The following is a 547521-nucleotide window of genomic DNA, read 5'->3' as shown; positions in this document are numbered from 1 at the left end:
GTCTGCATTAAAAGTTGGCAAAGAGAGGCAGAATCTCCCACCTGTTTAGGCTGGAACTTGGCACTTATTATACCTATGCCATCACACTTAACTGCTTATTTTATTCTACTTACCTGCTCATGGAGATCTGGTATATTAACTCCATGAAGCGACTATTTGCTACTATATTTAGTATAATATTTCCTCATAATCAGCATTTAAAAGATGGCTTTTGGGTCTCTGTAGTAGTATGCAAGATTAAGTAAGTTGAAATCCTGGATAGCTTATAATTTGCATATAGTTCTTAGTTTAAGGGCTTCTTGAACTTTAATCTTAGGAAGAATTTCTTCATATATCAGATTTCATTATATTCCTGAGCATAGTGTTTGGCCAATGAAAGTACACTAATTTCTGTTAACATCCATTTGTTATCTCCTCAATGAAGAATTTGGTTATTATATACAAGAAATTTGCCTTATTAGATATATGTTGTATGCTCCCTGAAGGCAGTGCCAAAGTTACTCTGTTAAGTACTCTGAATGTTTTTTCAATGAATAACATTTGACAGTGTTCTTTACATACAAATCTCCAAAAAATCGTCATACCTATGATCTTTGATTCTACAACTTAGTTTCTTTAGGATATTAACCCAGCCTCTGCAAATTTACTCAGTTGGAAATTAAAATGAATAGTTTTTTTAATGGCATTAATAATATCACTACTTGTCACGTTTGAGTGATACCCTTTCTTTTAAATTTCAGCTTCTCCCGTGGTACAAGTTGATGAGAAGGGTGAGAAAGTGAGACCAAGTCATAAGCGTTGTATTGTAATTCTTAGAGAGATTCCTGAAACAACACCAATAGAGGTAAATTATTAATAATTGTTAACACTAAATGTTCTCTGTTCAAATTAAAAGAGGTTTCTTCTGCCTTTCGTGGCAAAGAAGAAAAATTGGAAGAGGTACACAGGCAAAGCATAAGTCAGTGCCTTCATCAGTTACTGTGAAAAGGTTAAATACTAATTTGTTTCATTAATTCTGAAGTACTAGGATGGTATAGAGAAAGGAAAAGATATAGTTCTATTTTCTTAGAAGGGTAGACAAAGTATTGCAGTGAAACATTCTGAATTTACTAGATTGATTCAATGGCAACTAATATATAAATAGGCTATTTTGGGAACTTGAGAATTCATCTGTAAGAATGAATGAAAAACTAGATTTTGATTAAGGATTAAGGAGGCAGGGCCGGGCGCGGTGGCTCATGCCTGTAATCCCAGCACTTTGGGAGGCTGAGGCAGGCGGATCGTGAGGTCAGGAGATGGAGACCATCCTGGCTAATATGGTGAAACCCCATCTCTACTAAAAATCAAAAAATTAGCCAGGCATGGTGGCGGGCGCCTGTAGTCCCAGCTACTTGAGAGGCTGAGGCTGGAAAGTGGTGTGAACCTGGGAGCTTGCAGTGAGCTGAGATCGAGCCACTGCACTCTAGCCTGGGTTACAGAGCGAGACTCTTTGTCTCAAAAAAAAAAAAAAGGGATTAAGGAGGCAGGACTAACCCTATTGTTCAGCGAAATATTATATAAAGCAAAGTTGCAGTCATAAAGATGGTATGGTACACGTACCGGAATAAAATAATATTTGAATGATACATTATAATCAATTTGACAATTAGATTCTCCCAGTTATTGCTTTGCAATTATTTAAAGCCAAAGGTTTTATTGCCTAAACGTTTTACTGATGAAATAACTGACAGTTAGGATGGTTACGTAGCTTGCTCAAGGATACAAGGGCTCTTAAATGACAGGAGTTTGGGTTTGAACATGATCTCTCTGATTCTAAAGCCCATGTTTCATAATCACTGTGCCACAGAGCTTCATGTTAAGTTGCCATGATAAGGTGATATACTTTAAAGAAGATGAGGATAATTAGTAACTGACATTGTAATTGATTAGCTATTTAGAATAGAGTGTTATTTTGTTCTATTTTTTGAGACAGGGTTTCAGTCTGTCACCCAGGGTGGAGTGCAGTGGCACAGTCACGGCTTACTGTAGCCTTCACGTCATGGGCTCAAGCGATCCTCCCTTCTCAGCCTCCTGAGTAGTTGGGACTACTGGCACATGCCACCATGCCTGGCTAATTTTTGTACTTTTTTGTAGAGATGGAGTTTTGCCATGTTGCCTAGGCTGTTCTCAAGCCTCTGGGCTCAAGCAATCTGTGCACCTTGGCCTCCCAAAGTGCTGGGATTACAGGCGTGAGCCACTGTGCCCCATTTCATTATCATTTTTGCAGTTATTACAATTCATAGTCTGAATACATAAAGAGTTCATACACATGAAAAACAATAAATAAAACAAGGGTACCAAATGTTTTGTTGGGTTTTTGAGGAGTTTTTTGTTTTTTGCTTTTAAAATTTTTTTTCATGTTAAGAAATTTTTCCTCAATCAATGGTTTTCTGAGACAGGTCTTGCCGTGTCACTGAGGGTGTAGTACAGTGGTACGATCATAGTTCATTGCAGCCTCAAACTCCTTGGCTCAAGCAGTCCTCCTACCTCAGCCATCCAAGTAGCTGTGACTACAGGAGCCAGCCACCATGCCCAGCCAATTTTCACTTTTTTTGGTAAAGATGGTGTCTAGCTATGCTGTCCAGGCTCGTCCTGAGCTCAAGCAATTCTCCTACTTCAATCTCCCAAAGTGCTGAGATTACAGAAGTGAGCCACTGAGCTCTCAGGCTGCATTTGACCTTTGCTGTTTCAGTAGATATTTTCTTTCCTTCTGTTACTTCTTAAGGATACTTAATGTTCACTTATTTTTTTTTTTTTAATAAGCTTCTTTCGATCCATTAACAGTTTTACCATTTTGAGTTTTGGTAGTCACCGTTTTTCTGAATCCATATAGCTGTTGGAGTTTCTGTTTACATTTATACTAATTACGGAAAAGAGAAGATATGTTTGCACATTAACTAATGTATGTATTGTAAGCAAAGCAACTGGATTAAATGAGAATGCGTGAAAGTTTGTATTGCCTAGAAAATGTTAATGAAAGATATCACTTGTCCTGTGGGAGGCCAGGCAGGAAAAGGACAGGGGAGATTTCACTAAGCATTTAGCTTGCCACTGGAAGTGAAATACTTATGCTTTGCTGATTGTAAAATAAATCATCCCAAAATCATGTACAAAATACATCTCCTGGCCAAGTGGAGTGGCTCGTGCCTGTAATCTCAGCACTTTGGAGTGCTCAGGCGGAAGGATCGCTTGCATCCGGGAGTTTGAGACCAGACTCAACTATATCTCCTATTAACTCTGTATTTGTTTTGAAACACAGCCCATCCTCAGTAGAAAAATGGGCAAAAGTTAAGTGAAGTGATAGGACCAAAGACATGAAGATAGGCTTAACATTACTAGTAAACAAACCAACAAAAAATGCCAATTATTGATGTATTTTTTAGAGTTAACTAATTTTCTTTTTCTTTTTAGGAAGTGAAAGCTTTGTTCAAAAGTGAAAACTGCCCCAAAGTGATAAGCTGTGAGTTTGCACACAATAGCAACTGGTATATCACTTTCCAGTCAGACACAGATGCACAACAGGTAAGAAGAAAACATTTTTCTGATACAAGTCCATCCTAGTGGCAAAATAAGTAGTGGTATATTTTAATTGAGAAAATGTGTGTTTACACTGATGTTTATCAAGACTAGTGAGTACCTTGGTCACCCTTTTGCTTTTGCTCAATTGGTTTCCTTTTTGATCATCTTCCTAAAGTTTTTCAGTTTTGATTTAGGAAGTTTTCTGTCGATAAGAATATTAACATAACAGTTTTAAAATTAACATAGGGATCGAGAACCATGTACCTAGTGGTATTTTTAGTACATAATAGGTCTGCAATAAACAAAATTCTTGGAATTTTGACTTGATGGTTTTCTTCTTTTTTTTTTTTTGAGACGGAGTCTCACTCTGTCGCCCGGGCTGGAGTGCAGTGGCGCAATCTCGGCTCACTGCAACCTCCACCTCCTGGGTTCAAGTGATTCTCCTGCCTCAGCCTCCCAAGTAGCTGGGATTGTAGTGGCACCCGCCACTACACCCAGCTAATTTTTTGTATTTTTAGTAGAGATGGGGTTTCACCATATTGGCCAGGCCGGTCTCAAACTCCTGACCTCGTGATTCGCCTGCCTCAGCCTCCCGAAGGGCTGGGATTACAGGCATGAGCCACTGCACCCGGTGATGGTTTTATTCTTAATTGTTAACATGTCTTAAAGAGAAATAATCCTTTGACACACAAATATATCTATGATAAGAGTGTTTAAAAATCACTCACGGATTTTTATTTTTTAAAACAATTTATTAGAAAGTTGATCATTTTAAAATTGGTTTCTAGGGATATTTTGGGTCTGTTTTCAATCCTAATGCATTTTGTCTGCAGTAATCCCTGGTGGCTTTTCTACAATAAATATGAACTGTGATTGAGAAGGCGTTACATTTTTACTTTTTCATTCCTTGTCCACCTGCACGGTGGAATCACCTACATAATTTTGTTTTTATAGTTTAATACTAAACTCTCAACGTAATAAAGATAACTTTACTGAAATGTTTGAATGCTAATGAAAGTTTTTTTTGTGCTTTGTTAACAGGCTTTTAAATATTTAAGAGAAGAAGTTAAAACATTTCAGGGCAAGCCAATTATGGTAAGAAATAGAGGGGATCAGTGTGAAACCAGAACAGGTTTTGGTTCTCTGTGTGAGAATTAAAAAAATACAGACAGATAATATTTTATAAAAACCCATAGTGACTTTCAAAAGGTTTCTGGCTTGGTCCAGGCGTGGTGGCTCACACCTGTAATCCCAGCACTTTGGGAGTCCAAGGCAGGTGGGTCGCGTGACGCCAGGAGTTCGAGACCAGCCTTGCCAATATGATGAAACCCTGTCTCTACTAAAAATAGAAAAAATTAGCCGGGTGTTGTGGCACACGCCTGTAATTCCAGCTACTTGAGAGGCTGAGGCAGGAGAACTGCTTTAACCCGGGAGGCGTAGGTTGCAGTGAGCAGAGATTGCACCACTGCACTCCAGCCTGGGCGACAGAGCAAGACCTTGTCTCAAAAACAACAACAACAACAAATTTCTGGCTTGTATTATGTGCTACTTCAGAAAATCCTTTGATAAGCCATAAAAATACTTTGTGTACAGCAATTCTTTACAAAGGGGTAACTTCAAATAGCATGAGGTTTAATTAGATGCTGATTTACAACATATGAGATAATTCCAGATCTCAGAATGAGCAATAGAAATAATTTTTAGTAACAGATGAAAAATATTCACAGTACTTTCAACCTCATCTCAATTAACTGCATCACTACGTACCATCAATACAACCATTTGGAAACCTAGGCATTGTCACTGATGACACATTAGATCACTGTCTTTACATGTCTAATCTGTTCTCAGGTCCTGTGAAAATGCTTTCCAAAAATCTCCCATTGTTTAGGCTTGAACACTTGGAGTAGCCTCTTAACTGCTGTGTTACCAGTTTCCCCCCCCCCTTAACAATCTGTTCTTCACATTGCTACCAGAGCTAGTGTTCTAAACCATAATCCAGTAACATACACTTAGTTTGACTTGATCCTCATTCCCTGTGTGCTATAGTTATTCTTATTTGTAAATGTAATACATTATTCTTACTAATCCCTCTGTGTTGAACTCTGTGTGTCACTTTCTGTTTTAAGCACTTTACGTGTATTGACTCATTTAATCCTTACAAGAACCTAATGAGATAGTGCTTTTGTTTTCTTCAGTTTCCTAGTGAGGATAATAAGACACGAGGGTAACCTACCTAGTTTCACATAACTAGTAAGTGGAAGAACTAGGATAACAGTGACTTACATTTATTAAGAGGTTCTAAGAACTTACCATATTTAAATCTCATAATTGCTGTGAAGTAGGTGGGATTATTAGTTTCCATATTACAGATGAGGCTGTTTTCTAGCTGTCATTCTACTTCCTCTGTCTATGATGTTCTTCTCCCTTTTATCTTTCCCTGCTTTGAGGCTTTTATAAAGATATTCTCCTGAGTCTTCTTAATAGCTTTAAAGTTTTAAAGTATTTCAGAAGTGGGTCTTTGGTATGTCTGGAATTAATTTTATATATAGTATAAGATAGGAATCTAGTTCTATTTTTCCCCATATATGGAAAGACATTTATTTCAACACTTAATTTTTTGTCATTTCTATTCTTCTGCACCTTCTGCAGCTATGAGATTTGTTTCAGATTCTCTGTTTTCTTTGAGTTCTGTTTCTCTGAACCAATATGGCTGTTTTGTTTTGTTTTGTTTTTGAGACTGGGGTTTCTTTCTCTCTGTCACCTAGGCTCGAGTGCAGGGGCATGATCACGGCTCACTGCTGCCTCGACCTCTCAGGCTCAAGTGATCTTCCCACCTCAGCCTCCCAAGTAGCTGGGACCACAGGTGCACACCATCATGCCTGGCTAATTTTTAAATTTTTGGTAGAGTTGGGGTCTATGTTGCCCAGGCTGGTCTCAAACTCTTGAACTCAAACAACCCTTCCATCTCAGCCTCCCAAAGTGCTGAGATTACAGATGTGAGCCACCACACCATGATTGCATTCCTGGATATCACTGTTTAATTTAATTTAATTTTATTGTCTTAATTTATTTATTTTTGAAATGGTGTTTCACTCTTACCACCCAGGCTGGAGTGCAGTGGCACAATCTCAGCTCACTGCAACCTCCACCTCCTGGGTTCAAGCGATTCTCCTGCCTCAGCCTCCGGCGCAGCTGGGATTACAGGTGCCTGACAACCACGCCCAGCTAATTTTTGTATTTTTAGTAGAGACGGGGTTTTGCCATGTTTGCCAAGCTGCTCTCGAACTCCTGACCTCAGGTGATCCACCCACCTCGGCCTCCCAAAGTGCTGGGATTACAGGTGTGAGCCACCTTGCCTGGCCAGATATCACTGTTTTAATTATCATCATTTTACAATATCCTTATTTACTTCTGCTAGTTGTTTGTCCTTGACCTTATTTTTCAGGATTGTGTTGGCTCTTCTTAGATCATTACATTTTCAAACAATTTTAGAACATTTGTCTGGTTCCAACAAAGAGCCAAACAAAATCTATAATGGAATTAATGGAATTCTGTTCAATTTATTGGTTAAATTGGGGACAGCTGGTTGTTTTAGCCTACATTATTCATTATTATGGTAACTATTATGTATTTCATTGTTAATTCATTTTTACTACTTTAAAATCATTTTGGTTGCTTTTTCTTCTTGGTATCTTACTGATTTTTTTTAATGTTTTAATGTCTACAGATAATCACTATTTTGATTATTCCTTATACCTCCCATTTCTTATTTCTGTTGCTTTTGCTGGGGGTCTCAGGTATAGTAGTAAAAACACAAATATTTTATTATAAGTAATGTTTTTCTCTGCCATTTTAGTTTTTCTTTATGCTTCTTTTGATGAGCCATCACATAGCAACATAAGTTGCAAGAAAATTCACATTAACTTTTATACCATTTATTAAAATCGAATGACCTAACACCTGGAAAGACAGGTGCAGAAGCAAGGAATGCTATACTCCAATCCTGGTGGTGCTTTCTGCCACCAGCTGTTGTATCTTGAGTATGTCAGGCCAACCTGTAAGGTTCTGGTTTGTTTCTTTGTAGTGTCCATGCTCTTCATTTCTAAAGTTCTGTGATTTAGAAGTGATTACGTTGGAGGAAAGGGACATTAAGTGGATAATGTTTATCCACTCATTTCCTAATTTATTGATGATTTCATTAAGAGGCAGTGCTTCATTCTGTTTCAATTGTGATTTCTATGCCTGAAAATAACTGGTATCAGTTCCTTTCAGCCTAAGGAACTTCCATTGGTGTTTGTTACAGTACCAACCAGCAACGAATTCTCTTAGTTTTTCCTTAACTAAAAATGTCTGGTATTTCACACTCTTTTTTGAGACAGGGTCTTGCCCTATCACCCAGGCTGGAGTGCAGTGGTACAATCTCAATTCACTGCAGCCTCCTCTCGCCTTGCGCCCACCCCCCGCCACAATTAGCTGCAACTACAGGTGCATGCCACCATGCTCAGCTAATTTTTCTACTTTTTTTGTGGTAGAGACGGAGTTTTGCTTTGTCATCCAGGTTGGTCTCTTAACTCCTGAGGGCAAGCGATCCCCCCACTAAGGCCTCCCAAAGTGTTGGGACTATAGACGTGAGCCACTGCGCCCAGCATTTGTGATGAGTATTTTCCATGGATACAGAATGCAGGGATGACAGCTAAAATTATTTTCCATTCTTTTAAGATACCATTCTGGACTCTTGTTTCTGATGAGATGTTCACCATCATTCACATGGTTCTTCCCCTGTATATGATGTGTCCTTTTTCTTTGCCTGCTGTCAAGATGTTTTATTTTTGGTTTCCAGTAGGTTGGCTATGGTGTGTCTAGTATGCTTTTACTTATTATACTTGGGAAATACTAAACTTCTTGGCTCTGTATGTTGATATTCTTTACTGCATTTGGGGAATTTCCAAATACTTGCCAAAAATTTTTTCTGCCCTGTCTTCTCCTTTCTTTTTTTGGTACTCCAATTTCATATGTTGGACTGATTCATGTCACTGAGATTCTGTTCATTTTTCTTCAACCTATTTTTGTTGTTGTTGTTGTTCTCCAGATTGGATCATTTCTGTGGATTTGGGTTCATCTTCAAGTTCACTGAACTTTTCTTTTGCTGTCCCCAATGTGATAGGACTGTCCAGTGAATATTTTAGATGCTGCATTCTAGAGTTTCCATTTTTCAAAATATTTCTTCTCTCTGCTGTGATTTCCCCTTAATTTCAATGTATTAGAAACATAAATGTTATCCATGAATATATGTACTTGTAAGAGCTGTATTAAAATCTTTGTCTGCAGTCTGACATCTGGGTCATCTTGGAGTCCTTATTTTCCCTCCCTTTTTTTGATTCTTTTTCACCTGCAATTCCATGCCCTGAAATATTTCTTTCATTGCTGTTTTCCTTTTTTCTTTTTCTTTTTTTTTTTTTTTGAGACGGAGTCTGGCTCTGTCGCCCAGGCTGGAGTGCAGTGGCACAAACTCGGCTCACTGCAAGCTCCGCCTGCCGGGTTCACACCATTCTCCTGCCTCAGTCTCCTGAGTAGCTGGGACTACAGGCGCCTGCCATCACGCTTGGCTGATTTATTTTTGTATTTTTTAGTAGAGACGGGGTTTCATCGTGTTAGCCAGGATGGTCTCAATTTCCTGACCTCATGATCTGCCCACCTCAGCCTCCCAAAGTGCTGGGATTACAGGCGTGAGCCACCGCGCCTGACCAATTGCTATTTTCTTGACTAGTGGTCTCTCTCTCTCTCTCTATATATATATTTTTTTTTTTTTTTTTTTTTATAGACGGAGTCTCGCTCTGTTATCCAGGCTGGAGTGCAGTGGCATGATCTTGGCTCACCAAAACCTCTGCCTCCCGGGTTTCAAGCGATTCTCCTGCTTCAGCCTCCCGAGTAGCTGGTACTACAGACGCATGCCACCATGCTTGGCTAATTTTTGTAGTTTTAGTAGAGATGGGGTTTCACTATGTTGGCCAGGCTGGTCTCGAATTCCTGACCTTGTGATCCGCCCGCCTCGGCCCCCCAAAGTACTGGGATTGGAGGCGTGAGCCACCACACCCGGCCTAGTGGACTGTATTTTTAAAATAATGCTGTTTACTTGATTTTAGTTCCTTAGGGGACATTTTAACATTAAAGTGTACTATAATGTATGACATTACTTAGGTAAAAGCAATAGCCATAGTTATTTTTTAGGTCTTGTTAAAATCAGTTTGTCAAGGTTGGCCATAATTGATTTCTTATTGTTTGACTGATTGCAATTTTAGGAGTGGAGGAGGGTTCCTGGCCTATGGCTGTAAGGATCATAAAATGTATCTTTCATACATTCACTGCAGTGGTAATTTTATGCTTTCACATGTGTTATTTCATTTGATATTCCCAGCAACTTGGTGTGCCTTTGGTTTCTAATCTAACCTTCTTATATCTTCATATTATATAGCTTGAGCATCCCAAATCCTAAATTTGAATTGCTCCAAAATCGAAAAGTTTTTGAGTACTAACATGCTGCTCAGTGGAAATGCTCATTAGAGCCTTTTGGATTTTCGGATTTGGGATACTCAACTGGAAAATACAATGCAAATATTCCTAAATACAAAAAAAGCTGGTACCAAGCATTTTGGGTAAGGCATACTCAGCCTGTGGTTTTATTAAAAGGGTCAGCAAACATTTTCTTTAAAGAGCCAAACAGTAAATATTATAGATGTTGATGGCCATGTAATTCCTGTTGCAGCAACTTGCAGGGCAAAAGCAGCCACAAGCAATGCATAAAATGGTCTGCTTTATAAATTTACTAAGTGTTAGAGCATTTTTTTTCCTTTTTAAACTTAATATAGGAATTTGAAGCATATAAATTGATAAAATGGTATAGTTACTGTTTACCCATTATCCAATTTTTTCCCCCAGTTTTATTTATTTTATTTTATTTTTTAAAGAGACAGGGTCTCACTTTGTTGCGCAGGCTGGAGTACAGTGTGCGTGATCATAGCACACTGCCACCTTGAAGTCCTGGGCTCAAGGGATCCTTCTGCCTTCAGAGTAGCTAATTATTTTGTTTGTTTGTTTGTTTTTGTGGAGACAGGGTCTTGCTGTCTTCCCAGGCTGGTCTCAAACTCCTGACTCAAGTGATCTTCCCACGTTGGCCTCCCAACGTGTTGTGATTACAGGTGTCAGGGACTGGGCCCAGCTCCGCACCACTCCCCCCACATCTTTTTTTTTTTTTTGAGACAGAGTCTTGCCGTGTCGCCCAGGCTGGAGTGCAGTGGCGCAATCTCAGCACATGGCAACCTCTGCCTCCCAGGTTCAAGGAGTTCTCTGCCTCAGCCTCCCGAGTAGCTGGGATTACAGGCACCTGCCACCATGCCCGGCTAATTTTTGTATTTTTAGTAGAGATGGGGTTTCACCATCTTGGACAGGTTGGTCTTGAATTCCTGACCTTGTGATCCACCCGCCTCAGCCTTCCAAAGTGCTGGGATTACAGGAGTGAGCCACCAGGCCTGGCCCCAGCCCCCAGTTTTAAAATTTTGGCAAAATGGACATACAATATACCATCTTAATTGTTCTTATTTTTGTTTGTTTTATCTTTTCCCCCCCGTCTTAACTGTTTTTAAGTGTACAGTTTAGTGCTATTAAATACATTCACAATGATTTGCGGCCATCACTGCCATCTATCTCCAGAACTCTTTTTATAAGACTGAAACTCTATAAATGTTACCCAATTTTAACAGTTAGTAGAAAATGGCCATTCTTGTTTCCTCTATATTCCCACTCATTTCTCTCCACAACCCCAGTCATCTTGAAGCAAATTTCAACCTTAATTTCAGATTTCATCCATAAATAAATTAGGATTTGTATCTCTAACAAGAGGGATTCTTTCCCTTTTTTTGAGACTGCATCTTGCTCTTATGCCCAGGCTGGAGTGAAGTGGTGTGGTCTCGGCTCACTGCAACCTCTGCCCCACTGGGTTCAAGCAATTTTCCTGCTTCAGCCTCCTGAGTAGCTGGGATTACAGGCACCCACCACCACGCCTGGCTAATTTTTGTATTTTTAGTAGAGACAGGGTTTCACCATGTTGGCCAGGCTGGTCTCAAACTCCTGACCTCAGTTGATCTGCCTGCCTTGGCCTCACAAAGTTCTGGGATTGCAGGCGTGAGCCACTGCACCCAGCCGGGATTCTTTCTTAATACATGACGACAATACCATCATTAGACTTTTAAAAATGAACAATGTCTTGAACATTATCAAGTACCTAGTCACTTTTCATATTTTCCTGATTCCCCTTCTTTCTTGTTTTTCCTCTTTAAAAATCTGGTCTGGACACTGTGGCTCATTCCTATAATTCCAGCACTTTGGCAGGCAGATCACATGAGGCCAGGAGTTCCAGACCAGCATGGCCAACATGGTGAAACCCTGTCTCTACTAAAAATACAAAAATATTTAGCCAGGCTTTGTGGCTTATGCCTGTAGTCCCAGCTACTCGGGAGGCTGAGGCCCGAGAATCATTTGATCCTTGGAGGAGGAGGTTGCAGTGAGCCAAGATCACACCACTGCACCCCCAACATTGGCGGCAGAGCAAGACTGTGTCCAAAAAGAAAGTAAAATAAAAAATAAAAATCTGTAGTTTTTTCCTATAACTTTGTATTTTTTTCTTTTGGAAGTTTATGGGTAAGATAATCGTTATGTCTTGCAGCGTTTCTTGGAATATAGATTTTGCTACCTTTATTCTTGAGTGCAGTTTAACATGATTCTCTGTCCCTTCTCTCCTGTTTTTCATGCAAATTGGTAGCTAGATCTTTTTTTCTTTTTCTGTTTTTTAAAGACATGGCTATCATGGAAAGTAGCTAGATACTGATCTGTCTCCCATATTTCATGCATTTTGGTAGCAAGAGGCATGATGCCTTGCTACCTTGGTAGCAAGGGTTTGATTTTTGGGGCAATAGGGAGGATACAAAAGCTAGCTGCTATGCTCATTGGTCTGTTAATTCATTAGAGATTGCTAAAATTGTGGTATTTCTCTCTCTATTTTTCATTTATTAGAAACTCTTACTCATCTTCATTACCCTGAGTTACAGGTTCTATGTGAAATCCATGTTACATGCTTGACTCTGGCTTTTATTACCAGTTTTTAAAAGTGTTGATTTTTTAGCCAATTTTTATCTGTTTTTGGTTTTGAATATTTAAACATATTTGGAGTATTTACTGTTCGTGTTGATTTTGGCCTCTTTGAATTGACTCCTGAGACCTTTTGTTATACAGCCATAGCAATTTTTTTTTTTTTTTTTTTGAGATGGAGTTTTGCTCTGTTGCCAGACTGGAGTGCAGTGGCATGATCTCAGCTCACTGCAACTTCCGCCTCCTGGGTTCAAGCGATTCCGCTGCCTCAGCCTCCCAAGTAGCTGGGACTACAGGTGTGCACCACCACGCCCAGCTAATTTTTTGTGTTTTTAGTAGAGACATGGTTTCACCATGTTGGCCAGGATGGTCTTGATCTGACCTCGTGATCTGCCCGCCTCAGCCTCCCAAAGTGCTGGGATTACAGGCGTGAGCCACCCCGCCTGGCCAGCCGTAGCAATCTTTACTGGTTACCTTGCTGTGCAGTTTGTCAAGATGTTCCAGGCTCTTACACATTTCATGCCAAAGGACTGGAGTCAACCAGTTCTTTTAAATCCTTAGGCTACTTTATGGGGAAATGGTATTTTGTGGACCACTGCCTAGACACAAGTAGTATTTGTGTCTACTGGTTTTGTCATTGTTTCTAAGCTTTTTTAGACAGAGCTGTTTAGTTTTTATGTTTTAAGACAAAAATATAGGTTTGTACTGATGCTTACAATTTAAATTTAGGCTGTATGGTTTTCCTTTCTTCTGCCTCATGTCTGTTTCTCCTTTTTCCCATATGAAAATCTCGGAAAAAAATCCGCCTCCTGGGTTCAAGCAATTCTCCTGCTTCAACCTCCCGAGTAGCTGGGATTACAGGTGTGCACCACCATGCCTGGCTAATTTTTTGTATTTTTTTAGTAGAGATGGGATTTCACTGTGTTGGCCAGGTTGGTCTTGACTCCTGACCTCAGGTGATCCACCCATCTTGGCCTCCCAAAGTGCTAGGATTACAGGCGTGAGCCATTGTGCCTGGCTGCCTTGTCTCCTGTTAATTTTTTTTTTTTTTTTGACTTAATAGTGTATTCTGGAAGTCACTTCATAATGGTGTTTAGAGCATTTTTTCATTTCTTTTTTACGTTTATGATACTCAGTTGTTTGGATGTACACGTTGTATTCAACTGGTGATGGACTGTTGGGTTGCTTCTGGGGCCCATAGGTTTCCTCACCTTTTACAATTAGTATTAGTGAATAGTCACGTGGGTATATTTTTTTCCCACAGCTTTATTAAGTTATTCCATAATTGGCAAATAAAATTGTATACATGCTTTTTTGGTATTGCAAACATTTAAAGTCAGCAATTTTGAATTACATAATACATTATTATTAACTATCATCACCCTGCTCTTCAGAACTTATTTCTTCTAACACAAACTTTATACCCTATGAAACATTTCCCCAGTCCCTGCGTCCTCCTATCCCTAGCTTATGGTAACCACCATTATACTGTCTCTATGAGTTCCACCTTGTTAGATTTCAAATACAAGTGAGATCATGCAGTGTTTGTCTTTATGTGCCTGCCCTATTTCACTTAGCATAATGTCTTCCAGGTTCATTCAGGTTGTCACAAATGACAGGATTTCCTTCTTTAAGACTGAATGGGTCTGGGCATGGTGGCTCATGCCTGTAATCTCAGCACTTTGGGAGGCCAAGGGAGGCCAAGGCAGGCGGATCACCTGAGGTCAGGAGTTCAAGACCAGCCTGGCCAACATGGTGAAACCCCATCTCTAGTAAAAATACGAAAATCAAGGCCAGGCGCGGTGGCTCACGCCTGTAATCCTAGCACTTTGGGAGGCCTAGGCGGGTGGATTGCCTGAGCTCAGGAGTTCCAGACCAGCCTGGGCAACAGGGTGAAACCCCGTCTCTACTAACAATACAAAAAAATTTGCTGAGTATGGCTGTATGCACCTGTAATCCCAGCTACTCTGGAGGCTGAGGCAGGATAATTGCTAGAACCTAGGAGGTGGAGGTTGTAGTGAGCCGAGATCGTGTCATTGCACTTCAGTCTGGGCCACAGAGTGAGACTCTGTCTCTTAAAAAAAATACAAAAATCAGCCGGGTGTGGTGGTGGGTGCCTGTAATCCCAGCTACTCAGGAGGCTGAGGCAGGAAAATCATTTGAACTAGGTGGCGGAGGTTGCAGTGAGCCAAGATTGCACCACTGCACTCCAGCCTGGGCGACAGAGCAAAACTCTGTCTCAAAAAAAATAAATAAATAAATAACTGAATGGTATTCCAGTGTGTGTGTACACCACGTTTTCTCCATCGATTCATTTGCTGTGGACACTGGGTTGTTTCCATATGTTAGCCACTATAAGTAATGCTGCAACACAGACAGTAGTGCAGATACCCTTCAGCATACTAATTTCATTTCCTTTGGATATACATAGGGTTGTTGGATCATACGGTACTTCTATTTTTAACTTTTTTTTGACCCAGAGTCTTGCTCTTGCCCAGGCTGGAGTGCAGTGGCACAATTTCAGCTCACTGCAATCTCAGCCTTCCAAGTAGCTGGGATTACAGGTGTGTGCCACCATGCCCAGCTGATTTTTGTGTTTTTGGTAGAGACGGGGTTTCACCATTTTGGCCAGGCTGGTCTGGAATTCACGACCTCAAGTGCTTTGCCCGCCTCGACCTCTCAAAGTGCTGGGATTACAGGCATGAGCCACTGAGCCTGGCCTATTTTTAACTTTTTGAGGAATCTCCATACTAGTTTCCGTAATGGCTATACTAATTTACCTTCCCAGCAACAGTGTACAAAAGTTCCCTTTTCTCCATATCTTCTCTAACACTTCCTGTTGTTTTTTTTTTGTTACACCCATTTTAATAGATGTGAGATGCTATCTTGTGATTTCAACTTACATTTCTTTGATGATTAGTGATTTTGAGCATTTTTACATATGCCTGCATTTCTTTTATGAGTGGGTTTAGCATCTGTTTCATATGTTTAAGAGACGTTTGCCTTTTTTTGTTCTGTGAACGCTGTTCATAGCATTGTTGGGCCTTTTCATGTCTGTTTTTACAATTCGTGTGTTAGAGATACTAGTACCCTTGCCTGTGATGAGCTACAATTTACTATTTTGACCTAGTTTTTTGGGAGGTTTTTACTCTGCTTGTTGTTGTTTAGAGACAGGGTCTCGCTCTGTTGCCCAGGCTGGAGTGTGGTGGTGCGATCATAGCTCATAGCAGCCTCCAGCTCCTTGGCTCAAGCAGTCCTCCCCACTCTGCCTCCCAAGCAGCTAGGACTACAGGTTGCACGCCACCATGCCCAGCTTTTTTTTTTTTTTTTTTTTTTTTTCCTTGTAAGGGATGGGTCTCACTGTGGTACCCAGGGTGGCCTCGAACTCCTGGGCTCATGCGGTCCTACCCCCTTGACCTCTGAAAGTGCTCAGGTTACAGGTGTGAGCCAGCACACCTGGTTATTTGGACGTGTGTTTGTGTGTGGCGGGGTGGGTTTTACCTTGTTTACTATGGTTTTTATACCATGAAAACGTTTTTATTATTAATTAATTAAAGCTGTCATTTTCTTTTCTTTTGCTCTGCTGATTCTACTGTAGGCAGAAATAGTATAGTCATGTAAAATATATGTTAAAATGTAAATTAAATGTATTTTTAAAAATATACACTTAATTCTTTGTTGCTATAATGTGTTCCTCTTCTAGGCAAGGATAAAAGCCATCAATACATTTTTTGCTAAGAATGGTTATCGATTAATGGATTCTAGTATCTATAGTCACCCCATTCAAACTCAAGCACAGTATGCCTCCCCAGTCTTTATGCAGCCTGTATATAATCCTCACCAACAGTACTCGGTCTATAGTATTGTGCCTCAGTCTTGGTCTCCAAATCCTACACCTTACTTTGAAACACCACTGGTAAGTGAGATCCTTACAATAAAATATAATAATATTTTTAATTTGAGCTGAAATTTGAAGAAATCAGTTGGAGTGGGAGCTCATTTATGTTGACATTGATGACTTTTTGGCTTTTATTTTATTTTATTGTATTTTTTGTAGAGATGGAATTTTGCCATGTTGCCCAGGCTGGTCTCGAACTCCTGTGCTCAGGCAGTCCACCCGCCTCAGCCTCCCAAAATGCTAGGATTACAAGCCACTATGCCCGGCCACTTTTTGGCTTTTAAACAGTGATGTGGATATCTAATTCTCCATACCAAATAAATGCATATGACTAAGAGGTGAGCTATTAGAGCGCATAATTTTATTCCATAAAATTTGCTGAGTGAATTGAAAGAAGAGACTGGATAAGTTTTGCGTGATTTTAAATGCATTTTAGTGTTGCGAAATGTCAGACCAGACATTCTTTACTAAGTTATGAATTATTGTTCATAAATCCAGTGGTACTTGAAGTGAATATTGCAGAAATGAATCAGTAAAATATTTTAAGATATTTTTGGCTTGTAAAAGATAAATTCATAAGCTCATTAAGGTTCTTGTGACCCTCACACCAGATTTTACCTTTGCCATTAATATTGTTTAAACATACATTTTTTTCTAGGCTCCCTTTCCCAATGGTAGTTTTGTGAATGGCTTTAATTCGCCAGGATCTTATAAAACAAATGCTGCTGCTATGAATATGGGTCGACCATTCCAAAAAAATCGGTAAGATAAAAACCATAGCTGTAATGTATTTTAAACAATTCCTAATGGATCTTAAGGCATTAATAGCAATGTTTGTTGTCAGGCTCAGTAATAAGGTTTGGTGGATTTTTTGTTTGTTTTGTTTTTACCAAATGTGTATGAACAGTTTAATCTAGAATTCGTAAAAACACTTTGACCTTTGAGTTGGTAATGCATGTAACAGACTTGGGATTCAGATTTTTTTAAATAATAAAAGAGAATAGAAAAAATATTTCATGACAGCAGTCTCTGACAAATCTGGTGACTAATTTCCATTTAGTATGTTAAATGGGTAGCATTTTAGAGAATGAATTCTTTGAAGATATAAATGTCGTTAACTGAATTGTGTAATAAATGTTGGGATGTATGTTATTTAGGTTTTTAAAGGATTTTTGAAATGACACCCAAGAACTACAGTGCACAACAGACAGTAGCTAACATTTATTGCACATTTAATATCACAAACTCTGTTCCTAAGGGCTTTACATATTTTATCAGTTACTTTTTTCAGAACCCTTTATAGGTGCACTTATGTCTACTTTACAGATAAGGAAATTGAGATATAAAATATCATGTCTGAGAACACACAGCTAGTAATTGGTAGAGCTAAGATTTGAACCTAGGCAGTTCAACTCCAAAGCCCGCACTTAAAGCACTATGTTCAGGATAAATTATTAAGAATCACAGAAACTATATGCTATCATAACAAAGATTGAGATGTATGTCTGAGGTATTTTTCTTTATGTAGACATCAACAGATAATCTCAATATTTGGTGTATGTTATGGCTTGTTGTTGTTGTTGTTGTGGGGGTAGAGACGGGGTCTGCTTATGTTGCCTGGGACTGGTCTTGAACTCCTGGGCTCAAAGCAGTCCTCCCACCTTGGCCTCCCAAATTGCTAGGATTACAGGCGTGATACTATGGCTTTTAACACAGTATGAGTAACCAAAGAATAAAGGACTGACATATAGTCATTTCGATTTATTTAATAGTTTCACATTTATTATTTCTCGTTTGCTGTTTTGTGAGACTCTTGGTTTTTGAGGGTTTTTCCTAATGGTTTATTTTCAGTGACAGTCTTTTGCCAGATTCGATTCTTCTAATTATTTCTTTTGGAAAGGAGACCATCTGGAGTATGTTTTTCCAAGATGACTTCTAGGAACTTAGTCCTTTTTTGATGGGTTTTTCTGAAACTTGTTTTACTGGAGAAATGAGCCCCAACAGAATGAAAAAATATTCTTCTCACTGGAAACATTGTGTACTACTCTTTAATAGTCAGAGTTTTTGGACTATTCTTGACAGACACAATTGGTTAAAGCAATTGAAGATCATTTTCAAGTGTTAGAAAAATTTTACTACTAAGCATAAACACAGGCCGAGGTGGGTGGATCATCTGAGCTCAGGAGTTCAAGAGCAGCCTGGGCAATATGACGAAACACCATCTCTACCAAAAATACAAAAATTAGCTGGGCGTGGTGGTGTAGTGCATGCCTGAAGTCCCAACTACTCAGGAGGCTGAGGAACGAGAATTGCTTGAGCCTGAGAAGCACAGGTTGCAGTGAGCCGGGATCATACCACTGCACTCCAGCCTGGGTGACGGTGAGACTCTGTTATCCCGTGCAGCCACGCCCTCTCACCCCTCCCCGCTCCCCCCTCCAAAAAATAAAGGTACTGATATTTGCAGTTGCTTGACTCTGAAATACTTTACTTGGCTCCATGGTTATTTCTTTATTGTTACCTTTTATCTGTTGCATCTTTTTGGTGACAGCCAGGAATGACAGTCAAGTTATCTTTACTTATAAGGAAGTATACCTGTGGTTTTGAAAATACATGGTGTGTTTAGTACATTTTTGCGTGTTACTTAAAACCACTTGTGTACAGTTCTTTTCCATATATTTGACCAATACAGGTTGGTAATTTTTAATTACAGAAATAATAAGTGAATACTTTTTCTAAAAATGCAAATAAAGACCTTCTGGACCAGCAACCCAAATCCTTGTTTCCTTCTTGCTTCTAGAAAGTGACTACTGCCAGGCATTTATTATTATTATTAATGTTAACAGCTAAGGACAAAGTCTTTTTTAGAGAGCCTTTTGCAATTTTTATATTAACCTGTGACAGCCCAGTGATGATCACTATTCCTACTTAGAGAGAATAGGACTAACTTTCAGAAATCCAGGCATTTTTCTACCCTTCATACTATCTTTCTTTCACTTTACTTCTCTTTTCTTTTATCACTTCTTTCTTTCTTCATTCTTTCTCTCTTCATTCTTTCTCTCTTTTGCCTGGATCGAGATTGTTAAGTCCCTCTCAGTGAAGGGTAAGATTATGAGATCTGAGGGCTGTATAAATGTAGTAAGTTGTCCCTTAAGCATATTGAAATGTAGTGTGAAAGTTGGATGAAGGACATTTTCTAAACATATGCAAATACCGTATCTATCATATCAGTTCATTTTCAAGATGTAACAGGTAATATAAATTTTTTTTTTTTGAGACGGAGTCTCGCTCTGTCACCGGGCTGTAGTGTAGTGGTGCAGTCTCTGCTTACTGCAACCTCTGCTTCCCGAGTTCAAGCAATTCTCTGGCCTCAGCCTTCTGAGTAGCTGGGACTACAGGCATGTGCTAGCTAATTGTTGTATTTTTAGTAGAGACGGGGTTTCATCATGTTGGCCAGGATGGTCTCAATCTCTTGACCTCGTGGTCCACCCAGCTTGGCCTCCCAAAGTCCTGGGATTACAGGCATGAGCCACCATACCCGGCCTTTTTTTTTTTTTTTTTTTTTTTTTTAAGACGGAGTTTTGCTCTTGTCCAGGCTGGAGTGCAATGGCGGGATCTCGGCTCACTGCAACCTCCGTCTCCCGGGTTCAAGCGATACTCCTGCCTTAGCCTTCCAATTAGCTGAGATTACAGACGCATGCCACCACGCCCAGCTAATTTTTTGTATTTTAGTAGAAACTGGGTTTCACCATGTTGGCCAGGCTGGTCTCGAACTCCTGACCTCAGGTGATCTACCCTCCTTGGCCTCCCAGAGTGCTGGCATTATAGGTGTGAGCCACCGCATCTGGCCTAAGTATTTTTAAAATTACTTTTTATAGCCAGTGGGGTGGCTCATGCCTATATTCCCCACACATTGAGAAGCCAAGGCAGGCAGATCACTTGATCTCATGAGTTGGAGACCAACCTAGGCAACAGAGTGAAACCCCATCTCTACTGACAATATAAAAATTAGCCAGGCATACTGGTGTGCACCTGTAGTCCCTGCTACTTGGGAGACTGAGGTAGGAGGATAGCTTGAGCCCAGGAGGCAGAGGTTGTAATGAGCTGAGATCGCACCACCTCGCTCCAGCCTGGATGACACAGCCAGACCTTTCTCAAAAAAAAAAAAAAAAATTACGTTTTGTTAAGTGACATACTATTTTCATTGCTATTTAAGAAATCTAGTTTGTAATATAAAGTAATTCTATGGCAAAGTGTCACTTTATGTGAAACTCGACCCAACTTTTTTTTTTTTTTTAAGACAGTGTTTTGCCCTGTCACCCAGGCTGTAGTGCAGTAACATGATCATGGCTCACTGTAGTTTTGACCTCCCAGGCCCAATCAATTCTCCACCTCAGCCTTCCTAGTAGCTGGGACTACAGGCGCATACCACCATGCCTAGCTAAGTTTTTGTATTTTTTTTTTGTAGAGACAGGGTTTTGCCATGTTGTGCGGGCTGGTCTCAAACTCCTGGGCTCCAATGATCCTCCCACCTCAGCCTCTTAAAGTGCCGGGGTTACAGATACGAGCCACTGAGCCCACTGCGCCCAGCCTGATAATTTTATCTTTGTTTTTGTTTGTTTGTTTTTGTTTTTTGTTTGTTTTTGTATTTTTAGTTAAGAGACAGAGGGTTTCACCACGTTGGCCAGGGTGGTCTCGATCTCTTGACCTCGTGATCCACCCGCCTTGGCCTCCCAAAGTGCTGGGATTACAGGTGTGAGCCACCACACCCAGCTACTTTAAGTTTTAATAATGGTAATTTTTTATGGTCCGCAAAGAATAAAACAGGACAACTAGAGATGCTGTGGGAATTTACGTTTAATTGGTGGGGTTATAATTATTCAAGAGGTTTTAAATCCCTATTCCTAGAGTCAGGAATTGGCAACATGTGATTTATATTGTTGGTTTATAACTATGAAAATAGATTACAAGAACTGAGATATATAAACTGCAAATAATGGGCCAAACATAAATCTCACTCTTCTTAATCTGTAGATCCAAGATCCTCAGTTGCTTGAGATTTTAGGTGTTTTTGCTACTGATTAAACTACATTCTTTTTATATTAGTCGACCTTAGCTTCATCTGTTGTAAGCTTTTAGGAAGTTGGGTGCTTATACCCATCATCCAAGATAAAAACTCCCTTTGTTAAAAGCAGATTGGTTGGTTTAACCACATTGCATACCTTAATTCATACAGTCATGCCGTGCTATTGGGTGCATTGGTATTTTCCTAGTTTGCTGTCCTACATATGGATCTTTTAATAAATCTCATTTGGTGATGGATGTTTAGTAAGATGCTAGGTTTTGTTTGTTTGTTTTGTTTTTTGAGACGGAGTTTTGCTTTTGTTGCCCAGGCTGGAGTGCAATGGTGTGATCTTGGCTCCCTGCAAACTCCACCTCCTGGGTTCAAGAGATTCTCCTGCCTCAGCCTCCTGAATAGCTGGGATTACAGGTGTGTGCCACCATGCCAGGCTAATTTTTGTATTTTTAGTAGAGATGGGGATTCACCATGTTAGCCAGGCTGGTCTAGAACTCCTGACCTCAGGGATCTGCCCGTCTCCACTTCCCAAAGTTCTGGGATTACAGGTGTGAGCCACCATGCCCGGCTGAGGCTAGGATTTTAATTATATTCCAGTATTTCTTACTCTCTTCATTATTACTCCCCTAAACAGCCTTTTTAGGCATTTTCCTCCTAGTTTCCGCCTGCGAAAATTTAATACTACAGATTATTGTATGTCTGTATGTATGTAATGTATGTATCTGTGCTTTATACATAAAATGATTACTTTTTGCCCTTCCTTCGCCCCCATTTTTACTCCCATTAGCGTGGTTTTGCTTCCATTAAGAATGCATAGCTGGGCCTGGTGGCTCACACCTGTAATCCCAGCACTCTTGGAGGCCGAGGTGAGCAGATCACCAGGTCAGGAGATCGAGACCATTGTGGCCAACATGGGGAAACCCCATCTCTACTAAAAATTCAAAAATTATCTAGGTGTGGTGGCACGTGCCTATAGTCCCAGCTACTTGGGAGGCTGAGGCAGGAGAATCTCTTGAATCCGGGAGGCGGAGGTTGCAGTGACCTGAGATCGCGCCATTGCACTCCAGCCTGGCGACAGAGCAAGACTCCGTCTCGAAAAAAAAAAAAAAAAAGGGTGTTATAGGCCGGGTGTGATGGCTCATGCCTGTAATCCCGACACTTTGGGAGGCCAAGGTGGGCGGTTCACGAGGTCAAGAGTTCAAGACCAGCCTGGCCAACATGGCAAAACCCTGTCTCTACTGAAAATACAAAATTAGCCGGGTGTGGTGGCATATGCCTGTAGTCTTAGAGATAGGGTTTTCTCTGATGCCTGTGCATGAATTCAGTTGTGCAATCATAGCTCGTTGCAGCCTCAAACTCCTGGGCCCAAGCAGTCTTCTGCCTCAGCCTTCCAAGTAGTTGGGCATATTATAGGTGCATACCACTGCACATTTTAATTTTTTTTGCAGTGATGGGGTCTTGCTGTGTTGCCCCAACTGGTGTCGAACCCCAGATCTCAAACAGTCCTCCTGCCTCAGCCTCCCAAAGTGCTGAGATTACAGGCGTGAGCCACTGTGTCCAGCCCACAACATTTTTTAATGTAAAATTTACTTCACTTTGGCCTGGCACGGTGGCTCACACCTGTAATCCCAGCACTTTGGGAGGCCGAGGCAGGCATATCACAAGGTCAGGAGATCGAGACCATCCCGGCTAACACGGTGAAACCCCGTCTCTACTAAACAAAATACAAAAAATTATCTGGACGTGGTGGCTGGCGCCTGTAGTCCCAGCTACTTGGGAGGCTGAGGCAGGAGAATGGCGTGAACCCGGAAGGCAGAGCTTGCAGTGAGCCGAGATGTGCCACTGCGCTCCAGCCTGGGCAACAGAGCAAGACTCCATCTCAAAAAAAAAAAAAAAAAAGTTTACGTCACTTTTTAAAATAACGTCTGGAATGTAAAAGGGGCAACATGTTTACAACATTATTCTTTTGTGTTTAAGTTAATTTTTTGAAAACCACAGTACAACAGGAGCCAATTTTTTACCTAAGGAAAGATGTTTTTCTGTCTCGATTTACTGCTTTGTGTATATCGTTTTGTATTTCCTATAGTGTGAAGCCTCAGTTTAGGTCATCTGGTGGTTCAGAACACTCAACAGAGGGCTCTGCATCCTTGGGGGATGGACAGTTGAACAGATCTAGTTCAAGAAACTTTCCAACTGAACGGCATAACCCCACAGTAACTGGGCATCAGGAGCAAACTTACCTTCAAAAGGAGACTTCCACTTTGCAGATGGAACAGAATGGGGACTATGGTAGGGGCAGGTAAGAAAATAAAGTACCTGAAAACCTTTGATAATAATGTGATCATCCTGAATAATTGAAGAACGTGATCTTCATAATAATTAAATGAGCATTTAATTATTGGTATATGGTTATATTAAATAAATACGTTATTTTCAGAACATGAGTTGGTTGCTTTTTATAATTATTAAGAAATAGAGTGCCCATACAGAATATAGCTCTGAATCAGAGGTTTATAAAGTTATTCTGAAGTTCCTTATAGCTCATATAAGAAAGAATAGCTTAGAAAACTAACATATCCATTTGCCTTATGGTTTTAATTTCTTCCAGCTTTTAAACTATAGAAGTGGCTGGGTGCGGTGGCTCACACCTGTAATCCCAACACTTTGGGAGGCCGTGGTGGGAGGATCATCTCAGGTCAGGAGTTCAAGACCAGCCTGGCCAACATGGTGAAACCCTGTCTCTATGAAAAAATACAAAAATTAGCTGGGCATGGTGGCAGGCGCCCGTAATCCCAGCTACTTGGGAGCCTGAGGTAGGAGAATCACTTGAACCCAGGAGGCAGAGGTTGCAGTGAGCCAAGGTTGCACCACTGCATTCCAGCCTGGGTGACAGAGCGCGACTCTGTCTCAAAATATAAATAAACTATAGGGATGAGGTTATATATTGCCAACTTGCCTAATTAAACAATAGTATGGTTCTGGTTTGAAGGGATGGCTACTAACAAATGGGCTCATCTTACTTTATAGTGTGGTAGTAGGTAAAGTTTTTAGTAAATTGGCTCAAGATCCCTCAGAATAATATATTATCTTTTAGTAATAGAGAAAACTAGCCCCAAATGTAGAAAGATGTTTAAATTGAAATGTATACAGCTGGCCGGGCATGGTGGCTCAAGCCTGTAATCCCAGCACTTTGGGAGGTGGGGCAGGCAGATCATGAGGTCAGGAGATCGAGACCATCCTGGCCAACATGGTGAAACCCTGTCTGTACTACAAATAACCAAAATTAGCTGGGTGTGGCAACACGCGCCTGTAATTCCAGCTACTCAGCAGGCTGAGGCAGGAGAATTGCTTGAACCCGGGAGGCAGTTCGTAGTGAGCCGAGATCGCGCCACTGCACTCCAGCCTGGCGACAGAGCGAGACTCCATCTCAAAAAAAAAAAAAATGTGTACGGCTTTGATAGAATGTATATATCTGAAGAAACTTATGACTTGTCCCTCCACCCCCCCCCACCCCCATCTTTTTCTTATTAAAAGGAGAACTCTCTTCAGAGGTCGAAGACGACGAGAAGATGACAGGATCTCAGTAAGTTTTTTAAAACTTTTATTCAGACTTTTTTCTCTTCTGTGATTTACTATGGCATTGACTTTTGGTCTTTCCTTTCTGAGTTTTTGTTTTATTGATTGTAGTCTTCAGCAAAGGTAAATAGAGCCTAAATTTAACCCTGAAATTGTTACCACCACCACCCATATACCCACCCTCTAGCACACATGTAGTAAGGAGCTTCACTTGTGTTGCTTGCTTAAAAAAACTATTTGAAGATCTAATGTATTCACATGGTTTCTAAATAAAAACACGAAGTCTTTCTAACTTTCCTTACCTTTTCTTTCTTCTTTCTTTTCCAAGACACGGGATATTACTGTTTCCCAGGGCACTGGAATTACAGGCCTGAGCCACTGTGCTTGGAACAAGATTAAGGACTTCTAGGGAGAGGCAGAGGAGGAACGGGTCTTGCTATGTCACCCAGGCTGAAGTGCAGTGGTACAATCATGGCTCATTGCAGCCTTGACATCCCAGACTTAAGTGATCCTCCTCTCGAGTCGGGGTCTTGCGGGCCAGGCACTGTGGCTCGTGCCTGTCATCTCAGCTCTTTGGGAGGCTTAGTCAGTGGATAACTTGAGGCTACAGGCGCCGTGCAAGTGCAAAACCAAGCAGAACGGTCAGGACATCTTCAAAGCTCCAAAATACTCACCTTTGGCCAGGCATGGCGACTCAAGTCTGTAATGTCAGCTCTTTGTGAGGCTGAGATGTACGGATCACTTGAGCTCAGGAGTTGGATACCAGCCCGGGCAACGTGATGAAACCCCATCTCTACAAAAAAAAAAAAAAAAAAAAAAATTAGCCAGGCACCATGGTGCACGCCTGTTGTCCCAGCTACTTGGGAGGCTGAGGCAGGCTGATCCCTTGAACCCAGAAGGTGGAGTGCAGATTGTGCCACTGCACTCCAGCCTGAGCAACAGAGTGAGACTCTGTCTCAAAAATAATAAACAAAATAATCTCCTTTGACTCCATGTCCCACACCTAGGGTACACTGATACAAGGGTTGGGCTCCCAAGGCCTTAGGCAGCTCCACCCCTTTGGCTTTGCAGGGATCAACGCTGGAGGCTGCTCTCATGGGCCCATGTTGAATGCCTGTGGCTTTTCTATGCCTGTTCTGGAGTCTGGAGGACAGTGGCCCTCTTGTGCCACTATGCAGTGCCCTAGTGGAGGCTTGATGTGAGGGCTCCAGCCCCGTATTTCCCCTCTGCACTGCCCTAGTAGAAGTTTTCCATGAGATCTGCGCCCCTGGAGCAGGTTTCTGTCTGGACTTATACCAGGCTGGTATAAGTTTCTTCCAGAGGATGCCATACATCCTCTGAAATTGAGTCAGAGGCTCCAAAGCCAGTCTAGGAAGTTCGTCATCTCTATCTTCTTTTGAGCCTTCCAGACTCTTCACCCTCAACCTGTTACCCAGTTCCAGTGTTGCTTCCACATTTTCAGTTATCTTTATAGCAGTGCTCCACTCCTCAGTACCAATTTTCGTTAAGCCGTTCTCACATTGCTGTAAAGAAATACTTGAGACTGGATAATTCATAAAGAAAAGAGGTTTAATTCGCTAACAGTTCTGCAGGCTGTACAGGAAGCATGATGCAGGCATCTGCCCAGCTTCTGGGGAGGCCTTGGGAAACTTACAATCATGGCTGAAGGCAAATGGGGACCACACAGTTTATACATGGCAGAAGTAGGAGAGAAGAAACCCATTTTCAAAGAAGAAAATGTGTTCCATTATAACTTAGAATTGTTTTTAGGGTATACTAAACCTTTTAAATCAGTGTTGTAACTTTATTATACACAACCATGAAACTTCAGGCACCTTTTTTTTTTTTTTTTTTTGGGAGACAAAGTTTCGCTTTTGTTACCCAGGCTGGAATGCAAATGGCACAATCTCAGCTCGCTGCAACCTCTGACTCCCGGGTTCAAGCAGTTCTCCTGCCTCAGCCTCCCGAGTAGCTGGGTCTACAGTCACCTGCCACCACGTCTGGCTAATTTTTTGTATTTTTAGTAGAGACAGAGTTTCACCATGTTGGCCAGGCTGGTCTCGAACTCCTGACCTCAGGTGAGCCACCTGCCTTGGCCTCCCAAAGTGCTGGGATTACAGGCGTGAGCCATAGTGCCTGACCCAACAATTCTTTTTTTGAGACAGAGTTTCGCTCTTGTTGTCCACGTTGGAGTGCAGTGGCGTGATCTCGGCTCACTGCAACCTCTGCCTCCTGGGTTCAAGTGATTCTCCTGCCTCAGTCTCCCAAGTAGCTGGAATTACAGGCGCTCGCCACCATGCCTGGCTAATTTTTGTATTATAGTAGAGACAGGGTTTCATCATGTTGGCCAGGCTGGTCTTGAACTCTTGACCTTAGGTGATCCACCTGCCTCGGCCTCCCAAAGTGCTGGGATTATAGGCATGAGCCACTGCACTCAGCCCAACAATTCTTTCTTAGCATTCCATTGTAGCAGTCCACATGACTTCTCAAGTGGCCCTCAACAATTTGGAATAAGAGATTAGGCCCTGCATGGTGGCTCAGGCCAGGCGTGGTGTCTCACGCCTGTAATCCCAGCACTTTGGGAGGCCCTGGTGGGTGCATTGCCTGAGGGTAGGATTTCAAGACCATCCTGGCCAACATGGTGAAACCCCATCTCTACTAAATATACAAAAATTAGCCGGGTATGGTGGTGGGTGCCTGTAGTCCCAGCTACTCAGGAGGCTGAGGCAGGAGAATCACTTGAACCCAGGAGGCAGAGGTTGCAATGAGCTGAGATCATGCCACTGCACTCCAGCCTGGGCAACAGAGCCAGACTCTGTCTCAAAAAAAATTAAAAAAAAAAAGAGTGAGAGAGAGAGAGAGATTAGATTTGGGGTTTATTCAATATGTTGTGAATGTCATGATGGAGGACTAAACATTGGGGTAAAAGAAACAGGCATGACTTCCAATAGGTAGGTCATGGTAGAGGAGCTCTTTTGCAGGAGGGAGATCTTAGCTGGGAAGAAAATTTTGGATTTGTAAGCCTTCACATAGTAATTGGAGTGATAAGCTCATGCAGAGTACTCTCCATAGAGTGGCGAAAGTGGTCTAATATGGAACCTTGGGGAATAAAGCATCAGTGTTGGGTTGAAAAATGAGATTATTCAGCATGCTGTTTGAAGTATTCAAGCAAAATCTGAATGGACATGGGTAATGGACAAATGTTATCTCCGTTGTAGGCAAAGGCCTAGGCTGAAAATATTTAAAACCTACAATTCAATGATATTTTTGTAAATTTACAGAGATATACAGCCATCACCACCAAAAAGCAAAACAGGTTGTTTTAACAGTTGCTTGCATATAGGTAGTAGTTGAAGCCATGGATAGTGGACATCACTCAAGGAGAATATGAGAAGTAAAGAGTAATAACCAAATGGAAACCATCAAAATTTTAGAAATGGTCAGGGGAAAAAGAGCACATGTCTGTCAAATCTAAAAAACAAAAAAGGTATCACAGAAGCTAAGAGAAAAATGTGTTCCCAAGGAAAGGATGGTTAACACACCAAATGCTATAGGTCAGGAAATGAGAGGTCAGGAAAAAGGGTCTGTCAGGTTTTGCATTGTTGAAGGCATTGGTGACACCTAAAATAATTTTAGTGGAGTAATGACAAAGTGGAGGAGATACAAGTAAGAGGTAAGAGGCTTGTCAGAGGATATATAGGGTGTTAGACAGGAGGGAAGCGTGAGATTTTTCATATATGTTATATAGAGGAGGGATATTGTTTTCTCTTGAGATAAATAGATGGAGAAAGATGGTGATGGTCGGGCACACTTGCTTAAGCCTGTAGTCCCAGCACTTTGGGAGGCCAAGGAGAGAGGATCACTTAAGCTCAAGAGTTTGAGACCAGCCTGGGCAACGTAGTGAAACCTTGTCACTACTAAAAAACAAAAAATAAAAATTTAGCCAGGTGTGGTGGCGCGCACGGCTACTCTGGAGGCAAAAAAGGCAGGAGGATTACTTGAGTCCAGGAAGTCAAGGTTGTAGTGAGCTATGATTGTGTCACTGCATTTCAGCCTTGGTGACAAACCAAGACCCTGTCTCAAAAAAAAAAAGAGTTGATAGCAAATTTAGGTAAAGTGGGTGTTTTTGTTAAGAAGGCATAGCAAATTATGAAATGAATAGTGAAGACTGGTTAGAAGTCTTAAGGAGTATGGCAAAGTTTACAAAAGAAACAGGTGAGAGAAGTGACTAAAGAAAAGTAGAATTGATAAAGACTGATGAGAGCTCAAGTGAGATGTCAAACCAAGAATTTATGTAGGGATACAGTTCTGTGCATTATAGAGGTTTTGTTTGGTTCTTTTTCTTTTCTTGCACCTTTCAGCTTCTGTGACACCGGATTAGGGAATGAGATAGCCATGTGACCTATTTTATTATTTGTTCATTTTAGAGACCTCATCCTTCAACAGCTGAATCAAAGGCTCCAACACCAAAGTTTGACTTATTAGCCTCAAATTTTCCACCTTTACCTGGAAGTTCATCAAGAATGCCAGGTGAACTCGTTTTGGAGAATAGGATGTCTGATGTTGTTAAAGGTGTCTACAAAGAAAAGGTAAACACCCAGCATCTGAGTCTTACCTTATGAGACCATATTTAGGCTTTATTTGCAGTGTTGTTATTTAAAATTTTACTTGCACTTAGTGTACATTTCTATCATAGTTTTTATTTATGGAGTTTTCAGCATACTTAGAGTGTTTTTTTAAAGATTCATGATGAAGCTGCACAAAGGCAATAAAATGTTTCTTGGCTTTTGCATGTCTTTTTTTTTTTTTTTTTTTTTTTTTTTAAGACATGATCTTAGCTCACTGCAACCTCTACCTCCTTGGTTCAAGTGATTCTCCTGCCTCAGCCTCCCAAGTAGCTGGGAGTACAGGCATGCACAACCATGCCCAGCTAACTTTTGTATTTTTTTTAGTAGAGACAGAGTTTCGCCACATTGGCCAGGCTGGTCTCCAACTCCTGACCTCAAGCCATCTGCCCACCTTGGCCTCCCAAAGTGCTGGGATTATAGGCATGAGCCACCATGCCCAGCCTTGCATGTCTTCCTGTTAGTCAATTCAGCCTGTTAGAACTGATAACTGACTAATGCAAGCTAAATGGAAGGTATCATTTCCATTTATGTGCCTATAATTCACTAGTGATGAAATGAATTCTTTCAGACAATGGAAAGTAGATGTCTAGAGGCTGAGATACCTCATCTTATGATTATTTGGTGTGTAGACCTCTCCATATCAGAAATCCTCATGTCTCACAAGTTTTTCTCATTTTCTACCTTTATTCTAATTCAGTTTTTTTTTTTAATTATAACAGTACATGTCTATAGTATATCTAGGCTTTTAATGAAAAACCTGTAACTACTTTCAGCTCCTTAGTTTTTCTCCCAACTTTTATTCCTGTATTTCTTTATTTTTTTATTTTATTTTTTCTTTTGAGATGGAGTCTTGCTCTGTAACCTAGACTGGAATGCAGTGGTAGATCTCTGCTCACTGCAACCTCCACCTCCCGGGTTCAAGCAGTTCTCCTGCCTCAGCCTCATGAGTAGCTGGGACTATAGGCATGAGCCACCACACCCAGCTAATTTTTGTATTTTTAGTAGAGACAGGGTTTCTCCATGTTGGCCAGGCTGGTCTCAAACTCCTGACCTTGCGATCCGCCCACCTCGGCCTCCCAAAGTGCTGGAATTGCAAGCGTGAGCCACTGCACCCGGCCCTGTATTTCTAATTAACTTTTTTTTTCTTTTTTTTGAGACGGAGTCTCGCTCGTAGCCCAGGCTGGAGTACATTGGTGCGATCTCTGCTCACTGCAAGCTCTGCCTCCTGGGTTCACGCCATTCTCTTGCCTCAGCCTCCCGAGTAGCTGGGACTACAGGCGCCTGCCACTACGCCCGGCTAATTTTTTTTTTTGTATTTTTAGTAGAGACAGGATTTCACCGTGTTAGCCAGGATGGACTCGATCTCCTGACATCATGATCTGCCCGTCTCAGCCTCCCAAAGTGCTGGGATTACAGGCATGAGCCACCGCACCCTGCCTAATTAACATCTTTTTATTGTAACCTCTTGGCTTTTCCATTTTCAGCAGTGTCTGTTAACTTCACTTTCTGAAGCTAAAGATTTAGCTTTCTTAAGCCAACATACTCACACTTTTCCTATCCTCCTGATATATTGTACTTCATTATATATAAGATATCATCAATTATAAGGCATCCATTATTTTCATATCTCTAAGAAAGTAAAAGATGTTGCTAGTTATGCTAGGACACACCATCCTTTGTAAGCCACATTTCAGTATTACATATATTTTTCAGGGCTGAGACTCAAACATAATATACTATGATTGTTTCTCCTTTTGTGTGCACTCTCGGTGTCCTACTGCATAGCTATGTTCCTGGGCCTTCTCTTTACCATCACCCTGGCAATTTTCCTTACTCTTCTTTATCAATCCCCCTTTTTTTCTCACTCTTGTTTCACTCTTCCATGTTAGGGTGGTTCATATCTTCCATGGTCATGAAGTATAAATTTCTTGCATTCTGAAAATGTTTTTCTGCTCTCAAATTGATCAGTAGTTTATTTCTGTATTGGATTCTCTATCAGAAATCATTTTCCCTTGGAATTTTGAAGGTATTATTCCACTGTCTTGTTTCTTTAAAAAAATATTGTGACACGTAGTAGTTATTTCATAAGTTCTAAGATACACTTTTTTCCTCCCATGTTTTATCACCTTCAAAAATCAGACTAAAAATTCTTTTTTAAAAAATGTAGGCCAGGTGCGGTGGCTCACGCCTGTAATCCCAGCACTTTGGGAGGCCGAGGCAGGCAGATCACGAAGTCAGGAGATCGGGACCATCCTGGCTAACATGGTGAAACTCCGTCTCTACTAAAAATACAAAAAATTAGCCAGGCATGGTGGCGGGTGCCTGTAGTTCCAGCTTCTCCGGAGGCTGAGGCAGCAGAATGGCGTGAACCTGGGAGGCGGAGCTTGCAGTGACCTGAGATTGCGCCACTGCACTCCAGCCTGGGTGACAGAGCGAGACTCTATCAAAAAAAAAAAAAAAAAAAAAAAAAAGTAAAGGCGGGACACAGTGGCTCACGCCTGTAATCCCCGCACTTTGGGAGGCTGAGCAGAGTGGATCATGAGGTCAGGAGTTTGAAACCAACCTGGCCAACATGGTGAAACCCCGTATCTACTGAAAATAGAAAAATTAGCTGGGCATGGTGGCACGCACCTGTAGTCCCAGCTACTCGGGAGGCTGAGGCAGAAGAATCGCTTGAACCCAGGAGATGGAAGTTGCAGTGAGCTGAGATCGTGCCATTGCACTCCAGCCTGGGCGACAAGAGCAAGACTGTGTCTCAAAAAACAGAAAAAGAAAAAAAATAAATAGCCAGGCACATTGGCTCATACCTGTAATCCCAGCACTGTGGGGGTCCAAGGTGAATGGATTGCTTGAGCCCAGGAGTTCGAGACCAATGTGGGCAACATAGAGAGGTCCTGTCTGTACATAAAGTAAAAAAAAAAAAATAAGCTGGGCATGGTGACGCATGCCTGTAGTCCTTGCTACTTGGGAAGCTGAGACAAGAGGATTGCTTCAGCCCAGGAGATCAGAGCTATGATGAGCTGTGATCACACCACTGTACTCCAGCCTGGGTCACAGAGCAACCTGTCTCAAAAAAGACTATCTTTAATCAGAAGCTATTTTAGTTTAAGTGCAGTATTTTTATTTTCTTCTCATCTTAAGGTCTGCCTCTATCCAGTGGTTTTATTTTTATTTTTCCTTATTGGTACATAAAATAATGGTGTAGTTCAACAAATAATGGCATCTCACATTTCAGAAGATGATACACCAACACACATATATACTTTCTTTCTTTCTTTCTTTCTTTCTTTTTTTGAGATGGAGTTTTGCTCTTGTTGCCCAGGCTGGAGTGCAGTGGCGCGATCTCGGCTCACTGCAACCTCCATCTCCCAGGTTCAAGTGATTCTCCTGCCTCAGCCTCCCAGGTAGCTGGGATTACAGGCACTTGCCACCATGCCCAGCTAATTTTTGTGTTTTTAGTAGAGATGGGGTTTCACCATGTTAGCCAGGGTGGTCTCGAACTCCTGACCTCAGGTGAGCCACCGTGCCCGGCCATGTATGCATTTTTAAAGAATAATCATGAAGTGTACGTCTCCTTATAACCCCAACACATAATTGTGGCCCATAAACATCCCTAGTATCTTAGCAGTGACGTGTATCTCCCCACTATTTACAGTCATTCTGCCCCACTCTTCCCCTTTAGATATAAACATTATTCTGACTTTGTGATAGCAATTTTCTTGCCTCATTCTGCATTGACAGAATTCTTCTGTGAAGGGCCAGATACTAATAGTAAATATTTTAGGCTTTGTGGGCCATGTATTGTCACATATTCTTTGTTTTACAACTCTTTAATAACTTAAAAACCAAACCAGGCATGGTGGGTCATGCCTGTAATCCCAGCACTTCGGGAGGATCACTTGAGGCCAAGAGTTTGAGACCAGCCTAGTCAACATAGCAAGACCCCCATCTCTAAAAAAATAATAATTTAAAAATAATAATTATAATTTACAAACCATTCTTAGCTTGTAAGCCATACCAAAACAAGTTGAAGGCTGGATTTGGCCTTGCGGGTCTTAGTTTACCAACCCTTGCGCTAGGTGATAAAACGGGGTGCCTGTTTTTGGAAAGGTTATAAATGGAATTGTACAGTATGTATTCTTTTACTTCTTTCATTCTGTATGGTTTGAGATTGATCACTGTTAATACAGATGATTGTTGTTCATTTTGAACTATTATGTGATATTCTATTGTAGGAAGTAAAATATTTATTCATTGTACTGTTAATGGACATTTTGCCATTATAAATCTTCATGTGAGCAAGAACTTTTCTAGGATTTATACATCAGCTTGTGTTCTTTTAAAGTTTTAAAGTCTTTCGAGTGTTTTTTGAGATGGAGTGTCGCTTTGTCACCCAGGCTGGAGTGCAGCGGCATGGTTTTGGCTTATTGCAACCTCCACTGCCAGTGTTCAAGCGATTCTTGTGCCTCAGCCTCCTGAATGGTGAATACAGGCGCACGCCACCATGCCCGGCTAATTTTTGTATTTTCAATAGAGACAGGGTTTCGCCTTGTTGGCCAGGCTGGTCTCTCAAACTCCTGACCTCAGATGATCCACCCACCTCGGCCTCCCAAAGTGCTAGGTTGACAGGTGTGAGCCACTGTGCCTGGTCAGTGTTTCAAGTTTTGAAGAAACAGACTCATATATTTTTTTTACACACTCTGTGCACTAATCCTTTGTCAGTTACACGTAGTAGAAATAATCTTTCACTTCTGTGGTTTCTTTTCCGTCTTTAGTGCCTATAGGTTGAAACAAGTTCTTAATTTTAATCTGGTCCTATTAGTGTTTTCTTTATAGTTTGCTGTTTTTATTTCATGCTTAGGAAATGATCTAGCTTCCAGATCATGTTCTTATTTATATTTTCTACCAAGTTTTTCTGAATGTTACTTTCTAAACCTGTTGAAAATTTTATTTCATCCATCGGTTTTAATTTCTAGGGCTCTTTTCTAAATTCTATGCCAGCAGTATAAATACACATAACAGCGTTTACCATCTTAACCATTTTAAGTGTGTACAGTTTTGTAGTATTAAGTACCTTTACATGGTTGTGCACCTAAGCTCCAGAACTTACGATCTTTCAAGACTAAAACTCTATACCTATTAAACCATTCCCTGTTCCTCCCTTCTCTTATCCTTCAGCAGCCACTATTCTACTTTCTGTCTCTGAATTGACTACTCTTAGTAATTCATATAAGTAGAATCATACAGTATTTGTCTTTCTATGACTGGTTTATTTTACTTAACATCCTCAGCTTTCATTCATGTTGAGCGTGAGTCAAGATTTCATTAATTTTTTTTTAATGTAGCCTACAAACTTTTTTTTTTTTTGAGACACGGTCTTGCTCTGTTCCCAGGAGGGAGTGCCGTGGTACTATCATGGTTCACTGCAGCAGCTTCAACCTCCCAGACTCACGTGATCCTCTCAAGTAGCAGGGACAACAGATGGACACCCCCCACCCTAGCTAAATATTTTATTTTGTAGAGACTGGATCTTGCTATGTTGTCCAAGGCTGGTCTTGAACTCCTGGGCTCAAGCAGTCCTCCCGCCTCAGCCTCCCAAAGTGCTGGAATTACAGTCATGAGCCCCTACATCCATCCCTATGTTTAACTTTTTTTGTTTGTTTGTTTTTGTTTTTGTTTTTGGGACGGAGTCTCGCACTGTAGCCCAGGCTGGAGTGCAGTGGTGCAATCTCGGCTCACTGCAACCTCCGCCTCCCAGGTCCTGGTTCAAGCAATTCTGCCTCAGCCTCCCAAGTAGCTGAGATTACAGGCATGCACCACTGTGCCCAGCTAATTTTTGTATTTTTAGTAGAGGTGGGATTTCACCATGTTGGCCAGGCTGGTCTTGAACTCTGACCTTGTGATCCACCCGCCTCAGCCTCCGAAAGTGCTGGGATTACAGGTGTGAGCCACTGCGCCCAGCCTATTTAACTTTTTAAGGAACTGCTACATTGCTTTCTAAAGCAGTGCATCATTTTACATTGCCACCCTCTATGTATGAGTTTTAATGTCTCCATATCATCACCAACATTTGTTAATGTTTGTCTTTTTTTTAATTATAACCATCCTTGTGGGTATGAAGTGATTTTTCACCGTGGTTTAGCTTTGCATTTTATGATGACTAATGATGTTGACCATCTTCTCTTGTGCTTATTAGACGTGTATATCTTCTTTGGAAAAAGGTCTAAGTGTAATTTTGAAAAATCTTTTTACTTTAAGGATAATGAAGAGTTGACAGTTAGTTGCCCAGTGCCTGCAGATGAGCAGACAGAATGCACTTCTGCCCAGCAACTCAATATGAGTACCAGTTCTCCATGTGCTGCTGAGCTTACTGCATTAAGGTACAAGTTATAGTACAGAAGATCTTCAACATTAAATTACTTTTTCTGGCCGGGTGTGGTGGCTCTCACCTGTAATTCCAGCACTTTGGGAGGCCAAGGCAGGTGAATCACCTGAGGTCGGGAGTTCAAGACCAGTCTGGCCAACATGGTGAAACCCCGTCTCTACTAAAAATACAAAAATTAGCTGGGCGTGTTGGCAGGTGCCTGTAATCCCAGCTAATCGGGAGGCTAAGGCAGGAAAATTGCTTGAACCGGGGAACCGGGGGGGTGGGGGTGGTGGGGGGGGCGGGGCGGGCGGAGGTTGCAGTGAGCCAAGAGCATGCCACTACACTCCAGCCTGGGTGACAGAGTGAGACTCCGTCCCAAAAAAAAAAATTACGTTTTCTTCTGATTAGTTGCTCAACTGTTCCTATATGCTATTCTGAGTCTAATTGCAAGCTCTTTTTTCCTTAGCACAACTCAGCAAGAAAAGGATCTAACAGAAGATTCCTCTGTTCAGAAGGATGGTCTCAATCAGACAACTATACCAGTTTCTCCTCCAAGTACTACAAAGCCATCGAGGGCAAGTACTGCTTCACCATGTAATAATAACATAAATGCAGCTACAGCTGTGGCTCTACAGGTAACTTGAAGATTTTAGTTTATGTTAAAAAAAAATACAATAGATTAGATTTTTTTTTTTTTTCCACGTAACACTTTGTTAGAACAGAGTCATTTGGAAGTAGCCCAAGTTGGGGCTGACTATCAGAAAGAAGCTTAAGGAGTGTTAAGGTCACTGCAAAGAGATGGAAAGTTTTAGGCTTTTTTTTGTTTTGTTTTGGAGACTGAGTCTTCACTCTGTCGCCCAGGCTGGAGTGCAGTGGCACGATCTCGCGTCACTGCAAGCTCCGCCTCCCGGGTTCATGCCATTCTCCTGCCTCAGCCTCCCGAGTAGCTGGGACTACAGGTGCCCACCACTATGCCTGGCTAATTTTTTGTATTTTTAGTAGAGACGGGGTTTCACCGTGTTAGCCAGGATGGTCTCAATCTCCTGACCTCGTGATCCACCCGCCTCGGCCTCCCAAAGTGCTGGGATTATATGCGTGAGCCACCGCGCCTGGCCCATTCTGTTTCTTTTGATTGCTTTTTTTCTGTTCATATGGTTAAGTGAAGCTTCTTCCTTACCCACGTTAGGATGAATTTATCATTTTGGGGCTAACATAAAGAGTCCTTGTGCCTCTTGATATTCTTTTGGTTGTATATGTGATACTTAACAAGTCTATAAGTGGCCATTGAGAGGCCACTCCCACTTATCAAGTTCCAGAATTGTTTTATAGTTATATAATTGGGAAAATACAGAAAAGCAGAACAAAACACAAAATTTACCTATAATCCCTAGCATTTTAGTACAGCACTTTTAAAAATAGATTTAGAAGACTATCTTCTCATTCAATGATAGTAATAATACTAAAATAATAGCTACCATTTGAATGCTTACTATGTATTATTAGGACTAGTGCTGAAGACTTTACATGTTTTATTCTGTTCTCACAATACCTCTATTCCACCTTTTTCAGTTGAGGTAATTAAGACTTTTAATGAGTCTTTTTATACCATTGGTTTCTAACTGCTCTGCTGGGATTCTTTTGTCATCTTTCTTGGGGTTCTTTGTAGCAAGGAAACAGGAGCAGAAAGAACCATTTTATTTCATCATATGGCTATACCATTATTCATCTAATCTGTCCTTTGTTAGGCATTTAGGTCGCTCCCATCGTTATAAACAATGCTGACATGAACATCCTTCAGTTAAATTCCTTACGTGAAATTATTGTATAATAAATAAAGATTGTACCAGTGTACTCTAAGCAGTATATATGAGAGTGCTTGTTGCCCTTTTCTGGAAGATAATCTGTGGTTTTCTTATGGTTAACACAATCATTTTTGTACTTTATAATTTAAAGAATGTGTACCGTAAATTTTTTTTTTATCATCACTTCAAAGGAACCCCGAAAGTTAAGTTATGCTGAAGTGTGCCAGAAGCCCCCTAAAGAGCCATCTTCAGTTATTGTGCAGCCACTACGGGAACTTCGCTCCAATGTGGTGTCTCCCACCAAAAATGAAGACAGTGGAGCTCCTGAGAACTCCGTTGAGAAACCACATGAGAAGCCAGAAGCAAGGGCTAGTAAGGATTATTCTGGCTTCCGAGGCAATACAATCCCTAGGGGAGCAGCAGGAAAAATCAGGGAACAGAGACGCCAGTTTAGCCATAGGGCTATACCTCAGGGAGTGACTCGACGTAATGGCAAAGAGCAATATGTGCCACCCAGATCACCAAAGTAAAAAACAACAAAACTATTCAAAAACTTCACTCTCTTCCCATTAAACTTGAACTGTGGCTATATTGAACTGTTTTGGAGGGGAGGGGGTAGCCAGGAAGGAAACAAGAGAAAGTACGCCCATTTCATTATGGATTTTGGAGTTGTGAGTGATAGGATCCCAAAATTCATCTCTAATGTGGTTTTTAAATGCTGGAGGATTCCAATCAATATAAATATATATATATATACACACACATATATAAAAAGTATAATTTTTCTATTTTTGTTTTTGGTTATAATTTGCAGAGATTTGCTGCCAGGAATCAATTTTGAGGGTTCAGATTTAGCTTGGAAGAAAAAAAAGAAACATACATCCTTCAGTATAGGAGATGAGGGAATGAGAGAAAATATTTTTTGAAGAAGCATTTCTGTAAAATTAGAAATTACTTTTTTTAATCTATTTAAAGTTTGGCTTGAAGAATGCCACCTCTGACTATATGGCCTTGTATTGCAAAGCAGATCAGTGGCTGGGATGCCTGTTGTGGGTGTGAGTGTGTACAAGAGCGATTGAAGCCAAATCTGTTGTCATGTTAGTAAATGATTTGAAAACTGAATGTAATACTTGAGTAGATTTTTTTTTCTAGTTTGAAATTTAGTCTGTCTTTTTGACCTTACTAATATTTCATTTAACAAGTTGTAAAACTCTGATTGTACTTAGAGATGTGACTACCAATCAGTTTGATACTCAAGGAAAGGGGGTTATTCAAGAAATTGAAAATTTCATCTTGGACCTCAGTGCATAGGTCAAATGGATTTCAGAGGTTTAAACTTCCCTGTGATTCCCCCCGAATACCCCCAAAATGAGAAACAAAATTTTTTTCTTACTCCATTTGTTACTCTCTGTTCTTTGACTGCCCACCCACAAAAAAGCAAAATAACCAACTACCTACTCAATTGTGTGTTTGTAATTGCTTTGACCAGTCTAGTCAAATCATATAGATTGTTCTAAATTTCAGAATTGAACATTGAAGTATTAACTCTTCTGTTCACACATTTAGAATTTTAGCTCCCAAGATGGTAGGGCAGACTGACCGTACAGTAATTTATTTGTCGTTAGTGTTAAAGATAAGCATAGTAACTGACTCTTAAGTGTTAAATAATGTAGAAGTAAAAAAATTTTTTTTAAAGGTTTAATTTGGGAGGGGGGACTTATTTCTGTTTCCAGTGTATTACCTTCCTTCCCTCCTCTTCTCCCCCCACACCCAAAAAAATACAGTTTGGAATTCACTGAAACAGTACCGGCAAGTCATGAGATTTTTTAGTAAAGATGAGAAAGATGGTTGAAGAAAATTAGTGCATAATTTCTCAGTGAATAAAGTTGTAGCTCTCATATACTAAATAGACAAGTTTACATGCTGTTATTTAGAAAATGGCTAAAATATTAAAAACCGTGTTGTGTTAATCTGTTTTAAGTCATACCATGTTCAGAGTTCTATGTAAGGTGGGTTTTATTTTTCTTTTAAGGGATAGTTTGTAATAGTAAGAACTGTCCCATATGTTAGTAAATTACATATGTACAAATTGAAACTGTAAATTGTGAACACTGGAAAGCACCATTGTGACATAGAGTAAACATCTTAGTAATAAAGTGAATGTAAATGGTGGTTAAAATTACATTACTGTGAAATTCATCTTCCAACTCTAAGTTAAGCTTTGGAGATACATGTTAGTGGTTAACTGTTAAGAGCTTTGAAAACACTGCACATATCTGTACAAGCCAGAATTACTATTTCTTTGACTTATTATTAGCTTGGCAGTTGCTTTTGATTTGATTGTTTTATGACATGGTATACTATATTTACTCAGTTTGAAACTATTCATTTCTACACACTATTTTTAAAAATTGCCTACTAGGTGAAACATAACAATAAAACTACCTGTGCTGAAATTTGGGGGAAGTTTAGGTCCTTTAAAAAAATATATTAATCATTGACTACATCTATGATAAAAGTGCTTATTTTGGTTTACTAAGATAATGCAGTTGGTGGAAATGATAAACGTTTTAAGTGTTAACATCCTTTGAATGCGTTGGATTTCAGAGAATAAACATTTTGTAAAAATCACTTGGTAAGGATTATAAACTTAATTACTGCACTTAAAATGAAACATTACTTTTTTTAAACTGTGTGTCACAAATGTAGGTCTGTATTACTTGTATGCTTGTGTGACTTACTGTTAGTCCAGCGTCTAAAAATTTAAAGGTTGTAATTGAAATACAAGAAAAGAGCCTTTTAGAAGAAAGCAAGTATATTTTTGCTTTTACTTCAAATGTTATTGAAAGTAGAAATTTAATTTGTAGATATAACCTTTAAAAATTTTCTTATTAAGACAATGTTTTTAATTTAATTTGCCTCATTACATCTAATAGTTCCCATTTGATGGCATGTATAGGGAAGATTGAGAGAGAGTGTGTGTGTGTGTATGTGTGTGTAATATTTATATATATTCACAGTATGTATTTAGCATTTATTTTATTACAGCAGATTTAAAGTTTGTATCTAAATAATGCCTATGAGTTGTGTGAAGCTCTTGGCTTTTTTCCAACGTTACTTTGTAACTAATGAGGGTGGATGTTCATTGTAGTTTATTTATTTGGTTCTTTAGATGGAGGAATTTAAAAAATCAAATTTTTCTCTTCACCTTTATGACTTGACGTTTCCTTGATCTGTTGGAGGCTAAAAGTAGGTATAAATGATATTGAATGTTGGGTATAGTGATACTCTGCCATAGTTCTTACTGCATGAAGAGAACAAGAGTCACACAAGTTCACCACTTTGCACTTCATAGAGAAGGTACATAGAGACATTGCAAAACCTGTCTTCATTTGCTATCCTGATAATTAAGGTTTTCATAATACCTAGGGCCTGTCTCTGAGTAATTTTAATTTTGCCAAATACACTGACATTTAAAATAGTGATCCATCTAAATTTTTTTCAGCTGGGTTTTGAGGAAGATAAGAGCTTTCAATGATAAAGGTTTGTTGTGGTAGTTGTCTTATGTGCTGAATTTGCAGATGATCAGATGCTGTGCAGAATTCTGATTTATTTTTGTTTCCTAAAATTAAGATAGCTTGAATATTATTTCACATTCCTTTTTCTTTTTTAAATAAACAGGTTTGCTTTGGAAAGGCTTAATGATGGAATGTTAGCATCTTCACTAGGGTAAAGAAGAACAAAAAGAATGTTGCTGGAACATAAAATGGTATTTAAAAGTTAATGAACACTTCTCTAGTTTTCTTAGTTATGGCCTTAATAATTAGTCTCTTGGCTTAAATGTCCACTGGTTTTACTTTGACACAGTTGAACAACACTGGGGTTAAGTCTCTGGTATTTAGGCTGGCAATATATATATTAACCATATTTTAAAAGTACCAATTTTGTTTTTACAGAAAAGATAAAACTCAAAAGAGAACAGTGTATTCCTTTTGAGGGGCTTTTATAAATTATTAACTATAATATATGATGGATTTTTTCCTAATTTTTTATATTTCCTTACAATTTTGGTGGCCATTAATTTAACTTTAGGCTTTTGGGCACATGCTAGTCTGAGCTTCCGAAAAGATACATATATGTTTCACTTTTCATTAGCTGAATGAGGATATTTTAAGAAGTTGAAAGAGAATTTATTTTCAAGTTGTGAGTAAATCCTCCTTTGAAATTCACCTGATTATTAGATAACTTAAAGTTTATTTTTAAAAGCTGACAACTTTTTATGAATCTTCGAGTTGACAGTTCCTAAAAGCGTAACTCAGATATTAATGGGCTGTGTATTAAATGGTTTTATTTTCAGTTTTGCAGCACAGAACACTGTTGAAATATCCGTATCAACTTGATTTTTTTAACCTAATTCAGGTGTCCTTTGACATCTCTTAAATGTTGGGGGTGGGGGTCAGAGCCAGTTATCCGGCTTCTGTTTTGTCGATTGCTTAGATTTGTTCCTGTTGTCAAAACTGTTACCCCCAAAATTGGTGTGACACATGCTTATGCATAAAATGTTAAAATGAGTACATCCTTGTATTTGTATTTGTTTTCAACATCGCCAAGGTGCTATGGGAAATTAACAAAATTAGAAAAAAAATAAAATTATTAAAAAGCAGGACTGGTTTCCTTTTCTCTAGGTGGTGTATGTCTAATGACTACTTCTGTCTACCTTTCAGTATTATATGTTGCCCTCGCTAATTCTATTATTATTATTGTCTAAGCTGTTTTTTGGATGATGAGGGCAGTGGGAAGTAATGGTGTTTCACGTAAAACAAGGGCAGAGAGACAAGATACAGCTTTATGATCCTGGGGTTTTCTTTTAATTATTTTAGTATCAGAAGCAGTTATTAAAGGGTGAAAAATGGCTGGGCGCGGTAGCTCACGCCTGTAATCCCAACACTTTGGGAGGCCAAGGTGGGCGGATCACCTGGGGCCAGGAGTTCAAGCCCACCCTGGCCAACATGGTGAAACCCCATCTCTACTAAAAATACAAAAATTAGCCAGGCATGGTGGTGGGCACCTGTAATCCCAGCTACTTAGGAAGCTGAGGCAGGAGAATTGCTTGAACCTGGAAGGTGGACATGGCAGTGAGCCAGGATCGCGCCATTGCACTCTGTCCTGGGTGACTGACTAATGAAACTCCGTCTCAAAATAAATAAAGGGGAGAAAAGACTGCAGTGGCCCTGTAATCCCAGGGTGCACTTCAGGGGGCCGAGGTGCAAGGATCACTAGAGACTATGAGTTCAAGCCCAGCCTGGGCAATGTAACAACCTAGAGGGTGAGGCAGGAGGATTGCCCGAGCCCAGGAGTTCAAGGCTGCTGTGAGTTATGATTGTGTCAGTGCACTGAAGCCTAGGCAAAAGAGCAAGACCCCATGAAAAAAAAAAAATAGTGGTTGGGGGACAAGAATCATGGTAATGTGTAGCTTAAAGAGTACCTTCATGGAACGATTGTGGCTTGATTTGAGTATGTGCATATCAAGCCCAGCTAGAGTATTTGGGGCTTTTCAGAGGGAAAATTGACTAGGGAATTTAAATGAGGGGTTTTTTTGGTGGTTTGTTTTGTGTTTTTTGTTTGTTTGAGACCGAGTTGCTCTTGTTGCCCAGGCTGGAGTGCTATGGCGCGATCTCGGCTCAGTGCAACCTCAGCCTCCCTGCCCAAGTTTTGATTTTTTTAAAATGCTTCATTTCAAAGCAAAAATGGAAAAGCTGAGTCAATCTCTGGCTTTTTAACAGGTATCTGTAAATTACTGTGACACCTTAAAAATAATGGAGTGGCCGGGCGCAGTGGCTCACGCCTCTAATCCCAGCACTTTGGGAAGCTGAGACAGGCAGGACAACTGAGGTCAGGAGTTTGAGACCAGCCTGACCAACATGGTGAAATCCCATCTCTACTAAAAATACAAAAATTAGCCCGGCGTGGTGGCTCATGTCTGTAATCCCAGCTACTCTGGAGTCTCAGGCATGGGAATCGCCAGGAGGCGGAGGTTGTAGTGAGCAGAGATCGTGCCACTGCACTCCAGCCTGGGCGACAGTGACTGTCTCAAAAACAAAAAATGGAGTGGTGTTTCATGGCTATTATGCCACAGTTTATTCTTGAATTGTCTTAAGTGAATTTTTTTTAATGGTGGAAATTTTTTGTGGGTTTTTTTGAGATAGAGTCACTCTCTCCCAGTCTGGAGTGCATAGGTGGGATCTCAGCTTGCTGCAACCTCCGCCTCCCAGGTTCAAGCGATTCTCTTGCCTCAGCCTCCCAAGTACCTGGGATTACAGGCACATGCAACCACACCCAGCTAATTTTTGTCTTTTTAGTAGAGATGGGGTTTCACCATGTCCAGGCTGGTCTCGAACTCCTCCCCTCAAGTGATTCGCCCACCTCGGCCTCCCAGAGTGCTGGGATTACAGGCGTGAGCCACTACGCCTGGCCAGTGGTAGAACTCTTAAGTCAATAAATGTGGCCTAATTTCAAATTATATTCTCAGAAATATTTACTATTCTGCCAAGTTATGTAATTTGGATATGTATGTAGATACACCTTAAGGTAACAGATTTAATTATGAGCATTCACTTTAATAATTAGCTCTTTAGCTAAGCCTTTAATTTGCAAATGAACAATTATTTATCTTAACGAAGATGGCTAATGTCAGTGAGCAAAGTGGTGCTGGTAATGACAGGTTTATGAGGGTTAAGTTCTAACAAAGCCTTAGGGGGCTTATATCAGTGTTTTAGTATGTTTATTTGGCCAAGATATGAGGGGTGCATAACTTAAATTTTATATAAAGAGCACAGTATTCTTTATAGTGGACCCAAAACCAAATTGGTAAACTCAGGTAGGCTCTCGTGTTGTATTTAAAATGAGTGATTTTGCAAAGAGTTTCATTACAGATACCTTATATTTAACTACACTTCTTGTTAGAAAATATTAATCTAAATATTATGCCTTCAAGTTTTAATTATATACCTGAAAGTTTTTTATTTTCTTTTTTTGTTGTTGTTCATTCACCATCATACTCTGATATACCTGGAAGTTTTTAAATGAAAAGTTCTTAACAGTTACTAGTAAAGAATTATGAATTTTCTTAAAACCATAGTGTCTTTAGTTTGTATGAGAATTTTAAGGAATTGGAATGTTTTCACTTTTTTAATATTGTTTCCAAATAAGCACCCCAGTTTCTTAACTTTTTGTTTAAGAGAAGGTCTCACTCTGTCACCCAGGCTGGATTGCAGTGGCACAGTCATGGCTCACTATTCCCTCAAACTCCTGGGTTCGAGCAATCCTCCCACTCCAGCCTCCCCGGTAACTGGAGCACATGCTACCATGCCCGGCTAGTTTTAAATTTTTTTGATTTAGTTTTTTACTTACTTTGAGACGGTCTTGCTCTGTTGCACAGGCTGGAGTACAGTGACACAGTCATGACTCATTGCAGCCTCGACCTCCTGGATTCAAGTAATTCTCCCACCTCAGCCTCTCAAGTAGCTGGGACTACAGGTGTGCATCACCACACCAGCTGACATTGATTTATTTATTTATTCACTTATTTGTTGTTGTTGTTTGTTTGTAGAAATTGTCTCACTGTGTTGCCCAGGCTGGTCTCAAACTCCTGGGCTCAAGCGATCCTACTGCCTTGGCTTCCGAGGTGCTGGTATTACAGGTTGAGCCACTGCACCTGGCCCTAGTTTATCTTTTAAAATGCATTTTTAAGGCAGCTGTTCTGCAGGTCTTTGATTAAGTTCTAATTCTGCTATTTTGCATTCTAAATTATGCCTAAAATAACTATCATCTTTTCAAAACTGAGGTTATTGACAGCATTGGAGCTAATCATGATGGAGTGTTCATTTAATTAATATTTATTGTATGCTATGTTCCAGACGGTGCTAGGCAGCAAAAATAGATAGGATTCCTGCCCTTATGGTGCTTAGCATGAAAAAGTCATAAATAATTGCCAAGTTTAGAACAATAGTAAATATGACAGATGCAGTCTGACAGTCTATGAGATTGGAGTAGAGGATGGTGCAAGAACGAATGCTTGGAGAAACTGAGGACATAAATCTGAAAGAGTAGGAGTCAATTATATGAGCAGGTAGAGGGTGCCCTTAGATGTGAGGGAACAATCTATATTACTTTATGGAAGAATTATAAGCCCCACAGCTACAGCATGGGGAATATTGTTCCATCTTCTAAGATAAGGCTGCAGAAGTAGGTAAGAGCCAAACTACTGGGATCTGAAGTGTGCATTGTGGTATTAATACAGGGTGTCATTCTGTCACCCAGGCTGGAATGCAGTGGCGCCACCACAGCTCACTGCAGCCTCTACCTCCTGGACTCAGGCAATCCTCCTGTCTTAGCCTCCTGAGTAGCTGGGATCACAAGTGCACACTGCCACCAGGCCTATTTTTTTATTTTTATGTAGAGACACACTCTGTTTTGTTGCCCAAGCTAGTCTTGAACTCTTGGGCTCAAGCAATCCTCCCACCTCAGCCTCCCAAAGTGTTGGGATTGCAGGCATGAGCCACTGTGCCCCGCCTATGAGTACAGTTTTTAGATGATAATGATCATATTATAGCTCTTGGAAGATTTTTTATAGTCCTAACCATGGCAAAATGGGGGGACTCGGCCAGGTGGGGTGGCTGATGCCTGTAATCCCAGCACTTTGGGAGGCTGGGTGGGGCAGATCGCCTGAGACCAGGAGTTCGAGACTAGCCTGGCCGACATAACAAAACCCCATCTCTACTAAAAATACAACAATTAGCCGGGCGTGTTGGTACACCCCTGTAATCCCAGCTACATGTAAGGCTGAGGCCGGAGAATTGATTGAAACCGGGAGGCATCTTGCAGTGAGCCGAGGTTGCGCCACTGCACTCCAGCCTGGGCAACCAAATGAGACTCCGTCTCAAAAAAAGTCTCCTTTCCAAAATGGGGGGACAAAAAAAATACTGAACCAAACCCAATACATTTTTTTTTTGGTTGAGACAGGGTCTCACTCATCACCCAGGGTGGGCTCAGGTGATCCTCCCACCTCAGCCTCCTGAGTAGCTGGGATCACAAGTGCACACTGTCACCAGCCCTGGGTTTTTTTTTTTCATTTGTTTGTTTTGTGGAGACACGCTCTTGTTTTGTTGCCCAGGCTGGTCTTGAACTCTAGGGCTCAAGCAATCCACCCGCCTCAGCCTCCCAAAGTGCTGGAATTAGAGGCATGCACTACCCTGCCCATCCTTCAAAACCAATCCTTTTAAATCCAGTAGTTAATCTGTAGTATAGGGTGGTTTTAATTAAATTAAACTTACAGCCAATTTTGAACGTGACTGTTACGGACAGGGCTAAACATTATATCCGCCCCTTTCTTTCTACCTTGATTGTTGTGTCCTTAACCCTATTCATCATTCTCTTTCCCACCTGGAGAGTCTCCAAGTCACCACTATTGTGCTAAGCATATGATATCATTCAAGACTTAATGTTTCCAGTCCTCACCAATAAGGTCTCCCACGTACTGTAGACGAATAAAAGCATTGTTTGTCATGACTTTATTACCTCCTAAAATTTTTTTTCTTCATTATCAATTTGTCATTTTTCTGTGGATCCAAAAAAGACTGATAATTCATGTCTGCTTAAGCAAACCGGTTGTGTCCAGAAGTAATAAACCCATAAATATGTCTTGAAGGTTGTGGAATTTGCATGTCTATCAAGGCTTTTCCCATGCCCTGACAGTCAAGGTGGCTCATGCCTGTAATCCCAACACTTTGGGAATCCAAGATGGGTGGATCACTTGAGATCAGGAGTTCAAGACCAGCCTGGCCAACACGGTGAAACCCTGTCTCTAAAAAATTAGCCAGGCATGGTGGCATGTGTCTCAATCCCAGCTACTCTTGATACACTGAGGCATGAGAATTGCTTGAACCCGGGAGACAGAGGTTGCAGTGAGCCGAGATCATGCCACGGCACTCTAGCCTGGGTGACAGAGTAAGACTCTGTCTCAAAAAAAGGCCTTTTCGCCCACCTTGAAGGAAATTATAGGTGTACCATAGCCAGCTCTGCAACTGGTCCTGGTGTATTCAGGCAGGTAATTTTTGTTTGTTTGTTTTTGTTTTGTTGTTGTTGAGATGGAGTTTCAATCTTGTTACCCAGGCTGGAGTGCAATGGCACGGTCTTGGCTCACTGCAACCTCTACCTCCTGGGTTCAAGTGATTCTCCTGCCTCAGTCTCCCGAGTAGTTGGATTACAGGCACGTGCCACCACGCCCGGCTAATTTTTGTCTTTTTAGTAGAGACAGGGTTTTGCCGTGTTGCTCAGTCTGGTCTTGAACTCCTGACCTCAGGTGATCCGCCTGCCTTAGCTTCCCAAAGTGCTGGGATTACAGGCGTGAGCCACCACACCCAGCCACTAGTTTTTAAATCTAGATGATGAGATGTGTACGCAGGTTTAATTATCTGTTTGGAAATAGTTTCAAATAAAAATAATTTTTAAAAGCTTAAAGGGGACATTGGTTTCCAGTCTGGCATGTGAGAATCTTGGAGGTTGGCACTTCATCCTAACAAGTCAAAAACTGAATAAACTGGCCAGGCACAGTGGCTCATGTCTGTAATCCCAGCACTTTGGAAGTCCGAGGCGGGTGGATCACGAGCTCAGGAGATCGAGACCATCCTGGCCAACATGGTGAAACCCCGTCTCTACTAAAAATACAAAAAAATTAGCTGGGCATAGTGGTGCGCACCTGTAATCCCAGCTACTGGGGAGGCTGAGGCAGGAGAACTGCTTGAACCCATGATGCAGAGGTTGCAGTGAGCCAGGATCGCACTGCTGCACTCCAGCCTGGTGACAGAGCGAGACTCCTTATCAAAAAATAATAATTAATAATACAAAAGTTAGCTGGATGTGGCGGTGTGCACTTGTAATCCCAACTACTCTGGAGTCCCAACTACTCTGGAGGCTGGGAGGATCACTTGAGCCTGGAAGATGGAGATTGCAGTGAGCCAAGATCCCACCACTGCACTCCAGCCTGGGGGATACAGAAAGACTGTCTCAAAACAACAACAACAACTCTGCTCTGCAGAAGAGACTGTTGAGAGAATAAAATACAAGCCACAGACTAGGGGGGAAATTGCAAAAGATATATCTGATAAGCAACTGTTAGCTAATATATACAAAGAACTTAAAAAAAATTTTTTTTTAATTAGCTGGGTGTGGTAATATGTACCTGGAGTCCCAGCTACTTAGGAGAGTGAGGTGGGAGGATCACTTGAGCCTGGGAGTTTGAGGCTGTGGTCCACTACAGCCTGGGTGACAGGGCCAGACCCTGTCTCAAAAAAAATTAAAAAGTGAACCAAAGACTTTAACAAACATCTTGCCAAAAAAGACATATCGTATGGAATATAAGGATCTGAAAAAGGTGCTCCATATTATATGTCATGAAGAAAATGCAAATTAAAACAAGATACCTCTACACCTAATGAAAATAGCTATAATTCAGAACACTGACACCACCAAATGCTAGCAGAATGTGGAGCAACATGACTTCTCATTTATTGCTGGTGGGAATGCAAAATGGTACAGCCATTTGACAGTTCTCCACAAAACTAAACATGTCACCATGGGATCTAACAATCATATTCCTTAGTATTTACCCAAAGGAGTTGAAAATATGTTCACACAAAAACCTGTACATGGATGTTTATAGCAGCTTTATTCAAAATTATCAAAACTGAGAAGCAACATTCAGTAGGTGAATGGATCAATAAACTGTGGTACATCCAGTTAGTGTTATTCAGCACTAACAAGAAATGAGCTATCAAGCCATGAAGACATGGAAAAATTTTAAATGCATATTATGAAGTGAATGAGGCCAATCTAAAAAGGCTACATGCTGTATGATTCCAAGTTATGACATTCTGGAACAGATAAAACTACAGAGACAGCAAAAAGAGCAGGGATTGCCAAAGGTGAAGAGCAAGGGATGGATGAATGGGTGGAACATAGAGGATTTTCAGGGCAGTGAAACTATATATGACACTATAATGGTGGATACATGTTGGACCATTAGACATTGGTCCAAACCCATAGAATGGCCAGCACCAAAAGTGAAGGCTAATGTAAACTATGTTATTTGAATGATAATGATGTGTCAGTGTAGGTTCATCAGGCCAGGCAAGGTGGCTCATGCCTGCAATCACGCCTGACCAGCCTGGGCAACATGGTGAAACCCTGTATCTACAAAAAATATAAAAAAATTAGCCAGGGCCTGGTGCGGTGGCTCACATCTGTAATCCCAGCACTTTGGGAGGCCGAGGTGAGGGAATCACTTGAGGCCAGGAGTTTGAGACCAGCCTGGCCAATATGGCAAAACCCTGTCTCTGCTAAAAATACAAAAATTGGCCCTGTGCAGTGGCTCACACCTGTAATCCCAGTACTTAGGAGGCCAAGACAGGTGGATCACTCAAGGTCAGGAGTTCGAGACCAGCCTGGCCAACGTGGTGAAACCCTGTCTCTACTAAAAATACAAAAATTAGCTGGGCGTGGTGGTGGGCACCTGTAATTCCAGCTGCTCAGGAGGCTGAGGCAGGAGAATCACCTGAGCCTGGTGAAGTGGAGGTTGCAGTGAGCTGAGATCGAGCCACTGCACTCCAGCCTGGGCGACAGGGAGAAACTCGATCTCAAAAAAAATAAAAATAAAAAAATTAGCTGGGCATGGTGGCTTGTGCCCGTAGTCTCAGCTGCTTGGGAGGCTGAGGCAGGAGGATTGCTTGAGGCAGGGAGGTCGAGGCTTTACTGAACCCTGATCACGCCACTGCACTCCAGCCTGGGGTACGGAGAGACCTTGTCTTAAAAAAAAAATGTAAGTCCATCATTTGTAATAAATGTACCACTCTGCTGGAGGATGTTCATGATAAATGTCACATAGGTGAGATGTCTGAAAAGTCCATTGGATTTCACAATTAGGTGGTTACTGGTAACCATTACCAAACTGATTCACTAGAGTGTGAGTGGAAGCATGATTATGTAGGGTTGAAAAGAGGTTAGAAAATAAGCAGAGGGAAGCCAGAGGCCTACTTTAAATGTTCAGTGATAGAGCTGGATTCAAGTGTGTAATCAATTTTCTTTTTTTTTTTTTTGAAGTCTTAGATATTTCAGTGCTCCACATGCTCAGAGAAACTTCTCTAGTAACAAACTATGGAAATGATCCCTGAAAGTATAGTCTTTTTATGCTTTTCTTTTTTTCTTTCTTTCTTTCTTTTTTTTTTTTTTTTTTTTTTGAGATAGGGTCTCACTCTGTCGCCCAGACTGCAGTGCGGTGGCGCTATCACAACTCACTGGAGCCTTAACCTCCTCGCTTGGGCTCAGGTGATCCTCCCGCCTCAACTTGCATTTTTTTAGAGTCGGGATTTAGCCACGTTGACCAGACTGGTCTGAAACTCCTGGGCTCAAGTGATCCACCAGCCTCAGCCTCCCAAAGTGCTGGGATTACAGACATAAGCCACCGCACCAGACTGAAAGTATAGTCTTTATAATCCATCTTCTTACCCTAACCCTGTCTCTTCATCTCTCCTCTTCTCTCCAATTTATCCCTCTTATGCCCAGTCTGTTAGCTGTGTGTTGGCTTGTTTCTTAAGTGGGATCTCTCCATGTGACAGGAAAGACTGGCGAGTAACAGTTATATGTTTACACAGTCCTTGCAGACACTTCCAGATAAGGAAATAATTCTCTTCCCCAGTTTCCATATAGCAAATCTCTTCACAGGACAGATTACCTTCAGCAGTTTCAGGCTTTTATGATGATCATAGCTGTGCGCTCCAGAGATTAAGAGACGTGATACTCTTAGCATCTATATATCAAAATTTAGGGATCCAGTATCTGTTATTGGTAAAATCATATTTCCTTGATTTCTGATGAAGTTTTTTTTTTTTATTTATTTTTTATTTTTTATTTTTGAGACAGAGTCTCGCTCTGTTTCCCAGGCTGGAGTGCAATGGCAGGATCTCGGCTCACTGCAACCTCTACCTCCCAGGTTCACGCCATTCTCCTGCCTCAGCCTCCCGAGTAGCTGGGACTACAGGTGCCCACCACCACGCCTGGCTAATTTTTTGTATTTTTTTAAGTACAGACGGGGTTTCACCATGTTAGCCAGGATGGTCTCAATCTCCTGACATCGTGATCCACCCGCCTCGGCCTCCCAAAGTGCTGGGATTACAGGCGTGAGCCACCGTGCCCGGCCTGTGTTTTGTTTTTTTATTTTATTTATTTATTTATTTATTTATTTTGAGACAGTCTTGCTCTGTTGCCCAGGCTGGAGTGCATTGGCACAATCTTGGCTCACTACAACCTTCACCTCCCGGGTTCAAGCGATTCTCCTGCCTCAGCCTCCTAAGTAGCTGGGACTACAGGCTCCTGCCACCACACCTGGCTAATTTTTTTTTGTAATTTTTAGTAGAGATGAGGTTTCACTATGTTGGCCAGGCTGGTCTCAAACTCCTGACCTTGTGATCCACCTGCCTCGGCCTCCCACAGTGCTGGGATTACAGGCATGAGCCACTGTGCCAGGCCTCTGATGAGTTTTTAAATCTTTTTATATATGTTTGTTAGCCATGTATTATTTCTTACTTATTTTTCCATGAGGTTGTCAGTTTTTGTTTACTGGCAAGCCTCTATATATTCTGAATATTTTGCTATCTGTTAAATACACTTAAAAAAAATTCTTGCCTGTAATTTCTTTAACTTGTATGTAGGGTCTGGTATTTTCTTCTAATACTATAATAATTTTGGTTTTTGAATTTTAGCTTTTTTTTTTTTTCGAGATGGTGTCTTACTCTGTCACTCAGGCTGGAGTGCAGTGGTGTGATCTCAGCTTACTACAACCTCTGTCTCCTGGGTTCAAGTGGTTCTCCTGCCTCAGCCTCCTGAACAGCTGGGATTATAGGTGCCTGCCACTGTGCCCAGCTAATTTTTGTACTTTTAGTAGAGATGAGGTTTTGCCATGCTGGTCAGGCTGGTCTCGAACTCCTGACCTCAAGTGATCAGCCCGCCTCCGCCTCCCAAAGTACTGAGATTATAGGCTTGATTCACCATGCCTAGCCTGAATTTTAGCTTTTAAATATATTCAGAGTTAATTTTGGTGCATTATTTTTTTCTGAATAGTCATTTGTTCCAAAACCATTATTGAAAACTGTATCCTTTCTCTCTGATTTGAGGTGCCACGTTTATCACAAAGGAAACTCTCAGTTATTCCTGCATTATTGTTATTATTGTTTCTTCACTATTTATCCAATGCCTTTTATCAATTCTATGCCTATCCTAATAGCTTTCTGCCTTAAATTCTACATCTTTTTTGTGTGTGTATTTTGATGTTTGAATGAGGAAGTTGCTCCTATGACTATTCTTGTTTAGCATGCCTGGCCACTCCTGTGAATTATTTTCTTCAATGTGGATTTTAGAATCACCTATTGAATTTTGTTAAGAAGTATTCTGTTAGGATTTTTATGAATATTGCATTGAACTTTTTTTTTTTTTTTGAGATGGAGTCTCACTCTGTTGCCCAGGCTGGAGTACAGTGGTGTGATCTCAGCTCACTGCAACCTCTGCCTCTCAGGTTCAAGCTATTCTCCTGCCTCAGCCTCCCGAGTAGCTGAGATCACAGGTGTGCACCACTATGCCTGGCTAATTTTTGTATTTTTAGTAGAGGTGGGGTTTCGCCATGTTGGCCAGGCTGATCTTGAAGTCCTGACCTCAGGTGATCCACCTACCTCAGCCTCCCAAAGTGCTGGGATTACAGGTGTGAGCCACTGCGCCCAACCTGCATTGCACTTATATGAAGTTTTTTTGTTTTTTGTTTTTCCTTTTGAGACAAAGTTTCATGCTTGTTGCCCCAGGCTGGAGTGCAATGGCATGATCTCAGCTCACTGCAACCTCTGCCTCCCGGGTTCAAGTGATTCTTCTGCCTCAGCCTCCTGAGTAGCTGGAATTATAGGCATGTGCCACCACGCCTGGCTAATTTTGTATTTTTAGTAGAGACAGGGTTTCTCCATGTTGGTCAGGCTGGTCTGGAACTCCCGAACTCAGGTGATCCGCCTGCCTCAGCTTCCCACTGTGCCCAGCCATGGAAATTTTAGGACAACTGATTTGATAAAATATTGAGCCTTGCCACTAAAAAACATGCATTTTTATATTACCATTCATCATTCAGACTTAATTTTTATTTACATTAACCAGCCTTCCCTTCTGATTTCTTGGTTTTTAGACTTGTAGCTTTTTAGTATGTCTTGATATCAGGTCAGGCAAAGCCCCCTTTTCTATCTTTTTTTTTTTTTTTTTACTTTCTTTGAACATTAAGTCTTCTGTTTGAACTTTAGAATCAGCTTGTCAAGTTATGATTTTTAAAAATTACAATGAGGCCGGGTGTGGTGGCTCATGCCTATAATCCCAGCACTTTGGGAGGCCGAGGCAGGTGGATCACCTGAGGTCAGGAGTTCAAGACCAGCCTGGCCAACATAGTGAAATCCCATCTCTACTAAAAATACAAAAATTAGCCAGGTGTGGTGGTGTGCCGAAACCAGCTCGGTCAGGGAGACCCTAACCCAGCGGTGCTAGAGGAATTAAAGCCACACACACAGAAATATAGAGGTGTGAAGTGGGAAATCAGGGGTCTCACAGCCTTCAGAGCTGAGAGTCCCAAACAGAGATTTACCCACATATTTATTAACAGCAAGCCAGTCATTAGCATTTTTCTATAGATATTAAATTAACTAGAAGTATCCCTTATGGGAAATGAAGGGATGGGCCAAATTAAAGGAATAGGTTGGGCTAGTTAACTGCAGCAGGAGCATGTCCTTAAGGCACAGATCGCTCATGCTATTGTTTGTGGCTTAAGAATGCCTTTAAGCGGTTTTCTGCCCTGGGTGGGCCAGGTGTTCCTCCCGTGAACCCACAACCTTCCAGTGAGGCACTAGGGCCATTATGAACATGTTACAGTGCTGCAGATATTTTGTTTATGGCCAGTTTTGGGGCCAGTTTTTGGCCAGATTTTGGGGGGCTTGCTCCCAACACGTCTCCCTTCTTTGATTTGCAAATTGATAAAAGCAAAGGCAGCTTTGTCACAGTGAGCTACTTCTCACAGGAGTCAGGATCCACAACTGCAGACTATACAAAGACAAACAATACAGATTAAAAGCACAATCATCATTGAAATTACAGAGCTTCCAAGTGTTTTTATCCATTTCCAGCTCCTTTAAGCACTCCAGTTCCTGGTATTAAGGTCAGATATGCCTGGGATTCTTTAAATATTTGTTCTTTTAATTTTGCAATATCCAAAGACAAGTTTGTAGAGTGTCCTTCTGGATGCTTTTTTATTCTTTCCCAAATTTTGATCTTATTAAGAGCATTTAATAGTTTCCACAAATCCTTACGTTTAGCTCCTACAGCGAGCCATATCATTTGAGGTTGAGATGCCACTATACTGCCATGATTCCAGATAATAGGAACTCTTGCTGTACTTCTTATCATTTCTACCATCTGACCATTTTGTTCAGACCAGCTGAACATAGTGTGGCCATGGCACACAGACTGAGAGGTGCAATTCAAGCTAAACATCCCCTTAGGGGACCAATTAATAATGATTCCATAGGAATCATTGTGCAGCACCTCTACCTGTTCTGCAATGCAATCTTCCTAAACAAGTACGTTCATTTTTTCTGGCCAGGTTCAATTTTGTTTACAAATAGGTTTTTGAGGGCAGTATGACTCAATTATAAGAACAGATTTATTATGGTCAATACTGAGATCAGAAAGCATGTGTAACTGTGTCATAGAGTGATTAAATCTAGGCATTATTGCCAGCCAAGATTGATAAATATGCCCAGTAAGTATAACTGTTCTCTGTGTCAGCCCTTATTGAAGGAATACTCACGGCAGTGGTGATAACCGCTATCATAGCTACCATTAAATTATTCATTGTGACTGGTGGTCCCACTCTCCTCAGGTTTTCTTCCGCCATCTGTGACAGCTTCTTGATCTGTCCCCAGGTGGGTGGCTGTGTTCAAAAGGTGTTGCTCGTGACAGTTGGGGTCCTCCTCAGCATCGGTCTCGACATGGCTGCAACCAGGGGGTCCTCAGGATCCTTCTGGAATCTCTTCCTCGGCATCTGGCTCATGATAAGGTTTCAGGTGTCTCGATGGCATCCAAATCGGCTGTTGATTTTGGCCTGGAGAAACACAAACATAACCTCTACCCCAAGTTATTATTTTACCTATTTCCCAACTTTTTGTTATCGGATCTCTCCACGAAACCAATGGTTTTGCTTCTGTCTTTGCAGCTGGTTTCTGTAGATGCTGTTCAGCTGCTGATAATATTTGTCCTTTGGGCAGGCTCAAAAAATTTAAAGTTAATAATTCTAGGTTCAGTTGCATCTGTGGGGTTCCATATTCCCTGTCTCCCCATTTCTGCTTTTGCAACTGCTGTTTTAGGGAGAGATTCATTCTTTCCACTATGGCTTGTCCTTGAGAATTGTATGGGATACCAGTAATGTGTTTAGTATTCCACATAGAGAAAAATGTAGCTAGAGCTTGGCTAGTATAGACTGGGGCATTATCTGTTTTAATAGAAGCTGGAATGCCCATCACTGCAAAACACTGCAAAAGGTGACGTTTAAAACAGGCAGAAGACTCTCCTGATTGGCATGTAGCCCAAAGTGAGAAAAGGTGTCCACACGTACATGTACATAAGCTAGTCTCCCAAACGAGGGAACATGTTTGACATCCATTTGCCAAAGAGAGTTAGGTGCCAGTCCTCAAGGATTAACTCCTCCTGTAAAAGATGAGGAATGTACCATTTGGCAAGTTGGACATTGCTGGATAATAGCTTTAGCTTCGTTCCAGGTAATGCTGTATCTGCATTTGAGACCAGAGGCATTAACATGGGTTGAATTGTGAGTGTCTAGCATTAGATATTGCATTAGCAACTAGGTGATCAGCCATTTGATTCCCTTCGGTCAAAGGTCCTGGAAGATGTGTATGAGCCCTAATGTGAGTGATGTAAAAAGGGTGCATTCTACTTCTAACTGCTGTTTGCAATTGAGTAAATAAAGTCATCAGTTGTTCATTTGTATGAAATCATAACTGAGCATTTTCAATTAACTGTGTGGAATGAACCACGTATGAAGAATCAGAAATCACATTAATAGGCATATCAAAAGCAGTCAATACCTCAATTACAGCTACAAGCTCCGCTTTTTGAGCTGAAGTATAGGACGTCTGGAAAACTACTTTCTGAGCCAAAATAAGAAGCTTTACCATTACTAGACCCATCTGTAAAAACATTCTCAGCACCTTCAATTTGTTTAAATTTAGTTATTTTAGGGAGAATCCAATTAGTTAATTTCAAAAACTGAAACAGCTTCATTTTAGGAAAATGATTATCGAGAATACCCAAAAAGTCAGCTAAATGGGTTTGCCAAGAAAGACTATTTATAAAAGCTTGCTGTATTTGTGCTTTCGTGAGAGGGACAATAATTTTTCCAGGATCATATCCATGTAATTTAACAATCCGAGTTCTCCCAATCCCTATCATTGTAACAATTTGATCTAAACAAGGAGTTAGAGTCCGTGAATTAGTATGTGGAAGAAAAAGCCACTCTACTAAGTCCTGTTCTTGGACAGTAACACCAGTAGGTGAATGCTGAGTGGAAAAAATTAGCAAATCTAGAGTCTTCTCTGGATCTATTTATTTGAGCTTTATGGACTTGCTTCTCAGTTGTAACTCTGCCTCAGCCTCCTTTGTTAATTGCTGAGGGCTAGTGAGACTAGGATTTGCTCTAAGGATAGAAAACAGATTACTCATGGCATAGGTAGGAATGCCTAGAGCATGTCATATCCAATTAATGTCCCCTAGTAATTTTTGAAAGTCATATAATGTTTTCAGTTGATCCCTATGTATGGTTACTTTCTGTTGAACAATGGTAGTGTCATTTACTAAGGTCCCCAAGTAGGAGTAAGGAGTAGTAGTCTGAGTTTTGTCAGGAGCTATAATTAAGCCAGCGTGAGAAATTGAATTTTGCAAGTGATCATAACATTGGAGTAATATTTCTTGAGTGGGGGCAGCACAAAGTATATCATCCATATAGTGAATAATGTAACACTGTGAAAATTTTTTACGAGTAGGTTCAATTGCTTGCCCCACATAAGTCTGGCAAATTGTGGGACTTTTCAATATGCCCTGTGGCAACACTTTCGAATGATAACGCTTAGCAGGGTGCAGGTTGTTTACTACAGGAATTGTAAATGCAAACCATTCAGTCTTGCTCAGCTAAAGGGATAGTAAGGAAACAGTCTTTTAAATCTATGACTATTAAAGGCCAATTTTTTGGAATTATAGCAGGAGAAGGCAATCCTGGCTGTAATGCCCCCCATAGGTTGTATAACTGAATTGATGGCTCTTAAGTCAGTTAATATTCTCCATTTACCTGATTTTTTCTTAATTACAAAAACTGGAGAATTCCAAGGAGAAAATGTTGGAGCTATGTGCCCATTTTCTAATTGTTCAGTAACTTAATTTATCTAAAGCCTCCAGTTTCTCTTTACTTAGTGGCCATTGTTCTATCCAAATTGGCTTATCTGTTAACTGTTTTAAAGGTATAGGTTCTGGAGGCTTAACAATGGCTGCCATCAAAAACTATTTCCTGATCTTTGGCGGGAACTTCGTTTTTCTGCTTGAAGTGGTTCTTTCAAAACTTGCAAATTTTTTTCTACTCCCATACCAGGGACATACCCCATTTCATGCATCATATGTTGACTTTGTAATTGTTCTAGAATTAGAACTTGTGCTCCCCATTGTTGTAATAAATCTCTTCCCCATAAATTTATAGGTACAGAAGTTATAATTGGTTGAATAGTCCCAGGTTGTCCATTGGGCCCTTCACAATGCAAAATATAACTACTTTGATATACTTCAGCAGCTTTACCAACTCCAACTATGTTAAATTGAGCAGGTTGAATTGGCCACGCAGACAGCCAGTGCTGTAGAGAAATGATTGAAATGTCCATTCCTGTATCTACCAAACCTTTAAATTTATTTCCCTGAATAGCTATTTCACAGATAGGATGTTTACAATTTGATTCACCCAATAAGCTGCTTTGCCTTGTTTATTTGTGCTTCCAAATCCTCCTGTTAGTTTAATTTCACTTTTTCCCATTCCCACATATGGCACAATCAGGAGCTGTGCTATGCACTCTCCTGGCTCTGTTTTCCAGGCAACAGAAGTAGATATAATAATTTGAATTTCCCCATTATAATCTGAATCAATGACTCCTGTATGTATTTGTATGCCTTTTAAACTTAAACTAGACCTTCGTAAAAGTAATCCTATTGTCCCTGCTGGCAAGGGTCCACAGACTCCTGTTGGGACCTTTTGCAGGGGTTCCCCAGGCAGAAGGCTCACAGTTTTTGTGCAGCATAAGCCTACTGCGGCACTACCAGCTGTGGTGGGGGACAGACATTGTACGGGGTGAGGGAATGGCCTGAGCTGGAAATGCCCTGGTTTAGAACAGGGCCCAGGACGGGCCCCTGATGGCATTTCCCAAAATCGGGTTCCCATCTTTATCAAGCTTAGAGTGACACTGAGGAGCTCAATGTTTTCCTTTTTTACACTTTGGACATATTTCAGGCTCAGCAATTTTCTTTTTTCCCCTATCTGGCAGCCTGACTTGCTGATTTTTTTCTACGTTCTTTTTCAGTATGACCATGCTTCCCACAGTTAAAATAAGCTCCAGGAAATGGAGTATTTCTTTTATCCACTCTCAGTTCTGCCATTGCCTGTGCCAACAAAGTAGCTTTATGCAGATTACCTCCGATACCATCACAGGCCTTGATATAATCAACTAAATGTGCTTTCCCTCTAATAGGTCGCAGAGCAGCCTGCCAATCAGGATTAGCATTGTCGAAAGCTAATAACTGCAACACTATATCCTGAGCAGCCGAATCTGCAATCATCTTTTTAAGAGACTCCTGTAACTGAGCTATACAATCAACATGTGGTTCTCTTGGTTCCTGTTTTATAGCACTAAAGGAAGGGTATTTTTCTCCATCTGAAGTGATTTTTTCCCAAGCTCTAATGCACACTCTGCTAAGCTGTTCTATGGCATCATCCTGCATGACCACTTGTGCATCTAAACCAGCCCAGCTGCCAACCCCCGAAAGTTGAGGTTGGGCCTGGACATTGCAAGCAGCCTGAATGGAAGCTTCATCTACCCACCAAGTTTTAAATTGTAAGAACTGAGCAGGAGTTAGACAAGCTCGAGTAAGAGTGTCCCAGTCAGTAGGTATCATCCAACTGGAAACAGCAACATTCTTTAACAGTCCATTACAAAAGGAGAACCTGGTCCATACTGATTTATAGCTTGTTTAAATTCTTTGAGTAATTTAAAAGGAAAAGGCTCAAATGTAGCTGTAATATTTCCCTGTTGATCTGGGGGGTGTGTTCTAACAGGAAACTGCCAAGCCTCTAAATCACCGTCTCGTCTAGCTTGCTGAATTCCTGCCTGAATAGAACTAAGAGTGGTCACTCGAGGTGCTGCTCGAACAGTCACTGGGGCAACTACTTTTCACCCAATGTCCTCCGGAAAAGAAAGATCCGGAGGGTCTTTTTCTTCAAAATAATAATGAGGGGGTGCAGAAGGGTAGGGATGAACCTCTCCCTCCTTTGCCACTTTAGCTTTAGCTAGAAAATAAACATGCTCTGTAACCACTTCTGTTACTTCTCTATACTCTCCTTCCTCCTCCTCATCAGTGTGAAAAAGTTCCAAGGTGGAATGAACCAGACCCCAAACTTGTCCCATTGTTACCCTGATGCTTCCAAGCTCCCCTTCTTAGTCACCATGGGGATTGCTTTAAGAGTACTCAGGTGTCCTCCAGCTAGTTTTCCATTCCAACTGTCGCTCCAGCGACCCTTCAACTTGGATACGAGGCCCCACGTTGGGCGCCACTTGCCGAGACCAGCTCGGTCAGGGAGACCCTAACCTAGTGGCACTAGAAGAATTAAAGACACACACCCAGAAATATAGAGGTGTGAAGTGGGAAATCAGGGGTCTCACAGCCTTCAGAGCTGAAAGTCCCAAACAGAGATTTACCCACATATTTATTAACAGCAAGCCAGTCATTAGCATTGTTTTGTTTCTATAGATATTAAACTAACTAAAATTATCCCTTATGGGAAATGAAGGGATGGGCCAAATTAAAGGAATAGGTTGGGCTAGTTAACTGCAGCAGGAGCATGTCCTTAAGGCACAGATCGCTCATGCTATTGTTTATGGCTTAAGAATGCCTTTAAGCGGTTTTCTGCCCTGCATGGGCCAGATGTTCCTTGCCCTCATTCCCATGGGTGTTCCACCTTCCGGCGTGGGCGTTAGGGCCATTATGAACATGTTACAGTGCTGCAGATATTTTGTTTATGGCCAGTTTTGGGGCCAGTTTTTGGCCAGATTTGGGGGGAGGCTTGCTCTCAACAGTGGTGCGCATCTGTCGTCCCAGCTACTCAGGAGGCTGAGGCAGGAGAATCGTTTGAACCTGGGAGGCAGAGGTTGCAGTGAGCCGAGATTGCACCACTGCACTCCAGCCTGGGCGACAGAGCGAAACTCAATCTCAAAAAAAAAAAAAAAAAAATTAGCTGGGTGTAGTGGTGGTGCCTGCAGTTCCAGCTACTAGGGAGGCTGAGGCTGGAGAATTGCTTGAACCTAACCTGGGAGAAAGAGGTTGCAGTGAGCCGAGATCATGCCACTGCACTCCAGCCTGATTGAGGCCTTGTCTCAAAAAAAGAAAAAAAAATTATGAGATTTGATAATTTTTTTTTTTTTTTTTTAGACGGAATCTTGCTCTGTCGCCCAGGCTGGAGTGCAGTGGTGCGATCTCGGCTCACTGCAAGCTCTGCCTCCTGGGTTCATGCCATTCTCCTGCCTCAGCTTCCTGAGTAGCTGGGACTACAGGCGCCCACCAGCAAACTCGGCTAATTTTTTTGTATTTTTTAGTAGAGACGGGGTTTCACTGTGTTAGCCAGGATGGTCTTGATCTCCTGACCTCGTGATCCACCCGCCTCGGCCTCCCAAAGTGCTGGGATTACAGGTGTGAGCCATTGTGCCTGGCCGAGATTTGATAAATATTGCATTGATTTTTACTGATTAAGTTTTAAAGTACTGATACCTTCATGATATTGAGTCTTCTAGAAATGGGTAATTATTCATTTAGGTATTCTTTTTCTGTTTGTTTTTCAGCTAGGTCTTCTTTCAGATCAGTTACTGTTAGAGGTTTTTTTTTCATATAGGTCTGTACATTTCTTGCTAGGGATATTCCTATTTATGTTATGTTTTGTTATAACTATGAATGGATTTTGCCTTTCTTTCTTTCTTTTTTTTTTTTTTTGAGACGGAATCTCACTCTGTCACCCAGGCTGGAGTGCAGTGGCATGATCTCAGCTCACTGGAAGCTCCACCTCCCAGGTTCACACCATTCTCCTGCCTCAGCCTCTCGAGTAGCTGGGACTACAGGTGCCAGCCGCCACGCCTGGCTAATTTTTTTTGGCATTTTTTAGTACAGATGGGGTTTCACCGTGTTAGCCAGGATGGTCTCGATCTCCTGACCTCATGATCTGCCCGCCTCGGCCTCCCAAAGTGCTGGGATTACAGGCGTGAGCCACCATACCCGGCCAATTTCACCTTTCAATGGCAATTACTATAAGACAAGAAAGTTATTTATTTGTATATATTTACCTAATTTTAAGTTACCTTATACAACTCTCATTAATATTCTGTTAGAACTAGAATTTAAACTCTATGTGAATATGGACCTTATTTAAACAATGTATCCCTAGCACCTAGACAATGCCTAACCTGTCACATTAACTTAATATATATTTTATTTCTATTTTTTGTTTATTTATTTTTGTTGAGACAGACTCTTGCTCTGTCACCCAGGCTGGAGTGTAGTGGTGTGATCCTGGCTCACTGCAATCTCTGCCTCCCAGGTTCAAGCAGTTCTCTGTCTCAGCTTCCCAAGTAGTTGGGATTACAGACATCCGCCACCACGCCCAGCTAATTTTTGTATTTTTAGTAGAGACGGGGTTTTTACCATGTTGGCCAGGCTGGTCTTGAACTCCTGACCTTCTGATCTGCCTGCCTTGGCCTCCCAAAGTGCTGGGATTACAGGTTTGAGCCACTGAGCCCAGCCATTAATATTTATTTTAATGAATGAATAATGTTATTTTAGTTGATTCTGTTGCATTTTCTGGGTAGACAATTTTTCCAAATTTTCAACTATTGTAATCATGAGACTTGGTAGATTGCTCTAAAATTCATGTTCTGAAGTACCCTTTCTCCTATGTATACATCAATATTAGATAAAATAGAAAAAGGTAAAGTTACAAAGCTATGACATGCAGAAACAAGAACTATTTCTTTGTACTTAAAACAGTGTTTAGAGGCTGGGCAGAGTGGTTCATATTTGTAATCCTAGCACTTTGAGAGGCCAAGGTGGGAGGATTGCTTAAGCCCAAGAGTTTGAGAACAGCTTGGGCAACATAGGGAGACCCCTGTCCCTACAAAAAGTAAAAAAAATTAGTCAGGCTTGAGTCCGGGAGGTTGAGGCTGCAGTGAGCTATGATCGTGTCACTGCACTGAAGACTGGCTGACAGTGAGACTCTGTCTCTAAAGGAAAAAAAATGCTTATTTGAAGAAATAATCCCTGAAAACTTCTCAAATTTGATAAAGAATATTAATGTGCACATTCAAGGTCAGTTAACTCCAAGAAGAATAAACTCAAAGAGATCCACACCTAGGCACATTATGGTCAAACTGCCAAAAGACAAAAACAAAGAGAGAATATTGAATACAGCAAAAAAAAAAAAAAAGGCAACTCATCATGTATAAGGGATCCTCAGCAAAATTAATAACTGACTTCTCATCAGAAACCATGGAGCCCAGCTAGGCATGGTGGCTCACGCCTATAATCCCAGCACTTTGGGAGGCCGAGGTTGGTGTATCATCTGAGGTCGGGAGTTTGAGACCAGCCAAGAAAACCCATCTCTACTAAAAATACAATATTAGCCAGGCATGGTGGGGCATGCCTGTAATCCCAGCTACTCGGGAGGCTGAGGCAGGAGAATTACTTGAACCTGGGAGGCAGAGGTTGCAGTGAGCCGAGATCTCGCCATTGCACTCTAGCCTGGGCAACAGGAGCGAAACTCCATCTCAAAAAAAATAATAATAAAAAAGAAACCATGGAGCCCAGAAGGCAGTGGAAAGACATTCAAAATGCTAAAAAAATTGTCAACCAATAATTCCATATCCACAAAACTATACCTCAAAAATGAAGGAGAGGCCAGGTGTGGTGGCTCATGCCTGTAATCTCAGCACTTTGAGAGGCCGAGGAGAGGATCACTTGAGCCCGAGTTTGAGACCAGCCTGGGCAACACAGTGAGACCTCATGTCTACAAAAAAGTAAAAAATCAGCCGAGTGTAGAGGCATGAATATATAATCCCAGATACTTGGGAGGCTGAGGTGGGAGGATTACTTAAGCCCAGGAGATTGAAGTTGCAGCAAGCCAACATGGTGCCACTGCACCCCAGCCTGAGTGACAGGGCAAGACCCCGTCTCAAAAAAAAAAAAAAAAAAAAGAAAAAGAAAAAAAGAAAAATGATGGAGAATGCAGACATTCCTAGATAAACAATAACTGAATTTGTCACTTGCCCCGCAATGTGAGCCATTCAGGCTGAAATGAAAGATTATTAGACAATAGCCTGAGTTCACACGAAGAAACAAACAGCACTGGTAAAGGTGCTGGTGGGGTGGCTCACGCCTGTAATCCCAGAAGTTTGGGAGGCTGAGGCCAGTGGATCACTTGAGGTCAGGAGTTCGAGACCAGCCTGGCCAACATGGTGAAACCACATTTCTACTAAAAATACTAAAAATACAAAAATTAGCCGGGCATGGTGGCTGGTGCCTGTAATCACAGCTACTTGGGAGGCTGAGGCAGGAAAACCGCTTGAACCCGGGAGGCAGAGGTTGTAGTAAGCTGAAATTGCGCCACTGCACTCTAGCCTGGGTGACAGAGTGAGACTCTGTCTAAAAAAAAAAAAAAACGGTGACACAGTATAAACATAGTATATTTTTGTTTGTTAATTTTTAAAAGTTTTTCTCCAAAAGCATGAGCCACCACACCTGGCCTCGGAGAAAAATTTAATGTTAAACTTTTAAAATAGTCACAGAAAGAATAGCAGTATAATCTGTACCTTCCAAACCAGAAGAACAAAGAAGTACTATCTAACACTTTACTAATTCAACAATAGGAGAAAAAGGGGGGGAAGAAAGCAAAGACAGAGATTGATAAACAGAAAACATTTAACAAGAATGAAGAAATAAGTCCTAATATATCAGTAATTATATTAAATGAACGTAAATGGATTTAATTAATTTGTTACACCCAGAGTCACAGACAAAAGTTGAAAATGAAAGACTAAAAAAAGTCAGCAAGTAGTAATTAAAAAGGCTGGTACGACAATAATATCTAGACAAAAAGATTAAGGTAAACAATAAACAATTAGAAATAAAGAGAATATAAGGAATAATCTAGCAAAAAGGTAGAATAATTTGGTGGAAGAATGCAGTAAAGGCTGGATGAGGTGGCTTATGCCTGTAATCCCAGCACTTTGGGAGGCTGAGGTAGGAGGATCTCTCAAGTTTGTTCTAAGCTTCTATAATTTTAAATAAACGTTTTACTTTAGAATGGTTTTAAATTTACTGAAAAGTTGCAAAGATAGTACAGATAATTCCTGTGTATGCTTCATCGAGTTTTTCCTTTTTTTTTTTTTTTTTTTTTGAGACGGAGTTTCGCTCTTGTTGCCCAGGCTGGAATGCAGTGGTGCAATCTGGGCTTACCGCAACCTCCACCTCCTGGGTTCAAGCGATTCTCCTGTCTCAGCCTCCCGAGTAGCTGGGATTACAGGCACATGCCACCATGCCCAGCTAATTTTTGTATTTTTAGTAGACGCGGGGTTTCACCATACTGGTCAGGCTGATCTCCAACTCCTGACCTCAGGTGATCTGCCTGCCTCGGCCTCCCAAAGTGCTGGGATTACAGATGTGAGCGACCATGCCCGGCCTTGACTTTTCTTTTTTTTTTTGAAACAGTTTCACTGCGTTGCCCAGGCTGGAGCGAAGCTGCCATGATCTCAGCTCACTGTAACCTTCGCCTCCCGGGTTCAAGCGACGTTCCTACCTCAGCTCCCCCAGGTAGCTGGGATTACAGGCATGTGCCACTACTCCCGGCTAATTTTTGTGTTTTTAGTAGAGACGGGGTTTCGCCATGTTGGCCAGGCTGGTCTCGAACTCTTGACTTCAGGTGATCCGCCCACCTTGGCCTCCCAAAGTGCTGGGATCATAGGTGTGAGCCACTGCACCTAGCCTTGGACCCTCTTCATATTAAATTAAAATTAATGTTTTTGGAACACCTATTAGGCCACAGAGTGAGGAGGATGAGTTAAAGTAAGTTCCCTCCTTGTAAGTAGTTAGAAGTATAAAAAGAAAGAAAGGGACCTGCTCTCTATTGTCTTTTTCTTTTTCTTTTTCTTTTCTTTAGACGGAGTGTTTGCTCTCTTGCCCGGGCTGGAGTGCAATGACGCGATCTCAGCTTACTGTAACCTCCGCCTCCTGGGTTCAAGTGATTCTCCTGCCTCAGCCTCTTGAGTAGCTAGGAGTACAGGCATCCGCCACCAAGCCCGGCTAATTTTTGTATTTTTATTGGAGACGGGGTTTCACCATGTTGGCCAGGCTGGCCTAGTACTTTTTTTTTTTTTTTTTTTTTTTTTTTCTGAGTCGGAGTCTCGCGCTCACGCTCAGGCTGGAGTGCAGTGGCGCGATCTTGGCTCACTGCAAGCTCCGCCTCCCGGGTTCACGCCATTCTCCTGCCTCAGCCTCCCGAGTAGCTGGGACTACAGGCGCCCGCCACCATGCCCGGCTAATTTTTTGTACTTTTAGTAGAGACGGGATTTCACCGTGTCAGCCAGGATGGTCTCGATCTCCTGACTTCGTGATCCACCCGTCTCGGCCTCCCAAAGTGCTGGGATTACAGGCGTGAGCCACCGCGCCCGGTCGGCTAGCCTAGTACTCTTAACCTCAGGTGATCCACCAGCCTCAGCCTCCCAAAGTGCTAGGATTACAGGCGTGAGCCACCGCCCCTGTCTTTTTAAAAGCTAAAACTGAAACGGAAACAGAGCTCCTGGCAGATAGGACCAGGAGCCACAGCGAAGGAGGTGGCCTGTGATTAGGTTTTTATAAATGGGCAGGTATTAATCAGGGGAAATGGAGTAAAGGACACGATAGACATACATTGCTAAGTCTAGTATTGGAAAAAGTAAGGCCTGGGACCCCTAAAAACTTGCTCGAGAGTGAAAGGTAAATGCTATGTGTCCACACTACTGTGGTAAAGCCGACAGTCCATACCATGAGCCCATTTCGCGCAGGGAAATTCGAGTGGTGGGCTTGGGCCCGTCGTTCTGGTAGCTTCCCAGTAGAGGGCGCCGTAAGCATATGCGTCTTCAGCCTGACTGGGCAGGGGAGGCGGTGCGTCCTCCTGGCCGGGGGGCGGGGCCGTCGCGCTCACGTGACCTTTGCTCATGGCGGCGGCGGCGGCGGCGGCGGCGGCGGTGCTGGTGGCGCTCGGCGGCCGGAGCCGGATCCTGTAGCCGGGTGTGGGCCCGTGTCTGTCCGTCCCTCCTTCGGCCCCCTCTCTTGTCTTCCGGAGTGTGGCTGGCGGAGCTGGGATGGCGGAACGAGGCCTGGAGCCGTCGCCGGCCGCGGTGGCGGCGCTGCCGCCTGAAGTGCGGGCGCAGCTGGCGGAGCTGGAGCTGGAGCTCTCGGAGGGTAGGAGCCGGGCCGGGGAGAGGGCGCCCGGGGCCCTGCGGATCGCGGCGACTTGGGAGACAGGTCCCCGCCGCGCGCCCTGGCGGCCGTGCGGCGAGGGGGACGAGGGTGCAGAGAACCTGGCCTGGCACTCCACGACCGTTTTCCCTCCTCTCCCACCCCATTAAGTGGTTTCCTGTGGCTTTCATTGTTTTCCCATAGAGGGGACTAAGTAAGGGCTTGTGGAAAGGTCCTCCCGGGCCCACACTGCTTCTGCGCTTCCTGCCCCCCAAAACCCGAGACAAAGCTGCGCCCTCCCGCTTCTGCCCAGGCGTCTGGGCCAGGTGGGGTGAGGGGTAGGGCTGCGAGGAGGGTGGCTGACAGCTTTCTCCTTTCCTCTCCCCTTTTCGTGGAGGGCTCCACGCCTTGTTCCAGCCCCCCCTTCCCCCTTTCAAAAAGAGACACATGGGAAATCCGCAGCATCATTTCTTCTCTTTCCTTTAACAATGCGCGATGCCTCCCCAGTGACAGGAGTGAGACAGAAGCGGGTGAGCCATTTAGGGTCCTAGGAAGATAAGAAGCAATGGCATTAACCCAGAGAGACACACGGTGCTGCTTTTAGACCACCTTTGTCATAAGAAGTTTTTTTTTTCCTGGTGCCTGTTATTCGGGCCGAATTTTCCGCATCTGGTCACCTTTTGGAGTCTTTGATGAAGGAAGGAGAGGAGGCTACCGTTTACTTGCAAATCCTGGCTGGCATTCTTTCTTTTGACAATGGATTGGGACAGGGAGGGTTCGATTTATTTTCAGAATTTAAAAAAAAAATGGAATAAATCAAGCCACTGTTATTAGAGAACTCCTTGTACAACAATGAGAGAAACACAGTGCTCCGTTGTGGGCATGTGATCAGGCTTGTGGGGCAGTTGTGATCAGTTCTGTGTAAAGTTCCTGTTTTTATCACTGGCTGCCCCTGAGACAAAAGCAGCATTTTCTCCAAGCTTGATACCAGTACTTTGATTGTGTCTCCAGAGTTGCATATTCTTATTGAGTTCCTTGTGGAAGGCCCTCTTCACTAGCATTTTTCAAGTGGATCAAAAACTCTTGATTGGAAAAGAAGAATGTGACCAACTCCCAGGAGCTTATTAAACATTACTTATTGTTTACTTATTAAGGCATTATGGTTCCCTCCCCTCTGAGAATCCTTTACAATGAAAAACCAAAAATAGAGTTGAATGTTATAAATCCTGTTGGGCACTGAAGGAAATAATTATTTTTAATAACCCTTTTAATAACCCAATGTGTAGGAAAGTGCTGTTTTTACCTGCACTTAACTATCAACGTGTTATTTTTCAATTAATCCAATTTTCAAGTTATTCTTCGGCCAGTCCCGGGAATCACTGGTATTAGATTAGTTTGTTTCTGTGAAGTGTTTAAGAAGATAGGAATCCTTTGGGTTTGTCTGCCCAGTTATACCTTAAGTTCCCCCCGCTTCGAAAATCGAGGGGCTTTTTGCATTACCATCAATTCTGTCTCTCAAGATAACTCATTCTTCTCCTAGACTAAAGCATTGACATTAAATCTGTGTTGACTTGCATTAAAATCTGACTTTTAAAACTGCTATTTGAAAGTAACAAATCATCTAGCTTTGATTAGAGAGAGGTTTGCCTGGATGCTTGCGTCAGAGGGAGATTAAAAATAGGAGTTGATTGCTTTCACATGGAGAGGGAAATCCTGGAAGCTCCTTATTCTGGGTATATCTGCTTCCAGCTGATTGTTGTTTACATCTCTGGGTGTTTCTAGACATCTCTAGAATGTCTAGAAACATTCTGAGGAACTATTTCTAGGACCCACACTGATTAGCTCACCTCTCTCTCCTTCAAAAAGGTGTGAAACTTCTACAAATTGTGAATGCCAAGGCTTAAACATTTTAAGGACAAGTGCGTGGTTTGCTTTCCAATGAAGGATTATTTTGGTTGGCATCTGACTTGGTTTGAATTTGTTTCTTATAGATATACTACACTTCTTGTATTTCATCTGTTTTAGCAATGGATGACTCTGGAAAAAATACAATTGAAAATCTTGGGCCTGCAGTGTCAGCATATTGGTCATCTTTCTTGCTTAAAGTACAGGGGATGGTTGGCTGGAGAAGTAGATAGACATTAGGAATTCAAGTGAAGTTAAAATAATCCAAAAGTCCCCATATCTGTGTAGTATGGTGTTATTTGTGATGCCTGTAGCATATTTGGAGCTAAGTTTTGTTCGTTTTGCATTTTCTCTACAGTTACTCTGCTCTAACATAAGTACTTTGCCTTTTCTTGTTTTAGATGCTTTTCTTTCGTTTGTTTATTTTTTTTGAGATGGAGTCTCACACTGTTGCCCGATCTCAGCTTACCGCAACCTCCGCCTCCCAGGGTCAAGCAGTTCTCCTGCCTCAGCCTCCCCAGTAGCTGGGATTACAGGCAAGCGCCACTACTGCCGGGCTAATTTTTTTTGTATTTATAGTAGAGACCAGGTTTCACCATGTTGGCCAGGCTGATCTTAAACTCCTGACCTCAAATGATCCACCAACCTCAGCCTCCCGAAGTGTTAGGATTACAGGCGTGAGCCACCGCTAAAGATGCTTTTAACTGTGTGTTTATCATGCCTTGCTGACATTGGTGCACTCATTTCTCTATTTTCATTTTTTCTTTCTTTCTTTCTTTTTTTTTTTTTTTTAAGGTTCAGCCTGTCATTGGTCCTAATCATAGCAATAATCTGAGCTGTATGCTGTTAAAGAATTTTCTTTGTGCTTGCCTGTATTTTCAGCTGCAGGCTTTTGTAATAGATCAGCCAACTCTGTGCTGAAATGCAGGTTTGTGCCTGCTTTGGGCTCTTTGCCGCAGAGCGTGTTGCAGAGCCCTGTGATGTGTCTGGTGCTTCAGGCAGGTCACCAGGCAGCTTCCTGGTTAAAACCTGCTTCTGTCACAAAAAGAACAGGCTGAAACTGCCTGGAAATCATTTAAAAATTGAATTTCCACATAAGGATGAGCTTTTCTATAGACGAGTTGAATAGGTAGAAGGTTTCTGCAAGTATTTCTGTGACTGAAATTTTTAATGATCCACATATTTTATTATTATATGCTTGACAGCTCTGTTGTTTGGACTTATGTATATGGTCTAGTCAAGTGTATGTACATAAAGTAGCACTAATGGGGAGAATTAATTTGCTTAAATCTGTCCAATAATACATTATATTTGTGTAATGATCTTTTTGTACATTGTCATTTGAGCTTTACTAAACTTCACTAGATAGAATAGGTATTGTTACCACCCACCGCCCCTTTCTTTTTTGTGGCTTAACAGAAGGGAAAACTTGTACTCAGAAAGATTGTTTTGTCTAAAGCTGCATACCTAATAAGTGTCGTTATCCTAAGCTGTCATGTGACAATGACATTGGAATGATTTAAATATCTGTGCTGTCATTGCACAAGCTGTTAACTAATTTTTTCTCTAAGGAAATGCTACCTTTTTTTTTTTTTGTGATGGAGTTTCGCTTGTTGCCCAGGCTGGAGTGAAATGGTGCGATCTCAGCTCACTGCAACCTCTGCCTCCCGGGTTCAGGTGATTCTCCTGCCTCAGCTTTTCTGAGTAGCTGGGATTACAGGCATGCGCCACCACGCCCGGCTAATTTTGTAGTAGATACGGGTTTTCTCCATGTTGGTCAGGTGGGTCTCGATCTCCCGACCTCAGATGATCTGCCTGCCTTGGCCTCCTGAAGTGCTGGGATTACAGGTGTGAGCCACTGCACCTGGCCCTAAACAGTTCTATACCACAGTGTTGATTCTCTCTCTGAAATCTCTTTCAAATCCATCACTTATGCATTCAGTTCAGCAGATGTGTATTTTGTGCCTACTGTGTGCAAATGAGCAGGATACCCTGGTAGCTTTTAAGAAGCTCTGAGTCTGCCAGGGAAATCATTGAAAACTGCCAACAAAACAGTGCATGACCATGGTGGAGTACGTACAGAGGCTGCCTTCTAAGAAAAGAGGAAGCTATCTGCTTTATCGTTGTGAGAGACAGAAGAGAATTATAAATACGAGATTGGATTGTGTGGCTAGTAGAGCGGGCTATAATTTAGCCTGTGCAGTTCAGCCATAAGTGCAACGCGAAGAATGTTCCTATACTTCTGTGGCATGCAGGAAGGAGCTCAAGTCTTTCAGTGTCTGAGAACAGTCCAAAGATGACAACTGGAAAGGTATTTAAGATAAAATAACACTCACAGGAAGGGATCCTCCCTTTTCTTGTTTGAACACTTCTCTGAGTACAAACAGTAAACATAGTCCCATCCTCCCTTTCTCCTGTCTGTTTCATCACGTAGCTTTGTGGTCCTTAAAGCATGGCACAGGGTCTACCACGAAGGCAAAGGGATAAGAGAAGACTGCTTCCTAGGAATTGCAGTGACTTTTAATGGGGAAGAGGTGGGAGAGTTGAAGAGGAAAAAGAAGAGATGTTGGATAAAGATTTTACAGTCTCAGAAGGGGGCAGGTAGACTTAAGCCACCATAAAACTGGTAAATCCCTCCTGCTTTACCTATCATGGGAAACGGGGCCACTTATCCCAAAATCCGTAGCTTAGTCATAGATTTGTAGGATACACCTTTTTCAAAGTTCTGCCTAAGCAGTTGTAACACCTGATGCTAGGAGTATTAAGGAAAGCAGGAATGTAGATTTTTAAATAACCAAGAATGGGCATTATCTAAGCAATCTACCTCCAGAACTTGCGTGTGTGTTTTTGGTGGGCAGGAGCTCATCTTCAGAATTACTGTCAGAGCCTGTGACACATTCCTTTGAAAATTCTCATGGTGGCAGATTTCAATTCTTTGAGGGTAGAGTTTCATTTATAGGTCACTTGGAATCGAGTAGAGAAAAGCTGGTTAATATTCTTTTAGAATCCAAACTAGTTGTGACTGAAAAAATTAGAGTGATTATAAACTGATTTTAGTTGTGATTGTCAAAAAAAATCAGAATGACTGTAAACTGGTTTTGAGGGCCGTTCTAGAAGAGAATTTACAGACAAATTCACTGGAAGAATGATTCACCTTATTGAAAAGAGTAGCTTGTATGGATACCCTTGTTCTGGTGTGTATTTTGAAAAATTAATCTTGTTTGACAGCCCCATGGCATTGAGCTGGATTTTTGAATAAGATAAATCATTAACATGTCACGCTTAGCTCAGCCCTTGGTTGCAACTTTCTGTCCTAGCCTGTTTAAGACTTAGCACTTCAGGGTTGAAAGTTCATATGACTGGCTAAAAAGGGCCTTCATACTATATTTGTATTCTAATTACTAGAGTTCTCCATGGTTCTCTCTCATGTGACTAATTCAGGGATACTCTTTGAATTGCTTCTTCTTGCTTATATGCACAGTTTCTCGTAAATCTTTAAGGGTTCAGCTAAAGTACCACCTTTTTTTTTTTTTTGAGACGGAGTTTCACTCTTGTTGCCCAGGCTGGAGTGTAATGGCACGATCTCAGCTCACCGCAACCTCCACCTCCTGGGTTCAAGTGATTCTTCTGCCTCAGCCTCCTGAGTAGCTGGGATTACAGGCATGTGCCACCACGCCTGGCTAATTTTGTATTTTTAGTAGAGACAGGGTTTCCCTATGTTGGTCAGGCTGGTCTTGAACTCCCGACCTCAGGTGATCCGCCCACCTCGGCCTCCCAAAGTGCTGGGATTACAGGCATGAGCCACTGCGCCTGGCTTTCTTTTCTTTTTTTTTTTTTTGAGACGGATTCTCTCCCTGTCACCCATGCTGGAGTGCAATGGCATGATCTCGGCTCACTGCAGCCTCCGCCTCCTGGGTTCAAGCGATTCTCCAGCCTCAGCCTCCCAAGTAGCTGGGATTATAGGCGCCCTCCACCACGCCCAGCTAATTTTTTGTGTCTTTAGTAGAGATAGGGTTTCACCAGTTGACCAGGCTGGTCTCGAACTCTTGACCTTGTGATCCGCCTGCTTTGTCCTCCCAAAGTGCTGGGATTACAGGTGTGAGCCACCGTGCCAGGCTCAAGTACCACCTTTTTTGTAAACCTATCCCTGACCAGTGTGATTTCTATTTTTTTTTTTTTTGAGACAGGGTCTCACTCTGTTGCTCAGACTGTGCAGTGGCACGACCTTGGCTCACCACAACCCCCGCCTTCCGGGCTCAAGCGATTCTCCTGCCTCAGCCTCCCCAATAGCTGGGACTACAGGCAAATGTCACTACCGTCTGGCTAATTTTTATATTTTTAGTAGAGACAGGGTTTCACTATGTTGGCCAGGCTAGTCTTGAACTCCTGACCTCACATGATCCACCTGCCTTGGTCTCCCAAAGTGCTGGGATTACAGGCATGAGCCACCAGGCCAGGCCAATCATGTATTTTCTAAGTATTTAAATTGCTTTTCATTTTATCTCTTAAAAAATTTTTTTTGAAAGTAGAGATGAGGCCGGGCGCAGTGGCTCACGCCTGTAATCCTAGCACTTTGGGAGGCCGAGGAGGGCGGATCACGAGGTCAAGAGATCAAGACCATCCTGGCCAACGTGGTGAAATCTTGTCTCTACTAAAAATACAAAAATTAGCTCGGCGTGGTGGCACCTGTAGTCCCAGCCACTCGGGAAGCTGAGGCAGGAGAATTGCTTGAACTCGGGGGGCAGATGTTGCAGTGAGCCGAGATCGCGTCACTGCACTCCAGCAACAGAGCAAGACTCCGTCTCAAAAAAAAAAAAAAAAAAGTAGAGACGAGGTCTTACTATGTTCAGCCCAGGCTGGTCTCAAAAGTCCTGAGCTCCTTTTACCTTGGCTCCTCCAAAGTGCTGAGATTATAGGTGTGAGCCAGCCACCAAGTCTCGCCTTGGCTCAATGTAAGCTCTTTTTTTTTTTTTTTTTTTTTAGATAGAGTCTTGCTCTGTCCCCCAGGCCAGGCTGTAGTACAGTGGCATGATCTCTGCTCACTGCAACCTCCACCTCCTGGGTTCAAGTGATTTTCCTGCCTCAGCCTCCTGAGTAGCTGGGATTACAGGCTTGTGCCACCACGCCTGGCTAATTTTTGTATTTTTAGTAGAGACGGGGTTTCACTATCTTGGCCAGGCTGCTCTCAAACTCCTGACCTCCGGTGATCCGCCCGCATCGGCCTCCCAAAGTCCCGGGATTACAGGCTTGAGCCACTGCACCCAGCCTCAATGTATGCTCTTGTAGAGAGGTCCTTTGTATCTGAAATTTATTTTAAATAACTCACAACTATTTATTTCTTATATTGTTTTAGGAATACGATAAATTTTTGGTCACTTCAATTTGAATTGAAAAATAAAGTCTCAGTTTTGGGGACTTGATTTTGACATAAGGTAGTGTTGTATAATCATTTGAGAAGCACATATTTTGACATCTGGTGGGCCTGGGTTGAAGTTCTGTCTGTACCATTTATTAGCTCTGTGACTTTGGACAAACTGTCTAACCTCCCAGATATGAGTTTCATCAACACTTAAAAAGGAATGACGGTGGTGTGCAGTGGCTCCTGCCTGTAATCCCAGCACTTTGGGAGGCAGAGCCGGGTGGATTGCCTGAGCTCAGGAGTTTGAGACCAGCCTGGGCAACATGGTGAAACCCCGTCTCTACTAAAATACAAAAAAATTAGCCGGGCGTGGCGGCATGCACCTGTAGTCCCAGCTACTCGGGAGGCTGAGGTAGGAGAATTGCTTGAACCCGGGAGGCGGAGGTTGCAGTGAGCTGGGACCGCACCACTGCACTCCAGCCTGGGCGACAGAGCGAGACACCATCTCAACAACAACAACAAAAAGGAATGACACCCTCCTTGGAGTTGTAAGGAGGTTTAAAGTAAGATAATAGAAAAGCTGAGTATAGTATGGCGTGTGGTGAGCACTCAGCACATGTAATCTTTATTGCTGCTGATAGTGAATGGATGCGTGGAGACTTGGCAGTTTTTAATATCTTGTGTTACTTAGTAGAATAAGGTTATATATGAAGTGATGAATGGAATCAATTTGTGATAAATTTTTTGAAAGTAAGCCTTCACTCTATCATCAGTTGTTCCTGTTGGCACCTATACCCTATACCCTTAGTCCAGTACATGTTGGGTCACTGCAACCAGTTGACTAGAACAGAAGACTTGCTGGTCTGTTTCATACAGACATCTCGCATATGTACATTTCTGAGCCTACAGATTCAGGCAAATGCCTGTGACATATAAGCTTGGTTTCTGAGACTTAACATCTACAAGCTATGAAAAGGGACATATGGATGTTTAGAACCTTCAGAAAGTATGGTTTTTACTCTTCCGTTTCTTATCCCTCACTTGTCCTCAGTGAACGTATCCTTTTAGTTCCTCTTTCAAAAGTTTTCTGGCTGGGCGTGGTGGCTCACGCCTGCAATCCCAATACTTTGGGAGGCTGAGGTGGGCAGATCACCTGAGGACAGGAGTTTGAGACCAGCCTGGCTAACATGGTGAAACCCCTTCTCTACTAAAAATACAAAAACTAGCCGGGCATGGTGGCAGGCGCCTGTAATCCCAACTACTCGGGAGGCTGTGGCAGGAGAATTGCTTGAACCTGGGAGGCGGAGGTTGCAGTGAGCTGAGATCATGCCACTGCACTCCAGCCTGGGAGATAGAGTGAGACTCCGTCTCAAAAAAAAAAAAGTGTTCTTGATCTTCTTTTCCTTAGAGTTTATTTACCATCAGCCTCCGTGAGTCCTCTCAGACTTAATTGGTCTGATACTGCTTTTATTTAAAACCATTGGTAAATCTAAAGCTCTGTCACTTAGTTGTCTTTTTTTTTTTTTTTTTTTTTTTTTTTTTGAGACGGAGTTTCGCTCTTGTTGCTCAGGCTGGAGTGCAATGGCATGATCTCAGCTCACCATAACCTCCGCCTCCCGGGTTCAAGCGATTCTCCTGCCTCAGCCTTCTGAGTAGCTGGGATTACAGGCATGCACCATTGGGCCCAGCTAATTTTGTAGTTTTAGTAGAGACGGGGTTTCTCTATGTTGGTCAGGCTGGTCGCGAACTCCCAACCTCAGGTGATCCGCCCACCTCTGCTTCCCAAAGTGCTGGGATTACAGGTGTGAGCCACCGTGTCTGGCCTTTTTTTTCTTTTTCTTAAAGATCGTCTTGCTCTGTCGTCCAGGCTAGAGTCCAGTGGTGCGATTGTAGCTCACTGCAGCCTTTAATTCCTGGGCTCAAGTGATCCTCCTGACTCTGACTACAGGTGTGCGCCACGATGCCTGGCTAATTTCTTCTTTCTTTCTTTTTTTTTTTTTTTTTTTTGAGACAGAGTTGCCCGGGCTGGAGTGCAGTGATGCCATCTTGGCTGAAAACATCCTTCTCCCAGGTTGAAGTGATTCTCGTGCCTCAGCCTCCCAAGTAGCTGGGATTACAAGCATGCACCACCACGCCCTGCTAATTTTTGTATTTTTCATAGATACAGGGTTTTGCCATATTGGCCAGTGCCTGGCTAATATTTTATTTGATTTTTTTGGTAGAGATAGGGGTCTCACTATGTTGCCCAGGCTGGTCTTGATCTTCTGGTCTCAAGCAATCCTCCTGCCTCAGTCTCCTAAAGCACTGGGATTACAGACATGAGCAATTTTGCTGGGCCTCAATTATCTTTGAATTCGAAGTTTCTTAAAAGTGGAGATGGTTTCCTATATTCTTTACCCTTAGGGTCTAAGTTAGTACTTTTGTACATGTCAAATGGTCCATCTCTTTTTGTTGATTGTTTATATCATAGAGGATTGAGAGTTTTTCATATCTTTGTGTTTATAGTGCATAAGGTACTTTCTGGTACGGATGCTCTTTTATGAGTAAGAAAGGTTCTGAAAGGCCATTTCTTTGGAAATTCCATAGTGTCACAGCCATCTGAATCTTTGGATACATGGGTTGGATTCGTTGGACCTGAAAACTCTAAAATTATATGCAGGAATTTTTTTTTTTTTTTTTTTTTTGGTTGAGTCAGGGTCTTGCTCTGTCACCCAGGCTGGAGCACAGTGGTGTGAATGTGGCTCACTGCAGCCTTGACCTCCTGGGATCAAGTGATCCTTCCACCTCAGCCTCCCAAGTAGCTGGGGCCACAGGTGTGCGCCACCATGCATAGCTAATTTTTTTATTTTTTGTAGAGATGGGCTCTTGCCATGTTGCCCAGGCTGGTCTTAAACTCCTGGGCTCAAGCAGTCCTCCCACCTCGGCCTCCCAAAGTGGTGGGATTACAGGCATGAGCCACCACACCTGGCTGTATGCAGGATTTTGAGTGTGAGTGCTTATGTGTCTTTTTTGGGATCTGGGTCTACAGCTTTCATCAGTTTCTTAAAGAGAGCTATGAAGCAAAGTTAACCAAGCCTATGCATTATCACCTTTCTTTCTTTTCTTTTTTTTTTTGAGACGGAGTCTTGCACTGTGGCCCAGGCTGGAGTGCAGTGGCGCAATCTCGGCTCACTGTAAACTCTGCCTCCCGGGCTCACGCCATTCTCCTGCCTCAGTCTCCTGAGTAGCTGGGACTACAGGTGCCCACCACCACGCCTGGCTAATTTTTGTATTTTTAGTAGAAACGGGGTTTCACTGTGTTAACGAGGATGGTCTCGATCTCCTGACCTTGTGATCCGCCTGCCTTAGCCTCCCAAAGTGCTGGGATTACAGGTGTGAGCCACTGCACCCGGTTGCATTATCACCTTTCATTCTCACTAGTTTATAAGGAAGACCAGACTCCCTCAGCTTCCCTCCCTAATACTTGGCAGACTCATCTGTATCACTTCCACCCGTATCTCCTTTCTTTTCTCAGAGGAGGAACTGTCCTCTTCCTGTTCGAAGGTCTGTCCCTCCATGTTCTTACTCTCATCTCTTCTCTTTTGAGATCTTGGGATCTCACTTTATTGATTGATCTGTTCATTTACAGTCTCTCTTTGTTTCTTTCATCTTCAACCTCTCACTTAACACTTGGCCCTTGACTCTTTGCCTTCAGCCTATACATTATGTTTTTGAAACAGAGTCTCACTCTGTTGCCCAGGCTGCAGTGTAGTGGGGTACTCACTGCAGCCTTGACTTCCTGGGCTCAAGTGATCCTCCCACCTCAGCCTCTCAAGTAGCTGGGACTACAGGTATATTCCACCATGCCCGGCTAATTTTTAAATTTTTTGTAGCAACAAGGTGTTGCTTTGTTGCCCAGGCTGATCTTGAACTCCTGGGCTCAAATAATCTTCCCACCTCAGCCTCCCAGAACATTAGGATTACACGCGTGAGCCACCATGCCCAGCCTCCCAGCTTTAAAAAAAACACACACAAAACTTTGCCACAGTCTTGCATGAGAATATGCTTGCTTTCATGTGCTGGCCCTCTCTCCCTCTCTCGAGCCTGAAAGGTGTGGCCTACATTTCCTTCCTCTTATTTCTTACCTTTGCTTAGTGCTCAGTCCATTTCCCCTGCCTCATGAAGCCTCTGAAACAACTGTTTCCAAGGCTACCACTGACTCCTAATTTCAGACTGCAGAGAACCTGCTGGATATGGCATCTCTCTCTGCAGCATTGTACACTGTGGACCTTTTTTTTTTTTTTTTTTTATGGAATCTCACCCTGTTTCCCAGGCTGGAGTGCAATGGCACAATCTCAGCTCACTGCAACCCCCTCTCCTGGGTTAAAACAATTCTGCCTCAGCCTCCCAAGTAGCTGGGATTAACAGGCGCCTGCCACCACGCCCAGCTAATTTTTGTATTTTAGTAGAGATGGGGTTTCACCATGTTGGTCAGGCTAGTCTCAAACTCCTGACCTCGTGATCCGCCCGCCTTGGCCTCCAAAATGCTGGAATTACAGGTGTGAGCCACCATGCCCAGCCCTACACTGTGGACCGGTATCTTTATGAAACTCTCCCCTTCCTAACCTTTGTGGCATAGTTTCCTTCTGGCTTCCTAACCTTCCTCGTGCTCTCTCTGGGGTTTCTTCTGCTCTTTCTTTCTCCTGATGAGGGTATTCCTCAGATTTGTGTCTGTTCTTCACCTCACTTTACATACACAGATAAGTAATCTTATCTGTGCCCAGGGCTTCAGCTGTCATGGCTGTGCACGTGGTTCCCTAGTCTGTATCTGTAGCCCTGACTTTCCTCTGCTCTAGACATTCCATTGGTTCCCCCATGCTAACTTGGTAAGTCTAAAACAACTCTGTTTCAACTTCCTCCTCCACCCCTGCCCCCACCTCCCTGCTTCACAGATAACTGTATTTCAGAATGTCCACTTACTATCTCCATCCATTTCTGCTGCTATGACAAAATACCTTAGACTTGGTAAATTATAAATGATAGAAATTTATTGCTCACAGTTTGGAAGCTAGGAAGTCGTAGATCAAGAAGTCAGAAGATTTATTGTCTGATGAGAGCCTGCTGTCTACTTCAAAGATGGCACCTTCTTGTTGCATCTTCACATGGTGGGAGGGACAAACAGGCTCCCTCAAGCTTGTTTTATAAGGGCACTAAGCCTGTTCATGAGCACTCCTCTTTCATGACCTAATCACCTCCTAGAGGCACCATCTCTCTTTCTCTCTCTCTCTCTCTCTCTCTATCTCTATCTCTATCTCTATCTCTATCTCTACATGGAGAGAGTCTTGCTCGTCACCAAGGCTGGAGTGCAGTGGCGAGATCATAGCTCACAGTAGCCTTGGATTCCTGGGCTTAAGCGATCCTCCCACCTCAGCCTCCCAAGTAGCTGGGATTACAGGCGTGTGCCACCACACCTGGCTGATTTTTTATTTTTTGTAGAGATGGGGTCTCATTATGTTTCCCAGACTGGTCTCAAACCCCTGGCCATGAATGATACTCCCACCTTGGCCTCCCAAATTGCAGAGATTATGACTGTGAGCCACTGTGCCTGGACCTCATCTCTTAATACTATCACATTGGGAATTAAGTTCCAACATAGGAATTTTTGGGGGACACTGACATTCAGACCATAGTAACTTACCAAAGTCAAAAAAATTGAGAGTCATCCTTATATTCTAAAAAAATTTTGTTTTGGCCGGACACGGTGGCTCATGCTTATAATCCCAGCACTTTGGGAGGCCGAGGTGGGCGGATCACCTGAGGTCAGGAGTTCGAGACCAACCTGGCCAACATGGCGAAACCCCATCAGTACTAAAAATGCAAAAATTAGCTGGGTGTGGTGGCGGGTGCCTGTAATCCCAGCTACTCAGGAGGCTAGGCTGAGTTAGGAGAATTGCTTGAGCCCAGGAGACGGAGGTTGCAGTGAGCAGGGATCACAGTGAGCCGAGATCGTGCCACTGCACTCCAGCCTGGGCGACAGAGCAAGACTCCGTCTCAAAATCCGCCTCCCAGGTTCACGCCATTCTCCTGCCTTAGCCTCCTGAGTAGCTGGGACTACAGGTGCCCGCCACCATGCCCGGCTAATTTTTTTGTATTTTTTTAGTAGAGATGGGGTTTCACCATGTTAGCCGGGATGGTCTCGATCTTCTGACCTCGTGATCCGCCCGCCTTGGCCTCCCAAAGTGCTGGGATTACAGGTGTGAGCCACCGCGCCCGACCAAAAAATTTGTTTTAATTAATTTTTTTTTTTTTTTTAAATAGAGATGGGGTTTTGCAGTGTTTCCCAGGCTGATCTCACTCCTGGGCTAAGGTGATCCACCCGTCTTGACCTCCCAAAGTGCTGAGATTACAGGTGTGAGCCACCTTGCCCAGTGATCCATATTCTAATGGATCACTGAGTCTTGTTGTTTCTACTTCCTGTTCTCCATACCATTCCAGTGTTAGTTCAGGCACTTATTTCTTGCTTAGACTAATGAGGTAGTCTCCTAACTCATCAGCCTGTCTCAGTCTCTTCTCCCTTCAGTAGGTCTTTCTCTACCCTGTCATTGATTGATCATTCTGAAACACAAACCTAATTGTGTTCTCTTCCCTGTTTAAAAGTTTTCCTTGGCTTCTCTCAGTCACAGGATAAACTCTAAGCATCTTTCTTTGTATACCAAGACCTGCCTGCCTTTTTACCCTCATTTCCTGCTCTGTCTATATTTGTTGTCTGCTCTCTAGCCATGCCAGATGACTTGCACTTCCATGAATGCACTGTGCTTTTTTTCACTTGTATGCTTTTGTATACATTGCCGTTCTCTAAAATGTCCACTGTGGCATGTTCTTCCCCTTTTTTTGCCCGGTTAACTTCTGTTTCAGTTTCCTGTGAGTTTCCAGTTAACTTCTGTTTCGTTCCAGTTTCCTTTTCTAAGCTCTTTTAAGAAGTTAAATCTCTGTATAAGTAGTCATCAGTTATTGAGAGCTTATGATGTAATAGGTCCTGTGCTTAGCACTTCATATACCTTGCCTGGCTAGTAAGTAGGTGCTGAATAGATAGCTCCTATTAGCATAATGATGATGAGGGAACTGAGGTAGCAAAAAGCACCTGAACATTGCATACAATGTATCTTCCCACCTGTGGTTACACATTTCCCATAAGGTAGCATTCTGGACGCATGGCACTGGGAAGGAGCACTGAATTTAGGAGTCATGCTGAATTGCGTTCACATATGGTCTTGGGCAACTTTTTTTTTTTTTTTTTTTTTTTTGAGACAGAATCTCTCTCTTATTGCCCAGGCTGGAGTGCAATAGTGCGACCTCAGCTCGCTGCAAGCTCCGCCCCCTGGGTTCAAGTGATTCTGCTTCTTCAGCCTCCCGAGTAGCTGGGATTACAGGCACCCGCTACCTGCCCGGCTAATTTTTGTATTTTAGTAGAGATGGACTTTCACCATGTTGGCCAGGCTGACCTCAAGTGATCGCCCACCCCGGCCTCCCAAAGTACTGGGATTACAGGCGTGAGCCACAACGCCCGGCCCTTGGGCAAGTCTTTGAAATGTGTTTCTAATCTTAACAACTCTTAGAGATAGGTGTGCAGTTTCTGTACAGTGTGCTGGGATTGGAAACCAAGTCTGTTTGGTTCTAAGCCCTGTGGTGTTTCCACACAGCCATTTTGACCTCCATCTCCCTGAATCTTGTTTCAAGTAGTTTCAGCAGAATTCTCCTGCATCTTAACTGGTATGTATCATTTTCCTTAGGATACAATTTCTGTCTTTTTTTGTTTTTGTTTGTTTTTTTGAGACAAGGTCTTGGTCTGTCCCCTAAGCTAGAGTGCAGTGGCATGATCTTAGCTCACTGCAACCTCAAACTTCTGTACACAAGCAATCCTCCAAGTAGCTGGGATTACAGGTCCATGTCACCATGCCTGGCTAGTTTTTTATTTTTTGTAGAGACAGGGGTCTTACTTTGTTGCTGCCCAGGCCGGTCTTGAACTCCCGGGCTCAAGCAGTCCTCCTGCCTTGGCTGCCCAAAGTTCTGGGATTACAGGCATGAACCACTGCATCTGGCCACAGCTTCTGTGTTTATTTTTTTGGGGGTAGGGCTCCCTGGAGGGAGAAGAATGGGAATGTTCTATCTTATTCTCAGAGAAAAAGGTATAGGGGTGTAATTTGTTATTTCTTACCGTGCTTTGCAGGAACTAGAGGGGTTAACACTCTGTAGATTATATTTGGAGGGTTTCCTTCATACCAGTATAACTACTGGCAAGATGTGACTTTTATTTCTTTTCTTATTTCTTAAAATTTTTGTAGAGATGGGGTCTCACTGTATTGCCCAGGTTCGCCTTAAACTCCTGGGCTCAAGCGATCCTCCCACCTTGGCCTCCCAAAGTGTTGGGATTACAGGCATGAGCCACTATGCTGAGCCTCTTTTATTTTTTTTAAAAGAATGAAAAATATGAAGGTCATCTATAAAGTGAAAGGTAATTTTATGTACTTGTCTTTTGTTGTGAAGTTACTTTTTCTTCCTTGAATTGAGATGGAGATGATGAGAAGCTGAAAGGGGAAACCCAGGATGATAATATTTTGGATGCTACATGGGACAGCCCTAAATGAAAATTCACAGGTCTAGCCTAGCATCTTTGAAAGGTCTGTGTTGTGAACAGGCCTCGAGCTTCTGGGTTATTGATACAGGGTTGTGCTTACATGGTGATGCAGAAAGAGTTTTTAGTCTTTTTTCCCCCAGGATATTTAATGTTTAATGTAAAAATTAATGTATAAATGAGTATAGATGCTTCTGTGAATGACATGTACTTTAATTGGTTTTTCTTGGAGGTTTTTTTTTTGTGGTGAAGAAATAGTGCTCTAATACCCTTTATTTTTGGAGGACTGTTGCTTTTAGGCATACATTAAAGCATCTGCAAGATTTTTTTTCTTTTTCTTTCTAAGGATTTAAGATCATATTGTTGTAAGTTAATCATGGGCCAGAACTTGTGGCTTTTAATTCAGTTCAGGCATGAATAAATTTTATAGTGCTGACCAGTCTTGTCATTGAATCTCCTTTTTTTTTTTTTTTTGAGACAAAGTCTTACTTGTCACCCAGGCTGGAGTGCCAGTGACATGATCTCGGCTCACTGCAACCTCCGCCTCCTGGGTTCAAGCCATTGTCCTGCCTCAGCCTCCCCAGTAGCTGAGACTACAGGTGTGCACCACCATGCTCAGCTAATTTTTGTATTTTTAGTGGAGACAGGGTTTCACCATGTTGGCCAGGCTGGTCTCAAACTCGTGACCTCGTGATCTGCCCACCTCGGCCTCCCAAAGTGCTGGGACTACAGGCGTGAGCCACCACACCTGGCCTGAATCTCCTTTTAAAAAAAATCGACCCAGCAAGGAATTGTTAGGTAGAAGCTTCTGATAGTTCTTGTTTAGTAAATCTGTGACAAAGGCAAAGACACTGTCTTAAAATTTTAAAAAGTCATTCATGATTTATTTGACTTCCTCTCTGGTTTGGAGAAACTTTCATTTTTAAGTTGAACATGTAGAACAAGCAGTGGTATGAGTTTTCCTTCCATAGTTCTTTGCTTGTTTTTCTTCAAGAAGACCAAGAGAAGTACTAGAAAATGAACATCCTGTTAAAAAAAACAACTTCTCCATTTGTCGGTTCTCTGAGCTCTGATTTCTAATGTTACCCCTATATCATAGCTATTTTTAAAATTATCTTAAAGTTAGGAAATTATTATTTGCATAAATATTCTCATCTCCCCTAAGTAAGCTGCATGAGGACAGCATGCAGTGTCCTTTAGTGAAAACGCTTTTCGGTTCAGCTAGTGAATGAATCTAGATTCTGCCATCAGCCTCCCTATCTACCTTTTTTCTTACTAGTATCTGACACTCTTCTATTACAATCATATGGGTTTCCTCACTCTTTCTTGGCAAGCTCATTCCTGTCTCTGCATTTGTAGCGAGCATTTTCCCTGTCAGGACTGCTTTTTTCTCCTATTAAAATCCAACCCTTGTTTCAAAGCCTGGCTGACGTTCCTCTCATCATGAAACCTGCTGACTGCTTTAGTCCATATTAATCTCTTCTATTTTTAGACTATTGTTATATTCAGCAACAGTTTTTTTTTTTTTTTTTTTTTTAATTTGAGATGGAGTCTCCGTATGTCGCCCAGGCTGGAGTACAGTGGCGTGATGTCAGGTCACTGCAACCTCTGCCTCCTGGGTTCAATTGATTCTTCTGCCTCAGCCTCCTGAGTAGCTGAGATTACAGGTGCACACCCCCACACCCTGCTAATTTTTGTATTTTTAGTAGAGATGGGGTTTCACCATGTTGGTCAAGCTGGTCTTGAACTCTTGACCTCATGATCCACCCGCCTCAGCCTCCCAAAGTGCTGGGATTATAGGCATGAGCCACTGTGCCCAGCTCAGCAACAGTTTTAACACTTAATTTGCCACTATTTGTTTCATTTATGTTATTTTTACCTTCTCAGTTAGACTTCAGGTTTCTTTCTTTTTTTTTTTTTTTTTTTTTTTTTTGAGATGGAATCTCACAGTCTGTTGCCAGGCTGGAGTGCAGTGGCCCCATCTCAGCTCACTGCAACCTCCATCTCCCAGGTTCAAGTGATTCTTGTGCCTCAGCCTCCTGAGTAGCTAGAATTACAGGCACCTGTCACCATCACGCCCAGCTAATTTTTGTATTTTAAGTAGAGATGGGGTTTCTCTGTGTTAGCCAGGCTGGTCTTGAACTCCTGACCTCAAGTGATCCACCGCCCCCCCCCCCCCCCCCCCCCGGCCTCCCAAAGTGTTGGGATTACAGGTGTGAGTCACTGTGCCTAGCTTAATTTTTGTATTTTTTGTAGAGATAGGGTTTTGCTATGTTTCCCAGGCTTCTTGAACTCCTGGGCTCAAGGATTCACCTGCCTTGGCCTCCCAGAGTGTTGAGATTACAGGCGTGAGCCACCACGCCCAGCCCCCAAACATTTTTTATTTAATTTATTTTATTTTTTATTTTTTATTTTATTTTATTATTATATATTTTATTATTATTTTTTTAAGATGGAGTCTTGCTCTGTCACCCAGACTGGAGTGCAGTGGCACAATCTTGGCTCACTGCAACCTCCGTGTCCGGGGTTCAAGTGATTCCCCTGCCTCAGCCCCCTGAGTAGCTGGGATTACAGGTATGTGCCACCACACCCAGCTAATTTTTATATTTTTGGTAGAGACGGGGTTTTACCATATTGATCAGGCTAGTCTCGAGCTCCTGACCTCAAGTGATCCACACGCCTTGGCCTCCCAAAGTGCTGGAATTACAGGTGTGAGCCACCACACCCGGCCACATTTTTTAAAAATGGAAAGAAAGATTAATAAAAACAACAGGATAATTATTTATCTGGTTATTCCAGTTCAGGGTCTGGGAAGGCAGGAACCTATCCCAGCAGCTCAGGGTACAAGACGGGAACCAGCCCTGGAAAGGACTTTCCATTGCAGGGCGCACACATACATACACACACTCACTTAGACTGGGACAATTAAATGTGCCAGTTCACCTAATGGATGCATCTTTGGGGTATGGGGGAAACTAGAGTACCTGGAGAAAACCTACACAGACATGGGGAGAACGTGCAAACGCCACACAGATAGTGGCCCTGGCTGGGAATTGATTTTTTTGTTTTTCTTTTCAGCCTCTTTATAACATAACATTGAGTAAAATAAGGTTACTTCAGGTCCTGCTTGTATATACATAGTATATATTGAGAATGACAAGGAATGTGTGATATAAATGCTAAGTAAGAATCCAGAAGAAACATATTGCAAGAGAAAACCTAATCGTCTGAAAGAAACATTCCCAGTGATTTCAGCAGAACTCAGATGTTGGACAGGGTAATGTGGTGGATAGGTGGTAAGTAAAAGCATTATTTGATGTCACTGGGATATTGGCAGGGGAAGAATGGGAATTAACTGCATTGGTGAGGAGAAAAATATTTTATTTATAAAAGTGTTAAAAATTATAAAATATTTCCTGGAATATATTTGGGAAAAAGAGAAAAATTATACAATACTTAAATATTGTAAGAAAGACATAAGATCTGTATGAAGAAAATTGTAAAACTTTAAAGATATAAAAGCAGAATCTGAAAAACTGGAAATATATACAGTTGTTCCTTTCTTCGTAGGGGATTTGTTCCGGGACTCCCCTCGGTTACCAAAATCCAAGGGTGCTCAAGTCTGCTAAAAAAATGGCATGGTATTTGCATGTAACGTAAGCACATCCTCTTGTTTAAATCATCTCTAGATTACTTATATACTTGTATAGTACCTAATACAGTGAAAATACTATGTCAATAGTTGTTATTCTGTATAATTCAGAGAGTGATGACAGGAAAAAAAAATCTGTATATGTTCAGTACAGATGGCTTTTTTTCCTCCAACTATTTTCAGTTAGAGGTTGGTTTAATCCATGGATGTGGAACCCAAAGATATGGAAGGGCCAACTGTACTGTGTTCCTGAATGAGAAGACTGATATATATAAATTTAATGGGAGTCCAATTAGAGCTCCAATGGAAGATTCTTCAGGGAATGGAGAATTAGATAAAATGATCTTAGTGTTCACATGGAAGAATAAATAGAATAGCCAAGAAAATTTAGAAACGGAATAGTGGGGTGATACTTGGCCTTACCACATATTAAAACAGATTCTAAAGTTACTGTATTCAAAGCAGTATGGTATTAGCTTTAAAACAGGATGAATGAACAGAATACTATGCCCAAATTCTTATATATATAGGAAAACAATTACGTGTGAAAATATACAAGTTGTATTAGCTTAGTTCAGTTGTCTTCCCAATTTCCTCAAATTATAAAAGATTTTAAAATAAATTTACTAGGACTCCATAGGACATCAGAATAGAGAACTTGTTGATATTCTGTTTATCCTGTCAAGAGGAGTACACTGGAGCTAGAAAGAAAAGCCTCTTCCTGCAATGTCTTTCCAGTGCCCTCTACGGACAGGCAAAGTTTAACATCATGGCAGCTGTCAAAGGAAAAATATTTAAAGGGCCCATCTCAGTTTTCACAGAGCAGCGAGGGTATATTTGGAGCTGAAAGACCATAAATTGATAACACATCCTTGATTCCTCTCTTTCCTTCAGGCTACCTCTCTGTATCAAGTCCATCAGTGAGCCTTTTTGGTACTACCTTGAGAATATATTCTAAATCTACTTCTTTCCATTGCCGAGTCACTGTTAATCATGCCCATGTCATCACGTCTCTTGCTTCTTTAGCTCCTTACCTGGTGGTGTCCCAGCTTTCTTCTCTCTAACCCATTTTCCACATAGCAGGTAGAGAGCTTTTTAAACTGCAAATTAGGTCATATTACTTCCCTGCTTTATAGCTCTTCCATGAATTCAGTTTGTCTTTAAAATATAATTCAGATATGTTTCCATGGCCTGCAAGACCTACACCGCCCTGACCCCTCATCTTTTCCCCTCACCCATTGTGCTGCAGCCACATTGGCTGACTCTTCTTTCTCTTTTCTTTCCTCCCTTCTCTCCTTCCCTATTCTTCCCTCTCCTCTCCACCTGTCTCCCTGCCTCCCTCCATCCTCCCGCTTCCCTCTTCCTTTTTTTAATTTATCTGGTGTTTATTGAGTGCCTACTATGTGCCACATAGGTGCAGGTGATACAGCAGTGATTAACATGACAAACACCCCTCCCCTTAGGGGGCTTACATCTGTAGCTGTAGACAGAGAATAACAAGTAGTATGTATTGCTTGTTAGATGGTAAAAATTTATTGTTATTTTTTTTGAGACAGGTTGGAGTGTAGTGGTGTGATCATGGCTCAACTGCAGCTTCCTCTTCCTGGGCTCAAGAGATCCTCCCGCTCAGCCTGCTGAGTAGCTAGGATTCCAGGCCTGTGCCACCATGCCCGCCTAATTTTTATTCTTTGTAGATACAGGGTCTTGCCATGTTTCCCAGGCTAGTCTCAAATTCTTGGGCTCGAGCAATCCTCTTGCCTTGGTGCCCTGCAGAGTGTTGGGATTACAGGTGTGAACCTCTGTGCCTGGCCATTTGGTAAAAATTTTGATGGAGAAAAAGCATCAAGAGGGGCAGAGAAGGCTGGGCACGGTGGCTCACACCTGTAATCTCAGCACTTTGGGAGGCCGAGGCGGGCAGATCACGAGGTCAGGAGATTGAGACCATCCTGGCTAACATGGTGAAACCCCATCTCTACTAAAAATACAAAAAAATTAGCTGGGTGTGGTGTTGGGCGCCTGTAGTCCCAGCTACTTGGAAGGCTGAGGCAGGAGAATGGCGTGAACCCGGGAGGTGGAGCTTGCAGTGAGCCGAAAGCGGGCCACTGCACTCCAGCCTGGGCGACAGAGCGAGACTCCATCTCAAAAAAAATAAAATAAAAAAATAAATAAATACAGAGAATACCGGTAGAGGGTTATTGGGCACAATTTAAAAGAGGGTGGTCATCATGAGATGATACTTTGAACAAAATAGGCATTTCTTTTCTTCCTTGAACTCAACCATGCATGTTGCTGCCTCTAGGTCCCTTTTTTTTTTTTTTGAGACAGAGTCTCACTCTCTCATCCAGGCTGGAGTGCAGTGGTGTACATGGAGCTCACTGCAGCCTTGACCTCCCAGGCTCAAGAGATCCTCCCACCTCAGCCTCCCTAGTAGCTGAGACTATAGGTTTGCACTATTACACCTTGCTAATTTTTTTATATTTTGTAGCTACAGGATCTCACTCTGTTGCTCAGACTTTTCTTGAACTCCTGGGCTCAAGTCATCCTCCCACCTTGGCCTCCCAAAGTGCCGGGGTTGCAGGTGTGAACCACCATGCCTGGCCACCTCTATGTCTTGTTCCTTGCTTTTCTTCGTCCTAGAATGTTCTGCTCCAACTTAGTCTCAGTTCAAAATTAACCTCCTTAGAGAATCTCCAAGGTTAAATTAGCAACCCTTCCCATCATTCTTCATCTCACCACTCTCTTTTACTTTCTTTTTTTCCTGTTTAAAATTTTCTAATTAATACCAACATTTGAAATGATCTTGTTCATATATTAATATGATTGGATTCTTCCTCAGTAAAATGTTTGTTTTTTGAGTGCAGAGACTTTACTATCTTGTTCCCTGCTGTCTCTCTAGTGCCTAGAATAGAAGACTCAATAGACACTTGTTCAGTGAACAAATGGACTTTGCAGGGAGAAGATTCCAATGGAATTCTTTAGATGGTGGCAGCTTTAAAGAGTAAAGAAGTGTAGGCTCTGTCCCCAGGGTCTCTGCCAGGAAGGACGGGGACCCCTGTGGAAGCTGGTGAGAGCTGCCCCTCAGGGGCCTATATGTTTCCTGGCATTTGGTTTTTAATGTTTGCTTGTTTGTTTTTCCCTTATTTTCCTCACTATATACCCTCTGATTTTTACACTTGACTTTTACAGTGGGGTGATATGTGACAACTTTCCGTTTCTTCAGTCTGCCTGACTACTTTGCTTATCCAATTCATTTGGTATTTATTATGCAAATACTTTCAGAATACACAGCTCCAATCCTGGGACAGTGCTTGGGTGAGAGCTGGAGCCACGCCACTGAGTGCCTGTGCTCCCTGAACAGGAGGCAGACACTTCTCATTTTTTTGTGTACTTTGCACATGCATTGATTCTCTTTTTCCTCTGCCTTTTTTTTTTTTTTTTTGAGACGGAGTTTCACTCTTGTTGCCCAGGCTGGAGTGCAATGGCGCGATCTCGGCTCACTGCAACCTCTGCCTCCCAGGTTCAAGCGATTCTCCTGCCTCAGCCTCACCAGTAGCTGAGATTACAGGTGTGTGCCACCACACTTGGCTACTTTTTGTATTTTTAGTAGAGACAGGGTTTCACCATGTTGGCCAGGTTGGTCCCAAACTCCTGGCCTCAGGTAATCCGACTGCCCCGGTCCCCCAAAGTGCTGGGATTACAGGCGTGAGCCACCGTACCCGGCCTTTTTTCCTCTGTCTTAACCAAATGTAATATCCGTAGGATCTGATCTAAAGCATAAGTTGATTAGGTGGGTTTTTCTGTAGACCAGACATTGTAAGAAACCAAAATCAGTTTTGTTTTGGTTTAATGGGTCCTGGTTGGAAAAAAACTGAGTATTTCGCATGCCTGGCTTTTCAACGTCTTTTCTTGGCTACATTCCATCTTTGGCAAAATGTTGGAAAACCATGGAAGTGAAATAATTAGCCATATGGCAAATATTGGTTTTGTTGAACCAAGTCAGACCTTTGGTCAGTTTATTCTAGTTTATGCAAACAGTGTGGCCAACTACCAAGGACGTTCATGGGCTGTGCATAACATGTCCAACTGTACACACAGAGTATTTGTCTCTTAGGTCCTACCCACGTTATCTCAGATCTCTTTGACTACCTATATCTAAGGTACTGTTCAAACACTAAATTAATTGTAATTTTGCACATAGGAAAATAACAAAAATCTTATTTACTTATTATATTGTGAACTTCAGGTTTGTCTTTATGGCTGAGAGATAAAACTTGTGAAACATCTTAATAACTAAGATTCTCCTTGGCCGACAGCACTTTGGGAGGCCGAGGCGGGAGGATTGCTTGAGGCCAGGAGTTCAAGATAGTGAGACTCTGTCTCTAGGTGGTTATGGTGATGTGCACCTGTAGTCTCATCTGCTTTGGAGTTGAGGCTGCAGTGAACTATGATCGTGCCACTACACTCTAGGCTGGGCGACAGAGCAAGACCACATCTTAAAGAAAAGATTATCCTTTTTCAGTACAGATTGGAAGAAACATGATTAAAATAATTATTAAGTGTTAAAACATGATTAAAATGATTAAAATGTTAATTAACAGAAAATCACCATTGTCAGAAGTGTATTTGTTCAGAATCCTGAATTTGATTTATCTTCTTTTTCTTACAATTGCGGTTGTAGAAAAAAGTGCTTTTCGTTAGAGATGGAAATTCTTCTGTTTTTTTTTTTTTTGGAGACAGAGTCTTAGTCTGTCACCCAGGCTGGAGTACAGTAGTGTAATCACGGCTCACTGCAGCCTTGACCTCCCGGGCTCAGGTGATCCATCTACCTTAGCCTCCCAGGTAGCTGAGACTACAAGCATGCACCACCATGCCCAGCTAGGTTTAAATTTTTTGTGGAGATGGACTTTCACCATGTTGTCCAGGCTGGTCTCGAACTCTTGGACTCAAGCAATCTGCCCACTTCAGCCTTCCAAAGTGTTGGGATTATAGACGTGAGCCACTGTGCCTGACCCTTCTTTTTTTTTTGGTAGTCAGATTTAGTGTCTCAGTGTCCTCATGCATAAAATGAGGATGATAATAGTATCTACGTTGTAGGATTGATGTGAGCACTGAATCAGTTACTATATAAAAGTATACTTTGGGAGGCTGAGGCGGTAGGATTTCTTAAGGCCAGGAGTTCAAGACCAGCCTGGGCAACGTAATGAGACCTGCTTTCCAAAAAAAAAAAAAAGGAAAAGTATAGTGATTAGTATAGTGTCTGGCACACAGGAAGCAGTATAAGTCTATTATGCTGCTGTGCTATTTTATATTTCCAAACGTCCATCAATGCTGAAGTTGTGATTAGTGAACAGAGTATCTAAACTGGGCATATGGACCCAAACTTGTTTTCCAGCTTTATCTAAAGCAGGATGATAGTTTAAGCCATGAGAATAGATGAGTTCACCCAGGAAAGAGGGCTTAGAGTGAACAGAGAAGAGTATTTCTGATAGAATCCTAAGAAATGCTAACATGGACAGAGGAAAAGAAAGCTTGCAGAGGTGACTGCAAAGACATGGCTGGAGGTTTAGCAAGAAATCTAGAGAAGGGAAGTCAGGAGAGTTGGGGGCCAGGAAGACGAGAGAATGATCAAATATTGCTGCAAACAAAAGAATGGTTAAGCATTAAGGTGGATTTGTTAGGTTTAGCCACAAAATGATTTGTGATTATGAACTTGGTGAGAGTGGTTTTAATGCTGTGGTGTGAGGATCAGAAGCCAGAGATTATAATGGGTTAAGGAGTGATTTGGAGGAAATGGGTAAGTTTCAAAAACAAAACAAAACAACTTTTAGTGAGTTTGACTGTGGTTAGGAGGGGCAGGACATGGCAGTACTTTCTTATAGTTATTTTGGGGGAAGATAGGATACTGTAAACAACTAGTCAGGTGTGGTGGCATGCGCCTGTAGTCCCAAAATAGTCCCAGTTACTCAGGAGGCTGAGGTGGGAGGATACCTGAACTCAGGGAGATGGAGGCTCCGGGAGCTGTGATGGCACCATTGCAACTCTTGCCTGTACGACAGAGTAAGACCCTGTCTCAAACAAACAAACAAACAAAAACTGTAAACAGTATCTTTATTGCATAATAAATGTCATAAAGGAGACATGTTCAAGTACTTGAAGGTGCTTAGGTGCAGGGCATTAGTGTACATGTAGTATTCTGGGAAGGACTGTCCAATGAACCAAAGGAGTTTGGTGGGCTGACAGACGAGGGGAGGAGGCTGCTTTAGATTTGTCAATCACTGAAGCGTGTTTGAGGAACTGTGATGATTTAGTCACTGCTAGAACACGGAGTGTAAGTCCAGTGAGCCAGGACAGTGGTTAGGGCTGACAGCATGGCAGGGGTGGGGTGTGCCTTGTGGCCACACCCATAGAATCTTACATTTTATCCTGTAGGTCTTTGCTTCCCAATGGGGATTTGTATTGATGTTCGAGGGGTACTCAGAGCTACAATATAAAAATTAGCCGGGTGTGGTGGCGTGTGCCTGTAATCCCAACTACTCAGGTGGCCAAGGCAGGAGACTCGCTTGAACCCGGGAGGCAGAGATTGCAGTGAGCCGAGATCATGCCATTGTACTCCAGCCTGGGTGACAGAGCGAGCCTCTGTCTCAAAAAAAGAAAAAAGAAAAAAGAAAAAAAGCTACAGGGTAAACATAGCATGCCTTCTTAGAATATCCATTAAATTGAATTTCACGGGAAATTATTGCTATAGTAAAGCATGAATTGAAAATTAAGATCAAACATAAATTTTAACATTAAAAAATAATGCATTGTTCTCTAGTGGCTGGCTTCTTCAGGCTGTGCCTCTTCTGGGCCTTCCATTCCTCCATCACTTTCATTTTTTTTGAGACAGGGTCTCGCTCTGTCGCCCAGGCTGGAGTGCGGTGGCGCGATCTCGTCTCACTGCAAGCTCCGCCTCCTGGGTTCACGCCATTCTCCCGCTTCAGCCTCCCGAGGAGCTGGGACTACAGGCACCTGCCATCACGCCTGGCTAATTTTGTTTTTGTATTTTTAGTAGAGACGGGGTTTCACTGTGTTAGCCAGGATGGTCTCAATCTCCTGACCTCATGATCTGCCCGCCTCAGCCTCCCAAAGTGCTGGGATTACAGGCGTGAGCCACTGTGCCCTGCTTCCTCCATCACTTTCTTCAGGGGAAAGAGCATCATATAGCATCTTTGGGAAGAGCATTCATGGGAAGCCACTGAAGAATCGTAAGCAGGAGTGGATGACATCTGTGTTTGTTGGAGATCGCCTTAGAGGAGGATAGTTTCAGGTTGCTGTGTCACACAACCAAGTGATACCATTTACATAGAAAAAATGCAAAATAGCCTTAAATAAGAGCAGGGTAAGACAGGGCAGGAAGACTTACAGGAGGCTACTGAAATGAGCTGTCTCTGCAGTAGGATTAGGGAAGAGGGAATGAAAAGAAGTATTTAAGCAGGGAGAATTTACGAGACTAATATGGAGGAGGAGGAGGTGTGCACAGAGATGTGTAGGTGTGATAGAAAGGCAGACTGGTAAGTTTCTTCCTTAGGCATCTTGAGAGAAAGATGGCACCATTTCCTAAAACAGGGAATAGAGGCAGAACAGTTTAGGGTGTAGGGGGAGAGAAAATTCAGTTTTACTGAATTTGAGAGGTTTTGGGGACATGCAAATGGAGATCTGTAGCAGCAGTTGGGTGTGTGGATTTGGAGTTCTGTAGAAAGGCCTGTCCTGAAGATATACATTCAGTATTCCTCAGCATGTATCACTGATAGTGGAAGCAGTGGGCATGATTGAGATTGTCCAAGGAGACCATATTGTATATGTTGAGATGGAGTCTCGCTCTGTCAGCCAGGCTGGAGTGCAGTGGCGCAATCTCAGCTCACTACAAGCTCTGACTTCTGGGTTCACGCCATTCTCCTGCCTCAGCCTCCCGAGTAGCTGGGACTACAGGTGCCTGTCACCACGCCTGGCTAATTTTTTTTTGTATTTTTAGTAGAGATGGAGTTTCACCATGTTAGCCAGGATGGTCTCGATCTCCTGACCTTGTGATCCGCCCACCTCGGCCTCCCAGAGTGCTGGGATTATAGGCGTGAGCCGCTGCACCCAGCCAAGGAGAGCATATTGAGTGAGCAGAGGCTAAACACAGAACTGGAAAGCACCACCATTTAAGGGGGAAGCTGAAAAAAAGAACCTGGAAAAGAGGTCAGAGGGGTATGAGTGACCAGAGGGAGAAGAGCAAAACAACAAGGAGTATTAAGTGTCTGTTGTTGCATAGAGTTTGAGACTAGGACTGAGAAAATGCAATTGAGATTACAAGCAGAGGTCATTGGTGGTGACCTTTGCCTAAGCTGTTTTAGTAGGGTTTAGGGACAGGGTTGGGGCAAGGAAGGGGCACTGCAGCCTGTTGAAAGTGGATAAGGAATGCAAAGCAGAGAGGAAGTGGAAGTAGAGGCAGGCAGGGTACCCTGCTGTTTCAAGCCTGGCCATGTGAGGTGGAGAGAAAGGAAGTAGCTAGGATATTTACACATTCATCTGTTCTTTGTCTCTCTCCTCACTAGAAAATAAGTTGCCTGAGGGCAGGAACTTAGTTTTATTCACTGCTTTATCTCCAGAGTAAAAAATTGCTCCTGGCCTGTAGTAGGCACTCAACAAATATTTGATGGCCAAACAAATGAATTATGTTAAGAAGGTAGAGACTTGAGTGTGTTCATTTGTTGGGTGGAGGGGTAAGAGGTCTTGGGGAGGAGGAATTGAAAGTCTAGAGTAGAAAGATGTGATGGAACGAGGTCTCCCTGAGTCAGCAAAGCTTGAGACCCTAAGTGCTGCTGGAGTGATCATTCAGGATGCCAGGAATGACTCCTTTTCTGCTGAAACGGAAGGGAAGAAGGAAAGGATGGGAGCAGAGGCAGATACTCATAGGTGATGGGTGAGGAAGCTGAGGGAGTTCTTGCCTAGTGGCCTTATGAGTATTCTCTGAGTTAAAAATAAGAGTGTTGGCCGGGTGCGGTGGCTCATGCCTGTAATCCCAGCACTTTGGGAGGCTGAGGCAGGCAGATCATTTAAGGTCAGGAGTTCCAGACCAGTCTGGCCAGCATAGTGAAACCGCGTCTCTACTAAAAATACAAAAATTAGCCAGGTGTGGTGGCATTCGCCTGTAATCCCAGCTACTTGGGAGTCTGAGGCAGGAGGATCGCTTGAATCTGGGAGGTGAAGGCTGCGGTGAGCCAGATCGCACCACAGCACTCCAGCCTGGGCGACAGAGCCAGATTCTGTCTCAAAAAACAAAAAATAAATAAAAATAAGAGTGTAATATATGTATCCTTGGAACATGCTTTGTGAAGACATACAAAAAAACCCACCAGCATTTAAGCAGCTGTGCTTCTGTGGAAAGTCACTGTGGTCAGTGACATGAAAGGTAGGTGAGGTGAGGATGTGCCAGAGAAGATGAGTAAGAGTAGGTGAGACAAGAGGTCTCTAGTCTCAGCTGGGAATGTAGGGTGTGGTTTGACCTGAGAGAAGGGAGTGTGGGTACCTTTGTGAACCCCCTTTCCTCTAGAAGGAGCAGGGCGCTGTCCTTGGGCTCTCAGGGAAGTGGGGGAAGAAAGGGCAGTGTATAAGTCTTACTCTTTCCTGTGTGAGAAAAAACGAAGAGAAACTTGAGCCTTGAGTGAATTAGAGTAACTCTTTGTTAGCGACTCCTCTGGCCCTCACCGGGCTGGTTTTTCAGTGATCTATTTCTGATTCATTTGACAGGAAACTGCTTTCCCAACTTTTACAAGCTGTTATCTAAAATGGTTTGTGTGCTTAACAGCAAAGGTAGTAGTGAGAAAGAGGATGTGACAGAGTCACAGTGAGTCATAAAGAACAAGACATGACCATATTTGTTTACCTCATCAGGTTTTACATAGAATTAATTTAAAGAATATTAAAGTGTCCATTTTGTTTTAATTAGCAGTTGTTTAGTAATAAGTTCTCATGCTTTGGAATTCTCTGTTTTCAGTCTCATCAAATTCAAGACTTACATATTTCTCATGACCTTTCTGGAAGGGAGAGGAGAGTAGTAAGGATGAGTCTTGTAGTCTTCTAGTCTTCAGTTGAAATTAAATAACCCAACCAAGATGATTGTTTTTCTTTTGCTCTCAGCCTTATCAGCCATTACTGCAGGTCAACCCCTGACAAGTTGTGCAGAGTGAGGGTAGCGTCGAACTAGCGTTTTGGCTGTTGCTGTTTTGCATTTTGTGTGTGTTTGCATGTGTTCTCTGTAAAGTGAGCAGAGGATCCTTCAGAAAGGGAGCAGATTCCAGGGGTAAGAAGGGATTTCACCTACAGGAAGTTGTGGATTCTAACCATTTTTTAACTGCCCTATCAAGGAAGACAACTTTTTTCCTTTTTTTTGAGACAGGATCTTGCTCTGTTGCCCAGGCTGGAGTGCCGTGGTGTGATCACAGCTCACTGCAACCTCTACCTCTTGGGCTCAAGCAATCCTCCCGCCTCAGCCTCCCAAGTGGACACCATGCTGGCTAATTTTTAAATTTTTTTAGACACAGATTCTCACTACTTTGCCTAGGCTGGTCTTGAACTCCTGGGCTCAAGTGATCTGCCTGCCTTTCAGCCACCCAAAGTGCTGGGATTATAGGAGTGAGCCACTGAGCCGGGCCTAACTTTATATTATAAAAAGTACCTGTTACTTTTTGGAGATGGGAGAAACTTTTTTCCCCCCTGTGACAGAAGGTGAAATCAGAGATGTGAGGTATGATAGTTGGAACTTGGTATTATCATAATTAGAATTCATCAATACTTAGAATTCATTTTTTTCTAAGCCATGTCCTTGCTCTAACTCATTCCCCATGATTCTAAATTTTGTAGCCATTAGTCAACTAGTTAGAACTCCAATTAGGCATGTATTCTGGGGAATAAAATATGACTTTATCAGCATTTTGGGGAACTCAGGGACAAGAGATTCATCTGGTCAAGTTGGCATCAACAGGCTGAGGACTCATTTCTCATTTTCATGGAGAACCAAGTTATAGCCAAATCCTTATTTTCTGGGAATTTATATTATGTGTGTGTGTCTAAAAAAACACTTTCAAGACTTTTGAAACCCAATGACTGGACTCTTTTTACACATTCTTATTTCATTTTTTTTTTTTTTTTTTTTGAGACGGAGTCTCACTGTGTCACCCAGACTGGAGTGTAGTAGCACAATCTCGGTTCACTGCAACCTCCACCTCCGGGGTTCAAGTGATTCTTCTGCCTCAGCCTCCTGAGTAGCTGGGATTACAGGCATGAACCACCACGCCCGGCTAATTTTTGTACAGACGGGGTTTCGCCATGTTGGTCAGGCTGGTCTTGAACTCCTGACCTCAGCTGATCCACCCACCTCGGCCTCCCAAAGTGCTGGGATTACAGGCGTGAGCCACCATGCCCGGCCTCAGTTGGTTTTTAGAGAAATCAACTGGACAGCATTCTGAGATTAGGGGAATGTCAGAGACAGTGAGGTAACATGGAAAAGATTGTGGGTTCGCGTTTCACTTCTGTTTACAAGCTTTGTGACCTTGGGCAAGTCATTTAACCTCTCCTATCCTTTGGGAGATGAAGTGGCTAGATGAGAGAATCTAGTTCTTCCTAGCTCTTAGTTCCTGAGATGACCTATGATTGGATCTGTTTATCAAAGTATATGAAAAGGAGATCCTATTTTAAATTCACTGGAACAGGGCCTGGCGTGATAGCTCACTTCTATAATCTCAGGACTTTGGGAGGCTGAGGTGGGTGGGTCATTTGAGCTCAGGAGTTTGAGACCAGCTTGGGCAAGATAGTGAAGCCCCGTCTCTACAAAACAATATTAAAAAATTAGCCGGGTGTGATGGTGCATGCCTGTAGTCCCAGGTACCCGGGATGCTAAGGTGGGAGACTCATCTGAGCCCAGGAGGTCAAGGCTGCAGTGAGCAGTGATTATGCCACTGCACTCCAGCCTGTGAGACAGAGTGTGAGCCTATCTCAAAAAGAAGAAAAAATAAATTAACTGGGCAGTTATTTTTTAAGGAAAATCCAGGCCAGGCCTGATAGCTTATAGCTGTAATCCTAGCACTTTGGGAGGCCAAGGCAGGACGATTGCTTGAGCCTAGGAATCAGGAAATTTTTTTTTTTTTTTTTTTTGAAACAGAGTCTCGCTGTCACCCAGGCTGGAGTGCAGTGGCACAATCGAGGCTTACCGTAACCTCTGCCTGCCAGGTTCAAGCAATTCTCCTCCCTCAGCCTGCCAAGTAGCTGGCATCACAGGCGCCCACCACCATGCCCGGCTAATTTTTGTATTTTGTTTTAGTAGAGATGGCGTTTCACCATATTGGCCAGGCTGGTCTCAAACTCCTGACCTCAAGTGATCCTCCTGCCTCGGTCTCCCAAAGTGCTCGGATTACAGATGTGAACCACCACGTCTGGCCGAGCCCAGGAATTTTTTTTTAAATTTTATTTTATTATTATTATACTTTAAGTTTTAGGGTACATGTGCACAATGTGCAGGTTAGTTACATATGTATACATGTGCCACGCTAGTGTGCTGCACCCATTAACTCGTCATTTAGCATTAGGTATATCTCCTAAAGCTGTGCCTCCCCGCTCCCCCCACCCCACAACAGTCCCCAGAGTGTGCTGTTCCCCTTCCTGTGTCCATGTGTTCTCATTGTTCAATTCCCATCTATGAGTGAGAATATGCGGTGTTTGGTTTTTTGTTCTTGCGATAGTTTGCTGAGAATGATGATTTCCAATTTCATCCGTGTCCCTACAAAGGACATGAACTCATCATTTTTTATGGCTGCATAGTATTCCATGGTGTATATGTGCCACATTTTCTTAATCCAGTCTATCATTGTTGGACATTTGGGTTGGTTCCAAGTCTTTGCTATTGTGAATAGTGTGGCAATAAACATACGTGTGCATGTGTCTTTATAGCAGCATGATTTATAGTCCTTTGGGTATAGAGCCCAGGAATTTGAGACCATCCCAGGCAACAAAGTGAGACCTTATTTCTACTAAATACGTGCGTGCATGCATACATACATACATACATACATACATATGCCAGGCTGCATGGTGGCGTGAGCCTGTAGTCCCAGCTACTCAGGAGGATTGCTTGAGCCCAGGAGGGAAGGCTGCAGTGATCATAGCAGTGAGCTATGATCGTGCCACAGCCTGGGCAACAGAATGAGACCCTATCTCTTTAAGAAAGAAGAAAAAATCAATTCATGTATAGTGAGAACCATCATTCCCTAATTTATACTCAGTCAAAAGTTACATGTTGAATACTTTTTAAAATTTTATTGACAAATAATAATTGTGTTTCTTTTTTTTTTTGAGACAGGGTGTCACTTTGTCACCCCGGCTGGAGTGCAGTGGCGTGGTCTTGGCTCACTGCAACCTCCCTCTCCTGGGTTCAAGTGATTCTCCCACCTCAGCCTCTCGGGTAGCTGGGACTACAGTTGCATGCCACCATGCCCAGCTAATTTTTGTATTTTTTGGTAGAGATGGGGTTTCTCCAAGTTGACCAGGCTGGTCTCGAACTCCTGACCTCAAGTGATCTGCCTGCCTCGGCCTCCCAAAGTGCTGGGATTACAGGCATGAGCCACAATAATTGTATTTTTTTTTTTAATGTTGAACTGTCTTAATGCAAGGCATACGCTTAATTATTCAGAGTGTGTGCTGTTGTTTTGGCCTAGTGAGGATTAGGGGACAGGACTTTAGTTCTGACTCTGACACCTTGTAGCCTGTTGAATCCTCCTAATCTCCTTTCTCCCCTACCCCCAACCTCATTATCCTGTGCTTTTTTTTTTTGGTCACACTTACTAGATTGCTTGTTTATTATTCTCTAATTTTTTTTTTTTTTTTTTTTTTTTTTTTTGTAGAGACAGGGTCTCACTTTGTTTCCCAGGCTGGTCTTGAATTCCTGAGCTCAAGCGATCCACCTGCCTTGGCCTCCCAAAGTGCTGGGATTATAGGCTAGAGCCACTGCACCTGCCAGATTGCTTTATAATTGTTTGTTTACACTTCTCTTTATTCTTCCCAGAGGCTAGAAACCATGTCTTATTCACAAACCTGTTGTGAAACATTGAGGGAAGGAAATCGGTAGGATGTGAGGGAATAGGTAGGGATTGAGTCAAAAATGGCCCAGATTTTGAGTTTGAGTGACCAGGCGAGTGATAGTGTGTTATATATACAAACACCTGAGTTGCCGGTTTGGGGTGAAGAGTTTAATTTTGGACATGTTGGAGTCTATGACAATGTGGGAAGACCATCCCAGTCAACAAATGGCATTGGGAGGACGTTCGAGTGGCTGTTCAGTAGGCAGTTAGAAGTGGTGAATTATATCCTGGAGCTGTTGAAGGATTTGGGCATCATCTTCATGTGATTCATCAGGTGAATCAGATCTTTGAAAAGGAAAGTAAAAAATGAAGCTAATGAGGAATGCCTCTGTTTAGGAAGCTAGAGGAGAAAGAAGAGTCATCCAAAATGACAGGGGTGATCAGTCACAGAAGTAGGAGGTGGACTGGGGTGGGTGGTGTGGTGCTTCTGTGGAGACAAATAGTAATGTTAAACCTATGGAGAGCTTAGGATAATTCAGTGAGAGAATACAAAGGATTGGATTTGTCAGTTTCAGTCCTGTGGCAGAATCAGAGGCTAGATTGAAAACGGGAATGAGGACATAGAAATGGTGAGCGCAGGCTTCTTATTTTGAAGTTGGGAAAAAGGAATAAAGAACAAGGGTGGATTCAAAAGAGTACTTATTTATTTTACTTTACTATTCTTAATAGATACCGAGGAGTCTTCATAGGGCTAAGGGAAAGAGACAGAGGAAAGAAAAGCTTGTGTTGGTGTGGGAGAGCTGGGCATAGGTTAGATCTCTGGATGTGTGGAAGAGGTGAGCTGCTTGAGAACAGGAGGGCAGGGCTGCTGTTCTCTCCTTCTCTAATAAGAAGAAGAGGATGAGCGAAAAATTCCACCTCAGAGGGAGGTTGGTGTGGGGATAAAGGGAAAAGGTTCAGAAAGGTGAAAGCTTAAGGGTTTGAGAAATGTGAAGAGAACAAGTGCATCAGCCATCGGGGAGTGTGAGAGGAATTAATGAAACATTGAAAGCATTGCCGATAGTCAGCATGAATTTGGAGTGGACACAGAAGTATGAAATGGAAAATAGCCCCACCCCACCTCCGTGCCCAGTCCCACTTCCCAAAATGTAGCTACTTTCTAAAGTCAGTTTTGTAGTTCCTGTAGTTAATAGTGTAACTTTCAGTAATATGTTGCAGTCAACAGTGTCTCTTGATTCCCTTCTGTGAACCATGAGAAATGTACCCATTTCTTGTACTCTTTTCTTCCTGAGTTTTTTTTTGTAATAATATTACTATTTTTCTATTATCAAAGTAAATAATGTTTATATTCTCTTTTGTATAACAAAAATTAGTCTTCACTCTGTATGTACAAATTAAGCCTAAACATATTCCACACATACAGTTTTTGCAATATTATTAAGTAAATATTATTTACTTTGGAATCTAGAGGTGCTATTGAATACTGGGAAAAGCAAACATAGTATTTTATTACCAAACTGCTTCAAAGAGAATGGCCCAATCATCAAGATCTAGTGAATCCTCTTTCAATTTCTTTTCAGCTTTCTATGCTCCTTTTAGGTCTTACTCGACTGCTGTTGTTTCTTATACTTTAAATTGTCATTTTTCTTGTATTTTTTAAAAACTTGGAATAGTTACTGTTTTTAATATGGGATGCATGCGTGTTGAGCTTGAAGTTCTTGCCTTTCAGAAACGTCTTTGTCTCATTTGATTGTCATTTGAATGTAGCCCACTTTAATACTTCGGAAGCTTTTAGGGTTTGCTTTTTGTCTTTGGAATTCTGAAATTTCATTAGGATATGTCTAGACATGTGTCTTTTCTCTTTCATCCCGTTTGGCTCTAGGTAGCTCGCTCTTTTCTTTTTTCTTTCTTTCTTTTTTTTGTTTTTTGACAGAGTCTTGCTCTGTCGCCTAGGCTGGAGTGCAGTGGCACTATCTCTTATGGAATATTACATACAAAAGAGTATATATAAAGTGTATGCACAGGCCAGGTGTGGTGTAATACCAGCACTTTTGAGAAACCTAGGCGGGTGGATCACCTGAGGTCAGGAGTTTGAAACCAGCCTGGCCAACATGGTGAAACCCCGTCTCTACTAAAAATATAAAAATTAGCTGAGCGTAGTGGCAGGCGCCTGTAATCCCAGCTACTCAGGAGACAGGCAGGAGAATCGCTTGAGCCTGAGAGGCGGAGGTTGCAGTGAGTCAAGATCATGCCATTGCGCTCCAGCCTGGGCGACAAGAGTGAAATACTCTGTCTCAAAAAAAAAAAAAAAATGTATCCACAGATTAAAGAAGAGTAATAGATTGAACACTGGTAGGTCCATGATCTAGTTTGAGAACTAAAAGCTTAAAACACCTCTGAAGGCCCCGTGGGCCTCTTCTGTTACTTTTCTCTCACCCTTAGATGTAACTGTCATCCTGAATTTTGTTAATTCTCTAGTTTTGCTTTGTAGTTTGTATAATCCTAAATAATATATTATTTAGTTTTACAAGCTTTTCTATGAATTTTCTATGAGTGCAATCATGCTGTATGAATTCTTCTGATTTGTCTTTTCTGCATTATGAGATTCATTCTTGCTGATGCAAGTTACTGTAGTTCTTTATTCCCCCAGCTTCTATGGCATCCCATTACATGAATCCATCTCAATTTATTAATCCATTCACCAGCTGGCAGGTAGTTTAGTTGTTTCTGTTTTTTTTTTTTTTTTTTGCTATTGCAAATATCATAGCTATGAACATTTTTTTTTTTTTTTTGAGGTGGAGTTTCACTCTATCACCCAGGCTGGAGTGCAGTGGCATGATCTCGGCTCATTGCATCCTGCACCTCCCAGGTTTAAGCAATTCTCTGCCTCAGCCTCCCGAGTAGCTGGGATTACAGGCGCCCACCACCACACCAGGCTGATTTTTTTTGTATATTTAGTAGAGACGGGCTTTCACCATCTTGGCCAGGCTGATCTTGAACTCCTGACCTCGTGATCCACGTGCCTTGGCCTCCCAAAGTGCTGGGATTACAGGCATGAGCCACCGTGCCCAGCCAGCTATGAACATTTTTATATAGTTATTAATATTAAAAATATATTTACATCTTCAGTCATAGATTTTCAGATGCCTATATAGCAGTCTCAAATGAGGTAGAACAGAATCTCTGGATAGGACATTATGATTAAAAAATTCTTTTTTTTTTTTTTTTTGTTGAGACAGAGTCTCGCTCTGTCACCCAGGCTAGAGTGCAGTGGCGCGATCTCGGCTCACTGCAAGCTCCGCCTCCCGGGTTCACGCCATTCTCCTGCCTCAGCCTACCGAGTAGCTGGGACTACAGGTGCCCGCCACGGCGCCCGGCTAATTTTTTGTATTTTTTAGTAGAGACGGGTTTCACCGTGGTATCGATCTCCTGACCTCGTGATCCGCCCGCCTTGGCCTTCCAAAGTGCTGGGATTACAGGCGTGAGCCACCGTGCCCAGCCAGCTATGAACATTTTTATATAGTTATTCATATTAAAAATATATTTACATCTTTAGTCATAGATTTTCAGATGCCTATATAGCAGTCTCAAATGAGGTAGAGCAGAATCTCTGGATAGGACATTATGATTAAAAAATTCTTTTATAGACGTCTTTGTGTTTTCCATAGTTTCTTCAGTGCACTTAGTTTTATATTCTAGAATTTAAAAAAATCAACTTACATTAACACTCTTTTCCTTTGGAGAATATAGAAAAAGCTAAGGGTCACATGAGAGATTTGCATTAATAAATGTAGAAAGAATCAGTGTAACTTGCATGTGTTAATTACAGTTTTTGGAAGCTTAATGATTTTATAGAATCATTGACAAGGCCATATGTATCAAATAAGCCTATTTGTAAGTTCTTCCAGTCTTGAATTATAGTGTTTCTGTGAAGTTTGTAACTTTTTAAGCTTCTTTTATTTATTTATTTTTTATCTAATATCAGTCACTCAAATTTCCTTTGTCAGCATTACATAGGATAAAGGAGACCTATCAAAAACTTTTGGAATCCAAGGACAAAGAACATTCTTTTTTTTTTTTTCTTTTAAATCCATAGTCACCATCAACTTCTGTTGGGAGAACAGAGAAAGATAGACTAAGAGAAACAGAGATAGAAAATGTTTAATCCTGTATTGTGGCTTACTGTAGCACTTCATATTCCCTTGAATTTTAGACTAGATTTCCTCCAAAATTCTGTGAACTTGGGGATATATATGATTGCCAGATGTCTGACACCTTTCTAGATTTGGAACTGTCTGGAATCTAATTTCTTCTGCTAACCCATAGTATATGAAAGAAAGTAACACACACACTATTAAGACAAACTAGAAAATATCATAAAGAGGCTGGATGCAGTGGCTCATGCCTGTAATCCCAGCACTTTGGGAGGCCGAGGTGGGTGGATCACTTGAGGCTGGGAATTGGAGACCAGTCTGGCAAACATGGCAAAACCCAGTCTACACTAAAAATACAAAAATTAGCCAGACGTGATGGCGTATGCCTGTAGTCCCAGCTGTTGCGGAGGCTGAGGCACGAGAATTGCTTGAACCCGGGAGGCGGAGGTTGCAGTGAGCCGAAATTGCGCCACTGCACTCCAGCCTAGGTGACAGAGACTCTGTCTCAAAAAAAAAAAAAAGAGGCCGGGCGCGGTGGCTCACGCCTGTAATCCCAGCACTTTGGGAGGCCGAGGTGGGCGGATCACGCGGTCAGGGATGGAGACCATCCTGGCTAACACAGTGAAACCCCGTCTCTACTAAAAATACTACTCGGGAGGCTGAGGCAGGAGAATGGCTTGAACCCGGGAGGCGGAGCTTGCAGTGAGCTGAGATTGGGCCACTGCACTCCAGCCTGGGTGACAGAGTGAGACTCCGTCTCAAAAAAAAAAAAAAAGAAAAAAAAGAAAAAAGAAAATCTCAAAATCTCATAAAGAGAATGGGAAAAGGCTGCATTTGTCTTGGAATTTATAAATGTATTCAAAAATTTTTTTCATCTTTGTTGATGCATATTTCTGTAATAGTTTTTTCCTGTCTTAATTTTCTCTCATAAAAGGAAAAGATTTGATATTCCTGAGTCATCACTCTCCTGAAATCTCAGTTTTACTCAGACCTGTGCTATATAGAGTATTATGTTCATGCCCATGTCTGATGTGGAGGGAGAGACACAGACAGGAGAGTGGGTGACTGACTCAGATGTAAATGATCTTATTATACTTGAGCTGCAACCACACCTAGAAACCTTGACAACAACAGGGCCTGTGTTTGATATACCTCACTTGTTAAATCCTGTCTGGATTTTAGTATGTCATATGTGTGTTCATCAGCAAAATTGAACAGGTGCTGGAACAATTGCAAAGCTTTAATCGGACTTATGATTACACTGTTTCTCGTTATGATTAAACTGTTTCTCATTTTGGCCAAAGAATATGACACAATAACTAAAACAAATTTCTAGTTGTTTCTTGTGTTGTTTATTCTGTTCAGAGGTTTCTTTTCTTTTTCTTTTTTATTTCTTAGACAAGGTCTCATTGTGTTGCCCAGGCTGGAGTGCAGTGGCACAGTCTTGGCTCACTGCACCCTCTGCTTCCCAACCTCAAGCTATCCTCCCACCTCAGCCTCCTAAGTAGCTGGGACTACAGATGTGTGCCACCATGCCTGGCTAATTTTTTTTTGGTCTCTTTTTGTAGAGATGGGGCTTCACCAAGTTGCCCAGGCTGGTCTCAGACTCCTGGGCTCAAGCAATTCACTCACCTCAGCTTCCCAAAGTGATGGGATTATAGGCGTGAGCCACCGTGCCTGTCCCAGAGGTATCAATGCTACATATACATCCTCCACCAAGATAGAGTCATGGGTAAATTAATTAAGGTTAAGAGACAATTTCAATGTCTTATGCCAAGCTGTTAAAGTTTTTTTTCCCCCCTTTTTATTTATTTTTGAGACAGAGTCTCGCTCTGTCACCTAGGCTGGAGTGCAGTGGCACAGTCTTGGCTCACCGCAACTTCCGCTCCCCAGGTTCAAGCGATTCTCCTGCCTCAGCCTCTCAAGTAGCTGGGGTTACAGCCACCCGCCATCACGCCAGCTAATTTTTGTATTTTTGGTAGAGAAGGGGTTTCATCATGTTGGCCAGGCTGTTCTCGAACTCCTGAACTCAGGTGATCCGCCAGCCTCAGCCTCCCAAAGTGCTGGGATTACAAGCATGAGCCACCGCTCTCAGCCTATTAATGTTTCAAAAATAGCTTTTCCCTCATTATAAAAATAGCACATGTTGGGCCGGTCATGGTGGCTCACACCTGTAATCCCAGCACTTTGGGAGGCTGAGGTGGGAGGATCACTTGAGGCCAGGAGTTCGAGACCAGCCTGGCCAATGTGGATGAAACCCTGTCTCTACTAATAATACAAACATTAGCTGGGCATAGTGGCACACGCCTGTAGTCCCAGCTACTCAGGAGGCTGAGGCAGGAGAATCGCTTGAGCCTGGGAGGCAGAGGTTGCAGTGAGCTGAGGTAGTGCCAGTGAACTCCAGTCTGGGCGACAGAGTGAGACTCAGCCTTAAAAAAAAAAAAAAAAAGAAGGCTGGGCATGGTGGCTCATGCTTGTAATTCCAGCGCTTTGGGAGGAGGAGGCCAGCAGACCACGAGGTCAGGACATCGAGACCATCCTGGCCAACATGGTGAAACCTCGTCTCTACTAAAATACAAAAAATTAGCCAGGCGTGGTGGTTCGCGCCTGTAGTCCCAGTTGCTCAGGAGGCTGAGGCAGGGGAATCACTTGAACATGGGAGGCAGAGATTGCAGTGAGATCATGCCACTGCCACTCCAGCCTGGTGACAGAGTGAGACTCCATCTCAAAAAAAAAAAAAAAAAAAAAGGAAATTAAAGAAGAAAATGAATATTTCCTTAATCCTAACACCCAAGTGTAAACATTAATGGTATTTAAGTAAATTCCCTTCCAGTCACTTTTGTATTCAGATATTCCGTCACTAGGGCTGGAGTGCAGTAGCACGATCTCAGCTCACTGCAACCTCCGCCCCCTGGGTTCAAGCGATTCTTCTGCGTCAGCCTCCCAAATAGCTGGGATTGCAGGTGCCTGCCACTATGCCCAGCTAATTTTTTGTATTTTTAGACAGACGGGGTTTCACCATGTTGGCCAGGCTGGTCTCAAACTCCTGACCTTGTGATTCACCTGTCTTGGTCTCCCAAAGTGCTGGAATTACAGGCGTGAGCCACTGCACCTGGCCTCAGATAACTTTCTTTTTCTTTTTTTTTTCTTTTTTTTTTTGAGACGGAGTCTGTCACCCAGGCTGGAGTGCAATGGCGTGATCTCAGCTCACTGCAACCTCCACTTCCCAGGTTCAAGCAATTCTCCTGCCTCAGCCTCCTGAGTAGTTGGGACTACAGGGTGCGTGCCACCACGCCCAGCTAATTTTTTGTATTTTTAGTAGAGAAGGGGTTCCACCATGTTAGCCAGGCTGATCTCAAACTCCTGACCTCGTGATCTGCCCACCTTGGCCTCCCAAAGTGCTGGGATTACAGGCGTGAGCCACCGCGCCTGGCTGAATAACTTTCTTAAAAGCTGGAGTAGTGCCAGGTGTGGTTTCTCATGACTGTAATACTAGCACTTTGGGAGGCCAAGATGGGAGGATCACTTGAGCCCAGGAGTTCAGGACCAGCCTGGGCAACATGGTGAGATGTGCCTTTATGAAAAATTTTTTTAAAAAGTTAACCAGGTGTGTTGGCACCTGCCTGTAGTCCCACCCACCTGGGAGACTGAGGTAGGAAGATCGCTTGAACCTAGGAGGTTGAGGCTGTGGTGAGCTGTGATCTCACCACAGCACTCCAGCCTTGGTGACAGAGTGAGACCTTGTCCCCTACCTCCCAAAAAAACCTGATTATCACTAAATTCATTTCTATTAAAAAAATGATTATCACTAAATTCATTTCTATCAACTTAAAAATCTGTTTTGGACATTTTCTGTTTCATTATTATTTAAAAACATGACTAAGTAATGTTCCATTGGATATACCATAATATTTGAATGTTCACCCACGGTTGGACACATAGATAGCTTTCAATTTCTCTATAATAAACATTTTAAGTATAATTTACAAAAGTCTAAACAAGAAATGTGTAGCTTAGTGAATTTATAGTGAATGTTTACAAAGTGAACACACCTGTGAAACTACCATCCGGATCAAGAAAGAGAACATTGTCAACATCCAGAAGTCATGCTCATTCGTAATTATTATCTCCCTCAAAGTTAACTGCTGTTCTCACTTTGGTCATCATTGATTGGTTTTGCCTGTTTTTGAATTTCATGTAAATGGAGTCATATGTGTGTTCTCTTTCTTTTCTGGCTTCTGTTGTTTAACATTGTAGCTGTGAGTTTCATCTGTGTTGTTATTTATAGCAATAGCTAATTCTTTTTCATTTTGCACAGTATTGTATGACTGTACCACATTTATTCTATTGTTGGTGAGCATTTGGTTTGTTTCCAGTTTTGGCTTTTGCGAATGTTTTGTGTATGTTTTGTGGTGCCCATATTTTAGGTAAAATTACCAGTAGTGGAATTGCTTGGTCTTAGGGTATGCGAATGTTCAGCTTCAGTGGTACTACCAGTTTTCCAAAGTGTTTATACCGATTTACAGACCTTTTGGCAACGTATGAGAGTTCCATTTCTTCCTGTACTTACCAATACTTGCTTGCTTGCTCTCTTCCTCCCTTCCTCCCTTCATCCCTCCCTCCCTCCCTCCTTCTTTCTTTCTTCCTTTCCTTCCTCTCCCCTCCCTCCCCCTCCCCTCCGTTCTATCACCCAGCCTAGAGTGCAGTGGCGCCATCACAGCTCACTACAGCCTTGACTTCTTGGGCTCAAGTGATCATCTCACCCCAGCCTCCTGAGTAGCTGGGACTACAGGCATGTGCCACCATGCCTGGCTAATTAAAAAAAATTTTTTTACAGATAGTGTCTTGCCATGTTGGCCAGGCTGGTCTTGAGCTCCTGTGCTCAAGATAACATTTTGGGCCAGGCACGGTTACTCACGCCTGTAACTTTTATTTTTTGGAGGCGGACTTTTTTTTTTTTTTTCATAGCACTATCTGGGCTCACTGCAACCTCTGCCTCCCGGGTTCTAGTGATTCTCCTGCCTCTGACTCCCAAGTAGCTGAGATTACAGGCGTGTGCCACCATGCCCAGCTAGTTTTTTGTATTTTTAGTAGAGGCGGGGTTTCACCATGTTGGCCAGCTGGTCTCGAACTCCTGACCTCAAGTGATCCACCCGCCTCGGCCTCTCAAAGTGTGGGATTATAGGTGTGAGTCACTGTGCCCGGCTAAAATAAGATTTATTGAGGACTTGTGTATAGCATGGTAGAAATAAAAGCAGAATTCCTTCTCTTCATTTTACAGTTCTTTCTGTGGAAATGAGTACAACTGAATATAGCAGGTGGCAGTGCCTCATTTTACAGTTCTTTCTGTGGAAATGAGTACAACTGAATATAGCAGGTGGCAGTGCCTGTCAACTTTGTTTCCATTCTGCACTGATTGTATTATCTTATTCTAATCCCTGCCAACCAGATGTACTTCCTTCTTCACATAAGATGGAGACAGCTTATTGTATATGCACACATGTGCAAATATGCATAAGTATAGCAAAAGTTGGTCCTGCTGTTCAGAAATATCGTTAACTGGTATCAAGTGAGAGGCAGCATGGTTTACTTCAGGTACAGCATGTAGTTTTAGATGCTTATTCCTCCCCTGTTGGTGGGAGTTCTGTGTTGTGAAAAATTCTTTTTTAAAAAAATTTCAACTTTTATTTTAGGTTCAGGGGATACATGTAAATGTTTGTTACATGAGTTGTGAAGAATTCTGAGGCCATGCCTGAGATCAGTGATTCAGAAGTCCTGTCACTGAATAGTAATTGTTGCAGGGGTGACATATGTTCCACATATTTACCTTCCGTAAATGAAGCAGAGTGAAGAACCAGACCAATGTAGATTTTCTAGCACTTATTTTTGGGCAAGTTATTTTGTTCTCTGGGCCTCTCAATGTCCTTATCTGGAAAATAGGAGGTCACATTCTTGCTAGGATTAAATACATTAATGCATGCAAAGTATTTCCTGATTGCCTTGCAGATAATAGGTGCCCAATAAATGTTAGTTCTCTCCCTTTTTTTTGTATGGGAGAGGAGGGACGAGGAGGGAGTGGGCTGTTCTTAAATAGGAATATTTTTAAAACTTATTATGAACTTATCACAGTCCCATGTCTCACTTTTCAGGGCCAATGTAGGAGGCAGTAAAGAAAGAAAAATAAATGAGACATCTCTTGTCAAGTTATAACTGGTTTTATGTATAAATAATTTAGAAACACATTACTTATAATACAAAACAATTAAAAAATATACCACTCTATTTGGCTGTATTTACTACTTTTCTGAAACTGCTTACTCGGAGGTTCGGTTCACCTTACCTCCTTATTTTTACTCCCTTCTTTTTTGACCTTTGTGGTACTATTAACCACCAACTTTGGTGAAATCCTTTCTTTCCTTGGCTTCAGTGAAAACATCACTTTCTAAACAATGAATTTCGTTTTCTGCTGGACAGGGGCCCTTTTTATAGAGGCAATAAACTTGTATGTTTAACTTTGATGATTGATTATTGATTCAGTTGGTAATACAAATTAAAGTTTGGCTTAAAACAGTGAAATATTTCTGGGAAGTAATTGAATGATGACTGTACAACACTAGAGTAATTTAAAAATATTTAGTGGCAATATTCATTGATACCATCTTTTTTTAGAAGCTAATTTAACAGTAACTCAAAGCAGGGTTAATTTTGTGTAACCTGGCACCCAACATTGTATGTCTAGGAATCTGTCCCTCAATAGGATGAATGGTAAAAACATATGTAGAGAGATATTAATCGAAGTATTACTTGTAAGAACAAAAGATGGAAACAACTTAAAAACTTGTCAATAGAAAAATAGTGAAATTATGATTTATTCTTACTATTCGTCCGTTAAAAAAGTGAGCTAGAGTGTGTGGGGGCAGAGTGTATGAGAGAAATCTCTGTACCTTCTGTTCAATTTTGCTGTGAACCTAAAACTGCTAAAAAAAAATAAGTCTACTAAAAGAGCTAGAGCTATAAATGTACTGAGCTAAAAAATATCTGTAATATATTAAGTGAAAATAGGCTGTGACACTATGTATAGCATGATTTCATTTCTTTTTTAAAAAAGGGTGTGAGCTGGGTATAGTGGCTCATGCCTGTAATCTTCGCACTTTGGAAGGCTGAAGCAGGAGGATTGCTTGAGGACAGGAGTTCGAGACCAACTTGGGCAATGTAGTGAGACCCCATCTTTACAAAAAATACAAAAATTAGCCAGGGATGGTTGTGCATGCCTATAGTTCTAGCTACCTGGGAGGCTGCAATGGGAGGATTGTTTAAGCCCAGTAGTCCAAGGCTGCTGTGGGCTAGGACAGCACTCCTGCACTCCAGCCTGGGCAAACAGAGCAAGACCCTGCCTTTTAAAGAATAAAAATAAATAAAATGTGTATATATTTTTATACATAGGAAAAACGCATTGATTTTAGTGGCAATTTCATCTAGAATTGGGTTTAGAGGGGTTAGAGTAAGGAACTTTTACTTCTTATTAGGTATACTTCCAAAAAAAGTGATAATTATGAGTGATACTTTTTTTGTGTATGCTTTTCTGATATTTTTCAAATAAAATGATCTTAAGAAAAAACTAAAACTTAATGGAGAGCAGGAAAAGGGAGATAAGGATCCAGCTAGCTACTTTAACTTTTAACAACGATGTCCTTTAAAAATGTTTGTATTTGTATGCATACTCATGTATGTTGTGTATATGTGTATATATACACAGACACACAAAATACAGAGTAACTGCAGTCTGACATTCAATTAAGCTACAGAATGCATGGTATTGGCATGCATTTTTATTTTATTTATTTATTTTTTAATTAATTTTTTTGTTTTTTGAGACCGAGTCTTGCTCTGTTGCCCAGGCTGGAGTGCAATGGCACGGTCTCGGCTCACTGCAACCTCTGCCTCCCGGGTTCAAGGGATTCTCCTGCCTCAGCCTCCCAAGTAGCTGGGACTACAGGTACCTGCCATTGCGATTGGCTAATTTTTATATTTTTAGTAGAGATGGGCTTTCGGCATGTTGGCCAGGCTGGTCTTGAACTCCTGACCTCAGGTAATTCCCCGCCTTGGCCTCCCAAAGTTCTGGGATTACAGGCATGAGCCACTGCTCCTGGCCTTGGCCTGCACTTTTAAAGTGTAGGATACTAAGAGGTGTTTTTCTGCACATCACAAGGTACAGTTCTTAAATTCTTTAAGAAGTGACAGGATTTGTTCAGAAAATGTGCAGTTTTCTAGTGTTGCAGTAATGTGTGTTCAGGTTTCCTTCACACAGGTTACAGCTTATTCATAACCCCGAGTTAAAGTTTAAATTTTATGTAATTAGCCACCTATGTGACCTTTGAAACTAAGTGAGGAAACTATTCCGGAGTAGTGAAACTTTGAGTACAGCTGCTTCGGTTTTGGACTATAAATTGGAATTCTTCTATTGAGCAAGAGTCAGGGATGAAAGTGGGGGCTGGTTAAAAAAAAAAAAAAAAAAGGGCCGCGCCCGGTGGCTCATGCCTGTAATCCCAGCACTTTGGGAGGCCGAGATGGGTGGATCACAAGGTCAAGAGATCAAGACCATCCTGGCCAATATGGTGAAACCCCGTCTCTACTAAAAATACAAAAATTAGAGATTGAGACCATCCTGACTAACACGGTGAAACCCTGTCTCTACTAAAAATACGAAAAATAAGCCCGGCATGGTGGCGGGCGCCTGTAGTTCCAGCTACACGGGAGGCTGAGGCAGGAGAATGGCGTGAACCTGGGAGGTGGAGCTTGCAGTGAGCCGAGACCGTGCCACTGCACTCCAGCTGGGTGACAGAGCAAGACTCTTGTCTCAGAAAAATAAATAAATAAATAAAAATTAGCCAGGTGTGGTGGCGTGTGCCTATAGTCCCAGCTACTCGGGAGGCTGAGGCAGGAAAATCACTTGAACCTGGGAGGCAGAGGTTGCAGTGAGCTGAGATAGTGCCACTACACTCCAGCCTGGTGAAAGAGCAAGACTCCATCTTAAAAAAAAAAAAAAAAAAAAAGCCATGTGGTTGTTCATGATTTCTGAATTTTATGTTTAATATGACATTGGTAGCGTGTTTAACTTCATTTTATCATGGCCACTTATAAATAGATAGCTTAAGTCTGTGTGCACAAAATTATGTTTCATTCTGTTAAATTTTTTGGTATTTTCTTTTTTAGATATAGAGATTTAAGTTCCTTATATAACTAAGGAAAAGTCCTATTCCAAATTTAACAATCAAGGTACCTAGTTGTATGAAATTTGGAAATTTTCTTAACCCTCTCTTCTGTGTTATTGGCACTTTTTGATTTTCTAGGAGCTCTGGGGTTTGCAAGTTAAATCTGAGCCTTGAGCATTCCTGCTTTAACCAGCGGGATGGCAGCCATTTTGCCCTGCGTTAGTGCCTTGTCCAGTGAAGGAAAATGAAACACCTAGAAACTGTGAATTTTGCTTTTTGGACCTGATTAGTTTTGTATATAATGGCTAACGTTAAGTTTTTAAAATTTCCTTGTGATTTCTTGGGTTTTAAATTCAGGGCTTACTAACAGTACTCGTGGGGCCAGCTGGAATTTTGAAAATTGAAGCTTCCTGCATTTTATTGGCCAGTTTCTTCATTGATTTTTTTTTCATTCATCTTTTTCATGAGGCTAGGACATTCACAAGTGAATTGAGAAATTGAAGTACTCAGAATTTAACTATGAATGTTTGAGAGGCACCCAGTCTAAAAGAACGATTAGACTCTAAGATATTCATAACCATTAGTTTATTAATAGCTCTATAAAAGTTTTCCATGTTCTAGGGTCCTGAGGGGAATGGTCTAGATAACCTAACAGACTTTTCCATCCCTCATGATTCATTTTACTCTATTGAAAATTATCTTAAACAGAAGGAAATGAATAGGCCTGGTAGAACCAGATTTGAAACAGTGTTGCTTCAGTGGGAAGGGAGTGGTTTCTTAGTCAGTGCTTGTGGAGGCTGTTACTCCAGAGGCAGCCCGCTTCTCTGCAGTTAGTAAATACTACTGTAGCCCAGTGGCAGATACTGCCGACATAAATCTTAAAGCTAGTAACATGTTGCTCTTCTAGGAATTCCATTCAGCTACAGATTTAAGGTTTATCAGTAGTATTTCCAGAAAGATGGTCCGACACAGTGGCTCACGTTTATAATCCCAGCACTTTGGGAGGCCGAGGTGGGTGAATTGCTTGAGTCCAGTTCAAGACCAGCCTGGGCAACGTGGCAAAACCCTGTCTTTGCCTGTAGTACCCCCAAATATTTGAGAGGCTGAGGTGGAAGAATCACCTGAGCCTGGGGAGGTCAGGGCTGCAGTGTGCTGAAATTGCACAACTGCACTCCAGCCTGGGCAATCAGAGTGAGACCCTGTCTTTAAGAAAAAAAAGAAAGAAAGAACATGAAGTATTTTAAAGACCAGATTCTAGGCTGGGCGTGGCTCATGTCTGTAGTCCCAGCACTTTGGAAGGGTGATGAGGGTAGATCACCTGAGGTCAGGAGTTTGAGACCAGCCTGGCCAACATGGCGAAACCCCATCTCTACTGAAAATACAAAAATCAGCCAGGCATAGTGGCACGTGCTGGTAATCCCAGCTACTGGGGGGCTGAGGCAGGAGGATCGCTTGAACCTGGGAGGCGGAGGATGCAGTGAGCCAAGATCAAGCCACTGCACTCCACCCTGGGCAACAGAGCGAGACTCCATCTCAGAAAAAAATGTCTGTGTGTGTGTATTTTGAGACAGAGTCTCACTTTGTTTCCCGGGCTGGCGTGCAGTAGCGTGATCTCGGTGCACTGCAGCCTGTGCCTCCCAGGCTCAAGCCATCCTCCAACCTCACCCTCACAGGTAGCTGGGACTACAGGTACATGCCACCACGCCCAGCTAGTTTTTGAATATTTTGGGGAGATAAGGTTTTGCCATGTCGCCCCAGCTGGTCTTGAACTCCTGAGCTCAAGTGATCTGCCCGCCTTGGCCTCCCAAAGTCTTGGGATTACATGCATGAGCCACCATACCTGACCCAATGTCCTTCCTTTTTTAAAGCTGAATAATATTCCATTGTATGTATGTTTCATATTTTGTTTATTCATCTGTAGATGGACATTTAAGTTGCTTCAGCCACATGATGATTGGAATAGTACTACTATAAATGTGGGTATGCAGATATTTCCTCAAGACCCTTTCAGTTCTTTTGGATGTATACCCAGAAGTAGCATTGTTGGATAATATGGTAGCTCTATTTTTAATTTTTTGAGGAAATTCCCTACTGTTTTTTATAGTGGCTGCACCATTTTACAATCCCACCAGCATGCACAAGGGCTCTCCACATCCTCACCAACACTTGTTATTTCTTGTTGTTTTTTAAAATAGATATCCTAATGGTGTGAGGCGATGTCTCATTGTGGTTTTGATTTGCATTCCTCTGATGATGAATGATGTTGAGCATCTTTTCATATGCTCATTGGCCATCTTAGGAGAAAGGTCTGTTCAGATCCTTTGCCCATTTTTTAATTGGGTTTTTTTGTTGTTGTTGTTGAGTTATAGGAGTTCTTTTTTTTTTTTTTTTTTTTTTTGAGACGGAGTCTCACTCTGTCGCCCAGGCTGGAGTGCAATGGCGTGATCTCTGCTCACTGCAAGCTCCCCTCCTGGGTTCACGCCATTCTCCTGCCTCAGCCTCCCGAGTAGCTGGGACTACAGGCGCCCGCCACCACGCCCGGCTAATTTTTTGTATTTTTAGTAGAGACGGGGTTTCACTGTGTTAGCCAGGATGGTCTCGATCTCCTGACTTCGTGATCCACCCGCCTCGGCCTCCCAAAGGTGTTCTTTTTATATTCTGGATATTAACCCTTTGTCAGATACGTTATTTGGAAATATTTTGTCTCATTCTGTAAGTTAACTTTTCTCTCTGTTGATTGTGTCTTTGAATGCACAAAAATTCTTAAGTTTGATATAGTCCCATTTATCTTATTTTACTTTTGTTTCCTTTCCTTTTGGCGTCATATCCAAGAAATTCTTGCCAAATCCAGTATTATTAAGCTTTTCTTCCATGTTTTCTTCTAGGAGTTTAAAGTTCTTTTTTAAACGTTTTTTAAATTTTTTAAAATAAACTTCTTATGTTTAGGTCTTTAATCTATTTTGAGTTATTTTATTTATTTATTTATTTTTTTCCCAGAGTCTTCAGTGGTGCAGTCTTGGCTCACTGCAACGTCTGCCTCCCAGGTTCAAGCCATTCTCCTGCCTCAGCCTCCCGAGTAGCTGGGACTACAGGTGTGCGCCACCATGCCCGGCTAATTTTTGCATTCTTATTAGAGACGGGGTTTTGGCATGTTGGCCAGGCTGGTCTTGAACTCCTGACCTCAGGTGATCTGCCCACCTCGGCCTCCCAAAGTGCTGGGATTACAGGTGTGAGCCACTGCACCTGGCCTGAGTTAGTTTTCTATATGGTGTCAGATAAAGGTACATCTTCATTCTTCTGCATGTGGATGTCCAGTTTTCCCAGAACCATTTGTTGAAGAGACTGCCTTTTCCCTATTGAGTGGTCTTGGCACCCTTTCATGTAAGCTGTTATTAAAATTGTCATGTTGTTTTGTGTGATCATTTGATTGAATATCTCTCCCAGTATGTTGAAGTACCATGAACGACAGATGGTGTTTGTTTTGCTGACTGTTGTATCCCAGTACCTAGCGCAGTGCCTGGCACTTAGCACAGGCACCCTGTATTCATTTATTGAATAAAGGCATTAAGCAATCCTGAATGTAACAAGAGACAGCCTGTATGTTGCAGGTCAGTTTAAGGAATATTGCCAGGTGTTATAAGGTACGACTGAATTAAGCATCTGGAGGCACTAACAGTTTTGTCTAAACAGGAATGTTATTCTGACGGCCAATATAAAGTATTGTTTAGTCTCCCTAAAAGAGGACTTTTGGTTCATTTCTGTTTTTCCTTTATTCTTTTGTTTCGTTCTGAGACAGGGTCTCACTCTGTCACCCAGGCTGGAGTGTGGTGGCATGATCACAGCTCACTGCAGCCTCGATCTCCTGGGCTCAGGTGATCCTTTCACCTTAGCCTCTCAAGTAGCTAGGACTACAGCATGTGCTTTCATGCCCAGCTAATTTTTTAAATTTTTTGTGGAGATGAGGTCTTGTTATGTTGCCCTGGCTGGTCTTGAACTCCTGGGCTCATTTGATCCTTCCACTTTGGCCTCCCAAAGTGTTGGGATTACAGGTGTCAGCCTGTGCGCTTGGGCTGTTTTCCTTTTTTCTTAATTTTTTACTGAAATTTTATTTAATAGAATTTTATTTCTATTAAAGTTTTACACACACGTATTTCAAAGAGGCAAGTAATTTTATAAGTCGTCACCACAGATAGCTCTTCTGCTTACCTCTTCTACCCAGTTTTCTCTTCCCCAAAGATAACCTCTTTTACTTCCTTAACTGATTCTTTTTGGTTTTACCCTCATATCTTTAAGCAACATGCATACATTTCTTCTTAATTTTCAGTACTTTTGCATCATATACTGGCTTCCCACCTTAGCTACCCACCCATGCTTCCATACCACTTTTCCCTCCATATAGTTATAGCATAATTTTGATTAAATATTAGATTGATATTTAATACTTATGACTATGTAAATGCTGTTGATAGCTAAATCATGTGGTATACTTTTATTTTTTCTTTTCTGCTTAGATTTTGTTTTCTCTGTAATTGCAAGATGTTTTATTTGCTTATTTTCTATGTATTTGTCATTGATATGTCTCTATACTCTTAGTTGCATGAATCTCCCTCTATATGATCGCTCACATCAGGTATTCTGTCAGTTTCACCTTGAGTAGGTCGTTCCTGGAATCTTCTGAAATGCCTTGGCTTAGATGGATTGGTCACTGGGTGCGTGACATGGCGGTAGAATGGATCAGCCGTCTCTAGTTTCTTAGGGATTTCCTTTGCTTTGTGTATTGCATCCTGTATGTTCTGTGTCTCGTGTCTTTACCTTTTTGAGCTTACTTCTTCACTTTGGTTGAGTGCATCTCTGAAAGACATCTCTCCACACCCCCCCCTTTTTTTTTTTTTTTTTTGAGATGGAGTCTTGCTGTCTCGCCAGGATGAAATGCAGTGGCGCCATCTCGACTCACTGCAACCTCTGCCTCCCAGGTTCAAGTGATTCTCCTGCCTCAGGCTCCCGAGTAGCTGCAACTAAAGGCGCGCGCCACCACGCCTGCCTAATTTTTTGTATTTTAGTAGAGATGGGGGCTTCACCGTGTTGGCCAGCATGGTCTCTTATCTCCTGACCTCATGATCTGCCTGCCTCAACTTCCCAAAGTGCTGGGATTATAGGCGTGAGCCACCGCGCCTGGCTGACAACTCCCATTTTTTATCTCTTTTTTGGAATATTATATTCTTGCCCTCAACTCTTCCTGGTGTCCCCCATTCTAGAGACCCTCTGTTTGCCCTTCTAGAAAATAACTGCAGTCTTCTGTAGGGTGAGGAAAAGACATTCATTCTCTTGGCTTCCTGGAAGAGGAGAGAGGATCTAGGAGTCTAACTTTTCTTATTTTCCTGTTTATAACGTTTTGCCCCCATTTCCAGAGGGAATTGGTTTTCCCCTTCCTATGTATTTTCATAGTGTAAGTCTCTTCACCACCTTCCCACCCCTACCCTGTGTTTGCCACTTAGGATTCAGCTTTCTTGGCTCTGCTGAGACATGTATTACTTATCTACCTGCTTTCCAAATTTCAAATTTTGTCGCTGCTATCACTTTGGTTCTTTTTTGTCCTTATGGTTAATGCTTATGTTTTCCTCGCTACTCATTCAGTGAGGTATGAGAAAGAACAGAGGCTGTGCACTCATTCTGCTATCTCTGACTGGAAGTTGCCCGAGCTGCCCTTTATCTCCTCTCTTCTCACTTTTTATCTGCCTTTTATCTATTTGTCGCCTCTGACTTCTGACTTTTACCCTCATCTTGTTCCAAGCCCAGTCATCTTTAATACTTACTTTTTCCATCTCATTGGGCCTCTCACCTCTTGTTTCCTTTCACCCCACGCTTGTTTGGCGCCTCATGTCCTCCTCTTACTTCTAGGGGCCTCCCTGAGCAGAGTAGGGAGGCCCCTTCTTTCCCTTTGCTTCTTGTCAGTTTCCCATCTCTCCTGTGCTTCTCTGCTCCACTGATATACGAAACACACATATCAAAGGATAGCCTGGCAATGTTTGTGTAGCAGCTCAAGAAACTATTCTGAACAGCAGCAAAAACCACACACCAATCTTTAGAAATTAAATCTTGGTTGATTTAGCATGTCCTGCTTCTCTTCTTCTTGCTATCTATTGTCCTGTGTCACATCTCTGACTCTTCATTGTTTTTTTTTCCCCCCAAGATGGAGTCTTTCTCTGTCACCCAAGCTGGAGTGCAGTGGCGCGACGCTCACTGTAAGCTCTGCCTCCTGGGTTCAAGCAATTCTCCTGCCTCAGCCTCCCAGCCACCTGGGATTACAGGTGCCTGCCACCACACCTGGCTAATTTTCGTATTTTTAGTAGAGATGGAGTTTTACCACATTGGCCAGGATGGTCTCGAACTCCTGACCTCGTGATCTGTCCATCTCAGCCTCCCAAAGTGCTGGGATTACAGGCATGAGCCATAGTGCTGGGATTACAGGCATGAGCCATTGAGCCCGGCCGACTCCTCATCTTTTTGCTAACCGTTCATCTATTGATACATCATATTCCTTGTAGTGTTTTGCCACTATGAAGACAGGTATTTACTTTTTAAGTAAAATAAATATTACTAGTAGTAAAACAGCCATTTTACTGGGAGTTAGAAGGGCTGTTTATTGACTTAAATGACACTATGTATTGTGAGACTTTTTTTTTTTTGAGATGGAGCCTCGCCCTGTCGCCCAGGCTGGAGTGCAGTGGCTCACTGCAATCTCTGCCTCCCAGGTTCAAGCGATTCTCCTGCCTCAGCCTCTCCAGCAGCTGGGACTACAGGCGCATGCCACCACACCTGGCTAATTTTTTGTATTTTTTTTGAGACGGAGTTTTGCTCTTGTTGTCCATGCTGGAGTGCAGTGGTGTGATCTTGGCTCACTGCAACCTCCACCACCCAGGTTCAAGTGATTCTCCTGCCTCAGCCTCCCAAGTAGCTGGGATTACAGGCATTCGCCACCACACCCAGCAAATTTTTGTATTTTTAGTAGAGACAGGGTTTCTCCATGTTGGTCAGGCTGGTCTTGAACTCCTGACCTCAGGTGATTCACCTACCTCAGCCTCCCATAGTGCTGTGATTACAGGCATGAGCCACCGCGCCTGGTGCATTTTTTTGTATTTTTAATGAAGACAGGATTTCACCATGTTGGCCAGGCTGGTCTTGAATTCCTGACCTCAAATGATCTGCCTGCCTCCGCTTCCCAAAGTGCTGGGATTACAGATTTGAGCCACCTGGTCGGTATTGTGAGACTTTCTGAATCACTGAGCCTTGATTCTTTATCTATAAAATGGAGATAATAAGCTCTTCCTACTTTATAGGACTTGAAGAAGCAAATGGGAGAGGGTGAGTGAAAGTGGGAAGCTCTGAAATGATTTTTAATTTGTGTACCCCACACACCTTGCCTTCCATAGATGGTCCAGGCTGTGGTCTGGTTGCTGCTTTCCTGTGTGTGGTGCATGGACACAGGCAGAAGTGAGTAGATTCCCAGAGGACCTGCTATGGCTTGGATGATCTCTCCACTTTGGGGTGGGCACCATCCCCTCCATGTCTTCTTAGATTGGCAGATATAAAGCATCGGCTGTACATTCTTACTTTACACACTAATGTTCTCACAACAGTGGCAGGGCCTTCCTAGGCAGAGGACATCTACAAAGAGTGGGTGATGGTGGCTGCCACCTGCTGAACTGTGGCTAATGGGCTGCTGGGTGGGGGGATATTGCCTGAGGGATCTGCTGGAGCCCATGGCAGGCAAAAGCCAGCAAAAATTTGTTACTATTATTGTGACTACATCTGTATGCATGAACTGCTTAGCTCTAGAGGAATTTTGGTTACATAAGCTTAGTGGTGGCTTAGTAAATGGATTCTGCAGTTCTTGTTGTTTCTCCCAGATTGAACTTGCCTTTCTGCCATATGATTGGCACTACTGATTGTTGAATCATTTCTTCCAGAACAAGGAAAAATGCCAGGCGTGGTGGCTCCCACCCATAATCTCAGCACTTTGGGAGGCTGAGGTGAGAGGATCGCTTGAGCCCAGGAGTTTGAGATTAGCCTATGTAACAGAGAGACACCATCTCTATAAAAAACAAAAAATAAGGAAAATACATACATAAATGTTAGTGTTATAGATGGTAAAAAGTGAACAAATGTCAACACAATGCAATATAAATTATCACACGTTTCGGCTGAGCGCGGTAGCTTAAGCCTGTAATCCCAGCACTTTGGGAGGCCAAGGTGGGAGGATCGCTTGAACCCAGGAATTCAAGACCAGCAACATAGTGAGACCCCGTTTCTACAAAAAATGTTCACAAATTTCAAGATTTATGGAGTTTTATTATATGAATTAATCTAGTTCAGAAACTTTTTAGATATGACGTTGTTTTGATCAGTCTCCTGTACCCTTAGGGGTAGCACAAGTAATAGGAAAAACAAAATAGGTCTAGATGCAGCAGTGCTGGTTGAAGATGTCTGGGTGATTTAAGTTTCTGTGTTCCTGCCAGGGGTAATAATTGAGAATCATATATAAGGGAACCTTAGGAACCCTCTGTTCTAACACTGTTTACAGATGTGGAAATGGAGGTACTGAGAGGTGACTTGGTTTTCTTGAGGCCACACTGTTTGCAGCACTGTATTTCTGAACTTGTATTCTAACATCTCAAGTAGCAAAAAGTGGAAATGAAAAACAATTGAGGGAGCTATCAGTCAGAGATGGTAGAATGAATATCTCTAATAGCCCCTGTTTTTTCCTCATACCTCATTAAATGACAGTAAGAAAAAGCATTAACTCAGAAGAACAAAACAGAACTGCAGAAAAGAGAACAGCAACTCAATTTTGGAAACTGGAAAGTGGGTAGATGAACGATTACTGACTTAGTGGCAATGGGGGAGCAAGGCCGTTTACACTTTGAAAACCCAGAAGGCTCAGGAGTGGGTGCATCAGTTCCCTCTGGAAATGGGGGCAAAAGTGGGTTGCAAAGAGAAGGATTCATTGAAAGTTTAAGAAAAGACTCCAGATCCTCCCTCTTCTTCTATGAAGCCAAAAGAATGTCCTTTCCTTACCCTAGCAGAAGACTGGAGATTTATTTTCTGCAAGGGGAAAATAGAGAGTCTCTAGAATAGGGAACACCAAGTGCAGGTAAGGGCGAGGAGAGCATACTGTCAAGCTCTTCCAATTTGTATATAATTCTTTCCATACCCAGTAGCATGTACTAAGGTGGATTCAGTTCTAAACTCAGAACATGGGTGATTAGGTGATCACCCCAGTACTTCCCCAAGGGACAGACTTCTTATTAACTCCTCTCCCACTGAGTACATCACTAAGGCCTTTGGGTGTCATTTTATTTTTCCTTTTCTTTCTTCTCCTGTAATTTAGTTGTTAATCTTCACAGAAAAGAGGAAGATGGTGTAATTATTTGTCTTTTTTTTTTTTTTTTGCTGGGCTGGCATAACAAAATAATGACGTTTAAAAGATTCAAGGTTAGATATTTTCTTTGGTATTATACCAATTTTATCTCAACAGTTTGACTAACCAACAATTGGTCCTTAAAAAAAATATTATTAGGCTGGGCATAGTGTCTCATGCCTGTAATCCCAACATTTTGGGAGGCTAATGTGGGAGGATTGCTTGAGCCTAGGAGTTTAAGACCAGCTGGGGCAACATAGCAAGATCTGGTCTCCACAAAAAATTAGCCAGGTGTGGTGGTGCATCCCTATAGTCCCAGCTAGTTGGGAGGCCAAGGTGTTAGGATCACTTCAGCCCAGGAAGTTGAGGCTGTAGTGCACCACTGCACTGTAGCCTCAGTGACAGAAACCACACACACACACACACACACACACACACACACACACACACACACACACACACACACACACACACACACAAATTTCTAGTACCATAGGTCTTTAACACTTACAAGGTATCATAGATGTTTTGGCCTTGGGAGTGGGGATGGAATACAAAGATATTTAAAATTAGTCTTTGCCCTTGTAGAGGGGTGAAATGTAGCACACCAAGTTTAATACAACCGTTGTTCTTGTGTGCCTGTGTACAAGTATAAGCCGTGTAAAGATTTTTAAAAATATATGTTGTTTCCTACCCTCATAGGGTTTACAATCGAGAATGATCTTTCTCAGCCAGGCATGGTGGCTCATGTCTGTAATCCCATCACTTTGGGAGGCCGAGGTGGGTGGATCACTTGAGGCCAGGAGTTCGAGATCAGCCTGGCCAACATGGTGAAACCCCATTTCTACTAAAAATACAAAAAATTAGCCCTTTAATCCTAGCGCTTTGGGAGGCTGAGGTGGGTGGATCACGAGGTCAGGAGATCGAGACCATCCTGGCTAATACAGTGAAACCCCGTCTCTACTAAAAATACAAAAAAATTAGCCGGGTGTGGTGGCAGGCACCTGAAGTCCCAGCTACTCGGGAGGCTGAGGCAGGAAAATGGCGTGAACCTGGGAGGTGGAGCTTGCAGTGAGCCGAGATCACAGCCACTGCATTCCAGCTTGGGCAACGGAGCAAGACTCCTCTCAAAAAAAAAAAACAAAACAAAACAAAAAAAAAACAAAACAAAAAAACTTAGCTGGGCGTGGTGGCATGTACCTGTAATCCCAGCTACTTGGGAGGCTGAGGCAGGAGAATCACTTGAACCTGGGAGGCGGAGGTTACAGTGAGCTGAATTCACTCCAGCCTGGGCAACAAGAGTGAAACTCTGTCTAAAAAGAAAAAGCAAATAAAAATAAATAAATAAAAATTCAAAAATCAGCCAAGCGTGGTGGCGCATGCCTGTAATCCCAGCTACTTGGGAGGCTGAGGCACGAGAATTGCTTGAGGCCGGGAGGCAGAGGTTGCAGTAAGCTGAGGTTGTGCCACTGTGCTCCAGCCTGGGCGACAGAGTGAGACCCTGTCTCAAAAAAAAAAAAAGTCTTTCTCAAATTATATTCTGATGATCAGAGAATGATCTTTCTCAATTTACAGCCTGATGATCACTAATCTCAGTGAGATAGTTCATTTATAAAATTTAGTGGTTTAATTTCTTCTCTTTGACAGTCATCTTAAACAGTAACATGTTAAAGACTTAGAGAAGTGTCTGGCAAACTGTTTTCACATTTTTACAACTTAATATTTCTTAAATTTATTCCATAGAATAAAACTTTAGGAAATAGCAACCTATATAAGAGTGCATTCCTCTAACCCCTATGCACATTAGATTGGCGGTAAATTATATTTGAATCACAGGCCTTTTCTCCTCTGTTTACTCAATATCAATTGTTTAAGGAAAGCTAGATAACTTACCTTTTCTTGCCCTTCCTCCATGCAGCCAAGGGTGAATATTTTAGGTTTTATTTCTATGGATTCATTAACTGTGCTAGAGGCCATCATTTAGAAGGGGAGACATTTCCAGGTTCTTAAAGCTGAGTGTATTTATATACTATGTAGTCTACATTTGTCATAATATTTCCAGAGTTATTAAAAGTTACAGGAATCTTTTGTAGATGTTTTCTAATGTTTCTGAATGCAGACCTTTATTCACTACCTCCATCTTAGGTGATGGCTTTCACCTAGTTAATTTTTTTTTTTTAAGTGAGAGCTACAAATCTGTCTTAGGGCTTCTGTGAAACTATTCAGAGTACTATCAGTTAAAGTAGCACATCCATAAACACATTGCATCTCAGATAACAGAACACCTTAATTTATGGAAATGATACTCCCGAAGAGGCTGTCTATAATTTTTGCGTATATAAATTTGTTGTATTATTGATTAATTGATTGAGACAGAGTCGCTTTGTTGCCTAGGCTGGAATGCAGTGGCGTGATCTCTGCTTACTGCAACCTCTGCCTTCCGGGTTCAAGTGATTCTTGTGCCTCAGCCTCCTGAGTAGCTGGGATTACAGGCGTGTGCAACCACGCTTGGCTAATTTTTGTATTTTTAGTAGAGACTGGGTTTCACCCATGTTGGCCAGGGTGGTCTCGAACTTCTGGCCTCAAGTGATCCACCCATGTCGGCCTCCTAAAATGCGGGGATTACAGGCATGAACCACCATGCCTGACCTGTTCTACCATCTCTTTTATAAATATTGGTCTGCTTCTCTTTGAAGGGTTCTTATTCTAGTAGTAGAATAAGATAGAATAAGATCATGTTTGTTATCTCCGTATTGACAGGCTTATAAGTGGCTGTTGATTGAATTTAAAGAGAATAAATAAGGTATCATTCAGATATTTGAAATCAATTTCTAAAGTGACATGTAAATTGTTTTAGTTATCTCCCTGACCTTGACTGCCAGGAGCAGGCTTTGGAATACAAAGAGGTGGAGGAGAAGGGCGGTAGAGAAAGGGTAACAAGCTGTTCTTCCAGATTTCCTAGCAAGTCTTAGATAATGGTAATACCTGGTTCTAGAATATAGAAGGTTATATAGCATAGTGAGGGAGTGTGTATGGTAATAAGAATAAGAAGGGAGGTTATTTAGGTCTCTTCCGTATATAGGGTTGGAGCAAATGCTTAAAAGCATAGAACAGGGCTTTCCTATCTTATTTCAGCAATGCCATTTATATATTTGAAAGTTACAGAGTTAATTTTCTTAAAAAAAAAAAAAATTCTAGTCCGGCACGGTGGCTCATGCCTGCATTCCTAGCACTTTGGGAAGCCGAGGGCAGTGGATTGCTTGAGCCCAGGAGTTCGAGACCAGCTTGGGCAACATGCAAAACCCCTCTCTACAAAAAATAAAAAAGTTAGCCAGGCATGGTGGTGTGCTTCTGTGGTCTCAGCTACTGGAGAGGCTGAGATGGGATGATCATCTGAGCCTGGGGAAGTTGTCGAGGCTGCAGTGAGCTGAGATCATGCCACTGCACTCCAGACTGGGTGACAGAGTGACCCTGACTCAGAAAAAAAAAAAAATTCTCAGGCTTTTTTATGGTCAGACTAAATTATCACCTAAATACAGTACATATGACTTTGTGGCTGTTATGTGTGTTTGTGTGTGAGGGAGAGAGACTGATTGATTGTAATACAATACTATAAGGCAAATAATTTAGCTGTGTCAGTGCCAAAAGAATAATTTTAACTCTTATGTACCACTAAATATATTCTAGCTACCTTTTAAAACCAATATCTCAGTTGGCTTAGCTGCCAGAAAAAACCTATGATACTCTAATAAAATTAGTGTAGAACGATTGCTAAAAGTTTGAAGATTATTAACCACAGCTTGACTTACTCATGGAACCAACAGAAGACCTGTTCATCAATTTTCATTTGTTTGAGTCATTTGGGAGCTGCTGGTTATCTATTTCCAACATATGCTTAAGTTTTGTTGAGATGTATTTTCTTCCACTTTGTTTCTTTTCTTCTTCTGAGATAGGGTCTCTCTCTGTTGCCCAGGCTGGAGTGCAGTGACGTGATCTTGGCTCACTGCAGTCTGCCCCACCTGGGCTCAAACAATTCTTCCACCTCAGCCTCCTGAGTGGCTAGATCTATAGGTGCATGCCACCAGTCCTGGCTAATTTTTGTATTTTTTGTAGAGGCTGGATTTTGCCATATTGCCCAGGCTGGTCTTGAACTCATGGACTCAAGCAATCCACCTGCCTTGGCCTCCCAAAGTGCTGGGATTACAGGTATGAGCCACTGCACCTGGCCTTTTTTTTTTTTTTTTTTTTTTTTTTTAAAGGCAGTATCTTGCTCTGTTGCTCAGGCTGAGTGAGGCAGTGTGATTATAGCTCGCTCTAGCCTCCAACTCCTGGGCTTAAGTGATCCTCTTCTCTTGCCTAAGCCTCCCAAGTAGCTGGGACTACTGGTGTGGGCCACCATACCTGGCTAATTTTTAAACTTTTTATGGGTATGGGGTGTCACTATGTTGCCCAGGCTGGTCTCAAACTCCTAGGCTCAAGCAAGCCTGCCACCTTTCCCTCCCAAAGTGTTGGGTTTACAGGCATAAGCCACCTTGCCCAGCCTAATTTTTTTTTTTAAAAGCTCATTCTGTGTGCCTTAACTTCTTTGATCCTTCATTCTTGAAATTTTAGCAGGATATTTGCTGGATTTATTTTTTTAGTCCTCAGGTGGTAAGGATTGAGCTAATGACATCACATTTCATAACATAGCATCAGCATTGGTCTGTGCAAGTCCTCTCTCTCAGCTCTTCAGATTAATTAATTTCTGTTTTACCTCCACTTTCCACTTCTGTTCCTATTTCCCCATAGTTAAACTGTTGTAATGTATTTGGTAAGTATCCCTATATTTGTATGCAGTTTTGTAAATATGTAGTGCTGGGTTCTTGCGTGTGTGTGTGTGTGTGTGTGTGTGTGTGTGTGTGTGTGTGTGTTGTTAAACTTACCTAAATGGTACTGTATTCTCTTGGTACTATTTAGGGACTGTGTTGCTGTGTATATACCTAGTTCTTTGTTTCTAATCTGACCACCATCTGCCTTTCCTTAAATGATTTGTTCTCTTGGTGATGGACACCAGATTATTTTCAACTTCCCACTGCTGCAGACGATGGGATGAACATTGTTGTGCTTGTTCTGTTATGGTGGGAGAATTTCTTTCAATGTATGCATAAGAGTAGATTGCTGTACTTAATTTGATTAAGCACTGCCAAATTTGGGCACTTTTTCAGATTGTGCAACATTTCCTATTTCTTCAGAAATAGGAAACAGAAAGCTGTTTATCCAGCTTTCTAATTGTTGTCTATCTGATGGGGTAAAGTGGTATCTTAATGTTGTTTTAATTTGTATTCTCCAGTTACTGAATGGCAGCGTTTCTTTATATACCATTAAGACCATATGAACGCCCCCTCTGTGAATTACCTGTTCATATCCCTGGCCCACTTCTTTGATTAGAGTTTCTGTCTTTTCCTGTTTGATTTACAGAGTGTTTTTGTAGAGTTTAGAATATTAGCCTGGTATTTGCCTTTTCTTCATCTGTCATAGTATGTTAATTTTGTCATTGGTACCTTTTGCTGAGTAGGGCTTAATTTTGATATAGGAAGTCCATAATCTTTTACTTTATGGTCTTCTGGAAATATGAAGATATTCTGCATTTTTAATTATGTATTTCATAAGTCAGCATTTCCCATGAGATCTTCCACCTGAGTCCATCATTATATATGACATAGAATAGTAATCCAGTTTTATTTTTCTGCACGTATTGAGGCCATTTTCCTAACCACATGAACTAGTTTGTGGTGCCACTATTTTTTTTTTGGAGACAGAGCTTATTCTTTCACCCAGGCTGGAGTGCAGTGCTGCACTCACAGCTCGCTATAGCCTTGACCTCCCGACTCAAGTGATCCTCCCAGCTCAGCCCCCCGAGTAGCTGGGACTAAAGGCATGCACTGCCATACCTGCTTTTATTTTTTTGTGGAGATGAGATCTCGTCATGTTGGTCAGGCTTGTCTTGAACTCCTGGGCTCAAACGATCTGCCTGCCTCAGCCTCCCAAAGTGCTGGGATTGCAGGTATGAGCCACCATGCCCAACTGGTACCACTACTCTTTTTTTTTTTGAGATGGGTCACTCTGTTGCCCAGGCTAGAGTGCAGTGGTGCGATCTCGGCTCACTCCAAGCTCCACCTCCTGGGTTCACGCCATTCTCCTGCCTCAGCCTCCTGAGTAGCTGGGACTACAGGCGCCCGCCACCACGCCTGGCTAATTTTTTTGTATTTTTAGTAGAGATGGGGTTTCACTGTGTTAGCTAGGATGGTCTCGATCTCTTGACCTTGTGATCTGTGCCACTACTCTTACATATCATGTTCCCATATTTCCATGGCATTCTAAGAGCTCTGGTCTGTTTTATTGGATATAGCTAACTAGTTATGTTTGTTACATCAGTGCCAGCTGTTTTTATTACTCTGCTTTGTGTTGTGTCTTCACATCTAGTAGGATACATCAATTAAAAAGGCATCATTTCACCCTCAAATTAATCTAAAAAGTCAATGTAGTCCCAATTAAATTTCATCTGTTTTCTCATGGAATTTGGCAAACATTCTAAAATCTGAATGGAAAAATGAAAGTCATTTTCAAAATTGATTTACCCCTTTGTGGTCCTGTTAACTGCTTAATCTAAGTAGTTCACAGTTTTTGTGTGTGTGCCTATTTGGGCATTTTATATGTCTCGAAATTTATCCATTTCATTTTTTTTTAAACAGTGAAATTTTTATTTTAGAAAAATTTTAGTTTTACAGAAAAATCTTCACTGAATTTAGAATTCTGAATCGACAGTACTTTTTCTTTTTCTTTTCTTTTTTTCTGAGACAGGGTCTTGCTCTGTCACTCAGGCTGGAGTGCAGTGGCATGATTATGGCTCATTGCAGCCTCAACCTCCTGAACTCAAGTGATCCTTCCACCTCAGCTTCCCGAGTAGCTGAGACTACAGGTGCATGCCACTACGCCCAGCTAATTTGTTTTTTTGTAGAGTTGGAATTTCGCCGTGTTGCCCAGGCTGGCCTTAAACTCCTGGGCTCAAGCAGTCCGCCTGCCTTGGCTTCCCAAACTGCTGAGATTACAGGCTTGAGCCACCATGCCCAGCCAATGGTACTTTTCTCTTGGCATTTAAAAAATATTGTTTGCACTGTCTTTTGGCTTCCATGATTTCTGACAAGAAAGCCCATTTATTTTAATTCTGGTTTCATTACATATAATGTGTCTTTTTTTGTTTGAGATTCTCCTTCAATCTGTGAGTTTATGTTTTCCAATAAATTTGGGAATTTTGCAGCCATTATTTTTTCAATTACTCTTTCTATACCAATAATTTGTTTTCTTCTTTCCTTCTGTGGTTCCAGTGACATGAATGTTAGGTCTTTTGATAGTGTCTCACAGGTCTCTGAGGCTCTGTTAGATTTTTTGATTTCTTTTTCTGTTCTTGAAATTGAATCATATGGCTGGGCGCAGTGGCTCACACCTGTAATCCCAGCACTTTGGGAGGCTGAGATGGACAGATCACAAGGTCAGGAGATCAAGACCATCCTGGCTAACATGGTGAAACCCCGTCTCTACTAAACAAAATACAAAAAATTAGCCAGGCGTGGTGGCGGGCGCCTGTAGTCCCAGCTATTCGGGAGGCTGAGGCAGGAGAATGGTGTGAACCCCGGAGGTGGAGCTTGCAGTGAGCCGAGATCGCGCCACTGCACTCCAGCCTGGGTGACAGAGCGAGACTCCGTCTCAAAAAAAAAAAAAAAAAAAGAAAGAAAGAAATTGAATCATTCTATTGATCTGTATGTGCACTGACTTTTTGTTTGTTTTTTGCTATCACAATTATTCGATTTAGCTTGTATTGTGATCTTTTTATTTGACGCACTTTTCTGTTGTAAAATTTCCATTTGGTTCTTTAAAAAACACTTTTATTTTGAAATAATTACAGATTTATAGGAAGTTGCAAAGATATGTACAGAAAGATCCCATGAACCCTTTTCCCAGCCTCTCCCAATGTTAACATCTTGCATAACTGTAGTACATTATTAATACAAAGAAATTGACATTGGTGCAATCCACAGATTTTATTGAGATTTTTCCATTTATACCTGCGTGTGTGTGTATAGTTTTCTGCTATTTTAGCACATGTGTAGCTTCATATAACTACTGCCACAAACTGCAGAACTGTACCACCATCCATTTATAGCTTTTTCATAGTTTCTATTTCTCTGCTGAAAACATCTGTCTTTCAGAGTGTTTACCTTTACCTCATGGAGCATGGCTATAATAACCGCTTTAAAAATCTTTTTTTTTTTTTTTTGAGATGGAGTCTTACTCTGTCACCCAAGCTGGAGTGCGGTGGCGCCATCTTGGCTTACTGCAATCTTTACCACCTGGGTTCAAGCAATTCTCCTGCTTCAGCCTCCCAAGTAGTTGGGATTACAGGCGCCTGCCACCATGCTCGGCTAATTTTTGTAGTTTTAGTAGAGATGGGGTTTCGCAGTGTTGGCCAGGCTGGTCTCGAACTCCTTTCCTCAGATGATCTGCCCGCCTTGGCTTCCCAAAGTGCTGGGATTACAGGCATGAGCCATCGCGCCCGGCCTAAAATTCTTTGATAATTCTATTATCTGTTTAATTTCAGTTTGGGTATCTGTTGATTGTCTTTCTCCCAAGAATTGGTCATATTTTCTTGGTCCTTTGTATGTTGAGTAATTTTGGATTATGTGTGGTTCATATTGAATATTACATTGTGAGACTTTGGGTCCTATTACAATCCTCTGGAGAACGTTGAGTTGTTTGTTTTTTTAAGCATGGAGTCAACTTGGTTAAGTTCAGATCTCGAGTTTGTTCTCACCTTCTGTAGATTCCAGTGTCAGTTCAGTTCTCAGTGTTTGCTCTGCTGTTTGACTGACCCTGCCTAAGCACTAATCAGGTCTGGGACTTGGGAGTGTCTTATAGCTCAGTTCTCAAAGCTTTTGCTGTCCTTCTTTGGAACTACTGTACATATGCAAGCTTGGAGGTCAGCCTGAGATGCATGTTTGTTAATTATGTAGAATTGGGGATCCCCTTTTCCAGCTTTCTCCTGTTTGGTATATCTCCTCATTCTTGGGCTCCTAGGGGCTTCTTTTCCCAGCATAGTCCTGTGACTGGTCCAGACCTCAAGATAGGGCCAGCGGAGGAAAACAAAGGTAAAAAAAGAAGAAGAAAAGGGTATTTAACCTGTACTTTTTGGCTTGCCTGGCTCTTTCAGCCCTCTGAGCAGGATACGGGAATTTCTGTCAGCATTTTTAGTGTGTGTGTTCCCTGTGCTGTTTTGTAAATTGGGCCACCAGGACCAGGCCCATCCTTGGGTCTAAGCCAGGAGGTGAAGGAGTAAAAAAGAAAATAGGCAGGAAACTCAGTGGAATTGTAAGCTTTCAGTTTTGACTTACCTCTTCTATTTGCCTGCTGTTTATTTACTCTTCGCCTTCCTCAGCTAGTGGCTTATTTTATTTAGTTGAGAGTGTTGTAATCTGGGAAGGAGAGAGGCTGAGGGGAGCTTACTCCTTGGCTGACACCAGAAGTCTTTGCATCATTTTTTAAAATGATAAAATTTTGATAAAAAATTATTCCAAAAAAGTTGCAGGAACCAAGCTTTGTATAAATGATGTCAGAGGACATATCCTGCTTCTTCCAAATTAGAATAAAGTACTGATAAGCTTTGTTTTCAAGTGCTTTATTCGTCATTTTTTTTTTTTTTTGTCTGTAAGAATTCTCTTCCCTAGTCTTACTTCCCTCCCCTCTCAACTAATTTGAAATAGTTCCAGATTTGCCTGGTGAATTTTTTTTTCCTAATCACAATCTCTGCTTTTCCAGTGGAATTTCTTTTGTCTTTTTTTTTTTTTCACCACAGCTCTTTTTAATGCATGGGAATTTGTTTTGATAGAATATAATTTGTTAATTTCAGGGCACATAAAGTGTCAGATAATAGAGAAACTAGTTAATGGCATGGATCTGTGGAAGCAGAGAACTATCTGGTCCTCAGTATGTGTTTTCTGTGGAATTGCCTCTCAGTTTGGGGAGAGCATTTAACTGTTATCCATCAATGTGTTCAATCTTATGGGGAGATTTGAGAGCATGCACCTTTCTCTAGACCAAACGTATCACTGTGACATATTAAATTACTTTTTGTTACTGAAAACCCAAGGGCGTGTTATGTGGCTGGTAATATCTTTTTAGCCTACCAAACATTTGCAGGTGGAAGGGAATGTGCATGTTAATTCCACCATCCTGAATTGTTCGTTGGGCTCCTTCCTTTGGCCTGCTGCCTTGTCACAGTTAATTCCAGTGAGTTGGCAGGGAGGCTCTAAGGGATGGCTGGCACTCTTAACTCCTTTGTAGGTGCAGTTAGAGATGGTTTAGCCTTACTGATGGCCACCAGACTGTTTTCTTTTGACTTCTCAGTATTTTACCAATTGTGGCTTGAGATTCTGCTGTGTTTTACTAAACTATACTGCACCTTTAAATAAACTATAATGATTATCTTAAGAGTTATTATATAAATATCAGGTAAATATTGACCTCTCTACAGATTTTGCTTTTGCAATTATTTTTATAATTTTTAAGAGATACATAGAGATCAGATACATGCTGGTCTTTTAAAATATTTTAGTTTGAATCATTTTTATATTTATTGTAAAACTAATAAGTCTAAAACCCATCTAACTTCCAAGATGTAACAGCTGAACTTCCGTGTTGACATCTGTTGCAAGTTGTTAAACTCAGAAATCTTTTGCAGTTTGGTTGTAGAAACTTGTCTCTTCAGTGAATGAAGTGCTCTGATTCCTTTATGAGAGATTCACTTGTTTGACTGGGTTTTGCTGTGTCATGATTGCTTTATCACTTCTGAAAATCAACTCTGGAACATTTTCCGTGCCCTGATTTAAAATGAAGAAGTTCTCCGATTTTTCCTTTAGATGTCCGATTTAAAATCTTGATATCTTGAAATCTTGATATCTAGATCTCTTGGGGATTTGTCTTTTACATTCTGTAGTGTATAGTATGTATATTCTATATATGTATGTGTGTATATATGTATATTTGAATACCCAGAGTGTTCTAGTGATATTAATTGGATCAGTAAATATTTGAGCACCTACTAAGTGCGAACATTGTTCTACATGAGCCAGTTGCTGCCATTTTGGTGTATAAAGATACAGGCAGTAAATGGCTGGGCGCAGTGGCCCATACCTGTAATCTCAGCACTTTGGGAGGCTGAGGCAGGCGGATCACTTGTGGTCAGGAGTTCAAGACCAGCCTGACCAACATGGTAAAACCCTGTCTCTATTAAAAATGCAAAATTAGCCAGGTGTGGTGGCACATGCCTGTAATCCCAGCTACTTGGAAGGCTGAGGCGAGAGAATCACTTGAACCCGGGAGGCAGAAGTTACAATGAGCCGAGATCGCGCCACTGCGATGGGCTGGGCAACAAGAGTGAAACTCGGTCCCCCCACAAAGAAAACAACAACAAACAATAAAATAAAGATATAGGCATTAAATATATGGATATATGATGCATAAACAAATAATTTTTTTTACAATACTTCAGGTTACTTGAAGCCTTCTTTTGAGTGACTAGATTTAAGTTTGTGAAACAAGGTTTTCAGAAGTTTTGGTTTTATTCTCTCAGAAATTTTGGCTTCATTTTTTCAACAAAGCTTTTATTGACTGTTTATTTAGCAGATATTAAATGTAGCAAAATTACTATGAACCAGCTGTTGTCCACAAGGAGCTTATAGTCTAATCAAGAACCAATTTGTAATAACAATGAAATTAAAATATGATTGTATATTGAGGTAAGTGATAATAGAGGTATGAAAAGAAAATGCCATCGCAATGTAGTGGAGGGGTTGGGGAAGGATGGGGTAGCAGGGAAGGTCTCAAAGAGAATATGTTATTATTGGCAGCCTCTTTTTTTTTTGGAGATGGAGTCTTACTCTGTCACCCAGGCTGGAGTGCTGTGGCACGATCTCAGTTCACTGCAACCTCCACCTCCTGGGTTCAAGAGATTCTCCTGCCTCAGCCTCCCGAGTAGCTGGGACTACGGGTGTGCGCCACCATGCCTAGCTAAAATTTATATTTTTAGTAGAGACGGGGTTCTGCCGTGAAGGCCAGGCTGGTGTCAAACCTCTGACCTCAGGTCATCCACCCTGCCTTGGCCTCCCAAAGTGCTGGGATTACAGGCGTGAGCCACCACGCCCGGCCTATTGGCAGCCTTTTGAAAGGCTTTGGCTATAGGTAGATGGGAATCGAATTATCTATGACCTTTGAAACCTAGGCGTTTTTTTTTTGTTGTTTTTTTTTTTTTTTTTTGAGACTGAGTCTCACTCTGTCACCTAGGCTGGAGTGCAATGGCGTGATCTTGGCTCACTGCACCCTCCGCCTCCTGGGTTCAAGTGATTCTTCTGTCTCAGCCTCCCGAGTAACTGGGACTACAGGCGTGTGCCACCACGCCTGGCTAATTTTTTGTATTTTTAGTAGAGACGGGGTTTCACCATGTTAGCCAGGATGGTCTCAATCTCGATCTCTTGACCTCGTGATCCTCCTGCCTCGGCCTCCCAAAATGTGGGAATTACAGGCGTGAGCCACCGCGCCCAGCCTGAGACCTAGGCATTTTAATTATTTGTGTAACTTTAACATACAGCCAGGCCTGGAAGTTTATTTAAAAGATGCATCTGTCTTTCCAGTTCAACTTTTAGTTTAACTATTCCTTTAGGAAAAGACATTTATGGATGCAGCTGTGTGACAGCATTGCCGAAGCCTTCTCTTTAGAGTTTATTACAACACAGCTCCAGTTATATTGCTTTGCTTAGGTTGTTCTTTGCTTTTTAACGTAAAATATTTATATTTGTCTTCATTCATTTTGTAAAAATGAAGCACAACTTTAAAAAAATCACAAATTTGGGGGTTTTACTTTATCCTCATGTGTATTCCATTTCTCTTTAAAGCTAAAATGTCTATTATGTGTTGATATAAAAATATTATCCCCAGACTAAGACCACAGTTTCCTCAAACTTTGTTGAGTATATGCCCTCCTCCCTTTTAAAATTACATCTTGTAGGAGATTCTGGCATTTCTCATTTATATATTGTGAGGTTAAAATATATTTCCTAGAAGAAAAATATTTCACGATAAGGGGAACTGAAAGCATTTGCCAGGGAGAGAGTTAAGGGTTGCTAAACTTATGGCATGCTGGATTGGTGTGTGCTGAGAATGCTTTCGCAACAACTTGATTCAGAAAACATTTACTGAATGCCTTTGGCAAAAGGCTCCTGCTAGATGCTTTGAGGGATAAGAAAATGAACAAAACACAGGCTCTGTTTTGTTGAAGGGCCTTCCAGGTTACTACATTGACTGTTTCTGAATCTCTTCTCTTCCATTCTCCACCTTTGCCATATCCCAGATAATGAAAATTAGAGCTCTAATTTATCAATTCTGTAAGCTGAAAAGTCTATAAAATTAGTTTCCTTAAAATGTTGGTTACAGGTTCTCCTTTGTGCTGACAGAATTTAGAATAACAGAAAACATTTTGGTGTCTCAGTGCCTCCTTCCATAAATTAACATTTACTTAAGTAGATGCTTTTCATGGAGCATTATGATCCAGCCCCTCTCAAGCTGTGACTCGCCATGGACAGTATTAAATCAGATCTGAGCAGCTCTAGGAGACAGTTGAAAGTTGGAGAATATGCCCAGTGTCAGCATCTTGGCTAGGGTGTGCTGTTAAAACAAAGAACACTCTTGGCACTCAAAAACTGATTAGGCATGTGCCATTCTGCATGTGAGCTCTAATAAATAAAGCCGCAGAGGGTGTTCTGTGTTTCCATTCCAGCTGAACTAAATGGCTAAGTATCCTTTTTAGGCATCCCCTTAAATCTACCACAGACTATCAGGTCGTAATCCAGAAGAGGTAAATACCATAAAATCCCCAAATACAGCCACGTATCCAGAAGCCAGAGTTCTGGCTTCATCAGCCATAACAATCAGTTCCATTAAACAAATAACTGCTTGAACACCTACTGTGTAAAGCTCTGTGCTGGTGCTTCAGGTTGTAAAGAGACAAATAAGATTTGAGTATCGATCAAGTTGCTTACAGTTTAGTAGCGCATGCTGCTCTCCTTGTTCCACCTGCCTTGCCATTCTAAATTCTGTTTCTTCCTGGCCTACCCTGGTCTGTAGCCACCTACAACTCAGTGTAGATACAGACCCATTCAGTGTGTTTATTACAACCCAGTCTTATAACCTTATCTTTTAAAATGTACAATAGATGTTGGAAACAGTAGAGGAGCTGTGCCCTGAGCCCTGGACAGTGTCTGGAATGATTTGTAGAAAAGCCCATTGTAGCACTAATCACTTGAGGTACTGTTTCAGGGCAATTTTATTTTTCTAATGGAATCCCATGATTGGCATAGTTCAGACAGACAGAACCCAGACAGGAGGCAGTCTTTAAAAATGGTTAGTCCAATTTTGTTTACATTTCTTCCCTTTGCAGAATGTGTATTTTCCCTTCTTCAGACTAAAAATGGCACAGTGTGATGTATGCTGTTGTGGAAGTATTTTGCATGAAATCACTAAATTCATTTATTCAAATAATTTGTCTTAGGCTTTTTAAAAGTGACCAGAGATAAATATTTATGAATCATATTTAAGTATTTGGAGGGCATTTCAAGATAAGTATACTTAAGATAATTTCCTTGACTATGTTTGATGATATTAAGGGTTCTTAGAAATCTTTTCCAAAATCTTGCAATCTGAAAGTGAATGGAACATTCAGAATTAACTGTAGTCACAATTGTGTCTTTATTGTTGGTTGGTCTTGCCTGTTTCATTTTACAAACAAATGTGAAGGACAATACTTTCTCCATCAAAATAGATAAGAAACTTCCATATAAAAGTAAGACAGGAAACTAATGTAACCTTTAAAAAAAATCTTGAATTATCTTATTAAGATTACAATAGATTAATTAGATTAATCTAAAATTAGATTGTTGTTTAGTTAAACCTGATTTAATGATTTAGAAAGGCCAATAAATAGCACCCCTCTTCTCCACACGGGTTCTGGATAAATGGCAAAAAACCAAACTATTAGCAGATGAGGGCCATAATATTGCTTTTATTACTGATAAAGGTGATGGTAAAGGAAGCAGCTTAAGGTTAGAGCCAGATTGGTTTGCTAAGTGAATTCCATCATTATTCAGACCTACCCCGTGGGCACAGTGGTGCTGGATTGGAGAGGGCATATGCAGTATGCAGACCCTCCACTCAACCCAGCTTCAGCAGACAGCTTATGCGTATGAGGAAGAAGAGCATGAACAGACTATTTATCCCAAATTTACCAGTCAGTCAGTTGCTTCCCTCTCCAGGATAGAATGATCTAAGTGGCAAAGACATGCTAAAGATGTTACAACTGGTGGACCTCGATTCATGCAAGGAACCCTCAGAAGTGAGGAATGAATGTTCCCATCTGCTACTTCGTTCCCTCTTCCATGCATGGCTTTTATGAAGAATGGGTTGGTGCCAGGGTAGGAGAAGTAACCTGACTAGGCCAATGAGCAAACCTTTGTTTTAGGGAAGAGACCTTGTAACAATTGGCCTCTTGGAAATTGCAGCCAAGGTTTGTTTATCGGAATGATGGGAATTTGTCCTTAGGCAGTCCTCTCTGCCTTTCTGAAACATCTGTGATTTAGTATTATTTCTGGGCAATAAGTCAAGGTCCACAACTTAGTTTTCTGTTGTCCTTTAACATTTTAAAATATGCCTACATCTCTTTCATTTTTAGTTTTCTTCACAGACTCCTTTTGTTTACCTCCCTCTCTGGTGTTTTGCATGATTATAGCTAACTTTCTTTTCTTTCGACATTCTCCCCTTGGACACAGTTTTAACTCTTTCATATCTTGGTGGTTACCAGATCTCTGTCTCCAACCCTGACCTCTGTTCTGAGCTCCATATTTGTATCCAGCTCTCTATTTAGCAGTTCCATCTAGGCTGTCTAAAACTAAACTCTCTTCTAGCCACCCCCACAACAACAACTCAGAAACCCTTGCCTTTTATTTTGTGATACCACAGCCTTTTCATTAGTTTAAGCTAGAAAGGGAAAGCTGGGGTTCACCACAGGCTTGTTTTTTTTTGTTTTTGTTTTTTTTTTGAGACAGGGTCTCGCTCTGTCACCCAGGCTGGAGTGCAGTGACGTGATCATGGCTCACTGCAGCCTTGACTTCCCAGGCTCAAGCCATCCTCCCACCTCAGCTCCCAAACTCCGGTCCCCAGCAGCTGAGACTACAGGCACACGCCACTAGGCCTGGCTAATTTCTTATAGAGACAGAGTTTTGCTATTTTCGCCCAGGCTAGTCTTGAATTCCTGGGCTCAAGTGATCTGCCTCAGCCTCCCAAAGTGCTGGGATTACAGGTGCCTGTGCCCAACCAGGCCCTCCTTTATTGTTTATCTCCTAGGTCAGGGGTCAGCAAACTGTGTCTACTGGGTCAAATCCAGCCAGGGACCTGGGAGCCAATATTTTTTTTTGAGATGGAGTCTTGCTTTGTCGCCCAGGCTGGAGTGCAGTGGTGCAATCTCACCTCACTGCAGCCTCTGCCCACCAGGTTCCAGTGATTCTCCTGCCTCAGCCTCCTGGATAGCTGGGATTATAGGCACACACCACCACACCCAGCTAATTTCTATATTTTTAGTAGAGACAGGGTTTTGCCATGTTGGCCAGGCTGGTCTCAAACTCCTGACCTTAGATGATCTGCCTGGCTTGGCCTCCCAAAGAGCTGGAATTACAAGTGTGAGCCACCGTGCCTGGCCCTGATATTTTTTTTCACTTTTTTTTTTTTTTGAGACAGAGTTTTGCTCTTGTTGCCCAGGCTGGAGTGCAGTGGCGTGATCTCGGCTTACTGCAACCTCCGCCTCATGGGTTCAAGTGATTTACCTGCCTCAGCCTCCTGAGTAGCTAGGATTACAGGCACGTGCCACCATGCCTGGCTAATTTTGTATTTTTAGTAGAGATGGTTTCTCCATGTTGGTCAGGCTGGTCTTGAACTCCTGACCTCAGGTGATCTGCCCACCTTGGCCTCCCAAAGTGCTGGGATTACAGGTGTGAGCCACTGCACCCAGCTTTTTTTTTTTTTACATTTTTAAATGCTTGTTTAAAACAAACAAATATATCTGTGAAAGAGACCACATGTGGTCTGCAAAGCCTAAGTACATATTTACGGTCTGACCGCCCCCCACCTTTTTTTTCTTTTTTAGACCAAGTCTCGCTCTGTCGCCCAGGCTGGAGTGCAGTGGCGCGATCTCGGCTCACTGCAAACTCCACCTCCCAGGTTCATGCCATTCTCTTGCCTCAGTCTCCCTAGTAGCTGGACTACAGGCGCCCGTCACCATGCCTGGCTAATTTTTGTATTTTTTTTTAGTAGAGACAGGGTTTCACCATGTTAGCCAGGATGGTCTCGATCTCTTGACCTCATGATCTGCCCGCCTCGGCCTCTCAAAGTGCTGGGATTACAGGCGTGAGCTACCGCGCCCAGCCGGTCTGACCCTTTACAGAAAAAGTTAGGCTGCATCTTTTCTAGGTTGAGTCCTATTAATTCTCTCCCTGCAAACATCCCTTGTTATTATTATTTTTTGATATGGAGTTTCGGTCTCATTGCCCAGGCTGGAGTGCAGTGGCACAATCTCAGCTCAGTGTAACATCCGCCTCCTAGGTTCAAGTGATTCTCCTGCCTCAGCCTCCTGAGTAGCTGGGATTACCACGCCTAATTTTTGTATTTTTAGTACAGAGGGGCTTTCACCATGTTGGCCAGGCTGGTCTCGAACTCCTGACTACAGGCGTGAGCCACCATGCCCAGTCAAGACTTTAAATTTTTAACTTCTTGTTCTTTATCTGTAATCGTGGTTTTCCAACTTTACACTCTTAAATTATTGAGGCTCAAAGAGCTTTTGTTTAGGTAAGTTATATGTATCCCTGTTGACCCCATATTAGAAAGTAAAGCTGAGGGCCAGGCGCCATGGCTCATGCCTGTAATCTCAGCACTTTGGGAGGCTGAGGCGGGCGGATCACGAGGTCAGGAGATCGAGACCATCCTGGCTAACACAGTGAAACCCCGCCTCTACTAAAAATACAAAAAAAATTTAGCCAGGCGTGGTGGCGGGCCCCTGTAGTCCCAGCCACTCGGGAGGCTGAGGCAGGAGAATGGTGTGAACCCGGAAGGTGGAGCTTGCAGTGAGCCGAAATGGTGCCACTGCACTCCAACCTGGGCAACAGAGCGAGACGCTGTCTAAAAAATAAAAAATAAAAAAAAAGTAAAACTGAAATGTTAAAATATTTAATTTATCCTAAATAACAATAATAAATTTATTATATTTATATATAATACACTTTTATATGAGAAATAACTATATTTTCTAAAACAAAAAATAATAGGTAGAAAAGCAGTTTTACCTTTCTGTGAATCTCTTTAGTGTCTGGATTCTTATAAATGTCTTTTCATTAATCTGTTATGATAAAGAAAATTTGTCCTCACATGTATCCCAGAAATTAAAGTAAAATTAAAAAAAAAATCTGGCCTCATGCAGCTATGTAGTTGGAAGAGTCAGGAGTACAGCATTTTAATAGTCTTATCAGATAACTGTGGATATTCTTCTGTGATACTGCATCAAAAGTCCACAAATAATAACTTCTTAAAGGTTAGTTACAATGTAGATTATGAAACTATATCAGTTAACTTTTCATACTGTGTTACATTTAGATTCATTGATGTGTGTTACACTATTTTTTTCTTTTGAGACAGGGTCTGGCTCTGCCAGGCTGGAATGCAGTGGCACAATCTTGGCTCACTGCAACCTCCACCTCCCAGGTTCAAGTGATTCTCATGCCTCAGCCTCCCAAGTAGCTGGGACACAGACGTGCACCACAGCCAGCTAATTTTTGTATTTTTAGTAGAGATGGGGTTTTACCATGTTGGTCAGGCTCGTCTCAAACTCCTGACCTCAAGGTGTCACCTGCCTCGGGCTCCCAAAGTGCTGGGATTATAGGCGTGAGCCACTGTGGCCGGCCTTGTTTTATATAAACTTCGAATGGATGTGTTACCCGTACATCTTCTTTTTGTTTGTTTGTTTGTTTGTTTTAAGATTACGTGTTGGTTATTTGGAATATAGTTATACATACCTTCTAAATTTTGACATATTTCATTATATAGAATCAAAAAACCACGCCTGGCCCTAAACAATATTTCAATAATGATATTAAGATGTTATTTGCTCTTTTTTTTTTTTGAGACGGAGTCTCGCTCTGTGGCCCAGGCGGGAGTGCAGTGGCGCAATCTCGGCTCACTGCAAGCTCGGCCTCCTGGGTTCACGCCATTCTCCTGCCTCAGCCTCCCGAGTAGCTGGGACTACAGGCGCCCGCCATCACGCCCGGCTAATTTTTTTGTATTTTTAGTAGAGACAGGGTTTCACCGTGTTAGCCAGGATGGTCTCGATCTCCTGACCTCGTGATCCGCCCGCCTCGGCCTCCCAAAGTGCTGGGATTACAAGCGTAAGCCACCGCGCCCGTCCTGTTTGCTCTTTTATACTGTGTTAAAGGCTATTTGAAAATTTTATTTATTGTTCTTTATCTACAACAATGCATCTCAAACTGTACACTTTTAAATTATTTATACTAATGGTACAAAAGCAATGGTGAGTAAAATTGCTGGAAACAGCACAAATCAAGGTAGTGGCAACCTAGTCCGTGCACTCACGGTAAAAGATATTGATTTTATTACATCTTAATGCCTGATTCCACATTTTTGTAAAATTCTGTGTTGTGTCAAGGAAAAACATTTGAACAATTGTTTGAGAGTTGTGAGCTGACTTTTTAAACATCATTTCTACTTGAAAGAATAAATGAGAGATAAACTATGGTTATATATTTAGACTTGGATGTCAGCCAGATATTTTCTCAAAAATGAATGAAATGAGCCTGTTGCTGGCAGCATTTGTTGACAATTATAAGTTACAGTGAACTGATAGTGATTTTAAGCAAAAATAAAAATTTTAGAAAACCTGAATCTAGGTCAGGCACAATGGCTCACACCTGTAATCCCAACACTTTGGGAGGCCAAGGAGGGCAGATCACTTGAGCCCAGGAGTTGGACACCAGCCTGGGCAACATGGTGAAACCCCATCTCTACAAAAAATACAAAATTAGCCAGGTGTGGTGGCAGGTGCCTGTAACCCCAGCTAGTCAGGAGGCTGAGGCAGGAAAATCACTTGAACCTGGGCGGTGGAGGTTGCCATGAGCCGAGATCATGCCACTGCACTCCAGCCTGGGTGATAGAGTGAGACTCCGTCTCAAAAAAAAAAAAAAAAAATATATATATATATATATACATATATATGTGTATATATATACATATATATGTGTATATATATATATTGCTTCATGGACCCCTGTAATTTTGGAGAGACCCCCCAGAAACTGTGGACCACATTTTTGGAGAACTGCAGATTGAAAGTAAAGTCATTTCTGACTCGAGTGTATTTCCTTCTCACTTCCCTTGTTTCTTCTCTTTGCCTTTACTTTTGATGAGATTGGCCTGGTAGGTGTGCTGATCTGGTATGGATACAATTCCTGGTCAGATCTCCACTTCTGACTGGCAGTCTTGGCACAGGCACTGGACAAATGCTGGAAATAACCATGGGCACAAAGGAGAAGACCAGTTCTTAGCTTAACCTAGACCTTGTGGGGCAAAAACAACAGGGAAGGGCCAACCTTGCTAACCTTGTTGGCTTGCTTGTGTGTACATTCAGAAATTGGTCATATCACGTGGACTTGAATCCACAGTGAGACATTAATTGTGAGTCAAGTACTTTCCTTCTGAAGAAGTCTTTAGGGCTCCAGGACAGGAGAGACTCTTAGGCTAAAAAGGGCCCTCCAGAGGTCTCAGCACTACACACTGTTGCCCCAAACCTTCTGAGTTATATCACAGTCATTTCATTCTGATTCATTCTAATTATCTCCAGGTAAAGGGCTCCAGTTTCCTGGCTTTAATAAGCCTCTGGAGTTAAGAGATTTTTCCTTATGAGTACTCCAGATGCCCTCTTTTATAATTTAAGCTAATTTCCTTTAATTTTATTTTTTAAAATAAAAATAGCCAAGAATGGTGCTCCTTATGCTTTTTCTTTATATTTTGCAGAAATTTTATTATCTATATTTTTACTCCAGTCTACTTTATCCTTTCTTTTCTTTTTCCTTTTTTTTTTTTTTTTTTGAGACGGTGTCTCACTCTGTTGCCCAGACTAGAGTGTAGTGGCGTGATCTCGGCTCACTGCAACTTTCTTCTATTTTTAACCCAGTTCCTTCAGTTCAGTTGTTCTGAACTGAGGCAATTTTGCACCCCTCAACCGCCAGGGTACATTTGGCAAGGTCTAGAGACATTTTTGGTTGTCAGAGCTCTGGGTTGGGGGATGAAATTGCTACTGGCATTTAATGGGTAGAGGTCAGCAGAATTACTAATTGTTTTGTTACAGCAATACTTTCACACACTTTATGTTCAAATGATGGAAATATCCTACAGTGCACACAGCACCCTCCATCAACAAAGAATTATCTAGCCCAAAATGTCAACAATGCCAGCCTTGAAGGACCGACCCTGCTTTAGTCCTTCCTTGTAATTTGGTAGCTCTTTCTTAATGTTTTTTGCTGCATTATGAATTCAGTTTTACTTTGTATATTAACTAGAATTGTGGTTTTATTTTGGAGAAACTATTTTGTGTTCGGAATAACTAAATACATCTTAGAGGTCGCTCACTCTTTGGAATTCTGACTTACATTTGTGCTATAGGTCATGCCACATCATTACTTTCTGCATGTGAATGAGCACAACTACTTGATGACTTTCAAAAACACAGATTTCTGGCCCAATTGAGACTTTAAAAGAACTCTTCTGGAAATGCCTGTAATTAGCCAGATTTGGGAATCATTGAAACAGGAATTTATTCATAAGCTAAAAAATAGGCAGGCTTTTAAGACTGCTACTGCATAAAGAAAATGTCCTTTGTGGCTCTCAGAAATAATATCCACCCTCCTGGGCAACCAGTTCTGTCAGTAAAACCAGTCAGGTAACCCTCAGGTTGGTAAGGCTGGAGGCGCCCAATAGGAGTGTGATTCTTTCCGGCTGTATGCTGTACAGTTCACCTTGTTTGCCACAAATTAGGTTTCCAAAGAGGGAGAGTGAAAAGAAATGTGGAAGGGGGTAGAGGAGATTGCCAGTAGAATAAAATACTATTTACCTTATACCCTAGGAGGGGCCTTACTCAGTGCTGATTTCTCCTCCATAGCGTCTACTTGCTACCCACATTCACCACAGTGGTAGGTGACCTTAAACACTACTTGTGGTGTACGTTATCGTGCCCAAGACAGTGGAGTCACCGGGCAGCACAAGGGATATCCACTCAACTCCTGCTGACTCAGGCATGGTTTGCTTGCCCTGTCCATACTTTACTTACTCTTGGCCGAAAGGAAAGTTAATGAAGATGAGCTCATTTGTTGCAGCAGTTTCATGAGGTATACAGTTAGAAATTTGTTGAGGAAGGGAAGAAAAGATAAATATCTTTTACTTTTTACTTTTTTGCAGCCAGAATGTAGCCTTTAATACTGATTGAGGCAGAGCTCAGTGTGAGAGCTGTGCGAGCCTGCACTGAATCCTTGAGTTAGGCCCCCTTGTCTCAGGCAGCTCTGGACCTGGGCAGGCCTCCCGCAGAGAGGACACAGGGCATGGTGGAGCACGCTTGATCAAAGAAAAGGGCAGTAACTTTTTAGATGAAGTGAATTTTGTTTGGAAAGATAATAGCTTCTTTTTCTTTTTTTCTAGTTTTTTTTTTTTTTTTTTTTTTGAGTGGAGTTTCGTTCTTTTTGTCCAGGCTGGGGTTCAGTGGTGCGATCTCAGCTCACTGCAGCCTCCGCCTCCCGGGTTCAAGTGATTCTCCTGCCTCAGCCTCCAAGTAGCTGGGATTACAGGTGCGCACCACCACGCCTGGCTAATTTTGTATTTTTAGTAGAGTCGGGGTTTCACCACATTGGCCAGGCTGGTCTCGAACTCCTGACTTCAGGCGATTTGCCCGCCTTGGCCTCCCAAAGTGCTGGGATTACAGGCGTGACCCAGCACACCTGGCCTAATACCTTTTTTTTCTGATTAGTTATTAAGGAAGCAGAGTAGAATTGTATGAAACATTGTAATATTAGTTTATATTGGAAGTATAAAATAAATACTGGCTCCATCTTAGCCCTCTGGATTTCTTTTATTTTTGTTTTTACCCTTTTTAACGGAGATTTTCAAACATATACCAGAGTAGAACTGTATGGTGAATCTCCATGTACCCATCACTCACCATCAGCAGTGAAAACACATGACCCGTCTACTTTCATCTATGCCCCATCCACTTTTCTTCTCCTGCGCCCTCCCCAGCCTCCAGTTATTTTAAAACATATTTCAAGCATTAACGGATAATTTCACTTACAAGTACGTAAGCTAGTCAGTGGTCGTGTTTCCCCTGATGGTATGCACATTTTTTTTAGTTAGTTGTCTGGTTTCTTTTTAAAAGATGGCTGATAATCAGATGATGTAATCAAATTTTGGGGGTGTGTGGGGTCTATAACATTCTGCTTTTTGTCGGGGGGGCATTTACCTAGATTAGATTAGAATTACAAAGATGATGTTACAAATCTAATTCTTGGTATAAATTTAGATAATAAAATTGATTGAAGGAAATGTTTACCGTATACACAAAGTGTTAGTAGGATTCCATGTAGACGTAACCACAAGCCACAAATGGGCTTCATTGTTGCCTGGAAGCCCTACTGGTAAATTTGTTTCCTCATGTTCTGAGAGGACTATTACATATCTTTTCCTCAAACCCACACACATGTCCTTTGTTCTCTTAGCCAATGGCCTTGTTTCATGCTTCTCTGATAAAATAGAAATCTTTCCAGAGTGATACCCTCATCTTCCCTCCACCACATCTACACGTTTTTTTTTTGGCAGCCAGACTCCTCTTCTATTGTGTCCCTCCAGTTGGTTATAGTGGTGGCGAGTACTTGTTTCATCTGAACCCCCACCTGTGCTTCAGTCCCTCCATTGGTGCTGAGCACCCCTACCTTCACAAGGCGCTTACTGCTTCTGTGGTCTGCTTTCCTCCCCCATCTGCAGGTGCTGCTTGTCTCCCGGAGCATCCCTATTGATCATAGACAGATGTCCCGATGTAGGATTTTTTGACTTTACGAAGGTGTGGAAGTGATACAAATTCAGTACGGTCCTTTAATTACAGTGGGGTAACGTACTGATAAACCCATCCTAAGTAGAAAATATTGTAAATTGAAAACACACAGTTCATGATATTTTCTATTTACGATGGGTTTATCTGCACATACCCCATCATAAATAAAAGAGCATCTGTGCAGATAACACTCTGGTGTACCCCCATCTTGAGAAATAATCCTTTATTAAATCAACCCGTCTCTCTAGTCAGTGACCCACTTTTTTCTCCCCATGACAGCACAACTCTTGGAAGAGTTGTCTACTCTTTCTTCCATTTCTTCTCTTCCAGTTTCTTTAGACCACTCAGTCCTGGCTGCCATCCTCACTGCTTCACTGAAACCATCCTTGTTGGAAGCACCAAGGTCCCCAGTGAGGGCATCCAGTCATTTTCTGTCTGCCTCACAGACCTATTCTCATTCCCTTTACTTCCATTGCCCAACCTCTGAATGCTGGAATGCCCTGGAGCTCAGTCTTGGGCTTCACTTCTCTTTATTTACACTCTCTCCCATGTGATTTCACCCACTTCCATGGCTTTAAATGCCATCTTTATGTGGATGATTTCTAAATCTATATCCACAGCCAAGGCTCATCCTCTAACTTCCACCTTGATATCAGTAACCTGTGACCCAGACCTCACAGGTAGAGAGGCAAGTTCTGACTTTTTCCCCCTAGTCCTTTTTCATTTTAGCAAATGGACCCTAGTTTCTCATACCTGAAACATGGGAGCCATCTTAAATTTTTCCCTGCCCCTGTCCAGCCCTTTAGCAGTTTTATCAGTTTCACCTCAGTACATATCTCAAATGCATTCACTTCTCTCCGTCTGCATTTCCACCACTAATCACCATCATTTCTCAACTAGAAAACTGCTAGAATTTCCTAATTGGTTTCTGTGCTTCCATTTTTGTCTCCTGTATGCTGTTCTCTTCACAGCAGGCAGAGTGTTCTATTAAAAATGTATTTGTTATTTATTTATTTTTTATATTTCTTGGAGACAGAATCTCACTGTGTGGTCCAGCCTGGAGTGCAGTGGTGTGATCTCACCTCACTACAACCTCTGCTTCCCGGGTTCAAGTGATTCTCCTGCCTCAGCCTCCTGAGTAGCTGGGATTACAGATGTGTGCCACCACACCTGGCTTATTTTTGTATTTTTAGTAGAGATGGAGTTTCACCATGTTGGCCAGGCTGATCTTGAACTCGTGACCTCGAGTGAGCTGTCCACCTCCGCCTCCTAAAGTATTGGAATTACAGGCGTGAACCACCGTGCCTGGCCAAAAATGTTTAACCATACCATCTAACGCTTTGCTTAGTCCTTAATGGCTGCATTACATGTAGAATCAACTACTACTCCTTCAGGATCCTGCCTGCTTCTCCTGCTTCGTTTCTACCTTTTTTCCTGTCCCTCATTATGCTGTGACTATACTTGTCCTCTTTCACAGCAGGATCTTTCATGCCCCAGGGCCTTGACACTTGCTGTTCCTTCTACATGGACTCTTCTGTTTCTGGCTCTCATCCTTATGCTTCAAGATGCAGCTTAAATGACACTTCTTCTGAGAGCCTTTTTCTGATCACCCTTCCCAAAGTAGTGACTTATCCACCTCAATCTGTTCTTTGTCACATTATCTATTTTTCCAGCAAATATTGATTGAGTGCCTATTCTGTGCCCAGCACTGTTCCAGGCATTGGAAATAGAGCAGTGGGCAAGGTAGACACACTCAGGAAGCTTGTGTATAGTTAGGAGACAAACCACAGATAAATCGTATGCTGACTGTGACCTGTGCCTTGTAGACAGATGAAGCGTGGGCTAAGGGGATGGAGGGAATTGAGGGGTAGCTGCTCTTCTAGTCAGAGTGGCCAGAGGAGGAGACATTTTGGCAAGGACTCCAATGAAGAGAGAGCATCATGTGAATGTTGGGGGGAAGAGTGTTCTGGCAAAGGAACAGCAGGTGAGGCCCCAAGGAGGAACAAGCTAGGTGCCTTAGAAGACTAGGTCAGTAGGTATGTGGCCAGAGTGGCATGAGGAAGAGCAGAGAGAACTGGCTGAGAAGTAGACAGGAGTCAGATCACTTAAGGCTTCCCAGGCCATGGTAAGGAGTTTAGTTTTTATTCAGAGTGTGGGAAGTTTTGAGCAAGGTATAGACGTGATCTAATTTACATTTAAAAGGATCACTCTGTTACATGCAATTAATGCAGAGGTCAAGAGAAGACACAGAGAGACTCCCCAGAAGGTGACTTGCAGTCATCTAAGAGGATAACACTTTTGTCATTATCCTGGGCATTTACTTTTTTTCTAAAAATGAATGTATCTATCACTATAAGCTCTATAAAATCAAGGATCTTATCTGTCTGTTCACTGGAGTTCTTGATACCTAGCATAGTGCCACTTTCAGTGAATACTTTCAATTGAGTGAATGACCTGGAGGTTCCCACAAACACATGGCATTCTGAGAACTCATGCGTCCTAGATGTGGCCCATTTACTTTGTCTCAGGGCATTAGTCTTTTCATGTGTTCTGTTAATACAAGGGGATCGGACCTAGGAGGTGATCTCTGAAGGCTCTGCCAGCCTCACTGTGGACAACAATATAGCTATTCCTGGTTTTACCAAAATGGTAAAAAAAATTACAAAGGAGGTGAGCATTCAAACAAAAATAAGATTTGCATTTAAAAAGTGATTTCAGCTAAAGTCCTGAGTAGAATGGCTTGGAGGAGACAAGAGCCTGGGTTATTTGGAGGATGTAGAGAGGCAGGTCCAGGCAGATGACATGGGGCCTGGACTCAAGTGGCAGTCAAGGAGAATGCCCAAAAAGTGATGGGACTTTCCCAAACTTGTACAGAATTGAGGCTAAAACCTATACTCCCAGTTCCTAGTTCAGCACTTTTACTCTGATACTTTAAAAAAAAAAAAAAATCTTGAAGAAGTGAGTTTCTTAGAAAAGTTGTTGTAATGTATGCATATGCATAATGACAGTGATTTTACGTAAAACAAACAAAAATTTTTATTTGAGATGGAGTCTTGGTCTGTTGCCCAGACTGGAGTGCAGTGGTGTGATCTCGGCTCACTGCAACCTCTGCCTCCCGGGTTCAAGCGATTCTCCTGCCTCAGCCTCCTGAGTAGCTGGGACTACAGGTGTACGCCACCACGCCCAGCTAATTTTTGTATTTTTAGTAGAGATGAGGTTTCACCATGTTGGCCGGGCTGGTCTCGAACTCCTGACCTCAAGTGATCCACCCGCCTTGGCCTCCCAAAGTGTTGAGATTACAGGCGTGAGCCACTGTGCCAGGCAAAAAATTTTTTTAAATAAAAAGCTATTATAAACGTTTTGATCAAAATTTGCCCATATGAAAACATGTTTTTGCTTGTATATGCTTCTTTGGGTGGGTTCTCAAGACATCACCTGACTGTTAAACAGAAGAGGGAATGATATTTTCACTGTATGTGTCTCTTTTGTACCTTTAGATTTTGAACCATGGGTGAGTGTATTATAAAAATAAGTACTCTATTGCAATTAAAACTTAAGTTGGTCTGCTCTTAGGTTCCTTTCACTTCCAGATGCAGTCACTTTGTTGTTATACCTCTACACTTTATGTAGGCAAGCAGGATCTTTCTTCACTGCAGTTTGAAGTGTATAGTGATAAAATCAGAGCTTCCCACAAAGTCCAGGTCCCCTTTTCTCTTCTGTGGACCTTTCCCTGGTCCTTTTAGATTCTGTGGCTAGTCTGTTACTGACTCCACGCAGCCTTTAGACCACCCTCTTGTTTTGTCCCTCACTTGCTATATGGACCTTATTAAGATATTTACTTGATGACTAATTAATGCAAAGCTACCTTTTTGCCATTCCTTGTTTTTGGATACCTGCGCTTACTAAAGGTTACATGAGGGGGAGGGATCATTTTTCATTAGGCAGCTTGTTAAATTCTGTCCAAAATAAAACTAACTTGATACTTTAAATCATAGAGGTGTATAGAAATGCCTAAGGCCAGATTGTGATAGTCCAGGAATTTGTCAATACTCTCTCAGTATTTCAGTCCTACTGTCTCCATTTTCAATTTTTTTCTTCCTCCTTCAGTGTCTCCTATGTTTTGAGATCTTATATGGAAGCAACAACCCTAAAAATATTTTAACCTTTTACAATTTGTTTTTGAAAGTTGAAAATTAACCTGCATGTTGTCTGCCACTCATGCTTCTCTCTTCCACTCTTCCCACTGGTTCTTTTGAATTTATCACTTACTCATCAAGTATTGCAGGGGTTCTGTATACATTTCTGTTTTGGGGTCTGTCCCAGAGAATAAAAGGACAAAATTTGTTTAAATTCTGACCTAATTGTGTTTGAAAACTAGGGATAGCAAGGAAATTTCAAAAAAATTATCTCAAGATAATTTGCTTTTATAAAAATATATAGGCTTAGGATTTGTTTTGGTATCTATAGAATACCAATGGGTGAAAGCAAAGCTAGACTTAAATGCTGTTACTTCTTTCCCCGAACTCCAACCTTGAAATAACACTTTGGTGAAACAGTGTTAGAAATTGATTTGTTGGTACTTCTTTTTTTTCTTTTTCTTTTTCTTTTTCTTTTTGGAGACAGTCTCGCTCTGTTGCCCAGGGTGGAGTGCAGTGGTGCGATCTTGGCTCACTGCAACCTCTGCCTCCCAGGTTCAAGTGATTCTTGTGCCTCAGCCTCCTGAGTAGCTGGATTACAGGCATGTGCTACCAGGCCCAGCTAATTCTTTGTATTTTTAGAGATGGAGTGTCACTATGTTGGCCAGGCTGGTCTTGAACTCCTCATCTCAGGTGATCCCCCTGCCTCGGCCTCCCAAAGTGCTGGAATTACAGGCACGAGCCCCCGTGCCCGGCCTGATTCATCAGTACTTATAACATACTGTACTGAACATGAGATTGGGGGTTCCCCTGTACATTTAAAAAATTGATGTGTAGTAGTTATTTCCTTAATAGTCACTTCACTAAAGATCAGGAGGATGTTTTTTGGGGAATGCTGTCTGAATGAGATACCTTTCTCTCCCCTTGGTTTGGGTCGTTCTGGTGGGTGGAGAACAGATGCCCATAAGACCATGTTAGCTAGAATTCCATCTTAACCCAGCTGCTGGATTCTATATTTACAGCCCCTACTGCCTAGCTGGATTTGTGCCTGTTTCTGTAGAACATTATAAATTTGGAGGATAGAGGTGGGGTTTGATGAAGTGACATGTAAGAGAAAAATCTCTTAATTTCCAGAATTTATATTTGCTCCCCTTTAAAATCAGTTGATTGAATGAGACGATTGCTGTCTCATTAAATTAAAATTTGTTTGTGCTGGGCGCGGTGGCTCACGCCTGTAATCCTAGCACTTTGGGAGGCTGAGGCGGGCGGATCACGAGGTCAGGAGATCGAGACCATCCTGGCTAACACGGTGAAACCCTGTCTCTACCAAAAATACAAAAAATTAGCCGGGTGTGGTGGCGGGCACCTGTAGTCCCAGCTACTCGGGAGGCTGAGGCAGGAGAATGGCGTGAACCCAGGAGGCGGAGCTTGCAGTGAGCCAAGATCGCGCCACTGCACTCCAGCCTAGGCAACAGAGCAAGACTCTGTCTCAAAAAAATAAAATAAAATAAAATAAAAATAAATAAATAAAATTTGTTTGTCTTTGTTTTTTTTTTTTTTGAGATGGAGTCCCACTCTTTTGCCCAGGCTGGAGTGCAGTGGCTTGATTCTCCTGCCTCAGCCTCTCAAGTAACTGGGATTATAGGTGCACGCCACCACGCCCAGCTAATTTTGTTCTATTTTTAGTAGAGAGGGGGGTTTCACCACGTTGGCCAGGCTGGTCTCAAACTCCTGACCTCGGCGTCCCAAAGTGCTGGGGTGGAGAGGCATTGGTGGTTCAGTGGTAGAATTCTCGCCTCCCAAAGTGCTGGGGTTTCAGGTGTGAGCCACCATGCCCAGCCATTAATTTAAAATTTGTGGTCATCCTTCGGGAGTAGCCTTTCTGAAGAGGTGACATTTGAGCTGAGACGTGAATGAGGAGAGGGAGCCAGTTTATAAGAAAATCTAGGGAAAGTGTTTTTTAGGCACAGGAAATGATTGGTGCAAGGATCTTAAAAAGCTTGGTATATCTGAAGAACTGCAAGAATTGTGAGTCCAGTGAGTTAGGAGAGTGGTGGGAGATCGGGACCATTGACACAGGCAAGGAGGGCCAGATAACGATTGCTCTTGGGGGCCAGAGGGTGTATCCTCTGTGTTACTTAAATCTTAAACAACTGAGTAATTTAGGACCATCAGGAAGAAAAATTAAGAGAGGTTAAGGGAAGACATTTGAATATTCCAGTGGAAATATATGCTAATCGGGGATTAATTATCTTCCAAGATCCTCTTACTGCTTTCTCTCTTTTATCTGTTCTCTGCCTTTTAACTGGTGAAAGTAAGGGGGCAGAGGAGATAGGCATTTCCTGTTTCTCTCTCTCTCTCTCTCTTTCTCTGTCTCTCTCTGAGATAGTATCTTACTTTCTCAGGCTGGAGTGCAGTGACGCCATCATGGCTCACTGAGACCTCAAACTCCTGGGCTCAGATAATCCTCCTGCTTCAGCTTCCTGAGTAGAAGCTACAGGATCATGTTACCGTTTCTGGATAATTTTTTTTTTTAATTTTATGTAGAGGTGGGATCCCACTATGTTGCCCAGGCTGATCTCGAACTCCTGGGCTCAGGCGAGCCTTCTGCCTTGGCCTCCCAAAATTCTGGGATTACACTTGTGTTTCTGCTTTCTCTCTGTTTTTGAAGATGCCATTTGTGGCCCCCACTGGAGAACTAATTGAGGACAGTTGTGGCCCAAGGAGTGATTTTTTTTTTTTCTTTTTCCTGAGACAGAGCCTTGCTCTGTTGCCCAGGCTGGAGTGCAGTGGCGTGATCTCAGCTCACTGCAACCTCCGCCTCCGGGGTTCAAGCAGTTCTCTTGCCTCAGCCTCCTGAGTAGCTGGGATTACAGGCACGCACCACCATGCCCAGCTAATTTTTGTATTCTTAGTAGAGATGGGGTTTCACCATGTTGGCCAGGCTGGTCTTGAACTCTTGACCTTGTGATCTACCCACCTCGGCCTCTCAAAGTGCTGGGAATTACAGCTGAGAGCCACCATGCCTGGCATGAATGTTGTTTTAATTGTCACAGCATCTGCTACTAGAGGATCATTATTATGATCATTTCCAGTGAAAGCATGTTTAAAAACAAACAAGAATTTAGACTTTAATATAAAATGTGTAGATTGATCAAAATTTGATGTTATGAAATTTTAGTGTATTTATAGACCAGAACCCATCTAGGAAACTCCACTTTCAAGTTAGATTTCTGTGTGCTATGGTTTGAATGTGTTGCCTCCAAAATTCAGGTGTTGCCAATGTGATACTTTTAAGAGATGGACTTTTAAGAGGTGAATGGACCATGAGGGCTTCTCTCTTGGGAGTGGGATTAAGGCCCTTATAAAAGAGACTTCACACAGGTTCAGCTAGCTTGCCCTTCTGCCTTCTGCCCTTTGAAAACTTAGCAAGAGGGCCCTCACCAGACACCAGATGCTTTGCTGTTGGACTTCTCAGCCTCCATAACTGTGAATAATAAATTTCTGTTCTTTATGAATTGTGCAGTCTCAGATTTCTGTTATAGCAGCACAAAATAGGCTAAGACAGTTTTTTCAAAGAGCAGGAATTCAATAATCTGTTTTACTTCTCCGTGGACTTTGAAGGCCAAGAAACTAGAAGCTAAATTTAATGCCCAGTTCTTGAACCTGAAGTTATTCTAGCCTTTTATGATATTGATTTTTCTTTTTGTTTACCCATCTGATTTTTTTTTTTTATCCTAATCTTTTCCCCATTGTATTCCTTTTTTAAAATTCTTGGGGGTGAGATCCAAATTATGCATGATTATTTTTTTTAATTTATTTGAGACATTGTCTCTGTCTCCCTGGCTGGAGTACAGTGGCATGATCTCAGCTCACTGCATCCCTTGCCTCCTGGGCTCAGGTGATCCTCCCACCTCAGCCTCCTGAGTGTATCCTACAAGCACTTGCCACCACACTGGCTAATTTTTCTTTTTCTTTCTTTCTTTCTTTTTTTTTTTTTAATAGAAACATGGTTTTGCCATGTTGCCCAGACTGGTCTCCAACTCCTGGACTAAAGCAGTCATCCCACCTGGGCCTCCCAAAGTGCTGGAATAACAGGCTTGAGCCACCGTGCCCAGCCATATGATAAAATTCTTATACTACATGGTATAAATGAGAGTTTTTGCATTCTGGCTGCTATTTTACATATCAGGGGACTAAAACGATATTGTTTATTAACTTTTATTTCTCTATTTTTGTTTTTATTTTTTTTTGAGATGGAGTCTCGCACTGTTGTCCAGGCTAGAGTGCAGTGGTGCGATCTTGGCTCACTGTAACCTCTGCCTCCCGGGTTCAAGTGATTCTCCTGCCTCAGCCTCCCAAGTAGCTGGGATTACAGGCATGTGTCACCATGCCCAGCTAATTTTTGTGTTTTTAGTAGAGACGGGGATCTCGCCATGTTGACCAGGCTGGTCTCGGACTCCTGACCTCAAGTGATGCACCTGCCTTGGCCTCCCAAAGTGCTGGGATGACAGGCGTGAGCCACTGCACCCAGCCGATCTTTATTTTTATTTTTTTAGAGACAGCCTGTTGTCCAGGCTGGAGTGTAGTGACACCATCGTATCTCACTGCAGCCTCGAACTCTTGGGCTCAGGCAGTCCTCTTGCCTCAGCCTCCTGAGTAGCTGGAACTACAGACAAGTGCCACCATGTCTGGCTAATTTTTAATTTTTTTTGTTGTGACAAGGTTTCATGTTGTTGCCTAGGGTCAAGCAGTCCTCCTGCTTTGGCCTCCTAAAGTGCTGGCATTATAGTTATCAGCCACTGCGCCGGGCCTTAAATTTTAGATTATTTATTTTCTTTCTTCTTTTTTTTGAGACTGAGTCTCACTCTGTCACCCAGGCTGGAGTGCAGTGGCACGATCTCAGCTCACTGCAACCTCCGCCTCCTGAGTTCCAGCAATTCTCCTGCCTCAGCCTCCTGAGTAGCTGGGATTACAGGCACATGCCACCACGCCTGGCTAATTTTTGTATTTTTAGTAGAGATGGGGTTTCACCATGTTGGTCAGTCTGGTCTCGAACTCCTGACCTTGTGATCTGCCTGCCTCGGCCTCCTAAAGTGCTGGGATTAAGCTGTGAGCCACCGCACCCGGCCAGATTATTTATTTTCTTTAGTGGTTCATAACTAATAGTATGATGCTTTTTTATAAGATCATGCACCTGAAAGCCTCTAGCCTGTCGGTAATAGGTGCTTCTAAATGTTGGTTTTCTTCCTTTCTTTGAACTCCAAAGCAGTTGGGCATTGTCATATTCTCTAGGCACTGATGGCTGACCTGTTCACTGGAGAATTTAAATATGACAACTTGTCAGTGTTAGTCCTTGCCATTAGACCTATTCTCCGTACTTCCTGAATTTGCACACAAGGCAACCAAATTTCAGTTTGAGCTAAACTTAAGTTTATGCTTCTACAGCCTTTCTCATTGTTTTATATACTTGGCTGGAATTAAAACCCATACACTAAGTAGAACTTGTGTATAGCCCTAGACTTAATGTCCTGGTTTAGGACCAGAGCGGAGTTCAGTCTTTTAAAAATGTAGAACTTGTTGGCTGGGCGCAGTGGCTCACGCCTGTAATCCCAGCACTTTGGGAGGCCAAGGTGGGCGGATCACGAGGTCAAGAGATCGAGACCATCCTGGCCAACATGGTGAAACCCCGTCTCTACTAAAAATACAAAAATTAGCTAGGCGTGGTGACATGCACCTGTAGTCCCAGCTTCTTGGGAGGCTGAGGCAGGAGAGTCACTTGAACCTGGGAGGCGGAGGTTGCAGTGAGCTGAGATCGCGCTGCTACACTCCATCCTGGCAACAAAACGAGACTCTGTCTCAAAAAAAAAAAGGAAACACAAAGCAGTCCATTAAGGATATGTCCCAACCTAAAAATTATTCCACCCATTTTGCAGATGAGAAAGAGCCCATCAGAGATTACTGAATCACCTAAGGCCACAAGTAGAGATGAGGTGTGGGCATTATTGGGAAATCAGTAGTTCCTACTAGGAATACACTCTTTTCTCTTCTCTTCTCTTCTCCTCTTCTCTTCTCTTCTCTCTTTTCTTCTCTTCTCTTTTCTTATCTTTTCTTTTCTTTCTTTGATGGAGTTTCACTCTTGTCGCCCAGGCTGGAATGCAATGGCGCCATCTGGGCTCACTGCAACCTCCGCCTCCCAGGTTCAAGCGATGCTCCTGCCTCAGCCTCCTGAGTAGCTGGGATTACAGGTGTTTGCCACCATGCCCTGCTAATTTTTTGTGTATTTTTAGTAGAGGCGGGATTTCACCCTGTTGGCTGGGCTGGTCTCGAATTCCCGAGCTCAGGTAATCCACCCGCCTCAGCCTCCCAAAGTGCTGGCATTACAAACATGAGCCACTGTACCCGGCCTCCTTTGTTTCTTTTTAAATGTGAGGTATCAAAGCCCAACCAACCCTTCTCCACTGCCTCAATAATTAAGAGCACAGAAACAGATGTCCTGAGTTTGAATATGAACCATGACATCTTTAGCTATTTTCTCTTTGATATGAATTCTCATACCTATAAGAATAGTGTTTACCTCAAGGGATTTTATGAGAATTATTTTAGGTTTAATTTTATTGATGAGGCCTTTACAAGAAAAGAAACTCTTTTGTATTTGGCTGATGTTTCGGTTCAGTTTAGAATTCAGCAGAATTTTCTTTATTTTTGTAAAGTCAATACGTATTAGTGTTAAGCTTGGTACGTGTATCACCTCATATGATATAGTTTAGGACTTACATAACAGTATACTGCATTTATATAAGTGTGAAGCAGCTTACATGATCAGATTATTAATTGAGAGTTCAACATTAATTGTCAAATAGGAAAAAGTCATCGAAAATATCAAAATATATTTAAAAAGTTTAACCCACCTCTAATATTACATATTAAAAGATGTTTATGGTTTTATATATAATAAAATGTGCGTTGCTAGTCTGTCTTGGTATTATATCAGTTTATATGTTTTGCTGTTTTTATTTCACATTACTAGTTTTTAGGTAGCGTTATCTGGCTTATTTTAACAATGTGAAATAACTGTCAGGTTTGAATGACAACTCTTAATGGGCTTGTCCTGCAGATTCCAAGATTCACCTTTTTGCATTTAACTGTAATGTAGTACTATTTGCTTTGACATTTTCTTTTTATTGAAAGAAATATCTACTTTGAATAACATGATATGTTTTAAAAATGATTTTCATACTACTGTTAAGTTAAATTGGCCATATAAATTAAGCTCAAGCTTGCATTTTAAAAGGAATAAACACATTCACAGCCATTGGCTCTAATGAGAGCAAAACCATGCTGACTCTGGTGATGTGTGTTTGCAAGCTAGTCGTGCACACAGTCGTACATTCTCTGACCCTTTGTGTGGTGGTGAATCTGTTTAGCTAGGAGAGTAAACTGGTAAGGTTTTCCATTTTTAAAAAATTTATTTATTTATTTGTTTGTTTGTTTGTTTTGAGACAGGGTCTCACTCTGTCACCAGGGCTAGAGAGCAATGGCTCCCGATCACAGCTTAGCTCAACTGCAGCCTCAACTTGCCTCCCACTTCAGCCTCCCTGGGTAGCTGGGACTACAGGCATGCACCACCACACCTGGGCTTTTTTGTAGTTTTTGTAGAGGTGGGGTTTCACCATGTTGCCCAGGCCGGTCTTGAACTCCTAGGCTCAAGCAATCTGTCTGCCTTGGCTTCCCAAAGTGCTAGGATTACAGGCGTGAGCCACTGAGCCCAGCCAGTTTTTTATTAACAGAAAGCGTCAAGTACGTCAAGATTATATTTAATGTGGCCATTGAGGAGAATACTACATACATGTTCCTCTAGAACAGTTTTCTTACTTTGTGACAGTTGAACGTATTCAGCAACAAGTCTGTGTATTGATTTATATTATAAAATAAGCCATTTATTCATAGAATTAAAATCTCCCATGGACTCAAGTAAAAATTTATGAGAAAGTAAATAAATAGCCTCTGGCACGTGACCTCCTGGGAATATATTGAAGTGCTCCCACCGTCTCCTCCTCCACTCTCAGTTTTGCCTTATCCCCCTCAAGGAGTAGGATTTCTTTGTACCTTTGTGATCTCCAGTAGTTCCTGGAACATATCTTTCTGCTGTATGTAAGGAATTTATAATGTTCAGTAAAGCAGAATAATTTGATCATACTTTGCCAATAGGTGCTCCCATCTTCATGTAGTATTCTAGTCTGAGAAGTCCATGGCTGTAAGACTTTGGTTTATGTAAGAAGAATTCAAGGTCATTTATGAGTGCTTTGTATTTGAAGTTCCATGTTTCCGAATTTACTTGTAAGTAAACTTAGTATATCGAAAGGAGTCTTTAACAGGGATAGAATTGTTTTAGAAGTATAAAAGTAAGAATTATAAGTAGAAACAAAAAATAAAAAATTGGGAGAGGGTCTTATGACTCAGTTTTGACTGTATGAGTTTGGTTGTCTCTTTTGCATGGTGGTAAAAACAGATTAACAAAAGAACAGGTATGGATGGTTGGAGGCAGGTCATTAGTATCCATAGCCAGTCTGGGCTGTGGAATCTTAGAGCTTTTCTGCTCATCTCTTCCTAATGGCTGTATAAGTGCCAGACCAGTCTGAGCTTCACTTTTGACCTGTCTCCAGGACTGGGAACCTCTCAGAAGGTTGACCTGGTTTGGATGATCCTAAAAGAGACAGTTTTCAAGTGGAATTAAAATAGACAGAATTCATGGCCAGGTGCCGTCACGGACACTTGTAATCCCAGCACTTTGGGAGGCTGAGACAGTGGATCACTTGAGCCCAGGAGTTTGAGACCAGCCTGGGCAACATGGCGAAACCCCACCTCTACCAAAAATTCAAAACTTAGCCAGTCTCATAACCCAGTCTCTAAATAAATAAACAGATGAAAAAAATAGGCTGAGAATTCGGTAACTAAGGAGTTGGATAACCCAAGATATTTAGATAAATCTGATTTACGTGTTTTTAAAAATAGCTGTCACTTGTCTTGGTTAGTTATATTTCCTTAAAACTTGGTGGTTATTACTTTTTATGAAAGAATCATTAGTATTTACTTTAAATGTAGTCAGATATTTATATGAGTAAATATTTCCACTAACTTCTTTTAGAAATTTAAATTTTAAAAGAAATAATTTAGTTTTTTTGTTACGTAGGTAGGAAAACTTACCAATTTCCCCAGTCTTTTGTGAATTCTATGGCCTTTTAGGCAAAACAAGAATATATACCCAGAGACACCATTTATACCAAGGCACTCCACTACACAAACTCTTCTGCACCTTGTTTTTCACATAATTATCTTAGAGAACTTTCCATGTCAACATATGTAGATTTACTTCATTCTTTTTAAGGGCTCAATAGCACATGTTGGAATGGGGAAACTATTAATTATTTGACAACATAACTACTTAAATCATTTAAAAAATATTTTAAGAAAAGGCATTTGAAAATCTGGCATCTTATATTGAAATCTTTGGATCTTTGTCAGTATCATAGTACTTCATCTAAATAATTTTCTTAGTTTATCCATTGGGCAAATAACTGGAGTACGCAGACAGCAGCTATCTTACTTTTTTGATTATTCTAAACAGGGAAAAGGTTAAAAATAAGAGTGTTACCTTAATATAGCACCATTAGGTGGTGCTGAGCCCTTCTGTGCATGGAGGAGCGTTAATACAAACGAGCATCACTTCTTTGAATCAGAGGATGGGATGCCTGTTGTCTGATGGATCTGGGGGAGTTTGAGAGGAGGAGAATACAGCACATGGGAGTCAGTGAGGGTGGCTCATGCACATTTCCTGTTCAGTCCTTGACTGAGTCACAAGTGATACAGACTGGCAAGTGTGTGATGAATGCCGACTCCTGTTTAGCCGAAACAACAGAGTGCTTTAATAGTATTTTAGAGCTGCTTTTTTTGTAATTACATTTTCAGTCTTTGTGCACATAAAGTATGCATTAAAGTGAATTCTCACAATTAAGGAGAAGGATGAAAACTGAACAGTCAGGTTCTTTTGATAGTTTTATTCATTGGCTGAGCTGTTTTCAGTCTTTCAGATTTCCTTTTCTTTATGCAAACTTAGTGAGATAAAGTGAGCACGCTTGCTGAACTGAACGGGGTCACACTTAATTCCTTCAGGTTGGGTCCAGAGCAGCCATATGACTGACTGATGAAAGTTTCAGAAATAACTCAAGTAATTTCTAAATATGAGTTTGATTTAGTTTCTTTAATGCCGTCAAGTCATTTGCACCTACCCCACTTTTGCATTACTGAGCAAAGGACTTTTTCTCTTTCCTTTAAAGGAAGGAGAGACCAGGAATCCTGATCATTTATAAAAACTGGGTTAGCCACATAATTAAGGTAATAAGGATGATACTGTCTTGGAAACATTGGATTCAACCTTCATCACAAGATCTGGCCTTCTTGAATATATATTTAAAAAAAGTTAAGTAGTTTTAATTCTAGACTTACACCCTTAGGGAGAATCTTAACACAAGTCCTTTTGTTGGCCTGCCTTCTGTTCCTCCCTCACACTACCCTCCTTTTCCCTCCCTCAACCCTCTGATTCCATCCTCTTCCTCTTAGAGACTTCTGGAACATATTATTTTACCTGGCTTTTCCACTACTTCTCACATTGCTCTAAAATGTATCCTTTTGCAACACCAAATTCCTCGTGACTGCCACTGCGTCATCTCTCTGGTCATCTATAAATGGGTGCTTTTACAAAGCAGCCTGCTCTCCTTTCTCTAATGAGAATATAAAACATCTCCTTTCCCTTTTTTATTCTTTCTTTCAGATGCAGCTTTGATGATAATCCTTTACCAGCATCTTCCAAGATGTCTTCAGATCCCCTTCCCTCCCCTCCCCTCTCCCCCCCCCTCCCCTCTCCCCCCCTCACCCTCCCCTCTCCCCCCCTCACCCTCCCCTCTCCCCCATCCCCCTCCCCTCTCCCCCCCCTCCCCTCTCCCCCTCCCTTCTCCCCCTCCCCTCTCCTCTCCTATCCTCTCCCATTGAGTGGACACATTTTTGTCTTTCTTTTGGGTAGATTCCTAGAAGAAGTATTGGGTCAACACATATAAACATTAAAAAAAAAAAAAAAACTCTTGGCTGGGCACAGTGGCTCAGGCCTGTAATCCCAGCACTCTGGGAGTCTGAGGTGGGCAGATTGCTTGAGTCCAGGAGTTCAAGACCAGCCTGGGCGGCATGGCAAAACTCCATCTCTACCAAAAAAATACAGAAATTAGCAGGGCATGGTGGCCTGCACCTGTAGTCCCAGCTACTCAGGAGGCTGAGGTGGGAGGATTGCCTAAGCCCTGGAGGTGAAGGTTGCAGTGAACCGAGATGGCACCACTTCACTTCAACCTGGGCCACAGAGTGAGACCCTGTCTCAAAAAAAAAAAAAAAAAAAATTAAAAATTAAAAACTCTTGAACAGGCTGAGCACGGTGGCTCACGCCTGTAATCCCAGCACTTTGGGAGGCCAAGGTGGGTGGATCTCCTGAGGTCAGGAGTGTGAGACCAGCTTGACCAACATGGTGAAACCCTGTCTCTACTGAAAATACAAAAAATTAGGCGGGTGTGGTGGTGCATGCCTGTTATCCCAGCTACTTGAAAGGCTGAGGCAGGAGAATCATTTGAACCTGGGAGGCGGAAGTTGAGTGAGCCGAGATTGCACCATTGCACTCCAGCCTGGGCAACAGCGCAAGACTCAGTCTCAAAAAAACAAAAAACAAAACAAAAAAACAACTCGTGAACACTACAATTGTTTCCCCTGAAGGGATGGTCTGATTTCATTATTTCTTCATTTTAACCAGCTATTCATATAATATAACATAGAAAGCTTGACAGGGTGTAATCATAGCCTTTGTCCAGGGAACTTGGAGTCACTGTTATTTATTAGTGTAACAGCTATTATCAACACCATTTCTATAAAAATTACCTGTTTTCTGCGATGGCAATAGGAGATTTTTGAGATTATGATCTTTTGTATTGTTTTGCTCTTTTCCTGATCATATAATTTATGACAACAGTTCTCTAAGGACATCCGTATTTATATTCACATTCAACTGCTTCCATTTCCTGCAGCTCAACTGAGCAGGGAAAAAAATTGAAATATTGAGAACCTTTGTTTTTAATTAGTAAGCTACCTCAAATGTCAGAGATGGTGTCAACTTTATAGAATCAGAAAGAACTATTTTCATGATGGTAAGTAATTAACTTTTACTCATTCAGAGTAGGAGACAAGTAAATTCAAGAATCATGTATGTTTGAATTATATCTCTGCCCCCTCAGTTTTTATAGATAAAATCAGGACAGTTGATTTAGACATCTTTTGACATCTCAAGTGATATCCAAAACCATCCCTGGCCCCTACCAGCTAGTGTTGGATGAGGACAAAATATTTTCTGTGAATTCACTTTTTAAATTATTTAACTGTGTTGATACTAGAATAAATTGATTCCTGTTCTCCACAGAAATGTCCTTGTTATAGTGTGCATAAATGTGGGTATCAATAATACTTTGCAAATGAGAAAGGCAAATCTACCTGTTATTCATAAACTAGAGGTACTTCAGGTGTTGGGAGTGAAAATCTGTTCACTGGAGGCTGGGTAGGGTGCACCTGGCCTGGGACTACTGCCTGCAAGATCATCTTTCCCCCTGTTGGACAGCTCAGGAAAACATTCACTTATCTACTGAAAGAGGTAGATAAGTTTTTAAATCAGTGGCTTGTTTTTAGAATGGTTTCTGTAAAATCTGGGTGTTGCTACTTATTTTTTTCCCCTTCCAAAAATTACCTTTTAAAGATGAATGAGTGAGTGGGAGAAGTCTGATATTTGCTTTAGTGATAAAGCCTAGAACATGTTTATGTTTCTCAATTCATTGATTTGCATAGCTATTTCCTCTTCCTGGAGGGCTCTCCCTGGAAACCTCTTCCCAAGATATCTGTAGGGCTGACTCCTCCTGGTCTTACCACCATCACCACCATCACCACCACCACCACCACCACCACCACCACCACCACCACCACCACCACCACCACCACCACCACCACTACCACCACCACTACCACTACCACCACCAGGTATAGTTCACATCTCACATTCTCAACTGGGTCTGCTGGATTGCCTGCCTCACCCATTGGAAGCCCTCATCCCTGCTCTCTTTTTCTAACTTTTCCTTAGTGCTTTCTACCTTCTATCATTCCATATAATCTGTTTATCTGTTATGGTATAATTTGTCTTGTTCCTTCAATCTAAGCTCCACAAGGGGACCCTTGTCTGCTTTGGCACATCCCAAGTGCCTAGACCAGTGCCTGACTTTCCTAGCAGGACCTCAGCATTGGCCAAATGAGGGATTAGTAGTAATGTGTGTTTATGTGTATAGTACAAAGTGTGTGGAACATGATGACCAGAGAAAGTCTTTTCATTTAAAGGGTGTTTGATTGAGATATATATATATATATATATATATATATTTTTTTTTTTTAGACAGAGTCTTGCTCTGTCACGCAGACTGGAGTGCAGTGGCACGATCTCGACTCACTGCAAGCTCCGCCTCCCGGGTTCACGCCATTCTTCTGCCTCAGCCTCCTGAGTAGCTGAGACTAGAGACGCCCAGCTAATTTTTTTCCTTTTGTATTTTTAGTAGAGATGGGGTTTCACTATGTTAGCCAGGATGGTCTCGATCTCCTGACCTCGTGATCCGCCCACCTCGGCCTCCCAAAGTACTGGGATTACAGGCGTGAGCCACCGCGCCCGGCAGTTTTTTATATTTTATGTAAAATATTTTACTTTTTTTTTTTTGTATTTGGTTTTTATACTTTAGCCAGTTCGTGAACACTCCTCTTCCTTCTTTAGGCTGTTTTTGTTGGCCTTCATAATGTTTCTGTACATTCTTACTATATCTGGCTTTGTATTTAACCTGTTGTTTTTATTTTAGCTGTTAAATCTTACCCTATCTCATGCCCAGCTTCCAGTGACCCCAGTCTGTTTGCATGGGAGTTTGGTGCTAGGCACCATCTTCACCCCTGTGTTCTGTGCTCCATCCAGTCCTGGTGCGCATAGTTATTGCTCCAGTTGTATAATTCAACATTCTCATTTTGTGATCAGAGAGCAAAAATTCTTTCTCATATTATTAGCCACTCAGGGTTGAATTACAAAGGAACTCTTGGGGTTTTGGAAGTCCCGCTTGTCAGCTTTGGTCAGGTTCATGTAATTCAAATCTCAAGCTTGTATATTAATGTACTGAAGTAATTCCCACCTCTTCCCTCTTACGAATCTACTAATAGAACGAGATGTAGCAGGGCCTTGCACACTCACAAATGGTATAGTTGTACCAAAGATACTTATGTATAAGTTAATACATACATATCTCTTGGCAATATGATCAATATCTAAATTAATTTTTTTTTGAGACAGTGTCTGGTTCTGTTGCCCAGGCTGGAGTGCAGTGGTGTGATCTTGGCTCACTGCAGTCTCTGCCCCTGGGACTCAAGCCATCCTCCCACCTCCGCCTCCCTAGTAGCTGGCAATACAGGCACACACCACTGTGGCTGGCTAATTTTTGTATTTTTTGTAGAGACATGTTGCCCAGCTGGTCTCCAACTCCTGAGCTCAAGTGATCCACCCACATTGGCCTCCCAAAGTACTGAGATTACAGATGTGAGCCACTAAGTCCAGCCTAAATTAAAATTTAATATTTAGGGGGCTGGGTGCGGTGGCTCACGCCTAATCCCAGCACTTTGGGAGGCCGAGGCCGGCGGATCACGAGGTCAAGAGATTGAGACCATCCTGGCCAACATGGTGAAACCACGACTCTACTAAAAATACAAAACTTAGCTGGGCATGGTGGTGCACACCTGTAGTCTTAGCTACTCGGGAGGATGAGGCAGGAGAATCACTTGAACCCGAGAGGTGGAGGTTGCAGTGAGCCAAGATCATACCACTGCACTCCAGCCTGGCAACAGAGTGAGACTCTGTCTCAAAAAAAAAAAAAAATTGGCAGGGTGCGGTGGCTCACGCCTGTAATCCCAGCACTTTGGGAGGCCGAGGTGGGCAGATCACGAGGTCAGGAGATCGAGACCATCCTGGCATACATGGTGAAACCCTGTCTCTACTAAAAATACAAAAAATTAGCTGGGCGTGGTGGCAGGCGCCTGTAGTCCCAGCTACTCGGGAGGCTGAGGCAGGAGAATGGCGTGGACTCGGGAGGTGGAGCTTATAGTGAGCCGAGGTTCAGCCACTGCACTCCAGCCTGGGCGACAGAGCGAGACTCTGTCTCAAAAATAATAATAATAATAATAATAATATTTAATTTAATATTCACACATAACTATTTTTTCTCAAGCAAATGAGTGGTGACAGTTAAAAGTAGGCAAGGTCATGCCCTTTTTACACATAAGCAAAGAATATAGTGTTGCCTGTACTGTGTCCAGGTGTGAAAAGAAGACTAGGCAGGGTGGGAGGAACTGGGAAGAAAAAATATCACAGTGTAAGAAATGGACACTTGGTTTAGTCTTAATCTTACTGCCTAGGCTACGCAAGTAAGGTATTTGAGAATTGAGTCTTTTAAAAAAACATCTTGGCCAGTACGGTGGCTCATGCCTATAATCCTAGCACTTTGGGAGGCCACGGCGGGTGGATTGCTTGAGCCCAGGAGTTTGAGACCAGCCTGGGCGACATGGTGAAATCCTACATCTCCAAAAAACTAGCTGGGCATGGTTGCATGCTCCAGCTACTCGGGAGGGTGAGGTGGGAGGATCATTTGAGCCCAGGAGGTCGAGGTTGCAGCAAGCCATGATCATACCACTGCACTCCAGCCTGGGCAACAGAATGAGACCTTGCCTTTGAAAAAAAAAAAAGACTCAAGTCATTTTGTGATATTTAGTGCAGAGAAGAGAAGGGAGAGGTATGACTTGGCCCACCATTTTATTTCTTAGGAAGATTATTGGTTGTCTTTGAGGTTTTTAAGCTACTTATTCACCTTAGGTGATTAAAGCTCATTTTTCTGCTGAAGTTCTTTTTCAGAAACTGCTCAAGGATAAATTCACAATGATGAGAAAGCCATGGCCTGGTTCCAGGCCTTGGCTTGCTGAATTAGAAGAACACTTTGGGGAAATGCTGACCTTGGCATTGACCAGAGTACCAAATTCCTTTCTTGCATTGTTTTGCATCATGCAAGCTTCTGATGGATTGTACGCTCCTAGATAGTGATAGTGCATTCAACACTGTGCTATATACAGAATAAGCTTTTGAAAGAACCGAGAGCAGACAAGTTAGGCAATAATTATAGTACAAAAAGTTTTACTCTGAATCCTTTAAATAGCAAACTCTTTAATGTTCTTAAATATGATTGATTATATACAGTTTTTGAGAACCTAATGTATTAAATTTAATAAGGAAATTTGTTGGCAGCATGCAAGCATATATCCAACCTCATTTCATTTTCTTGTGAGCTAACATTGTCAAGTGACTGTGTGTATATATATGCATTACATGCACTGTGTACATTATAAGTAAATAGCACAGTAGTAGACTTTTTTGTGGCTGACCTTTACAGAAGTTATCTTTTATTGATTTATAACTTGATTGCATTTTTTTTTTTTTGAGACAAAGTCTTTGACATCCAGGCTTCAGTACAGTGGCATGTTCATGGCTCACTACAGCCTTGACCTCCCAGACTCAAGCGGTCGTCCTATCTCAGCCTCCTGAGTGGCTGGGACTGCAGGCACATGCTGCCATGCCTGGCTAATTTTTAAGTTTTTTGTAGAGTCAGGTTCTTGCTTTGTTGCCCAGGCTGGGCTCTAGCCATCCTTCTACTTCAGCCTCCCAGAGTGCTGGGATTATAGGCATGAGCCAGTACACCCAGCTTGATTGCATTGTTGACAGATGAAGCGATATGCCTGATACCAGTTCTTTGAATTTTTTATAACTTGCTTTATGATCTGGTATGTAGTCAATTTCTATAAATGTTCTGTTTAAAAAGAATATATATCAATGAGAGTTCCACAGATAACCTCTACAGAAAACTGAGTGACCCTCTTCAGTTCTCCCAAGGATAGTACATAGCCGGTATCACTTCAGATGCACAGGAGATAAGATACTCATTTTATGTAATGAGTAAAAAGACAGAAACATGATGAATTGCTTAAAGATTCTTATAAATGACTTGAAGTTTATATACACATACCCATTAATGTAGCCTGTTTTCTAGATGACAGTGTCTTTTGAACACCCCGATTTGATTTATTAAACTTTAGATGCAATAAGGTTTAAAAAACCTCCAACTTTATTGAGGTATAATTCACATATCATACAATATACCAATTTAATATATAATGGAATGTTTTTTAGTAGGTTCATAGTGTTATGCAACCATCACTGTAATATGATTTTAGAACGTTTTTAGAACTCCAAAAGAAACCTCAGCCAGGTAAGGTGGCTCATGCCTGTAGTCCCAGTATTTTGCGAGGCTAAGGTGGGTGGATCATTGCAGGCCAGAAGTTTGAGACCAGCCTGGGCAACATGGCGAAATACAAAAATTAGCCATGCAGGGTGGTGTGTGTCTGTAGTCCCAGCTACTGGGGAGGCTGAGCTGGGAGGATCACTTGAGCCCAGAAGATGGAGAATGCAGTGAGCTGAGATCACACCACTGCACTGCAGCCTGGACAACAGAGTGAGACCCTGTCTCCAAAATAAAAAGAAATCCCATATTCATTAGCAGTCAATTCCCTTTCCCCCTACTCATCCCCTGGCAAACCTGAATCTATTTCTTTGTCTATGCATTTGCCTATTTTGGATATTTGATATAAATGGAGTCATAGAAAGTATGGTGTTTTATGAATGGCTTCTTTCACTTACCATGTTTTCAAGGTTCAGTCATGTTGCAGCATGTATCAGTACTTCATTCATTTTTCTCTTAATTTATTTATTTCCTGCTCTGCCTTTTCTTTTCTTTCGTTTTTTTTAGATGGAGTTTCACTCTTGTTGCCCAGGCTGGAGTGCAGTAGCATGATCTCGGCTCACTTCAACCTTCGCCTCCCAGGTTCAAGCGATTTTCCTAACTCAGCCTCCAGAGTAGCTGGGATTACAGGTGTGCGCCACCGTGCCCGGCTACTTTTTTGTATTTTTAGTAGAGACATTGTTTCACCATTTTGGCCAGGCTGGCTTTGAACTCCTGGCCTCAAGCAGTTCACCCATCTTGGCCTCCCAAAGTGCTAGGATTACAGGCATGAGCCACTGCACCTGGCCTTTCTTTTCTTTCTTTTGAGATGGGTCTTGCTCTGTCACTTAGGCTGAAGTACAGTGATATCATCATAGCTCCCTTACAGCCACCAAGTTCTGGGCACAAGTGATCTTCCCACCTCAGCCTTTTGAATAGCCATGGCTACAGGTGTGTGCCACCATGGCTGGCTAATGTTTTTAGTTTTTGTAGAGATGAGGTCTCACTATGTTGCCCAAGCTGGTCTGGAACTCCTGGACCTCAATTAGTCCTCCTACCTTGACTTCCCAAAGTGCTAGGATTACCAGCATGAGCCACCACTCTTAGCTCTTCATTTGTTTTATTGCTGGATAATATTGTGAGGATATACCATGTTTTATTTATCCATTCATCATTTGATGGACATTTGGGTTGTTTTTACTTTTTAGTTATAATAATGATGCTATGAACATGGGTGTGCAAATTTTTCTCACCTTCAAAGGAGGTGGTTTTTAGCTGATCTTCATAAAATTCACTCATTCCAAAAAGGCATACAACTCATATCAGGACCCTTTGATTTGTAATTTTTTTCTGACATTTTAATTTAATTTAATCTTTTTGATGGTCTCGCCCAGGCTGGTCTCCAACTCTTGCATTCAAGCAGTCCTCCCACTTCAGCCTCTTGAGTAGCTGGGACTACAGGCTCATACCACAATGCCTGGCTTCTTTTTCTGTTTTTTTTTTTTTGTTTTTTTGTTTTCCTCTTGAGACAAGGTCTCATTCTGTCACCTGGGCTAAAGTTCAGTGTCACTATCTTGGCTCACTGTAGCTTTGACCTTCTGGGCTCAAATGATTCTGTCACCTCAGCCTCCTGAATAGCTAGGACAAGTGTGTGTCATCACACCCTGCTAATTTTTGTATTTTTTGTAGAGATGAGGTCTCACTATGTTGCCCGCAGTGGTAGTCTAGAACTCCTGGACTCAAGCAATCTGCCTGCCTCTGCCTCCCAAAGTGCTGGGACTACAGGCATAGGCCATCATGCCTGGCTGCTTTTTTTTTTTTTTTTTTTTTTTTTTTTGAGGTTTTGATGGTTGTTGGTGGAGTGGGTGGAGAGGGGAACTAACATTTATTTATTGAGTGTCTGCTTTGGACCAAGTACTCTGTTGGGAGCTTTGCGTAGATTATCTTCCTTAATCCTGTTAACAGTCCCATGAGAAAAGTGCAGATTTCCCCATTTTACAGATAGAAAAAAACAAGGACCCAGGAAACTTAACTAACATATCCAAAGAGACATAGCTAGTAAATGATAAGCCAGGTTTGGAACCTAGATGTTTCTGACTTCCACAGCATTACACAGATATGGAATGGAAGATCTAGACATTTTTAAACATTAAGACAAATTTTGAAGATAATCTCATTACTTATTTTTTATCAAATCAAGTCTTTCCTGTGATTTTTCTTCCTTTCCTTTTCTTGACAGCATCCCCTTTCTACTACTGAAAAGAAGGCCAGTGCTCTGTCAGCTATATATTCAGTGGTTTTAAGATCTTTCGGCTAAGGTGAGGGTTTTTGTTCAAACACAGTCTTGCTCTGAAGTGTAATCGAATATAATCAGTAAAAGCAGAGTGGTTGAAGCTTGGAGAACTTCCTAAAATTACTAATAGCTGTAGTACAGCAAGCTCTTAGTCTGAAAACAGAGGAAACACATCATTCTTCACACAGTTTGCTTATTTTCTGGGTTTTTTATTTGTTTGTTTGTTTTGTTTTGAGATGGAGTCTCGCTCTGTTGCCCAGGCTGGAGTGCAGTGGCATGATCTCGGCTCACTGCAACCTCTGCCTCCTGGATTCAAGTGATTCTCCTGCCTTAGCCTTCTGAGTAGCTGGGACTGCAGGTGTGCGCCACTACGCCCAGCTAATTTTGTATTTTTTGTAGAGACAGGGTTTTACCATGTTGGCCAGGCTAGTGTCAAACTCCTGACCTCTGGTGATTCGCCCATCTTGGGCTCCCAAAATGTTGGGATTACAGGCGTGAGCCACTGCACCGGGCCACAATTTGCTTATTTTCAAATAAGCTGTAGTCTTTCAACAATTAGCAAATTAGTATTTGGAATTTGTGTCCACCAATTATTTTTAACTGATAGTTTATTTAGATAATATCTTGATGGGGAAGTCTTAGCATATCAAATGGTTGCTGTTTTAACTGCAAGAATAAAAAGAAACAAAAATGCAATTTAGAAAAGCCATTTTGATTGTGCTGAAACCTTACATGGAAACAGCATCTATCAGAAATAGTAACACTAGTGGCCAGGTGCGGTGGGTCACACCTGTAATCCCAGCATTTTGGGAGGCTGAGGTAGTTGGATCACATGAGGCCAGGAGTTCGAGAGCAGCCTGGCCAACATGGAGAAACTCCGTTTCTACTGAAAATACAAAACATAGCTGGGTGTGGTGGTGCGTGGCTGTAGTCCCAGCTACTCTGGAGGCTGAGTCAGGAGAATTGCTTGAACCCGGGAGGCGGAGGTTGCAGTGAGCTGAGTTCGTGCCACTGCACTTCACCCTGGGTGACATAGCAAGACTCAGTCTCAAAAAAAAAAAAAAAAAAAGAAAAGAAAAGAAAACAAATAGTAACACTAGCACAGTCCATCGATCAACTAGTTCAACACTCTTAATGTGTGTTCCTAGATAATTTTACATTAGTTTAAAAGTTTCTTTGCAATACTCTGATTTCAAAGAAGTAAACCATATTTACTTTTGTAAGAATCCAGCCTAGAACAAAATTTCATTTATGTAAGCAGAAGCAGTGCAAAAAATATTTATTAGCCGGGCATGGTGGCTCACGCCTGTAATCCCAGCACTTTGGGAGGCTGAGACGGGTGGATCACCTGAGGTCAGGAGTTCGAGACCAGCCTGGCCAATATGGTGAAACCCCATCTCTACTAAAAATACAAAAATTAGCCAGGTGTGCTGATGGGTGCCTGTAATTCCAGCTCCTCAGGAGGCTGAAGCAGGAGAATCATGGAGGCGGAGGTTGCAGTGAGCCGAGATCGTGCCATTGCACTCTAGCCTGTGTGACAGAGCAACACTCCGTCTCAAAAAAAAATAAAAAAAATTATCAAGAGGATTAACAATGAAAAGTTTATAAGGGATTTGTATCTTCTACATAAGAGTTAAATTAGCTTTTAAAAGTTTTAGTACCATGGTTTATGGTTCTGGTGGAGACACCAAGTAGCAGCAATTATTTGTTGCCACTTGACTGAAAATTGTCTCATTTGCTTTGTATTTGTTGGACAATGGGTTTAAGTACATGTAGTGAAGACCCCAAATAACAGGTACTTAAAACAAGATAGAAGTTTATTTCTGGGTCATGCCATGGTCTCAACTAGTACAGCAACTCTGCTTCATGAGGGTATTGGGCAACAGGCCCTTCTATCCTGTTCCTTCATCATCTACTGGTCTGGCTCTTCACCCTTAGTCCAATATAGCTGATTACCACATCCCATTTCACCCATTGGGAAGGGAGAAAGAGAAGGGAAGATACACCCATTCCATTTAAGAGCAAGATCTGGAAGTTGCACCCATTCTTTCTGTTGATATCACATTGGCCAGACCTTAGTAATTTGACTGTACCTACCTATGAGGGGACTGGGAAATGTCATCGTCTTCTGAGTAGTTGATTGCCCAGCTAACCATCCTATTGTGGAAGATAAAAGAAGAGATAGGATGGACCACTTATCTCTCCTCAAATCCCTTGGCACACAAACTGCTTGTGGTTGTCTTTTTTTCTTTTACGCTTGGCTTTTATAATGATGTGTCCTGTTTCATATTCTGTTAAAACACCATGTTCATAATTGAACAAAAACTTCATTCTGAGAAAACTGCATTACAAGAACATTTGTTATAACTAATAAAGGAAATAAGTAAATCATATTCCAAATTCACAATGCCAAAGTATTTTTAATGCAGGAATTTTAATAAAGTTTTTAAGAATTCTGCAGATACAGCTATAACACCTAAATGTAAATGACCAAACCCAACATTTGATTATTTCTAGCTTTTATTCTAGAATAATGATTTTTAAAATTGCTACTATCACTGTCACCCTAAGGAATGGTTAGACTGCCTAATATCACATTTCCATATGTTGATAGCCTTGGAAGTATGTTATTTTTTCATAATATTCAGATGTGTGGTGATATTTGTTTGGGGAGTGATGGCAGGCAAAGAATGGTGGGTAGAGTTTTTTTGTTACTAGGAGTAGTGTTTTTTTCCTTTTAATTGCTAGTTTTGATTGTGATTAGTACAATGAGTGAAATACAGGAAATATCTGCTGGAACTCTGAAGTATTATTCCTTGCATTGTTGTCTTTGCTATTTTAGGATAAGGAATGTGTTGTTTCACCCCCCTCCTCCAAGTGAAACTTCAGGAAAGTAAAATTTTCTTTAGTGATATTGGAGATGTAAATATCTTTTTTTTTTTTTTGGAGACAGAGTCTTGCTCTGTACATCCAGGCTAGAGTGCAGTGGCGCCATCTCGGCTCACTGCAAGCTCCACCTCCCGGGTTCACGCCATTCTCCTACCTCAGCCTCCCCAGTAGCTGGGAATACAGGCGCCCGCCGCCATGCCCGGCTAATTTTTTTGTATTTTTAGTAGAGACGGGGTTTCACCATGTTAGCCAGGATGGTCTTGATCACCTGACCTCGTGATCTGCCCGCCTCAGCCTCCCAAAGTGCTGGGATTACAGGCATGAGCCACCGTGCCCAACCTTTTTTTTTTTTTTTTTTTTTGAGATGGAGGCTCGCTCTGTTGCCTAGGCTGGAGTGCAGTGGCGTGATCTTGGCTCACTGCAACCTCCGCCTCCCAGGTTCAAGCAGTTCTCTGTCTCAGCCTCCTGAGTAGCTGGGATTACAGGCGCTTGCCACCACCCCCAGCTAATTTTTTTGTATTTTTAGTAGAGATGGGTTCCACCATCTTGGCCAGGCTGGTCTTGAACTCCTGACCTTGTGATCCATCTACCTTGGCCTCCTAAAGTGCTGGGATTACAGGCGTGAGCCACCGCGCTTGGCCGATGTAAATATCTTTAGGGGGATAATAGACACAAATTAAAGAGAGAAAGGATTGTATTATCAGCCAAGCCAAAAGTTTTATCTCCTAAACATTGGTGGATAGGTGTTTATAAAATTGCAAGTCATTTATAAGAATCTTTAGGCACTTTGTCATAGTTCTTTGTTTCACTCTATTTTAAGTGCTTTCTTGCCTGCTAAAGGATATCAGCTCTTGTACTACCGAAATGCCCTGGACAGCTTTCTGTTACAAATTTATAGCTGCAAGATCATTTTTATTCTTTTTGGTTGCTTCTCCACCCTTCCTTGAGCCTCTATTCCTAAGAGTGTTATTAACGTTTAACATTTATTCTTTTGCTGAGGCTGCATTGAGGGGTGTGGGTTGTTTTTATTTAATCTTTAAAAATAGTGACCACCAGCTAGTTATTTAAAATTTTGCCAGGAAAAGAGGAACCAGAAGCAGCAGCTGGCTGTCTTTGTTGACTGTGTGATCCAGAGCGGACCCAGTGGATTTGGGAGCTCCCTTTCCCTCCCCACCACTGCCTCCAGTGGTTTTATTCTCTTTTTACCTACCCCCAGTACTAGATCGCTTCAGTCGCTCTTTCACCCCTGAACTTCCACCACCACCATGTCCCCCAAAGCAAAGCCATTCCCTGGACCAGCAATAATTTATTTAGTCTCTGCTCCTCCCTCGGGCTTTTAGGAAGAAATGCCCAAGAAAACTTCAGTTTTAGCATTTTCTTTACAGTCTTCTATATTCTTGATCACTTGTCATTGCTTTTGTCTTTATGTCTAGGTGCAAAGTAAGAAAAGAAAAGCAGATACAGGCCAGGCGTGGTGGCTCTTGCCTATAATCCCAGGACTTTAAGAAGCCAAGGCAGGAAGATTGCTTGAACCCAAGATCCCGCCTCTAAAAAAGAAAAAAAAAAAAAAGCCAAAAAAAAAAAAAAAGCAGATATCTTGGCCAGGGGAGGTGGCTCACATGTGTAATCTCAACACTTTGGGAGGCTGAGGTGGGTGGTACCCCATCTCTACAAAAAATTAACAGGGCATTGTAGCATGCCCCTGTAGTCCCAGCTCCTCAGAAGGCTGAGATGGGAATGGGTCAAGGCTGCAGTGAGCTGTGATTGCACGACTGCACTCCAGCCTGGGCCACAGAGTGAGACCCTGTCTTGAAAAGAAAAGCAAATAGGGAAATAGGCAAGGAGAATTAGCCTAGGAGGAACCTTTACACCCTCCTGAGGGCCCTTCTGTGATTTCTTTCAGCATTCTTTCCTTTTGGAATCGTGTTATTTCTTCTTGAGGGTGACATCTTCTGCCTTCCCAAGATGAATTCTGAGTATATTTTTCATAATAACTTTTTTTTTTTTTTTTTGAGACAGTCTTGCTCTGTCCCCCCAGGCTGGGGTGCAGTGGTGCCGTCTCGGCTCACTGCAACCTCTGTCTCCCAGGCTCAAGTGATTCTCCTGCCTCAGCCTCCTGAATAGCTGAGATTACAGGTGTGCGCCACCACGCTGGGCTAATTTTTGTATTTTTATTAGAGATGGGGTTTCACCGTGTTGACCAGGGTTGTCTTGAACTCTTGGCCTCAAGTGATCTGCCCGCCTCGGCCCGCCAAAGTCTTGGGATTACAGGCGTGAGCCACCACACCCAGCCTTTCCCATAATAACTTTGAAAAGTTATAGAAATTAGGCTGATAATACTGCACAATTATTTATTCAACAGTATTTATTGCTGATTGGTTGATTACTGATTAATAAATACTTGCTAGCCTGGATCATTGCTTCCTTCCATCCTCTTTTCCTGTTACACCCCAGCTCTATGTTATTCAAACCATCATCTTTCTCCTAGGCACTACTGGAGACAGTCACTAAACTGTGGAACATAACTAAAAACATTCTGTTCTCCCGTCTCCCTTGACTCTCAGCACTGCCTAGCACAGCACGTGCCTCCTGTTCCTGTAGTGGCAACTCTGAATATCTTTATGCAAACCCTCTCTTCCAACTCTTCATTCCTGTCACAAAGACCTTAGAGAGGCAGCACTGAGAGGTAGGTAAGAGTTTGGATGCTGGAGCCAGACCGTCTGCTTTGAAGCTGTCTCTCACAGTGTTGTGTCCTTGTGCAGGTCAGTTAATTTCCCTGTGTCTCACTTTCCCACCTGGAAACTGAGACTCATAATACTCTTCCATGGAATTGTTTTGAGGACTATATGGATTAATATATGTGATTGCTTAGATGAATGGTACCTAGAACGAAATAGGCAGTGAATGAATGTAGAAGGGAAAATAGACAAGAAAACCTTTACTCTGATTCCTGTGCAGAAAGAAATTTAGAGGTCATTAAGCCAGAGTCTTGTCATCTTCTGTCCTCACTCCCAGTGCTCCAGCACCTACCTATACCTCCCTACCGATCCTTACCCTTTTTCATAGAGAAAAGTTATCTCTAAAGTCCTGCAGTGCTTTAAACCTTTGATACATCCTGACAAACACAGAAAATGATAATATTTGTTCAATACAGTGGGGTAAAAAGACTGCCTGTTTGAGGTGACTGGCCCAAGGCTTTCAGTTCCCTGAAGCTCAGCTAAACTGCCCTAAGGGACTGAGTATTAACATTTCCACACCCATAAAGCACTCACAGATCAGCGCAGATACCACGTTCCCAGCCCAGGTTGAGAAGCCCTGGCCCTAACCGCTGACAACACTAACCCTTATCGAACTTGTAATTAAATCATTAATTATAGAATTCTTTTCAGATGTCTATGCTGGAGGAAACTATAAACTTCATCACTATGCCTATAAATGTTGGGCCCATGTCCCACTAAAGTGGTGGCTTGTATGTAGGAAGTTCTTAGTGTTTGTTGGTAGAATCGGTATCTTTCTAATAGCTGTCTTTGTAACTTACATATTTGTCCATCTTTAAGAAAAAGAAAAAAAGAAAACTCACCTGCTTTGACTCTAGCCTTCTGTAATACTACCCCATATCTCTTTCCCTTTTTAACAAAACATTGAAAGAAGGAAATCTATTGCTGTCATTTCACCTCTTACTCATTCTTCAGTGTCCTAAATAATCTGTTTTCTTCCTTCACTGTTCCTTTAAAACTGTTCTTAACTGGGCCACTGAGGATCTACCTGCCAAATCCAGTAGTTATTTTTTGATCCTTATTTTATATTTGTGACAGTGTGCACTCATCTTCTCCTCTCTGCCTCCATTTTCCTCATTCTCTCCTGGTTTCCCCACTGTGTGTCAGCATCGTCTCCATTTCCTCTGCCTGTTCTTTAAGTGTTAGTTTACCCCAGGATTCCTTTTCTGGCTGCCTTCTTTCATGCTGCATTCCTTCTGGGTGATATCATTCACACCCAAGGCTTCAGCTACCACCTCCTACGCTTGATGGTTCTAAAATCTATATATCCATTCTAGAGTTTCTCTCTCCTGTTGCCTGCTGGATATCCTCCCTTGTTTTTGACTTGCCATATGTAACAGTGCCAGACAAATGGCATTCATCCAACGTTGAGCTAAAGCAGTCTTAGAGCCCATGAGATCCTTATTCCTACAGATGAAGAGACTGAGGCCCAGAGACGTATAGTGGCTTGCCCAGTATCAGATAAATAGTTTGTAACAAAATGGGGAGGAAAACCTAAGTCTCTGGACACTGGGACTTGAACACAAGTTTATAAACCTATGCCAAACACAGAATGGTGATGTTTACTGCCTCATTGGAAAAACCCTTTTCCACTTTGGCCTAAGCGACCTGCTTTTGCGATCCCCATGCTGTGGCAGTGGCAGTATTCTCCTTACATGTGTTTTTCCCTGTCCATCTTTGGTTTCCAGAGCAGTATGAATTGGCTACCAACAAAATTCTTCATCTCTTTAAAAGCTTTCACTATTTTTGCGCCTGCCAAAGGAGATACTTAGATTTTGATCACTGTTAATTTTATCTAGACTATTGATAAAGAATGCCTGGCACATGCACCATTTAATTCAGATTCAGTGATTGGTATAGATACTATTACTTATTGCCTGGTTTTTAAAAATTGCTCCAATTGATGCAAGAATAAAAGCAGAATAGTTGGAAGATAACTAGCTGTTAACACTAGAAACAGTTTTCTAATCTTCAGAGAAAAATTACCAAGATAAAGGGGGAAAGAAGAAGCAATAATGAAAATTACTTTTCCGCACCCCCCCCCCCCGCCATTTCTTTTTTTTTCTAGAAGTTTGGCAACATTCGTAATTAGATGCACGTAGCACTGTTTTGTGCATAATAGCATGGTTTATTTACATACATTTACATATATGCATTTTAACTGATCTCTGCTCATTTCTGGTTTAGATATTTGTATACTCCTCTTTGAGACATCAGTTTTCCTTCTTTTAGGCCCTTAGCATCCAAAGGCACTAACTTTGTTGGCTCTTAGTGCTGAGTCTAGTACCATGATCTGAGTCTAGCACTGTGGAGCAACTTTAGTGATACTTGATGCGTTGTATCTTATTTTTTTAAAAGAGAATTTACCAACCCAGAATTTTCTAGATAATCCTTTTAAAGATAGTTATTCTTAGGACTTAAGGGTGGGGTTGGGGCTGGGGAGTTGTCAACTAAAACAAGTTGAGTATGTGCTGTGTGCCAGGGACTTTTGCATTTATTCTCTTATTGAAGACTCATCATAAACACTCAAGGTAGGAGTTATTCCAGTTTTACCTATGTGGAAACTAAGGCACAGAGTTGTTAAGTAACTTGTCAAGAAGCAAGTAAAACAGCAGACTCAGCGTTCGAACCCAGATCTGTTTCATGCTAGAACCCGTGCTCTTTCTATTGACTGAACCATCCCCTGGATTCCTCCTGTCCCTTTGACACCTTCAGGTCATTTGTAGAGCAAACTTCTTCTTTGCAGGCATGATTTTTCTAAGTGGACAAATAAACATACCTTTTGCATTAGATGGATTAATTTAACTAGCACCTGATGATGAGACTTACAGGTCATTTTCTCAGTGTTTTACTTTGTTGCTTTTTGTTTGAACTTGCTTAGTGCCTTAGGTGAAATACCATTTGTAAGAAGTCACATATGTTTGACCTAGAAAACAGGGCTGTGCAGCCAAAGCAATTCTATGGTTTGTGTTTGAGGAGAAAGCAGTCTGTGCTTATTCTCTAGTTCTTGACATGGAAATTGTCTAGTCATTGTCCTAAATGAGGTGAGAGGATCTCTACTGAGAATAGAAATTTGAATGTCCTAAAGTTAATTTCCTTGAAAAATCGTTTGTAAGATTAGCAAGGTTGAGTTAAAACTATAGCTTTTATAGACTGCCAGTTGAAGACTTTTAGAACCACTTATTTTATTCCAAAAAAATTAGATACAATAAAAATTCTCGTCTTCTTTCAACAGATTGTAGTAGTTTAACAGAGCTTTATTTCTGGCTAAACTATGAAAATGTTATGTCTTTTTACTCTTTTCATCATAGGATCAATTCTACCTCTGTGTAGAAAGAAACTACAGAGAGTTTTTAAAATAATTCAAGGTTGTAAATTCTTTGGAGTCCTGTTGGACACTTTCAGTAAGAAACAGCAAGAAAAATAGGGGAAGATAGAGGCCAGGAGCTGGTTTAATTGTTAAGGTCCTTCTTTTGTATGACTGTGAGCTTCATTTTGTATGTTTGTGAGCCTTTCTAGATCACCTCTGGAAGGAGGATATTTGAAGATGGGCAGCTGCTATATATATTGCATTGGATGGAATTATCATTATGAAGAGAACATGATAAAATATAATAATGAAATTTTTGTCTTCTAGCCAGCTTCTCCTGGATAGTATTCACATCCTCTGCCTTTTTCAGCTTTGCTTTAAGATTGCTCTCATTCACATTCTCAGCTATATTTTTATCTCTTTCTCTTTATTTGTCTACTTGTATCCCTCATGTATGAGTAGTGATAACCCTAGTCCTACTCCCCATCTCCAGCCATAGCCAACATGAACCACCTTCCTGGTCTAAAATTTACATGTAAAGGTTAGAATAGGATGATTAGATTCAGGTATAGATTTGAAGATGTTGGCCATATTCTATGTAAATGAATATTTAGTAATGATGTATAATGATCTTTTTGCTTTTTTTTTTTTTTTTTGAGACGGAGTCTCGCTCTGTCACCTAGGCTGGAGTGCAGTGGCGCGATCTCGGCTCACTGCAAGTTCCGCCTCCCGGGTTCATTGCCATTCTCCTGCCTCGGCCTCCCGAGTAGCTGGGACTACAGGCGCCCGCCGCTACACCTGGCTAATTTTTTGTATTTTTAGTAGAGACGGGGTTTCACCGTGTTAGCCAGGATGGTCTCAATTTCCTGACCTCATGATCCACCTGCCTAGGCCTCCCAAAGTGCTGGGATTACAGGCGTGAGCCACCGCACCCGGCCTTTTTTGCTATTGTTAAAACACCAATTGGACACAGTTTCCACAGTTGGCTGTCTGGTTTAAAAGATGAAAGGGGTCAGGGGCAGTGGCTCATGCCTATATTCCCAGCACTTTGGGAGGCCAAGGCAGGTGGATCACTTGAGGTCAGGAGTTGGAGACCAGCCTGGCCAACATGGTGAAACCCTGTCTTTACTAAAAATACAAAAATTACCCGGCAGTGGTGGCATTTGCCCATAGTTCCAGCTACTTGGAAGGCTGAGGCAGGAGAAGCACTTGAACCCCAGAGGTGGAGGTTGCAGTGAGCCAAGATTGCACCACTATACTCCAACCTGGGCAACAGAGAGAGACTCCATCTCAAAAAAATAAAAGATGAAGGAGATTAAAAGAGACAGTTCAGCCAGGGTCCTGTTGAGGAGCAGAATTGTTAATACATTTTGGAAAGTCATCTGTATTTTGAAGTGATTCATAGTAATTGCTTATGTTGTTTGTTTATGGACAACAGGTTTTATTTTTTTAAATTGCATCTGATTTAGGGGCCACCTACAAATAACAATGGACAAAGAACAGCAAGAAAAAGGCCAGAGATTCTAGTCTAGCTTAGGCAAGACATTTAACTTTTCACATCTCAGTTCTTGTTCTCATGAAGGTAATGCCTTTTCCATTTATTGAAGAAGGTTTTCAGCCAAATCAAATGAATTGATGTCAGAATGTTTTGAAAAGTTAAAGAATAAAAAATTTAAAAGAATGTTTCGAAAAGTTAGATTGGTGGTGGTGTTATATAGTGCCATTTTTTGAAGAGTGAAGTAAATTGATGGGCCCATGAGGTGACTATCAACCCTCAACGTCAAGTGTCTGAGGATTTCGTGGTGAGGCACAAACGGCCAAGTCCTACCTCAGGTTAGGCTGCAGGAGTAGCAGCAGGGCCATCTCTGTTCATTGGTGATTGAAATTACAGCTTCTGTGTCTGTTGTTCCAAGCATGCCACTCTTTTCCAAACTCTGGGTTTGATAAACTGTGCATTCACCCTCAGTGTCTATCTCTCCTGACGGTCATCCTTAAAGACCTAACCCAAGAGCAACTTTTGTGATGTCTTCTCAGTCTTTCTGAAGTAGAATTTGGAGCGTCTCTGTAAAAATGAATATATGGTGGTGTTTAAGAGCAGGGGCTCTGGAGCCATTTCTGCCTGGATTCAAATCCTGATCACAGCACTTACTAGGTGTGACTGTAGGCAAATTGCTTAAACTTCTGTGACTCACTGTCCTCACCTATAAATTGAGAAAAATGATGATAATATCACCTGATAGGGCTGTTGTGAGGCTCTTGGAACAGAGACTGATACATAGGAGGCCCTTGATAAGTGTTATTTTACTTATATGTTCTTATCGAGTATTATAATTTTCATTACCATTCTCTCCTTGCTCCCATGGGACTTTGCAAATAATCTTGAGTGTAGCACTTGTACTTTTATTGTAATATTTGTTTAGACTGGGAACTCCTTGAAGGCAAAGATACTATTTTATTTATCTTTGTTTAATGACCTGCATATCATCCATTCAGTGCTCAAAAATGCTTTTCTTTCCTTCCCAAAGTCCCCCCGCCCTGTATCACCACCCCTGACGGCATAGCTGTGACTTTAAAGCAGGGTTGCATGGCACATGCTCTTTTATTTCCACTGGGGCAGAAAGTTTATGGCTGCAGCTGTAACCCTTGCTCTCTGTCCATTAAGACTGCTCCCGACAGAAAAAGTTATACGTATGACTTGATGACCCTCCAGAATTTTTCAGATGTTGTGTTTATTTAGCCCCTAATTGCTCAAGGTACTGCACAAGGTCATAAATGAAAGTGACTTAGCATTGCCACATTTCTTGGGAGATAGGAATCCTGAACAACTACCAAACATGGCCATGCCCATACAGAGCCAGTCAGCAGCAGAGTACAACTAGCAAACCACTAAGTGACTGTATCGTTAGGAATTTATATCACCTTTCTGATAAGAGAATGAAAAGCCAGACCCAAACCAAATGTCATCTGCTCCGTGAAGCATTCCTTTCCCTACTCAGGCCAAGATCGCGATGCTTCCTTCAGGGTTCCAGAAGGTGCTGCATTTGTGTACGTGTCTCCCATGGCGCTTAATTATAGAGTGTTAGTCATGTTTGTTTGCCTGTGCCTCTTCTCTGCGACATAATTGTCTACCCCTACCCCCACTTGGCCAGTAGGGTAGGCTTTTAGTAATGTTTGTTGATGTTATTTTCCATAGCCCAGACCCTATATTTTAAATCACAATGAAAACTTTGCAAGGGAGAGACTGTTTCCCATTTCACAGATGTAGAAACTGAGGCTCTGCTGAGCGCATTGGCTCACACCTGTAATCCCAACACTTTGGGAGGCCAAGGCAGGAGGATTGCTTGAGCCCAGGAGTTTGAGACCAGCCTGGGCAATAGTGAGACCATTGTCTCTATAAAAAAACTTTTTAAAAATTAGCTGGGTGTGATAGCACGCCCATCTGGTCCCAGATACTCGGGAGGCTGAGGCAGGAGGGTCACTTGAGCCCACAAGTGAGCCATGATCATGCCACTGCACTCCGGCCTGGGTGACAGAGTGAGACCCTGTCTTAGAAAAAGAAAGAAACAGATTTATCAAGAAATAAAACTTGTCTAGAGTCCTTTTGCCTCAGATGTGGTTCTATCTAGCTCAGACCCTTGAGCTCTTCACCACAGCAGTGTCACCCACCTGACTGGTGTAAATACACACTAACTGCTCACTACTTATGCGACTGTTCTTCCTACCACCTTGTGGCTTTTAGGAGGCTTGGGTGGCTGGCAGGCTCACGCACACCTCCTCACAGCCCTCTCTCAATCAACTTGAAGATGATTTGTGGGCCACTTGTGCCAAGCTGTTTTCATTGATCCCAGGTGGTGAGGAAAGAAGTTGGAAACATAAGTCCTTTATACTCAGCCTCACACATGTGTCTTTCTGTATGTCTGCTGCTGGCTGCTGAAGACTGTGGTAATTCTGATGCAGCTGGACAGTCTCACAGCGTGTGGGTCCCAGACTTGCCACGACCAGTCTCTTGTTGGTTTAGGTCAGTGTCTTCATACAAGGCTCTATGCCTGCCTCCACTCCTGCCAAGCGCTGCAGGCACCTGGACAAAAGACGTTACTCTAGTGGGAGGGGAAGGCTAATCCTCCCTGTATTTATTTCTCAAAAAAACTTGAACAACAGGTTTACCTTATATGCCATTTTAATGCAAATTTTATATAGGTATCATTATGATTCTCCTTTATGTTCTATATGCCACATGGCAAAAAGTCTGTTCTGAGTAAGAAAGCCTGTGGTGTGACTCAGTGTCTGAGCTCCAGAGGTTCTGTGCTCTCCCTTGTGGCTGGATAGCCCAGCCAGCATTCTTCCCCCTCCTCCCAATCAGTTCCCTCGTCACATTCAGTCTGCAGAACCATCCAGCATACACCGGACAGGATTCCCCACTGCAGCAATTTTCAAACTTGCCTGGCTTTAGGACTCATTGGAAGATGCTTGTTAGAAGTAGAGATTTCTGGATCTTAATCCAGACTTAGTGCATCCGAGTCTCCATGGGAGGGGTCTGGGAATTCGTATTTTTGCAAGTTCCTTGGGAGAATCTTAAAAATTGGACAAGGTTGAAAAACATTGCTTTAGTGCAGCAAAATCTGTGTAAGTACAGGTGGTGAGGATGATTTAAGAGCACAGACTATAAGTGGCAACCACAGAAATGTGAAATAACAGATTCTCACTGAATTCTTTCTGTCTGGTCTTGCCCTCTAGCTAAGGGATGTATCTATATCTGGCTTGGAGTTCTTTAGCTTTTAGTGCCTTGTGATTTATATATTATTCCTCTCTTCAGGCAGTCCAAGCATTGCTTTTTTGTTCACCTTTAAGGTCTAGCTGTCAAGTTTCAGTAAACTTCTGGTCCACTAAATTCCATTCCCTGAACCTTTCAGCTCTTGCTAAAGAACTCTTTTTCTCCCATTTCTAGTTTTCCACCCAAGTACACATGTCTGTTTGATTTATTATTCTCTCACTGCCTCAATTTTATTAATTCATTCAGTCACTCGTTCAACAAGCATCTATTGTGCCAGGCTGTGGGCGGGCTACAGTGATGAACAAGACACAATCCCTGCCCTCAAGTGCACAGTCTAGTAGGGAGACATGGGGTGTAAACACATAATTAAAATACCAGTGGTGTGCTAAGTGCTATCACAGACATGTATGCAGATTTGTAGGCGCACTAGGAGGAAGTAGTGGAAGGCATCACAGAGGGGTGACTTTTGAGCACAGGGTCTTGTAGTCAGAAAACGGGGAGGGGGGGCATTTTAAAGTTACTGTAGGCCTAGCATTGTAGTCCTCACATTCTCACTGCAGCTCAGCTTCTTCCAGGTCTCCTTAATTTCTTTGCTCGTTTGTGGATCTGATGGAGCTAATTGGCATGGCTGAACTAGACTGTCTTGATTGACCTCTTTCAAAACCTGAGGTGGTTAGTAGTTGATTAACATCCAGGATGCCAAATCTAACAGATTGTCCCACGATCATTTACTGACATTGCCTGACTGAGACTTAAGCACTGAAGAAAGCTTTTTAAAGGCCTTTCACTTTGTCACTTTGCCAGATGTGTTCTGAGCCATCAGAAGTGGCCTTTGTGCCAGGGTAGGGGGTGGAGGTAGGAGATCTTGTGAGTGGCGAATGGAACAGAAGAATGCTCTGGTATTTCTTTTACAATAAAAGACATGGTTTCCTGTTTCTAATGACGGTTTCCTTGGTAGGCTTCTGTACCCCTGTTAGCTGTATGTACTGTTTGAAATTCCCCGAAGTCTTGAGTTGGCTGATTTGAAAAGGTTTAATTAATTTTTTTAACAAAAATTCACAGTTTCTGTATTTTACTAGGGAAACAGATGAAGGACCATTGTGATTAAATTTGTATAGTGTAGTAAGTAGTCATGATTGAAGTTTTAAAATATTTATTGTTTCTTGAAATAACGTTCATTGCAGAAAAATTAGAAAATAAGAGCAAGAAGGAAAAGAAACTATAAAACCACTTCATAATCTTGCAAGCCATAACTAACCACTGTTAATATTTTGGTGGGTAAACATGCACACTTTTCCAGTGCATACACAGAAAAAAATTTTACATGTGTGCAAACACATTATTCTTTTTTTTTTTTTGAGATGGAGTTTCACTCTTGTTGCCCAGGCTGCAGTACAGCGGTGTGATCTCAGCTTACCGCAGTAACCTCTGCCTCCTGTGTTCAAGCGATTCTCCTGCCTCAGTCTCCTGAGTAGCTGAGACTACAGGCATGCGCCACCACTCTCAGCTAATTTTTGTATTTTTAGCAGAGACAGGGTTTCACCATGCTGGCTAGGCTGGTCTCGAACTCCTGACCTTAGGTGATCTGTGTGCCTCGGCCTCCCAAAGTGCTGGGATTACAGGCGTGAGCCACCTCGCCCAGCTATTTTTTTTTTTTTTTTTTTACCCGATCCAATGACCTATCAAAAATATCATTCTTAAAATTGAATATACTGTGTAAACCATCTTGTTAGCAAATATACACCTATGGACCATTCATTCTTAGAAAGATGTGTACTTTTGAATTAATAGAAATCAGGCTTAGTTTTTAAAAATCAAACTCTACTAAAGTATATAAAACAGGCCAGGTGTGGCTCACACCTGTAATTCTAGCACTTTGGGAGGCCGTGATGAGAGGATTGCTTGAGCCCAGGAGTTCAAGACCAGCCTGAGCAACAAAGCGAGATTCTGTCTTGAGAAAAAATTTAAAAACTAGCCAGGCATGGCGGTGTGCCAGCCACTTGGGAGGCTGAGGTGGGAAGATCCCTTGAGCCCAGGAGTTTGAGGTTGCCGTGAGCTATGATCACACCACTGCACTCCCTCCAGCTTGGGTGATAGAGGGAGACCCTGCCTCCAAAATATATGTATCTACACACACACACACACACACACACACACACTCTCTCTCTCTCTCTCTCTCTCTCTCTCTCTCTCTCTCTCTCACTCACCCAAGGATAAACAATTTAGTATATAGCCTTCCAGACACACACACACACACACACACTCTCTCTCACCCAAGGATAAACAATTTAGTATATAGCCTTCCAGATTATTTTCTGTGTATATGCAAACATACCTATTACTGTTTTTAAAAAATTTTTAAATTTTTTACAGAATCAGATTATGTTATACCTACTGTTCTGCAGCTTGCCTTTTACACGTAATGTATTACATCTCCTGTGGCAATATATTTGGATTACTTGCCCATTATTATATAGATTAGAGTTTTTCATCCTCAGCACTGCTGGCATTTTGGGCTGGATAAATCTTTGTTGTGGGACATTGCAGGTTGTTAGCAGCATCCCTGGCCTCTATCCCCTAGATGCCAGTAGCACCTCTTCTTCCATGGTGACAAAAAATGTTTCCGAACATTGTCACATGTCTCCTGGGGGACAAAACTCTCCTAGTTGAAAGCCACTGATATAGATGGTCTATAATATAAGCATCTAGATTGCTGCCAGTTTGTTTTTTTACTGTGAACAGTAGAGTACAGGATACTCTTACTGATTTTTGTGCACGTGTGTGAATGTTATCATTGAATAAATTCTTAGGAGTACAGCTGCTGAATCAATTTTGATAGAAACTTGCAAATTACTCTAAGAGGATTGTATCATTTTATTTTGCAACTATATCCCAATGATTCCAAATCTCTCTTTCCTGAGTTCTAGATCCATAAAACCAACTGTTGATTAGCTGTCTCTTCTTGTGTGTCCCACAGGCCTGTCCTAAGCTTAACTCTTCTTCAGCCTCACCAAACACACACCTCAAGCGAGAAACCAGCTCCACCCTACTTTCTTTCTTTCTTTTTTCCTGAGACAGAGTCTTGCTCTGTTGCCCAGGCTGGAGTGCAGTGGCGCGATCTCGGCTCACTGCAACCACCGCCTCCCGGGTTCAAGCAATTCTCCTGCCTCAGTCTCCTGAGTAGCTGGGATTACAGACATGTGCCACCACACCCAGCTAATTTTTTGTATTTTTAGTAGAGACAGGGTTTCACCGTGTTGGCCAGGTTGGTCTTGAACTCCCAACCTTGTGATCCACCCGCCTCGACCTACTGAAGTGCTGGGATTACAGGCATGAGCCACTGCACCTGGCCCCTATTTTCAAGCAGTCAGCAAATCCTATGGTCTTCCTCTTAATTCATTCACTTCATTCATCCCTTCTACCACTGTCTTTAATTCAAGCTACTACTTACTCTTATCCAGATCTCTGTAGTAGCACTGGACCAACATCTCTACTCCTTCTGGCTTTTAGTCTTGGTTCCTGACAACTCATTCTCCCAGCAAGGGTGAACTTGCTGCAGTGCAGTGTTAAGTCCTCTGCTCTAGCCCTTTTTAGTGATCCCTGCTTCCTCTCCATCATCCACTGCAGCATTGGAGGCTGAGGCCAACAGCACCTGACATTTATCACCCTTGATTGCAAATTTGTATCCATCAGACATGCTTTTTTCCCCTAATAAGTGAATATTAAAATTTTGAATGTTTAAAGTACTTTTAATACTACAATTTGACTTTTTTTCCTGTTTTATATATTAGGTTCTACGTAAGGCTTCACAGTAAATAAAGTTATCTCTTATTTTAAAAGGTTCTTTTTCAGAAAACAGTGCTCTGTCATGTCACCTCACCACATCTTTTATCCCTCAGCTTTAAATCACTCATTCTCCCTTAACTTCCTCTTGTTTCTCTGCATTTCCTGTTCCTTTTAACCCTACTCTCTACTCATTTATCTATTTCTGTTTCCTTAGTACCTAGTCCATTTCTTGCCACTTCAACTACAGATTTTCTCCTGTATTTATCAGTTTATCCTTATTGCATTTGTTGTATATGCACTAATTTGTGCATCATACATACTTTTAAATTTAACCTTGTGGAAAGGAGAGCCACATGAGTAAATAAGACAAAGCATTGAACCAAGGGGAGAGGATATGGGAATTCCAGTCCCAGGTTCCAGCACAGGTGTTAGGGTACAGAAAGTCCTTTTAATTATCCCATCCAGAGCCTGAACTTTGTCTTCTCTTACTTTTATGTGGTTCTGTATAGCAATATAAGTGAATACCTCAGAAACCAGTTGTACTCATTTGGTAAATTGAAACTCCAGAGAGAAATCGTTGTCAGCCTTGCCGCATTCCATTTTGGGATATCTTAAATACCAAGGAAGCTGGGGATGCCTAGGAACTTGGGGATCTCTGTCATGGTATACAACATATTGCTATGCAAGATTGGTTTTGGGACAAGCTCTACAGTATTCTACAGGAAGTCAGCTCCAAGCCTGTGGGAAATCATACATAGCAAAATCCTTGGCAAAGAACCATACATTCCCCCCCCCCAACCCCCTGCCTCTATATGGGGTAGTTCTATAACTCTGTAATTAATTTTATTTTTACATTGGAAAACCACAGAGTAAGAATAATGCATAACCTATTTCTGTTTCTTACTATTTTAGGGGACATCACCCAGAAGGGCTATGAAAAGAAAAGGTCCAAACTCCTATCTCCTTACAGCCCGCAGACACAAGGTAGGCAATAAAAAATGGTTTCAACTTTTTCAGTATTTTTACACCAAAAAGATGCTGTCTTACAAGACCTCTATCTTTTGTTTGTTCCTGTTTTTCCCTCCCTTCCTCACCAGGGGAGAGAAAAAAACGGAAGGAAAGAAAGGAGGAAATGAATCTTAATGAGCATCTGCTGTGTGCTAGGCACTTTTAAAAATACCTAAGGTCATCAGATAATTTACACAGAACTTGGGTGGTAGTGTGTGAAAGACTATGCATAACTGAGATGATTCCATGGCAGAAAATTCCAAGCCATGGAAAAACCACATCGTATTTATGATGGTGCACAAACCGTGATGAAGAAGAGCAAGAGGGAGGAAGGAAGGACAGATCCCCTATCGAATGGCAATACTTGAGGATTGGGGGGTAAAACCCTAAATGAACTTGTGGATTAATTCAAAGCCAGACTTACTGCTTCTATAGAGAGACTAGCACATTGTTTATATATCAGAAAGTCCTGAGTTAATTTCATGCTTAATTCCAAAGGGGTTGCCATAACCTTTGCCCCTAAGCAAGGCTGTCTCTAAATAATCATCATATTTTTAAAGTTACTCAGATTGCAGGATTTCCTTTGATAGCCTGTTTCTGCTTATATCACTTTTACTATAGGGTGTTTTGTCTTTATTTCTGATTTTCTACCCCCTTCAACCAAAGTGTGTTTCTGCAAGCCTGTTCTTTGTGGAACTAATGGCTTTTTTTTTTTTTTTACTGAATTATAAATACCATGAGGACTTTGTATCTCCCACAGTTCTCATAGTAAGTTTTGCACAGGGTTTATGGCCTGTAAATATTTGTTGAATGAACAGTGGAATAAATAGATAAATAATGGTGATATACCAATATATTTCTTTGACGTGCTTGTTTTATTTCCTGTATTGTTCTTGGAAATACCTTCATAGAGAAACTAGTAGGTCAATACACTGACAGCTAATTTAAGATATCTCAATGAATAGGTGTATGTAGAAATGAATTGAGAGAAAAGAGGTGGAAATTGGGCCAGCGACAGCTAATGAAAAGCCAGCTTTTGCTGAGCAAGGCATGACCTAGGGGTTGAGGAGGGTACCTTGATTTGCTGCTTATTGTGGATCTGGCCCAAGCCTCTGAAGGCCCAGAGATTTACTTGAGTCACTTGGTGTAAAAGCAATAGCTCAACAAGAGGTATAACTGTAAAAAGGACCACAATTTGTTATCCGTAGTCAGGCTACGCAGAAACCAAATCATGTTCAAAAATCAATTTATTAATTTACTATGAGAAATTTTTTTTTTTTAGACAGAATCTTGCTCTGTCACCCAGGTGGGAGCGCAGTGGTGCGATCATGGTTCACTACAGCCTCAATCTCCCAGGTTCAAATGATCCTCCTGCCTCAGCCTCCTGAGTAGCTGGAACTACAGGTGTGCGCCACCACACCCAGTTAATTATTTTTTGTAGAGTTGGGGTCTCACTTTATTGCCCAGGCTGGTCTTGAACTCCTGAGCTCAAGTAGTACTGCCACCTCAGCCTCCCAGAGTGTGGGGGTTATAGGTGTGAGCCACCACGCCTGGCCTACTATGAGAAATCTGTATGGTCAGCACATTCTTGCCCCATGGGCAAGCCTATAATGGGAACCAAATCATTTGCTTAGTGAGCATGGATTTGATGAATCAGTTGTTTAATTGCAGTAGGCCAAGAGAATGTGGCATATCCCTCCCCCAGTAGGGATGGCCTTGCAGGTGACTTCACAGGGGAAATAGAAGGCATACGATGACAACTCCTTCAACTTCCTGATGCCACACTTCCAACATCTGTCCCCTTCCATGATTACTTCCTTCCTTCTGGTTAAAAAGATTATCTGTTCCTCCTGGCCAAGGACAGTCCTTCTACCTATGCTTTAGATCCCAACCCCTCCTCCTTTTCCCCAAACCTTATACTATCCAATGGCACCAAGCATAGGGCAGTGAGAGCAGTCTACCTGGGTGCAGTCAGTAAGGCACACAGTATCTGTAGAGAACTTAAAAAGCAATGATGGGCCGAGCGTGGAGGCTCACGCCGTAATTCCAGTACTTTGGGAGGCCGAGGCGGGTGGATCACATGAAGTCAGGAGTTCAAGACCAGCCTGGCCAACATGGCAAAACCCCATCTCTACTAAAAATACAAGAATTAGCCGGGCGTGGTGCTGCACACCTGTAATGCCAGCTACTTGGGATGCTGAGGCAGGAGAATTGCTTGAACCCAGGAGGCAAAGGTTGCAGTAAAGCAAGATCATGCCACTGTACTCCAGCCTAGGCCACAGAGCAAGACTCCGTCTCAAAAATAAATAAATAAATAAATAAAAATATAAAAAGCAATGATGAAAACGACAAAAAATTGGTCTGCTTTTTACTAAAAAGTGTCACTGTGTGCAGCAATTCTAAATGCTGTAATAAAGACCTCTGCTGCTGAGGCAGACAGCTGCATTGCCCCATTGGTATGCCGTTGCTGTCAGGTCCTCATCTCTATCGTAGAGTCATTCTCTCTGTCTCGTACAGTCACTCTCTCAGCCATATTCGTCCCTCAGCAGTTCATCATGCTTATTACTGTCTATTTAAAAAATAATCCTCCATTTACTTGTCAGCCACTTCCATTTTCACCCTCTTTGTTGCCCCTTTCTAATCAAACTGCTCAGAACTGTCTATACTTAAACACTATTTTCTCAAATGCTCACTTCTCAGCCCGTTTTAGTTCCTTCTGGAGCTATTGCCATCTAATCTCAGTAGTATTCAGCACCCTGTCTCTCAAAACTCTTATTTTGAATCTCTCTTCTTATCTTCTTTTCTTTCATTCTTGTTTTTGTTTTGAGCAGGGTCTGGCTCTGTCGCCCAGGCTGGAGTGCAGTGGTGTGATCTGGGTTAATTGCAACCTCTGCCTCCCAGGCGCAAGCGATCCTCCCGCCTCACCCTCCCAAGTAGCTGGGACTACAGGCATGAGCTCCCACACCCAGCTAATTTTTGTATTTTTTTTTGTAGAGACAGGGTTTTGCCATGTTGTCCAAGCTGGTATTGAACTACTGAGCTTAAGCAATCCACCCGTCTCAGCCTCCCAAAGTGCTGGGATTACAGGCGTCAGCCACCATGTCCTACCTACTCTTCTTATTTTCTTACCCTTCACTTCCTGCTGCTCCTGGTCTTTCTTGCAGGCTCATTTTTGTCTGTTAAATGTTAGATTTCTCAAGTTAAGGACCAAGACTTCTTGCCTTCTCACTCCATATCAGTGGTTCTCAAATTGTAGCAAGCCCTCAGAATCACTGGAGGGCTTGTTAATACACAGACTGCAGGGCCACATTTTCAGGTTCAGAGTTTGTGATTCATCTGGTCCAGGGTGAGGCCTGAGAATAAGCATTTTTGTTAATTTCCCAGGTAATGTTGAGCTTGGTGGTCCAGGGACCACACTTTGAGAACCAATGCTGTATCTCTCTAGATTATTTCAGCCACACCTGTGACTTTAATTATCATTTGAATTTAGGTAACTCCTAAATATGTATCTTCAACCCGATCTCTTCCGAGCCCCTGATCCGTAGATCCAACTGCATACTTAACATCTCCACTTATATACCTTAAAGGCATCACCATTTCAACATATCCAAAATTTAAATTTATGACTTCTGCACCCTGCCTCTACCACCATTACTAACCCCTCCCTGCATGCATTCCCCAGAAAACCAACTACAACATCCAACCTGCTCCTGTGCTTCTAGTTTTCTCTTTTGAGTGAATACAACCCACATTCATAAGCCCAGCAAGTTACAGGCTTAAAAGTCATCTTCAACGTCCCTGTCTTCCTTCCCTTCTTTTGTTACCAAGCCCTATCAGTTTTCTGTTTCTTCTTGAGCCAGTTTTGGTAAATTTAATTTAATTTTTTTTTTTTTTATGAGACAGAGTCCTTGCTCTGTCGCCAGGCTGGAGTGCAGTGGCGCGATCTTGGCTCACTGCAACCTCCACCTCCCAGGTTCAAGCGATTCTCCTGCCTCAGCCTCCCAAGTAGCTGAGACTACAGGCATGTGCCACCACGCCTAGCTAATTTTTATATTTTTAGTAGAGACAGGGTTTCACCATGTTGGCCAGGATAGTCTCCATCACTTGACCCTGTGATCCACCTGCCTCGGCCTCCCAAAGTGCTGGGATTACAGGTGTGAGCCACTGTGCCCGGCCAAACTCAATTTTTCTAGGAAATTGTTTTGTTTAGTTTTCAAAGTTATTTATAATATTCTCTTTATTTGTAAACCCTCTGCTTTATGTTGCTTGTCTCCCCTCCCCTCTTGTCTTTCTTCTCTTCTCTCTCTCTCTCTGACAGATCTGTGGATTTGTCAGTTTTCCATGTAATTCTGTCAAGTTTTGCTTTATATGTTTTAAAGCTATGTTATTAGGTACATTCAAATTAAGAATTATAATCTTCCTTGTAAATTGTTTCTTCTTTCATGAGTAACTGTGTTTGTCCCTATGGTGTTTTTTTATCCTAAGGCTTTAAAAAACAAATCTAAACATCGTTATTAGACATCTTAATTCTCTTAAAGGACACAAGGACTTTAGAATGCTTTGATGTTGATCACCATGACTTCTTCTTTCTTTTTTTTTTTTTTTTTTTGAGACTGATTTTCACTCTTGTTGCCCAGGCTGGAGTGCAATGGCGTGATCTCGGCTCACCGCAACCTCCGCCTCCCTGGTTCAAGCGATTCTCCTACCTCAGCCTCCTGAGTAGCTGGGATTACAGGCATGTGTCACCATGCCCGGCTAATTTTGTAGTTTTAGTAGAGACAGGATTTCTCCATGTTCGTCAGGCTGGTCTTGAACTCCTGACCTCAGGTGATCCACCCACCTTGGCCTCCCAAAGTGCTGGGATTACAGGTGTGAGCCACCATGCCTGGCCATCCACCACTTCTTATCTTACATTTTAGTATCACCTTTATTTTAGTACGCCTTCAACTATCAGTTACTGTTTTATGTAGTTAACAATAGTTACTATCCATTTCTTTACTATTCCTTCTTCTGCCTCACGCTTTCTCAGGTCAGTTTCCTCCTCCTCCTTCTTTTCTTTTTTTGAGACAGGGTCTCACTCTGTCGCCCAGGCTGGAGTGCGGTGCTGTGATCTTTGCTCACCGCAACCTCCATGGACCTCCTGGGTTCAAGCGATTTTTTTTTTTTTTGAGACGGAGTCTCCCTCTGTCACCAGGCTGGAGTGCAGTGGCCCAGTCTTGGCTCACTGCAACCTCTACCTCTTGGGTTCAAGCGATTCTCCTGCCTCAGCCTCCCGAGTAGCTGAGATTACAGGCACCTGCCACCACACTCGGCTAATTTTTGTATTTTTAGTAGGGACGGGGTTTCACCATGTTGGCCAGGATGGTCTCGATCTCTTGACCTCGTGATCCACCTGCCTCGGCCTCCCAAAGAGGTGGGATTACAGGCATGAGCCACCGTGCCCGGCCCTGATTCAAGCGATTCTTGTGCCTCAGCTTCCCCAGTAGCTGGGATTACAGGTTTGTGCCACCACACCCAGCTAATTTTCGTATTTTTAGTAGAGACGGAGTTTCACCATATTGCCCAGGTTGGTCTCGAACTCTTGGCCTCAACTGATCTGCCCACCTCAGCCTCCCAAAGTCCTCGGATTGCAAGCATGAGCCACTATGTCTGGCTAAATCTTCTTCTTCTTAAAGCACATTTTTTAGTAGCCAAATACTTTAGCGAGGGTCTCTCAGTGGTAAATTCTTTCATTTTGTGTTTTTCACTTTATTTGACCATTTTATTCATTAACAATGTCCTTCCCAAAAAGGGGTGGTTTGTAGGGTTGGGTAATTTATGTTATATACATTCCATGTCAAAAGAAGAGATTACCCTTTGGCATATTTACCCCATATGTCTTTGTAAATTTTGAAGGAAGCCATTTAATTTGACTTTTTTTTTTTTTCCTAAATAGAGAGAAGGTCTCACTTATGTTGCCCAGGCTGTTCTCGAACTCCTGAGCTCACGTGATCCTCCCGCCTCCGCCTTCCAAAAGTGCTAGGATTACAGGTGTGGGCTACCACGCCCTGCCTAGTTTGACTTTTTAAATGGCATTGGAATGCAAATTTAAACTTTATTAAACTTTATTAAAGTTTAGTAGAGTTGGACTGGGTTCAGTGGCTCACGCCTGTACTCCCGGCACTTTGGGAGGCCGAGGTGGGCCGGAGGTCGGGAGTTCGAGACCAGCCTGACCAACGTGGAGAAACCCCATCTCTACTAAAAATACAAAATTAGCCAGGCATGGTGTCGCATGCCTGTAATCCCAGCTACTTGGGAGGCTGAAGCAGGAGAATAGTTTGAATCTGGGAGATGGAGGTTGCAGTGAGCCAAGATTGTGCCACGGCACTCCAGCCTGGGTGACAGAGCGAGACTCTGTCTCAAAACAAAACAAAACAAAAAAAAGGTAACATTCTCACTACTGTCTTTTTATTTATTTTTTATTATTATTTTTATTATTTTTGAGACAGAGTCTCGCTCTGTCACCCAGGCTGGAGTGCAGTGGCGTGATCTCGGCTCACTGCAACCTCCACCTCCCGGGATCAAGTGATTCTCCTGCGTCAGCCTCCTGAGTAGCCAGGATTACAGGCATGTGCTACCACACCTGGCTAATTTTTGTATTTTCAGTAGAGACAAGGTTTCACCATGTTGGCCAGGCTGGTCTCAAACTCCTGACCTCAAGTAATCCGCCTCCCTTGGCCTCCCGAAGTGCTGAGATTACACGTGAGCCACTGCACCTGGTCTAATCACTAGTATCTTTTTAAATAAAAAGTTAATACTACAACATTTTATTACTGGGATTATTGTGTGCACATGCTCCTTACCTAAAAATTTAGTGAGTGATTTTTTTTCTTAAAAAATAATTAGAGACAGGATCTCGCTATGTTGCTCAGGCTGGTCTCAAACTCCTGGGCTCAAGCGATCCTTCTGCCTCAGCCTCCTAAAGTTCTGGGATTACAGGTGTGAGCCACCTCTCCCTGCCTTGTGAATGATTTTTTGTGTGTGTGGAATTGATCTGTAGTTATCTTGGGTTGCATATTTGTGTATATTGTATACTTCTTTTCTCAAATGTTACATAAATCTTTAAAACAGGACTTCAGAAAAAATTAACAGTTGTAACAGGAAATATGGAAGATAATGCAAGTTTGAAGAAAATATTTGAGTAGTAAGTAATGGAGTGCTTGCTTTGGCAGTACATATACTAAAACTAGAACAATATAGAGATTAGTATGGCCCCTGTGCAATGATGACATGCAAATTCATGATGCGTTTCATCTTTTTAGAACATTAGACCTGAGTGATATGTCATTGTGTAAGGAAAAATAACATGCAAAAAATAAACTGAAAAAGGAAGTAGTAGAAATTTAGTATGGACAAGTTTGGTTAATATTAAGCATGGCTGGCTGGGCTCAGTAGCTCATGCCTGTAATCCCAGCACTTTGGTTGGCTGAGGCAGGATGATCACTTGAGACCAGCCTGGGCAACATAGTGAGACCTCATCTCTACAAAAAAATCAAAAAATTTGCCAGGTGTGGTGGCGCGCACCTGTGGTCCCAGCTACTCAGGAGGCTGAGGCGGGAGGATTGCTTGAGCCTGGGAGGTTGAGGCTGCAGTGAGCTGTGATTGTGCCACTGCATGCCAGCTTGGTTGACAGAGCGAGACCCTGTCTCCAAAAATAAGAAAAACTAACTTAATTCAGTAGCATCATAGGGATTAGGTTCTAAAGTCACTGTATGGCAAAAATCTGCTTCAAAATTACCCTAAAAAATCACTTAAACCTCCCAGCATTGGAACTGACAGTTGTTTCTTTAGTTAAACAAGAGCCATACCTTATCTGGTATTTAAGGGCCATGCTGTCTTTTAACAAATTAAAATTTATAAGATTAAAGATGAAAAATTCAGGTCCTCAAAACGCTCCCACTTTGAGAGGCATGAGAGAAATGAAGATACGGCAGATTCACACCTCCCATTTCTTGCTCATTCTGAGCTGTCTGCTCTTTGAAAGGAATGGCCCACAGAACATCTTTCAGTAGTTGGAAGCTACTGTGGCCAAGTATAAAGCTTCCCACATGTCTCAATTAGCAGACTTCCAGGGAGAAGTGGCCAGGAAATTGACTCTTTCTTTTGGCATGGCCCAAAGAATTGAAGTTTCAAACCACACGCATTCTAACTTCTCTGTAAATTAGTCACTCTTGGCCACTCTTGTAGTTGCAGGAAAATGGAAGATTTTGTGTACAAAGGCAATTTTCCTGTGCTGGTCCTGTGGTCTAATCATTAAGATACTTTGGATACAAGTAACTGATAATTCCAGCTAGCTTTAATAGAAAAAGGGTTCATTCTGAAGTTACAGGGGTTACTGACAAATCTAAGGACAGTATGTATTTACTGAGTGCCTACTGTGTTCCAAATACTGTTTCGACACCAAGGAGACAGCATGGGACAAGACACTGCCCAGAACCTACCTGGCTTGCTCCGTCACTCTACTTAGGGGTTTGTTCAATTAGGGAAGTCCTGGAGAGGCCCTCCTTGACCAGCCCTATAAATAGTCCCTACTTCCATTATCTGAGTTGCATTTTAAAAGAGCTGTCTTTGGCCATCCCATAGATTGTGGTCTGTTTGTGTGTCTTATTCACCTACTGGAGGAACATTATTTTTTATTTTTTTTTATTCTTCATGTCCCCAGTTTCTAGCATTAGTGCCTGATATATAGTAGATGTTCTATAAATGTTTGCACAACTAAAAAGAAAGAGCATTTAGAATTTCTGGCATTTTCTTGAGTAAACATCTATGAAGATAAAAGTGTTAGGTAATACAAGAAGCAGGGCACTCTACACATTATAGAGTGGTCTCTTGTAGATTGATCCTGGCAACTTGTCTCCACCCTCAATAGATCTTTTAATATAGACCTACTAAAACCTCAAGAGGCTGTGCAGAGTATATCAATTCTCAAATGATATTCTAGCATTTCTTTAATTTTTAAATGAAGTTGGTACATCTATTTTAAATAGTACTACAAGATTTATAACAACAGAAATGAGCAGAAAGAAAAGGAGAGGCAGGATACTGCTCATTCTGTTTTGTCTTACTGTATTTGAGATTATTTGTGACCTTTGTGTATTTGATTTTCTTCATCCTGTGACTTACTTCGTCTTTCACTTCATTTTTGAAGTGAATTGTGTTTATCTCCTGCTTCAGAATAAGATCTTACCTTTCACATTTTCTTTCTTGACCTATATGTTTCTGCATTGTTTTTTCCCCCAGACTCCTGCCTACTTATTTTTTAGGGATAAATAATACGTTTATGAAGATAGTTATTAATATTTGTTGATGTTCTTTAGCTTGCCTTGATACGAAGTTCTGGTCACCCAAAGGTTTTTCCCAAACGTGGATTCCTTTTGTGATTGCTGCTTGCTGTGCTGAGTGGCAGTCCCCGGTGTTCCAGTTCCTATAAGTACACTGCACTTGGCAGCTGCTTTGTGCTCCTTTCATCGCAGTTCTTCTAGGTTCAGTCCTGCATTTGAAGTTGTTCAAGGGTGCGAGTGTGACCAAGTTAAAATGAAACAAAGGAAAACCCTTGTGTTTTATTCTCTCTTTCAAGCCTTTAATAATGCCTTCTGGAGTAGTCTATAACCCTATTTTCCTTAATGTCCTTGTGTAAGTATATGAAGATAATGAGAGGCACACATTTCTGCATACAACTTATATGAATTGGAGATACACAAATAAGGATTTTTAGGTAAACTTTAAATGGCTATGTCAACATTTTTGTGTTTGTTTTTTCCGGCCAACTACTATTATTGGTGGAGGTGAGGAGACAGACAAGATCTTAATTATTTATTTTAATTAAAATACTAAATGCTTGCAATATGAAAGACCAAGGACCAGTTACTATACGAGATACAAGATGCTTAAGACCAGCCTCTGACCTCAAGTTATTTACACTATAGCAGGAGAGATGACAGTTACACAAATGAGGATCATAAAAGAGAGTAGAATAAGTACTGTAAGAGAGCTCTAAACAAAGTAGCGTGGAAATTCAAAGGGACGTGAACTTAAAACTAGTTTTTGAAATCAGGAACAGCATTTTGGAACGCCACAGAACATTTCCAATTATAAATACTCAGTAGGCAATGTGCCTCTGTGTATGTATGTATGCATAGGGTTTGAGGAGTGGAATCTATTTTGTTTTATGTGTCTCATTTTGATTTAAAAGTTCCTTCCCAAATGAGGCTCATAGCATAATGGAAAGAACATAGAATCTTTTTTCCAGTCCCCGTTCTGCTTTCATTTGTTTGGTTTGGATGGTATTGGAATCACTATGAATTGGAGCACACATTGCAATTATATCTGCCCCCATATATCTCATCAGAAGGAAGTCCAGTATTTTCCTCTTGGGGCTTCTTTTTCCTCCTAAATTGTCTGAGAACCCTCAGGGATTATATAGGCAGTGCAAAAGGAGAGGCAGTAGATCTAGCTTTCACACCCAAAGGGGAAAGATCCCCACAGTCTGCTGTTTGCTTTCCATCATCTCACAGGGTGCTGCTGAATAACTGGTCCTCACTGGTCCTCAGCCAGTAATGCTGAGCCTGTTCCCTGCATCAGCTACTCTGATGCATCATGGAGGAGGAGCCAGGTACTCTACTTGGACTCCCGGAGCAGAGCTCCTGGTGTTGGCTCTTTTAGTCTCATGCACTGTCATTTTCCTGATGTCAAGTGGCCAAGGAAGCTCTGGGTCAGGATCTGTTCAGACACCTACCACTTTACAGACCCGGAGCTCCCAACCCGCTCTCCTTACAGAGTCTACCCCTGGAAAACAGGCAGGTGGCCCCTTTTCCAGACTCTAGCACTCTCATTCCTCTCTTGCCTTCTCTAGGCGGTGAGGTTAATCACCGACCCTTCAAAGGAAGACTGTCCTCAATTACTCACAGCTGCTCTAGCCTCTCAATCAAGAGGCTAGATTGATTGAGCCTTCTTAGATGGGGTGGGAGTGAGGGCCCTATAATGATTCAAGGTGATTATTGGTTCCCTCTCACTGTGGAAAAATCTGTAACGGGCATCCTCCTTCGTTAATAGTATCTATCACGTGGTGCTGTTGTGAAGACATAATGAGATGGTAATAGGCAAGAGCCATGGAAATATTATTATCATTGATATTCTGTCATTTCCTGTAAATCCCTTCAAAGGCTGCCCACTCGGCTTAGGACAAGTGACCTGATGCCACTTTTCTAGTCCAGTCTCATTTTGTAACACTCTACCCTTTTGCTGTATCTTTAGCCTCACTGGTCTTAGACTTGCCAAGGCTTTTCTCCCTCACTGGGCTTCTACAAACACCATGCTTTTGAATAAAGTGGCTTTTCCTTCTCTCTGCCTAGTTAAGTTTTGCATCACTGTCTCCTTTCAGCAGACATTCATCTTCCCTGAAACTCTAATACAAGTTAAATCCTCATTATGTGGGCTGGGAGACCCTTGTTCTTTTCCTCCTTAGCATGTATCACAAGGTCAAAGGTATACACATGGTGACCACTTGTTTAATGTGTTTCTTCTCTGGACACTAGCACCAAGAACAGTAGGCATGTCTGCTCTGTTCTACTCCCAGAAGTTGAACTATTAGGTTCCTTGGTTCTCAGAGCCCATCCTGTTTCACTCTGTTACTCTTGCAGGTGAGAATATCTGTTAAATCATAAGCAGAATTAAAAGATAACATGTGGAGGCTGGTGGCTTCCTTCCATCTTCCTGAGTGGAAATGTGTAGTTTTTTGCTACTAAATACCATTTTTTTCAGATTATCATCCTTACCATATTCAAACAATAGAAACATATTAGACTCTGATGTATTTTTCTGCCAAGGAACAATAACTTACATACATATTGATCATTGAGAAGGAAGGCTTTATGTTTTTGAACCTAAAATGTGTACTTTTTATTGTTACTAAACCTTTTAACATCATCACTATTTAAACATAATGGTGACCTCTAGTGGATATTCTGCATAACAGACTGAAAGATCAGAAACCCCCGAACTGAAGCTCTTGCTTTGTAATAATCAGCAAGTTGTCTTTTTCTTCGGATCTCTGTTTTATTTTGGGCTAGAATTTAGAAGTCATAAAGAAGACTTAATTTGTGAGTCTGGCAGCTTCCATTCCAGCACGTATTTGTATTGTCTTTTAGAATTTGGTTTTATGCGTAATTCATCCTATAAGCAGAACAATGAAATTGTAAAGAAATAAAGTACCTCAATCCAAATACCTTTGGGATTTTTATGTCCCACCTGACCCTTATAATTGTATATATAGTTTTTACATACAGTTATAATTATATTGTGTACATAATATTTTGCGTTCTTTTATCACTTGGCATTACTTTATTTGGACTGAAGTATCTGCATAGTCTACATATTTTTCATTTGTAATGGCATATAGTATCTCATTATGTTGATACATGTAGTTAAGTTTCATCTTTGCTTTTAGCTTTTCCTTACCATGGCAGTGAAACTGTGTATATCTTATTCAAAACACAGGAATCTGTATTTTAGCACCCCAGGTAATTTCTGAGGTCTAGTTGGAGTGTGAAACCATGGTCAGGGAATGATTCACCTTGAGGCAGCATCTTGCCTGCCCAGCTGACATTACATATGCTGTTAAATAATGTCCTGCTATCCTCCCATGCCCCCATACTCCTTCCCACCTCTTTTTGATGAGGCCTGAGGTACGGGTTGAGTAGCCCTTATCTGAAATGCTTGGGACTGGAAGTGTTTCCGATTTTTTTTTTTTTGGAATATTTACATTATATACCAGTTGAACATCTGAAATCCGAAAATTGGCAATTAGAAATGTTTCAAGGAACATTCCTGTGAGCATTAGACAAGAGCTCAAAAAGTTTCCGATTTGGGTATTTGGGGTGTTCAACCTGTATGTTGTTTTCTGCCCCCATTCGTGATAAATCACTGCCCTTCCAAGTGAGCCAAGGTGGGAATAAGTCTCAATTTTTTTTTTTTTTTTTTTGAGACAGAGTCTTGCTCTGTCACTCAGGCTGGAGTGCAGTGGCACGATCTTGGCTCACTGCAACCTCTGCCTCCAGGTTCAAGTGATTCTCCTGCCTCAGCCTCCCCAAGTAGCTGAGACTACAGGCGTGAATTTGGGCAGAGCTAATTTTGGTGATTATTTTGCTCTATATGGTTGCCAACTGAGGTCATTCAGTGGTTGTCTTCCCCCTCACCTAGTAGATGGGCTGCTCTGGACAGTCCAAGATGGCTCATTCACATGTTTGATGCCTTGACAGGGCAGGTGGATGGCTGGGCTCAGCCGGGACTATTGACTAGAGCCTCAACACATGGCCTTTCCAGCATGCTACCTGCTTTTTTTTTTCTTTTTAAATGATATAACATTGTCATTGTGAATCTCAGTTCCTGTAATACTTTGATGCTATCAGTCTTTCCTGGGGTGTGTGGCACTGTTGCTTGTACTCCCTAGACCGCTGCTTTGAGTCTTTTTTTTTTTTTTGCCTTAATTTTTTTGCTTTATAGGCTGATTCTCAGCTGGGATCTGGAGCAGTACATTTGCTGTGTAGGTGACATCTTAATATATTGGGCATTTAATTTGCTATGTGTAAGCTGCCTTGCTGGGCGTAACCGGGTGCTATTTCAGAAACTTAAGCCTTAAGGAAATCCTGCAATATGTGACAACATGGATGAACTTGGAGGACATTATGCTGAGGGAAATAAAGCAGTCACAGAAGAACAAATACTGCATGATTCCACTTATATGGGACATCTAAGAGAGTCAAGCTCAAAAGCAGAGAGTAGAATGGTGGTTGCCAGGGGATATAGGGAGCGGGAAATGAGGCATTGCTGTTCTGCAGGTATAAAGTTTCAGTTATGCAAGATTAGTAAGTTCTGCTTTATAACATCGTGCCTTATTAATACTAATAAGATATTAATACTACTGTATTTTACACTCAAAATTTTGCTAACGTACATCTCGTTAAATTTTCTTATTGTAATTTTTTTTAAGAAACAGATTTGGAATTAATCATTTGAGATAAAAAGGCAGGAAAACATCAGAACTTAGTGTTTTTCTGTTTATTTACCCCATCCCCATATTCTTGATAAGACAGTAAATTTTGGGAGGGGAGAGTTTGGGGACAGGGTAGGGTCAGTGATGAGTCCAGTTGGAAGAGGGGCTAATAGACTTGACTTGAAGCTGTGCTTGCATAATCACCCTGTTTTTGCTTGTATTATGTTTATCTGGAGTGACTGACGGTATGGTAGCTAAGGCTCCCCAAGCTATTCGTTGTCTCACTGTTTAGGATTGGGGATCATATGCAGTCAACTCCCCATCACTACTGCCTCTCCTTGGAGTCTCTGGAATGGCCTTTTAATTTACATTGTCTTCTTGCTATTCCTCTCCTATCAACCTGTTGACATTTAAGGCTCTAAGATGATATTTTTTAGTTTGGATGTCTTTGCATCATATTTATGTATTTATATTGAAACTCTAACCCTTTACTGTAGATGGGGTAATAGTACCTAGCTCAGAATATTGTGAGAATGCTTAAAGTGCTTTAGAAAATGTTAGCTACTACTGTTACTGGATAACCATCTTTTAAACTTCCTTTTTTAGAAACTGATTCAGCAGTACAGAAAGAACTTAGAAACCAGACACCTGCTCCATCTGCAGCTCAAACTTCTGCTCCCTCTAAGTACCACCGAACTCGATCTGGGGGAGCCAGGGATGAACGATATCGATCAGGTGAGGAGAAGCTGCAGAATGGCCAGCTGAATCGTTTTCCTAACAGTAGTATGAACTGTGTATCCTGAGAGCTTCTAATACTTGTTTTTTTTTTTCCCTATGAGGCACCAACAGTTTTATATTAACTCATTCACCAATCATTTATTTTGTACCCTACTATGTATCAGGTATAGTAGGTACTCAGTAATTTGCTGGAAATGGAACAGCACATAAGACTGTTTCCGGCTGGGCGATGTGGCTCACGCCTGTAACCCCAGCACTTTGGGAGGCTGAGGCGGGCAGATCACTTGAGGTCAGGAGTTTGAGACCAGCCAGGCCAACATGGTGAAACCTCGTCTGTACTAAAAATACAAAAATTAGCGGGGCATGGTGGTGGGCACCTGTAATCCCAGCTACTCAGGAGGCTGAGGCAGGAGAATCACTTGAACCTGGGAGGTGGAGGTTGCAGTGAGCTGAGATCCCACCACTGCACTCCAGCCTGGGCAACAGTGAGACTCCATCTCAAAAAAAATAAAGACTGTTTCTGCCCTTAAGGAATGTAACAGTTTAAGAAGAGAACCAGACAAGCATACAAGCACAAAGGCCATGTGAATAAATAAGTAAATAAGAAAGTGAAGGGTTGGGTCTCGTGGGTGGTACTAGGAGAGCTCAGTGGATTCTATTGGAAGAGGCAGGCCCTTCTGTGTTTGCCAGAGTTTTTGCATAACTAGTCTCTCTTAATTGATGGAGCTGAAAGAAAACTCACAATGAAATTTCAGAGTAGTTATTTCTTCTAACCCAAGAAGTACCCACAGGAAGGGAAGGAGCAAGGTGTGCCTGTATGGCAGCGGGAGCATGCTCCTGCTTGCACTGTGCTCGGGACCACCTGGTGGCCAGTACCAGGTGTGTGGCTTTGATAAGCAGAGGAGCGACTGGTAGATCCCTAGAGCACGTGTGGTGCAGCAGGCCTTTCCGATGCCCACTTCCTGTCCACTGCACCAAGAGTAGTCTCTGCAGCACATTTCTTGTTTTAAGAAGTGGCAGAATTAAGCAAAAAGACTAATGGGGATATTATTTATTTTCTTCAGATTTTTATCTTCTTTGTACTGACCAAGGTTGCCTTAACATTTTCTTGAACTGAAAAACACAGTCTATATCACATCCTCTCAAAAACTGCTTTAGAGAGAATGAGAAAAGGACACAGTTGAAGAGCTACATCAGCTATTTTGTGAGCTGATTTTACTAGATACATATTTTCACACACAGAAGGAGAAAAGGATGAGAAATGTTCAGTCGGGAAAAAAAAATAGAGGTTGTAATTTTATACCTAAACTGGTCTTGAGTGATGGGAGAGGCTTGCTCAGAGAACAAAGACATCCAAGCTGAGTCATGGCAGACAAACAAGAGTTAGCCAGGGAAATAGTGTTCAGAACTTAGAATGCAAGGGTCAGAAAGAGGTGGGAGATGAGGCTAGAAGGATTACCAGAGACCAGATCTTGTGGGATCTTGAATGTCACTGAAGGATTTTCAGCAGAGCAGTAACGTCATCAGATTTGTATTTGTTCCAGTAGCTCACTCCAGCTGTAGACTGCAGTGCCTGGCACAGGGCCTTCCATATATAAGAGCTGAACAGATATTTTGCAGAAAGAAGGCAATAGAAGTATTTACTAGTAGGCCAGGGTGGTGGCTCGCACCTGTAATCCTAGCACTTTGGGAGGCCAGGGTAGGTGGATCACTTGAGGTCAGGAGTTCGAGACCATCCTGGCTAACACAGTGAAACCCCATCTCTATTAAAAATACAAAAAAATTAGCTGGACGTGGTGGCGGGTGCCTGTAGTCCCAGCTCCTCGGGAGGCTGAGGCAGGAGAAAGGCGTGAACCTGGGAGGCAGAGCTTGCAGTGAGCCGAGATCGTGCCACTGCACTCCAGCCTGGGCGACTGAGCGAGACTCTGTCTCAAAAAAAAAAAAAAAAAAAAAAACATAGTGGTTACTAGTTAAGGAATGGATCAGAGAAAGGGAGGGCTGGAAGTAGCAAAGCATTCAGGCGCACCCCTTTGTTGCCAATCACCTGAGCCTGATTTTCCAGCCACCTAGTGTTGCCTTTTCAGGCTGGAGCCCAGGTTCAGCAGCAGCATGTTCCAACCTGTCCAGAACGGTTTTTAGCCTTCACAGCTTTCATCCCTGGCCTTCTGGGAGTTTCTGTGTGTGTGTGTGTTTTGTTTTTTTAACCTTCCTTTTTCTTTGTTTTTATAGCATGTAATAAAGGATTATTAAGGATCCAAAAAGGTGATTTTCAACATTCTATATCCAAGCCAATCAAATGTAAAAAAGTTTTTTGTGAGCTCATTTAGTACTATAAAATTTTGAGCTTCACCTGTTAAAACCCAGCTGTGATCTGTAGTCCCTGCTCTTTTGCAACATTGCTTTTTGATTATCCCAAGTATTAGAAAGTGTATGCTGTGTATCAGATACTAGTCAGCTGACTGTGGAGATTGTTGGTTAGGTGCAGGTATACTAGAGAGTTTGTAACAATTGTATGTTCATCTCACTGGGAGTTTTTCTGTGTGTGTGTGTGTGTGTGTGTGTGTGTGTTTTAAAGGATAGTAGCAAAAAGTAGGCCAGAACGAGGTGAAGTAGGGGAGAAAAAGTGATTTAAAAACCCTGAAGATATTGAAAGCTATGAGGGTCCTGCAATCCTATCAGGAGGGGAACATAAAAAGAGGATGCAAGCATAGGCTTTGGGTGAAAATCAAATTTTTCAGTATATTAGGAATTGCTCAACTAAATAACGAAAGAAAGCTCAGGATGTGAAAGAAATTGAGTCTCTGAGAATTCTGGCTTCTCCGAATAAGAAGAAATCAGCAGGGGTGGCTCATGCCTGTAATCTCAGCACTCAGGGAGGCCGAGGCAGGAGGATTGCTTGAGAAGAGACCTGCGGCCCCTGCAGAGGTGGAGCAGATAAGTAGTGGAGGTTGATGGGAGCTGAACTTATATCTGTTTGCTACTCCAGTCATAGAAAGGGTTACATTTACATGTCATGTGCAAATATAGCCGAAGAATTTAGGGTATGTTTAATAAAAGTTACTAGAATTCAGAATAAAGTGATGGCTATGTAAGAAGGATTTTATATTAATGCTGGTAAGTGTAATTATAAAACACTTTCTTATTTGATGGAGGCTTATTAACACCTATAACATTTCAACCAATCATAATCAAATCTAAATAGACTTAGTGTTCACATTTCAGACACAGTATAAAGAACTTACCTTTATTCAGAGTTTAGATTATCTGACCTGATTCCATTCTTTGTGCTTTAGCAAGAGGGAGCTTAATTTCAAGTATACTACCTTATTAGTATATTTCTTTTTCCTGCACATCAAGGCATGATTCACCTCCCTGCACACACGTAGTATGGTCTCAAATGTAGAAAACACAAATTAATGGCTGAGATGGAAAGTGATCTTATTGTAAGTCATTCTGACTCCCTTGATGTTAATCTCTTGAGAAGTTAGGTACCTCAAACAAAACAAAAAAATAAAACAGGACATTAAGGGAGTATTCGTATTACCTTATTCAGCTCAAACATGAATACTGGAAAATGATACCCAGCTTCCACATGCTTCTGGGAGAGATGTCCAAAGTCACTTGTGTCTGGGGACTGAACTCCAGAAGTGACTTCTTTATCAAAGATCAAGATGAATTGTGTGGTGTTCAGTGAGTCAAATTCAGTTTAGAGAGCTGCCTGTTCTTATCAATAAGAGTCTTTTCTAATAGATAACTGAACATCTCTTTTTGACACTGGTGTATGGGTCAAGGTTTATCATGTTAGAAAATAGTTGGGTGGCTTGATTTGTAATCTGTTGCTGTGAATGCCTGTGACAGGGAAAAACATGCTCTGTAATTACTAATTATCCAAATGTTACAGGCCTTCTAAAGCTTTCTTAATGTGTGTAATTCCCTAGCTTTGTCCAGTTTGCCATTACATATTTCATATCATATATAAAAATGCTTTTGGAAATGTACTCTTTAATTAATAAATGTAAGAATTTGATTTGCTGTTGTCGGTTACTTTCTCAGTAGAAGTGAAGACAGCTAGGAATCATTTTTCCTTCTAATATAAGGAGGACATTTTTCTCATTTTTAACATACCTAAAATCAGAATGTTTTATACAAGATGGCATCATAGATTCAATTAAATATGGAATCGTGATTCAACTAAGTAAATTCCAAGGACACTACAATTGTATAATCAGTATAAATGCAGTATAAAATTATTTCATTTCAGAGCTAAAAATAAGTTGGTAATGTCTTAAAAGTAATAGCCCAACAGTTTGGCAATATCATTAAAATTTTAAATAGTCATGTTCTTTATCCAGAAATTCTACTTCTAGGAATTCATTTTATATAAACAGTCGTGTGCACAAAGATATATACATACGTATACAAAGATGTTTGTTGTAGTATTGTGTATACTACAATGGTTAAATAAGTCATAGAATATTCACAGAATAGAATTTTATGAACGTTAACTTAAAATGAGGTGGATGTATTTGTGCAAATGTGGAAGGGTGTAAAAAATCCTTTTTTTTTTTTTTTTGAGACAGGGTCTCACTCTGTCAGGCTGGAGTACAGTGGCACAATCATGGCTCAGTGCAGCTTCTAACTCCTGGGTTCAAGCAATCTTCCTGCCTCAGCCTCTCAAGTAGTTGGAAGTACAGGCACATGCTACTGTGCCAGGTTAACTTATTTTATTTTTTGTAGAGATGGGATCTCACTTTGTTGCCCACGCTGGTGTCGAACTCCTGGTTTTAAGCAATCCTCCCGCCTTGGCCTCCCCCAAGTGCTGGGATTACAGTGGTGAACCATTGTGTCCAGCCCAAAATATACTTTTTAAATAATAAAGGCAAGACAGTATGTAGCATATAATCTGATTTTTATAAATAATATGTTTATACTTGTAATATTTATAGCATTATTATGTTATAGTAATATAAACATATGCTACTATGTTTATAGACATGGAGACCTAGAAAAATATATACCAAACTATTGAGGCAGGAGTATTTTTGGGAAGCGGTGGGTCTAGGGAAAGTTTTCACTTTAGCTTTATATATGTTTAGATCTTTTTGCAATGTGCATTTTTTCAATCTTTCATTATAGTAAAATAAAATTTATGTGTATTGTAAATTTTAAAGATAGGTTTTAAGATTTTAAGGTCTTAATTATTGTTTATTTATTTTATTTTATTTTATTTTTTTTGAGACGGAGTCTCGCTCTGTTGCCCAGGCTGGAGTGCAGTGATGTGATCTCAGCTCACTGCAACCTCCGCCTCCTGGGTTCAAGTGATTCTTCTGCCTCAGCCTCCCAAGTAGCTGGGATTACAGGCACGTGCCACCACACCCAACTAATTTTTGTATTTTAATAGAGACGGGGTTTCACCATATTGGCCAGGCTGGTCTGGAACTCCTGACCTCGTGATCCGCCTGCCTTGACCTCCCAAAGTGCTGGGATTACAGGCGTGAGCCACTGCGCTTTGTCTATTATTATTATTATTATTTTTGAGACAGAGTCTCACTCTGTTGCCCAGGCTGGAATGCAGTGGTGCTATCTTGGCTCATTGCAACCTCTGCCTCCTGGGTTAAAGTAATTCTCGTGCCTCAGTCTCCCGAGTAGCTAGGATTACAGGCACATGCCACCATGCCCAGCTAATTTTTGTATTTTTAATAAAGATGAGGTTTCCCTGTGTTGGCCAGGCTGGTCTCAAACTCCTGGCCTCAAGTGATTCACCCACCCTGGCCTCTCAATGTGCTGGGATTACAGGTGTGAGCCACCATGCCTGGCCCAGTTATTGTTCTTAGACTTTTACTCTAAGTATGGATTCTTCTGATTTAATGCTGGGAGCTAAATGCAGTACTAACTCACTTTGCCACCCTAATTGTGAACTTTTCTGTCTCTGTCCAAATCTAATCTCTGATCTGGTGATGGCTGGCACTGGCACACCAAGATCATTTTATTTCTGATATATTCCTCATGCTGTAGAAGGTAAGTTGAATTCAGTTCAGCAAGCATTTATTGTAGACTTCCTATAATTTGAGAAAAATATTAGATTGATAGAGAAGCATAGATGAAAACACAGGAGTTTTTCTTCTGTTTTTCTTGTTTGTCTTTTTTTGGGGGGAGGGGGGTGGGGGACGCTGTGGTCCTGCTCTGTTGTCTAGGATGAAATGGAGTGACACAATCTCGGCTCACTCCAACCTCCGCCTCCTGGGCTCAAACGATCCTCCCTCCTTAGCTCGAGTAGCTGGGACTACAGACAAACCCTGTCATGCCTGGATGATTTTTGTATTTTTTGTGGAGACAGGGTTTCACCATGTTGCCTAAGCTGGAGTTCCCCCCCTCCCCAAAACAAGGTTCAGAGGTGACACAGAAGAGGGAGACGGGAAGGCATACAGTGTCAAGAATGGGCTTCAGAATGGAGGTGGTGATGTCTGAGCCATTTTGAAGGATGGATAGTTATTTGGATATTCCAGGCAGAAGAAACATAATTTATCAAGGCAAGGGAATGTGAAATGGAAAATTAAAATATCCCCTCCTTTTCCTCTCCACCCTGCACAGAGTAGTGCCCTAATTAGTGTTGTGATATCCTATTTCAGAAGTTAGTCATTGCTGCCTCTGCAAGAGGTCAGTACCTTAGAAATTAAGGAAAAATGGCATGACTGCTTGTTGGCTTGCAAGGAATTCCTTGAACAATACCTCTCTGCTTTATGACTCAACCCGCCTACACATTTGCCTTTCATTCACTCTGTCCCTATCTGTCTATGGAAAAATCCTAACAAGTAAGGGCACTTGGTCTGAGTTCTGGCCCTGGTCCTTAAAGCCCAGGTGTGCCACTCATGGATCATGTGCTAACCACTTTGTAAAAATAAGCCAAGAATAGGAGCAGCTGGCCGGGCACAGTGGCTCACACTTGTAATCCCAGCATTTTGGGAGGCCGAGGCAGGTGGATTGCTTGAGGTCAGGAGTTCGAGACCAGCCTGACCAAACCCCGTCTCTACTAAAAAGACAAAAATTAGCCAGGCGTGGTGGCGTGCGCCTGTAGTACCAGCTACGCAAGAGACTGAGGCAGGAGAATTGCTTGAACCCAGGAGGCGGAGGTTGCAGTGAGCCAACATCTCGCCACTGCACTCCAGCCTAGGCGACAGATCGACGCTCCAACACTCCGTCTCAAACAAACAAACAAACAAAAACCAAAAGAATAGGAGCAGCTACTTTGAAACTAAAAATAACATATTCCACTTAGTCTTTTTGGGAAAGATGAGAAAACAAATGTTTCAGTGTTATCCTTATCTTGGTGGTAAAAGTATTATTTCTTTTGTTACTAATGAGATTGGACATTTGGAGATATGTTTACTGGCCATTTGTGCTTCTGTAAACTATCTGTCCATTGCCTAAGCCTATTTTTTTTATTATTTTATTTATTTATTTATTTTGAGACGGAGTCTCGCTCTGTTGCCCAGGCTGGAGTCCAGTAGCCCGATCTCGGCTCACTGCAGGCTCCGCCTCCTGGGTTCACGCCGTTCTCCTGCCTCAGCCTCCCGAGTAGCTGGGACTACAGGCACCCACCACCACGCCCAGCTAATTTTTTGTATTTTTAGTAGAGACGGGGTTTCACTGTGTTAGCCAGGATGGTCTCGATCTCCTGGCCTCGTGATCCACCGTCTCGGCCTCCCAAAGTGCTGGGATTACAGGCGTGAGCCACCACGCCCAGCCCCTATTTTTTTTTTTTTTTTTTTGAGTTGGGTTGTTCTTTCCCCCCCCCTCCTTACTTGCAAGGGCTTTTTTTTAATCCTAAAGATACTAACATTTAAATTGTACCATAGGTATTTGCCAGTACAGATGGACAAGAAAAATCAGTAAGAAGTGTAAGAATTAGAAAAGAAGTAAAACTGTATTTACAGTTTATATGATAATTTATCTAGAAAACTCAAGAGAATCAATGACAGAATTAACTTAAAACAATTTAGTCAGCAAGATATAAAACGAGTACAGAAATCAACAACCTTAACATATGCAAATAATAAGCAGTTAAAAGATACAATAGTAGAGCAAACTTCATTTACAAAAGCAATAAAGGTAAAATATATTTAGGAATAAACTTAAGAAATGTCTAAAACCTTTATGAAGAAAACTTTAAAACCCTGAAAGACAAAAAAGTAGACCTAATAAGTGGAAAGACATCCCTTGTTCTTAGGGCAGTTTAACACCATGAAGACGCCAGGTCTGTCTAAATTACTTTACAAATCTAATCTAATGCCAATAAAAGCTATCAAATTTATTTATAGAGTTAGAAAACTCATTTTTGAAGTTCATTTGGGAAAATAAACATATAAGAGTAGCTAAGAGAACACTGAGAAAGAAAAGCTACAAGGAGTGACTACACGTTCTAGATATTAAAACATCCTATAGAGACTAATTAAAACTGTTTAGTATGGCACACAGATTAGAAGGCAGACCATTGGAATAACAAGTTCAGAGCTAGACAGGCGTATATCTGGGAATTTAGTATACAATAAAGATTACATTACTAATCACCAGGACAAAAATGTACTTTAAATGACACTAGGACAGCTGGAAAAACATTAATTAGCTCCATATCTCACACCATGTATAAGCATAAACTTCAGGCCAGGTGTGATGGCTCACACCTGTAATCCCAGCACGTTGGGAGGCCAAAGTGGGCAAATCACTTGAGGTCAGGAGTTCAAGGCCAGGCTGGCCAACATGGTGAAACTCCATCTCTACTAAAAATACAAAAAAATTAGCTGGGTATGGTGATGAGTGCCTGTAGTCCCAGCTACTCAGGATGCTGAGGCATGAGAATCACTTGAACCTAGGAGGTGGAGGCTGCTGTGAGCCGAGATTGTGCCACTGCAATCCGGCCTGGGCGAAAGGGTGAGACTTTGTCTCAAAAAAAAAGTATAAACTTCAAAAATCAGAGATCTTATGTAAAAGAGAAACCATATTAAGTGCCAAACGAGCCCGTGCACTGTGGCTCACGCCTGTAATCCCAACACTTTGGAAAGCCAAGGCGGGTGGATCACCTGAAGTCAGGAGTTTGAGACCAGCCTGGCCAACATGATGAAACCCCATCTCTACTAAAAATACAAAAAATTAGCCAGGGGTGGTGGTGGGTGCCTGTAATCCTAGCTACTCAGGAGGCTGAGGCAGGAGAATCGCTTGAACCTGGGAGGCGGAGGTTGCAGTGAGCCGAGATCATGCCATTGCACTTCAGCCTGGGCAACAAGAGTGAAACTCTGTCTCAAAAAAAAAAAGTGCCAAATGAAAACATCACAAAACTTTCCTATAATCCAGCCTATAGAAAGGCTCAGAATGCAGATGTAATTTTAAAAACTACATAAAATATTTTTGTTGTGGTTAAAAAACACATAAATTTATCCTTTTGACAGTTTTTAAGTATACATTACCGTATTGGTAACTGTACACATGTTATTGTACAGTAGATCTCTAGAACTTCTTCATCTTGTGTGACTGAAATTCCATACCTGTTGAACAACAACCCATTTCCCCCTCCTCTCAGCCTCCAGCAACCACCATTCTACTTCCTGCTTCTGTGAATTTGAGTACTTCATATAACTGGAATCATGCAGTATTTGTCTTTTTGTGATTGGCTTATTTTACTCTGCACAGTGTCCTCAGGTTTCATCCATGTTGTAGCATAAGATGGGATTCCCTTATTTTTTTAAGGCTGAATAATATTTCTTTGTATGTATATACCATGTTTTACTTACCTGTTCCACAACAATGGGGATTTGGTTGCTTCCACATCTTAGTTATTGTGAATAATGCTGCAGTGAACATGAGTGTACAAATATCTCTTTGTGATCCTGTTTTCGGTTTATTTGGAGATATATCCAGAAGTGGAATTGCTTGGTCATATGGTAAATCTATTTTTTTAATCTTTGAGGAAACTCCGTACTGTTTTCCTTAGAAGCTATATCATTTTACAATCCCACCAGTGGTGCACAAGGATTCGCATTTCTCCAAATCCTCTTCAACACGTATTTTCTGATTTTTTGATATAGAAAAAAATTCTAATGGATGTAAGTAAGGTATGGCCGTTCTAGTGGCTGTGAAGTAGTACCTCATTGTGGTTTTGATTTTCATTTCCTTGAAGAAAGTGATGTTGAGCATTTTTTCATATGATTGTTGGTTGTTTATCTTCTCTGGAGAAATGTCTATTCAAGTCCTTTGCCCATTTAAAAACTTGGGTTAATTTTTTTTTGTTACTGGGTTATAAGAGGTCTTTATTTTGGATATTAACGCCCTACCCAATATATGGCTTGTAAATATTTTCTCCCATTTTGCAGGTTATCTTTTTATTCTGTTGATTGTTTCTGTGATGTGCAGAAGTTTTTAAGTTTAATGTAGTCTTATTTGCCTATTTTTGCTCTTATTGCCTGTGTTTTTGGTGTCGCGTTCAATAAATTGTTGTCAAATCCAATGTCATGAAGCTTTTTCCCTCTATTTTCTTCTAGGAGTTTAGTTTCCGGCCTTGCTGGTTAGGTCTTTAATCTATTTTGAGTCAGTTTTTGTATATCATGTTAAATAAGGACCCACTTTTCATTCTTTTGCATGTGGATATTCAGTTTTCCTAACACATTTGTTGAAGAAACTATCCTTTCCTCATTGCGTAGTTTTGGCACCTTTGTTGAAGATCATTTGACCTTCTATGTGAGGGTATATTTCCGGGCTCTCTATTGTTCCGTTGGTCTTCCTGTCAGTCTTTATGCCAGTACCAGACTATTTTGAATACTGGAGCTTTGTAATCATTTTTTTAAAAAATAGGGACACAATCTCACTGTGTTTCCCAGGCTGGTCTGGAACTCCTGGACTCAAGCGATTCTCCCCGCTCAGCCTCCCAAAGTGTTGGGATTACTTCTGTGAGCCACCATGCCCATCCTGTAATAGTTTCAAAATAAGGAAATATAGGCCAGGTGCGGTGGCTCACGCCTGTAATTCCAGCACTTTGGGAGGCCAAGGCAGGTGGATCACTTGAGGTCAGGAGTTCAAGACCAGCCTGACCAACATGGTGAAACCGTGTCTCTACTAAAAATACAAAAATTAGCTGGGTGCAGTGGTTCACACCTGTAATCCCGGCTGTTTGGAAGGCTGAGGCGGATGATCACGAAGTCAGGAATTTGAGACCAGCCTGACCAACATGGTGAAACCCCATCTCTACTAAAAATAAAAAAAATTAGCCAGGCGTTGTAGCATGCACCTCTAATCCCAGCTACTCAGGAGGCTGAGGCAAGAGAATCACTTGAACCCAGGAGGCGGAGGTTGCAGTGAGCTGAGACTGTGCCACTGCACTCCAGCCTGGGCAACAGAGCAAGACTCTGCAAAAATATAGATACTATATATATATAATATACATAATACACACACACACACACACATGCACACACACACACACAAATTAGCTGGACGTGGTGGCACATGCCCATAGTCCCAGCTGCTTGGGAGGCTGAGGCAGGAGGATCACTTGAACCAGGAGGCAGAGGTTGCAGTGAACTGAGATTACACCATGGCACTCTAGCCTGGGCGACAGACTGAGACTCCATTTCAAAAAAAAGAAGTATGAAGACTTCAGCTTTGTGCTTCTTTTTAAATATTATTTTGGCTATTTGGAATCTTTTGAGATTCTGTGTAAAAAGTTTAGAATTGTTTTTTCTATCTCTGGAAAAAAAATGCCATTGGGATTTTGATAGGGATTCCACTGAATCTTTAAAATGCTTCGGACAGTAATGACATTTTAACAATATAAAGTCTTCCAGTCCATGAACACAGGATCTCTTTCCTATGTCTTCTTTAATTTCTTCCAGAGATGTTTTACAGTTTTTAATGTACAAGTTTTTCACCTCCTCAGTTACGTCTATTCCTAAGTATTTTGTTCTTTTTGATGTTATTATAAATGGCATTATTTTCTTAATTTTCTTTTCAGGTAATTCATTGTTAGTGTATAGGAACACAACTGATTTTTTTTTTTTTTTTTTTAAAGAAACGGGGTCTCCCTCTGTTGCCTAGGCTGGAGTGCAGCGGTGTGATCGTAGCTCACTGCAGCCTCCACCTCCTGGGCTCAAGTGATCCTCTTCTTCAGTTTTTCTGAAAGAGTTTGAGAAAGATTTACATTAATTCATATTTAAATGTTTGATAGAATTCTCCAGTGAAGCTGTCAGGTCCTGGGCTTTTCTTTGTTGGGGAGTTTTTAGTTACTGATTCAATCTCCTTACTAGTTATAGATCTGTTGAGATTTTCTGTTTTTTCATGATTCAGTCTTGTTAGGTTTATGTTTCTAAGAATTTATCCAATTTTTTGTAGATTATCCAATTTTTGCCAGGTAATGATTCATAGTAGTCTTTCTTTCTTTTTTTTTCTTTTTTTTTTTTTTTTTTTAAGAAAGTTCTCTCTGTCACCCAGGCTAGAGTGCAGTGGTGCGATTATGGCTCACTACAGCCTCAATTCTCCTACCTCAACCCCGCCCCCACCCCCAGCCCTGGGTAGCTGGTACTACATGAGCAGACACACCCATGCCCAGCTAATTTTTGTGTTTCTTTGTAGAGACGAGGTGTTGCCATGTTGCCCAGGCTGGTCTCGACCTCCTAGGCTCAAGTGATCTGCCCACCTTGGCTTCCCAAAGTGCTGAGATTACAGGCATGAGCCTCTGTACCCAGCCCATAGTCTCTTATAATTCCTTTTATTTCTGAGGCATCCAGTTGTAATGTCTCCTCTTTTATTTCTTATTTTAGTTATTTGAATCTTCTTTTTTTTTTTCTCAAGAAAGCTAAGGATTTGTCAATTTTGTTGATCTTTTCAAAAAAATAACTCGTTTGTTGATTTTTGCCCACATTTCTCTGTTCTCTGTTTCATTTAATTCTACTCTAATCTTTATTATTTCTTTCCTTTTGCTATTTTTTTTGTTTGTTTTTGAGACAGAGCCTTACTCTGTTGCCCAGGCTGGAGTGCAGTGGCATGATCTCAGCTCACTGCAACCTCGGCCTCCTGGGTTCAAGCAATTCTCCTGTCTCAGCCTCCTGAGTAGCTGGGATTACAGGTGCACGCTACCACACCTGGCTACTTTTTGTGTTTTTAGTAGAGATGGGGTTTTACCTTGTTGGCCAGGCTGTTCTGGAACTCCTGGCCTCAGATGATCTACCCGCCTCGGCCTCCCAAAGTGCTGGGATTACAAGCGTGAACCACCACGCCCAGCACCTTCTGCTAATTTTGGATTCGTTTGTTCTTTTTTTAGTTCCTTATGATGTAGTTTGGTTGTTGATTTGAGAACTTAATTCTATAATAATTTTTAAAAACCCATCTTTTGCATGGTTTAAAAAAAGCCATAAACAATGTCAAAAAAACAGATGCCATACTGAAAGAAAATATTTCTTTCTTCTTTTTTTTTTTTTTTTAAAGATAGAGTGTAACTCTGTTGCCCAGGCTGGAGTGCAAGTAGTGTGATCATGGCTCAGGCAGCCTCGACCTCCTGTGCTCAAGTGATCCTCCTGCCTCAGCCTCCTGAGTAGCTGGCCCTACAGGCACATGCCACCACATGGCTAATTTTTTATTTTTTGTAGAGGTAGTGTTTTATTATGTTGCCCAGGCTGGTCTCGTACTCTTGGGCTCATGCAGTCCTCCCATTTTGGCCTCCCCAAATGCTTGGATTACAGGTATGAGTCATCACACCTGGCCCGAAAATATAAGGAAAATTAAATAAACAGAGAAGGCTGATATAAAAAATGGCCAAGTGACATGAACATTCACTTCACTTCATAACAGACAACATAAAATGGCCCTTAAGTCCTCTGTAAAAATGTTTAATCTCACTAATGATCAAGGAAACACAAATTAAAACTATACTAGGATATGAATTCTTAGCTGTCAAGTTGGCAACAGTCAAAAAGCTAGACAACACACTCTGAAGGTTAGGCGGTGGGGAAGTAGGTATACCTGTACATTGCTAGTAGTAATGCAGTGTGGTAAAAACTGTTTTGGGGGAGGAATTTTTCAAGATGTGACAAAATTTAACACGTATTTGCTTTTTTATTTAGAATTCTCTCTTGTCAGAATTTACTCTGAAGGTAAGCCCTGATTAGTGTAAAAATATATTTGCAGGAGGCTATTTGTTGCATTATTTTTAACTGTAAAATATTAGAAACATCTACATGCCCAGACATAGGATAATAGTTGAATAAACTGTGTACAGTAGTGTACTATACAGCTGTAAAAAAGAATGAAGAAAGCTGATAGAGAATGATTTCCAGGGTATATTGTTAAGTGGAAAAGCAAAGTGCAAAAAAATACAATATGCTTACTTTTGTGTATGAAAGACAGGGAAATGATATACATGTCTGCTTATTTGTGTAAACAATAGCAAATATGTATGCATCTACTACCTATAGCAAAGGTGGGTGGGATTGGGGCAGAAGTGATTGTTCGGGTAGTAATACTTCTTTAAGCTAACTTTTTGGTATAGTTTTGACTTTTGGAACATGTTAACTTTTAATCAGCAAGATTGGGAAAGACTTATAGAATATAAACAAAAAAATGAACCTAACTATGTGAACTATATAACCACATCAAAGTAGGAAAGGATGAGAACTAACTCAAACAGCTTTTGACCATGATACTTTAACTATATATCCTCAGTCTGAAGACCAAAAGGACTACAAATAAATACTGAACACTAGTTAGAAGATTTATTTTTCATATTGACGTAAGATAGCAATTTTTGGCTGGGTGCAGTGGCTCACGCCCATAATCCCAGCACTTTGAAAGGCCAAGGCGGGTGGATTGCTTGAGCCCAGGAATTTGAGAGCAACCTGGGCAACATAGTGAAACTCCATCTCTACCAAAAATACAAAAAATTAGCTGGGTGTGCACCTGTGGTCCCAGCTACTCACACGAGTTTGAGGTGAGAGGATTGCTTGAGCCTGGGATGTGGAGGTTGCAGTGAGCTGAGATCATGCCGCTGCACTCCAGCCTGGGTGACAGAGTGAGACCCTGTCCCAAAAATAAAAAATAAACAATTTTTAAAATGTACTTCCTGTGTATGGTAGGATTAAGAAATGAGTAAAATATATTGAGAATGTTGTTTCATCCTATTAGAGAAGGGAATTATAAGTGGAAAGAGGGAAAATTAGAATGATATTGAATTGGAAATGGAGGTATTAATATGAACTCATCATTTTAAATGTAGTTAGAAACAGATGTAGTTATATGTGTATGAATTTCTTGATCCACCAAAAGGGCTTAGAAGAGATACCCCAATAGCACTGAGTACTCCTGCTTCTAAGATTTGGTTTCTAAATACCATTCATTCTTCACTAAAAGGAGCCACTTTTCCTTGAAGAAAGGTATAATTCTAGGTCTGGAGCAGGAAAAGTACCTCATGAGCATGGAATATCTTATGTCATAAAACAACTGCTCAAAATGATGGAACTGTGTCCAAAGGACATAAGAACCCGTATGAAGGGACTCCTGTTGGCCAAGTCTGCCAAAATATGAGCATCAAAATAATGATAGTAACAGAATATTCATGGAATAAAATGAGAATCCATGGGCTCATAGTGATATAAATAACTAAGGGAGAAAGGAAAGCTTTTTTTCTTTTGAGATGGAGTCTCGCTCTTTCACCCAGGCGGGAGTTCAGTGGCACAATCTTGGCTCACTGTAACCTCCGCTTCCCGGGTTCGAGCAATTCTTGTGCCTCAGCCTCCCAAGTAGCTGGGACTACAGGCATGCGCCACCATGCTCAGCTAATTTTTGTATTTTCAGTGGAGATGGGGTTTTGCCATGTTGGTCAGGCTGGTTTCGAACTCCTGACCTCAGGTGATCCACCCTCTTCGGCCTCCCAAAGTGCTGGAATTATAGGCATGAGTCACCATGCTGGCCAGGAAAACTTTTTCTTACAATAAATACCAACTAATAAATATGGAAGAAATGGTAGAGCTATAAAATTATCATATTGTAATTGTTATTATCATAATTGATTCCGTGCCCACTTCAGCAGCGCATATACTAAAATTGGAATGATACAGGGAAGATTAACATGGCCCCTGAGCAAGGTGACACACAAACTCGTGAAATGTTCCATTAAAAATAAAAAATATTTTTTAAAAAAATGGCGGGCATGGTGGCTCACACCTGTAATCCTATTCACTTTTGGATGCCAAGGCAGGAGAATCCCTTGAGCCCAGGAGTTTGAGACCAGCCTGGGCAACATAGGGAGACCCCATCTCTATTTACAAAAAAAAAAAAAAAAAAAAAAAAGTTGATTCCACCAAGAATTATCAATGGATGCTAAAACTAGTGAGTTGAAAGGTTGACAAAGTATGTAACATTTATATAGTCTCAAAAGTATCCTCCCATGAATTACTTATTAATTGCAAACGGAAGAATGGTTAAGTTTACAGTGAGTTTATTTAGCAGATACCATAGTCACCAAAGTAACCAACTTTGCAATTAGAGTTATGTTACCATAGTGGAGCAGACACCTCCTGACATCATGTTTTGAGAAAGACATTATTTCTGGCTGGGCATGGTGGCTCATGCCTGTAATCCCAGTGCAGCATTTTGGGGGCTGAAGCAGGAGGATTCCTTGAGACCAGTAGTTGGAGACCAGCCTGGGCAATGTAGTGACACCCCATCTTTACAAAAAAAAAAAGAAGACAACAAATTATTTCTATGGTATTTCTGCCAAATTGCATAACCTGAAATTAATTATAAGGAAATATCAAGCAAGCTAAAATTAAAGAACATTTTACAAAATAACTAGTCTGTACAAAAATATCAAGATAATAAAAGACAAAGTAAGGCTGAGAAACAGTTCTGGATTATAGGGGAATCAAGAGACAGGACAACTAAGTAGGATTTCCTCCAGTAGATCCCAGATCAGGAAAAAAGGTGGGAGGGAAAACCTATAGAGGACATTATTGGGACAATAGACTATGTTGGAATATGGATTGTGGGTTAGATAATAGTTTGTATCAATGTTGAATTTCTGTATTTTGGCTGGTAATCCCAGCACTTCGGGAGGCTGAGGTGGGTGGATCGCTGGAGCCCAGTTCAAGACCAACCCTAGGCAACATACATAGCAAGACCTCATCTCAAAAAAAAAAAAAAAGAAAAAAAGAAAAACAAGAATTTCTGGGGTTTGTTGTTTTGTTTTTTTTGAGACAGAGTCTTGGTCTGTCACCCAGGCTGGAGTACAATGGTGTGATCTCGGCTCACTGCAACCTCCGCCTGCTGGGTTCAAGTGATTCTTCTGCCTCAGCCTCCTGAGTAGCTGGAATTACAGGTGCGTGCTACCATGCCTGGCTAATTTCTGTATTTTTAGTAGAGACAGGGTTTTACCGTGTTGGCCAGGCTGGTCTCGAACTCCTGACTTCAAGTTATCCGCCCACTTAGGCCTCCCAAAGTGCTGGGATTACAGGTGTGAGCCATTGCACCCAGCCAATTTTTCTGGATTTTGAATAATGTCCTGGGGTTATATAAGAGAAAATACCTTATTTTTAGGAAATATGTTTGAAACATTTCTGAAGAAATAAGTACATATACTTTGATCTCAGCAGTTTTTGTAATTAATTCTAAGAAAATAATTAGACATGTGCTAAGGTGAAAATACTGAATTATTCTTTCTATGAATAGTTTCAAAAATTTGGAAATAACCTAGTATCTGATAATAAGGAATTGTGTAAGTAAATCATGGCACATTCATGCAGTGAAATACTATGCAGCCCTTAAAAGTTATGTTGTTGGTCTGTACACAGTGAGGTGTTTCTCCTTGTATTAGTGGAGATTTTTTGGTTGCAAGAAACAGAAGCTGGCCGTGCATGGTGGCTCACGCCTGTAATCCCAGCACTTTAGTAGGCCGAGGCGGGCAGATGACAAGGTCAGGAGTTCAAGACCAGCCTGACCAAGATGGTGAAACCCCATCTCTACTAAAAATGCAAAAATTAGCTGGGCGTGGTGGCGCGTACCTGTAGTCCCAGCTACTTGGGAGGCTGAGGCAGGAAAACGGCTTGAACCCGGGAGGCAGAGGTTGCAGTGAGCTGAGATTGCGCCACTGCACTCCAGCCTGGGCGACAGAGCGACACTCCATCTCAAAAAAAACAGGTCAACTTACATAGGCTACCTTAAATAGCTGAGGTAGGTCATAGAAACAAATCAACATTTGAAAAACCCCTAGAAAGGAGAGATAACTCTGGGAATCTCAACCTTGAAGTTTAAAACCTTCCTTCTTTCTAGGGCATTGTCACATTGTCATTAAAGTGATTCCATTTAGTACCTGCAGTTTCTTGATTCAGAGTTTAAATTTAAAAAAAAGGATCTCATTGGTCTAGCTCTTATAAGGGGTATATTTACTTTACAGAGAGGTATGGAAGGATAGTTTGTGTGTGGATTAGGCCCATTCCTAGGCAAAAGGAAACTATTTTTTTGTGACTTAGGAAGCTACCTCAGCTGTTATCTACCTCAGTAAGATTTTGTAAGAGTTTTTTTTTTTTTTTTAGCGGAATACAAAATACTGTGTACAGTATGATTCAATTTTGTGGAACTATAGAGTGACCTTTGGCGTGGGGGTAGAAAATGAAGAGTTTTGTTTGGATGTGTTAATTTTGAGATTCCTATTAGACATTCAAGTAGAGAGCTGAAATTTTTTGTGCCCAAAGTGGCAAACAAGTAACATCTGCCCTTATGTTTTTCTAGATCAAAATCAATCCTTCTCTTCCTGTGGCATAGAACTGAGGGGTCTCAACCAAGTTTTCTTTCAGACAGTTAAGAAAATCCTAAGCTTCTTTTCTTGAAAAATAATGAGTGTTCTCCAGGCACCTGCACAGCACTCATTCCATTTGAGGCAGGATTTCCTGCTTGGCACAGATGCATGTTAGACTCAGTATTCTGTCCCCACCCACCTCCCCACATCTCTGTCAACTCTTTGTCTGGTGTGTTAAGGAGTCACACATCATTCTGGACTTCATTTTCCTCCTCCATAAAATTATCCTTGGCTTCTTTTATTTTTGTTTTTGATTTTTATTTCTAATTGGTCTTAATCAAATTATAAATAAAAATCATCTGAACGTCCCCTTTACCTTTTTTTTTTTTTTTTTTAAACAATTGAGGCAGTGGTAGTTCAGCTCACAGTGGTAAACACTTTCAAGAGCCGGAAGCTAATAAATGCAAATGTTTACTTTTTCAGATATCCACACAGAAGCAGTTCAGGCTGCACTGGCAAAGCATAAAGAACAGAAGATGGCTTTGCCCATGCCAACCAAAAGGCGATCCACATTTGTTCAGTCTCCTGCAGATGCCTGCACACCTCCTGGTAGGTTTATCAGAGCTTTTTCTCTCTGACAGTTACTACCTTGATGTTCCTGAAATAAGTTCTGCTTTTTCTTTTCTGAGGTAAGAACCAGAATCTTCTCCCCACCATTAGAGGAATGTAAGAGAACACTCTGAGGTGGCAGATTTTGCTTGTCATCTCGTAAACAACACACAAAAAGATGCCTTAAGAGTAAAACTATTCAAAACTAAACAAGAAAACTTTCCTTCTGAATTTCCAGTCTTTTTTTTTTTTTGGCTGTAATCCCCAGACTTCTGTAGTCATAAATACAGGCCAAAGCTTAGGCCAAAATCCTGCTGTGTTAAATAGCCACTTTCATTGTCACCCAATATACTACTTGTAGTCATATATCTAATTCATTTGTACTCCTAAATCAAATGCTTCGTCTCTGCAGCAGGCATGAGAATAGTTGGACTTGGGACAAAAGTTTTTGTGTCATTAACAATTATGGAAGAGCAATCATGCAAAGTTGTGATGGACCTGCAAAACGTATATAAGTGTGTTTATGTGTGTGTGTGTGTGTTAATGTGTTTTGTACACATTTGTTTATTTTTTAAGAATCTACTTGTTATAACGGGGTCATGAGATCAGTGAGAACTAGGTATCTTCATCCCATCCCTGTTCACCAGACTTCAATCCTTATGCTCCCTAAGGTAAATTTAAAGAGTTATAACTTCATATTTGAGGAATAACTAGAAACAATCTAAGTTGTCTTGTCTGTTCAGAATCTTTCCCAAAGTTTTTTTAAAACCTTAAAAAAAATTTTTTTTGAACTTCTCTAGTGGAAGCTCGAAAAAAAATTTTTTTTAGATCGAATCCCAGACAAGATCTTGATATAGGCCTTTGAGACTAAACATAGTAAATCTATTTCAGAGCCTCAATATAGTGTCTCTCTTTCTACTTTCATGTTACTGGTAATGAAATCTTTGAGAACAAATTTCCCCATACTTTTTTGGCCTAAACTACTTAATACGTCTTTGGGGAGATTCCTAGGTTGCCTTGTGGTTGACTTTGATTCACAGCTGTGAAGTTGTTGAGCTGTTCATACTGATCCTATTCCCTGATCCAGATTAATATTAATAGTTTTCTTCTCGGTTTTGGCTAACTTCTCAGAGCATTTGGGTATGCTGTGGGCTCATTTACTGTGTGTGCTTTTTTTCTTCACATCTGTGGTGTCAACATGTTTGAAAGAGAAATAGCTCTGTGGCTTCAAGTGTTTCTCAAAATGTATCACAGGGTACCTCTAGCCGGCTATCACAGTAAGACAGTTTGTGTCTATAATGGTGCATACCTCAAACCTACTCATTGAAAATCTTGGATGGTTTCCCTTCCACATTAGTACAGCACAAGTTGGGTCCTCATGGACAAAGGGGGCTCTCAGTTTAGTAGCTATTCCTTTTTGGCAGATTACACTGCAGTGTGGCTGAGGGTTCAGTTGCAGTAAATGGCAAAGGGTAGGGAGCAGCATGACATGTAGTTCTTGGAAATAATCCCCTCCAAAGCTGTATCAAAGACATGCAGTTTCAGAGTAAGTAGGCTGCCCTTATGGCTTTGGGTGAAATGTGAGAATGCAGCAAAGACCTTGAGAATGCTCAGAAGGAGTGGAAACCTTTTTTATCCGCTTTTACAAAAGTCACTGCCTGAGGGGAATTCACCAACTCTAGAAACAAATCGCAGCTGTTCATTGCTGAATGAGACTGTAGTCCTTTGAAATTAACTATAGGACTCTGTATTTCTAGACACTAATGTTCTCCTCTGTCTGCAGCCTTGAAGTTGTGGCCTAATGTTCTTGATCATATTATATGTTTTATACATAATAATTTCATGATTCCAAAGATACAATCCTTTCTCCTAAGACTTGTTTTCAGCAGAACAGAGTAATGAAAAGGTTCTGTACCCATTTTTTTCCTGTTCTGGGGATCTCTGGGTAGTATCTGAGAAGCCTTCATGTGCTGTGAGGGACATCTGTGTTGTCAAATAGAAGAGGAATTCTCTCACAACAAGGGGAAACATTGAGCGCACCCTGCATAGTGATTTCTCACACAGCCCCCACATGGGATATTTTGATGCTGTCATGCAACAATTACACACATGCCTAAGACAAATACTTTGCTCTAGTGAGGAAATGTGGGAAGAACTCTTATCATAAGGCTTCCATTAGCCCCTTTCATTTTAGGGAGTAGAATTTGCTGTTCCCACATTAGGAATCAATTCCATTCTCTCCAAGATCTTAAGAGCTACCAATTGGCTGTTTCCAATGCCTAGTTGTAGCTTAATCCTACATCAGTATCTCCCAGAACTTGTTACAGCCTAACCCAGCGATGTGGAATAGGTTTTATCTCGCATATGTACTCTGATAGCCATAGAAACACTGAAGCTTAGAAGATGCTGAGGCTGTGTTCAAGGGAAGGGAGGAGGAAGAAAACTTACATTAATCATTGCCATTAAAGTCCTTAAAAAAAAAATGAGCTTCTGGCCGCTACCAAAGTGACCTAAAGCCGGGTACGGTGGCTCATGCCTGTAATCCCAGCACTTTAGGAGGCTGAGGCAGGCAGATCAGGAAGTCAGGAGTTTGAGATCAGCCTGGCCAACAAAGTGAAACCCCGTCCCGGCTAAAAATACAAAAATTAGCCGGGTGTGGTGGTGCGTTCCTATAGTCCCAGCTACTCAGGAGGCTGAGGCAGGGGAATTACTTGAACCCGGGAGGCAGAGGTCACAGTGAGCCGAGATTGCGCCATTCAGTCCAGCCTGGGTGACAGAGCGAGACTCCATCTCAAAAAACAAAACAAAAGTGACCTAAAAACAGTTGTGGTGCCAGGCGCAGTGGCTCACGCCTGTAATCCCAGCACTTTGGGAGGCTGAGGCGGGTGGATCACAAGGTCAGGAGATCGAGACCATCCTGGCTAACACAGTGAAACCGCGTTTCTACTAAAAATACAAAAAATTAGCCAGGCGTGGTGGCAGCGCCTGTAGTCCCAACACTTTGGGAGGCCGAGGCGGGTGGATCACAAGGTCAGGAGATCGAGACCATCCTGGCTAACACAGTGAACCCCGTCTCTACTAAAAATACAAAAAATTAGCCAGGCGTGGTGGCAGTGCCTGTAGTCCCAGCTACTCGGGAGGCTGAGGCAGGAGAATGGCGTGAACCTGGGAGGCAGAGCTTGCAGTGAGCGGAGACCGCGCCACTTCCAGCCTGGGCAACAGAGCCAGACTCCGTCTCAAATAAATAAATAAAACAGTTGTGGCCAGGTGTGTTGGCTCATACCTGTAATCTTCACACTTTGGGAGGCTGAGGTGGGAGGATTGCTTGAGCCTAGGAGGGGACCAGCCTGTGCAATATAGCGAGACCCCATCTCTACAAAAAATTAAAAAGTTAGCTGACTGTGGTAGTGCATGTCTGTGGTTCCAGCTACTTGAGAGGCTGAGGTGGGAGGATCGCTTGATCCCCAGAGGTCGAGGCTGCAGTGAGCCGAGATCAATCAACCGTACTCCAACCTGGGAGACAGAGTGAGGCCCCATCTCTTTAAAAAAAAAAAAAAGCAAACAAAAAGTTGTACCACTCTTGCAGGGAAAAATTAGCCTAATATTTTACAGGATTTAGTTGCATCTTTCTTTGTACACTGCCTGAGATGTTACAGCATACATCATAAAGCACATCTTGGGTCAAGGCTGTCACTCTGCACTTGCTGTCTTGTATGCACCTGGTTTCTGGGATAACTTCTAGAGTGCACCAGCCAGTCAGCTTCTTTGGGAGGCACTCAATACGTAACTGTTTGAATTACTGAACTGATGAAAATTTAGAGCTGCTCTTTTTGAGGGATTTAATAAAAAGGATTAAGGAGTAAAATATGTCAGATATTTTGGCTTTATTTATAGTATCATATAGTCTGGAGAATATGGTAAATAGTTGGCATGGGAAATAATTTGTCTTTTGTTCACAAATCACCTGATGTCAGTCACCCTAAAATTTGCTTATTGATATGTACACTAATTTCTATCTTGTGAATTAGAAAATTTAAATTCTCGAAATTGGTAGCAATCTATGGTTCTTTTAGTGCTTGTGGCCTTTTTCAGAGTCTTTTAGACTGCTTGAATTACTGCCATCCAGTTCCCTTTATGTGCTGAAATCATTTACTAATGTCATGAGGCAATTACCTCAGCTCTTTCTTTGTAGGGGTTCTTTGTGTAATGCTATTACTCATTCATACGGAAAAGCACAATGCAAAAACTACAGCATATATTTTTTCCCTCTAAGCTTTTTCCGCACCCTTGTGGACTTACCCTTTGCTGCATTCTGAGAGTGCACAGATGACCAAATAGACCATATAATGACCCTAAAGCACAGTAAGCTGTTTCAACTAGCTTAAATTTAGAAGTCTGTCTCACACAGGACTCTGCTTGAGAGTAGCTAGAGTAATTCATAGGGCCAGAAGACAAGGAGAATTTCCCTCCTTTTTTGGGTTTTTTTTTTTTTTTTTTTTTTTTTGACACAGTGTCTGTCACCCAGGCTGGAGTATAGTGGCTCAATCACAATTCACTGCAGTCTCAAACTCCCAGGGTCAAGCAGTCCTCCCACCTCAGCCTCTCTAGTAGCTGGAACTGCAGGTGCATGCTGCCACACCCGGCTAATATTTTTATTTTTTTGTAGAGATGGAGATGGGGTCTCACTGTGTTGCTCAAGCTGGCCTCAAACTCCTGGGCTCAAGAGATTCTCCAAAGTGTTGGGATTATAGGCGTGAGCCACCACACCCTGCTCTGTATTTCTATATATGAAAATGATACCCAGCAACAGACTGGGATATTATCCTTTTAACCTACTTTAATAATGCTTCATGGAATTATAGTACATTATGGTATGCAAAGAACTTTCACATACTAATGACCGCCCTGTGTCATTTGTTTCTCATAAATACTCTGTAAAGTAGGAAGGGCAGATTTAGAGATAAGGAAATAAGCAAGTTCATAGTCGCTAAGTAATTTGCCCCAGGTCAAATAGCAATTAAGTGTCAAACTCAAAATCTTGATTGTGTTCATTATTCCACTGAAGTGTCATGTTTATTTAGAAAATTCTCTTTACTTTATAGCCGTGGCTCATGCCTATAATCCCAGCACTTTGGGAGGCTGAGGCCCGAGGATCCTTTCAGCCCAGGAGTTTGAGACCAGCCTGGGCAACATAGCAAGAGATCTCATCTCTACAAATAATTTTTTTAAATTCCTTCATAGTGCTAAATAAAATAAAAATTTTAAAAATTAGCTGGGTATGGTAGTATGTGCCTGTGTTTGTAGCCACTCAGGAGGCTGAGGTGGGAGAATCACTTCAGTCAAGGCTGCAGTGAACCATAATCACAGCACTGTACTCCAGCCTGGGTGACAGAGTGAAACCTCAACTGAAAAAAAAAAAAAAATTCCTCTTTCCCTAGTAGATACTCACGTGTATGCATGGTACTGGAATGAGCATTTTTACAACCAAATTAAATAACTGTTGTCTTCTGAATGCTTATAGTCCTAAATATGTATCAGTCAGTTAATTTGAACTTAGAATACCTGCTGATTTACCAGGTTGGGGAGTCTTTCCTAAATATTCTAATTTTAACCTAAACCACAAAGTAAACAAAGTTGGCAAATCAGACCTCCATAATAAATGTGCTCTAATTAATAAAGTCAGATCATTTTAATAGTGTATTTTATGATTGGTGTGGGGTATGACCAATGGTCCACAATTACTTGGGAGACTAGTGAATATCCAGTGTTCTTTAAGCCAAAGTACAATAAAAACCCACTGTATCCAGTTGAATTTGTTTCAATACCTGATTGTAAAATTTAAGGTTTGCTGATAAGAGTAATGTTATGGTTACCATTTATTGCATGCCCTCAGTGTACCAGTCAAAGGGCTAAGTGCTTAACATATATTTTTTTCATTTTTAGTTCACTCAACAGTTTTCTACCCCATTTTACAGAAGAGAAAACAGGTTTAGAGAGGCTCAATAACGTGCCCAGACTTCTGTTTTTAGACATATCAGTTAGATAACCTGAAAATTATCTCCTAGAAAGATAGGGGAAAGAAAATGTTCTTTTAGAAATACTGGGTAAAATGTAACCAGCTTTTTAAAAAATGTATACAGGAGCAAGGGAGAATGATGAACACTGAAAAATCAGAATGGTGAGGTGGTGCTTACTTCCGCTGGGCTGTAGGGAGGAGAATCAGTAAACCAGGGACCTTAATTTTAACTATAATGATAAAACCTTGGGCCCATCTAAGGTTGCAAGCTGGAATTAAGATCCCTGGAGGGACTTGCGTCTTTAGCAGTTGGGTGAATTAGAAAAAAGGAACCTGTCAAAAAAGCTTGCCTGAGGCTGGGCGTGGTGGCTCACGCCTGTAATCCCAGAACTTTGGGAGGCTGAGGTGGGTGGATCACGAGGTCAGGAGATCAAGACCATCCTGGCTAACACGCTGAAACCTCGTCTCTACTAAATAATACAAAGAATTAGCCGGGCATGGTGGCGGGCGCCTGTAGTCCCAGCTACTCGGGAGGCTGAGGCAGGAGACCCTGTCTCAAAAAAAAAAAAAAAAAAAGAATAAAAGGAATTAGCAAATTTGGCACTTTTCTTCCCTTAAAATCAGCAAGCTAAATGTTTTGATTGATTGATTGATTGATTGATTGATTGATTGAGACAGGGTCTGGCTCTATTGCCCAGGCTGGAGTGCAGTGGCATGATCGCTTCCTGGGCTCAGGCCATCCTCTCAAGTAGCTGAGACTATAGGCACACGCCACCACACTTAGCTAAGTTTTGCATTTTTTGTAGAGACAGGTTTTTGTCATGTTGCCCAGGCTGGTCTCCAACTCCTGAGCTCAAGCAGTCCATCCGCCTCAACCTCCCAAAGTGCTTGGGATTACAGGCGTGAGACAATGCGCCCGGCCAACATGCTAATTGTTTATATGTTTACTAATTGGTTATAAATGGATTGTAGGCTTCTGGTGACCAGTATTCAATGGTGCCTTGTTAAAATCACAGCAGATTATAAACTGAAAGGCAAACTATGTTTTCAGAATTGTTTTCTGTTGCGCATTCGTTATATATAAGAGCTTAGGGAAGATGTTTTATTTATAAGTGATAACAGTCATGAGTTTATTTTTAATCAGAGCAGAATCAGTAGGGAAATGGTAAATTTCTATTATTTAATTTTGCCCAAATTTCTACAAATTCATAACAATTTCCTGGGTGACAAATTGCTTTTAAAATAATATTTAAGGGACCTTGTTTTGACTTTTAAAAAGATACAATCCCAGAGCAGTGCTACATTTTATGTAGACTTCACTACATTATCGTCTTTTAACTTTACCCGGATAGTTTCTTATCTGTGACCATAGGTTGAGTTATTCATAGTAAGCACCTCATTTCTCAGGTGGCATCATTTGGCACAGTATTATTTTCTTCTACCAACCGTTAGTTTCTGCTATCTTTCCCTTCATGTTTATAGGAAGCAATTAGCCATTTAAATTACTCTTAGGAAAAATTTCAGGTTGTTCCAAATCAAAAAGAAATACACATTCCTTTTAACCATTCTCCTGGGGATTAGAAGAGGAATTAATGTTGATTGGCTGGGTGCTATGGGCTGGCACCAGTATGGGTGCTTTCTGTACAGTGTCTTTGTTCATGGTCTCCCAGCTACGGTTAGGATAAAGGCAAGTTTCCTTAGCTTGTCTTACAAGGCCCTTGGTGTCCCAGTGCTACCTACTTGTCCAGTCTCATCTCCATGACTATCAGTCTTGCATCTGTGCTCTGGCTAGTCTCTGTTTCTTTAATATCTTTAAAAAGTTTTCTGTCCCCTCCAAGCTTTCTCGCGTGCAGCCCCCTCTACCTGACGCTGCGCTCTCCCTACCTCTGGGCCTTTCATAACTAATCCCTACTTAGCCATCAGGCCTTGGGTTAGGTCTTACTTCCTTGGGTGCCTGGCTTGAACTCCTCTAACTCATCTCAGTCCCATAAGAATAGGGACTATGTCTTCTTGCCCAACTTTTTATTCCTACCAACTACTGTAGTGCTTAGTGTGTTTGTCAAATGGACGAATAAGTAAACAGTCTTCTCAGATGGGTAATTTTATCCCCAAGTCACATAGCTAGTAAGAGGTGGATCCTAGAGTTTGAATGGAAGACTGACACCAAAGCCATGTTTTTTTCCACTACGCTAAGCTGCCCTATAGTTGTAAGTCATTAAACACTGAAGACTGGCAGACAAACAGGGTAACTAAATTGAAACAATACACCTAATTGCATAATTGATCCAATATAGAAACATAATGAAACCCATTTTCCATAAACCTAATCATGAAAATACTGGTTTTACTGTCTTTTTAAAATTGGGTTATTCTGATTTTAAACTTAAACAAATTAAAATACATATAAATGATACAATAAAATGATACAATAAAAGCAGCCCACAAATCCAGTGGAGATTGTGGAATCTTGAGATAACTTACCTTGAAAATACTTTATTCTTAAGGTCAAATTCACCTGTCCTATGGGCCCTATCCCGACTTCCTCTCTCTTTTTTTTTAACATGTTTGCTAAGACAGGAATATTTGTGTCCCGGGGTACAGTTGAAATGTTAGAATATTTTCTGAAAATTACACAAAATGCTTTCCTTAAAGGGGTACAGATGTGATTACTTCTTTTTTTCTTTAAATTTTCTTTTAATCACCCCCCTTTTGCATGATAGATCTCATTCTTCTTTATGGACCTCATCACTTTATCTCTTTGGGATCTGGTCACTATTTATCTCTCCACCCTCATTTTTTTTCGTTTTTTTGCCTTACTCTTCAAAGTCTTTGCTCTATGTACAAAGAAGTACTTGAAATCCCTGACTGTGGTTGGTTCCCATCCTGCGAAACCCTTTGATTACTCCCATTTCTTAGCATCTGTTTTATTCTTTTGAAATTATCTGTGGGCTTCTGTGTCTCCTGTAAGCCTTTTTAGGGCACTTACTGTGTCATAAGCACTCATACACTTCAGAACCCCTAGGACTTGACATAGTTCCTGGCACATGTTGTGATTAGTACTTTTTAAAAAGCAAAAACAGTCTCAGGCTTCAGACGTTCCTCAATATGAAATAATAAGTTGGAGGTAGTACAGAACAAGAAGCAAGGGTATAGTCATTATATAACTTTCTGGGTTTTTTGTTTTTGTTTTTGAGATGGAGTCTCACTCTGCCTCCCAGGCTGGAGGGCAGTGATGCTGTCTCTGCTCACTGCAACCTCCGCCTCCTGGGCTTAAGTGATTCTTGTCTGCCTCAGCTTCCCGAGTAGCTGGAATTACAGGTGTGCACCACCATGCCCGGCTAATTTTTGTATTTTTAGTAAAGACAGGGTTTCGCCATGTTGGCCAGGCTGGTCTTGAACTCCTGACGTCAAGTGATCTGCCCACCTCGGCCTTCCAAAGTACTGGGATTACAGGCCTGAGCCACTGCATCCGGCCCATTATTTTAACTTTCTCTCTTGCTCTGGGCCTGCAGAATTTGACTTCTAGATTAGATGAGTCTTTTGTGGTTCAGGTTCCCATTGTGAGGTGCCAGCAGTTTTCCAGCCCCATTGGTTATGTATTTGGCTCTTTGAACCAAAGCAGAACATGAACCTACAGTGTCACCTGAGTTAGACGGAAAGGGTTCTGCAGTACTAACCACAGAATGTTTAATTTTTAAAAACAATGAAATTCAATCCACAAATTGTAAATCATAACACCCAGAAATCATTTAGAAAGGTTTATCTCACATTAGACCAAATGCCCTCTTTAACTGCGTGCTTCATAAGCTTAGAACCCTGAAATAAATTCCTGACTTCTGTTTTCCCCGGCTTTTGCTTCCCTATATTTGGTTGAGTTTTTTTAACACCCCCCCCCCGCCCCCCCCACAGCACGCTTTTTTCTAATTTAGGCCTATTTTCCTGAAGTCAGAGCCAAGCTGAATACAGACATAAGTGGATTTCTCACAATTCTTCTCCAGCTGAAAATTAAAGAAAGAAATCCTGATGCTGTGCCTTCTCCTGTCATGCTTGGAAAGCTTACCTGTGCACCCTGACTGGCTGCCTTTCCTACTAAGGCCATGAATAACTCCAGGCTAAGGATTATTTACGCCACTTCATTCCCTAGCACCTAGCTCACTGTTTGGCACGTTATGTTTTTTGTTTTTTGTTTTTGTTTTTGAGTTGGAGTCTCGCTCTGTTGCCCAGGCTAGAGTGCAGTGGTGTGATCGTGGCTCACCGAAACCTCTGCCTCCGAGGTTCAAACGATTCTCCTGCTTCAGCCTCCCAAGTAGCTGGGATTACAGGCATGCACCACCATGCCTGTCTAATTTTTTGTATTTTTAGTAGAGATGGGGTTTCACCGTGTTGGCCAGGCTGGTCTTGAACTCCTGACCTCAGGTGATCTGCCTGCCTCAGCCTCCCAAAGTCTTGGGATTACAGGTATGAGCCACCACGCCCGGCCTGGCACATACGTTTTTAGCAAGAATTAAGTTTTTATGTCTCCCTGTCAAGATCATTTCCTTAGAGACTAATAAGTACTTTGTCAAAATCAATGTAGCAACATACCACAAGAAGAGATTCAGGAAGACATATAAGTACTTCAGTATTATTTGAACATAAGTAGATGGACTAGAAAAATTTAGATACTGATTAAGCTTACAACAGAAAAGCAGGGAATAAAGTTTAAATGTTTTGAAAGAGTTTAAAAGAAAACAATTAAAAATTACCTATGGAGTTAGGCTATTTTATTTTTGTAGGCTTTAGTCCATAGACTTTTCCTTGAGATTCTTGAGAAACTTTACATATTAATCTACCTTAAGAATGAGAATGTTTTGCTGGTGTCGAAACTGAATGTGTGATCAATGAGCAAGAACTGAAAAGTCTCTGTTCTAGGTAGGATCGAGAACTTCTTTTTTTCTAATTCCACACAGACACATCTTCGGCCTCTGAGGATGAGGGCTCTCTGAGACGCCAAGCTGCGCTCTCTGCTGCCTTGCAACAGAGCTTACAGAATGCTGAGTCCTGGATCAACCGTTCAATTCAGGGATCGTCCACTTCTTCATCCGCATCTTCTACGCTGTCCCACGGAGAGGTCAAAGGAACCAGTGGGTCTCTAGCTGATGTATTTGCCAATACTCGAATAGGTAGGAGCTGGATCTACCCAAGAAGCCCAAATTACATTCCATTTGGCTCCCAGTATCCAGGAAATAGTTTATGGTTTGTGTTAGGTTTTTCAGTATGGCCTAAAAAACAGAATTAGAGAAAACATGACAGTTAATGAGGAAAAGATGGAAACACCAGCAATACATTTGTCACAGGAATAATAGGTATCACCTGCATTATTGGTGCGTAGTTTTGCCCACCTGAAGCCATAGCTATTTCCATAAGCAATGCTCAAGCTGCAAGATATAACACCAGTCTCAGTGTGGAGTTATCCCAGCTGAAGAATATTCGATCTATTAAAAGGTTAAAATATGTAACATCTTAGATTTTTCCCAGGATTGTTACCTATATTCTGTTAAACCAAAAACACTAAACCTGAGCAAAATCTATACTGAGCCAATATCAGTGAGGACTTTTGTCTTGACTGGATTTGTTGTCCTTGCTGCTGTGATATTGCTACACTGGAGTGTGCAGGCCGAGGATATTGGTACTCTGAGCTGCTATCGATACACTGCAGATGCTACTATACAGAGTGTAGCTTTTGCTTGCCCCTGCTTTATGTTTTGTGTGTGTGTTTTTTTAAAGAGTTGTGACATCTGCAGGTAAAGATACAGCTCGGATCTCTGCTTTTGCTTAATTGGTTGTTACAAATTACACCAAGTAATGTGTGTTAACATTATGTGTCTGTGATATCTTTCCCTTTTTTTTCTTGACAATCAGTGCATTTTGGTGTCTTAATTTTCATCTCAGTGACCTGTCTATATCACCTAATATATCTTTATTCTGTTAACTGATTTCTAAAAAAAGAAAAACTTGGAAAAATTTCAATTCAAGACTATAATTTTTAAAGAAAGAGCTACCTTGAGGATATGATTGCCCTCCTTAGAGACCCATGTGCCAACAGCTGATGACTTGTCTTGCATGCTTAGCTCTGCCCTGCCCTGCCATTTCCTGAGCCTCCTGAAGTAGCTACAAAGATTTGCGTATTCACCACCTCTCCAGTCGTGGAGCAAGAGCCATGGTTGCTGAGGTTTTATTTCCACATCCGTCTAAAAGAGACCAGTATTATTTGTTAAATATATTATCCTAATACCCAGTTAACTTTTACCTGGATTTTTGTTAACAAGATGTCTCATCCAGTATTTTTCATTTCATATAGAAGCAGTATTTTTCATTGCTTCTACTACTCTGTGAAAAGTTATTGGTTCAGTTACTCACAGAAACCATTTTATCCACATTATTGCTTTTTGGATGTTTGTTGTAACAGGAGTAATTCATGATCCTAATAGAAAAATTCAAAAATATAGGTAAAAGAAAAGTAAAATAACCTATAATCCTACCTCCCATGGGTAATACTTTAGTATTATTACTGTAGTGTATATTCTTCTAGATTTTACTTACATATGTAAGGTTTTGGTTTTGATTTTACAAAAATGAACTGTCCTAAACATAATGTTAATAACCTGCTTTTCTTAGCAGTATGTGACGAACATCTTTTACATCATTACGTTACACTATTATTTTTATGGTTTCAATATATACACTATTGTGTGACTCTCTGCCCTGGTTTATTTGGCCATTCCCCTATTAAACAGTGTCCAATTTTTTGCTATTATAAAAATTATTGGATTGAACATGCTTGAACACACAACTTTGTACATTTGTCTGATTATTTCCTTAGCGTATATTCCTATAAGTTTGAATTGCTGGACCAAATAAAAATGTCTGTTTTAATGCTTTTTGTTACCACATTATCCTACAGAAAGGTATACCGGAATATACTCATGTTAGTATATTTAAAACTTTAAAAACTATTCAACTAATAATTACAGACTTAAGGGGCAGAGAGACCTTACCCCCAAATCTATTTTAGAAATTGTTTGTATTATGCTTTTTTCCTTTTTTAAGTTTTACAAAAAACTTAGAAGAAAACATCTGGAGAAGTAAGAAGAAGGAAATTAGAGGGAGGAAAATGTATGATTTACAAGAATCACAGAAAGCCACTAAAAAACTATGTGGTGTTTTTTGTTGTTGTCGTTACGTGTCCCTGTTGAACAGGGATCTTTTCCAGTTTACTCATTCAGTTTCTCCATGTTAAGAATCTTGAGACCTGGTGTGGTGGCACACGCCTGTAATCCCAGCACTTTGGGAGGCATTGATGGGAGGATTGCTTGAGCCCAGGAGTTCGAGACCAGCCTGGGCAGCATGGCAAGACTCCATCTCTACTAAAAATACAAATATTAGCCTGGTGTAGTGGTGTGCACCTGTGGTCCCCATACTTGGGAGGCTGAGGTGGGAGGCTCACTTGAGCCCAGGAGGTTGAGGCTGTAGTGAGCTGTGATTGCACCACTGCATTCCTGGCTGGGCAACAGCGCAAGACCCTGTCTCAAAAATAAAAAGAATCCCTTTGTGCGGTAGAGTAGAATAACACTATTTAGTCTCTACCTGGAGCAAAGGAAGAACCTTGTCTGTCAAGGAGATCCAGATTACCTATGGATTATACAATAATCCATAAAGTTAAAAGTGGACTTTATCTAGTGTTTTTTCATCTGGAAACTTGTGCAGCCTGACCCACTTTCAAGATATGAGTTTGGTCTTTGGTAGAAGGGGAAACATTCTAGATAAACTATAACAATCAAGAAATGTTCGAGAGACTACAATATTAGTAGCCAGTTATGATCTTATTTGGTTCCATTTTGAGGTCACTGCAAGTTTTATTATGATTATTTTATAACACTGGATTTCTACCAGCCTTTCTGTGTAGAAAATGATGTTTTGAGAAACATTGAATGTGTGATTTGATCTTACTAAGGCTACTCAAGTCTTACAAAATAATAATTTTGGAAAGCTGATATACCCTGACTTAACTTACTGTTCTCCCATTGTGTCTTGCTAATAGATTCTGATTTTTAAATGTTGTTTTACAAGAGCCAATGCCCCCATTTATGTACTTTTCTTCCTTGTTAAAAAACAAAACCCCAAAGATTTGAAGGTTCTTAGTTTTGCTGCTAATATAATTCTAAACTTTGTTTTCTCCTCTCAGAGAATTTCTCTGCTCCTCCTGATGTCACTACAACTACCTCTTCCTCCTCATCATCTTCCTCAATTCGCCCAGCAAACATTGACCTGCCCCCGTCGGGGATAGTTAAAGGCATGCACAAAGGATCCAACAGGTCCAGCCTTATGGATACAGCTGATGGTAAGGAGTTGTTTTTGGTAGCTCAATTGTAGTGTAAACTAAACTAGAAAAATTCAAATTATGAATGATAGCTCCTAACTAGCCCAGCAGCTGCAGAACTACATTGTAGTTGGCCCACTAATAACTAATCCTGGGTACCTTTTTCCCATCATCTGCACAGTGACAGTATTGCCACTTAATTGAACTTAGTGGATACTTCCAGAAGATACTTTGAACAAAAACCTAAATGTGGAAAAAGAAAAGAATAATAGAGGGCCGGGCACGGTGGCTCACGCCTGTAATCCCAGCACTTTGGGAGGCCGCGGCGGGCAGATCATGAGGTCAGGAGATCGAGACCATCCTGGCTAACAGTGAAACCCCATCTCTACTAAAAATACAAAAAATTAGGCAGAGCTTGCAGTGAGCCAAGATGGCGCCACTGCACTCCAGCCTGGGGTGACAGAGCGAGACTCCATCTCAAAAAAAGAATAACTGAAAAGGAAGATTAGGTGAAATCCTTAAGCTATGTATTAATAATAGTACCATATTTGTTCTCTATTGTCATAAAACTTGTTGTGTACATATTTGGTCCACTTGAAAGAGAAGGAAACTGGACAAAGGCCAAACATCCTTAGAAATAAAAGCTCCTGAGGGAACTGAGGAACTAAAATATCCTTACAGTCAACGAATTTTAACTTAACCATTTTTTCCCTTATAGGTGTTCCTGTCAGTAGCAGAGTATCTACAAAAATCCAGCAGCTTCTGAACACTCTGAAACGACCCAAAAGGCCTCCCTTAAAGGAATTTTTTGTGGATGACTCTGAAGAAATTGTGGAAGGTAGTAGTAAAAATACCAAAAACATATATTCATTAAATAAATATATCTTAAGCAGTTACTATGTGTTAGGTACTGTAGGGTTAAAGAATGAACAAGACACAGTTCTTGGTTCAAAGAGTTCATCATTTTCTGCTCTTTTTTCCCTAATGATTATCTGTATTTTAGATCTTAGATGAAAATTAAGGAGGGAGGGAAGAAGAGGGAAGAAAGGCAAAGAGATTACCATGGAGCATAGAACTGTCTTTGGAAATAAACTCTTTGAAATTAGGAACTATCCCAAATACATGATTTTACGAGTTATTTATATTTGGCATTTTCTCGGATGTGGATATCAAATTCAGCCTCAAAAGTTTGCCTACTCTTTTTTCATATAATGTAGTCCTTTTATGAATCAACCAGTCAATACATATTTCTGCTTTCTACAAGACAGCGTGTTAGATGGTGAAAAGGTTCAAAGATTTATAAAAATACAGTTATTTCCTTCATGTTGTTTACAATTTAGACGGGTGCTAAAATATATCCATGTGAATACTTAGTTTAAGTATTAAGTATCTTATCAGCCAATATAGGCACTTCTGAGAAGGGAAGAAATCAGTTCCTTCTGGGTTAGGAAAGGCTTCACAGAGGAAGTGTAACAGTGATTTATTCATTCAATAATTTTTAAATTTTTTTAAAAATTCTTTTAAAATAAATTTTAATTTATTTTAAAATTTTTTAAATAAATTTTAATGGTTTATGGATAAAACCATATATCTAGGATTTAATAGGGAAGAGGAATGAGTGTGAGTACGGATAAAATGAGAATGGCCATTTGATAATTATAGAATGATGACAATAGATCTAGACAAATAGATCTACCTAAGAAAAGCTTTTGTTGAAAGAGCTAAGCGTTGGTAGCTTTGTAGTCTGTTTTTATGTCCTGAGACTAATAGTAATAGGTTTTGATCACATCAGCTTGTTAATAGAATTAGGTACATTGGTAGACTAGATCTGGTCTTAGCCCAATTTATGCCGCAGAAAGCAACCTGACATACGAGGTTAAGATGAGTATCTGTTTCTTTAGGAATCACTAAACTCATTGATCGTCTTTCATGATGTACTGATGTTCAAGATGTCCATGCCAGCAATAGCCTCTCCAGTGTTTCTAGCATTGGGTATTGACCAGGCACATGAAGGTCAGGGTTTTTAACAGGAATCTTACCTGAAAAAATTGCATTGGCAGAATAGAACTAACAACTTTCCATTAATTACTAATATAAATAGGCAATAGTTGCTTGTTTGAGTAATTGTTACCTTTGGAAAAGAAAAATACCAGTAGGTCTTTGGAAATCTGAAAGAGCATGCCCCAGAATCTGCATTGAAGCCTAATGGATAATGGAGATAATGTCAGCTTTCATGGCCAGAAACAATGCCTACTATATACATAGTCTGTCCAAACAAATAAAATACTTATTTAGAAACACCCATGTTTATTTTTTTTAGTTAATCTGGTGGTTTAGCGTCTGGGAATATACAAAGCAGAAGGGCAGTTGAAACATTTATTATTTACCCTAAGGCAGCAAATTGGGGAGTGAAACTATTTCATGAATGTTATGTTAGTAGAAAAATGAATCAAGGCATTTTAAGTACAATCCCCAGATTTGTCATTGAGCTATAAAACATTTATTTCATATTTCATTTGCCCATCTAAGATTTGTTTCTCATTCTGTCCCTTCTCCCTTTTGTGCCTCTTTTCTCATCTCTTGTTCACCTGGCTAATTCCTGATCATCCTTTAAGACTCAGCTCAGACATTTCCTCCTCCAGGTGGAGACGTGCCCCACTTCTCACACACTGCTCATGTTGTCCTAGCCTTAGCGCTGAGTCTGTGTGTGTTTATGTCCCCTGGTGCACTCTATCTAGAGTGATTTGTTCCACGTGTAAATTATCTTTCCTGCTATGAAAATGTAGCATTTGGCCGGGCGTGGTGGCTCACACCTGTAATCCCAGCACTCTGGGAGGCTGAGGCGAGTGGGAAGTCAGGAGTTCAAGACCAGCCTGGCCAAAATAGTGAAACCCCGTCTCTACTAAAAATACAAAAATTAGCCAGGCGTGGTGGCGGGCGCCTATAATCCCAGCTACTCAGGGAGGCTGAGGCAGGAGAATCTTTTGAACCTGGGAGGCGGAGGTTGCAGTGAGCCGAGATCGCTCCACTGCACTCCAGCCTGGGCGACAGAGCAAGACTCCATCGTGGGGGTAGGGAAGGAAATGTAGGATTCTTTTTTTGATTTTTATTATTTGAATAATACTTGTTCATTTTAGAAATTAAGAGGACTTTTGTTTTATCTGTGAAAGGGTATGAAATATTCACCCCCAATCTCTGGAATAAGTATGTTAATAATTAGTTCCCCACTAAACACACATCCAAATTCAGTCCAGTTCAGCTGACATTGTTGAACAACTGTGAAGTATTAGGCACTGCAGCCAGTAAGGGGAGTAAGAGCCACCCCTTTCCTCAAGAAGCCATCAGCCTTTGTGGGGGAAAACTTGTACAGTAAAAGAAGTCCTTGAGGGTGCTCAGTGCTTTCCTAAGGGCAACGTGGGAGCACTAAGGAAGCAGTAGTCTCCTCAGGGAGTAGTTGGGAATGGTTCCCAGAGAATGTGCTGTTTCAGCCAAGTCCTGAAAAGGATGAGGAAGAGTTCACCAGGAGGCAAAGGGATTGGCCATACGAGATGAGTGCAGAGGTCTGGAGACATGGGATATTGTGGTTTATGCCCATTGTCTGTTTGAGTGAAGTAATGACCCTGAGGTATAACTGTTACTATCCCCGTTTTACAGATGAGGAAAGCCAAGCTCAGGTAAATCAATTGGCCTAAGGTAATACTAGTAAAAAGTCAATGTAAACTTGGGCTTTCTGACTCACAGTATAATGCTTTCTCATTAAACATAATCTGCTGTAGTAGAACCTGGCTGTCTCACACTGGACACAGACTGTACAGATTTAAAAACAAATTTGCTAAAAATTGTGAAATTGCTACAAAAAATGTATATTTTATGCTATTCTATATATGCAGTGATTTGCTTTGTCAGGGTCAGGATTTGTTCATTGCGTAAAACATATTGAATATGATTTCACATTTAAGTGGAAAATTGAATTAAGGCCCAGTTTGTGGACCACCATTTCTAACCATGTCCTTTCTCAAAGTGAGTTTAAACCAGGTAAATATGAAGTGAAAAGGAAGATGCAGTTGAGATTAGAGACCTAAGTTGTGTTCATTGGTATTTGTACTCATTTCACTCATTGGGATTTTCCTGGTACAGTACCTCAGCCAGACCCCAACCAGCCCAAGCCGGAGGGACGGCAGATGACCCCTGTGAAAGGAGAGCCTTTAGGAGTCATCTGTAACTGGCCTCCTGCTCTTGAATCTGCCCTGCAGCGCTGGGGTACCACTCAAGCAAAATGCTCCTGTCTGACTGCACTGGACATGACAGGGAAACCAGTTTACACTCTTACATATGGTGAGTCTGCAAGATTCCAGATCCTTCTCTCCTGAGAGTTCTTCAGAATATCATGGGTAGTGTTTTTATCTAGATACTTAGCAGTTGCTGGCCATTATGTTTCAGTAGATTTTTTCAATAATTTAAAAGGATCCTAAGCTCTAAGTAAAGCTATTGCCAAATATTTTCATTTGCTAAAGCAACATTTGCAAGCCAGCTAATATTTAAAAGACAGCAAAAAGAAGAGAGACTTTGTACATCCATAGATGTTTTAACATTACAAGAGGATTTTAGAAAAACATTTGGTATTAATGATGTATGGTGAAAATCAGATGGTTTTATCTAACAGTTGAAACTGATTACTTGTTAAATCTTTATTCCATCCTGCTTCTTGATTATAATAGGCACAAAATTCTGTAATGAACAAAGAATGAGTACTTTTCCGTTTAATTTTGCATACTAGCTAAAATTTTTCTTTTTAAAATAACTTCAAGGAAAAATGGGGTCAACCCTGGGCTATGAGATTTTGTACTAGTTTATTCAAACAGATTCCTTTTCTCCTTTGCAAGTGGAGCACAGTGTCCATAGACCTAGATGGAAAATAATCTTTGAGGAAAAACAAGGTTTTATTTAAAGAATTACGCAGGTTGACATAGTTTAAACTTTGGATGCCCCTCTGAATAAATTGTATGTAAAATAATGTAGCTATTTAAAATAACATGATTTCCCTTTTCCTTATCTCATAATCTAAAATAAGAATTTCTAAGAGTGGTTGAGGGGAGGGAGTAGGAAAAGAAAAGCATTTTTTGTTTGTTTTTGCCAAAATTGTTTTAACATTCACCTCAGAAGCTGTATATACATTTCATTCATATAACCCTTAAAGAAAGCATTTAGCTGGCCAAATCTTTGCATGTTTATTTAACATCTATGAATACATCCATATGTTCATACAGATAATTTCCATTTTAGTGTTTGTTTTCACTAAATTACAGCGGTATGGAATGTTTAATCATTTGAGTCATGTTTTTGCTTTGCAGTTTCCTCAAGTGTCTGATACCACCTATGTAAGTGGTTTTTCAGAAAAAGCTTACAACATTTCTGAAGATATTTGTAAATTTTTAAAAAAACTGGCCGGGCACAGTTGGCTCATGCCTGTAATCCCAACACTTCGGGAGGCTGAGACAGGTGGATCACCTGAGGCCAGGAATTTGAGACCAGCCCGGACAACATGGCGAAACCTCATCTCTATTAAAAATACAAAAATTAGCCGGATGTGGTGACACACACCTGTAGTCCCAGCTACTTGAGAGGCTGAGGCAAGAATTACTCGAACAGGGAGACAGACAGAGGTTGCAGTGAGCCGAGATTGCACCACTGCACTCCAGCCTGGGCGACAGAGTGAGACTCTGTCTTTAAAAAAAAAAAAAAAACAAAAAACTTAGAACAGAAGTATTCTTCTGATTTTCAGTCTTGTAATTAAAAATATTGTTTTCCTCCCTTTCAGTATGATCAGTTTGCATCAAATTATTTCTAAGGATATGCAGATTATTTCAGAAAAGAATTTGAAATATTATGTAAACCAGGATGAGCATCTGGTGATGTTTTATTTCTGTTTCAAGGCATGACTGGCTTTTGTAAACTAGAATGAATAGAAAGCTTTTGTGGGGAGGCCTACTGTGTGTTGGGGGGTGAATGACACTCATCTAACCCATCATTTGGAAGTGGCCATTGTCTCATTAACTACACTGATGATGTGAATGTTCTTTCATTGAGGTAGACCTGTTTTTTTTTCTATATGACTGTTGTTTTTTTTTCCTTTTTTTCCAGGAAAGTTGTGGAGCAGAAGTTTAAAGTTGGCCTACACACTTCTTAATAAACTGGGGACCAAAAATGAACCTGTGTTAAAACCTGGAGACAGGGTAATTGGGATTTGGGTTTTAGGGAGGTGGTGTTTATTGTTTTCTAATATGCTAATATTCTAATATTCTGGAGTTTTCATATACAACAGGAAAATTTATATAACTCTTATTTTTGGAAAAATAAAAATGGTTTGGTTCCAACGCAGGTTAGCCCAATGCCAGATGACAATTCTCACATTCCTGGGTTGAAGGAAATTCGCATGTCCTTTCCTGTAGCTGCCAATCAGTAATCTCTTTAGGTGCTAATAAAAAGAAAGAGAAACCTTAGTCTTTCCAGAAATAAATATTTGAATCTTTAGACAATAAGAAAACAGCAACAAAACTTACTCTTTGATTTTTTTATTTTATTTTTTCCTCCTCTTCACAAAATGCCTCAAACACGGGCTGGGTGCAGTGGTTCACACCTGTAATCCCAGCACTTTGGGACACTGAGGCGGGAGGATCACTTGAAGCCAGGAGTTTTAGACCAGCCTGGGCAACATAGTGAGACCCCATCTCTACAAACAATTTTTTTTTTAATTAGCTGGGCGTGGTGGCATGCATCTGTAGTCCCAGCTACTCGGGAGGTTAAGGCGGGAGGATTGCTTGAGCCCAGGAGTTCAAGGCAGCAGTGAGCCATGATCTTGCCACTGCATTTGTGTGGGCAACAGAGTAAGACCCTAACAACAACAACAACAACAACAACAACAAAAAGCCTCATACATCTTTTAAAACATTTTTCTGTGGTCTTATGTAAAAAGAGAGGAAGATTCATGTTACTTTTAAGAAAAAACTGATTGACAGTTTTATTTCTCCTTTAATTTGAGGGGACATTATACTATTTTTTTTAATTTTTGAAGATATTTTTCCTATTAATGACTTTCTAAATATGATTACTTTTTACCATTACTTTTCATTTGGAATTCATAGAATGAAACACCAACTACACAATAGACTTACTTTGATTGGGCTTATGATTATGGAATCTCTTAAACTAGACCTGTTAAAAATACTTTTGCATTGTGACAAAGGGCACATAAAGGATGGCTTTTACTTATAAATGTGACACATGAGTGTTTCCTAGTCCTCCTGAACCCTAAGCAGGTGATTTTGTGTCTCCCTAGCAAGATGGACGCTGTGCAGGAAGGAAATGGGTTGTTTAAATGTCTTGTGGAATTAATTTTCCAGAACCCTAGGAAAATTCAGAAGTTCAAAAGTGAACTTCTCTTGGGAGTGAGTTAAGAGAATTTGAAAGCAAAAGAAGGGGAAACAAGTCTCATGACGTAATTAAGTTTCAAATGTTAATCTGTGAGTATCCAAACCAAGTAAGAAACTCCGCAGTGGTAGTGACTTTTACGTTTTTGCATTCCTTGAGTGAATTAGGAAAAGTCACTTATCTCTGTGATATGTTACAGGTGAGATCACAGGTTTGAACTTATTATAGAGGTTTCACGGTTTATGTTCTATTAATGAATTAACTGTATATCCATACGGTTTCCACCAGTATTGTTTACACCTATTACCAGATGCCCTCCTGCTAGAACATTTGCATTGTTGGGTAAGGGAACAAGGATTAAAACAATGAATTAAAGAGTAAGAAAACTGGCCAGGTGGGGTGGCTCACGCCTGCAATCCCAGCACTATGGGAGGCCGAGGCAGGCAGATCATGAGGTCAGGAGATCGATCGAGACCATCCTGGCTAACACGGTGAAACCCCATCTGTACTAAAAATATTAAAAATTAGCCAGGCGTGGTGGCGGGCACCTGTAGTCCCAGCTACTCGGGAGGCTAAGGCAGGAGAATGGCGTGAACCCAGGAGGCGGAGCTTGCAGTGAGCTGAGATCGCACCACTGCATTCCAGCCTGGGCGACAGAGCGAGACTCTGTCTCAAAAAAAAAAAAAAAAAAAAAAAAAAGAGTAGGAAAATTTCTATTGGCCCTAACATGGTGATCAAGTCAGTCTACAGTTGTAGGCTCTCTCTGAGAGATGTAAGGCTTATTCTTTAATATGCTGTTCTATCTGGAGAGATCCATTACATTTATTTTATTGCCTTAGCCCTACACTAAAGTAAATTGCCTTGGGTTTCCTAAGTAATTAACTTAATGCTTAAGATGGTTTGTTTGTTGCTAAATCACCAAAAGGATTAAGTGAAAAATTGTGATGAGGACGAGGATGAATGCGTTATAGTTCCCAAAATGTGTAGTATAATCGTGGGCATGTCGGAGATCTTTTTAGATGTGTGTCTCTATCTCAGTAACTTAATTTCCTTTAGAGCAGATGGCTGTTAAATAGTTTGATTTATTGTGTTCATGATAAATATTATATACTTAGACAGTGACATTGAAAGCATTAGTATGGTTTTATTCCTCTGTTAAACTGAATGTCATTATGAATTTTAGGTAGCCCTGGTTTACCCCAACAATGATCCAGTCATGTTTATGGTGGCTTTCTATGGATGCCTCCTGGCAGAAGTGATTCCAGTGCCTATAGAGGTACCTCTTACCAGAAAGGTAACATTGCTAAATTTAAGAGGAATGTAGCCTGATGTGACATGGCAGGCATTGGGTTCTTGGGTAGATGTAATCACAACAGTAAAAACTGTTCAACCATTTTTGGAAGTACTCAGCTTCACTTTCTAAAAACAGGAAATTTGTAGAAAAATTATTTATTAAATATTCACAAGTTTTATGCAAATAACATATTTTCTATTAAGATAGAGTTTGTATAGTATTGCATATCATTTAAAATATCACTGGGGCGAGGCCGGGCACAGTGGCTCACGCCTGTAATCACGGCACTTTGGGAAGCTGAGGCGGGGGGATCACAAGGTCAGGAGATCGAGACCATCCTGGCTAGCATGGTGAAACCCCGTCTCTACTAAAAAATACAAAAAATTAGTTGGGCGTGGTGGCGGGCGCCTGTGGTCCCAGCTACTCGGGAGGCTGAGGCAGGAGAATGGCATGAACCCTAGAGGTGGAGCTTGCAGTTAGTTGAGATCGCACTATTGCACTCCAGCTTGGGCGACAGAGCGAGACTCCATCTAAAAATAAATAGGTAAAAAAATAAAAAATAAATAAATATCACTGGGGCGACTGGACATGGTGGCTCACGCCTGTAATCCTAGCACTTTGGGAGATTGAGGTGGGCGGGTTGCGTGAGCCCAGAAGGTTGAGAGCAGCCTAGGCAACATAGGGAGACCCCATCTCTACAAATAATAAAAAAACTAGCCAGGCATGGTGATGTGCACCTGTAGTCCCAGCTATTTGAGAAGCTGAGGTGGAAGGATTGATTGAACCCAGGAGATTGAGGCTGCAGTGACCTGTGATTGCGCCACTGCACTCCAGCCTGGGCAATAGGGCAAGCAAGACTCTGTTTCAGAATATAAAATAAAATATCATGGGGGCATACTTGATTTTCAACACTGATCATTTATAAAGAATCCCACTCTTGCTTCAGAGACTATAGATAATCCACATTTATAGTAGTTGAGACCTTTTTTAAAGGGATTTCCTCTAACTGTATCATATGACCTAGGATTTCCATTAGGTGGAAAGTGATGGTGTGATGACATGTTACTTCTCTGGATTATAAGATTTTACTTTGACAATACATCAGCCCAACTAAAATGAAGCATATGTAACAGATTTCCATGTTTGACTGATTTCTCCATGAGCCACTTGATGCTAATTTTGTCATGCAGTTTATTTCTGAGGGCTGATGTCAAAGATGAATATGTTGGAGGATGTGGATTTATAAGAAGAAATTGGCCGGGCACAGTGGCTCACACCTGTAATCCCAGCACTTTGGGAGGCCGAGGTGGGTGGATCACCTGAGGTCAGGAGTTTGAGACCAGCCTGGCCAACATGGTGGAACCCCACCTCTACTAAAAATACAGAAATTAGCCAGGTGTGATGGCACAAGCCTGTGATCCCAGCTACTCAGGAGGCTGAGGCAGGAGAATCGCTTTTACCCGGGAGGTGGAGTTTGCAGTGAGTCAAGATTGCGCCACTGTATACCAGCCTGACAAAGTGAGATCTTGTCTCAAAAAAATAAAAGAAGAAATCAGCCGGGCCGCAGTGGCTTATGCCTGTAATCCTAGCACTTTGGGAGGCTGAGGCAGGTGGATCACTTGGGGTCAGGAGTTCAAAACCAGCCTGGCCAACATGACGAAACCCTGTCTCTACTAAAAATACAAAAATTAGCCAGGCATGGTGGTGCGCTCCTGTAGTCCCAGCTACTTGGGAGATTGAAACAGGAGAATAGCCTGAACCCAGGAGGTGGAAGTTGTAGTGAGCTGAGATCATGCCACTGCACTCCAGGTTGGGTGACAGAGAGAGGCTCCATCTCATAAAAAAAGAAAAGAAAAAGCATTTCTGAAAGGAATAAAAAACAAATTGATAACATCCCCAAATCTCTAGTTGTTGGGATATAGTATCCTTCATTTGATCAGGAAATCATATGATTGTTCTTAAATTATTAAGTTGGCAGAATTTGTGTGGTTTCATAATGATGCTTGTAAGATGATATTTTAATGGAAATGTTTTAGACTGTATCTTTTGTTGTTTTTGCTGCTGTTTTTGTGTAAGGCTTAAATCTACACCCTTTAAAAACAGAAAAATAAAAGGATTATACAGATTTGGTATATCCATCCATTGACTTTCATTGTCAGCTTGGACATTTAGTATCCATTTACATTGTTTATTTTGTTCATACCTGACTTGGTTTTCTCTCGAATTTTGGGGTGAGGCTAGGGGAAGATAACCATGTTAGCATTTATTTAATTTGCTGGAAACTAATCTTCAATAGGATCATTGCTGACTCTTGAATAAAATGGTTACATTTGTCTGGTAGGATTTATCATTTGTAATGTCTGGTTAATAAAATACTTGATTTGTGCTCAGGAAATGTTTGTATTGTAGAAATTATTTGGAAGAACACATTGTGATTGGATTTTGACAATTGCCAGATATTGGTGGGGCTCCATGAATGTTATCAAACAAAATGCCAGAGCATTGCTAAGTGTCAGATATGGGCATGAGTGTGCTCACATTTGCTCCCCTACCTGTGTTCATTATCATTTCTCCACAGGATGCTGGAGGTCAGCAGATTGGCTTCTTGCTAGGAAGCTGTGGTATTGCCTTAGCTCTTACCAGTGAAGTTTGTCTAAAAGGACTGCCAAAAACCCAGAATGGAGAAATTGTACAGTTTAAAGGTTAGTAACATTGTACCTGAATTATCAGTTAAAAGTTAAAACTGAGTGCTTTAATTAGCTTTTTAATTTAGTAATAGCTAGGTACTTTACATATATGTTCTATTTAATTCTCATATTCTTATGAAGTAGGTACCATTATTATGCCCATTTTACAAGTGAGGAAACTGAGAAACAGAGAGGTTAAGTAACTTGCCCAAAGTCACAGCTAATAAATGGCAGAGCAGCAATTTGAACCCAAATCTGTCTGATTCCACAGCCCACACCCTTAACCTTTATGCCGATGGTTGGAAAAAGCTACCACTCTGTACATTAAAGCTAAATGCTACATGTAGAGACAGAGGATAGACCACTAACCTCAGTGGACTTCCACTGCCAAATGGACCTCCCAGTTGTTGAGGTAATGTCAAGGCCTGGAATTAGCATGTGGAACGATTGTACTTTTGAAAGAAGGTATAATTGTCTGGTGATTTGCCACTAAAAACTAATAAAAACTAAGTATTTTATTGATTATAAAATGATCTTAATTTGGTCTCTTGATATTTAAAATGACCAGTTCAGTGTGAATTCATTCCCTGATGGCTTAGGCAATTCAATTTTCACTTTGGGTTTGATTTAGGTTGGCCCCGGCTCAAATGGGTTGTAACAGATTCCAAGTACCTTTCAAAGCCACCGAAAGACTGGCAGCCACACATCTCACCTGCTGGGACAGAACCGGCATACATTGAGGTAAGTCCTAAGATGTAAAATATGCTTTCAGGCTTTTCCTTGGGCTTTGCTTGCCACCTTTCAAAATATAAAACTGAATTTTTGCAACGTTAATGTTAGAAGATCCTCCTGCTTTGTGAGATTTCCATCTTTTGGCTTGTAAAATGCCTTGTAGTGGATCTTCTATCCTAATTATTTTGATGATAAGTATACATTCAAGAGAATGACAGCAAAAAAAAAAAAAGGATTCTTCATGTAAGAAAGTTACAAAAGACTTTAGGGAAGTACAAACGTTTAGGAAATGATGTACTGGCAGAGAAATTTCTCTGCTGCTTATTTAGAGAGGTTGGGGGTAAGAGAACGGAGAAATGAGGAGGGAAAATAGCTCTGCTTAAAAGAACAGATTAGTAGATGAAAGATAAAGAGCAAGAATAAACAAATGGCTGGAAGGTTTGATATTGAGGTTGGTATAGAAATGCAATTGGCAACATGATCCCATTAACGGACTAAGCAAATCCAAGTGCACACCAGGCACCAGGCTGAATGCTTTAAGTGCATTTTCTCATTTAGTCCTCACAAGTACCCTGTGAGGTTTGGATTATTATTAAGCTTACTTTATAGATGAGGAGACTAAGACTTAAAAGAATTTCAGTAGCTGAGCAAAGGCCACATGACTCAAAAATGGCAGAGCTAGACTCAGAGTTAGGTCTAACTCTAAAAGCTGTAGCCTTCACCACTCTGCATCCTGCCTGAGACATATGCTCACCAATTGTTAAGTTAATGAACAGGCAAATCAATAAAATTTTTTTTCAAGATCTGGGGGAAAATCATCTAGCCTTGAACACTGTGGTGATAAGTAGAGAGAACTTCAAAAAATTTTGGATATAGAAAAGAGAGGCTGGGAGAATGAGTTCATGTCCTTTGCAGGACATAGATGAAGCTGGAAGCCATCATTCTCAGCAAACTAACACAGGAACAGAAAACCAAACACTGCATGTTCTCACTTATAAATGGGAGTTGAACAATAGGAACACATGGACACAGGGAGGGGAATATCACACCGGGGCCTGTTGAGGGCTGGGGGGCAAGGGGAGGGAGATCATTAGGACAAATACCTAATGCATGCAGGGCTTAAAACCTAGATGACGAGTTGATAGGTGCAGCAAATCACCATGGCACACATATACCTATGTAACCTACATGCACGTTCTGCACATGTGTCCCAATACTTAAAAGTAAAAGTAAAAAATAGAAAAGAGAGGCTGGGGTGGGACACAGTGATTCACGCCTGTAATCCTGGCACTTTTGGAGGCTGAGTGGATGCTCCTGAGGTCAGGAGTTCGAGACCAGACTGGCCAACATAGTGAAACCCCATTTCTACTAAAAATAAAAACAATTAGCTGGGCATGATGGTGCATGTCTGTAGTCCCAGCTGCTTGGGAGGTTGAGGCGGGAGGATCACTTGAACCCAGGATGCAGAGGTTGCAGTGAGCTGAGATCACGCCACTGCACTAGAGAGGCTGGATGCAATGGTTCACATCTGTCTGTAGTCCCAGCACTTTGGAAGGCCAAATAGGAGGACTGCAAAGAAAAGGAAGAGAGTGACCAGTAGCTCTGAGAGGTGATGGGGGTATTATTGGATGCCAGGATGATTGTTTTTAAAGGTGAAACAGATCTAAGTATCTTTAAAAGACAGACAGATAGGCCAGGTAAGATGGCTCATGCCTTTAATCCCAGTACTTTGGGACGCTGAGGCAGCTGGATTGCTTGAGCTCAGGAGTTCAAGACTAACCTGAGTAACATAGTGAGACCCTGTCTCTACAAAAAATAAAAAATTAGCTGGGCCTGGTGGTATGCACCTATAGTCCCAGCTACTCAGGAGTCTAAGGTGGGAGGATCACTTGAGCCCAGGAGGTTGAGGCAACAGTGAGCTGTGTTCATGCCACTGCACCCTATCCTGGATGACAGAGCACAATTCTGTCTCAAAAAAGAAAAAAATACAAATAAGCAATTAAAAATACCAAATTTAGTGATCAACTCTCAATCTATGTCATGTCTCAGTGATGACATGGTTCATCACTCGGTCCTCCTTAAAACTCCAGTCCTGGCTTCTTGGACTCCTATCTCAGTTCCTCTGCCTCATTGGCCATTCCTTCAGTTGTCTTTATTGGCTCTCCTAAAGGTGGAGGGTCCTCCATTGTGTGGCCCTTGCTTAGCTCTCTGGCCTTATTAGAACTTCTACCCTCTGTCTTTCTAGGTGCCTGTTATTTTGAATTAACTTGCAGTTCTTGCTTGGGATCCTCCTATTACCCACAGGACTCTACTAGTGAGTTTAAAGCATCTCTGGGTAATAGGGAGTTATTAAAGGGTTGTCAGCAGGAGAGTGACAAGAATGAATTTATTATAAGAAGATACATCTGGACTGGTTGGGTTAAGAAAGGAAATAAGGGCTGGGCGCAGTGGCTCACCCCTATTATCCTAACACCTTGGGAGGCTTAGGCAGGCGGATCATTTGAGCTCAGGAGTTCGAGACGAGCCTGGGCAACATGGCGAAATTCTGTCTCTACAAAAAATACAAAAATTAGCCGGGTGTGGTGGCACATGCCTGTAGTCCCAGCTACTTGGGAGGCTGAGCCTGGGAGCTCAAAGCTGCAGTGAGCCATGATCGTGCCACTGCATTCCAGCCTGAGCGAGACTCTGTCTCAAAAAGAAAAAAAAAGGAGACCGGCTTTACAGTTATTCAGGTGAGCCCAAGCTTATGGTAGAGAGCAGAGAGCAAAGTAGATGGAGCTTCAGACAGTAAGGAAATAGAGCAGGCAGGGCTTAGTTACTGATGCTGGAGAGGGAGAAGGCAAGACAGACTCAGGTTTCTTGCTTGAGCAACTGGGATTGATGGCAGCATCCTTCACTAAGATAGAAAATACAACAGGAAGAGTTTCCAGGGGCAGGGACGGGGGTAAAGAAGGCAGTGATGGATATATGAGTTTCACAGGATTACTGGACATTCCAGGGGATTAGTTGACTCTGTCAGTCTGGATCTCTCTGGAGGAGAGGCCTGGGTTGAAGATAGAGAACAAGGAGTTACTAGGACTGCAGTAACCTAATGGAATAAAGTGAAAAGAGATAAGGGTGGAGAACATGGAGGAGCAATGGGAGAGAGACAGACACACAGAGACAGAGACTAGAAGAGAGGAGTATCGAAAAAGCCAAGGAAGGAGAAAGCATCAAGAAAGAGAGTAGTCAAATTTTGCAGAAAGGTTCGATAAGGTATGCAAAATGCCCTTTTGATATAACAATCAAAAAATTGGGGCTGGTCCTAAGGTAGTTAATTATTTCAGTTGGGTACAGATCAAACTCCTGTTCTACTCTGTCTCCCCTTGAGAGAAAGACCTTGGGAACACTTAATTTTTTTTTTTTTTTTTTTGAGACAGAGCCTCGCTCTGTTGCCCAGGCTGGAGTGTAGTGGTGTGATCTTGGCTCACTGCAAGCTCCGCCTCCCAGGTTCACGCCATTCTCCTGCCTCAGCCTCCTGAGTAACTGGGACTACAGGTGCCCGCCACTACGCCCGGCTAATTTTTTGTATTTTTAGTAGAGACGTCGTTTCACTGCATTAGCCAGGGTGGTCTCGATCTCCTGACCTTGTGATCCGCCCACCTTGGCCTCCCAAAGTTCTGGGATTACAGGCGTGAGCCACCGCACCCAGCCAAAATTTTTTTAAAGTTGAACTGGCCACAGTGGCATATGCCTGTAGTTCCAGCTACTCAGGAGGCTGAGCTGGGAGGATTGCTTGAGCCCAGGAGTTCCAATCCAGCCTGGGCAACATGGTGAGACTCCATCTCTTAAAAGAAAGAAAGAAAGAAAGAAAGGAAAGTTGATAGTCCTGGTAAAAAGCAACTTGAATGGAACATTAAGGGTAAAAGCAAAATTATAGTTGAATGATTTGGAGGAGCAAATAGGCCATTCGTTTCTAGTTCTTCCTTACAAAATTGGGTGCTTCTAACGCACAGAGACCACGTCTTACATACCTTTCACTCTGCAGTGCTGTGCTTGACTTGTATTTATTTGATATTGTGTTTCTATTCAAATAGCTCCAGTCACTTGTTTGTTTTAGCTTTTGAGCAGCCACTTCACACTGATGACTATTAAACTTTGAAGTCTTTTTCACGTATATTTTTGTTGAGCTTTGTCATCCTCCAATCCTATCTTTGTGTGATTTGAGTTTGGGACCCTAGTACATTGCCTTAAATATTCATATTAAACACGTTAAATTCAGCCCATTATGATGGTTTTTCTTGGTTTTGTTTTTGGATTCTAGTTTTGTCATCTGAAATAACCCATTTTATTGTGTTTCTTATGTTTCTGTTTTTGTTTTCTAGTATAAAACAAGCAAAGAAGGGAGTGTAATGGGAGTTACAGTATCCCGGCTTGCAATGTTGTCTCACTGCCAAGCTCTGTCGCAGGCCTGCAATTATTCTGAAGGTCAGACCTCATCCCATGACTGCCCTCATTGTTACCTTCAGAGATGTGTGACTGTGAGCACAATGCTCAGTGATTGGACCTCATTTAATGACCGAATTCAGAGTGAAATGTCCCAAGACACATTCTTGGCTTGCTTTTGTTTTCTTCTTCTCAAAAATATGCTGTAGTTTAAAGGAACCAAAATTCTGGGCAAACCAAAATGTAAAGCATAATTTCTAGAGTACAGCAGTAGAAAACCCTAATTTAAATCCTGTTTTTGTTAGCTGTGGAATGTCAGGTATCTCCATCTTCCCCTGCCTGTATAGTGGGCTACCAGCTATACATTTGGAGTCAAAGAAATTCAGCTACCAAAAAGCATAAATTAAAACACAAAAATGTATTCGATATTTTTGAACTTTAGATAGGTTGATACATAATTGCATAAACCACTATTTGCCTCAGAATGTTCTTTGCAATATTAATTTTTTTAGTGTTTTCCCTTTATAAAATGAAACAAGTTAATAAATGGTCATGATAAAATTTTTAACCAGACAACAATGTTCTATCATGAAATTATATATATATACACACACATAATGGAAGCAATCAAAATGCCCTTAAATAAGGATTGATTAGGTTATAATACATTCAGGCCAGGCGCTGTGGCTCACGCCTGTAATCCCAACATTTCGGGAGGCCGAGGCAGATGGATCACCTGAGTTCAAGGGTTTGAGACCAGCCTGGCCAACACAGTGAAACCCCATCTCTACTAAAAATAACAAAAAATGACCAGGTGTGGTGGCTTGTGCTTGTACTCCCAGCTACTTGGGAGGCTGAGGCGGGAGAATCACTTGCACCCTGGAGGCAGAGGTTGCAGTGAGCCGAGATCATGCCACTGCACTCTAGCCTGGGTGACAGAGCAAGACTCTGTCTCAAAAAAAAAAAAAAAAAAAAAAATTATAATACATTCGTATAATGGCTGGGACATTAAAACTTTTATTTTTGAATATTAAAGATATGAAGAAATTGTTTGAATATATCATTAAGTAGGAACAAGTTAGATACCAAGCTTTGTATACCAGTTTGTCACATTAGATATCTATCTAGATGTAAATATGCCTAGAAGTATATGTGTGTGTATAGATAGAATGTTTAGAGATATATACATATACACACCAACTTTTTTTTTTTAGGAAGTATCTTTTAGGAAATTTAAAATATATTTGTCAAACTTGCAAAGTTTCTAAAATAAGCATGTATTCTCTGCATATTTAGGAAAAAAAATACCTCTTGGAAGAAATGCCTAAGTCACAAGAAGTTTGTAACTCCTTGGCTCTGTTGTAACCACATTATCCTACGAGCAGTCCTCTACCCGTTTTGAGGAGACCCTCAAAAACCCCTGAGAACTTTTAGTCATTTCTCTAAAAACATCAAATCAGGCTGGGCGCTGTGGCTTATGTCTGTAATCCCAGCACATTGGGAGGCCGAGGCAGGAGGATCACTTGAGGTCAGGAGTTCAAGACCAGCCTGGCCAACCTGGTGAAACTCCCTCTCTACTAAAAATACAAAATTAGCCATGCATGGTGGTGTATGCCTGTAATCCCAGCTATTTGGGAGGCTGAGGCAGGAGAATTGATCGAACCTGGGAGACAGAGGTTGCAGTGAGCCGAGATCGCGTCACTGCACTCCAGCCTGGGTGACAGAGGTGAGACTCTATCTAAAAGAAAAAGCAAACAAACATCAAATCAGTTGTTTATAAGAGGCAAGTGACATAATTTTGCTACTTAATACTAAAGATGATTTCTTTGTCTTCCTATTTTTTCTATTTTAGGGGAAACAATAGTAAATGTCTTAGACTTTAAGAAGGATGCTGGGCTGTGGCACGGCATGTTTGCGGTAAGCTACTCAGATTTAAGGCCCTTAGTGTAAATTGTGCTTGAGATAAGGCCAGCATGCTGTATAACTGGAGCATCTCTCAGTGCTTGTTTGAAATTTAAATCCCCAAAAGGTCAGTAGTATTTTCCAGAGGCTATATAACCTTTGCACTGGACAGAATGTTTTGAATGACTGCCATGCATAAGCTGCATGCTGCAACTGAAGAAGAGTAAAAAGGTAGATGGGGATTCTCCCCATCAGAGAGGAACAGGTAGCATACTATGGGTGTTAGAAAAAGGTGACTTCCTTCCAGGTCTGGGCTTCAAGGCAGTTTTTATGGAAGAAGTGACAGCTGAGTTGGACTTTGAAAAATAGGTAAGCTTTAGACATACAGAGATTTTTGTAAGGGGCTATAGAGGTAGAGAGAGGGGACATTTCAAGTGGCAAAACTACTATATGTAACATGCCATATAGGTGGAGAGAGAAAAATAATACAGGGTTACCTGAATTGTAAAGGACTTCAGAGAGCCTCTAGTCTCACTTTCTTGATAATGCAGGAGCTGGGAAAGCATGGGAAATGAATCACGAGGGAAGAGGAGGTGGATCCCTTTTCACCCAGAACCCTCAAAATCTTCAGTAAATTTACTTTCTAGCTCTTTTCTGAAACCTTTCCCATTTTCTTCTTTATCAGAAGTTAAAAATCCTTTTGAGGAGGTAAGAAGAATCTCTTCTCTATGATACCAAGTGCAAGATAGGGACATGTGTGAAGAATTGAGTTATAAACACCAGCCTTTTCCTGAAACCAAAAGTTTCTCACCAGAGCTAGAAACTTGGAGAGAGAAAACAGTATCTTGCAGTAGTATCTTGGTTTCTTTGGGCAAATTAGAGAGTGAGCAAAATGGCTAATCTCAATACGAAGGCTTGGTTATTCTACGAGGCTGGGTCTCTTTGGGGACAGGGTGTCTTGTGTATGCTTGATTAGAGTGGCAGGAGAGACCCTAAATTGCATGACCCCTCAACACCTTCAGCTTTATCTAACAAAAAAAAATTAACAGGTGTAGACAGGACCTCCTGTAAGAAACAGGGACATTTCGATTTCTTGCTTTGTGATACCCAGCTAGCCCCTTTGTGGCATGTGGCAAGTACGAACATGATAAAAGCATTAAGTGGGTTGGAGGGCAGTTTGGCAGTGTCTGTTAGCATTTTAAAAGCATATACCACAGCCAGGCACTGTGACTCAGGCCTGTAATCCCAGCACTTTGAGAGGCCAAGGCAGGCAAATTACCTGAGGCCAGGAGTTCAAGACAAGCTTGGCCAACATGGTGAAATCCCAACTCTACTAACAATACAAAAATTAGCTGGACATTGTGGCGCACACCTGTAATCCCTGCTACTCAGGAGGCTGTGCAGGAGAATTGTTTGAACCCAGGAGGCAGAGGTTGCAGTGAGCCGAGATTGCACCACTGTACTCTAGCCTGGGCAACAGAGCAAGACTCTGTCTCAGATAAATAAATAAATACATACATACATACATACATACATACATACATACATACACCAGTCCCAGCTACCCTGGAGGCTGAGGCAAGAGAATCACTTGAGTTCAGGAATTGGAGGCCAGCCTGGGCAACATAGTGAAACCCCTGTCTCTTTTTTTTTTTTTTTTTTAAAGCATATGCCATATGACAGCAGTACTACATGTCCATATAGGGAAATACTTGCACAAGCCCAGGGAAGGAAGTAGGAATGTGCTCCTTGAAACATTTTTTGTAGTAGCAAAAAATTGTCATTAATAGGGAAATGCCTAAATAATTGTGATATAGCCAAACAATGGAATACTATGCCGCAGTTCAAAAAGAATTATGTAGATCTCTTATACTGATATGCATAGATTTAGCTTTAAAACAATTTAAATGAAAAAAACAAGTTACAGATATATGTATAATATGATGTCTTTTATGTTAAAAATACTTATATTTCTTTGGGAACAAATATCTATGAAAATGCATTGAAAAAAGATTGGAAGGATATCTGTCAAATTTGTAACTGATTATCTCTGGCGAGGAGAGGAGGGAACCAGGTTTGAGGGCAGGTATTAAAGGAACTTCAATCTTATATTTAATATTTAAGATTGTTTTCAAACAGTGTGTATTTGAGTATTACTTGTATAATTAAAATTGCTAACAAAATACCAGCTCAATTTTAAAATACTAAGTATGTATTTTGTATTGATTACTTTTCTTCTTTCTTTGTTTTTCAGAATGTAATGAATAAGATGCACACAATCAGCGTACCCTACTCTGTTATGAAAACCTGTCCTCTCTCTTGGGTCCAAAGAGTACATGCTCACAAAGGTAGTCACCCGCAGCATCTGAGCTTTAATTATGTGACTGTTTGAATTAAGATTTCAGGGATTTCAGAGATTTTCAAATTGCCCTTGTTAGAAACATTTCTATGCCCCTGTCCCTTAACAAATTGTAGAGTTTAGTTACTACAGAATTAGGTACCTTGCCTGTTCATCTCACTGATGTCCTCTCTTAAGCATTGAGATGAATTTTTTCCAAATGTGAGCCTTGAATTAGATTTGAGTGTCTTGGTATTCACAGTTTCCTTGGCTGGGATACTGTGACCTGCCTAGAGGGTCTCAGTGAACAAACAATTGTAGGTCCAGTCAGTTGTCTAAATGTGATAATTTCTGCCTCTGAGCTATTGGCACAATCTCTTTGAAACCGTTTTTATCTTCTCCAAGCAAATATCATGATTCCCCAAATAAGTAAAAATGTTTTTATTGTGGTATATTACATATGTCCCAAATTTATTGTGTATGTTAACTTCATCCCTTTTGAATTTATAGCCAAGGTAGCTTTAGTAAAATGTCGGGACTTGCACTGGGCTATGATGGCACATCGGGACCAAAGAGACGTGAGCTTGAGTTCCCTCCGAATGTTAATTGTGACTGATGGAGCTAACCCCTGTGAGTATTTCTTCATTGTGGATCTGGGAATATCCTGTGTTTTGATAGATTAGGGGTTTTTGCCCTGTACTAAGATATAATTCACATACTGAAAAACTCACTCATTTAAGGTGTGTAATTCAGTGGTTTTGGTATATTCACGAGTTGTGTAACCATCATTACAATCTAAGTTTAGAACATTTTCATCACCCAAAAAGAAACCACATGCCCATTGTCAGTCACTCCCCATTTTTCCCCCTGCCCCAGCCCTAGACGACTGCTAATCTATTGCCTGTCTCCCTAGATTTGCCTATTCTGAACATTTCTTATAAATGCAGTCATACAGTATGTGGTCTCTGTGATGGGCTTCTTTTTCTTAGCATGTTTTCAACGTTCATCCGTGTTGTAGTATCTGTCAGTACTTCTGCATTCCTTGTTACTACCAGGAAATCGTCCATTGTATAGTTATACCACATTGTATTTACTCATTCATCTTTTGATGGATCTATAAGCTTTTAAGTCATTCTTTTTTGCTCATTCATGTATAACCTCTTTCTATCCTGTAACTGGGTATTCCTGTGTTACCTGCTTTTCTCTACAAGCCCCCAAATCCTGACCCTTCACACAGTAGAATCAGGTAGAGCACTACACTGTTTGTCATAAATGGACTTTGTTAGTAGTCACATTGATCATCATAGTTTAAAACACAGACATGGGCTTGACCTTAATATCATGTAGAAGGTGGAGCTAAGCCAATATTAAATTGCACTGGCTATGACAGTTCCTCAGGAAGAGTTGCTAAATTATAAACTGGCTGCATATTGCCTGCAGTGTTATCTCTGATACTGATTTGTCAGTTTCATAGGAGCAGGCTTATTCCAAGGTGTAACTTTAAATAGTGTCAGTGACCTTTTATGGGCTGGATGAGCATTAATTTGTCCTTGAAATATATCAAACCATCTCACAGGGACAGTAAAATATTTGCGTGGAATTAACAATATACAATATGAGTTCTCATGAGAAATAAGTATGTCAGCTTTCTATTCTTTACCATTTTCCTACAGTAATGAAAATCACAATTTTAGCTTCAGGTTGATCTGTTCCAACTCCTTAGGGTCCGTGTCATCCTGTGATGCCTTCCTGAGTCTGTTCCAAAGCCATGGACTGAAGCCTGAGGCCATCTGTCCGTGCGCCACGTCTGCTGAAGCCATGACTGTAGCAATCCGCAGGTACTGTTCAGGATGTCAGATGCTCTTGATGTATGTTACAACTTGGATGAAATGTGCAGTATTTACCAGGTGATGACAAAGGGATGTTAACTAATTTTCTAAGCAGTTTCAAGCATCTCATTTTTCCTACTCTTGCTCAAAGTGTATGCAGTAAACTGAAAAATTTAATTGATATCATTTCGTATTTGTGAATTAGCTCTTTTTCTGTGCCATTTTGCTCTTCGGAATCCATAGCACCTTAGATTAGAAATAGACTGTTCTTGATTGTAGCTTAAGTATGGATAGTATATCTATAGTATATTCAAGACCATTATGTATGTAAGTATCAGTGAATGTGTGTGTGTGAATATAGATATACTTTTTTTTTTTTTTTTTTAGATAGGATCTCTCTTTGTCACCCAGTGGCATGATTATGGCTCACTGCAGCCTCAACCTCCTGGGCTCAAACAGTCCTCCTGCCTCAACTTCCTGAGTAGCTAGGACTACAGGCATGTACCACCACGCCTGGCTAATTTTTAAATTTTTTTGTAGAGATAGGTTCTTGTTATGTTGCCCAGGCTGGTCTCGAATTACTGGCTTTGAGCAGTCCACCTTCCTTGTCCTCCCAAGTGCTGGGATTGTAAGCATGAGCCACCAAGCCTGGCCCAGTACGCAATACTTGATGATGATAATAAATGACCATTTTGCTGGTTTATGTGTTTACTACACTACATTTTTTTTTAATTTAATTTTTTAAAGATGGGGTCTTGCTCTGTTATCCAGGCTGGAGCACAGTGACACGATCATTGTAGCCTCAACCTCCCAGGCTCAGATGGTTCTCCCACCTTAGCCTCCCAAGTAGCTGGGACTACAAGCGTGTGCCATCATACCCAGCTAATTTTTGTATTTTTTGTAGAGATGGGGTCCCACTGTGTTGCCGAGGCTGGTCTTGAACTCCTGGCCTCAAGCAATCCTCCTGCCACAGCGGTTGCTGGGATCACAGGTGTGAGACACCACACCCAGCTCTAATTTGGCATATTTTTGGGAGAGAAGATGGAGAATTTTTTTGGTATTGTAGCCAGAGGAAATTTGTCTTCCTACGTATTTGTATTTTTCCCTTGATGTTATTTCATTCACCAAACTTGATGGGTTCTTCTTTTCAGGCCTGGAGTTCCAGGAGCCCCTTTGCCAGGAAGAGCCATTCTCTCAATGAATGGATTGAGCTATGGGGTAATACGGGTCAATACTGAAGATAAAAATTCAGCACTGACGGTCCAGGATGTGGGGCATGTAATGCCTGGTGGTGAGTCGCAAGGAGCATCATTTAGTTTTTCATAAAGATTTGTCATCAGAGATAATAGAGCCTGATAAAATACAGAATCCCAAACAAGGAACCCTTAATTCAGTACTTAACGCATTTAATTTCTTAGAGCCTCTCTAATAGTTAAGTCATTATAATTATGCTGACCTTCCAGCAGTATTGTATGACTTACCAGTTGTGAATGCTTCAAGTCCATTTCTTTACCGGGAAGGCCAAATACTGAGAGATGTTAAAGTTACCTGGTTTTCACTGTAATTGCCAAGCCATTGGGACTGGCAGAAAATTAGAGCATACTGCTTTCAAGAGTGTTTGAGATTGACTTGCCTAAGGATAACACCTCATTCATCTAACCTGTTTATTTGGGCTTTGCATTCATCGTTAATATGTCACTGTCTCTACAAGCTTTACATTTCAAATATACCTATGTAGTTTCAGGTTTATGTTTAGCATTCCTGTTTGGTATTTTTACTTAATGCCACTCAGTAAAGGCAGGACTTTCTTGGGTTCACAGGATGAAGCTGTTATTTTACAAAGGTTTTCTAGAATCTTTGTCCTTTAACCTGTATTTTCTGTACGTTAGGGATGATGTGCATTGTGAAACCAGATGGACCTCCCCAGCTCTGCAAAACAGATGAAATTGGAGAAATCTGTGTTAGCTCCAGAACTGGAGGCATGATGTACTTTGGGCTTGCTGGTGTGACAAAAAATACATTTGAGGTACATGATATTAACATTTCACAGGGAAAATGTTTGGGGATTTCAGGATGTTACGAGGGCAGATCCCCTGGTTGATGGGACATAGCGTAACATGTGGTTGAGAGTGTGTACTCTGGAGCTAGACTTGCCTAAGTTCAAATTCTGAACTTAGGTCACTAGCTGACCTTGGGTGAGTTGGTTAACCTCCCTGTGCCCCAATTTCCTTATCTTTAAAATGTGAGTAATAATTGTACCTATGTCATAGGATTGTTGTGAGCACTAATTGAGTTAATGTTTTATAAAGTGCTTAGAAAGAGCATCTGGCATATAGGAAGTGCTGTTGTGTATCTGTTAGATTTTTTAAAAGGGTAAGATGAGCTGGGCATGGTAGCTCATGCCTGTAATCCCAACACCTTTGGAGGTTGAGGCGGAAGGATTGCTCCTACTGAGGCCAGGAGTTTGAGACCAGGCAATGTAGCAATGTAGCAAGGCAATGTAGCAAGATCCCATCTCTACCAAAAAATTGAAAAAATTAGCCAGACATGGTGGTGCATGGCTGTGGTCCCAGCTACTCGAAAGGCTGAGGCAGGAGGATCCCTTGAGCCCAGGAGTTCAAGGCTGCAATGAGCTATGATCATGCCACTGCATTCCAGCCTAGAGGACAGAGCAAGACCCTGTCTCAAACACACACGCACACGCACACACGCGCGCACACACACACACACACACAACAAAACCAAAAAAAAAAGGGTAAGAGGCCTCACAAAAATTCACTCTGGTGAATTTGCCATGGTTTGAGCTTTGTAAATTCAAAATTTAATTTCGAGAGTAAACTCCAATTATGCTCAGTTACTAATTAAAAATGAAGACTGTCCTTTCACAGGAGTCAGGTTGCTCATATTATTCAGTCTTTCAGTCAGACAAATATTTTTTGAGCACCTTTAATGTGTCTGGCAATGTTCCAGATGCTTGGGGTGCATCAGAAAACAAAACAAAACTCCTTGTGGAGCTCACGTTCTTGTGGGGCCAGCACATTCTAGCTAGACTCGCACATGGTTTTCCTGCAGGCATTTCTGCATGCGAAGCCAGGTTGTAATGGAAACTTTGCCTAGTGAACCTGGAAGTCAGAACAGGGGCGGTTAATTGTCTACATTTAATAATTGGAATTAACCTGTCTCAGGATACATTTTAGGGACGAGAGAAATTCAGGTGGCAGCCACATCCCTCTTCACACAAGACAGAGCTTATATAAGCACTCCTATTTTTCAGTTCTTTGAGCTTCTTTTTCTATAATCTAGACTAGTGATTCCCAGGATGGAAGGTTACAGGCATCTACTGTCCCATTTGAAATCAGTGCATGTGATTACATACTAACAGATGTAACTTCAGAGAAAGTATCATCTCTGTGATACCATATTTATGCTCTCCATGATGTGGTACCTGAAAAGGGCTAAGAGCTCCTGGGCTGAACCTTATCTTTGTGTTTACCCAACCTAAAATGGTTTATATCACTTACTAAATGTCTTTCTCATAACTATTACTACTGTGCTCTTGCCCAGCCTTCAAAAGCTGTGTGCAATTCACCATGCTAGGAGTGGGCATTCATAAGCTCTTCAAGCATGTGTTTACTGCCAGTCTCTTGGTTTACTTTCCTAGGTGATTGATTTACCTCCCTTGAGTGTATATACATGTAACTAATTTAAATCTCACCCTATTTATTTCTGTCACCCAGGCTGGAATACGGTGGCTCAATCATAGCTCACTGCAGCCTTCAACTCCTGGCCTCAGGTGATCCTCTCATCTTGGCCTCCCGAAGTGCAAAGATTACAGGCATGAGCCGTTGCGCCTGTAATTTTTCTTCATTGACTTTTCCTTACTAAAAACAAGAGCCTCAAACAGTGTTTGAAGATACTGATATTTTATTTCATTACCTTTCCTATGAGGCAGTTCACTAGCCAGAATTCTCAGACTTAATACCAAACTGCTAGGTCCATAGTGTTGAAGAAAATTTAAAATCTACATTATAAATTTAGTGATAGTGAAGTAGAATAAAAATTGTACCAGAAAAGGACAAAGCTAGTATCTGGGTTTTCCAAATTAAAGTTCCCAGTATTTTTCTTACTGGCTTCTTAAATTTAAATCCTGAGAGAGTTTACCAATGTAGTTAACATTTCACTGGAGAAAAGATCTAGGTTTTAAATTTGTTTTGTGGTTTGTTTTTTTGTTGTTGTTGTTGTTTTTTAGGTAGGGTCTCGCTCTGTCGCCCAGGCGGAGTGCAGTGGTGCAATCTCGGCTCACTGCAACCTCTGCCTCCCGGGTTCAAGCAATTCTCCTGCCTTAGCCTCCCAAGTAGCTGGGATTACAGGTGCCTGCCACCACGCCTGGCTAGTTTTTTTGTATTTTTAGTAGAGATGGGGTTTCACCGTGTTGGCCAGGCTGGTCTTGAACTCCTGACCTCAGGTGATCCACCCTCCTCGGCCTCTCAAAGTGCTGGGATTACAGGCGTGAGCCACCACACCAGGTCAAGATCTAGTATTGACTAGTCAAAAAATAAAAATATTTTATAGATAATGCTACCAGGGAGAAAAACTTTTGTGACATGTATGACAACAGTTGATTTTCCATCACTCCCATGTGCTAGCTATTTGAGGCAAGTGAAACTCACTTCATCTGTAAAATGGAAATACTAATGCTGTTTCTATAGGATTAATTTGAGGATTAACTGTAAAGCAAGTAAACCTGTGCCTGGTACTGATAAGCATTTAGTGTTGTTATAATTATTATTTTATATAAAAAATAAATCTTAAAAATTATCCAGATGAGGCTGGGAGCAGTTGCTCATGCCTGTGATCCTAGCACTTTGAGAGGCTGAGGTGGGTGGATCACCTGAGGTCAAGAGTTCAAGACCAGCTGGGCACGATGGCTCACACCTGTAATCCCAGCACTTTGGGAGGCCGAGGCGGGCGGATCACGAGGTCAGGAGATCGAGACCATCCTGTGAATGGTGAAACCCCGTCTCTACTAAAAATACAAAAAATTAGCCAGGCATGGTGGCGGGCGCCTGTAGTCCCAGCTACTCGGGAGGCTGACACAGGAGAACGGCTTGAACCCGGGAGGTGAAACTTGCAGTGAGCCAAGATTGTGCCACTGCACTCCAGCCTGGGCAACAGAGCGAGACTCTGTCTCAAAAAAAAAAAGAGTTCAAGACCAGCCTGGCCAACATGGTGAAACCTTGTGTACTAAAAATACAAAACTTAGCCGGGTGTGGTGGCGGGCGCCTGTAATCCCAGCTACTCAGGAGGCTGAGGCAGGAGAATCGCTGGAACCCGGGAGGCGGAGGTTGCGGTGAGTCGAGATTGTGCCGTTGCACTCCAGCCTGAGCAACAGAGCAAAAAACTCTGTCTTAAAAAAAAAATTATCTGGGTGCTGTGGTTCACACCTGCAGTCCCAGCTATTCTGGAGTGTGACACGGGGGATCACATGGGCCGAGGAGTTCAAGGCTGTACTGAACCATTGTTATGCCTGTGACTAGCCACTGCATTCCAGCCTGGGCAACATAGTGAGACCTCATCTCTTAAAAAAAAAAAAAAAAAAAAAAAAGGAGGGGTGGGGAGCAGCTATCAGGTAGAAAAAATAGGTAAGAGACATGAATAGGCTACTCACAAAAGAAATACAAATGCCCGGCAAACAAAGGAAAAGAAATTCAGACATATTACTTATAAAATGCAATTAAAGCAATAACAATGGGATATATTTTTTGGTACCAGATTGGCAAAGTTTGGAAAAATGGATAGCACATAGTATTAGCCAGGACATGGGAAAAACCAGACATTCTAGTATGGTATTAATGAGTGTAAATGGATACAACAGTTTTATAGGCCAGCCAATTAAAATTGAAAAAACTCATGCCTTTTGTACAGATGCATAAATGAATACAGCAATATTCATTAAAGCACCTTTATAATAGTGAAAAATTATAATGGCCTATCCAGCTGTAATAAAAGACTGGTTACATTCTAATAGCTACAATTTCCTGAATACTGATTCTGGGTCAGATACCATACTTGTTTCTGCAAATCTTTTTGCATTCCTTAATCTTTACTCCAAGCCTGTGAGAGGCACAGAGTACTCCATTAAGTGGCTGCAAAACAGAGGCTCAGAAAAATCCAGGCACTTGCCTAAAGTCTATGTTACTAGTAAGTGGCAGAGCCAGAAATTGAATTGACACCAACGACTATGCTGTCCTGTCCCCCATGGAGTGGCTAAGTGGGCTAAGTCAACTCTTACTAACTTGGAAGGGTATCTGAGATATATTTCGTGGAAAAGCAAGTTGCAAAAAGTATAATATCTGTTTGAAAAAAAAAAAAACTCAGCACATTTATTTATATATACATTTTTTATATGTTTTATATATATATTTATATATATGTATCTTCTTAAAAGTCTAGAGAGATAAACAATAAATTGTAATTATTTCTTATCTCTAAAGGGATGGAATTACTGGATTCACTATTACATTATTTTTTCACTGAGCATGTATTTTAATAAAACTTTTTAAAAATCACATATACTTTCTAAGAAAAAGCAAAGTTTTTCACTTACTTCATTTTGTCTCTTAGGTAATTCCACTGAATTCTGCAGGCTCTCCTGTTGGGGATGTGCCATTCATCCGATCAGGATTGCTGGGGTTTGTAGGGCCGGTAAGTGATGCTTTCATGTTGATTTTGTTACGTTTGATCCAAATATTTGGACTTTAATTCACAGAACAGAACAAATTCTGATTAGTCCAAGAGTGTTACAGAACCACTTCACTTATATTTAAAGCAGTTCTTGTAAGGATGTCATAAAATGAGTTAGTGTTTATCATTTCCACTACTCAAGTTCATTTGACTCCTTCAAACTAAGACATTTTTTATTTTCTTTTTTTCCCCGCTGAGATCAGAAGACATGATGAGATTTTTTTTATTTTAAGAACTCTTTTCACTTATTCTCACTATCTCGCTCTGATTTGATTAACATGTTGCAATAAGTTAGAAGAGTGCTGGAAAAAGTTATCTTCAGTAGCAAAGACAAACTATAATACATAGTATACAGAGCATTTTCATGTAAATGATTGGCACTATGTGATGTGTAATAGTGAATCCTTTGAGTGAAAACAGTTTGGGCCGGGTGTGGTGGCTCATGCCTGTAATCCCAGCACTTTGGGGGCCGAGGTGGGCGGATCACCTGAGGTCAGGAGTTCGAGACCAGCCTGGCCAACATGGCAAAACTCTGTGTCTACTAAAAATACAAAAATTAGCTGGGTGTGGTAGCATGTACCTGTAATTCCAGCTACTTGGGAGGCTGAGGCAGGAGAATCGCTTCAACCCAGGAGGTGGAGATCACGCCACTATGCTCCAGCCTGGGCAACAGAGCGAGACTTCATTTCAAAAAACAAACAAACAAAAAAAAAAACAAAAAAAACAGTTTGTTATTCAGAACACAGTATTTGTAGGTACAAGATTAGAGACAATCAGGACATTAAAAGCCTGTTCTCAAAGAGCTCACAGTGAACTTGATGAGCCAGAGGATGGCAGAGATCTAGGTCATGGAGGGGCTTTGCATGATATCATGGGAAGTAGGATTTTATTTTGTAAGTAATAGTCATTATTCCTAGCTAAGCCCATATTCCTCCATTCATCTCTAATTACCTCCTACCCTGTCTTCTTTCCCACTTAACATCTTCAGTCATATAAGAGATCTAATTTTATTTTATTTCTTCCTTGCCATTTATGGAGGGGCAGGGTGGGTGAGGACATAGATCTAGGAGAATCAACTCTCTACACCTTTGTCTTGACTTTTTCACTTAGCACCAGGAAATTCTCAAAGACCCACCTCCTTTTAGCTTACAGCTCCATGATTGATGTCCAAAATGGAGCTCCAAGCCTTTCATCTGTATTCCAAGAAACAGGGAAAGGTGCAGTCCTCTTCTTTAAAGGAAGATTCCTTGAAGCTGCTGTGCAACACTTTCACTTATTGGTCTGAACTAGTCCTGCAGCCATACCTAGATTCAAGGGAGACTGGAATGCAATCTTTATTTTGGTCAGCCATGCCCAGCTAAAAATTATCCTACTGTGAACGAAATGGAGAAATGGACATTGGAGGAATGACAGTGACTGTCTCATTCTCTTACCAACACTGTAGCTTTTCAGCCTTTGTTGGAAATGGCTGCTTTTTTCCTGACATACGGGTTGAACCAGTAGCTTGTTGAGGATATGGGTTATGTCTTACATGGCCCAGTCACTGTGTAGGGCACTACATTGTGCTTAGTAAATCAGTGAGTGACATTCACGTGGAAATAACTACTAGGTAGGTGAATGTGTGTAAATGGACTAAGAAATTTAGAAATTCTGTAATGAATGAGAAAAGTTAATTTGCTGCAAATGAGTCTGGGAAGATTATTTATGCAGTGATGCTTTTGGGGATTTCATAGCAGTTCCCTGCTGCTTTGTTTTCTTATTGGAAAAGAAAGGCACCTACAGCATTCCTTAGACCTTTCTTTCTTAGCCTATTTCTAATCCTGCCAGATGGAAACAGCATTACCCTTACCAACTGAGATGGTCATTCTCCTATTTAAACTGTTTTAATCTCCTCCTAATTCCAATAGTAAATGAATACATTTTTCTTCCTCTGTATCCTCTGAATAGAAACATAAGCAAACTAACACATAAATCATGGCTGGGAAAATCAGCTATGCTTGGGTGGAATCCTAGTTGCTTTCTTAATGAAGTTCCTCCCTAAAATAAATATGAGTAAATTCCCTTCTTAGGTATCCTGTGAGACTTCATTGGCTGTAAGATGCCACTCTTTTCCCAACTGATTTCAGAGATGTCAAGGTGTGAAATGCTTTCTCTAGAATCCATAAAATATGGCAGTTGTGTTTTTAATACTTTTTAAATGAGATTTATTTAAAGGCAGGAAGTTAAAAGATGTCTGTTTTACTATTTAAATCATGGAAATCAAGGTAAATCATCATTACCTTTCAGGGTAGTTTGGTGTTCGTGGTTGGGAAAATGGATGGTTTACTGATGGTTAGTGGTCGAAGACATAATGCTGATGACATTGTTGCTACTGGATTGGCTGTAGAATCAATAAAGACTGTTTATAGAGGAAGGTGAGTAGTACAAAATTCAAATGTTAGCACCTTTTAATGGAATCTAAATAGATTTTCACATGGTGATTTCAGTTGTATTTTGTAGTTTCTCTTTCCAAATGATCAGATTGTTTTTGTTAAGCATTGCATAAGTCTGGCTTTTTTTTTTCTTCTTCTTCTTCTTCTTAGCCTGGCTTTTAATATATATTTCACAACATCTGGTGCTTCAGCTGTAACTAAGAGGATTAAGATGCAACTATATCCTTTACTTCAGATTTAACGTATTACCATTTGTTGAATCCTGAGGACTGAGGAGAATTCTAAAACATTAACTTCCTGCATTTCTTCAGTGCAAAAGTAGTGCCATTCAGACTAACTGATATAGATGCTACTCTGTAGGCATTTACATCTAAGAATTGTTTCTCTTGTTTCTAATTAAATTATACCGTTTTAATGTGGGGATTGACATAGTGCATAATTTCAAATTCCATGGACAAAGTCAATTAGATATCTTTTTTCTTTGCTTATTAATGTAAGAAAAGATATTTGCTACATATTTGAGTAGTTGATGTCCTGTTCAGCAATTTGCAATCATAGATGTATCTCTTTAAGGCAAACGTAGTGTCCCTTTAGTTTAAGAAGTACAAAAAATTAGTGAAACAGTTTCTGAAGTGTATAGTTTTTTTTTGTAGTGGTGTGGCTTCCTATGAGATGTAAAGTCCATGAGGCACTAGATCTGCCTTTGGTCACAGTCATATCCCAGCAATCAGTAGTGCCGGACACCTGGTAGGTGTTGGGTGAATGTGTGTGGAAGGAAGGAAGGAGGGTGTCAAGCAGACATGCTGGCAGACTCTGCTCTCCGGTGCCTTCCCATTCTTTCATGCATTCATTCAACAAATATTCATTGGGTGCCAACACTGTGCTGCTGTCCTGGAGGCTTCGGCTGTGGCAGTGAACAAAACAGGCCAAGTCTCTGCCCTTGTGAAGCTCACATGCTTGTTGTGGGAGACAGACAGGAACCACATAAACAGGTCAATAGATAACATGTGAGACAGTGACAAGTGCTGTGGAGAAAAACACATGGGGGTGGGGGTGGCCTGCCAGTTTCTATGAGGTGTCCTGGGAGTGCCTTGCTAGTAAGGGGACATTTGAGCGGAGACCTCCCTCAGAACCAACTTCATCCTCCCTCCCATGGCCTCTCAGGTCCACTGGGATCTGCCCTGGCCTGGGTCTGACCTCTCTCCCTCCCGGTCTCTGCTTCACCACTTTGCTCCAGGCACACTGGCCTTCTTGCTGTTCCTCAAACCTGCCAAGCTCGTCCCTACCTCAGAACCTTTTCGCTTTCCGTTCCTTCTGCCCGGAAACCTCTTCCTCCAGATCTTCGCGTGGCTCGCGTCCTCACCTCATTCAGGTCTCTGCTCCAATGTCCGCTCCTCAGGGAGGCGCCCCCCAGCCACCCTGCCCTCAGTAATACGCCACCCTACACACCACTCCACCCCCTGTATATTGCAACATGGCATTATTCTGTATTTATTTGTTTGTTCTGTCTCTAACACATAAGTGCCACAAAGACAAGAACTTTGTCTTATTTACCACTGTGTCCCCAACATTCATGACAGTTGTGCTTAATACATATTATTTAAATGAATGAATGCTCATTTTGAGAGTAATGATTATGACATTTTCTTTTCTAAGCTACTCGTTTTGGGTAGCATGGTGGGGTTGTCTCCTCTCTGTAATTCCAGTTAAACAAAGCAAATAGGACTGGTTGTGAAGGGAGTCCTGATGTGTTTGATCTGTCTCTCTTAGAATTGCTGTGTTTTCTGTGTCTGTATTTTATGATGAGCGCATTGTGGTGGTTGCGGAACAAAGACCTGATGCTTCTGAGGAAGATAGTTTCCAGTGGATGAGCCGCGTGCTGCAGGTGAGCACACTTTGGGGTCTGTGTCAGGTCAGCGGTGGCAGCAACCACTGCCTAAGCATTTCATTTTCTTTGATCAACCAGTAATGCCACCTTACTTTTTCTTGCCAATCATTGCTCACATACTCTGGGTACTACTAGCAAAATCAGATAATTAATACCATTTCTCCTTGTGGACCACATGGTATTTTTCTGCTCAGGTTGCCAAAAATAATGCAATTGACTTGCCTCAGCAAATTCTTTCATGCCTGAGTGTTTACTACTTGTGAAAGTTTTAACTGTCATATGTGGAACACATCTCTGGCAGTAATCAATCCACTTGTCAACAGTCAGTCACAGTTTTACTGTGTGTCATAAGTGGTGCCGATGGTGTGAGGGATCCAAGAAAATACAGCTATTAGCTTTACTCTGAAGGAGCTTTCCTGTGGGGCTAGAGATGCTAGGTGAGATAAACCATGAGGGAAGGAGAATGCTTTGGGCACAGTCTAAGCAATATGTCTGTGGTGGGGAGCAGGCTAGAGTGATGACAAGAGCCTAGTCTTCACTTAGAATCATAGACTTGGAATCCCAGCTCCACTTCTTACCAGATATGTGCCCTTAGGCAAGTCATTTAACCTCACTGAGTTTATTTCCTAACCTGCAAAGTAGGATAAAATTATCTGTTTTATAGAGCTATTGGAAGGATTAAATGAGGTAATTAATTGAAGTATATAGTACCTGCACTCAGTAAATAATGATGGTGATTGTTATTATCCATCTTTACCAAAAGTTTTTTTCTAAATTATCCAGGCATAGGCCAGGCGCAGTGGCTCACGCCTGTAATCCCAGCACTCTGGGAGGCCGAGATGGGCGGATCACGAGGTCAGGAGTTTGAGACCATTCTGGCTAACACGGTGAAACCCCGTCTCTACTAAAAATACAAAAAAAAAAAAATTAACTGGGCGTGGTGGCAGGCATCTGTAGTCCCAGCTACTCGGGAGGCTGAGGCAGGAGAATGGCTTGAACCCAGGAGGCGGAGCTTGCAGTGAGCCGAGATCGCGCCACTGCACTCCAGCCTGGGCGACAGAGCAAGACTCTGTCTCAAAAAAAAAAAAAAAAATTATCCAGGCGTAGTTGTGTGCACCTGTGATCCCAGCTACTTGGAAGGCTGAGGTGGGAGGATCACTTGACCCAGTAGGTCAACACTGCAGTGAGCTATGATCATGCCACTACAGTTCAGCCTGGGTGACAGAGGAGGACCCTGGCTCAAAATAATAATAATAGTAATAATAATAATAATAATGATAGTAATAATGAGCCAAGTGCTGTGACAGGCACCAGTAGCCCCAGCTACTCAGAAAGCTGAGGTAGGAGGATCGCTTGAGCCAGTGCTGTAGTGCACTGTGGTCGCACCTGTGAATAGCTACTGCACTCCAACCTGCGCAACATAGCAAAAACCCATCTCTCAAAAAATAAAAGATTGTAAGAATAGTCTCCAATTAGAGAGGACCACTTCCTCTCAATTAATATTCCCTTTCATTCTCTGTCCCTTCATTCTTCTTTATTTTTCTACTTAGCACTTAACATCTTGTGTATTTATTGTTTTCTACATCCACTGTAATATAAGGCAAGGCCAAGACTTTTTTGTCTCTTTTGTTCAGGGCTCGATCCCCAGAGCCCGGTAGCTATGCTAGCAAACGTCATAGTAGGCTCAGTAAATATTTGTTGGCTAAGTAGATGGTCCAAAGAAAGTGTGGCCTGTCCTTGCTGTACTTAGGTATCAGTGGAAGTCTTCCCAAGATCTATAACTTCTCTACTTGGGGAATTTGAATTTATTAACTGCTAGTTAATAGCAATGTTGTAGAAACAATGCAAGCATGAGATGGTGGTATTGCTAGATGACTGTTTTGTTTTTTTTTTTTTTTTGAGATGGAGTTTCTCTCCTGTTGCCCAGGGTAGAGTGCAATGGCACGACCTTGACTCACTACAACCTCCGCCTCCTAGGTTCAAGCGATTCTCCTGTCTCAGACTCCCAAGTAGCTGGAATTACAGGCACCCGCCACCATGCCCAGCTAATTTTTTGTATTTTTAGTAGAGACAGATTTTCGCCATGTTGGCCAGGCTGGTCTCGAACTCCTGACCTCAGGTGATCCACCCACCTCGGCCTCCCGGAGTGCTGGGATTATAGATGTGAGCCACGTCACCTGGCTGCTAGATGACTTTTAATATTTCTTTCTATCCTCAGGGTCTGTAATTCTGAATTATCAGCTGATACTGTGTAGGCTATTTGTAGTAGAAAATCAGAAAAGAAAATATACTGAAGATAGACTAGTCAGGAAAGACTATGAAGAAGGTAGAACGGGGCAGATCTCTGAAAGATGGCTAAGGGGCAGACGTGCAAAGAGAATATATTTCATACCAATCATATTTTCAGTCAGAAACCTTATTTTGTTCAGAATGAACTTTGGGGCATGTAATGGTAGAAGCTTTGGTGAATTACACATTTTCTTCTATTATTGAAAAGTGAGTATACCTGACATCTCCCAAGATATTTGTTACTTTTCCCTGGAAAGCAACTATAGGAATTAAATACAGTGCCAATTTACTAATCCAAACTCTTGTGAAAGTCATTTGGGTTCCAATTTGGGCATGAGATAACAGGCCATTCTTTTCGCAGTTTTTGTAACTTACCAGCTCGGAGCATTCGAGTCCATAGTAGAACAGTAAATGACGCCATGTATTCTAATAGATTAAAGGCCAGAGGTTGTTGAATTCCAGGTCTGTGTATAACATAAACTAAATACCTAACTCAGCACCTTCTAAAGAAAGGCAGTTAGTAGATGACTTATCAGATGCGTTTTTAATGAGGAATTCAGGCTACATGTAGCACATTTGCTAACTTTCCGTGTATTCTAAAAAAAACACAGAAACTTAGGAACTCTGCCAGACTTTCCATTTCCCAGTCATCTGTATTGGTTGGTAGGATAGTCTGAGGATTGTGATTTTCAAGTTTATTCTTTTGCCCTTTTAAATTTTTGTTTGTTTGTTTTGTTTTTGAGATGGAGTTTCACTCTTGTCTCCCAGGCTGGAGTACAGTGGCACAATCTTGGCTCACTGCAACCTCCACCTCCCGGGTTCAAGCAATTCTCCTGCCTCAGCCTTCCAAGTAGCTGGGATTACGGGCACTCGCCACCACACCCAGCTAATTTTTGTATTTTTAGTAGACGGGGTTTCACCACGCTGGCCAGGCTGGTCTCAAACTCCTGACCTCAGGAGATCCACCCACCTTGGCCTCCCAAAGTGCTGGGATTACAGGTGTGAGTCACTGCACCTGGCTCCTTAAATTGTTTTAATAAAAGGCCTTGGCCACGCATGGTGGCTCATGCTTCTAGTCCCAACAATTTGGGAAGCTGAAGCTGAGGGTCACTTAAGTTCAAGACCAGCCTGGGACAACAGAGCAAGACCCTTTGCTCTACAAAGAATAAACAAATGAATAAATAAATTAGCTGGACACCACTGCCTGTGGTCCCACTTACTTGAGAGGCTGGGGTGGGAGGATCACTTGAGCCCAGCAATTTGAGGTTATAATGAGCTGTGGTCATACCATTGCACTCCAGCCTGGGTGTCAGAGCAAGACCCTGTCATTCATACATACATACATACAGCCTTGTCCTTTTTTTAATGTTTGACCTTTATAACTGTGGGTCCATTCTACTTCTAAGATTGTATCTCTTGTTCAATAAGACCTATGGGTAATACAGTAGAAACCTCCTAACTAGTATTAACAGTTGGTCAGTTTTAGCCAGGCATGATGGCTCATGTCTGTAATCCCAGCACTTTGGGAGGCCGAGGCGGGCAGATCACTTGAGGTCAGGAGTTCAAGACCAGCCTGACCAACATGGTAAAACCCCGTCTCTACTAAAAATACAAAAATTAGCCAGATGTGGTGGCACACACCTGTAATCCCAGCTACTTGGGAGGCTGAGGCAGGAAAATTGCTTGAACCTGGGAGGTGGAGGTTGTGGTGACCCGAGATTACGCCACTGCACTTCAGCCTGGGAGAAAAAGCGAGACTCCATCTTAAAAAAACAAACAAACAAAAAAGGGCTGGGCACGGTGGCTCACACCTGTAATCCCAGCACTTTGGGAGGCCGAGGCAGGTGGATCACGAGGTCAGGAGTTCGAGACCAGCCTGGCCAACATAGTGAAACCCCATCTCTAATAAAAATACAAAAAATTAGCCGGGCTTGGTGGCGGGCACCTGTAATCTCAGCTACTCCAGAGGCTGAGGCAGGAGAATTGCTTGAACCCAGGAGGCGGAGGTTGCAGTGAGCCAAGATCGCGCCATTGGACTCCAGCTTGGGTGACAATGCGAGACTCTGTCTCAAAAAAATAAAATAAAGTTGATTGGTTTCATAAAAATGAGAAATTCTTCAAGTATTAAATTTTAATAGAAAATATCCAAGTATGTATTCCTTTGATGTAGAGAAGTGTAATTACGAATATACCAACTTGAAGTCCAGGTCAGCTTACTTCTATAAACTATATCAAAATACATTGTCTTCAGTTTCTGGTTTTTCTTTTTAAATTTTTTTAAAAATTAAAATATAGAGATGGGGTTTTGCCATGTTGCCCAGGCTGTTCTCAAATTCCTGAACTCAAACTATCTTCTCACCTTGGCCTCCCAAAGTGCTGAGATTACAGACTTGAGTCACCATACCTGGCCTGGTTTTATTTTCTGTAAGTTAGCACCAGAATGTGGATATTTGAAAAATGACTTGAATGGGTATCTTCACTTTTAGGATTAACTTGCCTGACCTGTGAACAGAAGTTTTTTAGGAGCTAACTTTTAGTGTGTCTTTCCAAAGCATAACTCCTTCTGTGTTTTTGCATTTGTATTTTGTCAGTTAACATAATATTTAATTACATTATGTGAAAACAACAAGAACAGCTGTCAAACAGTGTAGGAACACAGCTGCCTTTAAGCAAACATGCAGTTACATGGCTGCGAGCACAGGTACGCTCAGGGTAGCTTGTGGCCTCCCATGCTCGGTGTGCTATGGGCCTCACCCCAGATGTTTTTCAGAGGAGATGCATGGTAACATGGTGAATCACTTAAGTGGGGGCTCCTTTAGAGAGCTGCTGTTGTGTTCATAATAAAAATACCTTACTTCTGTTTAATTAGGCTTTGTTGGCTGATAGCTAAAAGATTAAAAGGACCAAAACAAATTTCTAGGTTTTTGACATTATCACTTAAGAGAGAACATATTGGCTGGGCATGGTGGCTTATGACAGTAATCTCAGCACTTTGGGAGGCCAAGGTGGGAGCATCACTTGAGGCCATGAGTTCAAGACCAGCCTAGGCAGCACAGTGAGACCCCATCTCTCCAAAAACCTTAACATTAAAAAAAAGAAAAGAAAAAAAATTATTTTAAATTAGCCAGACGCAGTGGTGCATCCCTGTAGTCCCAGCTTCTTGGGAGGTTGAGGCAGGAGGATCACTTGAGCTTAGGAATTTGGGGCTGTCATGGCTTGTGCCGTTGCATTCCACCCCAGCTGACAGAATGAGACCCTGTCTCTAAAAAGAATAAAAACTTAAAAAGAGAACATACTGAGTTGCAAGTCAATATCCACCTTTGTCCATTTAGATTGTATCTTACCTCTCTTCTTTTAATCTCTGCCACAGCTGAAAGATGTGTATTATCTTAATGATTATCTTTAAATCTCTAGATATATGGAATCTTAGTGATCTGCCAGATTCTAGATCTAGAATGGGTACAGTAAGAAAAATTGTAGAGTAAAATAATGGATTATACCAGGAATATGTCAAATGTAATAGAAGTGATCTCACTGAGTATTTTTGTTTGTATTTTTCTAGGCGATCGATAGCATTCATCAAGTGGGGGTTTATTGTCTTGCTCTGGTGCCAGCCAATACATTGCCAAAAACTCCACTAGGAGGAATCCATATATCTCAGACGAAACAACTCTTTCTGGAGGGATCACTGCATCCTTGCAACATCCTCATGTGCCCCCATACATGTGTGACAAACTTGCCAAAGCCCCGGCAAAAGCAACCAGGTAATATGCTGGCTTCCAAGACCTGGCACTAAAATTCCAACTTCAAGAAGCTGGGTTCTCTCAGTGTGATTCTTTCTCTACAATTAGTTTACAAAGACTTTGGGAGGCCAAGGTGGGAGGATCGTGTGAGCCCAGGAGTTCGAAAACAGCCTGGGCAACATGGTAAAATCCTGTCTCTACAAAAAAAAAAGGAAAAAATTAGCCAGGCCCGGTGGTGCACACCTGTAGTCTCAGCTACTTCAGAGGCTGACAGAGGATGGCTTGAGCCTGGGAGGTTGCAGTAAACCGAGATTGCGCCATTGCACTCTAATCTGGGTGACAGAACCAGACCCTGTCTCAACAAAAAAGAAAGGGAAGATGGAAAAGGTGTGTTAAGGCAGCCCGGAGGCAAAGATATCCTTGAGATGCTTTTGGAGCTATTGTAGAAAGAAAGAATGTGTTTGTTAGGACTAGTCTTGGCTGCAAGTTGCAGAAAAACATAAATTGCAGCTCAGGCAAGAAACAAGCATATTTTTGTCAGGTAAAAAAAGTTCAGAGCTAGGTAGTCCAAAAGCTAGGATAGTCACTCCTCAATCATGTTCTTCTAGCTTCCCATCTTTTTGCTCTGGTGTTTTGTCTGTCAACTCTTGTCATAGATACGCTACAGAACAAATAACCCTAAAACTCAGTGCCTTGAAGTAGCAAGCATTTACTTTTTACTCATGGAATGTGGATCTGCTTGGCTTGGCTGGGATCCACTGGACTTGACTTGGCTCCAGGCTTAGGTTAGGTTCAGAGCTCTTCCATGTGTCTCCTCATCATGGGACCAGCAGCTACCTGGGCCGTATTTTTTTCAAGGCAGATGGCAGAAGCAACAAAGCAAGCCAAGCCACATGAGCATATTTAAAGCTTCTGTTTGTGTCACATGTCCTAACATTTCATTGTCCTAAACAAGTCAGACCATGAAGTATACTTATCCCATCCAGCCATAACTAGGACAAGAAAGAAAGGAAGGATTGTGGGAAAATAAAATAATCGGCCACAGCCATCATTAGCAACTGCCCCAGGGCTCATTAGGCTCCCCAACCTCTACATCCCAGCCAGCAGGTAGGAGGAAAAGGTAAAGAAAGGATACTCTTCCCTTTAACATATTTTCTAGAAATTGCATATATTACTTCCTCTTACTTATTATCCTCCCACACTAAAGAATATAGTCTTTATTCCAGGCATGTGTCCAGCTAAAAACTGGGGGTTCTGTTATTAAGGAAGAAGAATAGGATACTGGAATTGATAACTAGCAGTTTTTGCCATAAGACGTTTACAGAATTTTATTGGAAAATCAGAAGGCATATTTACAGGTACAGCAGTGTCTGCAATTAGCTTCCTGGAGTTACTGCTTTCAGTATCTTTCATTCTGTGTGACCCACAGACCCATAGACTCACGAAATGCACACAGAAGAACATCCAGGAACTGCTGCTGAATTAGTTTTATTGTTTTAAACTACTGCAAAATTCACTTTTTAAAATGTCATGCCTTTATTAATTTTATAATGTAAATCCCGGAATGCACAGTTTACATAAATACACTCTGAGTCCCTGCCTGTATTAAAAGGCTGTCTCCAACATGATATATCTATAATTTGTCATGAAGTTTCTTAGGGAGGAATATTGCATATTTAAAATTGTAGTAGACACTTTGTAGACTAAAACTGTTCACCAATTGGAATACTTTATCTTTTTTGAGTTTTCTGTTTTATTTTTAAATTTTTTAAACTTTCCATTTTGAAATAATTTCACACAAAAAAGTTGCCACATGTCGGGAGGCTGAGGCAGGAGAATGGCGTGAACCCGGGAGGCGGAGCTTGCAGTGAGCCAAGATTGTGCCACCGCATCCCAGCCTGGGCGACTGAGCGAGACTGTGTCTCAAAAAACAAAACAAAAAGTTGCCACATGGTACAAAGATTTTCCTTACACCCTTTACCCAGCTTCCCCAAATATTTACCCTTTGAAAATTGATTATATGATTTAAGTGATTTTGTTTCATCTGTTTCAGTATATTCAGGATCAACAGATTTTGATAGAATAAAAGATTTTTAATATTAATCCAGTATAACATCAGCCTATTTAAAACCTGGCTGGCAATAAGCTTTGTTTCATCATCTTTTTGCCATCTTCTTAGTTACATGAGGCGGATGACCATGAAGAGAGCGACCTAGCGCTTTTTTCTAGAGAGGGAGTGGTCTCCCCCGTTTATTTTGAAGTGTCGAACCTATGGAAAAGTTAGACGAATAGTATAGTGAGGAACACCCATGTAGCCTATCCTAGATTTACCAATTGTTGCTTTTTTTTTTTTTTTGAAACAGAGTTTGCTCTGTTGCCCAGGCTGGAGTACAGTGGCGTGATCTGGCTCGCTGCAACCTCTGCCACCCAGGATCCAACCACTTGAGTACCTGGGATTACAGGTGTGAGCTACTACGCCCAGCTAATTTTTGTATTTTTAGTAGAGATGGGGTTTTGCCATGTTGGCCAGGCTGGTGTCAAACTCCTGTCCTCAAATGATCTGCCCCCCTCTGCCTCCCAAACTGGTAGGATTACAGGAGCAAGCCACCACGCCTGGCCTTGCTGACATTTTTTTCCCTGAGTTTTTTGTTCGTTTGTTTTTGTTTTTTGAGACAGGGTCTTAACACTGTTGCCCAGGCTGGAGTGCGGTGGCATGATCTCAGCTCACTGCAGCTTTTTTTTTTTTTTTTTTGAGATGGAGTCTTGCACTGTCGCCCAGGCTGGAGTGCAGTGGCACAATCTCGGCTCACTATAAGCTTCGCCTCCTGGGTTGACGCCATTCTCCTGCCTCAGCCTCCCAAGCAGCTGGGACTACAGGCGCCCGCCACCATGCCCGGCTAATTTTTTTTGTATTTTTAGTAGAGACAAGGTTTCACCGCGTTAGCCGGGATGGTCTCGGTCTCCTGACCTCGTGATCCGCCCGCCTCGGCCTCCCAAAGTACTGGGATTATAGGCGTGAGCCACCACGCCTGGCCTGCAGCTTTGAACTCTGGCACAAATGATCCTCCCACCTCAGCCTCCCAAGTAGCCTGGACTAAAGATGTCTACCACCATACCAGGCTAATATTTTTGTGTTTGTAGAGACAGGGTTTTGCCATGTTGCCCAGGCTGGTCACAAACTCCTCAGCTCAAGTGATCTGTCCGCCTCGGCCTCCCAAAGTGCTGTGATTACAGGCATGAGCCACCGTTCCTGGCCATTATTCACTTTTTTTTTTTTTTTTTTTTTTGAGATGTAGTCTCGCTCTGTCGCCATACTGGAGTGCAGTGGCACGATTTCGGCTCACTGCAACCTCCACCTCCTGGGTTCAAGCGATTCTCCTGCCTCAGCCTCCCGAGTAGCTGGGACTACAGGTGTGTACCACCACGCCCAGCTCATTTTTGTATTTTTAGTAGAGAAGGGATTTCACCATGTTGGCCAGGATGGTCTCCATCTCTTGACCTTGTGATCCTCCCGCCTCGCCCTCCCAAAGTGCTGGGATTACAGGCGTGAGCCACCATTCCCGGCCATTATTCACTTTTAATTGAACAAATTTAATATTCTAGATAAACTCCCTCAGGCCTTGTAGATGACAAATTTCTTTCCAGGCCAGATATTCTTTATTGTTAAGCTCTCTTTTAGGGTTCTATTATGATTGGAGAAGATTAAAATATTAGTAGGAACCTGTGCAACCAGCTATCACCTCCTCAGAGTGAAAAATTCCTGTATACCCCAAACTAGAATAGCTGCCTCCTTCCCTCCACCCCAATCCCTGTCCCTCCTGTTTTCTTGTTTGTTTTTTTTCCAGTACTTTGCACTATTTATGTTTATTTATTTGTGTATGTATTTCTTGGTTACCCTTCTTCAGAATGCAGGCTCTTTGCCCTATTTGCTCCTGGGTTCCCAGTGCCTAGAAGAGTGTTCAGGCAGTATTGTTGGATGAATATTTGAACCAGTTTTGGTCAGTCTGGAAATGCTCTGGATACTTAGTTGGAATCGCCATCTCCAGTGAGTTGGGTTTTGCATTTATTTACAGGTGTAGGCCCTGCTTCCGTGATGGTTGGGAATCTGGTTGCTGGAAAACGTATAGCACAAGCTGCTGGAAGGGATCTGGGACAAATAGAAGAGAATGATTTGGTGAGGAAGGTAAGTGTTCCTGAAGTGTTACCTTCTTACAGTCAAGTCAAGGACAGAACTTACTGCAGGTAGCAGGTGGGGGATGCATTATATGACTTGTTATAAGTTGCTGACCCTGAGTCCTTTTTCTGGTTTATGACTTCAGCACCAGTTTCTGGCAGAGATCCTACAGTGGCGAGCCCAGGCGACTCCTGACCATGTACTCTTCATGCTGTTAAATGCCAAGGTATTAAAAATTCAATGGTATATCTAATCAGCTGACTACTATAGGACCGTCTTAGGCACTCTTGATCTCTTTCTTTCATCAGAAAATTTCTGTTGCCATCTCTGAAGAAGGAGTTAATGGCTTTCTCCTTGCTTTGGCATATGAGGGTAAACTGTGCAATCACTTTAAGATTGGACTGAGACCTCCTGGAGTGCTATGTAATACTTTCTTTTCTTATGGTACAATCACGTCTTCTTTATTCAGTTCTGATAGGAGAAATGGAGCCAACAATGCAATTACATAGATACACAGATGTTCACAATGTGTTATGTCATACAGTTTTTTTACCCAGTGGGACTTTTAATTATTTGATTTCTGCCAGGAAGAAAATGACCTTAGACCAGCATTTTAAAAACCCTAAGTTATTTCTGGTACATAATTAAATGATTTATTGCTAACAGATAAAAAGCAAATTGAAAATTACTCAAAGAGCACATTTAACTACTGGTTTCTGATGGATGTTTCGTTATAATACTGTATTTTAGGACTGGGCACGGTGGCTCACACCTGTAATCCCAACACTTTGGGAGGCCAAGGCGGGTGGATCACTTGAGGTCAGGAGTTCAAGACTAGCCTGACCAACATGTGAAACGCTGTCTCTACTAAAAATATAAAAATCAGCTGGGCGTGGTGGCGGGCACCTGTAATCCCAGCTACTCGGGAGGCCGAGGCAGGAGAATCGCTTGAACCCGGGAGGCGGAGGTTGCAGTGAGCCGAGAATGCGCCATTGCACTCCAGCCTGGGCGACAGAGCAAGACCCTGTCTCAAAAATAAAAAAAGAAAAAAATATATATATTATATTAAATATAATAATATATATTACATTATAATATATAAATATATATAAAGAAAAAAATATATATATGTATTTTTTTGAAATGGAGTCTTGCTCTGTCGCCTGGGCTGGAGTGCAGTGGTACCATCTCAGCTCAGTGCAACCTCTGCCTCCTGGGTTCAAGCGATTCTCCTGCCTCAGTGTCCCCAGTAGCTGGGATTACAGGTGCCCACCACCAGGCCCAGCTGATTTTTATATTTTTATTAGAGACGGGGTTTCACATGTTGGTCAGGCTGGTCTCGAACTCCTGACCTCAGGATCCACCTGCCTTGGCCTCCCAAAGTGCTAGGATTATAGGCTTGAGGCACTGTGCCCGGCCTATATATTGTATTTTAAAGTTATGCATTCTGTGGGAGTCAGCTGAATTTTTGTGTTGATGTCTGAGTCACAGGCTCAAAGTCTGTGACCATGTGGATAGTAGTATTTCTCCCCAGCAGGGGAAGACTGGAAGTGCCTATTGGATCTCTTAGGGGACTTATCCAAAGTATACCCATCTCTTCCATCCCCCTGGAATCTGATTTTTTTTTTTTGAGAATTTATGCAATAATAGAACTTAATGAGAGGAATATGTTGTGCATCTTATTGAAAAGTCGTTAAAAATCTTAAGAACCATTACTTTTATGACAGAAAATTTGGGGACTTTCTTGTTCCACCTCTGCATGAAGTGAGCTTCTTTTCAAGCCCACAGATTCATTAGGGTTCTCATATTTCATTTAAAAATGTCAGCCAGGCACGGTGGCTCATGCCTATAATCCCAGCTTCTTGAAAGGATGAGGCAGGAGGATGGCTTGAACCCGGGAGTTTGAGGCTGCAAGCTGCAGTGAGCTGTGATTACATCACTGCACTGCAGCTTGGGCAACAGCAAGACCATGTCAGAACAAAAAAAGAAAGAAAAAGCATCCCATACATGTCTTTTTGTTTGATTTTATTTTATTGTTATTATTTTTTTTTTTGAGACAGAATCTTGCTCTGTCGCCCAGGCATTGGCTCAAGTGATCCTTCCACTTCTGCCTCTTGAGTAGCTGGGACTACAGGCATGTGCCACCACCACACCTGACTGATTTTTTTTTTTTTGTATTTTTGGTGGAGAGGAGATCTTGCTGTGTTGCCCAGGCTTGTCTTGAACTCCTGGGCTCAAGCAGTGCTCCCACCTCATCCTCCCAAAGTGCTAGCATTACAGGTTTGAGCCACCCTGTCCAGCCCCACACATGTCTTTGATGCTAAGGGAATTTTCACTAGAATTGATAACTTGCTAAGGATAATCTACAAAGGCACAAGCCTTTCAGGTATGATGTTGAATTGGCTGTGCTTATTACTGTTTATTTCCTTTCTGAGCTTTGACCCGCTTATCCTTTCTGTTGTTTAAAGGGAACCACTGTATGCACAGCCAGCTGCCTTCAGCTTCATAAGCGAGCAGAGAGGATTGCATCTGTTCTTGGTGATAAGGGACATCTAAATGCAGGAGATAATGTGGTGTTGCTCTATCCACCTGGTAAGCATCGGATTGGCAGACTAGACTTTAAGCTCCAATCATAGACTGACTACAAATTATAAGAGGATAGGCTGTCAGAGCCACTCTCTATGACTTGCAGGCAGTGTACTTCCCAACACTTAGAAGACCATGCACACAGGCCGAAGTGGGAACCAATCCTCACCCCCCAAGTTGTGCAGTACAGTGGCTCTCCTGGGACCATGTCTGTTTTTGCACCCTTAGATTTCTATTAGTGCCTGGCACATAAAAGGCACTCAGTAAATAATGAATGAATGAAGTCTTCAGCTACTTGGCTTTTGGAAACCCTCAAAACAGATGCTTTGTTTCTATGAATGTTCAGGAATGGGGCAATTTCACCCAGTCCCCAAAGAAATGTTGTGCGTGAATTCTGTGAACATTTTTCGTATTATGATTGATGTTACTCAGGAGGAATAACTGCAGAAACCAGGAACGGTTAACTAGGAAAATAAAAGAATGGAGAAAGGAGAGGTGAGGAAGCCCTGAGCTTTTTAAAAATATTTAGAAGGCTGATGTGTAAAAAGCCATCAGACTTCTTAGATGTTGTTGAAGGGGTGTGAGTTTTGAAGGGTTGTGAGTTTTGAAGGGGTGTGAGTTTTCATATTATGATTTAGTCTTCTTCTGTTGTTGCTACTTTCATGTTCTGATTTAATTCAACAACCTCATCTTCATAGTAAGAGGGGTTCAGAATTATTTGGTGACAATTTGGTGTAAAGATTCAAAATTCTGGGTGAAATATTTGAGTTTTCCCTTCATTATTTCTGTCACCTAATCCACTCATACATCCAGCTTTCTTTGGCCTGTTATCCCCCCACACTTCATATTGTTCTGTGATTGTTTTTTGTTTGTTTGTTTGTTTTTTTATTTTATTTTATTTTTTAGACGGAGCCTTGCTCTGCCACCCACTGCAACCTCTGCCTCCCTGGTTCCAGTGATTCTCCTGCCTCAGCCTCCTGGGTAGCTGGGATCACAGGCACACGCCACCACACCCAGCTAATTTTTGTATTTTTAGTAGAGATGGGGTTTCACCATGTTGGCCAGGCTCGTCTCAAACTCCTGACCTCAGGTGATCCACCTGCCCCAACCTTCCAAAGTGCTGGGATTACAGGTGTGCGCCACCATGCCTGGCTCATTATGTGATTCTCATGTGCTGCCTTATTTACCTAGATACTGAGATTTCATAGAAGATCATGTGATAAAGCAGTCCCCACCATTGCATGCCCAGGAGATGGCCTTGCACCTGTCAGTCGGTGAGAGGCCACGGGGAAGGACCTGAGCTCTTTCTGAGGAGGCCTCTGCCCAGAGTCTTCCTCAGACTGAGTCACACTTTGCTCCCTAAAACTCATACCCCTTCAACAACATCTAAGAAGTCTGATGGCTCTTTTTAGAGCAGCCTTCTAAATATTTTTAAGAAGCTCAGGGCTTCCTCACCTCTCCTTACTCCATTCTTTTATTTTCCTAGTTAACCATTCCTGGTTTCTGCAGTTATTCCTCCTGAGTAATATCAAGCAATAATATCAATATACCTTCTTCAGAAATATTTCAGGAGTTTACTGCTGATTTCCTTCCTTTTTTGTTAATTGTTTTCTCTGTATTTTCTAAAGTTTTATATGCTTCCTTCTTTCACTTTCAATATCTTCTGCTAGGGTCTTTGTTAAATTATGGTCTACAGAACCTGTCTGGTACATGATTTAATCGTTTTGGAAAATTTGCCTTTTAGTTTCTCAGTGCTCTTAGGCAGTTCAGTGACTCTCCTGACAGGGTCCTTTGTCTTGCAGGCATTGAGTTAATCGCCGCCTTCTATGGCTGCCTGTATGCGGGCTGTATACCTGTGACCGTCAGACCTCCACATGCTCAGAACCTCACAGCCACGCTGCCCACTGTCCGAATGATTGTTGATGTAAGTACCAGCTGTATCTTGCCTTGTCCTCATCTCCTAAAATCCAGATTCAGACAACTAAGGATCCTTACTAATTTTCCAATTTTGTTAAGTCAGGAATTCAAATTTGTCTTCTGGAGACTACCTCCTTTTTGTTAATCCAGCCAAAGCAGTCATCATTATTCAGTGAAGGAACTGGGGGAAAGTGGTTATTGGTGAGATACAGAATTGTGTGCAGTTATCATGAACATTAAAGAGGTGAAGCAGCCATTAGTATTTCTACAACAAAAACACAAAAGGTAGCCAGGCATTGTGGCACTTGCCTGTAGTCCCAGCGACTCAGGAGGCTGAGGCGGGAGGATCCCTTGAGTCTGGGAGGTGGAGGTTAGAAGTGAGCCGAGATTATGCCACTGCACTCCAGCCTGAGCAGACCCTGTCGCCAAAAGAAAAAAAAAAAAATGTTTCCCCCTCCCTTCTGTCTAAAACGTGCTGTCTGATATTTTTCCTGCAAAATTATCTAGGCGATTTTAAATGCCAAACTGAATTATCCCCAGTGTCAAGTCACTTCTATTTTAGTTACTTTTGTGAATTTACTTGGTATAGCATTAAAAGGTGTCCAGACCTTGCTCTGGAGATGATAGAAGTTTTTATAGGATATGAGAGTTAAATAAAATAAGTGTGTATTGCATGAGATCCTAGTGTTTACAGCAAGGGGAAGCCTTGGCCAGTGCTGATAGATTACAAAATTCCAGTTCATGTAGCATTTGCTTCTCTGAGAACTGCTGCTCTGTCAGCAAAAATGGAGCCCACAGTATAAAAGCCATGATCACCATAGATGATTTTATTACAAAGTATAATTCAGCAAAATTCCCTTGTTATATTCTACAAAGTGGGCCAGAAAAGCAGGGAGGGGAGTTGCTGTTGATGCAGTTCGTGGGCAAAGTAGGTCACTTTGCATTTCTGTGTATAGCTGGGCAAGAGAACCTAGTTTCTGTGAGAGCTTATATCAGCATCAGGGTTCCTTAGGTTCAGTGTATGGGCTAGGTGTAGTAAGTCTCATCATTCACTAGAAACTGGGGCAGTCTCCTTCAAACATGGTTATCTGATTCTTCTCATTTCCTGAGCACTACAAAACCCACATCTTTATTTAATTGTGGTCTTCATGAAATCATGGGATTGTGGGATCTATACTGAGATTATAACTGAAATATTTTGAGAATCACTGTTATAAATGATACAGTGTATTGTGAACAGGTCCGTCATTCTGAGAGAATTAAATGTCACACATTTCCAGAAGGAAACATGCAAGGGAGTAACACTGACCTCGTCTGTCTCACATGTGTTCTTTGAAACTGTCCTGTCCAGTGTGGTACATGAGTGGCTTTTAGCAGCAGCCAGGGCCTGTGGTGCCATGTTGGGGCTGAGCCTCCTGATGCTTATTGCTGTCCATTTGTTTTCTAGGTCAGCAAAGCAGCCTGTATTCTCACCAGTCAGACCCTAATGAGGCTACTGAGGTCCCGAGAGGCAGCAACAGCTGTGGATGTGAAAACCTGGCCAACCATCATTGACACAGGTGAAAGGGAGACTTCTTCTGAGGGTGGAGGGACTGAGAGCTCACAATACCTGAGATCTCCTCCATTCTCATGCCAGACATGTTTACCCTGCCTTTATGTCTTCTGCCTGCTAAGACAGAGGCAAAACCTAGGATCAGTAAGCTTGTGCAGGACTAGACACTGACAGCAGATGCAAAGAGCCAGATCACAGTCTGCTAAGAGCTCTCCAAACAAAATTGTTTTGCTGTTACTCTTGGCATCATAAAAAGGTAGTTAGGTTTTTATGCTACATGTGACTATGTACATGTAGGGCCAAGTAAAATATTGAGACAATGTGATCCTTTCGTTCGAGATGTGATATTGTTGAAACAATACTGGACTAGGAGTCAGGTGATTTGGGTTCTGGCTCAAGCTTCATTACCTACTGCCTGTGTAATCTTGACTGAAATTACCCTTTCCTAAGCTACTGCCTACCCCTGCCTGACTTGAATATTTATTGAGAAGATGAAATGCAGTATAATATGAAAATGCTATACTTCGAAAGCCATAAAGTGCAGAATTTTTAGATAGTATTCGTATTAAAGAAGGGGATGAGATAAGGGAATAGCTGAAAAAGCTGTGGTATAGGAAGAGTGTGGGTGTTGGAGTCAGGCAGGTAGGGTTTAAGTCCTGCTGTATCTGCTACTCTCTGAGTATCCGTACTAACCTGTCTATAAAGTGGGAGTTGTAAAGATTAAATGATGTAACACAAAGCTCCTAGCATGTAATCATAATGATAACATCTAACCTTCATTGAGCCCTTATGATATGTCAGTCATTTAATGTGTTATATAATTTTATCCTTACAATAACCCTGTAAGTTGCTATTTTTATCCTCATTTTGCAGATTAGAAAACTGAGGGAAGTTAAATAAGCAGCAGAACTGAAATTCAAATCCAGCCAATTTGGCTCCATTCCCAGCCTCTTAACCATTAATGTCCTCCCTACCCTTTTTTTTTTTTTTTAAACTCTGCATTCAAATGCAGGAATGACATGTATTTGTGGTTATTGTGTACCAGATGCTGAACTGGGTTTTTTAAATATTTGTTACTGAAGGATAGAAGCACAGTTATATATAATATTTATCACAAATGGATTGTGTTGGTGTTAATGATGCTGTTAGGTCTATGGTTAATGGGCTCAATCACAACAGGAAGGTTTCTTTAGGCACTTGAGTGATCATATGAGTGACCCTTCCCTGCACAAAGGGAGGTCAAAGGTGATAGTCTTTCATTTGACCAGAAATGGGTGCCCCATGATATGGTGATTTAAAACTCAGAGTCAGACATCCTTCTTGATCCAGAAAGCCAAAAAGGAGCCATTGAAGAGGTATGGCTGGAGCCAGACGAAATCTTTGACATCCCTGGTTTTGGCATACTTATAAAGCACATGGGGGGAAGCAGAGGAGGTATCATAAATGAGTGAAAGCAGCGAATTCCCAGTTCTTGGCTACCATTCTCTTTTGGAGACGGGGCCCTCACTCTGTCACCCAGGCTGGAGTGCAGTGCGCGATCTCGGCTCACTGCAACCTCCACCTCCTGGGTTCAAGGGATTCTCCTGCCTCAGCCTCCCGAGTAGCTGGGATTACAGGCATGAACCACCATGCCCGGCTAATTTTTGTATTTTTAGTAGAGACAGGGTTTTGCCATGTTGGCCAGGCTGGTCTCGAACCCCAGTCCTCAAGTGGTCTACCTGCCTCTGCCTTCCAGAGTGCTAGGATTACAAGTGTGAGCCAACGCACCTGACCACCATTTTTCTTTATTTCTTTTTTTTTTTTTTTTAAGAGACATGATCTTGATATGTTACCCAGGTTGGTCTCAAACTCCTGGGTTCACACAACCCTCCTGCCTCAGCCTCCCAAGTAGCTGGGACTACAGCACCCAGATAGATTACTATTCTTAAAATTCTGCCAGGTTAGCAAGGTGCAGTGGCTCATGCTTGTAATGCCAGCACTCTGAGAGGCTGAGGCAGGAGGATCACTTGGGCTCAGGAGTTGGAGACTAGCCTGGGCAATATAGTGAGACCTCACCTCTACAAAAACAAAATTTTTATTTAATTAGCTAGGCATGGTGGCATGGACCTGTAGTCCCAGCTGCTCAGGAGGCTGAGGTGGGAGGATCATTTGAGCCCAGCAGATGGAGGTTGCAGTGACCTGAGATCGAGCCACTGCACTCCAACCTTGGCAATAGAGCAAGACTCTGTCTCAAAAAAAAGAAAAAATCTGCTAATTTAACTTAGAGAAATACTTTCCAACTTTTAAATCCATACATGATTAATATAACACATACTAAAGTGTAAATAATGAACTTTAACTTGAAACCAGCATAACAGCTAATGCTTTTTGAGCATTTCTTCAGTCAGTTGCTTTAAAAGTGCTTTATGTGAATTAACTTCCCAACAGTTCTATGAGGGTAGGTATTATTTTAGAGATTCATTTTAGAGAAAAAGAAAACAGACACAAAGAGGTGAAATAACTCCGAGGTCACGTAGCTGATGGTAGAGCTGGTATTTGAACAGCAGTCTGCTTCCTACTGTGTTCTGTTTCCCCTTACTAAGCTGCTAGCAGATACATTTACCTGATGTAGATTTGCTTGCCTGTGTTGTCTAGTGTTGTCCTCAACCCCAGCCCACCTCTAAGAATGACATATGTGAGCTACTTGGTTAAATATGAGAGGCCTAAGCTTTAGCAAATCTGCGAAGCTAAATTTGGCCATAGCAAAGCCACAGAGGAGCAATGATTTTCATGTTCCAGCATGTTGGATTGACATCAGGTTTTTTCTTTTCATGGCAGATGATTTACCCAGGAAAAGGTTACCTCAGCTGTATAAACCGCCCACTCCTGAGATGTTGGCATATCTTGATTTTAGTGTCTCCACAACTGGCATGCTTACAGGAGTGAAGGTAAGTTGCATGCTGGAAAAATGCCACGTCTGCCAAAAAATAGAGATGACCACTGCCCCAGAAACTATAGATGCAGAGGCCAAGTGGTTGTACCAGAGACCGGTAGGCAGAGTGAGGATCTAGGTCGCTGCTCTATTTAAATAAAGGCATTGGCTCCTCTGGAATGAGTTATCACAAGGAATTTGTATTATTAAGTGTCTGAACCTAGCATAGAAGCTGAAAGAAAAAGAGTTTTAGTTAAAATATGTATGAAATCTGATATTTAGATATCATAAAATGCAGTATTCGCTGGACACGGTGGCTCACGCCTGTTATCCCAGCTCCTTGGGAGGCCAAGGCAGGCAGATCACCTGAGGTCAGGAGTTCGAGACCAGCCTGAACAACATGGAAAACCCCGTCTCTACTAAAAATAGAAAATCAGCTGGGCGTGGTGGTGCGTGCCTGTAATCCCAGCTACTCAGGAGGCTGAGGTTGCGGTGAGCTGAGATTGTGCCATTGCACCGCAGCCTGGGCAACAGGAGCGAAACTCCGTCTAAAAAAAAAAAAATTCATTATTAACTAATGAACAGAAATATGTTCCCTTAATGGAGTCTTAGATTAGGCTTTGAAGCACTAAAAATTATACATTGTTTTGAGGAGTTTAGGGAATTGAAACTCCTCAAAGCTGTCGTCAGAGCTGTTACTCTGCCTGTGGGATAACAGTCCCAGCCTGTTCCGTTTTCCATACTTTCCAGATGTCCCACTCTGCAGTGAACGCTCTGTGTCGAGCCATCAAGCTCCAGTGTGAGTTGTACTCTTCTCGGCAGATCGCCATCTGCCTTGACCCTTACTGTGGACTTGGCTTCGCGCTCTGGTGTCTCTGCAGGTAGGGATGGAAAAGCCAAGGAGACAGAATGTGTGGGGGTATACTTTGTGGCCATGGCCATCTCATCCTTCCCTTTGCTCCCTTAATTTGGTAAAGTTTCAGTAAAATGCTAGTGTTTCCAGAATTTATGGATCTACTGTGTCTCTGAAGTTTGTTTAAAAAGTTTTGTCTGTATTCCCTTTGTTATTTTCTGTTAATTTTATTCCTTATACAAAATGGCAGTGATCCTGTTACTTGCTCTCTGCTCCACCATGTAATCCTTGCTTTAGAAGCAAAGCCAAGTAGAAGGATGATTCTTGGATGAAATATGTCATGCTTTGACAGCCAGCACGTCCCCCCTAGGCTTGGCAGGAAGGAGCACAATGGGATGGGATGACAGCATGTGGATGGAAAGTAGCACATTTGCCCTGGCCAGGTTGCTCCTTGCAGAATACAGATCCCAGCTCCTCTCACCATTCCCCCAGGGAACCTCATCTCAGACCTGCATTTTCACCTCCTTGGTGTACATCATGAATGCTTCACAGATGCCTGCAGCTCAAGCTCAACGTTCTCCTCCTGTTCTCTCTTTGGTAGGGTAGGATCATCCCTGTAGGGGCCCACACTAGAAACATGGGTCTTATCTTCAGATTCTGTATCTTTATGTCTTGTGTCTAATCAAATGTATGTCCTTTGGCTCGGTTGTTCTACACCTGTATGTACATAAGAATCACCTGGGGGGCCTTTTAACAAAAATTAATGGGACTCCCCAAGACTTATTAACCTTCATCTCCAGAGGTGGAGACCACATCACCAGTATTTTTAAATATGAGATTCCTGAGCTTCTAGTGATTCTGATCTATAAACAGGTTTAGGCATAAAATCATTGCCATTTTGTATGAGCCAAGAGTTTAAGCTTTGTGGCTATAGATGAGACATGATAGGAACTCTGTTCCTTCCTGTTTTTTCTTTCTTAAAAAAAAAAAAAAAAAAAAAAATTGTGTTGATAGTTCTTCCTGTGATGGACTGAATATGGATATGAGGATCCATATTTCCTTTCTGTCCTTTTTTCTTTTTTTTCTTTTTCTTTTTCTTTTTTAATCAGTGTCTTGCTCTGTTGCCCAGGCTGGAGTGCAGTGGTGCAGTCTCGGCTCACTGCAACCTCCACCTCCCAAGCTCAAGCGATCCTCCCATCTCAGCCTCCTGAGTAGCTGGGACTACAGGTGCACACCACCACACCTGGCTAATTGTTTTGTAGAGACAGCATTTTGTCATGTTGCCCAGGCTGGTCTTGAACTCCTGGACTCAGGCAGTCCGCCTACCTTGACCTCCCAAAGTGCTAGGATTACAGGTGTGAGCCACCACGCCCAGTCCCATTCCTTCCTTTTTATCCTGGGATACACTATTGGGTTGAAGCCTGTATCACCTCTCACCTGAACTATTGCAGCCTCTCCTAACTGTCTCTCAACTTTCAGTGGCTCATATCACCAATCCCTACTCCATATGTCCATATTGTCAGTGTTGCCCCAACTTAAAGTGGCAATGACTGCCTGCTGGGTGAAGTCTAAACTCCTTCATAGGATGGTTAAGCCCTTTCACAGTTTGGCCTTAGCCCTTCTGGCCTTACTTCTCCATGCACCCTGTATGCTGTGATTTCAGTTGAATACTCTTTCTTTTTCTTCTTTTTTTCTTTTTCTTTCTCTCTCTCTTTCTTTCTTTTTTGTTTCTTTCTCTTTTTTTTTTTTTTTTTTTAAAGGAGACAGGGTCTCAATCTGTCACCCAGGCTGGAGTGCAGTGGCACAAATCACAGCTCACTGCAGCCTCTCGGGCTCAAGTGATCCTCCCACCTCAGCCTCCCAAGTAGCTGGGACTACAGGTGTGTGCCACCACGCCTGGCTAATTGTTAAAAAAATTTTTTTTGTAGAGGCATGAGTTTTGCTCTATTACCCAGGCTGGTCTTCACCTTCTGGGCTCCAGCGATCCTCCCATCATGGCCTCCCAAAGTACTGGGATTACAGGCGTGAGCCACCGTGCCTGGCCACTTGAATACTATTAATATTTCTGATCGCTTCAAACATGCTTTAATTATCGGCCTTTGTAAATGTTGTTCCTCTGCTTAGAACACCCTCACTACCGTCCCCACTTCTTCTGGCCACTGCCAAATTCATACTCATTCTTCAAGCTGCAGCTCAAGTGTCACCAGCTCAGTGAAGCACTACCACTCCCCTACCCTGGCTTATCGAGCTTGAATGAACTGCTCTTTATTCTGTGATCTCAATGTTCTTGATTCACATCTCATATTCAGAGCATTACTAAAATGGCTATAAACATCTTTAAAAGAAACCATAGGAATAAAATCCAGTCCACACATAAGGTTTCTGAATAGAAAGAGGAAAAAATGCTACTCCATCAGGTTTTTAAAGATTAGTTATTAGGAATTACCTTTCCAGAATGTTTAGTATCATCTTGACCATATTAATTAGCTTGAGGGCAGCTGTAAGAATGTTATGTAGACTTAAGTGACCTACCACAGTCTGCTTTATTTCATAGTTGCTCCTTTTGCGAGCTGCATAGGAACAAGACTGATTCTTAGAGCTTTATATCTCATATATCCCTACACTGTCCTTTACACTCAGTAAATATCTGTGGAATTGGTGGGGTTCTGAAGCATCAGGTATCCAGGATGAATTGATGATTCCAGCTCTTGTCTCTTTCACTGCAGTGTCTATTCAGGCCACCAGTCTGTCTTAATTCCTCCTATGGAGTTAGAGAACAACCTTTTCCTCTGGCTCGCCACAGTCAACCAGTACAAAATAAGGGACACTTTCTGCTCCTATTCAGTGATGGAGCTCTGCACCAAAGGTCTTGGGAACCAAGTGGAAGTGCTAAAGGTAAGAAGCAGCTCCAGCAGGTGGCCAGTCCCAAAAGGTTTTGAAGAAATGGGCCAAGACGTAACAGGGCCAGAGCAGGGGCTAACAGAGCCAGAGCAGGGGCTAACAGACATGTTTGCTTGCCTTTTTCAAGTCACTCATTTAAAAAAGGGTGTATTGTAAACTTTGGCAAGTTTATCTCTTCCACCTTCCTAATTTAGTGCACTCTTCCACAGTTTAATATGATTCTTACTTTGTGGACAAGAAGTGGAAACTGGTTGGGAGGCTAACTGGAAAGACTTTATGTAAACATAAAAGGGAACTGTGGCTTCCAGTACTTTTTTTTCCTAATAGAATTTGAAACCTCAAAATATTAGGAATTCAGAATATCTCCAAAGATAAGGGTAACTCATTGATTCATGTGTGTGTCAAATGATGATCTGTCTGACTTGCAGATGAGAACATCAGAAAATACTGAATTTTCTTTGATAGAAAAATATCTTTGGAATGCAAAAAGAGACGAGATTAGATCGCCAGAGTTCTAGATTAATTTTTCTCTCAGTCTCATCAAATAGGGGGACATCTAAGGTACAGAAATGAGGAGGGATAAAAACATATTGCTGAAGACCCTTAGATTTTTAGAAGAAAGAGGAAAGAACTAGAGAATGAGCAAATTTACCAGCAGATAGTGATTTTAATGGGATGCCTTGTCCATTTCTTCTTTTCTGAAAGCTGCTTTGTTCTCTGTATGCCTGAGGTGAGAATACACAATTGCTTGGCTTTTCCTGACCAATGAGCTAGAACAGTGGCCTTACCTGTTCAGTTCTTTTATGATCCTACTGACTGGCTCCCATATAATGGTGTCTTGCAGACCAGAGGGATCAACCTCTCCTGCGTCCGGACCTGTGTGGTGGTGGCGGAGGAGAGGCCCCGCGTTGCACTCCAGCAGTCCTTCTCTAAGCTCTTCAAAGACATCGGGCTGTCCCCGCGGGCTGTCAGCACCACTTTTGGATCAAGAGTCAATGTAGCAATATGTTTACAGGTGACCCTCATGAAATCTTGTCTGTTCACAAATGGGAGAGGAATATGGAGTATCCCAGAGCATGGGCTTTGGAGCCAGGCTGCCTGGGCTTGGGCCCCAGCCGTGCTTACTTGCTTTGGAACTTCGGGCTTTTTAATCTCGATTTCTTTGTGTCTCATTTTGCTCATCTGTAAGGTGAAGGTAGCAGTACTGTGCTTCCCCAGGCAGCTCTGCACAATCACTGAGCTGCCAACTCGGAGTTCTTGAGCAGTGCTGACAGTGAGCGCAGTGTTAGTGTTTACTTGAGTCATCGTCGTGTGGTCATGATGACGAGTCACAAAGATTTGAGTCCTATTTGGATTTTACTTGTATCTGACCTGTTTTTCCTTTTTCTTTTTTTTTTTTTTTTATTTGAGACGGAGCCTTGCTCTGTCACCCCAGCTGGAGTGTAGTGGTGCAGTCTCAGCTTACTGCAGCCTCCACCTCCTGGGTTCAAGCGGTTCTCTCACGTCAGCCTCCAGAGTAGCTGGGATTACAGGCGTGTACCACCACGCCTGGCTATTTTTTGTATTTTTAGTAGAGACAGGGTTTCACCCTGTTGACCAGGCTGGTCTCAAACTCCTGACCTCAAGTGATCCAGCCGCCTCAGCGTCCCAAAGTGCTGGGATTACAGACATGAGCCACCGCGCCCGGTCTGACCTTCTGTTTTTCTGTCTCTATATTCTATACCATTTTTTTCTTTCTTTTTTTTTTTTTTTCAAACAATAACCTTGTATTCTCTTCTCTACCCAGATGGCAACTTTGTCATGTTATTCTTGATGGGTAAATAACAGAAAAGGGACTAGAACTGAGACTAATTTTATGTATTAATATGTAATAAGGTAAATATAGCGCCAGGTGTGGTGGTTCATGGCTATAATCCCAACACTTTGTGAGGCCAAGGCAGGAGGATTGCTTGAGCCCTGAAGTTTGAGACCAGCCTGGGCAACATAGTTGAGACCTCATCTCTCCCCTACCCCCACCACTCACCTGCAAAAAATATAGATGGGCTTAGTGGTACATGCCTCTAGTCCCAGCTACCTGGAAGTCTGAGGCAAGGGGATTGCTTGAGCCCAGGAGGTTGAGGCTGCAGTGAGCTGTGATTGTACCGCTGCACTCCGGCAACCTGGGCGACAGATTGAGACCCTGTCTCTTAAAAAAATAAGGCAAATATAGGCATGGACAAAGTGAGTGAAAGAAGATAGCACACATGGGTGGATTATTTCAGGTCTTCTGTGACCTTCTTCTTTCAGAAGGGTCTTGATGGTTTAAACTTGAGCCCCATCATAGCCCTCTTGCTGTCACTATGGCCAGTACTGGTTTTGCAAGTCCCTGGGTTGCCGACCTGTGTCACCTCTGCTTTGAATCCAGGGATGAAAGCCCTCCTCAGCATGGAAACGTTTCAGTGCTGCCACAGTCCCCGTGATAAGAGTGAGAGCAGGGGGCCTACTCTCAAGGGGAGGAGAGGCGAAAAGAGTGTGGATTTTTCATGTATATGGCTAAATTATTTCTTGGTTTGAAAATGTGAAATACAGTTTATCGAAATTCTAAACAATGCATTGATTTGTCTTTCTTTAGGGAACCTCAGGGCCTGATCCGACTACTGTGTATGTGGATCTGAAATCACTAAGACATGACAGGTACAACAGATTTATTAATGCTCCTTTCCTACTAGTTCCTAAGCATAACAAATTCGGAACCTCAGAGCCAGCATTTTCCCTCATTCCTTTTGTTCATATATTCCAGGAGGGGAATGGGAAGAGGGAAGGAATTTGTTTTTATCATTAATACATAAGATTTACATTAATAAGAAAGCTTTAATTCTCTCAGTTGCTACACTGTTCTTTAATATTAAAGTATAATAGTTATTGCCCATATAAAAGTATTTTGTGACATTTGATATAAACTAAACTAAAATGGATAGTCTCTTTCCTCTAAGAGTTTAAAAATAATAGGACTGATAAGATAAATGAGTCAGAGTAGGGTTTTTGAAACAACACTTTATCTGAGCCCCATGGGTAAAAGCCTGCCTCCTTAGCCCAGAAGGGAATTTTAGCTGTGTCCGGCAGTGAGCACTGGCCCAGGGCTCTAAGACTTCTCTTCCCAAGCCCCACTACCCTGGATGTGTTATCTGGAGTGCCCCACTGCACTGACCTAGCCTGCACAGGTGGAGCATCTCTCTCATGCAGCAGTTTGAAACCTGGGAAGATTTTGCCACCCTAGAGGAGATTTGACAATGTCTGGAAACATTTTGGGTTGTCATAAAAGGGGGCTTGCTACTGACATCTAGTGGGCAGAGGCCAGAGGTGTTGGTAAACACTCTACAATGCACAGGATAGCCCCTTTCAACAAAAAATTATCTGGCCAAAATGTTAGTAGTGCTGAGTTTGAGAAACCCCTCTGTAGTATGAGGAAGAGAGACAAGTTAGAGGTTGTGGGAAGGCAGCACTGAGCTGCAGGAACATGGCGACTTCTCTTCTTAAAAGCCCTATATATAGTAAATACCGTTCTTCTGCAGGGTTCGTCTCGTGGAACGTGGCGCCCCTCAGAGTTTGCTTCTCTCAGAGTCTGGAAAGGTAATTTGTTCTGTTGACCATGGGGAAGGTGGGCTGTGTGGAGAAGTGGTTCAGTTTAAAGAAACCAGAAGCCATATAATATATTAGTGTCCAGGGCAAGCCCTAATTGAAATCTGGAGATAATTTCAGCTTGGCTAATACTTTCAAATTCATATGGGTACATAGATAAGAAGAATAGTAAATTTGAACTCTCTTAATTTCCATCGATTTTTAAAAATCCAACTGACATGTTATTCTTATTGACAGACCAGCAAAATGCAGTGCTCATTGTATGAAAGGTGGATAGAAGAGCTGGTTCTATGTTTTTTTTTCATGGTTTTTTTTGTTTTTTTTGTTTTTTTGTTTTTTGTTTTTTTTGAGATGGAGTCTCACTCTGCCACCCAGGCTAGAGTGCAGTGGCGCGATCTCAGCTCACTGCAACCTCTGCCTCCCAGATTCAAGGAGAACTTGCCTCAGCCTCCGAGTAGCCGGGGTTACAGGCACCTGCCCCCACGCCCAGCTAATTTTTGTGTTTTTAGTAAAGATGGGGTTTCACCATGTTGGCCAGGCTGGTCTTGAACTCCTGACGTCAGGTGATCACCTGCCTCGGCCTCCCAAAGTGCTGGGATTACAGGCATGAGCCACTATGCCCGGCCCGGTTCTATCTTACAGACGTCACAAGGAGAAAGCTAGGAGAGGCCGAGATGGCAGTGTGGTTTAAGGTCAGGGAAAGGAAAATAAAAATGGGGATGAGATTAAAGATATTTGAGAGTTAACATCTGTGGGAGTAAGATTTCTTAGAATGAGGCTATAAAACGTCAAAAGAGAGATTTAGTGAGAAGCAATTTACTAAGGATGATAGGAAACCCACATGCATTGTCAAGACAAGTGGGAATTTCTCTGCCCTTTGATGAGATAATGATGATACCTCAGAATCCTGTCTAGTAATTCTGAAGGGCAGTGAAAAAATTGTGGAGGGAAAAAAAGAATCCCTGCCAAACCTACTTGGCGGTGTATCACCCCATGGGGCACTTACTCCAGTCTCACTCTCCGTTTGCATCTGCGAGCGGAGGGGGGTTTGGCTGATTTTGTCACTGCCTTGTCACATCTTCACTTGCCTCAGCAGCCAAGCACACCTCACGAGCATTAGCCTGTGCCCGCCCTGGACTAAGGGAACCGTCTCATCTCTTCCTTGAGGTTTTAGATGTTTGCACCCAGATAATTATTGAGGGCTTCTCAAGTAACCTCATACTTTAGAAACCCAAGATAAAAAGGGAGTTTGAAGGTGGCAGAATATGGGTAACCAGAGAGGCCCTTCTTTTGTTAGAATGGCTGAGCCATTCCCTCAGCCAGCATATGTGTCTTCCTTTTCCTTCCTGAGGAAGATCCTGGGGTCATGGATATCCTTCTGTCCTGCAAAGCTGCTGCTGTCCTCTCTCACTCTTCACATTCCTCCAACTCTAGCACCAGCTGGAGTCTGGAGTGGAGTCACTCAGGCTGTCCCTGCCTGCTGCCCTTTCTGTTTTAAAGGGTTTCACTGCCATCATTCCAGTGAATGAGAAAGAGCATGAAAAGGGAAAGGTTATTCTACAAATTCTACTATTAAGGTCCTGATCTGCAATTTCTCATCCCTTTGAAGAGATGGCAGACTGGCTCCCATTTTATTTTTGAGGCTGAGTTTTATTAGACCTTTCGTCTTCAATGAACTGAGGAAGGTTCAGTGAGAGCAAGACACAAGGTCTCTGCCATGATCCCCTCAGGGTAGCTGCTGTGATGCCGCTACAGCTGGCTCGCCATATGTGCCTCTCTCATGCCGCTACAGCTGGCTCGCCATATGTGCCTCTCTCACCTCTCCAGCAGGTAACTAACCGTGCATTTCCTGGAGGTCATTAGATTTCACTGAACTCAATCTTTGTATTTTCCCTTTGATTCTTAGATTTTACCTGGAGTGAAAGTGGTTATTGTTAATCCTGAGACCAAAGGGCCAGTTGGAGACTCTCACCTTGGAGAGGTTTGTAATAATTTTCATTTTTACTCTGAAAAGTCAGCAGTAAAAATCTCTAGGGTTCACATTTTAGAAATCAGTAAAACTGTGGATTTAGCTTTCCCCCGTTGTGAATGGAGTTAATTTTTTTCTGTAAGGCATGAGACTGAAATTGACAGAAGAGGGAGATTGAAACTGGGATCCAGGGAAGATTTAGGCACCCAAACTGGAAATGGTGCCAGATTTGTCCACTGACATGCCCTTAGCTAGAAAGGAAAGTGAGCAAATCCTACATGTTCCCACCTATTAAGGTATGAAACTGAAAGGAGTCACATATTTACAAATTTTTAAGGTCATTCAGATGTTATATTGTATTCTAAAATGTATCCATGTTTGCATTAACAAAAAAATTCTAGGCCCAGCCCTTTAACAAAAAATATTTATATATAAATACATATTATTTGTATATAAGTATATAAAAATTAACTATATAAAATAGTTAATTTTTCTTCCCCCAAATCTTTGTTTTTGTTTGTTTATTTGAGACAGTCTCACTCTGTCGCCCAGGCTGGGCTTACTGCAACCTCCGCCTCCCGGGTTCAAGTGATTCTTGTGCCTCAGCCTCCCAAGTAGCTGGGACTACAGGCACGTGCCACCATGTCTGGCTAACTTTTTGTATTTTTAGTAGAGATAGGGTTTTACTATGTTGCCCAGGCTGGTCTCGAACTCATGAGCTCAGGTGATCCGCCTGCCTCAGCCTCCCAAAATACTAGGATTACAGGCATGAGCCCCCATGTCCAGCCTCCCCAAATCTTTGAAGGATGCTGATATTTCATTACGTAGCTGAATGGGAGGAGTACTGTAAGTGCAGGAGCCAGATGACCTCGGCTCTGCCACTTACAAGCTTCTCAGTATTGGACAGGTTAATTTCTTGGGGCCTCAGTTTCCTCATCCATAAATAATAATAGCACTGGCGGCCGGGCGCAGTGGCTCACATCTGTAATCCCAGCACTTTGGGAGGCCAAGGCGGGTGAATCATGAGGTCAAGAGATCGAGACCATCCTGGCTAACATGAGGAAACTCGGTCTCTACTAAAAATACAAAAATTAGCTGGACGTGGTGGCGTGTGCCTGTAGTCCCAGCTACTCAGGAGGCTGAGGCTTGAACCCGGGAAGCAGAGGTTGCAGTGAGCCGAGATCACGCCACTGCACTCCAGCCTGATGACAGAGCAAGACTCTCAAAAATAATAATAAAATAATAAAATAATAATAATAATAATAATAATAATAATAATAGCACCATCCAGGTGCAGTGGCTCATGCCTGTAATCCCAACACTTTGGGAGGCTGAAGCAGGAGTATGAGGCCACTCCACTTTGAGGCCAGGAGTTTGAGGCCAGCTGGGCAACATAGCAAAGACCCCATCTCTACTTCGAAAAATTTTTTTTTTCTGAGACAGTGTATTGCTCTGTCACCCAGGCTGGAATGCAGTGGTGCCATCTTGGCTCCCTGCAACCTCCATCTCCCCGGTTCAAGTGATTCTCCTGCCTCAGCCTCCTGTGTAGCTGGCATTACAGGTGCACACCACCACGCCTGGCTAATTTTGTATTTTTAGTAGAGAGGGGGTTTCACCATGTTGGCCAGGCTGGTCTTGAACTCCTGGCCTCAAGTGATCCACCCGCCTTGGCCTCCCAAAGTGCTGGGATTACAAGCGTGAGCCACCACGCCCAGCCTATTGTAAAAATTTTTAAATGTTAGTAGTAGCACCTACCTCACCTCCTGAGTAGAATCATTATAACAATTAAATGTATTAACACCTGCATCTTTAGTGTACATGGAACAGTGTCTGTCACATAATGATTCTTAGTAACATTATTGTTAGCTATCGCTCTGTTTATATTATAAACTCAAACACCCCATGGTGTTTCCCTGTGGGCTTCCACAGTTATCCCGGAAGCACAGAAACGATCCCTGATGTGTTCGTGGGACTCTTGAGGAGAGTGAGAAATGAGCCAGGGAGGCAGGGTAGCCTTGTGGGTGAGAGCACGGCCTCCGGAGCCACACGGGCATGGGTGCGAGTCTCCTCATTTCCGCATGTTAGGTGAATTAGTTAACTCCTTGTTTTTTCATCCATAAAATGGGAACAACATTGTATGAACTATGTTGTCATGTCATATATATCAGGATGGATGGAGATTAGGTACATGATGAGCACGTGGTAAATGTCAGCTGCCTTTATTGATGCAGTTGTGTTGTTGTTAATATAAAAATGAGATTTAAAAAATAAAAATAACCTGATCCAAGAGAATTAATACAGTTGTGTGTCCCCAGTGAGTTGTGACCAAAGCACTTTTCTTGTAGATTTGGGTGAATAGTCCCCATACAGCCAGCGGCTACTACACCATCTATGATAGCGAGACTCTTCAAGCTGATCATTTCAACACTCGCCTCAGCTTTGGAGATGCAGCTCAGACACTCTGGGCTCGGACAGGATACCTTGGTTTTGTCCGCCGGACCGAGCTCACAGCGGCCACTGGAGGTACTTCTGCAACAACTCCCCATTGACCCTGCTTTGTGTTTCTGTAGCACTAGCTGACCTCCTTCAGCCTGCCTTGGATTGTGGAGTGTGTCTATTTAGTTACTCCCCTCTGTGACTCTTAAACCCATAAGTGACTCTCTCTTCATTTGGAGTCATGCCTTGCCCCATGAAGAGTGTCTAAGAGGTGAGCGCTTGGGGCAAGCCCAGGAGCATCCCGAGCTGTGAGTCAGAGACATGTGCCTGATGGCGAGTGAGCGTCCCTGGCTAAACAGACTTTCAGTCCCTGCAGGGCTGATTCCACATCCGGGACAAGCATTACATCTTATAGCTCTTCTACCCTGCACACCACTTGGGGAGCAGGAGGAATGGCCCTGTTCCCTGAGAGGGGCGTCAGTTCCAAGGAGCCATCTTGCTGAGGCATGGCAGTGCCTCAGTGTCTTGCGTTGGACACAGCCTGCTTCCTGGCCAGGCCTCTGGTAGGAGGATTCCCTCCCATCACCCTCTGCCCAGTTGATTGTCACAGCTTCACTGCTGCCCGCCATCACTCTTTCTTCCAGACTGACACTTATAGCAATTTAAAAATACCCAACACTGACTATATCCTGCACTTGAAGAAGTGATAGATATATAACTCACTGGATTTTAAAGTCCTAAATTCTCCATAGTTCTATACTGACCAGCATCCATAGTTCCCCAGATTTCATGGAGAGGCAGGGGCAACCCAGGGGAGCAGAGGGTGGCATCCCTGCCTGGTGCCCTGGTTTTGCAGCCCACCTCTGCCACTTGCTGGGTGACCTGGAGCAATCACTTAGCCTCTGTTTCCTACTTAGAAAATGGGGTTGACTGTGTTTCTTGCCTCATGGAAATGATGTGAGATTAAAGGACGTGATGCATTTAGATGCCAAGAACGGTGCCTGGCACACAGGAAGCACCCATTAGTCATTCACTGCTATGTTTCTCTTGTTTTTGTCATCAGTCTTCATGAGCTCACCAGGTGATGGGAGCCTCTGCTGCACCTCCTGATCCTTTTCACTCCAACAGCTTCAATCACTTTGTTTTGCTGAATTTTTCAGAAATCTGCGTTTTTCCAGAAATTACTGCAAAATAATCTTCCTTCCTTCTGTATCCTAGCTGGATTACAAGCCTGTTAGAAACCAGGACTAGTTTCCTCCATGTTCTACAACCCTCCTTCTTATATGTGTATTCCATGAAGCTACCTAGAAAAAATGACACTTGTTCATCTCCTCTCCCTCTCAACTCCTGTCTTTCCTCCGTCCCTCCCCTCTGGCTGAGTCCTGTTTGTCCTTAAAAGCTCAGCTCTGCCGTCAGCTTTTCCAGGTGCCTTCCCTGAACCTTTGAGCTAGACTCAGTGATGTCCTCTGCCCCTCCGAACCTCATGCACACTCCTGTCGCTGGGCTTGTTACATTACAACGGAATGCCTCTTTGTGTATCTTTTCCCCCACCTCAACTGTAAGGATCTTCAGAGCAGGAATTGGGTTTTGTCAGTTTTGTCTCCCCAGCACATAACACAGTTCCTAACATGTAATAATACTAACAGCTAATTTCTGGTATCATTCACAAAATACCACATACCATATTAACTACTGTGCATGGATTAACTCACAAATCCTCACAGCAGCCATTGATTATTATTCCCATCTCACAGAGGAGCAGCAGGATTCAGAGCCTTAAGGAATTTGCCCAGAGTTACACAGTTGGTAGGGGCAGAGCCAGGTGACAGGCAGTCTGACCCCTGTGCTGTGGACTCCAGTGTTATGTTGCACTCAGTATATGTCCGAGCCACATTTCTCTCTTTTTCTTTCTGTCAGAGCGTCATGATGCATTGTATGTGGTGGGAGCGCTGGATGAAACACTGGAGCTGAGAGGATTACGATACCACCCAATCGATATTGAGACCTCGGTGTCCCGGATCCACAGAAGCATTGCTGAATGGTAACTCCCTCAGCATACACTGTGCTTCCCACTTCAGCTTTAGTCGTAATCTCAACTGATCTAATTAATTGGTCATTGGGACCACATACCTACCTTGAAACATAGAGCTCCATGGGAGGAGTAAGGAAATAGACTGATTCTTGTCTTGGGTGTGCAATCTGCTGTGGCCAACGAGGCCTATCCACAGGAGCCAGATGAGGCCATGAGGCCCCTGGGGAATACTCTGATATCTTCTGTGGAATGCTGGAACTGAGTCCTTTTTTAGTGATAGACTCTCATAATGGGAAGGGACTAACAGATCATTGATCTCTTGAAAGTCAGCATAATATGGTGGAAAGAACCAGCTTTAAAGGCTCTTCTCATCTGTAAAACACTCTCTCTGCTACTTCCTAATTATCAGAAGCATCAAATGAGAATGTGCTTTGTAAACTATTAAATGGTAAGGAGATGAAAAGGGTAGTTGATATTATCTCATCCAGTTTCCTGCTCTTTGCAGGAATTCCCCCTACATTTTCCCTGATAAACGATCGTCCAACCACATATTGACTTAAAATCTGTAAAATTATAACTGTGGTTTGGCCGGCCACAGTGGCTCACATCTATAATCCCAGAACTTTGGGAGGCCAAGGCGGGCGGATCGCTTAAGCCCAGGAATCCAAGACCATCCTGGGCAACATGGTAAAACCCCATCTCTACAAAAAAATTAAAAAAAAAGCCAGGTGTGGTGGCTTGCCTGTAGTCCCAACTACTCAGGAGGCTGAGGTGGGAGGATCACTTGAGCCTGGGAGGTTGAGGCTACAGTGAGCCAAGATTGTGCCACTGCACTCCAGCCCTGGTGACAGACTGAGACTGTCTCAAAAAAAAAACAAAAAACCACCTCTGTAGTGTTTACCTACTGGCTTTCATTCTGGGTTCTTAACCAATACAGAATCCGTTTGGTTTGTTTTCTACCTATTTTAGTGAATATGTCCTTCTTCACCACTTTTCCCCATGCTAAACAGCCACAGTTCTTTTGATGGTTGCTCATGCTTTCCAGATACTTCTTTGTCTAAAAATGCTCTTGTCGGCCGGAAGTGGTGGCTCACGCCTATAATCCCAGCACTTTGGGAGGCTGAGGTGGGTGGATCACCTGAGGTCAGGAGTTCAAGACCAGCCTGGCCAACATGGCAAAACCCTGTCTCTACTAAAAATATAAAAATTAGCTGGATGCAGTGGCAGGCACCCGTAATCCTAGCTGCTCGGGAGGCTGAGGCAGGAAAATTGCTTGAACCTGGGAGGCGGAGGTTGCAATGGGCCAAGATTGCACCACTGTACTCCATCCTGGGCAACAGAGTGAAACTCTGTCTCAAAAAAAAAAAAGATGCTCTTGTTTTCATAGGAGTCTCTCCCCAGACCTGAACAAGTCTCTGACCAAGACAAGAACATCTTTAGACATCTGGAAAGCATCCAGGGAAGCTGGGTACTGTGGTTACTTTGTCATTTTAGACATTTGACTCTTAATGGAACCAAATATTGTGTACATTTTTAATTACTGGAATTTGGTTTTGTTTGTTTTTTTTGTGAGACAGAGTCTCCCCAGGCTGGAGCGCAGTGGTGCGATCCCGGCTCACTGCAACCTCTGCCTCCTGGGTTCAAGCGATTCTTCTGCCTCAGCCTCCCGGGTAGCTGGGACTACAGGCACACACAACCATGCCCAGCTAATTTTTGTATTTTTAGTAGAGACGGGGTTTCACCATATTGGCCAGGCTAGTCTTGAATTCCTGACCTCGTGATCCGCCCACCTCGGCCTCCCAAAGTGCTGGGATTACAGGCGTGAGCCACCGCACCCGACTGAAATCTGTTTTTAAAGCAATTTAGCCCTGCATACCAAGTCAGGCCCTACCTTCTAACCCAGTAACACCACTCGGTGGAAAGTGGCTTATGGCTCTTTTATACAATAGGAGACACTTGCGTGGGGCACTAATAACTCATGTGAGTCAGACAGACTCTCTTCCTGTTGGGTTTAAGAATACTGCCTTAGGGTGGTCTGAAGGTAGTGAGTTAATTCAATTGATTGTTAATAGTCAATTACAAATCAATCAAACTATTCATTCTACTCTTTCCCTCTTTCTCACTACTGCACTTGACTAGTCTAAAAAAACAAAAGAATATTTTATTAGTCAAAGCTCTTATGGGGCAAATAACAGGCTCCCTTCAAAAAAGTTTAAGTGAAAGAATTAATGGAAAGAATACCTGGCTATCTCAGACATTCCAAAAAAACTAACTCTGGGTCTCAGGAAAGGTAGAAACAAGGGAATGGTAAGGCCATCAGGAATCACTGTCCCCTTACTTTCTAGAGCCATATGGGCATTCCCTTCTTTCTTTTTCGCCTCCCTGAAGAGGGATTCTCTTTGCTTCTCTGTGCCCTGGGCTACCCCAGAATATTCAAATCCATGTCACTGGTTCAAATGACCAGTTAACAACTTTTTTTTTTGAGACAGAGTCTCACTCTGTTGCCCAGGCTGGAGTGCAGTGGCGCAAACTTGGCTCACGGCAACCTCCGCCTCCTGGGTTCAAATTATTCTCCTCCCTCAGCCTCCTGAGTAGCTGGGACTACGGGTGCCCACCACCAAGTCTGGCTAATTTTTGTATTTTTAGTAGAGGCGGGATTTCGCCAGATTGGCCAGGCTGGTCTCGAACTCCTGACCTCAGGTGATCCGCCCATGTTGGCCTCCCAAAGTGCTGGGATTATAGGTGTGAGCCACCGCGCCTGGCCTGACAACTTTAAATTCCACTTTCAAACTCCCAGGAGATTCTGGACAACTCAGCTGTGTTCACAGGGGCGAGATGTCTCTCATATATATATATATTCATTATATAATTTTTCCCTCAGTCTTATCAGGTGAAATTGAAAGGTGTCATATATGGTAGACATGACTGCTGACCTTCTGGTTGGGATTGAGGGGAGAAGGCAGGGAAATGGGCTAAGTCTGGGACAGATGCTATAAAAGATAACTGAAAAATGTAGTGACAAGTTAATGAATTGTCATTGAAATTTCAGTGCCGTGTTCACATGGACCAACTTGCTTGTGGTGGTTGTGGAACTGTGCGGCTCTGAACAGGAAGCCCTAGATCTGGTCCCATTAGTGACCAACGTGGTCCTGGAAGAGCATTACCTCATCGTTGGCGTCGTGGTTGTGGTGGACCCAGGTGTCATCCCGATCAACTCCAGAGGAGAGAAGCAGAGGATGCACCTCCGTGATAGCTTCCTAGCTGACCAGTTAGACCCCATCTACGTGGCTTATAACATGTAACCAGCCTTGTGGGGACCGCAGTGGGCCATTCTGAAGAATCACAAAGACAGAAGACCTCTGGCTAAGAGCAAGCTTTCAAACGATGTGAAATAAGCTGAGATGGCTACATGATATTCTTCATCTCATCCTGTGGGATTCTGCAATCATAAAACACAGGAAAGGGGAATTCTGTGATGGCAAATGAAAAAAATGTTAACATTTGGTAGACATGTGCTTTGACATAGCGTGAGCAGCACATTACTAAAGCAATTACATGCATGTTGCATTTTTTTCATCTGTTGTACATAGTTGTATTTTTATCTAATGCCGTTTTAGAATTTTCTAAGGGAATTTAATGAATTCACATGAAAGGGGTAGTCTGAGTGACACAGTTCCCCACTCCGTACTGTATTTTGCCATTCTGCCGTAGCTAGATGTTCTGTGGGGTTTGTTAACATGGAACTACTCAGCTTTCTTTCAGTCAACCCACAAGCAAATCAGATAACCCACTGACTATGAGAGTTACTTTATATAGATAATTCTTGACTGTAAAACATTTTGACCAGTGTTTTACAACATGTACATAAGAATACACATAATTCAACTAGAGATTTGAAGAATTGGCTTGTATAGTTATAACAACCACAGTAGAAACATTTCTACTTTGAGAGAATTTCAATATTCTCTTAATGTTGTGTAATTGATTAGGTAACTAAAAAGCGCAAATTGTTGGCAGGTTTTGCTGCACATTGTTCTATGTCTTTGTTGGCTGGTGTATTTTATAAACTAAAGCTGCCTATGTTTCTTTTTAAAGCTCGCATTCCCAGAATCAGCTTAGGCTTCTATGAATTCAGCCTGTTTCTAAAAGCTGAAAATCTCAGTTTAAAAATCAAAATGTTAACACAAAGCTAAGATTCATCAGAGCCCACCCTATTCTAAGGAACCACAATAACTTACTCTGGCCCCAGTGTTAAAATGATCTTTCAGATTTAGAGTGACTATGTAAGAATTTAGGATTTCCTCTTTTCCAGGCACATTGTAAACTGTGTCTACAGTTTATCTGTATAACTTCTCTTCTGAAAACTGAGGAGTGTCCTCTGTTCTTCCAGTTCACGAGGGCAGGGGGTTTAAAACAAGAATGATAGGCCAGGAAGGCAGTGGGGATCCACCATCACATGGAACTGTAAGGCCATGTAACTACACAAAACTGACCAATCTGGGTTGCCAAAGCAGCCAGGCTTATGCTGAAACCGGGGAAGTCTGACATATGCAGGAAACTCTTTTGAAATAACTGTGGTGCCCAGGCCAAGTAGAATGAGATGAGACTGAGTTTGGCCTCTGGCTCGGTTTCCTTTCTTTGGTCTGATACTTCATGTATTTGAATATAGTTAAATCGTATTATTTTTTTCTTAACAGAAATATTTTTAAAAACGAAAAAGTACTCAAAAGTGAGAAGAGTTAACTTGTTAAAGCAGAATGGTTCTCTTTGACCCACTCTGGTCTATTGTGTAAATATTTATTTAGACTATTTTAATAATACATATTATTTACCCCACTGTAACATCATGTAAACTAAGTATGTTTTTAAACAATTTTTAAGACTTGTAATTACCCTGAAAATAAGGTTTATAATGCAAAGACCAGCTCCTTTGCGGTGGCAGTGCTCTAGGGCTGCCATTACACGGTCTTGTGACTAAAAGCCACTTTGTGACTCCCTTCATGTAATCCTCTTTTCCTCCCCACTCCTCCACAGAGGGCAGACCTCAGGACATTTGCCAGTTCCAGATCTCTTTTTCAACATTTTGATGGAATTAATTTACACGTAATGAGGGAAGTCCTAGGATGGATAGAAAAAAAGCACTTACATTGGGGCACACAGGAAATCCCAGTGTCTAGCAATGGTTTGGTTTGCAGAGAACACAGCCTGATACTTAATTTTCTTAAAACTATTTTTAATGATCCACTAAACAAAGCAGGGGATCCTGAAGCTGATATAAATAAGTCTAGCTCTGTAATCCCCAAGTTCTAAAAGTTATGGTTGGATGCTATTCTGTGGGTTGCTTTGATAATTCTTACTAACACAGATTAGGGTATAGGCATCTAGAGATGCACTGTCCACTGTAAATACTATAATGAGAGCCACATCTGTAATTTAAATGTTTCTAGTAACCACATTTTTTAAAAAGTAAAAAGAAACCCATGGTATTGATTTAAATATATTTTATTTAACCCAATAGCTCAAAAACACTATCATTTCAACATAGGATCAATATAAAAATTATTAATGAGTTATTTTACTTTTTTTCATATTAGGCCTTTGAAATTCAGTGTGTATTAAACACATCTCAATTCAAACCATCGCCATATTTCAAGTCTTTGTAGCCAAATGTGACTAGTGGCTACCATATTAGACAGTGCAGATCTATACTCATTCCTTCAAATACATTACTCTGTTAATCTCAAAGTGTGGCCAACTCCCATTTACTTAGAGGCTGATTATCTAGTTTTGTAGTTCCTCAGGCCTCTAATTTATTTTTTGCTTTCTGCTTTATTGATCTTTTGCATGTCCCCCAAAGCCAGAATCTGCTCATGGAGGAAGGAAGACTAAGAACTATCCTTGAGGAACTTCATCAGTAACTCTGGTAAAGCATCCTGTGGAGGGAGAGGAGAGCCCAGTCATTTGCTTAGATGGTGTTTGTGGGATCACCTGCAGATTTAAAGTCTACTCTGCCACAGACTCGAGTAAGAAAATGTTCTCTTGATGACACAGTGCTCCTACTCTATCCACATTAAGTAGCACTTTTGTGGTAGAACTGATTCTTAAGGCAGGCCTGAAAGGCCATTACTAATAGAAACACAGCCTTTCCAATCCTCTGGAACATATTCTGTTTGGGTTTTTAATGTCTGTGGGAAAAAACTAAACAAGTCTCTGTCTCAGTTAAGAGAAATCTATTGGTCTGAAGGTTTCTGAACCTCTTTCTGGTTCTCAGCAGAAGTAACTGAAGTAGATCAGGAAGGGGCTGCCTCAGGAAAATTCCTAGATCCTAGGAATTCAGTGAGACCCTGGGAAGGACCAGCATGCTAATCAGTGTCAGTGAATCCACAGTCTTTACTTCCTGCCTCATAAAGGGCCAGGTCTCCCCAGTACCAAGTCCTTTCCTCATGAAGTTGTGTTGCCTCAGGCTGTTTAGGGACCATTGCCTGTCTTGGTCACATGAGTCTGTCTCCTTACTTTAGTCCCTGGGCAATGCTTGCTTAATGCTTTTGTTGACTCAACAAGGGCCCGAGGCCTTAGGTTTTCTATTAAGGTCTCTGCCCCAGGCATGGTGCTCTATATCTTGGCCAAATAAATTACTTTCCTTGAATATCCAGGAATCTTTTAGACTAAAGCAATGAGGAGTTATCACCTCATCCTCAAACTCCAACAAGATCTATGCCTTAGTGTTGTTTTTGTTGTCTGCTTTGATGTAAAAGCAAGAGTATTTGGAGCAAGAAGCTGCAATGCGCCAAATACACAATAGGCCTTTTCTTTATCATTCATACGACATTTCTGGTTTAGGTGTATGTAGTTGGGCCATGTTACTTGTCCAGAGGAAGAGACTAAAGATATAAGAATAATTTTTTAGTCCTAAATGCTGTTTTGTTTACTTTCTGTCAAGATATTTACCCGTGTCAAATTCAAACTACAGTACTGTGTAATTATGTATAAAGTTTTTTTATTTATTTGAAGTTAGACTAGATATACATTTTTAAATTTAACATCTGGCTGGACAGTGTTCTATTAACTCATTGACTGTGTTTCCTTTGTCTTGTGTTAATAAATATTGATGCCTGATTCTGTTTAATCCTTCATACATTGGGTGGAGGCTAGGGAATTGATAGATTTTAAATTTAACTTTAGATGGTAAGACCCAGTGATAGCTGGGGTAGTCTAAGGAAAGTGAACACAGAGATCCAGAGTCAGTGCTATTAAAGGATACTAGGTCAGGGAATCAGGGTGTCACTTTGAAAACTAAGGAGCCTGTTGTCAGGACTCTTCAAGGTAATAATTATAGTTTAGTCTTCCTCCCACCCATGTAGCATTTGGTAGTTGTATTTTCTTTTTTAATTTTTTGAGACAGAGTCTCACTCTGTCACCCAGGCTGGAGTGCAGTGGCACAATCTCAGCTCATTGCAGCCTCCGCCTCCTGGGTTCAAGTGATTCTCCCAAAGTAATCCCCAGTAGCTGAGATTACAGGCATGCGCCAACATGCCTAGCTAATTTTTATATTTTTGGTAGAGACAGGGTTTCATCATGTTGGCCAGGCTGGTCTCAAACTCCTGACCTCAAGTGATCTGCCCTTCTCAGCCTCCCAAAGTGCTGGGATTACAGGCGTGACCCACCACGCCTGGCCTAAATTTGAATTTTTTCTAATCTGTAATTAGGCTGGATTTTAGCTTTTCCTAAAATGAGATTTCATTTGCTCTTCCAATTCCTGGTTTCAAGAAACTTGGTGGGAGCCCATCAAATTGTGCATGTTTTCAGACACCGAAACTGGTCCTTGAATTATTTCATTGATCCAGACTACTCTGGCAGCTGAGAACATTTTTTCATGTCACAGCACTGTGATAAGAGCTGAAGCCAGAGAGAAAAAAATATCAAGTCACTGCCCTCAAGGAGATATAGGATAACAATCACAATACAATACAAGGGTTAAGAGCAGACATGCATTGTGAGAGCAGGCAGGCAAGGCACATAGTCTGATGGTAAGGGAGGATAGTGAGGAGTAGGGAACCTCTGACCTGGGTTTCAGAGGATAAGACAGCCAGATAAGATAGTGAGCAGGAAGGCAGAGTTGCATATTCTGGGAACTAGAATTCATTATTGGGATTGCTGTGGTTTGAATGTATGTGTCTGCCCAAAATTCATATGTTAGAAGTTAAGACCCAATGTGATAGTTTTAAGAGGTGGGGCCTTTTGGGAAGTGATTAAGTTACGAGAGCTGTGCCCTGGTGAATGGATTAGTGCCCTTGTAAAAGTACTAGAGAGAACTGGTGAGGCCCTTTTGCCTTTCTGTCCCTCCTCCCATTCGAGGTCATGGCGTTCGTCCACTCCGGAAGAAGCAGCATTTAAGGTACCATTTTGGAAGTAGAGACCAGGCCCTCACCAGACACTGAAACTGTCAGCACCTTAATCTTGGACTTCCCAGCCTCCATAACCATGAGCAGTAAATTTAAGCTGTTTATAAATTATCCAGGCTTAGGTATTTTGTTGTAGCAACACAAAAGGACTAAGATAAGGGTACAAGGTTTGAGGGGAGAAAAGTAAAAGATAATTATGGAGGCTTGAGCCAGGGACAGATCACTGACGGTCTTACATCATGCTAAGAATTTTGGACTTTTATCAAAGGGGCAAAGGAGAGTTAGTGAGGGATTTAAAGCAGGGGGATAACATGCTCAGATTCGCAATGTAGAAGATTATTCTGGCAGTCATATAGAAAATAAATTGGGGCTGGACGTGGTGGCTCGCGCCTGTGATCCCAGTACTTTGGGAAGCTAAGGCGGAAGATCTCTTGAGCCCAGGAGTTCAGGGCTACAATGAGTTACAATTGCGCCACTGCACTCCAAGCTGGGTGACAGAGCAAGACCCTGTCTCTGAAGAAAAAGAAAAAGAAAAAAATAGATAGGAATAGATAGGGAAAAGGAGATAAAACTGGAAAGACTAGTTGGGAGACCTTTGCAGTAACCACAGTGATAGAGTGCTATGATTTGAATGTGTTCCCTCCAGATTCTTCTGTTGAAACTTAATGGCCAAGGTGATAGTTTTAAGAGATCATTAGGTCATGATGGCTCCTCCCTCACAAACGGACTTAGAGCTCTTATGAAAGGCTTCACGCGGCAGCACTTGACTCGCTTACCTTCTGCCTTTTACCACCAGTGTTCCTCCCCTCTGGAGGACACAGCAACACAGCACTCTCTTGGAAAGAGAGCAGCCCTCACCATACAAGCCAACCTGCCAGTGCCTTGATGTTGAACTTCCTGGCCTCCAGAAGTGTGAGAAATACATTTCTGTTCTTTATAAACTACCCAGGTTCAGATATCTTTGTTACAGCAGCACAAAACAGACTAAGACATAGAGCAAGGGTACTTCAAGGCAGTAAGAATGGAGAAGAGAGGCCATGCATGAGAACTTTGGTGGCATTAAGATTCCAACTGCTGGCCGGGCGCGGTGGCTCATGCCTGTAATCCCAGCACCTTGGGAGGCTGAGGTGGGTGGATCACCTGAGGTCAGGTGTTCAAGACCAGCCTGATCAACGTGGTGAAACCCCATCTGTACTAAAAATACAAAAATTAGCCAGGTGTGGTGGTGGCGCATACCTGTAATCCCAGCTACTGGGGAGGCTGAGGCAGGACAGTCGCTTGAACCTGGGAGGCAGAGATTGCAGTGAGCCGAGATTGTGCCACTGCACTCCAGCCTGAGCGACAGAGTGAGGCTCTGTCTCAAAAAAAAAAAAAAAAAAAAAGATTCCAACTGCTGAATATTCAGGGTAAGGAAGAGGGACTCCAAAATAACTCCTACATTTCTGGCTTGGGGGTTAGGTGGATGTGGGGCCATTTACCAAGGCAGGGGAGAAAACAGGAGGAATAGATTTGGGAAAGAAGACACTGTGTTCCATATTGGTCATGTTCCTTTGAGGTGCTGTGGAACATGCAGGAGAAGAGGTCCAACAGACAGCTGAATACTGAGGTATTTGCCTCAGGAGAGCTCTGGCCTAAAACTGTAGATATAGGAGACAACATTTCAAAGTGGATGATACTGTCAAGGAAGAACATGTAGAGTGAGAAAAAGATTAGAGTCATGGCAAACAAACAACAGCATTTAAAGGTTCGTGAGGGCCGGGCACAGTGGCTCATGCCTGTAATCCCAGCACTTTGGGAGGCTGAGGCGGGCGGATCACCTGAGGTCAGGAGTTAAAGACCAGCCTGGCCAACATGGTGAAACCCAGTCTCTACTGAAAATACAAATTCAGCTGGGCATGGTGGTGGGTGTCTGTAGTCCCAGCTACTTGGGAGGCTGAGGCACGAGAATCGCTTGGACCCGGGAGGCGGAGGTTGCGGTGAGCCGAGATCACACCATTGCACTCCAGCCTGGGCGAAAGAGCGAGACTCCATCTCAAAAACAAAATTAAAGAGGAGGGAGTGCTCAACAACCCAAAGGCCACAACAAAGCTGAGTAGAACAGGGATTGGATGGCATCTGCTGGACCTGTCAACGAGGGAGTCCCTGGTAGCCTTGATGAGAGAGTTTTAGTGCAGCTGTATGGGCAGAAGCCTGAAAACTGGTTCAGGAGAGAACTGCTGGGAGGTGAGACTGAACAGAGGCCCCTCTCCAGAGGCTTTATCTGCAACTGCACGTAGGAAGGAGAAAGGGGACAGTAGTTAGAAGAAGGATGTAAAATCAAGGGGGGGGCTGTTTTGAAGATGGAAGAAATAAACGTGTCGGAGAAAAAGCCAGAATAGAGGGAAAGTTTCTAAATATAGCAGTAAGGGACAACTGACAAAGCAAGGTCACTGTCACTGAGGAAGCTGGAGCGGACGGACTCCAGTGAGCAGGTGGAAGGATTGGCAGCAAGGGAGGAAGCACACTTTTTCAAATAAAACTCAGTATGAGCAAGATCCTAATAGAAGTTGCTATTAATAAAAGTCTACCTGATGACCTCATTCACTTCTCTGAATCTCCATTCTCAGTCTCCAAAGATGAACACTCATTTCTGAGATCATTTCTATAAATAAATAACTCCCATGGTCAGACAGACCTGACGAAGCAGAACATAGACTCTGGAAATGATGGTGGTTCCTAAAGAAGCAGGTAAGAGGGAGTTCATAGTGCATGCATTAAAGAACAAACAAAATGAATTAGTTGTATTCAATTTCAGAATCTAGGAAAAGAATAAAACCCACTAAGAAAGTTGAAAGAAGGAAATAACAAAGACAAAAGCAGACATTAATAAAAAAGGAAGAAAACAGAAAACAGAAAAAGGTTCAACAGAACCAGAAACTGATTTCTTACAACTATTCTAATCACAGTAAAATCCATTTAACAAAAGGCATGCGCACATGTACACAAAAAGTAGGAAACACAAAAGGGAACATAACTACAGATACAGCCCTTGTGCTTCTATTTCAAGGGATTATTTTTTCAGTAAATTTCCATTTTAAATGGATAATTTTCTAAAAATTATGTAACTTTGAAAATTCACTCAAGAAATAGAAAATCTGAATTTTACCACACTCACAAAGCAAAAAAAAAATCCTATTTTCATATATAAAAGAAAAAGCCATCCAACTAATCTTACCAACTTAGTATAAGTCAGATACTGAAGTCACACTAAGGCAGTTTTTTAAAATTCTAAATCAATCTCACTTGAGAAAAGATACAAAATGATAAAGTCTAGGCCAGGCATGGTGGCTCACACCTATACTCTTCAGGCCAAGGTAGGAGGATGGCTTGATGCCAGGAGTTGGAGACAAGGCTGGGCAACTTAACGGGACCCTATCTCTAAGAAAAAAAATTAAAAATAGCTGGGCATGATAGCACGCGTCTGTGATCCCAGCTACTTAGGAGACTAAGGCGGAGGATCACTTGAGCCCAGGAGTTTGAGGCTGCAGTGAGCCATGATTGTGCAACTGTACTCCAGCCTGGGCAGCAGAATGAGATCCTGTCTCATAAAAATCTCAGTGTTTCAGTTATTTATTGCTGTGTAACAAACCACCCCAACTTAGTGGCATAAACCACAGCTGAGTAGAAAGTGATATAAAGTGAGCATCCTCCTCACAGTCTTGACTTTTCTAGTAGTGCTTCTGAAGTATCACCATTGTGTATTCTTTTTACTATATGTTGTTGATAGATGTGCTTTGTCAGTTAAAGAATTCTAGGCCAGGTGCAGTGGCTCACGCCTGTAATCCCAACACTTCAGGAGGCCAAGGTGGGCGGATCACCTGAGGTCAGGAGTTTGAGACCGGCCTGGCCAACACAGTGAAACCCCATCTCTACTAAAAATACAAAAAAAATAGCTGGGCTTGGTGGCAGGCGCCTGTGATCCCAGCTACTTGGGAGGCTAAGGCAGGAGAATCACTTGAACCTGGGAGGCAGAGGTTGCAGTGAACTGAGATCACGCCCCTGCACTCCAGCCTGGGTGACAAGAGCAAGAACCCATAGTAAAAAAAAAAAAAAAAAAAAAAAAAAAAGGCCGGGCGCGGTGGCTCGCGCCTGTAATCCCAGCACTTTGGGAGGCCAAGGTGGGCGGATCACGAGGTCAGGAGATTGAGACCATCCTGGCTAACACGGTGAAACCCCGTCTCTACTAAAAATACAAAAACAAAATTAGCTGGGCGTGGTGGCGGGCTTCTGTAGTCCCAGCTACTCGGGAGGCTGAGGCGGGAGAATGGCGTGAACCCGGGAGGCGGAGCTTGCAGTGAGCCGAGATTGCACCACTGCACTCCAGCCTGGGCGACAGAGCAAGACTCCGCCTCAAAAAAAAAAAAAAAAAAAAAAAAGTCTATTCAGGCTGGGCGCGGCGGCTCACACCTGTAATCCCAGCACTTTGGGAACCGAGGCGGGTGGATCGCTTGAGGCAAGGAGTTCAAGACCAGCCTGGCCAACATGATGAAACCCGTCTCCACCAAAAATTACAAAAGTTAGCCGGGTGTGGTAGCGGGTGCCTGTAATCCCAGCTACTCGGGAGGCTGAGGCAGGAGAATTGCTTGAACCCGGGAGGCAGAGGTTGCAGTCAGCTGAGATTGCACCACTGCGCTCCAGCCTGGGTGACAGAGGGAGACTCCGTCTCAAAAAAAAAAAAAAAGTCTATTCCGTGCCTGCTGGATTTTTTTCATTAGTGTTGAAGTTTATCTTTTCCTCCCCACTGGGTCTATGAGAGGATCACATAGTTTTTTCCTTTAAGCTGTTAAGATGTATTATATAAATAGATTTTACTAATTTTTTTATATATCTGTAGCAGCCAGAGATGATTCTAATATTGAACCATCCTTGATTTCACCCCTTTTGATCGTCATCTACTATTTCTTATACACCACTGGGTTTGCTTTGCTAACGTGGAGACGACTGTATTTTCCAATATATCTTCACATATTATCTTCCATCCCATGTGCTCTTTGCAATGTTACCCTGACATTCCCTCAAGAGGTACAGTCCTTTCCCCTCAAATATGGTCTGATCAATAGAATGTGGCAGAAATAATGTGCATGACTTTTGGTGTGGATGAGCAGCAGCTGGAGCTTAAAATGCTGACTTTCCTGATGCTCCCTTTTAGAACCCAGCGCTATACTGTAAGAGGCCCAAGCTCTGAAGAGGCGCTATGTTTAGGTTCTTTGGTCAATAGTCCCAGCTGAGCCCAGTCTGCGAATTATCCTAGCCTGGGTCTCAGATGAGATTATAGCTAGCATAGTTAGGGAAAAATAAGTGAACCTCCTGAGTACCTGGGATTCCAGGCACCCGCCACCACGCCCAGCTAGTTTTTGTATTTTTAGTAGAGATGAGGTTTGTTGGCCAGACTGGTCTCAAACTCCTGACCTCAGGTGAAAAAGAATAACTGAACTTTAAGATAGATAGATCAATAGATTATCTAATCTGAAGAACAAAGAGAAAAAAGATTGGAGAAAAAAATAGTGCCTCAGAGACCTGTGGGAAAATATTAAGTGGTCTAACATATTGTAATTGCAGTTCCAGATGGAGGAGAGAGAGAATGGGACATAAAAATATGTGAAGAAATAATGGCAAAAGCTTCCCAGATTTGGAAAGACATACATTTACTGACTGAAGAAGTTCAAGAAGCAGCAAGCAGTATAAATACAAAGAAAATCACTTAGGCAGAGTCATGGGCAAACTGCTAAACTTTTAAATAAAGCAAAAGTCTTCAAAGAAGCCTGAGAAAATGACATGTTACATAGCAGATAACAATGATACAAATGATAGCCAACTTCTCATTAAACACTATGGAAGCCAGAAGAACACAGAATATGTTTAGGCTACTAGGAGTTAAAGACTGTCAATTCAGAATTCTATATCCAGTGAAACTAGTCTTCAAAAATGAAGGTGGGCCTGGCACAGTGGCTCACACCTGTAATCCCAGCACTTTGGGAGGCTGAGGCAGGAGGATCGCTTGAGCCCAGAAGTTTGAGACCAGCCTGGGCAATATAGTGAGACTGCATCTCTAAAAAAAAAAAAAAAAAAAAAAAAGATGAAGGTGAATTCTAAATCTGTTAAAGACCATCTGTGAAAAACTCACTAACACCCCACTTAATAGTGAAAAACTGAATGCCCTCTCCCTAACATTGGAAACAAGGGAAGAGAAAGTCTGTTCTCACCTCTTCTATTCAATGTTGTACTAAAGGTCTATCCAGAGCGATTAGGCAAGAAAAAGAAATAAAAGGCATCCAGAGGAAAAGAGGAATAAAAGCTATCTCTATTCACAGATAAAATGACTTGTACATAGAAAATCCTAAAGAATACACAATTAGAATTTAAATAGGGTGACTATAGTCAGTAATAACTTAATTGTATATTTTTTTTTTTTTGAGACGGAGTCTTGCTTTGTCGCCCAGGCTGGAGTGCAGTGGCGTGATCTCGGCTCACTGCAAGCTCCACCTCCCGGGTTCACGCCATTCTCCTGCCTCAGCCTCCCGAGTAGCTGGGACTACAGGCGCCCACTACCACGCCCGGCTAATTTTTTGTATTTTTAGTAGAGACGGGGTTTCACCGTGTTAGCCAGGATGGTCTCGATCTCCTGACCTCGTGATCCGCCCGCCTCGGCCTCCCAAAGTGCTGGGACTACAGGCGCCCACTACCACGCCCGGCTAATTTTTTGTATTTTTAGTAGAGACGGGGTTTCACCGTGTTAGCCAGGATGGTCTCGATCTCCTGACCTCGTGATCCGCCCGCCTCGGCCTCCCAAAGTGCTGGGATTACAGGCGTGAGCCACCGCGCCCGGCCAATTGTATATTTTTAAATAATATAATTGGATTATTTGTATCAGGATAAATGCTTGAGGGGATGGATACTCCATTCTCCATGACGTGCTTATTTCATATTGGATGCCTGTATCAACACATCTCAAGTACCCCAGAAATATATACACCTACTATGTACCTACAACAATTTTTTTAAATTTAAGAAAACACTAAAAGGAATAAGTGACTTTCACAAGGTTGAAGAATACAAGAGCAACATAAGTCAACTTTATCTCTATTCACTAGCGATGAACTTTCCAAAAATAAAATACACAAAACAATTCCATTTGAAATAGCATCAAAAGGAATAAAATACAGTCTGTGACTTATGATGGTTCAACTTGACAATTTTTCAACTTTACAATGGTGCAAAAGTGATGCAGTCAGTAGAAACCATACTTTGAGTACCCATAAAACCATTCTGTTTTTCACTTTCAGTACAGTATTCAATAAATTAAATGAGATAGGGAGCCATGGGTGGGGAGATGTTGGAGTGGAGGCTTGACAGGAAGTGGGATCGGTGCCTGGCAGATGTGGCCATGATGGTAAGTACTAGTTTTGAATTAGCCTTCCTTCCCTTCCCTCCCTCCTTCCTTCTCTCCCTCCCTCCCTTCCTCCCTCCCTCCTTCTTGACTGAATTTCGCTCGTTGCCCAGGCTGGAGTGCAATGGTGCAATCTCAGCTCACTGCAACCTCTGCCTCCCAGGTTCAAGCAATTCTTCTGCCTCAGCCTCCCAAGTAACTGGGATTACAGGCACCTGCCACCATGCCCGGCTAATTTTGTATTTTTAGTAGAGATGGGGTTTCTCCATGTTGGTCAGGCTGGTCTCGAACTCCTGACCTCAGGTGATCCACCCACCTTGGCCTCCCAAAGTGCTGGGATTACAGGCGTGAGCCACCGTGCCTGGCCTACTTACCTTCTTTAAAAGACGAGTGTGGCCATTAGCCTTCGGTTCTGGCATGGGATTAGAAATGGCTTACTCCAACTGTCAGCATGATTTCCAGGTCCATATCTTCTACATGGAAAATATGTCAAACAGCAGGAGCAGTGACTTCACCTGACAACATCCCAGTGGGAGGAAAAGAGAAACTGTGTTTATTCCTCAGGAATACTGAAGTGCCCTGGAGTAAACTGACATTCTTCTGTAACAGTGCTATTCAAAAAAAAATAGGCTGGGCACAGTGGTTCACACCTGTAATCCCAGCACTTTGGGAAGCCGAGGTGGGTGTATTGCATGAGACCAGGAGTTCGAGACCAGCCTGGCCAACATGGTGAAACCCCATCTCTACTAAAAATATAAAAATCAGAGCCGGGCGTGGTGGTTCACGACTGTAATCCCAGCACTTTGGGAGGCTGAGGCAAGTGGATCACCTGAGGTCAGGAGTTGGAGACCAGCCTAGCCAACATGGTGAAACCCCGTCTCTACTAAAAATACAAAAATTAGCCAGGCATGGTGGTGCATGCCTGTAATCCCAGCTAGTCAGGAGACTGAGGCAGGAGAATCGCTTGAACCTGGGAGGCAGAGGTTGCAGTGAGCTGAGATCGCACCACTGCACTCCAACCTGGGCAATGGAGTGAGACTCTATCTCAAAAAATATATATATATGTCAGCTGGGTATGGTGGTGCACACCTGTAATCCCAGCTACTCAGGAGGCTAAGTCACAAGAATCTCAAGGGAGACTAGCCTGGACAACATTTATATAAATAAATAAATAAATAAATTTAATCAGTGCAAATTCATACACTGAAAACCACAAAACGCTGTGAAATTGAACGAGATCCAAATTAAAGAAAAGTCATGGTGGGGCATGGTGGCTCACGCCTGTAATCCCCGCACTTTGGGAGGCCAAGGCAGGCGCATCACGAGGTCAGGAGATCGAGACCATCCTGGTCAACATGGTGAAACCCCATCTCTACTAAAAATACGAAAATTAGCTGGGCGTAATGGCACATACCTGTAATCCCAGCTACTCAGGAGGCTGAGGCAGGAGAATTGCTTGAACCAGGGAGTCGGAGGTTGCAGTGAGCCGAGATCGCAGCACTGCACTCCAGCCTGGGCTGGACTTGGCTGGTTGATGTCAGCCACCTATTGACTTCTTGGAACTGGTACAATGAGCATATGAATGGAGCAGCCACAGTGGCAGAGGTGGAGGCTACGCATGGACTCCTAAAACTGATTTAACAACTACTGTCTCTGAAACCTTAACTAAACACTGACCGAGACCAACAGTGAGCTCCCAATGTTGCACTGTTTCTTCAGAAAACTACTAGGCCACTTCATAGCAAGCCGACAATATCGGGCTTCTTTCATAGTAGAAGGGCCAGTGATTTGTTCTCACGTGAACAGATTTACTTTTTCTGGGTAAGGGTTTGACTCTTCTGCCCTCATAGCTTCAGTCACCATCACTACCTGGGGGCTTAGAAAGGTGTGTGAAACCTGCAGGCTGCTCTGACCAACATCAAGAAGGTTCTGGCCAGGTTCTGTGGCTCACGCCTGCAATCTCTACACTTTGGGAGGCTAAGGTGGATAACTTGAGCTCAGGAGCTCGAGACCAGCCTGGGCAACATAGAGGGACCCTATCTCTACAGAAAACTTTTAAAATTGGCCGGGCGCGGTGGCTCATGCCTGTAATCTCAACACTTTGGGAGGCAAAGGCAGGCGGATCACGAGGTCAGGAGATTGAGACCATCCTGGCTAACATGGTGAAACCCCGTCTCTACTAAAAGTACAAAAAAGAATTAGCCGGGCGTGGTGGCGGGCGCCTGTAGTCCCAGGTACTCCGGAGGCTGAGGCAGGAGAATGGCGTGAACCCGGGAGGCAGAGGTTGCAGTGAGCCAAGATCGCGCCACTGCACTCCACCCTGGGTGACAGAGCGAGACTCCGTCTCAAAAAAAAAAAAAAAATTAGCTGGGCGTGGTGCTACACATCTATAGTCCCAGGTACCTGGGAGGCTAAGGTGGGAGGATGGCTTGAGCCTAGGAGGTCAAGGCTGCAGTAAGCTGAGATCGTGCACCACTGCACTCCAGCCTGGGCGACACAGTAAGACCGTCAAAAAATCCAACATTTATTTAGTGCTTACTATATACTAGGCACAGCTCTAACTTTACGTGTATCAAAGTAATTCAGTCTACAAAACCCTATGGGATAGGCAGTGTTATTAAATCCATTTCATTATAACCTCTTTTTAAAAAATTTTTTTAATGGGATAGAGTCTCCTTCTGTTGCCCAAGCTGGAGTGCCATGGAGTGATCTCAGCTCACTGCAACCTCCGCCTCCTGAGTTCAAGTGATTCTCCTGCCTCAACCTCCCGAGTAGCTGGGATTACAGGTGCATGCCACCACACCTGGTTAATTTTTTTTCTTTTTTTTTGAGACAGAGTCTTGCACCATCACCCAGGCTGGAATGCAGTGGCACAATCTCAGCTCACTGCAACCTCTGCCTACCAGGTTCAAGCGATTCTCCTGCCTCAGCCTCCTGAGTAGCTGGGATTACAGGTGCACACTACCACGCCTGGCTAATTTTTGTATTTTCAGTAGAGACGGGGTTTCACCATGTTGTCCAGGCTAGTCTCAAACTCCTGACCTCAGGTATCCACCCGCCTCGGCCTCCCAAAGTGCTGGGATTACAGGTGTGAGCCAATGCGCCTGGCCACATCTCTCTTTTCTAACAACAAAAAAGTGTGCCAGAAGAGCCAAAGTGGTGCTACCACAGGCTTGCCCAGTTTATTTTAAAAAAACAATTACTTTTGGCCAGACGTGGTGGCTCACACCTGTAATCCCAGCACTTTGGGAGGCTGAGGCGGGCGGATCACCTTAGGTCAGGAGTTCGAGACCAGCCTAACATGGTGAAACCCCATCTCTACTAAAAATACAAAAATTAGCCAGACGTAGTGGTAGGCACCTGTAATCCCAGCTACTCAGGAGGCTGAGGCAGGAGAATCACTTGAACCCAGGAGGCAGAGGTTGCAGTGAGCTGAGATACCCCCACTGCACTCCAGCCTGGGCGACAGAGCGAGACTCTGTCTCAAAAAAAAAAAAAAAAAAAAAATTACTTTCGGCTCTAAGTTTCTTCTTTTTTTTTTTTTTTTTGAGGTGGAGTCTTGCTCTGTCACCCAGTCTAGAGTGCAGTGGCACGATCTCGACTTACTGCAACCTTCACCTCCTGGGTTCAAGGGATTCTCCTGCCGCAGCCTCCCAAGTAGCTGGGACCACAGGTGTGCTCCACCACACTCAGCTAATTTTTTGTATTTTTGGTAGAGACAGGGTTTTGCCATACTGGTCTTGAATTCCTGACCTCAAGTGATCCACCCACCTTGGCCTCCCAAAGTGCTGGGATTACGGAGGACGTGAGCCACCCTGCCCGGCCATGGCTCTAAGTTTCTTTGTTTCACTTTCCTTGCTTCTAATATTAAAGAAAGATCTGTCCATCTGATTTATGAAACTTACTATTCAGATAAACTGCACGCATCAGAACCAAGACCTCTTTTTTTTTTTTCATCTAGTTATCACAGTTCAGAAGACTGGTAGGCACAGCTTATGATACTTCAATGAGAAAGAGACAAGAAAGGCAGAAGTATTTTTGAGGGGCAGTGTTGAACAAGCATAACTTTTTTTCTTCTTTTCCTCTGTCAACTGAGTCGTGGTTTTTTGGTTTTTTTTTTTTTTTTTTTGAGATGGAGTCTCACTGTTGCCCAGCCTGGAGTGCAGTGGCACGATCTCGGCTCACCACAAATTCCGCCTCCTGGGTTCAAGCGATTCTCCCGTCTCAGCCTCCCGAGTAGCTGGGACTGTAGGCTCACGCCACCACGTCTGGCTAACTTTTGTTATTTTCAGTAGAGACGGAGTTTCGTCATATTTGCCAGGCTGGTCTCGAACTCCTGACCTCAGGTGATCCACCCACCGCGCCCCCCAAAGTGTTGGGATTACATGCGTAAGCCACCGCGCCCGGCCTGAGTTGTGTTTTTTTTTTATTATTTATTTATTTACTTATTTACTTAATTTTTTTTTTATTGATCATTCTTGGGTGTTTCTCGCAGAGGGGGATTTGGCAGGGTCATAGGACAATAGTGGAGGGAAGGTCAGCAGATAAACAAGTGAACAAAGGTCTCTGGTTTTCCTAGGCAGAGGACCCTGCGGCCTTCCGCAGTGTTTGTGTCCCTGGGTGCTTAAGATTAGGGAGTGGTGATGACTCTTAACGAGCATGCTGCCTTCAAGCATCTGTTTAACAAAGCACATCTTGCACCGCCCTTAATCCATTTAACCCTGAGTGGACACAGCACATGTTTCAGAGAGCACAGGGTTGGGGGTAAGGTCACAGATCAACAGGATCCCAAGGCAGAAGAATTTTTCTTGGTACAGAACAAAATGAAAAGTCTCCCATGTCTACTTCTCTCCACACAGACCCGGCAACCATCCGATTTCTCAATCTTTTCCCCACCCTTCCCGCCTTTCTATTCCACAAAACTGCCATTGTCATCATGGCCCGTCCCCAATGAGCCGCTGGGCACACCTCCCAGACGGGGTCCTGGCCGGGCAGAGGGGCTCCTCACTTCCCAGTAGGGGCGGCCGGGCAGAGGCGCCCCTCACCTCCCGGATGGGGCGGCTGGCCGGGCGGGGGGCTGACCCCCCCACCTCCCTCCCGGACGGGGCGGCTGGCCGGGCGGGGGGCTGAACCCCCAACTCCCTCCCGGACGGGGCGGCTAGCCAGCCGGGCAGAGGGGCTCCTCACTTCCCAGTAGGGGCGGCCGGGCAGAGGCGCCCCTCACCTCCCGGACGGGGCGGCTGGCCTGGCGGGGGGCTGACCCCCCCACCTCCCTCCCTGACGGGGCGGCTGGCCGGGCGGGGGGCTGACCCCCCCCACCTCCCTCCCGGATGGGGCGGCTGGCCGGGCGGCGGGCTGACCCCCCCACCTCCCTCCTGGACGGGGCGACTGGCCGGGCAGAGGGGCTCCTCACTTCCCGGTAGGGGCAGCCGGGCAGAGGAGCCCCTCACCTCCCGGACGGGGCGGCTGGCCGGGCGGGGGGCTGACACCCCCCCACCTCCCTCCCGGACGGGGCGGCTGGCCGGGTGGGGGGCTGACCCCCCCACCTCCCTCCCGGATGGGGCGGCTGGCCGGGCGGCGGGCTGACCCCCCCACCTCCCTCCTGGACGGGGCGACTGGCCGGGCAGAGGGGCTCCTCACTTCCCAGTAGGGGCAGCCGGGCAGAGGAGCCCCTCACCTCCCGGACGGGGCGGCTGGCCGGGCGGGGGGCTGACACCCCCCACCTCCCTCCCGGACGGGGCGGCTGGCCTGGCGGGGGGCTGACCCCCCCACCTCCCTCCCGGACGGGGCGGCTGGCCGGGCGGGGGGCTGACCCCCCCACCTCCCTCCCGGACGGGGCGGCTGGCCGGGCGGGGGGCTGACCCCCCCACCTCCCTCCCGGACGGGGTGGCTGGCCTGGCAGGGGCTGACCCCCACCTCCCTCCTGGACGGGGTGGCTGCCGGGCAGAGACGCTCCTCACTTCCCAGACGGGGCGGCTGCTGGGCGGAGGGGCTCCTCACTTCTCAGATGGGGCGGCTGGGCAGAGACGCTCCTCACCTCCCAGACGGGGTCGTGGCCGGGTAGAGGCGCTCCTCACATCCCAGATGGGGCGGCGGGGCAGAGGTGCTCCCCACATCTCAGACGATGGGCGGCCGGGCAGAGACGCTCCTCGAGTTGTGTTTTTTAAACAATTTAAAAATATATATATTTTATAGGCTAGGCGACGTGGCTCATGCTCGTAATCACTCGAGCGGATCACTCGAGGTCAGCAGTTCGAGACCAAGACTGGCTAACATGGTGAAACCCCATCCCTACTTAAAAAACTACAAAAATTAGCCAGCTGTGATGGCACACACCTGTAATCTCAGCTACTTGGAGGCTGAGGCAGGAGAATCACTGAAATCCGGGAGGTGGAGGTTGCAATGAGCCAAGATTGCACCAGTGCACTCCAGCCTGGGCGACGGAGGCAGACTCCATCTCAAAAAAAAAAAAAAAAAATTAGAGACAGTGTCTCATCTGTCATGTAGGCTTGAGTGCAGTGGCATGATCACAGCTCACTGTATCCTCAAACTCCCGAGCTCAAGTAATCCTCCTGCCTCAGCCTCCCCAGTAGATGGGATTACAGGCGCATGCCACCAGGACTGGTCAAGCGTAACATTTGATTTAGACCTAAGGCACTAAGGAAGAGGAGCTAAAGAAGTAGTCAATGCACATTTTGAAGGTTTCATTTTTCAATAAAATTTCCAGGTTTTTATTTTTTTTCTTTGGAGACAGTCTCCCTCTGTGGCTCAGGCTGGAGTGCAGTGGCGTGATCTTGGCTCACTGCAACATCTGCCTCCCAGGTTCAAGCGATTCTCATGCTTCAGCCTCCTGAGAGGCTGGGATTACAGGTGTGTGCCACCACACCTGGCTAATTTTTGTATTTTTAGTAGAGACGGGGTTTCACCATGTTGGCCAGGCTGGTCTCGAACTCCTGACCTCAGGTGATCTGCCCTCCCCCACCTCCCAAAGTGCTGGGATTACAGTCATGAACCATGATGCCTAGCCCCTCCCCCGCTTTTTACTGATCAACTTTTGTTAAGCATTCTGTGGTCCACGGAAGAAAAAACCAAACACCAAAGAACAATAAACTTGTACAACCAGCCTTCCAGCCATCAATATTCTGGATTCCAGAATGATTGAGGCTGGACTTTGTTAATCATCGAAGGCTGGTATCTGAGAAACTCTTCCTCTCCCTTACCTTTATAGGCCACTTTTCTTTCAGTAATGCTGAAACACTGACTTAATAACAGTTGTCCCCTGGTCTAGCATTTAATAGGTAATCCACAATTTTGGTGAATGTCAATAGCTAAACGTTAGTGACCTCTTAAGACTGTCTGGCAGAGTAAATCTTCGGCTTTATATCACATTCTCCGACCCAAAGGGCCAAAAATAGGCAAAGCTCTCTCCACTAAATCGGTTTCCTAAATTGGGGATCTCAAACTAGTAAAATTTCAGAAAACTTTCGGAACTTTTGTCAAGAGCATACTAAAAAAGTTTATCTTTTGTCGTTTACTATCATTAAAGCCATAAAACAGCATTTTACAAGGAAATTTTAAAAATTAAGAATAAGGCATAACTCCCTTCCAGAGAGGTAGACACAAAAATATTCTGAAAAGTTTTTGTAATGCATTAAAACGATGGCATAACATTTTATTAACACTCTGTTACGTTTCTTTTTTCTTTTTGAGACAGTTTTGCTCTTGTTGCCCAGGCTGGAGTGCAACGGTGCGATCTCGGCTCACCGCAACCTCCGCCTCCCGGGTTCAAGCGATTCTCCTGCCTCAGCCTCCCAAGTAGCTTGGATTACAGGCATTCGCCACCACACCCGACTACTTTTGTTATTTTTTAGTAGAGACGGGGTTTCTCCATGTTGGTCAGGCTGGTTTCGAACTCCCGATCTCAGGTGATCCGCCCTCCTGGGCCTCCCAAAGTGCTGGGATTACAGGCATGAGCCACCGCGCCCGGCCACCTCGTTACGTCTCATTGTAAGTCCGTTTCTGTAGGAAATCCTTCCACATGGGTTAAAGGACACAACTGAATGTTACTTTATGGGATTAAGAAAAATCTGAGTAAGGCCGGGCACGGTGGCTCACGCCTGTAATCCCAGAACTTTGAGAGGCCGAGGCGGAGGATCACTTGAGCCCAGGAGTTCAAGACCAGCCTGAGCAACATAGAGTCCTCATCTCTTCAAGCCGAGCTGGTGGCGCGCGCCTGTGGTCCCAGCTGCCCCATAGGCTGAGGTTGGAGAATCGCTTGAATCCCGGGGTTGGAGGCTGCAGTGAGTCGAGATCGAACCACTGCACTACAGCCTGGGCCAGAGCCAGACCCCCGTCTCAATCTCGGAAAAAAAAAAGAGAGACTCCATCTCAAAAAAAAAAAAAAAAAAAAAAAAAAGCTGAGGAAGTCAAAGCCTTCACTCTTCATTTCTCCTTCCAAGAGGACAGGGCCGGCGTCGGTCAAGGTCAATTGGCAGGAGGTGAGTTGACAGCGCCGCCACTAATCGATGAAAACGGCCTCCCGCGAGCACCCAGCTGCTCATGGCCTCCGGAAGCGGACGTAGGGCGGGTGGGGTACAGCTCCTAAGGAGAAACGGAACCGCAGGCACCGTCCCTCTCCCGCTGCAGCCTGAGGAACGCGTTCCGAGGAACCCCTAGCCACTAGTCAGGACCGCGTACAAGATGGCGGCGCGTCACGTGGGCAGCGCGGTGACGCAAGACGGCGGCCCGCGCGGAGGCAGCGCCATAGCCTACCCCAAACGCACACTAGTGCTCAGTTTTGCCCCCCCTCCCCCTCCCCCTCCCCCGCCCCCGCCCCCGCCCCCAGGCTTGTGTAGATCATGCCGCCAGTAGCGGCCCTGACTGCCGAGGAAACGGTAGCTTAGGACAGTTGGCTGTTAAGTGACACTGATTCTCCCCGCCCCGCCTGACCCCCGAGAAGGAGGCTCGTCCCCCGCTGCGTGAGGGGGTGGGGAAGTGGGTAGTGAATTCGTATCTACCTGGGAGGGGGGAGTGGAAGTTCCCGCCCCGGAGAGCGGCGAGGCGGCAGCCACAGGTAAGTGGGGGGCGGGGAGGGACGTGCCCCGTGGCCCGGGCGGGGAAGGACGCGGGAACGTGGCGCCGGCGGGGACGCAGCGCGGGTCGCGCGCCTGGTGGGGGTCGCGCGCGGTGGTGGCGGTGGGGGAGGGGCGCAGCGGAAGGGGGAGGGGCCGCCCGCGCTTCCGGCCTCCGCGCCTCGGTGCAGCGCTGCGCTGCGCCCTTCCAGTCGTGCGTCTGCTCCTTTCCCTCGCCCCCAAATAAAAGTAAAGCCCGAAACCGCCCGCCGCGGGGTGGCTTTCGCCTCAGAAGCCGCCCTTTGCAGTCGCAGGCGCGAGCTCTCCGTGGGAGGTCTCGAGGTTGGGCCCGGAGCCGGACGGAGGGCGGCGCGGCTATGGCCTCGGCGCGGTGTCCGCCGAGCGGAGCCCGGGTCTGGTTAACCCCGCGACAGGGTCCTCGAAGCGCGTCGGCGCTGGCGACCCTGAGGGGAAGAGGCGGGCCCCTTACCCTCCTGGAGCTTGCAGTCTAGCGGGCAACCGACGCACGGGCATCGCGCACGCCCCAGATAGTCCTGGAGAGATGCGCCTGGCAGCGGGGACAGAGTGGGGACAGTAGGCGGCTTTACCCCTGGCTAGGAATGACACAAGGGCGTCTGTTCCCTTCGGGATGGGCGACCCAGCCGAGGGTGACTTTCTCTTTGATCTTGTATGTCAAAAAACGAAGCCTGGCATTTCTCACTTTCATCGACGCCGTGCAGCTGGCGGCTGAATCGCTTTGAAATGATTGCAATGTGAAATAATGTCTGGTTGTGGCGTTAGTGTTTTGAAGAGCATTGATTGGGCAACTGGTAGTCTTTGAGAACCTTTAGGGTTCAGAAGCTCGGCGTGGATCTGGCAGGCATCTTTGTCAAACTGGCCTCACCTGTGATGAGTTCGTAGGCATTTATGTCGCAGAATGCATTTTAACCTGAGGTTTTTGTTAACAGAAATGCGTTCTTCTGAAATGCTCTTTTTTCTTTGGAGTTTATCATATGCAGTTATCTCCGTGTCTTAATTAGAATCAATACTGTTGCCCTAAAGTCGAATGTATTAGCTCTTTAATACTTGCCGTTATCTTTTAGGGTTAGGTTTGGTCTGTGAGCTATCTGTCCATTCCTACCCGATCACCAGCAGGTGGCAGTCCCTTCTGACTTTAAATATAGGGTGTGCTATCTTTGCCAGTTTTTGTTTGTTTGTTTGTTTGTTTTTAAATAGAGATGGCGTCAGAGGCGTGTGAACTAGAACAACTCCATCTTAAACAGAAGCTGGGTAAAATGAGGCTGAAACCTACTGGGCTGCATTCCCAGACAGTTAAGGCATTCTAAGTCACAGGATGAGACAAGTCAGCACAAAATACAGGTCATAAAGACCTTGCTGATAAAACAGGTTGCAGTAAAGAAGCCGGCCAAAACTGAAATGGCTACAAGAGTGACCCCTGGTCATCCTCACTGCTACACTCTCATCAGCGCCATTTACAAATCCCATGGCAATGTCAGGAAGTTACCCTATATGGTCTAAAAAGGGGAGGCGTGAATAATCCACCCCTTGTTTAGCCTATCATTGAGAAATAACAGTAAAAAGGGGTAACCAGCAGCCCTTGGGGCTACTCTGTCTATGGAGTAGCCATTCTTTTTATTCCTTTACTTTCTTCATAATGTTACTTTTACATCGCACTGTGGACTTGCCCTGAATTATTTCTTGCGCGAGATCCAAGAACCCTCAGTTGGGGTCTGGATCAGGACGCCTGTCCTGTAACATATTTCTGGCGACCTCAAAGGGACTATAGTGCAGAAACCCTGACCCAACGGCTACCTTTGGGTAAGTGTTGGGGTCCTGTAACGTATTTGTGGTGGCCACAGAAGCGACTATACTGCGGAAACCCAGTATTTATGTTTAGGAGTCTCTCCTAAGACGGTGGGTTCGAGGCCCCTCTTAATAAAAGGCAAGGACGCTTAAGCTTGACCGACCTTGGGTTGGAGGCCCTTCTAAGATATAGGGAGTTAGAGTCCCTCTCAGGTAACTCCCTCTCAGCTAAGAACAGGTTTGGCACTATGGGATATTAACTGCTGTTCTCTTTGGATTAATCTGCCTTGCGCTCTTTGCTGATGGCTGTGGGTGACAGAGTTAGGCATGAACAGGATCGTGGGACATAGGGAGCTTTTTCCTCTCTAAAAGGGGAATCTTTTTTTTTTTTAATTATACTTTAAGTTTTAGGGTACATGTGCACATTGTGCAGGTTAGTTACATATGTATACATGTGCCATGCTGGTGCACTGCACCCACTAACTCGTCATCTAGCATTAGGTGTATCTCCCAGTGCTATCCCTCCCCCCTCAACCCATAAAAGGGGATTCTTGAGAGCTGATGGGACTGCTGGAAAAGGTCCCTTTGCTGCGTACAAGCGGCCGCCTGAAGTTTTCATTGTCGGCTGCAATGAGTGGGTCTTTTCTCTGGCCTCCCTAAGCTCTTCAGCTTCCCCACCCTGCCACAGGCAATACTTTTCTTCTCTACTTTGCGTTTCTTATTTTTTCTATTACTCAGGGCAACCATCTTACCTAGAGGCCACATGTTGAAACTCCAAGTCAGAGGTTGAATTAAAGATGACAGGCCCATCTGGGGGCAAATTTAAGCCTTGCTAGTTTGATATTGGGTGCTAAGCAGAGTGGCTAATGTCTTTGTTTTATCACACGTATTTTGCTCTGGCCAGAATGGAAAAAACATAATTTTCCTTTATGATACGGCTTGGCCCCCAGGGCAATGATGCTGCAAGCTTGAACACTAGGACCACTAAGGGAAAGGGAACCCAGAAGCCTGGGATGCTGGCAAAAGGGTAAGAATGTATTACCAGTCAGATTTCTGGCTTCTCTCTCACTGTACAAATGGTTAAGTGAATGGTTAAAAAAAAAAAAAAAATCAGCCCGGCATGGTGGCTCAGGTCTGTAATCCCAGTACTTTGGGAGGCTGAGGCTGGTGGATCCCCTGAGGTCAGGAGTTTGAGACCAGCCGTGGCCGACATGGTGAAACCCTGTCTCTACTAAAAATACAAAAAATTAGCTGGGTGTGGAGGCACGTGCGTCTGTAGTTCTAGCTACTTGGGAGGCTGAGGCAGGAGAATTGCTTGAACCCGGGAGGCAGAGGTTGCACTGAGCTGAGATCAAGCAATTATACTCCAGCCTGGGTGACAGAGCCAGACTCTGTCTCAAAATAAATAAATAAATAAATCAGTGTTTATCTCCTCCGTAAAGTTTTATGTGAAAAAGAATTCTAAGGCTAGTCTTAAGCTGGTGTATTTTGTGCTTTGAATTCATTTTTCTGTGTCAAGGGGTACTTTAGGATAAAACACAGGCTTAAAACACCTGTAAGTGGATCACGAGGTCAGGAGATCGAGACTATCCTGGCCAACATGGTGAAACCCCATCTCTACTAAAAATACAAAAATTAGCTGGGTGTGGTGGCGTGCGCCTGTAGTCCCAGCTACTCAGGAGGCTGAGGCAGGATAATCACTTGAACCCGGGAGGCAGAGGTTGCAGTGAGCCGAGATCGTGCCACTGCACTCCAGCCTGGCAACAGAGCGAGACTCCATGTCCATCTCAAAAAAAAGAAAAAAAAGAACACCTGTAAGCTCACTTTTCAAGATGACCCAGCAAGCTGGTCAGTAACATACTTGGCTGCAGGTCCCTGTAACAAATAAAAGATTGGATGAAGTCTCCACCTTGTTTTATGTCCTTGGGAGCTTGACCTTTTAACCATGTGGTGGTACTTTCTTTTGGTCCCCACCTTCAGAGAACAGGAATTTCAGGGTTCATGTCATAGTTAGCTCTAAAAATAATATTAAATAGTTAAAAGACCTTATAAGCTCAAAATTAACTACTCTAGACTCCTTCTGGGAAAGTCAACAGAGACTGCCCTGTGCTGTAGCTCAGTAGCTAAGCTTTTGCACTTTCTTTTTTTTTTTTGAGATGGAGTCTTGCTCTGTCGCCCAGGCTGGAGTGCAGTGGTGCGATCTCAGCTCACTGCAACCTCCGCCTCCCGAGTTCAAGTGATTTGCCTGCCTCATCTTCCCAAGTAGCTGGGATTACAGGTGTGTGCCACTACGCCCAGCTAATTTTTGTATTTTTAGTAGAGATGGGGTTTCATCATATTGGGCAGGCTGGTCTCGAACTCTTGACCTCAGGTGATCCACCTGCCTCAGCCTCCTAAACTGATGGGATTACAGGCATGAGCCACCGCACCCAGCCAGCTTTTGCACTTTTGTGGCAACAGTCCAGGTTCAATTACCCACCTAGGAAGTAAGTCGTTTCTGGTTTAATATCTGCATGACTTTGTCTATTCTCTTCTCCTCTGTGAACTGTCTTATATTTTCCTTTTTCTAAGCACCTGGGAGGTTACCTTTGATAAAATTCAAAAGCCAGAAATACCAGCCGTTTGGCATAAAAACTTCTAAAAGGACTTTATTAAAGAGTGCTATGGTTAAAATCAGTTTAATTAAAAGTGGATATTCAAGCTCTAACAGCCTGGACTCCTTGGGAAAAACAAGAGGCACCAGAGACCCCTTTCGTGGCCCTGTTCTTCCAAGGGCTCCACCCCGAAGCCAGTAATCCAATTAAGAAACTTAAAAACTGGCAAATGAAAAATCTTACAACTACTATTATCATCATCTTCTGTCTTTCTGTGTAGCTATATAGGTGTCGTGTGTAATATTTATATAAAAGAGCTCTGATTAATCAGCTTAAACAAAAATAAACATTTAAATCAAATATTTTGAAAGCAAAATAAAAACATGCCTTTTAGTTCATGTAACTTTAGTAATCTTTAGGAAATAAACACATGTTTAAAATTGATAAAAATGTTAGTCTTAATTATGCAGGTCAGATATTAAGTTTGTTAAATGATTTGAGGTCATAAACTGTTTCTTTGACTTTTAAAAATTGTTCAATTTACCCTACCTTAAAGCCATTAGATTCTAGATAAGGCCTGGGGACTTGTGGAGTTAGCCACGCCCCTAAGCTGTGCTGGAGAGTCAGCTCTTATCTGCACTTCTGCCTGGTGTGTCCTAGGCTAGGCTCCACGCCTAGTACATAATTAAAATTGCTTACTAACCAGGGTTTTCATGAAAAGTAAAAGTCGCTAAAAGTTAAAATTGGAACATGTAACTGAGACTATTGAAGAGACAGTTTTACATGTAAGGTGTGTAGTAAGGAAAACAGAATGTACTTTTGGTAAAAGATTATAAGAAGGCATGGAAATGTGGGGTTTTTTTGGCTAAACAGTTAAATAATTGTTCTAAATTGGCCGGGCACAGTGGCTCAAACCTGTAATCCAGCACTTAGGGAGGTCGAGGCAGATGGATCACCTGAGGTTAGGAGTTTGAGACCAGTCTGGCCAACATGGTGAAACCCCATCTCTATCAAAAAATACAAAAGTTAGCCGGGCATGGTGGCGCACACCTGTAGTCACAGCTACTCGAGGCTGAGGCAGGAGAAGCGCTTGAACCTGGGAGGGGGAGGTTGCAGTGATCTGAGATTGCACCACTGCACTCCATCCAGCCTGGGTGACAGAGCGAGACTCCATCTCAAAAAAAAAAAAAAAAATTCATACAGGAAGCATTATCAAATGTCAAATGGTGTTTTGCTTTCTTTGGATTATATTTACATAACTGTATTATTGGTATATGTTCCAAAGTTATGGGAAACTCCTATAATTCTAATATGATTTAGTGTATGTTATTAATAATTATAATTGTTATGCAAAATATTGTGTGCCACAGAAGTAACCAAATTTCCTTATCATTTCTGGCTTTAATAGTGGCTCTCCTAAAACTTTTTATCATCCACCGACAATTGTTGTCTTGTTTTAATCCTGTTTAGAAGATGATTTATAATCAGCTATAGAACTCTAGCAGGTGTTCTTAAATGCAGGTTTCTAATAACTTTGGAAATTGTAACATTAGAATAGAGGAAACAACTTTCAGAACTCTCATGAAGAGCTAGAATGTTCATGAATATCAAATGAAACATGAGTTAATTGAATCAACTGAACCAATAGAAAACTGAAGTAATCTTATCTTTGATTAAAATGTTGCTGATCCTTTGTTTTGTTTTTCAGAGTCAAGGAAACTTTTCATTTGAGCTATTTACAGTTCATAGCAATTGAGTAAAGTATACTGCTGTGAATGAAATTTGGAACATATTTGTTTCTCTATATCAGATTTCTCCAGAATTTGGAAACTAGTTGTGAGTATTCTTAACTTATGGCAATGTAATTATTTGCATAAGTGCAATAAGAATCTGTTTTCTTTTGTAACAGAATACAATTGGAGAAAGTGGTTATTTTACCAAGGCTTTGACTGAAATGGTGTGCTTTTCTTTAAGGAATCAAACTTGACTTGTAGAGCCAATAAAAGCCCTTTGGGGAACTGGCCTCATACCTTGCCTACACAGTGCCTGTACAGGGTTTCTGACCTATGGTAAGTAAAGAATGTCACTTTCTCACCTGTCCAGGGGCCCCAGGTTATCTTGGGACCTCAAAAGGAGAGAAATTTACCCAACTTATAGGTATTTAAGGGTACAAACCCATGTCAGGGCTTGGCTTTTAAAAAAGTCTTATCTGAGATTCCTTATGAAACAGAGTTCCATCAAAGCCAATTAAAAAGCCTATGTGAAAAATTATTATTCTTGCTGCACTTTATACAAACAATCAGGCCAAGTATAATAAAGCAAGTCAGTCTTACCATAATTTGTCTTTAGTAAAAATGGGAAACTGGAGAGAGAAATACTATGTTTCAAAAACTGTGGTACACTTGTTATTAAATTCTGGTCTCATTAATTGTTTTTAAGTTTGTTTCTGCAATTTAGGCTAACCCTGCGTATTCTTGTAAACCAACCAGTAATCTCTAATTGTTGCTCAGAAGAAATAAGAGGGATGGGTAATTTAAAAATCTGGATCAGTATTCTGATTCTGGGCACATTACAATCAGCTAACAACCCGATATCAGCTTAGTTCCAACAGTTGCCTGGTTCATGAAAAGTCTTCTAATTTAGTTTATTTGGAATAACTTTACTTATTTTGCTTTACTCTTTTTTTTTTCTTTCTTTCTTTTTGAGACAGAGTCTTGTTCTGTCGCCCAGGCTGGACTGCAGTGACACCATCTTGGCTCACTGCAGCCTCCGCCTCCTGGGTTCAAGTGATTCTCCTGCCTCAGCCTCCCAAGTAGCTGGAATTACAGGCACACATCACAACGCCCAGCTGACTTTTGTATTTTTAGTAGAGATAGGGTTTCACCATGTTGGCCAGGCTGGCCTCGAACTCCTGACCTCAGGTAATCCACCTGCCTCGGCCTCCCAAAGTGCTGGATTACAGGTGTGAGCCACTGTACCCAGCCTATTTTGCTTTACTCTTGTGGAATATATTGCTGTTATACTTTTTGTGTAGGAATACAGGACAAGCTTACTGAACGTTTTCTTACTAATTTTCCAGATACCACCTTTTATTGAAACTTGAGTTATGAATGAACCTTACCATACTGATGCTTTCTGACTGAGCTCCTTTTTACCCTGATGCAAGAGACCCTCATAGGCAGGCAGGAATATCATTGCCCTATTTAGCCTGAAGAAGTTATAGAAGATGGATCTTCGTCCCTCTGCAACCCTTAGGATTAAGGGTTCTCTTAGACGGGGGGAAATGTCAGAGGCGTATGAACCAGAGCAACTCCATCTTAAACAGGCTGGGTAAAATGAGGCTAAAACCTACTGGCCTGCATTCCCAGATGGTTAAGGCATTCTCAGTCATGGGATGAGATAGGAGGTCAGCACAAAATACAGGTCATAAAGACCTTGATGATAAAACAGTTGCAGTAAAGGAGCCGGCCAAAACCCACCGAAACCAAAATGGCCACGAGAGTGACCTCTGGTCGTCGTCACTGCTGTGCTCCCACCAGCGCCATGACAGTTCACAAATGCCATGGCAAAGTCAGGAAGTTACCCTGTATGGTTTAAAAAGGGGAGGCATGAAAAATCCACCCCTTGTTTAGCATATCATCAACAAATAACCATAAAAATGGACAACCAGCAGCCCTCAGGGCTGCTCTGTCTATGGAGTAGCCGTTCTTTTATTCCTTTACTTTCTTAATAAACTTGCTTTTACTTCACACTGTGGACTTCACCTGAATTATTTCTTGTGCGAGATCCAAGAACCCTCTGTTGGGGTCTGGATTGGGACCCTGTCCTGTAACAATAGCGTCTCACTGTGTTGCTCAGATTGGTCTCAAACTCCTGGGCTCAAGCGATCCTATCGCTTAAGGGTACAAAGTGTCTCCCAAAGTGCTGGGATTACAGGAATGAGCCATCGCACTTGGCTATATTTTTGCAAGTTTTGTTGTGCCTGAATTGCTCCATTCCTTTTTTTTTTTTTTTTTTTTTTTTTCTTTTTTGAGATTGGAGTTTCACTGTTGTTGCCCAGGCTGGAGTGCAATGGCATGATCTCGGCTCACTGCAACCTACGCCTCCTGGATTTAAGTGATTCTCCTTCCTCAGCCACCCAAGTAGCTGGGATTATAGGCATGTGCCACCACCCCTGGCTAATTTTGTAGTTTTAGTAGAGACCGAGTTTCACCATGTTGGTCAGGTTGGTCTCGAACTCCTGACCTCAAGTGATCCACCCACCTCGGCCTCCCAAAGTTCTGGGATTACAGGTGTGACCCACTGTGCCCGGCCAAGTTGTCCCATTTCTAAAGCTGGGGTGAGGTAACTGTCTAAATATATTTCTCTCTCTCTCTTTTATTTTAAGAGACGGGTGTCTCACTTTGTTACCCAGGCTGGAGTGCGCCTTGCTTTTTTTTTCCCTTCAACTTTTAAGTTCCAGGGTACATGCACAGGATGTGCAGGTTTACTACATAGGTAAACATGTGCCATGATGGTTTGCTGCACAGAACAACCCATCACCTAGGTATTAAGCGCAGCATCCATTAGCTGTTCTTCCTGATGCTCTCCCTTCCCCCACCGCACCCTCCTCCACAGGCCCCACTGTGTGTTGTTCTCCCACCATGTGTCCCCGTGTTCTCACCATTCAGCTCCTACTTATAAGTGAGAACATGCAGTGTTTGATGTTCTGTTCCTTTGTAGTTTGCTGAGGATAACAGCTTCCAGCTCCATCCATGATCCTGCAGAGGACATTATCTCTTTCCTTCTTATGGCTGCATAGTATTCCATGATGTATATGTACATGTTCTTTATCCAGTCTATCATTGATGGGCATATGGGTTGATTGCATGTCTTTGCTATTGTGAATAGTGCTGCAGTGAACATATGTGGGCATGTATCTTTATAATAGAATGATTTATATTCCTTTGGGTATATACCAGTAATGGTATTGCTGGGTCAAATGATATTTCTACCTCTAGGTCTTTGAGAAATTGCTGCACTGTCTTCCACAATGGTTGAACTAATTTACACTCCCACCAACAATGTAAAAGCATTCCTTATTCTCCAAACCTCGCCAACTGTTGACTTTTTAATTGCCTTTTTTTTTTTTTTTTTTTTTTTTTTGAGACAAAGTCTCATTCTATTGCCCAGGTTAGAGTGCAGTGGCACAATCTTGGCTCACTACAACCTCCGCCTCCTGGGCAGCCTCCCAAGTAGCTGGGACCACAGTCACCCACGATGCCGGCTATTTTTTTTTTTTTTCTTGAGACTGAGTCTTGCTCTCTTGCCCACGTTGGAGTGCAGTGGTGCAATTTCTGTTCACTGCATCCTTTCCGCCTCCTGGGTTCAGGCGATTCTCCTGCCTCAGCCTTCCAAGTAGCTGGGACTACAGGTGCCCACCACCACGCCCGGCTAATTTTTGTATTTTTAGTAGAAATGGGGTTTTGCCATGTTGGCCAGGCTGGTCTCAAGCTCCTGACCTCAAGTGATCTGCCCGCCTCGGTCTCCCAAAGTGCTGGGATTACAGGTGTGAGTCACCATGCCAGGCCAGTAATCGCCATTTGACTGACGTGAGATGGTATCTCATTGCGGTTTTGATTTACATTTCTCTAATGATCAGTAATGTTGAGCTTAAAAAGCTCTTAGTTTATTGCCTAACATATAACGTTTCTTTCTTTGCAAGTTTTCTTTTCTTTTTTCTTTTTTTGGAGATGGAGTTTCACTCTTGTTGCCCAGGCTGGAGTGCATTGGCACTATCTCAGCTCACTGCAACCTCTGCTTCCTGGGTTCAAGCAATTCTCCTGCCTCAGCCTCCCGAGTAGCTGGAATTACAGGCATGCGCCACCATGCCTGGCTAATTTCTTTTTTATTTTTAGTAGAGACAGGGTTTCTCCATGTTGGCCAGGCTGGTCTTGAACTCCTGACCTCAGGTGTTTCACCCACCTCGGCCTCCCAAAGTGTTGGGATTACAGGGGTGAGCCACCGCGCCCGGCTGCAAGTTTTCTTAAAAGGGCCCTGCCTTCCCTGACATTCTCTCTATGTCAGCAAGATCGCAGCCCACCATTTCTCAGTTCCTTCTATTCCCATTGATGGTGCTTTTGAAGCGGTGTTTCACTACTCCTTTGTTTCGGCCTGACTTTGGGTTATCTCCTGTTAAGCTTATATATGCTAACTGGGGGATTACTTTATTTTTACAGAAAATGCATTCGTACATATAAAATTTATTCTGTATTGAACAAGTTTTTAACACATTGTTAATCTTAACGTTAATTTTAGAAATAATAGCTTTAAAAAAGTGAACAAATAAAGGTTACATTCTGATAACATCAGTAAAACAGTATGTACTGTTGTTTATGAGATGAAACTATAAAATTTTTATTTTGGAAAAAAGAGTTTTTTGTTTTTGTTTTGTTTTTGTTTTTGTTTTTTTTGAGACGGAGTCTCACTCTGTCGCCCAGGCTGGAGTCCAGTGGAGTGATCTCGGCTCACTGCAAGCTCCGCCTCCCAGGTTCACGCCATTCTCCCTCCTCAGCCTCCCGAGTAGCTGGGACTACAGGCGCCCGCCACCACGCCCGGCTAATTTTTTGTATTTTTAGTAGAGATGGGGTTTCACCATTCACAGAATGGTGTCGATCTCCTGACCTTGTGATCCCCCTGCCTCGGCCTCCCAAAGTGCTGGGATTATAGGCCTGAGCCACCGTGCCTGGCCAAGAGCTTTATTTGATATGTTGATTCTTCATGTATACAATAATGGAAAATATGTTATCTTTTTTTTTTTTTTTAATTGAGATAATGGGCTCTCTCTGTGTTCCCCAGGCTGGTCTCGAACTCCTGGGGGACTCAAGCAATCCTCCTGCCTCAACCTCCTAAGTAGCTGGAATTACAAGTATGCACCCTGTTAGTTATCTTTTTTGTAGGAAAGGTGGTTATAATTATTGTCTAAAATGTTACTTGCTGATTATAGTGGCTTTTACTGTTGATATGTGTGTTTTTTTGTTGATCATATTAGTTTCTATTAGAAGTAGGAATGTATCTTACTTTTCTGAAACAGGGTCTTGCTGTCACCCAGGCTGGAATGTTAGTGGCATGATCATGGCCCACTGCAACCTCAACCTCCTGGGCTCAAGTGATCCTCCAGTATCAGTGGGCACCCCCCTCTCCAGCACCCCCACCTTCTGCAGTATCTGGGACCACAGGCATGCGCCACCACACCTTGCTAATTAAAATTGTTTTTTTTTTTTTGTAGAGACGAGGTCTTGCTACATTGTCCAGGATGGAGAAGTAGGAATTCTTAAGGATATTGTTATGGAGGGAAAAAAATCAGTGAGTCAGAGCAAAACAAAAGTATCATTTCTAGTAATTAACAAGATTATAAAAACTCTTTTATAGTTTCAGTGCTTTAGGATTACATCTTTTTTCTTCTTTGCTCTGTATTCTAATTTATGTCTTCTGAAGTGGAGTATTTAAAAGGCATTTTTAGTAGAGATATTTGCAGAAGGTACATGATTTTGTCTTTTCTGTTTGTGTATTAGTCTGTGGGATTACCTTGTATTAGTGTAGATTAAAAAGCACTGAATTGGCCAGTGTGGCTGATGCCTGTAATCGCAACACTTTAGGAGGCCAAGGTGGGTGGATCGTTTGAGCTCAGGAGTTCAAGGCCAAAACCTCGTCTCCACAAAAAATTTTAAAAATTAGGCTGGGCACGGTGGCTCACGCCTGTAATGCCAGCACTTTGGGAGGCCGAGGCGGGTGGATCACGAGGTCAGGAGATCAAGACCATCCTGGCTAACACAGTGAAACCCCGTCTTTACTAAAAATACAAAAAATTAGCTGGGCATGGTGGCGGGCGCCTGTAGTCCCAGCTACTCAGGAGGCTGAGGCAGGAGGGAGAATGGTGTGAACCCGGGAGGCGGAGCTTGCAGTGAGCCGAGATCGTCCCACTGCACTCCAGCCTGGGTGACAGAGCGAGACTCTGTCTCAAAAAAGAAAAAAGAAAATTTTTTTTTAATTAGCCAGATATGGTGATGCATGCCTGTGGTCCCAGCTGCTTGGGAGGCTGAGGTGTGAGGATCACTTGAGCCCAGTAGATTGAGACTGCAGTGAGCTGTGATCACACCACTGCACTCCAGCCAGGGTCACAGAGCAACACCCTGTCTTAAAAAAAAAAAAAAAGAAGGAAAAACTTGAGACTCTGGTAAATGGATGGACAAATGATATGACCGGATAACTCATACAACTAATGGAGAATTAAAGAAATATGAAACAATGTATATTTTTTACCTATCAAATTAATTATTTAAAAAAAATTTCTATTGCTTTCTTACGTGCTTTTGATAAACTACAATTCATTCAGAAAACTTTAAATATTTCCTATGTAATTCCCTTACATTAAGTAATTCTCTTTTTTGGAACTTACAGAAAAAAATCTTAATTACAGAGAAAGGTTTATGCACCAAAGATGTTCATGACAGTATTGTTTTAGTAAAAAATACAATTTATGCACATTCACTGGATGCTGTATTATAAAGCCTTTATTTATTTATTTTTGAGATGGAGTCTGGCTCTGTTGCCCAGGCTGGAGGGCAGTGGGCAATCCCAGCTTACTGCAACCTCTGCCTCGCGGGTTCAAGCGATTCTCCTGCTGAGTAGCTGGGATTACAGGCATGCGACACCATACCCAGCTAATTTTTTGTAATTTTAGTAGAGATGGGGTTTCACTGTGATGGCCAGACTGATCTCAAACTCCTGACCTCAGATGATCTGCCCACCTCGGCCTCCCAAAATGCTGGGATTACAGGCATGGGCCACACTGCCCAGCCTATGTAGCCTTTAAATATGTTTCTATTTAAAACCTAGAAAATATGTATGATAAATGAAAACAGGATACAAAATATGAGGATACAAAGTAGTACATGTAGTATGGTTATGACTTTAAGAAGTTGTGGAAATAGAAGACTAAAAGAAATTAGACAATATTGTGATTAATATCTGTCATCCTTTTTTCTTTCTATTGTGTATTTTCCATGTAAGAAGAAAAAGACTAGTGGTGTATTTGAGGGGAAAAAAAATTTAAACTACTTTCTGTCTGAAGCGATTTCATGCTTTTTTCCATTGACTAAAAACAATAGCTTCAATTCATTTGTTAAAAATGAATTTGGGTTGGGCATGTTTACTTACACCTGTAATCCCAGCACTTTGGGAGGCCGAGGCAGACAGTAATTACTTGAGCCTAGGCATTCAAGACCAGCCTGGGCAACATGGCAAAACCCCATCTGTACAGAAAAGACCCCCCCCCAAATTAACAAGGCATGGTGGCATGCACCTGTAGTCCCAGCTACTCAGGAGGCTGAGCTGGAAGGATGGGTTGAGCCTTCGACGTCAAGGCTGCAGTGAGCCGAGGTTGCACCACTACACTCCAGCATGGGCAACAGTGTGAGACCCTGTCTCAAAAAAAAAAATGTTTTCTGACTTAGAAAAAAGGAAGAAGAAAATATGTAGGCTTGAAGTCCACAGTAATTAATTCAGTGAAGCCTGGCAGCTACCTAGCTGCCCTCTCTCTCTCTAATTGTGGAGAAGTATACGTACCGTGGAATTTACTATCTTTTTTTTTTTTTTTTTTGAGACAAGGCTGAAGTGCGGTAGTGTGATCTCAGTTCACTGCAGCCTTGACTCCTGGGCTGAAGCAATCCTCTTGCCTCAGCCTCCGGAGTAGCTGAGACTACAGGGGCATACTACCATGCCCAGCTAATTTTTTATTTTTTGTAGAGACGGGCTCTCACTATGTTGCCAGGTCTGGTCTCAAACTCCTGGGCTCATGTTATTCTTGTGCCTCAGCCTTCCAATGTGTTGAGATCATGGGCGTGAGCCACCACACCTGGCCATATTAACCTTTTTTTTTTTTTTTTGAGACAGAGTCTCACTCTGTCACTAGGCTGGAGTGCAGTGGTACGATCTCAGCTCACTGCAACCTCCACCTCTCGGGTTCAAATGATTCTCCTGCCTCAGCCTCCTGAGTAGCTGGGACTGCAGGCACCTGCCCCCATGCCCAGCTAATTTTTTATTTTTAGTAGAGACATGGTTTCACCATGTTGGCCAGGATGGTCTTGATCTCTTGACCTCGTGATCCTCCCACCTCGGCCTCCCAAAGTGCTGAGATTACAGGCGTGAGCCACCGCGCCTGGCCATATTAACCATTTTTAAACATACAGTTCTATAGTGTTAAGTACATTCACATTGGTTAAGTACAACCAATGTCCAGAACTTTTTTTTTTTTTTTTTTTTGAGATAGTCTCCCACTGTCACTCAGGCTGGAGTACAGTGGCACAATCCACTCACTTCAACCTCCGCCTCCCAGGTTCAAGCAATTCTCGTGCCTTAGCCTCCCAAGTAGCTGGGATTACAGGCGCTTGCCACCACCCCTGGCTAATTTTTTTTGTATTTTAGTAGAAACCATGTTGCCCAGGGCTGGTCTTGAACTCTTCAGCTCAGGCAGTCCGCCCATATTGGCCTTCCAACATGCTAGGATTACGGCCTTGAGCCACCATGCCCAGCCCAGAACTTTTTCATGCCCGTTAAACAGCAACTCTCCATTTGCTCCTTCCCTTAGTCCCTGATAGCCACCATTCTATTTCCTGTTTCTGTGGAGTTTTGCTATTCTAGATACGTCAAGTTAGTGGAATCATAAAGTTTTTGTATTTTTATGACTGGGTTATTTGACTTAGCACAGTATGCTCAAGGTTCATCCATGCTGTAGCATGTGACAGGAGTTTCTTCCTAAGGCTGAACAATATTCCATTGTATGTACAGTCACTTTTATTTATCCATTCATCCACTGATGAATATTTGGGTTGCTTCCACCTTTTGGCTATTGTGAATAATAATGCTGCCATGAACATAGGTGTACAAATATTCTTCTCTTTGAGACCGTGCTTTCAATTCTTCTGGATATATACACCACCAAGTGAAATTGCTCTATTTTTGTTTGAGGAACTGCCATAGCGTTTTCCATAATAGCTGTACCACTTTACATTCCCACCAGCACAGTAGTGTACAAGGGTTCCAGTTTCTCCACATCCTTGCCAACACTTAGTATTTTCTGTGTCTTGATATTACCCATTCTAATGGGTATGTATGAGGTGATATTTCATTGTAGTTTTCAGTGCATTTCCTTAATAGTGATATTGAGCATCTTTTCATAAGCTTTCTGGCTAGCCCTCTCTCTTTTTTTTTTTCTGGCCTTTCCAGGTAACCTTTAAAAACATTAAATTCTGTCTAAATCTTTTACCAGCTTCTTTGTTAGTGGTTCTCTCCCTATTTGCCGTATTTGATCTCTCATAGCTCATTTATTCTCATTCTTACCTAGCCTACATATCCTGAAGTTGATTATCTAAGTTTTCTAGAACTTATTTAGAACCTCCTTAGGTATAGTTTTAGTTATTTGTTCAACTTTTACTCAGTAAATTCTCTATATAAAAAACTATATGTACACTTAGAAACTTCCCTAGACTAGAGACAGATATGTTTGTGTCCATAGACAGGAAGACTGTCATCATTCTTCAATGGGATAACGTTTGCAAACTTAGTCATCATAATTTATGTTCATATGTGCCTTTTATTAAACTTAAACATGTTTTTGTGGGCCAAAATTCAAAAAATTTAAAGAAAATGCACAGTCCCCTTTCTATCTCTATACCATTGCTACCAGTTCTTTTCCATTGAGGCAACTAAATGATCAATTTCTATATGATTCTATAGTATACTTTAAACATTCTGTATCATATTTAATTTTAACTGACTTTTTTCCCCCTTATAGTTGATTATGGAAGATTCCCACAAGAGTACCCCGTCAGAGACAGCACCTCAACCTGGTTCAGCAGTTCAGGGAGCTCACATTTCTCATATTGCTCAACAGGTAAGGGAGGGACCGGCCAAAATAGTGAGCTTGTTAGGAATATTTTATATGCAGATTAATCTCGTTTCAGACTGATTATTAATGTGTTTTATTTTGGTTTTTGTTTTTTGGGTTTTTTTTTTCGAGGCAGATTTTTGCTCTAGTTGCCCAGGCTGGAGTGCAGTGGCATGATCTCGGCTCACTGCAACCTCCACCTCCTGGGTTCAAGCAATTCTCCTACTGCAGCCTCCCAAGTAGCTGGGACTACGGGCATCTGCCACCACGCTTGGCTATTTTTTGTATTTTTAGTAGAGATGGGGTTTTACCATGTTGGCCAGGCTGGTCTCGAACTCCTGACCTCAGGTAATCCACCCACCTTGGCCTCCCAAAATGCTGGGATTACAGGTGTGAGCCACCGCACCTGGCATTAATGTTAAAAAAACAAAACAAAACAAGCAAAGGCCAGGCGCAGTGGCTCACGCCTGTAATCCTGGCACTTTGGGAGGTCAGGGCGGGCGGATCACGAGGTCAGGAGTTCAAGACTAGCCTGACCAACATGGCGAAACCCTGTCTCTAATAAAAATCAAAAATTAGCCAGGCGCAGTGGCAGTTGCCTGTAATCCCAGCTGCTCGGGAGGCTGAGGCAGAATTGCTTGAGCCTGGGAGGTGGAGGTTGCAGTGAGCACAGACCATGCCACTGCACTCCAGCCTGGGCAATAGAGCGAGACTCCATATCATAAAAATAAATAAATAAAAAATAAAATAGAAAAACAAGCAAAAAAGACTGTATAAAATGTTAAAATATAAGAAAAGAAGGTGGACTTTAAATATCTTGTCAAGATCATTTAGTTTTATTTTCTTTTAAACGAAGTATATAGTCATCTCTCAGTATCTGTGGGAGACTGGTTCCAGGATGTCCACAGATACCAAGATCTGTGATGCTTAAAGCCCCTGATAGAAAACGGCATGGTATTTATATATAACCTACATATTTTCCTGTATACTTTAAATCATTTCTAGATTACTTTTAATACCTAGTACTATGTAAATGCTATGTGAATAGTTATACTGTATGACAAGAAAAAAAATCTGTACATGTTCAGTATAGAGAAATTTTTTTCCTGAATATTTTCAATCTGTGGTTGTTTGAATCCACAGATGTGAAACTCATGGATGCAGAACCCATGAATAAAGAGGCCTAACTGTATTTAGAGTTGTTTTCTTTGTTTTTGTTTTTGTTTTTCAAGGCGGAGTCCCGCTCTGTCGCTCAAGCTGGAGTGCAGTGGTACGATCTCGGGTCACTACAACCTCCGCCTCCCAGGTTCAAGTGATTCTCCTGCTTCAGCCTCCCGAGTAGCTGGGATTACAGGCGCCCACCACCACACCCAGCTAATTTTTTGTATTTTTGGTAGAGATGGGGTTTCACCTGTTGGCCAGACTGGTCTCAAACTCCTGACCTCAGGTGATCCACCCACCTCAGCCTCCCAAAGTGCTGGGATTACAGGTGTGAGCCACCGTGCCCGGCCAAAAAAGTTTTAAAAATTAGCTGGGTGTGGTGGCACTACAACACCTGTAGTAACAGCTACTTGGCTGAAGCAGGAGGATTGTTTGAGCCCAGGAGTTCAAGGCAGCAGTGAGCTATAATCATGCCACTGCACTCCAGCCTGGGTGACAGAGTGAGACCCTATCTCCAAAAAAAAAAAAAAAAAAAAATCATGCATGAGTGTAAGAGCCATTTAAAGTGCAAGATGAGACTAACGGATTTTAATGTTAACAATACACAAAGTTCAGACTGTACATAGCAAATAACCTTTAAGAAACTATAACTTGCTGAGTTTTGCTGCTGTATCAAAGAATACAATGAAATGAAAAGGCTTTTAAAACACTACACATCTTTTCTAATTGCATATCTATGTGAGGGCAGATTTTCTTCATATAATTCAACCAAAACAATGTATGATAACATAATTAATGTAGAATCAGATAAGAGATTTCAGCTGTTTTCTTTTTCTTTCTGTTTTGTTTTTTTTTTTTTTGAGACAGTCTCGCTCTGTCGCCCAGGCTGGAGTGCAGTGGCGCGATCTCGGCTCACTGCAACCTCCGCCTTCCAGGTTCACGCCATTCTCCTGCCTCAGCCTCCCAAGTAGCTGGGACTACAGGCGCCCGCCACCACGCCCGGCTAATTTTTTGTATTTTTACTAGAGACGGGGTTTCATCGTGTTAGCCAGGATGGTCTTGATCTCCTGACCTCGTGATCCGCCTGCCTCAACCTTCCAAAGTGCTAGGATTACAGGCCTGAGCCACCACACCGGGCCCTTTTTTTTTTTTTTTTTTAGTAGAGACAGTCTCACTATGTTGCCCAGGCTGCTGTCAAACTCCTGGGCTCAAGTGATCCTCAGCATCCCAAAGTGCTGGGATTATAGGTGTGAGCCACCGTGGCCAGCCATTTTTTTTTTTTTTTTTTTTTTTTTTTTTGAGACAGAGTCTTGCTCTGTCGCCCAGACTGGAGTGCAGTGGTGCGATCTTGGCTCACTGCAACCTCTGCCTCTTGGGTTCAAGTGATTCTCCTGCCTCACCCTCCCAAGTAGCTGGGAATACAGGTGCCCACTGCCACGGCCAGCTAATTTGTGTATTTTTAGTAGAGGTGGGGTTTCACCATATTGACCAGGCTGGTCTTGAACTCCTGACCTCAAGTGATCCACCCACCTTGGCCTCCCGAAGTGCTGGGATTACAGGCATGAGCCACTGCACCCGGCTGATTTCAGCTGTTTTCTATTAAGCCAGATATTAAGGGAATTTGCAGAAATATAAAACAATGCCATTTCTCTCACTAATTTTTTTTGAAAATGTATTAATGGAAATAGGTATGGTAACGTGTAATGGATTGTTATTGTATTTTGAAATGAACTGTTAATTTTTTAAATTTAATTTTAAATATGGTAAGTATTAATAAATATAACTGAAATAATAATTTTGGGGGGTCCTCAATAAGTTTGAGAATGTCGAAAGGATTTGTGACCAAAAGGTTTGAAAACCAGTGACCCAAAGGGGTTAGTCCTTTAAGCTTGATATATCCTTCTGCCTTATTTGGCTATATCTGTGAAGAATAGCAGTGTCTTCTCCAGATGGTGCTAGAAAAATAAGGTGGAGTCTTTCTTTGATTATTTTTCTGTTAATAGAGCACTTTACAGAAATGTTCTAATTCAGTTGGCTTACTTATATCTATATTTCAGTTATTTTAGTTAGATGTGACTCTTCAAATTTCCTCAGAAGCATATTTACAGTGAAGTGGAATAAATACATTTCTAGATAGTAAATCATTTTATAGTGATTTTTAAAAATAATATGGCTGGCAGGCTGGGCACAGTGGCTCATGCCTGTAATCCCAGCACTTTGGGAGGCCGAGGTGGGTAGATCACGAGGGCAGGAGTTCAAGACCAGCCTGGCCAAGATGGTGAAACCCCGTCTCTACTAAAAATACAAAAATTAGCTGGGCATGGTGGCATGCACCTTTAATCCCAGCTACTCAGGAGTCTGGGACAGAGAACTGCTTGAACCGGGGAGGTGGAGGTTGCAGTGAGCCGAGATCATGCCACTGTACTCCAGACTGGGCGACAGAGCAAAACTCCGTCTAAAAAAAAAAAAAAAAAAAAAAAAAATGGCTGGCCACGGTGGCTCACACCTATAATCCCAGCACTTTGGGATGCTGAGGATCACTTGAGCCCAGGAGTTTGACACCAGCCTGGGCAACGTAGTGAGACTCTGTCTCTACTAAAAAATAAAAAAATTTAGCCAGGTGTGGTGGCGTTTGTCTGCAGTCCCAACTACTCAGGAGGCAGAAGTGAGAGGACCACCTGAGCCCCAGAGGTCAAGGCTGCAGTGAGCCGTGATTGCACCATTGCACTCCAGGCTGGGTCACAGCATGATCCTGTCTCAAAAAAAAAACAGAAAAAAATTATGTAAAGGAAACAGTATTTTATAATAATTCAGTATAAACTGGGGATATAGCAGTGAACAAAATTCTCAGCTCTCATGGAACTTATATTCTAATTTTGGAGAGACAGGCAACAAAACCTATCAGTTGGTAATATGTGCCATGGAGACAAATAAAGCAGGATAGGAGAGATAGGGAGTTGGTCGTGGGGACAGGGGACTTCTCTTTTTATACAAGGTAGACAGAGACATTTGTCTGAGGAAATACTTGTTCAATTATATGGACCAACAGTTGTAAAACTGTGAGACTAATATGTGCTTGATATGGTCAAGGAACACTGAGGTGGCCAGTGTGTTGGGAGAGGATGGATAGAGGATGAGGCAGAGAGGGTTGGGGTGCGAAGAGGGGAGAGTGCCGGATAATGCAGGCCATATGCCACTGTAAAATTTTTGTGTTTTAATCTGGGTGACGTGGGGAACCTTTAGAGTGTTTTGAGTAGAAACGTTATCTGGCATATCTTAAAAGAATCACTCAGACTGCTTTGTGGAATAGAAACAGGAAACTAGTTAGAAGGCATTACAGTAATGTACATGGGAGATGACAATGGCTTGGACCAGTGTGGTAGCTGGGGTAGTGATGAGACAAAGTTAGATTCTGGATATATATTGGTTGTAAAGCCAATAGTATTTGCTTTTGGATTGGATGTGGAGTTTTATTTTTTATTTATTTATTTATTTATTATTATTATTATACTTTAAGTTTTAGGGTACATGTGCACAATGTGCAGGTTAGTTACATATGTATACATGTGCCATGCTGGTGTGCTGCACCCATTAACTCATCATTTAGCATTAGGTATATCTCCTAATGCTATCCCTCCCCCCTCCCCGCTGGATGTGGAGTTTTAAATAAAGGAACGAGCCAAGATTGACGTCACAGTTTTGGTTTGAGCAACTGTTAAGAATGAAATTACTTGACCTGGGCGTGGTAGTGCATGCCTGTAATCCCATCTGCTTGGGAGGCTCAGGTGGGAGGACTGCTTGAGCCCAGGAGTTCCAGACCAGCCTGGGCAACATAGTGTAGACCCACCCCATCTCAAAAAAAAAATTATATATATACATACACACACACACACACACACACACACACACACACACACACACACACACACACAGACGTATATATATAATTGCCATTTATTGAGATGGACAACGCTGGATGATGTTTTCCATTTCTTTTTGGGGGAATGTTGGCAATCAGGAATTTGGTTTTTAGGCGTGTTATGTCTGTAATATTATCTGTGTTGGTTTTCTGTGCTGCAGAACAAATCACCACAAAGCTAATAGCTTAAAACAACACACATTTATTATCTCACAGTTTGTGTGGGGTCAGGCATATCTTAACTGGGTTCTTTGCTTTGCGGTCTCACACCAAACTGCAACTGAGGCATTGGCTAGGGCTGAGTTCTTAGCAGGAGGCTAGACTAGACTAGAGAAGAATCTACTTCCAAGGTCACTTAGTTTGTTGGCAGAATTCTTTTCATTGTGGCTGTAGGACTGAGTGCTTCAGTTTTTTGGTTGGTTCTTGGCTGGAGGCTGCCCATAGCTCCTAAAGGCCACCAGTAACTCCCTGCCACATGATCCTCTCCGTATGCAGTTCACAGCATGGCAGCCTGCTTCAAGTCCAGCAGGAGAGTGAGAGCAAGTCTGCTAGCAAGACAGTCTTATACATAATATAATCAAAGGAATGACATCCCATTTCCTTGTGATAAAACATGACATCCCATCATCTTTGCTTAATAAGGTTGGTTAGAAGCAAGTCACAAGTCCCTCCCACTCTCAAGGGAAGAGGATTAGACAAAGTCCCAAACACCAGGAGCTGCAGATCATAGGGGCCACCCTAAAATCTGTTGGGCAGACCATCCAAGTAGATTTATCCAGTAGGCAGCTAGATATATGAGTCTGGGGTCCAGGAGAGAGGTCCAGACTAGAAATCTAAATTTAGGAGTTGTGGCTATATAGGTGGTATTTATAATCATGGGATGATTTCCAGACTCCCCCAAGATGCAGAAAGCTGGAAACAATGTTACTCTTACCCTGAAACAAGAATAAGTTGTATGTTCTATAAAATAATAAACTCATAGAGGTGGGGTGTGGGCATGGCTCACCTGTGACAGAGCACAGAAAATAAGCAGGGCTGCATACTAGCAGGAAAATTAATGAATTGCTAAAGTCCAAGTGTAGGCAAGCGTGAGTGTATAGAATCCCTGGGAGCTGCAGACACAAAGACAGTTCATACCCTCTTGTAGGTTTTTCTCCAAGGACCTCCAGCAGTTGTTTAGGAGAAAAATGGGGCTGGGGACACAAGGGAGACCAGAGAATGCCTTGGTAGGTGGTACAGGCCCACTTGGACCTTTTTTTCCTTTGGAAAAAAAGGCTTTAAGCCACTGGGAAAAAGGGAATAAACCCAGTTTTCCATTGTGTCTGGGAAAAGTAAAAAGAAAAAGAAAACCCACAAACCCTGAGGGAACGGCAGGAAACTGTTAAGGGCTTAGACTATTAGAGTTTTTCTGCCACTGGGAGAAAGCCCCAACCCCTGTAACCCAGGGACATAGGGCCTACCTGAGACTGAGACTGGGCCAGGACAACAAAGAACCTCCCTGTTGGTGCTGTCAAGTCAAGCAACAGCAATCTACCCCTGGGGGAGGGACAAGAGTATGGAAAGAGCCTCTTTGGGGCAGATGCAGAGATGAAGCCTAAGGCTGAGTGTGTGGCAAGAACAATGAGAAAAACCCTCTGACATACCAGCCCCACCCTAAGCTGAAAGTCATACTAGAGGAATTTGAAGCTGGTAGTACACTTAAGGTAATCCAAACAACAACAAAATCCAAACCCAGCTCAGTTCCTGAATAGATGACTCAACCCCTTCCCTCCGCACACACACACCCTAGTGAAGAGGTGTACTCTCTTGTTTTCCCATTTCTGAAGATAAATACTATTTACTTTAGTCTCTAGTGTCTTACCCATGATGTCTGTCATTCAGGCAAAAATTATAAAACACATACCAAAAGCACACAAAGAAGCAACTCACTGTCAAAAACCAAAACAATAAACAGAACCAGACTCAGGATAACCCAGCTGTTGGAACTATCAGAGAGTGAATTTCAAATAAGAATGAATAATATGTTAAAGGCTCCAGTGGGAAAGGTAGAAAACATGCACGGACAGCTGGGGAATTTCAACAGAGGGTTAGAAACTATATGAAAAAGTCAAATGGAAATGTTAGAAATAAAAATGGTGTGGTGGCTCACACCTGTAATCCCAGCAGTTTAGGAGGCCGAGGCAGACAGATTGCTTTAGGAGGCCGAGGCAGACAGGTTGCTTGAGCTCAAGAGTTCAAGACCAGCCTGGGCAACATGGCACGCCTCCATTTCTACTAAAAATACAAAAGAAAAAAAAAAAAAAAAGCCAGGCATGGTGGTGCACACCCTGTGGTCCCAGCTACTCAGGAGGCTGAAGTGGGAGGATTGCTTGAGCCCAGTGGGCAGAGGTTGCAGTGAGCCAACATCGCACCACTGCACTCTAGCCTAGGTGTCAGAGTGAGGCCTTGTCTAAAAAAAAAAAATGGTGACACAGGTGAAGTATATGTTTGGGTTTATTAGTAGACTTGACACAGCTAAGAAAAGAATCAGTGAACTTGAAGATGGGTCAGTAGAAATTACCCACAACGAAAACAGAGAACAAAGGAAAGGGCAGGGAGAAAAATAGAGCATCCAAGAACTGTGGAACAATATCTCTTTAACATAGGTGTAGTGTGATCAAAGTCATGTGACTAGATGGGATTACTGAGGGGTAAGTATTGTAGAGATGAGTCAATGGATCTGGGCTTCTTTAGCATTTGGAGTTTGGGGACATTGAAGAGGGATTGTCAGTGAGGTAGGAGGAAAATCAAGAGTAACTAAAATCTTGGAAATCAGAATGAGTGATGGTCAGCTGTGTAAAATGTGGCTGATAGGTCAAATAAGATGAGGAATAAAAATTAACTATTTTATAGCCAATCTTTTTTTTTTTTTTTGAGATAGGGTCTCACTCTGTCACCCAGACTGGTGTGCAGTAGTGTGAACATAGCTCACTGCAGCCTTGACCTCCTGTGCTCAAGCAATCCTCCCGCCTCAGCTCCCCAAGTAGCAGGGATCACAGGTGTGTGCCATCACATCCGGCTAAACTTTTTGTATTTTTTTGTAGAGATGGGGTTTTGCAGTGTTGCCCAGGCTGGTCTCAAACTCCTAAGCTCAAATAATCTGCCCACCTCAGCCTCCCAAAGTGCAGTGCTGGTATGCGTGAGCCACTGCACCTGGCCCTTTTTTTTTTTTTTTTTGGAAACCGAGTATTATTCTGTTGCTTAAGCTGGAGTGCAGTGGCATGATCATATTTCTTTGGCCTCAAATTCCTGCCCTCCAGTGATCCTCCTGCCTTTGCCTCCTGAGTAGCTAGAGCTGGTTCCTATTATTCACAGATTCTGTATTTGCAAATTTGCCTACTTGATAAAATTTATTTCTAACTCCAAAAACACTCACGGCACTTTTGCGGTCATTCACGGACATGTGCAAAGTGGCAAAAAATTTGAGTCACTCCTATATTCCTAGCTGAGGTCAAACAAGGTGATGCTGTGTCTTCTTGCATCAGCTCTCATAGTATAAACAATTGGCCTCTTTGCGGTCTAGTTAGTATAACCACATTTTTTGCATTTTTCTCCTTTTTGTTGGTGATTTTGCTATTTAAAATTGACTCCCAAGTGTAGTACAAAGTGCTATCTTGTGTTCTAAGTGCAAGAAGGCTGTGATGTGCCTTATGGAGGAAATACATGTGTTAGATAAGTTTCATTCAGGCATGCGTTACAGTGCTAGCGACTGATACGTAGTTCAGTGTTAATGTATATTAAATGAGGTTTTTTTTGTTGTTTTTTTTTTCGGAGACAGAGTCTTGCTCTGTTGCCTAGGCTGGAGTGCAGTGGTGCAATCTCAACTCACTACAACTTCCACCTCCACTTCCTGGGTTCAAGCAGTTTGGGTAGCTGGGACTACAGGCGTGCGCCACCATGCCCCGCTAATTTTTGTAATTTTAGTAGAGACGGGGGTTTCGCCATGTTGGCCATGCTGGTCTTGAACTTCTGACTTCAGGTGATCTGCCCACCTCGGCCTCCCAAAGTGATTACAGGTGTGAGCCACCATGCCTGGCCTGTTTACTATTTATTTTTATTTGTTCTTGCTCTGTTTTAGATTTTGGACTGATAATTTAGAATCTAGAATCTTTATAATGTAAGTGAACCAGTGGACAGAGAAGTGGTATGAAGTTCTGGCAGAGTGCAGTGGCTCACACCTGTAATCCTAGCACTTTGGGAGGTGGGCGGATCACATGAGGCCTGGAGTTTGAGACCAGCCTGGCCAACATGGTGAAACCCCATGTGTACTAAAAATTAGCCGGAAGTAGTGGGCGCCTGTCATCCCAGCTACTCGGGAGGCTGAGGCAGGAGAATCGCTTGAACGCAGGAGGCAGAGGTTGCAGGGAGCCGAGATTGTGCCACTGCGCTCCAGCCTGGTTGACAGAGTGAGACCCTGCCTGCGCCCTCCCACCAAAAAAAAAAGATTGGGGAACCAGGTCCTCCCTTTCCTCCTTTGAAAGGTCTCTCAATATTTAGATTATCAGGTTTGAGAGTGGGGTTGGGAAGAGAATCAGGACTTTGAGACCCTGAGTAATGAGCATTTTGTGAGGTTAGACGAACCGTAGTAATAAGGGATAGGGACTACCACTAGCTAAATCAAAATCTGGTGCCTATTTTCCTTTTCAACCTGCCAGACCCATAGCCTGCATTAAATCACATGGATTGCCAGAAACCTTTGAGGAATGATGGCCCTTAGTCTTTTAGAATTGTAAATTAATCCTATCATACGCTCTCCCCATTAGCTGAGTGGCTTCAGTTATTGAAAGGTGGGGAGACGTTTTGTTAATGTTTTCCAAGTGTAATGGTAACTCTAGAGCTGGACTCTCAAGACTTGTGGGTTCTATTTTTTTTTTTTTTTGAGACGGTTATTACTTTGTCACCCAGGCTAGAGTTGGAGTGCAGTGGCGCAATCACAGCTCACCACAACCTCCACCTCCTGGGCTCAAGCAATCCTCCCAGCTTAGCCTCCCACATAGCTGTGACTATAGGCATGTGCTGCCAAACCTGGCTAATTTTTGTATTTTTTGTAGAGACTGCATTTTACCTATGTTGCCCAGGCTGATCTTGAACTCCTGGGCTTCTCTTGTCCTCCTAAAGTGCTGGGATTATAGGCGTGAGTCCCTGCACCCAGCTCTTTGTTTATTCTTATTCTTCAATTTCTCTATGCCCATATTGGGGTACTGTCAAAGAGGAACAGAGCTGGACATATGTTAAAGGCAGCAAGACAGATTTTATCAGATTACTGCAGTATAGGAGAGAAACTCCAACATAAATTGAGCTCAGCTCCACTGAAACAGATGGAAAGCTTTTTAAATATTGGGGTGTTCTAAAGGAAAAGTACATAAGATGTTTGGGGGAGGGAAGGAATTGTCACTATGATTAGCCGTCCTGCTTGCTCATTGGCACTTGTCAAAGTTAGGCTCCTACTCTCCCACAGACTGGGAGACAGGGACCAAATCTTTTCTTTCTTGGTTACTACATTTACAGGCCCAAAGAAAGATTTCTAGGTTTTAGAATGTCTACATCTCACGGGACAGAGAAAGGATTCATAACAGCAAGTTTTCTAAAATGCTGTAAGAAAAGTGAGGATGGGGCCTATAGTCAAGTTTTGGCTGGAACAAACGGTAAAATTTTTTGGTAGAATTGAACTTTCTCAGGCAGGTGTTTTAAGGGGGCTCTGTTGTCATTCTAGGGACACAACCTTGGCATGACAAAAGCCACTGGTCAAGAATTTGGTCAGTTAGAATGGCATTGTTTTTGCTACAAATGGAGTTTACAGTTCTTAGTGGCTGGATAAATTTTATACAGAATTTCATGACCCTAGGCATTTTGAGGGATGATGAGACTGGAGTTTGTTTAATCTAGTCTTCGGATGAGGAAAAGAACTTTCAGTGAAAGAAGAAAGGGAACAGGAAGGCTGGGTGCGGTGGCTCACGCCTGTAATCCTAGCACTTTGGGAGGCGGAGGTGGGCGGATCACCTGAGGTCAGGAGTTCGAGACCAGCCTGGCCAACATGGGGAAACCCCGTCTCTACTAAAAATACAAAAATTAGCTGGGCGTGGTCACGCATGCCTGTAATCCCAGCTACTCTGGAGGCTGAGGTAGGAGAATCGCTTGAACCCAGGGGCGGAGGTTGCAGTGAGTCTAGATCGTGCTACTTCACTTCAGCCTGGGAAGGAATGAAACTCAGTCTCAAAAAAAAAAAAAGAAAAAAAGGGAACAGGGAAAGCAGTATTCTTGGAGCCCAATGTGAAGAAGGAGAACAGGGGAGCAGGAAGGAAGCTTACTTTCACGTCCTGAGAAGTAGTCCAGGATTTTATTTTGTGATTTAAATCCAAGAGTAATGGTATGGACCAGAGTAGTCCAGAGGAAGGCATGAGATCTCTGTTAACTGAAAATATTTGAGAAAGCTTTTTGGAAGAGGTAGGACCTGAGGTGAGCCTGGAGGGATGATGAGTGGACTTTTCTTAGTTTAGCATTTTATCATGGTATTTCCATGAAACCGCATCTGATTTCAACAGAAATAAATTACAATTTCATGATTCAGTCATTGACTTGAAATATATATATATATTTTTTCAAGATGCTGCCCAAAGTTGGTGTTTCACTCACTTTTTGTCTCTTGGTTTCTTGGTTAGTTTTCAACCATATCTCTTCAGAATAGCATGTGCTGAAGATTCTCCATGTTTTTGCACAATCAGTTCCTCTGCCTAAAATACCTTCCAGTCCCCTAACTCCTGCCCCTCCATACATACCCTGAGGTAATTGTTAATTATTCAAAACCCAGATGAAATAACACCCTTTCTTTGCTCCCACAGAACAGTACTTTGTAATTTTCCTCTATTATAACTCTTACTCTATTTGTTATAGTTAGTTTGTACTCTCAATCCCTAGTTCAGCCTCTGGTCAATAGAAGGTACCTAATGTTTGGTTAATGATGCGATTAAATATAATCAGCTCTGAAATGTGTTTCCAGTGTTAAGAACTCAGCTATCTTATGTGCATAGGTACAATATATATTTTGTTAATTGAATTTGTATTTGTTCTATTGATGTCATTAAGAGGATCTGCGCCAGTGACAATTATACGTCTTCCTGGAGAGCAAGTACAGGTTCAGGGGGTCATCCAGACAGCCCAGTCTTCTGTAATTCACCCACCACATGTGCAAATGATACAGAAATTTGAAGACTTAGTGGTCGAGAGTTGGAACTTTTATACCCTGAGTCTTCAGATACATTTCAGTTGCTGTACCTATAATATTATAAACCAAGATAAAGTTGTCTTACAAATTAGACTGCAGACCAAATCAGGCAAATAGAAAAGTTTTAGAATTTCTAGTTTCATGTATATAATACCTAGTGAAAATAGAAGACAATTTTAGGGAAAGTTATTGCTTATGATTTAAGGAAATGAGGGACTTTTTTTTTTTTTAAAGGGAAAGCACCCTTTTATCCCAGGTATTTTCTGTGTGCTTTATGGAGTTAGTACCTACCTACCACATGCTTTATGGAGGTCAAATAAAAGAGTTCTCTTGTAGTAGAGGAAAGTTCTTATTTGTATTTATCTACCTTCATATTAACACCTGACAAAAGTAGGAAAGAAAGAGCCATCCTAGATTCCTTTTCTTTCTACTTTTCCCATTTTATCTTCCAATTTCTGTGAGTCCCAGAATACCTTTGGTCATCTCTCGTTTTTAGAAGCAGCTCTCCTAGAAGAAAAGCTATATTCCTCCTTTCTTCTCCTGATTATGGCAATGTTGTAAAAACTAGAGCTGCATCTTTATGTGGTATTCCCATGTGAAAGGAGGTGGCTGCATGAATTTTTTTAGTGTTTATATGGAAATTTTAGTCTTATTTGCTGGTGCTGTTATTAAAGATAAATTTTTGATTTTAATTACAAGTAATTCCTTAGTTTTACAATTTATTTTCTTAAGTTCAGTGGAAGGCTTTGGAGTAAGCTTAGGAACAGACAGTGTAGTTAAAGAATTAGATTAGAAATGAAGTATTTTATGGCCAGGCGCGGTGGCTCATACCTGTAATCCCAGCACTTTGGGATGCTGAGGTGGGCGGATCACGAGGTCAGGAGTTCGAGACCAGCCTGGCCAACATGGTGAAACCCCATCTCTACTAAAAAATACAAAAATGAGCAAGGCATGGTGGCAGGTGCCTGTAATCCCAGCTACTTGGGAGGCTGAGGCAGGAGAATCGCTTGAACCCGGGAGGCAGAAGTTGCAGTGAGCCAAGATTGTTCTATTGCACTCCAGCCTGGGCGACAAGAGCAAGACTCCATCTCAAAAAAAAAAAAAAAAAAAATTTATGATGCTTGAGGAAAAGAAAAGTGACAGATTTTTCTTATTTTAAATTATTGGTTATTATTTAATTATTATTGGGTTGTGACTAATTCTTTTCTGTATAATGATATAGATTTAATATGAAATATAAATGAGTAGTTATATACTAGAACTCATTTTTGAAGGAAATAACATATAAAAGAAGCCTCTCTGGAAATTTCATGTCTAAATAGTTTAGGGGAAGGCTTTCTATAGATAGTAACTAATGTGGAGAATTGATTTCTTATGTCCCTTCTAAAGGCCTGTTTGGGTTATTTTTTATTTATTTTTATTTTTATTTTTTTTGAGCGGGAGCCTCGCTGTGTTGCCCAGGCTGGAGTGCAGTGGCGCGATCTCGGCTTACTGCAAGCTCCACCTCCCAGGTTCACGCCCTTCTCCTGCCTCAGCCTCCCGAGTAGCTGGGACTACAGGTGCCCACCACCAGGCCCGGCTAATTTTTTGTATTTTTAGTAGAGACAGGGTTTCACCGTGTTAGCCAGGATGGTCTCAATCTCCTGACCTCGTGATCCACCCACCTCGGCCTCCCAAAGTGCTGGGATTACAGGCGTGAGCCACCGCGCCTGGCCTGGGTTATTTTATTTTTAAAAATTAAGATGAAGTCGGCCAGGCACAGTGGCTCACACTTGCAATCCCAGCACTTTGGGAGGCTGAGGCAGGTGGATCATGAGGTCAGGAGTTTGAGACCAGCCTGACCAACATGGTGAAACCCCATCTCTACTAAAAATACAAAAATTAGCTGGGCGTGGTGGCACGTGGCTGTAATCCGAGCTACTCAGGAGGCTGAGGCAGGAGAATCACTTGAACCCAGGAGGTGGAGGTTGCAGTGAGCCAAGATCATGCCACTGCACTCCAGCCTGGGCGACAGAGCGATACTCCATCTCAAAAAAAAAAAAAAAAAATCAGATAAAGTCGGGTATCACAATCTAACTTTGGACAAATGTTGGAAAGTTTTAATATGCTTAAAAAATTGAGGCCAGACATGGTGACCCATACCTGTAATCCCAGCACTTTGGGAGGCCTGTTTGAGCCCAGGAGTTTGACACCAGCCGGGGTAACATAATGAGACCCTGTCAGAATAAAAAAAAATGAATTAGCTGGGCATGGTGGTGTGCACCTGTAATCCTAGCTACTCAGGAGGCTCAGGCTGGAAGATTGCTTGAGCCCAGGAAGGCGAAGCTACAGTGAGCTGTCATTGCGCCACTGCACTTCAGCCTGGGTGACAGAGTGAGACCCTGTCTCAAAAATAAAAAAATTAAAAATATTTTTAAAAAATCGAAAACAACTTGTTTTCTCAATTGTAAAATATTGCTATAACTTGCATATTGTATTGATGTAGTTTATAAAAATTAACATTGTATGCATGCCAAGTGTTGCATGTATTAACTTGTGAAATGAGATAAAATTGAATCATACAGATTTTAAAATGGCATATATTTATACCTGCCATTGCCAGTGACCTCCACCTTGCTAAATCGAATGGTCTGTTCTCAGTCTTTATTTTATCTCAACTTGTAAACAGCATTGGACATGGTTGATCATTCTTTTCTCCTCAGTATGCTGTCTTCACTAGTTTTCCATGGACAGCTCAATCATTTGGTTCTCTTCTTTACTGGTGACTCCTTAGTCTCATTTGCTGCTTCCTCCTCTTCATCCAGTCTCTTAGTGTTCCTGAGGTTAGTCCTCAGTCCTCTTCTATTTACCCCTATGAGCTCATCCAGTCTCATGGCTTTAAGGACTCTGAAAAGCTAGACCTCCAAAATTTATGTATCTAGCCCAGACCTCTTCCCAGACCTACAGGCTTGTATATTTAATGGTCGTCTCAATGTCAGCAGTTGAATATCTAACAGGTTTTTCAAACTTAGCATGTCAGGTAGATTAGTAATAAAACAACACTTTTAAGTAATGTGCATCAGTGTAGAAATAGGGTGGAGAATGACATCAGAGCCTGGTCTTTTTAACTCCGGTAAAATAGTACTGCTTCATTTGGGGGACAGACTTTATTCTCAGCTCTGGGCCTGCTATATTTGATATTCCTTTAATAGGTTGGGCTCCTGGAATAAACTTTCTCATTTTTCCTTTTCCTTTTGTTCCTTTCTTTTAGACTTTAGATTTAATGTACAAATGAATTGGAGTGGCAGGAGACAGATCATTTTTTTCTAAAAGTAAAAATTCAGTTGTTTCTTTTCCCACCTGCATTGTTCATCATGTTAATGCCAGTTCTTTTTTAGGTATCATCTTTATCAGAAAGTGAGGAGTCCCAGGACTCATCCGACAGCATAGGCTCCTCACAGAAAGCCCACGGGATCCTAGCACGGCGCCCATCTTACAGGTGAGTACTCTCTTGTATGAAGCCCTGCATGTTATAATAGTACCAAATGAGTTCAAGAGGTGCTGTGCAAAGTACACTAAAGAAGTTAGCACGCGTCAGTGTTAAGAATGAAATTGGTTGGCCCTCGCCTATAATCCCAGCCCTTTTGGAGGCCGAGGTAGGATTGCTTGAGCCCAGGAGTTCAAGACCAGCCTGGGCAACATGGCAAGACCCTGTCTCTTCAAAAAATACAAAACTTAGCTGGACATAGTGGCGCACGCCTGTAGTCCCATCTACTTAGAGGCTAAGGCGGGAAGATGGCTTGAGCCTAGGAGTTTGAAGTTACAATGATCTGTGATTGTGTCACTGTGCTCCAGCCTGGGTGATAGAGCAAGATCCTGTCTCCAAGAAAAAATGAAATTGGACCTTTGGCCAGATGCAGTGGCTTATGCCTGTAATCCCAGCACTTTGGGAGGCTGAGGCAGGCAGATCACCTGAGGTTAGGAGTTTGAGACCAGCCTGGCCAACATGGTGAAACCCCGTCTCTAATAAAAATAGAAAAATTAGCCGGGTGTGGTAGTGCACACCTGTAATCCCAGCTACTTGGGAGGCTGAGGCAGGAGAATCACTTGAACCTGGGAGGCGGAGGTTGCAGTGAGCCGAGATTGCGCCACTGCACTGCAGCCTGGGCAACAGAGCAAGACTCTGTCTCAAAAAAAAAAAAAAAAAAAAAAAAAGTAAATTTAATCTTTATCTTATACCATTACACAAATCAATGCCAAATGGATAAGAGACCTAAATGTTAAGACCTGAAACCATAAAAATCCTAGAAGAGAACATAGGCGATAAGCTTTTCGACACTGACCTTGGCAATGATTTTTTGGATATCACACCAAAAGCTTAGGCTACAAAAAAATAAATAAATGGGACTACGTCAAACTAAAAAACGTGTCTGTGTAGCAAAGGAAACAAAGCAACAAAATGAAAAGGCAACTTACGGACTGGGAAAAAATTATTTGCAAACCACTTATCTGATAAGGGGTTAATACCCGTAACTGAAGACAAAATGAGAGAACCTGAGGATACAGCTCTGAGTAGATTACCTAGAATGGAACACAGAAAGACAAAGTTAAGATAGAACACAGAATGAGAAGGTCCAGTACACAACATACATAGATAAAAGGAGAGAAGAGGGAAGGGCACTTCCAGCTTCTAGTCTCTCCAGGAGAGAAAATGATAATGACTGCAACTTCCTGATAATGACTGCAATTTCCAGGATATGAATTTCTCAGCATAAGAAAGCAAGGTCCCAAACAAGATAAATTAATAGAAACCTACATCTAGGTGTATGTAGTGAAGTAAAACTGGAGAACACCAAGGATAAACCTGAGATCTTAAAAGCTAAAAGCTTCCAAGTGAAAAGACCAATTACCTAGAAAGGAAGGACCAGTAAGCTGACAACAGATTTTTGAAGTACAGTATAAGACAGTGAACTAAAATCCTTATTTTTATCTTTAAATTATTACATGTTTTTTTGAGACGGAGGTCTCACCCTGTTCCCCGGGCTGGAGTGTGGTGGTGTGATCACAGCTCACTGCAGCCTCAACCTCCTGGGGTCAGCTCCTCAGCCTCCTGAGTACCTGGGACTATAGGCATATGCCATGATGCCCACCTAATTTTTTTTAATTTTTGGTAGAGATAAGAGTCCCACTGTGTTGACCAGGCTGGTGTCAAACTCTTGGGCTCGAGTGATCCTCCCACCTCAGCCTCCCAAAGTGTTGCTATTACAGGCATGAGCCACTGTACTCAGGCTCCAATATTTAAATTCAAAGAGAAAGTAACTTTTGACCTGGAATTCTGTGCCTACTCAACAGTCTTTCAAAAATGATGGTGAAATAATAATGATTTTCAAACTGATTTAAGAAACTACTTAAGGAGGCTGGGTACAGTGGCTCACGCCTGTAATCCCAGCACTTTGGGAGGCCGAGGCGGGTGGATCACTTGAGGTCAGGAGTTCGAAACGAGCCTGGCCAACATGGTGAAACCCTATCTCTACTAAAAATACAAAAATTAGGTAGGCATGGTGGCACATGCGTGTAGTCCCAGCTTGAACCCAGGGGGCGGAGGCTGCAGTGAGCTGAGATCGTGCCACTGCACTCCAGCCTGGGTGACATAGTGAGACTCCATCTCTAAAAAAAAAGAAAAAAGAAACTACTTAAGTGTATACTTCAGGAAGAAGAAAATGAAAGGAATATAAATGTGAGAAAGTATGGTGAACAAAGACAATTCATTTCAGTTAGCATTGGCTTTTTAGAACAATAGTAATAATGATTAATTTGGGTAGTTTCATGGTTTTTTTTTTTTTTTTTTTTTTGAGATGGAGTCTCGCTCTGTCATCCAGGCTGGAGTGCAGTGGAGTAATCTCGGCTCACTGCAAGCTCCGCCTCCTGGGTTCATGCCATTCTCCTGCCTCAGTCTCCCGAGTAGCTGGGACTACAGGTGCCCGCCACCACACCTGGCTAATTTTTTGTATTTTTTAGTAGAGACGGGGTTTCACCGTGTTAGCCAGGATGGTCTCAATCTCCTGACCTCGTGATCTGCCCACCTCGGCCTCCCAAAGTGCTGGGATTACAGGTGTGAGTCACCATGCCCAGCCTGAACCTGAGATTTCTTTATTAAGTAGGGGTCTCTCAAGAAGGCTATAACATCTGAAAAGAAACTTCTCAAAGTTAAGCTTTCTGGATTGCCACAGATTAGTATAAATCAAATATGAATTCACTCAGAAATCATCAAACGTGCAAGGACATAAACCACGTAAGTGAGAATTGGCAGAAACAATACAGTCAACTCAATAAATACAGGGAAAAAAAGTATTTGATTAAATCCAGCACCTCATACATTTCTACCAAAAATGAATAAAAATGGGCTTCCCTAGCATATGTAGACTTTTAGAACTTAACTATGTATAGGACAGATCACCATTGCCCAAATTCTAGACTGGCCACTACCTGGTGCACATGTGTAATAGATATGAATAGCATTGCAAAGACTTTGGAAACTGAACTGACATTGGAACCACAACCCACAGAAGGCTGATCAGAACTTGTGGCCTGGACACAACCAGATTGATACCTTCTAAAACAAGAATATAGTCTAGGTCTGTGGCTCATGCCTGTAATCCCAGCACTTTGGGAAGCCGAGGTGGGAGGACTACTTGAGTCCAGGAATTTAAGACCAATCTGTGTAACATAAGGAGATCCTGTCTCTACAAAAAATACAAAAATTAGCTAGGTATGGTGGTGTGCACCTGTAGTCCCAGTTACTCAGGAGGCTGAGGGCAGAGGATCACTTGAGCCCAGGAGGTTGATGCTTCAGTGAGCCATGATTGTGCCATGCACTCCAACCTGAGTGACAGAGCAAGTCCCTGTCCCAAATACACACATGCACATGCAACAAGAATATAAAACATTTTTTATTAAACAAGATCCAGAGTCTGATAGCATAATATTGAAAGAGTCCAAAATTACTTGGTATCAAAGAACAAGGAAAAATCTCAACTTGCACGGGAAAAGACTGTTGACAGAAGTCAACTCCTAGATGATACAAATGTTGGAATTATATGACAAGGACTTTAAAGAAGCTATTATTAAACTGTTCCAACAAGTAAGTGAATTTTCTTGAAATGAAAGGTATAAACTCTCGGCCAAAAATAGAGGATATAAAGAGAATAAAATAGAGATTTCAGAGCTAAGAAACACAGTAACAGAGATAAAACCTCACTGGATGGGTTTAATAGTAGAATGGAAATGAGACAAAAAACGATCAACTTTGAAGATTATTCAATGGATATTATCCAATCTGAACATAGAAAAGAGATTGGAAAATTATCTAATTCTCAGCAACCTGTGCGACAATAATTAAAGATCTAAGATTTATGTCATTAGAGTCTCAGAAAGAGAGGAAAAAAGTATAGCGCAGAAAAAATACTTGAAAAAATAATGGCTGAAAAATTACCAAATTTGGTGAAAGACGTAAACCTACAGGTTCTAAAACCTCAGCAAACTCTAAACAGGATAAACACAAATAAATCATTGCCCAGACTTACCATAATCAAACTGCTGAAAGCTAAAGTTAAAGAAATCTTGTGAGTAGCCAGAGAATAATGGCACATTACTTACAAGAGAACATTGTGAATGACTACAGAGTGCTCATCAGAAACTATGGAGGTGAGAAGATAATGGAATAGCATTTTTAAAGTGCTAAAAGAAAAAAGAATTATCTCCTGGGTCTTGGCACCCAAAATTCTATGTCTACTGAAAACATCCTTCAGACTTGGAGGTCAAATAAATATTCTCATGAAGGGAAACTAAGGGAAATAATTGCCAGCAGACCTGCTGTAAAACAACTGCTAAGAAAATTCTTAAGACGAAAGAAAGTTAAGGAATGAAGAAACAGCAACAGAAATATCTGGGCAAATATAATGGACAGTTCCTCTCCTATTGAATTCTTTAAAATAGGGGTCCCCAAACCCCAGGCCGTGGATTGGTACCTGTCTGTGGCCTATTAGGAACCAGGCTGCACAGCAGGAGGTGAGCAGCGGGTGAGCGAGCCTTAGCACCCAAGCTCTGCCTCCTGTCAAATCAGTGGCATCATTAGATTCTCATAGGAATGTGAACCGTGTTGTGAACTGCACGTGCGAGGGATCTAGGTTGCATGCTCTTCATGAGAATCTAATATCTGATGATCTGAGATGGAACAGTTTCATCCTGAAACCATCTCCTGACTTCCCTATCCATGGAAAAATTGTCTTCCACGAAACTGGTCCCTGGTGCCAAAAGGGTTGGGAACTGCTGCTTTAAAATATATTTGATGGCTGGGCACGGTGGCTCATGCCTGTAATCCCAGCACTTTGGGAGGCTGAGGCAGGTAGATCACCTGAGGTCAGGAGTTTGAGACCAGCCTGACCAACATAGCAAAACCCCGTCTCTATTACAAAGATAAAAAATTAGCTGGGCATGGTGGCAGGCGCCTGTAATCCCAGCTACTCGGGAGGCTGAGGCAGGAGAATCGCTTGAACCTGGGAGGTGGAGGTTGCAGTGAGCCGAGATCATGCCACTGCACTCCAGCCTGGGCGACAGAGCGAGACTCTGTTTCAATCAATCCATCAATCAATTTGATGGCTGAAAACAAATTATGAAATTCTGATGGGGTTTTTAATGTGTGCAGAAGTAATATATAAGACATCTACAACATAAAGAGGGAAATATAAACAGTTCTAATATGGTGGTAAAGTTTCTACATTCCACCTGAAGTGGTAAAATACTGATTCTATGTAGACTGTAAAAAGCTAGATATCTGTATACTCCTAGAGCAACTACTAAAAAAAACTACACAAAAAGATTTAGTCAAAATACAGTAGATTAAAATTAAATTTTGAAAAGTCTCCAAATAATCCAAAATAATGCAGGTGCAGGAACACAGAAGAATTTTAAAAACAGAATAAACAGAAAGCAAATAATAAAGTGGAAGATCAGCCAATACTGAAGATGGCCTACACTCACCAATTAAAAGGCAATTGTAAAACTAGACCAATATCCTTCATGAATATAGACACAAAAAATCCTTGACAACATATTAGCAAACCAAATCCAACAACATGTAAAAGGTAGTGTATGCCATGACCAAACAGGATTTATCCCTGAAATGCAAAATTGGTTTAATAATTGAAAATCAATTAATGTAATACAGCATATTAATAGAATCAAAACAAAAAACATATGATCATCTCAAGACACAGAAAAAGCATTTGACAAAAATCCAGTACCCTTTCATGATAAAACTGCTCAACAAATACATAGAAGGCTGCTTCCTCAACCTGATAAAGAGGATCTACGAAAAACCCACAACTAACATCCTAATAAGAAAATAATGTGGATATCCCCTCTCACCACTTCTAAACATTGCACTCAGGGAATTAGTCAATAAATTAAATAAAAGGCATCCTGATTGGAAAGGACTAAATAAAACACTTTGTACATGACAGTATCTTATATATACAAAATCCTAAAGAATTATTAAAATAGAACTAATCAACAAGTTCCAGCAAGGTTGTAGAATATAAGATCAATATAACAAAAATCAACTGTATTTCCATATACTAGCAATGACTAATCCAAAAATGAAACTTAAAAACAATTCTGTTTACAATAACAAAGTATAAAAGGTTTAAAATTAAATTTATAAATTTAAATTATACTTAGATATGAATTTAACAAAAGAAACAGAACACATATACTGGAGGCCGGGCACAGTGGCTCATGCCTGTAATCCCAACACTTTGGGAGGCCGAGGCAGGCGATCACCTGAGGTCAGGAGTTTGAGACCCGCCCGGCCAACATGGTGAAACCCCATCTCTTCTAAAAATACAAAAATTAGCCAGGCCTCATGGCACGCGCCTGTAGTTCCAGCTACTCAGGATGCTGAGGCAGGATAATCGCTTGAACCTGGGAGGCAGAGGTTGCAGTGAGCTGAGATTGCGCCACTGCACTCCAGCCTGGGTGACAAGAGCAAAACTCCATCTCAAAAAGAATAGATATACTGGAAACTATAAAACCTTGTTGAAAGAAATTTTAAAAGATCTAAGTAAGGCTGGGAGCGGTGGCTCACATCTGTAATTCCAGCACTTTGGGAGGTCAAGGTGGGGCAGATCACGAGGTCAGGAGTTCAGGACCAGCCTGGCCAATATGGTGAAACCCTGTCTCTACTAAAAATACAAAAATTAGCTGGGTGTGGTGGCCCGCACCTGTAGTCCCAGCTACTCGGGAGGCTGAGGCAGAAGATTCACTTGAACCCAGAAGGCAGAGGTTGCAGTGAACTGAGAATGCACCACTGTACTCCAGCCTGGGTATCAGAGGGGTGAAAAGACATCTCATGTTGATTGATCAGAAGACTAAATATTAAGACCCAATTAAAAAATGAGCAAGGAGGGGGCTGGGCATGGTGGCTCATGCGTGTAATCCCAGCACTTTGGGAGGCCAAGGTGGGTGGATCACCTGAAGTTAGGAGTTGAAGACCAGCATGGCCAACATGGTGAAACCCCGTCTCTACTAAAAAAAAAAAAAAAAAAATACAAAAAATTAGTTAGGCATGGTGGCGGACACTTGTAATCCCAGCTACTAGGGAGGCTGAGGCAGGAGAATCGCTTGAACTGGGAGGCAGAGGTTGTAGTGAGCCGAGATCGCACCACTGTGCTCCAGCTTGGGTGACAAGAGCAAAACTCTGTCTCAAAAAAAAAAAAAAAAAAAAGCAAGGGATTTGAATAAAAATTTCTTCAAAGAAGATAAACAAATGACTGATAAACCTATGAAAAGTTCAACATTTATCATTAAGGGAATTGCAAATCAAAATTGTGAAATACTGCTTCAAACCCACTAGGATGACTAAAATAGAAAAAAAAGACCAATAATAAGTGTTGGTGATGATATGGAGAAATTAAACCTCTCATACACTGCTGGTAAGAATGTAAAAAAAAAAAAATAGTACAGTTGCTATGGAAAACAGTCTGGCAGTTCTTCAGAACACTAAGTTACCATATGACCCACTGCTTCCTATGCTACTTATATACCCAAGAGAAATAAAAACATACATTTATATGAAAACTTGTACATGAATGTTTATAGCAGCATTGTTTATAATAGCTAAAACATGGAAACAACCCAAATGTCCATTAAGTGATGAATGGATAAACAAAATGTGGTGTATTCATAAAATGGAATATTTTTACTTAGCAATTAAAAAGCAATGAAGTGCTAATACATGCTACAACATGGATAAACCTTGAAAATATTAAACTAAAAGAAGTCATTTGCAAAAGATTGCATATTGTATGATTCCATTTATATGAAACGTCCAAAATAGACAAATTTATAGAAATAAAGTAGGCAGGTGGTTGGTTAGCGCTTGGGAGAGAGAACAGAAGAATGGATTGACTGCCAATGGGTACCAAGTTTCTTTTAGGGGGACAAAAGTGTTCTAAAATTAGATTATAGTGGTGGTTGCACAACTGTTAATATACTAAAAACACTGAATTTTATGCTTAAATGAATTAATTAATTGGTATGTGAATTATATCTCAAAGCCATTTTTCTTTAAAAAGACAAAGATTATTAGAATGGATTTTAAAAATGACTCACTTCAAAAATGATATAGCTAGTCTAAAGTAAAAGGATGGTTAAAGACATACCACAAAAACACTAATGAAAAAAACTAACATGGCTATATTAATGTCATATAAGATAGACTTCAGAATAAGGAAAATCTGCAGAGATAAAGGACATTACATAATGATAAGAGTTCACCAAGAAGACATAATCCAAATGTGTATGCATCTAACAAAAGAGCTTTAAAATATATTTATCAAAAACTAGTAGGGCAGGGCCCAGTGGCTCACACCTGTGATCTCAGCCCTTCCAGAGGCCAAGGAGGGAGGATTGTATGAGCCCAGGAGTTCAAGACCAGCCAGGGTAACATAGTGAGACCCTGTCTCTTCACAAAATTAAAGTTAGCCAGGCATGGTGATGTGTGCCTCTGGTCCCAGCTGCCCAGGAGTTGGAGGCAGTGAGCTATGATTGAGCCACTACACTCTAGTGTGGGTGACAGCAAGACCCTATCTCTAAAAAGAAACTGACAGAACTGAAAAGAGAAATAAACAGGTCCACAGTTGCAGTTGATGACTTCAGTAAACCTGTCTCAGGATACATTAGAACTTACAGTCAGAAAATCAGAAAGATTATAGAAGAACCTAATGCCAGATGATATCAGAAGCCAACAAGATCTTTTTTATTATTATTTTTTTTTCCCGAGACGGAGTCTCACTCTGTCACCCAGGCTGGAGTGCAGTGGCACAATCTTGGCTTACTGCAACCTCCGCCTTCCAGGTTCAAGCAATTCTCCTGCCTCAGCCTCAAGTAGCAGGGACTACAGGCGCCCACCACCACGCCCAGCTAACTTTTTTTGTATTTTTAGTAGAGACGGGGTTTCACTATATTGTCCAGGCTGGTTTCGAGCTCCTGTTCTTGTGATCTGCCTACCTCGGTCTCCCAAAGTGCTGGGATTACAGGCATGAGCTTGGCCTAATTGACATTTTTATAACACTTGACCCAGCAGCTGTAGAATGAAGAAAATCTGCCAAGAAATACCACATTCTGGGTCATAACAAATCTTAACAAATTTAAAAGAACTGAAATCATGCACAGTATGCTCTGTGATCATACTGGAATTAGAGTAGAATAATAGGTACAGGAAGGCTAGGCACGGTGGCTCATGCCTGTAATCCCAGCACTGTGGGAGGCCGAGGTGGCCAGATTGCTTGAGCCCAAGAGTTTGAGACCAGCCTGGGCAACATAGGGATACCTCGTCACTACAAAAAAATACAAAATATTAGCTGAGTGTGGTAGTGCATGCCTGTAGTCCCAGCCACTCGGGAGGCTGAGGTGGGAGGATCACTTGAGCCTGGGAGATCAAGGCTGCAGTGAGCCATGATTGTGCCAGTGTACTCCAGCCTAGGTGACAGAGTGAGACCCTGTCTCAAAAAAAAAAAAAAAAAAAAAAAAATCTTTTGTGATTCTTAACCCATTGTGACCAAATGGTTCTTAGGTAGGGAATGTCTATGTAGTAAGTCTCCTTATTAATATTTTCAAGCATGAATAATTAGTTCTTTCCAGTGTGGTTCTTACAGACATTTGCAGGGTTACCATGTTTTCCTTCCTTATGAACACTCCCATCTTTACACTGAATTTGGAGTTTTCAGGTCTTGCTCTTAAGTCAGATATCAAAAGAAACACTGAGAAGCAGACTTGGTGGCCAATTATTTGCATTACAGTGTTGAGAAAAAAAATAAAGCCAGGCACAGTGGCTCACACCTGTAATCCCAGCACTTTGGGAGGCCCAGGTGGGCAGATCACCTGAGGTCGGGAGTTCAAGACCAGCCTGGCCAACATGGTGAAACGCCATCTCCACTAACAATACAAAAATTAGCCGGGTGTGGTGGCGCACGCCTGTAATTCCAGCTACTCAGGAGGCTGAGGCAGGAGAATTGCTCGAACCTGGGAGGCAGAGGTTGCATTGAGCCGAGATTGCACCACTGACTCCAGCTTGGGCAACAAAAGCGAAACTATCTCAAAGAAAAAAAAAAAAAAAGAAAAAAATAATTGCTAGTAGATGTTTTTTCCTAAGTCATTTAGCATTTACCAACTGTCCAGACCAAAGGTCATTTTCAGGTAGGAAAGTTCTGATTTCAACCTCTCCATTGGCCCATACTCAGCACAACTTATCCTGTTCCCAAGTACTCATTGAATAACTTGTTTACTTGGCTGTCATTGACACCAGATGGGCTTGTAGACACAAAATGCCATAAGGATGACAGTTATCAGCAGGATGCTGACAATGGTTCCCATCAACACCAGGTTCTGCCTGCACAGCACCACACAGGGCGGGCTTCACTCCAGCAGATCCATGGGGCTCAGGGCCTCTGCCTGCCCAACCAGGAGGCTGCACAGGCCAAGGCACAGCCACGGCAACGCCAGATGCAGCATCTTCCCCTGTACTTTTCTTTATACTCAAAGTGTTTCATAATTTAAAATGGAAAAATAAATGGGCGCAGCATTCCACAGTCTCATGATAGACTGGCTGTAGGACCATGCAGGCATTGGACAGAGGTGGACTTGTGAAAAAAAAAAAAAAGACCATGCAGGCAGTTTGTTAAATGGATCTGGAGCTCTACTCTAGACCTACTTACTCAATGATTATGGCCACCAGATGGGAATCTAGATTCAACAGACCTCTCCAGAATGATTCTGTTACATAGGCAGGTTTAGGAAGCACTCTGACTATTCTACAGAAATGCCTAAAACAGAGTCCTATAGGACTGACACCTCCATTGTGCTTCCTGTGGAACTTCTCTTAATATAGTCTACAGTTGTATTAGCTCTTGGTGGGACGACAGTCCACAGAAAGGAGACAAACTGGAGAAGGATCTTCAACATGTTATAGAAGAACACGTGAAAAAACTGAAAGTATTTGGCCTAGAATAAGGAAGACTTGTAGCAATTATCAAATATTGCAAAGTAGGGCATGGATATAGAATTGGGATTAGGCTTAAATTTCTTGCTGCGACTCATGCCTGTAGTCCCAACACTTTAGGAGGCCTAGGTGGGAGAATCACTTGAGCCCAGGAGTTCAAGAACAGCCTGGGCAACATAGGCCCCATCTCTACTAAAAAAATAAAAAATCAGCCAGGTATGATGGCGTGTACCTATATTCCCAGCTGCTTGGGAGGCTGAGGCAGGAGGATCGCTTGAGCCTGAGAAGTCACGGTGGGGTGAGCCATGATCATGCCACTGTACTCCAGCCTGGGCAACAGAGTGAGGCTCTGTCTCAAAAGAAAAGAAAAAAATAATAAATAAATTTCTTTAGTTTCACTGGATGGAACCAGTTTTGGACCCAAAGAAGGAAAGGCTCTAACTATTCAATAATAGAATGGTTTACTTTTTGGAAATAGTAGGTGCCTTTTTCCTGGAAGTAGAGGTTTTCAGGAATGTTAGAGAATTTCTCCATGGGCTGGGAAGTTGGCATAGATAAAATAAAATAGCCGTTTTCATTCTAAGGGCTTTCTTTTTCCTTTGTGGATTCTTTTTTGTTGTTTTCACATAAGTATTTCAGTTTTCTCATTTTTCTACAGTGAACATAGAATTCTTAAGCATTTCTTTTTTCTCTCTTTTTTCAGAAGCAAACAATGCATATTGCCTACTCTTTCCTCTACCCCCAATTGTATGTGTTTTTTTTTGTTTGTTTTTTTTTTTTTTTTTGAGAGAGTCTCACTCTGTCGCCCAGGCTGGAGTGCAGTGGCATGAATTCCACTCATTGGAGCCTCTACCTCCCGGTTTCAAGCAATTCTCCTGCCTCAGCCTCCCAAGTAGCTGGAATTACAGGCGTGAGCCACCATGCCCAGCTAATTTTTGCATTTTTAGTAGAGATGGGGTTTTGCCATGTTGGCCAGGCTGGTCTTGAACTCCGGACCTCAGGTGATCCGCCTGCCTTGGCCTCCCACAGTGCTGGGATTACAGGCGTCAGCCACTGTGCCCATCCCCAATTGTCTTGAAAGACCTTTCTTTTCAGCAAGCAATACTTTTTCCATCCCTTATTCCTGTCATTATTGCCATTTCACCAAGTCTGAGGGATACCCATGGGATCATATTTATCTCTTTTTGTTAAAATAAGCAATTTTATTCGTCATTGATACACTGTGCATTTTATAGTTTTTCTTACCTACTTCGTTTGGAGAACTGTTTTATTGGTTTTTTTTTTGTTTTTGTTTCTTTTGAGATGGAATCTCACTCTGTCGCCCAGGCTGGGGGTACAGTGGCACCATCTTGGCTCACTGCAACCTCCGCCTCCCAGGTTCAATCAATTCTTCTACCTCAGCCCCCCGAGTAGCTAGGATTACAGGCACGCACCACCATGTCCAGCTAATTATTGTATTTTTAGTAGGGATTGGGTATCACCATGTTGGCCAGGCTGGCCTCCAAACTCCTGACCTCAAGTCATCCGCCCACCTCAGCCTCCCAAAGTGCTGGGATTACAGATGGGAGCCACCATGCCCAGCCCTCTTTACTCTTTAAACTAACATGTAATCAGCCTGGAGCACATCATTATAATAATATATGCTAAATAAAAGCATTCTTTGGAGTAATAGTTTAAGTGTCTGGTAGATTATTGTAATTTTTTTTTTTTTTGAGGCAGACTCTCACTCTGTCGCCCAGGCTGGAGTGCAGTGGCGCGACCTCGGCTCACTGCAACCTCCGCCTCTGGAATTCAAGCGATCCTCCTGCCTCAGCCTCCCAAGTAGCTGGGATTACAGGCGCCTGCCACCATGCCCAGCTAATTTTTGTATTTTTAGTAGGGACAGGGTTTCACCATATTGGCCAGCCTGGTCTCAAACTCCTGACCTTGTGATCTGCTGGTCTCGGCCTCCCAAAGTGCTGGGATTACAGGTGTGAGCCACCATGACTGGCCCGATATTGTAACTTTTACCTGAGATTGAAAAAGTTTTAGAAATTTCTTTTTGTGGCTGGGCATGGTGGCACATGCCTGTAATCCCAGCACTTTGGGAAGAGGAGATGAGTGGATCACTTGAAGCCAGGAGATCAAGAGCAGCCTGGCCAACATGGTGAAACCCCGTGTCTACTGAAAATACAAAAATTAGCTGGGTGTGGTGGCTCACACTTCTGGTCTCAGCTACTTGGGAGGCTGGGGCACAAGACTCTCTTAAGCCAGGGAAGCAGAGGTTGCAGTGAGCCATGATGGCGCCACTGTACTCCAGCCTGGGTGACAAAGCAAGATCTTGTCTCAAAAAAAAAAAAAAAAAAATTTCTTTTTGTGAAGTCATTCACATTACCAATGTTTAATAGAGTTCTGGTTTTTTTACAGAAAAATTTTGAAAGATTTATCTTCTGAAGATACACGGGGCAGAAAAGGAGACGGAGAAAATTCTGGAGTTTCTGCTGTCACTTCTATGTCTGTTCCAACTCCCATCTATCAGACAAGCAGCGGACAGTACAGTATGTATAGGAATCAATTTCCACATTATAAACACACAAAACCTGACTTTTCTGTATAAAGAAATGGTGTTAGGAAAACTGTCATACTTTGATAGTGATGATTATTAAAGGATGTTTTCAGCCTGGAATAATGCGAAGTACTGTTTCAGCATTATTTCATTTACTCCTTATAACAACTTTGTGACATAGGCAATTATCAATGTATGAGGGAACTGAGACCTACAACATTAGATACTGTTTTGTTTTGTTTTGAGACAGAGTCTCGCTCTTGTTGCCCAGGCCGGAGTGCAGTGGCGCAATCTTGGCTCACTGCAACCTCTGCCTTCCCGATTCAAGTGATTCTCCTGCCTCAGCCTCCGGAGTAGCTGAGATTACAGGCGTGTGCCACCACGCCCGGCTAATTTTTGTATTTTTAGTAGAGAGGAGGTTTCACCATATTGGCCAGGCTGGTCTCGAACTTTGACCTCAGGTGATCCGTCCACCTTGGCCTCCCAAAGTGCTGGGATTATAGACGTGAGCCACTGCGCCCGGCCTTATTTTGTTCATTCTTATATCTATGTAGTTCCGTACATAATTGCTGTATATTATATTAGTATAATTCCTTTCAGAACATTCCTGGCTTTTTTTTTTTTTTTTTGAGGTGGAGTTTCGCTCTGTTGCCCAGGTTAAAGTGCAGTGCCATGATCTCGGCTCACTGCAACTTCCACCTCCCGGGTTCAAGTGATTCTCCTGCCTCAGCCTCCCAAGTAGCTGGGATTACAGGCGTGCACCACTTCACTTGGCTAATTTTTGCATTTTTAGTAGAGACGGGGTTTCACCATGTTGGCCAGGCTGGTCTCGAACTCCTCCTGACCTGAAGTGATTCACCCACCTCGGCCTCCCAAAGTGCTGGGATTACAGGCGTGAGCCACCACGCCTGGCCCCTGCCTATTCGTTAAAAATATTTATTGTTTGATTTATATACAGTAAAATTCACTCTTTGGGGAGTTTAAGTCTATGAGTTTTGACAAATGTGTAGAATAGTATAACACTGCCAATCAAGATTGAGTTCTGTCACCCTAACGAATTTACTTGTGCTGCCCATTTGTTACCTCCCCCTCCACTCCTAACATTAATCTGTAAGTTTCATTCAGTCTTGCCACAAAATATATGTCCCATCTGACCACCTCTTGCCGTCTCCAACCACCACCGCCTTGGTTTAGGCTCTCATCTTAATTACTGGAGTAGGCATCCAGTTGGTCATCTTGCTTCCATTCTTGCTCTAATAATCAGTTTTCCATACTGTGACCAAAGTGATTTATTTAAGATGTCAACTAGATCACATCGCTCCTGCCCAAAATCCTCTAGTGACATTTTATCACACTTAGAATAAAATCCAGATCTTACAAGGCATTACATTTAGGATCTGCCTACCACTCTGACCTCATCTCCTGCCACTTGGTGGCATTCTGACCACCCCAGACTTCCTTACTGTACCTCGGACACACGAGCTTGTTTCTGCCTCAGGATCTCTGGAGTTGTCATTGCTCATGCCTGGCATGTTCTTCCCCCAGATCCTTACGTGGCTACTCTGCTTAAGTGTCACCTCCACAAAGAGACCACTCTCTTCAAACATGTGGCTCCTCCCTTTAGTTTTCCTTAACCTCATATATTTTTCTTTATAGCATTTACATATAATTAAGTCAGTACATATTAGTTTAATTACAGATTGTATGTATGTAATTATAGATTAGCTTATTCATGATCTGTTTTCCCCACTAGAATATAAGATCCTTAAGGGAAAGAACCTTTTGTTTCATTCACAACTACATCCTTGACATATAGGACCTGGCATATAGTAGGCTTTCAGTTGTTTGTTATGAATTAATTAAATAATATATATATAGAATACCTCTTGAGAAACTGGGGGCCAGGCACTGTAGTTCATGCCCGTAATCTCAGTACGTTGAGAGGCTGAGGCTGGAGGATTGCTTGAAGCCACATTCAGGACCAGCCTTGGCAACATAGCAAGACTGTGTCTTCACAGAAAAATGAAGAAAAAAAAAAAAAAAAAAAAAGCCGGGCATCATGGCATGTGACTAGTCCCATCTACTCGGGAGGCTGAAATGGGATCTCTTGAGTCTGGGAGTTCGAAGTTACCGTGAGCCGTGATCGTACCACCGCACTCCAGCCTGGGCAACAGAGCAAGACCAGTCTCAGAAAAAGAAGAAAGAAAGAAACTGGGAGCAGTGGTTGCAAGGAAAGAAGCTTGGGAACAGAGATCAGAGGTAGTGGGGAGGTTCACATGTTATCACTGAAATAAGTATAGTACAAACTAGTATTTAGGGCAACATAGGCCAATAGAACTTCGTATGATAATGGGAATGTTTATATCTGCATTGTCCCAGAATAGTAGCCACTAAACCATGTGTGACTGTTAAGTGCTTGAAATATGGCTGGTGGGACTGAGAAACTGAAATTTTAATTTTGTTTAATTTTAGTTAATTTAAATAGCCACATGGAGCTAATACCCTATCAGACAGCTCAGTTTTAGAATAAATACAGCACATTAACAGGTAAATACACATGTTAAGAACAGGAAGATATGTTGCAAAAATGAAAATATGTATTCACACATATTTAATATCAAAACATTTGCATCTACAGGTATGTATTTTGATATATTAGGTTGGTGTAAAAGAAATTGCGGTTTTCACCACTGAACATAATGGCAAAAGTATATAAGTCTGTATAAGCACAGGAAAATAATGGGAAGGATGTGCACCAAAAACAATAATTATCTCAGGATGGCGGTGAAGGGGGGACAATGAAATAGAGATAGATAATGGGACCTTTAATTTTATTTATGTTGATACTTATATAAATAAATGTGTATGTGTATATATGTATATAATAATGTGTTGCAGGGAAGAAGATTGAAACTAATTGCTAGTATAACTTCACAGCAAATCTCAGCCTGGCGTGGTGGATCACGCCTGTAATCCCTGCACTTTGGGAGGCCAAAGTGGGAGGATCACTTGATTTCAAGACCACCCTGGGCAATATAGGGAGACCCTATCTCTATAAAAAATTAAAAAATTAGCTGAGCATGTTTGTGTGCATCTATAGTTCCAGCTACTTGGGAGGCTGAGGTAGGAAGATTGCTTGAGCCCAGGAGGTAGAGTGCAGTGGTGAACCAGGACCACACCACTGCACTCCAGCCTGGGTGACAAGTGAGACCCTGTCTCAAAAAAAATAGCCAACATATCCCTGTATCTAACATTTAAAAAAATATTTTGAAACTCATAAATTAAATTTGGGGCAGTTGGGGAGGGATAATTATGAATGCGCGAAAAAATATATTTTTCCATCACACACATATACATGTATTTTGGCTTCCTGGTAGCCAAAGCATAAAAGGAAAAAAAATGTTTCATAACTGTAATCTGAAAAGAGGGTACAGAGATGAGGCATTCGATTCTGAAGAGTATATGGGAATTGAATAATGCTAAAATGTTTTCTATTTGGTCATGCCTTACGGGCATTTAAGGGCTGAGGAGAAAGCATGAACACAGGTATAATTCAGTGAAAAAATGTTTGTGGGGAGCTAAGTAGTATTTTCTACACAGTGGCTTTCTGCTATCTTTATTAGTGATTTTCACTAGGAAGTAAATGAATAGATTACATTTCTTAACTATCACTTAAGTAAATATCTTAATAACATGTAATACATTTAACAGTGGTACCACTAGAAAATGAAGCTAAGAAACCATATAAAGATGACTTATTTTCTCATTATATAACCTTTTATTCTATTGAATTTTTTCCATAAGCATGTTATCTATTCAGAAATATTTTAAATAATATTTTTAATGCTTTTGACTCAAAATTACAAACTATGTTTATATTTCCTTTTTATTTTTTCTTAAAAATTAACTATCATGGGGCCAAGTACAGTGGCTCATGCCTGTAATCCCAGCACTTTGGGAGGCCGAGGCGGGTGAATCACCTGGGGTCAGGAATTTGAGACCAGCCTGGCCAACATGGAGAAGCTCTGTCTCTACTAAAAATACAAAAATCAGCTGGGCATGGTGGTGCACACCTGTAATCCCAGCTCCTTGGGAGGCTGAGGCACAAGAACGGCTTGAACCCAGGAGGCAGAGGTTGCAGCCAGCCGAGATCGTGCCACTGCACTCCAGCCTGGGCGGTAGAGCGAGACTCCATCTCAAAAAAGAAAAAAAAAAAGAAATGCTGTTTTATTCCTTTTACATGTAGTTCACCTAAAGTAGTCAGCAGTTACCAAGTACAAGTGCATTCATACCTGTTTTAGTAAATAGTGTTTGTGGGCTTTTTGCCACTCCTTTGAATTAGTGTATTATATAACCTTACAATAGCTATTTTCTCTTTTTGATTAAAGTTGCCATTGCCCCAAATGGAGCCTTACAGTTGGCAAGTCCAGGCACAGATGGAGTACAGGGACTTCAGACATTAACCATGACAAATTCAGGCAGTACTCAGCAAGGTACAACTATTCTTCAGTATGCACAGACCTCTGATGGACAGCAGATACTTGTGCCCAGCAATCAGGTGGTCGTACAAAGTAAGTATGCTTTCTGTCTACAGAAAGTCTCCTAACACTGTCAGAGACACTTACCAACTAACTCATTCACTCTTGTTTACCATCTAGCTGCATCAGGAGATATGCAAACATATCAGATCCGAACTACACCTTCAGCTACTTCTCTGCCGCAAACTGTGGTGATGACATCTCCTGTGACTCTTACCTCTCAGACAACTAAGACAGATGACCCCCAATTGAAAAGAGAAATAAGGTTAATGAAAAACAGGTAGGTAGTAAAATCGTACTACCAGAATGGGTAATGTTTTTACAAATCTCACAACATAACCAGATGTTAACTGGAACTGTATACAGTCATGGGCTGCATGACAATGTTTAAGTAAACAATGGACCACATAAATGAATGACGGTGGTCCCATAAAATTATAATGGAGCTAAAAAGTCCTGTGGTAATGTCATAGTGCAACACATTACTGACGTTTGTGGCAATGCTGGTATAAACAAACCTATTGTGCTGCCAATCATATAAAAGTGTAGCACATGCAATTATGTATAGAACATAATACTTGATACTATAATAAGTGAATATGTTACTGGTTTATGAATTTACTATACTTTTAATCATTATTTTAAAGTGTATACCTTCTACTTTTTTTTTTTTTTTTTTAAAGTTAACTGTAGGCCAGGCATGGTGGCTCACGCCTGTAATCCCAGCACTTTGGGAGGCTGAGGCGGGCAGATCACGAGGTCAGGAGATCCAGACCATCCTGGCTAACATGGTGAAACTCCATCTCTACTGAAAATACAAAAAAATTAGCTGGGCGTGGTGGCGGGCGCCTGTAGTCCCAGCTACTCGGGAGGCTGAGGCAGGAGAATGGCGTGAATCTGGGAGCCGAAGCTTGCAGTAAGCCGAGATTGTGCCACTGCACTCCAGCCTGGGCAACAGAGTGAGACTGTGTCTCAAAAAAAAAAAAAAAAAAAAATTTAACTGTAAAACAGCCTCAAGGCAGCCCCTACAGGAGGTATTCCAGAAGAAGGCATTGTTATCATAGGAGATAACAGCTCCCTGTGTGTTATTGCCCCTAAAGACCTTCCAGTGGGATAAGGTATGGAGGTGCAAGACAGTGATACTGATGATCCTGACCCTAGGCTAGTTAGCCTAGGCTAATGTTGGTGTTGGTGTCTTAATTTTTAACAAAAAAGTTCAAAAAGTAGAAAAGTTATATTTGGTTTTTGTGATTTTTTTTTTTTAAGACAAGGTCTCACTGTGTCACCCACACTGGAGTGCAGTGGCACAATCTTGGCTTACTGCAACCTCTGCCTCCTGGGCTCAAGTGATCCTCCCAGCTCGGCCTCCCAAGTAGCTGAGACTACAGATGCATACCACCACACCCAGCTAATTCTTTTTTTTTTTTTTTTGTAGAGGTGGGGTTTTGCCATGTTGCTGAGGCTGGTCTCAGACCTGGGCTCAAGTGACCCATCCACCTGCCTCAGCCTCCCAAAGTGCTGGGATTACAGGCATGAACCACTGCACCCAGCCCCCCAAAATTTAAAATTAGCTAGTACAACCACTATGAAAACCAGTATGGAGACTTCTCAAAAAATGAAAAATAGAAATCTACCCAAAGGAAAAGAAATCAATATATCAAAGGGATACCTGTACTCATAAGTTTACTTGCAGCACTATTCACGCACAATAGCTAATAGAATCAACTATGTGTCCATCAGTGGATAAATGGATAAGAAAGAATTAAATCATGTTGTTTGCAGCAACATGGATGGAATTGAAGGTCAGTATCTTAAGTGAAATAAGCCAGGCACAAAAAGAAAAAATATCACATTCTCACTTATATGTGGGAGCTAAAATATTTGAACACATGGAAGTAGAGAGTGGAAAAATAGGGCTGGGTGTGGTGGCTTATGCCTGTAATCCCAGAACTTTGGGAGGCCAAGGCGGGAGGATCACTTGAGCCTAGGAGTTCAATGCAAGCCTGGGCAACATACCCATTGCTATAAAAGATAAAAAATTAGCCAGGCATGGTGGCGTGTGCCTAAAATCCCAGCTACTCGGGAGGCTGAGGTGGGAGGATTGCTTGAGCCCAGGGGGTTGAGGCAGCATGATCGCACCACTGCACTTCAGCCTGGGCAACAGAGCAAGACCCTATCTCAAGAAAAAAGAGAGAATGGAAAAATAGGTAACAGAGACTGGGAATGGTGAGGGGCAAGGAGGAGGATGAAGAGAGTTAAAGGGTACAAACCCATACACAGTAAGAGAAAAGGAATAAATTCAGTGTTTTATAGCAGAGTAGGATGACCACCCTTAACAAAAACCTATTAATACTCAGGTGATGGACACCCTGAATCCCCTGACTTGATCGCTACACATTATATACATGTAACAAATTTTCTCATGTGCTCCATAAATATGCACAGAAACATTTTAATGGAAAAAAACATACAGGCCAGGCGTGGTGGCTCACACATGTAATCCCAACATTTTCGGAGGCCAAGGCAGGAGGATCACTTGAGCCCAGGAGTTTGAGACCAGCCTGGGCAACATAGGGAGACCCCATCTCTAAAAAAAATTTAAAACATTAGCTAGATGTGGTAGAGGCCGGAGAATCACTTGAACCTGGAGGCAGAGGTTGCAGTGAGCCATGATCACGCCATTGTACTTCAGCCTGGGCAACAGAGCAAGACTCTGTCTCAAAAATAAAACAAACAAAAAAAAACACACAAGTAGTTAATAATCATATAAAAGACTACTCAGCCTTATTAGTAATCAAAGAAATACACATTAATGCTACACACTTAGATACCCTTTATACCCACCCAATTGGCAAAAATTTTAAAGTCTAACCAAGAGTTGGCAAGGATTTGGAACAATGGTCAGGAATTCATAGATACTACTATAGGAGTGTAAATTGATGCAGCCATTTTGGAAATTAGGCCTTATCTTGTACAGTTGACGTGGGTATACTCTGTGACCCAGCTGTTTTAGTCTGTGTGACTGAGAGGAACTTGCAGGAAGTATGTATAAGAATTTTCATAGCAGCAAAAAATCAGGAAACAACCTCAAGATTCATTGATAACAGAATAGGTACATATTGAGCCTAAACATAAAAATGGGGGGAAAAAAGAATAGGTACATAAATTGTGACTGTATTTATACAATGGAATGTTTATTTGTAATGACTGAATGAATAATCATTTCAACACGAATAAATCTTAGAAAAACTGAGTGAAAAAAAGCAAGTTGCAACAGAATACACAAAGTATGATATTTTATAATTTCAGAAAATAAATGATAGCAGTTTTAGGGTCATATACGTATATACTACAACTATAAAAATAAGAAATGAGATGTCACATGGCAAAAATTATAAAGTGGTAATACTGTCATTGGGCATATAAGGAAAAGGGTACCTCACATACATTACTGAGGGAAGTACGGAGTTTTATGGTATCTACTTGTATGTGACAAAAGATACCATAAAGAAACTTAAAAATAAGTCTGTTAACTGGGAAAAATATCTGCAACTTTTATATAAAGAGAAAGAATTACGAGATGTATAGATTATATAAAGATTTATTTCTGTAAATAAGAGACCTAACAGAAGGAAACTGGTCTGTGAAAGATGGCCTTGTAAACATGAAATTATTCCAAACTTTGTGCATAATGAGGGAAATATTAAAGCAGTGAGGTTCACTTTTTGTCAGCCGCTAGACTGACAACCATTTTAAAATGTTCATAACAGGCACTCTCATGTACTGCCCCTGGGAATGTAAATGGTACAAATACTCTGGAGGACAATCTGGCATTTTTTCCCTTTTTTCTTTCTGGTTTGACTCTGGGATTTTTTTCCTTCCTTTTTTCCCCCCTTATTTCTCTGTACTTCAATGAATATAAATTGGCACTATCTCTTGACTTTAAGTGAATATAGCTTGTGATCCTTCAAGAAATACATGTGTAGAAATACACATAAAGAATGGAGGCTGAGTGGGGGCTCATGCCCATAATCCCAACACCATGACCAGGAGTGAGACCAGCCTAGGCAACATATTGAGACCTCATCTCTACAAAAATAAAATTAGCTGGTGTGGTGGTGTACACCTGTAGTCCCAGCTACTTGAGAGGCTGAAGTGGGGATATCTTGAGTCCAGGAGGTCAAGGCTGCAATGAGCTGTGATTGTGCCACTGCACTCAGCCTGGGTGACAGAGTGAGACCCTGTCTCAAAACAAAAGAAGAAAAAAGAAAAAGAATGTTTACTGGAAACCACTTAAAACAAATAAACAAACAGAGCTTAAAGGTAAAAATAAAGTCTTTTTGTGAGGGGAAAGATTTTGTACAGTCCTTTTAAAAGTAAAGATGTGTACTAAAAAGCAAGTTGCAAATAGTATCTACATATATAGCATAAAAATCTTAAAATAGTACTGTTTCTTTCTTTCTTTTTCTGAGACAGAGTCTTGCTCTGTTGCCCAGGGTGGAGTGCAGTGGCGTGATCTTGGCTCACTGCAACCTCCACCTCCCAGCTTCAAGTGATCCTCCTGTGTCAGACTCCCAAGTAGCTGGGATTACAGGCATGTGCCGCCACAGCTAATTTTTGTATTTTTAGTAGAGATGGGGTTTTGCCATGTTGGCCAGGCTGGTCTCGAACTCCTGACCTCAGGTGATCTGCCCGCCTTGGCCTCTTAAAGTGCTGGGATTACAGGCATGAGCCACCATGCCTGGCCAATACTTCCGATTTCTATATGTATATAAACTTACATATGACTTCACAGAAATGTTTTAAGAGGACATGCACAGAACTGAGTATTTGCTCAAGCATTGTTTGTAATTTGAACTTAAATAAAAGAAGTCATGTGTCAGAAGTTAACCAGAGGACGAATAATTTCACTCTTTGGTATTTATTCAAGAGAAATGAAACCTTTCTACAAAAAGACTGGCACAAAAACACACCTATGCAGCTAACCCTAGAAACAATGCAAGAGACTGGATACACAAATGGTGGTTATATTCATACAGTGAACTATGTCCAGCAGTGTGAAGGAACAAACCCCCATGCAGCAACATGGATGAACCTCAGATGGGCTGAGTGAAGGACAAGACACCAGAGTACGTAGTGTATGACACTCTTACATGAGGTTCTATAATAGGAAAAAAACTAATCTCTGGTGATAAAAATCAAAACGATAGTTGCTTGGAAGGGGGCTGACCAGGAAGGGGCATGAGGGAACTTTCTGGGACAGTGGGAATGTTCTGTTGTCTTGACAGAGGTGTGGGTTATACAGGTATACACAATTGCCAAAACTGACTGAATTCTACACTTAAGATCTATGTATTCACTGTGTGTAGATGATACTTTAAAGAGAAAAAAAGGTGACCACGGAAAATTACTGAAGAACATTTACCATTTAAAGAATGTGAAGTTTTTTCTAACATTGTTTTTTTAATGCTCATATTTAGAGAAGCTGCTCGAGAATGTCGCAGAAAGAAGAAAGAATATGTGAAATGCCTGGAAAACCGAGTTGCAGTCCTGGAAAATCAAAATAAAACTCTAATAGAAGAGTTAAAAACTTTGAAGGATCTTTATTCCAATAAAAGTGTTTGATTCCTAAGAAAGAAAATATTTCTGTGGACATGCATAAAAATTAAATGGATTTCTTAGTGGAGTTTTATAAATTAAAAGGTCAAAACTGAAGCTTTTTATTTAGGCTTTTCCAAATCAAGGATAAATATCTTACGCACGATATCTAGTGACAGAGGAGAAAGTGGAAAATGACCTCAAGGAAGCTACGGGCACAACTGGAAGCTTTGTAGAAATAATTAAACATATTCAAGGAGCAAGAAATGAACTTTCAGCAGTCTAAATTTTCTAAATAACCAATAGTTGCCAATCTAAAATGGCAGAGAAGATGAAATTTGATAAACTGAATTTTTAAAAAAAATCCATTTACCCTACAGGTTTGCATTTCTGTTTGCTGAAATTTACCTTTTTTTAGTTATATATATATATATGTGTGTGTGTGTGTGTGTAATTTCTGCCAATAAATTCTAAATTACAAAGGTAAGAGAAAACCTAGTACATTACTAAATATATAAAGTATGTGTTCTGATTATGTATACTTGTTCTAGTGTCAAGTCTTTTTAAGTGGGTTTTTAAAAGTTTGTTTATTGGACTTGAATGGATTTTTGAGACTAGATTAATTATTTTTGAGGTCTTATCCTAAAAGGCATCTAAGGTACATGAATGGAGTATGGTGATTTTATAACATTTTTTATCAGAATGGAAAAAGAACTGTTTAAAAGTTTGATACTTTTAAATAGTTGGTTTTTTTGCTTACTCTGGTAATGATTTTCTACAAATACATAATAAATTTTTTTTGATTCTATATTCTGTATGCAGTTGAATATCCATTACTTATTCTGCTGTGCTTTAATAGAATGGAATGTTTACAGGCCCTTAAAATATTATTTTTTAAAAACCTTCTGAAGATACATACCAAAGTTTTTCCAAGAAGATTTTATAATCAATTTAATAATGTAAGGTTTATCAGATTCTATAATAGTATAGTTATTAAGGCAATTTTATGTTAGAGACTATTTTGTAATGTAGTGAATGGTACCTTTATAAGAAAAGTGACTGCCAATATATTTTTATAGCTGATCTTTATAAATTCTAATGTTTTAAATGATTATTTTAAATGTTTATATAGTTTAGTAAAATTTGCATCTCAAAGTATCGTTTTTATATTATGGGACATTTTCAGATTGGCTAATATTTGCATTGTAAATTTTGTATGCAGTTTATCTAAAATTCAGAAATACTGTCAGTACACCAGTGTTTAACATCTATATTCCAATTTGTATACAGTTTAAAATTGTACTGCAAAACTATTGTGTGCTCTTACACAGTATGTATCATATTGTTGTCTGTGAAATTAAAGGACATTTGATAGTCTACTGAATGTAAAATATAATGCTTGGTATATGAATGATAAGCTTGCTCCTGGCCATGCTGTTAATTATCCTAATGCTATGTAGAAATCGTTACTTAACTGATACATTTGTGTTTGACCCTCCTGATGAAATTTCTCATTAAAAGGGTCTTTTAAAATGGGACTCTGTTGACTTGGCAGCACTTTATGAAAAGAAAAAAAAGTTTGATCGCCAGGGGGATTACTTATATCACTTACTACCTTGTGTAAAGCCAGAATCTCAAACTGGTGGCCCGTTAGGCCTAAGAATATGAGGAGGTATGAGGTCACTGGGTTATGTCAAAAGACTGTTTCAACAGATAATATATTATGGGTAGACACCATGCTTGTTTACAACAGAGGTAGCCTAGCTCTTAGTGCCTTAACAGCTGGACATCTGCAAATATTTGTAAACTCTGCTGCCTTCAGACTTCTGGTGTAGGGCCTTGCTAACTAGACCCAGTTACTTACTCTAGCTGTATGAAACAGGTCAGGGCAAACCATTAATGGTTCCATAAATGCATAACAAATTATTTTCCTGGGTGTTTTTCTAATTGGAATCCAATGTGGGGCTTATCAAATTTTTAAGTGATTATAGTCTAAACATGAAATTAGACTTCCAAAATGCAAAAGACTAATCAAATTATTTCCTTAGTTCAACTTGCTATTTTACTTATCAATTTACTCATTTATATATTATATTGATAGAAATAGATTATTGTCCACAAACACATATAGGGCATATAAGATATTCCTTTAATATTATTGAACAGAGCAGGAAGAATGGGCATTTGTTAGCATTTTGGAATTCTTACTGTATTTATTCATTCAGCAATTATTATATTGCAACTACTAGGTTAAACCTGCATTCTTCTCCAGTTAAAATATGAGGTCACAGTAGTGATATAAAAATGTGTATTAGGCCAGGCGGGTGGCTCACACCTGTAGTCCCAGCACTTTGGGAGGCTGAGGCATTGGGATTGTGTGGCACCAGGAGTTTGGGACTAACATGGGCAACATGGTGAAACCCTGCCTCTACAAAATGTGCAAAAATTAGCTGGGCAAGGTGGCAGGAACCTGTAGTCTCAGCTACTCGGGAGGCTGAGGTAGGAGGATAGCTTAAGCCCAGGAGGTCGAGGCTACTGTGAGCTGTGATTGCACAACTGCACACCAGCCTAGATGAGAGAGCAAGACCATGTCTCAAAAAATGTGTATTATGGCTTGGAATTATATAATGAGTTGTCATGATGGCAGTTCAAATTCCCACAAAAGATGCTATAAAGTTGATAAAAAGTGAATTAGACTAAGGGCTTGACAGCTACTTTAAAGGAAAAATCACAGGTTATAGTAAAACAAAAATAATTTCATAGCTTTACGAAGTACATCAAAACCTAATCATAATAATCATTACATTATTTACTCTGTTTTACAAAGTAGAGTTTTTTTTGTCATTTGTTTGTTGTTTTTTTGAGACAGAGTCTCGCTCTATCACCCAGGCTGGAGTGCAGTGTCCCACTCTTGGCTCACTGCAACCTCCGCCTCCTGGGTTCAAGCAATTCTGCCTCAGCCTCCCAAGTAGCTGGGATTACAGGCGTGTGTCACCACGCCAAGCTAATTTTTGTATTTTTAGTGGAGACAGGGCTTCATCATGTTGGCCAGGCTGATCTCGAACTCCTGACCTCAACTGATCCGCCCACCTCGGCCTCCCAAAGTGCTGTGATTACAGGTGTGAGCCACCTCGCCTGGCCTGTTTTTAATAAGTACTGTTTGTTTTACTATGAAAGTGAAGGAACGCATACCTCAAGGTAGTAGAATTCAGAAGGCTGTTCTAGGAGAGTTCGGCAGGAATTTTTGAGAGACAGTCATTTGGAGGAGGTTTAGGCCATTTAACACCCCCTCCTCCTGGAGACACAGTCTTGCTCTGCTCTGTTGCCCAGACTGGAGTGCAGTGGCGCAATCTTGGCTCACTGCAACCTCCATCTCCCAGGCTCAAGTGATTCTCCTGCCTCAGCCTCCCAAGTAGCTGGGGTTTATAGGCCTGTGCCACCACACCCGGCTAATTTTTGTAGTTTTTAGTAGAGGTGAGGTTTCTCATGTTGGCCAGGCTAGTCTCGAACTCCTGGCCTCAAGTGATCCACCCACCTCGGCCTCCCAAAGTGCTGGGATTATAGGCATGAGCCACTGTGCCTGCCATCCCCTCCTCCCACTTTTGAGAGAGAGATTCTGATAGCCATCTCCCTTTATTGGTGTAAATTTTTTTGTAGCAGACATAGGTAGGCATTAGAGACTGTATCTCTCTGCCATTGCGTGGTTGAGATCCTTTTCCTCTCTATAGAGGAAATATATAAATATAAATATATGTGTGTGTATATATATATATATATATATATTTTTCTTTTTTTTTGAGGTGGAGTCTCACTCTGTCGCCCAGGCTGAAGTGCAGTGGCACGATCTTGGCTCACTGTAATCTCTGCCTCCCGAGTTCAAGCGATTCTCCTGCCTCAGCCTCTCGAGCATCTGGGATTACAGACGTGCGCAACCATGCCTGTCTAATTTTTGTATTTTTATTAGAGACGGTTCTGCCATGTTGGCCAGGCTAGTCTCGACCTCCTGACCTCAGGCGATCTTGGCTGGGAATACAGGCGTGAGCCACTGTGCCTGGCCTTCCCTCAATATTGATAGGGTTACATGCAGCAGTTTGCTGCCTTCAGTAAGTGTATATAACAATTTTTAACTGGTAAATTATGTATCAATCTAAAATTGTTTTAAGTCCAGGGTTCCCTATGTACATAATATACATAGTCATGTAATTTCCTTAATATCTAAAATTTATTGAGTGCTTAGGTGCCAGGAAATGTGTTCAGGTAATGCTAAAGTAATGTCATTCATTCATTCATCAGATACTTATCGAAGGCCTTTTCTATTCCAAGCATTACTAGGAAAAAAGTGAACGAAGCCGTGTTACAGCTCGTGTTGAACTTAGGTCTTAATGTCATCCTTGAGACTGGTATTTGCCTAAGGTTGTATAAGCATTATTAAGGGATCTAAGATTTAAACCCAATTTCTAACTGCCCACTCTAAAATATTAATAGTAGTCCCTCCCCAATACCCCTAACACAACCGTTATTAAACTCTAGGAGGAGACTGTCTAATTTTGTGCTCTCCTATCTCCCCACAGCCTAGGAAACTATCCCCACAGTCTAGTCTAGTTCACTGGAGGGCTTCATAATGCAGATGCTCCTTTACTGTTTTATTGTTTGTGGTTTTTGTTGTTGTTGTTGTTGTTGTTTTTGTTTATTTGAGACGGAGCTTTGCTCTTGTTGCCCAGGCTGGAGTGCAATGGCGTGATCTCAGCTCACTGCAACCTCCGCCTCCCGGGTTCAAATGATTCTCCTGCCTCAGCCCCCAGAGTAGCTGGGATTACAGGCACGTGCCACCACGCCTGGCTAATTTTTGTATTTTTAGTAGAGATGGGGTTTCACCTTGGTCAGGCTGTTCTCGAACTCGTGACCTCAGGTGACCCACCCGCCTTGGTCTCCCAAAGTGCTGGGATTACAGGTGTGCACGCCTGACCTCCTCTACTGTTAATGATGGAGTTATATCCTGATAAACCCATGGTAAGTTGAAAGTATTGTAAATTAAAAATTCATTTAATACACCTAACCTAGCAAACATCATAGCTTAGCCTGGCCTACCTTAAACGTGCTCAGAATGCTTAGATTACCCTATAGGTAAATCATCTGGCAACACAGTAGACTGCAGAGTAACAGTTGTTAACCCTCCTGATCACATGGCTGACTGGGAGCTGCGGCTCTCTGCCACTGCCCAGCATTGCCAGAGTATTATACTGAATATCACCAGCCCAGGAAAAGATCAAAATTTGAAGCATGTTTTCTAATGAATGAGTATCGTTTTCACACCATCATAAAGTCAAAAAATTGTAAGTTGAACCATTGTAAGTTGGGAACTTTGTTAAATCAATGAAGGTCTGAGTTCAAACTCACTAAGGTACAGACAGGTTTGAAACTTTGCCCAAGGTTACACAGTAAATAAGAAAACCAGGGTTCATACCTAGGTCTGATAAACTCCAAAGTTGTTTTAACTATCAGAATATACCTTCCTTTTTACATGTGGTGTGGAAGAGTCTGAAAAACTTTATTCCATTGTGTCATAACCTATTATGAAAGACTTTAAAGGTTTTATTTAAATGTGTCCACTAGATGGCAGCCCTCCATTTTAAAATCACAGAAGTTTTACACATTGATTTACATAGCTCTAATTCCAAAATTACTTTTTTTTTCGTTTTTTTTTTTTTTTTTTTGAGACATGGTCTTGCCATGTTGCCCAGGTTGACCTTGAACTAGTGAGCTCAAGCAGTCCACCTACCTTGGCCTCCCAAAGTGCTGAGATTAGAGGCATGAGCCACCACTCCCAGCCCAGTCCCTGTTTTAATATTTACACAGATCCATAAATAATGCATGCTGGATTGCAGTATTTTTTTTAGAAGTTTATAAATGGTACCTTAATACTGTATCATTCCATAAATGAAAGATCAAGTAGACCAGAGGAAATTTAGTGAGGAATGTAGGTATGGTGATTTAATAATTAATTTTGGAACAAAATGATCAAAGTTTTGCCCAACTGACAGCTCTTAGAATTTAATGCCACATCTGGGGAAAAGGCTTGCCAATTTTTTTTTTTTAATTCAGAAAAGCTGCAAATAACATAGGCTAAGTTTACAAAACATTTAAACGAAAACTGCCTTAGAGTTCTTAGCAATAAATTTTTTAAAAGGAAAAGGCCACATCTTGCCAGCTGTAATCAAAGATAATCAAAATAAATGGAATTTCTATGAATTAACTATGTACTAAGTATTGTGGTAGGTGAAGGATGCCAAATACATATGAACCATGGTTTTTCACGAGCTCAAACTCTGCTTCTGGAGATGACAAAAGAGAACAAAAGGGCCCTCAACTTTTCACTTTATCATTGTGCACAAACACCTAGAATTCTATACCCAGTAAAAACACTCATCAATCCAAAAGAAGACAAGAAAGGAGAGAAAAAGAAAGAAACAGGTGGGACAAACAGCCCAAAATAAGATGGTAGAAATCAATCCATATGTATCAATAATCATAATAAATGTAAACAAACTGGGCATTTTAGTTAAATGACAAAGATTGTCAGGTTGAATTAGGAAATAATATCTAACTATATGTTGCTTATAAGAGGTAAATCTAAAATATAAGGAAACAGCAGGGCTGAAGACTTGGTACTTTAAGTAAAAACATGGAAAAAGTTATACCAAATATTAGCCAAAAGCAAGCTGGCATAACTATATTGAACAAGATAGACTTTAAAGCAAAAATAATTACTTGGGACAAAATCAGCCACTAAAAAAAATAAAAGATTCAGGTCTGGCGTCATGGCTCACACCTGTAATCATAGCACTTTGGGAGGCCGAGGTGGGCGGATCACCTGAGGTCAGGAGTTCGAGACCAGCCTGACCAATATAATGAAACCCCATCTCTACTAAAACAATAAATAAATAAAAATTAAAAATACAAAAATTAGGCAGGCATGGTGGCATATGCCTGTAATCCCAGCTACTCTGGAGGCTGAGACAGGAGAATTGCTTGAACCCAGGAGGCAGAGGTTGCAGTGAGCCGAGATCATGCCATTGCATTCCAGCCTGGACAACAAGAGTGAAACTGCCTCAAAAAAAAAAAAATTTAAAAATAAAAATAAAAGATTCAATTAACCTAGAAGATAAAACACATCTAAACTTCAGCGCACCTAATACAGGACCTGGATGTTAAGCAAAATAAAGAAATATGAGAAATTTCTTTAAAACCACAATCTTAGTAGATTTTTAACATAGGTCTCTTATAATTGATATAAAAGGCAGGAAAATATCAGTAAAGATGGGGAGTTGAACAATGAGTAAACTTGACCTAATAGATTTACTGAATTTCATCAATTGTAAGGCACCACTGATTGTAAGGCACACTATTATTTTAAATACCACTAAGAAAAACCACTGCCAAGTAAACTATGCCATTGTCATTGTGGTACGATGCATGCTGATTCCAGAGATGTTTAAATGTGATCTGTGTGCACCTATAATCAATGAAATTCAAGGCAGAATACACTACACAACTTCAGATAGTTCTTTTCAAACATCAGTGTTTATGAAAACATACCACATATTGGACAATAAAGTAAGTCTCAACAAATAATTTTCAAAGGATTGGTTTCACAGAGACCATATCCCACCGATTTATATGTGTTTATCCTTTCAACAAAATCATACTATCTTGATTACTGGAGCTTTATAAAAAGTCTTGAAGTCCAGTCATGTAAGTTCTTTAAATTTTGTTGTTTTTAAAAAAATTATCTTGGCTATTCTAGTTCCTTTGTCTTTTTATATAAATTTTAGAATCAGCTTGTCTATATTCACAAAAAAAAAGCCTGCTGGGATTTTGATTAGAATTGCTTTAAACCTATGTACAATTTGGGAAGAACTGGTATCTTAACAATATTGAGTGTTTCCCATGAACACAATCTCTCTCTCTCATTTAGTTTATTTGGTGAGGTCATGTGTTCCTGGATGGTGTTGATGCTTGCAGATGTTCTTTGCTATCTGGGCATTGAAGAGTTAGGTATTTATTGTAGTCTTCACAGTCTGGGCTTGTTTGTGCCCTTCCTTCTTGGTAAGGCTTTCTAGATATTTGAAGGGACTTGGACCCCAAGCACAATAACGCTGCGGTTTTTGTAGGCTTATAGAGGTACCGCCTTGGTAGTCTTCGATAAGATCGGGAAGAATTCTCTGGATTACCAGGCAGACTCTTGTTCTCCTCCCTTACTTTCTCCCAAACACACAGAGTCTGTCTCTCTGTGCTGAGGCATCTGGAACTGGGGGTGTGGTGATGCAAGCACCTCTGTGACCACCACCACTGGAACTGCACTGGGTCAGCCCTGATGCCAGCACAGCATTGGACTTTGCCCAAGGCCCTTCCCTTCAAAGTAGCAAGTTTCCCTAAGCCCAGGTGTGTCCAGAGATGCTGTCTGGGAGCCAGGGATTGGAGTAAAAAACTTTAGCAATTTACCTGATGTCCTATTCTACTGTGGCTAAGCTGGTACTCAAACCACAATACAAAGTCCTTCCCACTCTTCCCTCCATTTTCCACAGGCAACGGAGCCTCTCCCTGTGGCCACCACCACCACTGGCCCATGGGTGGTTCTGCCAGGCCACTGCCGATGTTTGCTTAAAGCCCAAGGTCTCTTCTGTCAGCTTGTGGTCAATGCTGCCAGGTCTGGGACTCACCCTTCAGGGCAGTGGGTCCCCCTTTGGCCCAGGACAGGTCCAGAAATGCTATCCAAGAGCCTAGCCCTGGATTCAGGGAACCCCAAGAGCTTGCTTGTTGCTCTAGCCTACTGTGGCCGAGCTGGTACCTCGGGTGCAAGAAAAAGTCCCCTTTGCTTTCCCCTCTACTTTTCTCAAACACAAGGAGTCTTTCACCATAGCCACCACAGCTGGGAATGTGCTGGGTCTCCCTTGAAGCCAGCATGTTTCTTTAGTCAGCAGGTGATAAATCCTGCCAAGATTGGATCCTTCTCTTCAAGGCAGCAGGTTCCCTTTTGGCTCAGGGTGTGTCTAGAAATCTTGTCTGGGAGCTCAGGCCTAAATGGAGGCCTCATGACTCTGCCCAGTGCCCTATCCTTCTGTGACTGAGCTGGTATCCAAGATGCAAGACAAAGTCCTCTTTACTCTCCGCTCTCCTCTCCTTAAGCAAAGGAAGGACTCACTTTCGTTGCTATGAGATGTACTGCCTGGGGCTGGGGGAGGGATGGTGCTAGCCCTCCCTTAGCTGTGCCAGCTGGTGTCACCTGAGGTCATGTGCCACCCTAGTTCACTGTCTCTAAGCCCAGCCTAGCACTAGGGGTTGCCTAGGAATTGCAGTCCTTGTGTCCTAGACTGCCTTTCAAGTATACCTGGGACTCCAGAGCACTACAGCCCGCGGTGGTGAGGCTTGCTGTGAAACTCAAATTCCAACTGCTGGGATGGGCAATTTTTCCTAGCCCCGGCTAGGGCTGGTCCAAATGCCCCCTCTATGCATGGGCAGTGGTTCCACTCTCACAGGTCAGCACTGAGTTCAGTGTAAAGTCACTATCACTCCCCAAAGCACACAGATGCTCTCTGTGCACTGCAAGGCCACTGCCAGGGGACTCTGGAGGGGTGTTAGACTCAAGATTGTCTCTCCTGCCCTCCTTAATGCCTCTTTTGGCAATGCGAAGTTAAAACCAGGTACTGTGACTGCTCACCCAATTTTTATTTCTTGTGACAGTGCTTTTCTGTGTGCAGTTAGTTGTTAAATTTGGTGCTCCAGTGGATGGGAGATGAACAGTTTAGGCTTCTATTCTGCCATCTTGCTCTGTGCCTCTCTCCATTTATTTAGATCTTTGAGACAGGGTCTCACTCTGTCACTCAGGCTGGAGTGCAGTGGTGCCATCACAGCTCACTGCAGCCTCAACCTCCCCAGCCTCAAGCATTCCTCCTACCTCAGCCTCCCAAGTAGCTGAGACTACAGGCACGTGTCACCACACCCAGCTAATGTTTTTGTATTTTGTAGAGATACGGTTTCAGCATGTTCCTCAGGCTGGTCTCGAACTTCTGGGCTCAAGTGATCTGCCTGCCTTGGCCTCCTGAAGTGCTGGGATTATAGGTATGAGCTACCTGCCTGGCCTTATTTTCTAATATTGAACCACCAGTCTTGTATTCTCAGAATAACCACTACTTGGTCATGATATATTATCCTTTTATATAATGCTGGACTTAATCTGCAATATTTTATTGAAGATTTTTGCATCCCTCTTCATAAAGGATATTTTTCTACAGTCTTCTGTCCTTGTAATGTCTTTGATTTTTGGTATTAATGTAATGCTGGCTTCATTTAATGAGTTGCTATTAAATAATTATAATTCATATTAAAGTATAATAGTGTGATTTTTAAAAGATCTTATGTTTTCAAAATAAGTATTAAAATACTTATATTATTCTTAGATTTTCTTATCAAATTTACTTTTATTAATAAAAGTTATATTACTTATATATGTATACAAACGGTTAGTGAAAAAAAAACATTGTTGTCCCTTTCCCAGTGTACAGGAGCACACAAAACATACCTCGGTGATATTCTGCAACAATGACCCATGCTGGTGTAGAATTCTCACTTTTTAGTAGAACCTTTAAAAACTCAAGTGAGCTGTACGACACCTTCATTGCTTTAACTCCAGTGAACCATGGAGTTATAAAGAAGCTAGGGTTCTTTGTGGTTCTTCAATGCCAAAAATAAAGTTGGAAACTTGGATTCCTGTTTGACTCTACTGTATTAAGTGATCAGAATAAAATTATGGTAAGGCTAATCTTCAACCACTTCATGTTTTTCACTCCTGCTTTCTATAGTGAACATCTGTTGTTTCTATTTGCTCTAAACCCCTTTCCTTTGGGGATCAGGCCCACTACTCATCCAATGTGATTCTGACAGGAGTTATCAATGACAGTGCATATGGCCCAGGCCTGGCCAAAATCACAGGCTCCCATCCCTTCTTCCACAGGGACTGGTCCAATGCAAGGGCAGAAGATCCTGGGAAGACCAGAGTCCTTTTATAGGATTTGATTTGTGGACCCTGGAAAAGGACGTTCTCTCTCTCCCTTTTGAGTCATGGATGGTAAGGATGTGGACTTGTATCTGACGTTGACCCATTATGTGGAGAGGGCCAGCGTGAAAATGAAACCAGGAGACAAAAACAGTCAGGAGGTGATGGTAAAGAGCCTGGGCAACAGCATCTGAGGCTTGGCATCAGCTACACCAATGGATGCTATTAAAGTGTTGATGTTGTTACTTCAGTGAATCAGAGCACAAATGAAGTATTTCTTCACTAAGGAATCAAACACAATATATTTTAGAACTAGACAGGACAGATTGAACTAAACTTTTTTTTTTTTTTTTTAAGATGGAGTCTCACTCTATCTGGAGCACAGTGGCACAGTCTCAGCTCACTGCAACCTCTGCCTCCCAGGTTCAAGCGATTCTCCTGCCTCAGCCTCCTGAGTGGCTGGGACTACAAGCATGGCCACCACACTTGGCTAATTTTTGTATTTTTAGTAGAGATGGGGTTTCACCATGTTGGCCAGGCTGGTCTCAAACTCCTGGACTCAAGTAATCCACCCACCCTGGCTTTCCAAAATGCTAGGATTACAGGTGTGAGCCACCTCTCCCAGACTGATTCTTAGAATTTACTTCCAAATAATTTTGGAAGTTGGGGAAAGTAGATGGAGATAAAATGTAGTAAGACTGGGCATGAAATGTTAATTGTCAAAGCTAGGTGATGGGTACATGTGGTTTATTATTCTATTTTTGTATATATTTGACATTTTCCATACAGAAAAGTTTAAAAACTAAATGGCATTGGAACAATTAGTTATTCATATAGGAAAATAAGAAAATTGGATTTCTACCTTACACCATACACAAAAATCAATCCAGGTAGATGGAACAAAGAAATATGAAAGACAAAAACTATAAAACCTTTATAAGATATTGTAAGGAACAGCTTTATGACCTCAACTTAGAGAAGGATTTCTTAAGTCACAAGAAGTATAAAACAAAGGAAAATACTGTTAGATTCAATTATGTTAAAATTAAGAATTTCCTCCTAGCCAGAGCAATCAGACAAGAGACACAAATAAAGGGCATCCAAATTGGTAAACAAGAAGTCAAAGTGTTGCTGTTTGTTGATGATATTATTGTATACCTAGAAAACCCTAAAGACTCATCCAAAAAGCTCCTAGATCTGATAAATGAGTTCAGCAAAGTTTCAGGATACAAAATCGATGTACACAAATCAGTAGCACTACTATACACCAACGGCCAAGTTGAGAATCAAATCAAGAACTCAACCCCTTTTATAACAGCTGCAAAAAAAAAATAAAATACTTAGTAATACACCTAATCAAGGAGATGAAAGATCTCTACAAGGAAAACTACAAAACACTGCTGAAAGAAATCATAGACAACACAAACAAATGGAAACACATCCCATGTTCATGGATGGGTAGAATCAATATTGTGAAAATGGTGATACTGCCAAAAGCAATCCACAAATTCACTGCAATTCCCATCAAAATTCCAACATTGTTCTTAACAGAACTAGAAAAAACAATCCTCAAATTCATATGGAACCAGAAAAGACCCTGCATAGCCAAGGCAAGACTAAGCAAAAAGAACAAATCTGGAGGCATCACATTACCTGACTTCAAACTATGCTACAAGGCTATAGTTACCAAAACAGCATGATTCTGGTATAAAAATAGGCAAATAGACCAATGGAACAGAATAGAAAACCCAGAAATAGAGCCAGATATTTACAGCTAACTGACCTTGGACAAAGCAAACAAAAACATAAAGTGGGGAAAGGACACCCTATTCAACAAATAGTGCTGGGATAATTGACAAACCACATGTAGAAGAATTGAGCTTGATATGGTTAGGCTTTGTGTCCCCACCCAAATCTCATCTTGAATTGTAGTCTCCACAATCCCCATAATCCCCACATGTCATGGGAGAGACCAGGTGGAGGTAACTGAATCATGAGGGTGGTTGGCCCCATGCTGTTCTTGAGATAGTGAGTTTTCACAAGATCTGATGGTTTTATAAGGGTATCCCCCTTATAAAATGGTTTTATAAGACGTATACCCCTTTGCTTGATACTTCTCCTTTCTGCTGTCTTCTAAAGAAGGTGCCTTGCTTCCCCTTTGCCTTCTGCCATGATTATAAGTTTCCTGAGGCCTCCCCAGCCATGCTGAACTGAGTCAATTAAACCTCTTTCCTTTATAAATTACCCAACCTCAGGCAGATCTTTATAGCAGTATGAAAACGGATGAATACAGTAAATTGGTATTGAGATAGTGGGGCACTTCTATAAAGATACCCAAAAATGTGGAAGCAACTTTAGAACTGGGTAACAGGCAGAGACTAAAAGAGTTTGGAGGGCTCAGACAAAGAGAGAAGGATGTGGGAAAGTTTAGAACTTCCTAGGGACTTGTTGAATGGCTCTGACCAAAATGCTGATAATGATATGGACAAAGAAGTCTAGGCAAGGTGGTCTCTGATGGAGACGAGGAACTTGTTGTGAACTGGAATAAAGGTGACTCTTGCTATGCTTTAGCAAAGAGGCTAGTAGTATTTTGCCCCTGCCCTAGAGAACTGTGGAACTTTGAACTTGATTGAGATGATTTAGGGTATCTGGCAGAAGAAATTTCTAAGCAGCAAAGTGTTCAAGATGTCACTTGGGTGCTCTTAAAAGCACTCAGTTTTATGCATTCACAAAGAGATGTTTTGAAACTGGAACTTATGTTTAAAAGGAAAGCAGAGCATACAAGTTTGGAAAATTTGCAGCCTGACAATGCGATAGAAAAGAAAAATCCATTTTCTGAGAAGAAATTCGAGCCAGCTGCAGAAATTTGCATAAGTAACAAGGAGCCAAATGTTAATAGTCAAAACAATGGGGAAAATGTCTCCAGGGCATGTCAGATGTCTTTACAGCAGCCCCTCCCATCACACGTCCAGAGGCCTAGGAGGAAAAAATGGTTTTGTGGGCCAGGCCCAGGGACTTGCTACTTTGTGCTGTCTTGGGACTTGGTGCCCTGTTTCCCAACTGTGACTAAAAGGGCCCAATGTACAGCTCAGACTGTGGCTTCAGAGGGTGCAAGCCTCAAGCCTTGGTGGCTTCCATGTGGTTTTGGGCCTGTAAGTGCAAAGAAGTTAATAATTGAGGTTTGGGAACCTCTGCCTGGATTTCAGAAGATGTGTGGAAATGCCTAGATGCCCAGGCAGAAGTTTGCTGCAGGGGTGAAGCCCTCATGGAGAAATTATGCTAGAGCAGTGCAGAAGGGAAATGTGGGGTTAGAGCCCCCAGACAGACTCCCCACAGGTGCACTGCCTAGTGGAGCTGTGAAAAGAGGGCCACCATCCTCTAGACCCCAGAATGGTAGATCCACTGACAGCTTGCACCATGCACCTGGAAAAGCTGCAGACACTCAATGCCAGCCTGTGAAAGCAGCTGAGGGGCAGCGTGGGGGAGGTGACTGTACCCTGCAAAGCCACAGAGGCAGACTTGCCCAAGGATGTGGGAACCCAACTCTTGCTTTGGCGTGACCTGGATGTGAGACACGGAGTCAAAGGACATCATTTTGGAGCTGACTTGACTCCATGATTTGACTGCCCTACTGGATTTCAGACTGGCTTGTAGCCTGCAGCCCCTTTGTTTTGGCCAATTTCTCCTATTTGCAATGGGTGCATTTACCCAATGCCCATACCCCCACTGTATCTAGGAAGTAACTAACTTGCTTTTGATTTTACAGACTCATAGGCAGAAGGGACTTGCCTTGTCTCAGATAAGACTTTGGACTTGGACTTTTGGGTTAATGCTGAAATAAGACTTTGGGGGACCGTTGGGAAGGCATGATTGGTTTTGAAATGTGAAAGGGACATGAGATTTGGGAGGGGCCAGTGGTGGAATGATAGATACAGTTAGGCTTTGTGTCCCACCCAAATCTCATCTTGAATTATAATCCCCATAATCCGCATGTGTCAAGGGAGAGACCAGGTGGAGGTAACTGGATCAAAGGGGTGGTTCCCCCATGCTGTTCTCATGACAGTGAGTGACTTTTCATGAGATCTGATGGTTTTATAAGAGATTCCTCCTCCCTTTTCACTCAACACTTCTCCTTCCTGCCGCCTTGTGAAGAAGGTGCTTTGCTTCCCCTTCCCCTTCCACCATAATTGTAAGTTTCCTGAGGCTTCCCCAGCCATGCTGAACTGTGAGTCAATTAAATCTCTTTCTTTTATAAATTACCTAGTCTCCAGCAGTTCTTTATAACACTGTTTTAGTCCATTTATGAAAATGGACTGATAAAGCACTTTATAGTCCATTTATGAAAACAGACTAATACAGAGCTAGATCCTCATGTCTCACCTTATTCAAAAATCAACCTAAGATGGATCAATGACTTAAACCTAAGACCTGAAACTGTAAAACTTCTGGAAGATAACATTGGAAAAACTCTTGTAGACATTGGCTTAGGCAAAGAGTTCATGACCAGGAATCCAAAAGCAAATACAACAAAAACAAAGATAAATAGATGGGACCTGATTAAACTAAAAAGCTTCTGCACAGCAAAAGAAATAATCAGCAGAGTAAATAGACAACCTACAGAGTGGGAGAAAATATCTGCAAACTACGCATCTGACAAAGGACTAATATCCAGAATCTACAATAAAATCAAATAAATCAGCAAGAAAAAAAGCAAATAATTCCATCAAAAATTGGGCAAAGGATATGAATACACAATTCTCAAAAGAATATACAAATGGTCAACAAACATATGAAAAAATGCTAAACATCACAAATTATCAGGGAAATGCAAATTAAAACCACAATAAATACCACATTACTGCTGCAAGAATGGTCTTAATAAAACAATAAAAAATAATAGATGTTGGCATGGGTGTGGTGAAAAGGGAACACCTTTACACTGGTGGTGGGAAAGTAAACTAATATGACCACTATGGAAAACAGTATGGAGATTCTTTAAAGAACTAAGAATAGAACCACTATTTGGTCTAGCAATCCCAGAGGTATCTACCTAGGGGAAAATAAGTCATTATAAGAAAACAAACAAACAAACAACAACAACAAAAAAAAACACTTGAACATGCATGTTTACAGCAGCACAATTTGCAATTGCAAAAATATGGAACCAGCCTAAATATCCATCAACCAAGTGAATAAAGAAAATGTGGTACATACACACACACACACACACACACACACACACACACACACACGCACACCATGGAATACTACTCAGCCATAAAAAGGAACAAAATAATGGCATTTGCTGCAACCTGGATGAAACTGGAGAATATTATTCTAAGTGAAGTAACTCAGGAATGGAAGACCAAACATCATGATGTTCTCACTTACAAGCAGAAGCTAAGCTATGAGGACAGAAGGCATAAGAATGATAAAATGGAGTTTGGGACTCAGGGGGAAGGGTGGGAGAGGGGTGAGGAATAAAAAGACTACACATTGGGTACAGTGTACCCTGCTCAGGTGATGGCTGCACCAAAATCTCAGAAATCACCACTAAAGAACTTTTCCATGCAACCAAACACCACCTGTTGTTCCCCCCAAACTGTTGAAATAAAAATAAATTTAAAATTTAAAAGAATTTCTTAAGAAGATACCACATTCTTTATGGTAGCTTCATCAGAAGCTACCATAAAGGATGTGAAAGGTAAGCTACAGAGTAGATTTTTTTTTTTTTAAGACAATGCCTCGCTCTGTCACCCAGGCTGGAGTGCAGTGGTGTGAATATGGCTCACTGCAGCCTCAATCTCCTGGGCTCAAGTGATCCTCCTGCCTCAGCCTCCCATGGTGCTGGGACCACAGGTGTATGTCACCATGTCTGGCTAATTTTCTTTTCGTTCATTCTTTTTGTAGAGATGGGGTCTCGTTTTGTTGCCCAGGCTGATCTTGAACTCCTGACCTCAAGTGATCCTCCCACCTCAGCCTCTCAAATTGCTGGGATTACAGGTGTCAGCCACTGGGCCCGGCCAGGAAATATTTATAACAAAAATTGACAAAGTATTTGTAGGAAAACAGCTGTTGAATGGCAAGAGTGATGTCATCTTGAAGCAAAACCACCATAATGACTGATATTTGACTCCTGCATGCCAAGGTATTCTGCAGCAATGTCTTTAAACAATGCCCTTAGTAGAGATAACTCCTCATAAAGATGTATATCTAACCTACCCAGTTGTCACAAGTTCCATAAGAAAGTCAGATGTGACCAGCTGCACATTTTAACCCTAAAAGCTTGCTATCTATACTTTCTGGAGGTTGGGTGCCCTCTCTCAGCTACCAGAGACATTACTTCTAAGTTCCTATTAAATATTTCTGAGAAACTGGATTTGTCAGCCTCTTTCGTTGTCCTATTTGCTCCCTCAAGCCTTTGGGGGTAGGTTTGCATAGACCTGCTCACCATGGAACAGGAACAGGATTATTATCCGGACCTATAAAAATCTCTTATGATTCAATATGTGAATCTCATGATGGCAAGGACTTTTGTTTTGTGTTCTGTTATAGCCTAAGCTCTTACAACAGGGTCTGGCATGGAGAAGGCAGTCAATGAAATCAACATGCAAAGACAAAGATGAGCAAATAAATGACATAAATTGGTACTCAACATGAAATAGTCAATGAATGTTCCCTAAAATATGAAAAGATACTCAAATACTCAAACTCATTCAAAATCAGAAAAACGCAAACTAAAACCACAATTCCCAACTCCTGCCCACAAGATAGGTAAAAAATTAAAAAGCATTTGTTACAACCTGGCAGAACCTATAGAAAAAGCGAAAGAAAAGAAAAGCAATGCCTAAAGGCCAGGCGTGGTGGCTCATATCTGTAATCCCAGCACTTTGGGAGGCCAAGGCGGGTGGATCATTTGAGGTCAGGAGTTCAAGACCAGCCTGGCCAACATGGTGAAACCCCATCTCTACTAAAAACACAAAAGTTAGCCAGGTGTGGTGGTGGGCACCTGTGATCCCACCTACTCGGGAGGCTGAGGCAGGAGAATCACTTGAACCTGGGAGATGAAGGCTGCAGTGAGCCGAGATTGCACCACTGCACTCCAGCCTGGGTGACAGAGTGAGACTCCGTCACACACACACAAAGAAAAAGCATCGGTGAAGACATGAGCAATGGGAACATTTATATGTTGCTAGTTGAAGAGTATGTATATGTGTATATATATGTGTGTATACGTATATATGGGTGTGTGTATATATCTGTATATATATAATAATTATTATTTTTAGGGACAGGGTCTCACTCTATCACCTAGGCTGGAGTACAGTGGCATGATCATGGTTCACTGCAGCCTTGAGCTCCTCCTAGGCTCAAGTGATCCTCCCACCTCAGTTTCCCAAGCGGCTGTGATTACAGGCATGTGTCACCATGCCCAGCTAATTTTTAAAATTTTTTGTAGAAATGAGGTCTTGCTATGTTGCCCAGGCTGGTCTTGAACTCCTGGCTTCATGCAATCCTCCCACCTCAGCCTCCCAAAGTGCTGGGATTACAGGTGTGAGCCACCATGCCTGGCTTGAAGAGAATATTGGTGAAACATTCTGGAAAACAATTTGGCATTATTTGGAGAAGATGATGGTATTCTTTATGACTCAGTAATCCTACCACTAGTACGTAGTCCAGAGAGACTCATCTCATATGCATAGTAGTATTAGTTGTAATAGAAAAAACCTGGAAATAATGCAAATGTCCATCAAAAATAGATTCCAAAGTAGATAAATACATTGTGGCATATACATATGATGTGTGGGAGAAAGTAAATGAATTGCAGTTAGATAACCACAGAAATGAATGTAAAGAACCTAATGCTGAGTAAAAAAACAAAAACTAGCTGCAAAAGAAAATTTATCATATGATTCCATTTATATAAAGCTCATGTAATGATTAATCTTATGTGTCAACCTAATGGGGCTAAGGGATATCCAGATGGCTGTTAATCACAACTTCTGGGAGTATCTGTGAGGGTGTTTCCGTAAGAGATGTGCATTGGAATCAGGAGAATGAGCAAAGAAGATTGTTCTCGCCACTGTAGGTGGGCATCATCTAATCTGTCGATGTCCCCAGCAGAACAAAAAGGTGAAAGAAGGACAAATTATTTCTCTTCTTGAGCTGGGACATCTTCTCTTGTCCTCAGACATCAACACTCCTGGGTCTCAGGCCTTCAGACTCAGACTGAATCACACTGCCAGCTTTTCCTGTTTCTCCAGCTTGCAGATGGCAGACTGTGGGATTTCTCAGCCTCCGTAATTATGTGAGCCAATCCCTAAAATCTCTCTTTCTCTTTTTTTTTCCTCACTCTCCTGTTGGTTCTGTTTCTCTGGAGAACCCTGACTAATAAAGTTCAAAAACATGCAAAACTAAAAAATATATTGTTTAAAGCAGTGCTGTATAATAGAACTCTTCACAACGATGGAAATATTCTACAACTATGCTGCCCAGTATGGTAACAAGTGACATGTGGCTACTGAGCACTTAAAATATGGCTAATGTGACTGAGGAACTGAATTTTTATTTAATTTAAATTTGAACTTAAATAGTCACATGTGGTGAGGGGCTACCATACTGTACGGCAAGTTTTATAACGAGAATAAATGAAATAAATACAAAATCCAGAATATTGGTTACTTCTGAGAGAAAAATAAAGACAGAATGAGGGAGAGATACACAGGGATTTCAAAAGCAAAAATAATCTTCTTTTTCTTAAATGGGTATTCTTCTACTGTTATTCTTTAAACTGAGCATATATTTTATAAATATCCTTTTATATGTATTAAATATTCAATAAAATAAATGTAGTGAATGGGGTGGTGTATACATGGATGTTTGTACTGTTATTAAATTCTGTGTAATCAAATAGTTTTATTTTAATAATTGCTAGCACTCAGACATGCCCCAGGTGGGAGGATAAAGCCTCCCCAAAGCCCAGGCCCCAGGCCCTGGTACTAATGCTCTCGTCCTCCATAACCATGGATCTTAAGCTTTCACTTGGAAAGGAGAGGTAGGATGTTTTGTTTTGAGGCTCACTTAATTTTCTCTAAAAAATTTTAATGGGGTCAAGGTGCAGTGACTCATGCCTGTAATCCCCACATTTTGGGAGGCTGAGGTGGGCTGATCGCTTGACTCAGGAGTTCAAGACCAGCCTGGGCAACACAGTGAAACCCTGTCTCTACAAAAAAATACAAAAAAAAAAAAAAAGTTAGCCAGGTAAGGTGGCACATGCCTGTAGTCCCAGCTACTTGGGAGGCTGAGGCAGGAGAATCACTTGAGCCTGGGAGGCAGACGTTACAGTGAGCTGAGATCATGCCACTGCACTACTGCAGCCTCAGTGACAGAGTGAGACTCAAAACAAAGAAACAAAAAATGTAATGGGATGAAGTTGGTTAAGCTAAGAGAGCTTCTGTGGACAAGGTCTCTTTTTCTGAGGGGAGAAATAAAGTCCTGCTTCTATTCTTAAAAATTAACAAAAACCAACAAAATTTTTAAAAAACAAAGACGGGAATAAAAGGTGAAGAAGTAGGCTGGGTGTGGTGGCTCACACTTGTAATCCCAACACTTTGGGAGGCTGAGGTGGATGGATTGCTTCAGGCCAGGAGTTTGAAACCAGCCTGGGCAATGCAGACCTTGTCTCTACTAAAAGAAAAAAAGTTGAGGAAGTGGAAAGTAGAAACTGTAATTGTAAACAACTTCTTGGGTGAAATTTTGCTATAGAGGAAAGTAGGGGATATAAAGTCAATTGAAGATTTTTCAAAGGTGGGAGAAACCAGAAGTATTATCTGTTGCTGCATAACAAATTATCCCAAAATGCAGTAGCTTAGAACAACAAAAATTTATCTCGTATTTTCTGTGGGTCAGAACTTTTAAGTGTAGTTTGGCTGTGTGTCTCTGACTTAAGGTCTCTCATGTGGTTGCAGTTAGGGTGTCAGCCAGCACTGTGGTCTCATCTGAAGGTGTGATTGGGGAAGATCTGCCTCTAAGCAGATCATGCAGTGTTGCATGATTCAGCTCTTAGTGGCTGTTCAACTGAGGACTTCAGTTCCTCAATGGCTCTTGCTGGCAGCCTCTCTACAGGGCCACAGGGCAGCTTACAACATGGCAGCAGCTTTACCTTAGAGCAATAGGATTGCAGAGTGCGCTCAGGACAGAAGTCACAATCTTTTTATAACTTAATCTTGAAAGTGGTAGCCCATCACCTCTACTTTCTATTTACTAGAAGTGAGTCACGAAATCCAGCCAACACTAAAGGAGAGGGAACTGACTAAGGATGTGAATACCAGGAGACAGGGTTCATTGGCGGGCATTTTGTAGGCTACCTACCACACCAGAGGATATTTGTCTGCAGATAGGAGTGATCCCACCAAAGAGAGGAAATGACAATGCAGGAGAGAAGGCAGAGGAAATCCAGGAAGAATACCTCTACAGTTATTGATCCACTGCCTTTTTCATTTTATTTGGAGAGATGGGGTCTTGCTTTGTTGCCCAGGCTGGAGTGCTGTGGCTATTCACAGGCACGATCTCACTACCAATCAACACAGGAATTTTGATCAACTCCATTTCCAGTCTGGGCCAGTTACCCCTCCTTAGGCAACCTGGTGGTTCCCCACTACCCGAAGGTCACCATATTGATGCCAAACTTAGTTGACCAGTTGACATAGCATACTACAGTCCAGAACTCCTGGGCTCAAGCAATCCTCCTGCCTCAGCCTCCTGAGTAGTAAAACTCCTGAGTTAAAAAATATATTGTTTAAAGCAGTGCTGTATAATAGAACTACAGGCATGTGCCACCACCGTGCCCAGCCCACTGCCTGTGTCACTGCTATTTGATGACTTGGCTGCATATACTTGCTTTATAAGTATGTTAAACCTCTACTATCTGTCATAGCAAGACCCGTCATCCTTATCATGTTGGCTATGGGTTTAAAAAAAGAAAAAAAAGTCATCTTGCCCTGTTTACAAAGGCATACACAATCTGACCACATCTCACACACACAGAAATACAAACACCCCAACTGTGTTTTTCTCCTCCTAATATCACCTTCCACTAAAATATCTGGGGAATAAGGACTTTGTTTCTTGTCAGCCCTCAGAGATCAGCTCATGCTGCAATTTGTTTCTCCAATATCACCTCCTCCATCCCGATTTCGGCACAGCTCTGACACTCTGCTCCCTTCCCCACATGTTACCATGTGTAAGCCCCAAACTCATATACTCCTTTTATCTAATGCTGCCAACTGCACCAGCCTCGGAAGGATGGTATGAGCAAGGCAACTGTCCTTTTATTGACCTCTACTTTAACTCTCCACCACCTCACCAACTTCCCACAGCCCACACGGTCTTCTTATTACTGAAGGTGTTGGGTTAATGAAGGCAAAGTTCAGTATAGGTCAAGATAGGAATGACAGAACAATTTAAAACTGAACATTAGGTATCACTCTTAAAAACTCTGGGTTATGTTAAAGAAAAATTATTCAGTGATACTCATTAAAGCACAGCAAGGCAGACTTTATTCAGGACCATCCAGATAGGGATAGGGACCATGGCAATGGGATTTTGTAATGGGTAGAGGGACTGGGCTAAAATCCAAACAGAGCAGAGCCAAGAGAGAATTTACAGCCACGGAGCAGGAGAGAAGTGTCAGTAGATGGAAAATTACTAAGAGGTAGCATCAGGAGTAATGGCATTCCGGCTAACCGACCTAACAGGATTCTTGCTGGACAGGCCAGGGTGATCAGACATCACCTGGGGGATAGTGGTGGATGAGGAAGCCGATCAGACCTTGAGGGTGAGGGGTTCTTTCTAAACTGACCTACCTACTCCTCGCCCGCCTCCCACAACTCCGGGCCTCACTCGCGCCTCCCCGCCAGGCTGTGCGCCCCGCGTGCCCAGGGCGGGTGGGAAGTACCTGCCGCCATCTTGCTCACCAGCCTCCAAAATGCGGCTGGGGCTCCTGAGCGTGGCGCTGTTGTTTGTGGGGAGCTCTCACTTATACTCAGACCACTACTCGCCGTCTGGAAGGCACAGGCTCGGCCCCTCGCCGGAACCGGCGGCTAGTTCCCAGCAGGCTGAGGCCGTCCGCAAGAGGCTCGGGCGGCGGAGGGAGGGAGGGGCGCATGCAGAGGGCAGTACCTGTTCGTGCTTGTCTCTGGGGAGCCTGTCTTACCTTTTCCCCACCGCTATAGTCTTTGAATTCAGGTTTCTCCTTTTCTGTTGTCTCAATGGCCTTTAACCAAAATTTTACATACCTAAGCAGTTTCTAGACCGGCTGTAATAACAGTAGTTGTAATAGTGAAATGACACATTTGTATTGTGAATCTATATTTTCTCCTCAAAACATTCTGGGTTTTATCATCCCCATTTTATAGATTAATAAGTCAGGGGATAAAGAGTTGAAAGGGAGGGCTATTAGGTGACCATTTCATACTATAGTTGAGAAAAATTAGCCCAACAAGTGAAATGGTGAGCGTTAGAATTTGCGGCTCTCGACTCACCGTTCCCAGGCTCTTTAACTGCTGTTTCACACAGGGAAGAATGTGATACGTGGCCAAAAATTTTTATTTTTATATTTTTGGGGAATAGAGTTTTAAAATTAATGAATTGTGTTGACTTCATGTCTATTTGTAAGTAATCGATTATGGCATATTTGTCTTAACTCTCCAAGTTTCTTTCAAAATATGGGCATGTCTCCGGTATGTTAGCTTGCTTTGTGTTTTTAACATAGGAATTTAAAGGATTGCATTAATATGTTCAGCTTAGGAAGTAACACATAATATAGATGCTCAGTCCAAATAATATATCATTTTTATTTTTAGATTGTGGAACAGCACCGCTTAAGGATGTGTTGCAAGGGTCTCGGATTATAGGGGGCACCGAAGCACAAGCTGGCGCATGGCCGTGGGTGGTGAGCCTGCAGATTAAATATGGCCATGTTCTTGTTCATGTATGTGGGGGAACCCTAGTGAGAGAGAGGTGGGTCCTCACAGCTGCCCACTGCACTAAAGACGCTAGGTACGTATTCAGAACACAACTATTTTTATTCTCTTAGGGGATATTTTGAAGTGATAGAGGACCATTTAACTTCAGCCATTTTCAGCTAAGCTATGTTTGCAAATAGCCATAATGCCTTATACATAGTACAGTGTATTTGTTGAAAGGAATCCTTGTCTCCCTCTCCTCTCCCTCTCCCTCTCCCTCTCCCTCTCCCTCTCCCTCTCCCTCTCCCTCTCCCTCTCCCTCTCCCTCTCCCTCTCCCTCTCCCCTCTCCCCTCTCCCCTCTCCCCTCTCCCCTCTCCCCTCTCCCCTCTCCCCTCTTTCCACGGTCTCCCTCTGATGCCGAGCCGAAGCTGGACGGTACTGCTGCCATCTCAGCTCACTGCAACCTCCCTGCCTGATTCTCCTGCCTCTGCCTGCCGAGTGCCTGCGATTGCAGGCGCGCACCGCCCCGCCTGACTGGTTTTCGTATTTTTTTGGTGGAGACGCGGTTTCGCTGTGTTGGCTGGGCTGGTCTCCAGCTCCTAACCGCGAGTGATCAGCCAGCCTCGGCCTCCCGAGGTGCCGGGATTGCAGACAGAGTCTGGTTAACTCAGTGCTCAATGGTGCCCAGGCTGGAGTGCAGTGGCGTGATCTTGGCCCACTACAACCACCTCCCAGCCGCCTGCCTTGGCCTCCCAAAGTGCCGAGATTGCAGCCTCTGCCCGGCTGCCGCCCCGTCTGGGAAGTGAGGAGCGTCTCCGCCTGGCCGCCCATCGTCCGGGATGTGAGGAGCCCCTCTGCCTGGCTGCCCAGTCTGGAAAGTGAGGAGCGTCTCTGCCCGGCCGCCATCCCATCTAGGAAACAAGGAGCGCCTCTTCCCAGCCGCCATCACATCTGGGAAGTGAGGAGCCTCTCTGCCCGGCCGCCCATCGTCTGAGATGTGGGGAGCACCTCTGCCCTGCCGCCCAGTCCAGGATGTGAGGAACGTCTCTGCCCGGCCGCCCCGTCTGAGAAGTGAGGAGACCCGCTGCCTGGCAACCGCCCCGTCTGAGAAGTGAGGAGCCCCTCCGCCCGGCAGCCACCCCGCCCGAGAAGTGAGGAGCCCCTCCGCCCAGCAGCCACCCCGTCTGGGAAGTGAGGAGCGTCTCCGCCCGGCAGCCACCTCGTCCGGGAGGGAGGTGGAGGGATCAGCCCCCCGCCCGGCCAGCCACCCTGTCCGGGAGGTGAGGGGCGCCTCTGCCCGGCCACCCCTACTGGGAAGTGAGGAGCCCCTCTGCGCGGCCAGCCGCTCCGTCCGGGAGGGAGGTGGGGGGGTCAGCCCCCCGCCCGGCCAGCCAACCCGTCCAGGAGGGAGGTGGGGGGGGGTCAGTCCCCCGCCCGGCCAGCCGCCCCCTCCGGGAGGGAGGTGGGGGGGCCAGCCCCCCGCCCGGCGAGCCACCCCGTCCGGAAGGGAGGTGGGGGGGTTAGCCCACCGCCCAGCCTGCCACCCTGTCCAGGAGGGAGGTGGGGGTTCGGCCCCCCGCCTGGCCGGCCACCCGGTCCGAGAGGTGAGGGGCGCCTCTGCCCGGCCGCCCCTATTGGGAAGTGAGGAGCCCCTCTGCCCGGCCAGCCGCCCCGTCCGGAAGGGAGGTGGGGGGGTCAGCCCCCCGCCCGGCCAGCCACCCCGTCCGGAAGGGAGGTGGGGGGGTCAACCCCCCGCCTGGCCAGCCGCCCCGTCCGGGAGGTGAGGGGCACCTCTGCCCGGCCGCCCCTACTGGGAAGTGAGGAGCCCCCCCCGCCCGGCCAGCCGCCCCGTCCGGGAGGGAGGTGGGGGGGTCAGCCCCCCGCCAAGCAAGCCGCCCCGTCCGGGAGGTGAGGGGCGCCTCTGCCCGGCCGCCCCTACTGGGAAGTGAGGAGCCCCTCAGCCCGGCCAGCCGCCCCGTCCGGGAGGGAGGTGGGGGGGTCAGCCCACCGCCCAGCCTGCCACCCTGTCCGGGAGGGAGGTGGGGGGGTCAGCCCCCCGCCGGGCCAGCCAACCCGTCCAGGAGGGAGGTGGGGGGGGGGGTCAGTCCCCCGCCCGGCCAGCCGCCCCGTCCGGGAGGGAGGTGGGGGAGCCAGCCCCCCGCCTGGCGAGCCGCCCCGTCCGGAAGGGAGGTGGGGGGGTTAGCCCACCGCCCAGCCTGCCGCCCTGTCCAGGAGGGAGGTGGGGGTTCGGCCCCCCGCCTGGCTGGCCACCCGGTCCGAGAGGTGAGGGGCACCTCTGCCCGGCCGCCCCTACTGGGAAGTGAGGAGCCCCCCCCGCCCGGCCAGCCGCCCCGTCCGGGAGGGAGGTGGGGGGGTCAGCCCCCTGCCAAGCAAGCCGCCCCGTCCGGGAGGTGAGGGGCGCCTCTGCCCGGCCACCCCTACTGGGAAGTGAGGAGCCCCTCAGCCTGGCCAGCCGCCCCGTCCGGGAGGGAGGTGGGAGGGTCAGCCCACTGCCCAGCCTGCCGCCCTGTCCGGGAGGGAGGTGAGGGTTCAGCCCCCCGCCTGGCCAGCCGCCCCATCCGGGAGGTGAGGGGCGCCTCTGCCCGGCCGCCCCTACTGGGAAGTGAGGAGCCCCTCTGCCCGGCCAGCCGCCCCGACCAGGAGGGAGGTGGGGGGGGTCAGCCCCCTGCCCGGCCAGCCACCCCGTCCGGGAGGTGAGGGGCACCTCTGCCCGGCCGCCCCTACTGGGAGGTGGGGAGCCCCTCTGCCCGGCCACCACCCCGGCTTGGGGGTGTACCCAACAGCTCATTGAGGACGGGTCATGATGACAATGGCGGTTTTGTGGAGTGGAAGGGGGGGAAGGGTGGGGAAAAGATTGAGAGATCGGATGGTTGCCGTGTCTGTGTAGAGGGAGGTAGACATGGGAGACTTTTCATTTTGTTCTGTACTAAGAAAAAATTCTTCTGCCTTGGGATCCTGTTGATCTGTGACCCTACCCCCAACCCTGTGCTCTCTGAAACATGTGCTGTATCCACTCAGGGTTGAATGGATTAAGGGCGGTGCAAGATGTGCTTTGTTAAACAGTTGCTTGAAGGCAGCATGCTCGTTAAGAGCCATCACCACTCCCTAATCTCAAGTACCCAGGGACACAAACACTGCGGAAGGCCGCAGGGTCCTCTGCCTAGGGAAACCAGAGAACTTTGTTCACTTGTTTATCTGCTGACCTTCCCTCCACTATTGTCCTGTAACCCTACCAAATCCCCCTCTGCGAGAAACACCCAAGAATGATCAATAAAAAAAATAAAAATAAAAATAAATAAATAAATAAATAAAAATGGAAAAAAAAAAAAAAAAAAAAGAAAGGAATCCTTTATTTATTATTATTATGATTATACTTGAAGTTCTGGGGTACATGTGCAGAACGTGCAGGTTTGTTAGATAGGTATACATGTGCCATGGTGGTTTGCTGCACCCATCAACCCATCATCTATCTACATTAGGTATTTCTCTTAATGCTATCCCTCCCCTAGCCTCCTACCCAGGAATCCTTTATTTTTTACTTTTTTTTTTTTTTTTAAATGGAGTGTCACTCTGTTACCCAGGCTGGAGTGCAGTGGTGCAATCTTGGCTCACTGCAACCTCCGCCTCCTGGGTTCATGCAATTCTTCTGCCTCAGCCCCCGGAGTAGCTGGAATTACAGATGCCTGCCATCATGTCCAGCTAATTTTTGTATTTTTAGTAGAGATGGGGGTTTCACCATGTTGGCCAGGCTGGTCTTGAACTCTTAACCTCACGTGATCTGCCCGCCTCAGCCTCCCAAAGTTCTGGGATTACAGGTGTAAGCCACCATGCCCGATCATGGATCTTTTAAATTAGAGGCTGGTAAACTTCCTATAAAGGTAGTAAATATTTTACACTTTGAAGGTCATATGGTCTCTCTCACAATTGCATGAAAACCAGCACTGACAATAAGTAATTAAATGAGTGTGGCTATAATCCAATAAAACTTTATGAACACTGAAATCTGAATTTCATATGTTTAACCTGTCATGAAATATTGTGGTTGATTCAGCCATTTAAAAATGTAGAGTAGGGCATGTTGGCTCACATCTGTTATCCCAATGCTTTGGGAAGCCAAGACGGGAGGATCACTTGAGGCCAGGAGTTTGAGACCAGCCTGGGAAATATAGCGAGACCCTGTCTCTATATTTAAAAAAATTGTTAATGTAAAAAACATGCTTTATGGGCTGTATGAAAACAAGAGACATGCCAGATTTGGCCTTCACTATTAGACTCTTTGAAAAAGAGACTCTCTTTGCTTCATCTCCATTGACCATAAAATCCAACTGCAGTCTGATTTTTGTGGCCAAACGCTGTTAAAGATCCACCTCCATGCCAAATCCAATGACTTCATCTCAGTTCCCATCCTTTTTGACCTCTACAGCCTTTGGCAATGTTGACCACATCCTCTTCTTGAAATTATCTCTTTTCTTGATTTCTAAGACACCACTCTCTACTTTTTTCTCCTGCTTCTTTGATGAGTCTTTGTCATCCTTTACATTGCAGTGTTTTCTAGAGTTTGCCCTCTGCCCTCTGTCATTCTGTACTCTTTCCTAGAGATGTCTAATCTACCTCTGTTTCAGCAATCACCATGTGCTGTCAACTCCTAGGTCTCTCCTGATTAGTCATATTTCCAGCTCCCTACCGTGCATATATATTAGAGTCACATTTTAAATAAGTCCAAAATGGAATTTACTTTCCTCTGATACTATTTCTTCTCTATTTTCTCAGTTGATAGCATCATCAACAGCTCCATTACCCAGACAGTTATCTAATTTCTCCCACTTCACCTATCCAAGTAGTCTCCAAGGCCTGTGAAGGCTCTCTGTGCAGTATCTTACCTTTGCTTCTTCTGTCCCTCCACCCTCCCTACTGATTAAAAGTACATCCAGAATATCAGTCTCCATATTCCTAGCTTATGACTTATCATACTTATATTTACACTACTACTTTGATAGTAACTATCCTAATTAATATGAAATGGTAGCTCATTGTGGCTTTTATTTCCATTTCCCAAATTACTAGTGATGTTAGGCATCTTTCTATGTGCTTATTGGCCATTTGTATATCTTCTTTGGAGGAATGTCTATTCAAGTCCTTTGTCCATTTTTGAACTGGGCTCTTTGCTTTTTTGTTGTTGAGTTGTAGGAGTTCTTTATGTATTCTGGATATTAATCTGTTGTCAGACACATTATTTGCAAATATTTTCTCCCATTTTGTGGGTCATCTTTTCACTCTCTTGATAGTGTCCTTTGATACACAAAAACTTTTAATTTTGATGAAGTCAAATTTATCTATTTTTTTTCTTTTGTTGCCTGTGTTTCTGGTGTAATATGTAAGAAATCATTATATCAAATCCAGTATCACGAAGCTTTTCCCCTATGTTTTCTTCTAAGAGTTTTATAGCTTTAGCTCTTAGATTTAGGTCTTTGATTCATTTTGAGTCCATTTTTGCATAAGGTATCAGGTAAGGGTACAATTTCATTGTTTTACGTGCAGCTATCAAGTTTCCCCAGAACCATCTATTGAAAAGTTTGTCCTTTCCCCATTAGATGGTATTGGCATCTTCATTGAAAATCAATTGATCATATAGAGAGGGTGTATTTCTGGGCTCTCAATTCTTCTCCACTGATGTATATATCTGTCCTTATGCTAGTATCACACACTCTGTGGATTAGTATGGATCTATAGTAAGTATTTTTTCTTGTTGGTGCTTTTGTTTTTTGTTTTGTTTTTTAGACAGAGCCTTGCTTTGTCGCCCAGGTTGGCATGCAGTGGCATGATCTCAGCTCACTGCAACCTCCACCTCCCAGGCTCAGGTGATCCTCCCACCTCAGCCTCCTGAATAGCTGGGACTACAGGTATGCACCACCATGTCTGACTAATTTTTGTATTTTTTTGTAGAGACAGAGTTTCACTATGTTGCCCAGGCTGGTCTGAAACTCCTGGGCTCAAGTGATCTTCCCGGTTTGGCCTCCCAAAGTGGTAATTGCAGGTGTGAGCAACTGCATCCGGCCTGCAGTAAGCTTTGAAATCAGGAAATGTGAGCCCTCCAACTTTGTTCTTATTTTTCAAGATTATTTTAGCTATTTGGAGTCTCTTAATATTCCATATGAATTTTAGGATGGGTTTTTCTATTTCTGCAAAAAAAAAAAATGTCATTGGGATTTTGATAGGGATTGCATTCAGTCTAAAAACTCTTTAAAAAGTTTACAGTCTACAGAGCAATATGGGGAAGTCCACTTTTTCCCATATTGGGGAAAAGATTGCTTTGGGTGGTTCTGTCATCCTTTTGTTTTTTTATTTTTATTTATTTTTATTTTTTATGAGAGGGAGTTTCGCTCTTGTTGCCTAGGCTGGAGTGCTACAAGAAGACATAAATGAATAAATGAAAATACATCCTGTGTTCATGGATTGGAGGACAGTATTATTAAGATGACAGAACCTGCTGGGTGTGGTGGCTCACACCTGTAATCCTAGCACTTTGGGAGGCTGAGGCAGCAGGATTACCTGAGGTCAGAAGTTTGAGACCAGCCTGGCCAACATGGTGAAACCCCGTCTCTACTAAAAATACAAAATATTAGCCAGGCGTGGTGGTGGGTGCCTGTGATCCCAGCTACTCGGAAGGACAATCACTTGAACCTGGGAGGCGGAGGTTGCAGTGAGCTAGGATCATGCCACTGAACTCCAGCCTGGGCGAAAGAGCGAGACTTCATCTCAAAAAAAGAGAAAAAATATATATATATACACATATATTCTTCAACTAGATCAGCGTGAGGGAGATGCTTAGGTCTGAGTTCTTTCACCAGTAATATGAGGTACTGGACTACTTGGCCAAGTTTAGTTATTAGTGTCCAGTTTTTTACACTAGTTACTGGAAGACAGGCTTGTCCTTTTTCATCAAGTTTATGGTGATAACTTTATGTTTTAAGTATTTTTTGCAGGTTTGGAAACTCTGTTGGAAAGTTGATTTCTATTTTGAAGGCCCCTTTATCAAATAAAAGGTTGTCAGGAAAAAAAAAAAAAAAAAGCCTTGCCCAGTCAATAAATGAGATTTATCAAGTTGGATGCTTGTTATTATAAAGTATTTAATTTCACATTGGTAGATATCTTCAAGCTCCCTCATCGACTTCCTGCTGGCCACTGTGTTGGATTTGCCTTCCCCACTTCCCACCCAGAAATCAGTTTAGTCTCTAAGAACCAGTCGTGGTCTTTACTCCTTTTCAAAGCACTGGATTCTGATATGCAGCCAGATTCATCACATGAGGAATGATATTTGGGGCGGAGCTGTCTATAGCTAGGTGTCTCTGAAGGCATTGTTTTTGTCGTTGTTGTTTTGTTTTTTGTCTGCCCTTTTTCTCTCTTTCACTGAATGGCTTCCTTATAACATGAACTTACATATGATGTGTTATCATTCTACCTCATAATCTTTCAGTTTCAGCTCCTATTGCTAACTGGCCTTCTCATCAATTTTCATGGTGAATTATCTGATTATCCCAGCCCAGCTTTTCAATCTAGGTGATACCACCATTGCTCAATTTATGAATAAACCTTTATTAGAGGCCCACCCCTTTCCCAGAGAGCTGTGGTCAGGGGATCTGGGTCATGTATTAAATGAGAGCACCTTGACAACAGAGTGGGCAGGGCACTCATCCTTGCACAGGATATGGATATGAGTATATAAGCACCAATGGATATTTCTTTTTGTTTGTTTGAGACAGGGTCTTGCTCTATCACCTAGGCTGGAGTGCAATAGCACAATCTTGGCTCACTGCAGCATCAATCTCCCAGGATAAATTGGTCCTCCCACTTCAGCCTCCCCAGTAGCTCGGACTACAGGCGTGTGCTACCATGTCTAATTTTTGTGTTTTTTGTAGAGATGGGGTTTTGCTATATTGCCCAGGCTGGTCTCTAACTCCTAAGCTCAAGCTATTTTCCTACCTCGGCCTTCCAAAGGGCTGGGATTACAGGCATGAGACACTGCATCCAGCCACCAATGGATATTTTTAGAAAAGGGAAAGAGGATATTGTTTTAATTATCTCTATGTAACTGGAACCGAGAAAGAATATGTTGTAGTCCAGCAGCCCACTGATATCTACTAAAACCTAGAGGCTTTTTCGTACAGCCAGTCCTAACTCACGTTAGTAGAAATGACCTGTTGGATCTATTTTTCTTTTCTCAGTTTTCTCACTTATGCACTTATTTTCTTTTTAAAGTTAAGGCATAATTTACATGCAGTAAAATTTACCTTTTAAAAAATGTTCTGTTCTACAACTTTTGACAGTGTAGATAGTCATGTAATTACTACAATCAAGATTTAGAACAGTTCCATAACCTTAAATCCTCTCATGACCCTTTGTAGCCAACCCCTGCCCCTGCATCCAGCCCTTGGCAGCCATTGATCTGTTGTCTATCCCTTACAGTTTTTCCATTTCCAGCATGTGATATAAAGAGAGTCATGCAATGTATAGCCATCTGAGCTTGGCTTGTTTACCTAGCAGAATGCATTTGAAATTCATCCATGCTGTTTTGTGTGTCAGTAGGTCATTCCTTTTAAAAAAAAAAAAAAAAGACAAAAATGATTTTATTAAGATATAACTTAACATGTAGTAAAATTCATTATTCTTAATGTACAGTTCTGTGAATTGGACAAACGCATACAGTCATGTGATTACCAATAGAAGGCACAGAACAAGTTTCTTCACCTCCAAAAATTCCCCCATACCCCTTTCAGGTAAACCCCCTCCCTCCTTCATTGCCAGGCAACCACTGATCTATTTTCTGTCTTTATAGTTTTTCTTTTTCCAGAGTGTCATATAAATGGAATCATATGGTATGGAGCCTTATGAGTTTGGTTTCACTTAGCATAATGCATTTGAGATTCATCCATGTTATTATGTGTATCACTACTATTTGTTTTTATTGCTGAGCACTATTGCATTGTACGATGATATAGTTTGAGTGTCCCCTCCAAATCTCATGTTGGAATGTAATCCCCAGTATTGGAGGTGGGGCCTGGTAGGAGGTGACTGGATTGTGGGGGCAGATCCCTCATGAATGGCTTACAACCATTCCCTTGGTGATAAGTGAGTTCTCATGAGATCTGTTTGTTTCATAATGGATAGCACCAGCTAAGTGCATTGGCTCACACCTGTAATCCCAGCACTTTGGGAGGCTGAGGCAGAAGGATCTCTTAAGGCCAGGAGTTCAAGACCAGCCTAGGCAAAATGGCGAGACCCTGTCTCTACAAAAAATTTTAAAAATTAGCCTGTTATGGTGGCTTATGCCTGTGGTCCCAGCTACTAAGGATGCTGAAGTGAGAGGATTGCTTGAGCCTAGGGGGTTGACACTACAGTGAGCCATGTTCACACCACTGTACTTCAGCCTGGGTGACAAAGCAAAACCCTGTCTAAAAAAAATGTGTAGCACTACTGCCACCAGTGCACACATGTGGACCCTGCCATGCCTGTGCCCCACCACTGCTGGCACATGTGCAGACTCCACTGCACTTCCACCACCAGTGCACACACACATGGACCCAGCTGCACTGCTGCCCTGCTACTACTGGCACATGCACACAAGCATGAACCCTGCTGCCACTGCCCGGACAAAGTGCTTTTGCCAGCATCCCTCATTGCAGCCTTGTTGCCAGTGGACCAGGAACACCTCAGGTCTTCCAGTGCAGCAGATGCCCGACCATGAGAGGCCAGAGTACAAAGCCATGAGCCTGTCCCAGTCCCCCAGGATTAGAGCTTACAGCCCACGAATGCTGAGCTGAGTCTTGTCCCCCTAAAATCACTTAGAAATGATGCCAGTTGACTAAACCCAACTTATAACACAGTCAAACCCTCAAGGGCATCAAAGAATATAAAAGCAAAAAGCCCCATCCAAAGGACAGCAACTTCAAAGATTAAAGGAATAACAGTCCACACAGATGAGAAAGAACCAGCACAAGAACCCTGGCAACCCAAAAAGCCAGAGTTTCTTCTTGTCTCCAAATGACCACAATAGCTCCCAAGCGATGGTTCTTAACCAGACTGAAATGGCTGGAATGAGAGACACAGAATTCAGAATCTGGATGGCAATTAAGATAAACAAGATTCCAGAGAAATCTGAAACCCAATCCAAGGAATCTAAGAAATCCAGTAAAATAATACAAGAACTGAAAGATGAAACAGCCATTTTAAGAAAGAACCAAACTGATCTATAGAGTTAAAAAAAGAACTCACAAGAATTTAATAATACAATTAGAAGTATTAACAGCAGAAAAGGCCAAGCTGAGAAAAGAATCTCAGAGCTCGAAGACTCGTTCTTCAAATCAACTCAGACAGAAATAACGAAAAAAGAATAAACAAAACTTCCAAGAAATAGGGGATTATGTAAAGAAACCAAACCTACAACTCACTGACATCCCTGAAAGAGGGACAGAGAGCAAGAAACTTGGAAAACCTATTTGAGGATATTGTCCATAAAAATTTCTGCAACCTTGCTGAAGAGGTTGACATTCAAATTCAGGAAATTCAGAGAAGCCCTGTGAGATATTATACAAGAATACCATCCCCAAGACATGTAGTCATCAGATTCTCCAAGGTTAATGTAAAAGAAAAAATATTAAAGGCAACTAGAGAGAAAGGGCAGGTCGCTTACAACGGGAATACCCATCAGGCTAACAGCAGACCTTTCAGCAGAAACTCTACAAGCCAGAAAAGATCGGGGCAGTCTATATTTAGCATCCTTAAAGAAAATTAATTCCAACCAAGAATTTCATATCCAGCCAAACTAAGCTTTGTAAGTGAAGGAGAAATAATATCCTTTTCAGACAAGCAAATGCTAAGAGAATTAATTATCACCAGACCTTCCTTACAAGAGATCCTTAAGTGAGTACTAAAGATGGAAATGAAAGACCATTACCAGCCACCACAAAACACACTTAAATACATAGACCATTAACACTATAAAGCAACTACACAATCAAGTTTACATAAACAAGCTAACAACACAATGACAATATCAAATCTGCATATATCAATATTAACTTTTAATGTAAAAAGTTTAAACACCCCATTTAAAAGGCACAGAGTGGCAAGTTGGATAAAAAACAAGACCCACCTGTACATTGTCTTTAAGAGAGACACATCTCACATGCAATGACATCCATATGCTCAAAGTAGAGGGATGGAGCAAAATCTATCAAGTAAATGGAAAACAAAAAAGAGCAGGGGTTGCTATTCTTATTTTAGACAAAATAGACTTTATTTATTTTTTTGAGATGGAGTCTTACTCTATCGCCCAGGCTGGAGTGCAGTGGCACAATCTTGACTCACTGCAACCTCTGCCGCACAGGTTCAAGCAATTCTCCTACATCAGCCTCCCCAGTAGCTGGGATTATAGGCGCCTGCCACCACACCCGCTTATTTTTGTATTTTTAGTAGAGACGGGGTTTCACCATCTTGATCAGGTTCGTCTTGAACTCCTGACTTCGTGAACCACCTTGGCCTTCCAAAGTGCCAGAATTACAGGCATAAGCCACCACACCCAGTCTGACAAAATAGACTTTAAACCAAAATGACCAAAAAGGACAAAAAAGAGCATTACATAATGATAAAGGGTTCAATTCAACAAGAAGACTTACCTATCCTAACACTGGAGGACCTATATTCATAAAACAAGTTATTGGAGACCTATGAAGAGACTTAGATAACCACACAATAATAGTGGGAGACTTTAACACCCCACTGACAGGATTAGACAGATCACTGAGGTAGAACACTTACAAAGATATTTGAGATCTAAATTTGACGCTTGACAAAATGGACCTAATAGCTATCTACAGACACTCCACCGAAAAACAACAGAATATACATTTTTGTAATCTACACATAACACATACTCAATAGACCACACACTCAGCCATAAGACAATTCTTAACAAATTTTTAAAACCCAAAATCATACCATCCACACTCTTGGATCACAACATGATAAAAATAGAAATCAATGCCACCATCTCTCAAAACCATATAATTACATGGAAATTAAACAATCTTCTCTTGAATGATTTTCGGGTAAATGCTGAAATTAAGGTAGAAATCAAGAAATTCTTTGAAACTAACAAAAACAAGGATACAACATACCAGAATCTCTGGCAAACAGCTAAAGCAATGTTAAGAGGAAAGTTTATGGTGCTAAATGCCCACACCAAAATTAGAAAGATCTCAAACTAACAACGTAACATCATACCTAGAGGAATGAGAAAAATGAACAAACCAACCCCAAAGCTAGCAGAAGAAAAGAATTAACCAAAATCACAGCTTAATTGAATGAAATTGTGACACAAAAAACATACAAAAGATCAACGAAACTGAAAGTTTTTTTAAAGAATAAATAAGATTGATAGACCACTAGCTAGACTAACAAAAAAAAAAAAAAAAAAAAAAAAAAAAGAAGGAGAGAGAAGATCCAAATAAACAAAATCAGAAATGACAAAGGGGACAGTACCACCAACCCCACAGAAATATAAAATACCTTCAGAGACTATTACGAACATCTGAATGTACACAAACTAGAAAACCTAGTGGATAAATTCCTGGAACATACAACCTCAAAAAATAGAACCAGGAAGAAATTGAAACCCTGAACAGACCAATAACAAGTTCCAACACTAAATCAGTAATAAAAAAACCTACCAACCGGAAAAAGTCCTGGACCAGAAGGATTCACAGTCAAATTCTACCAGTTGTATAAAAGAGGTGGTACCAGTCCTACTAAAACTATTCCAAAAAATTGGAATTAGGGACTCCTCCCTAATTCATTCTACAAAGCCAGCATCATTTTGATAACTGAAACCTGCCAGAGACACAATCTAAAAGAAAACTTCAGGCCAATATTCCTCATAAACACAGATGCAGAAATACTCAAAAAAATACTGGCAAACTGAATCCAGCAGCACATCAAAAACTAATCCACCATGATCAAGTAGGCTTTATTCCTGGGATGCAAAATTGGTTCAACATACGCCGGACTAAAACAGAACTAAACAAACTAAAAACAAAAACCACATCATCTCAATAGATACAGAAAAGGCTTTTGATAAAATTCAACATCTCTTCACGTTAAAAACCCTCAACAAACTGGGCATTGAAGGAACATACCTCAAAATAATAAGAGCCATCTTATTATGACAAACCCACAGCCAATATCATACTGAACAGGCAAAGCTGGAAATGCCCTTGAGAACTGGAACAAGACAAGGATGCCCACTATCACCACTCTTATTCAACATAGTACTGGAAGTCCTAGCCAGAGCAACCAGGCAAGAGAGAGAAATAAAAGGCATCCAAATAGGAAGAGAGGAAGTCAAACTATCTCTGTTTGTAGACAATACAATTCTATACCTAGAAAACCCTATAGTCTCTGGCCAAAGGCTCCCAGATTTGATAAACAACTTCAGCAAAACTTCAGGATAAAAAAAATCAATGTACAAAAATCAGCAGCATTTCTATACACCAATGAAGTCTAAGCTGACAGTCAAATCAAGAATGCAATCCCATTCTCAATAGCCAAAAAAAGAATAAAATATCTAAGGATACATCTAACCAGGGATGTGAAAGCTCTCTACAAAAAGAATTATAAAACACTTCTGAAAGAAATCATAGATGACAAAAATAAATGGAGAAACATTCCATGCTCATGGATGGGAAGAATCATTATTGTTAAAATGGCCACACTGTCCAAAGCAACTTACAGATTCAACACTATTCCAGTCAAATTACCGACAACATTTTACACAGAATTTTAAAAACTATTCTAAAATTCACGTGGAACCAAAAGAGAGCCCAAATAGCCAAAGGAATCCTAAGCATAAAGAACAAAGCTGGAGGCATCATACTACCTGACTTCAAACTGTACTGGAAGGCTACAGTAACTAAAACAGCACAGTACTGGTACAAAAACAGACACATAGACCAATGGAACGGTTAGAGAACCCAGAAACAAAGCTGCTGGCAAGGACATCATGACAAAGACTCCAAAAGCAATTGCAACAAAAACAAAAATTGACAAGTGGGACCTAATAAAACTAAAGAGCTTCTGCACAGTAAAAGAAACTATCAACAGAGTAAACAGATAACCTACAGAATATTTATAAACTATGCATTCAATAAAGGTCTAATATCTAGGATCTATAAGGAACTTAAATTAGCAAGCAAAAACCAGACAACCCCATTTTAAAATGAGCGAAGGACATGAACAGACACTTCTCAAAAGACATACATATGGCCAAGAAACATATGAAAAAATGCTCAACATCACTAATCATCAGAGAAATGCAAATCAAAACCACAATGAGATATTATCCCACACCAGTCAGAATGGCTATTCTTAAAAAGTAAAAAAATAACAGATGCTAGCAAGGCTATGGAGAAATCAAATGCTTATACACTGCTGTTGGGAATGGAAATTAGTTCAGTCCCCGTGGAAACCAGTACAGAGATTTCTCAGATAACTTAAAACAGAGCTATTGTTTGACCCAGCAATCCCATTACTGGATATACACCTAAAGAAATATAAATAATTCTACCATAAAGACACATGCATGCATATGTTTATTGCAGCACTATTCACAATAGCAAAGACATGGAATCAACCTAGATGCTCATCAGTGATGGGCTGGATAAAGAAAATGTGGTACATATACACCATGGAATACTACGCAGTCATGAAAAAGAATGAAATCATCTCCTTTGTAGCAACTTGGCTGGAGCTAGAGGCCATTACCCTAAGTAAATTAATACAGGAACAGAAAACCGAATATTACATGTTGTTATCTCTTGTAAGTGGGAGCCCAACATTGAGTACACATGGACATGAAGAAGGGAATAACAGACACTGGGGCCTACTTGAGGGTGGAGAAGTGGATTGAAAAACTACCTATTGGGTACTATGCTCATTACATGGGTGGTGAAATAATCTGTACACCAAAACCCTGCCACACACAGTTTACCCATGTAACAAACCAGCACGTGTACCCCCGAACCTAAAATAAAAGTTAGGGAAAAGATATAAATAAAAGTGTTTGGCACCTCCCCACTTGCTATCTTGCTCCTTCTCATCATGCGATGCTCCTGTTCCCCTTTCCCCTTACCTCATGATTGTAAGTTCCCTGAAGCCCTCACCACAAGCAATGCCAGCACCATGGTTCCTGTGCAGCCTGCAGAACTGTGAGCCAATTAAATCTCTTTTCTTTATAAATTACCCAGCCTCAAGTATTTATTTATAACAAAGCAAGAATGGCCAAATACATATGAATGTACCACTGTTTGTTAATCCATCTACTACTTGAAGGATATTTGTTTCCAATTTGGTCAATTATGAGTAAAACCACTATAAACATTTGTGTGAATCTAGGTTTTCATTTCACTTCTGTAAATACCCAAGAGTGAGGCTACCTTGTCAAATGATAAGTGTATCTGCTGTTTTATATTAAAAAAAAATAAGTAGAACATTTTTGTGGTTTTTTGTTGTTGTTACTTGTTTGTTTTTGAGACAGGGTCTCACTCTGTTGCTCAGGCTTGAGTGCAGTGGCATAGTCATGGCTCACTGCAGCCTTAACCTCCTGGGCTCAAGCAATCCTCCCACCTTAGCCTCTCAAGTAGGTGGGACTACAGGCACGTGCCACGACATCCGGCTAATTTTTGTATTTTTTTTTTTTACAGAGACAGGGTTTTGCCATGTTGCCCAGGGTGGGCTCAAACTCCTGGGCTCAAGCAATCTGCCTGTCCCGGCCTCCCAAAGTGTTGAGATTACAGGCATGAGCCACCATGCCCGGCCTAGAACATATTTAATGTAAGAAAATGAGAAAACAGAAATGAGAAAAAATAAGAATCATTTATTACACTTCCTAGAAATAATAGCTGTTAATTTTTTTTACATAGTCTTCTAGATTTTTCTAGCCATATATGCAAATTATTTTATATAACAGGCTTATATAGCTAAACTGTGAAATAGCCTTTTACATTCAATTATATAACATAAGCATTTTTCCTTGTCAACATATGTATTTTGCTCCTGTATTCCACTTTGTAGATATGCCAAAATTTCTGTGGTAAATATTTTTATAGCTAAATTTTTGTGTTCATCTTTTATTTCCTTGGGATAAATTCTAGGAAGCAGAATTGCAGAGTCAAATGCAAATGCAGCTTTTTTAGGCTATTGATACATGTTGCCAAATTGCCCATCTATTTACACTTTCTGCCACGAATAAGAGTACCCTTGTTCCTCTAACTCTTGCCTGCACTGTGTTATCATCGAACACACACACACATATGCGTGCACTCACATAAACATTGCCAATTTGAAGGATGAAAAGTTATCTATAAGCAACAGCGTATAAAGTGAAAGTTCCTCCTTCCTAATTTGATTCCAGAAGTTAACTACTGTTAACCTCTCCTGGTTTTAATTGTTGATTGTTTCAATTGTTTTGGGTTTCGTTTTTTGCTTGCTTGCTTTTTTAAGATGGCCAAGATCGATTAGTTGCTTCTTGTTTTTTTACCTTTAGTGTCATGCTTTATCAAATCCTTTCTTGTGTCAATGTTATATATTCATCTAGATTTTTTTCTGGTTTAGTTTTTTTTTGTTGTTGTTGTTGTTGTTGTTTTTTGTTTTTTGTTTTTTTTGAGACAGAGTCTCGCTCTGTCGCCCAGGCTGGAGTGCAGTGGCACGATCTCGGCTCACTGCAAGCTCCGCCTCCCGGGTTCATGCCACTCTCCTGCCTCAGCCTCCCGAGTAGCTGGAACTACAGGCGTCCGCCATCACGCCCGGCTAATTTTTTTGTTGTTGTTTTTTGTATTTTTAGTAGAGACAGGGTTTCACCATGTTAGCCAGGATGGTCTCAATCTCCTGACCTCGTGATCTGCCTGCCTTGGCCTCCCAAAGTGCTGGGATTACAGGCGTGAGCCACCGCACCCGGCCCTGGTTTAGTTTTTTAATTCACATGCTAAGTTAATATCCAAATGTTTCATTCCAGTAAGTTTCAAAAAAATTATAAAAGTAGAGGGAATATTTTATCGATCTCCCATGTACCCATCACCTAGCTTCCCATTATCAACTGATACCTGATCTTGTTTCACCTGTACCCTCACCATTCTCCCTCCAATTATTTTGAAGCAAAACTCAGACATATCTCTTTGGGTATCTCTAAAAGATGGGAACTCTTTACTAAATAGATTTGTACATTTAAATATTTAATCCATTTGGAGTTTATTTTGGTGTTTAGTGTTATTTCAGGGATCTAGTTTTATTTCTCTTTTCAAACAGCTAGTTGCCCCAATACCACATATTGAATAATTCATTCTTTTGTCCATTGGTACAAAATGCTGCCTTAATAACATATTAAATTCTCATGTACTTGAATCAGTTTCTGGATTTTCTGTCCCATTGGTCTTTTTCTCCTTCCCTAGATCGTGATATTTGTGTTATTTGATATTTTATGTCACATGAAACTGGAATTAAAGTTTTTTATTAATCTAACATGAGAAGAAAACTAGTGGGAGATTAAGAATATGTACTTAGTTAAATAAAGATATTTATAATAAGAATGTTTACTTTCTTTCAGCGATCCTTTAATGTGGACAGCTGTGATTGGAACTAATAATATACATGGACGCTATCCTCATACCAAGAAGATAAAAATTAAAGCAATCATTATTCATCCAAACTTCATTTTGGAATCTTATGTAAATGATATTGCACTTTTTCACTTAAAAAAAGCAGTGAGGTATAATGACTATATTCAGCCTATTTGCCTACCTTTTGATGTTTTCCAAATCCTGGACGGAAACACAAAGTGCTTTATAAGTGGCTGGGGAAGAACAAAAGAAGAAGGTAATTATGGTCTGAATTTTACTGATACACATTTTCCTGATTATGGGCAGAGGACGGTCAAACCTTTTATATACATTCATGTGCCACATAATGACATTTAGGTTAATGACAGACCACACACACGATGGTGGTCTATAAGATTATTTTTCCGTATTTTTACTGTACCTTTTTTTTTTTTCCAGACAGAGTCTTGCTCTGTTGCCCAGGATGGAGTGCAGTGGCACCATCTTGGCTCACTGCAGCCTCCACCTCCCAAGTTCAAGTGATTCTCCTGCCTCAGCCTCCCAAGTAGCTGGGATTACAGACATGCGCCACCATGCCCTGCTAATTTTTGTATTTTTAGTAGAGACGGGGTTTCTCCATGTTGGTCAGGCTGGTCTTGAACTCCCAACCTCAGGTGATCCGCCCACGTCAGCCTCCCAAAGTGCTGGGATTACAGGCATGAGCCACCGCACCTGGCATTCAGCTAATTTTTGTATTTGTAGTAAAGACAGGGTTTCACCATGTTGGCCAGGCTGGTCTCGAACTCCTGGCCTCCTGTGATCCACCCGCCTCAGCCTCCCAAAGTGTTGAGATTACAGGCATTAGCCACTAAGCCTGGCCTACTGTACCTTTTCTGTGTTTAGATATACAAATGCTTTCTACTGTATCACAGCTGTCTACAATACTTAGTACAGCGGAACAGGTGTGTAGCCTAGAAGTAATAGGCTATACCATCTACCCTAGGTGTGCAGCAGACTATACCATCTAGGTTTATGTAAGTGCACTCTATCATGGTTGCACAACAAAATTGCCTAACAATGTATTTCTCAGAATGTTCTCCATCATTAAGTGATGCCTGACTGTGTTTCACTCTGTGTATTTTTTATCACTTTATGCCATGAGATTGAAAAGTATTATAGGTTCTTATAAAACACTGAAAACAACTTTTTGAGGGGTCTGTTTTTCCATGTGGGATAGGAGAGAAAATTCTTTTCCAAAGCAGAAATAGAGACTTTCTCTGATTGTACATGCCAAGATACTTGAATGTTAAGACAGAATGATAGTTCCAAGTGTTTCTGTAGTTTGAACTCACAGATGATGAAGCCAGCTCTGCAGCAGAATTCTCTATTTTAAGTAATAAGCTTCTGGCTATGAAGAATCATATTTAGTTTCCTTTTAATTTAATGCCTTGTTTAGTATCAGGCAAGATGATTGCGATTTTTTTTTAGTGTACATGGGGCACTACATGTTAACTGACCCAACTAATGGGAGGAATAAAAACATAGACGACACAGTCTCTTTGGTAATAAGAGCTACCACCATTTGGGAGCATTTACCATGTTTCAGGCCCTGTTTTTGTTCTTGTTGTTATTTAAAACACTTTTTTTTTAGAGATGGGGGTCTCACTCTGTCTCTCAGGCTGGAGTGCAGTGGTGTAATTATAGCTTACTGCAGCCTCAAACTCCTGGGCTCAAGCAATTCTCCTGCTTCAGCCTCTCCAATAGCTGGGACTACAGGCATGTGCCACCACGCCCAGCTTTTTAAAATGTATTATGTATGTATAGATGTATGTTTTGTTTTGTTTTTTAAGAGACATGGTCTCGCTGTGTCACCCAAGCTGGAGTGCAGTGACACGATCATGGCTCACTGTAACCTTTACCTCCTGCTCTCAAGTAATCCTCCTGCCTCAGCCTCCCAAGTAGCTAGGACTACAGGCATGTGCCACCATGCCCAGCTAATTTTTTCATTTTTTTGTAGAGACGGGGTTTTGCCATGTTTCCTAGACTGGTCTTGAACTCCTAGTCTTAAGAAATCCTCCTGCTTCAGTCTCCCAAAGTGCTGAGATTACAGGTATGAGCCATTGTGCCCAGCTTTTGTTTGTTTGTTTTTAAGAGATGGTCTTGCTGTGTTGCTCAGGCTGGTCTCAAACTCCTGGCCTCAAGCAATCTAGCCGCTTCAGTCTCCTGAGTAGCTGGGTTTATAGGCATGAGCACCATGCCTGTCCTGGGTCCTGTTTTAAATATACTACTTTATCTTATGCCCCCAATATTCCTAAAAGGGAGTTAATGTTATTTTTACCCCATTTAACAGACCAGTAATTGAGAATCTTAGAGGTTAAGAAGTTGGAACTCAAATCCAAGTCCCAAGTCTTTTATTCTAAAGCCTGAATATTTAATAACTATATTAAACTGCTCTTGAGGGAATCATTGTCCTGTTAGGAATATATGAGGTTAAGTACTAAGACTTCTTTTTTCTTCCTATTCCCCACAGGCCCTAGCCATTTAAATATTTGTGGATTATTTAGCTAGGATGTAGATAAATGTACGAAAGACCTGTGAATTATTATTTTTCTTTTTTTTTTTTTCCCATCTGTGAATACTTTTTAAAGAAGATAAGGAAAGCAACATGGTGTAGGGAAAGGAACATGGGCTTTAGATTCAGACTTAATTCTGAATCCCAGCCTGCCGCTCTGTGCTAGCTGAATGACCATGGGCATGTTATTGACTCTTTAATAATAATTAGAACAATAATAGAAGCAACTACCGTTTGTTTAGGGCCCGGTACTTAATAAAATGCTAAGCATTGCAATGCATTATCTCATTTAATACCCCCAGCAACGCTACAGAAAATACTATAAAATGAATGAGTAAAATAAAGCCTAAAGAGGTTAAATAAGTTGCTTAAACTAATAAAATAACTAAATGATAAAGTCAGAATTCAAGCCCAGTTCTGCCTATTGCAAATCTCATGTATTTCCACTGTATTATTAATATATCTTTTTTTTTTTTTTTTTTGAGAGGGAGTCTTTCTCTGTCTCCAGGCTGGAGTGCAGTGGCGTAATCTCGGCTCACTGCAACCTTTGCCTCTTGGGTTCAAGTGATTCCGCTGCCTCAGCCTCCCCAGTAGCTGGGACTACAGGCACGTGCCACCACACTCGGCTAATTTTTTGTATTTTAGTAGAGACGGGGTTTCACCATGTTGGCCAGGATGGTCTCGATCTCCTGACCTCATGATCCACCTGCCTCGGCCTCCCAAAGTGCTGGGATTACAGGCGTGAGCCAGGTGCACCCGGCCTAATATATCATCTTTCACAATGTCATACAGTTTCATGATCTTTAAAGTGAGAGCAATGATACCCATCAGAGAGTTGTTTTGAGAATTAAATTAGTTCTCCAGCAACATGGTAGTTTACATGTACATACCAAGCTCCCCACTGAAAACTATTAAAGAGGGAGAATACATAGGTTAAGGACTCGGTGTGACAATAGAAACTTAGAGAGGGAACTGGAACACGGAAGTTGACTTTGATCTTGAGGGTATTTGCCAAAATGTTAACTTTTAAGATTGATTTCAGTGGTTTCATGGGCCTTGGAAGGAAATGGTTAAAGAATAAAACTTGTCCAAATTGGGAAGTAGGGAAGACACTCCCATAAAGCTGGAGTCTGTCCCATGGCTATACTTTAAAAATGAGTCACACTCATGACCCAGCATATAATTTTTTTTTTTTGAAGACAGAGTCTTGCTCTGTCACCCAGGCTGGAAGGTGGTGACGCGATCTCAGCTCATTGCATCTTCCGCCTCCTGGATTCAAACAATTCTTGTGCCTCAGCCTCTCAAGTAGCTGAGATTACAGAGGTGTACCACCACGCCCAGTTAATTTTTGTATTTTTATTAGAGATGGAATTTCGCCATGTTGGCCAGGCTGGTCTCAAAACTCCTGGACTCAAGTCATCTGCCCACCTTGGCCTCCCAAAGTGCTAGGACTACAGGCATGAGCCCCTGCGCCCGCCTTGTTCTTATATATATAGTATACTTCCAATGTGATCTAGGTAGGTTAAAAAAAAAGGAGGGAAAAATATACATGGCTACATTAATCAAAAGAAAGCTGGATTACACGTGTAATCCTAGCACTTTGAGGGGCTGAGGTGGGAGGATTGCTTGAGGCCAGGAGTTCGAGACCAGCCTGAGCAACATAGGGAGACCTCGTCGCTAAAAAAATTAGCCAGGTATGGTAGTGCACATCTATAGTCCCGGCTATGTGGGAGGATCACTTGAGCCCAGGAGTTCGAGGTTATGGTGAGCTATGATAGCACCACTGCACTCCAGCCTGCGTGACAGAGAAAGACCCTGTATCCAGACAAAAAAAGGAAGCTGGAATGGAAAAAAGAGAAAGTAGGAATGGCTATATAAATATCAGATAAAGTAGACTTACAGCAGAGAAGATTACAAGGATGGTGAGAGACATTACATAATAATAAAAGGGTCAGCCCACCAAGAAGACATAGCAATGCTAAACGTGTGTACACCAAAAAACAGACATACGGTTTCTTAAAAACATACATGTGAACATACACTTACCATATGACCCAGCAATTGTACCCCTAGATATTTATCCCAGAGAAATACAAATGTCCACGCAAAAAAAACTATTTACAGATGTTCATGAAAGCTTTATTTTAAAAGCCAAAAACTAAAAACAACCAAAATGTCCTTCAATAGGAGAATGCTTAAATAAACTACTATAGCCTTACCATAGAATAGAACTAAGCAGTTAAAAGGTATGAACGATTGATAGATGCAACAAGTTAGATAGACAAGGGCATTATGTTGAGTGAAAAGAAGCCAATTTTAAAATGTCATATATGATTCCAAGTATATAACAATGAAATGACAAAATTATGCAGACAGAGAATAGATTAGTAGTTGCTAGGGTTAAGAAGGTTAGGTAGCATGAAGGAGATTTTTGTCCTGATGGAATAACTCTATACCCTGTTTTTTTGTGGTGGTTTCATGAATCTACACACACATTGTATTAATGTCAGTCTCCAGATTTTGATATTGTATTTCAGTGACAGAGACGTAACCATTGTAGGAAACTGCATAAAAAGTACACTTGACTTCTTAGTGCTATCTTTGCAACTTCCAATAACTCCATAATTATTTTAAAATAAAAAGCTTTTTAAATGAACCACATATAACCAACAAATCCTCACCTCCTATCGCCATCCCCATGTTTACTGGGAAAACTGCCTAATGGAAGGGGGAAAAGCTAGAAATTCCCTCTCCCCAAAATATGTAACTATAAATACCACTCACACGGATTTGCTATCCAAAGTAACATTGAGTAGACTACAAAGCTTCAAGCTGAGAATTTAGTTTAAAACAGGTTCTAGCTTAGTAACATCCCAAGATTTGATCCTGACAACATCAAATGCAAATTATTTATATAGAAACCCAACTTCATCTAAGGCCTCAAAGAATATAACCAGATAAAGTTTCAGTGAAATTGAATGGATTACAATAAAAAGATCACAAATAATTAATATATTTAACATACATATCTAATATAATTAAATATAATAACTGAAATTAATTCAATGGGCTAAAGTTTAGAAACACTTAAGATCCCACAGATTAAAATCAACCAAATATCAGTTCAAAGATCACCAAACACATAAGGAAACAAACCATTAATAGTGAAAGCCAACAGAAACAACAAACATATTAAGCCTCCCAAGGACTTCAGATATTAATATTTTTAGGTATAGAATAAAAAAATGTAAATTGTTTAAAGAACTAAAAGGTAGAATTAAAAATGAGCAATAGACTATTGTTTTGTTTTGTTTTGTTTTTTTGAGACGGAGTCTTGCTCTGTCGCCCAGCTGGAGTGCAGTGGCAAGATCTTGGCTCACTGCAAGCTCCACCTCCAGGGTTCACGCCATTCTCCTGCCTCAGCCTCCTGAGTAGCTGGGACTACAGGCGCCCACCACTGCGCCCAGCTAATTTTTTGTGTGTTTTTAGTAGAGACGGGGTTTCACCATGTTAGCCAGGATGGTCTTGATCTCCTGACCTCATGATCCACCCACCTCGGCCCCCCAAAGTGCTGGGATTACAGGTATGAGCCACAGGGCCCGGCCAAAAATGAGCAATAGACTATTTAGAAGGACTAGGCACTAGAATCTTTAAAAATGAAAAACGTAATTGCTAGTATTTAAAACTCATTGGATAGGCTGGGTGCGGTGGCCCATGCCTATAATCCTAGCACTTTGGGAAGCCAAGGCAGGTAGATCACCTGAGACCAGGAGTTTGAGACCAGCCTAGCCAACAAGGTGAAACCCCAAATCCACTAAAAATACAAAAATTAGCCAGGCATGGTGGTGGGCACCTGTAATCCCAGCTACTTGGGAGGCTGAGGCAGGAGAATCACTTGAACCCAGGAGGCAGAGGTTGCAGTGAGCCAAGATCGTATCTTTGCACTCCAGCCTGGGCAACAAGAGCAAGACTCTGTCTCAAAAACAAAAAACAAAAACAAAACTCATTGGATAAACTAGATATCATATTAGACACAGCTAAAGAGAGGATTTGTGAACCAGAAGATATATCTGAAGGAACTTCCTAGACTGTAGCACAGAAGGGAAAAAAGAGAAAACATGAAATAAGGTATAAGAAGGATAGAATGAGAAAATCTAATATATATCTAATGTGAGTGCCAGAGAGGAAGGAATAAAGAGGATATAGGAGAGGCAATATTCAATGGATTTGGATTGAAATTTCTTAAAAACTGATGAAAGACATGAATCCAGATAAAATATTAATAAGCACAATATTAGCCAAAACAAAACGTAATCCCCTTTCATACATTATACTGAAGTTGAACAACAAAGAAAAAAAAAACAGAAGATCTGAAATGTAGCCAGAGATAAAAGAAAAATCTTTATAATAGAATTACAGATTAGTTTTCAGGCTTCTCAACAGCAATAATGAAAGCCAAAAGACACCCTCTCCTGTTGCCGTGTGAAGATGTGCTTGCCTCCCCTTTGCCTTCTGCCATGATTGTAGGTTTCTTGAGGCCTACCCTCAAGAAACATAGCTTGAGTACAGACTGCAGAACTGATTATTCAGATTATCATGGCAGATGGGAGGCAGAACTAGATTGCAGCTCCAATGTGGAGCTTCTGTACAGACTGCAGAGCTGATTATTCAGATTATCATGGCAGATGGGAGGCAGAACTAGATTGCAGCTCTAACTTGGATGGACAGAGCAGCGTGCGGAGGCTGGCATCATGAATTTTAGCTCCAGAATGACTGCAGAAATAAATCAAGAATCCCAAGACAACTCACAGACCCTCTGAAGGAAGCAGACTGCTCCTGCAGGACTTGGGAGACACCCCAAATACTCTGGGAGGTGGGTAGCCTGGGGCAAGTTCTCAGCCCTGCTTGCCCACTGTCTGGAAACAGACTTGGTGCTGTTGAGGGGCATGGTGAGAGTGAGACTAGCCCTTTGGATTGTGTGGGAGCTGGATGAGGCCTGTGATTGCCAGCTTTTCCCCACTTCCCTGACAACCTGCATGACTCAGCAGAGGCAGCCATAATCACTCGGTATACAACTCCATTGACCTGGGCACCTCACCCCCATCCTTCACAGCAGCCTCAGCAAGACCCACCCAGGGAGAGTCTGAGCTCAGACATGCCTAGCCCCACCCCCACCTGATGGTCCTTCCCTACCCACCCTGGTTGCTGAAGACAAAGGGCATATACTCTTGAGAGTTCTAGGGCCCTGCCCGCCACTGGTTCCTCTCCATAATACCACAGCTGATGCTCTCTGGAAAGCACCACCTCCCAGCAGGAGGCCAACCAGCACAAAAATAGGACATTAAACCACCAAAGCTAAGAACCTTCACAGAGTCCATTTCAACCCCCTGCCATCTCCACTGGAACAGGTGCTGGTATTCACGGCCGAGAGACCCATAGATAGTTCACATCACGGGACTCTGTGCAGACAGCCCCCAGTACCAGCCCAGAGCCTGGTAGACTTGCTGGGTGGCTAGACCCAGAAGAAAGATAACAATCGCTGCAGCTTGGTTCTCAGGAAGCCACATCCATAGGGAAGGTGGGGAGAGTACTACATCAAAGGAACACTCAACGGGATAAAAGAATGTAAACAACAGCCTTCAGCCCTAGACTTTCCTTCTGACAGAGCCTACCCAAATGAGATGGAACCAGGAAACCAACTCTGGTAATATGACAAAACAAGGCTCTTTAATACTCCCCAAAAAATCACACTAGCTCACCAGCATTGGGGCCAAACCAAGAAGAAATCCCTGATTTACCTGAAAAAGAATTCAGGAGGTTAGTTATTAAGCTAATCATGGAGGCACCAGAGAAAGGCGAAGCCCAATGCAAGGAAATCCAAAAACTGGTACAAGAAGTGAAGGGAGAAATATTCAAGGAAATAGATAGCATTAAGAAAAAACAAAACTTCAGGAAACATTGGACACACTTACAGAAATGCAAAATGCTCTGGAAAGTCTCTGCAATAGAATTGAGCAAATAGAAGAAAGAAATTCAGAGCTCAAAGTCTTTGAATTAACCCAATCCAACAAAGACGAAGAAAAAAGAATAAGAAAATATGAACAAAGCCTCCAAGAAGTCTGGGATTATGTTAAACAACCAAACCCAAGAATAATTGGTGTTCCTGAGGAAAAAGAGAAACCTAAAGTTTGGAAAACATATTTGGGGGAATAATCGAGGAAAACTTCCCCAGCCTTGCTAGAGACCTAGACATCCAAATACAAGAAGCACAAAGAACACTTGAGAAATTGTTTGCAAAAAGATCATCATCTAGGCACACTGTCATCAGGTTATCTAAAGTTAAGGTGAAGGAAAGAATCTTAAGAGCTGTGAGACAAAAGCACTAGGTAACCTATAAAGGAAAACCTATCAGATTAACAGCAAATTTCTCAGCAGGAACCCTACAAGCTAGAGGGGATTGGGGCCCTATCTTCAGCCTCCTCAAACAAAACAATTATCAGCCAAGAATTTTGTATCCCATGAAACTAACCATCACGTGTAAAGGAGAGATAGAGTCTTTTTCAGACAAACAAATGCTAAGACGATTTGCCACTACCAAGCCACCACTACAAGAACTGCTAGAAGGAGCTCTAAATCTTGAAACAAATCTTGGAAACACATCAAGACGGAATCTCTTTAAAGCATAAATCTCACAGGACCTATAAAACAAAAATACAGTTTAAAAAGCATAAACAAAAAATCAAAAACCAAGGTACAAGGCAACAAATAGCACGATGAATGCAATGGTACCTCACATCTCAATACTAACATTGAATATAAATGACCTAAATGCTCCACTTAAAAGATACAGAACTGCAGACTGGATGAGAACTCACCAACCAACTATCTGCTGCCTTCAAGAGACTCACCTAACACATAAGGACTTGCATAAACTTAAAGTAAAGGAGTGGAAAAAGGCATTTCATGCAAATGGACACCAAAAGAGAGCAGGGATAGCTATTTTCATGTCAGACAAAACAAACTTTAATGCAATAGCAGTTAAAAAAGACAAAGAGGGACATTATACAATGGTAAAAGGCCTTGTCCAACAGGAAAATATCACAATCCTAAACATATATGCACCTAACACTGGAGTTCCCACATTTATAAAACAATTACTAATAGACCTAAGGAATGAGATAAACAGCAACACAATAATAGTGGTGGACCTCAATACTCCACTGACAGCACTAGATAGGTCATCAAGACAGAAAGTCAACAAAGAAACAATGGATTTAAACTATACCTTGGAACAAATAGACTTAACAGATATATACAGAACATTGCATCTAACAACTGCAGAATACACTTTCTATTCAACACTGCATGGAACTTTCTCCAAGATAGACCATCTGATAGGCCACATAATGACCTCAATAAATTTAAGAAAATTGAAATTATATCAAGAACTCTCTTGGACCACAGTGGAATAAAATTGGAAATCAACTCCAAAAGGAACTTTCAAAACCATGCAAATATATGGAAATTAAATAACTTGCTCCTGAATAATCATTGGGTCAAAAACAAAATCAAGATGGAAATTAAAAAATTCTTCAAACTGAATGACAATAATGATGCAACCTATCAAAACCTCTGAAATACAGCAAAGGTGGTGCTAAGAGGAAAGTTCATAACCCTAAATGCCTACATCAAAAAGATTGAAAGGATACAAACTGACATTCTAAGGTTATACTTCAAGGAACTAGAGAAACAAGAAAAAAACAAACCCAAACCCAGCAGAAGAAAGGAAACAACGAAGATCAGAGCAGAACTAAATGAAATTGAAACAAAAAAAAAATACAAAAGATAAGTGAAACAAAAAGCTGGTTCTTTGAAAAGATAGATAAAATTGATAGGCCATTAGCAGGATTAACCAAGAAATGAAGAAAGAAAATCCAAATAACCTCAATAAGAAACGTAACAGAAGATATTACAACTGACACTACAGAAATACAAAAGATCATTCAGTGCTACTATGAACACCTTTATGCACATAAACTAGAAAATCTAGAAGAGGTGGATAAATTCCTGGAAAAATACAACCCTCCTAGCTTAAATCAGGAAGAAATAGATACCCTGAACAGACCAATAAAAAGTAGCGAGATTGAAATGGTAATTTTAAAATTACCAACCATAAAAATCCAGGATCAGATGGATTCATGGCAGAATTCTACCAGACATTCAAAGAAAAATTGCTACCAATCCTTTTGACAATATTCCACAAGATAGAGAAAGACAGATTCCTCCCTAATTCTTTCTATGAAGCCATCATCGCCCTAATACCAAAACCAGGAAAGGACATAACCAAAAAAGAAAACTACAGAACACTATTCCTGATGAACATAGATGCTAAAACCCATAACAAAATACTAGCTAACAAAATCCAATAACATATCAAAAAGATAATCCACCAGCTGGGTGCAGTGGCTCACACCTGTAATCCCAGCACTTTGGGAGGCCAAGGTGGGCAGATCACCTGAGGTCAGGAGTTTGAGACCAGCCTGGCCAACTTGGTGAAACCCTGTCCCTACTAAAATTAGAAAAATTAGCTGGGCATGGTTGCAGGCGCCTGTAATCCCAGCTGCTTAGGAGGCTGAGGCAGGAGAATTGCTTGAACCCAGGAGGCGGAGGTTGCAGTGAGCTGAGATCGTGCCACTGCACTCCAGCCTGGGCGACAGAGGGAGACTCCCAGCTACTCAGGGGGCTAAGGCAGGAGAATTGCTTGAACCCAGGAGGCAGATGTTGCAGTGAGCCAAGATTGTGCCACTGCACTCCAGCCTGGGCAACAGAGGGAGATTCCATCTCAAAAAAACAACAACAACAAAAAACAAAACAAAACAAAACAAAAACCATGATAATCCACCATGATCAAGTGGGTTTCATATCAGGGATCCAGGGATGGTTTAACATACACAAGTCAATAAATGTGAAACACTACCTACACAGAATTAAAAACAAAAATCACGTGATCATCTCAATAGATGCAGAAGAGGCATTTGGCAAAATCCAGCATCCCTTTATGATTAAAACTCTCAGCAAAATCAACATACAAGGGATATACCTCAATGTAGTAAAAGCCATCTATGACAAACCCACAGCCAACATAATACTGAATGGGGAAAAGTTGAAAGCATTCCCTCTGAGAACTGGAACAAGACAAGGATGCCCACTGTCACCTCTCCTCTTCAACATAGTACTGGAAGTCCTAGCCAGAGCAATCAGACAAGAGAAAAAAATAAAGGGCATCCAAATCAGTAAAGAGGAAGTCAAAGTGTCACTGTTTGCTGACAATATGATCATTTTCCTTGAAAACCCTAAAGACTCCTCCAGAAAGCTCCTAGAACTGATAAAAGAATTCAGCAAAGTTTCCAGATACAAGATTAATGTACACAAATCAGTAGCTCTCCTATATACTAACAGCAGAGAATCAAATCAAGAACTCAACCCTTTTCATGACAGTTGCAAAAAAAAAAAATACTTAGGAATATACCTAACAAAGGAGGCAAAAGACCTCTACAGGGAAAACTACAAAACACTGCTGAAAGAAATCATAGATGACACAAACAAATGGAAACACATCCCATGCTCATGGATGGGTAGAGTCAATATTGTGAAAATGACCATACTGTCAAAAGCAATCTACAAATTTGATGCAATCCCCATCAAAATACCACCATCATTCTTCAAAGAATTATAAAAACAATTCTAAAATTCATATGGAACCAAAAAAGAGCTCACATAGCCAAAGCAAGATTAAGCAAAAAGAACAAATCTGGAGGCATCATACAACCTGATTTCAAACTATACTATAAGCCCATTGTCACCAAAACAGCATGGTACTGGTATAAAAATAGGCACATAGACCAATGGAACAGAATTGAGAACCCAGAAATAAACCCAAATACTTGCAGCCAACTGATCTTCAACAAAGCAAACAAAAACGTAAAATGGGGAAAGGACACCCCTTTCAACAAATGGGGCTGGGATAATTGGCAAGCCACATGTAGGAGAATGAAACTGGATTCTTGTCGCTCACTTTGTACAAAAATCAACTCAAGATGGATTAGGGACTTAAATCTAAGACCTGAAAGTATAAAAATTCTAGAAGATAACTGGAAAAACCCTTCTAGATATTGGCTTAGGCAAGGATTTCATGACCAAGAAGCCAAAAGCAAATGCAATACAAACAAAAATACATAGCTGGGACTTAATTAAAGAGCTTTTGCATGGCAAAAGGAACAGTCAGCAGAGTAAACAGACAACCCACAGAGTGAGAGAAAATCTTCACAATCTATACATTTGACAAAGGACTAATATCCAGAATCTGCAACAAACTTAGACAAATCAGCAAGCAAAAAAATCCCATCAAAAAGTAGGTTAAAGACATGAATAGGCAATTCTCAAAAGAAAATATGTAAATGGCCAACAAACATATGAAAAAAATGCTCAATATCACTAATGATCAGGAAAATGCAAATCAAAACCACAATGCAATACCACCTTACTCCTTCAAGAGTGGTCATAATCAAAAAATTAAAAAAAAAACAGTAGATGTTGGCATGGATGTAGTGATCAGGGAATGCTTCTACACTGCTGGTGGGAATGTAAACTAGTACAGCCACTATGGAAAACAGTGTGGAGATTCCTTAAAGAACTGAAAGTAGAACTGCCATTTGATCCAGCAATCCCACTACTGGGTATCTACCCAGAAGAAAAGAAGTCATTATTCAAAAAAGAAACTTGCACACACGTGTTTATAGCAAAACAATTCGCAATTGCAGAATCGTGGAACCAACCCAAATGCCCATCAATCAACTAGTGGTTAAAGAAACTGTGAAAAAAAATATATATATATATGATGTATATATATGTACATATATATGATGTATATATATGATGGAATACTACTCAGCCATAAAAAGGAATGAATTAACGGCATTCGCAGCGACCTGGATGAGATTGGAGACTATTATTCCAAGTGAAGTAACTCAGGAATGGAAAACCAAACATCATATATTCTCGCTGATATGTGGGAGCTAAACTATGAGGATGCAAAGGCATATGAATGATGCAATGGACTTTGGGGACTCAGGGGAAAGGGTGGGAAGGGGGCAAGGGATAAAAGTCTACAAATAGGGTGCAGTGTATACTTCTCAGGTGATGGTTGCACCAAAATCTCACAAATCACCACTAAAGAATTTACTCTTGTAACCAAACACCACCTGTACTCCAATAACCTATGGAAAAATAAATAAAATAAGAAAGCCAAAAGACAATGAAATATCTTCAAAATGCTGAGAGAAAATAACTATGAGCCTACAATTGTGTATCCAGCAAAACTATCATTCAATAATATCTGTGAACAAAAAGTGAATTTACTACCAACAGTCTTTCACCAAGGAAGTAAAAGAAATATCAGAAAGAATGTAAATGATGCTAAAAGGGAAGTATAAGATGTAAGAAGGAACAAAAAAAGACATGGATAATATATAGGTAAATGTAAATAAACATTGTCCGTACACAACAGTTGTTCTCACTTGGGCATAATTTTGCCCCCAGGGAACATTTGGTAACATATCTGGAGAAAATTTTTGGATGTTAAAACTGGGTAAGCGGATAAATTTGCTACTGGCATCTGCTCAACATCCTTCAATGCATAGTATAGTTCTCCTATCTCCCACACAAAGAATTGTTAGGCCCAAAATGTCAGTAGTAGCAAGACAGAAACCTTAAAATCATAAAAATAATGTCTAAGTTGTAGGGGGAAGGCAGGTATTTCAGGAGGGGTGATCAGAGTCAAACTGGTTTCAGGTCCCTGTATTATTCAGGAGAAGTATTTAAATACTGATTAACATTATATTTGTTGCACATAAATGGTCAAATTTTAGTAATAGCAATAAATTCCTAAAAGGAAAAAAATTATAACTGGCTCAAGAAGAAATGAATATCTGAATAAACTTGTAACAAGTACATAAATATAATTAGTAATTTAAAGTCTTCCCATTTAAAAAAACCCAAGCCCAGTTCACTTCACAGGTGAATTATATCAAATATTTTAGGAAGAGATAGTTCTAATATTACACACTCAGAAAATAGAGGAGAAGGGAGTATTTCCCAGATAATTATATAAGCCTAGTATTATTATCCTGACACCAAACCAAAAATATTACAAGAAAACTACAGAGAAACAGCTTTCATGAATAAAGACTCAAAAATCATCAACAAAATGTTAGCAAACTGAATACAGCAACATATAAAAAAGGATTATATATACTACCTAGTGGAATTTCTTCAAAAAATGCAAGTTTGGTTTTACATCTGAAAATCAATAAAATAAAGCCTATATTAATAAAAGATAAAAATGACAAGATCACTGCAAATAATGTGGAAAATGTATTTGATAAAATCCAACACCATTCTAAGTTTAAAAATTCTCAAAAGAAATAGCAATAAGAAGTCCTAGCCATAGCAATTAGGCAAGAGAAAGAAAGAAAAGGTAACCAAATAGGAAGAAAAGAAGCCAAACTATCTGTCTTCACTGATGGTATGATTCTATGCCTAGAAAACCCTAAAGACTCCACCAAAATGCTCCTGGAACTGATAAATGACTTCGGTAAAGTTCCAGGATACAAAATAAATGTACAAAAATCAGTAGCATTTCTATACATCAATAACATTCAAGTTGAGAGCCAAATCAAGAATGTGATGTCATTTAAAATAGCCACACACACCAAAAAAACAAAAAACAAACATACAAAAAAATTCCCTAGGAATACATCTCACCAAGGAGGTGAAAGATCTCTATAAGGAGAACTACAAAATGCTGCTGAAAGAAATCATAGATGACACAAACAAATGCGAAAACATTTCATGTTCATAGACAGGAAAAATCAATATCATTATAATGTCCATACTGCCCAAATCAGTCTATAGATTCAATGATATTGCTATCAAGCTACCAATGTTGTTTTTTCACAGGTCTAGAAAGTCTAGAAAAAACTATTCTAAAATGTATATGGAACTCAAAAAGAGCCCAAGTAGCCAAAGCAATCTTAAGCAAAAAGAACAAAGCTGGAAGCATCACATTACCCAACTTCAAACTATACTATAAGATTACAGTAACATCGGACATGGTGACTCTTGCCTATAATCTCACCACTTTGGGAGGCCAAGGTGGGCGGATCACTTGTGGTCAGGAGTTTGAGACTAGCCTGGCCATTATGGTTCTAACCTTGTCTCTACTAAAAATACAAAAATTAGCCAGGTGTGGTGGCACACACCTGTAATCCCAGCTACTTGGGAGGCTGAGACAGGAGAATCGCTTGAACGTGGAAGGGGAGGTTGCAGTGAGCTGAGATAATGCCACTGTACTCAAGCCTGGGCGACAGAGCAAGACTCCATCTCAAAAAAAAAAAAAAAAAAAAAAGACTACAGTAACCAAAACAACATGGTATTGTTACCAAAACAGCATGATATTGTTACAAAAACAGACACATAGACCAATAGAACAGAATAGACATCCCAGAAATAAAGCCACACACCATCTGATCTTTGACAAAGACAATGGGCAAAGAACTCCCTATTCAATAAATGGTGCTGGGATAGCTGGCTAGCCATATGCAGAAGACTGAAACCAGACCTCTATCCTATCACCATATGCAAAAATTAACTCAAGATGGGTTAAAGATTTAAATGTAAGACCTCAAGCTATAAGAATCCTAGAAGAAAACCCAAGAAACGCCATTCTGGACATTGGCCTTGGGAAATAGTTTATGACTAAGTCCTCAAAAGCAACTGCAACAAAAACAAAAATTGACAAGTGGGAACTAATTAAACTGAAAAACCTCTGCACAGCAAAAGAAACTATCAACAGAGGAAACAGACAACCTACAGAATGAGAGAAAATACTTGCAAGCTACGTATCCTACAAAGGTTTACTATCCAGGATCTATAAAGAACTTAAACAATTGAACAGGCCAAAACCAATTAACCCCATTAAAACATGGGCAAAAGACATGAACAGATACTTCTCAAAAGACATACAAGCAGCCAACAACATATGAAAAAATGTTAAACATCACTAATCATCAGAGAAATGCAAATCAAAACCATAATGAGATACTATCTCACACTAATCAGAATGGCTATTGCTAAAAAAAACAAAAAACACATGCTGCCAAGGCTGCCAGAGAAAGGAATGCTTACACACTGCTGGTGGGAATAGAAATTAGTTCAGCCTCTGTGGAAAGCAGTTTGGAGATTTCTCAAAGAACTTAAACCAGAATCACCACTGGACCCAGCAATCCTATTACTGTGTATGTATCCAAAGGAATATAAATCATTCTACCAAAAAGACACATGCACTCCTATGTTCATCGCAGCACTGTTTGTAATAGCAAAGACATGGAATCAACCAAGGCGCCCATCAACAATAGACTGGATAGGCCGGGTGTGGTGGCTCACGCCTGTAATCCCAGCACTTTGGGAGGCCGAGGCAGGCAGATCACGAGGTCAGGAGATCGAGACCATGCTGGCTAACACGGTGAAACCCCGTCTCTACTAAATATACAAAAAATTAGCTGGGTGTGGTGGCGGGTGCCTGTAGTCCCAGCTACTCGGGAGGCTGAGGCAGGAGAATGGTGTGAACCTGGGAGGTGGAGCTTGCAAGGAGCAGAGATCGCACCACTGCACTCCAGCCTGGGTGACAGATCGAGACTGTCTCAAAAAAAAAAAAAAAATAGACTGGATAAAGAAAGTGTGGTACATATGCACCATGGAATACTATACAGCCATAAAAAAACAGAATCATGTCTTTTGCAGCAGCATGAATGGAGTTGGAGGCCATTATCCTAAGTGAATTAACACAGGAACAGAAAACCAAATACTGCATGTTCTCACTTATAAGTGGGAGGTAAATAGTGGGTACTCATGAACATAAAGGTGGTCACAAAAGACACCAGGGACTACTAAAAGAGGATGGGAGGGAGGGGGCCAAGGGCTAAAAAACTAATTTGGGGGTACTATGCTCAGTATATGGGTTCAATTATACCCTGGGTGACAGGATCAATTGTACCCAAAACCTCAGCATCATGCATATATCTAGGTAACACGTATCCCCTGAATCTAAAATAAAAGTTGAAATTCTTTTTTTAAAAAAATAGCAGTAGAAGGAAGCTTAAACTGATAAAGAGCATCTATAAAGAATAAGCTAAACATCCTACTTAATGGTAAAATGATGAATGCTTTCCCTATAAAATCAGGAACAAAGCAAGGATTTTAGCCTGTGCGATGGGCAAGAAAAAGACATTAAAGGCACACAAATTGGAAATCAAAAAGGGAAACTTTATTCATAGATGACATGATTATGTAAATGTAGAAATGCTTAAGGCATCTACAAAACAATCTAGTAAGACAAGTTCATTGAGGTTATAGGAAGACAAAAATCAATATGTCTATACTTGCAATAAACTATCTGAAAACAAAATTTAAGAACACAATTCCATTCATAATAGCATTTATTTATTTTTATTTTTTGAGACAGTCTCACTCTTCCACCCAGGGTGGAGTGCAATAGTGCAATCTCAGCTCACTGCAATCTCTGCCTCCCAGGTTCAAGCGATTCTCATGCCTCAGCCTCCTGAGCTTCCTGAGTAGCTGGGATTACAGGCATGTGCCGCCACGCCTGGCTAAGTTTTATATTTTTAGTAGAGACGGGGTTTCACTATGTTGGCCAGGCTGGTCTCAAACTCCTGGCCTCAAGTGATCCACCTGCCTCGGCCTCCCAAAGCGCTGGGATTACAGACATTAGCCACCATGCCTGGCCCATAATAGCATTTAAAATAATGAATAATTAGGAACAGATTTAACAAAAGATGTGTAAGACTTGTACACTGAAAACTACAAAAACATTACTTCGAGAAATTAAAGAAGACCTAAACTAAATGGAGACTCATACTACATTCATGGGTTAGAAGACTCAATGTTGTTAATACGACAATTATTCACAGATTGGCCTATCAAAATGCCAGTAGGATTTTTCATGCAAACTAACAAGCCGATCCTAAAATGCATACGGAAAGGCAAGAGATCTAGAATAGCCAAAATTATTTTGAAAAAAAAAAAAAAACTGAAGGAGTTAGATTGTCTGATTTCAAAACGTATTATAAAACCGCAGCAATCAACACATTGGGATAAAGACAGACCTGTAGAGGCTGGGAGTGGTGGCTCATGCCTGTAATCCCAGCATTTTGGGAGACCAAGGCAAGAGAATCGCTTGAGCCCAGGAATTTAAAGACCAGCCTGTGCAATACGGTGAGCCCCTATCTCTGCAAAAATAAAAAAAAAAAACAGGTGCGGTGGTATGCAGCTATAGTCCCAGCTACTTGGAAGGTTGAGGCAGGAAGATCACTTGAGCTCAAGAGTTTGAGGCTTCAGTGAGCCATGATCATGTCACTGCACTCCAGTCTTGGGTAACACAATGAGACCATCTCTAAAAAAATTAATTTAATTTTTAAAAGATAGACTGTAGATTAATGGAACACAACATGGAGGGGAAAAAAACCCTTATATTTATGGCCAATTGATTTTCACAACAGTGCCAAGGCAACATAATGGAAAACAGTCTTTTCAACAAATGATGCTGGGACAACTGGATATCTTTACGCCACGAAAAAAAACCCTTGGAGCTTTTCTCCATACTATATTCAATAGTGGTACAATCTGAATGTTTGTGTCCATCCAAAATTCATATGTTGAAATCCTCACTCCCAAGGTATGATATTAGGAGGTAGGACCTTTTGAGAGGGCAGAGCTCTCATCAGCGAGATTAGTGCCCTTATAAGAGAGGCCCCAAAAAGCTGCCTTGCCCTTCCACCACGTAAGGATACAGCTGGAAGTCACAACTTATGAACCAGAAAATGGCCCTAATCAGACACCGAATCTGCCAGTGCCTTGATCTTCAATTTCAGCATCCAGAATTGTGAGAAATAAATTCCTGTTGTTTATTAAGCAACTGTTTATAAGCAGTCTATGACATATTTTAGCAGCACAAAGAGACTTAGAGAAATAATTAACTCAAAATGGATCATAGACCTAAGTATAAGAGCTACAGTTGTAAGACTTCTAGAAAAAAGCAAAGAGAAAGTCCTTGAGTCATTGGATTAGGTGATGATTTCTTAGGACACCAAAAGCACAACCATTAATAAAAATAAAAATGATAAATTGGACTTCATCAAAATTTAAACATGTATCCTCTTCAAAAGCCACCATTAAGAAAATCAATGGAAAAAGAGCTGCAAATATCTCCAGCAGTGTATAAAAAAAGATAATACATCATAACCAACTGGCTTTTTGCCAGGAATGTAAATGCTAATTTGATATATTATTATCATTCTGAAAACCCTTTCCTTATTAAGTTTTTGTTGCATGCATTTCCATTTCAATATGATATTAGTAATTTTATTGGACTCCCTGAACCAAAATGATGTAAAGCAAAATATATGGTTTATTAAGAAGGGTCTGACTAGAAAATAAGGCTGAAAGTAGTCATGTGTAAATTGTTATTATTAACGAGAATTTTTAAAGAAAAATTTGTTTTAAGGCCAGGCAAAGTGGCTAATGCCTGTAATCCCTAAACTTTGGGAGTCTGAGGCAGGTGGATCACTTGAGCTCAGGAGTTTGAGACTAGCCTGGGCAACATGGCAAAACCCCGTCTCTACAAAAAATACCAAAAAATTAGCAGAGCATGGTGGTGTATGCCTGTAGTCCCAGCTACTCAGGAGGCTGAAGTGGGAGGATCACTTGAGGCCCACGAGGTTGAGACTGTAGTAAACTGTGATTGTGTCACTGCCCTCCAGCCTGAGCAACAAAGCAAGAGCCTGTCACAAAAACATAAAAAATAAAAAATTGGATAAAGATTTGAAAAGATAAGTCACCATAGTGTTTGCAGAAACAAAAAAGATCTGAAAACACATTTCACCAAGGTAGGTATACAAATGGCTAATAGTACATGAAAAGCTGGCAACACTGGCTGGGTACAGTGGCTCACACCTGTAATCTCAGTGCTTTGGGAGGCCAAGGTGAAAGGATCACTTGCAACCAGGAGTTTGAGACCAGCCTGAGCAACAAAGCAAGATCTCATTGCTACAAAAATTAGCTAGGCACAGTGGTACATGCCTGTAGTCCCAGCTACTTGAGAGGCTAACACAGGAGGGTCACTTGAGCCTAGGAGCTCAAGGCTGCAGTGAGCTATGATCGCTGTACTACACTCCTGCATGGGTGACACAGCAAGACCTCATTTCAAATATATATTTATGTTAATATCCTTGAAACCTCAATGAGATGCCACTATGCAACTGCTAGAATGAGAATCCAAAAGACTAACAAATCAAGTGTTAGCAAGGATGTGGAGAAACTGGAACCCTTATACATTGCTGAGGAGAATTTAAAATGGTAAAGCCACTTAGGAAAACAGTTTGACAGTTTCTCGAAAAGTTAAATATGCACTTACCCTGTTAAGCATAGTTACCATATGACCTAGCAATTCCATTCCTGGATATCTACCAAAGACAAATGAAAACATGTCCACACAAAAACTTATGAACGCTCATCATAGCATTATTAATAATACACCAAACTGGAAACAATCCAAAGTCCACCAACTAGTGAATGGATATACAAAACATGATATATCCATTCAATAGAACACTATCCAACAACAAAAAGGAAGAAAGCTATCCTGCAATATAGATGAACCTTGAAAACCTTGGTATATAGCTAAATGAAGGAAGCTATATACAAAAGACTACAAATGTGTGATTCCATTTATATAAAATTTCAAGAAAAGGCAAACCTATAGAGACAGGAATCAGTCATTTCTTTCTTTTTTTTTTTTTTTTGAGACAGAGTTTTGCTCTTGTTGCCTAGGCTGGAGTACCATGGCACGATCTCAGCTCACCACAACCTCCACCTCCCGGGTTCAAGCAATCCTCCTGCCTCAGCCTCCCGAGTAGCTGGGATTACAGGCATGCACCTCCATGCCTGGCTAATTTTTTATATTTTTAGTAGAGACGGGGTTTCTCCATGTTGGTCAGGCTTGTCTCGAACTCCTGACCTCAGGTAATCTGCCTGCCTCAGCCTCCCAAAGTGCTGGAATTATAGGCGTGAGCCACTGAGCCCAGCCCATCAGTCATTTCTTAAGTGTGGGGCTGGAGCTGGGAATTGATTACAAGTGAGCATAGGAGGACTCTGTGAGGTGAAGGAAATACTCTAAAACTGGATTGTGGTGCTGGTGTAAATTTAGCAGAAATCATTCAACTGCATTGGTACAATGTGTGATATTCATGTTATGTAAATTAAACCCTAATAAAGCTGTAAAAAAATGACAAAAGGGTAAGCTTTTTAACATCACACATTTGGAGAATTCAAAACACACTACTAAATGACTCATATGTCAAAGAGGAAATCATAATAATTTTAAATACTTAGAATTGAACAATAATGTATATGGTACATAACAAAACTTGAGAGCTGCAGATAGAGGTAAAACATAAAATTTAAAGTCTTAGAAATATATATTTTTAGTTTGAGGCTAGGTGCTGTGGCTCACGCCTGTAATCCCAGAACTTTGGGAGGCTGAGACAGGCAGATCATGAGGTCAGGAGTCCGAGACCAGCCTGGCCAACATGGTAAAAAACCTGTCTCCACCAAAAATACAAAAAATTAGCTGGGCGTGGTAGGGTGAGCCTGTAATCCCAGATACTTGGGAGGCTGGGGCAGGAGAATCACTTGAACCCCAGAGGTGGAGGTTGCAGTGAGCCAAGATAACACCACTGCACTCCAGCCCAGGGCGAGACCACTTCAAAAAAAAAAAAAAAAAAAAAAAAAATATATATATATATATATATATATATATATATTTAGTTAGTTAGTTTGAATCATATGGAAGAGCAAACATTTGACCTAATATTGAAGAATAAAGTCTGAACACTATGAATTCAAAGTCTAACTTTTTTAAAGTTTAAATAAACATTGCACTGGCCAAGCACAGTTGTTCACACCTGTAATCCCAACACTTTGGGAGGCCAATGTGGGAGAATTGCTTGGGCCCAGGAGTTCAAGACCAGCCTGGGCAACAGAGCAAGACCCCATCTCTCTAAAAAAAAAAAAAGAAGAAGAAGAAGAATATTACAGCCAGACATGGTGGTACATGTCTGTAGTCTCAGCTACTATGGAGGGAGGCTAAGAAAAGAAAGAACATTCTAAACCCATAGAAAGCAGAAAAAAACACATAAAGGTAAGCACTGCAGTTAATGAACAGAAAATAAAGATAGAAAAGAGAAAACCAACATGCCAAAATCCAGTTTTCTGAAAAAACAACAAACCGCTGGTAAGACTGGTGACAAAAGGAAAGAAGGCACAAATACAAATTAATATTATGAACTAACACATACCACAGTACTTTTTAAAATGTTATGCTGTAAATTTTAGTACTTAGACAAAACAAATAAATTCCTTTGTAAATAACCCAAACTGAAATTAATAAATTGACTAAATATGAAAATGGTAACTAGCCAAAACTGAAATTAATAAATTGACTAAATATGAAAATGGTAACTAACCAAAACTGACCAAAGAAGAAATGGAAATCCTCTATAGTCCTATAGAGTGTAAAGGAATTGAATTAGTAGATTTCTTTTTCAAAAATAAAAAACCAGAACTCAGAACAAGTGAGTTCTACCATAATACCAGAGACAGATTATCTAAATCCTATACATACGCTTCCAAAGAATACAAAAGGAAGGAATATACTCCAGCTCAGTGTATGAAATAATCATATTATTGATTCCAAAATCAAGTAATCGCAGTAAGAGAAAGCCCAACGTTATAAATGCAGGCATTTCAAACAAATTATTAGTAATAACACACTAAATCTACAAAGTATATTATAGATAGAATTGATGGTCAGGTACAGTGGCTCACATCTGTCATCTCAGCACTCTGGGAGGCCAAATTAGGAGGCTTGCTTGAGGCCAGGAGCTCAAGATCAGCCTGAGCAACATACTGAGACACTGTTTCTACAAAAAAAAAACTAAAAAATTATCTTGGCATAGTGGTGCACACCTGTAGTCCTAGCTACTCAAGAGGCTGAGGCAGAAGGATCACATGAGCCCAGGAGGTTGAGGCTGTGGCAACCTATGACTGTGCCACTACACTAGGCACCAGCCTAGGCAACAGAGCAGGACCCTGACTCAAAAAAAAATAGAATTAATCATAACCAAGTTAGGTTTATCTCAGGAATCCAAGGGTTTAAAATTAGAAGTCAGCCAGCTGTGGTGGTTCACACCTGTAATTCAAACACTTTGAGAGGCCAAGGCAGGAGAATTGCTTGGGCCCATTCAAGAATGGCCTGGGCAATATAGCAAGACCTCAACTCTACAAAAAATTTAAAAATTAGCTGGGCGTGGTGGTACACACCTGTAATCCCAGCTACTTGGAAACTGAGGAGTAAGGATTACTTGAACCCAAGAAGCAGAGGTTGCAGTGAGTACGTCACTGCACTCCAGCCTGGGTGACACAGCGAGATTCTGTCTCAAAAAGTAAATAAATAATAATGAAATAAAATAAAATGAGAAGTCTCAGCTGGGTGCAGTGGCTCATGCTTGCAATCCAAGCACTTTAGGGGGCCAAGGTGGGAAGATCACTTGAAGCCAGGAGTTTGAGAGCAGCCTGGGCAACACAGCAAGACCCCATCCCTACCAAAAATAACAATTAGCTGGGCATGATGGCACATGCCCATAGTCCCAGGTACTCGGGAGGTTGAGGTGGGAGGATTGCTTGAGCCCAGGAGTTTGAGGCTGCAGTGAGCTAATTGTGCCACTGCACTCTGGGGCCCAGGCAACAGGGCAAGACCCTGTCTCAAAAATAATAATATAAATAAATAAAATTAGAAGTCTCTTGATGGAATTCATCACAGATTGGTTAAAGGATAAAAAATATTATCTGAATAAATGCAGTAGAAGCATTGTTAGAAACTCTTAACAGTCTAGACATAGAAGGGAATTTCCTTAACCTAATTAAGGTTAATGACCTCTAAACTAGAGCAAACATCATTACAGTAAAACATTCCTTTAAAATCAAGAATAATTTCTCCACTTGTATTCAATATTGTAGAAGTCCTACCAAGTGTGTTAATACTAGAAAAAGATACACACACAACTTACAAAGGAAATAACAAAATATTCATTAGTCACAGATGATGTAACTAAAATAGGCTCTAAAATCCATTGGAATTAACAGAGTTTAGTAATACAGCCAGTATAAGACCATATACAAAATCTACTCCATTTCTATACACTAGCAGTAATTTTAAAACAACCTCCCAAAGTGCTGGGATGACACACAAGGATGACTATAATTAAAAAGTTAGACAATAACAAGCATTGATGAGGATGTGAAGAATTTGAAACCCTCGTACTTTGCTAGTGGGAATATAAAAAGGCACATCTGGCCAGGCATGGTGGCTCACACCTGTAATCCTAGCACTTTGGGAGGCTGAGATGAGTGGATCACTTGAAGTCAGGAGTTCGAGAACAGCCTGGCCAACATGGTGAAACACCATCTCTACTAAAAACACAAAAATTAGCTGGGCATGGTGGTGAGTGCCTGTAATCCCAGCTACTCAGGAGGTTGAGGCAGGAGGATTGCTTGAACCTGGGAGGCAGAGGTTGTAGTGAGCCGAGATCACGCCACTGCACTGCAGCCTGGGTGACAGAGTGAGACGCCATCTCAAAAATTAAAAAAAAAAAATTAGCCAGGTGTGGTGTTGCACACCTGTAATCCCAGTTACTCAGGAAGCTGAGGCACAAGAGTTGCTTGAACCCAGGAGGCAGAGGTTGCAGTGAGCCGAGATCACGTCACTGCACTCCAGCCTGGGCAATAGATCAAGACTCTATCTCAAAAACAAACAAACAAACATTTAGGTAAACATTCTTCTACAATCTTCCTAGGCAAACATACATATTCATACACGTATATATGAATATAATTTTACATAATTATTGAATCAGTCACTTTGGAAACAAAACATAAAACGCTAACATTTAAATCACTGTAAAAATGTCTGCTCCAAGGTAACTTACTGGTATTTTTTGTTAACAGGTAATGCTACAAATATTTTACAAGATGCAGAAGTGCATTATATTTCTCGAGAGATGTGTAATTCTGAGAGGAGTTATGGGGGAATAATTCCCAACACTTCATTTTGTGCAGGTGATGAAGATGGAGCTTTTGATACTTGCAGGGTAAGACCAAGTAATTTTCCTTTAAAATATTTTCTGAAGCCAGAAGGGAACTTGTCAAACAAGGCCTTTAATAACTTTCTGGTGGTCTTAATTATCAGGCCTAAAAATAATAAATCATTTTTTCTCCTTTTTAACTATTTCAACAATCCAAATCTTCTTGGTTCCTGATTCCATGGTTTCTGCTGTCATCAGTAGGCAGAATTTACCTTGAATTCTTTTTTTTAATCATTACCTTTGAGATATAATTCACCTAGTTAAAAGTGTACAGCTCAATTTTTTTTTCATTTGAGATAGTCTCGCTTTGTCACCCATGCTGGAGTGCAGTGACACAATCTCTGTTCACTGCAACCTCTGCCTCCCAGGTTCAAGCGATTCTCATCCCTCAGCCTCCTAGGTAGCTGGAATTACAGGCACACATCACTATGCCCGGCCATTTTTTTTTTTTTTTTTTTTTGTATTTTCAGTAGAGACGGGGCTTCACCTTGTTGACCAGGCTGGTCTCGAACTCCTGACCTCAAGTGATCTGCCCACCTTGGCCTCCCAAAGTGCTGGGATTACAGGGGTGAGCCACTGCGCCCAGCCTGTTACTGTTTATTATAACCATCCTTGTGGGTGCGAAGTGGTATCTCATAGTGGTTTTAATTTGCATTTCCTTAATGACTAATGATGTTGAGCATTTTTGCATGTATTTATTAGCCATTTATATATCTTCTTTACAGAATGTCTATTTGGATCCCTTCCTCATTTTTAAATTGAGTTGTCTTTTTATCACTGAGTTATAAGCATTTTTCATATATTCTGGATACAAGTCCCTTACCAGATACATAATGTACAAAAGTTTTCTCCCATTCTGTAGACTGTTTTTTCACTTTTCTGAGGTTATCATTTGCAGCACAAATGTTAATTTTTTAATGAAGTACAATTGATCCATTTTTTGTTTTGTCTCATGCTTTTTTACTCTTCCTTTATTCCTCTTTTCTTCACTATTTCCAAAGCTACTAGTCCTTCACTCCTGAGTAACCCATGCTCTCGCCTTTTCCTACTCATTCTCATTTCTGCAATCTAAAGTTTATCTTTTCTGTGTCCTTTTCCTTAAAAATCTTGCTGAGTGAAATAGTAAAGAATCCAACCTAACTGAATTGCATTCCTAGGCCAAACATCCTCATCATCAAAAAATAATTATTCAATGCCTGCCTTATATAGAGAATCGGAAACAGTTATCTCAGTGTCCTTGTTGTTTTGAGTGCATTAACAGGCCTTAGTAATAGCGTTTGGGTGCATTCATAATTTTGTATAGACTATGAAAGTGACCTGTCATTTATAATACTACTGAGAGGCTTTGCCATTTATGCTCATTTTCCTGCACTAGCTATTGTCAACACTTGGAAACTTGTCTTCTCTTGCAAGATGCCAGTTTACTCCTCTCCCTGGCAAGCAAACCACACACGTGCCTAAAAGAATCCTTCATACATCTTAAAGTTATCCTTTCCACACATAGTATTCAGCAAGAGAATATTCTAATAATAGACAGTTTTTACAATATTTTGCATACTTCCTAAATTATATTTCTCCTGAGTAATTGTATTTAAAAATCCAAACAATTTGATTTATAGTATTCTGGCTCAAAACTAGGCAGATGAGAAATTTATCTACCAGCTATATGGTTCCTCCAAACACCTGGGTAAAATTGAATTCCTCCTGTTTGAGTTGGAAGTTTAAGCTCAAAATCTAGTGATCTTTATAAATTGGGGGTATATTGAAAATGTGTATTTATATAAATGTATGTTTGATGTAAATAATTTGTTCCAGTGTAACTGTTGCTTGAAGAATACTAGAAGTAACAAACACTATTTTGGGACTTTTTTGACAGGGTGACAGTGGGGGACCATTAATGTGCTACTTAGCAGAATATAAAAGATTTTTTGTAATGGGAATTACCAGTTATGGACATGGCTGTGGTCGAAGAGGTTTTCCTGGTGTCTATATTGGGCCATCCTTCTACCAAAAGTGGCTGACAGAGCATTTCTTCCATGCAAGCACTCAAGGCATACTTACTATAAATATTTTACGTGGCCAGATCCTCATAGCTTTATGTTTTGTCATCTTACTAGCAACAACATAAAGAAATTCTGAAGGCTTTCATATCTTTATTTTGTATTGTGTCCCTTTCTATGTTCTATATAATGAACATCATTTATTCTTCTAGCAATTAATTGCCTACATTAGAGATTTCATATGAACATTTTATGGGCTATAAGTATTGTGACAGATATACAACTGTAATTTTGGCACTGAATCACATGTCTCCTTGAAATATCTTGATTGTTTTATTTTATAATCATAATTCTGTATCTGGAATACTCAGAGTTTGTACAAAATATTCAGTTAAACATATATTTTATGTGTATAAATGCCAAATAATAGTTTATAATTAAAATGAAAGCTGTTATTTGGTTAAATTAATAAAAATTCTCTTTCTTAGATTTTATTCTAAAAAATGTTTGTATGATTTTTTTAAATTATAATCTTATTTCCAATTCTCAAAGTATATTTAGAGAAACAAGTATTTATGTGTTATTTAAATTCTAATTAAAACCATTTATTTAATATCAGTACTTCCTCTGCCAAGAGAGTTATGGTATACACACCCCCAAATAATTTACTTTTTATTTAGAAATTTATGACTTTTTTCCAGCAGTATAACCTACTTTCTAAACTTTATTTTCTTGAAACCCATGCTAAAATTTTGTATCCCATGGGGCCTCTGAATTAACTGTGAGAAGCAACTGGAAAGCATGCCGGGTAAAAGAGGGACGCCAACCTGGGATACACTTTATGATAACTAATGTATAAAATGAATTAAAAGAAACAAAAGAAAATGAGGGCCGGGCATGGTGGCTCTCACCTGTAATCTCAGCACTTTGGGAGGCCGAGGTGGGCAGAATCACTTGAGGTCAGGAGTTCAAGGTCAGCTTGGCCAACATGGTGAAACCCTGTCTCTACTATAAATACAAAAATTAGCGAGGCATGGTGGTGCATGCCTGTAATCCCAGCTACTTGGGAGGCTGAGGCACGAGAATTGCTTGAACTCGAGAGGTGGAGGTTGCAGTGAGCCAAGATTGCACCACTGCAGCTTGGGCGACAGAGCTGGACTCTGTATCATACACACACAAAAAATGAAACAAAAGAAAATGTTGATTGAATTATATCTACTATTAGTCAACTCTCATTTCCCTTGAACTTAGGAGAATCCATTTAGCAAAGGAGAAATAGTTATTTTCTTATCCTTCCTTTTACATTCAACATCTAAAACCAAGTGTTCTTTGTTGTTGTTTTGTGTCAACCTAATTTCAGGATTTAAATGAAATTAAGCATGAATATCCCATGTATTAATTTCCTTCATTATTGGTTTGACACTGGGATCATTGTTTATTGGTTTAATATTGGGTTAATGTTGTTTAATATTAACATTTAATATTGGGTTAATATTGCTAATATTGGGATATTGTTTATTGGTTTAATATTGGGGTTATTTATCCCACTCAAGGAATAAATGACTATGCTTTTTATAGACTAAGCAACACTGATGGAATGTTGGTTGTTCTTTCTTGAAAGAGCTCCTAGTTTATCCATCGACAAGGTCTCATAGATGGTAATGCTTATATAGCAATTAGCATGATGCACTAGTCTTCTCCTATTTATACTACCTGAATATCACTCAGATTCACTTGATAGCTCTGAATGTTAATAAAAAGAAATTCTTCTAAAATGTACTGCCAGAATTAGAGGAGAAACCTTTGCTTTTCACTTGAAAGGCATCTTCTAATTACTCTTTCGTTTTACGTTTCTTATCTATGTATTTATTTTGGAGGTGGAGTCTCTCTGTTGCCCAGGCTGGAGTGCAATGGCACAATCATTGCTCCCTGCAGCTTCAATCTCCTGGGCTCAAGCAACCCTCCCACCCCAGCCTCCTGCATAGCTGAGACTACAGGTGTACCCCACCACATCCAACTGTTTTTGCATTTTTTGTAGAGACAGGGTTTTACCATGCTGCCTAGGCTGATCTTGAACTCCTGGGCTCAAGTGATCTGCCCACCTCAGCCTCCCAAAGTGCTGGGATTACAGGGGTGAGCCACCACTCCCAGCCTAGGTTTACAATTCTATTCTTTTTTTTTTTTTTTCCTCCTTTTAATTCTAATCTCATGACAGATTAGATTACATTTCTGATCAGGGGAGAGCTATTATCTGCTATTTATCTTTTTGCCCAGCTTAGTTTACTATGTCAGCCAGCTGGAATCCAATTATAAAATTTCTGTCTATCACAAGAAACTACCAGAGTATAAACTTTGGAAATCTAAGTCAGACTTTGTTTCAACTTTTGTTTTAACATTGTGTCCTTTTTTTTTTTTTTTTTTTTAAGAGGCTCTGTCACTCAGGCTGCCTAGGGTGCTGTGGCACGATCATAGCTCACTCCTGGACTCAAGAAATCCTCTGGCCTCAGCCTCCCAAGTAGCTAGGACTATAGGGCCCAGACCACCATGCTCAACTAATTTTTAAATTTTTCATAGAGATGGAGTCTCACTATATTGACCAGGATGATCTTAAACTTCTGGCCTCCAGCCATCCACCCACCTCAGCCTCCCAAGGTACTGGAATAACATACATGCACCAAGTTGCTTGGCCTTTGTTTCCATTTTTACTCTGTTATTTAGTATCTATAAAAGTTTAGATAATTATTAATACCTATTTACAACATTGTTGTGATGACTACAAAAGTTGAGTATATGAAATTCTTAACATTTGAAAGATGCCAGTAACAGGTTTCTATTATTATATTAATATCCCATCTATCATTCACACACTCTTTTTCATTACAAAGATCACTATCCTATTGGATGTCTCATATATCATCCCCCAAAATTACTGAAACAAAGGATCCTTTTCTGCTTATAAATTCAAATTTTAAAATATGCTATTTTAAAAATAATTTTCATAATTCCCCAAATATTATATCCTTATTATTTAAACTGAGAAAGGGCCAAGCATGGTGGCTCATGCCCATAATCCCAGCACTTTGGGAGGCCAAGGCAGACAGATGGCTTGAGCCCAGGAGTTTGAGACTCCTGGGTGAAACCTCGTCTCTACAAAAAATGCAAAAATTAGTCAGGCATGGTGGCATGCACCTGTAGTCCTACCTACCTGGGAGGCTGAGGTAGGAGAATCACCTGAGCCCAGGAGTTCAAGGCTGCAGTGAGCCGTGATCACACCACTACACTCCAGCCTGGGCAACAGAGTGAGAACCTGTCTCAAAAATAAATAAATACATAAATAAAATTGAGAAAGCACCGACAAGTAGAAAGAAAATCATCAGCTGAGCGTGATGGCTCACTCCTGTAATCCTTGGGAGGCTGAGGTGGGGGCAGATTGCTTGAGCCCAGGAGTTCGAGACCAGCCTGGGAAACATGGCAAAACCCCATCTCTACAAAAAGAATTGAATTAGCCGGGTGTGGTGGTATGCCTGTAGTCCCAATTACTGCGGAGGCTGAGGTGGGAGGAGGCTTGAGCCCAGGAGGTAGAGGATGCAGTGAGCTGAGATCATGCCACTGCACTCCAGCCTGGGTGACAGAGCCAGACCCTGTCTCAGAAGAATGAAAAGAAAATCATCCATAACCCTATTATGTAAAGACAGCTGCCATGAAATCCTACCTTTTTCAGTTACAATAATGGGTATTTTTACAAACCTTTATTAAACACTATTTTACCCCAACTATTTTGAAAAATTTCAAACCTATTGAAAGTTGAAAAATAGTACTATGATTACCCATATATACTTTACCTTTTTCCCCCAAATATTAACATTTTGCCCTGTTTACACTCATGCTCTCTCTCTCCAAACACAAACACACACAGAGTTACACAGACATATTATACACACACAAACTCTCTCTCTTTTGTTTTCTGGTTGAAAAATTTGAAAGTAAATTGCTGGCATCATGTTACTTCATCCCTAATACTTCAGCATGTATCTCCTAAGAACAGTGACGTAATCACAACACCATCATCACACCAAAGAAATTTAACACAGATTTGTTCTATTTTATAAATTGTGCACTCGTTTCTTTGGTATATTAATCTATTGCATAGATATTCCATTATTTTATATTGTTTCATTCTGATTATTAAAGTACAGTATATGTTCACTATAAAGAAAAAGCACAACTATTACAGAAACTATTTGGGCTGCTATAACAAAATATAATAAAATGCTGGCTTATAAACAACAGAAATTTATTTCTCACAGTTCTGGAAGCTGGGCAAGGCGCCAGCTATTTCGGTGTCTTCTGAGGTCCCACTTTCACCTTCACAGAAAGCATCTTCAAACTGTGTCCTCACAAGGCAAAAGGGGCCAGGCCACTCTCTGGGGCCACTTTATCAAGGAACACTAACCCCATTCACGAGGGCTCCACTCTCATAGTGAAATCACCTCCCAAAGGCCTCACATCCTAATAGCATCACATTGATGATTAGCTTCCCAACATGAATTTTAGGTGGCCACAAACATTCAAATCATAGTACTTTTTAAGTAAAATTTTAGGAATTAAGTCAAAACCACAGATTGAACACATGTTCTAGCCACCTTCCTGTTCCACATTCCTAATTTGAGAGTATTATATTTATTTTAAAATCAGTAATAGTATTTCCTAAATCTATCCACTGGAAAGGCCTAGATGCAACAAACAACCAATAATAACATGTACCCTAGCACCCAGATTTTAGTCTCTCAATGTCATTCCCCTATAAAACGATCCAAGGCTCCTTAGAGATATGAATGATTTCAGGTCTGGGGCAGGAAATATATGGGATAAATCTCAGATAAATCTTTGATAACATGGAAGTTATCAAAGACTAGATAGTCAAACTGCTTTAAAAATATTGAAAACAGTCACTAGAAGGAGGGGAAACAAATTACATATTACAATATAAGATATTATTGATTGACTTCTCATCAGACACAATGGCAACCAGAAAAAATCTGAGTGACGACCAGGCGCAGTGGCTCACGCCTGTAATCCCAGCACTTTGGGAGGCCAAGGTGGGTGGATCACAAGGTCAGGAGTTCAAGACCAGCCTGACCAACATGGTGAAACCCCGTCTCTACTAAAAATAAAAAAAATTAGCCAGGCATGGTGGAGTGCACCTGTAATCCCAGCTACTCGGGAGGCTGAGGCAGGAGAATCGCTTGAGCCCAGGAGGCAGAGGTTGCAGTGAGCCCAGATCGCGCCACTGCACTCCAGTCTGAGTGACAGAGCGAGACATCATCTCCAAAAAAAAAAAAAAAAAATCTAAGTGACATATTCAAAGTGCTAACAGAGAAAAAACAATTGTTAACACAAAATTCCATATCCAAAAAAATTAATCTCCAAAAACTAAAGGTGAACAAAGACATTTTCAGATAAATGAAAACTGAGAGAACTAATTGCCAGCAGACCTGCATTGTAAAAAATGCCAAAGGAAGTTTTTCAGACTGAAGGGAAAGGACACAGGGTGGCATCTTGCATCTACAGGAAGGAATATGACATGAGAAATCTTAGTGGGTAAATATAAAGGACTATATTTCTTTTCTTCTCTTAAATTACTTAAAATACCTATGACTATTTAAAGTAAAAATTATGAGACTATATTGTTGAGTTATAACATCTGTAGATGTAAAACATATAACAATGATAAGAATAAATGGAATGATATTATTTCAAGGTCCTTTTATCTAAAATAATTTCATATTAATGATTATTAGGTTGTAATAAATTCAGATGCATGTTGTAACCTCTAGCAATCAGTAAAAATAAAAAAGATGTAGCTGAAGACCTAGTATTTGATAGCACAACGGGGTGATTATAGTCAAAATAATTTAATTGTATATTTTAAAATAACTTAAAGAATATAACTGGATTGTTTATAACACAAAGGATAAATGCCTGAGAGGATAGATACCCCATTTTCCATGATGTCATTATTACCCATTGCAAGTCTGTTTCAAAGTATCTCATGTACTCCATAAACATATATACCTACTATGTACTCACAAAAATTAAAAAGGATGTAGTTGGCCGGGCGTGGTGGCTCACGCCTGTAATCCCAGCACTTTGGGAGGCCGAGGCAGGCAGATCAAGACATCAGGAGATGGAGATCATCCTGGCTAACAAGGTGAAACCCAAACGCCATCTCTACTAAAAAAAAAATTAGCCGGGCGTGGTGGCACGTGCCTGTAGTCTCAGCTGTTTGGGAGGCTGAGGCAGGAGAATCGCTTGAACCCGGGAGGCGGAGGTTGCAGTGAGCCGAGATCGTGCCACCTTACTCCAGCCTGGGTGAAAAAATAAAAAATAAAATAAAAAGGATGTAGTTAAAACACCAATTGAGATATTAAAATGAAATGCTAAAAATAATACCAAAAATAAGCATGAAAAAAAGGGAAATAAAAAGCAGATGAGTCAAATAGAGAGCAAATAGCAAAATGGAAGACTTAAATCTAAGCATGTGAATAATCAAATTAAATATATTGGATCAAACATTTCTAAAAAGATGGTAATTAACACCCACATCATAGCAACAAAAGTAAATACAGATTAATCAAACTACATCAAAATTAAACACTTCTGTTCATCAAAGGATAATTCAACAAAGTGAAAACCTACAAAATGGGAGAAAATATTTGCAAGTAATACATTTGATAAAGAGTGAATATACAAAATGTATATTTTAAAAAGTTCTACAACAATAAAAAACCTGAGTTTAAAATAAACAAAAACTGGAATAGATATTTCTCCAAATAAGATGTACAAATGGCTAGTAAGCACAAAAACAGGTGTTCAATACCATTAACCACTGGGAAAATGAAAATCAAAACCACCATGAGAATATAACCTCACGTCCATTAGGATGGCTAATAATATCAAAGAAACAAAATAACAAACGCTGATGATGATGTGCAGAAATTGGAACTCTTATGCACTGTTGGCTGGAATGTAAAATGGTGCAGCTGCTGTGGAAAACTGCATGGCAGTTCCTAGAAAAATTAAAAATAGAATTACCATATGATCCAGCAATTCTACTTCTTTTGACATACAGCCAAAATAATTGAACGCAGGATCTCAGAGACATTTGCACACCAATGTTCACGACAGCATTATTCACAAAAGCCAAAAGATGGAAACAACCCAGTGTCCAACAATGGATGAATGGACAAACAAAATATGGGATATATGGACAATGGAATATTATTCAGCCTTAAAAAGTAAGAAAATCCTGTCTCATGCTACAGACTGGATGAACCTTGAGGACATTATATTAAATTAAATAAGCCAGTCACAAATGAACAAATACAGTATGACTCTACTTATATGAGGACCTGGCAAAGTCCAGTTCATAGAGATAGAAAGCATGGTAGTTGTCAGGTACTGGGGTAGGTGGGAATGGGGAATTACTGTTTAATAGATACAGAGTTTCAGTTTTGTAAGATGAAAGAGTCCTGTGAATGAACGGTTAGTATGACGACGTGAATGTACTTAATGTCATGAACTGTACACTTAAAAATGGTTAAGATGGTAAATTTTATGTTATGTGCATTTTACTACATTATTTTAAAAGTTTTTTTAATCCAGTAATTATCAGATGATATAAAAAACAAGACCCAGACTAGGCATAGTGACTCACGCCTGTAATCCCAGCATTTTGGGAGGCCGAGGCAGGTGGATTATTTAAAGTTAGGAGTTTGAGACCCGACTGGCCAACATGATGAAACCCTGTCTCTACTAAAAATACAAAAATTAGCTGGGTGTGGTGGTACACACCTGTAATCCCAGCTACCCGGGAGGCTGAGGCACAAGAATCCGAGAGGTGGAGGATGCAGTGGGCTGAGATCACGCCACTGCACTCCAGCCTGGGCAACAGAGTGAGACTCTGTCTCAAAAACAAACGAACAAAAAACACAAACCAATCACACATGCTGTCTACAAGACACATTTTAAACATAAAGACACAAATAGGTTGAATTTTAAAAGTTGGAAAGAGCATAAGAAAGTATAAAGAGTGGCTAAGTGCATAACAGACAAAATAGACTTCAGGACACAGAAGATCACTAAAGACAAAGAGGGACACTACATAATAATAAAAAAAGAATATATCAGGCACTTATGACCATATAAATATACTCATGCCTACTAACAGAGCCTTGAAATACACAAAGCGAAAATGGAAATAACTCAAAGGAGAAACAAACTCACACTCTATAAATAATTATAGATGTATCACCTCTCTCAATAACTGATAAATTAATACGGATACAGAAGATCTGAATGACACTATCGATTACTTTAACCTAATTCACATTTAATTCATACTGCACACACAAACAACAGATATACAACTGGCCAAAAAGCACACAAAAAGATGCTCAACACCATTCACTTTAGAGGAATCAATATGTAAAAATTACATCCAGGTGAAATTCAGGTTACAAATATAAGATAAACATAAAATAACAATATACTTCTGGCTTAATAACTAATTCACATTTAACAACCTCTTTTTAAAAATCTTACTGTATATATTAAGAGCCAGGGTCTCACTATGTTATCCAGACTGGTCTTGAACTCCTGCCCTCAAGCAATCCTCCAGCCTTGGATTCCCAAAGTGCTGCGATTGCAGGCATGAGCCACCATGCCTGGCCCTAACAACTTCTGAATAGAATTACTTTCAAGTTTGAGCCCAGGAGTTTGAGACCAGCCTGGGCAACATAGTGAGAGATCATTTCCATTAAAAAGAAAGAAAGAAAGAAAGAAAGAAAGAAAGAAAGAAAGAAAGAAAGAAAGAAAGAAAGAAAGAAAGAAAGAAAGAAAGAAAGAAAGAAAGAAAGAAAGAAAGAGAGAAAGAAAGAAAGAAAGAAAGAAAAAAAGTTAAAGAAAAAGAATGACTTTCAAGAGTACGTGGATCATTTCCCAAGAAAGACTATTCTGCACCATAAAACAAGTCTCAATTTCAAATGACTGAAACCTTACACAGTATGTTCTGTGATGGAAACAGAATTAAAATTAAATTAAAATATCTATCAGCAGATACTTATGAAACCCCAAATATTTAAACAACTTCTAAGTACCCCATAAGTCAAAGAAAAAAATCACAAGGAAATTCGGAAAATATTTTAAATTGAATGAAAATGAAAATACAGCACAGCAAACTATCCACCAAAAAGTGCTGTAAGAAATTTGTAGCTTCAAATTCTTACATTGAAACAGAGGAAAAGGATCATATTAATGATCATAGCTTTCACTTCAAGAAGGTAAAAGAAGACCAAATTAAACTCAATGAAAATAGAAGGAAAAAAATAATAAAACAGAAAGACAAACACTCAAGGAAAATCAATGACACCAAGTCTAGTTCTAGATCAATAAAATTGGCCGAGCGCAGCAGCTCACACCTGTAATCCTAGCCCTTTGGGAGGCTGAGGCTCGTAGATCCCTTGAGCCCAGAAGTTTGAGACTAGCCCCGGCAACGTGGTGAAACACCATCTCTACAAAAAATACAAAACTTAGCCAGGTATGGTGGTGAATGCCTCTGGTCCCAGCTATTTGGGAGGCTGAGGTGGGAGGATCACCTGACCCCAGGAGGTCAAGGCTGCAGCAAGCCATGATTGTGCCACTGAACTCCAGCCTGGGTGACAGAAAAAAAAATCAATAAAATTGATAAACCAGATAAACTGCCAGAAAAAAAGATGCAAGCTATCAATATCAGTATTTAAGAGGGGACACTTCTACATATCCTACAGACATTAAAAGGAAAATAAGAGACTGCTATGAACAACTCTATGTCAATAAATGCAACAATGTAGAATCAATGGGTGGCAAATTCCTGAAACACCAATTACCAAAACAGACATGAAAAGAAATAGAAAATCTTAATATTCCTATATTTACTAAAGTAGCTAAACTTGTAATTAAAAGCATTCTCAGGCCGGGCATGGTGGCTCACGCCTATAATCCCAGTATTTTGGGAGGATGAGGCAGGAGGACCACTTGAGCCCAGGAGTTGGAGACCAGCCTGGGCAACATAGCAAGACCCTATCTTTAAAAAAATGCGAAAACGTTAGCTGGGCATGGTGGTTAGCACCTGTAGTCCAGCTACTCAGGAGGCTGAGGTAGGGGAATTGCTTGAGCCCCGGAAATCAAGGCTGCAGTGAGCCATGATCATGCCACTCTACTCCCACCTGCGTGACAGAGTGAGACCCTGTCTAAAAAAAATTAAATATAATTTAAAAATCTCATACCAAAAACTTTAAGCTAAGAGTGCTACATTGGTGAATTTCTTAAAGGAAGAAATAGTAACAATCCTACACAAATTCCTTAAGAAAAAAAAGAGAACACTTCCTGGCATATTTTATGAGGCCAACATTATTCAGATACCAAACCAAAGATGTTAGAAAAAAAAGAAAACTACAGGCCAACATCTCTCATGAACACAGATGTAAAAATCCTTAACAAAATATTAACAATCAAGGGTAAAAATAAAATGATAAAACATCATTTGCAACTAGGTTTATTCATTGATATGTAAGATTGATTTAATACTCAGAAATCAACTTTGTGAATACACAACTACCACTGAATTGTATGCTTTGTAAATAGGATTAATTTTATGGTAGTGAATTTTGCCTAAATTTAAAAAATCAATCATTACAATAAGAGAATAGATGGAGAAAATGTGATCATTCCAATAAATGCAGAAAAATTTTACATAAAATTCAAATACCCATTCATTATAAAAACTGTGAGAAAATAGGAATAGAAAGGAAATTACTCATACTGATAAAGGATATCTATAAAATAACTGTAGGCTGGGCACAGTGGCTCATGCCTGTAATCCCAGCACTTTGGGAGGCCGAGGCCGAGGCAGTGGATCACCTGAAGTCAGGAGTTTGAGACCAGCCTGGCCAACATGGTAAAACCCCATCTCTACTAAAAATACAAAAATTAGCTGGGTGTGGTGGCAGGTACCTGTAGTCCCAGCTGCCTGGGATGCAGAGGCAGGAGAATTCCTTGAACTCGGGAGGCAAAGGTTGTAGTAAGCCAAGATCGCGCCACTACACTCCAGCCTGGGCATCAGAGCAAGACTCTGTCTCAAAATAAAAATACAAATAAACCCTAAAGTTAACCTCCTGCTTAATAGTAAAAAAGCAGAAGATTATCCTTCTAAGATCAGGAACAAGGCAAGCAGATTTGCTCTCACTGCTTCTATTCAATGGTGACTAGAGATCTTATGCAGAGCAATAAGGCAAGAAAATTAAATACCAGGCATACATATTGGAAAAGAAGAAGTAAAACAGTCTTTAACAGATAGCATGATCATTTGCATAAAAAATTCTAAGGAATCTCCAAAAAACTACTAAAATTAATATTATAAATGAATGTAACGAAGTCAAGGGATACAGCATCAATATACAAACATCAATATATAAAGGTTGAGCATCTCTCATCTGAAAATCTAAATCCAAAATGCCCTAATACCTGAAACTTTTTAAGGGTCAACACGATGCTCAAAGGTCACACTCAAAGGGAATGCTCATTAGAACATTTCAGATTTTGGATTGTCAGATTGGGGATGCTTGACTGGTATGTATATCAAATATTCCAAAATCTTAAAAAAAAAAATCTAAAATCCAAAACACTTCTGGTCCCAAGCATTTCAAATAAAGAACACTGAACCTTTACTAGCCATAAACAAATAGAAATTATACTTTAAATTCTGTTTACCATAGCACTAAAAATATGAATTAGTAATAAATTTCACAAAATATGTACAAAACTTACCAACTGAAAGCTACAATAGAAACTTGTAGAACTTGCTAAGAAAAACTAAAGAAGATGTAAATAAATACAAAGATATACCATATTTATGGATTGAAAGGCTGTTATTCAGAGCTCTCCATACTGATCTATAGATTCAATGCAATCACAATCAAAATCCCAGCAGGCTTTTTGCAAAGAGTAAGAAACTATCTCTAGAATTTGTATAAACATGCAAAGTACCTTGAATACCCAGAATGATTTGGAGAAAGAATAATAAAGTTGGAGAACTTAAAGTATCTGATTTCAAGATTTGCTCTAAAGTTATAATAATCAAAACAGTGTGGCACTGGCATACAGACAGACTTAAAGATCAATAAGACAGACTAGAAATCCCAGAAATGAACCCACAGATATATGATCAATTGATTGTGAACAAAAGTGCCAAGATAATTCAATAAGGAAAGGACAGTTCTTTCAACAAATCTGTGCTAGAACAAATAGATATCTGTAAGGGAAAATATTAGCCTTGCCCTTTAACTCACACCCTATGTAAGAAATAACTTGCACTAGGCCAGGGGCAGTGGTTCACGCCTGTAATCCCAACATTTTTGGAGGCCGAGGTGGGTGGATCACTTGAGGTCAGGAGTTCAAGACCAGCCTGGTCAACATGGTGAAACCCTGTCTATATTAGAAATACAAAAATTAGCCAGGTGTGGTAGTGTGCACCTGTAATCCCAGCTACCTGGGAGGCTGAGGCAGAATTGCTTGACCTGGCAGGCGGAGGTTGCAGTGAGCCGAGATCATGCCACTGTACTCTGGCCTGGACGACCCAGCGAGACTCTGTCTCAAAACAAAATAAAACAAAATCTTGAAGTGAATAAGTGAATCACAAACCTAAACAAAAAAGCTAAAAGTATACAACTTATAAAAGAAAATACAGGAGAAACTGCAACCCTGAAATACACAGAGATTTCTTAAACCAAAAAAAAAATCCTGAACCCAAAGAAAAAAATTATAATTTGGCCTTCATCGAAAGAAAATGAAAAGGCAAGCCACGTACTAGGAGTAAATATCATCTATATATACATAAACACACATGTATACACATATACACATATTTATATGTATCTTATAAATAACATATATATAAAATAGGTAAAGAACACTTTCAACCTAATAATACAGAGACAACCCAATTAAGAAATACACAAAAAGGCCAGGCACTATGGCTCACATCTGTAATCCCAGCACTTTGGGAGACTGAGGTAAGAAGATTCTTGAAGCTAGGAATCTGAGACCAGCTTGAGCAACATAGTGAGACCTCATCTCTACAAAAAAATGTTTAAAGTTAGCCAGGTGTGGTGGTACACACCTGTAGTTCCAGCTACTCAGGAGGCTGAGGCAGGAAGATCACTTGAGTCCAGGAGGTTGAAGCTACAGAGAGCCAAGACTGTGACACTGTACTCCAGGCCTGGGCAACAGTGTAAGACCTTATCTCTAAAACAAATTAAATTTAATTTAAATTTAAAAAAGAAAAGAAAAGATGAATGAAATATTTAAATAGATATTGCACAAAAAAGATATACAACTGGTCAAAAGCACACAAAAACATGCTCAACACCATTCAATCTAGAGGAATCGACATGTTAAAATTACATCTAGATGGTGAAATTCAAGTTACAAATGTAAGTATGAAATAACAATATATTTCTGGTTTTCTGGAAAACACAACAGTTGTGACAGACACTTACTACTTTGGCCAAATAAACAGAGAAGATGGGCAGAAGAGCCATAGAGGTAAGCAAAGATTAGATTAAACAGTTCAAATAAGCCTCAGCTTTTTTTTTTTTTTTAAATACAGGCTATTTCTGAAACCCTTAGCTCTTTTAAGAACTAAAAATAGGAAATGTGTAGTAAATACTTCTGAAATACAGTGATTTCAGTACATTAACAAATAATCATCACTGAATTGATGCATTCAAAGAAACTTGTTGGTTTTGATCACTAAACACTGGATTCAAATTAAGTTATAGCTGCTCAGCAACATAAGCAAGGTGGCAGAATAGGAGGTCCCCAGCTCTAGTCCCCCTTGCAGAAAAAGTAATTAGCAAATATCTAAATAGCCATGTTCAAGAACACCTCTGTGAGCAGTGAGCATCCTGGGCAAAGTAGCAAGACCTCATCTGTACAAAAAAAAAAAAAAATTAATTAGTCAGGTGTGGTGATGTGTGCCTATGGTCCCAGCTACTCAGGAGGCTGAAGTGGGAGGATTGCCTGAACCTGGGAGATCGAGACTGCAATGAACCACAATCGTACCATTGCACTCCAGCCTGGGTGACAGAGCAAGATCCTGTCTTAAAAAAAAAAAAAAAAAAAAAAAAAAAAAAAATCTCTGTACAAATCCCAGAACCTGGGGGTGAGACTTAATCACCCTCTGGTAACACAAAAACTAAGAAAAGCCACATTTTAAAATGTGGTAAGTAAGCCATTTTACTTCCACCATATCACCTCTCTGCTGGAAAAGCACAGCACCATACCAAGAGGCATCCCCTGGGCCTACAGTTTCTCCGAGGAGCAAAAGAGAGTCCAAGGCAGACATCCAGCTTCCAAAGTGTTCAGAGGTACTTCCCAGGAGGACCACTTCTGCCTTGTCTCATGGGAAACACTGTGGATATTAATAGGGCTAAACTACCTGGGGTCAGGTAGGAACAAAGAAGTGGAGTGACGCCCTTCTGGTGACCTTACATGAACACTAAGCCCAGACCGCAGCTCCACCCACCTGCGCAGCTGATCTAGCAGCCCCATCTGGCTAGGGAGCAGAGTCAGCAATTCTGCTAACCTGAGGTCTCTAGCCAGAGGTCTAGCTCAGCTGCAGAGCTCAATCTGTGGCCCCCACCTGATTGTAGAACACATCTTGTGGCCCTGCATGATTAAGGAGCCCAGCCAGAGACCCTGTCTCACTGTGCACCACAGCCTGAGGTCACGCCCCACCATAGAGGATAGCCAATGGCCCTGCCTGATCATGGAGCTCAGCTTGCTGTCCCACCCAACGGCAGGGCCAAGTCAGCAGCTCCACCCAAACAGGGAGCCTGACCAGCAACCCTACCCTACCAGATAGCACAGTTAACAACCATGTCCAATTGCAGAGTCCATCTTGCAACCAAACCCTCTGTGAGGTACATCCTGAGACCCCACCCAACCTGAAGCTTGGTCAGCAATTCAGATCCATAGTGGAACAAAGTCAGCAACTCCACCCAGGTGGGGAACCCAGCCAGTGACCCCATCGAACTACAGAGCCCAGTTGGCAGCCTTGCCCAATTGCAGAGTCCAGCTAGCAGCATCACTCCTGCTGGAAAATGCAACCTGTGATCCCACCAGACTAGAGGCAATGATGGAGCCCAGATAGCCCCATATGACCTCAGAGAATGGGCAACATCCTTGTCCAACCAGCAACCCCAGTAGCAAGTCCCAAGTGCTACTGGGGGTTCCTTGCTCCCAGAGCTCCCAAGATGGTGGCAGGCCACTTCCAAGATGGTGGTGGGCCACTTCCAAGATGGTGGCAAGCCTCGTGTTCTCTGACCTGGAGTTCTTGGCCTCACAGATTCCAAGGAATGGAATCTTGGGCCATGCGGCGAGTGTTATAGCTCTATTAGAAGCCGTGGGTCATGGAAGAGAACCGTGGAACCCACTGACTGGTATTCAGCTCGATTAGGATGAACCCAGGCACTTTGCCGTGCAGGAACGATGGCAAGCCTTTAGCCCGATCGGGAGCAGCAATGGTTGCCTGGCTGGATCAGGAGCACAGCGGACACCCTGCCGGACCCAGAGGGTTGGAAGTCAGTGGCGGGTCTGTGACAGCAGCAAACAGCAGTGGAGGGTGGCGAGCGAAAGCTCAGCTAGAGCCGTAACATGGACCAGAAGAGATTGCAGTTGCAAGATTTAATAGAGTGAAATCAGAGCTCCCATACAAAGGGAGGGGACCCAAAGCGGGTAAGCCATTGCCGGCTCGAATGCCTGGGTTTATATCCTGATCATTGTCCCTCCCACTGTGCTCTCAGGCAATAGATGATTGGCTATTTCTTTACCTCCTGTTTTTGCCAAATTAGCTTTTACTGAGCTGTCTTTACTACCTGATTGGTCGGGTGTGAGCTAAGTTGCAAGCCCCCTGTTTGAAGGTGGATGCGATCACCTTCCCAGCTAGGCTTAGGGATTCTTAGTCGGCCTAGAAAATCCAGCTAGTCCTGTGTCTCAGTTCCCCCTCTCAACAGGAAAACCCAAGTGCTGTTGGGGAGGTTGGCCGACGACCACTCTAACTGCTTCCTGCTGAACTGGGGCATAGTAGGGGTTGTGCAGTTGAGATTTCCTCAGGAGGGGTGCCCTTGATGTCATTAACATTGGACCATGGGCTAGCAGGCTGGTCCAGGGGTCCGCAGCTGATTTTAGTCATGGACTGCATCTGAGGCTCAATTTGAAGAACCATTTGTAGCTTTACAGCTTCAATTCTGGAAGAGACAAACTTAACAAGGAGGTTAAAGATACAGTGTCCAAAGAGGAGTAACAATATTATAGCTGCTAGAGGTCCTAAGAAGGGGAGAATCCACGGTGTTCATTGGCTGAAGAGGCCCCAGGGTCCAGTGTTTTGAAGCTCCTCTGCTCTATGTTGTATTCGATCTTGAATTTCTTTAACTTTCTCGGTGATGATTCCAGATTGATTAACATAATAACAGCATTGTTCCCCTAAAAATAAACAGGTTCCCCCTCTTTCAGTGGTTAGCAAGTCTAAATCTCTTCGCTTTTGAAGGACTACTGCTGCTAGGGAGTTAAGTTGATCTTGCAAGGTGACCAGGGAGTTGGCAACCCATTCCATGTCACCATTTAGTTCTTGAGATAGTTGGTAGTAGAACTGAGTAGAGGTTGTGATACCACCAATGCCAGTACCTAGTCCAGCTAGCACTCCTGCTCCAATAACAAAAGGAAGAATGGGAACTGTTTTGTTGCGGGGCTTAGGTACGACATGATTGTATAAATCTCATTCAGTGTAGATGGTCATAGGGGGCACTAAGAATGAGAGGAAGCACATAGATACTGAAAAGCTATTCAAACAACGATAGGCTGAGGTACCACAGACAAAAAATATTCCTGAAGGTAGGCAGACTATTCGTGTGGGAGGAGTTACCCACCTGATGCATTGGAAGTTGGTTGTGTCTATAGTGTTGCTAAATTTTACACAGGTGAGGTTTGAGGTATGGATTATTTCCAGATTGGAAGCAAGAGGTCCTACTAAAACGGAAGTGGTGATTATTTCTGGGCTGAAGTTATTCCACTGTTCAGGTACAGGGGTTGAAATGTATGGCCTGAAGTGTAGGGGGAGGCACATCCAACTGTTAGTAGGGTTTTGGGCTGAGACCTCATGGAGCCCAGTGAGGGCTGTATAAAATAGAGTTACCAGGTGAGTATGGGTACGGAGGGTTTCATGTAGTTTTGAGAGATATAATCCTTTGTAGGGGCTAGGGGTGCTATGTACCCGGGTCAGTTGGGAGATTACTTCCTTTGTGTGTTTTTCTCTTGCCTGATCTTGAACTCCACCCCCATCAGACATACTGGTATGGGTGAAGTAAGTCCAACAGACAGTGGCTCCAAGACCTCCAGGACAACTAGGATTAATCATTTTTCCTATCCAATAATGAGTATTTGCATGCATGCAAAGAATGGCAGAGTTATAGCAGTTGTGGGGCATATGGGCATGGGCAGCAAAGGTGGGGTTTCCCTTAGATAAACTCCTATACGATGGAGCATCAATATTTCCGGGAAGCCACATTGTCCATAGAAACTGGGTAAGGGGAGCTACTGGTCGTACAGCAACATGGAGGGGGTGCAGTGAAAGTGAAAGGGGGTAAGAGAACAGTAAAGAGAAAAATATGATAAGGGAGGGCCATGGGGATTTATGATTTTAGTCACTTTCCTCATGGTTGTTGCTCGAAGAGCAGGCACAGATCCTCTAGATGTTCACAGGAATAGCTAGCGTTGTCTCCTGGATTTTTGGGTTCCTTTGGCAGTATCCAGGATTTGGCTCGAGTGTGAGGTATCCAAGACTCCACTCCAGCCACTTTAACCGAGGTTGGGGTAGATAAAATGACTGGGTAGGGTCCATCCCAGGATGTATCTAGGGATGGGGAATTAAAGGGAAGGGACTTGGCTAATAGCATGTCACCAGGGTGGAATAATTCCTTTCCCTCTTCTCGGGGACAGGCTCCTTGTAATGTTTTAAGAACTTATTGATATTTGGCTAAGGAGGTGACGTCTGCAACTAAGTTGGCCATCTCTCAGTCAAGCACAGGGTTATTGGTTAGGAAGGCCGTCCATACAGCATTTCGTATGGGCTAAGTCCTGCTTTTCGGGGAGAGTTTTGGATTCTTAGTAAGGCTATAGGCAACAGAGCAGGCCATGCGAGGTGGGTTTCCTGGGTTAGCTTTTTTAGATGTCATTTGAGTGTTTCATCCATTTTCTCGACCTTCCCTGAGGACTGTGGCCTCCAGGCGCAGTGTAAGTGATATTGTATGCCTAAGGCCTGGGATACTCCCTGGGTTACTGCAGCCTTGAAAGCAGGGCCATTGTCACTCCGTAAGCCTCAGGGAAGTCCGAATCTGGGAATTATTTCATGAACTAGTGCCTTTATTACCTCTTGGACCTTTTCTGTCCTACAGGGGAAGGCCTCTGTCCAACCAGTGAGATTATCTACCCAAACTAGTAGATACTGAAATCCCTGAGATTTGGGCATGTGGGTAAAATCTAGTTGCCAGCCTTCTCCTGGGTAATGGCCTGTTCTTTGTTCTCCTGAAGGAGCTTGGCAATAAGGCAGGGGATTATTTCTTTGGCACACTTCACAGGCCCTGACTATCTGCTTGATAGTTTTGACAAGGCCTGCTCCAGTAAATAATGATTTGGCCATCTTAATGGTGCTATCAATGCCTAAGTGAAAGGTTTGGTGAAGGGTTTTAAGTAATTTCCATTGGTTAGCTGTAGGCAAAAAAGTATTTTTCCTTCTTTGGTGGCTAGCCATCCTGAGGGGAGGAAACTATGTCCTCATGAGGTTCTCCATTCTATTTCTTCTTCTGAGTACTGGGGCTTGGTTTCCTGGAGGGGATTACCCCATACTAGGGGTCCTTCTATAAGCATTTCTAATGGAGGGTCCTGCCTTGCGGCTCTTTTGGCTTCAATATCTGCTTGGCAGTTCCCTTCTATTTCCCTTTCCTTTCCTTTCTGATGACCCCGTCAGTGTAAGACTGCCACCTCTTTAGGTTTCTGTACAGCCAATAATAATCTCCTAATGGCTTCCTGATGTTTTATAGGTGTTCCCTCAGAAGTTAGGAATTTCCTTTCTCTCCATATTGCTGCGTGGGCATGGAGGACTAGGTAAGCATACTTACAGTCTGTATATATATTTACCCTTTTTCCTTCTCCTAATTCTAGTGCCCAAGTGAGGGCTATTAGTTCTGCCAGCACTGAGCACTAGTTCCTGGAGTGAGGGGATTACTTTCAAGTATTCCATTATCACTGACCACTGCATACCCCGCTTTTTGAAGTCCTTTTTCTACAAAAGGAACTTCCACCACTATACAAGTTGAGGTTGGGATCAGTCAAGGGAACCTCTAAAAGGTCCCCTCGAGCGGCACAGGTTTGAGCAATTACTTGTTGACAGTTATGTTCTATCTTTTCTTCATTGTCTGGAAGAAATGTGGCTCAGTTAAGAGTTGCACAAGTGCACAGTCACAGCACTGGCCCTTCAAGTAACAGAGCCTGATATTTAAGTAAATGGTTGTCTGACAGCCACAAGTCTCCTTTAGCAGTGAGTATGCCATTCACATCATGAGATGTCCACACAGTAAGATCTCTTCCCTGTATCATTTTAACTGCTTCAGATACTAAGACTGCTGCTGCCATCACTACCCATAAACAATGAGACCAACCTTTGCCACTACATCAGTTTCCTTACTCAGGTATGCCACAGGTTGCAAGCTCATCCCTCGGACCTGTGTAAGGACTCCTAGAGCTATTCCTGTTTTTCTGTGACATATAAAGAAAAGTCTTGCCCCACTGGCAAGCTTAACACTGGGACTTGGGTTAGGGCCTTCTTTAGGGCCTGGAAAGCCACTTCTGCTTCAGGTGTCCATCTTACTAAATAGGTATTGGCTTTCTGAGTTTCCTTAATTAGTGTATATATTGGTCTGGCTATTTTGCCATGCCTGGGCATCCATATTTGGCAGAAACCTGTTATGCCAAGGAACCCTCTTAGTTGCTTTAGGGTTTTGGGATGAGGATAAGCCAGTATAGGCTGGATACATTCCTCACTGAGGGCTCTGTTGCCTTTGGATAATTTTAGCCCCAAGTATTTAACCTGCTGTGAGCAGAGCTGAGCCTTTGGTTTGGAAACCATGTAGCCATTGGTAGCAAGAAAATTTAAGAGCACTTGGGTGGCTTGATGGCACAAGGTTTCTGAACGGGTGGCTAAAAGTAAATCATCCATGTACTGAAGGACAAGAGTGTCCAGGTATGAGAATTGGCTCAAGTCTTGGGCTAATGCCTGGCCAAATAGATGGGGGCTATTCCTGAACTCTTGGGGTAAAACAGTCCAGGTGAGTTGAGACTTTGGGTTCGAAGGATCTCTAAAGGCAAACAAGAATTGAGAGTCAGGATGTACAGGGATGCAGAAAAAGGCATCCTTAGGGTCCAGGACTGTAAACCACTCTGCTTCCTCTGGTACTTGGGAAAGCAGAGTATAAGGGTTAGGTACAGCTGGGTCTAGAGGAACAACAATCTCACTGATAATCCTGAGATTTTGCACTAACCTCCACTGTCCATTGGGTTTCTTTACTTCTAAAATTGGAGTATTGCAGGGGCTATTGCATGGTTTTACTAGGCCTTGGGCTTTTAGGTCCTTAACAATCTTTTGGAGTCTTTGTTTGGCCTCGGGTCTGAGGGGGTACTGCCTTTGGTAGGGAAAGGAGGCAGAATCCTTTAGTTTAACTTGAACGGGATGGGCATTCTTTGCTCATCCATATTGTCCTTCTGTTGTCCAGACTTCAGGATTAATTCCTTCCTCAAGCAGAGGACAACAAACAGGTGTTCCTTCTCCTATGTTCAGGTGTACAATCGCCTCCACTTTTGCTTGAATGTCTCTCCCTAACAAGGGAGTGAGGCTCTCAGGCATAATTAGAAAGGCATATGAAAAGAGTAAAGTTCCCCAGTCACATCTTAGTGGCTGGGAGAAGTATCCAGTGACTGGCTGTCCCAAGACCCCTTGGATGGTGACAGATGTGAAGGACAGTTGTCCAGAACAGGAGAGTAAGACTGAGAAGGCCGCACCAGTGTCCAGGAGACAGCTAACCTCCTGGCCCTCAATGGTCAGGCATACCCGGGGTTCTGTGAGGGTGATGGCATGGGCTGGCGCTTGCCCTGGGCACCCTCAGTCCTGCTGCTGGATCATCTGGTTAGTGGCTTCTGACTCAGAGGACCTTCATCCCCTGGGGCAGTGGGCCTTCCAGTGATTCCCTTGACATAAGGGGCATGGACGACCGGGAGGCTTATTTCTACTTGGACAATCTTTTTTAAAGTGTCCTTGTAGACCACACTGGAAGCAAGCCCTATTAGGCATTCGATTTGCCCAGCTTTTCCCTTTTGCAGAGGTTCCAAAGTCCACTTGCCTGAGAGCCATGACTAAAGCTGCGGCCTTTTTTTTTTTTATCCCGTTTGTCCCATTCCGCCTGCTCCTCCTGATCTCTATTATAAAAAACCGAGGTTGCCAAGTTCAATAGGGTTTCTAAGTTTTGCTCTGGGCCTAAGGTGGACTTTTGAAGTTTTTTTCTAATATCTGCAGCTGACTGAGTGATAAACGTATCCTTTAAGATTAGTTGGCCTTCAATAGAGTCAAGTGACAGGGAGGTATGCTTCCTCAATGCCTCCCTTAGTCTCTCCAGAAAGGCAGTAGGATTTTCTTCCTTTCCCTGTGTTATAGTGGACATCATTGAATAATTCATAGGCTTCTTTCTAGTTTTCCTTAGTCTTTCTAGCATGCAAGTTAGCAAATGTCTGCAGCACCAATCTCCATGTTCTGATTCTGTGTCCCAGTGAGAGTCTACACTGGGAACTGCTTGCTGGCCTGTGAGGAATTTTTCTCTTTTCTCTGCTGCAATCCTATCATTGACCTGACTGAGATACCAGAGATCGCCAAACTCTCGGGCTGCAGTTATGGTGGCACTTCTCTCATTTGGGGTTAGTGTCTGATTTAGCAGTAACATTATATTTCTCCATGTCAGATCAAAGGATTGTCCTAACCCTTGTAAAACATCAATATAGCCATCAGGGTTATCTGAGAATTTATCTAGGTCTATTTTAATTTGCTTTAAGTCTGAGAGAGAAAAAGGTACATGAACTCTGGCTGGGCCGAATTCTCCTCCTCCCACTGCTTGGAGGGGGCATAATCGGGGATACTGGCATTCTTTGGTTCATTGTTTACCCCTTTGTATATCTCCTTTTGGACCATTTGGGTTGAAGGGGGGTCCTTATTAGTTGGGGAGGGAATCGGGGGGAAGCTGGGGTAGGGAGGTAGACTCTGAGGGCTTCCTGTAGGGCATAAATCACACTTTTTACATAATTGTGAGTTGTCTCTTAATGAAAAGAAAGTTTGTACATATGGCATTTCACTCCATTTGTCTTCTTTTCTACAAAAGAGGTCTAGCTGTAAGATAGTGTTATAATTTATACTTCCCTCAGGAGGCCAGGTTTCTCCACCTTAAAGAGGATATCGTGGCCAGGCAGTACTGCAGAAGAATATAAGTCATTTCTTTCTTAGCGTCTGAGTGTCAAATTGGTCCCAATTCTCCAGAACATATCTTAGGGGTGTTTTTGCCTTGGGGGAACGCTTCCCATTTGAAAAAAGAACATAGGGATGCCGGCACCCCTAGTCATTTTCCGATGAGCGTTAGTCCTAGAGCGTCCTCTATGGTCCTAATGCTTATTCCTTTCCAGGGTGTGTAACCACCCATGGACCTCTGCTCATCTGATTAGTTATGCTCACCAATGTAGCAGTCCTGCACCCCTTTTCCCGCCTTTCTTGACCACAAAGAAAGGGGTCCAGGCTGCTGAATTCTAGCAGCATGCCCAACATTGCCTTTGTGCTCAGGGGTGAGTCCTAGAGCTGGGCTGGGTTCCTGAGTATTTCATAACAACCCAGCTGCCCCATCAAGATGCATTCTCATAAACAACAGTTCTTATGCAAATTCATTTAGAGAGGGTGTAGGTAAGCTTTTGAGTCAGGATATTGATAATCTTTTTTGATTCTGTAAGTACTTTAAGGCTTGGCTGGGTGCAAACAGCTCACACGTTTGAGGAGACCAATTATTAGGCAATTTTTCTAACTCTGCTTCCAAAAGAATCCCCCTATCAATTACTGAATACCCATTGTGGTTTTTCCCTCAATCACCTGGGAGGAACCTTCTATTGTCCTGTCCTGAAGGGAGTTCCTCCTAGGTCTGGCCAGACCTTTGTATGGTAATTAAGATTTAAATCCCCCGTTAGGAAATCTGCTGGGTTAAGGGAATTATCAGTCATTGGTGTTAAATTACCTTTTTCTAACAGAATAGACCCATACTTTATGATTTTTTAGTTAGTAAGCTACCTTTTTGCTTTTTTGACTTAGAATAATTCTGAACTGCTGAGGTGTGCTCACAATGAGGTTTCCTTTCAAAGTTACTTTTCTACTTTCTTCTGTTAGCAAAGCAGTTGCTGCTACAGATTGAATGCATCCACGGGTTACTGGGTTAAGGATTTTTGATAGGAAAGCTAAGGGTTGTCAGTGGTCTCAGTGTTTTCAGGCTATGCCCTTGTTTACACTGACAACAAGGTAGTATTGTAGTGTTATAGAGAAGACCTTCAATTATCAATTATAGGTTTTAAATTTACCCTGGCTTTTAAAGGAATAGGGCATACTGTTGTTGTTGTTGTTGCTGCTTCGTTTTGTTTTGTTTTACTATTTCTATCTTTCTCTTTTTCTCTTTGACTCTTTCTCTCTGTCTCCTCCATCTCTCTCTTCACTCCTCCGTCTCTCTCTCCTCCTCTTAGCCATTACAAACTTGGGTCCCTGGCAAGGGTGGTGGGGAAAGGGTCCCACATAACTGCCCATGTCGAGAACTGTATGCCTAAATCGGGAGGGACACCAGGGATAAGACTTCCTGGGTTTATAGCCTAGATGCCTAAGGACACAGCATAGAGCTTCCTTAGATCCCTTTGGAGATACAACTTGCTAGAGGAAATGCAAGTCTGAACCATTGGTACCTAGGAGGCAGGGATCAGAGGAAGTAGATTCAGAGGTAATGAGAATTTTGGGGCTACACTTTCAAGAAAGTCGTGGTTGGGACCCAGAAGGTATGGGTCAGAAGAAAAGGTAGGGGGGCATGCATGGGTGACTGAACAGAGACTTCTGGTTGTGCCATGATCTCAATCGGCTAATGCTGGGAGTTTGGGATGACAGCTTTCTGTCTCTAGTCGGCCCTCGGCTTCCCCAAGAAAATTGAAAGCGGAAGCTGGTTCTAGGCAGATGAATGCTCCCAACCCAGAAGGGTTGGGAGTTGTTAGAAAGTCCTTCCCCAGACAGCCTCACACCTGAGTCTTAAGTCTGACAGCCATGCTAATCGTTTTTAACTGGCCGACAGGTGCCCAGTATTTTCCGCCAATTCTAAGGAAAGACAGGACAGAATAGCAAGCAAAAGTGGTCCAATATTACTCACTGCTTTGGAGGTCCCTTCATGGTCGCCAAATGTTGCTGGTGGGTCCTTGCTCCCAGAGCTCCCAAGATGGTGGTGGGCTGCTTCCAAAATGGCAGCAGGCCACTTCCAAGATGGTGGCAAGCCTCGTGTTCTCTGACCTGGGGTTTTCGCCTCACGGATTCCAAGGAATGGAATCTTGGGCCATGCGGTGAGTGTTATAGCTCTATTAGAAGCCGTGGGTCATGGAAGAGAACCGTGGAACCCAGTGACTAGTGTTCAGCTCAATTAGGTTGCACCCAGGCTAAAGGGCACTTAGCCGTGCAGGAACAATGGCGAGCCTTTAGCCCGATCGGAAATGGCAATGGGCGCCTGGCTGGATCAGGAGCACAGTGGACACCCTGCCAGATCCAGAGGGATGGAAGTCAGTGGTGGGTCTGTGACGGCAGCAAACAGCAGTGATGGACGGAGAGCGAAAGCTCAGCTTGAGCCATAAGAAACACAGACCAGAAGAGAGTGCAGTTGCAAGATTTAATAGAGTGAAAACAGAGCTCCCATACAAAGGGAGGGGACCTATCAGGGGAACCCACCCCCAGTTAGAACTACTGATAAGGGTCTATGTTCAGCAGTGCACGTATTGTCTTGATAAACATCTTAAACAACAGAAAACAGGGTTCAAGAGCAGAGAACCAGTCTGACCACAAATTACCAGGACGGGGTTTTTCCCCACCCTAGTAAGCCTGAGGGTACTGCAGGAGACCAGGGTGTATCTCAGTCCTTATCTCAACTGCATAAGACAGACATTCCCATAGCGGCCGTTTATAGACCTCCCCCCCAGGAATGCATTCCTTTCCCGGAGTATTAATATTAATATTCCTTGCTAGGAAAATAATTTAGCAATATCTTCCCTACTTGCACGTCCATTTATAGGCTCTCTACAAGAAGAAAAATATGGCTATTTTTGCCCAACCCCACAGGCAATCAGACCCTATGGTTGTCTTCCCTTGTTCCCTAAAAATTGCTGCCACTCTGTTCTTTTTCAAGGTGCACTGATTTCATATTGTTCAAACACACATGTTCTGCAATCAATTTGTACAGTTAACACAATTATCACAGTGGTCCTGAGGTGACGTACATCCTCAGTTTATGAAGATAATAGGATTAAGAGATTACAGGCAAAAGAAATTATAAAAGTATTATTTGGGAACTAATAAATGTCCATATTTAAATGAAATCTTCACAATTTATGTTCCTCTGCCTCGGCTCCAGCCGGTCCCTCCATTCAGGGTCCCTGACTTCCCACAACAGTAACCCAAAGAGGGTAGTCATTGCCGGCTTGAATGCCTGGGTTTATATCCCGATCATTGTCCCTCCCGCTGTGCTGTCAGGCAATAGAAAACTGGCTATTTCTTTACCTCCTGTTTTTGCCTAATTAGATTTTAGTGAGCCCTCTTTACTACGTGATTGGTCGGGTGTGAGTTAAGTTGCAAGCCCCCTGTTTAAAGGTGGATGTGATCACCTTCCCAGCTAGGCTTAGGGATTCTTAGTTGGCCTAGAAAATCCAGCTAGTCCTGTCTCTCACAAGTACCTGCATATGCTACCAACTGACTCATCCAGAACCCCAGGCTGGACTTACTGAAAAAGTCTTTCCCTGCCAAAGCAAACCTGTAAAGGCAGAAGAGGTGACTATTTCCTCAAAAACACAGACAGCAACACAAGGACATAAGAATCACAAAGAATCAGGGAAACATGACACCACCCAGAGTAAACTAATAAAGCTCCAATCACTAACCCTAAAGAAATGGAGATCTATGAAATGGCTGACAAAGAATTCCGAATAATCCTCTTAAACAAGTTCAGTGAACTACAAGAAAACAGAGATAGACAACTAAACAAAATAAGGAAAATACATGGAGAAAATAAGACGTTCAACAAAGAAATAAAAACAAAAAAAGAAAACCTATAGCTGAAGAAAAATGTAATAGAGATCTTCAACAGCAGACTCAAACAAGCAGAAGAACCTATGAACCCTAAGACAAGTCATTTGAAATTATCCAATCAGAGGAAAAAGAAATAAAAAAACAAAAGAGTGAAGAAAGTCTATGAAACATTTGGCTATCAAGTGAACCAATATACAAATTATAGAGGTACCAGGAGAAGAGATAGAGAAAATGGTAGAAAGTCTACTTAAAGAAATAATGGCTGAAAACTTCCCAAATTTAGGGAGAGAAATGGACATCTAGATACAGGAAGCCAAAGCTTCCCAAAAAGGTTCAATTAAAAGAGGTCTATACCAGGTAAGGTGGCTCATGCCTGTAATCCCAACACTTTGGGAGGCCAAGGTGGACAGATCATAAGGTCAGGAGTTTAAGACCAGCCTGGCCATCATGGTGAAACCTCATCTCTACTAAAAATACAAAAAATTAGCTGGTCATGGTGGCAAGCACCTGTGGTCTCAGCTACTTGGGAGGCTGAGACATGAGAATCACTTGAACCCAAGAAGCAGAGGTTGCAGTGAGCTGAGATCACTCCATTGCACTCCAGCCTGGGTGACAGAGTGAGATTCCGTCTAAAAAAAAAAAAAAATTATACCAACACACACTATAAATTGTCAAAAGTCAAAGAAAAAAAGTGAATTTTAAAAAATTTAGCTAGGCATGATGGTATATGTGCCCATAGTCTTATCTACTCAGGAGAGACTGGGGCAGTAGAATTGCTTGAGCCTGGGAGATTGAGGCTGCAGTGAGCTATGATTGTGCTTTCCCATAAAAGCCTTTGCATTTAACTGTAAAAATGGCAACCCTCTTCCAGGTCCCCTATCCACAGCACAGAGCTTTCTTCTTTCTCTTATTAAACTTTTGCTCCAACCTCACCCTTGGTGTCTGCACTCCTTAACTTTCTTGGTGGTGAGACAAAGGACTCCAAGTACTACCTCAGGGACATTGTGATGCACTGGCAAGACTGTCACATTTTGGTTCCTTGACTGGGAGATATCAGAAGCGTGAGTAGGAGCAGACCTCCAAACTTTTTTTTTTTTTTGAGACAGAATCTTGCTCTGTTGCCCAGGCTGGAGTGCAGTGGCACCATCTCAGCTCACTGCAAACTCTGCCTCCCGGGTTCACACCATTCTCCTGCCTCAGCCTCCTGGGTAGCTGGGACTACAGGTGCCTGCCACCTCGCCTGGCTAATTTTTTGTATATCTAGTAGAGACAGGGTTTCACCGTGTTAGCCAGGATGGTCTCAATCTCCTGACCTCATGATCCGCCTGCCTCAGCCTCCCAAAGTGCTAGGATTACAGGCATGAGCCACCATGCCCTGCCACCTCCAAACTCTTTACTTTCATTTCTGAAGCTGCTTCTTAGTTTTTTTTTTTTTTTTTCTTCCTGAAGATCAAACAAGACACTGGGCCCCTGCCAGCCAGTTAAAAGATTTTAGAGTGGCTGTCAGCCTTACAAGACTCAGGGGACAGGTTTGCTGGAGAGTCAATCCTGCATTGCCATCAGGTGGTGGGAATGTTGGCTCTGTTCTAATCTAGTTTCCTTTCACAGAGGACCTAGCCATCACATGGGGCTAGAAGGAGGTCGTGGGGCAACTGAAGGTTTCTGGCTGAGGCTACTCCTTGGTGTTACCTGAAGAGCCCCTAGAATAACTTCAGCTTCTGAGAGCCCATCAATGGTGTCCACACCAGGACTTCCAGACTTTTCTATAGCATTTTCTTCCTTTCTTTTTCGTGGCTATCATGTCTCCTATCCTTTCTTTGTATGCTATGTTAAGGGAGTTTTTACAGCCTAGGGAGATAATCTTCTTGGGTAAAGTTAGTGAGTGCCTTAGTAACCAGGAATGTAACTTTAAAAATTGCTGCTTCTCTGATTTCCTTGAGATGGGGGGATTTCAAGATTTCAGTCTAAACTTTCACCTAGTGAGGGCCTTTTTGACCCCCAGTGATAGGCATTCATAGCACTATATGGGAGGATATTCCACCCTAAGTAAACACCCTCCTCTCCATTTGGGTTTTCTAAGAGCTCAGCATTAACAAACTAATTTTCTTCTGCTGGGTGGCATACTATGGGGGTAGCCTATTAAGACCCCGACCTCTCTTTCTAACCTCTGCCTAAAAAGAATTTGGAGTCAGAGTTTTTACCTAACATTTCAAACCCTACAGCACCAACAAATGGGATGGGATTTTTCATGGGGAATCTTGTCAGTTCTTTGCCCAAAATCTCTAGTTCCCCAATTCCTTTCCTTGTTATATCCCTCTGTCAGTGCTCAGGCCCCATGCCCTATTTGTAGATAGTAAAACTCCCCTTTCAACATGTGGGAGGAAGCCACCCTGGTGAGACAGATTTTAGCCTCAGTGCTATCCCCATCAGATATTCTTACATTCTTTTGAGGCATCTGTTCTGCATCCAGCTATGCTGGCATCCAAGAAAGGAAGGGATCTTATGTTTAAAAGTCAATTGGTCCCATTCTCTAGGAATTCATTACTTTGCCTGGGCAGTAATAAGGAGATATAAGGGTAGGGTTAAACCACTCACTCCATTAAAGGGTCTTGCCCAAATTCAACTACTGCATAATCTCTCCTGGGCCCCTAGGGTACTTCTGGAAGCCTTATAGGCCAAATGGGTCTAAGAAACCAGCAGGGTGGAGAGCTAGGGCCTCACCCAGATAAACATGACTCTTCCTGCTGACTAGCTTCTCCAGATCCATTGGTGAAGGTCACGCTTGCATCCATGGGTGGCACCTGTGATGTTCGCTGGGACCCAGAGGAGATGGGAGGAAAGAGAAGGGGGATACCCCTTCTATCTTTCTCTCCACACTGGGTCACTCTGAAAGGAGGAGGGAGACTAAGGGACACATTCTCCCCTCTCTTTCCAGATGGGTAACAACCCATCTTTAGCCTGCACTTCCCTTGAGTACAGCCTGGATCAGTGGAATTCCTCTGACCCTCAGACTCTAAAAATAGTGCCTCATATTCTTTTGTACTTGGGCATGGCCATCTCACCAAGTGCAGAACTGGGGGAGGCCTGGTCTCTTCAGGAAAGTGCCTTTTTTTTTTAACCAGAGTCTCGCTCTGTCACCTAGGCTGGAGTGCAATGGTGCAATCTCAGCTCACGGCAACCTCTGCCTCCTGGATTCAAGTGATTCTCCTGCCTCGGCCTCCCGAATAGCTGGGATTACTGGTGCCCGCTGCCATGCCCAGTGAATTTTTGTATTTTTGTAGAGACGGGTTTCACCCTGTTGGGCAGGCTGGTCTTGAAATCCTGACCTCAGGTGATCTGCCCACCTTGGTCTCCCAAAGTGCTGGGATTACTGGCATGAGCCACAGTGCCTGGCTACTCATTTCAACACTATCCGGCAACTAGACCTTTTCTGCAGGCAGGAGGACAAATGGTCTGAGGTCCTCTATGTGCAAGCCTTCTTTGCCTTGAGAGGCAACCCAAATCTTTGTCAGCACTGCAAAATTGACCCTCCTCTTTTAGCAGTCATATCAGACAAGCATGCAGGAGATAATTCCCCAAAGTCAAAGAAACAACCCCCGGGGAACCCTTAAATGCAACTTCCAGATGCCCTGGCCCTTCTTCCCCGCAACATTCACATCATCAGTTCCTCCAGTTCTACCACCCAAACCCCCAGACTTTTTTTTTTTGAGACAGAGTCTTGCTCTGTCGCCCAGGCTGGAATGCAGTGGTGCCATCTCAGCTCACTGCAAGCTCCGCCTCCTGGGTTCATGCCATTCTCCTGAGTCAGTCTCCTGAGTAGCTGGGACTACAGATGCCCACCACCACGCCAGGCCAATTTTTTGTATTTTTAGTAGAGACAGGGTTTCACTGTGTTAGCCAGGATGGTCTCAATCTCCTGACCTCGTGATACGCCTGCCTCGGCCTCCCAAAGTGCTGGGATTACAGGTGTAAGCCACAGTGCCCGGCCCCAAACCCCCAGACTTTTCTATGGTATTTTTCCTTCCTTTTTTCATGGTTTGAAATGGCTCTTCTCTCTTTATGATATCCCTCCAAACTGGGAAAAGTTAATTTCTCAAACCTTAAACCTTAAAATTCTTGGCTTAGAATTGACTGGGGGGTGGGCACCCAGAAGCCTGCCATGCCATTCCAAAAAGGTAAAAGGTTTGTTTTTTGTTTGTTTGTTTTGTTTTGTTTTTTTACCAGTTTAGCTTTTGGCTTCTCTCTCCCTGTGCAAACCAGTAAAAAGAATAATAAGGATCACTGTTTATATTCTCTGTAAAACTTTGATTAATGAAAAAGGATTTATGAAGTTGGTCTTAAGCTGTAGCCAATCTGGTGTGCTTTGCATGTCTTTCTGTACGGTTCTGTCAGAAAGAGGGGTACCTTAGGATGGAATGTGGGTCTAGAGCTCCATAAGCCCACTGTTCAAGCCAGCCTGGTAAACTGGTCAATAACAAACTTTGCTGTAGGCCTCCATCTTGTTTTACATCCTTGGAAGTGTGACCTGTAACCATGTGGCAATACTTTGTTTTAATCTCCACCATTTTGCAACGATGGCCCGAGTTCAATCCTGGCTTGGAGAATGAGTACCTTTGGGTTAATGTCTGTATGACTTTTGCCATTTGCTGATTCTCTTCCCCTCCATGAACAACTTCTAGCTTCCCTTCTTAAATCTTCCTTTCTCTGAGTTGCCTTTAAAGGTTCTAGCCTTTGTACAAGTGTGGCCACCCAGTAGGTTCACCTTGCCCACTGCCTCAAAAGAGCTGATTTATTGGGATGGGGGAATTGAAATGGAGAGGGGGTGATTCATGTGGGGCTGGCTGTGTGGGAGACCACTGTTTTGTTATTGCTCTGGTCAGTCTCCCTAAGCATTCGGGGAGCAGAGTTTTTGAGGCGGCTTGGTGGGTGGGGAAGGCCAGTGAGCCAGGAATGCTGATTGTTTAGGTTAGAGATGAAATCACAGGGAGTCGAGGCTGTCCTCTTGTGCTGAGTCAGTTCCTGGTAAGGGGCCACAAGATCAGAGGAGCCAGTTTATCAGTCTAATCCATCCAGCTAATCCATCAAGTGCAGGGTCTTCAAAATATCTCAAGCACTGATCTTAGGAGCAGTTTAGGGAGGGCTAGAATCTTGTGGCCTCCAGCTGCATGATTCCTAAACCATAGTTCCTAATCTTGTGGTTGGTTTCTTGGTCTGACAAAGGCAGTCTGGTCCCCAGGAAAGGAGGTTTGTTTTGGGAAAGGGCTGTTATCATCTTCGTTTTGGACTATAAACTATAAGTTCCTCCCAGAGTTGGTTCAGCCTATGCCCGGGAATGAATAAGGGCAGCTTGGAGGCCAGAGGCAACATGGAGTTGGTTGGGTCAGATCTCTTTTACTGTCTCAGTTACAGTTTCACAATGGTGGTTTCAAAAGCTGCTTACCACCCCTTTGAAAATACCTTGTACACTCATGGTTAAATCATAACCTTAATTGAAGGCTTGTTGGTTTCACCTGTGAGGTTGCTTTTGGTAAAGTTCAAATGCCAGAAATCTTAACCACTTAGTGTGACTAAAGTCAGGTAACAAGGGATTTAAAAGGATTTTCTTAAAGAGCACTCAGCTTGATTAAAAGTGGATATCCAAGTTATAGGTATATTTAAAAGGCCTTTATGTTTTTCTCTTCTTGGCTCTTGTTTTTGTAGAAAAGGTTTTTAATCAGTCACCTACATTCTTCTTTTCCATTTTGTCTTGCCACTCTTAATGCATGCATGAGAGGCCCCAAGATAACTTCTGATGGCCTGGGACTCCTTGGTAAAAACAGAAAAGGCTCCATGGATTCCATTTTGGGAGAAACCTCTGTTTTCCTCATGGAACCCCAGGAATTAGAGGCAGATAGATCTCTCTCAAAATCTGTTTTTGTCTTCCCCAGAAACTGCATGCTTTTGATATAGGAGTTAAGAAGAATTCACATAGGCAGATAGTAAGGGTATGGGAGTCCTCTTTTCTCTTCAGTGAAATCAGCCCAATCATTTTCTAACAAGAACAGCCTGTAAAGTCAAGCTGCAGACATATAGACAAGCAAGCTGGGAGCTTGCACAGGTGAATGTCGGCAGGAACTACAAACCAGACATGTTCAAGAGGGTGGTTCCATCTTCCCTTCTCTTTGTCAGCCATGTGTCTAGTAAGGAGTAGACAAGATGGTACCGATCAACTAGAAAGCCCATTTGCGTAAGATTAGGATAGGGCAGCCAGGCTTCCCTGCACGCTATGTGGATGTCATACCTGATCAAACCAATCCCCTACGTAAATCAGTCACCGCCTTCTCCAGCCTGCCTATAAAATCTGCTGCGGTCTACTACCTACCCACTTTTTTCAGATGTCTCTCTCAAGGAGCTGCTCTCCTCTCTCCTTTCTTTTATTAAGCTTTCCACTCTTTAACCCACCCCCGTGGGCCTGTGTCCTGAATCCTTTCTTGGCATGAGACAACGAACCCCAGGGTATATACCCCAGACAATGTAGCCATTTCACTCTCCTACCCCTGCTCTTAAAGGGCCCCACTTGGAGGCCAATAATCCAATTAGAAGATTGGCAAATGAAAAATCTTATAATGACTAGATCCTCTTCTGTTCATCTGTGTAGCTATATATGTGTTGTGTATGATGTCCATAAAAAGAGTTCTGATTGGCTGAAAAAAAATAAGCACTTAAATATTTTTTAAAGAAAAAAGTTGTCTTTTAGTTCACGTGACTTTAAGAAATAAAAATAGTTTTAAAGATAATTGGTATAAATAAGTGTCGTCAAAATGTAAATAGGTGGTCTAAATCATGCAAGTCAGATACTAGGTTTGCTTAATGTTTCAAGGTTGTAAACTGCCTGCTTTACAACTCTGTAAGGCCTAGGGACATACAAAATTAGCCACTCCCCTAACTATGCTGGAAAAAATCAGACTTTATCTGCACCTAGTACATAATTAAAACAACTTACTAAATTTTAAAGTTAAAAATTGCTAAGAGTTACCATTATAACATGTAAATGAGACTACTGAAAATAGATTTACATACAAGGTGTGTAAGAACAGTAAAATGTTTTGTGGTAAAATATTATAAAAAGGCATGGAAATGTAAATATTGCCTAAGGATAAAGGATTGTTTTGAAACCAACTTAAGGGTAAAATCTTGCTTTCTCTCCCTTGCATACGATTGTCATGTAATAGTGAAGAATAATGAAAGATTTTCATTTGCCTGGTGGATAGACTGCCAAGAAGAGGAAAGAAGACAGGAGACAAACTGTTTGGAAAACTAAGTCTTCCCTCTTAATGAGTAAAGATTTTTACCTTGTTTTAAAATTTTTGAGTCATCATTTAGGCAAAGTAAATACCTTATGGTAACCTGGAACTGTATTTCATAATATCAAGTGTTTTAAACCTCTAACATTTAACAGGCTTTTCAAAATCAAACTTCAGTTTCAAAATTGTCTTTCCTGACCCTCTAGCTTTTTGATGCTACAGAGGGCCCCAAAGCATCCAGAAGAGAGGTAAACAGCATTATTTAACATATTTAGGTACGTGGAATTGCCAAAATGATGTTTAATGTTCTTCAGGTTATATTTTAGTGAATAATACTGATATGTGTTCCAAAATTGTATGGGATGTCTAAAATTCCAATGTCTGAGTACATGTTATCAATCAAAATTAAGGTTATGTTAAACCATTGTCAACCACAGAAATAACCAAATTTGTCAATCGTGTTTTTAACTGTAACTACCCTAGAAATTTTGTCATTCACAGACAATTGTCGTCTTGTTTTAACCTTTTTCAAAAGACAGCTTATAACCAGCTATAAGACTTTAACAGGTGCTTTCACATGCAGGTTTCTGATAACTTTGGAAATCGTGACATGGGAGTAAAGACATACATACTACTAGTTTAGATTCTTTAATGGTTAGTAGTTTAATCAGATATTCTATGTCTTCTTGAATCAATTATGGTATTTTCAATTTTGCAGAAAATTAATTTATCCAACTCTTCAAACATATTAGCATAAAGTTGTGCCTAGTATTCTCATATAAATTTTTCTATATTATCTGTACATGTGCCCTTTTATTCCTAATATTATGTCCTTTTCTTGAAGTCTTATTACTTTTCATTGAGATAAATTTACATATAATTAAAGTGCAAAAACTTTAAGTGTACAGCTTGATAAATTTTTACATATATATGTGTGTGTATATATATATCTGTTTAACTTCCAACAAAATCAAAATATAGAACGTTTCCAATATCCCTAGAAGGCACCTTTGTGGCCTCTAAGTCAATAACCCCAAAATGTCTATGTAGGTAAGTTTGCTTGAATTTCATGTAAATAAAATGCTACAGTATGTACTCTCTTCCTTTAATCTGTAAGATTAATTTTTGTTGTTGTATGTATCAGTAGTACATTTGTTTTGTAGGGCTTTTTGAAAATTAAGTATTCCATTATTTGATTTGACCATTCAATTTCATTTTTATTTTTTATTTTTATTTTTTTGGGACAGTCTCATCTCACTCTGTCGCCCAGACTGGAGTGCACTGGCACAATCTCAGCTCACTGCAACCTCTACCTCCCAGCTTCAAGCAATTCTCATGCCTCAGCCAGGCTGGTCTCAAACTCCTGGCCTCAAGTGATCCGCCTGCTTGGCCTCCCAAAGTGCTGGGATTACAGGTGTGAGCCACGGCACCCAGCCTGATAATTCAATTTCATCTGTCTCAACTGGGCTTTGTGACCCAGGTATTGTCCTTTGCTAAGAGCCCCAGAATGCTGTTTTGTTTTCACAATTCTGAAAAACAGTTTCAGGAACAACATTCAGGCTATTTCCCTAAACAAAAACAAAAGATAAGTGCAAAAGAAAAAAAGAAAAGAGTGTGTCACCAGAAGGATAATGAGGTTGCCTGATTTGTAAAAGGAAATATCTATAGCTGGAGATAAATGGCAAAGTTGTCCAGCCAGGTAGGTTCCCAAAAGTATTTTAATTTTCTTAATGATTATGTCTGGGGTTACTTTGGTACTTTTCTTACAAGCAAACTTTGTGGCCATAGGCCTCTCCATTTTAAAAAGAATAATTAAATTCTCTACAAAATTACTTTCATTCTCCTTTGCTGAGGGCTTTAGAATCTTCCAGTCCTGTGGAGTTGCTCAGTTTCTTCCCTGGATCCCGTTTTCAAAAACAGACAGAAGGGCAACCCGCTCGGGTCCCCTTCCACACTGTGGAAGCTTTGTTCTTTCGCTCTTCACAATAAATCTTGCTGCTGCTCACTTAAAAAAAAAAAAAAAAAAAAGACAGAAAACAGGCCACAGACAGAAAACAGGCCACTGATTGCCTCAGGATTAGGAATGCAGAAGGGAGGATCACAATGGAGCAACAGTAATCTTTTAGGGGTGATGGATATGTTCATTTATCTTGGCTGAAGTGATGGGTTCACAGGTATATAGATATGTCAAAACTTATCAAACTGTACACATTAAATATGTAAAGTTTATTATATGTCAATTCCACCTCAAAAAAGCTGTTAAAAATGGAATAGATACAATATTTATAAAATACATGCAGGTTATAACAAATCATGAAACAACAGAACACTCCCTGTATCCATCACCCAGTTTTTTAAAGTAAATGTTTACTATTTTTAAAAAATTGGTTTTTTTCTGTGTTCCCTAGCCACCCTAAAGCTCAGGCCTTTTTCTTTTTTTCTTTTTTTTTTTTTCTAAAGAGATAGAGTCTCACTATGTTGCCCAGACAGGATTTGAATTCCTGGGCTCAAGGTGTGCTTCTGTCTTAGCTCCTCAGTAGCTGAGACCATGGGCACCCACCACTGTGCCCAGATTCAGGCTTTCTTGTAAAAAGCGGATGGATGCTTGAAACTATTTTCTGAATCCCTTTGGCTCCCAAATGTGAATATTCTGGGAAATATTTTTATCCAAATTAGCTGAGTAATCGAGTAGTTAGGCACATTTTGAAGACTGAGGCTTGTCCTTTAAAAGAAGGGCAGCCCACAAACTGACTTCCTTGAGCCAAAAATTGTTTTAAAAGGGGGAGTACAGCCCAAAACAGTGATTTTAAAATATCAACAAAAAGAGTCAAATTCTGTAAAATATTTAAAGAGATTTATTCTGAGCCAAATATGAGTGACCATGTCCTGTGACACAGCCCTCGGGAAATCCTGAGAACATGTGCCCAAGGTGGTCAGGGTACAGCTTGGTTTTCTACATCTTAGGGAGACATGAGGCTTCAATCAAATACATTTAAGAAATACATTGGTTCAGTCCAGAAAGGCAGGACAACCCGATGCGAGGCAGGGAGCTTCCAGGTTATAGGTAGGTTTTAAATTTTTCTGGTTGACAATTGGTTGAGTTTATCTAAAGACCTGGGATCGATAGAAAGGAAATGTCTGGGTTGCAATAAGAGTTGTGGAGACTGAAGTTTTATTATGCAGATGAAGCCTCCAAGTAGCAGGCTTCAGAGAGAATAGATTGTAAATGTACTTAAGGTCTGCGTTGATGTGAATGCCGGAGAGGCATCATGAGGCGTATCTGACCCCCACTTCCCCTCATGGCCTGAAACAATCTCTCAGGTTAAATTTTAAAAGCGCCCTGGCCAAGGAGAAAGTCCATTCAGATGGTTAGAGGCCTTAGAACATTATTTTTGGTTTACAAAAATGTTGAGTTGTGAACACTGAGAGCCTCTGCCCAGAATGTAAAAGAGAGAATTCTTGCTGACTGTGGCCGGGCATGCATGTCCTTTCACTTCCTTTTAAAAAAAAAAAAAAAATCAGGGTTTGGGCGGGGGAAGTAAGGGGGATGTGTTATGATAAAGGGGCCTTGGCAGCACTCTTCTGGTGTGGTTTGACCAGGCTCCACCCACGAATTCTGTTTTCTTTTAGAGGTCACTGGAGAGCCCGGTGGGGTGTAAGTACACTGTGCTTATAAAACTCTAGCAGGAAGCTAGCAGCTGTCTCCAAACCCAGAGAAGGGGAAACAGGAATCGATTAGGAATAAAGGATTATAATCCACTTTCCTTCTGAGGAAAAGCTGGGAACCTTCTCATTTTGCCTCATGAAAACTAAGCTGAATCGACTGCTGCCAAACATCTATTAATTAGGCAAAACTGGCCTCTTGCCCATGATTTGACTTTCCAGCACAGCCAGTTCTTTTTCTCCTCTGCAGCTGATTGGCTCTGGAGTGTGGCCAGAAGCTTCTCTCCTGCAATTAAAGGAGTCGGGTCTCTAACTGTTGATCTGTTTGTTTTTTTCCCTTCTGAGCAATGGAGCTTACCATCTTTATCCTGAGACTGGCCATTTACATCCTGACACTTCCCATGTACCTGCTGAACTTTCTGGGCTTGTGGAGCTGGATATGCAAAAAATGGTTCCCCTACTTCTTGGTGAGGTTCACTGTGATATACAACGAACAGATGGCAAGCAAGAAGCGGGAGCTCTTCAGCAACCTGCAGGAGTTTGCGGGCCCCTCCGGGAAGCTCTCCCTGCTGGAAGTGGGCTGTGGCACGGGGGCCAACTTCAAGTTCTACCCACCTGGGTGCAGGGTGACCTGTATTGACCCCAACCCCAACTTTGAGAAGTTTTTGATCAAGAGCATTGCAGAGAACCGACACCTGCAGTTTGAGCGCTTTGTGGTAGCTGCCGGGGAGAACATGCACCAGGTGGCTGATGGCTCTGTGGATGTGGTGGTCTGCACCCTGGTGCTGTGCTCTGTGAAGAACCAGGAGCGGATTCTCCGCGAGGTGTGCAGAGTGCTGAGACCGGTGAGTGAAAGGGTGTGAGGAGGACTGGTTAGTAGCAGCTATTATCATAGAGGGCAGGCCTGTCAATTTCAGGTGGCTGAAACATTTTAACATAAAAAGTAAACTACTAGAAAATACTGTAGAATTTTTTAAAATCTTAGCGTGGGAGAGAAGCTATAAAGAGATTGATAAATCTGAATATAAAAACTTAAAACTGCTATAAAGAAAAAACCTCCTGGCCGGGCACATGGTTCACATCTGTAATCCCAGCATTTTGGGAGGCCAAGGCAGGCGGATCACTTGAGGTCAGGAGTTCGAGACCAGACTGACCAATATGGTGAAACCCCATCTCTATTAAAAATACAAAAATTAGCCAGGCATGGTGGCAGGTGCCTGTAGGCAGGAGAATCGCTTGAACCTGGTGGGGCAGAGGTTAAAGTGAGCCAAGATTGCACCACAGCACTCCAGCCTAGGCAACAGAGTGAAACTCTGTCTCAAAAAAAAAAAAAAAAAGAAAGAAAAAGAAAAAGAAAAAAAAAAACTCCCCAAAACAAAGTTAAACTACAAAACAAGCTTGGAAAAAATATTTGCCAGGGATGATAGACAAAGGGTTAACTTCCCTCATGTTAAAAGACATTACGTGTCAATAAGATCAATATTTTTTCAATAAGAAAAACAAAAGGGAAAATGGGCAAATAACAGGAACAGAAATGTAAACCAATTATAGGACAAAAGTGCTCAAACTTAAAGAGTTAATTAAAGGAGATACTAATTTTACCTATTATACTGTTAGGGACTTCTTTTAAGGTCAGTATGGGGTTGGGGTGGGTTTAGGGGACTGGACACCACCATACACATTAGAAGAGGTACCCTCTTTGGGTGGTATCTGATAATATCAAAATTTAAAGCACACATACTCTTTTATCCACATGCAAAAACTTGTCCATACACAAGAATATTAAGTAGAATTTGTAATAGCACAAACTGGAAATAACTGAAATGTCTATCAATAGGATGCTATGTAAGTGAGTTGTCATATTGTACAAAGGAACACTGTGCAGCTGTCATAAAGAACAAGAAGAGTTATCTGTGCTGATACTTAAAAATCCCCAAGGGATAATGTTTAATGAAAACAAAAAGCAATCAAGCCACAGAATGTTAGGTAGAGCGTAGGCCCACCACGTGCCCATTGTGTGAGGCGGGGAGAGGACATACATGTATGTGTATAAGTTAATGGGAATGATAGACAAGTAACTATTAACAGTGGTTGCCTTTGGGGAATGGGATTGGATTCAGGGAAAGAATTACTTTTCATTTTAAACCTTTCCGTAAACTCTGTAATCTTTATACCTGTATGTAGTTTTCACATATTACCTTTATTATTTTTAGCTAGTTTAAAATCGTTTTATATTCTGAACAAAGTTGAAGATATGGATATCTTAACATTTGAATTTACTCTTCTGGGGGAAAGGCATGTTTTGTAATCCCCAGTTTTCATTTTTTGTTGAGACAGGGTTTCCCTCTGTCACCCAGGCTGGAGTGCAGTGGCATGATCACAGCTCATTGCAGCCTTGACCTGCTGGACTCAAGCAATCTTTCCATCTCAGCCTCCCCACCCTCCCAGTAGCTGGGACTACAGATATGCACCACCACACCCAGCTAGTTTTTGTATTTTTGTAGAGATGAGGTTTCGCCATGTTGCCCAGGCTGGTCTCAAACTCCTGGGCTCAAGTGGTCTGCCCACTTTGGCCTCTCAAAGTGTTGGGATTACAGGTGTGAGCCACCATGCCCAACCATCAGTTTTATTTTCTAATAGAGGAAGTTCCTCAGGAAGAAAAGAACTTGGAGATAGGGTTTAGGAACAATCATACAATCCTGTCTTGGCTCAATATCACAGTAGTAAATAAAAAAGGACTGATTCTTATACCCAAATGCTGGGTTCTTATATGCTAAGACTGGGCACCAACTGGCACATTAGTAGATGTTTTGCTTACAGTGTTACTAATCTCCCAACACCGCTGCAAGGCAGGTAATTATTATCTCAGTTTTCCAGTGCCAAAAATCAATTGAACTCTTAAAGTTATCACATTCGTGATAGTCTTCCTTAGCTCCTGCCAAGCACCCACTCTCTGCTGGATATAACAAGGGAACTTTATTACATTTTCATTTAACCCTGTCAACAGTCCTCTAAAGTACATATCTTCATGTTAGGACAAAGAAACAGACTCAGAGAGATTAAGGAATTTACCCAAAGTTACACAGCTAGTAGACATGGCTCTCTTTAATGCAAATGCAAATATTCCTTTTTTTTGAAACAGAGTCTTGCTCTGTCACCCAGGCTGGTATACAGTGGCGTGATCTTGGCTAACTGCAGCCTCCACCTCCCAGGTTCAAGTGACTCTCCTTGCCTCAGCCTCCCGAGTAGCTGGGTTTACAGGCACATGTTACCACGCCTGGCTAACTTTTATATATTTAGTAGGGATGGGGTTTCACCATGTTGGCCGGGCTGGTGTCCAACTTCTGGCCTCAAGTGATCCACCCACCTTGGCCTCCCAAAGTGGTGGGATTACAGGTGTGAGCCACCGCACCCAGCCAAATGCAAATGCAAATATTCTTACCACTGTACCACAGTGCTTGTTATTGGGGTTTTCATCTTTCTGATTTCAACATTTCTATCACTTTTGCTGGCTCTTCTTCCTCTGCCCATCTCCTACCACTGGGGTTCCTTTCTTGGTGACACAGGATTTTTGCTCCTTAGCTCAGCTAGGTCCAGGTTCTTGTCTCACATTCAGGAAGAAATAGGCACGTGAACATGGAAGAGTGAGTGGAGTAGAATTTATCAAGTGAAACAGAAAGCTCTCAGCAAAAAGAGGGGTCCTGAAAACAGGTTGCTGGTTGCCCCCTTCACAACTGAAAAGCTGATGGAGCTGGGTTCCCTGTTTGTAAAGGCATGAATTCCTGGTGGCTCCACCCCATTCCCCCAGCGTGCATGTGGGGCCTTAGTGGGCTGCAGGCACGTTTAGGCAAGCCCCTGGGCAAGTTCCCTTATCTGCACAAAACATCTCATGTAACCATTTGTGGGACTGGTCAGAAGTTCTTCCAGGACCCTTCCTTACTGTCTGCCTAAAGCAAGCTGGCTAACTCCTTTCATTGGTTCATTTCACTTATATACACTCCCCAGCAATCTCATATACCTCCAGAGTTCTCAAATACCACATATATACAGATGATTTCCAAATCTAAACATCTATCCCAGGTCTCTCTTCTGACCCCAAACGTGCATGTCCAGCCATCTACTCAACAGTCTCCTGGATAGCTCAGAGGCACCTCTTAACACATGTAAACCAGAGGGCAACACTGACCTCCCCAAACCTGCCTCTCCTCCTTTATGCTGCCCTATCCTATGAAAATTTTTTTAAAAATCAGGGCCAGGCACGGTAGCTCACGCCTGTAATCCCAGCACTTTGGGAAGCCTAGACAGGAGGATCACTTGAGCTCAGGAGTTCGAGACCAGCCTGGGCAATGCGGCGAAACTTTGTCTCTATAAAAAAAAAATTAGCTGGGTATAGTGGTGTGCACCTGTTGTCCCAGCTACTTGGGGGGCTGAGGCAGTAGGATTGCTTGAGCCCAGGAGGCAGAGGTTGCAGTGAGCTGAGACTGTGCCACTGCATTCCATCCTGGGTGACAGAGCCAGGCCCTGTCTCAAGAAATAATAAATGAATAAATAAATCAGGAAATTCCAATTTTTCTATTTGTAACATAGGTCTTACACTTACCCATATAATTTGGGGGAACTCCATCACTAAACTGAATTCTCTCTCTAAACTCTGCCTGAGGAGCCAAGACTAGGATAACTAGAGGAGGCCAAGAAGAGTGGTGCAGTTACCACGATTTTGTGAGGTGATTGTCTGGTCCCTTGCTCCTTACTCCCCTCAGAGGTAGATATGTAGAAAACTTCTGAAGATGCCCCCACACATAACATGTAATAATATCTATTGTGCCTGTACTTGACCAACATTTATAAAACTCCTCAATGAAAGCAGCAGTTGCTAATTCCTACAAAGAGTAATTTACATTCAGCATCCACTGACTGAATAAAATACCTAATGACAAAATGTTACCTTGAATTCAGTAATGATTTTAGATGAATCAGAATTTTCATTAATCATATCACGTACATATTTGTGAAAATGGCACAAAAATTTAAAACATGGTTATTCAGTCTCAAGGGTGTGCTTAGTGTGGAGTGACCCTCCTGCTCAGAACTCTACGGTTCTCTCACAGGTTTGCAAGGCAGTGCCAGAGAACAATTTTCAAAAAATAAATTTAAAAAGCAGAAATGAAAAAATCCTTGAAATGTTTTTTTTTCTTTCTTTCTCAGGGAGGGGCTTTCTATTTCATGGAGCATGTGGCAGCTGAGCGTTCGACTTGGAATTACTTCTGGCAACAAGTCCTGGATCCTGCCTGGCACCTTCTGTTTGATGGGTGCAACCTGACCAGAGAGAGCTGGAAGGCCCTGGAGCGGGCCAGCTTCTCTAAGCTGAAGCTGCAGCACATCCAGGCCCCACTGTCCTGGGAGTTGGTGCGCCCTCATATCTATGGATATGCTGTGAAATAGTGTGAGCTGGCAGTTAAGAGCTGAATGGCTCAAAGAATTTAAAGCTTCAGTTTTACATTTAAAATGCTAAGTGGGAGAAGAGAAACCTTTTTTGGAGGGGGGGGTGTGTGTTTTGGTTTGTTGTTGTTGTTGTTGTTTTTAGCGGGAAGAAAGAGTTTTGCTCTTGTTGCCCAGGCTGGAGTGCAATGACGTGATCTCCGCTCATTGCAACCTCCACCTCCTGGGTTTAAGCGATTCTCCTGCCTCAGCCTCCCTAGTAGCTGGGATTACAGGTGCCCACCACCATGCCCAGCTAATTTGTATTTTTAGTTGAGACAGGGTTTCACTACGTTGGCCAGGCTGGTCTTGAACTCCTGATCTCAGGCAATCCACCCACCTCAGCCTCCCAAAGTGCTGAGATGACAGGTGTGAGCAACCGCACCCAGCTTAAGGTTTTTTTGTTCTGTTTTGAGACGGAGTTTTCGCTCTTGTTGCCCAGGCTGGAGTGCAATGCTGTGATCTCGGCTTACCACAACCTCCACCTCCCGGGTTCAAGTGATTCACCTGCCTCAGCCTCCTGAGTAGCTGGTATTACAGGCATGCGTCACCACGCCGGCTAATTTTGTACTTTTAGTAGAGACAGGGTTTCCCCCACGTTGGTCAGTCTGGTCTCAAATTCCTGACCTCAGGTGATCTGCCTGCCTCGACCTCCCAAAGTGCTGTGATTACAGACGTGAGCCACCATGCCTGGCCTGAAACCTTTTTTAGGTAAAGTTGAATTCCGTCCTTAAAAGTTTCTGTTATATCCTATTTAGCCATTTTCTATTGTCTCCCAAAGAATTCACATCAAAAAAACGGCTTTGAACTCCCCCTTCAAAGGAAACAGTCGACTTTCATAATTAGCGTCTACCATTATCCCCAAATCTTATTTTATTCATTGACTTGAAATTTTTTCCAATTGCTTTTTTTTTTTTTTTTAAGGTTAAGAGCAGAGGTTTACTAGGCCAAAGAAAGAGAATAGCTCTCTGCTGCAGAGAGGGGTCCTGGAGAAATGGGTTACCCCAGTTGTCTTATTTAAATGGTTACCCATCAGATTTTAATTTTATCTTCTCTTTGAGAGCTTGGTGATAAGAAGCACTTAAATCACTCAAAAGAAGACTTTAAAAAGGGAGCAGTGAAAAGGTCTTAATAATTTATTGATTGAATTAAGAAATACTAGCTAATTAAGAATCCGAGTCTAAACAGCACAGATTTTTTCTTTTTGCTTTTAAATTGTGTTTTAAAAAAAGAGACAGGGGGCTGGGCGTGGTGGCTCACGCCTGTAATCCTAGCACTTTGGGAGGCCGAGGCGGGTGGATCACGAGGTCAGGAGTTCAAGACCAGCCTGGCCAACATGGCAAAACCCTACTAAAGATACAAAAAAAAAAAAATTAGCCAGGCTTGGTGGTGGGTGCCTGTAATCCCAGGTACTTGGAAGGCTGAGGCAGGAGAATCTCTTGAACCCAGAAGGCGAAGGTTGCAGTGAACCGAGATCATGCCATTGTACTCTAGCCTGGGCGACAAGAGCAAGACTCCGTCTCAAAAAAAAAAAAAAGAAGTAGAGACAGGGAGACAGGGTCTCACTGTGTTGCCTAGGCTGGTCTTGAACTCCTGGGCTCAAGTGATTCCCCCACCTTGACCTCCTAAATTGCTGGGATTACAGGTGTGAGACAGTGCACCTGGCCAAAATAGCTCAAGTTTCTGAAAAACAAATCTGAATCTATTTGTTATTCTTAGCATCACTGGTCTGGCTTTCAGAATTAACATACAAGGTTGCCACACCTAGTTCTGCCCAGCTTTATGTCTTTTATTCCAGTATTCCACCAAAGTTTGTTTTCCTGCATTCCAGTTCTCAAGTCTTAAGATAAAGATTGTACTTGACAGTTTAGTATATCCATAAAACTATTTGAGGTGGTTAAGGTTCTTGGGTTCATTTTCCTTATTACATTTTCCTTAATACTTTGCTGAATATTGTAGATTGTAGGCAATGAAAGTCTACTAAATTAGGAAAACCTTGAATAATTAGTATCCTAGGTAAGAGCCCCTAAACATCAAGCAATCTGTGAGTCTGTAAAGAAATAAATATTTTTTGGATTATTCTTATCTAATTCCACCCCTGTTGGAAGATGATTTCTTTGTTCTTTGCAACTATGGAAGCTGTGAAAATCATCACAAGTGCCTCCGAAAGCGAGTGTTAGGTTGGTTAGAGGGTTTAATATTTTCTGCAATGGTTTGTAGGAATTTTAATAAATGTAGTATATTTTCTGAGATGATTTTGTAAAAGTACTATTTTAAATATCAAATCAACCAATAAATTTACATTTGTGTTAGGAACAGAAATATGGTTTACATCTTTGCTGGCTTGGTTTCCTTTTTCTTAATGTCTCTGGGAGGCTTATTCCTTCATTGTGGAAATTTTAGCTATTTAAACATGTAAATTTTTCTTTCTACAGCCAGGTAACTATAAACACAGCTAATAGATTTTGCACAAAGCAATCCTAGAAGTATCAGAATGGGTTTTGAAAAGTTCAGGTCCATCATGTGATCATGTTTGGCTACTTTAAAAAAGCAAAAAAGTTCAAGTCTAACGATCCCATTTGTGAAATCCACAGAGCAGAAAGAAAGGAAGCTTTTACTATTTTAGCTATCTCTTGAACATGAAAAGTTATTGATGCAGTGAGGTCGAATGCACACCTACTGCTTCCCAAGCTCTGGAACATGAATCTCCTTCCTCTGTCATCTCCCCAGAATTGGAACCTCCTTAATCCACCCATCTCACTGTTGGTCAGTCTAGTGATTGAGAAATAGGAAAAGCCACAGGTTGAAATGGTGAAATGTCATTACACTGAAAGATAATACCAAAGCACAAAGTCCTAGGCACAGTCTTGTCAATTCCCTCTTGTCTAAGTGGTATGGCAAATATTATTGTCACTCTTCAGAGAAAACTGAGGTGTAGAGAAATAAATAAATGAAGTTTTTTACAGTCATTCCACAAGTTACTGAGCAAGTCTTAGAAGCCCTGACTCCCCAAACCACAAAATCTCCTTTGATAATCATTGCTGCCATAACACCTTCTTTTACTGCTTTCCTCCTTGAATCCAGAGAACACATATTTATAATCATTTTAAGAGCCTGAGGAAATGACTTCAGCCTGTGCAAAAGGGAGAAAGAAAAAAAGGCAAAACATGTCCAATGTCTTTTAGGTCCTATATTGGTTAGGAATCCTTTGATTCCAAGTGACAGAATCCCAATCCAAACAGACTTAAGCAGAAAAAGGACTATCAACTCAAATTAGTGAAAATCATAGAGGCAGAAAGCCTCAGGCACAGCCTGAACAGGGCTCAGATAATGTTACCAGGAGCCAGACAATCTCTAGGGTCATGTCTGTCCTCCCCTCTGCTCTATTAGGTAGCAAGTTGGTAGAAATGGCTCTGACCTTCATGCTTCCAGGGCACAAGCCCAGTTAGAAAGAGCAAGCCTACTTTTTGTGGCCATACCAGACCAATCTGATTTAACCTTTATGTAACAAAGTTGTGAGTTGTTTTTCAGTTGCCAATGGACCCTCAGGTCATGTGCCCTGAGCACACCCAGATGAAACAAGCCTGCAACCACAGGGGGAACCTAAGCTAAGTGCTCAGTCCAAGGATGGGGACTGAATTAACAAGCAGACACATGGGAGGATCCATGACCGATCAGATCAAGCTGTGGTATCACCCCATGGCAGGATCCAGTCAGATCATGCCTCCCGGCATCACCTCATTGCAAGATCCAATCAGATCATGCCTCATTACCCTGTACTTATAAAACCTGACCAAGCCCCCAGCTCTGGGAGATACTGCTTTGGGAATAATCCCTGGCGTTCTCCTTACTTGTTGCAAGTAATAAAATCCCCTTGCTAAATGCTCCTTGGTTGTGGTCATTGGGTTGAATTTGCAATGGATGCTAGGAAGGCACATAACAAATATACATTATAAACCCATTGCTGGATTTCACCGGATTTGGATCAGACCCTGTCTGTCTTCCTATGGGAGATCATATAGTACAATGCTTAGAACACTGGATTTTCAGTGGGATAACTGCTTGCAACAAAGAAAGTAAAAGACAAAATGAAACACTGGCTTTGGCATCAAAGTGACATGGTCAAGTCCTGGTTGTGTCATTGGTTGAGTCTGTGACCTTGAGCAAGTTATCTGTTTTTTCATCTGTAAATGGGGGTATCTACCTAAAAGGTTATGCTGAGGAGTAAATGAAGCAATGCACTTGGCACTTAATATAGGTTGACTTCATTCAACAGATATTTATTGAGTGTCTACTGTGTGCTCTGCTCTTAGTGCCTGGCTTAGAGCCCTGAATAACTAGACATATCCCTGCCTGCGTGGAGCATACAATGATGATAAATGTTTTCTATAGATGAGGAAGAAGCTCAGGGTGCCCAGCGAATGTAATCTGACCTATCCAAGAGGAGAAGCTCTGAGGCTTTCTTGAGGAAGTAACATCTGAGCTGAATTCCAAAGAATGAAAAAAGAATATTTCAGTCAACTAGAATAGCTCGTGCCACAGCCAAGTGAAAGGAGGAAACACACTATATTCAAGGAAATGAAAGAAAGCAGACAGGGCTGGGCACCAGAGCCTCAAGGGCAGATTCTAGGATGGTTACTATTTCCATCAGTTTCTTCCCAAATCTTGTTAAGACCCTGGGACAATGAGCCAAAAGCTTATTTTAATGGCTGACACACACACACACACACACACAAAGGTACATTAAAATGTCTTATATTCTGAAACATTTTTTATTCCCAAGTGTTCTAATATTCAAATTGTTTCATCTGAATTCCTACATAGTTCAAACTTGAGTAGAAAGTAAAGCAGACATTGCCTAATAGTTCCTTTTGTACTCTTGATCGTACCATAAGCCTTCCCCTTTGGTCTTGGTTTAGAAAACACAGAACTTAACATAACTGAAATTCTTGTTTATCTGTTAAAGTAATTAAAAGTCTGATGAATCACAGCAAACCAGTACCAACAAAAGCAAAAAGGCAAACTGTTCAGTATCACTTTAACTCTCTCAATATTTAAAACCAGAAGCATTAGGCTACTTTAAAAAATAAGAAGAATTCCCTGTTGAACTGTGGAGCCACTGGTTAATCCCAGTGCCAGAGAAACGGAGCAGAGGTCACCTGAACAAAGGGCAAAGTAAATAATGAACCAGGCAATGTGCAAGGTATTATTTTGTTTCTAAAGGAAACTATCTTGGGAACCTGCAGAGAACTACATGGTAACATATATGTGAACTAGGAAAATTAACATTCAGAATTTACCGTTTTTTGTTTTGTTGTTTTTTGAGACACAGTCTCCCTCTGTGGCCCAGGCTGTAATGAGGTGGTGTGATCATGGCTCACTGCAGCTTCAATCTCCCAGGCCCAAGTGATCATCCTGCCTCAGGCTCCTAAGTAGCTGGGACCACAGGCATGCACCAGCACACCTGGTTAATTTTTTTATTTTTAGTAGAGATAGCGTCTCGCCGTGTTGCCCAGGCTGGTCTCAAACACCTAGGCTTAAGTGATCCTCCCTCCTCAGCCTTCCAAAGTTCTGGGATTACAGGCATTAGCCACCACACCCAGCCCCAGAATTTAACATTCTTAAAAGTAAAAAGCATGATAGTCTTACTTGAGGCTGCATGTTTCTCAATCTTTAAACATGTATCTGACACTGCCGGGCACAGTGGCTCGTGCCTGTAATCCCTGCACTTTGGGAGGCCAAGGCGGGCAGATTACCTGAGGTCAAGAGTTCAAGACCAGCCTGGCCAACATGTTGAAACCTCATCTCTACTAAAAATACAAAAAGTTAGCCGGGCATGGTGGAGGCCACCTGTAATCCCAGCTACTTGGGAGGCTGAGGCAGGAGAATTGCTTGAACCTGGGAGGCAGAGGTTGCAGTGAGCCTAGATCACACCATTGCACTCCAGCCTGGGCAACAAGAGCAAAACACCATCTCAAAGAAAAAAAAAAAAAAAAAGTACCTCACACTGATGTCAATCTTCTCTTTGGAATGATCCTTTTATTCCATGTCTCAAATATCTAATAATTTCCATTTCTTAAGTATCTTCTTTATGCAAGGCACTATTTATTTATAGAGACAGGATCTTGCTATGTTGCCCAGGCTGGACTCAAACTCCTGGGCTCAAGCAATTCTCAAGTCTCAGCCTCCCAAAGTGCTGTGATTACAGGCATGAGCTATCACACTCAGCTGGCACTAACTTTTTAAACAATTATTTCACATAGTACTTATAACTCTACAAGACAGGGATAATTATCCCCATTTGACAAATGAGAAAACAGATTTGCATATTTCTTGTCCAAGCCCATGAAGTGAGTGTCCACACCAGTGTTCCCATGCAGTTTGCCTGACTCAGAAGCCCAGGCCTCCCCCACTACACTGTATAGCTTCCCAAGATCATCTTCTGAGTCCAAGATCTCCATATTTGTCTCTTCCCTCCTCCACCATTTCACTGTGATGGTCTCCTGAGACTCATTTGTTCTGTATTATTCTATGTTCAATCCCTTGACCCTTTCGTCCACTCTTAGGTCATGAAAAATCACCTGTGTGAAGATTCCTAAACCTCATACTTTTGCCAATCCTTTGATATTTAGAATTTAACACAGCAAAACCAGAATACACTGTCTCCTTTCCTAAATAAATAACACTTTCTAACTTCTCTACTACCTATGATTATTTCTGTATTATTTAAGGATCAGATAAAGTGATGCCCCTTCTACAAAGCATTCTCTGGCTATTTCAAGAAACTTCCTCTTTGAGAAATCTCTTATCACTAACACCCAGAGGTGTGGTTTCGCACCAGCAATTTCTTCTTTGTTTCTTCTACATGTCAGACACATTGCTTATTACATAGCAGGTGCTCAAAAAGTATTTACTGATTAAATCATCATAAGTACTGCCTGTTCTTCTGACAAGGATTTTTTTGGTGCTGCTTTGCCAGACGCAGACCTCCATGGCTAGTGACACCCCTGCCCAGGGCCTTAGTCCACCCTGGGCTTGCCGCAGGAGACACCTGACCCCCTAAGCCCAGCAGGGCTGCACTTGGCTTGTGCTCTGGCTCAGACCCTGCAACTTTCTGTGGGATCTGTACTCAGCCTGCAGCTAGGCCAGGTATGCCAAGACCTGCCTCCAGCTTGGGCGCTGGCATCTGGACAAGGGGAATGTGGTGACATCACAAAAACTTGGAGGCACCATTGACCCTGAAGCCTCAAAGTGGTGTTACAGCATGTCACAGCCCTGGCTTGGGGAGCCCTTAGATCTGGACTCCCAGAAGGGCCGCAGCTTTTCTTTCCTTCTCATCGCCTGCAACGTGGTGAGCGGGAAGGGTTGCAGAAGGGTGGTGTGTGCTTCAGTCCATTTGTGTTGCAGCTTTTTCAGTCCCACCATTCGGCGGGTCCCTCGGTGGGTCCCAAGTTCTTGTTCCATGTCCTGGAACAATGAGGTATATAGACACTGGAGGGTGAAGAAGGGAGAAGAGAGCTTCACTGAGCCACAGAACAGCTCTCAGGAGACCTGAAGTGGGTAGCTCCTTTCTGCAGGCAGGACATCCCATCAAGCGTGCAGCCCTCAGCAGAGAGGAGACCCAGAGTGGGTAGCTGCTATCTGCAGGCAGGTTGTCTCATTGAGTGTGTGAGTCTGGCTGAGTCTGGGGATTTTATGTGCTCAGAATGGAGGAAGTGCATGCTGATGGGTCCATGGGCAGCCATGCATGGGCCTGGAAAAAGCATTATCTGATTGGCCAAACGGTCATCAATGAAATTCTCGCTCTGAGTTGCGGACTGTACCTGGAACTGGCAGCCTGGCCCCCCAACCTTCTGGCCATCCCTGACTTGAAGATGGGGTTTCACTGGGTACCTGCCCCTTCCAGCCTAGGAAACTGAACTTCCTCCCTCCACCATCAATATGCCCTCCACAGCACCCAGGCTGTCTGTGCCAAGGGGTGCCTGCAGGCCCCTTCCAAGCTTCCCTCTGCACCCCCCCACCCCCCTACACACTCCTCGGTGTCCAAAGTCTTGAAGGGGCCCAGGTGGCAGAGGGCTGGCAGGAGGCTGGAGTGCCAGCACCGCCCTGAGTGCATGCACCCACTGCTAGGTTGTGACAGTGCTGGAGCTTGGGGCTACAACTTTGTTCCACACCAGAGCGAGTACTGGGAGTGGGTACAGGCCAGGGAGCAGGCACTTCCAAGCCTGTTGGGGAAGGGGGTTTCCCAGACTTCCAAGAGCACAGGGATGCCCAGGTCCAGAGCCGTGGCTGGCCAGCTGCAGCTGTGCCCAGGAGTGCAGGGCTGGTGCCCCACCAACTCAGTAGGGCACAGGGCTCCTTCCTTTTCCCAGCCCCTGTGGGCTCTACAGAGTGTGCAGCCCTGGCCATGCCTCCCCTACTGTAGCTGGCATCCTTGTAGCAGCCGCTCCAGATGGCCTGCTACAACCATCACTTCTACATACCTCTCTTTTGTCCCTTCCACTCCATTTCCACAGCTATCACCATCACCTTAGTTTGAGAACTAGTGCCTGGATAACTATTTGTATAAGTTGACCAGGGATGGCTGGAATGACAAATGATTTGTGTGAGAACTTGCCAGTTATTGCCTAGTTACTCAAAGGATATGACAGGAAAGTAGGGAAGACACTAAGTCTAGATAAAACAGTAGAAAAACACTCCTTTTGCAACTGACTCAATCTTCCTTGCCCTTCTTTGTCCAATTTACCCCACTAACATAGCATGGCAAAAAGAGAAGCTTAGCAAGCAATTTTCCTGGGGTACAAAGAAGTGGCTTCCTAGATAAGCACCAATATCTGATCTAAAGCATAGTGTCTAATACCTAACAATGCTACATGTTGGTCTCCATACCTCCACACCTTCACTCCTCCTGTCTTCCTACTCACCATTTCCAGAATGAGGACAATCTTTCTTAACAGTTTATTTGTATTTATTTATTTTGAGACGGAGTCTCTCTGTCACCCAGGGTAGAATGCAGTGGTGCGATCTTGGCTCACTGCAACTTCCACCTCCCAAGTTGAAGCAATTCTCCTGCCCTCAGTCTCCTGGGTATCTGGAATTACAGGCACCTGCCACCACACCCAGCTAATTTTTGTGTTTTTAGTAAAGACGGGGTTTTGCCATGTTGGCCAGGCTGGTCTCCAAAACCTGGCCTCAAGTGATCTGCCTACCTCGGCCTCCCTAAGTGCTGGGATTAGAGGCATGAGCCACTGCGCCTGGCCTTAAGTAACAGTTTAATTTGGCTATTCTCACAACTCAAAATTATGAAAGTACCTACTAATGATAAAATCGAATTTAAGCCGCTCATCTCTGTATTTAGGGCTGTCAGTGCTGCCTCAACACTTTTACCTGCTTTGTGGTGCAGTGGAAAACATGAGGTTTGGAGTCAGAATATTTGAATCCAGATCTCATCATTGCATCTAATATCATTATTAACTTAGTAAAAGAGGATACCACCACCTACATCTCCCAGGATTCTTATGAGGATGAAATGAGATAAACACAAAAGGTGCTTCATAAACCATAAAACTGCCAGTGTTGAGCACTGGAACTTCTCCACACAGTCTCTCACTCTGGTCAAGGCCTCCTTCCTTAAGCATTTGTAAGAGGAACTGAATGATGTTTATTTTTCTATCAGAAAAGATATTTTACTTCTATAAATGTAGCCTTGAAATTCCAATCATCTGGATTTTTTTTTTTTTAGCCTAGTCAATTGAAGCAGTGGGAGTGGAGAAGGAACAAAAATCTATAACTGGCTGTGATCAGTTCACTGTAAACACCACTGCACTCAAACCAACCCATCTGGATTATTATACATTATAATGTTTTCTGAAGATTTGGTATATTTTAAAGGCTTCTGTCGTAAAAAAAAAAACAGTTTGGCAAAATTCTTATTTTCGTACCTAACAAAAAGTTCAGCACCCTCATGAGAAGCACTTGCTTCAATTGCTACAAAAAAGTTCCAGACAGACTGCTTGTGGATATAAACATGGTTTTCTAAATCTCTCTAATCTTGGCTCCCATCTTATCTGTCAAGCTAAGCAGGTAGTATTAGAACTATAAAAGAAGCACCATCTAATTAATTCTATCTTGCCTATCAGGTTATGGGAACAGATTACTAAATCTAATCCCAGAGGAAGAGCTTCTTTGATCTTATTGTCCACTGAAGTTTAGAAATAAATCTAAAATCCTTCCTAAAAAAGCAAAGGCTTGGCCAGGTTTAATGGCTCACACCTGAAAACCCAGCAGTATGGGAGGCCAAGGTGAGAAGATCACATGGTACCCAGAAGATTAAGACCTAACTGGGCAACACGGTGAGATCTCATCTCTACAAAAGATTGTTTTCAAAAATTAGCCGGGTCTAGTGGCACATGTCCATAGTCTCGCTACTCAGGAGGCTGAGGTGGGAGGCTTGCTTGAGCCTGGGAAGTCGAGGCTGCAGTGAGCCGTGATTGCACCACTGCAATCCAGCCTGGGCGACAGAGTGAGACCCCATCTCAAAAAAAAAAAAAAGACTGCAATATTAAAATAAACAGATGTACATCTATATATCTACAAATATAAATGATGCTGTATACCAAGTTGCTTGCCAATGCATATAATCCCATTTGCCCCAATTTTTCTTTTCTTTTTTTTCTGGAGATGGAGTCTCACTCTGTCACCCAGACTGGAGTGCAGTGATACGATCACAGCTCACTGCAGCCTCAACCTCCCAGGCTCAAGTGATCCTCCCACCTTAACTTCCCAAGTAGCTGGGACCACAGGCATGTGCCACCATGCCTGGCTAATTTATTTATTTTTATTTTTATTTTTTTACACAAAACCGAGATGAGGTCTCACTGTATTGCCCAGGCTGGGCTTGCACTCCTGGCCCTCAAGCAATCCTCCCTCTTCGGCTTCTCAAAGTGCTGAGCCACCATGCCCAGCTGAATTTTTTCATTTTTAGTAGAGATGGGGTCTCCCTATGTTACCCAGGCTGGTCTCAAACTCCTGGGCTCAAATGATTCCCCTGCCTCGATCTCCCAAAGTGCTGAGATTACAACCATGAGCCGCTGCACTCAGCCTGCCCCAATTTTTTAAATGGGAGGAAACATTGGAGAAAGTGAACTATTAATACATTGTTAACCTGTCAGCCCACATTTTTGCCACTGTGCTTTTATTTTTTTCCTTTCATATTCTGGGCTCCTGAGTAAAATTCTATAAACATTGGCCTTACGTTCGCACAACATTTGGATGGCAGGTATGCCTAAAAACGTGAGAATTAGGTAAAAATGGTGCCATCTAATGCCAATTCTCAACTTTTATGGTGGGAGGGGCGGTATGGTCATCAACAACCTTGAGAATCTGATGAAAGGTATAGGTCCTCTCTCTAGAAAAATGCTCCTACAAATAAACGTACCATTTCAGGAGGAAACAGATAAAACAAACACTTCCAAAGCACCACATATGAAATTTTAAACTCGAAAGTCCCATTCTCTAAACCTAGACTCCTAGCCTTTTACATCTCCCACTAAACCTGATCCTTAACTTAGAGACTTCCAATGCCTCCACTCTACCTGGTCTGTTTCTGGCTATCAACCTGCACTGATTCCCTTCTCCCACCAGGCTGAACTACAGAGTAAATCAATTCATTAACATTATCACTCTTCTATTCATGCTCCCTTGTTCCTTTTTTTCTTTTTTGAGACATAGTCTCACTCTGTCACTCAGACTGGAGTGCAGTGGTGCAATCTCAGCTCACTGCAACTACCACCCTCCAGGCTCAAGTGATGCTCCCACCTTAGCCTCCTGGGACCACAGATGTGCGCCACCATACCAGGCTAATTTTTTTGTATTTTTGGTAGAGATGGGTTTCGCCACGTTGCCCAGGCTGGTCTCAAACTCCTGAACTCAAGCAATCCGCCCACCTCAGCCTCCCAAAGTCCTGGGATTACAGGCGTGAGCCACCGCACCCGGCCTATGTTCCCTTGTTCTGTTGCCATACAAATCAGCCAATTTCTGAGCGAGGGGGACCTTTTACCCCAAATCTGCTTCTTACTCTATATTTTTTAACTTAGTGAATGGCAAAACCATTTCTGTTACTGGAACTCAAACTGGAAACCAGGACATCATCCTAGCTCTCTCCCTCTCACTTACTGCCCACAACCAGTCAGATGTGGTCTCATCCTTTCTTCCTCCATTGCTTCTGCACACATCACTCTTTACTTGGCTTAACTGGCCTCCAGTCTGACCCCTTCCAATCTATTTTTTATGCTGCTACCAGAACCTAAATAAAAAATCACTTCCTGCTTGAAATCCTTTGATGGCTTCCCATAGCCTTCAGGTTAATTTTCAAAATCCTTAGTTTAAAATGCAAAGCTTGGCTGGGTGTAGTGGCTCATGCCTGTAATCCCAGCACCTTGGGAGGCCAAGGCAGGAGGATTGCCTGAGTTTGGGAGTTAAGAGGCCAGCCTGGGCAACATGGCGAGACCTCATCTCTACAAATAAAAAATTAGCCGGGCATGGTGGCATGCACCTGTGGTCCCAGTTACTCAGGAGGCTGAGGTGGGTGGATCAATTGAGCCCAGGAGGTCGAGGCTGCAGTGAGCCCTGATTGTGCTACAGCACTCCATCCTAGACAGAGCCAAATGCAGTTTCTTTTCTCTTTTTTTTTTTTTTTTTTTTGAGATGCAGTTTCACTCTTGTTGCCCAGGGTGGAGTGCAATGGCATGATCTCAGCTCACTGCAACCTCAGCCTCCCAGTTTCAAGCAATTCTCCTGCCTCAGCCTCCCAAGTAGCTGGGATTACAGGTGCCTGCCAGCACGCCCAGCTAATTTTTGTATTTTTAGTAGAGACGGGGTTTCACCATGTTGGCCAGGCTGGTCTCGAACTCCTGACCTCAGGTGATCACCCACCTCAGCCTCCTAAAGTGCTGGGATTACAGACACGAGCCACCACGCCCAATCAAGATGCAGTTTCTAATACAAAATCAAATAAAATGCAAGTATCTTGTGATCTGGCCCTGTTGGTCCTCACGCTCTATCCTCCACATGCCTCCCTCATGCCTGGTTCTATACATGATAACATTTGTGCTGTTTGCCTCTGTGCAGTTTCCCAACACCTATGCCCTCTGCCTGGAGTACCCATATCCTCCCTTCATCTGAAACTTACTAGTTCTCAAAAACATCCATAGTCTTCTCCAAAAATGCCTTTCTTAATTCTGCAGTTTAGGCCGGGTGTGGTGGCTCACACCTGTAATCCCAGCACTTTGGGAGGCCGAGGCAGGTGGATCACGAGGTCAGGAGATCGAGACCATCCTGGCTAACATGGTGAAACCCCATCTCTACTAAAAATACAAAAAATTAGCCAGGCGAGGTGGTGGGCACCTGTAGTCCCAGCTACTCAGGAGGCTGAGGCAGGAGAATGGTGTGAACCCCGGGGGCGGAGCCTGCAGTGAGCCGAGATCGCGCCACTGCACTCCAGCCTGGGCGACAGCGAGACTCTGTCTCAAAAAAAAAAAAAAAATCTGCAGTTTATTAAGTGCTCTAGGTATACTCCCATAGGCCCATGCTTCTATCCTCTCACCTTTCCAGTGGGCTGTAATGTTGGTTTACTCATTTGTCTCTCCTACTTAACTCTAAGTGTCCTGATGGCAACACACTTGTTTTATATCCTTATATCATATCTGCAGCACTCAATTAATCTTTGTTAAATGTACAAATAATACCAGGCATCTCTGTTCCTACCCTCAGGAGAAAGTAAAATACCCTAGTTAGACTTTCAACGATGCTTATAAATCTTGTAATTTACCTTTAGCAGCCGCAAAAGCCAAACCTTGACACTCTCAAGTCACCCTAGTCATGTCCATACTCCTCCCTCTCAGCAGAGGACTTCACTTCTCACTTCATAGAACAAAAAAATGAGCCACTGAGACTGGAAATGTAAGAACCTCACAGATCCCTTCTCCTGACCTAAGGATGAGGTCTCCTCCCAGGCTCTGCAACAATACCCCTGGGCTCTTGATTCCTCTCTCCCAGGTCTGTCTTTTGCTAAGTCACACCCATTTTGTATCTTCACTGTTCCCCTCTTCAGGAATTCCTTCCCCTATGCTCAAATATTCTAAAATCCACAACTTCCTCCAGTAAAATCAAAACAAAACAACACACCAGGCTAGGCACGGTGGTTCACTCACATCTGTAATGAATCCCAGCACTTTGGGAAGACAAGGAGGGCAAATCACTTGAGGTCGGGAGTTCAAGACCAGCCTAGGCAACATGTCTCAAAAAGGGTGGGAGGAACACCCAAAAACCAAAATAACACACCACAGAAAACTTAGTTTTATCTTCCCCTCAAGTTACTGCTTTCTCATCCTCCCTTCACTGTCAAATCTTTAAAAATGTTAAATCCGGCCAGGTGCGGTGGCTCATGCCGGTAATCCCAGCACTTTGGGAAGCTGAGACAGGTGGATCACCTGAGGTCAGGAGTTTGAGACCAGCCTGGCCAACATGGTGAAATCCCATCTCTACTGAAAATATAAAAATTAGCTGGGCATGGTGGCGCACACCTGCAGTCCCAGCTACTCAGGAGGCTGAGGCAGGAGAATCGCTTGAACCTGGGAGGCAGAGGTTGCAATGAGTCGAGATTGCTCCACTGCACTCCAGCCTGGGTGACAGAGCAAGACTCTGTCTCAAAATAAATAAATAATTCATCCCTGGGATGCAAGGCTGGTTCAACATACGCAAATCAATCAATGTAATCCAGCAAATAAAGAGAACCAAAGACAAAAACCACATGATTATCTCAATACATGCAGAAAAGGCCTTTGACAAAATTCAACAGCCCATCATGCTAAAAACTCTCAAACTAGGTGTTGATGGGACGTATCTCAAAGTAATAAGAGCTATTTATGACAAACCCACAGCCAATATCATACTGAATGGGCAAAAACTGGAAGCATTCCCTTTGAAAACTGGCACAAGACAGGGATGCCCTTTCTCACCACTACTATTCAACATAGTGTTGGAAGTTCTGACCAGGGCAATCAGGCAGGAGAAAGAAATAAAGGGTATTCAGTTAGGAAAAGAGGAAGTCAAATTGTCCCTGTTTGCAGATGACATGATTGGATATTTAGAAAACCCCATTGTCTCAGTCCAAAATCTCCTTAAGCTGATAAGCAACTTCAGCAAAGTCTCAGGACACAAAATCAATGTGCAAAAATCATAAGCATTCCTATACACCAATAACAGACAGAGAGCCAAATCATGAGTGAACTCCCATTCACAATTGCTTCAAAGAGAATAAAATACCTAGGAATCCAACTTACAAGGGAAGTGAAGGACTTCTTCAAGGAGAACTACAAACCACTGCTCAATGAAATAAAAGAGGATACAAACAAATGGAAGAACATTCCATGCTCATGGGTAGGAAGAATCAATATCGTGAAAATGGCCATACTGCCCAAGGTAATTTATAGATTCAATGCCATCCCCATCAAGCTACCAATGACTTTCTTCACAGAATTGGGAAAAACTACTTTAAAGTTCATATGGAACCAAAAAAGAGCCTGCATTGCCAAGTCAATCCTAAGCCAAAAGAACAAAGCTGGAGGCATCACGCTACCTGACTTCAAACTATACTACAAGGCTACAGTAACCAAAACAGCATGGTACTGGTGCCAAAACAGAGATATAGACCAATGGAACAGAACAGAGCCCTCAGAAATAATACCACACATCTACCACCATCTGATCTTTGAAAAACCTGACAAAAACAAGAAATGGGGAAAGGATTCCCTATTTAACAAATGGTGCTGGGAAAACTGGCTAGCCATATGTAGAAAGCTGAAACTGGATCCCTTCCTTACACCTTATACAAAAATTAATTCAAGATGGATTAAACATTTACATGTTAGACATAAACCATAAAAACCCTAGAAGAAAACCTAGGCAATATCATTCAGGATATAGGCATGGGCAAGGACTTCATGTCTAAACCACCAAAAGCAATGGCAACAAAAGCCAAAATTGACAAATGGGATCTAATTAAACTAAAGAGCTTCTGCACAGCAAAAGAAACTACCATCAGAGTGAACAAGCAACCTACAGAATGGGAGAAAATTTTTGCAATCTACTCATCTGACAAAGGGCTAATATCCAGAATCTACAAAGAACTTAAACAACTTTACAAGAAAAAATCAAACAACCCCATCAAAAAGTGGGTGAAGGATACGAACAGACACTTCTCAAAAGAAGACATGTATGCAGCCAACAGACACATGAAGAAATGCTCATCATCACTGGCCATCAGAGAAATGCAAATCAAAACCACAATGAGATACCATCTCACACCAGTTAGAATGGCAATCATTAAAAAGTCAGGAAACAACAGGTGCTGGAGAGGATGTGGAGAAATAGGAACACTTTTACACTGTTGGTGGGACTGTAAACTAGTTCAACCATTGTGGAAGACAGTGTGGCAATTCCTCAAGGACCTAGAACTAGAAATACCATTTGACCCAGCCATCCCATTACTGGATATATACTCAAAGGATTATAAATCATGCTGCTATAAAGACACAGGGAGGGATAGCATTAGGAGATATACCTAATGTAAATGACAAGTTAGTGGGTGCAGCACACCAGGATGGCACACGTATACATATGTAACAAACCTGCATGTTGTGCACATGTACCATAGAACTTAAAGTATAATAAAAAATAAATAAATAAAAACAAAAAATAAAGCCTTCATTTTATGTCTGATCTGTGTAATATCTGATTCTCATGTTCCTTCTTAAGATGTTCTTCCATTCCTATGGCTTCTGGACACCATTCTCTCATGGGTCTTTCAACTCTCTACATCTGCTCCACTTCTACTTCACCAGTATTCCTTCCCTAGTCCTTATTATTCCTGCAGACTTATTTTTGTGGGAGTTCACTGGATCTGTGACACGTCCACCCTTTCCTACCCTGTGGAGCAGGCTGACTACACAGAAAAATGTTGGGCACCTGTCACTTGTATTAGTTTCCTACTGCTGCTCTAATGCATTACCATAACCTAAGTGGCTTAAAACAACAAATTTTTCATGTGACAACTCTGGAAGACAGAAGTCCAAAACGAGTCTCACTAGGCTACAGTCAAGGTGTCAGCAGGTCTGTGTTTCCTCTGGAGGCTCTGGGGGAGAATCTATTTCCTTTTCCAGTTTGTAGAGGCCACCTTCACTCCTTGGCACATGGTTCCTTCCTCCATTTTTAAAGTCAGCAGCATAACATCTTCAAATCTCTCAACCTGACTTGATTCTCCTACCTTCCACCTTCTTGTAAAATCCGTTGTAATTACACTGGCCCCACCCAGATAGTCCAGGACAATCTCTCAACTCAAGGTCAGTTGATTATTAGCAACCTTAATTCCATCCACAACCTTAATTTCCCTTTGCCATGTAATGTAACACATTCCCAGGTTCTGGAAATTAGGATGTGGACATTTCTGGCAGTGGTGAAGAGGCGATATTATTCTGCCTGCCACATCAGCGAAACCAGCAATTATATAAAAGATAATGGGACCTTCAGTGAGGCATCAAACTGGTCTAAAATAGACAAGATGAGCTTAGCATGGTGGCGGGTGCGTGTAATCTCAGCTACTTGGGAGGCTGAGGCAAGAGAATCATGTGAGCCTGAGAGGCGGAGGTTGCAGTGAGCCAAGACCACGTCACTGCACTCCAGCCTGGGCAACAGAGTGAGACTCTGTCTCAAATAAATATGAAAGACAAGATGAGAACAGTGTGAAATGGCAGAATAGTTGCAGGAAGAACTGAATGAGGACTACAAGGGAACAAAATACTGCCCTTACACTCTAGGTTTCAAAAAGAAAATTAGGCTGCATTTTATAGAATAGCTCACATTTGTCTCTGACACATCTCCCCATGCTAAAATTATAATTTCTATTTCTGGAATCTTCCCTACATGATCACTTGACTCAGAATCTTTTGATGACTCTAGGCATATCTTCTAACCCTCCCCCAATCTCTTCACAACTTTAAAATTATGAAACCTAACAAATAAGTTATTGAATATGCAAAATGACCGTTATACATATGAAAATATGTTCAATTTCACGCATAATACAAGAAATGCTCATCAAAACTGCTGTAAGGTACCATTTCTTACACATCAGATTGGTGAAAACTTCTAAAGCCTGACAACACATTCTGTTGGGCAGGCTGTGGAGAAAGAGACACTTCTGTAGATTGCTGGTGGGAATGCCAATATATTAAAACCTTGTAGGGAAATCTGGCAATATCTAAAAAACTAAACTTTATTTTCCTTTGACCCAGCAATTCCACTTCTGGGAATTTACCCTGAAAATATACCTTCAATAATATGAAAACACCGCCAGGTGCAGTGACTCATGCCTGTAATCCCAGCACTTTGGGAGGCCGAGGAGGGTGGATCATGAGGTCAAGAGATTGAGACCATCCTGACCAACATGGTGAAACCCTGTCTCTACTAAAAATACAAAAATTATCTGGGCATGGTGGCATGTGCCTGTAGTTCCAGCTACTTGGGAGGCTGAGGCAGGAGAATTGCTGGAACCCAGGAGATGGAGGTTGCAGTGAGCCGAGATTGCACCACTGCACTCCAGCCTGGCGACAGAGCGAGGAGGGGGGGTGGGGGGAAGGTGGAGGGGGGAGGGAAGGGGGGAGGGAAGGGGGGAGGGAAGGGGGGAGGGAAGGGGGGAGGGAAGGGGGGAGGGAAGGGGGGAGGGAAGGGGGAGGGAAGGGAGAGGGAAGGGGAGGGAAGGGGGAGGGAAGGGGGAGGGAAGGGGAGAGGGGAGGAGGAGGAGGAGGAGGGGAGGGGAGGGGGGAGGGGAGGGGAGAGGGGAAGGGGAGGGGAGGGGAGGGGAGAGGGGAAGGGGAGGGGAGGGGAGGGGGGAGGGAAGGGGAGGGGGAGGGGAGGGGGAGGAGGGGGGAGGAGGGGGAGGGGAGGGGGGAGGAGGGGGAGGAGGAGGGGAGGGGAGAGGGGAGGGGAGGGGAGAGGGGAGGGGAGAGGGGAGGGGAGGGGAGAGGGGAGGGGAGGGGAGGGGAGAGGGGAGGGGAGGGGAGAGGGGAGGAGGGGGAGGGGAGGGGGAGAAGGAGGAGGAGGAGGAGGAGGAGGAGGAGACCACACATATGCACGAGGTTATTCCTTGCAACATTGTTTGCTGTAATGTCTCCAGCCTACGTGCTCACTCACATCTAGGAGAGCATTTAAACTATTCTATACCCACACAGTGGAGGACTATGCAGCTATAAAACAGAATGAAGAAAAGATCCCTAGAATGTGAAGTCCTCCACTCTCTGCTTGTAGATTTCAGATGCTTTCTTCAGGATCCTTCCCATTTGACACTTCTCTTGCATCTTTCTAAGGCCATCTGGGCTGGGGTCCACTTGTCCAGGCTGTGTCACTTCTCCCCCTTGTTCTTTTTGCTCATTGCCATGGCTTTCAGGAAATTTGCCTTGCCTTTGTCCTTCTTTTTCTTCTTCTGCTTGATCACACTGAGCTCTGCGATGCCTTTCAACTAAAGGGGTCCCTTCTGGACCTGATCAGAGGCTGTCACGGCACCCGCCGCAGTTTGGTAGGTAGACTGCCCTGGTTATTCTAACGATCAAATTGTCCCAGATTTCGCTATTGGAAACCCCTTTAAGCTGGCTCCTGTTGTCTATTGACATGTCTCATTATTCTTTGAATGCTTTTTTTTTTTTTTTTTTTTGAGATGGAGTCTCACTGTCGCCCAGGCTGGAATGCAGTGAAGTGACCTCAGCTCACTGCAACCTTCGTCTCCCAGGTTCAAGCTATTCTCCTGCCTCAGCCTCCTCAGTAGCTGCGATTACAGGCATGTGCCACCTCACCTGGCTAATTTTTGTATTTTTAGTAGAGACAGGGTTTCACCATGTTGATCAGGCTGGTCTCAAACTCCTGGCCTCAAGTGATTGGCCCGCCTTGGCCTCCCAAAGTGCTGGGATTAAGGCGTGAGCAGTGAGACAACATAGCCTAGGTAGCAGAACCACCACCCAAGGCAGGAATGGAACACACACCTTGTCCCTTTCTGAGCCCATTCCCCCAAAACCCCACTTCCAGACACTTCTAATGTGTATTGCCAGGGCAGGTATTTATAATCAATCACGGTTTTCTTTGTAATGGAACCCAGACACAGTCTGCCTCATAACCCTCATCTCTGGGCTCCAAGCAGCCTCTTGTATTTACTCAGAGTTAGCCCATCACCTGGAGCCTATTTGGCATTCCAGCCTTAAGGACACCTCACGGGTGACAGGACCAAGGCACAGCCCCAGTGTAAACAGACATGGGTGCAGTCAAATGGGAGGGTCCAGGTACCAGTGCTGATGGGTCAGGGTCTTCAAGGGCCTACTTAACCTAGATGAGGATCAAACTACATGTGCTGCTGGGAGAAACAGTCTCTGCTGATACAGATATTGAATGAATAACAAAGGCAGAAGAGAAAAATCAAGCATGGAGTTTGAGGTTGGCCCATGTAAACTACAGAATAAAGCAAAAACCAGTTATTTTAAAATAAAATAAAATATAAATAATCACAGTGATGGATTATAAGCCACTGAATAAAATAGGAATGCAAGAGTCCAAACTGATAAAAGATTAAATAGAGAAGAAAGAAAAGCTATTCCTCATTAGAATGCCTACTAATAAATGGTTGTTTGTTTTTGAGATGGAATTTCCCTCTGTCACCCAGACTGAGTGCAGTGGTGCAATCTTGGCTCATTGCAACCTCCACCTCCTGAGTTCAAGCAAGTCTCCTGCCTCAGCCTCCCCAAGTAGCTGGGATTACAGGCACGCACCATCACGTCCAGCTAATTTTTTTTTTTTTTTTTTTTTTTTTTTGAGATGGAGTCTCATTCTGTCACCCAGGCTGGAGTGCAGTGGTGCCATCTCAGCTCAGTGCAACCTCCGCCTCCCAGATTCATGCCATTCTCCTGCCTCAGCCTCCCGAGTAGCTGGGACTACAGGCGCCTGTCACCACGCCCAGCTAATTTTTTTTGTATTTTTAGTAGAGATGAGGTTTCACCATGTTAGCCCAGCTGGTCTTGAACTCTTGACTTCAGGTGATCCACCTGCCTTGCTTGGCTTCCCAAAGTGCTGGGATTACAGGCATGAGCCACCGCGCCCGGCCATAAGTTTTTTTTTTAAGGTGATATATTTAGAAAAACCACCATTTAGCAAACTAAAATTAATGGATTAAAGCAAGGATCATCAACGGACACTGAAATTAATGGGTAAAAGTCTGACAAATAACAGGATATTTGTATAATATTAAAGTACCTGTTCAGAAACTACTTATTAATTAAAAGGGAGAAAAAAAAGTAACCACAGTGGAGAACCAGGCAGACACCACGTTAATCCACGTGATGAAAGCAGTGGTGTGCTAGAGCCCATTCCTACCAACCCAGGAAAGGGACATTTCCCAACCTTGTGTTCCGTGATGACAGACTCTATTTAGAAATTGGGCATGGTGGGAATATTTACAACACAGAATGGGGCAATGGCAAATGCCACAGAACAGGGCAATATCTCCCCCTCCAGAGCCAGTTGAGTTGTTAAACATTTGTCAGCACCACACTGGATCCAAGTTAACTACCACCAGGCAATTCAACTTTCTGTGTCTCCTGATACTTCACACTAAGAAGAGCACAACATCATTTTTGTCATATTCTGCCCAAAATGTATGACCTCAATCTAGTGAGAAAACATGGGCGGGGGGGGGTGCGGGAACACAGGACTAGATTGAGAGGCATCCTACAAAATAACTGGCAAAACATCAAGGTTGGCTGGGCGCGGTAGCTCACACCTGTAATTTCAGCACTTTGGGAGGCCAAGGTGGGTGGATCACCTGAGATCAGGAGTTTGAGACCAGCCCGACCAACATTGTGAAACCACATCTCTACTAAAAATACAAAAAAATTAGCCAGGCGTGGTGTGGCGCTTCTATAGTCCTAGCTACTCAGGAGGCTGAGGCAGGAGAATTGCTTGAACCAAGGAGACGGAGGTTGCAGTGAGCCAAGACTGCGCCATTACACTCCAGCCAGGGTGACAAGAGCGAAACTCCATCTCAAAAAAAAAAAAAAAAGAAAGAAAAAAAATCAAGGTCAAGACAGACAAAGATGATTAGGAAGGTGTTTCAGACTAAAGGAGACTAAAGAAACAGGACAACTAAATGCAATATATGATCCTAATTGGATGCTAGACCAGAAATTTTTTTTGTTTTTGCTATTAAGGACATAATTGGGACAACTGGTGAATATGAATAAAATCTTTAGATTGAAAAACAGAATTATATCAATGTTAAGTTTCTGATTTTGAACACTGTACTATGGTTATATAATAAAAGAATGCCCCAAATGCATACAAAAGTATATGGAAGAAAAGGCATAAGTCTGCTACTGTCAGGTGGTTCGCCAAAAATATTTTTTAAAGAAAGAAACATGTTAATAAAGGAAAATGCGGGTACCAGACACACAGTTCTTTGTACTATTCTGGGGACTTTTCTGTAAGTCTGAAATTATTTAAACATTAAGTTACAAGGGAAAAACCATGAACGCTACCTGATCCTCTGCCCTCATCTCTAGGTCCACATGGCTGCAGTCGGAGGGAGGCGGTGAGCAAGGCGTTCTCCAAGGTCTCAAGGGGCCCCAAGGCTACAAGGTCACAACAGAAGCGAAGGCCACGTCCACCACCGACCCACCTCAAGAGCCACAGCCTCTCGGGTCTCCACAGCCCCACTCAGGTCTCACACGCAGGCGCAGGGACTAGCCACAGGTGCAGCAACGTCACGTCTTTCCCCTGGGCGCGTGTGCAGCTCAAGGCTTTGCAGAAGGCGCACCTGCGATGGCCCCACCGCCACATCGCCTCAGCCGGAGATTCCAGCTGCAGGGCGCGCACCTCCTCTGGCTAGGGCGCATTTCCGAAGGATGGCAAGAATCCTGGCCTCTGATGGCTATCTTCTCCCCTTCCCCTCCAAGCCCAGTGTTGTGACCCTGTGCCCTCTTTCCCCTCAATTTTGGGCCCAGGAGTCAGGTATTAAGACTCAACAGTCACAGAGGGAAGTCAGGAGCTCCCTTGTGAAGGCAGACTTAAGCAAATGCATCTTCTTCCAAAGCCTTCATGTTTTTCTTAATGTTGGCTTCGAAAGCCTAGTTTGTGGCCCAGGCTGCTACTGGTGAGTTTCTAGCAGGGTGCTGGAAATCTTGGCCAATACCAGCCGACCACTCCCCCAGTCCCCTGGGGCGTGTTTCTGGGCTTTCCCATTATCAATTAGTTGGAAATTGCACATCATTGTGTCCTGGCCTTACAACAAACACCTGTTCTGATCTACAGCCTCTTGCTGAAGGAACAACAGGAGACAGACAGCAGGAGGCAGGGTGTGCCACAGGTATTGTGCTTCTTACGCTTAAGTTTTCTGATGAGGTCTCATTTATAGGATGAAGCCTCTGTATTTGAATTCTGGGGTGAACACGATAAGCTGCACAGGGAACAGACTCAGGTGCTGCTAAATCTGTTGTGATTATAGTTGCTTTTGCAAGTTTCTTCATTCATCCTATGTAGACAAGCCAGGCTAGACAAGGAATCCATTGTCTAGCATAGCAACTGGCACACAGTAGGTGCTTGGTGAATATCTGAATGACTTTATAATGCCCTGCACATTCTGCAGAGTTGGAGTGATCATTCTCCCGATACCTGTAAATCTGGAAGTATTTTTGCCTGTGTTGGCACTGCCATACTTCTTTAAAATAATACTTTAAAAAGAAAATGTGTTCTTCAAATACAGTGCTTGTGGAAGAAGTCCTGAGGTTCCCAGTGATCTCAAATGCTGAGCAGTGGAAAGGAGACTGAATAACAGCATTATGATCTGTGTTTTTACTCTGTATTCATGAAATCTGATTATCATTTCCTCTCTCTATGTATTTTTTTCTTATCCCCTTCCCCTGCAAAATGAAAAAATTCTGTAGTGAAAAGTGTGAAGGAGAAAGACAATTGTTTCAGTTGAGCAGATAGGCTTATCAAACAAATGAAAACAAAAAAACACATAATCAAGAGTATGATGGGAGAGGAAAAACAAATTATTTTTAATGATTCACGGCAACCACATTTATATCCTATTGTTACTAGAGAAAAAAATGTCTTCAGATAACAAGTGGTCAGCAGATGAGGATGAAGGCCAATTATCCCGACTAATCAGGAAATCTAGAGACTCCCCCTTTGTCCCTATAGGTAAGTACAAGCCTTGACTGGATGCGGAAAACTGTAATAACACATTGATGCCTTACCCAGTGCCTTTGAGGATTGAAATGTTTCTTATAATTGAATTTTTTCAGATAATTGAAGCTAACCTCCTCTAAGCATGTGTTGAACTTTCAGAATAGTTCCTAATACATGGTAAGCCCCCAGTAAATGTTAGCTGTTATTTGAGGCATCAAATTTTATTCTATTTTATCCATTTCGTTAGAAGTCTACCTAAAATTATTAGTTCCTAGCCAGTCAAATGGAATAGATTGAATGAATATTAACATTTCAGTCATAACTCAGGACCATCAACAGCAGCATCGGTTTATTATATTTAAAGCCTATTAGGGACTATTGAGATGCATATGTCTCTTTGTCTTGTAAGTAATCTAAACTTTAAGTTCTTACATCTTCTGTTTATAGATTTTTCTGTTTCTATCTTACTATTGGGCACATTAAAAACTTCTGCTTCTAGGCCGGGCACGGTGGCTCATGCCTGTAATCCCAGCACTTTGGGAGGCCGAGGTGGGAGGATTGATTGAGCTCAGGAGGTGCAGGTTGCAGTGAGCCAAGATCACACCACTGCACTTCAGCCTGGGTGACATAGTGAGACCCTGTCTCAAAAACAAACAAACAAACAAAAAACCAAAAACTTCTGCATCTAATGTTTTTAATGCTCTGTGGCACCAGAAGCTAGATAACCAAGCTTGAAAGAACTGTGGGTCAATTCAGAGGAAAGCTCTGAGTAAAAGCCTGGACCTATCTGAACACTTGTGAGCATGAACTTTGGAGTGGTCATTCTGGCTGCTCAGTGGCCCTCTGTGCTGGCTTCTTGGTGTGCTCCAGGTGTTGAGTTTGATGGCAAAATAAATTCTGGACTAAAGAAGTGATACTATAATTAGGCTGGGCACAGTGGCTCACTCCTGTAATCCCAGCACTTTGAGAGGCCGAGGCAGGTGGATCACTTGAGGTCAGGAATTCAAGACCAGCCTGGCCAATATGGTGAAACCCCATCTCTACTAAAAATACAAAAAATTGGCTGGGCATTGTGGCACACACCTGTAATCCCAGCTACTCAGGAGGCTGAGGCACCAGAATCACTTGAACCCGGGAGGTGGAGGTTGGGCGCAGAGCGAGACTCCATCTCAAAAAATAAAAAACAGAGATACTATAATTAGATCACCTAATAATCTGGACCCTTAGCCTCTTTATCCTTTCCCCACACATATTTAGTATGTTTACATTTTCAACAAGTATTATGTGTATGTGGACTTAAAAAAACCCCACAAAACCTAAGCACCAATATTATGTTTTAAAGTCTGAGCTTTCTCTTTCTTCTCCATGGATGTATACTGCAGCCATGCCTGTTTCCTTGTGTTCATTTTGTCTGGAAACTATTAAAATAGTTTACTTAAATCAGACTGACATAATTTTGCAAAAATATTAATTCCATAAAAACTTCTAAATAGGTATGTCAGATGTTCCCATTAAGTGTTACTCTGACTCTGGCAACTTCCTAAGTGTCATTATTCACATATCAAGAAAGAATCAAATTTTACTTTACAGTAATATTCTGTTTAGAAGTTTTAAGACTTGTAATAGCACCCATAAGAAATGGAAGCAAATAATTTAATAGTGATTTATCTTCCTTAGCATTTTTAACTAAAAAAAATTCAAAAACTCAATGCTACTTGAACAGATCACTATAATGAACAGAGATTAATTAATAAACAGAGACAAAGAGACATACACACCACTGTGCCTGTTGTATATTAAATTATTTTTCCAGAGACATTTAGGGTGATTAAAGTGGAAAGATAAAAGTGTTTCCAGCTAAATTCAATTATAAACAAACTAGAGACACTATATGGAAAACAGTAAAGGTTCTGACTTTAATCTCCAAAAGAAACAAAACCAATTTAAGTAAGAACAGAACTTTCATTTGATTAAGGGAAGAGAGATAAGTTTTTGCTAAAAAATAAATAATGATAAAATTTGGTAGGCTGGGCACAGTGGCTCATGCCTGTAATCCCAACACTTTGGCAGGCCAAGGTGGGTGCATCACTTGAAATCAGGAGTTTGAGACCAGCCTGGCTGATGTGGTGAAACCCTGTCTCTACTAAAAATACAAAAATTAGCTGGGCGTGGTGGCAGGCGCCTGTAGTCCCAGCTCCTCAGGAGGCTGAGGCGGGAGAATCACTTGAACTCAGCAAGTGGAGGTTGCAGTGAGCCAAGATTGCGCCACTGCACTCCAGCCTGGGCAACAGAGCAAGACTTCATCTTAGAAAAAAAAAATTGGATATATATCATTGAATAATTTGTTTAGCTATTGTCATTTTAACAATATCTACTATGTATTTTCCTGCTACAGGATGGAGGGTCCTATGCAGGTAATTTACAAAACATTTTTTGTTGGTTATCTTAAGCAACTTCCATCATTATAAATATATTTACACTGTTCAAAATCATCTTACAATCACTGTTCAGGTCTCTGCATGCATTATATCTATTTAAAGATTATTGACAGATTATTTGGCTTTGCTTGTTTCACTTAACAGCTCATATGTGCATTTCTGTGTATTAATACTCCCTATTCTTATTGATTTTTATAGCAATGGCAGTTTTTCTTCTGTTTGGGTTATTTAGGTTTTCCTCAAACATAGTGTAGCCCTGAACATCTTTGTGTCATTTTCTTGATTTTTCTTTTGGTTATTTCCTTGGAGTATGTTCCCAGAAGTAGAATTTCCAGAGCAGGAAGCATGTTCCGTTTAATATCATTTGTTATATATTTCCAGAGTTCTTTCTAGAAGGACTTGGCCAAACTTACAGAGCTTTCAGGGTTTTACCTGTTTCCTAATATGTCTACCATCATCATTTTGTTATTTTTTTTTTTTGCTGTTTTTATGTCTGTAGCACCTTAGTCATTTTTATTTATTGTGGATCAGCGTATAAAATATACATGTAAATGTAATGATTTACTGATTCTTATTTCCATTTATTAAATGGATCATGAAAGAATAAATATATCCTTACCCACCCATAGACACACATATGCCAACATAGTTATTCCAAACATGCTATCCACATAAAAATTACTTGCTTTTTTTTCTTTTTTTTTTTTAAAGACAGAGTTTCCCTCTGTCGCCCAGGCTGGAGCGCAATGGCACAATCCTGGCTCACTACAACCTCCACCTCCTGGGCTCAAGCGATTCTCGTGCTTCAGCTTCCTGAGTAAGCATGCGCCACCACGCCTGGCTAATTTTTGTATTTTTAGTAGAGACAGGGTTTTACCATGTTGACCAGGCTGGTCTCAAACTCCTGACCTCAAGTGATCCATCAGTCTCAGCCTCCCAAAGTGCTGGGATTACAGGAATGAGCCACCATGCCCAGCCTGCATTTCTTCTTTTAATCGATCCTTACATTTAGATTAAAATTTGCATTTCTATATACTAACAAGAAGCATCTGGAAACTGAAACTAAAAACATAATACCAACCAGGCATGGTGGCTCACGCCTATAATCCCAGCACTTTGGGAGGCCGAGGTGGGCAGACCACCTGAGGTCAGGAGTCCGAGACCAGCCTGGCCAACATGGCAAAACCCCATGTCTACTAAAAATACAAAAATTAGCCAGGTGTGGTGGCATGCACCTGTAATCCCAGCTACTCAAGAGGCTGAGACAGGAGAATCGCTTGAACCCTGGAGGTGGGGGTTGCAGTGAGCCGAGATCATGCCACTGCACTCCAGCCTGGGCAACAGAGTGAGACCCTGTCTGAAGAAAAAAAACAAAACAAAAATGGAGAGACTACTGTATTCATGAATTGGAGGGGTGTGTGTGTGTGTGTGTGTGTGTGTGTGTGTGTGTAGTAGAGGCAGGGTTTTACCATTTTGGCCAGGCTGGTCCCGAACTTCTGACCTCAAGTGATATGCCTGCCTTGGCCTCCCAAAGTGCTGGCATTACAGGCATGAGCTACCATGCCTGATCCTGTGTTCCTGAATTGGAAGGCACTGTATATTGGTAAAGATGTCAATTCTCCCCAAGTTTATCTACAGGCTTAATGTAATTCCTGTCAAAACCCCAGCAAGGTTTTTGGTAGACATAGGCAAACTTATTCTAAATCTTATATGGAAAGGCACAAGTCCCAGAAAAGCTAAAATAATCTTTTTTTTTTTTTTTTTTTAGACGGAGTCTTGCTCTGTTGCCCAGGCTGGAGTGCAGTGGCACTATCTCGGCTCACTGCAAGCTCCGCCTCCCGGGTTCACACCATTCTCCTGTCTCAGCCTCCCGAGTAGCTGGGACTACAGGCACCCGCCACCACACCCGGCTAATTTTTTGTATTTTTAGTAGAGACGGGGTTTCTCCGTGTTAGCCAGGATGGTCTTCATCTCCTGACCTCGTGATCCGCCCGCCTTGGCCTCCCAAAGTGCTGGGATTACAGGCGTGAGCCACCGCGCCCGGCCTAAAATAATCTTTTTTAAAACAAGATAAAAGTGGAAAGAATCACTCTGGCTGATATTAAGGCTTACTATATTGCTACAGTGATCAACATGGTGTGGTACTGATGGAAGGTCAGATGCATGGATTAATGGGAAAGAATAGAGAACTCAAAAAATAGGCCAGGCACAGTGGCTTACGCCTGTAATCCCAGCACTTCAGGAGGCTGTTGTGGGTGGATCACTTGGGGCCAGGAGTTCAAAGCCAGCCTGGCCAACACAGCAAGACATCATCTCTACTAAAAATACAAAAGTTGGCCAGGTGTGGTGGTGCATGCCTGTAATCCCAGCTACTAGGGAGGCTGAGGCACGAGAATCACTTGAACCCGGGAGGCAGAGGTTGCAGTGAGCTGAGATTGTACCACTTCACTCCAGCCTGGGTGACAGAGCAAGACTCTGTCTCAAAAGAAAAACAAACAAAAAAAAGATGCACACTTTTACTGTGCAAATGTTTTCTTACTGTGCATTTTGTCCTTGTCATATTCTATTACATCTACCATATCCTCTTTTTTATTTTTTTCCTGAGATGGAGTTTTGCTCTTGTTGCCCAGGCAAGAGTGCAATGGTGCAATCTCAGCTCACTGCAACCTCTGCCTCCCGGGTTCAAGCGATTCTCCTGCCTCAGCCTCCTGAGTAGCTGGGATTACAGGCATGCGCCACCACGCCTGGCTAATTTTGTATTTTTAGTAGAGACGGGGGTTTCTCCATGTTGGCCAGGCTGGTCTCGAACTCCTGACCTCAGGTGATCCGCCTGCCTTGGCCTCCCAAAGTGCTGGGATTACAGGTGTGAGCCACTGCGCCCGGCCCCATATCCTCTTATAGATGTTATAAATACACTATTCTATTTTCTTCAGTTTTTGTTGTTGTATTTTTGTTTTGTTTTGCATTTAACTCTTACTTATCCAAAAATTTTTTTTCAGGGTCTAGTGTGAAATACAAATCCAAGTTAGTTCTTCTCTATACCAATAAGTTATACTTATGGCATTTATTAAATTATTCCAGTATCTGGGTTTATTTTTGTTGTTGTTGGTTTTGTTTGTTTTTTGTTTTTTAAAACAAAGTCTTGCTCTGTCACCCAAGCTGGAGTGCAGCAGCATGATCTCAGCTCACTACAACCTCCACCTCCTGGGTTCAAGTGATTCCCCTGCCTCAGCCTCCCGAGTAGCTGGGATTACAGGCATGTACCACCAAGCCCGGCTAATTTTTTTTGTATTTTTAGTAGAGATGGGGTTTCACCATGTTGGCCAGGCTGGTCTTGAACTCTGGACCTCAAGTGATCCACCCGCCTCAACCTCCCAAAGTGCTGGGATTACAGGCATGAGCCACCGCACCTGGCCCAGTATCTGTTATCTGGCTATTTTTGTTTTGTCATGGATTAAGTTCTCAGTGTTTTAAATCTTTTTCTAGAATCTTTCCTATTTAATTGATGAGTTCTTTGTTTCAGAGCCAGTTACATAGAATCTTTGTTGTCACAGCAGTATATTCACCCCTTGACATTTGTATGAAATACAGGAATATTTGTATAGGCTTCTGAACTTTTCTAGAATCACAGTTCTTGCCAGAGTTATGCTTCTCGTGCATATATTCATACATTTTCATCTCTCACTAAAGTTTATTGTTTCACTTTATATAGAAGCACAAATTTTTTCTCACTCTACTGGGTTTACTCCTTATTTGCTAATAGGAAGAGAAGAGTAAAGCCAAACACTCAAAAGCTGTGGGCACTGAGATGCTGGGTTAGTTCACTTACTGGCTAAGTGACTTGCCACAGATAATAACCTTGTAGCATGCACAGTTTGAAATCATTCCTCAGGAAATTACAAATGACTAGACAAGTTACTACACTATATGGTTCTAATTTCTCTGGGAAGAGTCAAAACTGCAAATACTGGACTCAAGAATATTAAGGGCTCATTTTAAAGTCTGGTAGATCAAATCCAGCTTGGTTCTTTGAAAAATGTTCTTTGCTGGAGTCTTTCCTGCTTATTTTTCAGGTTCTTATCCTGTAGACATTCTTTCATTTAACTCTCTAAGCACTTGAAAATTCTTGCCTGCTGTGTATTTAACCCATACATTTTTTTCTAGAGACAGGGTCTCACTCTGTCACCCAGGCTGTAGTGCAGTGGTGCAATCACAGCTCACTGAAGCCCTGAACTCCTAGGCTCAAGGGATCCTCCTGCCTCAGCCTCCTGAGTAGCTGGGACTACAGACGTGTATCACCATGTGTGGCTAATTTTTTTTTTTTAGAGATGGGGTCTTGCTATGTTGCCCAGGCTGTTTTCAAACTCCTGGTCTCACACGATGCTCCTGCCTCAGCCTTCCAAATAACCCATACTTTTAAAATTCACAGGTATAGCAGGCTTTGTGACTGTGGTGTCCTGTGGTCTTTACAAGTTAAAGTACAGAAGAGATCAGAAAATGTCAATTCATCTTATTCACATGAGAGTTGCTGCCCAAGGATTTGTTGTTGGAGCTGTGACTCTAGGTAACCCGCTTAATTTGTATCTTATGTTCAGCTGTCTTTGAGAGTACATTTATTTATTTTATTCATTCATAGTAGAAGATGAATGTTGGGTCACAGTGATGTAATGAGAGAGGGGTAGGAAAGACTGATCTTCCCTTAGTTGAGGTTGTGGCCCAGTTGTGCGCTTAATTTTTTATGAATGCAGCTGACAAAAACTGACAAAACCTATGGTAGAAAACTAGGGCAATGGGCTGTTCTTCTCTTTGGTGAAGGGAGTGGTGAATAGTTCCTATCCTATAACTCAAGCGCAGCAGTTATGGATAGACCACAGCCTATATTGTGGCTGTGATCCCCATCTCATGGCTAAGAGCAGCGATCGTATTTCCCAGCCTATCTGAACAGCAAATGTAGTTATTAGTTTACGAAGAAGACATTTTTAGAGTCCACAAATCTCATCTGCCTTCTTCTTTCCTTCCAAGTTTCAGCAATAGGCAAATCTTTTTTTATTAGTCCATAAATTAAGCAAGACCTACCAGTCAAATCCAAAGAAAAGGTATAAAATTGTCTTCATTAATTCAGGTTATACCCACAGCTAAATCAGATAGTTCTAACAAGAAGTCCATTTTAGGACCTAAATTAATCTAAATTTGTTTGGTCTACATTAATGAGAACAGGTCACAATACTCTTAAGTCCCCTTCATGACGTGCAGAGTGGAGTCATCCTGCGTAGGATGGAGATTACAGAATGATGGGCATGGGGCTTGCAAGGAAAGTTATGTGGTAATAATCTTATTACTGTGAGCTGTAATGTGCTCCAAATACAGGAAGCCTTACTACAAAGTTACAGTCCTCATTTTCATCATTCAGCAAACATTTATTGAATGACTGCTATGTACCAGACACTGTTTAGAAATATGACTCAGTCCCTACCCTTAAACATTTTAGTCTCCTTAGGAAGACAGACCAAGAAAGAAAGAAGACAATATAAAGTTATAGATGCCGTGAGAGAAATAGCACAGGCTGGCTGGGCGCAGTGGCTTACACCTGTGATCCCACCACTTTGGGAGGCCGAGGCGGGCAGATCAACTGAGGTAAGGAGTTCGATACCAGCCTGGCCAACATGGCAAAACCCCATCTCTACTAACACACACACACACACACACACACACACAGACACACACACACACACAAAATAGCTGGGTGTGGTGGCACATGCCTGTAATCCCAGCTACTTGGGGGAGGCTGAGGCAGGAGAATCGCTTGAATCTGGGAGGTGGAGGTTGCAGTGAGCCGAGATCATGCCATTGCACTCCAGCCTGGGCAATAAGAGTGAAATTCCATCTAAAAAAAATGCCAGGCACGGTGGCTCATGCCTGTAATCCCAGCACTTTGGGAGGCCAAGGCAGGAGGATCACTTAAGGTCAGGAGTTCAAGACCAGCCTGGCCAACATGGTGAAACCCCATCTCTACTAAAAATACAAAAATTAGCCAGGTGTGGCATGCGCCTGTAGTCACAGCTACTTGGGAGGCTGAGGCAGGAGAATCGCTTGAACCTGGGAGGCAGAGGTTGCAGTGAGTCGAAATCATGCCACTGCACTCCAGCCTGGGCGTCAGAGCAAGACTCCATCTCAAAAAAAGAAAAAAAAAATTTTGTGCTATGGAAGCACAAACACAAGGGAGTGGTATTTAACTAGGGCTGGGAAGCCAGAGGAGGCTTCTTTAAGGATGTAAACCATGTACTGAACCAAGAATAAGGAGGAATTAACTAAGCAGAGAAGGACCTCAGGATTCTAGGCAGAGGAAAAAACAAAGGCACAGAAGCATGGCATGTAAGTGGAACTCTACATAGCTTGGTAGGCGAATCAGTGTTTGAGGAGAAAAGCAACACTACTAGTAGTAATGTTTAATGAGGGATTTATTACAGGTATTTGAACTTATATAATTATGAGGCTCTTGCTTATGAATCTGGAGCTGGGGCCTGAAGTGAGCAGGGAAAGGAATTAGAAAAGAAAGGAAAGTAGGCCAGGCATGGTGGCTTGCACCTGTAATCCCAGCACTTTGGGAGGCCGAGGCAGGGGTATCACTTGAGGTCAGGAGTTTGAGACAAGCCTGGTCAACATGGTGAAACCCCATCTCTACTTAAAAGTACAAAAATTGGCTGGGAGTAGTGGTGCATGCCTGTAATCCCAGCTACTCAGGAGGCTGAAGTAGGAGAATTGCTCGAACCTGGGAAGCGGAGGCTGCAGTGAACCAAGACCACGCCACTGCACTCCAGCCTGGGTGAAAGGGCAAGACTCCACCTCAAAAAAAAAAAAAAGAAAAGAAAAGAAAGGAAAGTAGAAGCAAGGAAAATCCAGAACCTGCAAAGATGAGCTAGAACAATACACAGGACAGACTGGAACTCTTGTGGGTTTTCAGCCATCTCCAAGCCTCCACATTCACTGATGGAGGTGAAATATAGAAAATGCCAATGCCTTTCATCCTGGAGCTAAACATGGAGCTGGCAAAGGGGTCAGAGAAGGTGAAGGAGAAAATTCAGCAGGAGCCATGGTGGCTGTGCTCATGATTGCTGAACCCTGCCAATAAAGTGAGCCAGCAGAGAAGCAAAACTGTACTGCAACAGTGTCTTCCAGACATAAGAAGAATTCGATTGCTGCATCATTTCCACCTTCTAAATCTCATGCAGGATGTCTCTTTTGCACTAACCCTGGTAATAAAAGGAAAGGAATTCTGGAAGATGCAGTTACAGGCTACTTCAACTGACATAATATAAGCCTACCACTGTCCAGCCCTTGTCAACTTGACATCCATATATACCTCTATTAATTACTCTTAACTTCCAAATAAAGACAGTGTCAAAATCAGCCACCCCTTGTATATCCAAAAGCATGCTAGTTCTCTCCCAAAAGAGGATACAGAATCCCTTCATACATCTTTGGATGATGATGATTCCTCTTTGAGCTGAATCACATTCCCCTTTGATATCCTATGACTTAAATCCTGAGATATAAGGTTGAATCCTATTAACACTTCTTATGTTAGATGATAGGTAAATGGAAGTGGGGAATAGAAAAAAATTGGGCTAATCTATACACAGATGCATTCATATCAAAATAAGGAAGAAACACTCCTAAATATCACAGTCTGTTTCTGAGCTGGTCAGATGGTTATTGCTAGTATTATATCTATATTCATCCACTACACATTTCATATCCCCTTTGCTTTCAGCAAGTACCCTGGCTACTCATGGTTATTTGACTGGTGGGGTGACCCAAACCTTCATTCCTTCATGCCTAACCTGGATTATTAGGCATCCTGCCTGTGTTGGATTTAGTTTTCCATTGTCTTTAATCACAGGACATGGGAGTACCAAGAAGTGCCCTAAAAGATATAATGCATTCCAATTTCCCCTTGATATTCAGAACAAATTAATATAATGAACTAAAGGGATGTCCTGTGTAATGAAGAGATGATCAAGGTCCCTGCAGACTAGATTATGACATAGGGCTGGAGAGTTCACACAGCCCTGATATTAGGCAGTGAAAGCATACTGTGGGCCCTGCCAGGTGAAAGCAAATGCTTCTGATTATCTTTAGTAAAAGATATACAGAAAAAAGCATTCAACCAGATTAACAGCTGCATACCAAAAAGCAAATGTTATGTTGATTTGCTCCAGCAGCAAAACCACATCTGGATAGCAGAGTGACCACCTGATTAAGTTTATAGGAATAGTATCATTCTCCAAGATCCATCTGTCTTCTGCCAAATAGGCAAACTAAATGGGGATGTTTTAGGAATCACCACTCTGGTATCTTTTTTCAAAGACTTTTTGTAGAGGCAGAGTCTCACTATGTTGCCCAAGCTCAAACTCCTGACCTCAAGCAATCCTCCTGCCTTGGCCTCCCAAAGTGTTGGGATTACAGGCACGACCCATTGCATCTAGCCACTCTGGCATCTTTGAAGTCCTTGATGATGGCACTAATCTCTACAATCCCTCTAGGAGTAGAGTAATGCTTTTGTTTTATGTTTGTGGGTTTTTTTGTTTTTGTTTTTTGAGACAGGGTCTTGCTCTGTCACCCAAGTTGGAGTGTAGTGGCATGATCATGGCTCGCTACAGCTCCAAACTCCTGGGTTCAAGCAATCCACCCACCTCAGCCTCTTGAGTAGCTGGAACTACACGTGTGCACCACCATGCCTGGCTAATTTTTAATTTTTTTTTTTTTTTTGTAGAGGTGAAGTCTTGCTACATTGCCCAGGCTGATCTTCACCTGGTGGGCTCAAGCAATCCTCCCACCTCAGCCTCCCAACGTGCTGGGATTACAGATGTCAGCCACCGTGCCCAGCCACTGGTTTACTATTTTTCCTTCCACTTGGTATTTCCTACTATAATAGCCCTTACTTTGCAGGTCAGGGGACCAGTGTAAGAATTCTGACAGTTGATGAGTATGTCTATTCCAATTACACATTCCAGAACTGAGGAATAACAGAGAGTGCGTTCAGTGACCCACCAGGCTTGACTATGAAACAGACCCACAGCAAAACTCCATTAACCACCTGACCTCCACAAACCCCTACTTTGACTGGTAGGCCACACTCATTCTACCAAAGGATGGATTAGTGTCAATTTAGAACAGGATTCAAAAATCCCCCATAAATGTGATTCTTTTCCCTTCCTTGGTGAACAGGTACCCTGGTAAATGAGCACAGGTCCCCTTTGGGGAAGGCTAGAAGGAAGACTTACATCTATTTCTGTCTGTCGAACACGGTCTTTCCTTAAGGGCATCTGGCTCCCTCTTCATTCAAGGGATTTCTGGGCCTGTGAAAATGACTCAATTCTAGGAATTGGTCAAGGAGCCCTGGCTCTTTATTGTGGTGATTCAAGTTAGACTTTTGTTCACCAAACCTAGAGCTTTTCTGCTTCTGCCCATAAGTTTCAGTTCTAGGGATACCATAATCAGTTAGCCAATGCCAAAGATCTCTGTGGCTTACTTAGACTATTCTGATGACCACTTAGGCTTTGCTGCCCATCACAACAATCATGCTTTCCTTGTCTTTGTCAATCAAATGCTACCACTTGACCCCCATAGCCTCAGGATCCCATCATCCTCATTGAATTTAGGGAGCCCAGCAGTTCGCACTGTCATTTCTGGCATACAGAGAACAGTCACCACAGGACTCTTGTCAGGGCTACCCTGACAAATGTCTTTCTCACAACCTTAGTTTAGGGAGTGGGTAAGCAGGATAAATTTACTCTAACATACCAATCTCCCTAATCCTTTGGATACCTACCTCTGTGGCAGTTTCTGAACCTCAGCACCACTGACATTTTGGGCTGGATTATTCTTTGTTGTGGAGGATTGTCCCATGCATTGCAAGATGCTTAGCAGCATCCCTGGTCTCCACCCAAGAGATGCCAGTAGAATTCCTTCTCACCTCCACACCCTCAGCTGTGACAACCAAAAACATCTCCAGACATTACCATATTTCCCTGGGGAACAAAACTGCCCCTGGTTGAGAACCATTACTCTACCAAGGAAGTTCTGGCATTTCAATTTCATTTAGTGGAGATTACCTTTTGGTCCAAGTCTCAGTCATTCTCAGATAGGATGGAAGGACTGCTTCTATTGGCAAAGGAGTCTCACTAAAATATAAGTGTTCAAAGACCCATTTCATTTATGTCTGCCACATCTTCCCAATTTTCAGTGTCCCACTCCTTCTAAAGCAATGGTTTAACATAAGTGACTTTGTGAGGTTGGGGATTGAATTTGTATTGTGATGAGCCACTCACAGGATTCGGGAGGCCAAGGTGGGTAGATCATTTGAGGTCAGGAGTTCGAGACCAGCCTGGCCAACATGGTGAAACCCCATCTCTGCTAAAAATCCAAAAATTAGCCAGGCATGGTGGCACGTGCCTGTAATCCCTGCTACTCAGGAGGCTGAGGCAGAATCACTTGAACCCAGGAGGCAGAGGTTGCAGTAGGCCGAGATCACACCACTGCACTTCAGCTTGGGTGATGGAGCGAGACTCAGTCTCAAAAAAGAAAAAAGAAAGAGAAATAGGGTCTTGCTCTGTCACTCAGGCTGGAGTGCAGTGGTGCAATCATGGCTCACTGCAGCCTCAAACTCCTGGGCTCAAGATATCCTCCTGCCTCTTCTGGGCTTAAGAGATCCTCCTGCCTGCCTCATTCCCACAGAGCTCGGACTACAGGTATGCATCATCATGTCTGGCTAATTTTAAAATTTTTTCGTAGAGGTGGGATCTTCCTATGTTGCCCAGGCAAGTCTCAAATTCCTGGGCTCAAATGGTCCACTTGCCTCAGCCTCTCAAAGTGCTGGGATTACGGGCATGAGCTATCAGGCCTGGCCTTTATTTTTTGTAGAAACGAGGGTCTCACTTCATTGCCCAAGCTGGTCTCGAACTCCTGACCTCAAGCGAACTCCCACCTCAGCTTCCCAAAGTGCTGGGATGACAGGTATAAGCCACCATGCCTGGCCTAATGGGTGATAATTTAAGAAACTATTTTGCTACTACATGCCATGGACTGTTAGCATCCTCTTTATAACTGAAAACATGGCCATTAATGCCTTTAAATCTAAACGGATCAGAGAACCAATTCCGGATAACCCAGAACCACTTCAGAAAACCTATCATGCTGGTTCTGTTCCTTTGGAAGTACTTCTAATTCCAAACTGTATCAGTCAAGATTCAGACAAGCAAAACTACCAGTAGTGATATATAAAAAGCGATTTAGGCTGGGTGTATTGGGAGTCCAAGGCAGGAGAATCACTAGAGCCCAGGAGTTTGAGACCACTCTGGGCAACATGGCGAATACCCTATCTCTACAAAAAATTAAAAAGTTAGCCAGGCAAGCTGCATGCACCTGTGGTCCCAGCTACTCGGGAGGCTGAGATGAGAGGATGGCTTGAGCCCAGGAGGTCGAGGCTGCAGTGAGCCTTGCTCACGCCACTGCACTCCAGCCTTGGCCACAGAGTGAGGCATTGTCTCAAATAATAATAATAAGAAGGAGGAGGAGGAGGAGGAAAAAGGGGAGGAGGAGGAGAATGAGGAGGAGGAGGAGAAGGGATTTATTACAGAGATATGACCTTAAAACATGTTTGGAGTTGGCTAAACAGTTTATGCGAAGCTGTTGCTTATGTTTCTAATACTGGGGACTGAAGTCAGTAAGGCAGCAGTTGGGAAGGAAAGATAAACTGGAATCTGCAAGGATGAACTAGAACCCAAAAAGACAGATGAGAACTTGAGTCAGACTCACTGCCTCCCAACTTACCGTAATCTCCACTCCAGTTCCACCGATTCTTTTTTTTTTTTTTTTTTTTTTTTGTGGGGGGAGACAGGGTCTTGCTCTGTCATCCAGGCTGGTGTGCAGTGGCGTGATCACGGTTCACAGCAACCTCAAACTCCTAGGCTCAAGTGATCCTCCCACCTCAGCTTCCCTAGTAGCTGGGACTACAGGCGTGTGCCACCATGCCCAGCTAATTTTTGTTTGTTTTGAGATGGAGTCTCACTCTGTTGCCCAGGCTGGAGTGCAATCTCAGCTCACTGCAACCTCCACCTCCCAGGTTCAAGTGATTCTCCTCACTTAGCCTCCCGAGTAGCTGGGATTACAGGCACCTGCCACCACACCTGGCTAATTTTTGTATTTTTAGTAGAGATGGGGTTTCGCCATGTTGGCCAGGCTGGTCTCAAACTCCTGACCTCAAGTGATCCACCCGCCTTGGCCTCCCAAAGTGCTGGGATTACAGGCATGAGCCACCGCGCCTGGCCCTAATTTTTTTATTTTTTTGTAGAAATGGGTCTCGCTATTTTGACTGGCTGGTCTCTAACTCCTGGCCTCAAGTGATCCTCCTCCCTTGGCCTTCCAACGTGGTGGGATTACAGGCATGAGCCCCCACCACACACCTGCATTTATATTGTTTATAAATAAATGCACAGTTTAGCTGGGCACAGTGGCTCACGCCTATAATCCTAGCACTTTGGGAGGCAGAGGTGGGTGGATCACCTGAGGTCAGGAGTTCGAGACCAGGCTGGCCTACATAGTGAAACCCCATCTCTACTAAAAATACAAAATTAGCTGGGTGTGGTGGCGCACACCTATAGTCCCAGCTACTAGGGAGGCTGAGACAGGAGAATTGCTTGAATCTCGGAGGCGTAGGCTGCAGTGAGCCGAGATCGCCCCACTGCACTCCAGCCTGGGCAAGACAGAGAGACTCCATCTCAAAAAAATAAAATAAGTAAATAAATAAATCCAGATTTTGAGAGGCAAGCTCAACATATTTACTTAGATAAATCTGGAAAGTTTGGAGACCACCTACCTGTGCCATGTAGAAATCTCATACGTAAGGCCAGGCACAGTGGCTCATGCCTGTAATCCCAGCACTTTGGGAGGCCAAGGCAGGCAGACCACCTGAGTTCAGGAGTTCAAGACCGGCCTGGCCAACATGGCGAAACGCTGTCTGTACTAAAAATACAAAAATTAGCTGGGCATGGTGGTGGGTGCCTGTAATCCGAGCTACTTGGGAGGCTGAGGCAGGAGAATCGCTTGAACCTGGGAAGCGGAGGTTGCAGTGAGCTGAGATCACGCCATTGTACCACTCCAGCCTGGGTGACAACAGCGAGACTCCGTCTCAAAAAAAAACAAAAACAAAAACAAAACGTCATACTTACAATAATGAATATATGGGTTTCACACTCAGAAGAGGGATCTAATTTCAAGATCTGATGCCTTGATAACTGAGACAGGTATGGGCTGATGGTGGTGGTATGTGAGTTGTAGTTTAAATCTGTGACTCCCTAACTTGCTTTTGGGTGAGAACATTTGCTGACATCCTTGGAACTCATTAAAGCAGCTCCTCTCTTCCTTACCCTATTCCTTCTGGCTACTTCCCTCTTTCTGCATGCCCCAGGACTCTGTGGAAGCCATACATATCATCCGTCTAAACTCACAGGCAATTCACCCACTAGATCATAAATCCCTAGAAGCAGGAATTAGATCCACTCACCATTTGTTTTCCTCGGGATACTGAGTACAAGTAGAGACTGAATAAATGTTTGCTAATTGAGATGACTACTATTTTTATCTTCAGATCTGGTCAAATTTGCCCACTTTCCTAACATTTCACCAATATTTTGGTGGCACTAAAACATCATAAATTCAAGTTGATATTGATTTGAAAGGGCTCCTAGAGTTTTGTTTTTTGTTTTTTTCTAGAGTCACTTGTATGATCCAAACCAAAAACTAATAAGAAGGAGGGCCTTTGTTTGTTTCTGTTTAAATTGTGGGCTAGTTTCATAAAAATACAACAAGTGGAAGAAATTCAGTGTTTGTTTCCCATGGATACTCAATTGATATACATCCTTCTTTTTCTAGGTGTTCTCTACTCTATGTATAAGGATTACATTAGACCACGATTCTTCAGTGAGTCCAAAAAATGAAGCTTACATGCTGGAAGCAAGAAAGACAAGAAGCTTCTGAAAACTATTTATTATGAAGAGTAAATTTTCAATATGTAGCAAATTTTACTACACAAGTGTCACAGAATGCTCATAGCCTTTGTATTTCAAGTCTCAATGTTTTAAGAAGTTGATTTCCAGATCAACAATCATAAACAGTCAACTCAGAAATATCCCGTGTTAATGTCTTTCAGAACCTAGGGCATGATTTTCTGACTTAATTTTTTCAAATTTTGTAGTTAGTGGCAGAAAATAATCTGCCACTAATCTGTCAAACTAATGATAATCTGCCAAATCAATCTGAAAAATCAATAATTATATAATGGTTACAGAAGACTTCTCTTTTCTTTATTTTATTTATTTATTTATTTTTTTGAGATGGAGTCTTACTCTGTTGCCCAGGCTGGAGAGCAGTGGTATAATCTCCGCTCACCACAACCTCCGCCTCTCAGGTTCAAGTGATTCTCCTGACTCAGCCTCCCGAGTAGCTGGGATTACAAGCACCCACCACCACGCCCAGCTAATTTTTGTATTTTTAGTAGAGATGTGGTTTCACCATGTTGGCCAGGCTGGTCTCGAACTCCTGACCTCAGGTGATTCACCCACATTGGCCTCCCAAAGTGCTGGGATTACAGGCGTGAGCCACGGCGCCAAGCCACAGACTTTTCTATATCCATGTTAAATGTGACACCCTATCCCTGACTTAATTCTCCCCAAATAGGGCAAAGTAATTACAGTTTCATAAACTCCTTTTTAGAATGGGTAATAATTACATCAGAGGAGAATGGTCATGTTGTTATATAAAGTTGGTTCACCACTTTACATCTCATTCTTATACAGAAACTTGACTATTTTACCGCAAACACATGTTTAACATTTAATTATTTGTTTATTCATCTTTAGACTTTAAAGTAGTTCTAGGAATACAAAGGTAAACTGCAAATACATTTCTTTTTCCTGATATGGCAAAAAGGATTTAGTCCAGAAGTGCTATTGCTAATGTGGTACGACACTGTAGAAAACACAAGAAACCAAAGCAGATGTTAAAGGTTAAGTATACCTGTGGCCTTGAACTCCGCTCTAACTGCCCTCAGGGTCTAAAAAATTAACTAGGCTTTGCTGAAGACATAACTGCCTTGACTTAAGCTTAATCCCAAAGACTCCAAGCCTAGGAGAGAAAAAAATAGTCACTGAAATAAAATCAAGAATATATGCAATGTAAGATGATTTCTGGTGGGTACTTCCTTTTCCTCAGTGTTTCCTGTAATGGAGGTTTACACTGACAAGAAGGTGAAGTCCAGTATTTGGGGACAAGAAAGATGTAAGAATATATGAAAATATGTCTGCATTCTGGATATTAACCTAGTGTTCTGTGTATTATATACATTTTTCCCCATTGGGACAGACAATTATTTTAAAAGTTGTCAACTGTATCTATCATGAAGATCTTCTAGTGCTACCAACAAGTACATATTTTGGTCAACACTGTCCTCTTTGGAAAATAGGCAAGGAAAGAATCCAACTGCTTTATTCCATTAGCGTAAATATTCCAGCAGCTGGATCTAATATGTTCCATTAAGGTCAGGAAAACTGAGGACAGCCGGCATGGAAATAAGTCATCCTTTCATGTTGATTGTGCAATGAAAAGTATTTCTAACCAGGCCACTGGAAATATTCTACCTTCTCAATATGTACTCAGCACTAAAAATAGATTAAGAGTTTAATTAGAAACTAGCTTTTCCTACAAAACCCAATAAGTTCCACAATTTTGTAATCTTACTCTGAGAGAGCTAAAGTAATATATTTGTTGCTTGAAAAAAGCAATGCTAAGTATTCATTTGTTAAGAGTATCTATGCATGAGAACCTAGAAACTATGTTTAAATTAAAATGTAAAATCATTTCCCAGAACCAGAACAGGAGCACTTAGAAGGAAAGTGGTCACAATCGAATCACTCGGTCTTACTTGTAGCCATTGCCATGTTCTGGGGTGGTTCCAAGATGGCCGAATAGGAACAGCTCCAGTCTACAGCTCCCAGCATGAGCGACACAGAAGACGGGTGATTTCTCCATTTCCAACTGAGGTACCGGGTTCATCTCACTGGGGATTGTCGGACAGTGGGTGCAGGACAGTGGGTGCAGAGCACCGAGCATGAGCCGAAGCAGGGTGAGGCATCGCCTCACCCGGGAACCGCAAGGAGTCAGAGAATTCCCTTTCCTAGCCAAGGGAAGGGGGGACAAACAGCACCTGGAAAATCGGGTCACTCCCACCCTAATACTGCACTTTTCCGACAGTCTTAGCAAACAGCACACCAGGAGATTATATCCCGCGCATGGCTCACAGGGTCCTACGCCCACGGAGCCTTGCTGATTGCTAGCACAGCAGTCTGAGATCAAACTGCAACGTGGCAGCGAGGCTGGGGGAGGGGCGCCCACCATTGCCGAGGCTTGAGTAGGTAAACAAAGCGGCCGCAAAGCTCGAACTGGGTGGAGCTCACTGCAGCTCAAGGAGGCCTGCCTGCCTCTGTAGACTCCACCTCTGGGGGCAGGGCATAGCCAAACAAAAGGCAGCAGAAACCTCTGCAGACTTAAATGTCCCTGTCTGACAGCTTGGAAGACATCAGTGGTTCTCCCAGCACGGAGCTTGAGATCTGAGAACGGACAGACTGCCTCCTCAAGTGGGTCCCTGACCCCCAAGTAGCCTAACTGGGAGGCACCCCCCAGTAGGGGCAGATTGACACCTCACACGGCCGGGTATCCCTCTGAGATGAAACTTCCAGAGGAACGATCAGGCAGCAACATTTGCTGTTCACCAATATTCGCTGTTCTGCAGCCTCCACTGCTGATACCCAGGCAAACAGGGTCTGGAGTGGACCTCCAGAAAACCCTAACAGACCTGCAGCTGAGGGTTCTGACTGTTAGAAGGAAAACTAACAAACAGAGAGGACATCCACACCAAAACCCCATCTGTACGTCACCATCATCAAAACCAAAGGTAGATAAAACCACAAAGAGGGGAAAAAACAGAGCAGAAAAACTGAAAATTCCAAAAATCAGAGCACCTCTCCTCCTCCAAAGGAATGCAGCTCCTCACCAGCAATGGAACAAAGCTGGACGGAGAATGACTTTGACAAGTTGAGAGAAGAAGGCTACAGATGATCAAATTTCTCCGAGCTAAAGGAGGAAGTTCAAACCCAACACAAAGAAGTTAAAAACCTTGAAAAAAGATTAGACGAATGGCTAACTAGAATCACCAATGCAGATAAGTCCTTAAAGGACCTGATGGAGCTGAAAACCGTGGCACGAGAACTACGTGACGAATGCACAAGCTTCGGTAGCTGATTCGATCAACTAGAAGAAAGGGTATCAGTGATGGAAGATCAAATGAATGAAATGAAGTGAGAAGAGAAGTTTAGAGAAAAAAGAATAAAAAGAAATGAACAAAGCCTCCAAGAAATATGGGACTATGTGAAAAGACCAAATCTACGTCTGATTGGTGTACCTGAAAGTGACAGGGAGAATGGAACCAAGTTGGAAAACACTCTGCAGGATATTATCCAGGAGAACTTCCCCAATCTAGCAAGGCAGGCCAACATTCAAATTCAGGAAATACAGAGAATGCCACAAAGATACTCCTCTAGAAGAGCAACTCCAAGACACATAATTGTCAGATTCACCGAAGTTGAAATGAAGGAAAAAATGTTAAGGGCAGCCAGAGAGAAAGGTCGGGTTACCCAAAAAGGGAAGCCCATCAGACTAACAGCTGATCTCTTGGCAGAAACTCTACAAGCCAGAAGAGAGTGGGGGCCAATATTCAACATTCTTAAAGAAAAGAATGTTCAACCCAGAATTTCATATCCAGCCAAACTAAGCTTCATAAGTGAAGGAGAAATAAAATACTTTACAGACAAGCAAATGCTGAGAGATTCTGTCACCACCAGGCCTGCCCTACAAGAACTCCTGAAGGAAGCACTAAACATAGAAAGGAACAATTGGTACCAGCCACTGCAAAAACATGCCAAATTGTAAAGACCATCGATGCTAGGAAGAAACTGCATCAACTAACGAGCAAAATAACCAGCTAACATCATAATGACAGGATCAAATTCGCACATAACAATATTAACCTTAAATGTAAATGGGCTGAATGTTCCAATTAAAAGACACAGACTGGCAAACTGGATGAAGAGTCAAGACCCGTCAGTGTGCTATATTCAGGAAACCCATCTCATGTGCAGAGACACACATAGGCTCAAAATAAAGGGATGGAGGAAGATCTACCAAGCAAATGGAAAACAAAAAGAGGCAGGGGTTGCAATCCTAGTCTCTGATAAAACAGACTTTAAACCAACAAAGATCAAAAGAGACAAAGAAGGCCATTACATAATGGTAAAGGGATCAATTCAACAAGAAGAGCTAACTATCTTAAATATACATGCACCCAATACAGGAGCACCCAGATTCATAAAGCAGGTCCTTAGAGACCTACAAAGAGACTTAGACTCCCACACAATAATAATGGGAGACTTTAACACCCCACTGTCAACATTAGACAGATCAATGAGACAGAAGGTTAACAAGGATATCCAGGAATTGAACTCAGCTCTGCACCAAGTGGACCTAATAGACATCTACAGAACTCTCCACCCCAAATCAACAGAATATACATTCTTCTCAGCACCACACTGCACTTACTCCAAAATTGGCCACATAGTTGGAAGTAAAGCACTCCTCAGCAAATGTAAAAGAACAGAAATTATAACAAACTGTCTCTCAGACCACAGTGCAATCAAACTAGAACTCAGGATTAAGAAACTCACTCAAAACCGCTCAACTACATGGAAACTGAACAACCTGCTCCTGAATGACTACTGGGTACATAAAGAAATGAAGGCAGAAATAAAGATGTTCTTTGAAACCAATGAGAACAAAGGCACAATATACCAGAATCTCTGGGACACATTTAAAGCAGTGTGTAGAGGGAAATTTATAGCACTAAATGCCCACAAGAGAAAGCAGGAAAGATCTAAAATTGACACCCTAACATCACAATTAAAAGAACTAGAGAAGCAAGAGCAAACACATTCAAAAGCTAGCAGAAGGCAAGAAATAACTAAGATCAGAGCAGAACTGAAGAAGATAGAGACAGAAAAAACCCTTCAAAAAAATCAATGAATCCAGGAGCTGGTTTTTTGAAAAGATCAACAAAATTGATAGACTGCTAACAAGACTAAGAAAGAAGAAAAGAGAGAAGAATCAAATACACACAATAAAAAATGATAAAGGGGATATCACCACAGATCCCACAGAAATACAAACTACCATCAGAGAATACTATAAACACCCCTACGCAAATAAACTAGAAAATCTAGAAGAAATGGATAAATTCCTTGACACATACACTCTCCCAAGACTAAACCAGGAAGAAGTTGAATCTCTGAATAGACCAATAACAGGCTCTGAAATTGAGGCAATAATTAATAGCTTACCAACCAAAAAAAGTCCCAGACCAGACGGATTCACAGCCGAATTCTACCAGAGGTACAAGGAGGAGCTGGTACCATTCCTTCTGAAACTATTCCAATCAATAGAAAAAGAGGGAATCCTCCCTAACTCATTTTATGAGGCCAACATCATCCTGATACCAAAGCCTAGCAGAGACACAACAAAAAAAGAGAATTTTAGACCAATATCCCTGATGAACATTGATGCAAAAATCCTCAATAAAATACTGGCAAACTGAATCCAGCAGCACATCAAAAAGCTTATCCACCATGATCAAGTGGGCTTCATCCCTGGGATGCAAGGCTGGTTCAACATACACAAATCAATAAATGTAATCCAGCATATAAACAGAACCAACGACAAAAACTAAATGATCATTTCAATAGATGCAGAAAAGGCCTTTGACAAAATTCAACAGCCCTTCATGCTAAAAACTCTCAATAAATTAGGTATTGATGGGACGTATCTCAAAACAATAAGAGCTATTTATGACAAACCCACAGCCAATATCATACTGAATGGGCAAAAACTGGAAGCATTCCCTTTGAAAACTGGCACAAGACAGGGAGGCCCTCCCTCTCTCACCACTCCTATTCAACACAGTGTTGGAAGTTCTGGCCAGGGCAATTAGGCAGGAGAAAGAAATAAAGGGTATTCAGTTAGGAAAAGAGGAAGTCAAATTGTCTCTGTTTGCAGATAACATGATTGTATATCTAGAAAACCCCATTGTCTCAGCCCAAAATCTCAAGGTGATAAGCAACTTCAGCAAAGTCTCAGGATACAAAAATCAATGTGCAAAAATCACAAGCATTCTTATACACCAATAACAGAAACAGAGAGCCAAATCATGAGTGAAATCCCATTCACAATTGCTTCAAAGAGAATAAAATACCTAGGAATCCAACTTACAAGGGAAGTGAAGGACTTCTTCAAGGAGAACTACAAACCACTGCTCAATGAAATAAAAGAGGATACAAACAAATGGAAGAACATTCCATGCTCATGGGTAGGAAGAATCAATATCATGAAAATGGCCATACTGCCCAAGGTAATTTATAGATTCAATGCCATCCCCATCAAGCTACCAATGACTTTCTTCACAGAATTGGGAAAAACTACTTTAAAGTTCATATGGAACCAAAAAAGAGCCTGCATTGCCAAGTCAATCCTAAGCCAAAAGAACAAAGCTGGAGGCATCACGCTACCTGACTTCAAACTATACTACAAGGCTACAGTAACCAAAACAGCATGGTACTGGTGCCAAAACAGAGATATAGACCAATGGAACAGAACAGAGCCCTCAGAAATAATACCACACATCTACCACCATCTGATCTTTGAAAAACCTGACAAAAACAAGAAATGGGGAAAGGATTCCCTATTTAACAAACGGTGCTGGGAAAACTGGCTAGCCACATGTAGAAAGCTGAAACTGGATCCCTTCCTTACACCTTATACAAAAATTAATTCAAGATGGATTAAAGACTTAAATGTTAGACCTAAAACCATAAAAACCCTAGAAGAAAACCTAGGCATTACCATTCAGGACATAGGCATGGGCAAGGACTTCATGTCTAAACCACCAAAAGCAATGGCAACAAAAGCCAAAATTGACAAATGGGATCTAATTAA

At 42.0% G+C, this 547521-nt stretch overlaps 7 protein-coding genes, 2 non-coding genes and 2 pseudogenes across 44 annotated transcripts in view; 8 read left to right on the top strand and 3 right to left on the bottom strand.

The window, feature by feature from the left end:
* The window catches only part of LARP4 (La ribonucleoprotein 4), a 79116-nt gene extending 36406 nt beyond the window's left edge, over nucleotides 1-42710 (top strand). For 11 of the 26 annotated variants that reach the window (XM_031000749.2, XM_031000750.2, XM_055357233.2 and 8 more), the window contains 11 exons: nucleotides 741-844; nucleotides 3451-3561; nucleotides 4600-4653; nucleotides 16406-16618; nucleotides 17259-17362; nucleotides 23761-23973; nucleotides 25209-25257; nucleotides 29678-29839; nucleotides 36137-36258; nucleotides 36712-36880; nucleotides 38239-42710. In XM_031000749.2, the coding sequence (XP_030856609.2) occupies nucleotides 741-844; nucleotides 3451-3561; nucleotides 4600-4653; nucleotides 16406-16618; nucleotides 17259-17362; nucleotides 23761-23973; nucleotides 25209-25257; nucleotides 29678-29839; nucleotides 36137-36258; nucleotides 36712-36880; nucleotides 38239-38577 (1640 nt within the window). In that variant the 3' untranslated portion in view covers nucleotides 38578-42710. Of the gene's footprint in view, nucleotides 1-740; nucleotides 845-3450; nucleotides 3562-4599; nucleotides 4654-16405; nucleotides 16619-17258; nucleotides 17363-23760; nucleotides 23974-25208; nucleotides 25258-29677; nucleotides 29840-36136; nucleotides 36259-36711; nucleotides 38111-38238 lie in introns of those variants that run through there. The other 15 variants (XM_031000757.2, XM_055357240.1, XM_031000758.3 and 12 more) reach the window with 6 other exon arrangements.
* Nucleotides 42711-51202: 8492 nt separating this feature from the next.
* LOC115930385 (uncharacterized) lies at nucleotides 51203-51285 on the bottom strand (annotated as a pseudogene).
* Nucleotides 51286-67688: 16403 nt separating this feature from the next.
* On the top strand, nucleotides 67689-313413 carry DIP2B (disco interacting protein 2 homolog B). 7 transcript variants are annotated; one of them, XM_019039091.2, is made up of 38 exons: nucleotides 67689-67972; nucleotides 191005-191076; nucleotides 205736-205864; nucleotides 225117-225242; nucleotides 236208-236420; nucleotides 239483-239638; nucleotides 240336-240455; nucleotides 243755-243952; nucleotides 245759-245850; nucleotides 248229-248339; nucleotides 250918-251041; nucleotides 251658-251767; nucleotides 256123-256225; nucleotides 258036-258100; nucleotides 260340-260433; nucleotides 260934-261053; nucleotides 262147-262261; nucleotides 263404-263543; nucleotides 264142-264278; nucleotides 268877-268957; nucleotides 271283-271410; nucleotides 273199-273313; nucleotides 279168-279369; nucleotides 283422-283531; nucleotides 283668-283748; nucleotides 285991-286114; nucleotides 287911-288032; nucleotides 289473-289584; nucleotides 292395-292504; nucleotides 293239-293369; nucleotides 296068-296236; nucleotides 297087-297257; nucleotides 298854-298915; nucleotides 299794-299851; nucleotides 301767-301841; nucleotides 304175-304352; nucleotides 306183-306306; nucleotides 309347-313413. In XM_019039091.2, the coding sequence occupies exons 1-38, from the start codon at nucleotides 67873-67875 to the stop codon at nucleotides 309597-309599; spliced, it is 4731 nt and encodes a 1576-aa protein (XP_018894636.2). In that variant the 5' UTR covers nucleotides 67689-67872; the 3' UTR covers nucleotides 309600-313413. The 7 variants fall into 7 exon arrangements, with proteins under 7 accessions (XP_018894636.2, XP_018894637.2, XP_055213204.1 ...); XM_019039092.2 differs by having other exon boundaries at nucleotides 240336-240458; XM_055357229.2 differs by lacking the exon at nucleotides 236208-236420 and having other exon boundaries at nucleotides 67711-67972.
* Nucleotides 198296-198399, top strand: LOC115930274 (U6 spliceosomal RNA). Its single transcript, XR_004066927.1, has one exon. It is a non-coding gene; the product is annotated as a U6 spliceosomal RNA (small nuclear RNA).
* LOC115930272 (U6 spliceosomal RNA) lies at nucleotides 221915-222020 on the top strand. Its single transcript, XR_004066925.2, has one exon. It is a non-coding gene; the product is annotated as a U6 spliceosomal RNA (small nuclear RNA).
* A 16350-nt stretch (nucleotides 313414-329763) lies between the features above and the next one.
* LOC134756601 (proline-rich protein 36-like) lies at nucleotides 329764-338809 on the bottom strand. The gene is made up of 4 exons (XM_063694529.1): nucleotides 338736-338809; nucleotides 334882-334994; nucleotides 331143-331611; nucleotides 329764-330726 (listed from the first exon to the last, which is right to left on the bottom strand). Exons 1-4 carry the CDS (start codon nucleotides 338807-338809, stop codon nucleotides 330561-330563), a joined length of 822 nt encoding a protein of 273 aa, XP_063550599.1. The 3' UTR covers nucleotides 329764-330560.
* Nucleotides 330605-388636, top strand: ATF1 (activating transcription factor 1). 5 transcript variants are annotated; one of them, XM_019039452.4, is made up of 7 exons: nucleotides 330605-330623; nucleotides 347448-347546; nucleotides 363259-363359; nucleotides 376824-376954; nucleotides 381351-381533; nucleotides 381621-381780; nucleotides 386981-388636. In XM_019039452.4, the coding sequence occupies exons 2-7, from the start codon at nucleotides 347454-347456 to the stop codon at nucleotides 387123-387125; spliced, it is 813 nt and encodes a 270-aa protein (XP_018894997.1). In that variant the 5' UTR covers nucleotides 330605-330623; nucleotides 347448-347453; the 3' UTR covers nucleotides 387126-388636. The 5 variants fall into 5 exon arrangements, with proteins under 5 accessions (XP_018894997.1, XP_030856989.1, XP_018894998.1 ...); XM_031001129.3 differs by lacking the exon at nucleotides 330605-330623 and adding an exon at nucleotides 330956-331198; XM_019039453.4 differs by lacking the exon at nucleotides 330605-330623 and adding an exon at nucleotides 331365-331538.
* A 21461-nt stretch (nucleotides 388637-410097) lies between these two features.
* TMPRSS12 (transmembrane serine protease 12) lies at nucleotides 410098-457189 on the top strand. The gene is made up of 5 exons (XM_019038036.3): nucleotides 410098-410324; nucleotides 411015-411210; nucleotides 428789-429057; nucleotides 454549-454691; nucleotides 456562-457189. Exons 1-5 carry the CDS (start codon nucleotides 410138-410140, stop codon nucleotides 456811-456813), a joined length of 1047 nt encoding a protein of 348 aa, XP_018893581.1. The 5' UTR covers nucleotides 410098-410137; the 3' UTR covers nucleotides 456814-457189.
* Nucleotides 457190-472237: 15048 nt separating this feature from the next.
* LOC129525980 (uncharacterized) lies at nucleotides 472238-486178 on the bottom strand (annotated as a pseudogene).
* Nucleotides 486179-494129: 7951 nt separating this feature from the next.
* Nucleotides 494130-501191, top strand: TMT1A (thiol methyltransferase 1A). Its single transcript, XM_019039211.4, has 2 exons — nucleotides 494130-495018; nucleotides 499379-501191. The coding sequence occupies exons 1-2, from the start codon at nucleotides 494521-494523 to the stop codon at nucleotides 499613-499615; spliced, it is 735 nt and encodes a 244-aa protein (XP_018894756.2). The 5' UTR covers nucleotides 494130-494520; the 3' UTR covers nucleotides 499616-501191.
* Nucleotides 501192-523851: 22660 nt separating this feature from the next.
* On the top strand, nucleotides 523852-540475 carry HIGD1C (HIG1 hypoxia inducible domain family member 1C). Its single transcript, XM_004053120.3, has 3 exons — nucleotides 523852-523945; nucleotides 530801-530935; nucleotides 540304-540475. Exons 1-3 carry the CDS (start codon nucleotides 523852-523854, stop codon nucleotides 540366-540368), a joined length of 294 nt encoding a protein of 97 aa, XP_004053168.1. The 3' UTR covers nucleotides 540369-540475.
* Nucleotides 540476-547521: the final 7046 nt, after the last annotated feature.

The sequence above is a fragment of the Gorilla gorilla genome, chromosome 10 (genome assembly GCF_029281585.2).
Source record: "Gorilla gorilla gorilla isolate KB3781 chromosome 10, NHGRI_mGorGor1-v2.1_pri, whole genome shotgun sequence".
NCBI lineage: Eukaryota > Metazoa > Chordata > Mammalia > Primates > Hominidae > Gorilla > Gorilla gorilla.
This window is presented reverse-complemented; position numbering and strand designations above follow the sequence as displayed.

What these genes read in the sequence shown, in the direction of transcription:
- DIP2B (XM_019039092.2), top strand. Translation starts at nt 67,873, where the DNA reads ATGGCGGAACGAGGCCTGGAGCCGTCGCCGGCCGCGGTGGCGGCGCTG. An exon ending in GGCCTGCAATTATTCTGAAG is followed by an intron (nt 256,226 to 258,035) that starts GTCAGACCTCAT and finishes TTTCTATTTTAG; the next exon opens with GGGAAACAATAGTAAATGTC. An exon ending in GGGGCATGTAATGCCTGGTG is followed by an intron (nt 263,544 to 264,141) that starts GTGAGTCGCAAG and finishes TCTGTACGTTAG; the next exon opens with GGATGATGTGCATTGTGAAA.
- LOC134756601 (XM_063694529.1), bottom strand. Translation starts at nt 338,809, where the DNA reads ATGATATTCCTGCCTGCCTATGAGGGTCTCTTGCATCAGGGTAAAAAG. An exon ending in AGTCAGAAAGCATCAGTATG is followed by an intron (nt 334,995 to 338,735) that starts GTAAGGTTCATT and finishes TGTTCTCTGAAG; the next exon opens with GTGGGGACCAAAAGAAAGTA. An exon ending in CTTCCACTCCCCCCTCCCAG is followed by an intron (nt 330,727 to 331,142) that starts GTAGATACGAAT and finishes GTTTCTCCTTAG; the next exon opens with GAGCTGTACCCCACCCGCCC.
- TMT1A (XM_019039211.4), top strand. Translation starts at nt 494,521, where the DNA reads ATGGAGCTTACCATCTTTATCCTGAGACTGGCCATTTACATCCTGACA. An exon ending in TGTGCAGAGTGCTGAGACCG is followed by an intron (nt 495,019 to 499,378) that starts GTGAGTGAAAGG and finishes TTTCTTTCTCAG; the next exon opens with GGAGGGGCTTTCTATTTCAT.
- TMPRSS12 (XM_019038036.3), top strand. Translation starts at nt 410,138, where the DNA reads ATGCGGCTGGGGCTCCTGAGCGTGGCGCTGTTGTTTGTGGGGAGCTCT. An exon ending in GGGAGGGGCGCATGCAGAGG is followed by an intron (nt 410,325 to 411,014) that starts GCAGTACCTGTT and finishes TTTTATTTTTAG; the next exon opens with ATTGTGGAACAGCACCGCTT. An exon ending in GGGAAGAACAAAAGAAGAAG is followed by an intron (nt 429,058 to 454,548) that starts GTAATTATGGTC and finishes TTTTGTTAACAG; the next exon opens with GTAATGCTACAAATATTTTA.
- ATF1 (XM_019039452.4), top strand. Translation starts at nt 347,454, where the DNA reads ATGGAAGATTCCCACAAGAGTACCCCGTCAGAGACAGCACCTCAACCT. An exon ending in GCACGGCGCCCATCTTACAG is followed by an intron (nt 363,360 to 376,823) that starts GTGAGTACTCTC and finishes GTTTTTTTACAG; the next exon opens with AAAAATTTTGAAAGATTTAT. An exon ending in GACAAGCAGCGGACAGTACA is followed by an intron (nt 376,955 to 381,350) that starts GTATGTATAGGA and finishes TTTTGATTAAAG; the next exon opens with TTGCCATTGCCCCAAATGGA.
- HIGD1C (XM_004053120.3), top strand. Translation starts at nt 523,852, where the DNA reads ATGTCTTCAGATAACAAGTGGTCAGCAGATGAGGATGAAGGCCAATTA. An exon ending in CTCCCCCTTTGTCCCTATAG is followed by an intron (nt 523,946 to 530,800) that starts GTAAGTACAAGC and finishes TAAAATTCACAG; the next exon opens with GTATAGCAGGCTTTGTGACT. An exon ending in TGTTGGAGCTGTGACTCTAG is followed by an intron (nt 530,936 to 540,303) that starts GTAACCCGCTTA and finishes TTCTTTTTCTAG; the next exon opens with GTGTTCTCTACTCTATGTAT.